This window comes from Mastigoproctus giganteus, chromosome 2 (genome assembly GCF_048544385.1).
Source record: "Mastigoproctus giganteus isolate SK-2022 chromosome 2, ASM4854438v1, whole genome shotgun sequence".
Classification (NCBI taxonomy): Eukaryota; Metazoa; Arthropoda; class Arachnida; order Uropygi; family Thelyphonidae; genus Mastigoproctus; species Mastigoproctus giganteus.
This window is the reverse complement of record NC_143576.1, coordinates 183,102,748-183,588,672: the sequence shown is the minus strand read 5'-3', so window position 1 is coordinate 183,588,672 and position 485,925 is coordinate 183,102,748. Positions and strand designations below refer to the sequence as shown.

At 38.9% G+C, this 485,925-nt stretch overlaps 1 protein-coding gene and 1 long non-coding RNA gene across 3 annotated transcripts; one reads left to right on the top strand and one right to left on the bottom strand.

The window, feature by feature from the left end:
• The first annotated feature begins 8,557 nt into the window (after nt 1-8,557).
• On the top strand, nt 8,558-29,879 carry LOC150089820 (uncharacterized). The gene is made up of 2 exons (XR_016546686.1): nt 8,558-8,621; nt 29,506-29,879. It is a non-coding gene; the product is annotated as an uncharacterized LOC150089820 (long non-coding RNA).
• A 13,140-nt stretch (nt 29,880-43,019) lies between these two features.
• Nucleotides 43,020-344,472, bottom strand: LOC150089819 (glutamate-gated chloride channel-like). Of its 2 annotated transcripts, none has more exons than XM_090389662.1 (9): nt 344,401-344,472; nt 188,157-188,275; nt 154,815-154,918; nt 75,105-75,172; nt 72,195-72,418; nt 66,545-66,627; nt 63,893-64,027; nt 63,109-63,554; nt 43,020-43,516 (listed from the first exon to the last, which is right to left on the bottom strand). In XM_090389662.1, exons 2-9 carry the CDS (start codon nt 188,273-188,275, stop codon nt 43,286-43,288), a joined length of 1,410 nt encoding a protein of 469 aa, XP_090245788.1. In that variant the 5' UTR covers nt 344,401-344,472; the 3' UTR covers nt 43,020-43,285. The 2 variants fall into 2 exon arrangements, with proteins under 2 accessions (XP_090245788.1, XP_090245789.1); XM_090389663.1 differs by lacking the exon at nt 344,401-344,472 and adding an exon at nt 282,638-282,733.
• Nucleotides 344,473-485,925: the final 141,453 nt, after the last annotated feature.

The following is a 485,925-nucleotide window of genomic DNA, read 5'->3' as shown; positions in this document are numbered from 1 at the left end:
TTCTGTGTTTTGTAACTTTAAAAATATGCCTATGTGACATACCACAAATGTATTAAAGGATGCTGTTCCATGTAGAATTTGCGTGTACAAAATTATTGAAACGCAAGCCTTTAACATCACGCACGTGAGTCTAAAACTTCATAAAAGATGAAGGAATTAAAAATGTTCACCACACTATCTGAAAACAATACTTAATTCATTAAAGTTCAGGATTAGGTGGGTTCTTGAGACAAATTAAACTTTTGTTAAGATTTGAAACTTACGACAAGATCCACCGAAATAGCTGCTCATTTTCTTGTGACTTCCCACTAGTTAGAAACTCTGAAACCACGTAGCAGTCATTAGAGCAAATTCCCAACCAGAACTACTAATCAAAATCATATTTGATCCCTCTGGGAAACTTCGAGGATTATAGTAGCTTGAAGGAAAATGATAAATATTTAAATCTTCCTAAAGAAAAGTAGCATTCAAATCCATGGTAGATTGTTTAAGAGTTTTGAAGGATAAATCATATTTCAAAGCATTTATGGCATGCGTAAATTTGTATAATGTAATATTTCCAGGAGTTTTTACAGCTGCCTCTTTGTTTTTTTAAATTTTCCTTTCAAAGTATTGAAAGAAACTGTTTACAAACTGCTTAGGAACCGAATAATTACACCTCTTACAATAACGTATTGAACTCAAAAAACAGAAAAAAAGAAATCAAACGTATTTTTTATGTTTAGCTGTTCGTCATCATGAGCAGGCCTCGACAAATATGTCAACATCTAGACGCCAACTACGAAACAGAAAGTCTTCCACAACAGCCATTGCTCAGAAGCTGTCTTCTACATGACGAAGTGAAAAGATCCATCTAGTATCCGTATTAGTGTCTATCGCACTGCATTTTTGTCGAAAGTAGTGATCAAACCTTGACCACAGCGATGGTAAAAATTGTTTCCTGCTTACAATATCCAAAAAGTATTAAACGTATTTTTATTTTTGGTTGTAAACAGGCCTCGACAAATATATTAAAGATCTAGACTCCACCTGCGAAAAGTTAGTGTCCAGAGGAATGGCATGGTAAACAAAAAAAGGTCTTCTGGACACTAATTGCGCAAAAACTCTCCTCCACATGACGAGCTGAAAATATCCGTGTAGCATCGGTATTAAGCCCATTGTACAGTATTTTGTCGAAAGTTGGCCAATCCTTGGCAAGATCCTAAAACAAAAAATCGCAGTTGTCTAACAGGCGCTAGAATGTCTTGTAAAATACTAGTCTCCAGGATAACTTTTAAAATCTGACTATCATGATCCATTAAATCTATCATTAAAACCGAAGAAAACTCCAAAACATAGTCTTTTGCTGGTTGAAGTTAATGGAACACGTTATCAAATCCAACGAGTAACAACAGTCTTTATAATCAGTTTCCTCCACTCAGTACCGGTTGATTTAACAATATCCAACCTCAATTCTTCAGCGAATACATTAACAGTTGACGGGATATATTTAACGCTTAGAAATCGGTTCGATAATATCTGAAGGTCACATTTTGCGTTGACCTTTGGGTAACCAATATTTATACGCAGAAACTCGCCGGTGGTGCGTGAGCGTTATCCCTAATAAATATGATTAAGAAGTGGAGGAATCAGATTTCGCAATAAATTAGATTGTTTTATTAGATTTACGCGGAATCTTACTACGAGCGTCGAGGAAATACGTTAATGTGCTGCGGAGTTTGGGTTTCAAATAGAAATTCATCACAGTTCGTGCCCCGAGGGATGAATGAAAATAAACCCTCACTCTGCGTGCTGCTGTCTTATTCATGGGTGCGTAATGGACTTTCGCCAGTGTGCGTTATTATTGAAAGGAACCTTGCCACACTCACTCACTCGTGTTTTGCTAAAGGAATTACACAGTCGTTGGGAAATAAACAGATGATTATGGAAATAAAATCTCAGATTCAGACCACAGAGAGCGGTAATAACCAGCTCAACAGGTTATTATCAGAACGAAGTTCCAAGATACTTCGCTCAAGACTTTTATCATTTAGGAACACCAAAATGATTACAAGTTACGGTTTAGTGGAAGCTGCTTCAAGGAAAGCAGCTTCTTTGTATCGAGAATAAATTAAAACTTTCGATTTTGAATTCTAAAACAAGGAAAGAAGTTGAAGTTGCTTTTGGACAGCGTTTTTGGATTAGTTTAACGAAAGGATAGGGAGCTCCAATAGATTACTGTTTTAATGGTTGAAGTGATTGTACTTTTTCAGATTTGTAGATAAACACCCTTTACGAAATCTTGACTACAAAACGCACAGTTATTAGCATTAGCATTAGCATTAGTAGAGGCATATGATGCAAGAAAGCAAGCTTATTCAGCATCAGCCAAAAAAAAAAAAAAAACCCTCTCCCATTTCACCCCTCCGTTCGTTCGAAATACCTGTCCAGTTGAGCTTTAAATTTGTTTAGGCTATCAACTTCAACAACAAGTGATGGAAGTCGGTTCCACCAACCAACCACCCGCTGGCCAAAGGCAAATTTCCGCACATCTATCCGACATCCGTCCTTCCTCAATTTGAATTTATGCCCTCTGAGGTGATTATTCTGAGAAAGATGAAGAATCCCATTGGCATTGAGCATGCTCAAACCATTCAAAGCCTTATACACCTCTATCAGATCACCTCGCCGGTGCCTAGTCTCCAGACTCTGTAATTTGCAAAACTTAAGCCTTTCTTCGTAAGAGCAACCCTTTGTTCCATTTACTAATCTTGTTGCCCTTCTCTGTACCCGTTCCAGCAGCTCTACATCCTTCTTGAAATGAGGCCTCCAGACCTGTATACAGTACTCAAGATGTGGCCTAACCATTGCCTTATACAAGGGAATAATCACCTCCTTATCCCTGCTAGAAAAATTCCTGTATATCATTGACAAGACACCATGAGCTACTCTTGCAGCTCGTCTGCACTGCTCAGAGAACTTCATATCTGCCTGCACAATTACCCCCAGGTCCTTTTCATTCTCCACCACTGTCAGTGTAGTACCGCAGAGTTGATACATTGCTCTGGGGTTACTGTTACCCATATGTAGTACTTTACATTTGTCAATGTTAAACTTCATTTGCCACCTCTCAGCCCATCTGTTCAACCTTTCCAGATCCTGTTGCAGCAGCATAGCGTCAGTAGTGTCCTTAACGACCCTGCCAACCTTTGTATCATCTGCAAACTTAGACATTAAACTTGATATCCCATCATCAATATCATTCATAAACACCGAAAACAACAACGGACCCAACACTGAACCCTGAGGAACTCCACTAATAACATTAGTCCACGTTGAGCAGTGTCCATTGATTACCACTCTCTGTCTTCTGCCACTCAACCATCCCCTTATCCATAGCAGCAATTTGCCTCCAATGCCACACTGCTCCAATTTGTGCAGCAGTCTTCCATGTGCAACAGTATCAAAAGCCTTTCTAAGATCCAAATATATAATATCAAAGTTATTCCCTGCATCCAGTTCTTTTGTGACTACATCATAGTATCCAATCAAATTGGTCAGGCAAGACCTGCCCTTAACAAAACCATGCTGCGTCTGAGCTATAACTGAATTCTTGTCTAGATGATCCTGCAGTGCTTCTTTAACCAGTGCCTCCATTAATTTACCTGGAACAGAAGTTAAACTAACAGGTCTATAATTACTTGTGTCAGCCTTTGATCCTCCTTTGTGAATTGGGGTTACATTTGCACATCTCCAGTCTATGGGTACCTCCCCTGAGTCCAAAGAAGCTCTCATAATTATGGCTAGGGGTTTGCATACTTCCTTTGCTGCCTCCTTTAATATAACTGGATAGATCCCATCCACCCCAGGTGCCTTTTTTATGTTTATCCTCAACAATCTCTCCTCCACTTTCCTCTCAGTTATTACAAAATCATCCAGCTCACTGCCAATGTTTACTTTACCTACATCATTCTCCTTCCTGAATAACTCCTCATGCGTGAATGTAGATGCAAAATACTCGTTTAGATTGTTATAAATCTAGAACACTTGCCAGATTTGTGGGAGAAGAACAGGAATCTTTGTTATACAACCATTAGTTGTGTAAAAACTGTGATTTATGTTTACTTAATAAACTTTGAAAATAAGGCATTACAAAGTGTTTATACACAACTGATACATCTACCATCCTGTAGCTGTCACTAGACGATTAACCCAAATCGAATTTGACTCTGTGTGAGTAGTAAACTATTCTCCCGATTGAAAATGTGTTGAGAGTGTGTGTGTGAGATGAAAGGGGAGGATGCTAAGATAATGGAGAGGGATGTTTAATGGCCGTGGGTGAAGTCTAGGGGGTGACACACCTTTCAATCCCTTAATGCGCAACAGCAGGGTTCGTATCATGTTGAGGCAAACCGTGTCTTAAATGTCTAAAGTACACATACCCTCACATAAATGCCTAAAGTACACATACCCTCACACAAATTCCTCACATACCCTTGGATATGTGAGACTTGTGTTGTCACGAGGAGAGCATTAGAGGAATTCACTGAATAAGTGGTACAGGAAGTACCACGAAACGTCTGATAATAATCTGCAATTCTTTAAGAAATTAAAAGCAGATTGCACTCCACGAAGAGTGAAGTGCCCATTATTTCACCAATGTCCATTCCATATTCGCATAACGTATGTTATGCAAAGATACTAAATCAACCATATATACTCAGCTGCTCTTAAACCATAGATTACATGATGCCAAGCATTCAGAAATTGATATTAGATTCAAGTATAAATAGCCCATGAGACTGATAGTTCTAGTATTCAATTTTTAATCATTGGTAGCTAACGAAAAGTAATTAGCAATTATATAAACTGGTTCATCCATATAAAGAGTTTCATGTTGCCAAACGTTCGAGATAATACACTATACTTTCAAGCTAAGTTCATTCAGTTAATTATATTATGGAGATGTCAAAATCACTTACTGTTGTGTTATTTAGGATCTCAGAGGGTCGTAGATTAATGATTTCTAATCGGTTAGTAGTAACTGAGTCTGAGTTATTTTGTCGATGTTCAAAATAAGAAAGATAGGCATAAATGAATGTTTAGGAGCCATCTTATCCCTTAGAGAGTCTGATTTTCTTAGATTAGAAAAAAAAATAAGAATTTTTTCCTGGTCTTTCGTTAATATCAGAGAAGAAAAACAGAAAAAAACTTGCAGAATGTCTTTCTAGACATCGTGTCAACAAGATTGGGTAAATGATGTCTAGTGAGTATCCTAAAAAGAGTTTTTTATTTAGCAAAACAAACAAGAATAAACGCAATTTACAGACAAAATACACTGAAGCCTCATGGCCTTAGTTATCCTGAAAAAGCAAACAATTTCGATATCAGAGAAACTGCGAATGACTCTTTAACTGCCTTTTAACATTCAACCACGTTTTGCAAAACCGCCGGGGTCCTATTGAGTGTAATAATAATAATACCCAGTACTGTTCTATTTCTTTTTTTTTTTTTTTTTTTGCTGGCACTCAGGTATGGGCAGCCTGAGTGCTGGATGTTGGCACCCACCTGTTTAGCACTGCCTCAGGTGGGTGTGGAGTTGGTGCTAATTTGCACAGTGAGGCCTATAGTGGACCCAGGTCTGGCTCTACTTGTCGGGGACGGTCACCGGAAGACAACTGCCTGGGTGTTGGCTGCTTCGTGGTGGCAGGGTGGCCTGGGTGCAGCATGCATAGCATGTATTCGGACCTCTGCTCAGAGCTTGTTGTAGATAGGATTGGGGGTGGAATTGGACGACAGTCTTGGGGCCACCAGAAAAGAACATAAAAACATAGATAGATAGATAGTACTGTTCTATTTTTTCATCGCTCGTTAATTCAGCTGCGACTTATTTCCTGAGACCACCACAGCACGCTCATACATCTTGATGCAATCCTCTGATGAGTGGCTGGTGCGAACTCTGTTGGTGATGAATAATGCAGCGTATACTCTCAGTAAACTTATGACAGCAACAGATTCCAGCTGAAAATCGAAATGTAAAAGTACCAAAATGAATAAATAAATAAAAACGCATTCTTAATAAATAAAAACAATTTATTTGCTTTTTTTTTAGAAATTCTCAAGTGAAGGACAGTGATAATTTGTCATATTCAAGAAATGTAATATTTACTTAAAAAGCTAAGAAATTCTTAAACAAGAATGTAGCCATAACAGGCATAAAAATATTCTCAATTTTCCAAATAAAACCCAGCTTTTGTTATTATTAGACCCAGGAGAATAACACTAAAATACTCTGAACAGTTCAAAAGTACCCTTCCCTACCATTAATATCCGAGCACCTGCAGATCAACACATAACCTTTATTTACAGGAAAAGTAATAACGTGTGCCAAAACCTTTCGCCTTTATGACAGCCAGTAGTCTCCGTGAAACGATCTCCACCAGTTTTTTTGTAAATGTCCTCCAATATTTTTCGGGCAGTTTCTCCTCACACAACCGACGATCCAGTCAGTTCATCCCAGAGGTTTTCTGTAAGATTCCGATCAGAGCTCTCGACGCTCATGTCCTCAAACCGCTCCGTTGCAATGCGAGTATAACATGGAGCATCGTCCTGCTGATACAGGAATGAGCCTTCCCTAACGTGCTGCCACAACCTAAGTAACCCATTATTGTCCAGGATGTCTAGACAGATCTCAGCATTGATGGTTTTCTCCAAACAACCAATGGTCCCAGGTCAAACGATAAAAAACAGTCCCAGAATATCACGCTTCCTCCGCCAAGCTTCATTGGAACGATATAGTCCACCAGCTAGCTTTCTCCTGGCTTCGCCACACTCAAGCAAGACCGTCAGACTGGTAGACCATGTACCGTGACTCGTTCCAAAGTACAGATTTCCATTGGTCTACAGTCCAAGGACGGCTGGCCTTACATCAAGCTAGACGGTGTTTGGCATTATTCAGGATGATTATTGGCTTGCGATCAGCAGAACGACAGTGGTAAGCCATATCGTGCAGCTTCCTGTTTTTCTGACATACATCCCAATGGTTTCATTGAATGCCTGTGTGTGTGTGCTATAACGTCTACCTGCGTTCCAAGCGGACGATTCTTCGATTATGAACCGAGTGGGGCAAGGGAATGGGAGTCAAAAGATACCAGACAAGAGAGTCTGGTATTGATCGCCACTTGGAACACAAATCATGGTCAAGAGGCAAGTTCCTTTTCTGTGGTTTAGTCATGTCCAAATAACTGTCACAATTGGATTCTCCTGTCACGTTTCATCAGCTTCGAATGTTTTCCGGGTTATTTTGTGACGATTTCAGCACCAGTCCGTTTCCATTTGAGGACCGCGTGTCAGACATCCATTTATAGTTGTGTCTGACACGTGGTGCTTGGTAGAACGTGATCAGCTATCAATGGAGGGGCGTCCAGATATAAATGCGGGACGGTGTACATGCTCTGCTACCTGGTTCAGTCCACTGATTATAACTGAAATAACAAAAGCATTATAACTGAAAATTGCTAAACGTTTTGTAGCTTTCATTCTTTTCAGGAAAATAAATTGATTTAATAATAATAATGATGATGATAATAATACGATTTAATACAATACAATTTTATTACTCATCCATAACTTTTTCCATTAATATAACTTGTTAAGGAGCCTTGTCAACAAGATTAATTTTTTCAGTTATATTACATCAGATTGTTACAAACTAAGGGAAAAGGAATGCAAGCTCCTGTAATTTATTAAATAACATCAACTGAAAAACGCATTTTAATTATCTTCATTATAAATCAAGCACCTTCTGACTAAGAATTTAGTCAGACTGGATAATTTATTCTGATTTTAAAGTCCAAATTTAACAACATTTTATTTATAATAAAAAGAAAATTATCACTCTCTCTTTCACTATATTTATTTAGCGGTTTAGGATGTTCCAGGAAACACTATTTGGAATTCTTAACTTATCTTATGTTTCAATAGAATAACTCTAATAATAAATTTAAAAAATATTAATAATTGGCTAAATGTACACGGCGTTTATCGATTTACTCTTTCTGCATGTTTTATGTGATTTCGATCCACAATTACAACACTTTTAAGGTCGGAAACTATTGCACTTAGAAGACACGTACACCAGCTGTTTTCACAACAAAAAGTGCAGGATAGTATAAGAGGAAATGGTAGTGGTAAATTAAGACAGAGGCTTCCACAGGCCATAAAGTTCCTTTCTCACATCCATTCTCGATTTTGTGTTTTTCGCATTGCAGAAATACCAATTCGGATGATCTGGTGACTTGCAATACGCTTTTTATTGGTTGGAATAAATGATTTAAATATTTTGCTCTGAAAATATGGTAGTCGGGCTACTCTAAGCTAGAAATGTTTCAAACTTTTTTAACGAGGTTTCATGGTAGTGAGGAAAAGGCTTTGTCGGGAGTACTTATGTACACGAATGACAAGAGCAAGCCATCTGTCGAAAAGCAAACATCCGTAGCTGTAGTATCACATGGCTGAGAAAGGACACTGCAACGGATCTTCATCGGTAGAAGAGGGAGTCAGCAGCAGAATTATACATGGCACAATTATGAAGCAGTTATTTTTTGCAGTGTTTGTCTTGGTTTTCGTCTTCATCTTTTCAGGTAATTTTATTTTGTTTTACTCGATTAAGTCTAGAGGATAACAGTTAATTGAATGGATATCGCGTTACCTCATGTGTAGCCCTCTTTGGGTGACACAGTTGGTACGATCGAAGTCCATCCCACACCGGGTGGAAAAGACCAGAGTTCGAATCCCGTCGATGACGTGAGGATTCTTTATGGATCTTTTTCACAATGTAGCTGAGTTAGTCTCAGGCGAGGCCAGCATGGTTTCTTCTCCCTGAAACTCGGGTTTTTCTTTCAGGAAACAGAAAAGCGACCTCAGAACACACGCAATTTACAGACAATATGTACCAAGCAATATGGCCTTAGTCGCTGATGCTCCTAAAACGCAACAACAACAATCTCACATGGATGCCACAATCTGTTTAAGAAGGCACAGCTGTTTCAAAATCCTCTCGATATTTCTGTGTTTTGGAAGTTTTTATTGTTAGATAATCATATTTTGGCGTCTCGAGTAGTTGCTTGGGGATATGTTCGCTAAAAATGATTTCAGAAGTTTATTAATCGGATATTGTGAGCTCTGCACAGCAACCTCAAGTACCTAAGAAATAATAATTATAAAAAATGAAAGAATAGTCGAACTAAACAAGATTCGTTTGTAGTCATAACACCACTGGCACAGATACACAGGCGAGTTTCGATAATTTAATAATCAGTCCCTAAGTTGAAAATATAAGCCTGATATGTAAATTAAACACAAAAAAAAAAAAAAAAAAAAACGGTCAGGCAGAAATTTCTGTTTCAGAGAACGACTGTCCTGATTTCGCTGAAGAAATGAAACAGAATGAGATGAAATCTGAAGTTCAGTGATCTGTAGAATTTTTCGTTTAACTGCATTTAGAAGTTCATTCCATGGTGGTTACTGTGCTTGTAACCAATGGGTTTTGTTAGAATTAAAATATTATTTACTAGTAAATGGTTATTGTTCTAACTAAATGATCGAAAAGCAAATCAAACTGATTCTGGGTATAATTATTTTATGGTGATCCTAAACACAAATTATGATATTAGGGTCCCCTGTAAATGATTACATCTATCCATATTTATTTTGTCTGTAAATTGCGTGTGATCTCTGCTCGATTTGCCGGACGGAAAAAAACCCAGTTTCTGGGGGAAAAACCTTGCTATCTACCTGAGATCGACTAACTCAGCCAGGAAGTGAAAAAGCCCATTAAAGTTCCTCGCGTGATCGACGGGATTCGAACCCGGGCCTTTTCCACCCTCTGTGGGTAGGGCGTTGACGATACCACTGCGCTACCGCGCTGACTGACCCCAAACACATAGTGTACATAGTGTTTGGGGAGAGGGAGCCACCGGTGGTTTCCCACAACTGCGCCAAAGTACTCTTGTGAAGCATACATTACTCTGTAAAAGCCAGACAAAGGTATTGTGTGTTGTATATGAGAAGTATTATGTTGGGTTCTGTTGTTGTGGTCTGGCTTTTGGTTGCAGGACCCCTAATGTGACCCCACGTTGCCCGTACACACCGCTAGGAGGTAAGTTAGGCTTCCCATTATTCTCTGGCAGGTACTGCCACCTAATTGCCTGTGCTTTCAGTTACAGGACCTATAAAAAAAAAAAAAAAACACAGATAGTGAGTGGGGAATATGAAAGTCAAATGGGAGGGAAATAGTAAGAAATATTGAGGCGTAGATGAAGGCGTCCTCAAAATTATTCGATGCAGTAAACTCCACTAGGCTAGTGGGGGAAGGGAATAGGAGTCAAAAGATACCAGACAAGAGTGTCTGGTATTGATCGCCACTTGGCACACAAAACATGATCAAGAGGCAAGGTCCTTTTCTGTGGTTTAGTCATGCCCAAGTAACTGTCACAATTGAAGATGTGCAGGTCACAATTGGGAGACCAGGTCCCCTCGGTGGCTTAGTCGTGTCTAGGTATTTGTCATGGTCCATAGGCAAGGTTTCCTGTGGTTTTGTAACGTGCAATTAACTGTTTCAACCGTGACCAACCGTGACCTTCACCGCGACTTCCACGAAGTTTCTGTGGTTTAGTCATATCCAGGTATTTGTCATGGTTGAGCGGCAAGGTTCTTCTCTGTGGTTTAGTCACGCCCAAGTAACTGTTTCAGTTGAAGATGTGGAAGTCGCGGTGAAGGTCACGGTTGGCAGACCAAGTCCCATCAATGGTTTAGTCAGTCATGTCCAGCTATCTGTCTCACTTGTTGGGACACAAAGCCTCTCAGTGGTTTAGTCATGTCCAGGTATGTGTCACAATTGGACATTCTCAGGATGTGTCTTGTTTACGAGTTTTAATCACATCAAGGTATTTGAACTTATACAGGTGTTTGTCACAATTGGTAGGTCTCAATATCAGCAGTTTGGTGTACATTATTCACTGTTCAGTGATTACTCATCGCTATGTATGTTCCTAGGATGGTTGATAGGATTGTTTCTTCGTCTTGCAAAGAGCTCCTGGGCAAAATCTGCAAATGCCATATACTCTTCTATATTATCCAATAGGTGGAATTCCTGATTTCTGGGTAAGTACATGATTTTGGTGATTAATATAGAACGAAGGTCCTCGTACAGAGCATAATCATACATAAGATGGTGCCAGCTTTCCAGCCCCCCCCCCCACAAGCACAAGATGGATCTTCAATGATGCCCAGTGATGTTAGCTTGGCTTTAATGGATCCATGGCCAGTAAGTAGGTAAGTTGTGTACAAACCTGGTGAGAACCATGAGGTCTGGAGAAGATCATTTTTACATTCGGCAGAATTTTCGGGTGATTTCACCCTTTGTAGAGTTAGACCACCTACTCTGCCACTCCTGCCGTAGGTGGTTAAGTAGGCGTTGCTTCTCTTCCTTACATCCATTAGCCAGGGGCGCCTCCGTAGCCAGGTGGGAAGGAGCAGCAGTACGTAGCACACGCTTCTTGATTAGACGGGGGTTCGAGCCCGTCACCACCAAATACGGAAAGGTAAGGGAATGACCACCGCATATCCCGGAGCAATATGGCTTTAGTTGCTAATGCTCCTAAAAACCAAATAACAACAACAACAACAACCATGATGACCTCGATGAAATTAGAATACAGGTTTGCACTGTCTACCTCCCTCCAGAACACACCCTAGAGGTTAGAACGGAATTAGCGACCTGGATTACTACCAATCTCCAACCCAACGTCCCTACTATTCTCGTAGGGGACTTTAACATGCCCCTGCCAAGGTACTCAACGGCTCGGTCTTCTCTAGAAAAAATGTTACATATGCTCGACCTTCAACCGCTTCAAACTCCCCCAACTCGCGGAAATCAGCAACTCGACCTCATTTTTCACAACACACTTCATGCAGAACTTATCGAACCAACCTTCTTCTTCAAATCAGATCATCAACCGTTAGATTGTGAATTCTATGCCCGTTCCGACCTCTCTAATACCTCGGTTGAAGGATGTGGCCCGCTGCATACGAGAAGAGTCTTTTCAAACAAGTTCATTAAGCAAGAAATAATCCTCCATCGCCTCACTACGTATAAATGGAACTGCCTGTTAGAAAAGTCAGGGCCTGAAGCTGCTTCCATCCTGGCTGATGAATTATTTCAAATAGCTTGTGTTGGTGCGTCTAGGGAGATTCGGATCTCACATCGATCTAACTGGTGGTTTAACAACAATATGAAGGTTGTGTTTGTAAGAAAACAAAAGGCTTACAGAAAATGGCAGAAAACCAGAACCGCTGAAGACTACATCGCTTACAAGAAAGAACGAGCCTGTTTCTTAAAGCACAAACGTCAAGAGTACAACTTTGCAATTTCTAAAAAGCTTAAACAGTCTAAAAGAATCAACAACAACAAGAATACCAGCTTCACCATGGACGAAACCTTATTTAGGGAATGGGCGAACAGTACCTTCGGAATCTCTCCAGATCCTAATTTAAAGTATAACTCTCTCGCACCAGACAATACCAGTTGGCTGGTAAATTACATGAATAACATGACTCCATCCGGATCCAATCTTGATACCAGACCTCTACTAACAGAAATCACCATAACCAAAGAAAATGTAATTCAGGCATTAAATAGTCTCCCAAATAAATCCACTTCTGGCCCCGATATGTTCCCCCTCTTCATCATGAAAGTAAGCAGTCCATTCATCATCGAGGTCTTGCTACACATATTTAGAGAAACCCTACACACTGGAATTATCCCTGAAATATGGAAACATTATATTGTAAAACCCGTGCCTAAAGTCAAACATCCGAAAGACAAGAAGGATTTTCGTCCCATCTCTATAAGCTGCAATTTACTGAAATTGTTCGAGAAGACTCTGCTGCCAATTCTTGTTATGCATTTTTTCCATAAAAGACCACCATATTTACACACTGTAATTCCAAAGAGATCAACTGTGACTAATCTAATGGACACCCTATTTCGGATCCAAACGACTCTGAACGCCAAAGAACAGATTGATGTAGTATTTTTAGACATTAAATCTGCTTTCGATAATGTCTCAATCAATTCCTTGATGACAATACTTGAAAGGCATTGCAGAATACAGGGAGGCTTATTAAAAGTCATCGTTTCCATTCTCAAACAAAGGCATTTGAGAGTAGAACATAGAACCTTCCAATCGAACCACGTCGTCTACAGAGGAGTCCCCCAAGGTGGCGTCCTTTCCGCACTATTTTTTGCTGCCGCTTTGGACCCCTTCCTCTCTACGCATCCTGACTGCAGCTCTTACGCAGATGATATGAAACTCTTCATCTCGTCAAAACACGGTGACAAATCTGAAGCAATCACCGCCCATGCCACTGCCCTAATAGAAGAACTTGACCATTATCTTGAGAATATTGGCCTATCCATAAATCCGACCAAGTCAGCACAAATGTCATTCACCAACTTGAAGAAGAAGATGAACATAGACATCTACATCAATGGTATTAGAGTCCAAAAGGTTTCTCATCACACTGATCTAGGGCTCACCTGGGATGAAGGCCTGACCTTCCAACAGCACTTCGCCAACACTAAAGCAAAAACTCTGTCAGCAATGTGGGCGATAAGACAGGAACTTACTGGTGTAAACAACCAAAAACTTGCCACTCACTACATACAAACATGTCTTGTCCCGATTCCCATGTATGCCTCGACGATCTGGTCCTCTGCTTCCCTCACTAACATCAAAAAATTCATGGGTATCGAGTACTGGATTTTAAGGTGGTTGAACCGTGTTAATGGCCACCCTTTCACCATCTCGAGATCAGTCATGTATGCTAACCTTGGTTGCACCCCTTGGAATCAGTTGCTCATCACAGGAAATCTGCGTAATCTCTGCCAACTCCTCACCGATCGCTTTGATGTTCCAAATGTCCATAATCTTGTTGCAGGCCCTAGGCTTTCCCGCGCCCTTTGCAATAGTGCTTGGAATCCCCTAAGAAGCTCATTACAGAATTTAACTATGCTTAGACGATGTTTTCCGTCAAACATCCTCGAAACGTACAACACCCTGAAGATTGATCCCCACAAGTTCTGTGATGAGAAAGCGTACAGATCTGAGAAGATACAGGACATGTACCACCACATACAACTGTAGAAGTTTCCTTATTATCTCCTTCAGGATGGAATCTCCCATGAACTCTACTTTACTGATGAATTAATTTGTTTTAAATCGATGTGTGTTTTGTATGTACAGATGTATTAGTGGTAAATGCATATATTAGGACGCGTATGTGTTTATATGTCTCTGCCTTTTGCTTGTGTCATTGTATATATTTATATCTGCTTTATTTGCTCACTTTAGATGTACGATTTCTATGTTTGCTCTCTAACTTATAATGTATAAATGTATATAGGCACCCTCCTAGCTGAAGGCTGTTCAGGGGTGAATCATATGTAATAAAATGAATAAATAATAATAATAATAACCATTAGCCAGGTTGAACCTATTGTACTGTAACTTTTTTTTTTTTTTTTTTGTTTGTTTGTTTATGGGTTTTAGGCATATTAGCGACTTAGGTCATATTGCGCTGTACATTTATATCTGTAAATTGGGTGTATTCTGTGGTCAATTTTCCGTTTTCGGGAATTAAAACCACGCTGTCCTCGTCTGACACCAACTAAGTCGGCCACACAGTGAAAAAGGCCTATAAAAATTCCTCACGTCAACGACAGGAATCGTACTCAGGTCTTTTCCACCCGGTGTTTGTGGGACGATTATTCTACCAACTGTGCTACCAGCTAGGCCAAGCCAGCTGGATTTGTGAACATTTAAATCTCGCCCTCGTGAGTAGCATAGTTAGTATAATCACTGTCCCCCCCCCCCCGTTGGAAAAGATCTAAGTCGCCCTCGTGGGTAGCACACACACGCCGTCCTTCTCACACCGGGTGAAAAGATGTCAGTTCGAGTCTGGTCGATGACATGAGGAATTTTTATGGGCTTCTTTTCATAACGTGGCTGAGTTAGTCGGTCTTAGGCGAGGTAGTGGTTTTTGTTCTGAAATAAATCATACTACCCTCGTCCAGCAAACAGAATTTCTTTCGTCCAGCAAACAGAAAATTGACCAAAAAACACACGCAATTTACAACAACAACAACAACAACAACAGACCTGAATTCGAATATTGTCAACTACCCGAGGAATTTTATTGGCCTGTTTGACAACGAGGCTGAATTAGTCGGTCTCATGCGAGGGTTGTATGGTTTTCTCTCCAGTAAACTTGCCCCTTCCCCACCTGCACACTACTCAGACTCCCTCCGGTTTCTATCTGGCAGAAAAAAAAAACTTATTATATTTAGGCCACCCGAATAATTAAATTCATCTGTCGTGTTGTGTCTTATGTCTGTCAGTTGTGTGTGTTTTATGGCCGATTTGTCTGTTTGCTGGACGAAAAACTCCATTTTTTGGGGAGAAAACCTTGCTATCTACGCCTGAGACCAACCAACTCAGCCACGGAGTGAAAAAAGCCCATTAAAGTTCCTCGCGTCATCGACGGGATTTGAACCCGGGCCTTTCCCACTCGGTGTGGGAAGAACGGTGACGATACCACTGTGCTACACGTGAAGAGTAGAGGCATGTTCGTGTCAGACGGCACCTGGGATTTCTCCCATCTCCGCAGAGTAGAGGCAGTGAGATTATACACCAGCTGATTCGGATGCCTCCGAGAGAGTTACTAATAGGTTCGGTCCGGGGGACTATGTATCTGCCAACCTGCCGATGTCATTTTAGAGCTGCATCTTCCAAATATAAGGAAGAGCGGATATCACCACGATTTCCGTCGTAATTTCAAAAGACATCAGTCATGCTGCATGTTAGAAGAAATGGGGTGGGGTTGCCAGAACTTTGCTCTGGAGAATAAACATGCCTTTCGCCAATTCCAGCCTCCAATAAGAAAAGTGATGGTAAATGCACATTGACTGGGTGGAAGTGGATGTGCATTTACCATCACTTTTCTTATTGGAGGCTGGAATTAGAAGTGGATCTACCACCCAGTATTGACTGGTAACACAGAGGGGCGGCGTTCGCCTGTGTGGTGGACTCCACATCTCGATTCCCGCTTACATTGATTCACACCAGGGTGGTCGCTTCCAGTGTACCAGGTGCCGTATTTCAGGACTGGTCACAGGGCATATACACACGGTTACTAACAGTCCCACCACTGTGAAAGTGCAAGCAGGGAACTTGGTTGTCGCAGAATGACCGAACTTCGCAAACATTTGACATAAATGTCACCTGCATATCAGTTCCATCAGCATTTTGAACTCCCAGATAGCAAGCCCTAGCTCGTCATACCTGAGAAACGTCTGTGACAAGTGTCAGAGACTTGATTACAATTTTCATGGTATGCTACTGTATGAAACAAGATATAGATAAATTAGGCAGAGTGGTCAAAAAATAGGAAATTAAATTTAACATTGTCAAATGCAATGTACCCATATGGGAAGGAGTAATCCCACATTAATGTACCAGCTGTGTAGTACCACGTTCAGGGCAGTGGAGATTTTAAAACACCCAGGAGTAATTGTGTAGTCAGATCTGAAGTTTGCTGACAGTGCAGACAGGCTGTTAGGACAGTTCATGGGGTTTTGTCAAAGTTATACAAGAACTTTGCCAGAACTGATAATGAGGTGATTATCCCATTGCATAGGGCAATGATTAGGCCACACCTTGAATACTGCATGATGGTCTAGGAGTCTCATTTTCGGAAGGATGTGAATCTGTTGGAACGGATGCAGAGAAGAACAACAAGAATGGTGAGAGGAGAAAAAGGGTGCTCTTACCAGAAAGGCTTCAATTTTTTTCAAATTGCAGTGCCTAGAGACTAGGCACCTGCGAGGTAATCTGATTGAGGTGTTTAAGACTTTGAATGGATTGAGCAAGCTCAGTGCTGATGGGATTCTTCCTCTTGTTCAGCCTACACCCACGAGAGGGCACAAATTCAAATTGAGCAAAGATGGTTTCAGAATAGATGCACGGAAGTTTGTCCTCAGCCAGCAGGTAGTTGATTGTTGGAATAAATTTCTGTTGTTGTGGAAGTGGATTGTTTGAATAAGTTAACGGAAGAACGGGACAAAGTATTGGAGGGGATGGATAGGTGATGTGAGATTTGTTTTAGCATTAGCATTAGCATTAGTAGAGGCATTTGATGCAAGAAAGCAAGCTTATGCAGCATCAGCCAAAAAAAAAAAAAATAATAAAGTAAAATAAATAAATAAAAAATAACCACTTCCACTTCACCCCTCTGTTCGTTCGAAATACCTGTCCAACTGAGCCTTAAACTTATTTAGGCTATCAACTTCCACGACAAGGGATGGAAGTCTGTTCCACCTACCAACCACCCGCTGGCTAAAGGCAAATTTCCGCACGTCTATCCTACATCTGTCTTTCCTCAATATGAATTTATACCCTCTCAGGTGATTATTCTGAGCAAGAGGAAGAATCCCATCAGCATTGAGCATGCTCAAACCATTCAAGGCTTTGTACACCTCTATCAGATCACCTCGTTTGTCCTAGTCTCCAGACACTGTAATTCGCAAAACTTAAGCCTTTCTTCGTAAGAGCACCCCTTTGTTCCATTCACTAATCTTGTTGCCCTTCTCTGTACTCGTTCCAGCAGCTCTACATCCTTCTTGAAATGAGGCCTCCAGGCCTGTATACAGTACTCTAGGTGTGGCCTGACCATTGCCTTATACAAGGGAATAATCACCTCCTTATCCCTGCTAGAAAAATTCCTATATATCATTGACAATACACCATGAGCTACTCTTGCAGCCCGTCTGCACTGCTCAGAGAACTTCATATCTGCCTGCACAACCACCCCCAGGTCCCTTTCATTCTCTACCACTGTCAGTGTAGTACCACAGAGTTGATACGTTGCTCTGGGGTTGCTGTTTCCCATATGTAGTACTTTGCATTTGTCAATGTTAAACTTCATTTGCCACCTCTCAGCCCATCTGCTCAACCTTTCCAGATCCGGTTGCAGCTGCATAGTGTCAGTAGTGTCCTTGACAACCCTGCCAACCTTCGTATCGTCTGCAAACTTGGACATTAAGCTTGATATACCATCATCAATATCATTTATAAATACAGAAAACAATAAAGGACCCAATACTGAACCCTGAGGGACTCCACTAATAACATTAGTCCACGATGAGCAGTGTCCATTGATTACCACTCTCTGTCTTCTCCCCCTCAACCACCCCTTTATCCATAGCAGCAATTTGCCTCCAATGCTACACTGCTCCAATTTGTGCAGCAGTCTTCCATGTGCAAATGTATCAAAAGCCTTTCTAAGATCCAAGTATATAATATCAAAGTTATTCCCTGCATCCAGTTCTTTTGTGACTGCATCATAGTATCCAATCAAATTCGTCAGGCAAGACTTCCCCTTAACAAAACCATGCTGTGTCTGAGTTATAACTGAAGTCTTGTCTAGATGATCCTGCAGTGCTTCTTTAACCAGTGACTCCATTAATTTTCCAGGAACAGAAGTTAAACTAACAGGTCTATAATTACTTGTGTCGCCCTTTGATCCTCCTTTGTGAATTGGGGTCACATTTGCACATCTCCAGTCCATGGGTACTTCCCCTGAGTCCAAGGAAGCTCTCATAATTATGGCTAAGGGTTTGCTTACTTCCTTTGCTGCTTCCTTTAATGTAGCTGGATAGATCCCATCCACCCCCGGCGCCTTTCTTGTATTTATCTTCAACAATTTCTCCTCCACTTTACTCTCAGTTATTACAAGATTCTCTAGCTTACTGCCAGAGTTGAACACACCTCTGGCATTCTCTTCGCTGAATAACTCCTCATGTGTGAATGTCGATGCAAAATATTCATTTAGTTTGTTAGCTACCTGAGCAGGATCATCAACAGTTGACCCATCGATATCAAGTGGACCAATCTGATTCATGCCCTTCCTTCTAGAGTTTACATAAGTAAAGAACTCTTTGCTGTTTTTCTTTGCATCCCTTGCGAAAGATTTCTCGTACTCTGCCTTTGCCTGCCTAACCTCCTTTGTAACTTGGTTACAGATCAACTTGTATCTATCATAGGCTTCTGTGTCACGTGTTAATTTGTATGTATCCCATGCCTTTTTCTTCTCTGCCATATGCCTCATTAGTTCATCTGACATCCATTTAGGCCTAAACCTTGGACAATATTTCTTAGTTGGTATGTAAAGCCTGGTAGCCTCCAAGATTAGTTCCTTGAATGCTTCCCATTGTGAGTTTGCTGTTGGTAACATCATCAGTTGGTCCCACTGTATAGACTTTAAATACTGTCTCAGTCCATCCTAGTCGCCTTTACGAAAGCAATAACCCTTCCCTTTACCCCTAATGGTAGTTACCTCTTTGAGTAAATCCCACTTCAGCACAATGTGATCACTGCCACCTAGTGGTTCCTGTATCTGCAGATTCTTAATGCATGAAGAATCACTACTGATAATCAAATCAAGAGTATTCCTCCCTCTAGTTGCCTCTCGAACATGCTGATGTAGAAAACAATCATCCAATAAATCCACAAAAGCCTTGCTAGTGTGTGAGTGACCAGCCCCCAAATTCCAGTAAATACCTGGGAAATTAAAATCCCCCATTATACGACTCACTGATTTACTGGCCCACTCTATTTCCCTGTACAATTTCTTATTATACTCATCAGAGTCATTAGGCCTATAGCACACTCCTACTCTCAATTTTGATCTCCCAATGCTTATGTCACACCAAACTGACTCAACACTGCACTGTCCAGCGATGTCGACTGGCTTCACTTCCTTGGTTTTTATGTGTTTCTTAACTAATAGCATAACCCCTCCCCCCTTCCTATCCTGTCTATCCTTTCTATACACATTGTACTCCCCAAATTCCAGTTCTGCATTCCTTATATCTGTGCGACACCACGTCTCTGAAATCCCAACAATATCTGCCTTTGATGTTTTGAGAAAAACCTCAAATTCATCAAATTTATTTACTAAACTCCTAGCATTGGTGTACACGCAAGTATACATGCACCTGTTCTTTTTCTTAGCCACCCTAACACAACCCATGTGTTTACTTGTACCCCCATGATTCCCAGCAGTCTCTGAACTATCCTGCATCTTATTTTCCAGGCTGCGGCTCATTCCAATAGAAGCAGTGCAAGAATCACTTTCACCTCTGCCAGTGGCTACTGTTAATCTATTAGTCCTTGTATCCCCCTAATCTAGCAGTTTTCCGACCCACCTAACACTGCCTCGATAGCATCAGCAAACATTCTTGCACCCTTTCTATTTAAGTGTATCCCATCCCTGTAGAAGCAGTCTCTCCTGTTAACAAGTACAGTCCAGGCTGAAAACAATTCTACCCCTTGAGCCTTGCACATTCTTTCCAGAGCCGAATTGATTGACAGGGCTCTCATCATATACTCCCTCCTATCGGAGGGAGTATATGATGAGAGCAGAATTGCATCTGGGCAGAATTGCAGACACTTTCAAATTAAACCCTAATTCACGGCTTTTTTTCATCAGTGACCTGTACTTGTTAAGTAATTCCGCCGGTCTCCTACTCTTAATATCATTAGTCCACGATGTTTTTGCTCATATTGTATAAGCTTGCATCTGTGCATTATTTGGCACTACTTATACAAATACTGAAACATGCAACTCGGCTCGTGAACATTCTTGAAGATATAATACACTGGAACAAGATGACCTAAGATGCTGATTTCACCATCAAACAAATAATGACAATAACAGACAGAAAACGGGATAAAGATCTATTGTTCTGTTTTCGAGTGAAATCAAATAAGGCTGTGAAGAGCCAATATATTGTGCTCGTACATTGCTTATCTATGATGCAAATATCGGTTTTTATTCTTATTATTTGTTGGCTACTGTGACGTGTGGGCTATTGCGAAATGTCAGTTGTTCCTAAAACAGTTTAACTTAAGGGGAAATGAGATTTAATTCGTTCTTCGATTTTTATTTATAACCTTGTTGCTGTCTCCCTCAATCAAAGTGCTTGCTTTTTATTATTTCCTCTTTTTTATGGGATCCACCGAAATGATAATATCCTCTCCGTCTGAAAAGTTTTAAAGTTTGTAACGCAACTCCTTCAGAAGACCAGACACTTCACAGACATTTTTATTCTTTCCAATTGCATGCCTTCTCTCTCTCTCTCGTTTTCTTCCTTACTTCATGGCAACGGTGGCCAAACCCTTATAAAACTTATTTAATTCATATTGTGGTTGGTAAATACAAAGCTGGATTTTTTTTTGTTTTCTACCCTATTAGGAACATCAAGAAATCTGGTGTGTAACACAAATCTTAGAGTATAAAGTGTTGTTGTTATATATCAATTAATATATGATCTGGTTTTTATATAGCAGCATGAAAAATATCAAATTACTCAAGTATACCCAACCTCAGTTGATGTATTACATTTTTATTTATTAGTTTTTAATTTGCTCCCGTGAGCGTTTAACTCTCCTCCCTCCGGTAAGTCATACGTAAATTTGTTACGATGGTTATCAAAAGATAAAATTCTTTTTTTCCCATTTTTCTTAATAACTCTCCTCGGATTATCGGCTGTCATTCAAGATTACCAAGCTCATTACCAGAAAGATTAAAACTCAGCATCGTGTCTGAGAGTTTTGCTTTTTCTGATAACGAGCGTATTTCTGTAATTTCTCGTTTCTGCTTATTTATATAATTCCAGCTGAAACGTCACGTCAGTTTCCAGAATTTCTGATTTAGATAGCTCTAGTTTCTCTGTAATCCCCTCTCGACTGTGTTAAGCTACGCACAAGTGCCGTTATATTGGTTGCGGGATAAAAACTTAATTCCAGGAACCTCATGGCCTACTTTTTACTTTAAAAAATTTTAGTTATTCGTCTTTGTGATCGTCTTTAGGTGAATCTCCCAAGAGGGTTGTCCAATTGTCCTCCTAAGAAGGTCGATGTATCTTTGTGTTGTTGTTGTGCTGGCGGAAAAACCGAAGATCTCAGAAGCATTCATAAAAATAGTTTTTTTGGGGGGATGAAACTCAATGGAAAACTGTTATCATTATTGCCCTCTGTCGGAGTCCCTGCTGAGAAAGGTGCAGTCCTGTGAAAATTTAATAAGCTTATTGTTGTAATGGAGGATGGAAAACAGAATTTCCCTAACCCCTTAACCCTCCTCCAGACCACAGGAGACACTTACAGACACGATGTACTAAAAGAATGACGATCGTTAGTCCAAACCACCTGGACACCAACAAGGCAATCTATGCCGCATCAATCACACCATGGTCCTCACTTGAAACTTGCAAGATTGATCTCGCGATTACTTTGCTCTCAGTGGTTACATTTTGTTGCTTCCACTACAGCTTCCAAAACACTCAGCATTACTGAAAGATCCAGAGGGTGGTGATTCCCAATATTTTTCAAATATTTTCAGAGAAAGCAGGACCTGGAAGTCAATTGGAAATATCAACCACAAGATTGCGTACTTCCGGGACAGGGTCATTTTCAACAGAGAGATATCAGCTGCAATTAAACGCTATACGTCATCTACCTTGGATAATGGCAAGCTACCTTACAAACAGACTATACAGGATTTTCTTTCCCAGCTGACCCCCATTAAATAGCTGAATTATATCTCACAGTTCTCGTCAAATAACAGTCATCAGCTGCAACTTCTCCGCAATGGTGATACAGATCCAGATATCCTTACCAATATCAGACTAATAAAACAAGCTCATTAAGTGATTAATGCCATTTCACCAACCAGCACTACAGGTGTCGATGGTGTCCCACAACTTATTACAAATGTCTTGTTAAAAATACACTAGATACTCTGATTCACATTTACAACTCCGTTATGAATCAACAATTTTTTATACCTGAGTGGAATATTTATCTTGTTAGGCCACTGCAAAAAATCCCATCCCCAACGGAATCAAATTATTTCAGACCCATCGAAGAGTCTCATGCGTTATTAAACTGATGGTAAAAGCCATTCTACCAATACTGACCAACATTTTGTTAGTCAGTATTGGTAGAATGGCTTTCACCATCACTATGACCAACCTTCTCTCAATAACACAAAACATTCTCACAGCCTTCGAAACCACACCACAATGAGGCTAAATATGACCCAGTAGCCCTTGCGCAGGTAATTCCAAACAAACAACTACAGCCCTTCGAATCCAACACTGAATCAGCTACACCGATGAGCCAAAACATTATGACCAGCGAGTCGTTATGCAAATCGAAGCAACTGCAGGTGAATTACTGCGCGTGCGCCGGTCGGGACACCCTATAATAAACACCAGGTACTGAGCTCCGTTAATCAGTGTTACTGTTGTTCTTCAGATGGGAAAGGCAGCGGACTTCAGCGAGTTTGACAAAGGCCAAATTGTAATGGTCAGACGACTGGGTCAGAGCATATAAAAAAATAAAAAAAACTATTATATTTAGGCCACCCGAATAATTAAATTCATCTGCCGTGCTATGTCTTATGTCTGTAAATTGCGTGTGTTATCTGGTCGATTTGCCTGTTTTACTGGACGAAAAAACCCGTTTCTGCGGAAAAAAACGTTGCTATCTACGCCTCAGACCGACTAACTCAGCCACGGAGTGAAAAAAAACCCATTAAAGTTCCTCGCTTCATCGACGGGATTCGAACCCGGGCTTTTCCATCCGGTGTGGGGAGGACGATGACGATACCACTATCGCGCAGACCGGTCAGGGCATATCCGAAACGGCACCGCTGGTGGGCAGCTCACGGTCAGCCGTGGTTAGTACTACCGAAAGTGGTCCAAGGAGGGAAAACCCACGAACCGCCGGCGTGGTGTTGTACGACCACGGCTCATCGATGCTCGAGGTGAGCGAAGGTTTCCCAAATGGTAGGTGGCAACAGAAGGGCGACCCTGGCGCAATTTGCCGGTAATAGGAATGCTGGTGACGGGACTAATGGGTCACAACACACAGTACATTGAACCCTGCTGAAAATGGGGCTGCGTAGCCGCAGGCCGCACCGAATACCCAAGCTAACCACGGTTCACCGGCCACAGCGCCTACAATGGGCACTCGAGCATCGAAACTGGACCTTGAGTGATCAGAAGAAGGTCGCCTGGTCCGATGAATCACGTTCCCTGTTGCACCATGTGGACGACCGGGTATGTGTGCATCGTTTACCTGGGGAAATGATGGTGCCTAGATGCACCGTGGGACGAAAACAAGCTGGTTGGTGGCGGTGTCATACTTTGGGCGATGTTCTGCTGGGATATCCTGGATCCAGTCATTCATGTGCCAGGCACTCTGACGTCTACCACCTATAGCGGAGATGAATTGACCTTCAGGTGCCGTCCTACATAAGATACTATCTAAACATCATTCAGGGGAAAGTTTGATTATGGTAGACCTCCGCTCATTAAAATTAATGGCCGTTATATCCCAATGGTTCCACAACTCAAATATCTCGGAGTTACTGTGGATGGCCATTAAATTTTGTGTGGCCCACGTCAACTATCTAACTTCAAAGATCAAAAAGTATATTAACGCTCTAATCAGAATCACCAAGGCCGAATGGGGATTAAATAGAAAAACTCTTTCCCTATATTACAAGGCTGTTTTGTCCCAATGGCCACATACGCCTCTGGAGCATAGTTTCACAGGGCAACAAACATCCAATTTAAAGCTAAACTAATGACACTTTTAAGATCTATGCTCCTTTCCATGCTTTCTCGCTTGCAGGCCAGTATCCTCTGCTGCACTGCCGGTCCTGGCAGGTGTACTTCCAATGGACCTTCACCTCGTGTATAAAGGTCTCTGCTACCGAATAAAACATAGAATTTACACCGAAAGTCTTGGCATAACTTGTAAATTAGATGCAGATGGTAAGCAAGAGAAACTCAGAATATGGAAAAATTTGATAAACATCTGGCAAACCAGATGGGATACCAGCCAAACTGGGCATGTAACACGAAACGTTATATCAGATGTTACCTTTGGAAGAGATGTTAAGAAATAGTTCATCCTTAGTCTGTGCTCTTCATACTTAATCACTGGTCACGGATCCCTAAATTCAAAATTATTTCAATTCGACCCTGTCAACTCACAGCTTTGCTCCTGCGGGACCGAGGAAACTTGGGCTCGTGTGATTTATCATTGCTCCAACTACAATGACCAAAGATCAACAATAAAATCTTATCATAATAATTTTTGCTGAGGGAAATGAAGCTATATTCGTGGAAAATGAAGAATCCTTTCAGACATTTCAAAGATTTTCACTAGAAGTATTCACAAAAAGAAAAGAGATGTTGGCTGCTCCATCTCCACCTGCTTCTACTTCAACTGTCGGAACGCTGGCAAATACACCTACGCCATCTACAGCAAACTCTTAAACTTCCGACCACTACCTTACGTGAATGTTAACCGCACAATAGGCTTTTTGCATTTGTCTAGAAATGTATCCTAAACTCCAAACAATAGAGATGAGTAGAGAAAAAAAACTTATGCTCATATTTGATTACTCTTGGACTCTTGAAATTATTACTTAGGTATTCTGCGCACCTATCATGGTTATCAAAATTATAAAATAGACTTACGTACCTGACAGAACGTACCTTGATAAGATATCTTGCTAGATAATTCTTTTTCCCAGAAGAACTGATTTCAAACCAGAATGACTTTACGATAGGACTCACCTGACTGGACTTTACTGGCTGCATTTAGCTGACAATACGAACTTGCCTTCTCCTTCTATGGATCGGAGTTTTTATTTTATATTTCTCCACAGCTCCTAAAGGAGTAGAAATTGTGGCCTTACGAGCGAACTCTTTTGCTGGTACCCAGGATTTGGGTCTCCTGTGGTACGGGATTGATGGCACTCACTCCTTTCTCCATGTGGGCGCGAGATTATTAATTTAATTTTATTTATTTATTATTTTTTTTACCTTTTCTTGTATACACCTTTATTATTTTTTCTTTTACGAATTTATCTATTTTTTCTATCCTGTTCGTATTTTAATTTACTTTTTATATATATTTAATACTTTTATTTATTTTTTTTTTTTTAGCTGGCACCCAAGGACTTCATTACTGTCTGTGGGTGCGGGATTTTCATTTTTCCTGACCTCTTACCCTTCGCTCGAGGCGGGATTTTGCTGGTGCCTGGGGTTGGGCTCCCTAGGTACGGGATCGTAGCATCCACTAGTCTTGAACTTAATCAGTGGGCTTTGGATAGTTTTTATTTTGTTATTTTAATTATTTATTTTTTGTTTATTTGCTTATTATTATTTATTTTATTACTTTTCTTTTTTCTCTTTGAATGATCCCAAACTCGTTTTGGGCATTCAGTACGAGCTACTCAAGGTCTGCCGCAGTACATGCGTGGCTGTGGCCCACCTCCCCGTGTTGTAGCCGGACATTGGGCAGGCTTTCCAGGTAATTGCCTGTCTGGTGACAAAGAGGCCAGAAAGAACTAAACAACACAACAAAACACACACTGCACAAACATAATATTACACACATTTCTGGCCTTTTACAGACCTCTGTAATCATCACAGCGTACAAAGGACGAGTTGAACTCACGTTCAGGTGCCGTCCCACATAAGATACTATACATGTCTACCTAAACATCATTGCTGACCAGGTACACCCTTTCATGGAAATGGTCTTCCCCTTGGCGGTGCCGTCTTTTAGCCGAATAATCCGCCATGCCACACCGCCCGGATTGTTCGAGACTGGTTCGCGGAACATGAGGAAGACTTGCAGGTATTGCCCTGGCCTCCAAATTCCCCAGACATCAATCCCATCGAACATCTGTGGTTCGTGTTGGAACAGCAACTCCGACCTGCGGCGTCTCAACCACGAACCTTACAGGAGTTAAAGGATCTGCTGGTTACGTATTGGTTCCAGATACCACAAGACACATTTAGAAATCTTGTAGCGTCCATGCCTCGCCGGGTACGAGCTGTTTTGGCTGCACGTGGAGGATCAACATCATATTAGGTAGGTGGTCATAATGTTTTGGCTCATCCGTGTATAACGTACTTCGACTTCCAAGCAGCGTTTGACACCATTAATGCTAATGCACTGTTGGGGGTCTGTGATCGCTTCTACAGCATCAAAAGAGGTGTGCATCAGTTCTTGAACTCTCTCCCGGGAAATAGGATTATCCGCCTAAGGGCGAATATACAAAATTATGATCGCTAGATGAATACAGGTATCCTCCAAGGGAGTAAAGTATTATCAGTTTTACTGTTTATACCCCTTTACACCTGTTTATCCAGAACAGGAATGACATACTTTCTTAAAATTGGACCCAGCATCTATTGGTCGAAAATCCATCCACTGGTGATCGGAAAATACTTACATCAGTCAAGCCCTCTGACAATGCTCTGTCGGTCAGAAATCAAATTAATAACACTCTCCATCAACTTGCAGAATACATCAGCCAGTGAGACCTCAGCAAAAATCCTTCTAAATCTTTTCAACTAGTCTATTCCCTAAAAAAAAATCGCTTACAGAAATCCATCCCATAATTCAGCATGTTCCCATCTCTCTTGTTGGAAAATATAGTGATTTAGGAGTAGTAATTAATTCAAAGTTAAGATTCCATCACCACTTCCAAACACTGAAAAAACAAAATCTATAAGCTATGGTGAATAATGAAGCAGCACCTGGTCTACGTCAGGGATGTAGCTACTACTCATAAATATACAGAAACACTGATGTTTTCGTCCATTTTATATGGATCTCAGATGTGGGCTCCGCATCTCGCAATATTGTTGCATTTATTTTCTTTACGATATGTTTTATGCACCTTTTGTTTCAGTCAATTTATATATCTACTATGTACACCACTGGCATGTCCGCAGTGATGGCTTATTGTACCCTATTCAGTATTACAATAAAGATTTTCTAAGTATTTTCTAATTAGCTTATTTAGCATAAATGTATTCAACCCGATCTTGCCCGTAGACAGTCTGGAAAGTGGGTACGCGGCTGGTATCTTCAGCATGACTGAAGATTTAACCCCGGGGGCTCACATCTGGTGAGTATGGGCTTGGCACACCCAGGGTCCTGAGCTGGATTTCATCATTCTTCTCTTTCTTGGTGATTCCCTTCTACTTTTGACTCTCTCTCTCTCTCTCTCTCTCTCTCTCTCTCTCTCTCTCTCTCTCTCTCTCAGGGTTACTCGGGATTTTTTTTTTTTTTTTCCTGGTGCAGCATAAGCCTCAGGCTTCCTTGCATCATATGGATATTAATAATAATAATAATAATACCAGGTATCTTCAGTCATGTAACACATGTAACCCTTTGTAACAAATTTACAATATGGAGACAGTCATGCTGAAGATAACAGGCGTATGCTCAACTAATCCATGTTGTTATTCCAGGACTGTGCAGTAGTATCCGAGGGTCCGGATGTATGTTAGGTTTAGAGGGCCTCTTTTTTTCGGGACCCTCAAAACCAACCATCTATTGGTCCAAAATTAAAAAAATCTGGGATGTCTCCATAAATCCTTCTAAATGAGTGAAATTTCATGAAAATCAATCCATTGGAAGTCGAGTTTTAACTACGGACAAAGAAATAATAATTGCCGGATTTCTATTGCTCCGATTTTAATGAAATTTAGGAGGTCTCGATAATTTTTTCTACAAGAGTCAAATATAAACTTTTATGAAAATTCCACTAGGGTTCAAGTTTTTACGTGCCGAAGGACGGACGGAAGATATGGGGCAGACAATAGGCATTTTACTCACACGAGTGCATACAGCGAATTGTCATGCACCGAATAGTCGTGGAAGGCCATTGGAATGGTGCTAGCCTGCCCTGTAAGAATAGGCCTCCATGGATGTTCTTCTCAGGAAGAGTCTATTACGTTATCACTTTAGGGTAAGTTGACTGAATTCGCAAATCAAATGTAATCTTTTGATTTTTCTGCATGTCCATACCCATCCGTGATCCCCTCGTATCGAGGCCAATGTCTACAAAATACGGTAGTGTATGAAATGCACTTTCATATCACTGCCAAAGTATGTTGTTCTAAAGCTTTCACCTTCATTGGCGTTGGTTGGCCACAGTGAATTTGATTAACAATTTGCAAGCACCAAATATTTCTTCATTCGGGCTCTGTTTTATGCTTTTGTATTTTACTGATTGTAATTCTGTTAGTGGTGCCATTTAACTATATTGTGGTGTAGGGGGAGTTATTGAGCCACACTCAATATATATAAATGCATCTTTCACGCATCGAAACTTATTGGTGTCTTGAGCCATATTGATTCAAGACACCAAAAAATCATCTTTATTGATATATCAATTAAGAGTTACCCATAAAGTGTGGTATACAGTTCCATTGCTGCCATGGCTTCTTGTATAAACTCTTAATAAACAGTGTACTAGTACTTTGTAAGAGTCTGTATTTTAGGTATTTTGTAATCGTTGTAGATAAGATGCCAGTCGTTTCCGAAGATGCTTTCATTTTCCAAGATGGATCCTCTCCGGTTCATAATATCAGAAAGCGCAACCTCCTACAGGAAAGTGTGGTCAGTAAAGAAGAACTGGAAGAAAATCCAACAGTGAATGATGATGCTGAGTTTCATAACAGAATTGTAGAAGAGGAATTGACAAAAATCGCATAAGATTGATGCTCTTTAGAGTGGCCTAGAACAGATGTGCACAAACTGCGGGAGTACATTAAATGTGCCAGAAAGGGACGGGAACTAGGTAACACTCTAGGTGAGGGAAAAGAGGTTACCTTGAACATTTTGCTTACCTCTCTTCTAGACAACACAGTAATACCTTATATCTGTAATGCTGAATGTTTTGTAAGACCAGATTTGCATTTTGCTTATAAATAAAGAGATCAGCAATTTGACCAGTTATATTTCTTGTGTGATAAATTGTACGCTTCACATTTTATTAAAATTTATGAGTACTTAGAAATTTTATTTTAGAAATCACAACCAAACACTATTTCTGCATGTTTTCTTTCAATCATTTTGATAAATAATTTTAGATTTATCCTGTTGTGATATGCTGTTGATACTGAATTTGCGCATATTATGAAATTTTCAATATGTCAGTGCAAATATGTTTTACTTATTATTGCGTTTTTCTGTACCATTGATAGCACGATTATCGATTCTCTAATAGTGTGTGGGTGTTTCCTGCTTAACTGCTGTTTGAGATAACCTCAATAAAAGAAATTCCAAGGATTACTATCGCAGGTAAGTACGGTGGTCAAGGCCGTCTACCATATGTTCAAAGCTACCTGGATAAACGCTTTGAAATCGCTCGGATATGTAAATTATTGTTTCCAAATTTGAAAATATTACAATGAGTAACAACATACTCCCACCTACTCAATGATCGGGAAGAATATTTCACTCCATGGTAAAACTTTGGTACTTCTTACTCCGTGCGCAAATGAAATGAAAGATTTTTGACAGAAATCCAGGTCGAATGTCTCGAGGTGGAATTTCTTTTTATGAATCTGGTCAACAGCTCCAGCAGCAATACTTAGTGCTTTATAGATTGTAAGTGGAGTCACTTCATGTTGATGAGCAAGGACGTTGAGAGCTAATGAGGGACAAGCAAAATGCATGAGGAGCCTCCCCTGCTTTTTTTCATATGTGTTTGTGCCTGTTCCCATGTAGATGTGAGTGTTAAAAAATCAATAAGTTAGTTCTAACATATAATAAATCAATAAGATAAAAAAATAAAATTAAAACTTTTTTAATTTTAAGTTTGTAGAATTTTTTTTTGCCGATTATTGGAAATTAATTATTTAAAAATTGAATTTAAGGTCTCTTCTGGGTAAGGTCTCTTTAAGGTCCCCTTGAAGAATTTCAGGTCCCCCACCTCTCGATGGGCCTGTGGATGAGGTCTTTTCCTTGGGAATTAATAAATGTTACTGTTAATGATAATATTTAATCTTGAAGAAAATGATCACGAGACTCGCCTCTGAAAAGGATTATGAAAACGGATTTGCAACAAAAACCTCAAAAATACAGGAGGCAACGTTGATATTCTTTCAGAATTTTATTGTACACAATTTTCAGCAGGTGAAACTGTACACAATTCGGTACAAAACGTTACGCACATGAGCACGCGACATCAGTTAACATTGCTGCCTTCTCGATCACCGTACAAATCTCACGCAGAAGCGCCTTCTTGGGAACCAGGGTAAAACTATTCGTCGAAATATGGTACAAGTCCATCATATTTTATTCAAATTCTTGAGCTAAGAGGGAAAATCAGACAAACAATTTAAATATCTACATCTTTTACCTACGAAATCCATCGGGCAAATATTGCGTACAAATAAAAATTACAGATCACTTGGTGTTCCTGAAATACGCCATTTTGGAATAACAAAGGAATAATCGCTGAGCGGATGGAATCACCTCTCACCATTGGCGTGGTCATTGTCTGTTCCAAACGCGCAACAAGCATCGGAAAGTAAATAATCAACTTTGCCCTCTGATTTTCGCAGAGGTCTTCGGAATGCTGTCCAAGTGCTACTATCGTTCATTCCCTCGATGCACTGAGGTGATTTGCTTCGTCTAACAAAATGCAATATGTGATATGTGAATGCCTTAAAGATAAAGGAACAATTTCGCTTACGGTTCTGTTTTCAAGTTACTGTAGGGCCATCGGTCAGAGTCATGAAGGAATTCAAAACATTTGGGATTTTTGTTAAATGGAGCGTGGCTCGTGCTGCGTTTTTCATTTACTTATCTTATGTTCTATCTTTCTTTTTTTTTTTAATACTTAAGTGCGTATTTATTCGGTGAGAACAGCCATGATTATGAAATTACTCCACCCCCTCTCCGTTTCTCTCTCTTTCACTAAAGAATTTTCATTAATGCGCATACAATAACATAGAGGAAATTTTTATAATACGATCAGCCATTGTAAGCTGCATTAATGGTAGAAGATAAAGAGACAAGTGGACACCTTGAGCGCGTATTGAGTGGACACTTACAATGTGCGATTTCATAGAAATCAATTCCTTGCCAATATTTTAAAATCACTTTCCGTTTAAATTGCCCATCATACTTCGCTGTCCTGTAGTTTGAAATCAGTTCTTGTCTGGATATTGTTAATGCAAATATTGATATCATAACTAATGTAAAATAATATATGAAGTTACTAAATTACTATTGACAGAAAGGAAGATTTTAATTGAGCAGAATATCAGACTCGTATTGGAGGCCATTCATATACACCAGAAACTCGCCATACGCAAAAAATATTTTTTGAGACCATGGCTTATTTCATCGCAGATGATACACTAGACCAACTGCGGGCCCTAGTGGGTAGCACATTTGGTAAAATCGCCGTCCTCCCTCCCTCCCTCACACCGGGTGGAAAAGACCTGGGTTCGAGTCCCGTCGATAACTAGACGAATTTTTATGGGTCCTTTCCACAACATGGCTGAGTTGTTGGTCTCAGATGAGTGTAGCATGGTTTTTTTCTCCCGGAAACTGGAGTTTTTCGTCCAGAAAACAGAAAATCGACCTCAGAATACGCGAAATTTACAGACAGTACATACGGAGCAATATGACCAATAGCAACAATAGTCGTTAATGCTCCTAAAACCCAATGACAACAACGAACTGCGAAACCTAATCCTTCTTTTTCCCTAAGCCTTAAGTTTATCCATTATGGAATTTGTTGTAGAAGGACTGGGTATCTTCGAAAATTGCGTAACTCCATATATTGTTGAAATCTAATGTTTGATAATAAATGATGGTAAAATTCTAACTGACAATTGGTGAATCCTCATTTCCAATGTTTTGAATCAACAGCGTGAATAATTCCCGCAGCAGGTGGAAAGATCAGAATACCTAAATTTAAGAGAAAGTCGATAAACAGGGGTTTCTGGAATGAAGAATCCATGAAAAATGAGTTGCAAAATGTTTTAGCTATACGTTTAACTTAGGTCTAGCAACATTATTAATCAATGTATAGCCACAAACTCTAACGAAAACGATGATAGGCCAAAGAATAAATGGACTGAAGAAATATTAAAGAATTTATCACAACTGCCAGACGCTAGCAACAGAAAGGAGCGTAGCTAGAAAAAGAAAAGCTTAAAAATGAAATTGTGACCTCCAGTCCTTACAAAAGAAATTGTAGTGGAACAGTAACAATAGATATAATTTTGGCTTAAGGAGAACGGGGCTGAACTTGAAAAATCCATGGTTCTTGAAAGCCACTTTATACCTAATGAAGCGGAAGAAATGTTTCATTAGACGTAGAGAGAAACGGAAATAAGTTCAATCCTTTGCTCTGAATCTCGAGTAGTTAGAAAAAATGGGGTAAAGTACGCCATTTGTGGAGAAACAGCCACAAAACTAATGGATCCAATGCCACATTTGCAAATGCAGCACTCATAAACGATGTGGCTGAACCAGATGATGTTTTTATCATTGTGATCATTTCACTGGCAAACAGAAAGATTTAAAAATAGTTAAATTTAGAGTTTCGGGGGCTGCTCTGCATGCTTCAGAAAGTTTGCTCTGGACGTTGTTTATTGTTGTAGTAGAGTTTTAGGACCATCAGCGACTAAGTCCATATTGTCTGTATTTTGCGTGTGTTCTGAGGTCGATTTTCTGTTTGCTGGACGAAAAACCCGAGTTTCTGGAAGAAAAAATAATGCTACCCTGCTGAGACCGACTAACTGAGTCACGTTGTGAAAAAGGCCCATAAAAATTATTCCTCACGTCATCAACGGGGTTCGAATTCAGGTCTTTTCCACCCGGTGCGGGGGAGGACGGTGTTCCGGCCCAAAATTCCAGGGGCTCTGAAAAACAGGATTACTATTTGTTCTGGAACAACCGCGAAGTAATTTAGAAAGTCTAAAATATTTGCGCTAGGGGCTTCCCAGGCTATCTAAATCTGGTATTGAGCGTGACATAATATATGGATGGCTCTCACGAACGATGTGATTCGTTATATCTGAATTGAACGTAGCGGTAACGCTAGAAGTATACAAATAAATAAATAAAAGAAATGAGAACAATCCAAAGTTTTACTAGAACAGTTAGAGATATGATTCCCTTGCTAAAATCTTCCGATCCGACAGGACAACATTTCTCTTTGAAATCATAAAATGTAAAACTCTCGCATAAACAGGGGCAGAGATTGAGTTAAACGAGAAAATCAGTGCTGACACCAAACGCATTCCCGAAGCAACTCTGGTAGTTAGGATTCTTAAGGCTTTTGTGTGGTGGAAGAGAATGCGCTAATGACGAAAAGCGTCACTTGGAAAATGTAATTTTTCAAAGGTAATGAGTGTAAAGTGATGTTTATGGTTTCTTGAATATCTAACAGCTACGCGGAAGCACTCTGTTTTCGATCTCATACTTAAACAACAGCGAGTTAAATAACCTCATTACCGATGCACTCTACTCAAAATCGTGAACATCAACAACAATGATCTTTGCCCCATCCAGACACGTGACACCATCATACCAGAGTGATATCGCGAGGATCATGTATTTTTTATTTTACTTTCATTGCGTGCAGTTTCTTCTCGATAACTGAGTTATTATTATTTTTAAATTAGTTTTCGGAAAACAACTTTTATTTTAGTTTCAGAAAAGGTGGAAAAAACTGGGAAAAATTTCACATCACATCATCATTCTACAGAACGAGTTTTTGACAAACTTACAATGCATCATTGGAAATTATATTCTGTTGAGTTATTCATTTATCATACAACTTCATTGCTCAATTGTGCGTACTGATGTAACTATGGAAACAGAAACAAAATATTTTTTATACAGGTGTAGAAGTCAGTTTTATGGATTTTTCCTTTAAATCCTTGTATTTGATTTTAATGAAACATTGTATTGTATTGTAAACTGGGCTGAAATTTTAATCGAATAACCCTGTATAACTTAGCGCTGCATATTAACACTTATATATGTATTTCTTCTTATTTATACTAATTAATACTCTACTGTATCATATGAGGCCGTCCTGATTTATAAAGGTGTAATTTATTTACAGTATTATCGTGTTTCTTTATTCGTATAAGGGATCCTAGTCGAAATTCTGTGTGGCTACGAACTTCTTTGAACGAAAAAAAAAAAAAAAGAAGAGACACAAAAGGATTTCATCAGGCTCTCTGTGAGTTTAACAAATCGACACCGATTTATAAAGGAAGAGATCTGCAATACGGAAGACATGGATAAATGTATTTGAAACATTTATTAGAATTCGCAGCAATTTTAAGTTAACGATGAAAGGAACGTAGAGGGGATGTATGAGTGATGATGGAGAATAAAAGAAGCGGATGGAAGGAGAAGGGGTGGTGGTGGTTGTGGGGGAAAGATATCCATGGTAACAGAGAACCTGAGCCCTGGTACCCGACGTCAGAGCATCGAGGTATGACACGGGTGCACGAGCTGACGACATAAACCACACCGGAGCACAAACAACTCAATATTTGGAAAGTTCGGAAATGAAAACAGGAACAGAGGGCGACATCTGTCTGTTTCTATTCGGCACTGGTTATCAGCGGGAGTGTATAAGTGTCGCTTTTAATGTGAGGATGTTTTGTCAAAGCTTCGCTTGATATGCATGAATATCACGATCAGATATATAAGTATTACGCTCGAAAGAAACCATTCCAATCTTACCAGTAAGTGGCTGTTTGCGTATGAGGACTTCCCTTTGTAGCCAGAGGCAATTTCATCTCGTTTCTCCAATTCAAGAAAAAAAAAAAAAAAACATCATACATTCATTCCGATATTCGAGGAGGATGAATGACATTTTCATCTTAGAGGGGAAAAAAATTATTTATTAAAATTTCTATTTCGTGAAATGTGTAAAATTGGAAAGTTATAGAACGGCAGATATTTTATTTCGAAAAGAAAATCTTCCGCATCGGTTCAAAAGCTAATTTAATTCATGACTTGCGTTACGTGATGTTACAAATACCTACTCCTGGGGATTAAGAATTCTTACCGATTTCATACTTATTTCTTTGATAGAGAACTCGGATAGACATTTGTAAAGACGTGATTTAATGAATGGGTGCGGGGATGCATACACTACTTAATAATTCTTAGCTTTTTTTTAGATTCTTTTTTTAATAAAAAAGTGATACATTAATCTATTACAAAAATAACAGCGAATAGAGTTCGTTGGCATTAATAACTTCGATAGGCCATATTATTAAAAATTATAAAAACAAATTATCAAAAATTATCTAAGCAAAATATTATAATATTTTATTTTGATAATACAATATTTGATATTCTGTAATATTGCCATACTTTTATTTTATATCAAATTCCCTTTAACAGGGTGCCTAAATGCGAACAGATTTTTCCAATTTCTCTTCCATTAGCTTTTCTTAGGAAAGGAACCTTAAAACAACTGGAAAGGTGAGTTAAAATTAGCGATAACTTGGCTTAATGATTCATCTAGCTGTAATTACTTATTTCTATTAATAAAAACAATAAACTTAACGAGATAAAATTACTGAATCTGTTTCCTATTGGTTTTCGCAAATCCTTGCCATGGAAGAGCGTATATTTGGTGCATGCGCGCGTTCGTCACTCTCTTAGGAACGTCATATATCTAATCAGGCATGATCATCCCTGAGGGTCCAGTAAAGCCTGCAGAACTAATTTACCAGGTCTCGTCCGTGCTGCCCACACAATTAGCATTACATAATCAACGTCATATTTCTCAATCAATACAACAGAAGTTTCCACAGAGCGTCCCGCGTCACTCCCTGTTACCACTAATTCGGCCAGCATCATCAAACTGAATCAACCGAGATTTAGTTATCGCAACTAATTGTTTTTTGTCACATGATTGCCCAAATAGCAGCAATGTACTGGAAGAGAAGATCACCGAATGTCGATAACATTTTCTTTCGCTACAGGAATCTGAATCACGTGTTTAATGGTAGAAGAACCCGCGTTTCCTATTGAGCAGAAACGAAATTTCATCCGCGAATTAAAATTCATTTATGTGCCTGCCTTAATTACTGATTTTTGAGTCTCTTATGGCAAACCTAATAACTCGAAACAACGTGCGATTACACTGTTTCATTACCGTCATCTAGGGATGTGAGATTTAACTAAACGCTATAAGCCTGTCACTGTGAACTTAATATGAAGTACAGGGGTTGCCCAAAGAAGTATAGGGAGCTGAGATTGTAGTAGTTTGAAAGAATAAATGGAGAATGTCTTTTTGTATTGAATTTTCAATGTTAGAATTTTAACTACAATTAATTGGATTGTCCAACCGAATGCGGTTGGACAATCCAACCGCATTCTGCTAGTGTTTTATTGAAGAAGTATTCCGTCATTGCAGCTCAAAAAGGCATGCTGTCCAGAAGTTTGTGTTAACGTTTCTCTTTCCGAATATGCCTGCAGACGCGATTTAAATTTCGGGAAGATGGAAAGGTAGGTTTGAGAAATCCAAGAGATGGTGAACGGAACATGCAATTACTAAATGCTGTTTAAGATGCACTTTGAGGAAACATTTAGAGTGCTGTTGAGGTCTGTGTTAACATGGAAGCCACTACAACAAGGTTCTCGCTCTCAGGAGCGGAAAAGAATTGTATAAATGAGTGACTTAAGCATAGTGAGGAATGATCCTTTTCTTGTTTGCATCCAGGCTTTTAGAAGGCGCGAAATGATCCTGATGTTGTCCTCACAGAATACTGTTTGTTCAAGGATTCCTTCTGGCTGATTTGGCTTGGTTTTCACTTGATAGTGAATGATAAAATCGCTTGCATTTGATTGGTGACTTTAATAAATAGTATTTTTGGACTCGAGCTAAAAATATCCACCGATTATACATCAGCATGTACTACCCTTTAACACGTTGTTGCGTGTGGTATGGAAATGGAAAAAAAGAATAATATATCCGTAATATCTTGTGGCTTATGAAGTCGAAATTGGAATAGCGAATGATGGGAGATACCATGATATGATCCAAAACACTACTGGGATCATCATAGCAAGAAATGCATAACAGTAACTGCGGTTTCAACACGGTGGAATAATCTGTCGTATTGAGAGACGGGGGAAAAGCTTAATATTGGGTGAAGTATCCCAGAACAGAATGGAATACTTCACCCAAACGGAGATATTTTGAGAAATGGAAGTCAAATATTTTCATTACGAGAAGCTGTGACTTCTGTAATTGAAAGTATTATTTGTAAACAATGTCAATGTGAGTCAACTCCTGATGGACACTTCAGATTTGATTTTTCATCAACACGTACATTATTTCTGTAGTAAAATAAATCATCTTTAATTATACTTCAGAATAATTGACAATATGAAATCTACTCTTGCTTTGGCAACCCTGTAGTTTCTAATTAATTTCAATTATTTATTTTAACTCGGCTAAAAGTAATAAATCAAGCGCATAATCATTATATAATATAATAAATACCAGGAGTCTATTTTTCATAAAATTAACTTATATAAAATTAGATCAAAGAGGATTGCATAGCTGGTTTTTTAATTAACTAATTAATTTCTGGGAGATCTCTTTACTGGTATTCCTGCCGCCATTATTAGATCTTATTAGATAATAAAAATGGCTTTTAAGCAGTCCATTGCACGATAACAGTTGAAAGAGGATGTCTCAATACATCAAGTCATATGTGCACAACATGAAGGCGTCTATTATTGTTTTAGAAGTTTGTATTTAAAATACTCGAAACACCTTGTTAATCTCTACCAGTAAATTATTGTTTTTAATTCCAAATTTATTACTTAATAAATCTTAATAGATCATTGTTTATCATTTTATTTTACAGAAGAATATAAATCGTCTTATATTACCGTTGTACCATCATAAGTGTCTTTCAAAGAAGCAAAATTAGCTAAATGTAAGTGCTATTATTTCCAGTTTTATACTCTTAAAACTAGTTGGTATTGCGTGGTATTGTTGATATTCTGAACACCAGTAACCAACTTTATTTGACAGGGAAGCGTATTCAACTGAAGGAAAACGCGTTGAGAATTTTGACTGTGTAGAGGGGAGTGGTGGAAATATTTACAAAATTCGAGACAGCATCGCGACTTTTATGTAACTCGGTTTCAAAGGTAACAATAGATCTAATCGTGTATTCACACAAGGTCTTCCTCGCTCTATTAAGCTCTAGACAGTGCTGTCATGGCAACAAGACGTTAAAGTACATAGTTTCATAGTTCATACAGACAACGTGGGTACAATAGAAAGTAAATTACGAATATTTGGCTTCTCTGTATACTAATGGTTGCCATTCAGAGGAATTCCTTTTCTTTTCGATAAAGCATCATGGGATAGGAGAGGGGAAGATGAATGGAGCATGTTTGGCAAGCATAGCAACAGCAAACTGCTGTGGGAGTCTAAGAATGCGTTTAATTCATAGATCACGTATATAATCGTACAGTAGGTTTTAAAGAATGCACATTGCGTTTCTATGTAGGACGTTAATTAGTACTACGTAACAGCAAGGTCACACATAAAATACAACGAGGAGGACAGCGCTCTGGGCACCCATATTAGTGAGGGAAAACGGTAAAAATGTAAAGATAGATAAAAAAATAAGTTACTGAACCAAACTTGAAGTAAAAGAGTTTCATTAGCATGTCAATACATAGATTCGACAGCTATCTGAGCAGTGGTTGTTATTATCATAAATTCAGAGGTATATTTGACGTTTTCCGAATCCCTGTAATTTCAGTAATTATTGATGGATCACAAATATTTTCCCCCCGTCTTTATTTTCGCCCACGCCATGTGCATAGAAGTGTATTTTTGAAATAGAAGGATGGCCAACATAATTTTTTTCTGTTTGAGCAAGTATCGTTTTAAGATAATGGGATATAACTCGGTTAAAAAAAAAAAAAAAAAAAAAAAGAACACTTAAGAAACCGTTCTTTGTCTACTTGAAACTTCTGGAACTTCTATAAACCTTCCATTAGGAAGACTGGTAACTTGAGCACTACCAAGGATCGATTGGCAGCCTGGTCTATTAGACAAATAGTAATGCGAAAAGAACCTTATTTTTTTATTTAGATATATCATCATCGAGTTACAGCAACAAAAATCTTGTCGTATGGATAGTTTTTAATTTTTTTAAGAGGTACGCGTGTTAGGTGTGCATATTTACAATACGCGCTGATGCTGCTTGATGTACACGCACGGCACAAAATATTAGGAACATTAGTTCCGAACAGATTAGAATTTACAAATACGAATTTTTTGGAGTTAAATTCTAATCATTCTTTTTTGAAGAAAAAAAAAATCATGCGAAATTAAAACAATCTGTGCTAGACGCATTATACCCTATATATTATTTTTTATAGTGAATCGGATTATCTGCGAATGAAACACTCATTATATTCCATATTACTATTCAGTCGCAGGTATTATTTGAATTCTATACAGTATTAGAAAATTTGTACATTGCACATGTGCTGCTGCCATCTACTGACAACAAACGACACTTATCTTTCTTTATTCTGTTTTGCTGTTCTGTATGTATGAAAGATGGGAAATAAAACCCCAAGATTGAAATGATACAATCAAATGAAAATGTCACAGTGTTATATTAAATTCAAAGCATAGAAATATACTGTTATCAGCGAGACAAATGAATTGGGCAAAAGCAAGTATTGTAATAGATTAAATTGAGTAAAATGCAATGTACTGTATTATGGAAGGATTTAAAATGAAGTATAGCTGCAATGGATGTGTTTATATAGGCAAAAGGTAAGAAGGTGTGAGGTGAATATAATTACTTTATTTGGCTCAGCCAAACTCCCCACAAAAAAAAATCACGTTCATCTGTAATTTCAAAAACTGTTCTCTCCAGATATTTATAATCCGCTTTTACATTTGCATCTTATTAGCTTATTTAAGAAAAACATTTTTCTTGGAGATACATACTTTAGATAAGTAAATGTAGATTCTTCTAAAGAAACTCAGAATTCCCACACGATTTACTGGCCTAGAAGTCATCTCAAAATTTCCACTCTTCGGATTTTTTTAAAAATTCAATAACCAATATTTTATATTTAAAAAAGCTTAAAATATTTTCCTTACACCGCCATTTAAGATCCCTAAAGGAGAATGCAAAACTATTCAGCTTAAGTAATTTTTATTTAAATATTTTGCTAATTCACTTCACCGAAAAAAAAAAAAAAAAGAATGAATTACTGTTGCTATCGGAGAATTCTTTCACTGGAATGAGAAAGAATGAACAAAGTGCTCCTCTGGTCTCGTTAAATTACTGTAGCAAAAAATTCTTCCATTGGGAAATGTTTGCAAGTATTAACATACATTAGATTAGCTTAAACGCATTAACTTTAAATATACAGTTAAAAAGAAATGTGCGCAGCATAAAATTTGGCACTTTTCCAGTGGGAAAGATCCAATTGTTGAAACTCTCCAACAGGAATGAAACGTATCATTGTTAAAAGTTCCAGTTGTTAAAATTCTCTACCACGTGTGGAACTTATCATTGTTAAAAGATCCAATTGTTGCAATTCTCTACTACGTGTGGAACGTACGATTGTTAAAAGATCCAATTATTTCAATTCTCTACACGTATCATTGTTAAAATATCCAATTATTGCAATTCTCTACACGTATCATTGTTAAAATATCCAATTATTGCAATTCTCTACACGTATCATTGTTAAAAGATCCAATTGTTGTAATTCTCCTGCCACACGTTATTTCATTTTTCCAGCGTTGTCCGCACAATAACATTAGCGCAATATAAAGCATGAATGCTGTTGTCTACTTAAATTACAGAGAATCTAAGTAATCGATTTTTGTGTGTAAATCTTTAAAATACAACTAAATTATCTACTTCCTGCAGCTATGAAAATATCCTTAAGTAACAGAGTCTTTGTTCCCAAGCATTTAAGGCTGGAAAGCAGTTTCTTTCACAATTCAGTGTACACTTGTGACCAATAAAAATACCCTTTCCCTCTAAAAAATCGATTTATTTAAAATAGTTTCCCCTTGTGTGGGCAAACGATATTATAGGGGACGATGGTATTTTTATTGGCCGTCAGTGCACTTACATTTGTTTACGGAACACCATTATCGTGCATCTCAGCCAGAAGAAACAACCGGAAGGAGTCAAGAGATGTATTACAGACGAAGAAGAGCTCCAAACCCATATCACTGTTTAGATTCGTCGGACAGATCTGGGGCCATTACAACGGATATGGGGACGGGGTGGGGATGTAAGGCAAATAATGGCGATTCAGGAAAACAAATGCGAATAGAAGCTGGAGACAAGCCATCACACTGAGTTACAGAAGCAGTACATATGATGTCGAGGAGAGAATTATACGTTACTAGCATCGACACTGTTCTTCCAGTAGCGTTTATATTCATAAATGTGTGATAACAGAGATTACATATTCGCATCTTCTACTTGTTTCTTAGTCTCTTTAATACAGAGAGAGATATGAAAACTGAAGCTCGTTAGTAGAGGCATCGACTGCTGGATTAGTTATTTCGCCATCTTTTTCGGTCTCTTGGATGAAACGGGAGATTATACAGTTACATTAAAGTCCTATATAAAGTATTCGTCCATCACTCAAAATACAGATGGAGAGTGGGTGGGAGGGAAGGGGATTTAAAAGTCGAATTCGGAGTTATCGTATAATGATTAAACATTTGACGTATAAAGATGAAAAACAAAAGATAGATGGATAGAGAGAGAGAGAGAGAGAGAGAGAGAGAGAGAGAGAGAGAGAGAGAGAGAGAGAGAGAGAGAGAGAGAGAGAGAAATAGTTTATAATTTATAAATTCCTGTCATCAGGAAAATTCTTTATATATAAGGCAAGAATGTAATGACAAAATAGGCTCTTTTGGCATATAATGAACAAAAGGAGAAAAGAAGAAATAAGGAGTATATTTCAGAAGGGATAATTTTCTTCCCAATTTTTCCATCAGCATTTTCGACTCGTCATGAACGATAAGGCCTCTAAATTCATATTTGATTAATAAGCCAGTAGCGCAGTGAACCTTGGAATTTGTCAAGTCCCGCTTGACCTGCACGTTCTTTGGAGATGTTGAGATTCTAAGAGTTGACAGTCGAACACTGAGGCAGTGTTAGTTGGTCTCTAAAATTAGAACGGCTGCGATGATTACACCGCCACTTTTTTTTGGGAGGGGGACACTGACCATGACCTTGCGTCCAGTATGAAGATGGGATGACGTGGTATTATTCTCCATCTTTTTCTCCTCGGAAGAGGTACGTCGTCCAGTATACGAGATTAAAGAGAGCGAACATCAGCGGGAAGAAGATGCGGGAGATGACGTCTATTCTCTTGGAACGCGTCGGGAACTTGTTCAACCAAGCCTTGCAGAAGTTATCCTTCGGAGGCTGCATGTGAACCTCGCAGTGGCGAAGCGAGTCTGAATTCATGTCTCCATGGTGACGAACAAGTGGTTTCTGGAAAAGAAAGAAGGAAAAAAAATTATACGATGTTTACGTTTGCCAGAATGCCCTTTGATGGTAATAACAGTTGATTTTAAAAATAAAATACAAACAGATAAATGTTCCCTAACTATTATTAAGAAATTTTGCTGACTCATTTTCTTTGACCTCTGCGTTTTTCTTTGCTTCAGTCAGCGATTTCTAAAACCTCTAATTAGGAATGGGCCATTCTGAACAAAATAAAACGTTTAGAAGGGCAAAGAATCTCTTGGATTTTTACGAAACCCAACCCAAAGTATGCACTTGGAACTTAATTACCATAATCACGATAACAACAGGTTTCTGATGAAACGCATTAGCACGCCACTATGTGCGCAACTCGTACGATCCAGATTAATGCCGAGCAAATAGGGACGGAATCGGTGGGTCATAAATAAAATGTCAAATTGCTAGTCCGTTTGCATTTTTCCCATCGTTGCGTTTCCTTCACTGCTAAGAAGTAACCACTCGAATGGAAGAACAATTAAATAAAATTGCATCGGCCTGCACATTCTTCGCGAAATTAGCCTCTCACATTTTACAGAATATAATTTAAAAAAGACAGGGGTTTTCTGTCTGTCCAATTATTGAGAAGTTTTTTTTCTTCGTAATACTTTGACGCACAGAGTACATTTCCGGTGGTCTAATCTACGCATGTATTTGCTCTACAAAGATTAGACCACGGAAATGACCACCGGAAATTGGTTTTTGTGTCTGGACACTAGAAATACATAAGTGTTTTTTTTTTAATGACTTATATAGAGATATATATTTGCAGGAAATCCACTATCAATTGCACTAGAGCAATTGATGTCTTTAGATATCGAGTGGGATATTTTTAGAGGTGTCAGAAAGCAGTTTCGTTGTTACAGCAGTAGTATTTGAGGAGAAGTATAGCATTTATTGCTCTCGTGAGTAGCACAGTTGGTAGGATCGTCATCCTCCTCACATAGCTTGGAAAAGACCCGATTTCAAATCCCGTCGATGAGGTAAGGAATTTTTGTGGGTGTTTTTCACAACATGGTTGAGTTAGTTGGTCTCAGGTGAGGGTAGCATGGTTTTTTCTCCCATAAACTTTTATCAAATGGCAATCATTACTCTAAGTTACTTCTCTCTATTGCAGTTGCTTCAGGGTGCTGCAATTTCAATGTCACAAAGTGTACGTATGTAAATTGCCTGTTCGCAGGGCCAAAAGGCCAGAGTTTTCGGGCTGAAAACCAACCATGTCACCTTCCCTGAGACCTATTAAATCAGTTATGTTGTGAAATCCCATAAAAATTCCTCACGTCATTGATGGGATTCTAACTCGGGTCTTTTACACTCGGCGTGAGGAGGAAGGTGATTATAATCACTATGCCACTCGCGAGGGCCGCGAGTTCTATTGCCATTTACTTCTGCTGTGAAGGTATGTGAACTGTTATTATTATTATGACTTTTCTCTCTTTCTGGGATTTTTCCACCCCGTTAGGAGGGGGGGGGACTGGTACCAAGTGCATGGGGTGATTGGTTGTGTCTGGTTACTATTATTACTGTTGGTCGAGGAACACACTGACTGTCCTAGAGATGTTCAGAATTGCTGCTTTTTGGAGTTCCATGTAAGTATTCTCTGGGAGGCCTATTGCTGCTAGGTTCTTATGGAGATTGTTTGGTACCAGGTGGATTGGTTGACACGGTGATCGGAATGGTCATTATCAAATGCTACATTTCTTTGACTTCTGCCTTGGGTCTGTATACTTCCTGATCTTTTCCTTCGGGGTTTCCTATTGTTGGGCACCACTATGTCGATCAGATAAGTAACCATTTCCTTCTTGTCGATGAGGGTTATGTTTGGTCTGTTGTGCGGGACGCCTTGTACGTTGTTATGGCACGGTTCCAGTGTAGTCTGTAAGTAGAGGTTTGTAGACTGAGGCTCGCACTTGTATCGCGGTGAACTTTCTTTGATCAGCTGGTATTTTTTGCACTAACTTCTAATGTATTACCATGGGGACCTGGCCGTATCTGTGAATGTAATCCGTCTGGGTGACCACCTTGTATCTTGCGATGATGTGCTTTATTGTTTCTGCGGCCAGGTGGCATCATCGACATGTGTCGTCTGTTACTCCGGGGTCCTTGGCGATGTAGTTCCTAGTGTCGATTACCTGGTCTTGGATGGCGAGCATGAATCCTTTGGTCTCGGGGAAGAGTCTTCTGGTCGCGAGCCAAGGGTTGGAAGCCATCTTATCTATGTAGTCGTGATGGAGGTCATTGTAGTGTCTGCCACGGAATATCTTCTTCTCCCATCTTTCTGTCTTTATTTCTTCTGTCTGTGTGAGTGTTGTCCCCTTGCATCCTACAACGTCTTGCATCTTGCTGATGCAAGAGGTTGCAGTGTTGTGCACCGTTTGTCTAGTTTTCTTATGGCTTGGTAGATTGGCATTGTGTTTTCCTGGAAGTAATCTCGCAAGTTCTTTTATTTTATTATTATTAAAATCAGTTTATTTCCCAAGAAACCTTGGGTCACCCAGGGACGGTTCTGTACCAGAAGGATGTGAATATTTGCAGACTAAAGTGCGAGGAACACATGTACAATAAACAAGAGTATATGCGTGCTCGACCCGAGACATTTACAGGATTAAATATACAAAATATACAACTGCACGAAGACAAAACAAAGTCTTTGTCAAATACAAATAGGCAAGTTAGAAAAAAAAAACAAAAAAAACAGTCAGTCATGTCCAGGAGCAGGTGAGTATCATAGATTCATTATCTGGTAGCAGATCAAGTTAGTGGTTTGGGAAGGTGAAGGTTTCACCGTTTTGTGCTCTGCTGAACGTAAGTTAAAAATAATGATATTTTCAATGACCAGATGTCCATTTTGATACTGCCGGAATCCTTGTGCCAACACGCATCTAAATACAGCCATACAAGGGATAATAGTCATTCAAGTAAATAGATATCTTATATTATTATCATGTTTGAATGCTCTTTATGACGATTGGCAATCGCATATTCTGCATAGCTTCTATTAACTCCACTTATCCTCAGTAATCCTATTCTACAGCGATCGTAGCATTGTCTCTACTGAGGGAAGAAAACCTGTCCGCGTCTCAACGCCTTGAGCAGTGGCAGGGTGCCAACTGACAATATTAGCCCTATACGAAATTGAAAGCCCACAAACAATAGTGACTTTCCTTCTTTGTGTCTGATCTAAAAGAATTACGTGGAAGTCACTACAAAAGAATTCGGATCGACGTTAAAATTTGCTGCCTTCAAATAGTAACAGTGAAATAAGCAATATGCGGGTGGAAGATTGTATACACACTTGTCTGGCCTGTCTGAAGAAGGTCAAACATTTTAGTACTTAGTATTAGTATTAGTATTAGTAACGGCCGTATTGTGCAAGAAAGCCTATGGCTTATGCTGCACCAGCCAAAAAAAAAAAAAAAAAAAAAAAAATCCGAACAAAACAATGATAAAAACAAAAAAAAAAATAATAATAAATAAATAACTAAATAATAATAATTAATAAATAAAAAAAATAAAATAAAAAGGAAATTAAACCTATCATCCTATGTGCTTCCCTTACCCGAAAGTACTATCCAGATGACCTTTGAATTTCCCCAAACTGTCGGCCTCTACCACCCATGAAGGCAACTTATTCCAGTAATTTATAACTCGCTGGCTAAAATAGAACTTCCTGCAATCCAATCTAAACATTTCCCCCCGTAACTTGAATTTATGTCCCCTAGTTCTAGCATCATTTATAATCTTGAAAATTTTGTCCTCATTCATTTTACTGATGCCTCTCAGAGCCTTAAACACCTCAATCAAATCTCCTCTAAGGTGTCTAGTTTCCAAACTCTGCAACCCACATATTCGAAGTCTTTCTTCATAAGGACGCCCTTTTGCCGATCTCACCAGGCGAGTTACCCTTCTTTGCACCCTTTCAAGAAGCTCGATGTCTTTCTTCAGGTGCGGTCTCCATACTTGAACACAGTATTCCAAGTGTGGTCTAACATAAGCCTTATATAATGGGATTATCACGTCCCTATCTCTACTTGCAAAAGTTCGATAGATCATCGATAGGACACCATGGGCCTTCCTTGCAACCTGTTTACAATGCTCAGAGAATTTCATGTCTGACCGTATCGTAACACCCAAGTCCCTTTCCTCCAGTACTGGCTTTAGTTGAACTCCACCAAGTGAATAAGTTTTTTTGGGATTACTGTTTCCCAGGTGTAATACCTTACACTTTGTTGGATTAAAGCACAGCTGCCATTTTTCTGACCATTCCTGAAGTCTATCTAGGTCTCTCTGAAGAAGCTCAGCTTGACAGTGATCATTAACTACTCTCCCAATTTTAACATCATCTGCAAATTTAGACATCACGCCCTCTATCCCTTCATCAATGTCGTTTATGAAAATTAAAAACAACAGTGGTCCTAATACTGATCCTTGGGGAACCCCACTTCTTACATCAACCCAATCTGAGGAATAGCCATTTATCACAACCCTCTGCCTCCTGCCCTGAAGCCATCCTTCTATCCATCTAAGGATTTTCCCAGTGATTCCAACCTGTTCCAGCTTATAAAGCAACCGCTCATGTGGGACTGAGTCAAAAGCTTTGCTGAAATCTAAATAAACAATGTCGAAATTATTCCCTAAATCCAGCTCGTGAGTGACCCTTTCGAAATAGCGAACCAGATTTGTTAAACATGATTTTCCCTTTACGAAACCATGCTGAGTATCCTTGAGAATTTCAATTCGATCCAAATGATCCTGAATTCCACCCTTGATCATTGCCTCCATGATTTTCCCTACTACTGAAGTCAGACTGACAGGTCGATAATTTCCAACTTCACTTTTAGAGCCACCCTTATGTATGGGAGATACATTTGCACTTTTCCAATCCAAGGGAATCTCCCCAGAGTCTAATGATGCTCGCATAATTAGCCTCAATGGTTCAATGCACTCGCTTGCTGCCTCTCTTAAGATTATAGGGTATATTCCATCAACTCCAGGAGCCTTACTGGTCTGTAGGCTCGAAAGTTTTTTCATTAAATAATCTTGCGAAATTTCAATATCATTAATTACATATTTTTTAACTTCGCTCCCACAATTTCCCTTTGCCACAAAAGGCTTTTCATTTGTAAATATCGATGCAAAATAACTGTTGAGTTCATCTGCAACGGCAGCTGGTGTATTTATTACTATCCCCTTTCCCTTACATAAAGGTCCGATCTGGTTTGTCCTGCTCTTCTTGGCATTTATATATGTGAAGAATTCTTTATCCCCCCTCTTTGCTCTGTTTGCTAGTGATTTCTCATAAACTGCCTTTGCCTGTCGAACCTTTTCTGTGGCTCTATTACACATCATCTTGTAGTTGTTATAGGCTTCAGTACTTTTTATTGTTCTGTAACCTTTCCATGCCACCTTTTTCTGCTCAAGTAATGCGGCAACTTCACTAGTCATCCAACTTGGAACCCTCCTCGTGGAGTATTTTTTTAATGGTATATACGCATTCAAGGCATCTGTGATTAATGTTTTAAAAGCGTACCACAGTTCAATTGTATTCATTCTCTGCGCGATATCTACCCAGTTAATAGAGGCCATGTAGTACCTTAAAGCATCGTAATTTCCTTTTCTGAAATTAAAACCCATTCCTTTGCCTTTTACTTCTGCTACCTCTCTCGTCATCATCCACCGTAGAACTCCGTGATCACTTCCTGCTACTGGTTCCTCTACTGTCAGCCCTGTTATGTCATCTGATTCATGTGTGATGATGAGGTCTAGGATATTCTTTTCTCTAGTATTTTCCCTGACATGTTGATACAAATAACAGTCATCTAGTTGATTTAAAAATTTTGTTCCCCATGTCGAGTTTCCTTCCCATTTACTCCAATCAATTAGAGGCAAATTGAAATCACCCATAATAAGGCATTGACGCTTACTTGCCCATTCCATTTGCATGTAGAGGCTTTTGTCATAATCTTCACAATCACCTGGTCTGTAGATTACTCCTACTCGCATTGTACCTTTGTTTCCAACTATCTCACACCATACAGACTCTATACTAGCATGTGAAATGTCTATACTAGCATGTGTCATGTGAAATACTGATCCTTGGGGAACCCCACTTCTTACATCAACCCAATCTGAGGAATAGCCATTTATCACAACCCTCTGCCTCCTGCCCTGAAGCCATCCTTCTATCCATCTAAGGATTTTCCCAGTGATTCCAACCTGTTCCAGCTTATAAAGCAACCGCTCATGTGGGACTGAGTCAAAAGCTTTGCTGAAATCTAAATAAACAATGTCGAAATTATTCCCTAAATCCAGCTCGTGAGTGACCCTTTCGAAATAGCGAACCAGATTTGTTAAACATGATTTTCCCTTTACGAAACCATGCTGAGTATCCTTGAGAATTTCAATTCGATCCAAATGATCCTGAATTCCACCCTTGATCATTGCCTCCATGATTTTCCCTACTACTGAAGTCAGACTGACAGGTCGATAATTTCCAACTTCACTTTTAGAGCCACCCTTATGTATGGGAGATACATTTGCACTTTTCCAATCCAAGGGAATCTCCCCAGAGTCTAATGATGCTCGCATAATTAGCCTCAATGGTTCAATGCACTCGCTTGCTGCCTCTCTTAAGATTATAGGGTATATTCCATCAACTCCAGGAGCCTTACTGGTCTGTAGGCTCGAAAGTTTTTTCATTAAATAATCTTGCGAAATTTCAATATCATTAATTACATATTTTTTAACTTCGCTCCCACAATTTCCCTTTGCCACAAAAGGCTTTTCATTTGTAAATATCGATGCAAAATAACTGTTGAGTTCATCTGCAACGGCAGCTGGTGTATTTATTACTATCCCCTTTCCCTTACATAAAGGTCCGATCTGGTTTGTCCTGCTCTTCTTGGCATTTATATATGTGAAGAATTCTTTATCCCCCCTCTTTGCTCTGTTTGCTAGTGATTTCTCATAAACTGCCTTTGCCTGTCGAACCTTTTCTGTGGCTCTATTACACATCATCTTGTAGTTGTTATAGGCTTCAGTACTTTTTATTGTTCTGTAACCTTTCCATGCCACCTTTTTCTGCTCAAGTAATGCGGCAACTTCACTAGTCATCCAACTTGGAACCCTCCTCGTGGAGTATTTTTTTAATGGTATATACGCATTCAAGGCATCTGTGATTAATGTTTTAAAAGCGTACCACAGTTCAATTGTATTCATTCTCTGCGCGATATCTACCCAGTTAATAGAGGCCATGTAGTACCTTAAAGCATCGTAATTTCCTTTTCTGAAATTAAAACCCATTCCTTTGCCTTTTACTTCTGCTACCTCTCTCGTCATCATCCACCGTAGAACTCCGTGATCACTTCCTGCTACTGGTTCCTCTACTGTCAGCCCTGTTATGTCATCTGATTCATGTGTGATGATGAGGTCTAGGATATTCTTTTCTCTAGTATTTTCCCTGACATGTTGATACAAATAACAGTCATCTAGTTGATTTAAAAATTTTGTTCCCCATGTCGAGTTTCCTTCCCATTTACTCCAATCAATTAGAGGCAAATTGAAATCACCCATAATAAGGCATTGACGCTTACTTGCCCATTCCATTTGCATGTAGAGGCTTTTGTCATAATCTTCACAATCACCTGGTCTGTAGATTACTCCTACTCGCATTGTACCTTTGTTTCCAACTATCTCACACCATACAGACTCTATACTAGCATGTGAAATGTCTATACTAGCATGTGTCATGTGAAATACTGATCCTTGGGGAACCCCACTTCTTACATCAACCCAATCTGAGGAATAGCCATTTATCACAACCCTCTGCCTCCTGCCCTGAAGCCATCCTTCTATCCATCTAAGGATTTTCCCAGTGATTTCTTGGGAAAGCTATCGTCGCACTCAGGCTGCTTCTGATAAGAAGCATTACCCCACCACCCCTTCTATCTACTCTATCCTTCCTAAATACATTATACAAGCCGTACTGAAACTCATCATCCCCAATTTCCGGGTGGCACCACGTCTCTGTAAGCCCTATTATGTCCGCGTTACTTGTTTTAACCAGCAGTTCGAATTCGCTCATTTTATTGACGACACTTCTAACGTTACTGTATAAACAATTAAGATTTACTGTTCTTGTATATTTAACAACCCTAACACAACCCTTGAAGTTTTTTAGGCTCTCTTCCCTGGCATTAGCTACCCGCCCACGTGAATCGTTTGTGCCCCCAGACCATCTAGATAATACGTCCAGTTGGGGTAACAGATAAGAACTCTTGAGGTATGTGCAAGAGTTACTTTGACCAATATTATCAGATAAACGCGTGTCAGTATTACCCACATCCCCCCTAACTAGAAGTTTCCCTGAACCTTTAAGGTATCCTCAATAATACTGGCAAAAACTTTTGCACCACCTTTGTTTAAGTGTATCCCGTCTCTACAAAACAAATTCCTTCTACCTACAAGTGTGGGCCATGCTGATAGAAATTTACCTCCTAAAGCCTTGCAGATTCCTTCAAGTCTTGAGTTAATCCACAAGGCTCTTAACATATAATCCCTCCTATCGTGTCTGGGCAGAATTGCAGACACATAGACATTATGGCCTAGCTCGCGACATTTCCTCAGCATGGTCCTGTATTTTTCCAACAAATCGTCAGATCGTGTACGTTTAATATCGTTTGTCCCCACATGAATAATAATATTTTCTTTACCCCCTTTAAAATCTGACAGTCTGTTGGTGACATCATCAATAGTTGCTCCCGGCAGACATACCCTGGTTCTCCTCCACCTATCTTTATTACAAAAAATATTCCCCGTTTCCCTGACAATGGAGTCTCCTAATAAAACAATGTCCTTTCTAACCAGGGTAGTTTGCACTTGGTTTTTCTGTTTTGAGGCTCGAATCGGGTGTGCATCACTTGGTAGATTGCTGGAGTTTTGAGTCCCTGACGAGCTCCCAGATGCATTATTTTCGAGGGCAAGCACTCGTTTTTTCAGGGACTCAAATTGTTCCATCAGTGCACCAAATTGTAATTTAAGATCGGTGCACTCCTTACATCGATCACAAAGAAAAGAATCCCCAGGTGAGGTAGGATTAGTCACCAGGTCGACCTTGGAAAACATTCCACAGGTTCCACAACGGATTAAATCATGACTCACCCGTAAATCGCCATCTGCTATTTCCGTGTGAGTCACGATACCCTGTGACGTGTTTAAGGCAGATCTCGTAACTACCATTATAAAATTAAATAAATATCAATGAAAGTAACTTTAAAAAATTATATCTATAATATTATTAAAATCAAACAGTTACAGGAAAACCTATAACAAAATAATCCAACAATATCTAAATAAATCAAATATTTAAAAGCACTATCCAAAAGTAAACCACTTAACTGAGGAGCCCTGTCTAAGCGCGTCCGCTCACCTCGATAGTAGAAACGAAACAAAAACGAAAAAATATTTACTAATATGCAATAGTGACTGCGGCCGCTCCTTATGCGGAAACTGCTCTGGACGGTCACAAATCTTTAAAATGTCAAAGTCAGCTAAAGAGCGTTACGTTTGTGCTCATTGCCGGAGGGTATCCCAGAGGAAATCTGAAATCTCACCAGAGAAACCCGTCTCTAGACGTGAATCGAGATCAGAAACCGGAGGGCACACAGCCAGCTACATCGACAACTGATACTGAAAGTGCCATTCCGTACCTCGGACTAATTGACTCTGAGGATACTCCCACTGAAACCAGTAACGCTAAAGTGATCCCCAATGACTAAGCGCACCATCGGAACACAGCACGATCTCAATTCTACCTCTCACATCAAAAACGTCCTCACAGACTGAATGGACCCACACACCCGAGGCCGCCGCGACGAGTTCGACTGCAAGGAGTGTAAGCATGAACCCTGATGCGAAGGTCAGAGCGGAGACGAATAGCATTATTCAGTACGGCTGCGAAATAAAAACCCTTCTGTTCGTTCCACCCAACCTCATATAACTGATGAGTTCCTGATGCCAATGTTGAGTAACTTCAAGGCTGCGCAACTAAAACGTGTACAATCGGAGTTTGATATATTCCACGATAAGTGTTACGAGCTTTTCTCTAGCACAATTCGTGAGGATGTGAAACGTAGCATAAGTCATTCTATTCCTGCCTCACAGTGTTGTGTAAAAGCTGCAGAAATATATCACTACACAGACAAAATATCGCATTCATATGCAAAAGGCAATAACATACCTGCAGTGCGGTCCTCAACTGAGACGTCAAATGAAAAGGTAAAAATTCCACCGAGTAAGCATTCTACGTCCCTTCCAACCAGCCGTAGCACAGCCATCGCGAGTGCCTCACAACCTGTACACGAGGCGCCTCCGTAGCCAGGTGGGAAGGAGCACACGCTTCTTGATTAGACCAGGGTTCGAGCCCGTCACCACCAAATACGGAGGATGCGGAAAGGTCAGGGGAATGACCGGAGCAATATGGCCTTAGTTGCTAATGCTCCTAAAAAAAAAAAAAAAAAAAAAAAAAACAAATAACAATAACCTATACACGTGCACAACTCATCAGTCAATTCATGCAGTCGTGAAGAAAGTCCAGAAATTATGCCATCGGTACACACAAGAATGCACCAAGAAGTGACATCAACCATCATACAGAATCGCTAGCTCACAGCGCTGAAAATCGTCCTAATGAAAAGGCCATCAGAAACAACATGGGTAGGGACTATGGCTAGATTTCAGCCCCATCCCACTCACAACATTCCATCACCAAAGGTCAAACAGTCACAGAAACCAGATGCACGGATGAAAAACGCATGTGTAATAGGCACGTCAAATTCTTCTAGGCTCAGAGCCATGACGCCACATCGCAACAAAACATCTAAGAATTTTTTCATTTCGAGGCTGCATCCCCTAACAATTCTTTAACAAAAAAAAAAGAAGCCCAAAAAACAAAAAACAAGAAAGTAGCTAACGTCCTCCTTGAAGACCTCTACGTCAGTGCAGAAGTCACTAAGCTACCTATCAAGAGCAATAATTAGCTTCATTCAAGTTATCCTGTGAAGCAACGTCCGTCGAAGTTATCAGTAACCCCTCCTCCTGGCCGATCGGTGTTATTGTTCGACCGTTCTACCCAAGCAACAGCGTCAAAAGGAAAAACATCGTGGAGCACGCATCAGACACTCGACTGAATGGAAGCTGACTCGAGATCCAGGCTACACATTGGTCGCGCCCCTTATGCCATACACAAAACAAGACAGTCGGTTCAAATATCGCAATAGACAACCGCCCCATTTTACCTCATAGCCCAAATTCTCCGAGCAAGCAAGACAAGCTACGCTGGCCGATCCCAACAGTGATCACAGTGAGACACCCTCGGCCTCGTGTGGTACTTCCTCTTTCGAGGTCCAAAAATTTAATTCAAATGCCCGTTCTGACACCGTAAATGTAATGTATCAGAACGTTAGGAGCTTTTGCGAAATAAAATAAAGACTACGGAGAAAATCCTGCTAGCAGGCGAATACGATATTTTAGCTATATCCGAAACATGGCTTGAGCACGAGCAACAGAACATAGTGATAGCTACACCAGCAGACTATGTGGCAGAGTTCACCTCCAGGAGGAATAGGAGGGGAGGTGGTGTTGCTATGGTCTTCAAAGACGCGGCCTTCAAATTGATCAACACTATCTCCAGTGATTCACCAAATTTCGAATCCCTAGCCACTTCACTGCTCAGAAACGCATCCACAAAAGATATCTGCGTAATGTATATCCCGCCGGTACCCACAATTGATATCATTACTGAGACAGCCAACTGGGAAATTAACCCACTTTCACCCCTCATCTCACCATATCGCCATCAGGGACTTCAACCTCAACTCCACAGCTCACTGTCCAAAAGAAGATCCTTGTTGACTACATGATCAGCAAATATACGCTTAATCGATCACTGCCCTACTAGAGGAAAAATCCACCTTGACTTGCTATTTTCCTCCTTAGCATTGATTAAGTATGATTGAAAAACCACCTGAGCACACTACAAATCGGATTACCAACCGATCTACGCAAAATTAATTATTCCTACTCGGGTATCCCCTGGCCGAAAAAATGTTCAAACCGCCGTCATCGTCAGCCCAAGCTCCTTAACATCCAAAAATGTATGAAAGCCACCACCCTTATACCTTGATATGTCCTTGAAACGTGTGACGTCTCGCTTTCTGTAACACTATTGACAAACTGGATAAACACCATTGCACAATATTCCACATCAAAGAAGATAAGGATCTCATCTTATTCCAAAGCCTGGTGGAATCCAAATGTATACATGGCCTTCCTATTAAAGCAGCAGCTACACCAGATCTGGAAAAATACTCAACAGGTTTCCGACCGGATATCTTATTCAAGAGCACGAGCGTAATTTAACAGGGAGAAATCAGGAGCAATAGCAGCACACCTGGGCGCCAAAATTCAAAAAGGGAAAATCCCATACCGCTTCAGATCCCCTAGCTTTCCTAGTCCTCTGGACCCAGCTAGATAATGTTAGCAGATTCAATATGCGCGCAGGTCAACTAAACTCTCTTTTATGTCCCGACAATGAATTGCAACAAGACATCTTGCATTCCATCACCATCTCTACACACCAGCTGACAGCAGCGATAAAGTCCCTTCCAGCGACAGCAACCGCAGGGGCCGACAAAGTGCCACAATCCATTGTAAAATGCCTCAGTCCTCTCATCCTACAACAGCTCAAGTCCATCTTCAACGGAATTCTGACCACAAAAATTTTTCCTATAGCCTGGAATAGCTACCTTGTCAGACCACATCCAAAAGTTCGAAACCCCACTCTACCCAGGAACTTTCGGCTAATATCAAACTCCTCAACGCTTCTGAAAATCGTGGAATAAACTTTGCTGCCCACCGTATTGAAACAGATTCTTGGAAATAAGCCGCCACAGATTCACTAGTCATCCGAAACCGATCCACAGTGACGAATCTCCTTGCAACCACATGTAATATATTGTCCGCCTTTGAACAGCAAGAGGAACTCGCAATCACGTACCTGGATATTAAAGCTGCCTTTGAGGCCATCAACGTGTTGGCGCTCCTCCGCTTACTGGAAGACCACTATTTAATCCAAGGTAATATCCTCTGGTTCATAACATCACTCCTCTATGACAGGGTACTACAAGTCGATGCCTATGGACAATCGCATAAGAAGGTGATCTCTGCTGGTGTTCTGCAAGGAGGAGTCCTATCGGGCTTATTATTTACAGCCATCATTGCGCCCCTTGTCCGTAACAATGAGAAAATCATCACGTATGCAGATGATATAAAAATTCTAACGCCTATTGCTTCCAACAATCACCTTGAAGCTACAGCAAGCATTAATGATAGTCTCATCAACGTCGCCTCTTACCTCAAACAGTATGGACTCTCGATCAACCCACAAAAAACAAAACTAATGGTGTTCTCTCTCAGACCAACCCCTACAATAATAGCCCCAACACTCTATGGAACTGTAATATCTGCCACTGCTACACATGCGGATTTGGGAATAGTATTTGACCCAAAGCTCCGGTTTCACGCTCTTGTAGACAAGCTCACTTCCAGAGCAGCCTCTCTCCGATGGGCAACTAAACAACAACTAATTTATGTTAAGGAACCTCGTTTAATTAAGAAATTCATCAGAACAGTAATCTACCCCCCACTCCTCTATGCTGCTGAAGTGTGGTCATCAGCAGCTACTACAACGAAGAAACCAATCCTCGCTGCAGAATTCTGGCTACTTAAATGGGTTAATCGGAAAGCTTGTCTCCCACTACAGGACAGAACTACAGCCTTAGCTACATCGCTGGGGATGCAGCGACTGCCTGATATCATTGAAATACGACGACTGATAGCTACAGTTAAGATGATCACGGGTCAGATCTCAACACCGTCTATTTGGGATTCGGGTTACTGGCGAATACCAAAGCCAGAACTTCGGTCAACCCCGATGCTCTGCTCGAGGAATCGGAAGGTTCATATCTCAAACCACTTCCTCCGAAACCAAATGCTACCGGTAGTACAGCACCTCGAAGCTGATTTGCAGAGGTTTTGCAGCAATAAAACGTCAGGAAAGAAGTGTTAGAAGCTCGCTCCAATCCCAGAATCGAATAAGAAGTTTCGTGCGCCGTCGACACCATCTGCCAAGCTCTCCTGTGCCACGACAAAATCCGTTCGACAGAGAAGTGCCATTCATGTACCGGTATATATTGGATATTTTTATTGTAAATAAAATTTTTAAATAATAAAATTGTAAATAAGATATTTTTATTGCAAATATAACCGTATGACGCAACTTGTAAATACAGTTAATACTGCGTAATGTGAGGAAGCGTAATAACATTTTTACATTTTTAATTTTACAGTGTGCACATAATTAATTATCTATTCTGATGTGAGCCCCTGGCCGTGACGGAACAATTGCAACTTCACTTACATCTATGTACATTGTACTCATTTAGTTGCAATAAAGGTTGTTTTTTTTTCTCTCTCTCTCTCTCTCGTCTTGAGGATTTCCTTCCTGTAGAGCTTGTCATTACAAAACCTAACAGGGTGTACCCTAAATTTATTGAAGATCCGAAGACAATTGGCTGGAAACATGTTTCTCAGGGAATCAATGCTTGACAGTGTAAGACTCAGTATGGGAGGTCACTTTTTGCACCGGCTCCCCACTAATAAAGATTTGGATATCATTTTTGACTCGTCTTGGTTATCGGCAGTTGCGCTGATTTGGAAGGTCTCAGATGCAGCCCAATTGTGGCAAGATAACTTTCCAAGACCAATATCTGACTAGAAGCTTGTTGATTGATATCATGAATCCTATGATTATGATCTAAGCTCATGTAGAACTTCAGATCGTCGGCGTAAGAGACAAAGTTAGGGTTCTGAGCTAGGAAAGGCTCCAAAACTGCTGCAAACGGGACAGCTGACAGCACGCTTCCTTGGATGCCTCTTGAGACTTCAATAGTTACCCGGAAGTCGTTGTGGGCCACAGACAAGTGTCTAGGAAGTAAAATTGACTTCAAAATTTGAAGTAAGGTATCTGCCAGGCCGAAGTAGTGTTTCAGAATGGTAAAAAGAGCTGGGAGGTGTATTCTGTCATAAGCCGATTTTATGTCGAGGAATATGATATCAATCTGTGATTTGTTGTTAAGAGTCCGCTGAATTCTGAAGAGGGGTATCAAGAAGATTGGTAGTTGTCGATCTCCTGTGCAGAATGGTATGCAGGTACTCGGGCCTGTGTCCAAAACCATGTTGGACAATTTCCGGCTGAATTACTTTTTTCAAAAATTTCAGTAAAGAACTGATTGAGATTGGTCGCAGGTCTTTAGGAGATTTGGGATTCTTGATCTTTGGAACGGGCTTAACATGGTAAGTTCTCCCAATTGAAGAAACTATTACAGATTGCAGGATTTGTCTGAAAAGGTGAAGGAGGTCGACTATATATGGGCTGCAAATTTTGATAATAAAGAGTGGGAAACGATTCAGACCCACAGTAGCTTTGTTGGGTAGTTTATCAATGACATCAATTAGGGTCTCTCTAGTTATTTCGATGCCAGTCAAGTGTGTCCTATGTAACCAATCCTCCTGTGAGAGAGAGGAATCAGGCAAATCTGCCTGCAGAAAGCTGAACTGTGTCCATTCCTGGACAAGCTTTTGGTCAATGGCTAGATGATGATGATGCGAAAGCACCCTTCTACCCCTCTTCAACCTATCCAGAACAACTTGGTTAAGGACTTGCCTTTTCTTTTTTCAAGAAGCATGCTCTTTCTTCCTTAAAGATGGAAAGGTCTGAGGGAAGTTGGGTTTCTGCCATTTCCCGTAGGCCTTCTGCTTCCTGATGAAAGCTGTCTTAGTTTCCTTATTAAAACCCCGATTTGACCAATCCTGGTGATTCTGGCTGCACCACATTGTGCAATTAACTTCAGTTGTTCGGACAAGAGCATAATGGCATCCTCCAACGCTCAGAATAGAGACATCCCCAGTCAAATCCAATCAAGTTCTTAATCGCCTTTGTCTCTTGTTCAGTGAGTTCAGGCAATCCCCTCCCTCCTTGTTTACAGGCTATGGTCAGTTTCTCGATGGCCGATTTAGGATGGTGTTGGGGGCTCTTTTTCATCATTCTCCTGGTTAATGTTATAATATTCTTCAGCTCGCTCTTGGTGCAATCTGAGATCCCAAAGGAGTACGTTAGTAGTGGAACTGCATTATTATTATTATTGTCTATTTAGTCTGTATATATTGGGTATAGAAAATTTATGTCGGTATGATGTGTGCAGTTGCTGATATACTAACGAGGAAAGTTGATTTTTTATCGATCTATAAACAAAGAATAACATAAATGTTTTATCTGATCTCCAAGGCGGCAGATGATTGTTATTTGATGATATTGCTATTTGATTTGTTGATAAGTTTAACTGTTATATATTCTCTCAATCAAACACCGAATGGTCCATTCTTTCCTTTTTTTTTTTAATTTGATATAAACGTTCCCATCTAGGTTTAAATACTACTGGCCATTTTGGCTGGCTTGGCGTCGAACAAGTTTAACAACATTGTACAACGTTCATTGTTTACCTCCAAGGAATAGAGTGGGGTTTCTACTTCTACGTATAAGTTATGGATTGGAGAGGTGCGGAAAGCCCCTGTAGCTATATGGATCCGGGCATGATGTACTGAGTGTAACCACCTAAAATCCAGAATCAGCCACCTATCATTTGGTGGCTGATTCTGGTTTATGGCTATTTGTGCCAGTGATCAACGTGGTGGCTGTTCGTGTAACTGATCTAGATTGTGGTTCTTTATGCTGCCTAAGTGACTTACCGACTGATCCTGAACAGTGGCTCATTACGCTATCTAATGCCACATATATCTTCTTCAGTAGGAGGCAACTACTTTTTTGTAACCTTCTGGAGGTGAAAACCAACATCCTCTTCAGTAATAGGTAACTGTTTCATCCTAAACCCGTGATCCATGCAAAGTCACATTGAAAACAATTTCCACCACGCAATGAAAAGCTCTTACAATATTTTCTTGAATGATCCTAACTGCACGAGTTGATCCTCCGGCTACATCATATTGAAATTAACATTCTAAAGAGTGAACAGTTTCTACAACATGGTATCCTCAGGTGAGTCACTTCACTTGGCAATCTTTAGATTACTGCGAAACGGTTCCTTGTGCTGCGGACGACAGCTGTACGGTGTGGTTCCTTGTATTGCAGGCACGAGCTATGGCAGCTGGTAAGCAATCACTAATGATTCAAGAGGGCTAGTACGAATAGGAGTCTGCGCGGTAGCACAGCGGTATCGCCACCATCCTCCCCACACCGGGTTGAAAAGGCCCAGGTTCGAATCCCGTTGATGACGGGAGGAACTTTAGTGGGCTTTTTCATTCCGTGGCTGAGTTAGTCGGTCTCAGGCGTAGTTAGCAAGGTTTTCCACCCCCCCCCCCAGAAACTGGGGCTTTTTCTTCCAGCAAACAGGCAAATCGATCAGAGAACGCACGCAATTCACAGACAAAATAAATATATGGGTAGATGTAATCATTTACAGGGGACGCTAATATCATAATTTTTAGTACGAATAGGTCAGTTCATCCCTAGTTAGCTCACATTTCATCACTGAGTGGCCTTTCAAGGCAGAGTAATCGGGAAGCATAGATGCTTCACTCAGTGGTCCTTTGAAGTCAGAGTACTCGACGAGGCCACTGGAAACGTCAACGTCTAATTAAGCATATTTCAACGATGAAGATGATGCACGCAGCAGATCTGTGTTCATCTTCTGACTGCACTCTATTTGAAAATTGACAAAACCCTAATATAATTCGTTCTTGGCGGTTGGGTCTCTTGTATGGTTCATCTTCATGTGGCATGAAATTAATTCAGGATTTCTCATCCTTATAATGTAATTACAAAGGCAGGGTCTAAAAGTTTGACTATCTGCCATTCACTGCGAGTATGTCATTTCCAGTTTTCATATTGGTCGAGCACGTAAATGTAGGAGAAAAAATTTCCACCATGTTTTTTTTTTTTTTTTGGTTTTGGCATTGGATATACCTTGCTTTTGCGAGTACTCTTTAAATAGGATTAAATTTACTACAACTGAGTAGCATTGGAACTTTCTACCAAGCTTTATTCTGCAGTTCTTTTCTTCTTCGGTGCTTTCTGGGATCCATCACGTTTTAGGGTGTAACGGGAAACATATTGAAGTCTTTGGGATTGTATTTGTGGCTGCTTGTTGAATTGTGTGATAGTGTGCAGTTTATTGGTAATAACTGCAAAGTGTCTCGAAACTCTCACTTCCACCTTGACCTCGCCCATATTATTATATTTTTATGTTTCTTGGAAGTCAAGGAGGAGTATTATTATGAAATAATTGATACCGTTTATTCCAGTATCGAATAAAATTTTCAGCCCAGCGGAAAAGCCAAAAACACCAAGTTCTGCCATTATGCTGGAGATAACAACGAAAATTCTAGATTTTTTCTTTAATTTAATCGTACTGCACCTGATCTCAAAACACTTGGTGACCTGTAAGACACTAAGAAGTGATCCAAGTGATCCAAGTGATCCTTAGCCTGAATAAAAGTTCAGAAAGCCGCAAGGCATGAAACGATTTCAAACTGAGTTGCACATTACATCTTGTCAAGAAGAGAACTTCGCCCTTGCAAAAGTCCCCTTTTGCACCCACTGCAAAAGGTGCTTGTGCAGTAATAGACATCCCAGGCAATTAAGATGATTCTATCAACACCTCCGTTGTCTAACAGGAATCTAATGATTGCCCAACTTCAATCAGAAATCAGCAACAGCTATGATTATAATGGTCAGAAATGTCCTCGTGGGTAGAATCGCCATCCTCCCCACACCGAATGGAAAAGTCGAGGTTCGAGTATCGTCGATGACGGGAGGAATTTTTATGGATCTCTTTCGCAACGTGGCTGAATTACTCGATTTCAGGCGAGGATAGCATGGTTTTTTCACCTGAAACTCGGGTTTTTCGTGCAGAAAACAGAAAATCGACCACAGAATACACAATTTACGTACAGTATATACGGAGTATTTATGTCTTTAGATGCTGATGCTCCTAAAACCCAACAACAACAATGGTGAGAAATCACAGTGGCTACTACGGATTACTCTTTTTCCATGTAATACGAAAAGGAGCGGGTTGAAGTCCATATAGACGAGAGGAAATTTTTTGCGTATTTTTTCAGTGTGGCTCACTTAGCGGTGTCTTAGAGGGTTGCATCGATCTTATCTTCTCCAGGAAACTTTGGTTTTACTATTCCATATTACGAAACAGACCATAGAATAGACAAACTCTACAGAAAAACCTATAAAAAAATTTAACTTTTTAAATAGTTAACTTTAACATTTTAACGTCTATTGTTTAAAAATTATTTAAGAAAGTATTACAAATTACGAATGTATTTCTTTAGTTGAAATAAAATTCTTCAGCAAAATCTACAGCTTGCTATTTTTCAACTTTCAAATTCATATCACTCTAATAGCAAATACAAACCATGGCAAAAGTAGTTGTTCCGTCTTCTAGATGATCTGTATCCAGTGCAGCGGCATGTTCGATGTCCCACTTCCTTTGCTGCTGAAGCAGCTGTTGCTGTTGTTGCTTGGCATTCGCTCGATGAACATCGTTCCTGGAAGCGTAGTTAACCAGGGCGAACTCCAGCAAGGCTCCAAATACGAAAGTCAGACACACTCCGGTCCACACATCGATGGCTTTGGTGTAGGAGACTGGAGGGAGGGAGGCGTTGATTCCGGAGATCTGAGTAGCCATTGTCAGTAACGTTGTTACACCCAGAGACACTCGTGCAGGAATCGCATTCTGATCTAACCAGAAGGACACCCAAGACACAATAACCAGCATGCAACAAGGGATGTAGATTTGAATCAGGTAGTAGCTGAACTCTCGCTTGAACAGAAGATCCACCTTCAGGCAACTGTACTCACCTACATTAAAATGAAAAAAGGGTGTTAAAAAGGGAATTATCCGAGATAATTTGTTCTTTATTCAAAATAATTTCTTTGACCTTCAAAACATACGATATTTTATCTTTTAGATTTTCAAAAATGACCTTCGAAACATATATTGCCAAAAGGTAATTTTATTCTCCAATTTGCGACCAATGCTTATATCAATTTTTTATTAAAATTAATCCTGATTTGCAGTTCTCAGATAGCATTTAAATTCATTCGATAAAATTACGTTAATAACGCATTCACAAATGAAACATGCATCACACGAGCACAAATAAAAATTTCATCGATCTCGCAAACTCATTACTTACCGGTGTTGGTCCTGCTTGTGCAGTAATCAGTTAGAAATGCTTCCAGTGTAAACCTGGGCAAGTGCAGATTCTTTGGTAGTTGGACAGGGTCGCCTTCTTTCCATAAAAACACCAAGTCTTCTGTCGTGTAGCCGTCTAGAGCACGAGGCAGAGAGGGAAAAAGGCAATAAAGAAGCATAAATCAATACATTGTCCACTCTAGGAAATCAAAGTGTCACTCACTTTTAGGAGCAGCGACACTCGCAGAGGTATTACTATTACGATTTAATCAGAACCCCGCGTCTCAAGAAACGGAAATTTATTCTTTCATTGGGGAAGTTCAATTCTCGGTGTGGGCTTTCCAAAAGGGGTTTTTGATTTTTTTTTTTTTTTTTTGTTCACAGGAATGGGACATTTCTTAATATTTAGATAAGATAATGGATTGAAGAGAGCGTGTTATGCATTTCAAGCGGAAGGAAAGATAGAGGAAACAGAATAAAGATTTAATATACGAAAATATGTAATGATTAATACAGACACGCTAAGAATTCAAAATTTAAACTTTATATGTCTCAATTTTTCAACATTCTTAGAAAAATACACTACGGAGCAAAAAATGTAAGCCCACCAATGCAGATATATCGCAACGTGTTACGTAACTTTGTATAAGCAGGTTAAAATGAGCATCAAAAGAGCGGCATTATGTGCACGTCTGAGTGCTTGTTACTGGGGATGAAGCCAATGTGGCAGGGGTCCATAATAACAGGCTTTTTCTGCAGCAATATAATTCCGGCGGCGAACCACAGCTATGGCCACGGCTCTCGGTCTGGAACGATTGCCATTGAAGATGGTACAGAGATGGCTAACTTTCACTGTGAAGATGCTCACGGGAAAGATTGCCCACAGCATCCAGGACGTGATCCTCCGGAGAGTTCCTCCTCCTCCTCTTCCTGAGCTGAGAGAAAAGCCACAGTTGTGCTCGACCTATGGGAGACTGCAACTATCTGAAAGGTTCCTTCCAACACAAATGTTATCGACGATACGATTGCTGGATGTGGACTTGAACAGGTTTGCATGTGACAAGCAGTACAGGAGAAGAATCCAAAGAAATTGTAAGAATCTATCTCTGAACTCTGAATCAAACTCGATCTGTGCGTTGTATTCTTTTACACGAGTCCTATAATCTAGATGTATGGAGGACTGGTTCACATAGTATCTGTTCATGGATTCTATTTTATTTATTAGTGTTGCTATTTTTATTATAATTATTTATTTTGTTATTTTATTTTATTACTATCCATGTGAAACCCCCTGGAAGTAAGCCGTGATGGGTGCATTATATCGCGTCTTTATGTACAATAAAGATTAATAAATTAATATCGTTCCAATCAGACAGATGCGTATGAAGTATCACAATTTTGTTTAAAAGTCTGTATTTCGTTGCCATAATCGATTCAGTCACCTGATTAAAATCATCCAAATTTCCTGTTCTACTGTCAAATGCCGAGACAAACCCGACTGACGTTCAAATATTCATCCGCGATGTTACAGCGATTTCCAACTGAAATTCCAACTTCTCTACTAGCTGATGTCCACACACTTTGCCTTATATCATTTCTCACAAATTCGCTCACAATGGCCGTGCTTGAATTAGTTTGTCAAAGGACAAACACTTCGCTGATTACCACCAGCAAGCTTGCTGCGACACTGGACGCGAGGAACGCTAAATATCACAGGCCTGTACTAGTTTTGTTATTGTTACACTCATACGCGTTTAATTTTTCTTGGTCCACAAATCGTGAGGCAGAATTTGTTCCATCTTTACCCCAGGGGGGGAGTCCATTGGTCTGTAAATGGTGCATTACTGCATTACGGTAGTTACTATACGTCTATTCTTAGCGCTCATCCTATTCACTTGAAAGAAATATATGAAAACTTGACCATCCAGAAAATGCACGGTATGTGAACAAGAATTGATTGTAACTGCAGACCTGGAAGTTCTGTGCATGCGGATTATTCAGCAGTCTAGTTTGACGAAAATGGAATGCTTATCGTGTGAATGGGAAGGCAGAGAGAGAGAGAGAGAGAGAGAAATTACTCTTGAAAGAAGAAGCCTGGGATCTCGGCTATGAAAAGGTTAAAGGAATCTCTGCAAGACAACATACGAAGATTCATTGGAAAATCAGATTGAAAAATTGACCAATCAAGTTCAAAGAGAAGCATTGGTTTGCTTTCAAATATTTTACGGTAATCAATAGTGATCAAAACAGTTCAAAATTTTAAAAAGAGTGTTGAAAACATGCTGAATAAATTTCCAAAGTTAAGTTCCAGTACAAGTTTGGAGGTTCAGTTTTTGCATTTCATGGATAATTAAAAACAACTAAAATGAACAACCAGTGATGACACGATGCAGATATTATCTGCTTCTCTAAAGGATAAAATGTTTATCACTTTCATGGGGTGTTCAACTCTTTGTACTTGGTAAATCGATGTTAAATGTATGTGAATTTTTTAATAAAGTAGTGGGCGTACTCTTTTCACCAAGATGTATTTTCCATGGTCTCTTAAAAGCACCTTATCGGATTTTGATCAAACTGTTTTATGTATATAATATATTTCATATTGTAACTAGAGGACAGGGTTAAAAAACATATGTGGAGACCCACTACTTACAACTGACCATGGTGATTGAACACGTCTGTTTGTCCAGTGGATAGTACTTCAGATCCATCGGACAGGAAAGCACTAATGAAATTCTGTAACGAAAAAACAAGAAGATGGCATCAGCTGTAAGCTAATTTTTATATTTTTATTGCATGCAAATATTTATTAAGGTTTGTAAAGAAGTTATGTTGTGTGCGTTCATTATATTGGTTTCGAAACCAGAATCCATTACAAAATATGCTTCATTTGGGGAAGGTGACAATTTCTGGATATCTGCGCATGATTCTAGAGTGGATCTCAGAAAGTATCTTAAGAAGAATGCATTCTCGCAAATACGTCCACACGTACAAGAGGTAACACGACTTTGGCAATAAATAATAAATTCTGATTTGCTTCTGTGACAGAATTCAGACGAGTTAGAACTTATTTACGATGTTTCATTTCGGCAAAAGGTCAACGCTCTATGAACGGGAAGTTTGCTCTCCGTTTCGTAAAGTGACAGGAACACATAATGATGGAAGAAAACCGGAAGAGAGCTACGTCACAATTTTTTCAAGAAGCTTAACGCAGAGTTGGAAGAAATAAACCACACTTCGGATGTCTATGTAATTGTAAATTGAATTAAGCGCTTCCAGCATATCAGGTTTAGAGAAAACACATGGCTATCTGGACAAGTCTCGTTTCTGATAATTTTATTTCCGGCTTGCTGGGCGGTAAAAGTCATATTTTTCTTTGGAAGAGATCCTCTCTATTTTATGAAGGATTACCATGAAACTCAATTTCTGTCTCCCCAATGTATGACCAGCAGACCTCTATATAAAGAAGACGTATAAGCCGAATAAGTTAGTTGATCTAGTCATGGTGCGTATAGCCAAACTGGCTGATTTCTAGAGGGGTGTTATTTTCGGATGTTGCGTTGCTTGTCGATTCGCGCAGTTGCTGAGAGTCACGATGACATCATGATACTTGGAAGGGTAGTACGAAATCTCGTTAGACATCCCTGCAAAACATCAATCAGCAGTTTTTTTGAGAATAGGTCAGAATTATAGATTATAGGGCTGTAAAGCCCCGAACTACAAAATATTTCAAGTACCAAACATCAACTCCAATCACCAACTTTGCCTTACATGGTGCAACGAATGCCGTAGTTGGTCTGCTGGGCAGCGGAAATTGGTTGCATGGAGTAGCGAATCTAGCAACACTCTAGTCCGATTAGATGGGTAGGTCTGTGGAAGTGTGGAGGATGTAAAGAGAACGTTTGCTATCGTGCCAACAATGAACATTGAAGTTCGAAGAAGGTGGGATTATGGTTTGAGCTATTTCTGAAGAAGAATTTAACAACTACCAAAGGTCTTAGATATCGCCTAAGACCTTTGGTAGTTGTGCGGAGAACAATGAACGCCAATGCTTACCTTAAAATTTTGGAAAATTCCATGCTCGCTACAATGTGGCATTTCTTTGGTAGACCCATTTTTGTTTAAACCAAACATAATACCAAACAGTTTTACTCCAAATTTTAACCTTTCACTAGCGAGCTGAAGAAGAGTCGTCTCAATATTATTAAATTTCAAATCTAGGATTAATTTAATATTTTGTCTGTATGACTACTGCTTATGTTGTTAAACTGAGTCCGCAACCGATATTCTGGTTACTCAGAATTTTGGAATTTGGCTGTCCTATCTGGTCTCTTCATCAGTACACCTGTACTGATATTCTCAGAGCTCAGATTAGAGCATTGAAATGGCTGATGATTTCTAAAGACGCAAATATTGGTTTCCATCATTCGAATTATGAAATATATTTAAAAAGAAAATGTTTTTAATGGTAATTTTTAAAAATTTTAATTAATTTAATTTTTAATATATTTGAATTTTAGAATAATCATTCTCTGTTTTTAAAGGTGCCATTTAAATAATTAGTTTGAGAATGTGAAAAAAGAAAAATATTAGTAAAATATGGACTGGATAAAAACAAACCCTCTTTATATGAAATATTTAATAGATTCACTAATACTCAGCGCACCTAAACAGAGTTTGCCCAGTGCAAATTTCTGGGCTGATGTTAACTCAACTACAGTCATTTGGTATTGCCAAATCAGTTGAACAAAATGGCCCCCACGGGTATAATTATCTATGACTATAAGATTTATCAGTCTTGACGTTTCCTGCAGGTTCTGTTTGATAAACTAATGGATTTCAGTGGATAACGCCATAACTTGCATTTATTGTTCGGTCTTCTGTGCGCTGATCAGATCTGTGGCTTGCCCAGACAGTCTCTGTCGTTGAATATTCCCACCGATATTCTGTGAATAGGTTGTGCGAGCTTACGGTTAATAATCAACCATCGCGTGTCAATAAAGCGACATTATTGAAAATCAAACCACACTACTCTCGGACAGCTATACTGACTCCCGTTCATCTCAATATTGTAATACGAGATTGGTTGCTACATTTCTCTGTGTGTATGCATGTGTATTCACGAAGCAACTGAGAAAACTTCGGGATAAACACATAACGCTACTTGAATTATGAAAGGATCAATATATGGCCTCATTCCGCTCATCCAATTGAATTGCACTTTGGTCCGCAACAGAGGCCTTAAGGGTTAATACAATACTCGTATCTTCCTGTTAGTGTAGATTAGCATGAGAATGCTACATATGCTAATCAAATATGTGTGTAGAGCACACGGATAGGATGCTTATATGGCTGGATGGATACGTTCTCAGATTTCGAAATTCTCATGTTCTTTACTCTTGTTTAGATTTGAAAACGGGGATACTGTTTTGCTATCGTAAAGGCTTTATTTTTTCCCATTGATGCTCTCTTCATTAATAAACGAAAGCGCTTTAATTAAGAACTACTAAAATCTAAGAGAATTTGACTTTCGGTTATGCCAGTCTAAACTTCCTGTATAAACTAAATGGAACAGCCTGTTAGTTGCCGATGTATGGAAATTAATTAACCTTCAAGCATGTTTTAGTATGGGAAACACTGGAAAATAACTTCTTTGACGAAAAATCACGAACAGTTTCGCTAGACGAGGTTTACTACTATCAGCCAGTTGAGCCAAACGGTGACCCTTTTTAATAGCTTCGGAATAATCTATACCATGGTTGCAGATTTCTGTAAGGTAAAGCTTGTTACGAATAAGAATAGCTCAATATCTTTGTATTGGTGGGGTCTTCATACTTGGACACAGTGTTCCAAATCTGTTCTTACAATTGCCTTGTACTGTGGGATTATGACCTCCCTATTTCTACAAGCAAATGTTCAATAAATCATCGACAGAACATCACGAGCCTTCCTTGCTTCTTGTCCACAGCGCTCATACCTCCCGTACTGTAATTCCTAAATCCCTTTGATTTCAATCCCACCAAGTGTTTAAGTTATTTGGAGTGGCCATTCCCAAATATAAGATCTTGCATTTTGCTGCATTAAAACATTGTTGCCACTTTTTTGTTGGAAGAGTTCTCCAACTCTTCCAATCTTCATATTATATGCAAATTTTGATATCACTCCTCGTCCGTGTCATTTATGAAAATCGGAAATAAAAATGGCCTCCGAACGGATTCTTGGGGGTAAACCCCACTTCTAACTTTACGTCAACCTGGAGAGTATTGTTGTTGTCGTAGTAAGGTTATAGAAGCATCAGCCATATTGCGCCATTTATACTGTCTGTAAATTTCATGAGTTCAGTGGTCGATTTTCTGTTAGCTGGACGAAAAACTCAAGATAAAAAACCATGTTCTCCTAGCCTGAGGCTAAATCGGCCACGTTGTGAAAACGGCCCATAAAATTCCTCTCGTTATCGACGGGACTCGAACTCGGATCTTTTCCACCAAGTGTGGGGAGGACGATGATTCTACCAACTGTGCTACCCACGAGGGCATCTGAAGAGTAACCATTAATCACAGCCTCTTCCATCTGCCCTACGGCCACGCTATACTCATTGTATATATCCATATTTTAGTAATATAGTGAGTAACACACGCATTAAGTGGACACTTTATTAGCTACACCTGCCCATTCATAAAATGAAGTACATGTTTGTATTATGCGATATAAAGCGGATGATCAGATACTTGGGGATGGTGTATATGTGTGTGAAATTCAGCGCGAGAATGGGGAAGACGAAAGATTTGAGTTATTTGAACGTAATACGACAGTTGATGCCAAGCCATACGAGCAGGTATCTGGGGAACTGCAATCCTCCTGGGGTTTCATGTATTAGCATGTCTACGGTGCAGCGATATTGGTCCAGTAACCATAAAACATCCAACCAACGGTGATATTGTGGTCGATTGTAGTTGTTGTAAAATTTTTTATGAGCATCAGCGACTTAAAACATTGTTCAACACAAAATGTCTCTAACGCATGTTCTGTGGCCGAATTTGCCTGCTTTCTGGATGAAAAGCCTTTGAGAAAAATCGTGACTCATCTGAGACCGACTAATTTGACCACATTGTGGTCAAATTAGTCGGTCTCAGACCTAATTTGACCAGCATGCCCATAAAGATTCCTGGTGTCATTGATGGGATATGAATTCAAGTATTTCCATTTAGTGTGTGGAGGACGACGATTCGACCGACTGTGACATCAACGAGGGCCTGTGGTGGGTTGCACCTCGTTGGTAGGAGAGGCCAAAGGAGGTGGATAAAATTTATGCAGGGTAACGGAAAAGCAACATTCAATCAACTAATAACCCAGTGAACATTTTTAACCAAGAAGGCAATCAAAACGCACAGCTCGGCGTATCTCGTTCCACATGGGGTGTCACAGCTAATGCCCGAACCAGGTTTCACACCTGTCAGCGATAGAAGACAGGAAATATTTTGGCAAAAAACAACATGAGTCCGTAGCGCCATTCTGTCAGGTGTTAATAACGCAGACTGGTTGCAGCCGTGTAACGGGAGTGCACATTAACCCCTTATTAGCAGTAGAGTAATATTTGGATGCCATAGATTATCAGGGAATCCCGTCCGACCAGAAGCATCCTTTCGTGGCTGCAGTATATCCATATGCGAAGGGGTTCTTACAACAGGATAATGCGCATGTCACTAGGCCAGAACTGTTTGCAGGTACATGAGTGTGAATTTAGCCTACTATAGGGGTGTTCTCTTCGGTCACCTGATCTCAATCGGATTGAACACCTACGTGACAGATAGGACGGGCTCTCTAGAATCGAAATCTGAAACCATTCAATTTGAAAAAAAAAACTGTAGTAAACAGTTGAGTCAGCACGGGCCAGCACCCCTGTGATACGGTTGAGACTCCTCGTTGGCTTCATTTCATGACAAATTCCAGCTGTTATGAGGAATAAAGAGGAAGTATTTGCTAAATATAATAAAATATAACTGACGTATTCTGAAGAACTCTCATAATATCATTAACAGAAATACAAAAAAAATAGAAGTCCCAATGAAGGCCAATGTAAAGTTAAGCGTGAAGGACTGAGAGTGTCCAAAGTGCCGATAGCTATTCAAGTATTTAGAAGTAGTGTGAAATCAATGTTTTAAATGATTGCAATATTAAATATAAATTAAAGGTTATTTTTAAAAAATGGCTTTTGTTTCATTTTGTAAATAGTTTCTGCATTTTATGTGCTCATTGATCAAAAATATGTCATGGAATCAACAAAGACAAGAAGTGTGGCCTACCTGATACTATACAGGACATCACCATCCGGATAAATCCTCAAAAGTACGTTGGGCATGATGATGTTGTGAAAATGCCCGTCTTTTTCATTGGAGAAAAATAAATCTGGTTTCCAGATTTTGTCGGGATCTGTTAGAGTTAGATAGCGAACCTGTCCACCCATATCATCAAAGTGCATTCTTTCATCTCTCCATTGCTCTCGTAAGGTCATTTGCACGCTATATTCCTATAAAAGAACAGATAAGGAAAGTTAAAATGCTAACATCGCAAAGGAATAATTTGATTAAGGGAAGGACTAACGTTTCAAAACTTTAGATTTCTCTCCGTTGCCGGTCCAAATACTTTCATGACTAGTCAAACAAACAATATATTCTCTCAAGGTTAGCTATCCTCTGAACTTAGTTGAAACATATACTATGGAGCGTCATCATACATAATTTGAGTTACACAAGCAGGGGGGGACATTAACAGTTTGGTCACAGCTTTCTGAAGGTTCAATCTGTGCCTAACAAACACGAAAGAACTGTCGAATAGTAAAATATTGCCTTGCATACGTTAATAAAAATCAAAAATTGCTTCAATAGTCATACGTCAGCAGTATTGATTAAGTTAATAAGATTACGAAGCCAATCTCATTAATCTTTGGAACTTTCAAGGTTTCCATTTTCAATTCCAATTAATTGAATATATTTTGGGAACTGCATGCTGGTTTTAGTCCTTGAGAATGGAGCTGAAATTAATGTCAGATATCAAAGGTATCCTCTATGATATGCAATTCATCGTCCAAAGAGGGGTTATAAAATCAAACAATAGCGACTTGTCTTCGACAATCCAATAAACTATTACAGGGATCGGTATAATCCTCACCAGTCACGTATGCTTTGTGTTCAACCATTAAACACACTAATGGGATTCAACAGTGAAAAATTGAAAGGCTCATTCTTGTCTGGGAACGGTGATCGCCTAAGGCAGGTTAGTGGAAAAAAGATTACAGAAATAATGCCTGTGCTGACGGAGAATGATACCCCTGAGAGGCAATAAAACCTAGCGATGTATGCCGAGTGCGGTAAGGTAACAACTCCTTTTTGGTAACATCGTTTATTTCAGAAACAAAGCAATTGCTATCCTGCATGGAAAAGAAACTTTTAGTACATTATTCGCACCTGTTTAGGTCTCTATCCGTCTGTCTGTATACGCCACTCTCTTGTGAAGAAGAAGAGCAACGATCCAATTTTCTTTTCATATTTCTTTATTCGATACTTGCCACAAAATCAAGATTACCTAAGAACCACTGATTCCCTCTGGAGATGCTGTTCTTTCATTCCCCAAGATAGTAAACCGTCCTTAGAGTACACACAATTGCAGACACAAGACACTGACGCCACATAACCTTAGTTGTCTTGTCGTAGAGTCAATCAATAGTAATACAACCCTTAAAATCATTGCATTCGTAGGTAATATTCCATTATGCTCCAATACGTTTTCCCTATAATTAATCCTTAATATTTTTAAACGCTTTAGCTCAATACCTTCTTGCAGTCCGTATTTTTTTTGGCAGGTTGTGTATATGGCTAAAAGCAGATATACATGTATTGATAAAGGGAATTTGAAGAACCTTCCCCTTCTGATCGTTTAAATTCCATCCTTTCCTACCTTATTTTTCCGTAAAGAACGTTGTTTTTAAACCCACTGGCTGTGATTGATTGTTTTTTGATTCCAAACCATTTATTTATTTATTAAATATGATAATATTACACGCAAGTTGTTCTACATCCTACCACGGAAGACTTAATATGCCAGTTAATATTCATAAGTATTTTTATAGGCCTTGACGCATAGGCCATTTGCTTGTGTAAAATTCAAATTGCTATTATAGGTATCTTTAAATAAAAAAAGCGTTTAACTGTGAAAAAATATTTTAAATAATTACGTAAGGCACTTTAAGTTATTTGAATGTTCAGGATGTCTAAGATTTCCATGTTTGCAAGGGGATTATTCGTTTATAAATCTATCGCGTGCTGATTTTCTCTGAAAACGCAGGAATTATCAGTGACGCAGGATGATTTAATTAATCTGAAAGAACACGCAGAGACATTTTTGAAAACCTGAAGACAGTTCACTTCTGACGCTTAATTAAGAATTTATTATGTCTCAGAAAAATGCACTTGTGTGTCTTTCCGCTGCCTCTTCGTTATGTTCACCGAAAGTTGAGAAAAATAACGAAATTTAATTGCTCTTCGGTCGAGCTTAGGAGTTTAATTTACTCCAAAAGCAATGAAATATTTAACAGTGATTCGGCATCTGCGGGTAAAATAAATATCCCTCTTTTTTTCCCCTCCGTTTAAATGGTGCTTTCCGGGAGAAATTCATGGAGTTTCACAATCAATTTTAAAGTGATTTAGTGAAGATGAGATATTTATGGAAATGTTCAAGAAGTTTTACTCGATATTCGGAGACATTGGAAAAAGAAGCCCCATCGAAGGAATTTGTTTAACCTTAAAAGTCACCGTTTACGTTAATGTCAAATTCTTCCATTTTCTGTGGTTCTGAAATAATTTAAAATTACAAAATTCAACAATGGAGCGAACACCGCAAATATGACGATTCTCCGAGATGGCCTGGAGAGTTAATGGAACCCACGCAGCCTAGATTAACAGTTACATATTGTAAATTTGCAGTACACGCGCAGTCCATCAAAATATTTTTCAGCATTTCGGAAAGAAGATCCTTCATTGGCTATCTATTGATAAATCTTTGGTTATGCGCAAATTTAATTTAACCCTATTATAGATGTTTTAATTCCAAATAAAGTTGCTGGACATTGACCAATGAATAAAGAAAAAACGAAATAGGAAAAAAAAATTATTCAATTCTTTTAGCTACTACGAAAAATGGATTGGATCATTACTTACCATTTGGACATCATCAATTTTGCTGATACTCCTGATAAATATGTTCACGCGAACAACAGCGGGACCATCTAGGAAAGAAAAGGGGATGGTTGATAAGGTGGAAATGATCACTTTGACTGAAAACATTAAGCTGCTACCTCGGATTCGATATTACTGAAGCGAACAAAGATGCGAGCCCAAAATCGATTTTTCATCGATTTTCAGCTTGCTAATTATATAATTGCAAAAAAAAAAAACAAGATATAAAAATCTTTCAACAAATTCAAATTGAGCATCAATTATTGGTATTATAATAAATGTATGCTAATATCAACGAACGTTATAAATTTGAAAATATTACAGACGTATATACAAGTTTGCTGATAATAAGTAAATACTCTTTTATTGTGGAGGATGGAGGCAAGTTCATTCCGGTCTCGTGGCAACATTTGAAAAAATTAAATATATATATATTTAATTTTTTTCCCACTGTGATGAAGTTAGTCCGTCCAAGCGAGGTCACGTGGTTTTTCATTCTGAAAAATAGGCAACCGATCACTGAATACACTCAGTTTCAAAGACGCAACATACTGACGCCTCGTGGCTTTAGTCGCCTTGGCATAAAATCGCAAAATAACTACAAGTTTATAAAAATCAAATGAGAATGGTCGTATTATTACGATAATGCGATTATATTATTTTTTTTCGTAAATAGCAAAAGAATGCGAATCTTGTTCTATGAATATTTCTGTTTCAGAATTCCGCCCACTGCATCATTACTAACTGCTATAAATGCGTTAATTATCAATTACTGTTGGTTTCGTGATTGTGCTTGAGATGCAAATGAATAACCCTTCTTAGAGAAGGGATGTGTGGAATAAAATCTGTGATAAATGAATTTTTATAGCGAATGAAAAGCGAATAAACCAACAACTGGAATGCCTTGTTCGCGATTTTTCCGAAGTAGTTCTTTTGTTAATAATAAAAGACCGCTGGCATTAGCAGAACCAGGAGCGAGAATTCGTTATAAGTTAATTAGGATACGTTGAATTTCTTACTCGGTTTGGGTGTAAAAACGACATTCATTCATTCGCATTCAAAAATGCGAATTAGCTTCCAAGGAATTCAGAGATTTTGCAAGGATATCCGAGCTGCTCAAAGGACAGCTGAATCGCAGACTATTTAGTAATGCAACATGCCACATTCCAGACATTCCCTGCAGCTAAACCTCGGCATTATCTCGTAAATTTATTTTTATGGAATGAATTAACCAAGCGAAAAACAAAGGCAAGAAATACAACAGTTCTGAGAGGAATCAGGTGAGATATAATAGCTGATCTTCACGTGAACAAGTGATCGGAAGATTTGGTGTGTTCCACGTCATAATGTAAGGGAACAAAAAAGGGAATTAGATGAAGAAATCCTACCTCCATTATGACAACTATGTGTCGCATATACACTATTAACAAAAGTAACCAAACACTTGTATGTGCAAAGAACCCTTTATTAATATACTATTTAATAACGTATTGGCACATTTTTGAATTTAATTACATACATTGCATTCTCTTCTGTATGCTCGGAACCAATTTTTGGTAATTGGAAAGCTCCATACTGATTGCGAACAACTTGTTGGCCTGGCCCGATGCTGACGTTCTGCTTTATCACAAAGGTTTTAAATGGGATTAGGATCTGCGATTTGGGCAGGCCAATACAGCTTTTGCATACCCATATCATACTGAAATAGAAAAAAGCCCCGTACTGCTGCCACAGTGCAGGAAGAGCGGAATTGTCTAAAATGCTAAGGTACTTCATGCTATTCATTGTTCCAAGAACAACGACCAAGGGTCCAAGCCCAAATTACGAGAAACAGCTTCAGACGGTGACAACTCCTCTGCGAAACAGGTAAATAACATTATCTGCGCATCTGTCAGACAAAAACAAGATCATCAGATCGAAAAATGGTATACTGGGGCTCGTCACTCCATAACACAGCCTTTCAGGGCTCAATGACGATAGCTTGTGCACCAGGTAAGCTGACGTTGTGTATTGCATGCCACTTCCAATCGTTATCGGTAAACATCTGCGGTCTACCGAACGTTTACAAGCTGCAGTACTACTGTGTCGTTTCAGTTTGGTGATGAGGTCAGTTAACTTTGATCCAGAGTATTTCAGTTTTACTACAATGGCACAAAGAGATGGAAATTGTAGAGGTGGAATTGGCTTAACTCAATGCCTCGATTCAGTGCTGGATTTAGGCATAAGCCAAATTTCTTAGGCTTAGCAGTCTCCTTTTATAAAGATAAAAAATCTACAATTAAATATGATGGAACGTCACCATGTGCTATGGCATTGAGCATCATCCTGATCATCTGGTACTGTCCCCAGTTATGTTTAATAACGATTCCTAAATACTTTAAGACTAAATCTGGCTTCTTTGGAGGTGATATTGACCAAGTATATAAGGGGAAAATTAAGGGCGGATATCTCAAATTGCCGCATTCATGCCACAGCAACGGACTTCTGATTGGATTCTCCATTCCGCAAAGCAAACAAACTGACCATAAATACAAGCAAGCTACAGAGGTACAGTGACATCTCTTGGCTTTATTTGCCTTGTAGATATTTCAAGCAAACCCAACCAAACTAAACTATAAGAAGAAATAAGGACACGCTAAGTTAGTGAAACAAGTGACTCCACTGGTCGCTAAGGTATTTAGATATGCCAGAAACTCACTTAAAATAAAAATGGAGATTGTAGTAATTCACTAGATTGATGTTAGCAACCAGAAACAGCCTAATCACTGTAGTTTCGAACCTTGACTCAACTAAGGCGCATAAGGCAAATTTACATATAAGTCAAGGCTGGTTATAAACCTATATTTTTCATATACATCAAGCAGTGTTGTCTATCCATAGTACAGAGGTTATCTTCTCGCCCATTTTGGCTACTCCATTTTTTCTATTCAATTTGTAATGGAAAGCAATTAGCTGTAACATTACAGCATTTCTGTTTGACGTAATACACGTCCATGTGACTCGAGTTTCTCCGCGGAACAATATGAGCGGAAGCAGGTTGCCATGACGACGAGATTCGGAAAAGGTGCACGCTGCCCCAAATCTCTCACCTCTTTGCATATGTCACATTAAAGTGTAGTGTCGTTGAGGCTGTTCCGATCTCCATGACAACCAGCTCCGGAGAACAGTCGTAAGCCGATGACCTCTCCTTTCGGCTGTCTGAGTGAAAATACCAGAGGCATCTAACTGGCCTCACAACGAAATAAACAAAATTTCATAAATAACTTAGCCGGTGTGGGGGAGGGAAGGAAGGAGAGAAAGAATATCCCGAATAACTCAGAATAGATAGAGAAAAAAAAAAAAAAATATATATATATATATATTGCAATTATAAAAATGTATCTTAACATTGACAGCTTCGGTCAATGTATACTCCATTGACAGAAGCTGCCCTCTAATCTAGTCAGTCTAATCAGTTAACTCGTCGAATGGTAGCGCCAACGAACAACCACTTAAGTTTCGGTGGACTGCCAGTGGATGACAGGAGTGTATATATGTCCAAAAAGTGCTCCATCACCTACATTTCAAATTCTGAAATGTTGTCTGGTAGTTGCAAAGTGGCCTACTTTACATACTGTAAGTGTAAATCGTTTAGCGAGCTGCATAATGGTGATCTGATGACTAAGCAACGTTTTGTTATTTGCTGTTGTATTCGACCTGGTGTTAGTACTACAGATGTTGCGATTAAAGAAAGCCGAGAATGTGATGAAGATTGATTGCTGATGATTTGCTGCATGGACGGTAGAGGTATTCCACCACCCCAAAGCAAATTGCAAAGGCTCATGAGATTATGGATGAAGACAGGAGTATCGCACTCTGCCAGTTAAGAAGCAGAATATCAATCTTAAGAGTCTGTGCACAAGCTATTATTACATAGCGCCTTAAAAATGGCAGGAATCTCTGCTCGTTGGATTCCACACCATTTGGCACCTGATCAGACACAAAACCGCTTGAAAGTGTTCATGGCTTGAGAGACACGGAAAAGAATTTCATAATGACTGGTGATGAGACGTTGATCAGTCATTATAATGGAGAAACACTGCGCAAAATGGTTCATACTTAGAGCATCTTACTTAAGGACTCTGCAACTACCAGACAACGCGTCAGAACTTGCAAATGTGTCAGCGCATTTTTGGATAATCACTCTTGACATCTACCGGCAGTTGGCTGAAACTTGAGTGGTTGTACGATTGCCATGCTGCGAATTAAATGATCAACCTGTGCATATTTATCATCTTGCTTTAATGTAGAAATCTGGGTAACCGAGGCTAAAAACAACCTCGTTTTTGGTTAATAACTCAGAAAAGGCATTCATTATAGAAGGAAATGATTGAGTGCATTCCCAATTAGTGCACGTATTCGTCGTCGTAAATATAAACTTCGAAAGAAAGAAAGAAAATTTTCTATGATGCCATCTTGGAGTAAACAGTAATAAAGTGACGTTCATTACCCGTCTTTGTTTGTCATATGACTGTTTTCGCGACATCGAAAGATGAAGAGTACTCTTGAGGCGGTCCTTGAAGCGCCTAAAGAAAGGAACGGGAAGTCATTTCTGTAAAAAAGCTACTTCGACTCACTTAAAAAGGAATCTTATTTTAGAAGAAGAAGATCTTCATTTTCTCATCTCTTGTACGCCTCTTGTTTCTCTTTAACGAGTTTTTTTCCCCCGTGTTTCATACGGCCTTGGCTGCCTCAACGCTTCATGATATTGGTAGATATTGATTATTTTTTGAAGATTTGAAAAAAAGTGAAAATATAGAAAAAAGCAAGCGGAAATCTAAAAAAATACACGTATAATATTTGACCTCAAAGCGTTCAAGGAAGAAATAGCTATTCGAAAGATATTTTCACTTCTCAAATTCCCGATTGCGTTTTGAAACATTTCTAGAATGATCAACTATAGAATAAACGTGTTGGCACATTGTGAGCAACGATCTGGCTGTTGAATCAATTCTTTATGTACAAAATATGGGACATTTTGTTCACTTTTACCATCTCATTTAAACTGAGCACAAAAAGCAGGCTCTACAACAGTACCACTTCTTTTTTTCTTTTATATGGTAGACCAGAATTTTTCTGTGCTGTTTGCTTGCAATAACAAAAGCAAAGAAGTCCATCGCAGTGACTACAGCGTCTGAAATACATCTCTCTAAGAACCAAAAACGATCTGATTATGTCAATATCCCAATCGATCTATTATGAACAAAAAAAATAGAAAACAAACGAAGAAAACACTTCACACCCTAGAAATAAGCTTTAGCGGCACTTCTCAGATCTCTAGAGTAAAGAAATCAGAAGGAAACTGGTCGAATCAATGTTTTCTCTGATCCTTAAAGTAAGAGAAACACTCTTAAGGTTTTCTAAATCAGCAACTGCGCCACAGTTTGTTCTTGTGTATCCGGATTATCAGTGTGAGATGGAAAGTCTGTTTACAGAATATGAACCTTAAGAGAAAAAGCATTTCGATTAGTTATTAATAAACACTAATGCAACATCTAATGTCCATTGAGTTTTGAATACGCTCTTACTTCGATTTAAGCTTTTTATAAATCTCTATTATTATTTCTTTTTTCAGACTAAGTAGGCTTAATATCTGAAGAACATCAACCAATGAATTCTCTATTTCTTTGCTCAACTTGAAAACTTTTTCTAATTAGTTTTATATATTTTTTTTTCCCAATAAATACCCAAATGTATTTTTTGTTCTTAATCTGTTTACATTTATACAAGACAAGCCCAGAGCATATTTCCTCCCCACGAGCTTCAACCAACTATCATCATTACGACCAACCAATAGGAGAAGAAACGTCCAGACCTGTTTGTTTAGCTGGATTAAAGATGCGAGCATTTAGTTGCAAAGAAGGACATCGAGAGATTAAGGTTAATTATAACTTTTTCCTCTATTTAGCACTAAGGGGATTACACGCAAGAATTTCCAGAATTTTTCATCGCAAACTCCATCAAAATACGCGCATATTTTTACAGCCACATGAAAAAAAAAGAAAAGAAAAACCATTAAGTACTTGTTGCTTCTTTTTGAATTTTAAAGCAGTAAAACGTGTTCAGCCTGACATATCTTAAGTCTTCACAGAGAGAGAGAGAGAGAGAGATGCGATGCCTAATGGTATCATTAAGCTGACTAACAGAGACACGACTAACCACAACACAGTTGGAAAAATTACTACATTTTGCTAATTGTTTTCCTGCAATTCTCTCACTAAACGATTTTCTGAAAAATTTATCTTTTTTGCTTTACTTTATCAGTGCAAAACTTCGCTATATTTCTGCTCTAATGGTTTAATATATAGGAAATGAGCTGTTTATGTCACCTTGCGTTAAAATGGTTGCTCGCAAATCCGGCGCATGCCCAGATCGCTTTAAACGTAGCTTCCAAATTTCTAAAATGTTTCGATATTTCATTTCTCGTTACGAATAATGGCCGTTAAAAGCATTAGTCAGACGATTCTTTGGTGTAATGCAGACTAATAAGACCCCTCCGAGATGCTTAATCGCATTCCAGCTTGTAATCCCATTTTAGTTAGACTATTAATGAACATTCGGCCATTTTCCTGCTGGTGTAAATTCAAAACAACTTTCTCGTGAATTAATATTAAGCGTTATTGTTGAAGTGACCGGTTTTTTCTCTGCGATTTGGTTGCCTTGGTGTTATTTAACCAATTTGTGGACATTGAAATTGCTAGTTAATTGTTTCCGGTCATTTGGTAGCTTCAGTTTTGGTCTAACATCATTGCCTGCCCTCATTATGAAGTGTACCATCTCATGTGGATGATTCGCTTTCATATAGCAATAATTAGGTTCACGTGGGCGTTCATTTTTCGTTCCAGAAGGCTGCCTTTGAGGGATGCTGATATTTACGGCTTAGGGAGATTGCCAGATAGAAAATCTTTTTTTCAGCTCGAAAAACGCCTAATCTTCCAGAGGTTTATTTTTCTATTTTTTTAAAAAATATATTTCCACTGCTCATATAGATTCCATCTTCTAACATTGTCAACTGATGCTGTGGAGCTCCAAAATCTTTCGTAGTGGTTCAAAACCATTTACTTTTGTTGTAATACGTGAATTTATGTTTTCTGTTAATTCTCTCCTCTGAAACTAAATGTGTGTACATTTTTTCCCCTTGTAATTCGCTGCCTTTAATCAATATACCTTTGAACGTTGCGTTCGCCAATTAGAGAAACGTTTCTAAAAATAGAAATTCCACTGTTACCAGCAAAGAGGAGTTTTGTGTGCCGCAGTTCGCGAGACAATTAAAGTCCCTTCAGGGTATGAAATGTTTGTTTAATCCTCAGCAATTAGTCTTTCGTGATCGGAAGCTCGGAACTTTATAGTGACTGGAAGATTCGCAATCAGGAACCAATGAGGTTGCAGTCAGACCCAACCAGTAATCTAATATTATGGTCTCTGCCAAATGTGATGAGAACAAATATTTTATCCCTAAGACTTGAACTTAATTCCTTACTTTAGTTCTCGCTCGTGTTTTAGTCGTTGGCAGATCGAAATACACTCGAAAAATGTTTAATTTCTTTAGTAAAATATATTTAGTGGTGTAGATGGATTGGGAATTGTTGAATTGTGCGAGTGCAAAGAGAAACATCTTTCTATCCAATGAGAAGAAGTAAAACGGATTTGTTGTTTAGCTACAGAAATTAGCGTACGAACAACTTATTAGGTTAACATAGAAACACCATTTGAACATAGTTTCGTTAGAGAAATGTCCCTCACCATTCTTCAGAGATTGGTAGATTAAGACCATGATAAAACCAGCATTTGTAATCAAAGAAATTGCTATTTAGGTGGAGAAAGAGGTAGGTATGTATTTTAATGAAGATATAGATAAAAGTAACATATCTCGTTCCTCCTTGAGTTGAATTTTGCCAGACTCTGTCTTGGCACCCCTGCATGCAAATTATTCCCAAGTTTCGCAACAGTAGACAACTTTTTGTTACTGTTGTTTAAACGAAAAGATTTTATAGTTGTGGCCTTTCGTTGTTGCCTCATTCGCTAGTGAGAATATTCATCTCCCATTCATTTTACTAATCTCGACAGGGCCTTATAATAATACAAAAATAGTCTGAGCTGTGTTTATAGTAGTATCAGGACTGTTGCATATGATGATTGAATTCGAATTCAAGTTAGGGTAACTTACACTGATATAACACAGTTAATAGAAACTTAGAGCCACGCAGAAATGTAATCTACAGGAAAAGACGAGCTTCGCTGTGGTATGTAGGAAGGGCAGAAAAAAGTGGAGAAGGCATCAAGTTACTTGTCAAAAGTAACCAGGAAATACTCTTGAAGTAGAGCACTACAAGAGTATTTCCAGATTCAGAAATAAAGCACGAAACCATTGAGTCTATGTGCCATGAGGTAGTAAGAAGCAAAGAAAAAGCGGTTTATTTTATTTTTATGAAAACCCCAAACACGATAGGTGTTACAACCTATAGAACTTAGTACCGCGCATGGTTTTGGAGGCAGTGGAATCCAGAGTTTTGCAACAGGGGGGAGGGAGAAGAATGTAAACTTCAGGGGTACACGTAATATATGTGTATATTTTTATTATTAATTAAAATTTACAACGTATGTACATGTTACAAACAAATCTGTATATTTATGAATGTTATAATAAGAGAAAACAAAACAGGAAACAAAAGGAAATATTTATTATTTAACATCTAATAGTCAGTTCACAAAAACCACATTACTGAAAATAATCACTGCTTAATAATACGAAAATCACCGATTAAAATTCGCAAAAAATCATGCAAATTATAATCAAACACGAAAGTATTATAATAATAATAATCGTATTCTTCTTTGCTTTTAATTTGCATATGTATCAATCACTTCATTTATCAATTTTTCCGATAACTCATTTTGGGCTCTCTAAGCTTATCTTCATGCAATCTTGAAATTTTAGAGTACAGATACATTTTTAATTAAAAAATATTATAAAATGTATTGTTTATAGGCTGCGACGAAATCTTCTTGTTTGAGATATACAAAGGACGAATTAGCCACAAGTAGACTCTTGCTGTGAAAAAATGAAAATAAAGGGAATGTAAAAACCATAAATCGAAACTGCCGACGATTGAATTAGTAGCTGCAGTAGACTCTCCTCTCTGCCACACATTTAATTTAGCCCTTTTCCTGAAAGCCGCGGGGCATTTCCTAATTACAATAGCATCCGTCAGTGATTAACCACTTCAGGCGAACCTATTCACTGCCTGCGATCCAGTCGTTATCTTGTTTGCGATATGCAAACAAAGAATTAGTCGCAAGTAGACCGTTTCTGTCAAAGACTATCAAGAGATGGTTTATGTGAAAATGAAGGGAACCTGAAAACCAGTTTCGTGTCTTTTGAATTTCAGTGATTTATTTTCGCCATGTACCACACTTAGTTGATGTGAATTTGGGTTGTGTTTATTTGACATATATTTATTGAATTCGTGTTTTATAATTACAGCATAGAGTAAACTGATAATACGGCCCCTAAAGAGCGCAGTAAGAAGAAAATTTCAATTAAAATTTTAAAAAATAAAAAAAAACGTGGCGAAAATTTCAACTTCCGAGGTCTTTGAACGAATATTAAAATAAAATTTATTATTTTTCGTCAGGTGGGGTGGAATTTTTTCCCACCGAGGTTTAAAACTCACCCCCCTGGATTCAACACTGATTGGAGATTGACAAGATGAAATTTGTTGACATTACCCTTGAACTTCTGAAGATTATAATTTTCAGAAAATACGTATGAAGGAAGGTTGTTCCAGAAAACGGAAGTTGAAAGAATAAATGAAGAAGAAGAAAAGTTGGTTCTGTGAGTTTGAAGTTGGACAGTATATGGATGTTGACCGATTGCGGAATGTGTTCGGACTGCTCTGAAAAAGGGAGAGCGTGAATTATAGAAGCCAATTCAGAAGAAGTGCCCATGGAAGTATTTGTAGTAAAAGCATGCAGCAGAAACAGGACGTCTATGAGACAGAGGGAAGACAGACTGTTAGAGATGAGTCATTAATTAACCTAACTGCCCTCTTCTGAATAGAATCTAGAAGCCTGAGAGGTTTTGGGGATCTCTGCCCCAGATGTTGAAAAAAATGCTCCATGGTATGGCGGATTTGCGATTTATACAGAGTGAGCAGCTGTTTGGAAGAAAATTAACGCCGAGAGCGAAAGAGAAAACCAAGTTTTTAATGCAGAGGAAGCAATATTCGTAATATTCTTGTGCCAAGAGAGATTAGAAGTCAGATTATGCAGTCCCTCAATAGAGATATATGATCTTGCCTAGAAATCAGTGTCATCGAAGATAAGCATAAGAGCAGAAGAATCCTTTTTGCGAGATATAAGACAAGACTGAGTTTTAGAAGGGTTGAAATCAACTAAGCTGTCTTTGCCCCACTGATGAATTACCTAGAGATCAGCATTTAAGGGATTGTAGTGGATATTCGAGAAGTTGAACTGAGCAGGGCAAGGTTTCTCAATCTAGAAGGTTGGTTGGTTGGGTTTTTATTGGCGCATCAGCAACTAAGGCTATAATGCGCCAAAATCTTGTCATAAAAAGGTAAAAATTTTCAGTGACCTAAGGAATTAGGTCACTAAGTCAGGGTATAAAAACAAGAATAAACTGTAAAAGACAAATATCAGTCAACAAGTAACAATAATAAATCTTATAATAATAAGATTTTTTAAATAAGAGTAAAAAGATTTACTGTTTTTAGGAAACTAAAAACAGCAGACACATGGTCATTGTCGGATAAAATCTGACTGAGTGTATATGGCTCAGTCAGATGGTTAAAAGCAGTAAAATGAGCATTTCTAAAATTGGTACAGTCACATAAAATATGTTGAACGGATAAAATGGTGTCGCACTGCTCGCACATAGGAGGGTCATCAGTCCTCACAATCTAGAAGGTGGAATGCAATGTGCTATCATCAGCAAAACTGTGGATAGGATTTCCGGTCAATGGAAGAAGGTAATTAATATACAAGAGGAAAAGAGTGGGAGAGAGAATGGAACCTTAGGGAACAGCAGCATTAGTGGAGAAGTTAGAAGACAAAGAGCCATCTACCATCACCCGCAATGAGCGATCAGAGAGAAAACTGGATACTGAAATACAAAAAACAGTTAGCAAATCGTAAGAAGATGCTTATTTAGAAGACCTTTATGTCAAACATGACTTGAGTTTCACCAAACTTTTCCATTTAAATTGTCCATAAATGGGTAACATAAGCCTGAATATCACCAGTGAATCGACACTGACGAAATTCATACTGGCGATCGTTGATAAGATGGAAGGTTTCTAGATAGTTTAAAAGTTGGCGGTTAATTGATTTCTCCGTTACTTTAGAAAGAGTAGAGGTGATTGCAACAGGACGATAATTGGATGGAAGGGATTTGTCAGCCTTTTTAGGAACTGGCTGGATATGGACAAATTTCCAAGCAGAAGGAAAAACACCTTTTGAATAAGAAAGTGAAAAAAGGCGACATAGAGCAGGAGTAAGTTCAGGAGCACAAGATTGTTCAAAGTCCTTCTGATATCCTTTTGACGGAAGACCACAGGAGGCATTGAATGGAGCGTGTTGGGAATGGTGAGAGGGGTGGTTTATCAAGATCATTAGTACACAATTTGGAAGAAAAACAGGACATTAGCAGGTCAGCTTTATTCTTGGTGAAGTGGCAATATAACCATCTGGTTTAGACAGAGGTGGGAACAGAGATGGGCAAACGTTGCAGCCAATAGCTTTGGCAAGAGACCAGAATGCTCCAATACCATTTGGACAAGAAGCAAGTTTTATACTCTAAGCCTGTTCGAAATCTAGTTTGGACTGATTAAAATTGCTTTACAATTGTTGCGAGCTTTGGTGTAGGCAGGAAATCAACTTGGAGATTTGGATATGAGCCAATTACGATATGCGACATTCTTCTCTTGAACAGCCTTAGCACATTTATTAGAAAACCAAGGTTTAGATAAGGGACGAGATTTTGAGATGGAATATGAAATAAAGGACTCCATCCCTACAAGAATAATTTCAGTGACACGGTCTGAGCAAACTTGACATCAGAAGATTTGAAACAGTAATCCGACCAAGGCAAAGAAGAAAAGAAATCTAACAATTCATTCCATTTTGCATTCTTGTAATGCCAAACAACACGAGGTTGGGGGTGGCCATGAGAGAAAGGCTCCATTGGAGAAGAGACCATCACCAAGTTGTGATCTCAGGTGCAAAGAGAACCACTCACTTTGACTGTGTACTTAGAGGGGTTGTTTGTGAGAAAAAAGTCAAGCGTTTTGGCTGTATGGTTTTTTGGTAGGTAAATGAACAATCTGTGCGAGGTCATTAGTAATTGCAAAAGCCTCAGCATCTCGACCAGCCGGGTCCATATGACTAGAAAACAGAAGCCAGCTGGAGTTGTGAACGTTAAAATCACCAAGGAAAATTGCCTCACTGTTAGGAAAGTTGGACTGCAGAAAGTCAAGTTTCAAAGGGAGGAAGGCAAAGGAATCCAAGTGATTAGAGGAGTTGGAGGAACGATAGAGGCAACAGAGGAATTTGTTAAAATGTGGTACGGAGATTTTAAGCCAGAGAAGATCGAAAAGAGGAGATTCCAAATTACTGACGGGGAATATCAAAACGGACATATGAACAGGTGCCATTTTTGAAAGGAAGCAATCATCGCACAACGAATAATTCGAACAATTGAGATGAGTAGTGGTTGAATCAACCGATAACTGAAATTCTCTCAGAAAAAAGTACATGGGGTTTGGTAGACTAAGTGAAAATGGATCATTCAGATTAGAATCGAGACTACGTACATTTGTGAAATTAATGAGGAAGTGTTTGGGAGGTTTAGATCTTTTCGCAGATAAGTTTTCTCTATTAGTTTGACAATTCATGGTGTATTCAGTAGTCAGAAAATTACTTCGTACAGTGTGCTAAGAAGTAATGAAATTTTTAGATAAGGGGTACACATAGTAAAAATATACCCAGCTCCTTGACATAACATGGCCGTTGACAATGTTCCCTCATACACACTACTCGAACTCCCTCCAGTCAGTCACTATTTGGCAGAGTAGAGGCATCAAGTTATACATTAGCTGATCCGGAAGCCTTCTAGAACGTTACCGATAGGTTCGATCTGGTGTCCTAATTACCGGCAGGCCTGCGAACACCGTTTCAGAGCTGTACCCTCGAAATGTAAGGAAGATTGGATCTCACCATGATGGCCATCATAACCTCAAAAGACATCAATCATATTGCGTGATGGAAGAGGGTTTATCGGAGCTTTGCTCTGAAGACTAAACATGGGTTCCACCACTTCAAGTCTCCAATAAGCAAAGTGGTGGTATTGCACCGGTTGATGAGAGGCGTCTACCAATTAGTAGTTAATATATGTAGTGCGTACATTTTAGGCGTGTTAGGAAACTAATAATTCATGTGTTATAACAAATAATAATAATAAACCTAGCAAAACGCAACAACTTTTATACGTGGAAAATTTAGTTTCTGAAAATCATTCACTTTAGGTGCAAAATTATAAGCATAGTACATGGAAAATACTATATTTTTCTGCCCTATGAATGGACAGAGAGTTGAAGACGTATGAGGTCTCAGCTGTAAGGTCAAGGGTTTTAATTTCAGGAAAAGAACTATGACAATCGAAAGTACTACATGTCCTCTAATATGGTGCTACACTTTCAATAATTATCTTAACTGCTTGAATTATATGAGGAATGTGCAATCTATGTTAGTGGTGAAGTGGATAAAATTATTCATAAATTTACACTCAACTTGATAACTTTGGAAAATGAATGATTCTTATTAAGAATACAAATTATATTGTGCACATAGCCTTTGAGAACGATTACATGCAACCTTCGCGGTAACACAGTGGATTCAGTTTCTATTATTACACACTGAAAAAGCATGAGTTCCAATATCCCATAGAGCAGAAGAAACTTTTATGGGATATTTTAAATAAATAAATAATCTTTATCCCATCTCGGCAGATTGCCAGGAGTTAACACGTTAAATGGAAGTAACTTAGTATACATATTATAAAAGTTAATACACAAAAAACTAGAAGCATTTGAAATGTGGATGTACAGAAGAATGTTAAAGATACCATGGACAGCAAGAGTGACCAATGATAGTGTCCTGCAGTGAACTGAAAAAACCCGTGAGTTGCTGAAGGACGTAAAGAAAATAAAAACGACATATCTTGGCACCTCATGTGGAACAACAAATATGCAATTCCACAACTAATTATTGAGGGGAGAATAGAAGGAACAAGAAAGCCTGAGAAAAGACGCATATCATGGCTAGTTAACATGAAGAATTGGAAAGGACTGAACACCGAGCAGATGCTACGAAAAAACAGTGGTTTTAATTTTTCCAGTGGTTGACGCTGATATTTCTAGAGGTGAAGAATCATTGTGTTTCCGCTACACCGAGTCCTTAATTTTCTTTTGGACTTTAACGATGAGCACACGTTCAAGCATCAGTTATCTGGTCATAGCCACATCCTACACATACCAAAAGCGCGTTTATGCATTTCAGTACTGGATGATGAGAAGTTTGAATCGGTATTTGAGCAATCCCCCACCATATCCAAATAAGTTCTCTACACTTGCCATTTCAACATGGAAATGCGCTGTAGTCTCGAGGAACATAAACATATTTTACAGCAACTAATTTTCCAACTGATGTATGCACCTGCAGTTCATAATATTGTGTCTTATGATCCTACAAGGAGAGAGAGCGAGAGAAAAATAAGTTTAGAAGTAGATTTACAAACGTGAGATATTTAAATATGTTATTCTCAAACACGTAATTGTAATATTTTAATTCTCTTCAAATTGATCTCGGAATCTTTTGTTCTGACAGACTAGAGGACGTCAAAGCTTCAGGAAATATATCAATTTATCCAATCTCTACACTTCCCGTTGATTATTTCCAGCGACTCGGCCAGTTATAACTTAAGAGCTTGTTAGATTGAATAAACTTTCTCTCAGTGTCACCAGATTATCTAGATATTGAACTGTCAATATCTGAAGACGCCTTTGTCTAACAACCTATTCGTCTAGCATTGATAATATGCTATTTTGGACATTTTTGCTATTATGTAAATGATATATTGCATAACTGTAAAACTGTTAGAGAATGAACACCATTCTAGCAAAATTGCTGAAATTAGGTGAAAATCCTGTACTAAACTGACAAATAAATAAATAATTATCATTTTTGATGATAAGCATTTTTGGATTTAAAGATATTTGGAGAAGATTTTCTCCAGAAATGCTGGAAATTTTTAAATCCTTATTGCTTCTAAGTTGGCGTCAAGGTGAACTTACCGTACTCATGCCAAAATGGGATCCCGAAGGATTGTTATCACCATTTAAAAATACCCAGATGAAACAGTGGCAAGTTGTTATTGTTGTTAGGTTTTAGTATCATCAGCCACTAAGGCCATATTGCTCCATACTCTCTGTAAATTGCGTGTGTTCTTTAGTCGATTTTCTGTTTGCTGGATGAAAGACCCCAGTTTCAGGAAGCAAAAAAAAAAAACACCATACTACCCTCGCGTGTGACCGAATAACTCAGCCGCGTTGGGAAAAAAGGCCCATAAAATTTCTTCCATCATCGATGGGACTCGAATTCTGGTCTTTTTCACCAGGTGTGGGGATGACGCCGATCCTATGAGTTTGTTCCTTCATAATTCTGGACTGTACAATTGCGATGGGAAAAAATTTGAATATGCTTGAGTCTTCCTTGCCACCCACTGTACCCTCGTGGGTAGACTCGAGCATTTTCGATTTTCTTTCCATCGCGATTGTACAGTCCAGAATCATGAAGGAACAAACTCATTGTAAATATCTTTTGTAGTCTTATTAACTGTCTTAGAGGTAATTAAAATTTAATGAATCTGGGACAGAGGTCGGTAATATCATTATTGGCAAAAGGAAAAAACGAAATACCTCTAAGACAGTTAAATAAGAGGAGGAAAGATATTGACGAGTTTGTTCTTTCATAATTCTGGACTAGAGGGGTGTCCAGTCCAGAATTATGAAGGAACAAACTCGTCAATATCTTTCCTCCTCTTATTTAACTGTCTTAGAGGTATTTCGTTTTTTCTTTTGCCAATAATGATATTACCGACCTCTGTCCCAGTTTCATTAACTTTTAATTGCATTTGAGCGTTGTTTATTTTTGCATATTTATATTTAAATTTCACGTTAGCGGTAGGGTGCATTCAATTATTGCATAATGGCAATCATGGCCTTAGAATTAACTGATTTCACTAATTTTGAAAGTTAACTAGAAAGCGAATTCTAATTAACTTTCAAAATTAGTGAAGTTCAGTCATTATGTATGCCAGAACCTATTGGGTGGTTTAATGAGTAAGAATTAATTAAAATTATTTAAGTTTGTAGATAAAAGTGCAAGAATACATTTTATGAATAAGGTTTAATACATATTATATAAATTTAATTAATCACTAACTGTGGAAAATAAACTATTCTTAAGTTTTGCATTCGAAGCACTAGAAGGCACTTTTATTATGATTATGGGTTACGATCAGAGATTGGCTGTTGTAAAATGATTTCTCGTCCCTATTTTTATCCCCTGTCTCCTACGCTGGACTTTCATCACCGCAGCGCCCACACGCTATTAGTTTCTACATCACTGTAACTGTGATCGGCTTCCTCATTAATCTTTGAGTTGGTGTTTTAAAATAAGTTATGAAATCTGGCATAATTTCATAAGAGAATCATCGTTTAATTTGTATACAAGCATGTTGAATTGTACATTCGTCACGAGACTTCACATACGCCTAATCGAAACGGGTTTCCTTTTTCTTTTTCCCTTTTGAATTTTGGATTTTCCAACGCTGAAATAGAATCACAAATAAACCTAGCATCACATGCGCTACATGTCAGTTTGAATGTGTCTCTTGGGAGGTCTTCGCATCTGTTATATCCGTTTCTCCCATGCCTGACATGACAAGGAATTGTCAAGAAGACATATTCTATTCGATAAATACCGTATCTCATTAATTCTTTCTTAACAGGTCTTCGCATTTGTTTTTAAAGCTCGCAAGGCTTCTTTTCGAGTGAGGATTAGCCTTTTCTACTTGAAACACCGCCAACTTGATGATGATTTAGGGCAATAAAGCTCCGGGGATTCCACTGCGATGGTATTTTCCACACCGAAATGCAATCACTGCGACTCAAGAACGTTCCCATGGGGAGGTCTTGGAAGTGTGTCGTTTATTCCGGATCTCCACAGGTAACGGATATCCCATTATTAGCTGGCAGCAGTGGGTAAGAAAGCGGAGAATGTGGCAAAGCTACTTATTCCCTTAATAATCTCCTCATGTCTTCACAGCTTGAATCACTGTCAACTGGGCCACAGCGGGAGGCAGTTTGATAAAATAATTGGGGGAAGGGTTTAAATAGACGATTGTCGACTTTCTAAATGATAAGCCATAAATAAAAGTAGATAAATAGGTGCCATTAAAGTCATATATAAGGAAAGATCGTTAAGAAATATACGAAGTACTCAAATTATTAGGAACATTGCAGCGCCATTATATTTGCGAGATCTTTCAGCGATCTGTAAGGACCCGTCCTTACATTAATTAATAAAAATTGTTAAATATTATGAGAATTTAACTGTAATACGAATAGTGGTTTTCTGGTAAAAACAACATCAGTTAAGTAGCACTGGAATTCAAAAATACCTTCCAGTCACTCCTTGTGTAGTTGTAGCTTGTTTGTATGGAAGTTCTTTGACGAGTCAGTGAAAGTAATATACCATGACAAATCCCCCATTAAGACAGAGGCAGATGCACCATAGTAAGGGCCAAGAGTGCTTAAGCTGACCCTCTTAAAGATTTCACGGTGAGACGCTATTAGAGGTAGGCGACGTCACCAGGTGTGCGCGCGTGAGGTCACGGGAGGAGCTGTGACGCTTCTCAGTTGACCTGAACTTCCGCTTCTCTTTCTGGATTGTTCTGGTATGTTCGAGGTCCACGGAAGTTGGGGCACAAAGAATAAAGAAGACCCGCCCACGGAAGAGGAGAGGAGACAAATGAGAACACAGGAAAAAGGATGTGCAGATCTCCTATTGGCCAGGAAGAAAGTGGAGGGAATTTTGAGAGGGAGATTAGGAAGAAGTTTTCGTGGCATTCAGGGAGAAGCTTTCGTGGCATTCGGAAGAAGTTTCGGGGCATTCTGGAAAAGTTTTCGTGAGATTCGGAAGAAGTTTTCGGAGCGGTCTGGAGGATGATTTGAAGGAGTTGGAGAACGATACAAAGCAGAGCAGCAGTCTAATTTGGGTGATAGCTGCAGCCCTGAGGTAGATGGAAGCAATGATAGAAATTCTGCGTATCCCGACAGCCCGTAGGAATGTTCACCTGTAAGCATGGAAGCCGTAGCAAGGAAGAATCACATCCTGAAAATTATGTAGGCAAAGCCAGTCGAATGAGTGGTCGAACCATTGACCTACTAGACAACTCCTCTATCCACGGAAGAAGAAATGCTGACCGGTAAAGAGTATGCGACCCTGATTGATTCCAGCCGTGCAGTATCCGGTAGGGAGACACCATAAATCACCGAGATCCCCAAATGAGCGCCCCCGCATTCCAGTACCTGAATGACCGATATGAAAGGAAGCCGAGCAGAGAGGAAAGTTCCAGGCCAAACATGTAAGTGCTATAGAGTTTACCGAAATAGGTGTACCTAATTTATTAAGGAGAGGACTTTAGGAGAAATAAGTATATATAGTTAAGGAGGGAGATTTAAGCAATGAATATATGTATAAAAGTGTAATGTATTTAAGACGGACGTAGCCTATAATTTGAAGTGAAGCTCCTCATAATAATGCTTGCTGGAAGGAGAGGTTATAATAGATAATTGAGAATTGTTTAGGGTTGGGAAAGTTTTTTATATTATATATGAAGTTAAAGGTTGGAATTTTGAATTATTTATGAGTTGATTTGTGGAGAGTATTTCTGATTTGAGTAGGGGCTAATTAAAAGTGATATATATATAAAGGTATAGAGGATTAACGGTCCTGAAGGGTAATGTTAAATTGAATGGATTAATATTTCCTGTTAACCTGATTGCAGTAAAGGTGTCTAATTGAATAAATGAAATTTTCTTACAAATTGAGACACGAACTCTGAAGGTTTTTGTGAGCCAGTTCATTGGCTGGTAGTTGTTGGTGTATTATATAGACTGTTCAGAAGAAGAGTTGGAAGAATCTATGTGAAGTGAATACCACGACCTATCCAAGTCCCTGTAAAGAACACGAAGAGACACCATGTCATAATGAATAATAATGTGCATTAGAATAGGATATCAGATGATGAAACAATTGAGTTTGAACAAGATATTTACACATATAAAGGTTAATGAATTAACAAGTCACCAGCCAAATATAGTTTGACCAAATACTATTGCTAATTTCTGTATGATATGTTAATAAACATTGTTTTATTTTACATTCATGTGTTGGAGTCTGTCATTCCGAAACTCAGCCAATCCTGTGGAGAAATACTTAAAGTAATTAAGGTCCCCTACGAGTCAGGTAATCTTCTGAGAACAAACAAGTCAGATGCTAAGTGGGAGGATTGGACTACGGGGATATACATATATAAAGAGGGGATATAAGTAATAAAAAATTAAAATATTAATACAAAAGGAAGATATACAAAAAAAATAACCCCATAAGTAATAAACGTTACCCCCACCCCCACAATTGGCGAGCCAGCCAGGATAATTCTGCACAACGGAAGGCTGAGTTCAGAACGACAGGAAAAAATATATACATGTATATATATATGAAATCCAGTTGCTGAAACTGATAGAAAAAATTCAGCTGGCGAGCCAGAAAGCGTAAGTTAGAATTATATATGTATTACTGAGTTGATTATTGTTGAATGAATTTAGATTGAACAAGTAAATAATGGTGGATTTTAGAGGCAAGTATTGATTTAGTGTTGAACTGGAAATTATTATTTATGTACAATTGAATTAATTAGTGAGACCGAACAGGGAAACTTCAAGGATAGATAGGTAAAACTTAAGGAGTTTTATAATTATTGGGTGTTGAACTTTTACTAATTGATTATTGACCAATCAGGTAAATGTTAATGATAGATTGAATTGGATTATCTAATATAGTTAAAGAATTGTAGAAAGATTAATCGGCAGACATATTGATTAGTTAAAGTTGATAGCTAGAGATTAATAGATATAAAATAAAAATGCCAAGAAAGGGTAGGAAACGCGGCGAGGATTGCGAAAATTTTGGGGGCCACAGTGACGAACATGAAGGCCAAGAAAAACCAGAGGTGAGAATGGGAAGCGGGGTAGCAAGGGGGTCAGGACAAATCAAATACAGCAAGTATTTGAAACCATTCAAGGGGGAATCAGGTGAAGGAGTGGAAAAATTTATTAATAAATTAAAGCTAATTAAGGATAAGGAAGAGCTAAGCGATATGGATGTCATAACTATAGGGGAATTTAAATTAGAAGGACAGGCATTAGAAAAATACAGGCAGGCTACAGTGGCAGAAGAAATAGTAACGCTCCACAGATTCACTGAGACATTAAGAAAATTATTTGGGAAAAAGAATGACTTGTTAAAAAGCGTAGGAAAGTTGGGGGGATACACGCAAACCACTCGCGAAACAGTAAGCGAATTCCACCAGCGCCTCCTAAATTTAAAACTAAACACAGAAACATCGGAATCGGAGAAACAGGCATTCGAAAAAATACTAACTGGGCAGTTCATCACAGGGCTCAGGCACAATTTTAAAAAAGAAGTACTAAGAAAAAATCCAGAAACATTAACAGACGCGTACACCCACTCATTAGAGGAAGAAAGGCTTGAGAACTTTAGCAAAAATACGGGGGCAAGGGAAATAAACGCAATGACCGACAGAAAGCAGCCTGAAACAGGAAAGGAATCGAGGGAGTGGGGAAGCGAAATCGAAGGGTTAGCTAAACGTTTAAATAGCATCGAAAGAAAGATGGAGTGGATGATGGAAAGGCTCTCTTTAAGCAATGATGCTAGAGAAATTCAGCAACAAACGGAAGTGAAACAAAGATTGGGTATAGTTTCACGAACAAACGAGGGGGGAGACAAGGATGGCGGTCGTAAATGGTGTTATAGGTGCCAGAACACAGACCATTGGACCCGCGACTGCAAAGTAAGACGGGGCGCTAGCAATAACTGGGAAAGGGGAGAGTATTGGGAACGAGACAGGTACCCACACTTTAAAAACCCCAGAAACATGGACCAGCACAGGGAGGAAAGGCATTGCGCTAAACATGGTGAGTACAGGAATGAACGAGAGCGCATTAACAATGCCGTAGTCAAGAGACATGGATCTTTTAGACATGCCCACTACGGAAGGCCATCATTACACTTAAACACCGCCAAAGAAAAAACCATATCTTTAGGTGCGGTAAGTGATAATGGCAGTAGAAACGACCTATTATATGTGAGGGGCAGCTTAGGAGGAGTACCAGGTAAGTTTCTGGTGGACACAGGAGCCTCGAGGTCTATTTTAATGTGGGACTACCTCATTAGATACTGCAAAAGGCCGAATAAGGGAGATATAAGATGTTGCCGCGATTTTCTTGTGGAGGGGGTAGGTGCTGAAGAAATTCACACCGATTATATAGTAAGAGACAAGATAAGACTACAGGGATGTGAAAACATGGTGCCCCATTCATATTTTGTGGCAAACAGAATAAACAGTCGTCGACACGACGCAATACTAGGCACGGACCTACTAAGGAAATTAAGAGCCAAGATAGATGTGAGAAATGGCCGCATTACCTTCGGCAGTAATACCCAGGCGAGTCCAAAGGTAGACAGGAGGCGAAAGGCAGGCGGCAGAGCCCAGTATGAGCCAGAGAAAGGGGAAACTCCAAAGGAAGCTAGTGGGAAAGAATTAGAAGGGTGTAAGGCAAGCACAGATAATAAAGTTCTGGTTACACAAAACAAATGGGAATTAAATAAGAACACCAAAACAAATAGGAATAATGAGGGAAAGTGCCAAGAAAAGGGGAGGGTGTTACACGTGGGAGTTTTGGAAACGAGAGAAAGGGTCGGTTTACATTCAGGAGAGAAAACACATGAAGGGGGAGAAAATGGCTGTGATGAGAAGGATCGCAAATTAAATGGAGCAACAGAAATTAAAGGAATCGAAGGATTGGGAAGTTACAGAACTGAAGCTTCCAGTGAGGAGAAGGCATACAAACTGAAGGAAATAAACAGGATGCAGCAAATGTATCTAGGAGCAGTATTCGACGAAAATATGGGATGGGAGTAAGTAATGAAGCTTAATATAAGTTTAAGTAATGTCTGGTATATGAGTGTAATTAGAAAGTATAGAAAGGCAATTAGAGGAGATTGGCTGTCAATTAAGTGGATCTGGGATAAAGGCATATCCGTCTGAGGAAAGAAAGAAAGAAAAAAATTTACATATGGAATATAAATTTTTTTAGGGGAAGAGGAATGCTATGTAAGGACCCGTCCTTACATTAATTAATAAAAATTGTTAAATATTATGAGAATTTAACTGTAATACGAATAGTGGTTTTCTGGTAAAAACAACATCAGTTAAGTAGCACTGGAATTCAAAAATACCTTCCAGTCACTCCTTGTGTAGTTGTAGCTTGTTTGTATGGAAGTTCTTTGACGAGTCAGTGAAAGTAATATACCATGACAAATCCCCCATTAAGACAGAGGCAGATGCACCATAGTAAGGGCCAAGAGTGCTTAAGCTGACCCTCTTAAAGATTTCACGGTGAGACGCTATTAGAGGTAGGCGACGTCACCAGGTGTGCGCGCGTGAGGTCACGGGAGGAGCTGTGACGCTTCTCAGTTGACCTGAACTTCCGCTTCTCTTTCTGGATTGTTCTGGTATGTTCGAGGTCCACGGAAGTTGGGGCACAAAGAATAAAGAAGACCCGCCCACGGAAGAGGAGAGGAGACAAATGAGAACACAGGAAAAAGGATGTGCAGATCTCCTATTGGCCAGGAAGAAAGTGGAGGGAATTTTGAGAGGGAGATTAGGAAGAAGTTTTCGTGGCATTCAGGGAGAAGCTTTCGTGGCATTCGGAAGAAGTTTCGGGGCATTCTGGAAAAGTTTTCGTGAGATTCGGAAGAAGTTTTCGGAGCGGTCTGGAGGATGATTTGAAGGAGTTGGAGAACGATACAAAGCAGAGCAGCAGTCTAATTTGGGTGATAGCTGCAGCCCTGAGGTAGATGGAAGCAATGATAGAAATTCTGCGTATCCCGACAGCCCGTAGGAATGTTCACCTGTAAGCATGGAAGCCGTAGCAAGGAAGAATCACATCCTGAAAATTATGTAGGCAAAGCCAGTCGAATGAGTGGTCGAACCATTGACCTACTAGACAACTCCTCTATCCACGGAAGAAGAAATGCTGACCGGTAAAGAGTATGCGACCCTGATTGATTCCAGCCGTGCAGTATCCGGTAGGGAGACACCATAAATCACCGAGATCCCCAAATGAGCGCCCCCGCATTCCAGTACCTGAATGACCGATATGAAAGGAAGCCGAGCAGAGAGGAAAGTTCCAGGCCAAACATGTAAGTGCTATAGAGTTTACCGAAATAGGTGTACCTAATTTATTAAGGAGAGGACTTTAGGAGAAATAAGTATATATAGTTAAGGAGGGAGATTTAAGCAATGAATATATGTATAAAAGTGTAATGTATTTAAGACGGACGTAGCCTATAATTTGAAGTGAAGCTCCTCATAATAATGCTTGCTGGAAGGAGAGGTTATAATAGATAATTGAGAATTGTTTAGGGTTGGGAAAGTTTTTTATATTATATATGAAGTTAAAGGTTGGAATTTTGAATTATTTATGAGTTGATTTGTGGAGAGTATTTCTGATTTGAGTAGGGGCTAATTAAAAGTGATATATATATAAAGGTATAGAGGATTAACGGTCCTGAAGGGTAATGTTAAATTGAATGGATTAATATTTCCTGTTAACCTGATTGCAGTAAAGGTGTCTAATTGAATAAATGAAATTTTCTTACAAATTGAGACACGAACTCTGAAGGTTTTTGTGAGCCAGTTCATTGGCTGGTAGTTGTTGGTGTATTATATAGACTGTTCAGAAGAAGAGTTGGAAGAATCTATGTGAAGTGAATACCACGACCTATCCAAGTCCCTGTAAAGAACACGAAGAGACACCATGTCATAATGAATAATAATGTGCATTAGAATAGGATATCAGATGATGAAACAATTGAGTTTGAACAAGATATTTACACATATAAAGGTTAATGAATTAACAAGTCACCAGCCAAATATAGTTTGACCAAATACTATTGCTAATTTCTGTATGATATGTTAATAAACATTGTTTTATTTTACATTCATGTGTTGGAGTCTGTCATTCCGAAACTCAGCCAATCCTGTGGAGAAATACTTAAAGTAATTAAGGTCCCCTACGAGTCAGGTAATCTTCTGAGAACAAACAAGTCAGATGCTAAGTGGGAGGATTGGACTACGGGGATATACATATATAAAGAGGGGATATAAGTAATAAAAAATTAAAATATTAATACAAAAGGAAGATATACAAAAAAAATAACCCCATAAGTAATAAACGTTACCCCCACCCCCACAGATCATTTAATGCCGATATTAACGAAACTAAATCATTTGATAAAAACCAAACAGACTTCGTCTATCTTTAAGTATTTAGCGCTACCGTGTATATAATTAAAAGAAGGAAAGCGAAAGTATAATGTACTTCTACTAATACCACGCCAAATATTAAAGAGTTTTACAAGTTCCATAAGAAGCATTATGTTTACATGTAAATTGCTTGTAAATATAATGCTTCTTTAATAGCGAAAGATTATAGAGAAATTGCTATTTTAGGAATCTATTAGAGTAATTAAGCTTTTGAAAATTATCTAAAGCGAAAACTGATCCCCATTTCTTTTCACTTTTCTTTTCTTACCCCTTTATTTTTTACGTCGACAGCTTCGATTCTATGCAGAGATTAAAGAAAACTGATACACCTTTTTATAGATAATTGCAGCTACACCATCCAACTCTAATTATTTTTGGTAACCAGAAGACTTTAAAAAAAATCAATATTGCTGAGGGATGACATCATCGGTGCTGTTCGTTACTTCTTTATAAACGCGCCTGCGTCAGAGTGCATCAACGTTTTATTCACTTTTGACATTTACGAAATATAATATAAACTATACTCTACGAGAATACCAAACTTTATATTCTAACGAGCGGATGCAGAGAAATACGAACGTTTCCAATCTGTTTATAGAAATTCTGCCTGCGGTGGAAAGCTATCAAAAAACGTAGTACCTGTATTTATAAAATTCGGTGTGGCCCAAACTTCAATTTGCCATTGTAAAGTATCCCGGACATTCAATAAGATTCAGATCGGGACAATGGTTACCGCGGTTACCATTCGTTCTGTAACGCAAAGCCCTTTTTCTCTCCTACCATCTGTGGGATACAGTTCAGCGCAATATTTCCATCCTGAAATTGGAAACTCAAAAGAGAACTTTTGGACCTGGCAGTGAGAACCAGATATAGGTGATCTACTGGTACTGAGATTGTTGTCCATCATACTGGACGGGAGGCATTCAGTGCCCTTGCCATCTCTGCTTCTAATTGGTCTGCTTTCTTCCCATCGATCGCTTTCAACCGTAATGAATCACTTATACCGTATGGTGCTTCTATGACAATTACTAAGAAAACTTTAACCAGAATTTCTTGGTATCGGCGTGCAATAGAGCTAAGCGAGGAATGATCAGACACCCCTTATTTAATGTTTGTTTCACAAGCCCTCGCGGATAGCAATGGTAGTTATAATCACTGTCCTCCCACACCGGGCTGAAAAGACCCAAGTTGGAATCTCGTTAATGGAGCGAAGAATTTTTATGGGCCGTTATCATAAAGTGTTTGAGTTAGTTGGCTTCAGGAGAGGGTTGCACGTTTTTTACTTCATGCAAATATTTAGGGTTTTTTTCCTTCATGCAAAGAGCAAACCGGCCGAAGAATACATGCAATTACACTAAAATATACTGACATCTCGTAGCCTTAGTTGCTTTGGCGTTTAACACACACGCACACACACTTAGCCTAAACTGGAATCTTTGCTAGTAGAAGAATGTCATTATTCCTCTATACAGTATGATGGTTGGACCCTAATAAACTGCACAAACATAGCACTACACTCATTTCTGGCCAATTTACAGAGTTCCGTGTCATCACAGAGTACCATGGTGGAAAGGGACTAGCGTTCAGGGGCCGCCCTGCCGTAGGATGCACCACATAACATTTGGAATATTATATTCAGGTGTGGGTACCGCAATTAAAAGGGATGTAGCACTTAAGAGGGTTCAAATGACGAGCGACCAAATTACTGACGTGTACAAATGGATGAAGATCGGCTTAGAAGGCGTGGGCTGCAAAGATTGGCAACTAGACATAAGGGGAGATCTCATTGAGGTGTATAAGGCGATAAAAGGGTTCAGAAAAGTGAATGACGAAGGTCGATTCTCCCTTGTGGCAGAGATAACAGCCAGTGGGCACGAATATGGAAAATCAGAAGCATGCAGTTCGACTCTGAGCAGTGGATTGTGGGACACTGGAATTAGTTTCTCTCCTAACGTGGCAGAGAAAGCGAGTCTGATTAAGTTCAAAGTGCAATGGGATGGTCACCTTGTGGGAATGAAATTCTCTTAATGTTGTACTTAATAGCGGTTGGAGAGCGCGTGAAGCATATATAGAAATTACAGGGATAAAAAGGCAATTACGTTGCCGAACAAATCTATAGTGAGACCACATCTCGAATACTGTATACAGAGGTCGAAGCTTCGCCTTAGAAGTGATATCGATTTGCTTGAAATGGTGTAAAGGGTGGAAACAAGATTGGTGTAGGCAAAAAGAGAGATTTTTAGAGGAAGGGACTCCAGCGGAGAAAGCTACAAAGTTTGGAAACTGCACGTGGATTCTGTTGAATTATTTAATACTTTAGAAGGACGCAGTAAACTTAGGATGGATTTTATTTTATTTAATTTTTATTTATATATTCATGTATCTTTTTATATTTTTTTTAACGGCAGATGCTACGTAAGTTATGCCTCTTTAAAAGTTTTTTTTTGCGATTTTATCATTTAATATACGTAAAAAAAAAAAATGGTTCCAGTAGATTCGTAAAAACTTTGGAGACTTCGTCAACATTAACACGAATATATCGGAACTTTGTCTTGATTTAAACTGAATTCTGTCAATAAAATGTTTTAAAACTATCTGTTCATTAAATAAAACTTTAATTGTAAAATTGACGTCCACTTTAACAAACCAGCTGTAGCTTTAAACGCGCAGACACGTGACCTAAACTGTTTGATATTAAACGAACAAAAAGCAGTTTTCTTTCCCCCCCCCCTCAACGAGTGCACTCCATGCGAAGAAGACTAACGGAAACGAACCACAAATGCACGGCTCCACTGAAATAGAAAGATGAAGGGAGGATTAAAACTCACGTATCTGGGCACTTCCTTATTCATAAAACATTTGTTTTGGGCATGCATATATATGTATACGCACGCACAATTTTGAGTGAGAGAGAGTGCCATTAGTGACTCCACATTGCTCTCTCGCCTCAGCGGAATCGGCTCGACGTAGCGAAGGCCGCAAGCATTCAGCTTCTTCCGAATCTTTCGTCCGTGGAGAAACCAGCGGTCGATAGATTTGCAATCCACTTCCCTTCACCACCTCTGCCAATACAATCTTAATCACATTTGCATGCCTTAAGCAGTCCCGTGCCGGCAGTGCTGTTCGAATTGGTAAATCAGCTTCGTATGCCGGTGCAGGGCTTCGCCGGAAGCTGTCTATTTTCTTTAAATCATCTCTCCACTTGAGGTTTGTTTGGAATTGCACTGTTTCTTGTTAAAAGTGTGACCGTGTGCGCGTTGTCCTTGGCTTCATCTTCTTTCCTTTCCATCACACTTCGATGATAACGTATTGACTTGCACTCTCCTCATCTATTCTGAGAGACTTCAGTTGGACTTTGTTTATCTGCCTATCTTTCTCTCCATCTAGTTATCTGTCTATCTCGCTGTTTATATTTATACGTCGATCTGTTGTTTAACTTTACGTTTATCTCTCTCTCTACGTAATTAGCAAGCATATATCAGCTGAATACCCCCATTACCATGTACTGACTCGTCATCAGAATAGTATTGTTAAAAGTACAATAAGAAATATAATTAAATATAGGATACAACAAATCCTATATATATATAACAACACACAAAACCGGATATGACGTGTCCTTCTGTTTACAAAACATAAACGAGCTTCACATTTATTTATTTATAAATGTAATCTTTAAAATTTACGCAGTTTTATTGTTTTATCCTCAATTACAGATAAATTTTTAAACCGATGGCCGATCGGATTTGATGACATCTGAAGAACTCTTAGCTGTCCTGGTGGTACCACATCGGAGAATGTGTGACAAGCGATCTGCTGGAAATAAAACCTACGAGTAAATAATGACAGTTATATTGACAGTACTTGGATTCTTCTTGTCTTTCAATTTTGCTCTTCGTTGCTTATTTTTATATCTGTCAAAGATAAATCGTGATTCTAAAAATAAATATATTGGAAACGTTGCATAAATTGAAGGTTAGTATTCAACAGGATTAGATGTTTGAGATAACGGAATGTATGGATTAAGGAGTGCAGTTTCAAGGGACAGAAAGAAATGCCCCACCGACCTTTCGGACGACAACTAAAGAACAGCGACTCCTATCCCACAAGTCCTAATGTTTATCCATCCTTAAAGTATTCCGTCGAAGAAGTTATCAGAAACCCAGTGAGCAGAAGAAAATGGAAACAACTCCTTCCTCGTTTCCACTGCAATACCTTCAGGTAAATACGACGCGAAACTTCATACCGAGCTTCGGTCTTAGCGGCTCCTGAGGATAAAAATGCTCAGCTCACTGAACCCTAAAGAAGAATCTCTTTTTTTTTGTACAGGTGACTGGGGTAATATTACCGTCGGTATTTCTGAACGTGTGATGACAGCGCCATCTGGTTGGTAAGAATGGTATGCCGCTGAAAGACAACAATCCAAGGGATGGAATTAGAACGTGATCGATGAGAAACAGGCATCTGCGACTGTGCATACATTGTCTGCAATTTGTGATTCGCCCACAGGCACTCACCCAGAATTATATTAAAAGTACTATTTTTAAATGTACAATACACTACTATCAAAAGTATACAAACATTTTTAATGTTTGTTACTTTTTTCATGGGCGGATCTTCTTATTGGTAGCCATTATTATCTTTAGAATGCATTTGAACGATTTGTGGTCGTAGGCAGCTGATAATCTGATCCACATCGACCTCAAAGTTATCCTCAGCTGCACAGCAGCTGACCATTTTGTGTTTCCCTCGTCTGCCACATCAGAAGGATGTTCCACAGACTTCAGATCAGAAATCTCTGCTGGCCATATTAATTGTATAAATCGTACTTCTCGGGCGGCCAAGATTGGTTTTGCATGACTCATAGCGTTGCCATGCAGAAACACAAAAGAAATATTTAAGTATATTTCCGATTGCGCGAAAATCTGTGGAATTCTGAAAATTACCAATGGAGAACATGGAAGCAAGGAGTCAGGTCATTACGACCAGAAATCTTAGTCCAAACCACGAGAATCAATCGCGCCATGACACTTCTTCAAAACTTCATCGGCAGATTGCGTTCTGTGGGATCCTTTATGTTCGATAGTACAATCAGCGGTCTTACAGTCACGAGTAGGACTTTGAAGAACCCCACAGAATGCTATTATATAATGCTACCAATAATGTTACTATATAATACTATGCAACGTATAGTGCTCTGTTTGCTCAATAGGACCTTTCTCTCTCTCTGCATCGCTCTAGAAGTAGAGAAAGTTAGGCAACGCATCTACCCCCTCCAAGCGACTTTCTTTTTCGTTCAGCTGAGCACGTGAGCTGTGTTTCTGCCATAGAGACGAACGTTGAGCAGTTTATTGTCGGACAAACTAGTGACCGAAAGAGAATTGCCTTTTACTGCGTCTTACGAGGAAGTCTAGACTTTATCAGAATGCTTGTACTTCTAAACCTCACTGCAAAGACGAGCGTCAAAATGATGTAGCAAACTTCTTGGATCACCGATTCCGTTCCTTGTAAGTGTAGACTTCAGTAGGCTTGAGCTAAGAGGGCAACCCCCAAAAGGAACTTTTATACTCAGATTCCAACTGGGCCTATAGTGCTACTCTAAGATTTAGAATACTTTTAAAATGAAATATGTTGTAAAACAGAAGACGAACAGTGGTGGGGTGCACTGGGAACCGTTGGATATCCATTGAATTTTACTTTAGTTTCTCTCTATTTCAAGAATTACGTTGTAGTGTTTCAAATGCCTAATTTTTACAAACACTGGATTGGAAGAGGTGGCCCAATAATTTGACCTCCATAAATGCTGACATCGCATCTTGATTTTTATTTTTTTTTTATTTTGAGTGAGAATATATAAAAAATATCACAAATATGGTCTTTGCTGAGAAATTTTTGATTTCAGTCATCTATGGAGCATCAACACAGCCATAACGATCATAATCTATGCTTAAGTCACATTTGGACATAATATTATGAAATTATCATCAGGTTTTCGATAGTTTCTCAATACCTTAAATCCGTATTAGTTTTAAAAATGATCTTATGTTTTAAAATGCTGTACTTCGTTTTCAATGATGCTCCATTTTGTTTGCGTGGACATTGTGGATAAGTTTATTTGAAAGTGTTTTCACTACACTTGTTGTTTTGACGTTATTCAAAAAAAAATTGTAACGAAAATTTATTCCAGTTTAATTTATCTTCTACTGGACGAAATATAATGAAAATTTGCACGGAGCTTCATTTTAGCTCAATACTAGAGGAAACACTTTCAAACCTATTAAAATTGCAGTAGTTTTTCCAGGATAGTGGAAAATATGAACACGTGATCAAGGAAATTTTCTCACGTAATAAACGGGATAATGTGGACGTATAGCATATAGAAATCTTTATTGCAATAATAATAATAATACAATGGATACATTGCAATAAGCCCTTCACGGCCACAAGGCCAGGGGTTAAGAGTGATATTACAATATGTAAGAAAGGAAATTAATAAATTAAATATAAAATACATATATGAACGAATCAAAAGTAAATAGAGCTCAACACTCAAAGTATAACACAATTATAAACATCACAATGTACAAAGAATATACAGGTGGAAAACTACAAGGTTGGTTGGTAAGCCATCTTCATGTCACATTGCTGGATTGCGGCGTTAAGGCGAGCTTCAAGGAGCAGAATCAGGGACGGGGAAGTACAATTTAAGGATGCGGCGTCTATACTCCTTATCACCAGAAAACTTATTAAGGTCAGCATCCAAAGACTGGACACATGAAAGTAGCTGATATGGCAGAAACCTATCGGATAGGTGGAGACGGCTGAGATGTGGGCATAGAGTTGGAGTCGCTCTGAGGGAAGGCTGAGGGACTCTCCAAGAGCACAGGTCCCAGAATGATGGAGCCGAGATCTTTCCAGTGATCATTTTTACAGTTGTGGTAAGGCATTTCACCCTAATCAGGGTGGGAAGCCTGTGAATTTTTATCAAACTGGCCATTTCCGTTGTCCTTAACTGTGGAGGAAGTTTATGTTTGTTTATGGCCCATTTTAAGAGCCAAAACTCAGTAGAAAAGAGTGGTCGAATTGTGCTAGGGGCGGCAGATGCCCATACTTCTGCAGCATATAGAAGCGGAGAGTATACCGTGCTTTTTATATATCTTCTGGTGGTCGTTACTCCATTAATATAATGCAAATGCTGTTTGACCATCCATCGGAGTCGAGCTGCCTGGGTGAGCAGCTTTTCCATGTGGTTACCAAAGCAGAGCTTAGGATCAAAAACAACCCCCAAATCAGTATGTTTCTTGACGATAGGAATAGGGGAATTGCATAGTGTTGGCTGAATATAGGAAGGCGTTTTCTTTAACGAGAATATCATAAATTCAGACTTTTCTGGATTTATTTTTAGTCCAAACTGGTTCAGGTAGTTTGCAAATTCCAGGAGTATATTGTTAATTGATGCTGTTATCACGATAAGATCATCATATGGAGAAATCAGTGTGAGGAGTTTCATATCATCAGCATAACGTAGAGTATCATGCCTGGACTCAAAAAGCGGCGAGATGAGCGCTGTAAATAAGAGGCCGGATAAGACACCACCCTGTGGCACGCCTGAAGAGACACATCGCTCGTATGTTTGGCCGTGGACAGTAAGCCGGATTATTCTATTTTGAAGGAGTGAAGTGAGGAACTGTAGAGTGTCTCCCTTGATTTGATAATGGTCTGAAAGTAGCTTCAGCATTGCAGGAACATTTATTGAGTCAAATGCTGCTTCGAGGTCTACATAAGTGACTGCAAGCTGTGCATGAGATTCAAACGCAGAGAGGATAGAGCTGGTGGTGGCTAAGAGATTAGTCACAGTGGATCTATGAGGAAGAGAGTAGTGGATTTGATGAGGCTGATGTGGAAGAAGTTGTTTAGTTAAAATGGGGAGAAGTATCTTCTCTAGGAGTTTTAGAAGACTTGAGGCATTGGAGATTGGCCGGTAGTGCTTAAGAAGAGTAGGTGATTGAATTTTTGGTATAGGCTTCACAAAGTAGCTGTTCCATTGCTGGGGAAAGAAATTACTTGACAAAATAGCATTAAAAATAGTTAGAAGGGGACCCAAAATGTATGGACATTTAATAATGAATTGGGGTATTCCATCTGCACCTGCCTTAGCAGAAGCCGGTGTAGAATTTATGGCAGCAATAAGTTGTTCCCTGGAAATTGATACTGCAGAAAGCATGTTGGGGGGGGGGGGGATTTAAGTTGTTGGTGTCTCAAGATGAGCACACTGTTCCGAGTTCGAGGCAAATCTAGATATAAAGTCTAGCCATTGGTTAGGTTCAAGTTTTTGTGGGAAATCAGAAGGCGGTTCAAAGTAGCGGGTTTTTCCTCTACGAAGGGTGGGGTCCATATAATTCTTAATTGCTTGAGATTTCAGCCTGTTGAATGTTGCACGTGATCTAGAGTAGGCTAACCTGTCTTGAACACTTTGCGACTGCTTCCACATTTTGTGGAGTTGCTGTTTTAATTTGAAGCTCATATTAAGATGGGGAGTCCACCATGCTCTGGACCGAGGCATAATAGAAATTCTCTTTGATGCTGCAAATGTCGCAATCGTCTTAAGCCAATTAGTAAGCAGATTTACTGCAATTTCAAGATCACAGTTTTCTAGGACTGACCACGGGATGGCAGAGGCAGCCTCAACACATTTAGCAATGCTCAAAAATCTGGGACTAACTATTACTCTGGTGTTAATTGAATTCACAACATTGAAGTTTGGAGCAGGTATCTGTAAAAGAACAATAATTGGCTTGTGGGCCGAATTAAAATAAATCTCTGGCATGTAATCAGGTGTGCAAGGAAAAGAGGCAAGGATGAGATCTAGTTGATTGTTACCTCTGGTCGGGAGGTCGATAATCATTTGTAACCCTGTACAAGATAGGTTTGACAGGGGCATTTGCTGAAGGTTAGCTAGTTGAGGAGGAAGATTAAAGTCTCCACAGACAAAGTGCAAAGCTGAAGGATGAAGCTGGTTAATGATCCAGTTTGATATTTCATGGATGGCGTAATATGAAGGTGCTGGGGGTATATATATGGCAATTACATCTATAAGAACGCTATTGTAGCTGAGAGTAACAGCGAGAGCTTCATATGCTGTTGTTTTGCTAGATACTTGATGAACAAGTGAGGCCTGTGAGTTCTTAAAGAAAATGGCAACGCCGCCACCTCTTTGGTCAACTCTGGAAGTAAACGCTGATTTATACCCAGCTGGAGTACAAGATGTGAAAAATTCTTGGTCTTTATCAAGCCAGGTTTCTGTAACACAGAGAATATCGATATCACTAGCGAGCAGGATTTGATCAATGATATCCAGTTTGTTGCGGAGGCTTCTAACATTCTGGTACAAGACTCTGATTATGCAAGTTTTGTGGATCTTTTTAAGGCATGTTTCTCTAGTATTTTTATTCATGGCAGGCTTTCTAGTTTGTCGATTCGTGACCCACGTTGGGATGAGCATTCCCGAACTGTTATTTATTGGTGGTTGAAGGCTGATGGTACCAGTTTGATGATGTCGCTGTTTGTCACCACTTGTATAATTTTGAATTATGCTTCGCACATTTTGAGAAATTGCCCGGAATGTGGGGCATTCATGCTTGTTCCCTTGCAGTGTTGATTGCTATCGAGGAGGATGAATTAGTTGAGGTTGTTGATGGGGGCTCTTTTTCTCAGAAAATGGTCTGATATATATACCTTGGGGCCAGGAGGCTGGATCTATAACTTTTTTATAGACAGCAGGAGAACACATTATAAGGAAAGAGGCATAGCGTGTTTGCCGGCTTTTAAGCCGTTTAACCTGAACTGAGAGGTTATGTTCCTCGTTAAACATTCTCATTATAGATTCAGGAGATGTTCTAGGTCCAAATCTGGATGCAAAAATCTTGGCTTTGGTGAAAACTAACGGGATGTTATATTTCTCGGCCAGTGTCAGACGAGATTTAGAAGCTGTTACTAGGCGGGGCAGGGAGATCTGGTTATGAATATTAGCGTGATGGGAAAGGCAATCAATATTGATATCAGAAAGGCATCCAGAGGAATTTGAGGCAGGGTTAGCTGTGGTAATGAGGGAACTTTGTTTATATCCAGATGGGACGTAAGTATCGCTAGAAGGGCTGTTGGTAAGCATACCAGCATATGACGTGGGCAGAGCTTGATGGGCATTTATTGAATTACTGTTTAGTTCTGGGGCTTGTAGGGAGTGTTTACTATTTTCTGGTGGGTTCTCTGGTTGGGGTACTTCTTCAGATTGCAGCTGTGGTTGGTCACCAGCCTTCTGCTGAGGGCGTGATTGCGCCCTGCTAATGTGCTTAGTCGGAGTGTCTGGAGATCTATCTACTGATTGTCTCGAGTGAATTTGAGCATGGGAGCCAGGCTTTATAAGGCTAGGAGGTTTGACAGTTTCTGTAAAATAAATAAATAAATAAATTTTCTGTTTATACTCCGGCACGACAACCAAGTCAGTAGAGTTTACAATAAATCGTCAATACAAATATTTATCGTATTTAGTAGTCACGGGCTTGAACCCCGGTCACTCAAGGAACGCGTGCTATGCACTCTCGCTCCTGACCACTCGGCTACGTCAGGCCTCCGTAGATTTTGTCCGTTTATTTATTATTGGTGGCTGAGATGTCAGCTTTCCATTTTCGCTCAAAGAGCAGAGGTCAGAGAGCATATGTGTGATATGTTTATTTTGGTTCCTCAGCGAGTAAACTTCATCCTTCAGATCCTCAATTTGGGATCTCAACTGGTGAATTAGGAGGACCAAGAAGTCTACGCTGTCTGACTGTAGAGGAGGGATCGACACTGTATCTTAGGCGTTAATTCTTGGAGATTCATCTTCACGTTGAAAAGTACCTGTTCTGACTAGCGTCTGGTTTGAAGTGGAGGACACATTAACGACCGAGGCACAATTTTGATCATTGGTTTCCTTGGACTTAGCACACTTGGACTGATTAGCGCTGCATGCATCGAGGTTGGCAATCTCGTCAGGTGGTGTTCCTTTGACCAGTTTCGTCGCATGCGATGGTCATAAGTTCAGGCAAACCAGCATTTGAATGTTGAATGAGATCAGTTAACATCTGGTCGATAGGGCTAGTTTCACTCTGGGATAGAGGAAGTTCAGATATTTCAGCGTCTTCTCTAAGGCAGTTATCACATGCGAACTTTCTCCGACGTAGTTTAGAAAGATGTGCGATGTCTGTTTTAACTGAGTGGGCACAAAAGTTTAATTTGCATACATGACATCGAATGGTTGGTTCCTTCCTGTCGCGGCAGGCTAGGCAGACGAATTGTTGCAAGTTATTCTGTTTCTGTGACATGCCTGATTTCGGGTCTTTAAATTGCTTGGAAGTAGTGAACAATGTTCAGTTTTATTAGTTAGTTTTTAATTCCGAGTAGTTTGTTTGCTCTGGCACTATTAAGCTTGCAGCTTTTATATTCGCGTTTCCAAGGAGATTACTGAGAAAACACAAGAAAACATAAATGGTTGTGACAGGTGTGCTAAGCACAAAAGACAGAAGAGAGGGAGGATTTCCCTAGGGAACTCAGTAGTGGCGATGCTTTCTAACTTGGTCAAGGTTGACTCATTGTCCACTTAAGCCTTCAGGGTAGTGGGGCGTTTGCTAAATTCTTGAGGGCTAAAGCGCTGTGCATACATCGAATGAAGAACTTCAAACGTGAGCAGAATAATTAAAAAAATCAGAAATACCTGTTTATCATATCACGAAGATGATACCACAACAAGCTTGAGCAGAGGAAGAGGAATTCATTGGTAGGCGAATCATTTCATAACGTAAAGTATAACTAATCTAAAACTGAATTAATATGAGGAGCGTAAACGAACACCACATGCTTTTAGAAACAGAAATAAAGATTTTAAGATACAAAAAAACTTTCGGAAACTGGGAAATGCGTTAATTGGAAAACACACCTGGTTTCAAGTCACCTGGTGTTTTCGGATTAAATGTAATTTTTTTCTTTGCAATTTATGAAAACATTCTTTAACTTGGATGTGTCATCAGATCTTTCGATAAATACTACACGCAATGGAACAACTATAGATAGTGTATTCAGTCGTGAACTCTTCAGTGTAAAAATTATATATCCTACTTTAGCGATCACAGACCAATACTTTCAGTAACCGATAATTATTATTAATAAAATGAAAACATCGTTATATTATTATCCATGAATTTTATTACTATCTGAAAATTAAAACGTTTTTAACGCCTGCCGATGATTCTTAAATGTAAAACACGTTAAATATGCTAGCGGCAGGACACATTATGTATTAATACAGAATACAGTTTATTTATAAGCAAACAATACGTTAGAAACATCCATATTGAGAATCATGAAGCTTCCTCCAAATTAATGTCTGTACCGTTGTTTACCAATAACGTGAACAGTTTGTGGCCGACCGGGCTAGCCAGGTGGGTACATCTATTCGGGCCCATTCACATAGTTCGTAAAAAGTTGACAGTGACACTAGGTGGATATGGACCTATGTCTAGGGGCCACCCAAGAATATATATATATATGCTAAGCGTTCATTTTCTTCACGATGTTTATACACCGGTAACAGAGGATCTTCTAGTGGCCAGATTTTTATTTATTTATTTTTTTTTTTTGTTGAGCTAAAATAAATTTCACTAAAATCGGACAAATAGAAATCCATCAATTATTATTTATTTTTCCCATACAAAATGTATGGAAAAAAGAAATTCATACATTAAATGTACTTTTAATGCGCTGCTATTAGCTTTAGGCAGTCCGTGCACGCTTTGCGTGCATAGTTATACATGACTCGTGAACGTGACTTCACGTGTGAATAGATGCACAGAGAAAAGAGACTAAAAAACTGAAAACACAATAGTAATACTGGAGATTACAATTAAATTACAACTCTATAATAGTATTATAGAGTTGTAATTAAACTGAACGGCTAAGTTTAGAGAATGTTAAACTACAGAGTTTTATTAAGTGTTCTATAAAGTTATAATCTTAGTAAATAATTGATAAGGAGATAACTATATTTAATTTTCACTTCAGTTAATTATAGAAAAAGAAAAGAATTCAATTAATTTAAGAAAAGAATTAACGCGTCTGAAATGTAACGTACTACGTACCTTAACTAACTTGTTTACATATAGTTCATGCACAGAATGTCGATACATGCACCATCATGTGGACCGAAGTGTATTATTGAAGGGGAGGGCTGTCTTCTCATGTTTGATTCTCTGTCTTTGTCTCCGCTCTTTGAGTTTCTCTTTTTCTGCTGCATTCTTCAAGTAATATATCTGTTTTCTCATGTGAAGTGAGAACTACTGAATAAATCATTTCTGAAAATTGATCCGGAACTGTTCGCGTTGACTTTCTCGCCCGATTTTTGTAAACAAACGACACTTTCGAAGTATACAAATTCCAGGATGAATCTTTGCCGTCTCACTGTTTCTTTAAATCTAATTCACCGTAGGGGAAGTTAAAGTCGGTATTTTTCTTCTGTCTTGTGTGAAAAAAAAAAAAAAAAAGTCAGGAGCAGCTGCTAACTCTAGTCAAAGTTAATTCACTTTGAAAGTGTACGAAGCATAACAGGAGGAAGGAAGTTCCAGACTCCATTTCATCTTAAGTTTTATTGTCCCCATTGATCTGATCGACAGAAAAGGAAACGCATTTCTAGTTACTTTAATAAAAAAAAAAAAAAAATGCTATTAATTTCATTATGCTGAACGGTCTTGTTTTATCAATCTCATACACCAATAAAAAGAAAGTTAAAGATGGCCTTACAAACATCTTTGCTAAACTATCGGACAGTACTTGGAAGACTTGCGATTCTTCCAAGAGAGAAAAGAAACCGGCGGCTCACATTCACTCACTTGACCTTTTCTTTCATGGTATTTGGAACGGAAGCGGTTCAAGGCCACTCGTTTGGGAAGTCAAGCGACTACTCTTGAACCGCCAATTATTTTTATCCCGACTATAGCAGGCAATAACTTAATATCTGTTGCGAATTGCGAAAGGCCCAATAGGTACTTCCTTCACTCTTCCATCTCTCTGAGTCAATCATTAGCATCAACACAAACTTTTAAAATATTCAATACTGAAAATATATCAATGGTTATGAACACTGTCTTTCTACTGTTTGCGGATAGGGTTGGTTTGTTGGTTGGCGGTTTCACAGCGCCTCAGCTACTAAAGCTATAATGCGCCAGATATCAGATTTAAAGCTTGAACAGATGCCAAAGTCCCTTGCGGTAGCAGAGTTGATATAATCATTGTTCTGCTTACATCGAGTGGAAAATGCCCGGATTTGAATGACAAGAGGAATTTTTATCGGTTTTTTTTTTTTAACGTCGCTGGGTTAGTCCGTCTCATGCGAGGGTTGCATGGTTTTTTCCTTCCCAAAATTCGGGCGTTTCTTCAGCGAATAGGCAAATCAACCACAGGGTACACACAATATAATGACACCTCATAGTCTTAGTTGCTTTGACCTTAAACACGCACACATATAAACAATCATAATGGTACGGTAGAAGGTTATTTTTTTAAAATGCTTTTGTTCGAAGTCTTCATCTGAAAAAAGTCTTTTGAGCATGTCAGGTTCTGTCGGTTGATGGACACGTGGAAAGAATGATACTAATGCGATATTTTAACTGAATGTCCTCTGAAATCATCCTCAAAATCCAATAAACTGGGTTGTGTTATTGCAATTAAGCGAACAGATTTTTAAGGAAGTCTTAAAAGTTTCACTAGATTATTACATTGATCATTTAGGCTTGTTGGATCCATCTATTTTCTAAGGATAGAAAACTTGTTTTTTCAGGTTTTAACTTTGTCTTTTTTTTCCCTGAAAGTGTGGCTAATGTGCGATTCCCAGTATCGATATTCTCACGTGAAAATAATTCCAATGTTGTGTTTCTGCTGTGTTTTTTGCTAATGCTTTAAGCTTATGAAAATCTGATAAGAATGGGTGGTTCAATAAGATCATTTGCTTCTTTGTACGAGATATTTCGCTCGCTTTATACTTCTGTGTATATTTTTTTCATTTCCAGTGTGCACATATTACAGAATAAGCTGGGAGTTTCCCCTTTACAGTCGGACATGGTGGTTTGGAAGCTGCGCGTCATTTACTCGTGCTCTTTCCACCCACACTGGGCCCAAAAGGACGCGACTCTACAGATCTCTTAGGAGTAGCCGTATTTTTGACATTTAGGAACATCGAAGTGAGTTGAATATATACCCTCACTGGAGAATACAGCAGGGAGAATGTTCTGTCTCTTCGTATTGATATTCGCTTTGCGCTGGTTACGCTTTGATCTTTTATCTTCTTGCAGATCTCTCTTCGGAGACGTTAAGTCACACTCTGAGATGACTCCTCTCGGTGTATTTAAGGTGGTGTGGAGAAGGGCCGTAATACATGTTTGGCAATACGCAACAATCTGTGAAAACAGATGGAAATCGAAAAGGTCGCGTAGTGTATGATGGGCAGGAAAGCGCTATAAATCTGTGCAACTCAACTAGTGCTCAACCGTTCACTGGCAAAATGGGAACTGACAGGATTTCATGTACTTCCAGAGAGGTACGATTGTCCCTCCGCTTTTAAAAGATGGTATAGTAGATGCCAGTAGTAGATGATACTACAGTTACTCCTTGATCACTCGACAAGTACTGCAGTCCTTCGAGTATTTAACGACTGGAAAAATGAGCGGAAAATATTCATGAACAGACTCAGCCGCAGCCGAAAATATAAAGTGACAGAGAGAGGTGTTCTGAACGAATTTAAACGACTCGACCATTAACCAATACATTGAATATGGGAACACCAAACCCTGTGACGAACCTTATGAAGAATACACTCGGGAGTATGAGATCTTCATCCGAAGTTTTACAGTTTTTAACACAGATTGAAGAGTGAAGACGTTGAGGAAACCATACTAGGCACTTGAATTATGCTATTTTGTACTGACATAATAGGCTACTAGAGTAGGTGTAATGGTGTGGGACGTGTTCTCATGTATAGCCTTTGTCCGTTGATTTCACTGGAGGGCACGGCGCCGTGCAGATCAGGTACATCAGGAAATGTTGGAGTACTGCGAACTGAGTTACTCACTTGGTCCTTGAGGAAGTGATTTCTACTAGGATGCCTCTGGAGTGTCTTTTCGCTGTTTTGAGAGATCCCGTCACTTCTTCTATTCCTTTCCGTATGAACAATCGTAACAGTTTTTCTATGGGACTGCTCTCCTGTTCGTGGATGATAAGAAATTGCACACTGCTGATAATGGACTTCGGTCTTTTGGCCGAAATGAATTTTGTATCAGTTCGGCGATCTCCTGTAAGAACAGACTTGTTTGAATTGAATCACTCAAAAAAAGTCTTTGCGATCACTGATAAATTCGGTTTTGTTGCTTGGGCTTGTGGAAGACGCCTGAGTCCGATCCCATTGGGACGAGAAGAACTTATATGGCATTTATTTACACTGTGGCCACTTTAAACAGTTTCAAAGAGTTGGATGGTTTGTTACCAGGTAACTTTTGTTTATCATCCCGAAAGCCTTCTGGCTTGACAAGGTTCAGCAGAACCTTGAAACGTCCCGTCATGTTTTAAGCACTAATATAGTTATGACCTGATGTGGCACTTATTTCATATTCCTTTGTAACTGCTTACAATAAAATTACTTAATATTAACGTGTGGTAGAACAGTGTTCCTTTATCTTCATTCATTCACAATGAATAATCACATAATGTCCCTTTTTCAACGAATTATAATATAGATTAAAATGTAGATTAAGCTTTAATTTGGAGATCATAATTTACTACTCTCTCGCGCCAAGTTCTTATGAAAAATGCATTCTGCACTACACTAAAGAACCTCCTGAGACAGTATTTACGGTTTGAGATGTTAATGTTCCATCTCTAGCTCCGTCTGGCAGATTAGGTGACTAGTGCTTATCCTGAAGATCGTCCTGCACAAGACAGTATTGATGGCAAAGACCCACTAAGCCTTGCCGTCATATAGTTTTATATTTCATTTCCTTGGTTATTGAAAAGCTAGTTTGTTTGCCGCAAAGAAGGAGCCCAGGCTGTTCACATTTTTTTAGGGATCAAAGACTAGGGTATAAAGGTGTCATTTACTGATTGCCTCCATTAGACTCTCCCAGCATGATTGACCCCATCATGGTTCCTGGCATCTAATGTCCTTATTAACAACTGGACTAAAATGTGTTTCTCGTGAGTATTGTCCGTCGGGTTGAGGTTGGTTCAAGGAATAGACTATACGAAGCAATCACCTACTCTTGCTCTTGTTCACAGAATGACACCATAACGGATAGCAGAGTGGTTACTATTGCTGTCATTCTACACCTTGTGGCCTGGACTCAAAATCGTCTTGACAGATTCGAAGTAAGCCTTAGAATGAAAAGACTGAAGGAAACTGTCATTCAGTGAACAACAAGATGACAGACAGTAACCCTCGTGGGTAGCACACAGTTGGTGGGATAGCCGTCCCCCCTACATCGGGTGGAAAAGACCCGAGTTCGAGTTCCGTCGATGACGTGAGGAATTTTTATGGGTATTTTTCACAACGTGACTGAATTAGTCGGTCTCAGGCGAAAGTAGCATGGTTTTTTCTCCCGGAAACTTGGGTTTCGCCCAGCAAACAGAAATTCGACCACAGAACACACGCAATTTACAGACAATACACACGGAACAATGGGGCCTGATTCGCTGATGCGCCTAAAACCCTACAACAACAACAACAACAACAACAACAAAAAAAAAAAAAAGACAGATTAAAGATTCCCCCATCTAAACCCCCAACTTATTGACATAATTCAAATGAAAGACTGAAATTTAAATTTTCAAAGTGTTGAACTGCGTATACAGTCATTTCTGTCTAAGAGATTAAAGCCGTCGACTACTAATATTTATCTTTCTCTCTATATTTCCATCTATTTCTCATCAACCTCAGTTTTTTTTTTAACTTCATATGTTGTTAATAACATCTTTTGAATGCGTGACTAACTACGACCAGGGAATGTGATGAATATTTTGTCGCAATTTCCATTTAATGCATTTTTTTTTTTTCGCAGCGGTGAAAAACGATACTCCAAGCACTGATCTTTTCCAATTCTAGCAACGCCATGCAGATCCTTGTGGAATAACGAGCAATTATCAGAGTTTGTTGTTAGCAGTTCTTTAAAAATTCGAGGAACAATTTTTTTTTTATCCATCTTTTCTAAGAATGTTTTTAAGTAAAAAAAAAAAAAAAATAAAGATAGCACGACTTTACAAGAAAAGAGTTCTGAGGACGTCTCACGCGCAACTTAAGCACACAATTAAAAGTTTGCGAGGCTGTTTGTTTTATCGTTAACAGCGTTTTTACGTCATTCTCAGACCTTTCGGATTAAAGAGAAAACCTCTGCGTTACTAGCGCCTGGGTAATATGCACTTAGCTACTGACGTGAGCCACCCCAAACTACTCGTAATCAGATGCGTGTAACCTAGCAACCGAATTGTCCACACGTGCACTCTCCTGGAAAAGGTTTGGAGATGGTTACTAAATTAGAATCGCTGTGGGTACGGTATTTAGAGCATCCCAGTTAGGCCTAATTATGTCCCCATAATACGTCCTAGCAACCTTTTGCATATTTACCTTCCAATTATAAACGCGCCACATCTTTCATCGGTCTCCTAACTGATCGTGCAAGCTGTCGCTTAAATTTCGTTCGAATTGTCAGAAACCGAACCGCGCATGTCAGTGACAACGTTTATATTTGAGTCAAACAGCAAAATTGGATTCTATAGATACGAAACTTAATTATGAAGGTTAGAAGGAATTATCAGTATAATAAAGTGATTATTTAAATAATTCGGTAAGTTTTATTACAATTAATAAAGGGGACAAAGCAAGTGCTGTACATTGTGAAGGGTAGAGAGATTTTGAAGACCTTTCTTCATATATCAAGTAAGTTTGTGGGTTTTAAAAGAAAAGAAAGATCAAAAATAATATGAAATTTTGGGTCACAATCGTCTTGGAATTTTGTTCCAAGCAATTTTTTACGTTGTTTGTTTTATATGGGAACATTGCACAGATTGAGCAAACTGAAATGAGCAAAAAATGGACAGCAGATACCCGATAAGTATGATCTTGTTTATTCTTTAGACCTATGTGGCCTTGAAGAAACAATGTAACCAAAAGATGTTAGGTAAACCGAAAAACAATTGAAAACAGCTTGCTCCAAAGCTTCATGGAGTCAGACAACGTTGTAAATCCATATTAGGATCAACTACACGAGACATCATTCTTTGTACAGCGATCGATGAAGGTCTCAATGAGACAAATATAGTGAACTATGTGTGGATGATCTAAACTGTTCTCAGCGGTTACAGCGTTTCCCGCAATCGAAGAGACCACCCACTCCTTTCTAGACCCTTTTCAATCAGTTTTAGAAAGAAATAGACTGACTGAAATTGGAGTATGCTTATAGTTTCATATTGTGATGCAACTGAGAAAATGGCTTCTGTTTATTGACAACGCAGCGAGTTCAGCTTTCAACATCGTATGAGGTATCCGGATGTACTTATAGATGGTACTTTATCTAATTTGCAAAGTATATAAATAAACGTTCACATTTCTTTTATTAAAAAAATAACGGCAACTAAAGCGGAAGTAATTCTTTGAGAAAGGTCATTTTTTTAAGAATGAATACCTTCTCTTTAGACTTTCATCCCTATATACTTGTCCTTTGAAGTTCATTTTGTTTTGCTTTGATTAATCTATTCTTTCTCCTCCCCCGCTGATGAAATTCTTAATGACAAGTTGTGCAAAGGTTCAAGAAAAGAATTAACTTAAGATCCCTCTTCCCACTCATTAATTAGGATTTTTATAAGGAGAATCGAATAGTTCCTTTTCTTAATTCGGCGATGTATAAACTCTAAAGAGGTTAATTAAGCCTATAGGAGATGAAGTTGATATTTAAAACTGCTCTAATGCGTTATAAAACAGTCTGTGAGTTCCAAGGCATGTAAACGACGCATCGCGCGGATTATTCGTGCCGCAAACAATGCACTCGACGCAGAACTCTTGCACGTGCTGACATATAAAGCAACGCGCAGAAGCTTACACTGATCTGAGGTGACGGGCAACCACTCAAGTAGATGGAGAAAAGATTAAGGTCCCATTGAAAGTTCTCACAATCGCAGGATTCTGGTTAATCTCCAGCCTCTTTCCTGCTGCTAATGAGAAGCTGGCAAATATTTCTGCGCTTGCGCAACGCTAGAGATTGTTTAAATTTCGAAAGTGCTCTTTCCTTTATCTAACAAAGGGCTGGTAAAGCAGATGAGCAACTCTGCGCTATCTCAGTCAGCTCTTAATATGGAAAGTTACTGGAAAACAAGTATAAAGTTACGAGTTAAAATTACGCTTCAAAATACTCGAGATTAAAAAGAATATCTTCTTGATCTCGAGTTTTTAAAACACGCCTAATTACCACCATAATTGCACTTAATATGAGGCAGCTATTTGTGCATCTTCTAAGAGAGTTTCGCAATTTCTCGGAGTGGCACCTCGTACACCTTGACTGGATTTTTAATGGGACAAAGCCAATGCATTAAACATCGGAATCAGCAATTCGTGATCCTTAGCTTTTGATTTTCACACCAAACAACATCATATTTTCAGTATGCACTTCCTTAAAAGATTTTATAGAAGGCGCTTCCAAAAAGAACAGTGTTACATCTAATTAGTGTGATGGAAAGGTTGGAAGAGGGGAAGAAACTTCAAAATCATACCGTAGAGAGATTCCGATGAAGGAATAGCCATCTGGACATGGTTGAAAAGTGAGCAGGGCATAAATCATATATAACAGCATAAGGGGTTTGTTGCCCTGGCTGACTTCTGATCGTGCAGTACTGCTGAAACTCTCGGACTGCATCAATTCTTAATCGATGACGAGGCTCTTTTATTATGACCTTTACGACCTTTCACGGAGTTTTCTGTCCCAAGGAGTATTCCATCCCAACTATCGTAAAACGAAGTTGCTTGACAAACAGATGCAGTAGCTTAAAGGAGAATACAAAACACTGTTTAAGAACGGTAACGGAATATCGGATTTAACGACACCTCCTCGGGATCTTTAAGTGAATAACCTGGAAGCCAAATGTTTCCAAGACTATTTCGCACCAGCACCGAATTTTAATCTTCAGTGTTAAATAAAGAAAAAAAAAAAAAGGAATGCAGCTTTTCTTACTGATATTCTCGGTTTCAAAATTAATCTTTTCAGTGGCTTTGCTCTGGGGAGATTGTAAACTTTTCAGTTGGTTTTTTTATTAAAGTTTTAAAAGGAAATTGGGAGTTGTTTTTGATTGAGTTATCGCTGGTAAAGCCCAAAGGAATGATATTCAACTTATGACTGTTTTTTGAATTTCTTTTATCAAAAAATGTATCTGACAGAGACAGTCCTGGAAACATAAGTGCCTTCAGGTAGTTTTTGTAAAAAAAATTATTTCTTTTCCATTCAGTTCATCTCGTGTATGTTCAGCAGATTTACCAAAACAGAAACACCAAGCATGAGGAACACAACTCAACTGTGGGAGATATGGCAGGTATAAAGTTCATATAACAGACCACGAAAGAATAAACGATATTAACAAAGTCCAGCATTGGGTTCATGCAAGGAAGAGGAAAAAATCTACTGAACATGCCAAAGATCGAAATATTTCCACTCTGTGTACGGACCTTGAAAAGGCATTTACAAGAAGAAGAAAAACTGAACTCTGGAAGATGATATTTTAATTATAATAATGAAGCAGGGAATGTAGTTTTGAGGGACGTATATAGGGGAGAGATAAAAGAATAAGCAGCTAAGATTGCCAAGTATTGGTGGAAAGGAAATACAGATTAAGATGGGCTGGACACGTCTTGAGAAGGAAGAAGTAGCCAGTCGGAAAAACTATATGACCTACGGGAGTATTGATTATCCTGTGGGGAAATTCAAGTAAAAAGCGCACGTTTTATTTTATTCTTTTTTGAGAGCCTGGACGGATACCTCAGGATTAATATAATGGAAAACTATATTGGAATTTATAAAATACTATTCACTTATAACTGAAAATTTGGGGAGGAATTTTGGAATATACAAAAAGAGGTTTTAAACGAGTTGTATTGCGAGGAATATAATTCACTTAAAACCCGTTCCAGGAGCGGCCATGCAGTGTATTGCAAATAATCAGATAAAATACCATTATTATTTCAGCGACCGTGACTGGTAGACAACTTATAATAGAGTAAACAGTGGACAAGAAAATAACTTCCTTGAGTAAACAGTGGATGACAGACTGGCAAACAGTGAACGAGGATGCCTGGCGTTTCCCTGCGCCATCTTGAATCACAATGGACAATACCGGATGTATAAACATTCGTCTGGAATCAGTAAATAGATGCCTATACATAATCCCATCGTTGCTTTAAGCCTACCGTGATGTCATAAAGAAGATATTATCTGTATAAACGTTCGGATATGTGAAGACCACGTAATAATAGTAATACCAAGCAGCGGTATTCTGGACTAGCGACTTAAAATAGGGAGTAATTAGGACTAAGAACTAGGAGGCATTTAAAGAGGCAAAGATTATATCTAAAGTTTGGTTACAGTAACGTGTATTAAATTCTGTTGGCTGGCAATAAAGCGATATAAGCTTTACACATAAAATTAAGTAACCATAATCGCTGAGAGAAGTTTTCTTTGTATTAATCATTCGAAAGTTTGGTGATTTAAAAGCAATTGCACCCTTGACATATTTATTAACCACTAAATCACGTGTCCCACTTCTCAATTTCGTTGCTTTTGGCCAACGATATTAAGGACACTCGATGCAATAACTGAGTAATAGCCTTAATAAACAAAAATGATACGGCATTCCTTAATCAGGTGGCTCACACTTCCTTTTACCTCAATTCTGTACCACTTCTTATAATTATAGCAGCGAGATAAACCGGCGCAAGGCCTGTATTAGCCTTTTATCTCACATATTGTGATATTCCCAATCATTAAAAGAGCCAGGGATAAGTTTTATTGTCGGTTTTATAGGCAAGATAACGAGCCTGAAGATAATGGCGCATGCGCACTTTAACTCTCGTCTTGTGGATAGTTCGCGTAACTTTGGTGAATGCACGAGTCCCATAATCGGACTACGATCGCGAGGATGTTGACAGAAACGGAAGTTTTCGCATCCGGGAACTGGAAAGAAATCCTTGGGGGAATTGTAAAAGAGATGTTTATCAACTCTGTTTCGGACTGAAACTCCCTTATTATAGGAGAGAAGAGATCAAAGATTTCTCCGCACATCTTGTAAGAAAGCGTAGGAAATAGGCGCAGATATAAGTAACTGCTCATAAGTCAAGAAAGTTACTATAACATCCTACTTTGTGGGATGAATAAAACATAAGAGTATTTTACGATCATCTTATTAAAACAAGAAATAATCGTCTTGCTTTATCGGTACTAGAAAGTTGTTGTGGTCTATTTGCCAAAGTTAGCCTTAGCATTATGCTTTCGAAGGCAAATTAAATAATTGTGTAAGGATTTGGAATTAAGCGTTGATTATTAACAATCCAATGTTGCATTCGTCTTTAGAATACAGTGTACTTAATAATGAACGTGGGTAGATTTGTTTACTTTCAGGCAGATTTTGATTGAGTTTCAGTTAAAGTGAATACAACTTTGTCGATGTTCGTGGGCGTCCATGTATGCAGGCAAATGAAGTTACGTCCGTTTAGTCTTGTAAATGAAGAGGCAAAGGTATCTGACGAGTAGCGTGAAGTCGGAAATGGCATGGTAATAATGGAATGGTGTTGGTTAAAGTAATTTTGATTAATTTCGGAAAAGGATAGTTAATTATTTTACTATTGCTGTGTGGATAATATATATGGCACACCTAAGGGTCTTGAGTTGGATATCATCATTCTTCTCTTTCTCGGTGATTCCCCTCTCTCTCTCTGGGTAATTCAGAAATTTTTTTTTGGTTGGTGCAGCATAAGCCTCAGGCTTCCTTGCACCATACGGCTAATAATAATAATAATAATAATAAGAAGAAGAATTAACCAACCACACGAATTAAGGGATTTAATGTTTTAAGTGAAATAAAATTAAGATTAAAAGTTGATTATTTGCCTCACCAAATTGTAAGAGTAAGTCATCCTAATATGATGTAGGTAATCTCTGGCTAAATTGATCACGGGTTCTTCATCTCGCAAATGGCATACTGATTGTAGTACAAAGAATTTACGGATAAAATGCACATGGAGAAGGGAGTACAAAGGGCAAATTGGTTCCAAATTGGTTCTTTGGTTACTTTCAATGAGCGCAAAAGCAGCTGAGGCCGTGAGTCGAAAACCAAACAGTCTATGTTGGTTTTCTGGTTCTTCTAAATGGAAAGTCAGCCATTCAAAGAGGGAAAACCATGCGACCCCCACCAGAGACCAACTAATGTAACTAACGTGTGAAAAAAAAAAAAAAAAAAAACCTAAAAAAATTCTCCTATCTCGAAGGGTTATGCATCAAGGTCTATTAGGATTGACAGAATGATACAACACAGATCAACCAACCAAAAAAAACCCTTTTACCCCCTTCGTTTGCCCATCCCTTCTAATAATATGCTCACTCCTATACATTTATTCAAACTACCCAAATTACTCTTTGGCTGAAAGAAAATTATCTTTTATCAACTTAATTTTACGTCATATTATATGTATATTCTTAGACATACACTCACTGGCCAAAAAATTAGAAATCTTTTGCAATTAGCGTCAAGAGATAATTAAACGTAAGGTATGAAAAGCAAAAGTATGGTCACAAATTCCTTGTTATTGGATAAATACTGTACGCTTTCCTGGGTGTCTTAGCGATCCGATCACGAAGAAGACAGGTGATCTTTCCATCTTCACGATTTTCAGAAAGGTGTTATTGCTAGAGCATGTTGAGCAGGAACCACGATTAAGAACACAAAGGAAATCACTGGTGCGTAGAAAGAAAACAATCTCAAAAAATATACATTGAGTGCATGGAGAATACAGATCTTAAAGGAAGAAATGTGGCAGAAAGCTGGTACTTCAAGAACGAGACAGCAGGAATATAAAATAAATTATGCGTCAGAGCAGAAAATCCAGTGTGAAGCAAAGAGTTGGAAAATTCAATATGGACAAAGAAAATCAACCCATTTCCAAACTTGAAGAATCGTAGATACACTGTGCTGCCAGTTTATTAGGTACACCTACTTAGTAGCATGTTGAGCCTCCTTTAGCCTTCAAAACAGCCTGAATTCGTCTAGGCATGGATTGAACAAGATGCTGAAAACGTTGTGCAGGAATGGAGTACCATGCAGACATGAGTGTGTCACGCAGTTCCTTGAGATTCGACGGAGGTGTAGCGAACAGCCCTTTCCAGCTCATCCCAAAGATGTTCAATAGGATTAAAATCCAGGGACTGAGCGGGCCACTGCAGCAAAGAAAAGTCATTGTCATGTTCCTAGAACCATTCCATAGTGATTCGGGCTTTGTGCACTGGCGCATTCTCCTGCTGGAAGTAACCATCTGACTGAGGATAAACTGTCAACATGAACTGATGCACTCGGTCAGCAACGATGTTTAGGTACGATGTGCCATTCAGACGTGAATCTATGGGTATCAATGGACCCAACGTGTGCCAAGAAAGCATTCCCCACACCATAGCACTGCCCCATCACCTTGCACAGTAGTCGTCAGACATGACGGGTCCATGGATTCATGTATTTTTCGCCAATTCTGAGCCTTCCATCAACATGATACACCAAGAACTTCGACTCGTCAGACCAAGCAACTGTTTTTCAATCCCCGATAGTCCAGTGCTGGTGTACCCACAAGAGGCGTGCTATCTTGTTTTTCATTGATAACAAAGGTACGCGATGTGTCCGTCGGCTGTTATAGCCCATTCGCGACAAAGTGCGACTAGTGGTCCGTTGCGATATTTTGTTCTGTGCACCAAGGTTGTATTCTGACGTGATGTGCGACATTGTAGTCAGTTTCTTGCAGAATTCTAGCCATCCTCCTCCTCTGACCTCTCTCCTCAACAAGCGAATTTTTTTCCACAGGACTGCGGTCAGAGGGTGTTTTCTGTTCGTTGCATCATTCTCGATACACCCTTGAAACTGCGGTGAGTGAAAAGTTCAGGAGAACTGCCGTTTCAGAGATGCTTTGTCCAGCACGTCTTGCACCTACTACCATGTCACGTTCGAAGTCCGTTAGATCACTCCTTTTCCCCATTCTTGCTACAGTTTGTACGCTTAACTGATACTAGAAAGGTTGTTCTGCTGCATTTATATCTACAACTGTGGTCATGTGACTTGCAACGTTGTGGGACGAACCATTTGTGTGCATAGCAGGGGTGTACCTAATAAAGTGGCAGCACAGTGTATGGTGCTAGTCTTGTGCCTTTACTAAAGCCACTTCTTTCTGTAAAAATTTAAAAAAATTTCGACTGCAGTAGTGTCGCCAGGGGTAAGAATGGACTGTGGAACAGTTGAAAATGATCATGGGGTCTGATGAGTCTCGATTTACATTTTTTCTTTGCACTAATGCTAGGGTGGAAGTATAGCGTGAACCTGATGAAGCCATGCATTCAAGCTGTCTCGTGTCCACCACTAATGCGGCTGGTGGTGAAGGTGATATCATTGTATGGGGCATCTGTTGTTGGTACCGACTAGGTCCGCTCATGCCTCTAATGCAAACATTGTCTTATCGGACCAACTGGCCCAGGTGCCAAATGATTTGTTGCTTAGTTGGTCAAACCTTTATCATTGCGACTTGTTTGGTCTTCTGATAGTGCGGCTGGTTGTTTAGATCCCTGAACAACAAATTGTTTGAAGAGGCTCTTCCTCCTAGTGGTCTGGGCTGGGCAGCTGGGGTGATTGTTCCCTCAGCTGGCAGATAGAGCTTGTTTTGGATTGGTTCTTTTTGTAATTTCGTGTAATCAAAATTTTGATTTTGTGAGTGTTCTAGAAAGTCCTAGAGCATCATGCCAAGAACTAGGAAAAAGATTCTGGCTCCTCCAGTGGAAGAATCAGAAGAATCTTCGGAGGAAAGTTCGGAGTCGTCAATTGAAGTTACAGGAGAGGTCTCGAGTAGACCACCTGCAAGGAAAAGAATTCCAGATGGGAAGAGTTCAAGACAGAAGACACCTTTGGATTCACAGGAGAGTTCCTCGGAATTTGTACGGTGTATGTTAGAACCTACCACCTTGGAGAATTTAGATCATTATAGAAGTAAATTAAGGTCTTTTGTATCAACTTTAAAAAAGCCAAGTATACACGATCTAGATATTGTAATGGGATACTGGGACAAGATGGCTGAGCTGGTGCAGTCCTTAACTGTTCGAAATGTGTTCCTTGAGACTAAGTTGAACACCTTGACGGAGCAGAAAGAACAAGATGCGGCTGTTCAAAGATCATATGCAGAGGCTGTCAGTTCTAGTGAGGTAAAGTCCAAGAATAAAATGATTATAGTGAAGGCAAAGGCGGACAACTATAGTACTAGTGACCAAGTTAAGAGTGAGTTGATGGGACGAGTTGCCCCTGTCTTAACTGACGTCAAGATAGTATCAGTTCGACCTATAAGAAATAAAAGGGTAATGATCGAAACTGCTTCTGAAGTCGATGCTAAGAAAATTGAAGAGTGTACGGAGGTACAAAAGCTTGGGATGGAGGTTGAAAGGCCCCTTCGTCGATTACCAAGATTAGTAATTTTCGATGTTGATTCAGACGTAGATCGAGAGTCCCTAATAAAGGAATTGTGGGAAAGAAATTTGGTTGACGGATTTGTCAATAAAGACCAAGTTCTCTCCGAAATAAAAATACTTGCTAAAAATAAGGCAAGGAATTCTCCTGGGTATAATGTTGTGGTGGAGGTTTCCCCACGTGTAAGGAGATACCTTTTAAAATATTCAAGAGTGTTTTTGAATTGGAGCTCACACCGTGTTCGGGAGTTGTGGACCCCGACACAATGTTACAAATGTATGGCGTATGGCCATGTGGCCCGGTACTGTGATGCGGGCGAGTTCTGCAGTCACTGTGCCGGGAGTGGTCATACCTTTAAGTCTTGTACGCAAAGAGCGGATGCTCCAAAATGTGTAAATTGCTGGAGGAGGAAGGTGCCTTCTGCACATGGTGCTAATGATCGAACTTGTCCAGAATATTTAAAGGCGGTAGATACTTTAAAGAGAAGAACTGAACAAGATTAGTTGGTATCATGTCGGGGTACCCCTTTTCCAGTAATTGTAGGAAGACTTCTCCCGGTTGGTGGCTGGGGGTCGTCGGTCACAGTAATGTCAGTGTTGGTGTTCATGGGGACTGGACCGGTGTGAGTAATGTATGATCAATTGTTAAAATGAAATTGAAAGATCAATTGTTATAATGAAATTGTAAGATCAATCGTTATTATTATTTAGTCTTACAGATACCAGACTGTGTTTCACTAGATAGGGCAACCTACCTCCTCGTGGTGGGGACGGAAACTCGTGGTGGGGGCGGAGATGCCGACTCCACCACGAGGCTAAAGGTTGTGCTATCTTTGATTTTTGTCATTAGTCAAGTTAGACTTTTGTAATTGTTTGATGTTTTTGTTAATTTGATTGACCAAGGTTGTTAACAAATAAAACAGTTATGATTGTAAGTGGCAGATGAGCTACGGCTCAGGTGGCCAATTGATTTAGCTTGATTAATGATTATCGGACCAACTCCACCGTTGCAGTGCTTCATTTCTATCCGGATTATAATGGATTCTTTTAAGACGACAGCGCAACAATCCATCGTGCAAAAATTGTATCTGAATGGTTCGCGGAACAGTCTCAAGAATTCCAGCCTCGCTTCCTAGTTCTTCGGATATGAATCCGATTGAGAATGTCTAAAAAGATAGCCCTATTAAATATTCAATAAAGGTTTCTAATTTTCTGGATAGTGAGTGTACAACTGGATAATCACATTTTTGTCCGTGTTGGAAAAATTTCATTATTGACTCCATTATTTTACTTATATTACTGAGAGAACCCCTCAGCTTGTCTGCACAGCTCACAGAATTTCATATTGGACTGTACAATTCAATTACCGGTAGTTCTCAATTATATTAGCTCGCAATCATTTTAATGTGATAGAATCAAATTGTTATGTTGTCTTGGGGTTACTACTACCCAAATGCAGTACCTGCATTTATTAATGTTAAACCTCAATTGCCACTTCTGAGCCCATCTGCTTAATTTATACTGGTCTTATTGGAGTAGCATACCATGATTCACTTTATCCTTTGAACCATTCTTCTGGTTAGGAAATACATTTGACCATGTCCAATCTGCAAGTACTTCTTCTAAATCTAAGTATGTTTTCATTATTATAGCAAAAGGTTTGTTTACCTCTTTAGTTTCTTCTTTTAATATAATTGTATGGATTCCATCAGCCCCGTTCCTTGTTTACTTTTAGCTGGGTCGGTTTCTCTCTTCCAGTTTTCTTCCATTTATCATGAAATCATTTATGGCGACATCATGGATGGATGACTGCACAGCTTAGGGATAGTGGAGTTCAGCGAAACATTTCCGTAACCAGACTACTATACAATTGGGCTCTTTGTGTCCTCCAGAAATATCTTTTACCTTTTCAATTGCAACTGCTCGTATCCTCAGATCAGTTTTCCTAATTTCTGGGATGAAAAAAAAAAAAATAGAATTTCTAATGAAAATAACTTGTCCTGAGATTGAAGAACTCGACATTCGGGCACTGTAAAGTTCACCGCATGCATGACGAAGGAGTAGCGTGTTTTTTTTTTTTTTTTTTTCTCATTTATACATTCAGTTGAGGAAGTGCAATGAACGAAACTGAGACAGTGTGCACAGCACGGGGATTATTGTTGTTAGGCGGACACCATCCTGCATATTTTTTAATCTCTAGAGAGTTGCTACCAATTAGTTGGTTTCCAGAGGGTAGCGAGACCTTTTCCTTAGTTCACCAATCTGGTTTGTTCATATACGTACGGGATTCTTCCTCCATGGAAGAACCGGTCGCTAATTAGGCTGTACTTTCTTCTCATAGCCTGGTTTCTTTTAAACGGCGCTCTTTGAAATCTAACAAGGAGGATCGCGGTGGAATTTGGATGCTCCCTTAGATAAAACCGTAACTTGAGACTTCATTAACTCGCTGAAAAATAAAAAGTTTCTTCCACTTCTTTCTGGAGAGAGCGATCGCGAAAACCGTGCGATGCCAGATGTCTCAAATAATAGCATTTCAAGGGGTCTTCCGCCAGATGTCATGTTTAAGCGACATCATTACCCAATCGTTTTCCGCTGATCTCACACGAAAAAAAGAAGGCGTCTGTGGTTGTGTCTACAACGGTGTTTGCTTTACAAAATTTACATCTTGGAAGATTGTGTTGTGTACTTTCTTCGTGGCAAAGACGTCGCCCGTCTTTATTAAATTGAAATTTCCTGAAGTTGTCTGGTGAGCAACAACTCGTGGAAGAATTAATTCTGTGTTTGATTATCTCTCTCGTGAGACTGTTTAATAACCTTTTTATGCTTTTCAGGAACAAACAGCTCGTGATTTCAAAGGCAAATGTTTACAGAATTATTCCATTAAAGAAGTTCCAGGAATATGAATGTTTTGATTTGAAAATGGTTCAGAAGCCACCAGCTTATAAAACAACGAAGTAGTGTCTGGTGATGGTGATAAGTATTCTGCGATATTCTTTCCATCGACTTTCGCACTTGTGTGACGGGCTTGTAGCTAGATGTGTTTAAGGCCAGCTTACTTCCGTTTGTTGCCGGGATGGAAAACCCGGCAACAAACGAGATAACTCAAAGCAGAATGAAAGACCGTCAACAGTTCTTTCGGTTTAATACTGGATTTGAACTCAGGTCTCTTCAAAAGGGTGGCAAATGACTAAGCTGTCACATTAACACTGATTCCCGTGTTTGACACCTAATGAAACCTGCTTAAAAAAGTGCAGGAATTTTAGAGCATAAACATGAGATTACTAAAACACGTTGCACTGAATAACACATATCCAAGTTGAGAAACTTATCATGGATTAATTTAGAAAGTTTTTGGAAGAATTTTAGGAACAGAAGTTGTTTATTGCCTTAAGAGGAAATTCTAAAATAGGCAACATAAACACATTACATTACACACTGCCTTCCTACAGTGTCAGGGAATCAACTGGCCCTCCATTAGGAATGACGTTAAAGCAGTCCTTTGGGTTTCATTCGCGGAAATTTCACTATCGTCTGGGTCCAGCAGTCTTGAACTTTACATTCCTTAGCATCTTCGAGGATAAACCCAAGTATAATTGCCTGCTTAATGCACCGCGTATGCATCCGTCAGTGAAGATGTGAAACGGGACTGTCGGAGCCATTTCACGAATAACCACTGTAGCCGTTCACAACGCCATTGATAAGGATATTTCTATTTTGCTCAGACATCACAGGTATTATAGTAGCCGCTTACATGCATTGCTCTTAGCTACCAGCATGACTTGATGGTTGTTATGGATAACTGCTATTCAGCATCGAAGGAATCCGTGATTTTACGCAGTATTACCTTTCGATTCGTCCAATCATCGCTGCAGCGAAATCATCGGTTCTTATTGTAAAGTATCACCCTCCGGATCTATCTACAACTCACCATATTTGAACTTACACCAGTAAATTCCTTAACATTTGCAAGCCTTGTACGAGGAAAGCTCTGTTGTGGCATTTTCTTCCAGGCTCTGTTTAAAACACAAGTTACATACAGAATACAAATGATGTTCTATAGGGCCTAAGATACTTTCCATTTATGGTAAACAATCCAACAAATTTTGATATGCTAATTAATTCCAATTGGCATTTCTCCTAATGCACGACACTTTCATTATTCATACGTACAATATCGTTCCCTCACCTTTCTTCCCCCATCTGCTAATACCGTCTATCCTTAACCCTATCCTTTTGAATTCAGCAAATATTCATCTCGCAGATATGTAACTAATTTTGCTCCATACAACTTAACTAATTATCAAACGGTTGTTAATCATTCTAAAACAATGGCCTAATAGCTCTCTCCCTACACCAACGTATATGTCCTTAAGCCTAACGATGACTAATTATTTCGAATTTATACACACACACACACACACAAACGTATGCATTCCCCAATAACAAAGATTAGTTTGACCTATTTATGAAATCGGTCTGATGCTACGTCGGACTCTCGGTAACAGGGAATACTCATTAATTCATGTAATTATACAACTGGACATTCGCTAGCAACTCTAAAGACGAGATTAAGGCTAGAGAAACACATTTCCACATTATAATTAACCTAACTATGTCTTTGCCTCTCTGCATGACGGCAGTCTAACATCACCTGGAGGAGGCTCCTCGTAATCCCCTGACATTCAGAGTTAAAACAATGATATCAAAACGGGACCAGCAGATTCTCCTACTGGAAGCAACAGAATGCTTACTATCAATTAGGAAAGCCTCGCTGTGAAAGCTGAAAGAAACATCTTTTTTTAACTAATGTTTAAAAAGATTCGTTTTAATAATAAACGAGCAAATCATTGGAAATTAAGAAACAAAGGTGTTTTTATTGTTTTTAGTATTTAATTGTTTTAAGTAATTACAAAACAATTATCTAACAATGAAAGTCTAAAAAGCAATTATTCAACAATGAAAGGCTAAAACAATTATTTAACAATGAAAGCCTAACAACAATTAGAAACGGTGAAACAAAAGCCTTATAAAAAAATTAATTATTTAGGCAGTAATTGTTAAAGAGACAACCAGAAGGGATGAAAAGCTACACGATGCATTGTGAGTACTCCAAGACAAATGTTTCTCAGTTCTATTTTAATAATTTCGAATTTTTATGCTTCTTTTTTGGTTACCTTTTGATTCGAATAAATAATACTAGTGTTCTCCGTTATACCATCATTGTATTCAGTGCTAGTATTAGTCGATAATGTGGTTTAATATAATAATAATAAACAAACTCTTTGGGCCAGCTTGATAGTTTTGAACATGGAACTAGCTAGCATTTGCCTGGATTTGGTGGACGAAAAAGAGATCATTTTAAAATTCGTTTTCGAATCCTGGTGTATCTTGCTAATTACGCCCAGGACAAAACATCGGGCAATACCCAATATATATAATCCTGTTCAATGGAGCGTTGAAGTGTTTTACGCTCGAAAACTTCGAGAAATTTGGCCGCCAAGTGTGCATTGAAATAACGGTACAGTTAAATTTTAATTTACGATAATAAGATGCATCTAATCTCCTGCGCACCGCTCGCCGTCCGTAAAAAAATGTAGCCACCAAAATGCTCCTATTAATTTTGATATTCCATTAAATTTACTAGCTTAACGCGCTACAGAAAGGTTACCATGGTTACCGAACCAGGCCGTTTTTCGAAGAGGTACAAAGTAGTGATTAAAAATGCCACAAACGTCGCTGTGTAGAAAACAATTTGGGAAGAATTTTGCATACAAATGAAGTAGTTGAGAGCTCGGGGGGAGGGGGGAAAACTAATGTTTATATTAAGGGGGGAAGGAGTTAGGAATTAGAATGGACACGTGTGTGAGCGAAAGAGAGCGTCTGAAAGATGATATTACATCCACTGAGCAAATATTGTTAGACTGTGTTTTCTCTCTTCGTTTTGACTGGCATTGTGATGTTGCCAGGTATGAAAGACAGCAATAGCCACAGGAGATCTATTCTGGTTCCACAGTCCGTTTAATGGACGCTTTCAGAAGATGGAAACAGTTGAACAATGAGCTACGCTGGTACTGTCAGTTGGCTGCTGTCATTAGAAACCTTACTACGAGTGTTAATAAGAAAAGGAAGCCATTTTTCAATTCAGAAAAACAAAAATTACACGAAAAGTAAAGATATCGATACAGTTCTACCGCAGCCAGATGAAGGAATGAGGTCATTCGCTTAGTATAAGTAATGAAGTACGATCCAAGTGTGTGGTAGTAGAAGATTACTCCGCAAGTTAAGGACGTCAGGTTTGCTTACGGGTATTCCAGTTTTATAAATCTATTTTTGGTGAGTATTCCCTTTAAGAAACTGGACTAGAATCTGATAGAGATGCCTCTTATTAAAGGGAGCCTCACCCAGCATGTTCAGGAGTCGATAAGCCAAATTATACGGATCTCTGTCAAATATTTGCAATCTTATGTCCGAAAATGAGATTGTTTAATAAGAAACAGATTGGACAGAGAGAAAAACGTTATCTTAATTATCTATTATAGATAACAAGTGGGCGTACGTAGGGGGATGTTGAAGTGAAATGTGATGATTCTCGTTGTCTGTAAAAATAACAAAGTCATCCATAATAGATGCTCGTGGGTCGTTATTTTTTGCCATAAAGTAATGACGAATATCACATATCACTACTCGTACTGATACGGTAGTTCTACTAATGGCACTATAATTACCGCAACAGAAAATCTCTCCGAAAACACGATGAGGCAAAATGTAAAAAGAAAATCATCGACTTCCCACCTTCGCCCTCTGTTTACAGCGTATAGAAGTTCATGTAGTATAGCCGATACACGATTACCTCACGCACATAATACGTGCTGCTACTTTGAGACGAGAGCCATCTGAAGAAAAGTTTTTTTTTTTTCCCTTCCTCCCGACTTTCCCATTAGCTGATTAGTGTTGGTAGGTGGTGAAGAGATCAAAGGGAATAATCACCGAAGGAGAAGGTTGAAATTTCCTGTAGTCTCGTAAATTTACGTCCCCCCGATAAACATTAAAACTTTTAAAACATAATTGTGCTTTTCCAGAGAATTGAGAATGTCTGCGATATATTGGAAAGGGAAGTTCTGCTTCGCAGTTCTCTGCCAACTCCAATATACATCAGCTAAGAAATATCTCGATGGAAGAATTGTCAAATCTGTAGCTGGGCTGCCACAGACACCTGTTGAAATCCATGCCACAATGGCATTTGGCTGCTGGCGAGTGTGTGTGATGTAAGCGATGAATAAAAGCATGCCGAATTTACAAAATAAACAGTTAAACACAAAGTTATGAGGCTTAAGTATATTATGTGTATTCTGTAATGAATTTGCCTGTTTGCTGGATGAAAAAACACGACTTTCTAGGAGGAAAAAAACATTCTACCCTCGCTCGAGAGAGTAAAATGGGCTAGATTTAAAAAAAAGAAGAAAAAAAGTAACCGATAATCTGATAACCGATTTTCAAAATGGCAGTCGCTTTTTCAGACCGTCTCTTTCAAGCAGTAAATCGGTTCATTTTTTTTTCTTACTAACAAAAACTTGTGCTCTCGACAGGGATCTCGTGACAGTGCGAGTTCTATCGGGATGACTGACTTTGCACAGAGGTTTAGAATTTATGAAATTCCCAATAGGGAAGCCCCATGTGTCCACGCCTCCACAAATGCGTTGACAAACATTGAGTACAACCACTTACGGTCACCTGAATACGGGCCCTTTTGAATTTTCTTGGCAACGACTTCTCTCGGAGCAAGGTGGAAGCGCGAGATTACACGCAGTCGCTGCAATCTTGTTTTGTTGTTATCGTAAACCAAGAGCAACAAACGAGAACTTGCGAGTCTTTCCATCCCTTCTCTGTGGGACACTAAATTATATTACTTCGCTACTCGTAGCGCTCGAGCTGTACACAGAACCCTGTGTGCGCGTATTCCCTCGGGGAAACTGTTAAATCACATCAATCATTCATTCCTCGTCACCGCAGCTATTCTGCGGTCGCTCACAGACAACCGTTTAACTTGTAAAGATCTCATTTAAGATGTCAGTTCTCATTTGAAGGAGATTAGGTGGAGGCGTGTTTTGACCCTTTTTACTATCCTTGAGGGAGAAGGAGAAGGTCTGTTGGTGCTTGAAGTGTCTAACGGAGATGTCTTTATTCTGGTCATTGTGTCTGTTGTGTCTCTCTCAAATCTTGAGGTAAACGATACGAAAGTGGCGCCTGCTACATTTATACTTTTTTTTGTCCTCGTAATAACTATCGGAATAATTTTTTGGCACACAACAAGCTACTTGTTACGATTTTATTAGCGTTGCTGTTGTAGGGTTTTGGGAGCAACAGCGATTAGGGCCATATTGTTCTGCGTATATTGTTTGCTTGTGTTCTGAGGTCGATTTTCTGTTTGCTGGATGAAAAACCTGAGTTTCTTGGAGCAGAAGCCACGCTACTCTCGCCTGAGACAGACTAACTCAGCCACGTTTTGAAAAATGCCCATAAAAATTTCTCCCCTCATCGACGGGACTCGAACTCAGGACTTTTCCACCTGGTGTGGGGGAGGACGGCGAATCTACCAACTGTGCTACCCACGAGGGCTTTTATTAGCGAAATGCTGAAGAGAGAGAGAATTCTCGGTGGCATAAAACATCAAATAAAGAAAATATCCATACGGTAATCACCTATGAAGTTAAAAGACTATGGTTCAATATACCATATCCCTCAAAAGATGAGGGATATGTTATATTGAACAGAACTGTACATATAACTCTTGAGCAATTGAGCCTGAAACAAAAACAACGTTCATTACAGATCAAGGCTATTTACACAAAGAATACGATCATTTTCTTTCTTCAATCAAAATTTATTTCAATTTCATTCTTATCTCGATCAACATTATAACACAACTTCAGTGAATCCCGTGTAACCAGAATCAGTATTCTCAAAATTTGCTTCAGTCTTACCTTAACAATTCAATGTAGACCTTACCCTTTAATTAGCAATGCTTAATATAACCAAACCTATAAAATTAATCTGTATCTTTCAAGCTTTCCTGAATTCCCATTTCACAATAATTATAATTCTAAATAAAAAAATTCTCATCACAACCAATATATTTCCAACTTAAAATCCAATCCCTATAACACCCATCGTAGTCCTATTGCAGCTCCCAACGCCCAACTTTAATGTCTCCCACTACGTCAAAAGGAAGATCATCATCTCTCCCACCTTCCTACAACCGAACAGATGCCTTTATGCAACAAGATTAATTCCCTGGGAAGTTCTCGAATCAGGAGATCCGGAACTGGCTCTAGACATATTAACTAGATGGTTGCACACTGTTACTATGTTCTCAGCAGCTAAACAGGTCAGTATCTCCGCTAGAACTAATGCTTGGTGGTCTTCGGAGCTAAATCACAGTTTCAAGTGCAAACAGTCCCTCCATAAACAATGGAAACAGTCTGGTACAGCATATGACCGAACTCAGTACTCCAAAGCTAGAGCACTGTTTAATAGACTGAAATCGCAAGCCATTAAAGAATACACTGACAAGACCTTATCCAAAGGCAAAGTGCCATATACCCATAACTCTGAACCAGATTCCAATTTCAATCCAGTTGAATGGATCAACTATGTAGCCAGATTCCAAGACAACATCACACAACCATATGATTACCAACCAGACCCCATTTCAAGTCCAGATGATGAGCTGTTTTCTATTCAAATCGATCGACAGCAGCTTCGTCAAGCCATCAACTCGCTGCGTCCGTCATGCACCGCTGGCATCGATAATGTCCCACATTTCATCGTAAAGTGCCTCAGTCCATATATCCTTGATCCTCTGCTCTACTTGTTCAACTCCATCCTCTCCCATAGAGTGTTTCCGGCATCCTGGAGCAAATACAGTCTTGCCCCACTACCTAAAGTTCAACTACCAAGCCAGCCGAAGCACTATAGACCGATCTCCACTGCATCCACGCTCCTAAAGCTACTGGAAAAAGTTCTTCTTCCGCATATAACACGCCATCTTCTTCCACAATCATCAAAACAACTCCATTATGTTCTCCCTAATAGATCAACTGTCTCCAACCTTCTGGCAGTCCAAACGGAAATTTTAAATGCATTTGAGGCCAAATCAGAAATGGCGGTTGTTTATGCCGATATTGAAGCTGCTTTTGATAGCCTCAACATCTCAGCCCTTCTGAATCTCCTAACCAATTTCTTTCGGATCAAAGGTGACGTTTTCGCTTTTCTGCACTCGCTCCTCCGGAACAGAACAGTGTACTTCACTCATCGTAACCTCTGCTATACCCGATCCATCAATGCTGGTGTGCCGCAAGGTGGCGTTTTATCGGGGTTACTTTTTACAGCCCTCCTTATTCCGTTTGTGTGTAACAGAGATGATGTCATTACCTACGCCGACGATATAAAGTTCCTAACGGAAATACCACCATCAGCCGACAGGGGAGTGATCACATCGGAAATCTGTAATAAGATCACAGCTTTCTCTAGCCATCTCAACCATTTCGGTCTCAAACTGAACCCCCAAAAATCCGTTATTATGGTTTTTTCTCTGAAGAAGTGTCCCACATTCATACAACCCTCACTGGAGGGCGCAATTATTCCAAGTGTTACTAAACACAAAGATCTCGGTGTAACCTTCGACCCAAACCTTAGGTTCAACTGTCACATCGAATGTGTTCTACGCAAGATCAACCGAATGCGCTGGATTGCCCGTCAACATCTTCTTCATAACACAGACGCAAGAACCACAATCAGATATCTGGAAACCATTGTGTATCCTACCTTTCTGTATGCCTCTGAAATATGGGCATCCGCAGTACCTTCTCTCATGAAGCCCATCTTCGCCAGTGAATACTGGATATTGAAGTGGGCAACCCACAAACATCGACTCCCCCCTCAGCAGAGGACCACCAGCATGGCCGACCAACTCCAAATCCCACGGCTGCCTCAAATAATCAGCATGAGGAGAACTGTGACCACAGTCAAAATGCTGGTTGGCAAAATCAACTCCCCTGACTTCTGGGATATATGCCAGTGGCATGTTCCACTTCCGTCCTTACGAGCCACCCCTCTTCTTCAGCTACAACGGAACAGGCTGAAGATCAGTGACAGATTCCTACCTGGACAAGTACTTCCTACAGTACAAGCCCTGCTAATGATCGGAGTTGACCTGCAGAAATTCGCTTCTGATCGCAATTACAGGCGCTCGTTGGCCGAACTTGTTCCCCTTTTGTTTGGCCCCTGATGTCGACTCATACTGATATCTCCATCTTCTATCTCCTATGAGGTGCATAACGGCACGTCGCAGGAAAATCGACGAACTGTCTTCACAAGAAAATGCAATACCGAACAATAATGTGGCACTGTGAAATTTTCTGACTTGTGTGAATATGCTTAAATATGTGCTTTGTACATATGAACGTGTACATACCTTGGTGTACTGTCTGCCTCACAACTATGTACATACTCATATCTATTGAATGGCTAATGCTACGTTTTTAATTGTTATGTAATATTTTATACTGCACAAATTTTTATACTGTACATATTTTTATATTTCTATATCATTGTCAAGCCCCTGGCCTCCTGGCTGTGGCGGGCACATTATTGTATCTTTACTGTACAATAAAGATTTTCTTCTTCTTCTTCTTCTTCCAAATTCACAAGAATAACACTAATCTACAGTACACTGTTGCTTAGCATTACCAACATGTATTGCCATGTTAATTGCAGTCTAAAAGATTCAGCTAACCGAAAAATAATCTACCACAATGAACCACTTTCAAATAAAATAAAACCTTGTTAACACATTAACGCCTTCCCTGCTGTGTTCCCTTCAGTTCTTGCACGACTTGTTAATGTTTATTGGGAATTCTGCTATGTTATGTTATTTGGTTTTTAGGAGCATTAGCAACTAAGGCCATATTGCTCCTGGGATATACGGTGGTCATTCCCTGACCTTTCTGCATCCTCCGTATTTGGTGGTCACGGACTCGAACTCCGGTCTAATCAAGAAGCGTGTGCTACGCACTGCTGCTCCTTCCCACCTGGCTACGGAGGCGCCGGGGAGTTCTTTTTTTTTTTATGAGAACCCCAAACACGAGAGGTATTGGAACCTATAGTACTTAGTACCGTGCTTGGGTTGGAGGTTGAAAAGACGAAAGAAGATATTTGTTGACATTGGACTTGAACTTCTGTAGATTGTAATTTTCAGGAAATACGTATGAAGGAAGGTTGTTCCAGAAAACGGCAGTTGAATGAATAAATGAGGAAGATGAAAAGTTGGTTCTGTGGGCTTGAAGCTGGACAGTAAATGGATATTGGCTGGTGGCGGCACGTGTTCGGACTGTTTTGAAAGAGAGAGCGGGAATCATAGAAGCCAATTCAGAAGAACAGTGCCCATGGAAATATCTGTAGAAGAGGCATGCAGCAGAAACAGTACGTCTATGAGAAAGCGAGTGGAGAGACTCTGTTAGAGATGAATCATTAATTAACCTAACTGTCTCTTCTGAATGGAAGCTAGAAGCCTGAGAGAGGTTTTGGGGGCACCACCCCAGTTGTGGGAACAATATTCCATGGCAGGGCGGATTTGCGATTTATACAGAGTGAGCAGCTGTTTGGAAGAAAAGTAACGCCGAGAGCGAAAGAGAAAACCAAGTTTTTTAGATGCAGAGGAAGCAATATTTGTAATGTGCTTGTGCCAAGAGAGATTAGAAGTCAGGGTAATCCCCAAAAGAGATATATCATTTTGCCTAGAAATAAGAGTGTCACTAAAGATAAGCATAGGAGCAGAAGAATCCTTTTTGCGAGATATAAGACAAGACTGAGTTTTAGAAGGGTTGAAATCAACTAAGTTGTCTTTGCCCCACTGGAGAATTACCTGAAGATCGGCATTTAAGGAATTGGCAGCAGATTTTCGAGAACTTGAAGCTGATTGAGCAGGACAAGGTTTCTCAAAATGGAAAGTTGAATGCAATGTGCTATCATAGGCAAAACTATGGATAGGATTTCCAGTCAATGGAAGAAGGTCATTGATATACAAAAGGAAAAGAGTGGGGGAAAGAACTGAACCTTGGGGGACACCGGCATTAGTGGAGAAGTTAGAAGAAAGAGAGCCATCTACCATCACCCTCAGTGAGCGATCAGAGAGAAAACTGGATAACCAATTACTAAAAACAGTTGGCAAACCATAAGATGGAAGCTTGCTTAGAAGACCTTTATGCCAAACACGATCAAAAGCCTTTGAGATGTCAAGAGCAACTACTTGTTTCACCGAACCTTTCCATTGAATTAGTCCATAAATGGGTAACATAAGCCAGAATATCACCAGTGGATCGACACTGACGGAATCCATACTGGCGATCGTTGATCAGACGGAAGGTTTCTAGGTAGTTTAAGAGTTGCCGGTTAATTGATTTCTCCATTACTTTAGAAAGAGTAGAAGTAATTGCAATGGGACGATAATTGGATGGGAGGGATTTGTCACCCTTTTTAGGAACTGGCTGGATATGAGCAAATTTCCAAGCAGAAGGAAAAATACCTTTGGAATAAGAAAGTGAAAAAAGGCGGCAAAGGATAGGAGTAAGTTCAGGGGCACAGGTTTGAGAACAAGTGGAGAAATACCATCAGGACCTGGAGCTTTCTTAGCATCAAGATTCATCGAAATCCTTCTGATATCCTTTTGACGGAAGACCACAGAACGCATTGAATGGAGCGTGTTAGGAATGGTGGGAGGAGTTTTACCAAGATCATTAATACATGAGCTGGAAGAAAAATGGGATGCTAGCAGGTCAGCTTTATCCTTGGCTGAAGTGACAACAGAACCATCTGGTTTGGACAGAGGTGGGAGCAGACATGGGCAAAAGTTGCGGCCAATAGCTTTGGCAAGAGACCAGAATGCTCGGCTACCATTAGGGTAAGAAGCAAGTTTTCTACTCTTAGCCTGTTCAAACTCTAGTTTGGACTGATTAATAACTGCTTTACAATTGTTGCGAGCTTTGGTGTAGGCAGAAAATGAAACTGAAGAATTAGAAACAAGCCAGTTACGATATGCAACATTCTTCTCTTGGACAGCCTTAGCACATTTGTTGGAGAACCAAGGTTTAGATAAAGGACGAGATTTTAAAGTGGAGTGTGGGATAAAGGATTCCCACACTCTACGGAGGCTACGGAGGCGCCGGGGAGTTCTGCTGGATCATTTACGTTGTTCCACTATGCTGCCTCTATCTGCATCTTCCGGGGCATCCTCCTGACGCGAATACATCTCCAGAATATTTTTACATCTCCATTTCCCAATTCTTCTGGCTAACAGAGCTGGATGCCTGAACTCACTTTGATCTTAGCCAAAAGGCCGAGATACCGAACTCAACCAGGCAATTTCGATACACGTAGCCCAAGTCCATAACAGGTTGCAGTCCAACAATGCTCTATTTCTTTTCTTTATCTGATGCGCACCCACCCGGCCTTTGCATTAGTAAAGAAGCTACATCTTCACCCCTCAAAATCAAGCTGCCAACACAACTTCCACACACCAACTGTATTCCACGGATCGATTTTCCCTGGCAAATATTTCATATATTTCTCGTCCGAATGTCCTCTTTGTCCAATGAGAACTGTCTCTCTTGAGTGGTTGTCTCTTCATAACAACTGTTGACAACTCAAATTGTAATTATTCAACTTTATTTGTTTACAGCTCTTTTCAAAACGAACGAGTCCTCTAATTTCCACTCTTTCGGCCAGTCTTTCCACGATGACTGCTCTTTCACCATCTCTTGAAAAGCCGCTGTTTGATCTCCGCATTAAACCGCCCCACTCTATACTCAAGGGACGTGCTTTGCTTTCTAATTAAGGCGATTTTAGAAATTCTGTTTCGTTCTCATGTTTTCACAATTTAACGTTTAAACTCACCGCTTTTATTTTTACTTAAAATCTAAATCCTTCCTATGCAATTCCACATACACATGCATATAGTAATTACGATAATATATCTTCCTTTTTTATCTTATAATATATAAATAATACTTGTAGGACTTGGATTTAATACAAAATCCAAGAGAAAAAGGACAACCTTCGCAAAATGGAGCACTTAACCTGTATATTGAATACGGGAACATTACGAGGAATAAGAAGTATGCCTCAATGTTCCTTTGTAGGGTTTTTCGTATACTGCAGATGCAGTATACAAAGAGCCCTATAAAGTAGTAGACCTTCAGGGAAGCCCTTGGCCTGGGACGCTGTCTAGCAAATATAATATAGCTGCATTGGTGCCAGGAATGCAAAGAATGGATTGAGGAGAACTGGATGACAAGTCGCGTAGCCCTATGAGTAGCGATTTATGCTTTTCAGGGCTGATGGAAGGGTGTATATATGGGCGAAAGCACACGAGACACGAAACCATCCTCTTGTCTATCGACAGTACAGAACTGTTAAGGGAGGAGGTGCGGCAAGTTTTGGTAACATACCCTGGGTTCCTTGATCCCAGTGGAAGCATCGTGAATGCCAGAATGTATCTGAATATCACTACAAATCAAATACACCCAGTAATGTTGCTAGTTTTATCCCTGTAGTCAGAGGACGTTCAAGATAATAATGCAGTCATCCACAGTGTCAAATGTGTGAAAGAGTAGCCTGAAAAACAAAAGGAAGAATAAAAGTACATATTGGAAAAACTCAAAATTCCATCTAAGCCAAGAGATGTGCAAAAAAGGAGAACACAAGAAAATAGACAGCGATGTTTTAATACGTGTCCCTAAATACAAAACTACTGAACATCCGAGAGGTGTATAAATTTTAAAATGATGAAGTTTGTACTTAGAGAAGGTGGAGAGCGGCCACATAGTGTTATGTTGGATTTCCAAGTCGAATTGCCATCCAATCTACTGCCCTTGTTTATTGGTTGGTTGGTTGTTGGGTGTTTATGCGCAGAAGCCGAGTGGTCAGGAGCGGGAGTGCAATAACACACGCTCTTTGAGTAGACCGGGGTTCAAGCCCCTGACTACTGAATACGGTCGATCTGCCAACCCACACTGGGCCAGCGTGGCGGATTATGGTCAATTTCCCTCAGCATGAATTGTTGAGGAGGCTTCCATCCTGCAGTGGGTTGATAATGGCTGCACTTTATCTTTTTTATGCGCAGAAGCAACTTAGACCACATTTCTCCATTGTGCATTATATCTGTTCAAATATATATTCACGAGAAAATATTTATTGTGCAGACTGAAAAAACGGAAAACTGAAGGGAGAAATCCTGCTTTCTGCACCTTTGGTCGGTACGTTCAGTTTCGATAGAAGAAGCCTTTAGAAATTCCTCTGGCCATTGGCCAAAATCGAATACAGACTTCTCCAAAAGAGTCCCTGAGGACAGAGAATTAGAAATAGGTATTTGTGGACTGATGGACCTAATTGCACTGAACGGCCAAAATACTGTTTATCCTGTTTGTATTGACGCATTATAGAGGAGATATATCAGACCTGAGAGTCAGTCGATACGACTGCTCTTATATATTAAGAGATTGTGGAAGCAACTGCATGAGGCGATGAATCCATCATGTTGTGGAGTATAAATTCAATACCCTTTATTATACCTTCATGTTATTATTTTCCGTGTATTATCCATTTATTTACTAACTTAATTCTCTTAATCGACGCTGTATTGCAAATGCAATAATCATTTGTAATCAGAATAAGAATTATCAAAATTCGCTTCAGTCTTCAAAAATTCAGTTGCCTCTTGATCAATGATTCTGAATTCAACAGAACCTTAAAGCTATCAACTACAGTCAAAGTTATAATTATTATTTCACATTATCTCCAATTCCCAAGGAACTACTACTGTTTTAAATTAAAATCCAATCCACATATTTTTGATTTTTGAATGAATATTTTTCATATAATCCTCTTCCGGATATCATATCTACTCCTCATCTTTTTGCCAAGGATAACTCACTTTTGGATGGCTGACAACTTAAACTGAATTATTCAACCAGCTTTGTTTAGAGCATTTTTTTTCAAAGCGAGCATCTCCACTATCGTACATCCCGTCTACTAGTCTTTCTACGCTGACCTCACTTTTATCTCTCCCGAAAAGCCATCTATTTGATCTTTGCACTAAGCCGCCCCTACTATATACGTATTCCTAAGGGACTGTCTTATTAAATCTCTCCTGTATAAATTCGGAATAATTACGTGTGGATTGTCCTCAGCGCTTGAAATGAGTCCACTGTGTGTGTCCAAATGGACGGCGAAAGGCTGTCTCAGATTTTCAAAATTTATCAGATTACACACATTTATTATCACCTTTTTTTTTATTTTTTCCCGAATTTTTTCTACATAATTTCTTGACTGGACAATGTATAATTCGAAGTTACTCAAGAAACTGGCGCTTTCTCATGGGGTGGGGGAACTCTGTTCCCTTTACTGGAGATCGACTATCTACAGTGTCTATTGAAGAGGCCTTCTGAAATTCCTCCAGTCCTCGACGGGAATCGAATTCCAAAGGATTTTTAATGGGCCGTTTAGTTTTTTTTTTTAAAGTTTCTTTGAAATTTCTATATAGAGTCGCCGGAAACATATTTACCATTTCTAAATGCGCCTTATTTGCAGCCTTGGAAACTGGATCCTGGACATAATCATAGTCATCGACAACAATCATACGCTCTTCCAGTTGGTAACTGTAGTTATTGATATGCCATCCCTAGCTAAAATATTGGTTTAAAACAATCTCGCAGAGATAATGACCCCACTTTGCTTAGTGAATAGAAAAACGTGGAGATGCTACACTGGATGGTCCTCATGAACACGATTGTGAACTTCAAATTAAGAACATCTATGGAAGAGTATTTTCGTCAGTATTTTCACTAAACAACCCAACTCAAACCTCATAATTCTCATTTCGACTGGAGAATCTTCGAAGAATCTCACTCTGCCAAATCAACGCCCAGTTCTTACATTTTAGGCATGAGTTTAAGAACTGAGACTTATCAATTCCCAGTTAGAAACATTCAAGGCTGAAATAATGTAAGGATGTACTACTAAATATCTACTAATATATTTTTTCATGAAATCTCTCAAATACAAAAGTAGAAGATCAAAACCTTTAGTTTTAATTAAAATTAACTTGAACATAAACAGATGGATAAAAGCCAGTTTATTGATTTTCATTCAGCACTCACCTGGTTCTTTTAAAGAACTTTTCTGGGAACCGAAGACCCAAAAGAAACGGCAACTTACAAGATTAGCTACGAATTCTAGAGCTTCCTTTATCAGGGAGAGGTGGGAAGGATGGCGTGCACCTCTGGGAGAACGGCCTGCTGGTTGTTAAGACAGATCGCTGCTCAATCTACGGACTATTGTACGACCACAGAAATATGAGCTGACTATTCCCTCGTCACGGAAGTTCGGGAAGAAATAAAGGTAGCCGCGCATCTTTACAAGCACCGGGGGTGGTCGTAACTTACGACTATAAATAGATCCATGCAGTGACCGGTGTGGCCATCCGCAGCTAGCCCATTACTGAAGAAACGAAATTTACGGAGACGGTAGGAGGGGAACGAAATCAGATGGTGAAGTATGAAAGCTATAAAATAGAGGGGTGGGGGAGGCATTAGCGGCGCTCTTCGATATTCCACTAAACGACAAGGAGAGAGAGGGAGAGAGAGAGAGAGAGAGAGAGAGAGAGAGAGAGAGAGAGAGAGAGAGAGAACTGGAATCGGAATCCAACTCCGGATAATGGCCTTTCTTAATGGCTGCCATTTTTTTTCTGTAGCGATTGTTATGTTTATCGACGTTTCTCTGGAGGCTCAACTGGACCATAGATATTTTTCATGTCACGTTACGGAAGCAGTGGGAAATATGCGCAGCCGTTTTGGGATGGCTTGTTCATGATCTGTACCTGCGCTGAAGTTCATTCATTTTTAATTAATGTTTTTATTAATGCCGACGAATATATCTGGAAATCGAATCCTGATGCAAGATGGTGGACAGTTTTGGGGGGGAACATCTCCCAGTTTATCACCCGGAACCGGGACGAGAGAAAAGAAGAAAACTAATGGAGAGTGTGAGAGATAAAATGATGGAAAATAAAAATACTACAGGAATATATAAAACTATAGACAGTAAGTATATGGAAAGTTTTCTTTCTCTTTTCGCAAACTGCTTTGGGCCAGAGAAAAATGTTTGATGCGTCTTATACACAGAGGGGATAATATTACAACAGCCATCGATGAACGCACCACCTAATTGCATGAAATTGAATTATTAGATTTTATGGCCACAACAGAAAAGGCAGAGTTTCTTTTTCCTGTAAATATGGCTACAACTTAAAATTGCTCGCATAAGGATGTTCGAAGCATAAGCAGAAATTCTCTACTACATAGTTCAACAAAATTAACAGAACAGAATGTTTTTCTGAATTTTTTATTGTGAACACTGTCGCCGAAGGCAAATATTTGATATGGCAAGAAAATTTCGAGTATGAAATCGATGCACCACCTTATAGAGCAGCACATTATGCAAATTATTCATGCCAATAAAAACACCGGTTGCGATCACATCATTCCTTTCCGTTTTTTTTTGGCTTGCTCAGTGGAACAGCCACATCTCCAGACTCTGAATGGCAAGTCATCATCGTTTAGATAATTGTTTGAGATGGTGGGTATTGGACGACATGAATCCGGACAGTGGCAGGCCGCAAGTTGGCTTAATGTGTAACGCATTGTCGTCAAGGCATTATGGAAGCAGTTCCATAGTGCCCATAGTGTATGAAGCAGTTTCAGGAGACAGGAACCATTACAAGTAGAGGTGACTAAGGTCGCCCGATGGCTACGTCAACCACAACCGACTGCTATCTGGCTCTAACAGTAGATGGAACCCTACGATGTCCTGTCATCAATTCTCTCTTGAGGTTGCTGCTGCCACATTACTAACCGGACTATGTTAAAAAAAGGCTCAACTCAAGTGGACTCTACGCAAGGAAGCCAGTAATTTGTATCCCATTAACCACAAACCACCGCAGAGCTCGTCAAAACTGGTGCCATGAACATATGACTTGGAACCCTGAAAAATGGGATACAGTTATGTTCTCTGACGAGTCTCGTTTCAGCCAACAAACGGATTGCAGACATTATTTTATCTGGAGATAACAAGAAATATGGTACCATTCCTCCAACATCAGAGAAGGGACACTTATGATGGAGGCGGTGTTCTCGTGTGTGGTGAAATAATGATCAATGGCTACACTCCTCTTCATGTTTTTGATAGGGGTACTGTAATTACTCAGAGGTACCGAGAAGAGATCCTCGAACTGTCTGTGCGACTTTTAAGGGATGCGATTGGCCAAGATTTTCTTTTCATGCACGACAACGCCACTGCACAGAGCTCAAGTGGTGGAGGAATATCTTGAAACTGAAGATATCGAACGACTGCCGTGGCCAGAGAATCACCAGACTTAAATCCTATCGTATATCTGTGGGACGCCCTTGGGCATCGCACTGCACCCAGACAGCCAACTCCTTGATCACTTCGTGAGTTAAGGTCTGCGCTGGTGGAAGGATGGATTTTGTTGTCACAGAATCTTATAGACATGCTTATATCGAGCATGATTCACTGCTGTTAGGTCTCTTTAGCCATTGGAGGGGATCATATGTCGTAGCGATGTCATGCAACCATATTTTAGAGCATTGTGACCTTTTTGGTAATTCTTATACAACCCCTAAAACTGTCCGTTATATCTGTCCTAAATTTCTCGTTGTTTCCTCATTCCATCGTTATTCTTTGACACACCACCATACCAAATTTTGTTCTGGTTCATTGCAAGCTGCTGGAGTTCCACCACGTCTTCTATGTGTTCTGTTAATTTTGTAGAGTAGTGTAGTTTGCGGCAAAACAACCTGCAAACTGGAAGAAAGATTTGCTGAACAGTATTTACGGAACATATCCGCTTTAAAGCCTAATAATACCCCTCCTTCCCCAACATTCCCCCTCGTTGTTTCTGTTTCCTCAGCATGCAGACAGAAACTATCTCAAGCCCGGATAGCCATCACAAAAGCAATACAGACTAGAAGAAAGCTGTGGAGCTCTCTGGCGTGCCAGTTTGCTTTTTCTCGTAAAGCTAAGTAGATAACATCATGGCTCCGTGTCTCTCTCGTACCGACTGGAAATGGCTGTGTTTGATTGCAGTCACCAGCAAAGTTGGAGTTCTTCCCATTTGGGATGGGAGGAGCCTTTATGAAGTATTTTCGATTCATGGACAATTAGTCAGGTCACGAGCGAGGGAGCGCACCATTCTCACCCTTCCCCAAATCGATCATACACATCATAAAGAAAAATATATTTTTGCCGGTTGCACAATGGCCTAATTGTGGTCCCATTAGCCCTCTGTTTGTGTTCGATTGCATTGCGTTCCTCAAATCACTCACGCCCAAAATTCGCTAGATGGTTAGTCGCGTTATCATCCTGTAAGTACACAGCTCCAAGCATGGTAAACGTGAGCATTGTAGGATGCACTCGATTTTCCGGCCAGTAGGATGATGGGACAAGAAGTGCAAAAAGAAAACATGCCCCACTCCATTATTTCTCCCCAACCAGCCAGAACAATTATTAAACAATCGAGATGCATTTTTTCATATGGTTATTCTAAATTCATTAGCCCATATGATCTTCTATTCGTCCCTGGTTCACCATTTTCGCTTTTTAAATCACATCATTTTATTTGGTTTCATTTCGAGATCAGTGGCGTGCAGCGCAGTCTCTGATGTATTTCGTGTCCAGTTTATACTTTTGGAACTGGACACAAAGATATGAACGGCATTCGGAGAAGACAAAGAGAGTGAATGCACAGCCTAAAAATGGTTCAAAACAACTTTAGTCGAGCGAAGAGTTGTTCAATGACCCACTCCATTAGGAACTATTTTGCAAGCCAGGTGCTTGCAAAAAGACATGTGTGGTGATGAATCCACTTGTTTGCATTTTCATCGACTGAGAAAGGTGCGCAAATTGAGCAAGTTGTTATTCTTTTAGGAGTCTCAGCAACTAAGGCCATATTGCTCCGTGTGTACTGTTTGTAAATTGCGTGTTCTGTGGGCGATTTTTTGTTTGATGGACGAAACACCAGAGCGTGCAGGGGGAAAAAGAATTCTACCCTCGCCCAAGACTGACTAACTCAGCCACATTGTGAACAAAGCCCACAAAAATTCCTCTCGTCATTGTCGGACTCGGGTCTTTTCCACCCGGTATGGGGAGGATGGTGATTCTACCAACTGTGCTACCCACGAGGGCAGGTATTTCAAAGAAACCAAAAGAGATAATGAAACAAAATTTACTGTATACGTGAAGGAATACGAGTGAAACGCGATGGGAGGATTTTTATTTCAATGTATCATTTTGAAACAAGTTAGAAATAACTCAATATGCATGGCAGGTTTAGAACTGTTCAATTAGGGTGGACAAAAAAAAAGTGGGGAAAAGGGATGAAAAAAAGAGATGGAGAATGAAAAAAGAATGGGACGAAGAAGAGAAAAGAGAAAGGGGAAAAGAGAGGGAAAACTGGTTATTTCTAAGAGAACATTTTCTTCCGATCTTTGTCATCAGCTGCCTGCACAGTAACTCCAGAAAGAGTGGCGCTCATGTTTGTCGCCTGCGCTAGCCTTGCAGACAGACGCTCACTGAAACGAAGAAGCATGAGCGGAAAGGACAAAGTTCAAGTGTATCACCACATCCCTTGCGGCAAAGAGTGATCGGCAGAGAGCGAGCGGCAAAGGACGAAATAGGAAAAAGACTGTTTTGAATTCGACAAGCAGGGTCGGCATTGCGAATGTAATCGGGGGGCTCTAAGGTGCACCTTCCTTCCTTCCTCGGAGACACGAACTCTGCGATCGTTAACTGATCTGTGAGGGTTGTTTGTAGGTAATGGATATCGCTAGAGAAAGAAGGGAGAGATAAATATTTTAGGAAATTGTGTACAAGTTTATTTGTGGTGTTGGAGACGAGATTTTGCTTTAAGTTTTCATGAGATGAAGGAACAGAAAGGCAGGGATTTTCTAGAATGACAGTTACTGAAGCGATATGGTTTACAAATTGCCTTTGGGACAGAGTAGAAATTACCGCGCGATTGCACTAGCAAGTACGATGAAGAAAGCTGCGAGCATATTGCATGAAGAAAACCACAAGTGTTTCCCCATTATGATATCCGCCATTTATGCGAACAGACGGTTATATCTGATGGAACCAAACGATAACGGGTTCCATCTGAAGAGAATCTGTGCATGTTTGCGTAACGTAAACAAAAAAACTAAAAAGATCAGACCTTAAAACTGTGTTTCTGAAACTAGATAGGGAAATATGGCTGGAGGAAAACAATTGAAAAGTCCGTTGGGATATAACCATACAGAGAGATCGTCAAGTTAGCTAACTCGTCCTGTCGGTTGCTGTGCCTCCCAAATAAATAACAGTATTGTAGAAATCACATTTATAACTTATGTGACTCAATTCCTGATCGTTACTCACATGCTCATACGATGGACACATGCTATAATAATGTGCCTCAGGAATGTTATTAATTTGCTTTTGCAGTGAGTGGGGATTGCACATGAACCTGATCTTTCAATTACTTCATGGTAAAGCAAAATGCATCTTCCACAGAAAGAAATCTATTTAAGTTAATTTTGGCAATCGTGGTTCATGTCCTCTTTAGAAATCACCCGATCATACGAACGATACCTGTACTTTGGCCATCGATGGTAGAGTGGCCACACTGCTACCGATGTCCATCCTCTTCTCCTTCTTTGTCATTCACTAGTCATCAAAATATAGGCCGGGCCGTTGGGCAACTAATAATCTTTGATGGTGTGCGCATATGCATACCCAACTATGAGGGTTGTGTAGACTAGGGCCATGGAATATACATTATAAATCTAACGCAGATGTCCATGTAAATGTCCTCTGAGGTCTATTGCTGCTAGATTCTTATGGAAGCTCTTTGTCACCATGCCGGCGGTTGCCAAGATGATTAGGTTGCCCATTAACTTGCATTTACATTATGTATTATTATTATTGTTGTTATTATTAGGAATACTATATTTGGAACACTAATTGGTACAGGTATCAGTTAGAGGGTGAGTTATGTTGTAGTACATGCATAATTTGAGGTAATGCCTTGCATTAGTATTATTATTTAAATAATCCATAACTTATAACTCCTAATATTTACCAGCGCACATTCTCAAATATCCATCAATAAAGTGAATGTTTCAAAAATATTTAATTACAAATTGTACGTACAAATATTTAATTGTACGTATTGGTAATCAATATAAGAAAAGAAACAGTTATTTAAAAATAAGAATTAACAAATATCTTTATGTACAATGCTTGATAACAGTATAAATTGGTTAACAGGACATCTTTCGCAAGAATGCATAATTTTACAAAGGTTTAGTAGACAATATTTTCGGTGGAGATTTTCCATGATAGAGGTTTAGCTTTGACTTGTAAATAAATATTTGTAAATTAATTGTTTACATTCTTTATATCTTCAATAAAATAAACTCATATCTTAAATTCCGTAATAAAGGTCTAGCCTAAAGGTTAATCCCTGGGCTAGACTTGGAGCACTCCACCTCTGAAGTTACACCAATCTGAAGAATACTGATTAATCACAACCCTCCGACTTCTGCCTGCAGTCACCCTGCGATCCATCTTAGAATCTTTCCAGTCGTCCCAACATGTTCCAGCTTATACAATAATTTCTCATGAGGAACTGGGTCAAATGCCTTGATAAAATACAAATAAACTGTATCGAAATCGTCCCCTACATATAGATCATGAGTAACTGTATCAAAATAGCCTACTAAGTTAGTTAAACACTATTTTCCCTTAACAAAATCATGGTTGTGTATCCTGCAGACTGCCTTATCTATTTCTAAATGTCCGTGGACTGCACTGTTAATCATTGACTCCAAGATTTTCTCTACCACTGAAGTCAGACTAACCAGTCTACAGTTACTGATTCAACTCTTAGAACTGCCTTTATGTGTTTGCGATACGTTGGCACTTCTCCAATCAAAAGGAATCCATCTAGAGTCCAGTGATGCCCCATAATGGTTCAGTAAACACTTTGGTCCCTTCCCTTAATATTACTGGCTATATGCCATCGACTTCAGAAGTCTCACTTCCTTTTAAGATCGAAAGATTTTCTAATAAATAATATTATGAGATTTCAATATCGCTAATCTGTTTTCCAGCTTCACTCGTATAGCTTCTTACATGAAGGGTCTTTCGACAGTAAATATAGATGCGAAGTACTTATTCAATTTATCAGCAACACCAGCTGGGTTATCAAAGACTTTCCTGTACTTAGTACACAAGGATCCGATCTGATTCCTTTCCTTCCTCTTTGTATTCAAATGGTACTTCTTTGAGACAGGCACACATGCGGATAAGGTTTTCATGTTTCATAATAAGGGTTCTTTGATCAATAACCAACCTGAGTTTTGCTGATGCAGTTTCTTTCATTTCAGCTTCATTTTATTCACTAGTCGAAGAACAAAACATGCAAAATTTTCTAGCATTTGTTTCTCCTTAACGTTATTGTGTCACTAAATAAACAGAAGGAAAAACGCTTTAAAACTCCGAAGAGCAGCTTTAAAGAATAAATATTTTTGATAACTATTCACGTTAATGTCACTGTTTTCCACCTACTAAATTTGATGTTGCATTTTCGTCTGAGTAATTCGATTATTTTCACTCCATAAATTCAATCAGTGGAGTAAGGAAAGTTCCTTAAAACGGATAAACGTTTTACAACCTTTGCCAGTGACGTTCCGTGGCTGATAAATGTATTTGAGTACTGTCATTAATGGATGTTTTCTGGTCGAAAAGCATACGGTAAATCATTGGCAGTTCTAGTTATGGCGGAACGGATTTTAAAGAAGAAAACACTTTCTTTTATTATATATTTTAATTCTTTTGTATTCGGAATAGCATTGAACTTGAACTGTAATCGGCACAAACATAATCATCATCCATGAAGTAAGCTTTGAATTATATTGCTTCAGTTCTCAAATTAGTGATTGACAATTCTAAAGATACGCTTACAATGCATCAGCCAAAAAACACTTCCCACATCACCTGACCACTCCCTCTAATAATTTGTCTGTGTCTTCCTTGAATTTGTTCAAACTATCCATTTCCACAACAACAGATGGAAGTTTGTTCCAACAATCAACCACTCTCTGGGCTGAAGGCAAACTTCCACAACCATCCTTCGTCAATTTGAATTTATGCCCCCTCACGTGTACAGTCTGCACAAGACGCAGAATCCCATCGGCATTGAGCTTGCTCAATCCACTCAAAAGCCTTAAACACTTAAATCAGATCACCTCGTCGGTGCCCAGTCTCCAGACGCTGCAATTTGCAGAACTGAAGTCTTTCTTGGTAAGAGCACCCGTTCCAGCATCTCTACATTCTTCTGTACACCCGTTACAGCAGCTCTATATCTTTCCTAAAATGAGGCTCCAAACTAGAATTCAGGATAATGATGTCTTTGATTCGTTCTGCGTTTGACCACTACTTCGGATCTTTACAGACATTTATTCTTCAGATTTAACTGGAATGTTTGTTAGAGGGACTCACATCTGGTGAGTATGGGCTTGGCACACCCAGGGTCTTGAGCTGGATATCATCATTCTCTTTCTTGGTGATTCCTCTCTCTCTCTCTCTCTCTCTCAGCCCACGTTTTTCTTTAAAGTTTCTCCCCTTCGCATCAAAAAAATACAAGCTTGATATAATCCATAAATTGGTGGATGGCTGTGGACCAGAGGAATATATGAATTCTTGCTAAGTCTAAGTCTTTTTTTTTTTATTATTTCTTAGGGTGTCAACATTTTCAGTAATTCCCTTCCCCGTTTTTTTGTCACCGAAGTCAGCATCTTGGATGATCTCACCTTGGTTAAATGAAACTAAGAATATTCAGTGCTTTGCAAGAAGCGAGCGTGATGCAAGTCCTTGCTAAGCTTTGTTCTACACACAAAGACCACTTACCTGTGTTATTTAAACCAAGGGGTCGTATTCTACTGTCGTATCTACCTGGACCAATTATACTATCGAGGATCCTCTTCTCTATAGCACGAAAATTAGGTTTTCCCCTGAAAGGAAACAGAATAAAAATAGATAATTAGCTTGCTGACATCTTAAAATGTTTTGTTTTTGAAGTTTGTGTAGCCAATATGATTTTGGTATTAGTATTGCTGTTTACGTTACAATTAATATTACCTATGTGTTCAACTGCAAACAATGGCAGCAAAGTTTTCCCTCCCGGAATTCCGGGTTTTTCATTCACGAAACTGGCAAACAGACAGAGAACTCAGGCAATTTGCTGATATAATAATATACATGGGTTGTTGTCGGATAATCCTGGTCTGAAATATTTATATTTCTTTTCATTTTATTAATAAAGCTTTTCTCAATTGAGTCTTTCAGTTGATTATTTCTTATCTCTTTATATTATGCATTTAACGTATATTTATGATTCATTTGATTGGTTGTTTCAATCAATCTTTGCTGAAGGAGAGGGGGAGCTGATACAAAGACATTCATGGGATGAAAATTCTTACGGACATTTCCATCTCAGAGGATTTAATTGCTATAAATTTTGACTCAAGAAAGTCGAATGCATATCTTTAGCTACAAATGACTCTCCTTTAGACTTGAAACAACAGAATCTTCTTCTTTCAATGACAAAAATTGGAGGGTCATATATTTCTAATAAGTTCGTAAAGAATTTCTTTAATTAGCCTTCTGTAATTACTTGATCCATTATTAGATGCTCATTGTACACGTCTGATTAAGACGATATGTGACTATTTGTCTTAATTTGTACACGCGCTTTAGGAATAAGATCCCGTTAGCGCGAGTAACGGATGAAAAATTAGGATCTCCAGCCTGACCTTCTCATTTTCGATCGAGTGCATTCATTTGTGTGCCATTAAACTCCATCTGATGGTCTCCCTTTGGTAGCATTAAATTACTTGTAAGAGCTAAGATTGTTATAAATATGTTGCCGCTGATTTGTAGTTGATGTGGAGCATCCATTAAGCGCATACAGAAGTTTGTTATGGACGAGCAAATACTAATTATAGATATTGTATTCTTAAAGATGAATTGTTCTTAACTAATATATCAATATTTTATGGATCTGAAAAACTCGGGTTTCTCATCAAGCAAGAATACACCCAATATACTGATACCTCAGAGCCTTAGTTGCTTTGGCGATAAATACAAACACACATAAGCGTAACAATTATAAAACGGTAGATAGTTCACAACAATGAATTTTCACTAAGGCTTGCTTTCTCAAATATACTGAGTGGCCATTTTATTAGGGACACATCCTCTTTTCATGAAATGGAGCCTTCCTTGAGTGACAGCATCATGTGGGAGCACCACGCGATATAAAACGGGTAGACAGATATATATAGAGATGCTGTATATGTGCAATTCAATGAACTAATTGGCAAGACGAAAGATATGTGACGTTGAACATGAGACGGTAGTAGGCGTCAGACGGCAGGGAGTCAAATAACAATTAGTGCAACCGTGCTAACCAAAGAGGCATCAGAATGTTTGTCGTATCTTGTATCACAGCCAAGTTAGATATGGTTCCATTGTTTTCAGCAAAAAAGAAAAAAAAAATCTTTATTGCACTGTATTATATACACTGCCCTACCATTAATATCCAGACGCTCCTCCATGGATGGGGAAACAGGTCGCATAGCAGGTTCTGTGACGCATGCAACGCGTCACAGAACCTGCTATAAATATGCACACTGGGCTTCGAATAGACAATTGCAAGAGTGGGCATGCAAGATGATACGTCCAACAGAATTACCTCAACAAATGCTGGACTCCGATTAACATGGCGTGAGGAGCGCGAATCCTGGATTTTAGAGCACTGGAAAACATTTCTAGGGATAGACGAGTCGAGGTTCGCAGTCTACCAGTCTGATGGCCATTCCTAGGTGTGGCGAATGTCAGAGGAACAGTTCTTTCTGACCCGTATCCTCCCAACAATAAAGTTTGGTGGAGGTAGTGTCATGGTATGTGGGGCTCCTTTCATGGTTTGGCTTGGGCCCATTAGTCGTTATCGACAAAACCATGAATGCTGTGATACCAGGACAACCTGGACAATTATACACTTCAAACATTATGGCAATACTTTAGGGAAGGCTCATACCTGTATCAGCAAGACAACGCCCCATGCCATACTGCTCGGGTCGTAACAAAGTGTTGGTTTGAGGACATGGGTGTGGAAAAGTTGGATTAGCCAGCCCAGAGTCTCATCTGAACTCTATCGAGCATCTTTCGGATGTATTGGATCGTCGGGTATATGCACGTCGAGATCGCCCACAGAACAAGGCCGAACTGATGGCTGCATTAAAGGCCGAGTGGAGGAATATATCACCTGGCATTTATAAAAAAAAAACTGATTGAGAATATGCTGCGAAGATTGAAGGCCGTCATAAAAGCAAAAGGTTTCAGCACAAAATATTAAATAACAAAATAAAAGCTCTTTTTTTTCTAAAGACATTTAGAAAAAAAAAATCCGGTTATTAATGATAGGGCAGTGTACATGGGATGTTCATTACATATAGCATTGATAAATGACATAGAGACAATATGACCCGCCATGGAAAGGAGAAAAAAAAAGGTACGGTTGTAGTGGGTTCAAGAACACCAACACTAGATATTGGAAAACCATTTTTTTGTTTGAGAAATCCAGCTTTCTGCTGTTTTGCGTTGATGGGAGGACTAGAATATGTCGAAATCAGCATTGGTCATAGCCCCATCTTGCCAGTGGCAGCAATAAAGGACGATGGTCGCGGTGTAATAGTGTGGACTGTGCTTTCGTGGGGCACACATTGGGCACCTTCATACCAGTATTTTAATAATTAGATGCCACATGTTATTCGGAAATTATTTCCAATGAGGCCCATCCCTATCAGGCTGAAATGTATCCATCTGCGAATGGGTTCTTCCAAGAGTCATGTCACAGTGCCAGAATTGTACAGAACTACTACAGTGACCACCCTAGTCACCAGGCCTCGATCGAATTGAGCATCTGTGAGATGAAGTGATATAAGCTCTTCGGAGTAGAGATCTGGAACCATCAGATTTGCAAAAAGTGTGGGAAGCAATTGAGGCAACATGGATCAACATCCCTGTGGAACGCTTTCGTCACCTCGTTGAGACCATGCCACCACGAATACATGCTGTTCCGAGGGTTAAAGTGGAACCTAATCGCTATTAGGTAAGATTAGGTCTGCAGTATGGTCTGCTTTGAAAACGGCTTTGTGTTTTGATATTAAAAAATTTGCTTTTAGTAGTTGAGAAGAATCTATTGAATCTATTGAAATCTGTCTATTGAAATCGTCTGAATCTATTGAAACAGTAATTCAAATTACAGATAATATTTATTTTAATTTCTATGACTACAATAAAATGATTCGTATTTAATAAAAAGTCCACGTGCGCGAAAGTAAAATTTTATTTTTATATATATATATTAGAAAACCGACCTTTTATACCAGAAATGTGAAGTACCTGTTGCCGTGGCAACCAATGATGAGGGAATTCCCACCGGTGAAACGAGAATTTTTCTTTTAACTTTTCTCATCTCGTTAATTAAAACCATTCAAGCCGTGGTAGTGTGGTTTTTCTCCTGGGATTTATAGTTTTTTTTAAATCATTCTTAGAACACAGTGTACCCGTATCGAGACCTGTATTGTAAAACTGAATAAGAAACAAGCGAAAGGCAAAGATTTTTTCTTTTATTTCATACTGAATATCGAAGGTTCTTTCACTGAGGACAAACTTAATTGAAGACACAATTATGGCGAGGAAAACTCACAAAGCCCAACCGAACCATTTATTCCTACAAAGGTTAAATCTTTATCGGTGTACGTCATCATTGAAAGCACGCTTTCGTATTGCCCTCGTACAAAGTGACGTCTTTTACGATTCTAAATTCACTTCTCAGAAATAATGGAGACAATTCCGGTTGTTGTGCGGACTCGAAAACACCATCAAATTTCCACCGTTGTGCGCGTGCCCAGACGTTTTCAATTTATTATTTTGACATAACTACAAACAATATGAAGCCATATTTGTCATCCCGTTTTAAAAGGGAACGGCACAACCTGCTTAGTGCGCGTCATGAAAGAGCCCACCATCTGTCTCCTAGCAACGCAGGAGTTGTTTCATCTTTTCTGGTGGCTTACTGGGAACACAGTATTTTAAAAATGAGAGACGAATCACAGCCAGCTGTTGCAATGAGTAAAAGGTGCCGCAGAACAGTCTGGCAAAGGAATGAGAGAGAGAGAGAGAGAGGGAGGCTTTGATGGCGGATTAGAGACGAATTTTGGGAAGTGATAGCATTCGGATAAAGAAGGTCTCTCTCACAGCCTCCTTCCCCCCACCCTTCCATCTTTCCGTCTTTGAAGCGTAGGATTTCTGAACAGCTGGAAAGGAACGAAAACACATTGCTTCAAATCCTCTGATCGATCGCAGACGATGGAGAAACTTCCCTCCTCCAGACACACACACACACACATAGCTGATGTCGCACATCTAAACATCATCCGAGCACTTGAAACACGTAGGACAAAGGCAGTAGAAAAAAAACAACCAAAATAAAGTCTTTTCTTGAAGGTCTGACTCTGCAACCGAAGCTTCGAGCACTATTCTTTGCCGCGAGCAATCACTGGAAGCAAAGTTTGACGAGCTTCCGAGAATCGGGGGGCTGTTTTCGGGGAAAATCTGAGTAGAAAGCTGACATGTTTCAAGCAGAAGTGGGATATGAACAGAGGCGAGAGATATAAGAAATACGTCAATAAATTTCTTTCAGCTGCTGTTTGGATATCTGATCATTTTCTTTCTCATTCGGTATTTTTTGTCTCGGTCTGTCTTGCTGGTTCTGCTTTTGTCTCTTGTACCAGAAACGCAGCAAACTTTGCAGATAACATCGCGTGTGCATGTTAGACAAATCCATTGTTTATGCAACGCAAATGCTGTCATTTTATAGATTCCTATCCTTCTTCACATCCTTCCTAGTACTGTAGTCAGGTGGCTAATAATATGTAAACCAGTCGTCAGCAACCCTTTCTAGAAATAAAGTTGAGTGGTACGGCTAGTCAACAAGCATACGTTGTGCAAGAGGGTTCGAAGAAAACAAATAAAAATCAAAATAAATCAAAAGAACGAAAGAAAAAGAAACAGGGAAAAGAAACCATCGCATGACCCGTTAATTATTCATAGAAGATGCAATCATCAAAGCATGGACATCCTCCACTTTGTGAAATATCATGCCGAAGTCGAATAAGAAAACTTCATAGTCCAGCTTGCTACGTTTCTGTGCAGACCAAAACATTTCTTGTTGCATTGCCCTTGTTTAATGCATTGACTGCACAAGAACTAGCTTTGCACACTCCACTTTTGAGATATTTGAACAGAAAATAATCGCATGGGTTAAATCGAGCGGCAAAGAAGATGATAAAACCAAACCTCCACGACGAACATCAGGAAATCGGTTTGAGAGCACGACGAAGACAGATCAACTATAAAACTTTAACTCACACTAAGAAGCTATTTATTATGAAGTGATGACAAAATTTATATAAAAGACAAATTGTCCTCTTATAGATATATCTTCTAAAAAAATTTCAAAGTTTATCTTATGGTTATATTTTTTAAATACTTTTATAAAAACGCCTTGTTTTATAAAATACTTTCTTATAAATTACTTTTTTTATAAAAATGCCTCTCAGGTTCGAATCCAAGCTGGCTGTATATGGTGAGTAGGAAATGTATTACAGACTTGTCAGATTACACAGATTGAGTCTTAACGGAAGTGGTAGATTTGCATTATTTCTTACTCTTTGGGAAAGAGGGCGAATTATCTTGATTAGTCCCTTGCCCTCGGAACCATCCTATTCTACCTCCATAATATATCCCTGTACCCAAAACCCCCCAGGTTTGCCAAGCGACAACCTCCCATTTGCTATACCAAGTCAACTCCAGCCTATATAAACAGCCAATCCACTCCTTCCACCTGTCTTCCCCAACCGGAACATGAGACTCCACTCCGGGATCATGTTAACAGATGAGCCCTTCCAACTAATTTAGAGAGCAACTCTAGGGATTTTTCATACGCTATCTGTATTGATTAATTAATGAGTTAATTAAATTTATAATAATTATACGACAGTTGTAAAGGAGTATAGTATAATTAGAATACATTTTATTGTAAATAATCAAATATCATTGCCAAATTGAAAACTTGCAGTACCACTCCTCAAGCAACATTCTATCCCTCATAGGCTTGAAGACGAGAAACAGAGTTCCCGACATGTAGCATAACTAGTTTAAGAGTTTGGGATTGAGGTTGTTCAATTCTTTTAAATTGTATCATTTAAACAAAGTTGCCAACAGGAATTTAATACAAAGATAAAAGATTCTTTAAAAAAAATTCACTTCCGAGAGAGCAAGCTTAAAAAGTATCCAAATAAAATGGTTCGAAGAATAAAAAATATCACTCTTTTAGGGAAAAGGTGTGCAGATGCACCTTAATGTGGGCAGTACAAATGAAACATTTTCACAACAAACTATTGCGAGCCGAAGTTCATTCTTACACTTATTACACCTCAGTGAATTAACAGATAATCTTGGTCTAACGACATTAACTAATCTGACTGCTCAAGGGTCTAGGAAATGTCAAAATTAGCTATTCATTTATGCTGGCAAGAGATAATGAGGACCGGTATAAGGATTATCATCACTTTTTTCACCCGTTGTAAAAATTAAGGATTTTTTTAAGATCTTTTCTGTCCCTACCAGAGTATCTCCTTATTTAAATAACCTTTGAAAGAAATGTACAAAATATACTCCTTCGAAAGGAAAAAAAGAGTTAAAGCCGACAAGGCCTCATAAAAGATTTTATCTGCATCGAGTCAGTAAAGAGAAAAACTTGCCTTCCGTGGGGATCTGACTCGAAGGAGGAGAATTAATTTGAAAAAATTCATTGCAATCGGAGAAGAAATGAAACAGGGCAAAAAGATCGTTAGGATAGCTAATGAAACAGCGAAAACTTCATTCTTTGTATGCGCAAAGCTCTTAATGAGTCTCACTTGGTAGAATTTGTAATTCAGTAACATTTTTTATGGCGATTCCAAAATGCTGAAGGTGGTTGAAACTTAAAGAGAATAGGCGAAAGCGTCAGAAAGTGCCAGGAACAGTGAAAGAATTTGGAAGTTGAGGAAATCGTTGGTTACAATTTTCTAGAAATAAAGTGGAGGAATGGTTTTTAAGATGATGTAAGTGGATAGAAGGAATTCAGAAAAATATCCATAGAAATACCAGTATTTTAGAAAAGTCAAGAGCAACTGCTTGAGTTTTTCTCCAAATTTTCCATAGTTTATCCACAAGGGATATTTACTATGTGGTTCGCTGTGAATCGACATTGAGAGCAAACCAAACTCCGGTGATCATTTATCAGATGGAAGATTTTAAGATGGGTAAGATCCATTAAATCCATTTAATGGACGACTACATGGTTAGAGAAGTTCACAAGACAGAGAGAATACAGCAAACATCATCGTATTTAGTAGTCACGGGCTTGAAACCCAGTAACTGAAGGCACGTGTACTTATGCACCTTCGCTCTTGCCCACTCGGCTATGGCGACCTATAGTCTCTGCATTTTGTCATTTTCACTGACTGAGTTGTCGGACAACAGCCATTTTGTAAAGGTGGAATGTTTATGCATGAAGGATGCGTCTCACAGTAACCTCTGGCAAATGTAGCCCAATAAATTGCTCCTCCTACCCACCTACCCGGGTGGAAAATATACCAGTTGAAATTCCATCAATGACAGGACGAATTTTTATGGGTTTTTTTCATAGCGTGCCTTCGTTAGTCAGTTTCAGGCGAGGACTGCATAGATTTTTCTACGGGGAACCCGGTCTTTCATACAGAAAAGAAGCAACTCGACCACAGAATGCATGCAATTTACAGACACGATATAATGTTGCCTCATAGACAGTTGCTTTGGCGCTTAACACACGCCAACCCATCCATAAACTCTACTTCACTCATGGTTTATAGCGGGTAGGCATGAGACGGAATGGTTCGTCTCGGACTCTTTTCGACAGACAAGTGATCCCACTCAATCTTCTCAGGCGTATTTAAAGTACGTGGTGCTCTCATTAGCTTTATCCCTGGTATGGCGCCAGCGGTAGTTACTTGCAACTTAATTGAACTGATGGAAGACATATTTATAAACACGAAAATGCCCCAGAAAATTACGGTGAGCAATAACGACTGACTTGCTTTCGAAAATCCACTGAGCACATAAAATGGGATATTGAATGCTCCGAAGCTGCATTATGAAATGACCTCCATGGTGTCGAACAGTTCCCTAAAAACAGGACCTCGCACGGCATATGCGCCAGAGGAAAAAACACCAAAGAAATGAGCCAGTTCTTTCTGACGGACCCTTGTAGTAGCGCACGTGGTATAAACTGAAGAATGCATACATGCCGTTCAGTTTCAAGAGAAATTGCACGTGGTAGAAGGTACTAAATGGAATTTGGAAGCTCCAAAATTCCCATGGACCAATGTGTGTAACTTGATACAGAAATGGACACGAACGAAGGTGCAAAAAGTTGAATCTCGAAGCCCTTTGACCACGTATTTTGACAGCACGAGATCTCAGAACGATCATACATGCCAAACATATTCGCTACCAGAGTTGTAGGAGAATCACCCAGGAGGTTGAGGAGCATATAGGAGAGAGAGAGAGAGAGAGAGAGAGCGGTTGTGATTATCGTATGCAAGACATTGTACTGGGATGGTGACAGGCTTATTAAAATCATCTTTTTAATCTTTGATACGAAAATATCTTGGTGTCCCAATACTTTTGCCAATATAGTGTGTACATAAGTTGTAGAGGGGTTGAACATAAAATAGAAACAGCGTTGTCAAGCGACAGTGTTTTAAACGAATTTCGCCGTTGGCTTTTTTATTTATTTTTTCTCCCGATCAACTGTTGCCCGGGCATATTTTGGGTCCAGCATCATTATCCTTTATGGCTTCTCCAATACAGCTGAAAACAGAACACGCCTGGCGTTGCCTTTCCCGTTCGCCGCTCTTTTCAACCTCGTTATGGCCAAGGTTTAGAGAAAAAACACATTTTTTGACAATAGCACTAAAAACAGACATCTTTTTATTTCTGGAGACTGTTTTTAAAGCTAATATCTGCGCCCATATGGGACATCGTTATGTTCTTTAAGAATGTTAACGTTTATTGCTAATAATAAGGCAACACCGTCGTCATAGTTACACGTTTGTTTTCTTTTTTTTTTATTCCCTTAAACGGCATTTTAAAGTACACATTTTCGAATTCTGTTTTCTGTTCAGTTATTTCTACCGAAAATCCATTTGTTGGAGCATGTTCAGTTTACCAAAACCTTTCAGACTGCTAGCTTTAGCATCTCTCCAGCGAAATCATCAACTTTAACAGTTTTTGTCGAAACAGCAGTGTGTCTGACTTACTGGGTGAGCGAATTTTGGTTGCTATACGTAAATGGCTAGGAAGGCTGCTACGAAAATAATTAGGAGGAAATCAATGATGGATTTATAATAATTCTGTACTTTATTATCGTAATCTTGGGTCCCTTCCTTTTGGTTACGTATCGGGCAAAAATATTTCGCTCAAAAAATATCGCATTCGATGAAGGGCTTCACATCATTATTTTTAATCGAACGATGGGAAATGTTGAAAGTGCAGCACAGAGCATTTCCATTGAATCCAGTGAGTTAGAGGACGTGGTTTTCATCATCCGATTTAATTCCCCGCCATCGTCCACAGAGGGGCTGGTTGAAATATCCTTTTTATTCTGCACAGAGATTTACCATTCTTTATTGTTTAGAATGTGGAAACTCGGTTTTTCATCCTGCAGAATGAAACACCCAGTATAGAATACACAATTTAAGAACACAATGCATCGAATACCTTGTGGCCTTATTTACCTTGCTGCGCATGTTATAAGCATTGGATTTGGTACCAAATGTTGGTTGTATATGATCTGGTGATGATAGCCAAGAAGACCAGAGAACATTTCGATGGGAACGAGGACGTGCTCCAAAAAAGTGTAGTGATTTGTCTTGTCTAGAGAGGCCTGAGCTCCACTCCTAACGACAGGAGAAATTTCTAAAGTCCTCTTCAATAGCGGGAGGCTGGGGTTAGCCGATATCAGGTAGAAGGAGTAGGGTCCCTTCGGTTATTCCATGTTTCACAGCTCACACAACATGCAAATCAGTTAGTGAACACACAACTGTACAGGCATAATACAAAATGGAGCGGTAATGTCTAAGTCGCTGATGCGTCCTGTCAACAACAGCCAAACAAGGTTGTCACTTGAAAGTCCAGAACACTGCCAGTGCTGATGTATGAACGATATATGTTGTCGGAGTGGGCGTAATTTCACATGGTACGTCGTTGTGTGGTTAGACGGCAGCTACTATAAATAACGCTGATTATTAGGTCACTGTATTGTACATACCAATGTCGTGGAGGTTCCAATCCAAGCTGGAATCAAGGGAACTAGTAGTCGATACGTAGCACCCACACAATAATGATCAAGAATTGTGGACTTAGATAATATAAGATGGAAGAGAATTCTCCTCATCAGGAGTAACAGCCTGAGAGATGGCATTTCTGAGGCCAATCTTTGTCAGTCATTCGGATTTAGGTCTCTTTTCGCTATGTACAATGCGTGTCCAAAAATTTCAACACATTATATAAGCTCATCTAAATTTTATCTCACTAATCGTCAACAGTCAAATGGAACAAGCTCGAAATTCGATACCAATATGGTTCCGATGCCATTTTCACTTGTTCTTCCAAGTTGATTTCCAGAATTAACTCCTTTCTCGTGTTACCCATTTCTGAATGGCCACAGTAAGGCGCTTCTGTCGAGACCAACGAGAAAAAGTTGCCAGTGCACATTGTATAGTGTCCTTTATCTATCATCAACTTGTAGGGCCTTTACTGTGAGTCTCAATATTAAACTAAACTAAAGTGGTTTTCTGTCTAATTCAAAAAAAAGTTTCTGACGGATCCCGAATACCTACATTATTAGCGTATTCGATATTTTAAATTTCATGTGATTATTCTTGTGAAGTCCCAATACGTTTGATAATATAGTGTATACACAACGAAACAGGCCTACGCGCTCTGGATTCATTGAGGAATTTATTATAGTTACACACAGAGCGTACAAATAAAGAAGAAATATATGAGCTTTCGGCTATATGGTAGCCTTCGTCAGAATTAAAATACATGAATGGCAGTTGGAATGAAGATGTGCACTGCCAGGTGCGTGGTTTAATTGTTTGTTGACGTCTGTGGCTGTGACGCATGATGACGTGGCCAGCGCTTGTCCAATGACAGAACTACTGACTCTGTGATCGGGTTGACTTGGTAACCACTGTTCCTGTTTAAGGGTTTATCCGAAGATTTTATATTTAATGATTCCAACCAGGTACGCTTTAGGTAATGGTGGGATCTGTCTACCACCACGACATCGCGGTGTGGGTCGATGTCGTGGTGGGTTGTCCTGACATGTTCGGCGATAGCTGAGTGTTCTATATCCGCTAAACGGATCGCTCTTTTGTGCTCCGAGAGACGTTTCTCGAGTCGACGTCCAGTCTCTCCGAAGTAGCAGCTAGTGCAGTCACGGCAAGAGATGCGATAGACTAAACCGCTCTGCAGAAGGGTGGGGACAGGTGTTTTCACGTTGGAAATGAAAGAACGCAGTTTCCTGCCTGGGAGCTGGATGCACTTTATTCCGTGCGTTCTCAGGATTCTGCCGATCTGTTGTGACAGGTTGGGGTAGTATGGGATGAATGCCCTTGTGGATGGCTCGTCACTGTTGGTGTTGTAGCTGGTCGTCACGATGTCACGTGTCTGTAGATCACACCTGTCGAGGACGTCAATGGGGTAGCCACACCTCGTAAGGTCTACTTTGACCCTAGTGACCTCTTTGCCGAAAGCTCATATATTTCTGCTTTATCTGTACGCTCTGTGTTTAAGCTACAATAAATTCCTCAATGAATCCAGAGCGCGTAGGCCTGTTTCGTTATGTTCGTACTATTCTTGGCCAACCAGCATACGACATGGTCGTGAGACTACAGAAAGATTTTATCTTCATAGCCCGTAGTAGACAACACCTGAGGTTTGCGCATAGGTGCAAAGCTAACGAGATTATACCGAAAGGGTTTCGCTACAAACAACCGTTTTCTAATGAGCGCATGAGACGTGCCTGTCGGAACTTCGGCCTCAAAACCCTACGTATATGGATCGGCTGCCTCCATCATGACATACAACGTGCTTCAGCGAGCAAGGCAACCCTACTAGCCGACCTTAAGACTCTGATTCCCGATCCCGTTTACACCGATGTGGTCAACACTTTATGTCACCAGGCCATCAGAGAATCAGATCTTTATTGTACCCGACAGAAACGTAAGTTTTGTAATTTGATTAATGAATCCCGTCAATTGCGCAGCCAATGTAATACCCCTCTCACTAATTCCACGGACTTCGTATTGAACCTAAGCAGCAAACAGTTATCTGCGGACCAAGTAAACTTATTGACTCTTGGCATGACGTTTGCCGTTCTTCCTAAGCACCCGCCGATCACCGACATCGCCTTAGGTGTGGAAGCCAGCTTATCACGCCTCCCAGAAGATGTAGCCAACACAATCCGCTTGAAGACTGCAGCAGTTCTACACCGTGCTCGCCCCGTCTCTTCTAACCTCAACCGTACACAGTTCTCTGCCCTCAAGGCATTGAAACAGGATTCGTCCATCGTCATTCTACCGGCAGACAAAGGCCGCCGTACGGTTGTAATGGATCACACTGATTACATGGCGAAAGCGCTACTACTTTTACGGGATACTACTGTATACAAACCCCTGACCATCAACCCCAACAGAGTTTTAGAACGATGGGAATCAGAGGTGAATATCCTCGTCAACAGTTGGCTGAAACAAGGGAAGATCACACAGTCAACCCGTAATCACCTCCGTGCTTCCGGATGTCAGATCCCACGGTTTTACGGCCTACCGAAAGTGCACAAAGAAGACACACCACTGAGACCAATTGTATCCTGCTGTGGATCACCGACTTACGAGCTGTCTAAATTTGTCTCGAGACTTCTTTCTCCTCTGGTTGGCAAGACCACCCACACCGTTTCCAACAGTGTTGAATTCATAAAGAGGATTCGCACTGTATCCATCTCGCAGAATCAAGTTATGGCATCGTTCGACGTCATATCGCTCTTTACCTCCATCCCTGTGGAACTTGCCATTTCTTGTGCAAAACAACTCTTGGACAATGATAGAACCCTCAACGAAAGAACTGGTCTCACACCCGATGACATTTCCACCGCCCTCAGACTGTGCTTAACAGGGGGTGCGATCATATTTAATGACTCAGTCTACCAGCAGATACATGGCACGGCCATGGGTTCCCCGGTCAGCTCAGTCACAGCAAACATCGTGATGGAGGAGTTAGAGGGACGTGCGTTTGCACACGCACCTGATCACATCGCCTTTTGGTGTCGCTATGTTGACGATGTGTTCGTGGTCATCCCTAGAGACTCAGGTCAGCGACTTCTATCATACCTCAACTCACTATCGCCCTTCATAAAATTCACGATTGAGCTGGAGTCGAACAACTCTTTACCATACTTAGACACACTTGTCCGACGTGAAGGCACATACCTGAGGACTACAGTTTATCGTAAGCCCATGTGTGCTGGCCAGTTTACCAACTTCCGGTCAGCACACGCGCGAGGCCACCTCCTCTCCACGGCCCGAACCTTGCTTACTCGCGCCTGGACACACTCCAGCTCCGCTGATGAAAGACGCAAAGAGGTCACTAGGGTCAAAGTAGACCTTACGAGGTGTGGCTACCCCATTGACGTCCTCGACAGGTGTGATCTACAGACACGTGACATCGTGACGACCAGCTACAACACCAACAGTGACGAGCCATCCACAAAGGCATTCATCCCATACTACCCCAACCTGTCACAACAGATCGGCAGAATCCTGAGAACGCACGGAATAAAGTGCATCCAGCTCCCAGGCAGGAAACTGCGTTCTTTCATTTCCAACGTGAAAACACCTGTCCCCACCCTTCTGCAGAGCGGTTTAGTCTACCGCATCTCTTGCCGTGACTGCACTAGCTGCTACTTCGGAGAGACTGGACGTCGACTCGAGAAACGTCTCTCGGAGCACAAAAGAGCGATCCGTTTAGCGGATATAGAACACTCAGCTATCGCCGAACATGTCTGGACAACCCACCACGACATCGACCCACACCGCGATGTCGTGGTGGTAGACAGATCCCACCATTACCTAAAGCGTACCTGGTTGGAATCATTAAATATAAAATCTTCGGATAAATCCTTAAACAGGAACAGTGGTTACCAAGTCAACCCGATCACAGAGTCAGTAGTTCTGTCATTGGACAAGCGCTGGCCACGTCATCATGCGTCACAGCCACAGACGTCAACAAACAATTAAACCACGCACCTGGCAGTGCACATTTTCATTCCAACTGCCATTCATGTATTTTAATTCTGACGAAGGCTACCATATAGCCGAAAGCTCATATATTTCTGCTTTATCTGTACGCTCTGTGTTTAAGCTACAATAAATTCCTCAATAGTGTATACACACTTAAACAGAGAGAGAGAAGTGTAATACACGAAGCCTTTGTCATCAAGTTCAGCAATGTACAGTTCAGAACACGGATAAATTTGATTACAATGTGTTAAAGGTCAGTTTCCGAGAAATGTTAATCTGGGACAAACCCATTAGGGCGAAGATCCGTAAAGGCAGGGCCCTTAGAAACAAAATGCTACCGGTTACGTCATCATTTTCTCAAGTAAAAAATAATGGGAAATTCCTTTATAAAGCAAAAATAGAACAAGGGAAGAAATGCCGAAGATTATTTAAAGAAACTGAAGGCTGCTCGTGCAGAATGGTATTACAGGATTTCCTCGTAACTTTAAATTCCTTTTGAAAGGTGGCTCGAGTAAGATTTAATTAAACGGTACCGCGATCCTATTCGACGGAAGGACGATGACGTCATCGCAGCTAGTTAAGATTTAGTCGGAAGAGCAAGAGAAGCCGCATTGCACTGAGAAGAAGTAGGAAACATTTTTAGTAATCCTTTGAAATCCGCTGTGTCAAACCAATCTTTTTCTTCAGCGTATCCAAAGAAACAGATAAGTAGAGAAATCACATTAGAACAACCGGTATTATGGCAGTACGGAACCAGAAGTCTCTTTAGTGGATGGAAAATCACGCGCATTAGGAGTGGCTCAGAGATTTCTGAAAATAGAAATAATTAATATAAGTTGCCCGCAGGCAGTGTCGAATTCGAGATAAGATTGCGCGGAGAGCAGAGGCAGCGAGAATGCACGTGAGAATGCGTTCAATAACAAGTTCACGAATAATCTTAATGATATAACTAAGTAAATATGTCATGCCCATATACCCTGTGGCAAACGAGGTTGTTGTTGTATCAATTCCAATATCTTTTCCAAATAACAAAATCAATACTCCAGATTTAAATATTTCTATCCACCTGCACCTAGATCAGAAGAAGATTTTGGCGTCCTGTACTTTTCAACTAAGAATCGTTGAAGAAACCGTAAACTCTGCCTAGACTACTTCTTTTTCTGCAAGGTATATCGACGTGTTGGCCATTTTAGTATTTACTGTAAGCCAGGCAAGGATGACGGTTGCTGGGAGCTAACTCCAGTCCTGTTGTTTCTGAGTATTGCATTCATCTTTTGGACTAAGTTAATTGCACATCCCCACTCCAAACAAAGTACATGAGCCCTTTGACCATGCTTTGTTTTGCTCCAAACAAAGCACATGACCCTATTTCTCTTAATAGGCCGTTGCCACCATGCAGATTTTCTTCCATCATTAATTTAAGTGCGAGTTTATGATTCCATCTTCCGCAAAGCTCACTTCATCGATAAACCGTATACGAATTGCAAAACCAGGACCTTGGGCATTACGACAGAGGAGGCACTGACAGAAGTGTTGCGACTGAAGCAGTCTGCTGGAGTCAATGATTACTATTTCTGATGATGAAAGGGGACAAAATAATTTTTAAATTTTTTAACACAGATCCATATTATCAGATATGTAGGGAACTCGTAGAGCGGCGCAACTTTGTCAATTACCTGTCCGTAGATTTTATGATACCATGTCAAGAATTTCGTTCTAATCGTCTTGAATACAGGCCCGCTGTTGTCTTAAGTCTTGCGGCGCGACGAAATTTACCTCATTTCCTCGAACATCTTAAGACAAATTGTTATTGGGGATGGACAGATGATTTGCTTCCTTGTGTCGCTTTGTCCCTAGTAATACACTCGCATAAATACAACGGTAAAGTAACCTCCACTGGAAGTTACAGTTCCTTCGCAAGGTTATTGAAGGCTGTCTGTTTACTAATTTAATGAAGGCCCTTAGAAAAGGCGACAACAAGAGGAGGAGGATGGAGTAGATGAACAAATCTGCGTCTGCCCTATCCATTCATATATCTCATGTACTAAATAAATATTTTGGTATTTGACATTCATACCTTTTTGTCAAAGACTTCAGAGAGATGGTTCAATAATCGAGGCTGTTTTGTTTTTTCTTCCTCCACTTCGAAAATGAGAAATATTCATATCATTTCTGAAAACAATGACAGCGTTCTTTCCAATAGATCTTCACAAGCATAAACTTGCTTCAATATTTCCTGTTTACTGAAACTTGTCCTCAGGCAGTTTTTTCTGTGTTCAAAGAATAGTCTAAAGCTGCACCGATTGACGATGATTAGGATATTTAAAGAGTAAACACGCTTCGTTTTATAGTAGACGGAAAGAGATGTTGTCTGATAAAGATAAACAAATGTCTTTGAAAAACGTTAATAGGCAGGTTTAATCGGTCTCCAGGGAAAAGCTCTTGGAAACTATGGAACAAAAAGAGCTTTGTTTGATCTCAGTCTCGAAGTTTTCTCTAATCCACAATAATTCCTTCCCAAGGTCCTTACCAGCAGTGTTTCCAAGATATTTGCCTGGAGCGAGTAATGTAAACCGCTGAGAAATAATCAACCACATTTTCAATGCACAACACAAACTGTATGAGCAAACGCTTTGGACTGATGCTTGGGTTTATAAATTATACGAATTGTCTCGAGCTTGATTTAGTATTAGCCGTATAGCGCGAGGAAGCCACAAGAGTTTGTTACACTATCAAAAATATTAAATAAATAGTAAATAAATAGAAATAAAATAAATAAAAAATTAAAACATAAATATATAAGAAAAGAAAGTGAACTACTTCTGTGTTTCCTTCCTCATGTAAGTCATCAACACATAACGTAACTGAAACCTTTCCATTTCTCCAAGCTGTCAGCCTCAAGCACCCACATTATACCCAGAATTAACTACTCGTTAGCTAATATTAAAATCACAATTGTGGAAATCAAATTATAATTTTTATCAATGACACTACAGCACTAAAGGTTCGCTCGCACGTTGACCTGGAGCTTAAGTGAGATGTTGGAGGAAGCTTCCTGCCTCATTTTGAATACGTAACGTAAGAAAGAACTCTGGATCACTAGACAGGAGCTAACCGCCTCAGAAACCATAATCTAATGACGTAACACGATGTTAAATGCGTTACGTCTATTCCCCTTTATGCATCATTTATCCAGCCCCTGAGATTAGCAAAGGCCTAACTAGGTGTGGAATGTCGGCTCCTCAAGTACAGCCCACAGTACCCTCAAGGGGGTACACCAAAGATACACCAAAGGTGAAAAGTTGAATGACTATCTGGAGTGAAGGTCGAGTTGACTTCACTCCACCTCATGCTGTGAGCTATCTGGTTCGGTTACACTTAGTTGTGGCCCACCTCCTCGTGGTGTAAACGGGTACCTGGCAGGCGTTCCAGGTGATCGCTTTCTTTGTGGCATAGTGGTCAGAAAAAACTCACTGCACAAATATAACTTAACACATATTTACATATTCCTGGCCTTTTACAGAGTTCTGTATTCATTAAAGTGTACAAGGCGTAGTTGAAGTAACATTCTGGTGTCACAGTACGTAAGATACTATAAAAAAACAATTCATCGCACAAACTCGTGCACAGACCCGTCTATTTCTTAGGAACTTTTATTTAATAATAAAAACATAAGAGAACATTCATACTCTTCCTACTCCCAACAACGTAATCATCGAATTCTGTTTAGAACTAAGCCAAACTCACTGCTCCCGCAGCATTCGAACTGTTCTTAAATAATACCAAAATTGAGAGTAAATGGGCCTGTAGTACAGGGATCCACTGCTTAAATAAATACGTATGTCCAGTAAAAAATGTTTTAATACACATTTAATTACAAATTGTTTGTAGCCTTTGAGGCTAAACGGGCCTCTTCGTCAGCAAATACCAACAGAATGGAGACGTTAAAGACAAAATTTTAAAAGATACAGTTGTGCGCGCAATGAGGCGTGCGTGGGCACTAGGCTGACCATTCATCCACTAGATTAATGTTCATTGTTGCTGCATGGACGTGTGTGGTTATGTTTCCAGAGCTTATCTAGTCTCAAAACAGTTGCCTCCAAGATAGCGTGTAGTCTCGTTCCCTTTTGCGGGTTATAGTTCTTGAATTACATGATATATTAAGCGACTCTAGCCAGAGACGGTGGCGATGTAAAATTCTTCATCACTTCCAAAGACCATGAATCAGCAGAAGGTATTTGTCAGATGGCAAATAGCACAATCCGAGAATTTGAGAGCTACCTGGATTGCATCGGGCTCCGTATTAATGCGCAGAAGTCTGCCCAAATGACCATAACTTGCAAGCAGAATAAAAATGACATCTCGATCTCTGTGAACGGGTCTAATGTGGTAAAAGTGCACTCTCACCTGGACCTGGGTCTTAAGTGGGATGACAGACTCACCTTTGCTCAACACTTCGCCCATATGAAGACAAAAATATTCGCTGCTTTATGGGCTACTAGACAGGAACTGGTAGGAATTGGGGATCCTCAGCTAGCGACCAAGTACATTTTAATGTGTGTCCTGCCAATTGCAATGTATGCCTCGCAAATCTGGTCTTCAGCTCCAGATTCACATTATAAGTCCGTCCTTGGGATCGAGTACTGGTTCTTGCGATGGCTTAACAGAGTTGCTGGCCACCCTTTTACTATCTCAAGGGCCATTCTCTACTCAAACCTTAACATCACACCCTGGATGCAGCGGACAATTAACAGGAACATACACACTCTCGCACAAATGCTCACAGGCAGAGTGGATGCTCCAGTCCTGGATAATATTCTAGTCAAACCGCGTGCCACTGCTAGACGTTGCGGAGAAGTAAATAATCCACTGCGTTCAGTCCTGAACAATCTTAGTAGCCTGCAAAGATTCTTCCCATCAAATGCAGCGAAAATATTTAACTCACTACACATAGATGCCGAAAAACTGTGTGAGGATGCAACATACCGGAAAGAGATCTTCCAGGATTCGTACAGACTTACCAAAATATGAATCGGCTGCAAAGTACCAAAGAATTTAGAGTAAAAGAGAAACTTTCTGCTTTAAGAACAATAATAATTTGTTGACTGTAAAAATATACCTTCTGTAACAGTTATGTTAATATGTAATTTATAGATGGAATTATTAGTGAATTGTAAATATATGAGTTGTATAATGTATGTACAGAATCATCAATGTGTAAATACTGTATACATTAAACATAAAATGTGTATATAATATTTCGGGACGAGACTACGTGTTCAGTATATGTAACCCACTGCACGTAGTATCTCGCACCCTGATATGTACTTAGCACCCTCCTGGCACTTTGCCGTCCCGGGGTGGTTTCCTTATGGAAATAAACGGATAATAATAATAATAATAATAATAAAGAAAGGGTCGGGACTGGTCAATCACTGCATAGTCGCGCTTGGGAATAAGGTCATGGTCGGTCGACCCGAAGTGTTCTGCGTTTGCGGATTGGTCAGTCTCAGCAAGGCGAATCGATCTATCGTGCTCTGAAAGGTGGCCTTGAAGGAGTCTCGAGGTCACCCCTATGTAACAGCTGTTTAAATATTTGCAGGTTATGCGGTATACACATCTCATCAAGAAGAGGCCTAGCATCGATCCCTGGACTTGACCATTAATCTTGGACTCCCGGTTTTGACCACCCCCACTGTTCGTTCTGATGGACTACTGGACCAGCCTTCAGTCTGGATGCGACAAAGACTCACCAAATGGAGTCCCAATGACGGCACCTGAACTAGACCTTACTGAACATGACCCATCCACCATAGCAGCACTCACACTGCTGGATTTCCAGCAAGTTGTCGGCTGCAACTGACTGGCCGTGCTAGCTGTACCTACCCTGAACTTGCGGGGTATATCTCTCTCTCATTTTTTTTTTTTTTTTTTTTTTTCCCGGCTTTCTTCTGTTTCCTGCCATCCGTTCTTTACTCCCCCCCCCCCCCTATTTTTCTCTTACAGAATGATTTTTTTTTTTTTTTTTTTATTTATTATTATTATTTTTTATTTTTATTTATTTTTTTTTTTGTGGGGAGGTGGTTTTCGTCCACCCGCCACCCCACTCTTCTCTCTGGTGAGGCGTTGGGCATGCTACACTGTCATCAGGGGCCATCTTCTCTATTGGCCCCTTTCTTCTGTTTCCTACCCTCCAGTCTTTGCCTTCCTCCCTTACTTTTCTCTTGCACAACGTTTTTTTTTTTTTTTTTTTTTTTAGTTTATATATATATATATTTGTGTGTGGGTGTGTGTGTATATATATTTTTATATACACACACACTCATGCCCCCACAGGTCTAAATCTAAAAACATCAAAATTACTGCCCGACCTATTTGGCCCTAGAACAAGTTATCAGCGAACAACCCTACGCTCTGTTAAAATTACAACCGTTGCTCAAGAAACAGCGATCATCTCATTCTCAAATCTGGTCCTAGCCACTGAAATCCCAGGAAAGTAGGTGGCAGGACCCGCCAGAGTACTCTAGCTACAGTGGTACACCCGGTCAGCCTCCCCGTGGCATGGTGTGGTAACGTCGGGTCCCACTAGGGGCTCGGCGGCTAATAGACCGGAGGAACAAAGGGCACAACACAATACACAGCACATGACCCCCACACACTTCAAATCTCTGGCCCCGATACAATGTACACCCGCGGAGATGGGAGAAATCCCAGGAGCCGTTAGACACTAACATACCTTATACCTTATACCTTATGCGGTATACTACACCGCAGCGCAAGAGAGGGGCGACTGGAGTCTTCACGTTGAAAACTAAAGAACGCAAGTTTCTACCAGGTAGCTGCACGCATTTTATGTTGTATTTTCGAAGGATTTTTGAAATCTGGCCAGACGTGCCCGGATAGGAGGGAATGTAAGCGGTAAGTACATTGTCATGAGTTCATGGCAGTCTCGGGTTAATCGCGGGCTCCTGCGCTTGCAATAAGCAGTTGTCCAATATGTGGGTTGGTTAATCACAATTGACCAAGTCTGTCCTCACTCTGGAAATCCCGCTGCGCCTAGCTTCATCTGTGCTGGAGTGTCCCTATTTACATCGATTCCTGTCCAACAGGCCATAAGCTGCACCAAGAGATTTCTGGAGAATAACCAAAACCTACCGAGTAGAACATCATTGTCCACATCTGTACTACCCTCAACCTGTGTTTATCAGGCAGCGTAATTACCTTTGAAGATTCCTTATACAAGCAAGTGCACGGCACTGCCATGAGCGCTCCTGTTAGTTCCGTCGTGGCCAACATCGCCATGGAAGAATTGGAAGAACAGATATTCCTGAACCCACCTGTACCTATTACAACATGAACATGGTACAGATACATCGATGACATCTTCACAGTCATCCCACGTGGTTCTGAAATAATATTACTGGAGTACCTCAATTCCTTATCTGTGTTCATCCAGTTCATTTTATAGTTAGAAGTGGACGGATCTCTTCCATTCTTGGATGGCTGGTAAAACGCGTGGGTCCACACCTGGAAACCTCAGTATACCGGAAGCCAATGTGGTGCGGTCAGTTCACCAACTACAAACCTGGCCACACCCCAAGCCATCTCAACAGCACCGCCCGCACCTCGTTCTCCCGGGATTGGAGCCACTCCAGCACAGATGAAGCTAAGCGCAACGAGATTTCCAGAGTGAGGACAGACTTGGTCAGTTGTGACTATCCAACCCATATTGAACAACTGTTTATTGCAAGCGCAGGGGCTCGCGATTAACTCGAGACCACCATCAACTCATGACAATGTACCTACCGCCTACATTCCGTACTATCCGGACACGTCGGGCCAGATTTCAAAAATCCTTCGAGAATACAACATAAAATGCGTGCATCTACCTGGTAGAAACTTGCGTTCTCTGGTTCCAAACGTGAAGACTCCGGTTGCCCCTCTCTTGCGCTGCGGTGTAGTATACCGCATAACTTGCAAAGATTGTAACAGCTGTTACTTAGGTGAAACCTCGAGACGCCTTCAAGATCGCCTTTGCAGAACACGATAGATCGATTCGCCTTGCTGAGACTGACCAAATCCGCAATCGCGGAACACTTCCGGTCGACCGATCATGACCTTAGACGACTATGCAGTGACTCTTAGTCGCTCTTAGACGACTAAGAGCAACTATGCAGTGATTGACCAGTCATGACACTTTCGCCACCGCCTCTGCCTAGAGTCGCTTAATATATCATGTAATTCAAGAACTATGAACCGTAGCAAGGGAATGTTACTACACCCTATCTTGGAGGCAATTGTTTTGAGACTAGATAAGCGCTGGAAGCATAACCACACACGTCCATGCATCAACAATGAACACCAATCTAGTGGTTGAATGGCCAACCTCTCGCCCAAGCACGCCTCATTGCGCGCCCAACTATATCCTTTAAAATTTTGTCTTTAATGTCTCCATTCTGTTGGTATTTGCTGACGAAGAGGCCCGTTTAGCCTCAAAAGCAACAAACCATTTGTAATTAAATGTGTATTAATTTTTTTTTACTGGACATACGTATTTGTTTAATACCAAAAGCGTTACATGCATCCAAGTGTATAATGCCTACATCGTAGTAATATATCGGATTGGTCAGGAATGACCTCTTCTTAACGAATTCATATTGGATCTATTCAAAATACCATTGTTGTTGAAGGGGTCCTTACCTATCTTTATGGAATGGGGGAACAGCATCTCTCCGGAACACGATCGGCCACTTTATTGAGTCGCACATATGTACAAATAATTCATGCCTAAAAACACGGGTTGAGACCACATCACTTCATTCCCGTTTTTTGGCTTGCTCAGTGGGATAGTCATATCTCTAGTACTCAGGATGGTAATTCATCATCGTTTAGATGATTCGTTAAGATTTCGATGCGTTGGACGACTTGAAGCCAGGCAGTACCAGGTGGCACGTTAGCCTAAAGTGTCACAGGGTCGTTTCGGCACTATGGAAGTAGTTTCAGGAGACATGAACCGTTACCAGAAGAGCTGGCCCAGGTTGCCAGAAGGCCACATCAACCAGAACAGACCGTTGTCTGGCTCTAATAGCAAGACGGAACACTACGATGTCCTGTCATCAACTGTCTTCTTGAGGTTGCTGCAGCCACAGGTAAAAACATTTCCAAACGGACTGTGTTAAGAATGCTCAATTCAAGTGGACTCTATGCATGGAAGCCAGTGGTTTGTATCCCATTAACCCTGTTGCTGGCTCTGCACCATAAAACATCGTAGTTTTAGTTTTAAGGTGTTTAAGACTGTGTTAAAATTGATTCCCTATATGTTTCTTTTCCTGTAAACCTTTTCACACATCTCTCTTATTACTCAGGGGATTTCTTTTCTTTCTTCTCCTTGCTTTCTGTCCACTTTCCTTCCCTTCCATTTCATTTCCCATACCATTCCACCTAAATCCTATTTCCTTTCCTTGAATACCTTGGGGCTCCCAGGCTTGCCTGATAGCCCCAGTAAGAGTCTACTTATTGGTGATTGATCCTGGCTGCCTCCAACGTGGCTTAGGATGGGAGTCAGGGTGCGGGGGACCATGTGTCCTCTGCCCCCTGGCTGCGAAATGCCAGGCGCCAGCACTCAACATTCAACACAACCCACACATGCACTGTACATACCTACACATACACTCACTTGCCGGCATTGGCGTTATGTCTTGTCAAGCCGACCGGGCTAGCCGAGTGGGTAAAGTACCTGCCCGACAACCCAAAGGTCGCGGGTTCGATTCCCGCCTCGGGCTTGGATCAAAGTACTGCAAAAACCTTGGGAGGTGCAATATGGCCACAGAAGCCGATGCGCCAACAACTACCAAATCAAAAAAAAAAAAAAAAAAAAATGTCTTGTCAGATGCATCTGCGACTTATAGGGGGGAACCCTGGAGACCGCCGTACAATACACAAATACTTTAAATCCCATTAACCCGCGGCGTATAGGGGAAACCCTGGAGGCCGGAACAAAGTACAAAGAAACAATAATAATAATAAAATAAATAAATAAAATCCCATTAACCCAAAACATCAGAGTTTGTCGAAACTGGTGGCATGAACATGTGACTTGGTGCCCTGACAAATGGGGTACAGTTCTGTTCTCTGATGAGATTCTAGACGTTATTTCATCTGGAGACAACGAGGAATGCGATACTTTTCCTCCAACATCGGAGAAACGGACATTTACGGTGGAGGATGGTGTACTCGTGTAGGGCATAATAATGATTACAGCCGCAACCCGCTTCATGTTTTTGAGAGGGATACCGTAACTGCTCAGACGTACCGAGAATAGATCCTGGAAGTTCCGTTAATGACAGAAGAAATTTTTATGTGCCTTTTTCACAAAGTAGCTAAGTTAGTCGATCTTAGGCGAGGGTATCATGGGCTTTTCTCCCGGCCACTCGGGTTTTTCGTCCAGAAGACAATTTACAGACAGTATATACGGAGCAATATGGCCTTAGTTGCCGATGCTCCTAAAATCCTTACAACGTCAATAGATCCTCGGACCCAATATGCGACTTTTTAGGGGTTTGGTTTGCTAAGATTTGCTTTTCATGCACAACAACACCACTGCATATAGACTCAAATGGTGGAGGAACACCTTGAAACTGATGATATCCAACGACTGCAGTGGCCAGCATGATCATCAGGCTTAAATCCGATCGAACATGTGTGGGACTTCCACTTCCTTGGGCGTCGCATTGCAGGTCGACAGCCAATTACTCAGTCTCTTGGTAAGCTAAGGTCTGCGCTGGTGGAAGAATGGGATTTGTTGCCATAGAATCATATACACACACACTTATATGGAGCATGGTTCACTGCTGTCAGGCCTATTTAGCCGTTGGAGTGATCATAGGCCATATTGATATCACGTGACCATATTTTTGAGAACCTTGTATCGACTTCTGTAATCAGCTTTTTGGTCATTCTTATACAACCCCTATATATGTCCCTTATACCTGTCCGAAGTTTCTCGCTGTCTCCTCGTTTCATCCTTATTCTGTGGTACACCATCGTACCAAATTTTGTCCCGCTTCATCGCAAGCTGCACGATTAATTTTGTCGAGCAGTGTAGCAATCATCTGGTTTGTTTTAATACTGTTGCCATATAGTGCATTTCCAGTCTACGTATAAGAAGTAGGTTGTGGTAACTTTTGTGGTTTTTTTTTTCACACCATGACTAAGTTAGTCAGAATACACACACGAACGGAATAACACGGCCAGATGAGGCAATTCTCAGGTGTCGCTACTGTGAGAGTTTCTTTTATCGTCCCTAAACAAAAGCTATTTAAACTACAGTAGCTTCCGGGGCATAGCAAAGTCGACTTGAACTCGAGTTGTAAAAATTAGAGTCGATTGTACAATATGGCAAGAAGGACGCATGGTGTTTTATCGGAATTACGCAAGTAGAGAGAAAGTCATTATCCCTCTCTATAAGGTAAGACGATCAAGCTTGGAATAATTGTATCCAGGTATGAACGCCGCATCTAAAGAAACATATCTAGAACTTCTAAAGAAGGTGTAAAGAACACTAGTTTGACGAAGATTGCTAAGCATTATCGATATGAGGAACTGCTCAGATGGTTGGCTTGCAGCGCTTAGCACCTTAGGGTGAGGATTTGATTGAGCGTATAAAACCTTGAAGGGGGATTAGTAAAATGAACGAGGAAGGAATATTCTCACTGGTGAGCGAGACGAGACAAGAATCAGAGGGCACGAACATAAAATCTTAGGGAAGACAGTGTTCTAGATATTATGATGTGGAACATTGGACTACGTTGCCTTCATGAGTGGCCGAGTGTAGAGGCTGGCAAAGTTCAAAGAAGAATTGTATAGGCACCCGTTAACGATGTAAATGATATCATATAAGAATTCGCTTTAAAGCTACTCACCGAAATGAAATTCGCTTCGTATCTTTGAATCTCACGAGGCCTCATTAAGCTCGATACATCGGCATTACTTGAAGAAAAGCTCAAATTCGATGAAACTGTTCACAATACTCCTGGCATCATTGTATAGACAAATTAACTTTTCTGCTTTATTGCTTTTGATATCAATAAATACCCCTTATAGTTATTTAAATGTGTTTTCCTCACAGAGATCTTTAATTTTCGGCGGATTTTGCTTTTGTTACAGTGATGTCTGTGTTTAGAGTAATCAATCGTTGCACACAAACGCTCTCGCAGAGAGTGCAAGTGAAATTTTGTCCAACGACGTTCACCTCAGGTATTCTGACTTCTCTAACTCCACCCACCCCTTCCCGAACTAGCAGTTTCCCTGAATCTTTAATGCATCCTTACCAGCATTAGCAAAACGTTTATTCCTCATCTTTTTAAATGAATACAGTCTTTATGAAATAAATTTTCTTCAACTAAGGCTGGACATGCTGAGAAAAATTTCTCCCATAAGCCTTATAACTAGAGTCCTTCAAGGCTGGAGTTAATCCACAAGGGTTTCATTATACATACACTGGCCAAAAAAATACTAACTTTTATTCAGTATCGAATCGAGCAGCTTTTCTTTGAATAAAAGCAAGTGTGTGGTACGGCATGGATTCCACAAAGTGTTTTAGGGCGTTTTGGTCTAATTCTAACCATTCTTCTAACAAAATATCCCTTAGCTGCCACGAAGTTGAAGGAAGGACTTCGTTGCCGAATAGCTCTCTCCAGTATATCTGACACATTCCAAACAGGATTCAGATTAAATGAATGTGGGAGTCAGAGAATATGGTGGTAATCCGTGTCATCCTCTTTGAATCAATCATTCTTGCACGACGCACTGTTGCCTTATCATCCATAAAGTGAACATCACTTTCGGAATAAAAGTGTAACACTGCAGTAGACCTGATGCAAAATTCAGGTACTCCCTGGATGAAATTCGACTTTCCACTGGTGCCAACGGACCCAGCCCATGCCAACAAAGCATTCCCCATACAATGATAGCACCTTCAGATGCTTGGGTTGTCTTAACAAGGCAAGCAGGGTCCATCGCTTTGTGAAGTTCTCGCCACACTCTCTGCCTACCATTAGTGCAAAACAAAGTGTATCGTGATTCGTCTGACCACATGACTTTCTTCAATCGTTCCACTATCCCATCACGACGTTCTCGTCACCACTGCAGCGGAATTTTCATTTTTCTCTCAAATAAGTGGCTGCCGAATGGGCAGGCATCTGCTATTACCCTATTTCTTCAATTCCTTGCTCATGGTACGGGTTGAAATGGGGCAGGTCTGGGATTGGTTGAATTCAGATGTTATTTTCTGTACAATGGATGTCCTATTTTTCCGTACAGTCCTCAGTTGAGATGTGGAAGAACCGCTTGCTTTCCAGTCATTAAAAACCTTTAAGATGGCTTTTGAGAAACCAGTTAGTCTTTTCTTTCGTTTCTCGATCATGGCTCCTGCTAAACGTGTACCACGATAAGACCTTTTTCAAAGTCTGATAGATCACGCGTTTACTCCATCCTGGCTTCAGATTACTCGTCAGATTGCGTGAAAACGAGTCAACACCTGAAATCAGTTTTCTTTGCATTTATTAGCAATTATTTACATTTCTTCTTTCTACGATTGTCTTAATACAAAGATTTTTTGGCCAGTCTGCTTATTACATAATGGCGACTGAACGCAAAGCTAATTATTGGTTATTTTGGAACTGCACCTAGGCAAATAAGGCCGTAATGTGTCAGTGTATCGTGTCTGCAAATTGCGTATGTTCGTTTGTCGAATATTTTGTCGAAAAATCAAACAGCAGCAGCAGCAAACAAGTCTCAAATATTACAGAAAAATTTTTGAATTCAGACGATATCGATGTATAAAAAAAAAATTGGAATACGTGGGTGTGTATTGAGTCGTGAAGAGATGCGGTTTCTTTTCAACAAGTAAACAAAGTCAGAAATGAATTTTAATTTTATTTTTTTTACCAGGATTTGCCAACGCCATCCACTTTTCATATGTATTAAAAAGATCGTCCAAATACGCGATGTTTGTTCTCATTCTACCCTCCGGGAATATTTCTGATTGGGCAGGTTTTAGATAATGCAAGAAAAAACATTTTCAGATAGAGCCAATAATTACTGCTTAGTAAATGTGAGATCCAGATGAAAAATAAAAAAAATCAAATGTAAAGAAATTCATCGTTGATATTACAAGGTGTATTAAAGACTCCTTCGTAAATATTTACTTGGTAAAGTATAATCCGCCAAGAGCTATCTTTCGTGGTACAATCCATCCGCTAGAGAGATTCCGTATTTTTAATTGAATCCAGTGACTTTTCGATTAGTGTTCAGTAATCATATCGCGCGAAATCTTTTTGTGTAAGTTCCAGCAGGAGCTAACTCGCGTTTTCATGCACGCTGACATTCATTAAATTATCTGCATGTTTCTATATTTGTGCCAGACATCCGGAATAGTATCTAATATTACTTTCACCCGTTCATTTACCAATGACGCATGCCCATTGTTGATTTAAAAACTTTCTAACGAGTCCTTGTGTAAATTGTGTCGAATTTTAAGAATTGTGGTTAGTAAAATGGCGGATTTTATGGTTCACTGCGGTTACATTATTTCTAATATTTTGATTTGAAATCTTTCAGTATTGGAAGGGTTGAGGCAAGTCATAATAATCGAACAAATAGCCAGAGAAAGCCATCCATCAAACTCATGTGTTTCACATGCCAAAAAGACTATGCAAATGAGGGAAATGCATTTTTAAAATTTACAGATTTGTTCATTCATGGCTCATTTACCCCAAATTTAATTAATCAGCAGCAGACTGAGCTCAGTCCCAATCCTTTCGATTATTTCCATTATCGAGAAGTATGGTATTCAGTGAATTAAAGAAATAATTGAGCAAAAACTATTAAAATAATGCAGTCTTCAATCAAAGTTTGACGATTAAATCAGGGCCACTCTTATGTTTGTGACATTTTATTTATTTATTTTTCTGTGGTATTGTAACTCAATAGACACAGTGAATCTGTATACTTATAACAGAGATAAATTGCAAAGTTTATATTTTGTCAATTTAAGGAAAGTCATGCATGACTTATGTCCTTGCAAACGCTTCTTGATCTCCTTTCTAAGAGTTCTTAGAGTCTCGTACTACCCACAAAAGAAAAAGTCCAAAATTATCACTTTGGACACAGCAATCGCTTTTGTATGCTCGAGAATCAATTCCAATAAACGCTTGCCCTGAGAAATTTGAATATTTGAAGTTTCGTTTTGCTCATCAAGTTACTTAGAAAGACTTACTTCAAATCGCGATAATGTAACTCCTTAAAAAAAAAGATAAATTCTGTACAATAATAATAATAATGGTCTTTTCTTCAAAAACTTTGGACGGGCTTAAATAATTTTCGTATGGTGTCTGAATCTCTTTCTCCCCGGTGGATTAAGGAAGATATGTGACCACCAGACTAAGAAGCTTTTATAAGTCTGGAATGTACTTTCCTGGTGTGCTATCGATTGCAGATTTTTGTGGTCACGTGATTAGCGAAAAAGGTATACAGTAAGAAACCAATCACAGTTCCTTACACGCTCCTTTTCCCTCTTCTGCCTGTCTGCACTTTCTATTACGGTTTAGTCCTAGTGCAGCCTTCTGTCTAGAAGGGAGTATTAAACAATTTTGTTATTTAACACCAGCAAGCAACTAACACTCTTATAATTAGAAATACAGATGAATTATGGTTGCGCACACGGCCATAGATTAGGCAAATCTCCTCGTCAGTTTGCCATTTGTGCGAAGAGATTCTCCTGATCGTTGTCTATTACCAGGAAGGTCCAATCTTTCGCGATGATATGCTTGGTGGTAGTACTAGGATGAAAGCCCAGCGCCAACTGATTCAAAGTGCGTCGAAAGTGGAGACATTTCTTAGATTCTTCAGCCATTCCTTGCTGATGCGGTCGCAAGGCACCTGTTGGGAAAACTATGAACTAGTGTAACATAGAAAAACACTGGATATACCACCATAATCCACGGACATGAAGCCCGAGACTTAAGACCCTTCCTCACAATGAAATTCATACGTTACATTGACCCGACGTCATCAATATCTATGGACATTGATGAAAACAGTTCTGAAAATGGAATCTCCATGATTGCGTATGGGAAAAGGTTACACAGATGGGTGGGCAGTGGTTATATTCGAAGATCTACTTACCACAAACTATATATATAATAAATTGAACATTCCTTTTAACCATATATTGATACTCAATATGTTTGAGTGCCATATATTGATACTCAATATATGGCACTCAAACGATATCAGAATGGGAACCATTCATCGAACCATTTTTAACTCGAACTGTTCAGTCAAAAGAAAACTGAAAATATAAGGAAGACCGAGGGAATCGTTAAAAGCGTCACGATTCGGCTTGGTTCTATGAAAAGAGAGAAAACAACTGTTAATCACAAGGACCCACAATCAAATCCGTTTTGTTGAAAACTAGAACTACCCATAACGCAAAACTAGTGGCAAATCCAGCATGCAGAAAGTCCCGACTCGATATCATGCCAAAATTCAGTGTACTAATATTAATTTGCAGCCACCTACCTTAAATTGATTTTCTAGGAAATGCGTTTTATCCGTCTTTCCCCACTCACCATATATCCTCCCACGCAGGCAGTTTATCATACCGGTAAGCTGTAATGGCAGATTAAAAATATTCTCCAAACTTTGTACGGGATTGTTGAATGCAAATGCGTAATGGCACCATAATGATCCCAAGACTCAACTATCTGTACACTTCCCCCCCTTTCCTCCCGCCCCCAGACCGACAGAAACCACATTAGCCATTTATTTCTCTCAGTGTTGTCAGCGTCAGAGTGTGCTTGCATTAGCGAGAGCTTCAAAAATTTTCTAACTAGATTAGTTTCATGAAAGAAAGCACGAAGAAAATAAATCATCTGTTGCTGAGCCGAGACTCACAAGAAAAATAATAATCTGCACTCCCGCTGTCGAAACCCGAGCACGGAGTGGCAGAAAGCAGAAGAATTGATGACTCTAAGCACGGGAAAATTATGAGCTCTCGACAGTTAGGATCGAGGGACGGGCAAAAGAATACACTCCCGTGTTCCAAAAGAGAAGGAATTCTTCCTTATTGAGGACGATGCGATTTCTCATTTTCTAGCGGGAGGAAGGTTAGGGGGACTGCAAAAATCGTTAACACGAAAAGAACTACGCTAATCTGCTGCACGAGGATTTATTCTTTTGCGATGTAAGACAGGAAACAAGTCGTCTCTACGTTCTGCAAACGTTGATTGAAAACTGGGTTTATTCATCTGGCAACAAGAAGGTAAATGCTAAAGCAGCGCCTTCTTTGAGTTCTTGGTCAAACGAAAGCAAGAATACATTTTTAAATATGAGAAAGAAAAATAGGTCCTTCTTTAAACTTAAGAAGCATCCTCTGTCGGAGAACGACATAACTCTTCTCTCTCTCGGTTTTCTATCAGATAAACTTTCCACCCAATATTTAATCTAGCTCTTAAAAAAATAAACCAAAAATTGATTCAACTTGCTTTCTTCTGCGCCACTTGATTTTAATTAACTGAACATTCATATTTCCTTGGTTACTGCGAATGGCATCTATTAACTGTTCTGGAGATCGTTAATCTATTTCGTATCGAATCTTGTTCAGTAACCTAAGTCCTCCGTGTAGCTTACGCCCATCTAAGCCACCCCGAGCACAATGTCGAAAATTAATTACCAATATATGTGACGTCAGTTTCGTATCGTGTGGCTTCCCACTAAGGTAAGGCGGGAGAGGAAAAGGGGAAGGGTAAAAGCAAACATCCAAAAGGGATTATAGCGATAAATCACGCCAGGGACAGGTGTAGAGTTTCAGTCTGCGAAAGTAATAACACTGTACATCGTAACCGTGTCTACAGGTAACCTATGGTTAGTAGCAAATAAAGTTGTTAATTGGTCCTCATTTAGAGGGGGAAAGAAAAGGAGGAAAAATCAAAAAACTGCTGACCATAGGAAAACTTGCGTCCTCTGAGTTCCGACATTCGAGGTCCACAAAAGTCAACGAAGACAAGTCCGGTATACAGCATATTGGAACAGCCAATGTGTTGTTGTTATATTTTAGGAGCATCGGCGACTAAGGCCATATTGCTCCGTATATTCTATCTGTAAATTGTGTGTGTTCTGTTTGCTGGATGAAAAACCCCGATTTTCAGGGAGAAAAAACCACACCATCTACGCCTGAGACGGACTAACTCAGCCACATTGTGATAAAGGCCCATAAATTCCTCACGTCATCGGCAGGACTCGAACTCAGGTCTTTTCCATCCGGTTTGGGAGGACCGCGATCCTACCAAATGTATTGCGATGTAATGACAATCGTAGAGGCGTTCCATCATGGAAATCCACCATTTGAGGACACTTGTTTTTGCAAAAATACCCCTCTTCTCATTAGGCAAGGTTGTCCCCCTCAGACAGCTTTGGAACGTTGCCATACGAGTAGATATCAATGGTGGTATACCATTCCTCGCGATATCTACTTTGATATAGTGTCTCCAATCCTAGAAAAACAGTAGCCAACAGCTACCTTGAGCGGAACCTTATTCTAATAATATAAAATGGCATTAGGAAAAATGCATTATGAATAAGCTTTTTTTTCCCCTTGAGGTGTTTCCAATACAGTAATTTATCGCAAACAATATATGTTTATCATTATCCATTTTATTTAAATAAAATCGCCTACCACGTTCCGTGGGTAGTTAAAAGCACGATGACACAGAATATTAATAAGAGCTTCCAACATAACCGTGTCATCTTGACTACGAAGAAATGGACGGTCGTTCTTCCTCCGCACAGCACCATCTGCAAAAGAAAAACAAAAAAATCTTCATTATCAGAACACTGTGATCAAAAGATATTATTTGTATTACAGATACGAGATCATTGTCATAAGTTACAAAGGAAAATGATTATATTATCGAGTAGTAGAATTAAAGTTGAGATCTTGTAGAATTGCAGATGTACTGTACTGGTAAACTTGGTACTGATCAGTAAAAGACCCACTTGAAAAATGTTTTATAGAATGCAGCATTAGTTTAAAATCTAGAAGTTTATCTAGAAAGAATCTAGAATTTGGCAATAGACAAAATTTGCTTCCTATTTCCCTAACTGTACAGAATTTAGGGAATACGATTCATTAATAAGAAAGAAACAATAAGAGAGGAATGAGGAGTAAGGAAGTTGTAATAGGATTTTTAGGAGCATCAGTGACTAAGGCCATATTGCTCCCTACATACTGTCTGTAAATTGCGTGTATTCTCTGGTCCATTTTCTGTTTGCTGAACAAAAACCCAGAATTTCGGGAGGAAAAACCATGCTACCCTCGCCTGAGACCGACTAACTCGGCCACGTTGTGAAAAAGACCCATAAAAGTTTCTCGCGTCATCGACGGGACTAGAACTCAAGTCTTGACCACCCGGTGCGAGGAGGACAACGATTCTACCAACTGTACTATCCACGAGGGCAGAAAGAAAGAAAGAAAGAAAATGGTTTTAAAAGGAAAAGAAAAATAAATATACGTTTTAAAAAGAAGGGAAAAATGAAATAAAAATAGATTTTTAAAAGAAAAAGACAGAATGGAAGAAAAATAAATGCGATTTAAAAAGAAAAGAAAAAAAAAGTTTTTTAAAGGAAAAGAAAGAAAGTAAACTAATCTTTAAAAAGGAAAGAAAGTATGAAAAATAAGCGAAACGATATTAAGGTTACTTTTCATAAGTTAATATGAACAACATTAACCCATGCTGCTAAATCCCTGTCTGAATTTTCTAATGTTTAACGTCAATAAAGTCGTATTAGCTTCAGACAGCATATCGTATTTTCCAATTCGATGTCAGCACACTAAAAACCTAAGAAAAGCTGCCTTACCTTCAGAACACAACAATCGTTACCACGGTAACAGCTGATAGTTTTATAACTTCGATAGATAATATTGGGAAACAAATACTACACCACCAGAAGTGTTTGCTTTTATTTCCAGCAGCCAGAATACCCCTGGCGAGAATAATAAAAATCACTAAAAAAACAATAAATCATTATTTATTTTGGCTGATGTTTTATAAGCTCACTTTCTTCCACCATTTGCCACTACTAATATTCAACAGATCATATTTCTTTTCCATCCTTATGATTTTTATTAATCGCAAAATATGTTTATTTTTACTATATTTTCATTTCAAATGTATATATTTAACCTTAGAGATGGAGGGGGAGGCTAGAGAGGTCTACATCAGTGGGTCCTAGCTTCCCTTGGAACATAGAAATGCCAATGTATTGTCAGTACATAAAGGTAGTTCAGAGAGTGAAGTGAGTAACTACCGACTGGTCAGTCTGACTTCAGTGGTAGGGAAAATCGTAGAGGCAATGATCAAGAGTAATTAATAATCAATATTTCAATGAAAGGACAAAGGGTATTATGCCAGGATGGGTAAATTAGTTAATGATCAGCGCTAAGCACAGCTTCTTTGGAACAATTTACATTGACTTCAGGGATGGTAAGAAAAGTGGCAGCCGTTTTAATGCAGGAAAATGAGAGGTTACACCTGGGGAACAGCAACTCCAAAATAACTTATACACTTTGTTCTGATTGAGCTAAAACTGTAGAGGAAGAAAGGGATTTGGGAGTTAGACACAGCCAGACATGCAGTTCTCTGAACAGTGCATAAAAGCAGCAAAGAAAGCCCATGGTATCCTCTCAATGATTAATCAAACATTTGCTTATAGAGACTGGAAGGTCATAATACCTCTGTGTACAGCAACCGTAAGACCAACGCTTGGAATGCGGTGTCCAAGTATGATGCACGCACCTTGAAAAAAAGACATTGAGCTTCTCAAAAGGGAAACTCAAGTACGGGCAAGGTACTAGCGTCTAGATGAGATCGGCAAGATATGCACCCAAATTAGGAAAGACTTCGAATATATGGAATAACGAACTTGGTCACTAGGCGCCTCAGAGAAACTTGATTGAGAAGCATAAGATACAGAGAGATGAAAGTAAAAATGAATGAGGGCGATATTTTCACTGTTATAAGTGATTCCAGAACTAGGGACCATAAATTCAAATTACATGTTTAGAATGAAACTGCAGGGAGTTTTCTCTTAAGCAGTAAGCTTTTAATTGCTGGAATAAGCTGTCTCCCTGGGTGATTGAGGCTGACAGCATAGAGAAATTCAAAATTAGTTGGATAGATACCTATATGAGGAAAGCGCAGAACAGTTTTTTATTTTTTGATTTTATTATTGTGGATAAAGGGAGGGTTGAGCGGGTGAAGACTCCCAGGATTCAGTACTGGGCCAACTGCTGTTTTCTATAGTTATTAAGGGCATTGATGAAGGTATATCAGGTTAATGTCTAAGTTTGCAGGTGATAAAATGGCGGCAGGGTGGTTAACGATAGTAATAAAGGTAACCTACTGCAGCCAGACCCTAGAAAAAACAGGCAGATGGGCTGAGAAATGGCACTTGAAGTTTAACATTTACAAATACAAGGAACTGCATATGGCAACAGTAATCTCAAATTAACGTACAGCTATATAGGACCGCACTCAGGGTAATGGAAAATGAAAAAGACCCGGTGGTAACAGAGCATCAATATGAAGTTCTCTGAACAGTGCAGACAGGCTGCTAGACAGCTCATGGGACTTTTCCAATCATATATAAGAACTTTCATAGGAGGGATAAGGAGGTGATTATCCCATTATATAAGACCATAGTTAGGCAGTATTTAAGTACTGTATACAGGTCTGGAGGCCTTATTTTAAGAAGGATGTAGATCTGCTGGAACGGGTTCAGAGAAAGGCAAAGAGATTGGTGCAGGAAGCAAAAGGGTAGTCTTACCAAGAAAGGTTTCAGTTGTACACATTGTAGCGTCTAGAGATATAGGCATCTGGGAGGAGATCTGATTGAAGTGTTTAAGGCTCTGAATGGATTGAGCAAGCTGAATGTTGATGGGATTCTTGATTTGCTGCAACTATCCTTCCTCAAACTGAGGAAGGATAGTTGAAGAATACTCCTCGTGTGTAGCACAGTTGGTAGGATCTCCGTCCTTCCCACACCGAGTGGAAAAGACACGAGTTCGAATCCTGGAGATGACGTGAGGAATTTTTATGGGTCTTTTTCACAATGTGGCTGAATTAGTCCGTCTGAGGCGAGGATAGCATGGTTTTTTCTCCCTGAATCTCGGGTTTTTCGTCCAGCAAACAGAAAATCGACCTCAGAACACATGCAATTTACAGACAATATGCAATTTAGGAGCAACTAAGGCCATGCCTTAGTTGCTCCTAAAATCCTACAACAATAACAATTGCGGAACAGATGTGCGGAAGTTTGCCTTCAGCAGCGGGTGGTTGATTGTTGGAACACATTTCCATCTGTTGTTGTGGAAGTGGATGGTTTGAATAAATTCAAAGACAAATTACTGTACTGGAGGGGAAGGAAAGGTGATGTGGGAAGTTGTTTTTTTTTTTTTTTTTGGCTATTGTTTTATAAGCTTGCTTTTTTGTATCATTCGCCACTACTACTACTACTACTAATTATATTATAAATTTGGACTCAACAGCAAAAAGAAAATAATTTAAAAGAAAAATATTTCGCCAGTTTCACACGGCCCCTTTTCCTATAGGATTTGAAGTACATAACTCATTGCACGCTGTGGAAGTTGCTCAAAACTTGCTACATTCTGGGGAGGAAAGTCTTATTTATTTTGTTAGAAACCAAATCCTGGCAGCACAGCATTTTCTTCACCCGCGATACAGGGACAATAGAAGGGTGGAGCAAACCGCACTTACTTGAATTACTTCTAGAAGGAAGGATAGATTTAATGGGCTTAACTGCTGTCCAATAAAACAATAGTACAGAATAACATCAATCGCTGTTCAGCGATAAAAAAAAAAGTAAAAAAAAAAAAAGGAACTGACCTCCCTCTCTAGAAACATGGCGTTTTACCGAACGAATTCCCCCGTACAAATCCAATTGACAAAAGGCAAACGAAACTCATTTGATTACCGCACGTCAAGCAACCGTTTTTATTTGCTTTGTTTGTGTCTGCCAGAATTGGATTTAGTCCGTTCTGCAGTTGAAATGCCGCTTTTCGTGCTGCGATGGAGAAAAAGAAAACGCAAGGAATATAAGGAAACAAAAGAAAAACCCGAGATCTACAAAATATTAAGTGTTTGTGAGTAAACAAAGAGACAAAAAAGAGAATCAAAATGATAGATTTTCTGTTTATTCTCTGGGACAACCACGTAGAGAAGATCTGAATTTAGAGCAGCGACCATACATTGAGCTCACTGTACTTCGTAGACGATGTATTTCGTGGTGTCGTGCACGTTCGAATATGCGATGCGCAGAATGCGTCTGCATGCTGATGACTTGTTCGCAATAGCCAAGCGCTATTAAAAATAGTTCCTTTGTACTCCGTAGCAGCAACAGATGAATTTTATTCGATAGGACTCTAATCAACCTTTCTATTCAGGATGTAGTCCGACTTTTAATCATATAGTTAAAGCAGAGAACAATTGAACCAGCCTCTAAGTGATTCATCTTGACCTTAAGAAATATTTTGAAGCTAAACAAAAAAGAGAAGGAAAAGAATCTAAAAAAACAAAGAAATACAAACTCACTTATTAAACAAAGAAAAGCCAGAACCCTCTTTCAGCTTAAAAAATAATCTTCATCAAACCCAATGAAGAAATCGTTACTATAACGCAATAAACAGTCTCATCAACAGTGGAGTATCAACAAGACCTAAATCACCATGTCAACTCTGACAAGTCAACCAACTTCACCTCTCTCTACGTATAAGGACTTCGGTATCATCCTCAATTCGTATTTAAATTTCAATTCATAGGGAGTCGTATTACATGCGAACGGACAGACGGACGAGCAAAGAAATAACAATTTCTGGATTTCCATTGGTCCGATTTTAATGAAATTTGGAAATACTCAACAAATATCTTTAAAAGATCCAGATATAAAATTTCACGCAAATCCCTCCATTCGAAGTCGAATTGTAGACGGTCGACAGACAGAAATGGTGAAGGCAATAGGAGCATTACGCGTACATCCTATAACGCGCCTAAAAGTTTCACCATCGATTTTGGACTGTTCGGAGTATTCTTACCGAGTTAGATTATTTAAGACGTACACGATATTCTTATTAATTAGAATTCCACTCGCACAATGATAACAATTTTCCGTGCCCGCGTATGCGTTTAAGCTGTTCTCTTTTCCGTGAATGTGCCGTGTAATTATTTAAATAAGTGATTGTGTTCCTTTGAGCTTCATTTCAGAATAATAAACTGTATTTACCCATTCTTTCGCAGGTTATAACTTTGTAAATAGATCAGCAAAATTACGAGTAGACTTTCCTTATGGAGAGTTGAAAGACTGATTTTATTAGTTTAAATACACAAAACGGGATTTTATTGGCCTAAGAACTTCGTAAATTTCAATTATTCATTTTTTAATTAGATATATAAAGCTCTTTGGCAAGATGAAGTTAACGAACTATTTGATGTCATCGGAAGTTATCGTATAGTAATATTCTGTTTTAATCTCATTATTTTTCACGATTTTATTCCCTTAATTTTCGTTAACACGTGCCGTCTGCAGATGACAAAGCCAGTTTTATTTGAATCTAATTATGGCTGCATAAATTTTAATCTCTGGATATAATTTCTGTTATTTTCATATAAATAAATAACAAACCTTTTGTATTATTAAGAAATCGGATCCGCGGGTAATAATACTGAGAATATTAAGCCTGATATGTTTTGTTACTTTTCGAAACTCAATGATCATATTATTTTTTTGTCTGACAATATTACATTCCAAAATAAAATTTCTCAGAGAAGTTTAACAGGAGGGAAAATCAAAATGCAAAGACAATTAAAACTTTTAAGGCACAAATTATTGTACTATGAGTAGCAGCTGGTTCTTATTCCATTTCTGCAATTCCATTTCGAATAATATAATAGATTTATATCATTCCAAAGTCTCATTAAGTTTATATCATTCCGTTATTTTATTGGATTATATCATTCAATTATTTCATTCATATGATTAGAGACATGGTTTCGTAGTAGTCGAAAGTAAACGCCTTTTGCCATACCTCGAATATGGAGAGAACCCCAAGCCACCGTGACCACTGCTACTTTTGTATGGTTTAAAAAAATCTGTGGATTGAAAAGCTGTACTGTATCCCAGCATACCATCCTCTATCGCTTTGTTGCCACACAATAAAAACCGACCAATTTCCAACCCATCTGCTAGAGAGAAGAATCTTTAGAACTGGATGATGAATTCAACAGGATAATTGGGACTACACCTCAGAAGCCTGTTCACGTAAATCGCAACATTTATGCACGGTTGCAGAATCTGTGCTATTGCTTTGATTGGTCTTTATGAAGAAACTGGTATTAGTCATAATCCAGAAAACTCGAACAGCGAGTTCAAGTAAAAGTTTGAAAGCTGTGTTGCTTCATACTGGGAATATACATCCATCGATTCCTGTTGCGCACCCAGATCATATTAAAGAAGATGACGAAAATGTGAAATGTGTTGGAGCAGATTAAGTACCAGTAAAAATAGAATGTCTGTGGGGAGTTTAAGGTGGTTTCACTAAGTCCTCTTGCTTTCTCTCCCTCTGAGAAAGCAGGGAAACAAATGACTATAGGAAAATAAAGCGGTCTGCCAGAATTCCTGTTAATGCGATGCTTGAGTGGAATTTCTTGGTCCTGTTGAAGAACTCCCAGTCCTCTTCAATCGGACCAAGCAACTCCACTCCAATATAACGTTAATAAGCCTGAAAACAGGAAGCGGCGAGTTTTCGAAACGTAACCATAAATTATATAAGTGTCTGGCATTGAGATGGTTCAACTCATTAAAAATTGTATAATTTCAATAATAAATTACTTAATCTACCACGTGATATAATAGTGCAGTATCTATCAATTCATTAACGTGATAATGAACATTCACGTAGATCCCTCTTTGCGAATGTTAAACATATGCGAATGTTTCTCTTTGCGAATGTTAAACATATGCATTATTTAGTAAGAATCAGTTGAGAATTACTGCTGTTTTATTATTACTGCATATTTTATCAGAGCTGCAGAGATAATTATTTAAAAGTAAAAAAAAAACAATTCTTAGCATTCTGAGAAAGGTGGTTAAGTTCCGAGTAATATTTCAATCATAATCACATCATCGTTTTAGCATTTTTGTATATCGTTCACATTTAAATTATTTACATTAATTATTTAACATATGTTATACACAATCAGTAGCGACTTTAGTTCTTTCGTAGAAAATAATTTAAAAGGAAAAAAAAAAAACACGAAGGTTTCCAGTTGGAGTGGATCACCTAAATGATAAAGAAAAGCCCAAAGATGATATTACATTCAATTATGATTAAGTAGGAACATTGTTGAATTGTGTTTTAACATCTTTATTATTCATATTTCCAATTGAAGTTTTACTACGGGTAAAATACACATTAGAAAACGATGGCGTCACCAGAGGATTATTGAATCTGCAGATCTTCATTTCATAAATTACAGGCAACAGGTAGAAAGTGGAAAGGGGATAAACATTTGAGAGAGAGAGAGAGAGAATGAAATAAAGAAGGAAGTGTGAGAAAGCAAGAGAACACGTAAGTTTCTTCCACGGGGAGATTGATTCCAGCGAGAGGAGAAAGAGTCCACGCACGAAACTAATGGCCTGCAGTGAGTTCGTGGAAAGGCAATACATGGACTTGTGGTGACGCTAATGCAGAGTATGCTTCACTGCTCGCAATTCTCGTGCATCTGGTGATACATTAGTCTAAACGTAGCTGTTTCCACAACCCTGGCTTCTCTGTCGAAATTACGAAGTGCTCCCTCAAGGCATCGAACAGCACACACTTCTAAAAATAACATTAGTGGACTTTATTTCGTTGTTCCGATTCTAACGATTTCACTTTCCTCCGTGTGATGTACGGAAATTACCTTCCTCGGTGGTGCGGTGCGCTCACTCAAATCACACCCCTAACGCTTTTCTCCTCCAGTATTTCGTGTATCCAAACATCAGACGAGGATGGATAAGCATATGCTGAATAGCCAGATAGGTACTAAATAACGTGCTACGTGGTTTGAACACTATATACTAGTATACAGTGCGAGCACGTGGTAGATTAAATAACTTATCATTGAAATGATGCAAATTAAAGGATTGAATCACCTCAGATTCTATACAATTTATGGCTACATTTCGGAAACTCAGTTTCACCTTCTTCGGGTCTGTTAACGTGATACTTGAGTGCAGTTTTTTGGTCCAGTTGAGTACTCGTAGTTTTCCTCAACCGGACCAAGAAACTCCACTCCAGTTGTATATAAACCATGTGCAAGTATTTCATGAAAGAAATTTTTCATTATGCTTGTTTTTTCGAGGGGGATTCAAAATCGATTTGTATTCACTCAGACGTAGTTGGTCTGATAATTCTTTTTTTTTTTTTCTTTTCAGCGCTGAATGAAGTGAAGCGTCGATGGATAAAGCGGAATACATGTCAGTGACTCGGTTCCTCTTTCTTCAAGGAAAACACCCAAAATAATCCACGAAGAAATGGTCGCTGTTTATGGAGAAGCCTGCCCAGATTATTGTGCTTTTGGCACATTGGTATAAACAATTCAAATGTGGAAGAACCTGAGCGCGTCACGAAGAAACCCTAGGACGCCCAGCAACTGATCTAAAAGAAGAGTTTTGCAGAAATTGAGACATTAATCCTGGAAGATTACCATATTAGAGTAAAATAACTAGCTGCTAAGCTCCAAATTAGTGTAGAACATCATATATGCAACTATTGATGGATGATGTTCTCATCCATGAACAGCTGCATATGAGTAAAGTGTCTGCTAGATGGGTTCCCAGACTTTAACTCCTTACCAGAAGAAGGAAAGGACATTGTGCACATGAAATTCTGTGGATATTTCAGGAAGAGCAAGAGAAGTTTTTCCCTGCTAGTCACCATAGATGAAACTTGGATCCATCACTATGATCCCAAAACTAAACAAATGTCAAAACGATGGAAGCATGCAAAATCACCACTCCTCAAAAAGGCAAAGGCACAACCAAGTGCTAGCAAGGTGATGCTGTCAGTTTTATTGGATCAGCATGGTGAAATAATAACAGGTTACGCAGTTCTCTTGCTGCGTGGCTTTTTTCCCCATTGTTGGGGTTTATCTCCCCTCATTTCGCGTGTTGGAGCATGTGGGCATATGGACTTTGCTCCACTGCCAGACCAGGGGAATGCCATCCTCTACATCCCCTTACTTCTCTCTTTACCCCCTTCTCTAGTACATTTTGTACTTCCCCATATTCTCTCCCCCTTTTTCTTTGTCCAGGAAGCTCAGGTGAGCGACCATGGCGGAGACCAGTCAGCGAATAACGGACGATCCTGGCTACCCAGTGGCGTGTGCGGTTACGTTTCAACCTTCTGTCACAACCACTTTTGGCGAATACAAACCTTTTTCTAAAAATCCTTCTCCCCTCGTATACTTTTTTTTTTTTCATTGTACATTCACGGCACTGACTGTAGTTTCGCCGTTGAACGTGTTTATTAATTTTCTTATCAATATTGTGTTAAAGCATTGTGTCAACCGATTATGTTTTGTCGCCGTAGTTTTGCGAAAGTAGTGCATTTCAATCGTGTTCTAAAGACGAACGAGAAACTATATGAATGAAGATGAACTTGCCATTAAGCTTTTGATGAAACTAAAGCATGTGACCCAGATATTTATGAGGATTTGAAGAAGGTTAATAAAAGATGTAATATCCAGATTACACTTTGGAATGGACCAAGAGGTCTAGAGAAGAGCGAGAATATGCGGGAAGGACAATGTGTTCTCTAACACAACTACTAGTGAAAAGAGCCCATAAACAGTTATATCCTTCCGACAGAAGGTATTTCTCAACGTCTGCTGCAACGCATCTGTCAAACAACTTTTCTCCGTTGTGGCCTGTTCTTACTGGAGCATATGGAATGAACAAACTGGCAAAGGCAAACACAGCTGATCTTCGCAACTGCTTTGACGGAATTTTTCTACTGAATAAGTAGTCTATCATATGTCCTAACAATGAGCCATGCCTCGTGGTATTGCTAATCCCCAAATCCTTAAAACGTGTTTAGAATACATGTACGTGAAGGTATGCTTCCAGTTGAGATTGTTTTGAATTAGGGTCAAAGCGACTCGAGCCACAAAACGCTGGTCTGTTCGATCTGTAAATTGGGTGTATTCTAAGGGAGGTTTTTCAATGTTGACGGAAAAAAGCCTCGGAAAACTTTGCACCACTGTTAATGAGTACAGCGAGCTTAGTCCTCATTGAAAATATCAAGTTCCGCGTGTCTAATGAAATTCGAAAGCAGACTGTTATGGATATGTCAAGTGACATAGCCTTCCCATGGGGGCTACATACTCACATGCAAATTCTGGACACCAAACAAACAAAATAAAACAAAATACAGGATGGATCGCAAAGTATAAGATTCAACTTTTATTCGAACAATTGGGCTCGCTGAATTTTCGCTTAAATTTTCGATATAATATTAAAAATTTCCCATGAAGTTGCTTTAGCAGAATCTCTTAAAGCTTTGCAGAGTATTAGCTGTCCCACCGAAATGGAATGCGACAAAAAGGAGAAGCAATGAAGCTAATTTCATGTTTTTAGTCACTCCAAATCTTCTATTCAATCTTTTCCAACAGTCCAAGCCTCTAACAAGCTTTCACATAAGCAGTTCCATAGCAAGTTGGCTCCTACGGAGGGTGAAAGTCGTGGGCATGCTTTTAGAATGAGGAAAGAAAGGAAGAGAGGAAGCAGAGAGAGAGAGAGACGGGATGATTACGTCTTTCTCTCTCTCTCTCTCCTTGCTATGATGAAGTTACGTCGGCTGGTTATTAGTTATGGCTATCGACTGCACCGTTTCCATGACAACGGAAGTAATAGGGTTTTCCCCCACTTCCACTGACTCGAGGTTGTTGTTCTGGATGGGTCCCGTCAGGACGTAATGGAAGCGCCCCAGGAAACGGCACAACGCACCTGATTGTGGCGCGTGATAATGAACATCCTACCCGTAACAACTTAGCTTCCTTCTCACCTCCGGGCTAACAAGAGGCGCGAGACAACGTGCTGACGGCTGGGGAAGTTAGCTGTTCGTGCATTTCGGAAAAGTCGAATAATGTCGATGATTTAAAGAAGCGGAAGCTTCGCTTGTTTTATCCCAGGTGGCGTGGTTGCCCGTGGTGCGTTAATGATTGCCACTTGTTATTGCCACACCGGAATTCACTTTTTTTACAAGATTATCAACTACTGAGATTTCGGGCATTTTCCAGACAGTTCTTCCAGAAATTAATCTTATCTGGAAATACATCGATTTTTTTGGCCTTGTTTTTTTGTTATAACCATTCAAGAAGCAATTTGGGAGCCCCTTTTGTGTCGGGGCCCGGTGTAGTTCCTTTTCCACGATCCTAGTGGAACAAGTGCATGACAATTTTGTATAAATGATAAATAAACTAATTTTTTACTCCTTAGTTTTATCTATATTTATAATAACTCCAAAGTGCTACTGTATCTTGTAAGGTTGAGAACAGAAAAAATACTTTTATTTTTGACTATGATTTTTCAAGAAATACATAAGAAGGAAGAGTGTTATAAATAGAGGTAAAAGGGATAAATGAAGAGGAAGAAAGTTAGTTCAGTGAGCCTGGAGTTCAGCTGGGAATGGATACTGATTAATTGATTCACCTGTTCGGAATGGTTTTGAGAAGAAAGAGGTAGAACTGCAGATGCCAGTTAAGAAGAATAGCGCCCAAATATCCATTCTGTTAAATAGAGGATTTGTAAGAGATGGGTCATTAATTATTTTGGCTGCCCTCTTTTAGATATAGTCTAGGATCTCGAGAGGTTTGGTAGCTACCTCTCATGGGGGAAGAGTATTCCGTAGTAAGGTGGATTTGTGATTTTATAGTCAGCAGCTGTTCAGAAGCAAAGTAATGCGAAGAGCGAAAGAGAACATCGTTTTTTCGAAGAAGAGGAAGCAATATTTTTGATATTCTTGGGCCAAGAAAGCCCAGGAGTCAGGATTATCCCCAGTAAGAATACATGACTTCGTCTGAAAACCCTTTGAATGATGTTGAAAGTGAGCATAGGAGCAATAGACACTTTTTTTCAAGAAGACAGGACTGAGTTTTAGTAGGATTGAAGTTAACTAAGTTGTTATAGCGACATTGGGGAATTATTTAGAGATCAGAATTTAGGAAACTGGTCACAGATATTCCAGAAATTGTGTTTGTGTGTGTCGAACTGGAAGATGGAACGCTGTGTGCTGTCATCACATAAAATGGGCAAGACTTCTAGTTAGTAGAAATAAGTGTATTAATAATATACCGCAAGGGAAACAGTGAGAGAACAAATAAAGCTAGAGCTTCCTTAAGGAACCCCTAGCATTCGAGAAGTTTCATTATTCAAAGAGCCATTTTCAAAATCTGAGGAAGTCTAAAGAAGATGCTCTCCAGAGCTAGGAATTTCCAAATTTGCTATCAGGAGGATAACCGAGTTTTTAAAGATTTAGCATCTCATATTTGGAAAGCCCTTAACGAAGATGACCCTAACCGTGGATTGGAAGTTGCTGAAACATTCAAAGAAAAGCGCTAAGAACAGTCTGGACTAGTCGATAAAATTCTGTGGTCTGAAGAAGCCAGATTAAATGGGCAAAGGAACATAAATAATTGGTTATTATGCCTTAGAGAATCCGCAGACAACAATATTAAAGAATGAAATGCACTAGGAATAACCGTATGGGCAGGAATTTTGTCAGGAGGTGTTGCGACTTTTCTTTTTTGTTGACATAGTCACTGACGATAGCTTGATGGATATGTTAAAAATAATGTGGTCCCGGTTACTGCATCCAAAGTTAATCTAAACATGTATTTTTCATGCATTACGCTCTCCTCCTTCATTATGCTAATATCGTGCATATTTTGTTTCTTTTGAATGAAACATTTCCTGGAAGGTGGAGTTATCGTGGGTTGCCATCGAAAAGCCACTTTTATGAAGACCAAAATATTGGACACCTGCTCTGATATGAGTTTTACATATTTAAGTTGATAGTTAACCTTTTTTTGACTTATATTTTCTTTGTATATTTAAAGGACTAATTGGACTATTCCAACTGCAGAATGGAATTCTCGCTTCAATTCAAGGGATGGTTCTAAACTTTTGGCAATGTAGTGTGTATATATGTATATATATACAGTATATATATATATATATATATTATGGAAATTATTTCAAAAGTTAGATCCGCTGCTGTTGACTGGGTAGACGTAATGCAAATGTAAATTTGTGAAAGATGACGTCATCTGGAACTGCAGTCATTTCTGATTCGTCTTTTAGAATGTCAGGGTGCAAACTGCAAAATGTAGATTAGTTTCTGGAATATAACACGCCCATACACGTGAAGAAAAATCAAAACCGACTACAATATCAACTTCGCTTTTGCGCTAGGAGACCTCCCAGTGGAAGGAAGCAAAGAAAGGTTCAGAGGGAGGAAACGCACACGAGGCAGTAACTCTTCGCAGGGAGATCGTGCAATTTCAACGCGCGCACACTTGAAGATATAAATAGCGCAACATAAGAAAGGATTATAATTACAGTTGAAAGCACTCTGAGGAATTGAGACAAATATTTTAGAGTGAATGGATTGAAAGAAAAACAGACCAGAACGATGAACGCAGGCAAAGAGCACAAGTTGTATTTCTTTAACCTTTTACTCAACTACCAGAATGGGGAAGCTGAATCCAGTGAAAAGTGACATCGTCTTTATAAAAGTACAGGAAGTAGATACATTCAACTGAAATCGGGATGTCACATGGTAAAGAGCTGATGGTCCCTCAACGCGGCATGGATTTAGGCAGTTATGGCTCATACGGGTGCTCGTACTATTTCTATTTTATTTAGTACAATTTCTGAGAAATAGAAATCCAGAAATTTTACTGATGCAGAAAATTGGAAGGGCAGGCCAAATAGGTATTTAGGATTTACGAAAATCTTGATACGGATGCCAATGATCTTCACACTTCGAGCATTATTTAACATTTTAACAAATGCACTGTAAATGAAACTAAAACATCCAGAACTGGATGGGAACTGTACAATCAGATTCGCTGGAAAAGCAGAGTAGACGCAGTTGCGCAATCTGGGTGATGGAAAGACATCATAAGTAGTGTAAGTGTTGTTGCGATTCTCGATAAAGGTGGCATTCTAGGGATGTGAATCTTTCGGATGCAGTGTTTTCCTTTATAGGTGATGTTCCTGGTATGGGGCTCATTCATTCAATTGCAATTAACGCATTGATGGAGATTTTTCAGTAATATTTTTATAGGATTCCGTTATCGTAGGTTTCAGTGGTTATCCCAAATGTAAAATCTTTGAAGTGCCTGTACTCGAATACTATGGATGGACTAGAAGAGAGGGAAGTCATTAATTGATTTTTAATTCAATTTCTTTGCAATGTAATTTTCAGGAAATCCATACAGAGGACGGTTATTCCAAAAATTGCAACAGATAACGAAGGTATAATAAAAAAATCAATTCTGTGAATTTTGAGTTGAAAATTATAAAGGCCATTCCCAGTAGCATAGTCTGCTCTGGTTTTGAAAACAAGATATTAGGAAAGATGACATTGGTAAAGTCTCATTCTTTCTGAGATAAGAGCGGATTCGGTTTCAGATGGATTAAAGTTAACTAATTTTTCCTCCTTCTGAAGAATTCTTAAAGAGTTAATTTATGTACAAATGGCCGTTTATGCATTGAAATGCAGAAACAGCCAATGAAAAATCAAGAAAGTTGTTGTATACCATATTATTAACCATCTCACTTGATTTGATTTCTGCCCACAATACTCCACGGCAATTTTAACTTAACTATACACTAAGAGCGCGGGCGTGCTTGTGTGTGTGTGTGCACACATACTTCTGGATTACGGCAGCTGTTAGAAGAGGCCACCATCGAGGCCTGAACGAATGCGCAGAAATAAAGTTCTTGGAGACCTTCAGTAGCAGTTCGTTGAATATGTTGTCATAGCAATCAGTTATCGCTTCCTGCATTTTTTATCGTTGCTGGGGTATTTTTGTACGGCTATCCTTTCAAAGTTTCAGCAGGAAGAAATCCGGGGTAGTTTGGTCAGGTGGTCCGGACGACAAAATCGCTTTGAAGTAATCCTTAATCGAAAACATCTTTCAGGATCGGCGTGGAAGCACTAGTTGCTCCATTTTACAGAAGCGTGTGTGTGTAGCTTGAAAATAAACAGTCTCTCTCTAACCAGATATTGCAGATGTCGTCCAACAGTAAGTCAAACTGTAAACAAACGATACGCATTTCAGAAACCGTGCTCTGATTCACGCACTTTTCTATTTTGCTAAATATGCCCTACAAAGTGATAAGTTACTTTACGATTATCCTTTATGCACATTACAGATGTTTTGGCATCGTGAAAGTATCAGCTGCTGTTGTCCCTATTAGAAAAATCTAAAATATTAATATCTGAACAAATTTTATGGCGAGAAAAAGCAGCTGAGCAGAAAATATGCGCAGTTACACACAAAATATAGCGAACGTGAGTGCTTTGATACGTCAAAATGACTGTATATAACCGACATTATATCAATATATTTTGATGGTACCTAATTAGGTAGAATATACTGCTTAAAGGGTTAATTTCATAATTCATTTTACTATAATTTAAAAATAAAACTAACTGATTTTAGAATAAGATATAAAAAATAATTTTAGGAAAAATATTTCTTCTTTTATTTGCCACGGAACTGCCGCGTCGAAGAGCTATTAATCTTCTATAATTCCATAAAGGTTTCTTTGTTAGTTAGTACATACGAATTTTTGAGGTATTTATGACTTAACGAGATTTTATGAATGAGATTTTAAGACATCACGTGGATTGATAAACAAGTGTATTGTAGTCGCATTCTAAATTATCACCCCCATGTACGATATTTAACTGCATTTTGTAGTTGAGCTTGAAGAGCAGATTTTTTTATTCTATAGGGAATGAGGGGTAGAGCAACTTTGATCAAGTTTCTTTACCCCTCAAGTAGAAGTAATAGGACGATAACAGCTAAAGTATTTTTCAGTATGTCTTGCAACACTAATACGCTTTGCCCAATGGTGCACCAAGGTTTTAGTTCTTCTCAAAAAATTCTTGTGGTTGGCTATCTAATCAAGCGATCACAGCAGAATAATTTGCAAATTTCCCTCCGAAGATATTTCTTTAGATTTGGTAATAGATGATGAAAGTCATTAGTGGATGAATATCTGGTGAACTGGGTGGAAGAGGTGCTAATAGATATGACCCAGCTGAAAGTGCAGTCATTTGATAAGTTTTAAGATCACTTTTCTCCATTTCTTGTAGAAGTAGTACTCCAGTCAGTTGCTCACGTACAAAGGAAAAAGCATTATTAAGTGTGACCTCTAATTTCGTGTATGTGCAGATAGATAATACATATTTCAAAAGAACGCAAACTAATTATTCCAATATTGGGAGCAAAGCAACTTGATCATCCCTCATAACATAAAGCTAGCGGTCTATGGAATTTTAATTTATTTTCTCCCCTTTTCTTTTCTCTCTCATTTAAAAGAATAGTCGTTCAATCACATGACTACTTCATAAACCCATAAATCGCCATTTTATTCTACTCCCATAATAGCAATTGAAAATGAGCAAAGCTCGATAAGAAGTAGACTTGTTGTTACAAGATCAAAGATTTTAATTTTTTTAAAAAAATTAAATCTCCAAAGGCTGTTTTTAAGGTGAAATTTGTAACCAGCTTTATTTTTGGTTTTTTTAAAAAAACAGAAACTGCTCTTCAGTCGAAATGCATTGTAGAATGGTGTTCAGTTTTTAAACTTAACATTTCATGAGTTTTTTTAAGTTCCTTCATCTTATTTCATTATTATCACTCAGCCAAACAAGTGATAAGTTACTTTAGATATAATAGAATGCGAGGTGAGTCACTTAATAAGAAGCTCCTTATGTTTTTAATACTGAAATTTATAAAAGCTGTATAATAAATTGGAAGTGGGGAATTATGATTACAATTCAAGATCTTCCATATCTTCCATTTAAATTACTCTCAGGAATCTTTCTTCTCAGAAACTAATGGAAGAGCAAAACTGTAGTCTCAGCTAGCGAGGTCATCGCAAAGAAACAAAGCTTAATGGAATGCGAAATCATTAAATAAGACTCAGCGCATGTCATTTCTTATCTGACAACGCGCAATCCTCTGTCGTGCGATAATTTAAATGAAGGAGTACATAATTCTATTATATCTAACATTAATAACATAGTGGTTCTACTCACATATACTTTTTTTAAAATGGCGAGACTTAAGAAATATCTTGGATTTAAAGAAATTCACGTTAATAAAGAATTTCTTAAAGATGTAGAGTTAGTTAAAAAAATGACAATTCCAGTTGACTGTAAATGTATTTGCTTTCGTTCAAACCTAAGAAATAATTCGGTGGCTGTTATTAAGCACTCAGACGAGTTTCTTGGTTTTGTACGAAAAACTGTTCAACTCTGGTGATCAAAGGAAAACAAAAACTGGATTCAACGTAATGCTGTTTTATTCTTAATTTATAATTATTTATTTAAATTAGGCTGTATAGAAATTTTCCAGCAGGATACCCCTATTTTTTTAGGTTGCAAAACCAGACATACCGATCTTTACAACACACACTTAATTCACAAGAGGTGTCATGGCCTGAGCCTCTTTTATGGCAACCTAAGAAGGCGGTCTTGTCCTGCTTCCTTCTGCTTCACAACGGGGAGATGTTACGTAACAGAATGAATCGAATCACAGGGTCGTTTACTTGTTCGCCACTTACCACGGAATTCATACCTCGATTTTTTTTTTTCTCTTCTGAGCCCATAGCCCGAAGCTTCTTCGCGTAGTCTACGATGACCCTGAACGTAACTCGGCACAAGATAAAATGCGAATCGAAAAAAAAAAGAGAGAGAGAAAGTGCTTTGCCAATTGTGTCGCTCCCATGACAGGGCGCCTACCTTTCTTTGCCCTCTGTGTTGCCGGGCTCGTGCATTTCTGCTTCCCTCTGAGTCTGCCTTTCAGCGGTCAATCAATTCCTGGTAGCTGTCTAGGTCAGAACGATAACGAGAAACTTACCATTTCTTTTCCGCTTTCCGACAGACGGAGATGTCAGTGGGAGGGTGCAACTACCGCCTTTGTAATGGCTAAATAAAGATGCGACAGAGCGGAGTGCTGCGTGTGTGTGGAGGGTGCAAGAATCCATTCTGTGACTAATAGCTCCACTTCATACAAGGATGCAAAGCTGTCCGAAGATGGCAGACTCTGTTCAGAACACGTTTCCTTCCAGTCTCGCAACATCTTTCTTTACAATTCTTTTTTTCCAAATGTGCTTTCAAGTTTTGGTACCGAAGCAGACAAACTGGAGTTCAAAATCATAGGTAGAGACATGCCAAGTTTATGTATTGCAAGAAATGTGATTTTTCGCTTAATCGGTTAAAACGATTTAATTAATAAATAGCATAAAATCGCATATGTATATTCTTATATTAATTAAGCTTATTATATACATACGGATTAAAACCATATCTAAACTCGTTTCTTCCTTTTGTAAGTATTATTTAGCTTTGTGTCATTTATTAACTATGTTATCCTTCTACATTGACACCACAATAACAACTACTTTGAGTAAATAACCCAATGGATAATCCAAATAACCCAATTCAACGTTTCGAGGGAAATTTGTCCTTTTGTATTAATTAGCGTACATTTGTTTTTCATGAATTATCCCCTTAAAACTTTCATGCCAATAGCTAGCAGTATATTAACATAACCATGTTGCCGGGAGGCAAATGTTTCCCTGCAACACATGCTGCATACAATAAAATAAGCCTTATCATTTCATTGTCATGCAGTTATATATTGCATGATATCATAGCTTATTCTAGAAAAAAAAAAAAAACTATGGAAGTCAACAAATTGATAAGTTAGAAATGTCAATGCAACCTCATGCGTACATTCGAATCCATCATCACCAGACAATAAATTAATTTTAAATATTGCTATTTTCAGAATGCTGTGAAATTATAATCCATCACAAACACGGGCATTATATTATGCGTAATTGTTTTCACGACAGAAATTCACCCAAAATTCGAATAGAGTGTAAATGTAATCGAGGTCTCAAGGATTTTAAATGAATATTTTGAGAACCACAACCTTTCAAAAATCCTGTTTTTTTAGTTAAAATAAACTACAAAAAATATATATTAAATTTCTCTCTCTAGCCAGGAAATTTCTAGTGCGGGTATATTGAATTGACCAATCTTCTGAATTCTCTTTACGGAGCAGAGCACACTTCTCTCATTTGAAACTCTTATTTTTCCAAACTTTAAGCCAGCTATCTTCCAAATATCTGATGCATCATTACGACCGTTGTGTATTTGTTAGCATATAAGAGTATATGCTTTCAAACTGCAAAATTACGGTTAGTTCTTGATTCTCATACATAATGATTTGTTACTTGAGTGTTCATATTCCCCTGTATAGCATGCTTTCCCGTGTTTCATAACTGTTATACAGAGATGCAACTATTAGTATTCGCCATATAGTGCAAGGAAGCCACAAGCTTTTGCTGCACTGGAAAAAAAAACAAAAAAAAAAAAAAAAAAAAAAACAAATAGATAAGAAAATACGAATTATATTTGCTTCCCTCCTCACACAGATAACTATCAAGTTGATCTTTGTATTTATCTCTAATGTCAGCCTCAACTACCTGCGGGAGGCAACTTGTTCCAGCAATCAACGACTCGCTGGCTAAAAGAAAACTTCCTACAATCTAATCTAAACCTCAGCCCATGTAATTTAAATTTATAGCTCCAAGTTCAGAAATTCTTTATAACACTGAGAATTCCACCTTCATTCATTTTATTAATACCTCTTAGAGCCTTATAAAGCTCAATCAGGTCACCTCTGAAGTGCCTGGTTGTCAAGCTCTGTAGCCCTCATAATCGGAGTCTTTCTGCCGATCATGCCATTCGAGTTGCCCGTTTCTGGATCCTTTTCTGGAAGTTCAATGTCTTTTTTCAGATAAGGGCGCAAAACTTGCACACTGTATTGCAAATTCGGTGTTACAATTGCCTGATACAGTGGGATTATGACTTTATATCCGTACAGGTTAGCTTTTGATAAATCGATAGGATATCATGGGCTTTCCTGTCTGCCTGTCTACACTGCTCAGAAAACTTCATATTTGCCCGTATTGTAGCTCCCAGATCCCTTTCCTCCGCCACTGTTTTAATTCAATCTCACCAAGTGTATAATGTATTTGTGGGTTGCTAATCCCCAAATCTAAGACCTTGCATTTAGCAGCATTAAAATATAGCTGCCGCTTCTCTGATCGTCTTTGAAGACTGTTCAAGTCATCCTGAAAAGAGTGCTGCTTGACACTGATCATTAACAAACTCTGCCAATCTTTATGTCATCTACAAATTTTGACATAAAGATGTCATTTATGAAATTAAGAAACAACAGTGGTCTAAGAACCGATCCTTGAGGGACCCCACTCCTGACGTTAAACCAATATAAAGAATATCCATTAATCACAACTCTGTCTTCTGCCCTACAGCCACCCAGCAATCCATCTTAGAACAGTACCAGTAATTCCAACCTGTTCAAGATTATAGAATAACCTCTCATGAAGGACCGAGTCAAATGCTTTGCTAAAATCTAAATAAACTATATATATATCCTAAATCCAGCTCATCAGTAACTGTGTCAAAATAGCCTACTAAGTTAAGCATGATTTTTCCTTAACAAAGCCATGTTATATGTCCTTCAGAATGCCATATCTATGTAACTGTACCTGGATTGCACTCTTAATCATTGCCTCTAAGTTTTTTCTACCACTGAAGTCAGACTAACCGGTCTGTAGTTACCAACTTCATTCTTCTTAGAACCACTTTTATATATCTTCGATACATTGTCACGTCTCCAAATCAAAGGAATCTCCCCAGAGTCCAAAGATGCCCTTCATAATTAGCATTATTGGTTCAATACATTCCCTCGCGCTCTCCCTGAAAACTATATAATTAAGATTGGCCATGAAATTAGTTAAGAGGTGTGACCAACCGCTAACTGATTACGGTTTTCATGACCTCTAAATAAGATGCCTTCTCTAAATGAGAAAAAGGCTGGTCTAACAAGTCCAAAAGGCGTGATTTACTTATCTTTGTCTTGTTTGAAACAACATTTTCATTGGAAGGTTTCAAAAAACTTATACCCTCAACTTATATTTGTATCTCGCTGCTTACTGAAAAAAAAAACATTCTGAATAAAGTTCTAAAGATTGGAAGTATTCTATCAGCGAGCCAATACACAGCTCTTGAAAAAAGGTGAAACGACATATTGTCCTTGACAGTATGTCGTTATGTCGTCTTTTATTTATACTGATGACATTCTTTTCACTTGAAGGGATTGGAACGATAGATAGTAATGAAGAAAAAGCAAGAGGAAGAGAATTAAATTGGAGCAATAGGAGGAAACGACGAGACCGGAAAAATGACGCTGAAAAGAACAAAAAGGAGTTTGTTTTCTACCTTTGCCACATTCAAGATTATTGCAAGGAGTAGGAAGTGAAAGATATGTGTTTCTCAGGAAATTGTTTAGTCCCGATAAAGTAAATATTGTTTCCCTTTAGGCAAGTCATCTTGCGGAAAAAAGTTGCGTAAAGCCTGTTTACTTAACCGAATCCAAAAAATAACACTGACACTCTTCAGTTTTCGTACCACACATACACAGATGTCAGATTATTTTTAATGGTATTTTTGCTTCTAATTTTAAAAGGAAATGGTTTAGAAGTTAGAGATGATCGATATCATGAATCACTCGTACATCATCCTATTCATTAATTAAAATTAAGCACTTGAAACTGTAAAAGGAAGGCTGCTTTAATGGAAGATTAATTATTTAAAAGCAAACGCAATATATTAAAATATGGCTGTTGTTTTTCAGGCGCTTTCGCTTATATATATATGAGCCTAGTTGTCTTCAACTTTTCCATCTGTATGTAACAACTACACCCCTAGTAGAGGAATTTTCATGAAATTTTATATTTTGCCTTGTTAAAATATTTGTCGAACAATTTTAGATTTAATTAAAATCAGAGACAAAAGGAATTTGGTAATTATTATTTATTTCTTTCATACAGTTTTTATGGAAAAAATAAATTCGTGGATTAAATATAGCTTTAATGAGTATTGCTCACATTAGACAGTCGCTGCACGCTTCGCGTGTTGTTATGGAAAACTCGTGAACGTGTAATGTAGAACTCGTGAACGTGATGTCGATTGTGAGGAGACACAGATATACAGAGAGAACAGGGACTGAAAAACGAAGGTAAGATGGATGAAGGTTAATAAATATTATACAGTTGTAATTAAAGTGAACAGCTAAGGTTAGAGAACGTAAAACTTTAGAATTTTATTATAAAGATGCTACAGTGATTGGCTGAAAATCTCCATTTTATATAAATTTATCACTATGATTTTTGGAAGGAAATTTTAGGAATGGTAGAAATTATGATTAGCCTTCACGAGCTTTCTAGGAAAGATCAGAACGTCTTTCCTCTCTATCTTTTTGTAATTAATCAAAAAGCTTGGAATAAAATTTATTGATTTTCAGGCGTTTTACAAAATCTGTTTCTATAGCTGAATTCGACTCTTCAGGAATTAAGTGAAGAATTCCTGAATGAACCGAATCTCTCACCCTTGGAATATTTTAATCGATATTCAGTTGTTATTCGACATCTTTGTGCATCGCTATTAATAGTACATTAATTAAACCTTTTAAACAAGTCAAATTCTCTTATTCTAGGTGAATTCTGAAACTAGAGTAAGAATAAACTAGTTTTAACATCCGAAATGTCTCATTTGAAGATTTGTCCAATTTCAGACAAAAGTAGATAATTCTTTATTCTAAAAAACAATTAGAGCAAAGGATTATTCTGTGGTCTCCCTGAACCGCTGGTTGATATTTCGATGAAGATCTAAGTATTACTCTTCTGGGGGTTTTCTGGTCTCTTCCCTACGACAGTCGAACATTTTCCAGCTGGGAAAGTAACATGATATTTGTGTTTGATGTTTTCGCCTCCTACTCTTGATATAGGGTGGTTGCTACACCACGACCCATGTACCATATTTCATTGATTGTGCAATACTTACTTTTTTATTACAATAGTGAGAAATTAATTACGGTATGCGTCGTGTTGATTAAAGTTGTCTCGCTTTATTTGGCTGTAAACTCAATAAATCAGTCGCAAACATAGGACATATCAATGATAAATTATCTTTGATGATTATGATATGATCCAGAGAAAAACATTTTTAATGTTATGGGAAAAGATTACTGACAATAAGAATCCACAGCAGAGACTGTCTTCAAATTCGATTATGAATTAATGAAGAGCCTAATAATAAAATCCATCCACCTAGAATACAAACAACTGCTTAATTTTATCAATAAATGGAATGCGGATATTATAAAATTTTAGTTAATACGTCTCCTTCTGAAACCTCACGCATGCTCTTACCTTTGAGCATTCTCTACTCGCAAGTGACATATTATATTTAGACTTGCATTAGCTGCCCAGTAACAATAACAAGTATTTCTCATAAAAGAGTCTTCCCTTCACCAAACCAAGGCTCACTCTCCAGAAGAATCAATTCTTATTGCGTTACTCAGTAGCTTCTCATAATAGTTTTCTATTGTTTAATGCCCGAGATGTTTGCGACACTTTGTGCGCAATTAAGTCAACATTTGTAATTAAGAGTCTTTGAGATGCGGTTATTGTATGAAATCCCTCAGCGTGGAGATCCTTTTGAACCTTGAAAGCGGTGGTTTCCAGACGTAAACCCTCTCATCAAATTCTTAATTACAGAAGTAAATAGATATCCTTTCTCAACGAGTTCCATTGTTCCCTACACCGGTATGCGGTTGTTTAAGAGGAGTGCATAAATGCCACATAGGATAGTTATGACACTAATTTGGAAACAAACTTGAGCACTACGAAGACAATACTTCTTGGAGGAGCAAAATAATTATCCCAAGTTTATTGCATTATTTGAAGATGTATTTCCGCTAATATGTGCTCAAAGAAAAAATAGTGTATAAAGAGAGCGATTTTCTAAAGAATTTTATTTAATCTAGGTTTTTTTCAGCCCAAGGATATTACAATCGGCCCTTGAATTCACAATTGTACTGAAGTAATAACACTACCGCTATCTGGTCTAAGATTAAAATCACCACCAAGATTCCAGCTCTTTCGTGGTTGGACAAATATTGCTCGCGAAGAAGGAAGTGGCCATCTTTGTAAATATAAAGGATTGCCTCCATCAAATGAATATATTTTTCAAGTTAACCTTGCTCCATATATTTAAAATTATCCACTTTTCTTAAATCAGCATTCTTCTTCTGGAAATCACTTTTTACAATTCTGGAGATTGAATAAACTCAACGTGTATGACTCTTCTTAAAACGCTGTACAGGGAACACATCTTTGAAATAGATACTGGTGAAAATATGAAAAAACCCAGAAACTTTCCTTAGAGGATGATACAAAAATAGCGTTCTCGTAGCTATTCACACAAACAAATGTATAGACAGAAGAAAGAAGTCTTTCAAGCATTTTTCTTCCTTTTCTCGTACGCTTGGCGAGGTTCTCATTACTCGTCCCTCTGGAGCTTGCGAACAATATGCATTTCACGCAACTCGGACGTCATCTGTAATTATTTAAATGCGCTGATAAAAAGCTTTTGTCGGTTCCTTCCTTCCTTCTTTCCCAATTGCGAAATAATGACGTTAGGCATCTGCGAGCAGTTGGGTCTCGCGCAGTTGGCCGACCAGCAGCCCGTTGTTACTGTTGACACTTGTCACCTTCCATCACCTCGACGAATACTAACGCTCTAATTATTGTGACAGAACGTGTAGATGGCGCTGCTGAAAAGATATTTTTGGTGTCTTAGGAGGAGAATATTTCGTCCCAGCAGTAAATCAGTCTGGGGAACTAGAAAATTCCTTTTGTTTCTGCATACCGAGCAATTTCGATGTGTCATCTGACTATTTTATCTGCTACCAACTAGAGAAACTTGCCCTTCACGATTCCTCTCATTAAATCCACCCTACTCTGTGCTCAGAATACGTAATTCACCTTTCTTGTCCTGCAGTTTAGCTTACGATTAAAATATTCCATCATCGTCTTTTTTCTCCGATTTATTAACAGTCTGTGAGGCAACGATATCATCCACTCTTTCTGCTTAACTGTTTTGTAAGCTTTTCTCCATTGAGGCGACAATGAATATGTTTTCCTTGCAAACAAACTGTTTATTCCTAGTGTCCTTACTCAGAAAGCGTATTGTTTACTTTACAGACTCGAACAAACAAACTGTTTACCTTTTCCAGATGCTAACACGTAATAACTCGCTCAGGAGCTTACTATCATTCTGATGAGCCATGCTACCTGTAATGAACAGCGAATGAGCTGTAACTACAGTATATTTATCATTTATTAATTTTGCCAATTGTTAATAAATATCTGAGTTTGCGTGTTAATATAATATGAAATCAATCTCTGATCTCTTTTATTATTAATAATAATTGTGCAATGAGGTAATGCAGTTCGATAGAAATTGTGCAAAGTGCTTGTCTTTTAAAATCCTGATTTATCTTTTCGCTACTCTAAAATTCGGATGTATCTTTTCAGCTACTTCTTTGGCTCCCTCTAACGGATAAAATGAGGAATATGTCATAATATAAAATCCAAAAAAATAACTTTAATACTTTGGTGAATTGTTAGTCGACAAAAGCCGTGTGATACATTGTTAAATCATTCTTGTTCTAAGAATGTCATAAGACGTTAGTGTGGGTTTAAAGTCATATGCTGGGCTATGAATATTTATGATGACGCCATAAATCAAATTTAATCGTTGGATGATCAGATAATTAAATTACGTCTTTAGTGGAGACACTAGACATGTCGCTGGGGATGGCTTAAGCTTCGTCGCACACAATTTGGCAGAAGTAACGTACAAGTTAGCATAATTCTTCTTTATGTAAGAATTATTTCTTAATGGAAATATCAAGGAGGGCAAAAATGTTGCTCGCGTATTTCCCCTCTTATTTTTGTCTTTCAGAAATGTCGTGAGACAAGAACAAATCGTGATTCGATCTGTCATAGAACGCCCTTTTGCACGCATCTTCCAAAAACTCATGTGAATCTCTGCGATTCTTGAGCGGTGTTTTGCGTGAGTGCCACTTCCAGTGCAATAAATAACCAGATGGAAAAAAAAATAAAATAAGTGAGTTACGGAAAGTCTTGCTACCTGTCCTTGTAACGTCATAAATTTCATTCTTCGGTACCTCGAAGATAGTGAATTTTGGGAAGGTGTCCTCCAGTATCCAGACTGTCAACACCTTCCGACAAAATTCTCTGCCAGCAACTGAGATTAGATGCTTTTGAATGAGTACACCTGAGGCTTATGACCACAAAGCAGGAATTAAAGCAAGTCCTGCATACAAAGTCAGTAGTTTGGGTGTGTTGATATCCTCTTGGATGAAATATCTTTGACAGTTATAACTTTCTACTCTTTGGTGGTGGTGCAGTAAGTAGTATTTTGTGTCGTTTCAGTGTGAATAGAGAATTGCCCTCTTGGGAGAGCTAAGAAAAGGGAAGTAGATCTGTACAGTAAAGTGACATACACTGGCAACTTAAACTGAGATAAAAAAGAAAAAGGAGGGAAACATGGAGAAATGGAAAAGAAAAATATTTTAAAAAAATGGAGAAAAAGAGAGAGATGTAAAGAGAGAAACAAAAAAGATGTCGGGTTGGTGCAATGCGACTAGGACTACGAGAAGTCAGCATATTGTGTCTGTAACTGCACGTGTTTTCGGCCAGTTTGCATTAAGAGGGAGAAAAGACGAAAGAAAGGGATGTGAGAAATGAAAATTCTATATGAGCGTCCATGTTCAAAAATGTTATAGCAAACACAAAAATTGCAAATTATGAGTTTTAATCAATCATTAAACTTGCATTTTCACAGCAGTAAGGCCACCACCTAAGCGATTCAAATCTCTACGAAATGCAAATTGAGTAGATCTAAATCCATCGCTAATTCTAATTGCTGCGTGAGACTGGTTTTTATGAAAGAAGGCATGTTTCGGAAGGCATGTGACAAATTCTCTGGGTGCCCACAGCAATTTTGGTCATGGACTAAATATCTTCCGTTCTGGTCACAGAACGAATCCAGTTTCTGTGTTCTGTGCGATAATCGGCGCACGCTAATTGGGAGAGCACGGACTCCGTCTGTGTCTAGAAAACCATGGCATGGAATGGGATGGCATGGCATGGCATTAGTTTCGAGGCCAGGTCAGGTTATGTTAGGTGTGCGTTAAGCGCCAAAGCAAGCCGGTGTGGGAGGACAGCGATTAAACCACCTGATAAGGGTCAATGTATTGTTATTTGACTGATTGTAGCCTGCACAAGTCTTGTCAGCCTCCAATGGCATCTCTCATCAACGAACTGTTTCCGTACCATAGGATCGCCATTGGCTAGATTGGGTATATCGAAATCGTGTTTTTGGTATATTGAAATTGGTCCAATAACCGATATTGGTTATTGGACCAATCTCAATACACTCAGGACACAACCTGGGTGTATATCGTGTGGGGTTTTCACATACGTGAAAACCATTAGATATTGCTCTCTATTTCACATACGTGAAAAGAGAGAGCAATATCTAATGGTATTCCCCTAATTCTGTCCAAGTGTTTTAAACGGCACTTATCTGATGGATTTCTCTCTATTAGGATTACTTTGATATACGCATTACGAGTATAGGGAGTTACCGTGTGGCCAACATACGTGCAAGTCATATTCTAACTAGTAGGATATGATGAAACACTCAAGATAAAATGTGGTATCCCGGAAGATACCATATTTTTACTGAGCGCATTATCCTTGATTTTGAGGTATTTTCAGTATTGTCACTCACTTTCCTGACATGTCAAATGTTTGCCATCGTACCACACCGTGTGAAAAAATTCTCAGTTTAATCCGTTTATCGACGCGAGAAATTTTTATGGCCTTTTTTCACACCGTGGCTGAGGTATTCTATCTCATGCGAAGTTTTCATGGTTTTCTTCTTCTGGAAACTCGAGTTTTTTGTACAGCAAAGAAGAAAATCAACCACAGATTACACGCAATTTACAGACCCGATATATTCTCAACTAACAGCCTTAGTTGCTTTGGCGCTTAACACACACACACACACACACACACACACAACAGCAAGACCAAATTTTTAGCCAGTTTACGTGGATTTCTAATCCTCGCACTCATTTATACAGAGATACAGTTATGTAGAATTAATTTTGTGATTAGATAGATTTAATTATAAACAGAACAGATCTTAATGCTGAATTTCACGTAAAGCAGTGTTAAAATCTTAGGTTATTTTAAAATATGCTCATACACGGTTGTTAGAAATCTTGAGACCAATAATTTTTAGGGAAACAATTCATGCAATGTTTTTTCTATTATTTCAGACTGACTTGAATAACAAATTGTTTATCACAAGATTAGAAGCTCATGGCTTTCAGAAGACATTTAAACCTACATTACTTTAATAGACTTAGAAAGGAGTGGTCTGCCATCTTAAAAAAAAAAAAGCTTCGTTATTAGCTGTAATTCAAACATAGCCTGAATATAATTTTTTTCCCTTTCTGCAGGCCAGATCGTTGCCACCCAACTTCTATTCATTGCATACTCCATAATAAATGGAACCCCCCGGAACTGCAAAGTGTAAATCGTTAAACGCCTTAAAGAAAAAGCAAGATACTACAGCTTTGTAAATGAACGATTTTCATAATGAATCTGCTCGATTTAATAAACAAGAACACAAAGGGTGCATTTATACGAGCGTGGCCATAAATGAGCCATTTTCATATAAATGGAATGCTTTGCACTCATGAAATAAACTATTAAGATTGCAATACACCTGTTGCATTTCCCAGCCGGCTAAATTTAGCTCAGTTCTATGGCTAACGAAGTCTTATTTTCATCAACATCTGATATTCAGCTGTCCTTGGCTTTCGGTTTTGAGAAGAACAGAAATCTGCTTATCGAAACACATGACAGATTTAATTTTACACGTATTTAAAAGTTCATTATAAGAGTCTGTACATTTAATCTAGTTTTAGCGAACCATGACTTTAAGAAGACTTAAATTTTAACAAATTTAAATGAATAAAATGCTCGCGAGATCATGACCCTGCTGGCTGGTTAATAAATAGAAAAACAAACATTTCGAGTGAAACGAAAAGGTTCTAGCCTCAGTTGACTTTCGGAACGACTGGAAATGGAATCACGGCATTAGAGTGAATGCTGCTTTTGTGTGCGCGCTCACTGATGACCGAACGCTTAACGTGAACTACTTACCATCGTGGATGCCATTTCCTGCAGCTATAAATAAAAAACTCTTGTATTCACTGCCCTCATAGCGAAGTGGACAACGTCGCTACTCATTCACATCTTATTAAAATCCTCAGCTTCATCCATCCCCGAATGAAGCTGAGGAACACTTCCTTGGGATTGGAGGAACTTTTATAACCTTTTTTCCGCTTTGGACGCGAATTAAGTGGAAGGGATTTTTCATCACGGATAACAGACATACAGATAATTGGGTACACACTAGTACTACCTTGTACGTTGCCCACCATCCTGCTGCTTGCAGATTCTCCAACACTAGAATAAAGTTAAATGTTTTCCCATCAAAACTCTGTGCATGTAACCCGGAGTAGTAATTTATATCGAGTTATTCAATCACCAAAATCATTCATGTTGCTTATGATTCCCTATTAGAACGACCTTACCAATCTTTACAGCGTGTTTTCTCACCACCCCCTGATATATCTTTCCACGCTATTTTACCGCCTCTGTGACTTTCTTCTTCCTCTCTTGTTCCAGCTGCCTGGCTACGGATAAAGAACATCCACGGGCTAAAAGTCGACCTAATGCTAAGTTGCCCACCGAAAAGTGTTTCCGTCGCACACTTCAATTGTTGCGTAAAAGCACAGAACTTAACCCCCCACACCTCCCCCTTTTGCTATTCTTTTCCACTATCAAGACGCCACAATGATAGCAAAGCCATGAAGAGGGCGAAGCAATAAAACCAGGAAGCCCTTACAAATCACGAGAACAGTTAGCGACAGTCCCCTGGGCGAGAGATGCGCGTGCTCCATGACAGCTACTTCATGCACGCGGCTATCACGTCTAAACGCTAACGCAGTTAGCTTAATTTACTCACTCACGACTTCAGACAGGGATAGACAGAGACGGGGGGGAGAGTGGGAACGAGGGGAAGTGAGGCGGAATGTGACCAAGCGCGAGACAGCGACACTGCTGGCGACGGTGGAATGATGGAAATTAATGAGAAACTGAGGGTTGTTTCTTTGCTCCCGCGCGTTCTCTGCGTCGATGCGGTCTGCTGGACGGAACGGCGTAGCGGCGGCTCCGTGACCTCTCGATTAGAATAAGATGCCTGACGGAGTCGACGGATTTTAGTTTGTTCACGATTACGTTAAAACACGGGCCTTTCAAAAAGAACAGAAGTGAAAACATTGATGTGAGGTTACCTGCGCGGTTCAGTGTAACGGATGCTTCCGAGTGTAAAAGAGTACGGTTCGAATCTCATCGATTACGGAAAGAACTTTTTTTGTGGGTGCATTCATCCAGTGCTCGGTTAATTATCCTCGGGTGAAGGCTGCACGGTTTTTTCCACCGGAAAACTTCGGTTGTTTACCTCACAATCAGAAACTGGGATGTCTTTTGTGCTTTTTTTTTTAGGGAACTTTGTGCCGAACCTGTGTAATCACCATGGTCATTGTAACACCTCCTGAATACTCTGCGTAGAAGTTACTTTTGATATTGTCCGCTCATGACGACTAGGCATTAGATTTAAAACGGACGTGGATGGATGGAAAATATCTAAACACAAATAGTTGGCGTTTGGAAGAGTTTCCTGTTAAAAGCCGAAGAGTTTAAAGTGAAAATAGGGAAATTCGTGAATAAAGAGAACCGGTTCAATTTAACATAATGAAGTTCATTAGTGTCACACATTACTACAGGGAAAGGTAAAATAAACGATCTAACTCTCCATAATTCAACAATATCGAAGAACAGTGACATTCAATCTCAGAGAAGAAAACAAGCAAACACGATAGAAACTGTTATTATTGATCACAGCTCCAAAGGGCGTGTATGAAATTGGACGGCTGAAAGATTAGGTTACGTTTGTAGTTAGGTATGTGTATTAGACGCCAAAGCAGCTAAGGCTATGAGGCGTCTATATGTCGTGTCTTACATTGGGTGCATTTTGCGATCGATTTGCCCTTTTATGGATGAAAAAAACCAATGACCCGCTCGCCTGGACCAATTAACTCGGCCACGTTGTGAAAGACGTCCGTAAAAATTCCTCGCATCATTAACAGGATTCGAACTCGGGTTCTTCCACCCGGCGTGGGAAGGAAGGCGATTATGAATACTCCGCAACGAATCCGTTATGAATGTGGTCTCGCATCTGCGAAGTCAGCAAACATATCTTAAACTGCCGAGGATGCACGGAGACGTTTTTTTCTTACCAATCTTCCTTTTCATCTCCGTGCGATGCCACGAATAAATATTCGCTGCTGCTTTACTCACAGAAACCTCAACGTGTTCTTAATGACATATTTCCTCGCATTCCTTAATAACGCGCGCTTGCTTTCGCTCGGGGACCAGAATCGTCGGCTATTATCTGCATCTGTACACTTGTCTCGCTCGTGCCTGCCACTCAGACGTTGATTCTTTTGTCAGTTTCGTGCGCGTTTCAAGGGTAATATGGCTGTCTCGCTGCGGTCTTCTCGGCGACCTGTTTCGCCCGCTGCCTGGGCAAAATGATACAACGTTGCAGATATTACGTGAGACGTGCGTGTACTGGCGTTTTTGAAGATGTCAGTCTTCCCTCAACAAGTATCAACCCGAAAACCCCTTCGAAAGGCGGCAGGGATTTTCTAAAGAAATTCCACGTGAATTCCTCACAAGATTCTGCCACGAACGGCCAGGAAAAGAGATAAACAACTTCTTCAAATGGATCTGGCATGTTCCTTCTTCTACGGATGGTCTTTTATTCTGTAGTCTCCATCCAGCTATTAATTTTACGATTCCAAAGGAACGAATGTTTTTTCTCCTTTTCTAAAAGGTCAAAGTACCAGATTGCTAACTTACTATTATTTTATTTCTACCTGCCCACGCTATTTCTTTCTAAGAGATCAGGATTTTATTTTTTCAAAAGTCACGTTACTTTTTAATGGAACTGCTCATCTGTTTCTAAAATTATTTGTTTGCTTGTGAGAGTAGAATTATTAATTTTAATGAGCTCTTTTATTTCTATTCATAAAATTAAGTTCATTAGTTTGTAATTAAATTATAACTTTTGGTGGAACTGATTATCCCGTTTCTAAAGGTCCAATTATTATTTTTAATGGATCATTCTCAGCATGTAATTAAATTAATACTTTTGTAACTAGATGGAATTGGTTATTTTGTTTCTAAATATCAAAATGCTACTCTTCTGTGGTTCCGATGATTCTGTTTATAAAAGTTATTCAAATTAGCTCTTTCTGAAATTAAGACCTTCTAATGGATCTTGATTATTCTGTTTCAAATGATGATATTGGTGGGGGAACGAAGGACTCCCTTCGTTCCCCTCGCCAATCTTTTTGCCCTTCTCTGTACACGCTCAAGCAACTCTACATCCTTTCTGATTATCACTTTCAATTGCGTTCAGGCCTGCAAGCCACATTTAAAAGAAGGACAAAGTTCTATAAAGGGTTCAGAGAAGGACAACCAACTTGGTGAGGGGTGCAAATTTATGGTCATATGAAGAACTGCTTAGAATATGCGGACTGAATAGCTTGGTAATTAGACATCTTAGGGGGGAGGGGATCTGACAGAGATATATAAGACCCTAAACGAATCATCAAAACAGAAGAGTGGGGTATATTTTCACTTGTGGGTAAAATAAGAACCAGAGAGCACAAATATAACGTTTTAGGAAGGTAACAGAAAGCTGGATCTCATGAAATTTACTTTTGGGCAGAAGGTGTGGTAAAAGTTCAAAGCAGGATTGGGCAGTGACTTTTTTTACATTGGGGAAAAGGTATGAGCAATAGAGTCCCTCCCTTTGGTAAATACAGAAAAAGCGAGATTCCTTGCATCATTTAGCAATTATAATACCCATACCAATACTTGTACAGATTATAGTAGCCAACACTGTTCCTTCTTTCCAACCTTAAACTGTATACACAAACGAACGAATTTCATCAACTAACTTTACATCTTAAAGATGGTGATGAAATTTGTCTGTACATTTCGACAAGTTGAAAGCTGGAAAATTAGTTTTTTTATTGGATCTAGTTATTCTCCTAATAAAAGAAATGGTATCTTTGATCTTCTCACAGTGTAATCAGGCAAACATTTCTAATCGCTGGCATTCATGGTAAAAGAGAAGCCAAAATACCTTAGATTAACTGTAGATTCCGACAAGTGGAAAGAAAAACATGCTAACGCAAATAAATGAGTCCTTTACATTTTCCTCACCTTATGATTGGTAAACGACTCGTTATAAGCAAATAAAAACATTCTGCTGATTTTCTCTTCCATTAATTTTGTAGCACACTGAATTAGTCGCCAATACTCTCTATAACAAACACTCATCTCCCAAATTATTGATTTAAATTTATATCCATCAGCTTTATTGACACACATACGCCTTCTGGCTCATTTCGTAATTTTCGGCACCTCAAAGAGCCTGAGGCCTCTCAAGTTTCTCTTATTTCTTTCCTAGTATCCTTTAATTCCAATAGATCTTATGATCTGTTCACTTTTCCCTTTTTTTTCTCGGGGGGGAGGATGAGTTGCAAATTGCAGCGCATATATTTTTGATAAAGGTAGTCGTTTTTGTTTACATACTTCCGATAAAAATACAAGGATAATTCAAAAAGTAATGGTAATTTTAGCATTTAGGGGGGAAATTTCGTTAATTTTTAAACTCATTTCTTGTACATTACGAGAATTTGAAAATATTACCTTAATACAATTCTCGGAATGTTTTAACTTTAAGAATTTTATCCTCTGGATTTCAAATTTTGTAAGATTCTGGAGACTTGTTATTCTTCGTAGAATGAAGATGAAGAATGACCAGTCTTGTGCAGAAGAATTTCAAAATAAGACTTGAACAGAGACAGAACTGAAACATGTATTTTTGAGTGATAAACAGAAAAAAAATGAAGAATTGACATTTGTTCTAATCTTACCAGGGATGTTGAACAAAATAACCCTTTATTTCCAGGTCGTTGTTGGAAACTCTAAATAATTTGAATCTCCAATAACGACCTGGAAACAAAGGGTAAAAAATTTAATGGAAAACTCTATCATCACCGAGACCCAAGACAGTGGCCATGTAAGAATTCACCCCTAAAGTCAAGGTTAAACAGCAATTACGTATTTTTTAGATTAGTTCGATTCATTTTTCCCAAAATGACCATCAAACAAAGAATATTTAACACCAATCATGGAAAATGAGGCAGACTCTGAAATCTTTTCCAAAAGAGGGATTCCAAAATTCTTTTGATCAATGACAGTGTCGTTTAGTTTAAATAAGTGTATTAGCCTCCCAAGATGGCTCCTTTGAGGAGAACAACATTAATTTAGGTATGTTTATTCTTCAGGGCTTCTTTATTTCATTTTTGAAATAAAGATAGCTGAATATAGTTTGGATGCCAATCAAAAACTAATTAATGAAGAAATTTATTTCAGAGCAAACAGATTTTCAACGAAAAGATTTGGAGGCAAAATATGTAAAGGTTCCTTTACCATAAATGTTAAGACTACCTCATTGTGCGCATGAGTCTTGGTATCTAACTAAGTGATGTGAAGTTTTGACTGATTAGCGCAATTATATTGCACCTCTTTCTCTCTGATTGCTCGAAGTTCCCGGTATTAATAATTTATATCAGAAAATTAAGTAAGTGTTCGTGTGTTGCGAGTTATGATTAACGTTGCATTTAATTAATGTAATTACAAATTTGGAAAGTGAAAGATTAGTCAGAGATATCGCTCTTAGACTGTTTTTGCAGCGAGTTCAGAAATCTTTCACGTGTTTCGAAAGTGCACAGACGGTGCGAATCAATCAAAGGCGGGCATTCGATAGTTGATAAGTCTTTTGCTCTGTCTGTCTCTCCTGTTTTGAATCGCTCTTACAACCAGTATCATTTACTGTCTAGTAATAATTAATTAAGCGGCAGGAGTGAGGCATACACTTTAAGAGCATTCTAACAATTAATTAGTTTCCATCATTCGCCAATGATCAGATAACAGAGTGAGACAGAAGCCGTCAGATCCAACAGGGAGATGAAAATTATCAAGGAATATCAAGGGGAATAATTTAAGAAAAGAGAAGGGGGAAAGTGGGAAAAAAATTACGCTTTTTCGAAGTAGAAAACTAACAGACGTGAAGCGAGTGATGTGACGAAAAGTTAAGAAATAAGGAATTAAACTGGGTTGTTGCGGGCAACGATCAATGAAGATGCGAAAGGTGAAAGATCAGTTAGTGGCGGCCATTGAGAATACCACCCGATGGAAGCAAAAATAAAATGGCTTAAAATAATAAAACAAGGACATCTGCAAATTTTGAATAAAAGTACACGCCACGGAGATTTAAGAGGGCGAAGAGAAGATAATAAAGAGATTTTATACCCGAAGAATTTCTGTTCCCTGCAGCGCGCCTCTAGCGTGAAGGCAAAGTTGGTAATTTGAAATTAAGAGGAAGGAATGAAGATTATTGTCGGATCGTAGGTAATAGAGTCTCACGTAAGGGGAAGAGGTAGACTTCTTAGAAAGGGCTTCTTCATTAGTGGGAGGAAGCGTGTGGTGTCTCTCTCTCTCTCTCTCTCTCTCTCTCTCTACAGAGTGGAAACTGAAACATTATGCTTCTAGAAACAAGCGGAAATTCCAAACGAGCATTCCACGACTGGACCGGTTACCTAGCAACGAATCCTCCCCCGACTTCCCCCCTTTTCAGCGACAGAAGTCTGAATGCAGGGTGCTTCCTGTATGGCGAACGGTAACGAGTCAAGTGTCTTAAGAAAGCGTTGGTGAGGACAAAATGGTTTTCGGAAGAGAAAGTTGTTGTATCGGTACGTGTTTTCCTTGGAGGGTTGTAATTGTGCTAAACTTCGTTAGTCAGGCACGCAGCTGAGCGACTGAAGGAAACTGCTGACTCCAATTTGAATAGTGAGCATGATGACTGGCAAACGTCTTTCTTCTACTGTCTTCTGAGAAGTTGAATTGTTTGCATTACAATTGTTTAAATCAAATACCTTTTCTTCTCTCTCGACCAGTTCGAATGGAGATGTTTCCAGCAATATAAATCTCAGCACTCTCTGACTGCAAGAATAGCAAAGAGACCTGACAACAGTTTGGGTCCATCTCACTTCGCAGTGACGTGCAGATGCAGCTGAGAACAGAAGTCACTGGCTCCAGCGGTTACGATTGGCTTTCGTCCAACCCGTGTGGAAAAGGCCTAGGTTTGAATTCCATAAAGACAGGAGGAATGTTTTTGGACTTTTTTTTTTTTTTTTTTTTTTTGGTAGAGATAAGTTAACAGCAGCCATTGAGAATAATGTTAGTTTCAGGATTTCGATCTCGGTCAAGGATTGCACGATTTTACGGCTTTTTTTTTCTCCAAGAAACTTAAGTTTTTCTTTCAGTTTGGCAACCGAATCATCACATGAACGTAATTTATGGACTAAACACTCTGAAATATATGTAAAAAATAAGAAAAAATATGTCCTTTCTTTAAGTCGTTTTCCTTTTTTGCTGAATGAGAAACCAGGTTTTTGATCATTAAATCAACAATACGCATTTATCTTTATGTTCCGTTCAACACGCTTTGATGTATATATATAGGGTCGCTTATATGATCGATCACTACAATTTGTTTTATTTCGTAAACGAAATTTGTGGCAAAGAAAAGTTATTATGGAAGAGTAAGTTTAATGCTAATGCATTAGAATAGTGAATATCTTTGCTGTAATGAACCACATCGTAAAATATTTTTTCTAATAACCACACATTTTTTCCCTTTTCATTATGTAGCTCTGGATCATTTTGTTCGGTACAAGTATTAGACACAGCAAATATACTAGCGATCTGACGATAAGGGTAGCTTTTGCAACATAATGACGTCACACGATGATGGTCTATTTAAAATGCATTAAGTACAGTAGCAAGTACAAGGCAGAGTCAAAACGTTTCGGAAATTCGCTATGCTTTTACACAGGTTGATCAATTAATTCGCGGAACGAACTTACTCTGATTTTATACTTCGTCGTCGAGTTCCCGGTACTTCTTCCTTTTTGTAATAATCTCCTTGCACCATTGAAGAACCCGCTCGCAGAATCCACCTCTTTATAAATCTTTGAGTGTAGTCGTTGTGAACACTGATTCGCGAATTTTGAATGAATCCGTGTCATTTGAAAATTGTAGTTTTCTTAAAGTTTGTCTCTCTCTGTCAACCTATGACATTTCTCCAGCAGTCTGCAACACATCGGACACAGTAGCGAATAATAAAACATTACTAGACAACATGTCAGAACACGCAACTGTGTCAGCTTATTCTTGGCCGCTCGTGTGTAGTACGGTGGATATCATCGCCATCCTCAGCACACGGAGTGGAAAAGGCCAGGGTTCGATTCCAGTGAATGACACCAGGAAATTTTATGGGCGTTTTTCAAACTTTGCTCAGTTAGTTGGTCTCAGGCGAAAGCATGGTTTTCTCCCATTATATTTACACACAATATCCTGACGCCTCATAGTTTTAGTTGCGTTGGAACTTAAACCATACACACGAGCGCGTATTCTTGGACATACATTCTCCTTCCGAAGTTTCCTGAAGTTCCGCGAATTAAATGATTATCCTGTGTATTTATCTTAAATAATTATGTACTTTGCCCCATTTTCCATTACCACAGAGTCTCGCTAAAACCATTATGCCGTCCATTGTTAATTTCAAAATGTCACTGAAACCAGCGTGCCGATCGGGAACCTGGAAACGAGATAACAGAGAGAGATATTTGGAAATCTTCATTTGCCCCACCTTTGTCGACTTCTTCCTCCAAAATTTTCCGAGGATGAACGCAATCCTGAAGGATACAGTCCATTTCAAGAGGAGTTATAACTTTCTACGAAGATGGCACTGAAGATATTCGTGGACAAAAGGTACGAGGGACAACAGCCGATCACACAGAATGGAATTTGCAACGAAAAATGTCGATTAACCAGCAACGCCTTCGAGCGATGTCGTCCTTATTAGCTATAGCATGTTGTCCTGCCAACGCACGAGTCATTCTTCTGTGGTAGTTGACTTGTCTTAAAATCCCTTGAGCCCATATGGCCTTCACCACCAAAAGTTTTGAAAATCACCTAACGCATTTCTCTAAAAAACTCTCTCAGATGAATGAAAATGACACGGGGCCTGCTCATCTGGAGAATCCTTAAGAAAATATTTGGTTGCACCTTGTACTACTATTAAATACTTTTCATTATACGTAGATCTGAGCATTGAAATTTAACAATTGCGAATTAATTCGGGTGTATTTAAACTTCTATTCCTGACTTTGCTATAGCGCAGCAGTTTGTGCGTGTGTTAATTGTGGCCAACAACACAACGCTTTCTAACCTAAAGCAATCTAAATTACTTGGCGTCAACAGCCACAAAAACACCCTCCCTTACAGAATCAGTTCGCAAATAACCTGCAGGGCTTGCTTGGCGTGAAACCCGCAGTAATAACAAAGACTGGATAGAAAAACAAGACACGGCGGTTTTCATTAGCCTTGTCATTTGCAACTCTACTAATAACCACGCTCATGAGAACTTACCCGATTTCGAACAGATGAATGGAGACAAATTAGTGCAACTAGTGAGCGACTTTAACCTCCACGGCGCCTGATTTGAGGCGTCTGAGCGAAAACAATAAAGAAAAGATCCCGTGGTGTGATGGTGATGAAGAAATCTGAAACTGTTTCGGCCTTCGCGCATTCAGACACTTGAGAGGCGTCAAAGCGCTGTTAATATCAGTGGGGGAGGGTTTCCTACAGTGGCAGGGAACACGGAATTTCTGGGATTTCATTAACTTTTATCATTTATTTGGCAAGTGCGAGCAATGAATAACGCCAAGAAGACTAAAAAAAAAAAAAACAGAAAGTGGGCGTTGAGCTATGGTAGTCGGGCTTGTAGTTATTCCTTTAATGCAATGCATGTCTTTGACGGTGAAATTACAATCTTGTTTTCCACTAGGAGCTGTAAACATACGCACGCAAACTTCGCATGCCAGGAAGTGAAGACCTTTATGTTTTCATTGAAGCTGGAAATGAGTTCGTTTTATGAGTCTGCTTAAGGAGTTCTCGTTTTACTGTTTCTTCTTCGCTCTTTGTTCAACGGTAAGCGTTAGAGATTACAAACCCCGTGTAGCAATAAACAGAAGAGTGGAAATCGGCATTACACTGATGATTGTACAACATTGTCAAGATACGGTTTTAGGTCTGACAGGGTGTTCACGTAAAACTGAATGGTTTGTACTAAATGCTACAAAAAAAAGTTAAATTCTTATTAAGAAAGAAACTCGCCAGGTTATTACGTGTTCACATTCTTAGACAAATAATATTTTAGGGTAAGAAAGCCTCAAACTTTCGCATTGTTGATTTCAAAATTCAAACTAAATATCTTGAGGTAAAATACCGGTTAAATGGAGAGCTTCTTTCGTACACAGTTAAAGATGCCCCACTTTCCTTCCAATTCTGAGAACCAAGGACTAGAAACTTAGTATAAGTAAACAGATTCATCACACAGATTAGCTCTGCAAGTGCCTCAAAAGAATTCAAACAGACAAGTTAAATTTAATGTATATTTCACTGGTACAGACCCAGTTAATCGTTGTTGTTGGCTTTTAGGAGCATCAGCAACTAAGGCCATATTTTTCCTTGTATATTGTCTCTAAATTACGTGTGTTCTGAGATCGATTTTCTGATTTCTGGACGAAAAACCCGAGTTTCTGGGAGAAAAAAACATGCTACCCTTGCCCGAGACCGACTAACTCAGCCACGTTGTGAAAAAGACCCATAAAAATTCCTCTCGTCATCGACGGATTCGAACTCTGGTCTTTTCCACCATGTGTGGGGAAGACGGCGATTCTACTAACCGTACTGCCTACGAGGGCCCCAGTCAATCAATCAAAATTGAAACATTGACTTCATTAAAACCTGTTCAAATAATTTTCACCAACAAGAAACTAAAAGTATTGCGGTATTCATGAACGGGTTCCAGATTGCGAAGGTGTACTCCAACCTTGGCCTTTGTAAAGGTTGAAGGATTGACTTTCCAGCAACACATTAACATTACCAAAGCTAAAACATTTTCTTGCCTGTTAGTACATTTAGCCTTAGCTGACCAATTTCTAAGTAACCTGTTCACTTGTACACACGTATCATTTGGAGTTCGGTGCCATCTGCACACCGTAATAAATTCTTAGGCCTTAATACCGCATGAAAAGATGGATGAACAGGGTTGTGGGTTCATTATCTCCAAATCCATCCTTCTGATCAACTTCAACGTCATTACCTGAAGATACGAATCATCACACAAAATAAAATAGTCCCAGTCCAACTTTTTACAGAACGCTTCGAGGCGTTGCTTAATGTTGTTGTTGTGTTCGGATTTAACGACACATAGGCTGCTAGGGCCATATCGTGTCTTTCTAATGGTTAAATGCTTACGTTATTGAAATACCCGTTATTAAAGTATATTCCTATGTTATTTAGAAAGATAAACATTTCTTTCTTATTAAGGTCATCTCCAAGAATCTGCAATAATGTTAGTGATGACTGTACATTAGCGCACGATTTAAAGCTGTTTGAGCGGATATTAAGAAGGTGAGAACAGTCCACTAATAAATGAAGAATAGTCAGTTGCACATGACATGATGTGCATTGAGGAATGCTGTAATTCGTTAATAGATAAATGTGTTGAGGCAAGTATGCCCAATTCTTAGCCTTCCTAGAATTACTTCTTCTCGTCTGCTTTTCCGGGAACTGGACAGACACAACTGGATCTGGTTTTATTCGGTAAAGTTTGCTTCCTGGATAACCTCTCCAGATTATTGACAGCTATTGTAACATGCCTTACGGAATGATTGGTTTGAAATCGGTATATGGAGTTTTAAAAGTCTTTAAAATATAAGTATCTGGTTGTTTGGTTGCAAGATCTTCTTTTTCATTTCCTGCTATCTCAGAATTCCCTGGGATCCAGTAGAATGTCACAAGTTGGGCTTGACTGATCACATGCAAGTAATTTAGAATAGATTTGTTTTATTACAGGATGAGATGTGTTAGTATTACTATTTATAGCAGAGACGGCACTGAGTGAGTCACTGTATATCAAGGCTGATGAAATTAGAAGTTCAGTAATATGGTCCAGAGCCAAATTTATAGCATAAAGCTCAGCAGTGAAGATATTGCATTCTACTGTTAATCAGAGAGAAGTGGTGAATGACGGGAATATTACCGCAACACCTATTTGGGTCTCAGTTTTTGATCCCTCTGTGTAGATTTCACAGGCCTGGGAATGAGAAAGAGCGTAAGCTGCATGTAACTGTGCGATATTGGAGGGAGATAAGGTGTTCTTTCCCCACTGTTGAAAATAGTCATCATATATTGCATAGATATTTGTCTAGGATGGATCCGGTGGTGTCGTATCTTGGAATTATATTACCGATTTCTATATTCCATGATTAAGTCAGTTCGTTAAATCTAGGTGGAGCAGGTTGGTTTTCATTCGGTTTGCTAATGTAAAATGACTTGTATTCGGTTTTGTATAGACATCTCCAACTAGAGTGAGAGGGAAGACTGCGAAGTTTTGCGCCATACAGCAGAAGTAATGTTTTTCTGCGAAGATGTAAGGGAGGTTCATGGGCTTCCATGTAAAGGCTCTGAACTGGGGAGGTTCTGAAAGCCCCTAGAGCAACTCTCAGATCACTGTGCTGGATGGTGTTTAATCGGCCTAAAGTACTTTTCCTCGCAGAGTCATACACAGGAGAACCACAGTCCAAGCGAGACTTGAGGAGAGCTCTATAAAGATGGATAAGGGTATATCGATCAGCGCCCTATGACAAGGATGACACACACCGGAGCATATTCAACTTCTTCAAACAGATAGTTCTAAGGTATGGCACATGTGCTTGAAAGTTCAGTTTCCTATCTAGTATCAGGCCAAGAAATCGGACAGTGTGAGCAAGAGGAATTGGCACGTTATTTATCTTTAGCTCTGTATCAGGATGAAGTGACTGAAGTTTTCAGAAATGAGTGGTAGTGAATTTCTTTTCAGCGGTGTGATGGTATCCATTGCGTAAGGTCCAGGATTGAATTCTGGTTAGAGCAATAGTATTCCGATAGTATTCATACTTGGCGATTGGCAGGATATGGTGAGGTAGTCAGCATACATGTATACTTCAATCGTTTTTGGAAGATCTTCCAATATATTTTTGACCCTAATCGCAAATAGGGTTGGACTCAATATGGAACCCTGTGGGACACCCTCTTCTTGAATAATATGAGATGCTGACAGCATGTTTTGATATCGGACTTGAAATGTGCGTAATTTTAAAAAGTTCTGAATTATTAAAGGGAGGTAGCCTCTCCGTCCTAACTGATGCATATCTTTAATGATACCATGACGCTATGTGGTGTCAAATGCTTTATGAATATCTAAGTTGACCATCACTATATGTTGTCTCCTGACGGAGGCATTACGAATGTTGGATTCAATTTTTACAAGTAAATTGAGAGTGGACCTGTTTTTACGGAATCCATATTTGGTGATCAGAAAGTCGATTTTCGGAGTCTAGAATCCAGGTAAGCCTCTTATGCACCATCCTTTCAAATATTTTGCCTAAACAGCTTGTCCATGTTATCGGTCTATAATTTTGAATTTGAGATGGATCTTTGCCGGGTTTTGGTATAGCGCAAATATGGAAATGACGCCAAGAGAGAGAGGGTATGTATTTTCTGAAAAGATCCCGTTGTAAAAGAGCAGTAATATGCATAGATCGACTTCACATAGATGCTTCAGCATAGTGTAGTAAATGCCGTCTGGTCCTGCTGCGCTAGATGGAGATTTGTTCAGGGATTCTTTCAGCTCAGCGTAAGTAAAGGGCTGATTATATGGAAGTGAGCGATTAGTTGAAAAATTCAATTTAATACGTTCTTCATTAGTTTTAATGCGTTGAAAGGAGGTCACATAAGAGGAAGAGGCGGAAATATTATAGAAAGGTTCTGCTAAAGCATTTGCAATATCAGTATGAGAGGATAAGTCCTGCCCATTCCATTGTATTGTTGAAGACTGCAACGATAGAAATTTCCCATTGAGCACTTTCATTTTTTTCCAGATAATCTGAGTGTCAGTATTTTTGTTAATAGTTGAGGCAAAGTTAATCCAGGCGTCACGTTTTGCTTTTTTTTTCTACGTTTTTTTTTTTTTCTGGCTCTGAGTTTTTTTTGAAAACAGTTAGGTTGGCGGTAGTTGGTAATTTTCGAAATTGGTTCCAAGCACGGTTTTTTTCTCTTTTAGCTTTGGAGCAATCTTCATTCCACCATTGGTTGGTTTTGATGTACCCATTTACACTGGTCGGATTTTGGAATGGAAATTTCGGTTGCTGATAATCTATGGCTGGTAATGTGTTCGGTTACGTCATATGTTGTTATGCTATACTGTTTGTTGAGTAGGACACAAGTAGAATAGTTTTTCCAGTCTGCTTTGTGGAAATTCCAAGGCATTAGGGCATGACACGACCTGTGTTTGAATTGACTTATAATAGGAAAATGGTCACTGTGGAATGGATCCTTCAGCATCAACTGTTCCATGCCTAGAAAAAATAGATGCTGAACAGATGGATAAGTCTATGGCCGATGATATACTTGTAGGTTGAACATGAGTTGGAGAGCCAGTGTTTAATACAGCCAGATTATGGTTATCTAGGAATGTTTCAATTATTGGCCTCTCCTATCCATGGTGGAAGATCCCCACAATGGATGGTGACGGTTGAAATCGCCAATTAAACAGACTGGATGTGGCAGTTGTGTTAAAAAGTTTGTCAAGTTCAGTCTGAGAACAAGGATAATTAGGTGGTATATATAAACAGATGCAAGGGTTAATGATATTACCATTGCCATCCGAACTGCTACAACTTCTAAGGAGGCTTCTAGTTGGATATGTCTTGATGGTATGGTAGTTTTGACAAGAATACCTACCCCTCTACGAGAAGAAGGGTCATAATCCCTGTCTCGCATAAACATAGTATAGTTTTTGAATTTGAGTGAAACCTTTGGTGATAGAAATATTTTCTGTAAACATAAGCCTACTGCGTTAATTTGTATGAGTAAATCATTCAGGTCATCTCTATTACTGCGACTGCGTTATCCTCTGCAGTTCCATTGTAGGAATTTGTTCATTGGTTGGGTTTATTTGAGGAAGATTGATCTGACTGTTTTTTCTGAGAAGGTTTCTGTCTGCTTAGTTTTGATTTTTCATTTCTGGGAAAGATTGAGCGACCCGTGTCCACGGTATCATTGGCACGTAATCCTAGTACTGTGTCGTCATCCTCTGACTGATCCACCATTTCCATGTTGCTATAATGTGGTTTTACTTTCTTCTGGTTTTCAACTCTAACAGATTTTGTTGTTTCGGGCTAGGTTGAGATGGCATCAGTTGGGACACTGATTGGCGTGTTGCTGGCTTCATTGACTGTAGATTTTTTATTGCATGTTAGCATAGTTTTGGCCCAGGTGGCAAAGGAAATGTTTGGTTCTGTGGAGATATCTGTTTGAGTTGCATTTGATCGGCTGTTTTTAGTGGCCGATGTGTATGATCGGCTAGGCAAGGTTAACAGTACTTCTTTCCTTGCTTCAGGGTATGTGACTTTATGCTCCACTTTATATTTCTGGATTGTTTTGCCTCTTTTCCAAAGGTCACATGCTTTAGAAAATGCAGGATGCCTTCCTTTACAGTTTGGGCAAGTAGGAGTGAAAGCTGTATAGTCTCCTTGGGAATGCTCCTTAGAGCCACAAATAGAACACACAGCATCGCCTCGGCATGCCGTCTGAGAATGGCCATACTTCTGGAACTTAAAGCAGCGAATGAGATTTGGGATGTACGGTCGAACCTTGCAGTTTAAATAACCTGCTTTAACAGAAGATAGAAGAGTCGGAGTAATAAATGTCAAAATGATGGACCTTGTTGGTAGTAGGTTGTCAACTTTTTTGGTCATTATTCTCCGTGCACGAGTCACTTTTTGTTCCCTGAGTTCTTGTATTATCTCTCCTTCAGACACGGATAGTAAGTCCCATTCGCTGATAACGCCTTTTGAGGTGTTCACAGTGTTATGTGGCATAACTGACACTGGATAACTGTTAAATTATGTTAATTTTAGCAGCTTCTCTGAATGAGTTGTCTTAGAAGTTTCAATTAGAAGGTCTCCAGATTGGAGACGTTTAACCATTTTAGGAGATCCACAAACCGATTCTAAACATCTCTGTATTAGAAAAAGGCGATAGTTTGCCAACAGGTTTGCTTCGATAATGAGTGCATTATGAGAAATGCTGGCACGTCTTTATTCTGATTTTCCGACCATAGTCGCTTCGGACGATTAGAGTCATGGTCGATGTCAGGAATTTCTGATCTTGAGCTGGAGGGCTCTAAAGGTTGATAATTACTTATATCCATGATGGCTCTTTTTAGCCCTTGGGGTTTGTTTTTACCACCCAGGTTACCGGCCCCGCCGCGGGGAGGCAGAAGCAGTGCCTGGTGTGACCAAGCGTAAAGTAGTAGGGGTTAGTAATAGAACTATCAGAAAAAGAAAGGTGGCTTTCCTTTCTTGCCCTGTACAAGTAATTTTGTAACAAGAGATGCTATTAAATAAATATATTGCTTAACGAGAGGAACGTAAAAGAACTATAGATCACTTTTAGGAAATCGCACTTAAAGCACAGAGAAATCGCTTAGTCACAATCGCTTGGCACCCTGGGCCGTTGCTTAATGTGACGTACCATCAATCACTTTAACCATGGATTAATCATCTTAAAAATGAATAGATAGAATCCTCTGTTATCGGCATAAGTACCTGAATTCTCATGCGACAGACTGGCTGAAGGAAAAATGCCTCAACTCTGAAAAATTTATGCGGGTATTATAAAATTAATTAATGCATCTAACAAGTGATAATACTTGTAATTTATCCTAAGATACTCTAGCGATTTGATGAAATAGCCTGTTGTATATCTTCGAAAAATACGTTTTTATACTCAGCTGTTCATTCGTATATCATATAAATCTGCATCATGTTAGATAATACATGTAAATAGCTATTTAATATACTATATAACTAACGATGTCCTGACTGTTAAAGCAAACTAGCTTTAGACCTTTCTCGACTAGCAGCGTGGCGTTGTTCCATTAAAGCATGAATAATATATGTTAAATAACCTACTCTACATTAAACTACATGACTCTACTCTTAACAGTCGTCTTCCGGGGCCTCGCGAGTAGCGCAGCGGGTATAATGATCCTCCTCCCACATTGAGCGGAAAAGAGCTGAGTTCGAATAACATCAACGCGAGGAATTTCATGGGCTTTTTAAGTCGGGGTCAAGAAAGGACCAAGTGTTTTTTTCTCCCGGAAGCTTGGTTTTTAGCCCAGAAAACTGGCCGAATAATAAACGCTATTACAAAAACAACGCATTGTCGCCTCACAGCCTTAGTTGCTTCAACTCCTAGCGCACACCTCATTCTCCCAGTTAGCTTTCTGTCAGGATGAATTTTTTTTAATACAGTTGTGACTAATAAAAAAAAAATAATAAATCTTCTGGAAAAGATCTTATTCAGTGAAATTAAAGCTAAATTAACCCCAAAAGGTTAATTTATCTGATAAATGAAAATAAAAGTGATTATTGCACTTCATCTATTGGAAAAATGCAGCAAACAGTAAAGCAAGGTGTTGAGGATTTCAGACCCTGCTGTGGTTCATCACGGAACAAGAAAATTAACTGTTAGGGTACCCAAGAGTATGAACACGTGCATGCATACTTTCACGTAGACCAATGCCAGGAGTACTGTAAATAAACTTGGTGAATTTGAAGTACTGATTAAGTCATCAAATACGGATATCGTGTGGTTATCAGAGACAAGGTATCACTCAGGCATAACGGATGCAGAATTTGAACATGGGGAGTACAGTGTGTACAGAAAGGACAGACAGGACAGGAGGAAGGATTGTGCTAGTAATTAAGCGTCATCCAGTCGACATAGCGGACCAGTGCAATGTTCAGTTAATTAGATGTGACATAGGCACTGAGAAAACGAAAATGAGGAGGAATGCATTATGAGACAGTAAATCAGAATATATTATAATGGGCGAATTTAAGTTTCCAGGTATTTACTGGAACTTGTAGGCTGGACACTCACAAACTAGAAAGACTTTTGTAGATTTCTTGGTTTGTTTGTTTGTTTGTTTGTTTGTTTGTTAGGAGCATTAGCAACTAAGGCCATACTGCTCCGGGAATATGCGGTGGTAATTTCCTGACCTTTCCGCATCCTCCGTATTTGGTGGTGACGAGCTCGAACCCCGGTCTAATCAAGAAGCATGTGCTATGCACTGCTGCTCCTTCCCACCTGGCTACGGAGGCGCCTTAGATTTCTTGGATAACTGTTTTCTACAGCAGCATGTTAGAGAGGCAACAAGAGGAAGCAATACTCTTAATCTGGTTATCAGCAGCGATTCAACATGCATTACGAATCTGCAGGTAAAAGACCCACTGGATGGCAGCGATCTCAGTGTACTAATGCGGAATTTAATTAAAGACATAACTATTGTCAATGGTAAAAGGAATGACTTTCTTTCGTAAGGGTGACCACAGTGGTTTCAGACAGTTTTTTTAATTCTACACAGTGGCCAACTGACGTTACAATCAACTTCTAAATAGGAAGCATTCAAGGAATTAATCATAGAGGATGCTAGGCTTTTCATACCGACAACGAAATACTGTTCAAGGCTTAGCTAAATGGATGTCGAAGGAACAATTAAAACACGTGGCAGAGTGTCCAAGTAAAACACGTGGCAGAAAAGTCCAAGGGATTCATCTAAACTATCAGGTGATATAGAAGCCTATGGTAGATATAAATTAGTCTGCAATCAAGTCACAAAGGAGGTTTAGGCAAGCTAAGGTAGATTTAGAGAAGTCTTTGGCAGATAATGCCAAAAATTGCAACAAAGACTTCTGTACTTATATTAACAGTAGAAGGAAGGGGTTGAATTACATTGGTCCACTTCACGTCGATGGTTTCACTTTTGATGATCCTGCCAAGGTTGTTGACAAACTGAATAGGTATTTTACAACTACCTTCACGCATGAGGAGTTCTTTGAGGGGAATTCTAAAAAGTCCATCAGAATCTAACATGGAGCTAAATGATTTTGTGATAACTCAGATAAAGCGGAAGAGGAATTGTTAAAGCTGAACATATAAAAGACGCCTGGTTTGGATGAGATCCATCCAATTATATTAAGGGTGTCAACCAAAGAAGTAAGAAAACCTTTATCCATAAATATGAGAGCATATTTAGATTCAGAGGAGATCCCCGCTGATTGGAGAAGTGTGAATCTATCCCCAATTCACAAAGTGGGTTTAAAAGGGTGACACCAGTAATTACAGACCTTTATTTTACCTTCCATTCCAGGGAAAACAATGGAGTCTCTGGTTAAAGAAGCGCTGCAGGATCATCAAGACAAGACTGCAGTAATAATTCAGACAGAAGGTTTTAATTCAGGTTTGTTAAGGGGCAATCTTGTCTGACAAATATCAGGTGATATTATAATGCATTACCAAAGGAACTGTATGTAAAAAAATAATTTTGATATCATATACTTGGATTTCAGGAAAGCTTTTGATACTGTTGCATACGGAAGACTACTGTGTAAATTGGAGCAGTATGGCATTAAGGGCAAGTTGCTGCAATGGATAAAGGGAGGGTTAAGTTGCAGAAGACAGTGGTTATCGACACTGCATTTCATGGACTAATGTTAAGAGCGGAGTCCCCTAGGGATCAGTGCTTGTCCCATTATTGTTTTCTATATTTAATTAGTGACATTTATGAATGTATATCAGGCTTAATATCTAAGTGTGCAGATAATACAAAGGTTGGCAGGGCTCTAAATAATAGTAATCAGGATAAGCTGCTGAAACAAGATCTAAATAAAATAAGCATATAAGTAGAGGTTGAAGTTTAACATTGAGCAATGCAAGTTACTGCATATGGGTAGCAGTAATGCCTGATCAGCGTACTAATTATGTAGTGCTTCAAACAGGGTAGTGGAAAATGAAAGACTTGGTCGTAGTTGTGCAGTTAGACATGAAGTTTTCTGTACAATGCAGACAAGATGTCGGGAAACCTCAGAGTTTTTTCTATGATATACAGACACGCTGCTAGCAGGGACAAGGAAGTGATTATCTAGTGTTGTGTGGAAAAACGATTAGGTCGCATCTTGAGTACAAGTCTGGCGGCTTCATTTTACGAAGAATGCAGAACTGCTGGAACGGGTGCAAGGAAGGGAAACAAACGAGATTGGCGAAGAGAATGAAAGGGTGGCCTTACTAAAACAGGCTTCAGTTCTGCAAATTTAAGCGTCTTGAGACTAGGCAACTATGAGATGATCTGATCGAGGTTTTTAAGGCCTTGAATAGATTGAGCAAGCTCAATGCTGGTGGAATTCTTCCTCTTCCTCAGACTACACACATGAGATGGCATAAATTCAAATTGAAGAAGGATGGATGCAGGATAGACGTGAAAAGTTTTGCCTTCAGCCAGCGCGTGGTTGAATGTTGGAGCAAACTTCCATCTGGTGCTTTAGCGATGGGCACTTGAAATAAATTAAGGAAAAACTACACAAATTATTAATGAGTGGACAAATGATGTGGGATGTTCTTTTTTATTTTTGGCCGATATTTTATAAGCTTCTTTCCTTGAAACACATGCCACTAATAATAATAATAATAATAATAATAATAATAATAATAATAATAATGGGCGGATTAGCCCAGTGGTTATGAAGCCAGACTATCAATATTAGGGACTCTGGCTCAAATTCCACCGCGAAAACAAAAAAGTATATATATAAAAATAAAAATCGCCGGTGGAGTGAAAAAAATTGACGACGCGAAGAAGCCGACGCGTGAAGTGGACATCGAAATGAATACATTCATCATTCGAGCATAGTATGACGTAATGAAGCTAGAGACAAACATGACAATGGACACACTTAGTAGTTGCAACTGTTCCCGACTGTTCAGGGCACCAAACAGAGAACAGCAGATCAGAGACGGTTGATCGTCAAGAACAACCTGATAGCTCCTGCAATCTTGAAAAAAAAAAAAAAAAAAAAAAAAACCAAGCTTGATGCGAGTGACCAACTACACAACGGAACAAGATCTGGAGGAGGAACAGCAAGTACAAGAACTACAACCCAAAACAGCAGAAATGGAAATAGAAAAGATGGGATATCTAGAAGAAGAAGAGTGAAATAAAAGCTCTAGCAGAATTCGGGGGGGATGGACCCCACAAACACCTACACCAAAACGAAGCAGAGAACCAACCAACAGAATCCTGTAGCAAGTCACAGGCCACCCCAATAGGCGAATAATACCGAATTATGTCAACAACAAATAAACACTAGACACCATCTGCACAGCCATTTACTCTGCCGCTGTAATAGCCACCAGGATGAACGGAAGGGAAACCAGGCAACAACATAACACAAAACGCAAAGACAAGTAACTACCAGCCTGGGAAAGAAGGTTGCAGCAGAAGATAGAAGAAATAAGAGTGAAGATAGGCCAAATGACCAAGTACAAACGAGGTAATTGAAGTAAGAAGCTGAACAGAAAAGTGAAAGCCATCCTGAAAAAAAAAGACAACCACAGCAAGCATGAGATCTATAATCAGAAGTCTGAAGATTACATTGACACCCTCAGGCAGAAACTTCTGGCACAGGAGACTTCGCCGTTACAGCGAGGGTGCTCAGAGGAAAACAGACAATAGGATATTTGATTATAAACAAAGCGCCTTCTAGAGGAAAATCGGACACGAGAAGGAAGGCAACGGACCCCCCAACGAGAAGGCATTCGAGGAGTTCTGTGGAGCAGCGAAATTAGCCGTAACGACCACGCTTTCTGGATAGATCTAGAAAGGAAGAAAACCTAGAACGTAAAAGAGATGACAGAATGGGAAATTCGGGAGGAAGAAGTAAAACAGTCGATCGGAAGTCCCATAACTGGCGACCTCTAGGAATAGATAACATCCACAACTATTTGTATAAGAAGTTCAGCTGCACACACAGGCACATAGTAGAGCAGTTCAACCAGATAATAAGGCACCCTGACACAATCCCAGAGTCTCTGACTTAAGGAATCACCTACGTGAAGGCCAAGGACAAAGACACCATAAATCCTGCAAAGCACGGACCAGCAATGTACAAGATCCTGATCAGCTGCATAACTAAGAGCATATCAGACCACTTGGAGAGCCAGAATATCACACGAGCAGCAAAAGGGATATAAGCAGATGAGCAAAGGATAGAAGGAGCCATCGACTAATGTCGCAGCAATTATGGAGCAAGCCTACAAGAAGCACCGCAACCTGTACACGGCCTATATTGACTATCGCAATGCTTTCGACTCCGTGCCCCATAGCTGGCTGATAGATACACTGAAGATCTACAAAGTCAACCCGCCACTGACACTTCCCGGAAGCAATCATGGCAATATGTGGGATTACCATCAAGATCAAGAAAATCACGACCAAACCGATACCCATCAGAAGAGGAATTTGCCTGGTTTATTCGCTGAGTCCATTATGGTTCTGTCTAGCATTCAACCCACTGTCCACCATGCACAACAACAACAGATATACCTTTAAAGAAGGGAGGAATATTTTGTACACGTTCTCTCACCTGATGTACATGCATGACATCAACTTCGATGCCGCAACCGAGAATCAACTCTAGCAGCAATTCCTGATCACCAAAGAGTTCAGCACCACATCGGGATGAAATTTGGCGTAGAGAGAAATGCAAGACCTATAGATTGCATCAATGACACACAGTCAGACGAAACTACCAGCTGAGGACCGGTGAAGAGATTGAAGCCATGACAGATGGAGAGACCTACAAATATCTGGGAATAATGCAGGCTGACCAGTTAGAACAAGGAGATCAAGATCTGGCTGACTGAGAAATACTGTCAGAGATTGAGAAACTTGCTGCCCACCCATCAGAAGTATACATCAGAAGCTTGCGTAAAAATACCAGCTGATCCAAGAAAGTGAGTATGACTCCCTAGGCATACTATAGACCCTTCTCGCAAACTTTACTGGGACCGTGCCATAATAACGTACAAGACGATATCGCACAACAGACCAGACATAACCCTCATAAACCTACTTACCTGATCGACATAGCGTGCCCAACACGAGCAACCTCCAGAAAACCTACGAGGAAAAGATCAGGAGATACACACACACCTAAGACAGGAATTCAGAAGTATGTGGCATATGGAACAAATAATGACCATCTCGATCACAGAGTCAACCACTGGCATGGGTGCCAAAGAGCCTCCATAAGAACCTAGCAACAATAAGCCTCCAAAAAAAAAAAAAAAAAAAAACTTATATGGAACTCAAGAAAGCCGCAATCCTGAACACCTTTTGGGACAGTAAAAGAGTTCCTGGACCAACATTGATAACAGTAATAACCAGACACATCCAACCAGCCCATGCACTTGAACCCGTCACGGGGCAGAAAAAGTGTCCCATAAAAAAGGAGAAAAAAAGTTTTATGATTACAGTATAGTGAAATGTCATCCCACAATCTCTACATTTTCGAATTTTTATAGTTTTAAGGAATGCTGGCCGTAGCAAGAAATAAGTTAGGTAGTTTTTATTACCTAAATTAGATTTTGAATTTTTATTTCTTAAATTAATCGATTTTTTCTATTTTTTTCTGGTATTAATAGGAGCGAAAAGTAAATAGCTAATAACCTTGTTACTAATTAATTAACTAATAAAATATGAAAGGAATTGTTTTCATTAAACTGCACATACTTCACATAATATTCACTCAACGTTTTGTAATACTCTACTTATTTACTCGGCCCTCGTGGGTAGCACATTTGGAGGAATCGCCGTCCTCCCCCAAACCGGGTGGAAAATTCCTGCGTACGTGGCTGAGTTAGTCGGTCTCAGACTGGGGTAACGTTGTTTTCGTCCAGCAAACAGAAAATCGACCTCAGAACACACGCAATTTACAGACAATATATGCAGATGTTCCTAAAAACCAACAACTTATTTACTCCAGGATTTCTATTAAATATTGAAATGCAACTTACAATTCAGTTAACCGCAAATAATCTAATAAGATTCCACGAAGATCCAAGCGGTTCTTGTGTAATTTAATAAAATAAACCAAAATAGAAGCAAGTACCTCAGATCGTAGTACGCGATCAACATTTTTGTAATGCACTTTACTTTATTTCTTCTTAATTTTAATAACAGTTGAAAGATAACGCGAATTTCTCGTTTCCTATGATTAATATAATAAAACGAATGATAATAATTCATCATTTATATGTTTAATAAACCGATAACAAAAAAAAAAGAGCTATAATTTGGAGCTGAGCGCTAACTTGCAAACGCGAGGGTACATTTGTACGAGCGTTTGAGTTGACGGTTGCCTGCACGACTATTAAATATGGCGATGTCCTTGTATTTCGTCTACTTTGTGAACTTCTCTAACTCTATGTGGCCTTCCCGGAATAATAAACAGAAAAGTTATTTTACTTTATTAAATCGGGCGTTGTGTTCAGAAGTTCTTCTGAGGAGACAATTATTTCGTGGCTCGAAGATAGCTCACTTCCAAATCCGAGAAACTTTCTAAATGCATCAGTGACAGCTGCACATAGAGTAGACGGTTGCTACAAATGTTCGCCCACCCCCTGCCGAATGAAGTTGTGAATTAAAGGGGCCTGTCACTGTGAAGTTCACGTCAGTGACATGGCAACAAAGGAAACACCCGTCAGCTTCAGCCTAGGGAACCATAAACACACGCGGAGATGTACAGCGTTCCACTTAATAAATGGACGTAGCAGTTACTATAGGAACGTGACATTTCCGAACAAGTATCGCTGTTGGCAGCGGGATGGAGAGCAATGGAGTGTAGTGATGACTGGCGTGTCTGGAAGTGAGTGGTGAGTGATAGATGAACGGTATCCATTTGTCACAGAGATGTGTCTCGGCAGGGGATCGTAAGCGGATACTTTTCAAAAACTTCTGCCTGGGAATTTTTGTATCTGTGGCTGCGCTGGCAATCGCACATCGGCTATGCTCAGTCCTTTCGGGTTGCCATAACAGGGAGGATCCGGCGAAGTTTAAATTGGATAAACAGTTTTATTTGTCAATCTCTTAGAGCCTGAACGTTGTTGATTGCATAAAGCAATTTCCTACTCCTGGGTAAGAAATTACGTCATCCAATTGCCCGCATCTGGACGCTGATAAAATTTTAGCTTTAAAAAAAAAAAAAATAAAAAAATCGCAAGATAATCAACTTGCTTTTTTTGCGATGCATTTCATTTTAAAATGGCAGCGTTCTCAAAAGATGGTTAACCAATCACTGAACTGGCTACAGCAGCAGCAATGTCTTCTCCTTCTTCGTCCATTGTGGATGAGATCCTGTCCCAGTGGGAAACAGTCGACAGATGAGGACTGAAAATATTTGGTATCTTCGAAGAAGACGCGTGAAACTCATCTAGCGATGTCATCTTGACGAAGTGTCCCTTGAGGGTTGTGCGTCTCTACGTGAGCGTGGTGACGGGAACTTCTAGCTGCTCCACAAATTCGTGATTTCCAGACATCGTGTAACTTCCGAGAACACCCTGTCACTTCTTTCTCCTCCTCCTCCTTCGCATTTTTGTGTAGGCGTTTCTCATTGGCGCGTGCATCAAATTTAGTTCCCTGAAAACACTTTCGTGAAAGCTTTGGCTGATCAAAGCGTCGAATACGAGATTACCAATAACACCCACCCACAGGTAAATTATGCAATCATCCCAATAATCGTATTCATTACTGACTCATCAATCAATAAGTTCTCTTTATTTGCAAATGGATGCCAAAATATGCGTTAGCTAGCGAAAACTTAATTAATAATCAAAGGGGATGGATATAGTAATTCAAACTTACCACTACAGTCATCTTTTCGGAGGTGTATTTTATGTGCACAGATCTACAATTCACGTACATTAGTTATAAACTACAAATATTCAAACACAGGTCTTTGAATTCACGAAAATTTTAGTTATCTGTGTGTATGTTTGCGTCCCTGTTTCATAATTATTAAAGCACGCGACAGTCATTTACTTTCAATCTCTCTTTTTGTCATTATCCTTTTACTGAAATAAATCGTGATAAGGTTAATAATCTTCGTTTTGAAGTAATTTTTTAAGCATCGTGTTGGGCTTTCAAACCCGTGTTTAATAAAATGCTGCGTTCGCAGTTCCAAGTTCAATAAAATCTCCCATTAAATCCCCTTTCCTGTTAAAGACAGCTGACAGCCTTTATACACCAACAGCATTAAAGGGAGCCAGCCACGTGCTAGGAAGCGGTGTAGGCAATTCTATTTGAGGATAAAAACCATCTTAAGTAGTGACACCATGGAAAAAAAAAAAAAAAAAAAAAAAAAACCATACCTTGTATAATCTGGCAGGACGCTTCGTATGGCCTTAAAAAATAAGCAGTTTATTAAAAAAAAAACTGTTCTCGAAAGCAAAATAATGCCCATCACAAGACAACACATTAAGTATTCATAAGAAACGGTTACCATGGAAGCAGCTGAAATTAGGAAAAATTAAAAGGCAAATGTCAACAGCAAAGAAAAGTCTCTGCCTTAATTTTGTCTTCTAAGAAGAGTTTTATTTATTGCCAGAGCATTCTTACCAGCAACTCCCTCGCGCCGCGGGGTCGTGCCCTGGTGAAAGGATATCCAAGGCCTACAATTACTTTCTTCCTACCAAAGGTTATTGACTTGCTTCTACGATATCATTCATTGCAAGACGATCCCTGGATCACGAGCGCTATTCATGCCCTCTCTCCCTCGTCTTTATTCGAGCTAATTGATTACACAGGACCTACGTTCCGCCCTTCCTTGGGCGGACCAGACACACCCTTCGTTAGCTGTACGATAAAATATTCCCCTGTCGTCTAAGGTCCGACGCTAAGTAGAAGCAATAAGGACCGGGAAAGTACGCAGCTAATACTGCGAGAAAATTTGAATCCCATTTTGTAGGAATACCTTAAACAGTTTAGGGTATTTCTGCAAAATTTGTCTTCCATTGGCAAACGCAATTAACCCGAGGAGGAACAAGCATTAATTCATTTCCCAAAATACTGCGGTATGTAATCTGAAGAGGAAAACTCCCTACCTTAATTAACGCATTTCCGGAAGTTCTTTTTTTGTACCTTAAAACCTTAATATTTCTATTTCTAAATTCCTTAGCTTTCGAACGATATGCTATACGTCCACATTATCCCGTGAGAAAATTTCCTTGATCGCATGTTCATATTTTCCACTATCCTGGAAAAACTACTGCAATTTTCATACGTTTGAAAGTTTTTCCTCTAGTATAGAGCTAAGAAGCTTCTTGCAAAATTTCATTAAATTTGGTCCAGTATAAGATAAATTATTGTTGCCATTATAGAAGTATTATTACAACAATACAAGTTACAATAATTCGCTTCTGGCGGAAGCTGACGTCACTTCCGCAAAGCTTTTAGCGTGACGGTTTTTCGTTACAAAATTTTTGGAATAACGCCAGTAAAAACGTCTTTAACGTCAATAATTTAGCTCACTATTCCCTACTCCATTGCTCTTCCTGACCTGAGATTTTAGACAGCAGGAAAGATGGGAAGTAATTATGTGAAATTAATAATTTTAACACGATTTCATTGAATTTATTTCACCATTCACAAAAAGATATTTACAAACTTAATTATACACTAAGTTTACAAATACTTAAATAATCTTAATGTAAACACACACACACACACACACAGATGGGTTACTTCAAGTGGTAATGGTACGAAAATCGCAAAGGCAGTAGCTGCAGAGCAGCGAAAACGAAAGTTTCTGGTTCAAAGTTGTCGGGGCGACGTTGTGGTATGCAGAAGTCTGTGAGCCACCTGTGAGAAGTCTTTGAAGTTTTCAGTCAAGTCCAGTTTCAGTTCATTGGAAAAAAAGAAAGCTTTTCTAATGCATGTCAAATTGAGACACGAGAATGTGAAAAGTAAGCTGTTATCGTGTGTCAGCAGCTGGGATGTGGATTTAAATTAATTTTGGCAAGGGAGGGGGGGGGTTATTACTAACAGATATCAGTGGACGATTATAATTAACATTTACTGCTACAGGGTGATCAAAGATAACTTTTATATTCAGAAATAAATAATTCCAAAGGCGGTCAGGTGATTTGAATGGCAAAAAAGTTCCGCTCAAAAATTTTAAAAATTAAATACTCGACTCGATATGATTTATGCGATTTTTAATGATAATCAGACATTGAAATATTGAGAGTTTGAAGTAGAAATTATGTAAAATGCAAACCTATTTCCTACTAAAACGAAAGCCCGATTCTAGTGGAAGTTCGGATCCAAATTTGGGTATCTGATATCAAGAAAAAATTAAGATAACAGGTTTTCTCTCATTTTTCTTGTAGGAGACCTGCTAAACCACCTTGATAACAAAATTGAGCAGGTAACTTGTCTTGTCGATGCTTCGGATCCAAAGCTGCAGAAGCGCCAGCAAGAATGCAATATTATTTTTGGGGTTACCTTTTGGTAAGAAATAGGTTTAAGTATTTATCTAATCCTTCTTTAGGAATTCAATAAATTACTTAAAATTGCATAATTAACATGAAGTAAGGTGTTTCATTTGCTACTATTATTTTTTATTTTTTTATTTTTAAGGACTTTAGAAAAAAATGTTCTTTGATCTTTCATAAACACATCTTTACTTGGATAAAGACATCGCGGTAGTCCAGTGATTATGATCATTATCTACCCGGTGGAAAAGGACCGGTTTCGAATCTCATGGAATTTTTCCACTCTGTGACTGGGTTAGGCGGTCTCAAACGAGAGAGCAAGGTTTTTTCTTCCGGAAACAGTTTTTCGTCCAGCAACCAAATAGGCAGACCAACCAGAGAACGCACACAGTTTATGGACATAATACACATGGGTCGGCGAGGTTGTTCTCGGAAGACCGTAAGATGACGATTTCTAATTTTTTGTTCATTTGCAAGAAGAAATTGTCTTACGATATACGAGAAGCATCCAAATGCTCTCCATAGTTCAAAGGAATTTAAAGAAACAAGTACTACTTCCAGAATGCCTAATACAGTTGGGCGTATTTAGCATTAGGGAAGAGTTTGCAATGAACCCTAAAAAGATCTCCACATGCCATGAAAAAAAAATGTTCTTTGATCTTTCATAAACTCTTACATATTTACTCAGATAAAGACCAGTTGATGTAAGCGTTTATGAAAGATCAAATTAAAATTGTGTGTGGATGTTCCACATCCACACATAATTTTAACCGAGAATATATGCACGATTATTGGATCCATTCCTAGGGAAAAGTTTATTCTTAAGGGTCTCGTTTTGCCAAAAAATTGATTGAAGACTTTCAATCTTTTTTTTTTTTAAATAAAAGTGAATTTTCACAGCGGAGTCTGTCTGTCCTTGCTCTGTTGTATCAGTAATTTCCAAATCATCGGACGGATTACAACTAGTCAATATTCCATAATGACATCTCCCAAAAATGCTCCACATACCTCCGAATGGAAGTGAGGATTATGCAGACAAGATGGAAGAGCGAAGCTATAATTTTTATAAAGATGTGGTGAGCCAAGAAAACCAACAGATATGGATTGGTGAACCCTGGAGCCGTTCATATAAGCCGTAACATCAGAGCTCCAGATGTCAACAGAATGATTATCCATATGTATCCTGCACTGGCCGGAGGAAATTGCATGGCTTGTTTTTGAGAGAATTGCTGTTCGAAAATAATTCCACATATTGAATATTAAATACTGTTTGTTGTGGACTTGATGCAGATGTGAAAATTTGCACACTACAATGTTCATATGTGAAGCACGTGTTTGTTTCAGCATGGCAAATGCCCTATAAATGCTACCTACTGCAATGCATTGTACCAACAATAATATTTTGGGGAAGAAACATTGCGGTGTGCTTTCGCAGTATGCGCTGATACCATTGGTCGTAATGCAAGGAACGTCAATGTTGCATTTTATATCGACATATGGAATAATCTCTTAGCGCCAACACAACATTTCTATAATATTCGAAATCATATTAAGTTAATTTTTCTTTCAAAGCCAAAATCTGTACGCAATAAGTTTTAGAATATAGCCATGCCATCTACACCCATTTCTTAAGGATCTTTCGTTCAATTAATCACAATTCACATACTCTTGAAGAAGTCTCAGAGTTGCTAGTCCACTCTAACTGGATCGCTAGCTCCCAAGAGGCAAATTACAGTGCTGGTCTATGACGAAACTTCTGGCCTCAGGGTCGAGTTGCAGATTTCGCTCAATAAGCTCCTTGCTTGGCGTAAGGATTCGGAGTTGCAACTCAATATGAAAAAAAAAATGTGTCACAATGAGCTTTGTCAGTGCACCCTACTAAGTCGGATCAAAAGCATGAAGGAGCTGGATATAACATTAAAATCGGATGGCATATTTTGTATGCATATCGACAGAATTACCAAAATGCACTCAGATCGCTCGAGTGCAGTTTGGTAACATATCATCAATTCCATTTCTCTGAGAGAAGAACCAGATACCGAGTGACTTCCGGTAGTCAGCGTGCTCGAACCGACTACAGAAAGCACATCTTGTGTCACTTGATGAGAGCTGTGAACAAGCTGAATATCGATCTGTAGCTGAACCTGGGTCACATCAGAGACACTATCCTCCAGACAAGTATGGACGTTGTCAGCCTCAAAGATCGGACAATCTGGTCTCCGTCAGGGAGCAAACACCCCTTCAACATTTCTCCGAGTTGTTGAATCATAAATCTGTCTTCGTTATATTTCCCTGTTGGAATTCAGTTGTGTGTATATTATATATTTATATATACATGAAATCATATGATTATAATATTTGATGTATATTTTATATGATTATTTTCTCCTCTTGAATTACTCGTACGTTGTTAATTTCCTTTTCATTATTGCTACTTACTGTCCAGAGCTTTTTTGCTCTTGTAAATAGCGAAGTTGTTGCTGGTTGATGCTCGATCCAACGAGGGTTTTTGATATACAAAAAAGTTAAATGAATACATAAATTTAAACATTTATACAATACTCTTTTTCCCCAAGAAAAGAACAGAACTTATTCATTAATTTTAAATGTATGTTTTCTATTTATGTTATTTAATTCTGTTTTGTTAGCTTCAATTGAACATTTCTTCCCTAATTTTATAAGGAATCTGCAAACGAAATACATCAAGAAATACTATTAACAGGAAACCGTTTAACTTTTTAATATCTGTACGGGTAAGAACACAGACATATCTGTTGACTTATCTATCAACATATTCAACCCAGTTTAGAACAGAATAAAACAAACCAATCTCAAGCTACCTCGTTCACCGTTGTGAAAGCAATAACATAATTTATTCAAAAACATGCCGCACGCTATTTCAACTTGGTAATTGTGACAGAAGCCATCGCCCTTTCCAGGTGTTGGGAACTTTCTTCGCGTGCAACGAAAAAGTTTGAGTTCATTACCCCGTAGCAGACAACTTGGTAAAGCTTAAAACTTTTTACCCAAAACCATTAAAACTTTTTGTTCAATTTATGTTCAGAAGATAGGAAGAACCACACCACTCACTGTTTGGTGACGTCGATTGGGCCCTAACAAAAATCATACGTCTCTTCCAGTGAATTCTATTTAATTCACAAGGCGTGAATTTATAAGGGGGAGGGCACTTTCAAAGTAATTTAAAACTAATTTGAACTCGGACGAGGGCTGTATGTTGTTTTTACTCCTAGAAACTCTGGTTTTTCATCCCGTAAGCAAATCTACCGAAAGTCGCCTTCCCAGGAATGAGAGGATAAAAGACAAAGACACAGCTTTCTTTAATCACCGCTTCAGTTTTCTTTTGACAAAAAATAGCGGATAATATAAAACTAGCCAAGCTTGTGCATAAATTTCAATTTGGTTAAATTTTGTCCTTAAATTACAAAACTGAATGACAGACACAGCGTTGTATTTCCACTTGATCCGCACCTAATCTTGTCACCATTTTCAAAAATAATTTTAAATTAAGCATATCGAAAGAATTAATTAATTATATCTAATTACAGTAATGACAAGTTTTCTGTTATAATGGCGCGCGGGAAAAAAGTAAAAATAATCTCCCCACGAGATCTCCGCTACCTTATTATATTTCTAATCAACTTTCCAATTTCGTGAGATTTTTAAAGCGGTGAGTTAATTCTTGACGATTGCAGCTTTAGTGACTAAACTTGTGGATTATCTAGGCAATTAGAGAATTTTTAAATTTTTATCATTATAAAATGTTTCCTGAGCGCCGAGTTGTCGACAGAATGTCAGCAGCTTTAAATAATTTTTAACTGAAAATAAAATCCTCTCTGACTGTCTTCCAGCTAAGCTAAAGCTGCTCGTCCTTTTCTGAGATAATTGTCAGAACTTTATTTCAGGTTTTTCTAATCTTAACACGATAATAATATAATTACATTTATTTCAGTGGAGTGCCAGAATTATTGCTTTGTTTTCAATTTATTATGATATATAACATAACCGTTATAATATCTAAATTTCATGATAAACGTGAAAATCACGAATAATTTTGAGTGAGTTACATTTGAGTGAGAGAGTAAAATTTAGTTCCGAATAGCCTTCTAAATGAAGTTACAAACCATCACAATTGCTGTCTCAAAAGTTATCAGATGTGAAATTTCTCTGATGTTTCTCACTCTTTTCGGCGCTATTTAATTTGACCCGTACGTCCAAAGCCTGGTTTCTCAATTTTTCGATGATCAATGCTGTGTTTAAAGTCCATCAGTAAATAGTTTGGACTCCGTTGCCATGGTATGTCGATAAACTCTTGCCTACATGGGTCACTGGGTCGTACAAACCTATTTGTCATGTGATGGAAAACTTCGAGTTGGAGCACGAGGTCTATTTCTGCCTGATTTCGATTTACAGTCCTCGTGACCGAGGACTGTAAATCGAAATCAGACAGAGCGCCCTGGAGGCGACATTATGCATTTTTAAAACTTTAATAATTTTACTCAATAATCCAAATATATTATTTGAATACCACAAACATAAACTCGTTCTTTTCACTAACTAAATTTGGCCCCTTTTACCGATTTCAGAGCGAGTAGAACATTTCTGGCTCCATATTGCGAAGAACAACTATGGAATGCGTGCAGAAGTTGATGATGCAATTTGATGAAAGTAGTCGAGTTGAGAGATATTCTTGCCAACCTGTTTCTTGTCAACGTGTTGCTGCGTTGAATTTATAGGGAGAGGAATCTTTTTACGAGTGGAAAATGAGGGCCTAACTTGAGGAGGGGGGTTCAATATGCACACGCATTTATGTCGATGCTGTTTTGGTGCCACTACAACTGGTAAGTTGAATAATTATAAAACGCAACGCTATATTTCGTGTTAAATCTACAAGCGAACATGGTACCATGGACATGAGAAATATTTAAAATATTCGAGACACCCTAAATATCAAGGGAACTTTTTACTTCATTATTAAATTATAATTGGTAGGATTATTAATACCATTATGAATGAAATTAGGAAACGTCAAATCATCTTGAACTACTCTTAAAGTAGAGCGATATCTTTGAAATTCAATTTAAGCAACACCAAGAACTCATAGATGAACACGTAAATGGTAAAATTTTATATTACATTCAAAAACTTTGACTATTTCTTTCTCATCATCCTCTAATAATCTGTCATTTAAGTTTATGCGCATATTTATAAGCTATTCCATTCCACGAGTCATCTGAACGTATGGATTGAGTGTATGCATAAATAAATGGTATTTGCCATCTGAAACTAGAACTAACGTTCTCGCCATTGGAGTTAGGCGAAGCACTACTAGAAAATTCACGAGCATTCGCCCAATTCGCGATCTCATCTTAATAAATACGAAACTCACCAAAGCGTGTCTGTTTATGCGAGTGCAATTCTCAAACAGAAATTGCGATCTCAAAGAAATCGATATAAAAACGAAAATGTTTGTTCAACAGTTGTATGTGGATGGCAAGCTGCACTAAAAGGATGTGATGTTTTTCTAAAGCTGATTATTGTTTAAAGCGTTATCTTTTATTCTAGAGTCACGGGATATTGGCTTATTCGACTGCATTGGAGATTGCGCTTCAGTCGAAATTCATGATATTACACTGATTACCCGGAGAGAAAGAGCTGAAAACGTTTTATAATCGTAAAATTTAAATTTAGAACATGAGATGAATTGCTTGCCTTCTCTCTCTCTCTCTCTCTCTCTCTCTCTCTCTCTCTCTCTCTCTCTCTCTCTCTCTCTCACAACACATCAAGGCTCAAGAATTTATCTGACGTTTGCAGAGAGATAATTCCTTAGCATTTCAATTCTGGAGTTAAAAGGCTTAGATATTGTTGTATATCAAATTTAAAATCTTTGAAAAGCGCACTTTTCAAAGATTAGCAAGTTTTTGGTATCTTTGGACATTGTAATAAATGGATTCATTTACTGTGTTGAAGCCATGCTTTGAAAGTCTACTTTCTGGAAAAACCCTTAACAAAAAGTTTTAAATAATCAAGGTGGACCAGGACGAAAAATTACAGGGAACATTTATTGAGTGAGAGGAACATTTATTGAGTGAGTAAGATATTTAGTGAGATTGTTTGGGTTCCACTTATGAACTAATTTCAAAGTTGTTCATTTCTTCGTTCAGTTCTGTCATGAGGGATGTCACTAGAGGGCAGAGATTGACTGTTCATAACTTTACTTCATGTGGCCATAAGCATTGGCAATGTGCTTCGTTCTAATTCTTAAAAAATTCGTAACTCCATATTGTACCGATTTGGACGCTTCCACGTTGTGTAGTAAATTTTACGCTTTTCATTTGAGCAAAATTGTAAATAGCAAACAAAAGATTCCCTCTGAAAACCACCGATCATAGAAAATGTGAGGTATATAATATACAGCAAGGTCTTTCTTTATAAAAGAACAACTTAAAGAGAAATAATATCGGATAGCATCAGTGAACCGACAACAACTAACACGGAATAGTCAACAGGGGTAAAATGCAGAGAGAGAGAGAGAGAGAGAGGGTACTAAAGATTTGTAAACAACAGAAAGAAAATAAAAGGTTGGTACAATGTAAGTTGTCTTTTCAAGCAAAAATCGTGACTTCGGCGAGTCTTTTTCCCCCTGTTCTCTTTGTATATGGAGAAAACAGATGAACGTCTCTGTCTGCTTCCTTTGCGAGTATATTGCACTGAGAAGTACGCGGATTTTTAAGAAAACTTTAATTCTTATCTAGATTTTCTTAATTAAATTTCTCTTTATCTTTTTAACTGGTTATACGATGATACTTCAGCAGTTATTACATAACTCTCAATTTAAAAGACTGGGGTAATTTAGAGGGTCGTCCAACGTAATTAATTCAGTTAATTCATATCTTCCTTTATTGCGAATCTCATAAATGAAATTGTGGCTGAAATTTTCACTTCCGAGTATACTTAAATGTAATATTTCTTCTCTGTTTTATTTCTTTTCTGCTTTAAAACTAATCTAGCTTCTTTATTAAGATGAGCAGGGGAACAACAGATAATTTCAAAGACCTGGATTAATTTTTCATGACTGATGGATGATGACATTGTTTACTCGCAGAATAACGTCCATCAAGCACCTTTACAATTTGCGCTCCTTGGACTCGTTCAACAATAGTTGTGTTCATGGCGTCATAAGCAAGTGTAAATGAATTACAAGATCATTTATATGGAACCGAACAACCATCGAGAAGGTTTAAACTTGTTTTTCTTTGTGTTGCAGAACCCGCTGTTATTAGACAACCATCTTTCTTCAAATTGGAAAGGTCAGAGGTTAACGATCGTTAAATTTAAATACACTGTCAGCACACGGCGTACTAATAAGATTTCTTAATTCATTTATATCAAGGACGAGCAGTTGAACACGCTTCCGTTTCCATCATTAAGCAATTTTTTCGTTGCTTCAGCGGGAGATATTTACGAATCGCTAATATCTGAGGCAAAATAAAGCAAAATGCGGCGTGAATGAATAACTAATGTCTGGCACGGAAACAAACAAAGCCATTTTTCACATGCTCTCAGCGAACGAATTACATTTTTGAAAACTCTGTTTTCTGCCGTCTGTTGCATCGGTTAATTAATGCAATAAATTTTATATTTCAGCGAAAGTGGAGGTATTTGAACAGAGAAAGCCATGTGGACGGTATGACCTCGGATTAAGTATCCAAGCGAGGAGGAAATTTAATGGAATCTAATAGGGCCAATCTCAGCAACGCAATAGAATTTGAGTTGCCTCTGTTCATATTAATGAGCAGCTTCTATTAATGGAAAGCGTCCTAAAATGAAAATTCTATCTCTCCATTTTGAAAATTAAATACATCGTTGATCAAAAGTGAAGGAACAAACGCAAAATCGTAAGTGAATCACAAGAATCTCATTTCGCTATCTCATAGCAGTGAGAGCACTTCGTGGGAACGCCTGGAGATCTCTACGGCCATGGAAAGCGAATGCAGCCAACACCACTCTCCAAAGGCGTCTCTTTCCATGGTATTAGTTGGATGAAAGAGCATCGAGAATCCAGCTGATGACTGAATTCGGACTCATTAGTGTAGAGCACTTACAGCCCATTTCTCGATCCAGTCGACATGCTTCCTGCTCCAATTCATATGATCTCTCTTCTGGATAGAAAGGAACACATCTGGTCGTTGTACACAGAAACGTCTCTTCATTAGCATCCTACAGACGATGTGTCTAGGTCTTTCTGTAGATCCATCAAGCTCTGTTGTTGTTGTTGTTGTAGGGGTTTTAGGAACATCAGCGACTAAGGTCGTATTGCTTCGTGTATACCATCTATAAATTGCGTGTTCTATGGCCGATTTTCTGTTTGCTAGACGAAAAAACCCGAGTTTCCTGTATAAAAAAAAAAAAAAAAACATGCTGCTTTCGCCGGAGACCAACTAATCCAGCAGTTGTGAAAAAAGGCCCATTTACAGACAATTTTCAAGGAGCAACATGATCTTTGTCGCCGATGCTCCTAAAACCAAATAATAATCAAAATATACGTTGGCGTGTCTCTGCCTGTTGCTTATCTCTTTTTCACAAATGTACAGAATTAACTTAGACGATTCTTTACCGCACAACTACGTGATTACAGATTCGTCACTGAAAAGCCAATAAACGCTCCTAGAGTCATTGAGTTTGGAGCTCAGGCCTTTCTCAAATGAAGTGGGAAAACAATGATTATTAGGACAACCACTGTGCTGCGAGAGTAATGTAAGCACAGTCGATATTTTCCCAGTTCTGGCTACGTTTCATCATTACGAGGATGCTGATCAGTTAGTTAAGCTTCGTAATGGAGCCATCGTAACTCCACTGGTATTAGTCTAAGCTAACAGGTCAGCTAGGTTGGGTGCACCAGGAACGTGATTTCTCCTGAAAAAACGAATGCAGTGGTGTCCATCCAACGGTTTTTCGCGGTTAAATAAATCAGTGTTCGACGACTTTCTCCGTATTCATCACAGCTATCCTAGCCAAAATCTTTTGTTCCCACAGCTTAACCCAAGCAGTGAAAGATTATTGCCAAGCGATAAATTCATACTATTTTAATATCTGACAGAACGGAGTAGTAATATATGCTTCAATGACCTTTAAATGTCGAGCAGCGAGTTGTTTTGCACCCACTTTCCATTGTGAATAGCGTGCCACACTTTTCGGACAACTGTCCACTAACTTATGATAAGTAATCCAACAAAGTTTCTAACTATTCTGCACAGATGTTCGTTCTCTTGAGAAGGAATGCGACACGAATTTTAATTAGAAAAATCAAAAGGAAAAAATATATATACGTCGTGTAAGGAATGAGAACGTTGTATCGAGAACGGCTGTAATTCTACACCACTAATAACGCGAATGGCAGTGCACACCCTCACAAAGTAGGGAACTGATAAAAATTGATAGCCAACTTCAATTTAGTCCTGACATGCCACTATTCCACCGAACTGAACAAGTGCCAACAGCTCACATCAGCATTAAATGAGTAATTATTCCAAAAAAAGTGTTCTTTAACACTTCCACTTCCCTGGAGGCTGTTGAAGCTCATGTGCAATCCATATAACCGCATTCAGGTAATCTAAATATAATTTTGAGTAGTCACGTGTTTCATTATCGATGTCGTAGAAACAGTAGGCTTTGTGACGAAGAGGGAGGGAAGAGAAAGGATTCATCACGCAACGTTCCCCATCCCTAGACGTTCACGGCATCTCTCCATCTACTGGCGAAAGAGGAAATTGGAATTACGAAGAACGATCGCCCCTTACGATAACAGGCGTCCGTTTGGATGATTAGGTCGTTACGGAACAACTCTTTACACAAATGTGTTCCAGATGAACCCCGCCTTATGAGTGTGTCTGATTACTTCTCGGACTTTGTTCAACCCCTCACACACACCATCCATCTACGTTAGCCACGTCTCTCCGATCGGAGCCGTGCCGGAAGACGGTTATTTAAGACACCGCTCGCAATCCTATTTTTCAACTAATGCCGCTATTAACTGGGCGCTTTTAATCCTAGAAAAATGACTACGATTGCTTGGTTGACCTGTTAACAGCGAGCGAAACGCTAACCGATGTTTGTGTTTCGGGAAAATGCCAACCGGGAGCTTACGTGTCTTTTTCTTAATTACAACTCTGCCACTGTAGCCAAATGATATACGAGTGTTCTCCAATCAGTGCATTTTTGGAAGCGTCTGTTAAGCTTACTTGTTGTACGGAGGCTTAAACGGTGAGCCTCTGAAATACTCCAGTAATTTTTTTTAACAAGTACTTGGTTTTTCAAGGGTTTTTATGAAATGTTTTTGAAGCAAAATGAAGGTAGGTGGACATTGACGAGAGAGAGAGAGAGAGAGAGAGAGAGAGAGAATGAATATTTACTGCAAACGTAGATTCTAAATGGCACAGAAGTAACAAACTGCATGTTGCAAAGCTCATGGCTCAGCAGTAAATGATGAAAGAATGCAAAAAATACATTGCCTGATCACTTCACGGAAGTTTGGGCTGTATGCAACAGTCTATGCAAATAGAAGTCACATGGTGTGTGACGTATACAGAAAGCACTATAAAGTCGTCTGACACGACTAGTAATCAAATCGGGTCACTAGCAAAGAGGAAGGGTACACTTGTAGAATGTTCAAAGACTACCGTTATTCGAGTCTTGAAAGAATGGAAAAACATCTGTAAAGAGATGAAACTGAGTTCGAAAATGTAAGGTAATTAAGCAAGTTGCACACTGTTCAGACTGGATTATCAGTATAATTGTCGTCAAACGATGGAATGATTAACCTTTGCATTTAACGCTGGAACATCAGGCATTCATTGATTCCATCTTGCGAAAATATTGGAGACCTCATGGAAGCCACTGAGCTCAGACATCAGCCTCAAGATACTGCTGCGTTGATGCCAAGGATGCAAAAGACGCACACAGAACCACTGGAGGTTGTGCAGTCCATGGAGTCTTAATTGGCCTTATACGCGTTTCATTCAACATCGGTGGAAGAGTGCACATATTGAGGAAACCGCATTGAAATCATCCTGTTGTGTACCGAGGGTACGGGCGGCTAGAGGAGCGGTGGAGAATGTTTTTGTGGTACACCCTTGGTTTTTTGTTTTAAATGGAGGATACCATGAACATCAGAACTTATCTGAACATTGTTATGCCTCATATATGCCTAGCGATGTTGCATCTTTACCTCTACTTTCAAAATGATATTGCGACTAGCCACCGTTCCAAAAGTTCGAGTAGTTGGAGGAGAGTCAGTAGGAATTCAAGCATCTGCCATGGTCCGCCCAATCAGCGAATCCAATTCCATCGAGCATCTGTGGGATGAACTGGAAAGGGATTTGTTAACACAATCATTTGCCCAAGCCAATCCAGAAATGGAGGACAGGTTTGATACACTAATGGTGCAAAATTCCTGGTGCCACTTCTCACCTTTTTGACTCCATGCCACGTCATATCGGAGCAATGGTTCGGCTAACGATGGTCCAATACGCAATTTAGCTCATGGCCCTAATAAAGTAGTCATGCAACGTATAATCAAAAATGTTCTAAGACATTATTTGTTACAAAAGAAATGATTTGTAGACTAGCAATTATCATACCCTGTGGACCAATCCGTGGATCTCAATCCCATCAAGAGTGTGTGGGATGAGATGTAATTTAAATCAGAAGAAACGAGGAGCTTATTTACACCCCTCCCATCTATCACTAACTTCACATCCCTCCCGCACGGCTCTAATTTTCACTCTTATGTTTTTCGTTAATTTAATTATTTTTTTTAAATTTAATATTATTCATTTTTGACACACCAGCGCTAGGTCTGTTTAAGTAATTATTTTGCTGATAGCTTTTAATATGTTCCGTATGAGTTCTTCTGCATCGTGAAGAGATTCCGCTTCAAAAAAGCCATGAATCCTTAATGAATGCATGCATTTCTTGAAATGGTAATCCCTATTTGTGTTATAAGATACACCCTTTTGGTGGTTCGAATGAGCTTAATATATGGCATTCAGTCTTGAAAGTGATGGAAATTTGGAATAGGACATCTAGGATATGTGGGTAAGATGCGCATAAGAATCCGCCTTTAAATTATCTTTCATGTGTTTGAAGATTTCCATCCACTTTCGTTAATGCTCAAGCGCTTGTCAGATTTCTGAAATCCGTCAGTATGTATAAGCGTAACAAGGTCGCTCTTGCTGCATGAATTTTAATGAAAATTTGGATACTGAACAACCTTAATGATCGCCAAAGAAATTCAATTTTTGTCCGCACTGGTCAGTTTGCGATATGTTTCACTCTTGTCCAATACGATTTTTCACATCAAGAAACTTCTCCATATGATTCCTTCCTGGATGTTCACTGTCTTAATTATTATTGATAAGCTTCGCTTTTATTTGCTATAATAAGCACCAATCAAAGGAGAACGCTTTCTCGACTTTAACTTGATGATTAGTCGATCATTTCTCCTGACAGGAAGAAATAACTGCTAGCAATCTCTGCTCATAAAAATAACAACACATATGGACGTTAACGATCTTATTAAATAACGGAATCCAGTTAAATGTTCGGATTTAATGAGGGCGAACATCTGACTCGTCTAATGAGGACTGACTGAAGTAAAGAAACGGCAAACATCGAAGGAAGAAGAAAATCTTTGCAGACGATTAAAGATAGAATCGCATCTTTTTTGAGAGTCTAGATAACTACGTTGTCATTTGTTTATCTTCTGACAATTCTTGCTGGCAGTAGATCTTCGGCTCTCCGTCAGCAATCTCGTGCCCATCACGCGTATTTGTCAATCTCACGCAGATGTCATGACTGCAGAACTCTGAGAGGATAAAGTAGAAAGAAAAATAAGGACTTTGGGTACTTAAGTGGTTGTTGAATGTTTTGTTTCACAGAAGGAGAAATGGAGGTCGCTAAAAGGGAAAATCTCTCGGCATCCCCTCTCCGTCCACCTTATCTTTATCGGAAGCTAAATCCGTCATTTCATCTTCTTAGGGCATCCTTGTTTCGAAGGACATTTCGCTTGTTAGTTGGCTTGTAGCTGCAGCAGTGGCGAGTATTTATAACTCTGCAACGTCCTTCTCTTGTAAGCACTTCTGACAAACCCTGGCTTGTTATCCTAGACCTCATGTGACGTAGTTCTGGCGATTAGTTTTCTGTCTTTACCATGTCATTAAACTTTTTTAATTAGATGTTTTTTCATGTTTCATCCTCTTGGATTTGTGATGCGCTCTGTTTGGTAAACAGCCATTCCAAAACCAAAGACTCACTGCAAATGCTGCTTTAAGTTGACTGAAATGGTAGTTATAAGAAGAAATAGGGAATTATATATTGTCATCCAACAAATACAAGTACTGTTGAGTGCAGGTCATTTATTATTATTATATTACATTTGCCCCGACACAGCATGCTACGAAGGCAGACCACAAAAATCATGCATAACATGTTTTTATATACTGTACATTAAAGCTTTATTTGAACATACATTCTAGATTAGCAGAATTATCACTGGAAATTTTACATAGCGTTTGATATTTGGAAGTATGTAAACATCAAACAGTTTCATAATTCTTTAGGCAAAGGCTGTTTTAAAACGCTATACTGGCGTAGGATTCTTCAGTAACCACCTTCTTGTATCTTTTCTTATACTCCGAAGATCACTGTTCATGTCACTGAGAAGTCTCGATGGCTGTGGATTACCCAAACAGACAAGTTGAGCGACAGATGGACGTATTTGCGCTGTTTACTAGTTGGCGATTCTTCAGCTGGTCTTAGACATTTTGATGGGAGTATGGGTGTCCGATGATATTAGTTTTCCCTTATAAGAGTTTAGCCAGTGTTACGATTTTCCAGGTGATGATAACAAGCTCCATGGAGTTGTTTCCAAAAGTGAATAAAGCCGACTTAGCGATATTGAGGGGGTTCCAGCTACTCGACTGAACTATCTTCAATACTCCAGTCGGATGTACTGTTTCAGATTTGTCTGTGGGGACGATGCCACATCTGAGGTATAAAGAGCAACCAATTTGATGTAACTCGCATATATATTTTGTGACAAGTTTTATTTTGGAAATCCAATTAGACCTTGTCGAGCAATTCAAAATACAAGAGATTTATTCTTCGCATTCCTAAAATAATTTGGAAGAAAGGTTTCTATCCCATACTAAGCTGAGGTCTGTGATAATCAAAGTTCCAAATCAAGACGCCACATAGTTAAAGCCAGAAGGATTGTCCTTTTAGTGAAGTTTGTCCGCATCGATTTCAATGGATTAATTTCCTGCCCGGTTTACTGTAGATAACTGCTGATATCCGGGATTTGTCTCACACCATACTGGATAACTGTGGCTGCTTCATCAGGTTGGTGGAAAGTGACAAAAATTAAGGTCGCCGGCATATGACAGTAAGGTATCAGTTCAAGGAAGGCGACTGGGATATATACGTGTATATGGTGAAAGCAGCGGTGAAGGAGTGCATTAGCATAGATAAGTTAGACTCAAGTTGCAAGTTTAACTTCAAGTGGAGGCAGTGTATCATTGTGCGGGTCAGTAACGCCTTACATAAATTCTTTGTTGAATCATCATGAATTCTGCTATTCTAACTGCAAAAAACAGTCAGCCGTGATCTTTCAACGGATCACTTATCATTGCAGTCTTAAGCTCCTCATATTTTTTTTTTCCTTGGACGTCAGACATTACAAAGGCTAATATGCTCAAAGCAGCTACTTGAAAACCATTACAAGGATATTCACAGATGGATGAGAGCCTTTTCATTGAGTGGGCGGACAATACTTTTGGTGAGAGTTACGTAAATAAAGAATCAAACCCTCCCATTTCCATCCCAATTACGTGATTTGACTCCCCTGTCTACACTTAACATCAAGAAGGAGAATCTGATGAAAGTTATAAACGAGTTACCATGCAAAGCTACCGTCGGGCCTGATAGATTTCCTTTGTTTATCATTAAAATATCCAGTGTCTTCATTGTAGATGTTCTATTTCACTTTTTTAATGAAATTTTTCGAACCTCGTCGGTGCCCAGATTTGCACATACTGCGTCAAACCGGTTCCAATGAATTCATTGCCAAAAACTGTGCAGGATATTCGTTCAATTTCAGTGGGCTTTTCGCTCCTTAAAAAAAAAACGCTTTTGAAAAGGCAATCGGAAATAAATAGCAACTACAGACAATCAAGAAAATACAGGAAAATAGGATTCCAGTTCGGCAAAATAAGAATAATTTACAAGATGATTTGCTATGTTACTATCAAAACGTGCAATGTCTAAACAATAGCAACTATAAAGACACCTATTCCCTGATATTACAAGAAGACTACGACATCTACTTTTTAGTGGAAACATGGCTCACTCAGGATGTTAAGGACAGTGAATTGGTTCCACCGGGCTTTGTTGTTATTCGTAGGGATAGACTGGATAAGAGAGGCGGCGGGCTCATCATCGTCTGCCAAAAAGAGATTCCTGTCTCAAAAATCAGTCTTGGCTAACATTGAAGGAATTTTTCTCCAGCTGGGCAATGGCTCTTATATCTGCCTACCTTCCCCCACCTATAGATAACACTCTTATGACGGAATTTGAGAAATTTGAGAACACTATCGACCAAAATCTTGATCAACATCTGGGAATAGACCATTTAATTGTTTTAGGGGACTTTAATATGCCACATGCCTACAATGGATGTAATGCCAATCCAACTAATGTCTGGACACTTAAGGGTAGATTTCAAAAAATTTTCATCTCTCTAAATCTGAATCAGATCTGTGAATTTCCAGAAATGAAAACTACTTGGATTTAGTCTTCACCAACTTTCCTTTGGTGGTCTTTAAGTCAACTAATCTTTTCAAATCAGATCACATTCCCGTGGCCTTTTCCATCAAGAAAAGATCAGTTAAAGATACGGATTTAGAACAAAAACAGAAGCCAAATTTCAATAAAGTGAAATGGCCTGATATGAATTATGCATTTAAAAACTGTAATTGGGAATTACTATTAAAAATCAATGATCCTCAAGAAGCACTGGACTGCTTTTACCAAATCATTAATGAAGTAACTAACAATCTTGTTCCCTGCTATAGTGCTCCTGATCCAAATTACCCACACCGGTTCTCTAAGGAACTAAAATCCCTACTGGCAAAAAAACGAAAAATGCATAGTAGGTTTAAGACAAATAAAGAAATATGCCTTTACAATAAATATTCCTCCTTAAGAAGACAGGTTAAAACGACATTAAAACAGGACTACAACAAATACCTGTGCTTTGTCGAAAGACGAGTCTTCGAGGCAAAAGACATGAAGCCTATATTCAGCTATTTCAAAGCAAAAAAAAATCAAAATGCGGCTGTAAACACGCTAGATATTCCCAGTGAATTGTCATCTTTGTCTGAGGCAGACTACCTTGCTAGCAGCTTTGAAGAAATTTACAAAACAGATACAGTAGATGACGGGATGGAAGGTAACGAAAAATTTCCTCTCAACTACATTGATACCCTAACAGTATTTGAAATAAACCAAGCAGAATTATTGAGCACAATCCATAGTATCAAAAAGGCCCGGACGGTATCCCTACTGTCTTATGGAAAAAATGTGGAACTACACTTATAAAGCCCTTACTTCACTTAATAAAATTGGTATTTGAGAGTGGAATCTATCCAGCTCAACTGAAAAAGGCCTTTGTTACCCATCTTTACAAAAAAGGAGACCCATCCTCACACAACAATTGCAGACCAGTTTGTCAATTGAATACACTCTCAAAGATAATTGAATCCATTGTAATGAAACAGCTATTTAACTTTATGAAACTTAATTTGTCAGATTACTCTCACGGATTTATCAAGGGTCGTTCCACCTGCACAGATATGATCTCGTTTGTTTCGAACATATCCCAGGCGCTTGACGAAGGAAAACAAGTCGACTCCATCTTCTTTGATTTAAGCAAAGCCTTCGACAAGATAGTCCATCAGAGACTAATCAACAAACTGCATCTATGGTCTCAGAGGACAAGCACTAAACTGGATTGAAAACTACTTGGAAGGTAGAGAAATGTCCGTGACATTTAAAGGTAAAATCTCATATCCTTTCAGTCCTGAAATTGGTGTCCCACAGGGTTCATCCTTAGGCCCGCTATTATTTCTTATCTACATCAACGACCTGCCAAGCACCCTTGGAGCCTATCAAATCAAAATCAACGTATTTGCAGACGACATAAAAATCTATAAAGCAATTCGCAGTACCAATGACTGCATCATCCTAAACGAAGCTCTTCAACGAGTTATTCAGTGGCTGAAAGAGAACAAAATGGCAGTCAATGAAAACAAGTGTGATCTGATGAGCTTTGCTAATGCACACAAGAAAAACAAACTTAATTTTTCTTATTGTATCAACAACAAAGCAATCAAAAAAAGTTAGTACAGCCAAAAACTTAGGTATCTTTATTAAAGAATCATTTTCCTTTGATGTCCATGTCTCTAACATTGTGAAGGCAGCTAGCAAAAAACTAGGTTTCCTGAAAAGAATTAACCGAGACTTCAATCAGTTGGCACTTTTCATCTTTCTTTACAAAATCTATGTTAGGCCAGCCCTAGAATTTGCCTCACAGGTCTGGTCCCCACATGTTGCTTATCAAAAATTAGAAATTGAAAATATTCAAAAAAGAGCAATCCAATACGTTTGCATTAAAAGTGGCTTTGAATACAATGAGAAATCCTACCAAGAGTGGTGTGTATTCTTTGGACTCTAAACGCTGGAAAAAAGAAAGATAAAGCCGTCTTACTCCATCTTAACCAGCTGTTAAATTGTACCCTGAATTGCCCTCATCTCGTCTCACAAATAAATTTCAACGCTCCGACAAGAGCGTTAAGAAACCATCTACTGCTGAAACCATCCTATGCGAGAACAAATTATGGATACTACAACTTCTACAACAGGACTGAAAAATCAATGAACAAAACAAGTATTGAGATATTTGACACCCCCGGACTCTTCAAGAGGCAACTGAAATTGCTAACCTCATCCGGTATCTGACTTAAAATGGACTCTTCTTGCAAGTTCAAAGAGTCTCATTGTGTAATGTGTGTGAAGAAATACCAGTGCTCTGCCTTACTCCTACCTGATCACTTAAATAGGACGGATGAGTCCTACTTTTAGTTTTATTTTATCTGTACATTTACTTTTTTCTTTACTTTGGGAAATGTATACTCCAAGCTTCTGCTTTGAATCTGTGTAATAATGCCTTGTAGCTGCACCCTCAGGCCCCGTTTGTTTGCTGTTTTGTAGCTGTTAACAACAATAATAATAATAACTCAACTTATTGATCACTGTTTTCATCACAGACCTTGCCACCTTCACATCGTGTCCCTGGGAGATCTACCACCTTCAATCTCCTTCAAACTCTTTTACATACAGGAAGCTTTGAATTCTTGAACACAGTTCGACATAATTTTTCTTGATATTAAATCGGCATATGATCGGATAGGATTTCCATCACATCTTTACTTAACATACTGAAGAACTACTTCAGTATCTCCGATAGCCTCCTCACTGTATTCAATAATTGCAGGAAAGACGGCTCCTTGTAGAACACAATGGTCTCTCTCGATCCGTTACTGTCTTCAAAGGGAGTTCCACAGGGTGGCGTTTTTTGTCAGCAGCAATGTTTGCAGCTACTTTGGAACCTCTGCTGGCAAATTTCAAAACATGACATCGCACGCCGACGATCTCAAGCTCTCCGTTCATTCGGATCAGCCAGAACAAGCGCTCTCAGTCCAAAGAGCTGCAACAAAACAAATCTCTGAGATAAACACATTTCTTCAATACATTGGACTCGAGCTCAATGCCGAAAAATCTGCCCGGATGACCTTTACAAAGAGGAGAAGAATAAATCTAATGCACGTGTCTATAAATAGATATCAAATCGAACTTGTCAACTCCCATAAGGACCTCGGTTTGGTCTGGGATTCGAACACATCTTTTCTGGAGCACTTCTAGGAAACAAGAAACAAAATTCTTCGCAGCCCTTTGATCTGCTCGACAGGAACTGGCTAGTTACGGCTATATAACATGCTAATAAATAGATTTGTCCAAACTTGTATTGTACCGGTGGCTCTCTATGTATCGGACATCTGGTTCTCTGCCCCTCCAACCTACCTACAGTAGTTCTTGGGGCTTGAGTACTTTTGCGATCCCTCAATAGGACTTCAACAGCCTCTTGGAAACAAATCATCACCACTCGCAATATAATTCCCCTCTCCAAACTTATTTCGCGTAGACTAGATGCTCCCAGCATTGATTAGACTCATCATCCTGCCGAAGGTTAACAGAACAACTAACTACCGAATATCTATGATCCAACCTGCCTTCAACCAAATCAGCTATCTCAATCATACATTCCAACAAACATGATTGGTCTCTTGAACGACTTAAATAATGATCCCGAAGCGATTTGCGTGGATAAGCATACAGATCAAACGTTTTTGCTGAAACTTAAGCAATCTTACAATTTTCCTCGCTCTCCGTGGGCTTCTATGTTTGAGGATGACTTGCGCTCCTTTTCCTGTTCTGGATAGTCTTCTACAATTTCCCAGCACTCCCGCACCCTTCTTGGAGAGTTGCTGAATGCATTTAGACTTTGGAGAATTTATCTTGAACGTATGCTGGCTTAGCCTGCTATAATTAATTTAGCTGGATCTCTATACCTTCCTAGTAAATGTCTGCTGTTTAGGGATGGATGTAACGTTTCCTTTACCTAAATAAATAATAATACTTCATCCGCTTATTTTTAAGCGCGCCAGAGTTTGCATATAAATAAACATAAGTAAATAACCTTACTCGTACCGGCAATACTTATAATTTTTGTTGTTCCTTTTTTAAGGAAATTCTTATATTTTTTTTATACTTTGAATAATTTCTTTAGAATTTTCATCCTGTTTTATCGTATATTATTTGTTGGGTTATCATTATCCATTCCATTTCTTAAGCTACTACATGAAAAGAGTAACAAAACCCATTTATCGATTATTTTCTTATATTTATTTATTTGTTTCCTGGAGGCTCGTCTTCAAAAACATTTTTGACTCTGCTGATATATTCAGTCTGTCTTTGTCAGTGCAAATACTTCATTCTCCTCCTTTGATAACGTCTTCTGTTTTACTTTCCGCACTCCCCTGTGTTGCGATTGATCGTATCTGGGGCCCCCTGTGGATCGTGTTACAAGAAGGCATTACCGTCAGTGCCCTTCACAGAAGGACAGAAGACACACAAACCTTTGTTCAGTATGTATAAAACATGTATGCCAACAGCGTTACACGAATACAAAAGGGATGGAAGGAAATAAAGATTCAGGTGTGATCGAACAGGCAGTGGTGCTACAATGTATTTTGAAGTTTTTATTGGCATTTTTCTTTGAAACAGCTAGTTAATATTTGCACAAGTATACCGAATGGAAGACAAGTATACCCATGTTTCACTGTGGACCACTAATTTCATGCAATAATTCTTAAATAAACGGGCACAGGTTTAACTAAGGGCAGTACAGATTTGCAGTATGGAGGACTGTTTGAAAAGTTCTCAAAACCCTCTGTTTAATCCTAAACAATGAAATTAAAGCATATTAGCTACAGATCTCACAGATCTGTGGCTAATAGATTAAATACAGATCTCACAGATTGTCTGCAAGATAGTTATAAACACCGCACAAATAGCAAACTCCATCTGGTGAATTATCACACTGAGTTTGGTATCAACCGCGTGTTCAACTGAAACTGATACTAAAAGCAACAAAAAGGGCACGAGGTTGCTAATGTGCAACACCTTAGCTACTACAAATCAATGGGTGCTGCTTTTCGTGGACTAACGTTATTAGTGGAGTCCCACAGGGTTCGGTGTTGGGTCCACTGTTGTTTTGTATATTTATCAATGATATTGATGAAGGTACAAAGTATATCAGGCTTAATGTAGAAGTTTGCAGATGATACAAAGGTTGGCAGGGTTGTTAATGACAGTAATGGCAGTGTGCTACTGCAACAGAATCTAGATAATTTGGGCAGATGGGCTAAGAAGTGGCAACTGAAGTTTAACCTTGACAAGTGCAAAGTACTGCATATGGGTAGAAGTAACCCCAGAGAAACGTACCAACTGTGTGGTAGTACACTTAAGGTAGTAGAAAATGAAAAAGACCTGGGAGTAATTGTGCAGTCAGATATGAAGTTTTCTGAGCAATGCAGACAGGCTGCCAGGGCAGGTCATGGGGTTTTGTCAATGATATATAGGAATTTTGCTAGCAGGGAAAAGGAGGTGATTATCCCTCTGTATAAGGCAATGGTCAGGCCACGCCTTGAGTACTGCGTACAGGTCTGGAGGCCTCATTTTAGGAAGGATGTAGATTTAATTGAGCGTGTACAGAGAAGGGCAATTTGAGGTGTATAAGGGACTGAGCACGCTGAATTCTGGTGGAATCCTTCCACTTGTTCAGATTACGAACCTAAAGGGGCATAAATTCAAATTAAGGAAAGACAAATAGAATAGATGTGCGGAAATTTACCTTTAGCCAGCGGGTGGTTAATTGCTGGAACAAACTTCCATCTGTCGTTGTGGAAGTTGATAGGTTGAATAAATTTAAGGAGGAACTGGACAGGCATTTGGAGGGAATGGTGTTATTCGTTTTTTTTTTTTTTTTTGGCTGATGCTGCATAAGCTCATACACATGCTTTCTTGCATCACCTGCCACTACTACTACCTTAAAATTCCGACTGATTGAACTGTATGGAGGTTTGTTTTTTATATCCATCTGCCATGTAGGGACCAGATGGTGGCAGAATAATATAGAAACTGCAGGAAACAGACCACTAAAGCAAGATCTCAAACTCTGACTCCAGAACTTCAACGTCTGTCCGGTAGACCAAACTATAAGTATGTGAAAACTAAATTATGAAATATCTTTCGAATTAAAGGTGCCGAGAAAAAAATCGTGCTGCACATTCGAAATCGCTAAAAATCCACCAAACATTATGTTTCTGGTGAATTTTTTTTTTATTGTTGTCCAGTGTGATTAAAATAGTTAGCGGGGAATTATTTTAAACCTTGGAAACGAATCACAAAATTCTAAGGAAAAGTGTTTTTATATTCGACAAATTTTGAAAATTTACAGGTTTATTGGCAACACCGGACATTTGCACCTAAGAAATCTTATAGTTTTCAAAGAACTCTGTTTAGAAAGCATCATTCTCAGTAGCTTCGAATTTCCTATAACAGACTATGAAGACCTTGAAATCATTTCCTATGAAGACCATGCCATCAAGGACTATGAAGACATTGAAATTATTTCATATGAAGACTATGACATCAAGGACCATGAAGACCCTGAAATCATTTCCTATGAAGACTATGGCATCAAGGAGGTTAGTGATTCACTCTTCCATCTATCTTGAATGCAAATTATTCTTCAGAAATACAGATTTCTTAGCTTGTTAAATACGATTAGTACATTAATTACTTATTGATAGTTAATTGCCGTTAAGATTTATATAGCATACTAGAATTTAAATCTTTATTGTGTAGAACAGTCAGCTATGATGATTATTATAACTAGTCTTTTCTTTTCTTATTTTGGGTAGGCAGTCAGTGGAAACTGTTTACGAAACAGTCTATTAAATTAACTTAAAATGTACTGGAGTATCATTCTTAGCGAAGATGTTGAGAAACAGTTTTTCCTTAACACTGCGTTATCGACAAGCAGCAGTTTTCACTAGGTACTCCCTTTGTTCTTTTATTCTTATAAACCGTCTAGGGATGACCGGATGGTACACAATACGAAAAACACAAAGAGAACTGCCTGTTTCTTGCAGTGAGCACTTTGTTATATATAATAGTCAATAGACTATTGGAATAAACAATCCTACATCAAGAGAAAACAGATAGCTGAGAAATAACAGCAGGAGATTAAGTTTGTAAGGGATTCGGTAGAACTCTAAGTGTATACCTGGACGTCAAAATAAATAATTCTTCGCTTTCTAAAAAGGTATCACGAGTGGCATTATTTATCGTGGAAATATTAAGGACATTGATACAGCCATCTTAAAAAGCTCTTCGCTCAGCCATAAATATTAAGTGCTCTCTCTCTCTCTCTCTCTCTCTCTCTCTCTCTCTCTGCTTCCGCCTCATGTTAAAATGAAGTTAATTTCCTTAAGAGTAATAACGAAGACCATACAGAGAGCATCTGCAGCATTAATATCTTTTCTATACGTATAATAGCCACACCGTAGATGGATATTCCTTTTGCATGCACTCCGCACATTGTTATTTGCCATCGTCTTAAAGTTCGGTTTCTATAGCAACCGGATGAGGACTTATGAAGTCGGAAAACCGGGAATCTAATTATATTTCCTCAGAGAGAGAGAGAGAGAGAGAGAGAGAGAGAGAGAGAGAGAGAGAGAGAGCGAGATTGGCGAAGGGGAGGACACGCTTCTGTTACTGCCAGTCCCACGTAAGGGTTCAAATATATTTGAAAATACCACAATAAACCTTCGGTTCAATATTAGGGATCACTGCTTTTGTAGTTTGGGAGAATCTGACTGTGCAATATTTGAATTACGTTATTGGTTCTACCGTGGCGGGTATACCGAATACAGACTGACCTTTAGGTTTTGTAAGGGTTCGAACTCTCTTGAGAATCGACAACTATAGAAAGAACTAGTTGGGAATATTAAGATGTGAATATTTAAAGAGAAAACTTGGTTACAGGAAATGTAAGGCGAAAAGATAAAAAAAATACTTACAATATTTTCTTGCATATTAGTTTATTAATACATCTATTTTATAATAGAGTTAATCACTCCAATAGTCTGATACAATATTGGAATTTAATTAATAGGCAATAATTGCTCTCAAATAATTTTGAATAAATTTAAATATTTTATAATGTTACGTTTCAGTTCATAACTTGATTTTCCCTTAATGTAAGCAAAGATATTTTTCTTTAGCATTAAATAATAGTGGATTCTTCAATAAACCCAATGTTTTAAAATAATTTATAATTAGTGTTTTGGTATTCGCGTGTTGCTGGTTTGCTAAGGCTTCTGAGTATACCCAAAACCCTTAACAGAACAGTAACTCTCCTATCTTTTCACATCATCGACTGACAACTGGTGACTACCTTTCTTTACTTCCCTGAATGTGCATTGAAAAAATAATTTTAAATTTATAATCACAGTACTAATGTTTAACGTTTACCAAACATATTCGAAATATCAGTGAATACAACCGATTTTTCAAAACTATATTACCAAATTAAACAACAGCAGTTGTTATGGATCCATAAATTAACATTTATCTTTAGGTGCAATCCTTGAATTTTGCCCTCGTGGGTAGAATCGTAGTAGAATCGCAGTCCTCCCCACAACGGGTGGAAATGATCTGAGTTCGAGTCCCGTCGATGACGGGAGGAATTTTGATGGGACATTTTCACAACGTGGCTGAGTTAGTCGATCTCAGGCGAGGGTAGCGTGGTTTTCCCTCCGGAAACTCGGATTTTTCATCCAGCAAACAGAAAATCGACCTCAGAACACACGCAATTTACAGACAATATACATGGAGTAATATGACCTTTGTCGCTGATGCGCCTAAACTCCTACAACAACCACCTTGCATTTTAGTTTAACTTGATTATGGGCAAGTTTTAGCTAGAATATATTACTTTATAAAAACTTCTTGATGGACAATGGCTTCAATGTCACACCTTTCTTGATGAAAGCGTAAGTCTATTTGATTCAAAATTTAGATAGCATATCATTGATGTTGCACTAGAAAATGTAAAATGAATTTGACCACAAATAATCATGAATCTTGTAGACAATCTACCTTTATGAAATGTTGGGATATCAAAGTCGTGGTGTCACACAGATATAAGGAATGCAGAAATGGAATTTGGGGAGTATTGTTCCTGTGATTTGATAACTGTCAAATCCTACAAACTGAGTTCGATTCCTGTCACCGATTGAGGAAGAATTCATGTGTTGAGGGAAAATCTCTACAGACTGAATTTTAAGGAGAAAAGTAGGAAATTTATAACTTAAATTTATTACGAATAGTTACATATTTAAGCTCAAGTACAATATTATTTTAAATAAATACTCTATTCGGGTTCATTGTCATAGAGAATTCAAAATTTATTAAAATCTTGTAAACTGATTTTATATTCAGTTTGCATTAGGATGGCCGTATAATTTCTAACTTACATTACATTTATATTTTTACAAAATATGATCTAATTCTCTTTGGTATAGTAAAAGGAGATAATGAGTTTTCACGATCAAATGAAATCATCAGCAAGTCTTAAATTGCAGTAAACGGACACGAAATTGCATGTTCCTGCGCAGTTTCTTTAAGTAAAGCAAGGATTATTGGGCAATAATTGGTCTTGTTCAGCTGGAACGTACTTAAAAATAGATAATTACTATGGGAGATTAATGACATCAATCATTATAAAATATAATTACCAAAGAACATAAGAATTACCTCTCCGTAAGCGTTTTGCACGATTAAAGAGCATTTTAAGATGTTTGAGTAGAGAGCCGAACACAGCAGCTATTCATTAAATACGTCTTGTTGATGCATGTTTGTATGTGAAGTTAAACAGATATTTTACAGCCAGCGATTCCAATAACCCACAACGCAGAGGCATTGCTTTTCTGCTTTATTCGCACTCTCCAAATACAAGTAACGAATTCAAAGTACCTGTGATAAGCAATGTGGATTCTAATTTTACAAAAATATTGCAGTTATTTTTACAGGTTCTTAATTAAGAGGAACATAATCTTGAACTCTTCGCTTCCAAGGTGTTATGCATGGCTTTGCTTATTCACAAGTGACCTCATCCATCATTAGTTCTGCTTTTCTCTGGTCTAAGTATGATTAATTTAAGGAAAAAAGTTATCATCTATTAACGAACACTTTTTTAGGGTAAGTTCACAAAAGCGTTTGTAAGTACCATGGGTAAAGCGCTGTCTTCTGCTTTTCTTCTCAAAGGGCCAGAGAATGTTATCAATTTCTTTTCCACGATTGGAGAAATGTCGATAATTCTTAGCTCCTGAAATTGGTCTTTGGAACTAAAAGATATTGCTATGGTTTCCCTGGTATTTACTCCTGTCTTTAAAATATTGATTATCGAAGCCGAGAGGATTACTCATTATTCCTTAAGAACATGCACAATGTCTGCAATCCGTTTCCTGTATATGACCATTAAAGGGTCCCTAAAGAGAAAAAAAATATTCAAACAAATATAAAATTAACAGATTTTTCAAGCGCCCCTTTAAGGGATAATTTTTCCCCGTTGACTTATGTAATGATGTGCTGACATATTGAAAGATACACATAATCAAGATTTTTTTTCTCAAGCGTTTTCACTATGGAACCTGGGGACACTTCAAGATCGATCTTGATACTATTTAAACATCTGAACGTATATCTTATTAGAAAGGCATTTCCTTAGGTTCTCTTCTAAGACCACTCTTCTGTTAGTGTCAGTGATCCTCCTCAATTGCATGAGGATCCTTTCTAGTAATAATTAGTTTACTTTATGAAGACGATTTCAAGTTATTCTCCATGATCGGAGACATTGTATAACCTTTCAAAACGCAATTGATAACTTCATTGCCTGGAGCGATATGTGGAATAATGATGTAAATATTCTGAAGTGCTATGTTGCCATTTTAATTAACAGAGCGTGGATCTTATCTCATTACTTTGAACTATACTCTCAGAAATACAGTACTCTTTCAGGAACTAATATGACTGAAGATCTTTCCATATCAACAATAGCTTTGGACAGTACATTAAACTCCGAAAATTTTGCCTATGTTGTTTGAGTTTATTAAAAGACGTGCATCAAATACCCATTCTCTGACCAGTCACATAGCGAAATTTGCTTTTGAAAATTACAGCTAAATTAGAAAGCTTACTGAACTGGAGATGACAGGAAAAGAAATTCGAATTCATAAAAACTAAAGCTATATTTAAACTTTAGCCTCAAGGAAATTAAGATGTTTGCAAGGCTTGTCCTGCAATTTGTTTCTGTGGTCAACAGGATTTAAAACTTGATTCATAATGCAATGATCTAAATTATCACAGCAGAACGAACTTACCTTTGAAAATAGTTGCCCTGGCATTGCACGATATCAAATAGATGGATCTCCAAAAGGTTAAGTGATTATTTGTTCAAAAAGATGGCAGATGGTCATCAGATAGCAGTAGGTGTTTAGTGACAACACTCAGACAAAACAGCTTTAGCTATATTAAAACTTTCCAGCTCAGATTTCGCACGCCCAATGCAGCTCACATCGAACAATGTCTGCAAATATTTCATCAGATGTTTTTAGAGAAAGATGGTATTGCAAACATCTTATAAAGAGAAAAATTTTCACACCTTTTTTACTTGGAGTCTTAAAGATGAATACAAAAGTGTACCTCTCTCTTTTTATAGCTTTTTCCCCATCACTATACAATAACTACATATATAAAGCAATCAAAAAGATTGAATAAATTTTCTGAACTTGAAAAGTAACCTTTTCAGCTCCCACACGAAAGTCTTCAGGTATGAAGCCAAAGTTCAAAACCAGGCATATCAAAACGATTTGTTATTAAGATCTTTCCTTCCATTAACTTTTCCCTTCATCGAGATCTTTCCTCCGTGTTTCTGCTGGCCGGAGAAGTAGTGATGGATTCGGGGCTGTCCTTAATAGCTGAGAGAGAGAGAACAGGCCGTCAGTACCTTTAATCTAATAATACTCGCAACCAAGCTATATCATGTTGCGTATTCCTTTTCCGCCCAAACTCGAGATCGTTATTTTTCATCGCTATCAAACTTCAGTTTCTATAGCAACTGAACGAGAACCGATAGCACTCGCAGATCGTGAAATCAAATTATGTGCTTCGAAATGATGGATAGCTTGTTTTTATCTCCCTGGTTTGGCTAATAGATCTCAATGCACAAACAAATAGTTTATGGCAGCGATGACATTAAAAGGTGGATGTTTGCTTTTCGTTTATGAACACTAAAACTTCTTTAAAAGTTCCCTGAGGATTTGATTACGGAACTGTCTGAAAAGCGAATTACATCGCCCTATATTAAACGGTTTGGTTTTCTTCTAATCCATATTTTAACCAGCGACTTCTCTTGTAACTTTATGAATTATTTGGAAATAAACCCAAGAAACATTTCACGCTCTTGATAAAATTCGCCACTGTTTCGAACTGCGATAGCTAGAGCTTGAGAAAACTTGTCATACTCTTGGTCGTTGACAGTGTAGCAGGGAGAAAGTTTGGCTCTTGTGATGAGAGTTCATCGCAATGTCTTCAAGTACTTATTTCAACGTGTCAGACAAAGTAGAAGAGGCCCAAATATTCTTAACTTTGTTCTCACTAAGGATCCCGGTATTATCAAAGATTTTACATCGCTAGAGATACTAGCAAGCAGCAACCACAAAGTTATAAAATGGGTAGAGTTCAAAGAAATTCTGAGCGGTCAAAGATAAAAGAGAGGGTTTCAATTTTAAGAAGCAGGGGCGAAATACAAGATGCTGAAGGCCTTCTTATATTTTATTAACTGGGCTAGTTTTTCAGATCACTGGAAATGCTTAAACGAATTACTCTGGAGGCTGCAAACGTATTTTTTTCCAGTGGAAAGTATCACAAAAGATGGACTCCAAAATGGATGACAAGGGAATTGGTAGACCTTATACAAGGATTAGTTAGAGATTATCGCGTGACGCGGCCATATATATGTATGTAACAATATACTAACTATATTTGATAAACAACGCAAAAGCTAAGTATGAGAAATCACTGGCACAAACAGCTAAGAACAGGGTAGAAAGTTTAAGTCAATGCAAATAAGCAGGCAGTAAAGCATATAGGTCGTCTTCCTCAAGGTCTGAAGTGGCGAAGTCACTGAAAATCCAGCCGGAATTTCAACAGATACTTTGCATCCATTTTTACAATTGAAAGCACATTTCAGAAAAAGGAGAAACAGAGAAGGGAAGTCAAATTCGGTAAGTCAGTGAAATAATTCATGACTTATCTCTAACAGAGTCTCTCCACCTGTCTCTGCTGCGTGCCTTTTCAATATATACTTGTATCATTTACTTGGTTAATTATTATGATAAAGTTATAAAGCATCTGGAAACAATTTAAACATTATTTATCTAGGTTTTAATAAAGCTTTCGATTCGGTTCCCAATGAGAGAAGTACACAAGCTCAAACTGAAGCGTGCTGGAATTGCTTGGAATATCATCAAGTGGATCAGAAACTGGATAATGACAGGAGACAGGGTTATAATTAACAAGTATTCTTCAGAATGGAGTTTCCCTTAGGCTTTAGTGCTGCCGGCCCCTCTTATTTCTGCTTTTGTTAATTATATTGATGGCATGCAAGGAAAGCTGCCAAAAGCTTTATAAACGCGCTTTTCATGCTCTGTCAAATTAAGAAAAATTGTGGTGTTCCATTATCTACTAAAAGTTGAGAAACCCGGGGTTACACATATGGTCTGAAAGATGTCGACTGAAATTTACTCCTGTTAAAATTAAGTCTTCCATTTTGGGAAAAGAAATCTGGAACGACTAGGAGATACCGAATTAAAGGTGTTTCAGCATCAGACAGTTTAGAAATTGCGATACAAACAGATATGAAGTTTTTCTTGCAGTGTAAGCAGGTGGTAAGGAAAGCCCGTGGTATAATATCAATTGTCAATAAGACCTGTACCAACAGGGAGAAGGATACTATTATTCTTCTTTATAAAATGATGGTGCGATCATATCTGAAACATTGTTTTCAGGTTCGGAGGCCTCATATACAGAACTTCTAGAGAGGAATAAAAAGAAAGGCAACTAGATGGGGAATGCTAAGGGCAGTTCCTATGAGGAATGTCTTAGAAGGTGTAAATTGCGAAGCTGGAGACTAGATACCTCAAGGGTGATCTGAAATACCTCCCTCAATCAGAGTGATTGAGGGAGGTATTTCATGTTGCTACAAATTTTTGGGTAACAATTAGATTCCATAAAGTTAACCTTCGGGCAACGTGTTGTTGATCACTGGAGTAATATACCTCCTCAGGTAGTTGAGATAGAGTCAGAAAAGTTCAATGCGGAATTGGACCGTTATTTTTTGGCTTAAATTTTAAATTAAAATATGTATTTGCTCGACTTAATGTTATGTAGTTTTCACTTTATATTTTTTACAAAGAGTCAATTTTCCGTTCCATCCATTGTGCACTGTAATTAATTAAATATTGAATTGCGAATGAGCTGTGTGAAATCAGTACACATTATCTTGGCACACAAATTACCTTTATTATTTGTTGACCAAATTTAACTTATTGATTTAAAAGTACTGTATTCAAGAGACGGTGTGCTTATAGAAATCATCGAAAAATTCTCAAAACGATTACAATATTTAGATAAGTAGTTACTGGACAACACTTACGAAGAAAGTTTCTATCCCAGTCGTGTATTTCAGGGAATGCAATAAACTACTTCGAACTTCAAACTTCCTATTCGTGGAATAATCCTTACAGGGTCTATTTCTTCGTAATATGAACTTGAAAATCAGCCGTGCATATCTTCATATCAGTTATTTCTATTTCTGTAATCGATGGACACTCAGAAATTTGAAGTGGGCACAAATATCGTTCAGTTTCCAAGAGCCATTCAAGCCAAGAGACACATTGTGTCTACAAATCGATATGATTGAACAAGAAGAGATTACTCCTTCGATATTACATGTCCATGTCCTTCACCTCTTGATGTTTCTGTTGCCATCTTCTTCGCTTGATTGGTTTAGATAAACTTATAACCTCTTTGGACATCTTCCTTTTCTTTGCGTCCAGTTTGGCGTCTATAGATTCCATTTTCTCGAGAAAATGGAATTTGAATTGAGTATAGGGTCTCATCTTTCGCAGATAGCCCAGTAAATAGAGCTGCTTCTCTCTCACACCGCGAAGAATTGCTCAAGTTCGACTCGCTTCACCAAGGGAGTTCGAGGAAGAACTCTTAAAGATTATTTTCATCCCTTGACCATGGAGTGAAACTAAAGAAATATAAATTGAGATACTTCCAAGAAAACGATGTTTTCTTGCACGAAAAACTTCCATGAAAACGATGATGAAATGGAATCATTCATGTCTGTAAAGTAGGGGTCCTCTTTGGATGCCCAGGTCTAGTATCCATCTAATCAGCGGAATTCCAGACTCCTCTTACTAATCTTGCAGCAGCTGATCGCCAGTATTACAACAGTCTGATCCTCATTCGGTCGATAAAACTAAGAATTTGGGCTCGAAAGAAATAATTTTAATGAAAATGTCTTTTCAAGAAAGTTTAGTGAAGGCAGACAATATATGTGCTAAGTTTCTATTCAACTATGTGATAGTCATACCACAACAGAATCTACCACAATAGAATTATTTTTTCCTTGTAGACTCACAAATCATGTTAGCTATGGGAAGGCGCTGTCTTATTTTTTACTTTTCACCTGACATGCCTTGCGCTTATATAAAACTGAAAAATCACTCAACGGTTGTAATTAAGCAACGAGATGAGGGAAATTCCAGGATCGACCTGTTAGAGACACACACAGTGTCTCTAACAGGTCGATCAAGACGGACCAGTTGATCTCGAAACCTTGGTTAATCGATTTTCGGCTGTTGCTTTTATAAAGGCACTTCAGCAAAGCATCAGAGGAGGCAGATAAATAATAAAGTGGTGAATTTTAATAGTTATCCTTGAAAGGTTTTGTGATGTTGGCTACTTAGGCAGTGCGACTGTTTTTATGATATTTAGAGTAAACAAGTCACCAAATATTAATTCCTCTGAAAGTGTGTTCACGGCGTGATTTGTAAAAATTCTGAATAACTAATATGAAAAATCTACGTTACCTTTTTTGTCTTTAATCAAAGAAAATTTTAATGTAAAAGTCCACCTGGAAATTGGGCTGGCACTAAAAAAACAGCGAAGGTTTTATTTTTACTTTAGAAAGCTAAGAATTCCTTTTTTTTCTTGCTAAAAATCACGTTTTTTTTTTTCCCTGCTAAATGAACAGCACAAACAAGTGGTATTTAGTGAATAATATTTACATTTTTAAAGCTCCCTGGATATCATTTCAGGTCCTGAAATAACAAAATGGATTGGTTGAGTACGCGTCTATTATCTTTCATATTGTACAGTTGTTAATATACGAACAGACAACCCACAGCTAAAATAACAGGCGGATACCAACTCTCCAACCTACCTATAAGTAGTATTGGGTTAAAGACTTTTACACAAAATAAACTGATCAAAAATATATTCTTTTCTTCTTCTATCATTTTCTAAATTTCTGCATTCCTCCTGTCTAAGTGTCCAAAAGTTTCTCAAACCTTTTACTTCACTGATTTTCTTAAGTTCTGGTCTGTGCGTGATACACTATATTGCCGTATTCACGCAGATGTCGCAGCCACCAGTATCTTTCGCCAAAATGCCACATACAGAGACATGTCGTGAACCAAATTGTCTTACACTTTACGCAAACTGCCTTACACAGAATTGGCGCGATGCGGGATCACGGGGTTCGAATCCAGGCCTTTTCTACCCGATGTGGGGAGGATCGTGATTATATCTACTTGATATCCACAAGATTTGGTTAGTTAGTTATTTGGTTTTTAGGAGCATTAGCAACTAAGGCCATATTGCTCCGGGATATGCGGTGGTCATTCCCTGACCTTTCCGCATCCTCCGTATTTGGTGGTGACGGGCTCGAACCCCGGTCTAATCAAGAAGCGTGTGCTACGCACTGCTGCTCCTTCCCACCTGGCTACGGAGGCGCTCCTATCCACAAGAGTTTACACATTTGGGATTTTAAATAAAAATACAAGTTTATCCAATTAAAATGCAGTTCACTTTGTATTAATCCAATTAATGGCTAATACCTTAATCTGCATTACAAGGAAATTTTATTAAAAACAAACAAAGAATTTAATAAAAAGTGTTACAGAATGTGCTGAAAGCATCCACCTTGCTCTTATAGACTTGCTTTCACGCTTTTTAGTGGTTTGATGGAAAATTCAGTAGGTCAATATTTACCATTTCAAATTGTTACAAGGGAGCAGTGTTTAATCCCTATTATTTAATCCCTACTAATTTGCTCTGAGAGTAAATAACTGCAATAAAGTAATGTGATCATATTCCTAATCATGTGTTCTAATCATATTTGCACGAGGGGCATTCAAAAAATAAGTTACACCAGACATCATCTCTTGGTATAATTGCGCAACAAATGTGGCACCTGCGCAAAATGGAGTTCATATCATGCGCCCCCTGGTAGGTGAGCTTCGTTGACGTAGCGGTAACAGTTGTGTAGCACAAAGCGTTCATAATGGCACGTCAGCTAAATGTTACAAGTTCGAGGTACGCGGAACAGTACGATTTTTGTGGGCGAAACGTCTGAATTGTTCCGAGATTCATCGTGAAATAATGGCGGTGTATGGAGAAAGTGCAATGTCGCGTCCAGCCATAAGCTTGTCCAGCCAGCAGTTTGAAAGTGGTCGCACAGAATTCAGGATGCTGATCGAAAAGGAAGGCGATCAACATCGACCACTGCAGACAACGTGATGCAGGGTGATGAAATGATACGCAATAATCGAAGACAGAGTCGCAGAAATGGCAAAGGAGTTGGATATTTCGACAGGCAGTGTTCATTCCATCGTCCGTGAATGTCTTGACTAACGCAAATTGTGTGCACGATGGGTTCCTTGTTCACTGACAGAAGAACACCAAGGTCAACGTTTTTTGTCCTCTCTAGCCTTCTTTCAACGCTGTTCTGTGGAAGGCCATGATTTTTTACTTCGCATCATCACTAGCGATGAAACGTGGGTGCACTACCGTTTCACCCCAGAAACTAAGACAGCGTCTATGGAATGGAGACACACAATAACAACATCGCCTGTGCAGAAGAAATTCAAAGTTGTACTATTAGCAGGAAAGGTTATGGCCACTGTTTTTCGACTGTGAAGGAGTTTTTTACACGGAATTTTTGGCAAAAGGCACAACAATTAATGCTGCCTCATACTGCCAAACATTACGGTCTTTGCGAACAGCCATGAAAAACAAGGACTGGAAAGTTAAGCACATGTGTTGTTCTCATTCAGAACAACGTCACGCCACACAATGCACGCACAACACGACACTTGCTCCTAAGTTTTGGATGGGAGGTATGGCAACATCTGCCGTACAGTCCCGATCTTTTGCCTTGTGACTATCACATCTTCGGCAAGCTGAAAGAACATCTAGGGAGACAAGGATTTGCAAACGATGAGCAGGTGCAAACAGCAGTTCAACGGTGGCTGAATAACCAAGTAGTGTGATTTCTATAATCAGGGAATCACACGTTCCGAGAAGTGCTTACACCAACTCGGTGACTATGTGGAAAAGTAGTGCAAGGTATGTGCTTTCTGTTGCATAATGTTACATACCTCAATAAATGTCTCTTGGGCTACAATGGTCAAGTGTAATTTATTTTTTTTTTGAATTACAGTCGTAATATGTTCTTCATATTTCTAATCTTGTTGCTCCACTTCAATCTATGATTTTGTTTGCTAGTAGGTGATTTCGCAATTCAATGCCAAAAGCTAACCTGAAAGAAATGTATCAGGGACAGAGTTTCCATTGACGAATGGTTCGCAACCCATATACCAGGAAATTTGTCTCCTCCTTTTCTCATTTTACTAGATCATTTCTGAGGTCAAGGATCAACGTTTCAGCTGCAACTCCCTCCCATCCGTTCGGCTTTAAAACTCGTTTCACAGAACTGAATTACTAAGTATTCCCTAGAGGATCAGTCCCCACCGCATATACTTTTCCTATTTTTAAAGATACCATAAATAGACCAACCAGACTTGGAAAGCGCAGTTCACGGAAGTACTGACATATTGTGGTGTGAGTTACTTTTACACTAATTCAAAACAATCAACCAATGCTTCTGTTTCTTTAAACTGAAACATAGATCAATCAATCTTTTTTGAACACTTAGCGGTGGGTGCTCTGAGACAAATCTAACAGAAGATAATAATTGTCAACTTCCGTCGATCGTATGCCATCTCCTCTAGGGAGTTTGGCTACCAAGGACCTCCACTGTTCTCTTCTCGTCGAACTTTTATGGGCTTTGTTGCCCTCGTGGGTGGTACAGTTGATAGAATCTCCTTCCTCCCCACACCAGGTGGACAGACCTAAGTTAGAATCCCGTCGATGATGAGAGGAATTTTTATTCCTGTCAACTTCATATACTACCCATTTCTACTATTAAAGCTCTAGTTCTACTTTACCTTCATAAGTAGCTCCGTGAAGAGAAAGAATATAAAGGCATTAAGGCATTTTTTTTATCATGGATCAATTTATTCTGTCAGACGACACGATATCATAGATGGGTAATAATGCATCAATCCATAGATTTTTGAATAAGGAACTAACTCAGGAAGGCTGGTGTGTGTATATGTAATTTAACAGCTGTGCCATCACTGGACTGAAATTTCTCGGAGTAATGGCATACTCCGAAAAGTTTCAGCAGTTCCAACGAGCATGTTACTTTCTGCCATGAATGGGGTAACACCACACTTACATTCATCTCCTGGATGCGTGTGCACACTGAGCATTGCTGCTGTAAATTTACTACAACGCCATTTTGTGCAACAGCGTCCCTTCTAATATCTAGGACTAAAATTTGATTCCATAAAAAAAAGCCAGTAAATTTTATAATGTTACTATAGAAAACCCACTCTTCTGCGACTATTAGCTCTCTCGTAATCGACTTTAATTTTTTTCCAGCTTTTTAGAACATCACCATTTCAATTCGTGAGAATGAAAAAAAAAATTCTGCGTAAATGAAGGAACCCCTACCTGTCTATTAGCTAGCTGTAGTTCCAGCTGAAAAGCCCTTTAAGAATTTCTTCAATCACGAGTGGAATCTCACTGTACACTCAAAGTCGCATTTGTCCACTGAAGCCTCAGAGCTGGCATTGCTTTATGAACCCTCCCCCTCTCAATCACCATTCAATGAACTGTTTCTTGAGTATCTTTAAATATAACTTTTTGATACCAGGAAAAGGTAGTCCGACCTTAAGACTATCGCTCAAAATCGTTATTTTCCATCCAATCCCAGTATTATAAGTCTTTTCATATAAAACTACTCGATTGTAACCTAGGCAGGTCTTAAATCGACTTGTTGGTGAACATTTTGCATGGATATCCGATATTTAATCGATTGTAAATTAAATTACTTATTATTAAACACCTGTAAATGTTATCTTCATTATCGGGAGAATGGCAGTGCATATTTTAACTAATAAAAACAGCCAGAAGGGAAGGACACGCGCAGAGATTCCACACGGCAAACAGCCATTCAACGACATAACTGTGTCACGTGACCCAACTAGCTAAAGTTGGCACCGTTCATTGTTTCCACAGAATTCTTAGCACAGCGTGCTTTGCTGTGAATACAGCACTTTGTTGTTTTACTCTTCGGTGCAGGCATTTCTCCTCATCCTCCTCCTCTTCCTCCTATCCTGTCTGCGCTCGGGGAGGTTGCGCCGCCCATCCATCACTAACCGCTCTGCTCTCGCTTGTTTCTTAAGCACCTCGCATACGCCATAGCTTTAAAAATTGGTTATTAAGCGGTGTCCGTGCCCATAAATAATTTGCTGTTTTCGAGGGCCGAGCACAACGCTACGGACATAATCACACTCCAAAAACATTAGTCCAAACGTCACGGATATTTTTATGACCTGTGACGTCGTGTCTAGGCTATTTCTAGCTGTGCTCAAGGTTGAAGTTGCACACTGTTAGCTTCAAACTTATCTCGTGTGTTTCTTTTTTCCCCTCCCCCTCTCCCCACTTTCCTGTTCCTTCCAGGCCCTAGAATTCTTCGTCAGTGAGCTTCCTCGTTTCCAGTTTCTCATTACATCGTTAGTTAGCCTCAAGATAAGGAACAGCACTATTAGACTACCTAAATGATATCTTATCTCGGGTACGTTTGTTTCCGTTCTTGTACAGACGAATTCCAGGACATAAAATGGCCCGAAATTACTTACTTAATTACTGTATAAAATCGATACCTACCCTGAAGGCTATGCTGAAAAATGAGGGTTGTTTATCATTTTCCAACTGTAAGGAATATTTATGATAATACGGGCCAATATCGCCGTCCCCGATGTCAGTTTTAGTTAAAAAATGACTTCTTCAGATCTTGAAATAAGCTGTAATCTCAGAGGACAAGGTCAGACCAGCATTAAAAGAAGAATCTGCCGATCCCTGCAAAGCTTGTCCCTCAAGAAATTGGACAGATCGGCGAGCAGTTGTTTTCCTTAAGAACAAACTGCGTGTCGTAAAAAGGAATCTTACGTCCAGTTATGGTTTCAGCCATTTCGGTCCCGACACCGGCGTGCACGCATCTTTTCTATAAATGTATAGTTTACGGGGCAGTAACCTAGTGAGTAGGACAGCTTATATTGCATTTTTGTCAATTAGATTACCATAAAAAGAGTCATAAAATAAGTGATGGCATTAGCTCGTTTCTCATCTTAGTAGAGATTAGGGTCGCCGTATTTCCTGAGTTATAACCTAGAAAAATGAGTCCCTTCTTTCATCAGCTATGTCGTAAACTATGATCATAAAGCCAACTAGTTCGAAATTCGTATTAAATATGCCCTATTTTGCCGCCTTTCATTAGTTTTGGCTTCGGCGCACCGAGTCAATAACGGAACAGCGAGTAAAGCAAATTTTAAGATAATTTGTTGTTGTCCTTGACAGCATAATAGTTACGGTACTAGTAGTCAGTGTGAAAAGGTTTGAGCTCAATTCAGGTTTCTCTCTCTCTCTCGACATTTAGCTTTCCTTATCCGTCCAACATTCAAATCGGTCCATCAGTACAGATAAAAGGCATCTCTTTTAAGTTACGTAGTTTTCATAAACGATTGGCTCATCGGAAGCACTTGCATAGCTAGGGGGCTGTTGTTGTTGGGTTTTAGGAGCATCAGTGACTAAGGACATAGAGCTCCGTATACACTGCATGTGTTCTTAGGTTGATTTTCTGTTGGTTGGATGAAAAATAGAGAGTTTCCGGGAGAAAATCCATGGTATCCTCGCTCAAAATCGACTAACCCAGCCACGCTGTGAAAAAAGACCGTTAAATATTCTTCACGCCACCAACGGGATTCGAACTGTGGTTTTTTTTTCCACCTGAGGAGGCCGGCGATACTACCAATCGTGCTATCCACGAAGGCTTAGCTACTATGGGCATTTCAGCTAGAAAGAACATCCCATCGAGCTATTTTGACCAGATAGCACTTCGTTAAAACTTTATTTATTAAAACTCTGAGATAAAAAGGATGCATTTTGTTTAGTCAAAGATGCATTCCTGTTAGCTCAATGAGTTCGTTTTAATTTTATTATTTTTAAATCGTTTTTCGTTAACTTTCCATCACTTTCAAATGTATTAAAAAAAAAAAAAAACATTTCACAAGGGAAGTTTAGTTACTTCAATCTTAGCTACACCTTTCAATTATACCCTGGCGGGTGGCACAGTATATAAAAGCTCCATCCTCCTCACACAAGTGGAAATGCCCCGGTCTGAATTCCGCCAATGAACTGAAGTATTTTTATGGACTTTTTTTCACAACGTGGCTTAGTTGTCGGTCTCTGGTGATGACTGCATGGTTTTTCTTCCTGAAACTCAGATTTTTCGTCCATCGAACAGGCAAATCGACCACAGAACACACGCAATTTACAGGCATAATATATGCTATGCAATATGGACTTAGTCGTTGATGCATCTGTAATTCCACACTAACATCCTTCAATTAGACTATGTATATAAAGTGCTTAGCATCATAATACACAGCCATTTCTGAATAAACAGAAAATTTTTAAGGTGGCATCGTTTTAGGTTATATCTCATATTGTGAATGCCTTCACAACGAGTTGCCATGATATTGCACTACTTCGAATAAGTAACGCTTCACCTAAGGAGAAGACTAGTGTTACTTATTCTCAGATATGTACCACCACCCAGACAGCACTGTTTCAGGGCTATTTGATGTATGTATGTGAATATCTACTCGAATATCCACTTGTCCCTATTAGACTTAGAAAAGCAAAAAAGGTAGAGGGAAAGTTATAGTAGGAGTGGAAGAGGAAAAGAAACAGTGTAGAAGAATGAAAGGGACAGTAACTCCTTCAACTCACACCACTCAAAAACTCCTCGAATAGGCAACGCTTCCCCAGTGGAGAAGGCTGTTGTTACCTATTCTCGGAAACTCCGGACATCATCAAGCTCCCCCTAGCAGCACTGTTTCAGGGCTATTTGGCCCTTCGTCAGTGAGTGGGTAGGTACCCAAGTGATGCAATGATGGCAAAAACAGTTATGAAGTATAACTCCACAATATGAGAGATGCCTGATGGTGTATGATGTATTTAGACTAAGGCGCATTTAGGGCTAGAGCCTCAAGCTGCGAACAAATTTAGACTATGTATATAAAGTGCTTAGCATCATAATACACAGCCATTTCTGAATAAACAGAAAATTTTTAAGGTGGCATCGTTTTAGGTTATATCTCATATTGTGAATGCCTTCACAACGAGTTGCCATGATATTGCACTACTTCGAATAAGTAACGCTTCACCTAAGGAGAAGACTAGTGTTACTTATTCTCAGATAGGTACCACCACCCAGACAGCACTGTTTCAGGGCTATTTGGCCCTTCGTCAGTGAGTGGGTAGGTACCCAAGTGATGCAATGATGGCAAAAACAGTTATGAAGTATAACTCCACAATATGAGAGATGCCTTAGTCTGGCGCCTTAGTCTAAATACATCATACACCATCAGGCATCTCTCATATTGTGGAGTTATACTTCATAACTGTTTTGCCATCATTGCATCACTTGAGTACCTACCCACTCACTGACGAAGGGCCAAATAGCCCTGAAACAGTGCTGTCTGGGTGGTGGTACCTATCTGAGAATAAGTAACATTAGTCTTCTCCTTAGGTGAAGCGTTACTTATTCGAAGTAGTGCAATATCATGTCAACTCGTTGTGAAGGCATTCACAATATGAGATATAACCTAAAACGATGCCACCTTAAAAATTTTCTGTTTATTCAGAAATGGCTGTGTATTATGATGCTAAGCACTTTATATACATAGTCTAAATTTGTTCGCAGCTTGAGGCTCTAGCCCTAAATGCGCCTTAGTCTAAATACATCCTTCAATTATTAATGTTCAATTATCAAAATGGTCTTCAACAAACAACGAAATCTAAAGATTAGATTTTGCGATCATTATTTAGTGCAATTATACGTGCAGCGTTTCCGATTAAAAGGTATAGTTCTAGACTTTGTATTATCGGACACATATATATTCACCAACATTTTGTACCTTTATAAACTTCAGAAATTCGTAAATATAGTGACACTTATTGTCACCCTCGCAGGACACTATATTGAAAACATGTATTTTCCAAAATATCAGGCCAGCTTTCAAGCGAAGGAGTGAGGACTTTATCTATTCCATTACCAAGAAATTCTGCACAAAGTGCAACAAACAAAATCGACTATGATGAAGTATTCAGACGGAAAACTCCTCAACAGAAAAGCATGTTTTATTTGCATATAAACTCATACCTGGAGAAGCCGATTCCCATTACGACCTCCTCTTATTCTCTTCAGCTAGATTTACAGCCCCGTTATTAGCCAAGTATCATATTTTTCCTCGCTAAAATCAATTTCGCTCTTCCTTTAATATTCCGACAGCCAATATGTGCTCGAGATGGTGCAGTGGACTGCAACAATCCTGACCTAATCATGCAACGATCTTTATGTAATATACAACATTCCTTCCTCACTTAAGAACCCCCATGATGGAAAAGAATAAGAGCCAAAGTGATACCAAGACATGAGCGAAAGCACGGTTGAATAGAGGTAAGTAGTAATCAGCCCGCACTCCGAACACGTACAGAAGGACCAATACGATACACCCTTCCGCCGATAATCAATGACGGAAGCTATTTTCTCAGTAATGGTGCATCCATCAGTGTACTTATCGTAATCATGGCTGCAGCCACGCATATCAGATTGCAACTTCTGTTTATACACAGTATACAAAAGAGAGACTTTACAAAAGTATCAAATTTCTATTTTTCCATTAGGTAATAAGTTCAGATCTGAAGGATCATCTGATGCAGTTTAAAGCCTGTTTAGTTCTTCTTATGACTGGAAGAACAGTTTTATTTCTATAAATATGAATAATTAAAAATAAAATATCGTTTTAATTAAAAGAAAATCTTTAAAGGATTCTCTTTCTGAGCAATGTCATACAAGGAGTTGGACTATGAAATTGATAGCTTGTGTCACTAAAGATTAATATGAATACTTCGAGATATGGCAGTAAACCTGTTTGGGTAGACTTATAGTTCTAGAGAGCCATTGGTCAAACCCGTGAACACATCTGACTCTGGAATTCCCAGTATGGTGAATCAAGCGTACGCACAACTGGAACACAGCAAAAATTCCATATGTAGAATTCAACGTACACTGTACGAACATAAATGTCCTTGAATCCAGCATGATTACAACTGTTGTTTCTCCACGCAGTATGGAGTCTTGTCTAGTTGGGAGGAATTGTTATGGTCTCTCTCTCTCTCTCTCTCTCTCTCTCTCTCTCTCTCTCTCTCTCTCTCTCTCTCTCTCCACACTCTAAAAGTTAATCTTTTTGGAAAGTTGCCTGGACGTTTCTCCCAGAAACTTGAGTTTTTCGTTCAGCAAACAGGAAAACAGATGGAAGAAGTTATAGTCAGAATGCCTCATGGCCTTAGCAAGTAACACACACTGAACAGCTATAAAGTAATCTTTGATTGTCTATATTATTCGTACCTGCTGTGCAACAGCATCACTTTTATGCTCTTAAAAAGAATTGCTTTCAAAAGGATTGAAATTTGATTGAGGTTTCTTCTTCACTGGCGAAAACTAGGGATAGGATTTCCAGTCAAAGGAGGAAGACAATGAATGAGGAACAGAAGCTTGGAAAACTTCAGCATTAGTTATGAATCTAGACAGAGCCATCTATCAAGACACGTAGTGAGACTGGTCAGAGAGAAATCCGGCTGCAAAAAATAGAGGTAGATCATGAGATAGGTCGCTTAGAAATACCTCGTAACAAGCATAGCTAAAGCCTCAGAAATTTCGAGAGGAAACTTCTTGAGTTGCTTCGAACTTTTCTATGAAGTTTATCCAAAGATGAGCTAAGGTAGCAGTGAATAAACACTAAATTATTTGCCTTCAATATTTTTTTTGAAATCAGTCCATACTGATAGTCTTTAACCACAGGCAAAATCCAAGTAGTATAAGCTCTGGTGGTTAATGGATTTCTCTATTACGTTTGTAGTTGCGTGGGATGATTTAGTGCAATGGAACGATAACTGGAAGGAGGGATTTTTCACCCTTTTTAAAAAAATAGGCTGGATATGGGCAAATTTTCTTGTACCAATGGAATAAGAGAGCGTAAAAAGGCGACATAAAAATAGGAGTTAACTCTTAAGCACAGATTTCAAGAACAAGCATAGAAATGCCATCAAAGCTTTGAGACTTTTTGGCATCAAGACTGATCGGGATTCTTTAATATGTCAGAACACTAAGAGAGACAGTGAATGGAACATGTTCGGCATGGTAGGAGGAGATTTATCAAGGTCATCGATGCAAGAGTTAGAAGAAAAGTAAGATACGCTGATAAGCCAGCTTTATCTTTAGATGAAGATGCAGCAGAATTTGAAGTAGATGGAGAGAAATAGTGGCCAATACCAATAGTATGACTCTCAGAGGTGATTATTATAAACGGTAACTGTAGTAAATTGATGCTGAACCATTAATATGTAAAACTTATGTAATTTCATTGTAATCCCACACTTCTGGGTTCTGAGAAAAAAAAAACTACAAATAAAAAGGTATATTTGTCGCCAAAAAATTACATGTAGTAACGTGAATTCTGTGTCCATTTACTGTACGCACACATTACCTAATTAAAACAGGCCACTCAATTTAGATGTCCTTAAGTTAAAAATGAGTTTCAGTTCCATTTATTAAAATATTGTTTATTCTGTTGTATTATTATTAGAGCCTGTTTTTTCGCGCAAATTACTAATCAAAGACACTACATTATTTCAAGAATAATTATCATTTCTAATTAATACGATTGTGGTTTTATGCAGAGATCTTTGCTGGTTATATTATTTTATGACAAAATTAAAAACCAGCAATAAGACGAAGACCAGTCATTAGATTTTTTGGAATTCATGATGTACTTCCAGTGAATCAGCGATAAATGCTTAGAATTTACTAGTTTTCTAGATCACATTGACATGCAAGAGAGGTTTGTAGCTGCTTTTACTGGCCAAGATAGCTGAAGCAATAATACAGATGCCATTATTACTTCTGAAGCAGATTCCATAAGATTTGATATATGGCACGCTTCGCTTCTATTCCAAATCACAGCATTTGTAATGCAATTCTGATTTTTGCACATAAAAACGTCGTATACCATCCCAGAAAGAAAACAAAACGTTTCAACAGAAGAAATATTAATGCTCTAATTTCAGGTTTCGCAGGGCGATGCCGCTTAATTTAAGAATGGAATTCATAGCAGTCGAGGGAATTAATGAATCTAGCAGACAGTGGTGAATATCCATCGAGCCACAGAATAAACCGCACAAATATTTTCGCGATGATTTATGAGTAAATGCGAGTATTTCCGCTTTTTCTAAGACAACAACACGAAGCTTTATCTGTCTTCCATATTTCATTTGATTTTTTTCCTTCTAAGAGATATTTAATAAAAAGTAAGATTGCGCCAAAGATTTTTTACTGTATTGAAATATAGAAACAGCATGCAGATATTGTTAAATTATCGGAATTTTTCTGTTTAAAATAACCCCAATTTTCTGTAGTTTTAATCTTGTTCACAATTAACCGCACTGAAAGATGCACGTCGAAAAAAGTGGAAAAATAACTAATTAAAACAATTTCACAATCGGTTATGTATTCTGGTATTGCGTACAGAACGTTGGACAAAAATATATGCAGCCTGAATTATTCTGATTTATTTAAAAGAAATTTTTCTTTTGGAAAAACTATTCCCAATTATCTCACTAATGAAGGTAATACTGTCATTCAAGATGCGTGTTGTGTAACTTAAGCACCAAGACAGCTATGGCCATGAGGCGCCATTATATTGTGCCTTTAATTGCGTGTATTCTGTGGTCGCTGTTGTAGTCGGGTATTAGGAGCATCAGCGACTAAGGACATATAGCTTCTTATATACTGCCTGTAAATTGCTTGTGTTCTGTGGCCGACTTTCTGTTTGCTGGATGAAAAACCCGACTTTCCTGGAGGGAAAAACCATGCAACCCTCCCTCGCCTGAGACCGACTAACTCATCAAGTTGTGAAAAAGACCCATAAAAATTCCTCACGTGATCGACGGGACTCAAACTCGGGTCTTTTCCACCCGGTTTGGGGAGGATCTATCATTAGAAATAATTGGACTAGACGAGACGTTAAAAAAAAAAAAATTCGCCATAATTCTGCAAGCCTTTTGAGGGAAGAGAAATATTAAAAATTTCACAATGCATAAACAACAACGACAAAACACTGAACACGTTTTTTCTGCACAAGAATTTGTATTCCTCCTAGAGTTCAGATATACGAAAAACAAATAATAATATAACGCTATTTTTACAAATTGGCTAACTTTTCGCGAAGCACACCCAAAAGCATAAAAACTTTAAGATATAAAGAAAGGAATTATAGAAAGTCCTCTAAAGAAACAATAAATGAAGATTTACCACAAATTTATTAGCAGCGTCCAATCCATTCATTTCGAATTTAAGGCATCCCCCAAAAAAATGCTAAAAACATGCATCAAGAAATGTTTAATCTTTTGAATTATACCGCATAAACTATAAACAGTGAAAGAACAGAAGAAGAAAATTAAGAAGAGACGGAGGATGTAGTTGAGGAAAGCGAGGATGACGCAAGAGCGATTTCAGCTGTTTTTGTTGGCCTATTTTACTGGTTTATTTTAAATATTTGCCTTTGAGGATTAAGTGTTTGTTTATTTTACGTGCCAGGCTATGGAGCGCAATCCTGAAATTTTTATAAAATTGAAAATCCAGTCACCTGTCGTCCCAGACTGATGACTAACATGGCCGAAGCTTATAAAAATAATCGCGTTTCAAGTGATTTCAACCTAGGCTTTTTTCTGTAAAATATTATTACTGGCAACGATCCAAAAGCAAAGTTAATACAGCGCCAGCCAAAAAAAAAAAAAAAAAAAAAAAAAAAAAGAAGTTTAATTTCTCTATTCCTTCCAATAGTTTGTTTAAACTTCTTAAAGTTTATTAACTACTGACCTCCACAACATTAGGCGGAAATTTAATTTACAAAATTTGAGTACTGGAGAAAAATAATGATTGCAGATGATGCGATGGATGAATTCGAATTTTTGCACATCTATTCGGCAACATACCGTTTCAAATTTAAATTTATATCCCACATGTGCGTTTTCATTGAGATGGGTCAAGATGCCATCAACATTTTGTTTACTTAACTCTTTTGAAGCCTTATTCACTTCGATCAGGTCACCTAGAAAATGTCGTTTCCAGAGGCAGCAATTGATAGAATCCCAATCTTTCATGGTAATGATATCCATTTGTGTCCTTAAACGACCTTGTTGCTCTTCTCTTCAACAACATTAGTTGTTGCAGAAGATGTGTGGGAGCTTTTTTGCATTGCTCAGAGAATTTTATGTCATAATGTACAATTACCCCTCGATCGTTTTCGTATTCCACCATCTTGAATTTGGTGCCACAGAGATGGTATATTATTCTCCAATTCTGGAATTACCGCTGCTCATATGTAGTACCTTGTATTTGTCATTGTTAAATTTCAATTACCGTTTTCCAGCCCACTTGCTGAGTTTATCTAGATCCTTTTGAAAAAGCATACCCTGATTATTGTCATTAATCAATGTGTCCACCTTTATATCATGAGAAATTTTAGAAATCAAACTTGCAATACCTACATCGGTATCAAAGACAGTAAGGGTCCCAAGCACGGACCCATGTGAAACCCCATTTATCACATTAGATCAGGAGGATCCGTGGTCATTTATATCCACTCTGTTTCCTCTTTCTCTCCATCTATCTTTTTCCTTTACGTCCACTTAACCATCCCTTTATCCGTAGTAGTGACTTGCCCTTAATGTCACATTTCTCTAAGTTATACAACAATAAGAGGGTAGCAATTATTGCAATCACTATGTTATCGGCGATAATCCTTCAAGTGGTTTGACATTTTGGTACTAAACGCAACAAAAACAGGAAAAATGTTCGTGCCGTTTACTGTAAATAACTTGGAATTTTTCTAAAATACTAAAGCCTTCCCTATAAATGTATGATAAACCCATATTATCTTATCATCTGTGAGAGGATCGGGTGAGATTTGTCTTATGTACCAAATCCTTTATTTATCCATCTTTAAGTATTTGATACTTAGTAGTCGCCTAAGATCGTTTTTCGTTATGTTCATATGTCAGTCACTAAACCTACACTCTAAAACGAAGTTGTAGAGAAGACATCCATTACTGATACATCAGATTATCTTCTGTCCAAATGTCTCTCCTCCGTTGAAGGGAATTAGATCACGGGATGCTAAGATGCGGTCACCCGATCCGTTTCTTTATCCATCTGTCTATTCATCTATATCCTTGGAAGATAGAAAACCCAAAGAAGACTTTTGAAATTGCCCATTCAGGCGGCATACCCGAAGTCTTTGTAAGATCTGAAGGCCTACCTTTTATACTATTATCTTGGCAATTCTAGAGTGCTATATTTTTTACTCCAGACTTAAGGAGTTATAAAAACCCATTCTACTCGAATCCTTCATAATTCCCTTTATTTTGATATCGTTAAGACTTACTGTAAAACATCCAACTGCTCTCTTTTAGTTAAACAAGCACTAAAAATTCAATTTGTTTCACTGTGTGCAAAGTTATCATTTAGGACGCGAATCTCTGCCACTGTAAAGCAGAGCATAATATTCATTCATCACATTTGGCCTTAAAGCGACTTGGATATTTCAATAACAATAAACTGCAATGTCCTCCATTAAAGGTGCTAATCCAGTATTGCTACATTACAGTACAACTAATTGAAAATATGAACAATAAGAAAGACTCCATTATATTAATTGAAGTTTCTATGCCCAACTTGCTCTTCAGTACTTTCATAATGTGATAATAGGATAGGAGATTTCCCGTGAACCATATTTAATTATTTTTGACAATAAAAAGCATATTCTCGAGATTATTCATTCTGTGCTGTGGGTTTTCCTTGAATATATCAATTCGGGCAGACACAATGGCCCATCCTTAAACAGAATCAATCTAGTCCAGCCCATTTAGCTAATCTCTTTTAAGCAAACAGCGATTAATCTCCTAAGAGTGTTCTACCTAGTTTTAATTAGCGACATTATCCCCTATTTGATAAAGAACATACATCACTTGCAATTTCTTGTTCGTCTGGAAAAAGCCAGTTGATTTATGACTTTAGAAATTGAAATATCTCGCCTTCCAGGGATTATCGTGGGATGCTTGCAAATAATTACTTTCTCATAAACTTGGCCAGGAAATTGTTAAAGAGTAAGGAGTAATTAAAAGAGTAAGGACACGACGAGTTTAATAAATAAATGAACTCGAAAACTCCCTAAAATACCTGTCAGTTTTTCAGCTATGAATAAAATATAACATATTTGGAAGATAGCTGGGTTATTTTGAAATCCTTTTCGTCCTGCTCAATAAACATTGCTTTTCTTTTAGTTCCTGGTACGAGGATTGCATTAACATGCATTTTAGTAAACTGTTTTTATAGGTTGTTCCAAAGTTTATATATCTAGTATAGCACACAGTATTTTATTAAAGTAAAATAAATACGTTTCGTGATCTAAACCCATAATAATCAAAATGCCATTTACTCTTAATCCATTTACTATTGAAATTTAACCATTAAAAGCCATAGATGCACGAATTCTTTTGCGGTAGTTCCTTGAATGTTTCTTATAACAGAAAGGCAGATCTGAAGGCACGCTCTCCCGCTGTTTACGTTCATTTCCGTATATTCTCGTACTCCTTGGTCTCGGGCTTTAAAACTGCGGATGTAGTGTTTGTTTAAGAAAATAACGTTTTTTTCTTGCGAGCTCAGACTTCTGGATCCGTGTATGATGGACTTAAAGCATAATTCCCAATACGCAAAATAAAAAAAAAAACAGGCTGTTTCGTTGTAATTTATCCAGAAGAGGGCAGTGGGATCTTACTAATCTATTTCGGTTCTAGTTGCAGCAGCATGGAAATAGAATGGAAAAGTAATAACTTGACTTATTCCACGAACTGCCCTGAAAGCAAGTTCAGACTATTAAGGCTTGTTTTCCCTTTACACCCCTGACTAGGGGTAGTACGATTGCTGTCAAAAAGAAATAGGTAATCTTGTAATCTTGTCTCGACCATTGGATTTCATATGGATCTTTTCACATTATCTGAATTTGACGGTTTCAGATGAGAGTTGCACAGTTTTTCTAGGAAATCCCTTTCTGTATTTTGCTGCAAGGAATTCGCGTGTTTTCATGTAGCAAAATAGGAAAGCCCATCATAGAAAACATACAATTTACGAATATTATACTGTATATTGACACATCGTGGCTTTATCTTCCACTGTTCTTATTCTAAAATAAGAAAACAAATCAGCCCCTTGCGTCTTCAACCAAGGTCAACCTGCATTGCCATCGACTCTAGATTTGCACTTTAAGCATAGATTCAGTTGTTGTTGTTTGGTTTTTAGGAGCATTAGCAACTAAGGCCATATTGCTCCGGGATATGCGGTGGTCATTCCATGACCTTTCCGCATCCTCCGTATTTGGTGGTGACGGGCTCGAACCCCGGTCTAATCAAGAATAGATTCAGTCAATAAATTTTAGCTGAATGTGGCTAATAGCTCCGGAAAGCAGGATTTAGCAGTATCGTGTTAATCGTAAATATTATTACATTAATTTTAAAATCATTTTAATTCTTGCATAATATAATGTTTTAAATCATGCATTTACTTCTGAGGTTCAATGTAGTTTCAACGTTAACTCACATGTTTCAGCGTTAAAAATATGCATGCTAAAGATGTCAGACCTCAGTTTGCAAAAAAAATAAATAAATAAAATAAAAATAATGGTTATAACAGCGACAACGGTACATCAATCAAATTGTTCCCCTATTAATGATTCTCTGAAGAAGCAAGATGATTGATACTGGGAGAATAGCATCAGAGGGCGGGTATCAAAATGTTTTCCCCCGACCTTCTGTGTATTCTATAAAATTATTTTTTTGCTATATTGCTTGTTTATCTAGTAACGTATGCCAGAAGTTTCATTGTTCTAACTTACGTTTCTTTTGTTACAGAACTGAATCTGTGAAGAGTGTCATTATGGATAAAGTTGAAAAGCGATCCATTATCAAATTCCTCTTTTTGCAAGGCAAACGTCCATGAAGAGATGTCTGCGGTGTATAGGAATATCCATAGACTTAATACGATGTCGTAAAACACTGGTGGAGACAGTTCAAGTGCGGCAGGGAAGCGCCCATAATGAGGAAAGACGTGGGCGGCCATCCGCATCTCATACTGCTGAATTCGTGGAGAAAATTGAACATTTGATCCTCAATGGCCAGATAACAATTAAACAGATAGTTGCTGAGATTGTAATAAACTATGGATCCTTCACGACAACGCATCTGCCCACGCCACTGTTGCAACCATTGACCTTACCTGAACGTTAGTACTTAAAATGTTGCCACACCCTCCTTATTCTCCTCCCTTGGTACCTTCTGACTTCCTTTTTCCGCAGCTGAAATAATTTTTGCGTGGAAAGTATTTTTTTTAGCAATACAGAAGTAATTTCTGCAACAGAAGCATGGTTTCAAGAGCAAAGTGAGTCCTTCTACAAAAATGGCATTAGAACGTGCCACAAAAGATGTGAGAAGTATGTAGCTTTGGGTTGTTGTTGTAGTAGGGTTTTAGGAGCATCAGCAACTAAGGTCAGATTGCTCCGTGCATACTGTCTGTAAATTGCATGTGTACGGAGGTCAATTTTCTGTTTGCTGGAAGAAAAACACGAGCTGCAGGAAAAAACTATGCTACCCTCATTTGAGACCGACTAATTCGGGACTCTAACTCAGATCTTTTCCACCCGGTATGTGCAGAATGGCGATTCTGCTAACTGTGCTACCCACTAGGGCACCGCTTTGGTTGGTGACTAGTAGTAGTAATGGCAAATGATGCAATAAAGCAAGTTTACATAGTATTAACCAAAACACCATACACTTTTCCCATACATACTCAAGAATTTGCCTAATTCTTCCTTGAATTTATTCAACCATCTACTTCCACAACAACAGATGGAAGCCTGTTCCAACAATCAACCACCCGCTGGCTGAAGACAAACTCACGTACATCTATCTAGCAACCGTCTTTCCTCAAATTGGATTGATGCCCTCTCATGTGTGTAGTCTCAGCAAGAGGAAGAACGCCATTCACATTCAGCTAATCTAACCTTAAATGCCTCAATCAGATCACCCCGCAAGTGCCTAGTGTCCAAAAGCTGCAATTTGCAGAACTGAAGCCTTTCTAGGTAAGATCACTCTTTTGTTAACCACACCAATCTTGTTGCTCTTCTCTGCACGCGTTCCAGCATATCTACATCCTTCCTAAAGTGAGCCTTCGAGACCTAAATACGAAACTCAAGATGCGGCCTAACCATGTCCTTGTACAAAGAGATAATCACCTCCTTATTCTTGCTAGCAAAGTTTCTGTATATTATTGACAAAACTGCATGGGCTGTCCTGACAGCATGTCTGAATTGCTCAGAGAATTTCATATCTGACAATACAATTATCCCCAGGTCTTTTTCGTTTTCCACTACCCTGGGCGTAGTACTACACAGATAAGTTACTCTGGGATTACTGCTACTCATATGCAGTACCCTACATTTGTCAATGTTAAACTTCGACTGCCTTTTCTCAGCCCATTGGCCCAACTTCCCTAGTTCTTGTTGCAGTAGCTCACCCCGATTACTGTCATTAACTACCCTGCCAACTTTGTATCATCTACAAACTTTGGTATTAAATCTGATATACCTTCATCAATATCATTAATAATTATTGAAAAGAACAATGGGCCCAGCACTGAATTCTGGGAGATTACACTGATAACATTAGTCCACGAAGAGCAGCATCTATTGATAACCACTATTTGTCTTCTTACACTTAAGCATCCCTTTATCCTTAGCAGTAACTTGCCCTTAATGCCACATTGCTCCAGTTTATACAGCAGTCTTTTATGTGCAACAGTATTAAAAGTTTTCTTGAAATCCAAGTATATGATGTCAAAATTATTTTTTGCATCCAGTTTCCTTGCATCATAGTAACCTATCAGATTGACTACATAGAGAGGGGTCAGTATATGTTCCAAATCTCAACCTCCTTGACATGTAGAACATGATCAGGGGGGGAAACCTTTTGATGCTTTCTCGTACACGTCGTATTGCACGAGAGGTGCACTACTACGTTATAATGTGCATGATAGGTACTGAAAATGATAATTGGAATGGAATACGAGAATTACCTCATATATTGCTGATATTTCCTACCGATAAATGCAAGAAACAGAATTGTGTTTTTCCTATAGTTACTACGAAAAATATATATACATTCAAATCCTGGTACAGTTAGTACTATAAATAATGAAATATACGTATTCCACAACCAGAAAAGTTCACCATATCTTTCCGACCACTTGATTCTATACAGATGTCATTGTCAATCTGTAAAAAAGACAATATACATATATTTGGATGGCACCCAATCTCTTGCGAGGTTCTCTCATCACTAGAATCTGTTATGGTTCAAGAGATTTAATAAGTCGAGCTCGCTCTTCTAATAAGCAATGTACAAGCCGCTGGCAACATCTGGTATCCTGACCTGGTTTCATCAGGCCCTCAAGGACTTTGTAAAATGATATTGCGTTCGGCCTGTGAGCTTCTGGCGAATTTATAAATTTATATGTAATCAAGGATAAAAATCAATTACGAGTGCCTTCCTACCTACTCATAAATTTCAGGAATTTATTTTATTTTCATAAGAATTATTCCAGAATGCTTTTCCCCGTTCGCCCCATTTTGATAATTTAAGAGAAAATTCAAGAACTGACCCAGAGTGTTTAATTTAACTAAGAATTATTCTTAGATAATTCTAAGGTAAATGATAAATTCATCTAAGAAGTATTCCAGACAACATGAATTCGAAACCTATTTCTTTTGCTCAGAACACAACTTGGGAGAATTTAAACCCAGAGTTTGCTAAATCAAAAACGAAGACAACAATGGACTGACATTCAGAATGAACTTTTGGACGTTGCAATTCACGTATTCTCCAGGCACTGACCGTCTTATGAGAGACCGGAAGATCCCAACATCTTAGTGAATGGTCTGACCTTTGCCTTAACTCAGGGCGAGATATTTCGAGGTATCTCGCACACAGTACGTTGCCTGCAAGAAACTTCGATACTGCCATTGTCCACGAGCTATTTCATCTTCGGAGGCAAAAAAAAAAAAAGTTTTCTGCTGCTGTACAAAGCTGTTAGAAAAATGTACATAACCGCTAGAAGAAAGTAATCAAATTTGGCATAGTAAGAACCGTCCTTTGGCCATACGGTTTTGCTGCACTAGTCGATAACAAAAAAGACGCGTAGATAAGAAATACAAATTATTTGCTTCCCTCTTCACATAGATCCAGTTGATCTTTGAATTTATTCAAACTGTCGGCATCAACTACATCAAAGGCAACCTGTTCCTGCAATCAACGACTAGCTGGCTAAAAGAAAACTCCCTACAATCCAATCTAAACCTCTTCCCTTGAAATTTCAATTTATGCCCAGAATTCTAGAATTCTTAATAGCAGTGAAAATTCGGTCTTCATTCATTTTACTGTCCCTCTCAGAGCTTCATAAACCCCAATCAGGTCACCCCCAAGGTGTCTAGTTGAAAGTTCTGAAGACCGCATAATCCGAGTCTTTCCTCGCACGATCGTCCTTTTGCCGGTCTCAATTCGAGTTGTTCATTTTTGGACCCTTTCAAGAAGCTCAATGTCTGTCTTTTTTTTTTTTTCTTTCTCAGATGAAGTCTCCATACTTGGACACACTATTCCAAATGCTGTTATATATAGTGGGATTATGACTTCCCTATCCCTATCCCTACAGGATAATGTTTGATAAATCATGGACAGGACACCATCGGCTTTTCTGGCTGCCTGTTTAGAAAAGTTCATAGAAAACTGCTTAGAAAACTCCCAGGTCCCTTTCTTTCTCTACTGTTTTTAATTAAACCCCACCAAGTGTATAATTTATTTGTGGGTTTCTATTCCCCAAGTGTAAGACGCCCCTTTTCCGACCATTATTGCAGTCTATTCAAGTCGTCCTGAAGGAGCGCTGCTTAGTACTGATCACTAGCTACTCTACCAATCTTTACGTAGCTGTACATTTTGACATCAATTCTTCTATTCCATTCTTGATGTCGTTTATGAAAATCAGAAACAATAAATGGTCCAGAACCTGTTATTGGGGGGACCCTACTTTTGACTTAACACCAATCTGAAGAATATCAATTAATTACAATCTTCTGCCTTGCAGCCACCCAGTAATACATCTTAGAATTTTTCCAGTAATCCCAATATGTTCCAGTTTATACGGTAACCTCTCATGGGGGACTGAATCAAATGCTTTGCTTGCTAAAATCCAAATAAACTATGTCGAAACTGTTCCTTACATCCAACTCATGAGTAACTGTTCCAAAAAAGTTGAACAAGTTAAACTTGATTTTCCCTAGAAAAAACCATGTGTGTTATTCAGAATGTCATATGTATTCTAAAATGTCCCTGGATTGTACTCTTAAATCATTTTTTATAAGATTTGCTGTACCACTGAAGTCACACTAACCGGCCTGTAGTTACCAACTTTGCTCTTAGAACCGCCTTTATGTATAAGTGATATAGTGGCACTTTTCCAATCCAAAGGAACCTCTCCACAGTCCAAATATGGCCTCATCATGAACTTCAATGACTCAATACGCTCCCTGGCGGTCTCCTTCAAGAATTACTGGGTATATGTCATCAATTCCAGAAGCCTTTCTTGCCTTTATGCTCGAAAGATTTTTTTTTTTAAATAAACAGTCGACTGTAATTTAGAAATGACTAATTTCATTTGACTCAGCCTCACTTGCACGAACTCTTATCAGCATGAAAGGTCTTTTTTCAGTAATGGTAGATGCAAAGTATGTGTTCGATTCATCTGCAACAACAGGTGGGTTGTCTAATACTTTCCCACACTCTATGCGCAAGGTCGGATCTGATTCCCTTTTCTTTTCCTTGTATACATGAAAAATTCCTTGTGTCTATTCTTTCCTCTCTTAGCCACAGCTTTGTCTTAAGCAGCCTTGGCCTCTCTAACCTTATATGTGATACTATTACAAACCAAAAATATACTCATTGAATAGATAGTTTTGTTTAGTTGTTTTTGTACTATAGCAAATAAGGCTATGAAACGAATGTGATGGAAAAATCTGTTTTTCTGGATGAAAAATGTGAGTTCATGGTTGGGACAAAAGAACAACTCTCGTCCGAACCGACTAACTCAGTTACGATGTGAGAAATCCATTGAAATTACTTGTTTTGAAGAGATTCGAATCTAGGCCTTTTACACACAAAACAAGGCCTGGATTCGGTTTCTCTTCACTGTCCTTCCTTCTACACACGGTTAAAGGTTAGAGAAGATATCTTGTACTGCTTCAAATGGCTATATAAAATTCATTATGCTTGAATTTCAGTTGTTCTATCAAATAATAAACCGTCGAACGTTAACAGTGCAGGATACTTTTTTCACACCCTGATCCAGGCCTTGTTCTGTGTGTAAAGGGCCTGGATTCGAATCTCATTAAAACGGGAAGATATTTCAATGGATTTTTCACATCGTGACTGAGTTAGTCGGTCTCGGAAGAGAGTTACGCTTTTGTCCCCAAAACCATGAACTCACATTTTTCATCCATCATTCGAAAATAGAAGTCTAATTGGAATCATAGATATATACCCAACAGAGATATTTGTCTCTCCCATTCTCTTCAAAACAGAAGAGACAAAACGTCATTTGAACAGAGTTGTGTTGAATGACTTCATAAATTATTTCAAAAAATTAAGAATATTCGGGCTTTCGTCTTATAAAGCGTTTGGTGACAGCTTGCATTTCAAAGACGATTATTTCGGTAAGATGTGGGTCGATTTTAGTGTTTTCAGGCAAAGATAATTCTAGAAAGAGAATTTATTGTAACTAAGAATGGAAATCCATTGAAATCATGACAAAGCAAACTATTGATGTTATCGACTCAGAAATACTACCTAATTTTGAATTAAACAGTGGCCACGGGATTGACAAAACACGTGATCGTACGTCGAGTTAATTGATAACATTTAATGTGAGATTTCCCATTTAGAATTTTTTAAGAAATGAATGAAATAATGCCAAATTTCGTTAAGTAAATATAATTTATCTATAAGAAATAACATAAAAGGCAGGAATTTCGTAGCAAGCTCGAATTTTATAATAATATTCACTTACTTCTAAAAGTTAATGAACAATCAATCAGTTTTCTTGATATATATCAGAATTTATATACCAGATTGCTTTCTATCAAATCTTTTGTGGAAGATTATTATTAGATCCAATTATACTGAGCTTGACAATAAATATGACTGATCATGAGATCACTATTACCCAAACTGAGGAACTACTTTTGAAAAACTCAAGAGTACTATCACCTCTGAAAAGCCAAACTCTCATAACGAGTTGCAATGATAAGATCTTATATTAATAAATATCATCTCTGCAACTGAAGTCATTGGTCACAGTATAGTGGTTGCGCCACTTGTCTTTCGTTTGGAGAGGTCAAGGTTCGAATCCCGTCGATCCATTCTTAAAGGCCTTTTCAGGATGGCAGTTAGCTAACCACAGAGAGAAAATAGTATTCATCCCATGAATTACTCCGGGTTTTTCAGTCCGTACAATACGCAAGTCGGTCCCTGAAGACTCACACACACTTGGAAATCCATAATACACTCAGCATAATATGGCAGTGTGCTATATAAATCATAATCATTGTACAAAAATAGATCTTATCACATGGATGGTTCTATAAGTGATTGGTGTACCACAAGTCTTCCCCCAAAAGCATTTCAAACATACGCAATCAGATTCAATTCCAGAGATCTGAATGTCCATGCCGTCTGAAGGACATCCTTAATTTGAAGGAATTCGTCGACCGACTGAGTCCTATGTGGAACATCTATTAAAATGCCTTCGAATTTTATGGCATCTCCGAAGATGCCGCACATAGGGTTCAAGGACTTTTGCATCTTTACCTGCCATGGTGCTGTCTTCAAAGACGTATACATCAATAAGACGTTCATCACAGCGGCTCCGACCGCACACCTCCACTATGATAGAAGCCTTTATCGATGTTAGAGAGAAGAGGGAGTACACATTCTTTACAGATGGAGCACGCGAGGAATCAGTTTTAAGAATCTCGACTCGCCTGTGAAGAAGACATTGGTCTTTCTGTTTTCTGTGAAAGTGTCATTCCTGTGGTCTCTAAGACAGAAGAGTGAGAGATTCTTTTTCTTTCAGGTTCCTCTTTGTTACTCCCATTCGCTAGTTATCACTTCAACTAAGACTACCAGATCATTTTTTTTTTTGGATTCTCTGTGTAAAAAAAAAAAATCTGATCCCTTGCTTAATGAAAAGTTGGTTACGACTTCCCTTCTCATTGAATTACCATCTAAGCTTAATGTTTGCATTGACAGATGAAAATGTGTAGCCTAGTAGTTGAACTTCATACGCAGCAATCAAGTTGTCTTGAGGAATCTTAAGAAATAATTTAAAACATAGGCAAAGCACACTCATCCTAAATAAGAAGCTAAGTACAGGAATCAAGCATAAAGCAGACTAAGAATATTACCAATATCTGAGAAGATATTAGTTACACAAAGATACATCTGAAATAAGTCTGAAATAAGTGAATGCTCTATTAGATGTTGTGACTCCTTTCTTCATGAGGGAAGAGAGTTTTCTCTTCTCTTTCAAGGGATAGGATAAGATAGGTGGGCATTTCTTATTATTAAAAAAATCCGATCATTCCCTAACATCAAAAAGTGACCAACGAATTCCACCTTGGACTTTGCTGAACTTTCCACCTCGGACATGCGGGTAGGCAATTTATTCCAATGTTATTCAACATGCTGCCAGAAGGTTCATGAGATTTAACTTTATTACTTCAGCAGGTTTTATATTTGTCACCCCTGTTTCCTGTCTGACCTACTAGTCTGAACATACCCTCATTCATTTTATTCATTTGCACAAAGTGCTGTAGGGAAACTCTTAGTATCGTCGAAAATACCTAGTTCTCAAGCTTTTCAGTCCGCATCTTCTAAGCTATTCCTCATATAATTATCGATTAGCACCCCCAACAAATATGGCTACCCTTCTCTGAATCTCCCAACTTCTGTTCCGCTGCTTATGTCACCTTGGTGACTAACAAAAATAGAGTTATTGCGGCAGGGGTGGAGGCTGAAAATTATAAAAGAAGTATAATGTAGATAAGGGGTAGAGTAGGAAGCTATGGGCGAGAGTACTGATTGTAATGAGAGTTAAAATATTCATTAACTGGAAATTTTTTCTGATAATTTTTATCAGAATTTAATGCATTTTAATGTACAGTCTACAGTTAGTAATCACTGAATTATGGCCACCTACCTATACCGTGTTAAGCCACCGTTCGCACGGATAATGGTCGCTATTCGCCCAAGCAATTGACTCCATTAGATGTCCCTGAACACGTCCATAACGATATGCAGCGTTGATGTCTGCAATGCTTTCCACAATGTCGGAAGAGTGTCCATATGTCTCACTTCCCGTTCCAAAATATCCCCACAGGTCTTCACTTGGATTGAGATCAGGCGAATTTGGAGGCTACTCAAGGTGGGTGATCTCACAGTGTTCCTCGAACCACTTGTGCACAGCGCATTATCATCTTGGAAGATCCCGTTTCTGTCCAGTGAAAAAAGCAAACATGAGAGGATGCACACGGACTCCTAAGAGCTGTAGTAGACTTCAACAGTGAAACGTTGGTTCATACGGGCTAGGGGTTTAGTTCTGGCCACCAAAATATGCCTCATGTTAAGCAACCACCGAAACCTGCCTGCATCGTGGGCACCGTGCACGACAGATCCATTGATTCCTGTTGCTTGCGCCACACTCGAAGACGTCCATTGGCGTGTTGCACCAGGTATTTGGACTCATCCAACCAGCACACTCGTTCCCAGTGTCCAACCAGCGTGTTGTTGACACTGCAGCATTCGCCGTCAATGATGATCAGCGGTGAGGAGAGGGTGTCTCTTGAGTCTTCTGCTGTGGAAAGCCCATGCGTCTGAGTGTGCGGAGCATCGTCATTTGGAACATTATCCTCGCACCCCCATATTGTTTTGAGATGTCAACTGTCACACAGTGACCTGCCAATGAGATCATACAACGCACTGCACCCTTCACTCACCGTGAACACCCACCTTGCATAAACCTTTACAGTTCTGTTAGAAGAAGGTGGTTTTACCCTTTATACATATTAACCGCAGTATGGCCCATGAGCAACCGACAACACGTGTCGATTTTTTTCCGAAATGGAAACCACCCGATGCACGAGTTCTTGCCACAATCATGCCCTTTAGTTACTCCGTGGTATGTCCACTACGTCCTATAACTGCTACTTTATCACTTTGACTTGCACAGCCAGTTGCAAATTACCACTGCTCTAATGTACGAAGAAGTTCGGCTTTAACAGGAAAAACCTCTTCGAATTATCTAGCAAAAAGCGAACATTATAAATCTAAAAAAGAACAATTATTTTTTAATAGGGTTAGTAAGCTGAAAGCAAGAGGATTCTCTCGTCATTCCAGGACTTCTAAATTCCTTTTTTTTTTCTAGTGGGTCTTATTGAGTTACAATTGCGTTATCGAGTAGGTTTCAGCCAGGATTTGCTTTCTGTACTAGCTTTTTGTTTTCTTTATTTTATTTTTGTCATGTTCGATGTTTCATGTGATAACATGCATTGTTCTTCTAGGGACGTTCAGACATTCGTGAAAAACAGGGTTCTCTTTTTCTTCGTAATGTACGTGTAGTGGCATATAAATAAAACATAGAGAGAGACAGAAGAAGGAAAAATAATAATAAAATATGAAGAATGGCACGCTCACCGTAAATAACCTGCTCAATATAGATGAACTGTGAGGGCTAAACACATTCCAGACATTGCGTGCAACCAAAAATAGACTGAAATGAAGACAGCCATTGATGCCCGTTAGGTCACTGTGGCGAAGTTTGAAATTCACTCGTTGATTGCAAACGGATATTCAATAGATGACTAGTGCTGCCACCACCGGTGTTTAAACTCTCATTTGCTGTTATTGCTGGCAACCCCACAGTGTATTTTGAAAGTGGACGAATTTTGATTGTTTACTCCATGGAAACTCCCGCTGTGGGACTTTGGGATTTCTGGAACTGCAGATATCTGCACGTCTCTCAGACGTTTTTCTTTTTTTAACTTCTGGACATTCGTTAAAGTGACTGCTAAACCCATCCTCACATGAAACCACCTAAAAAACGAACTTCGGTCAACTCTTAAATGATTTGCTTGATTGGTCTACGAGCTAAATTGAATTTTACAGAATGAAGCAGCCAATAAAACAGAAGTGAAAACTTTAACGAGCTTTTATTGTCAGTTAAAATATATTTGCCGGTAGATTACCTGCTAGGATGGCGAAATACTTCAACGAATAAAAATTCGTGAAACTTGATAGAGCCGAAAGATAATTAAAATTGTTTGGTTCATGTAATGAATCTCGTTCACGATAATGCTTTGCTCTCTAATTATAAAACAGAAACAAATAAAAACTTCAACTGGTATAAAATGTCACGGTTAATCTAGACCGAAAGCTACTTATAATGGAACAGTCCACGCTCTCTTTTCTTTGCAGAAAGTAATGCACGTATTGCTCGTAGTCATTTCCTTTCTTTCCAAGTAATTAACCAGTAGAAGCACATGAAATTCGATCTTGTCTCCGGATGCATTTGCTTGAAGACTGACTGAATGTCTTATACGTAATATCACGCTGTTCTCTACCAGAGTGTTTTCTTAATCTTAGTCGTGCGCATTATAAGCCAGAGTAGCGTTTGCGCCAACAATTCCCGAAGAACAACTCTAACCAGAATAAAAGCTGTCCTTTGCTGTTCTGGTCCTGCAAAGTGTACAGAGAACTTTTTGCTTCACCTGGCAGTATTCATTAATATTTTGGACAGTGATGAGTATTTAATGGTGGCTATTTTCAGTTCAGGGTCCTCCTAACTTAAACTTTGTTTTCATTGATCCTATCAAAGACTATTTTAGCTTTGTTTACTCATTTCTATATGCTTATACACTGAGTGGCCAATTTTATTAGGTACATCTACCATTCCTGATTTCTTTAGCCTCAGAATATCCTGGATTTGTCGTGATATGAAGTTGTTGTTGTTATTTGGTTTTAGGGCATTAGAAACTAAGGCCATATTGCTCCGGGGATATGCGATTGTCATTCCCTGACCTTTCCGCATCCTCCGTATTTGGTGGTCACGGGTTCGAACCCCGGTCTAATCAAGAAGCGTGTGCTACCCACTGCTGCTCCTGCACACCTGGCTACGGAGGCGCCGTGATATGAAGCCAACGATGTGTCGAAGCGTACCACAGAGGTGCTGATCCATGTTGGCTCAGTTGCTCCCCACATTTGTTGCAAACTGGACGGCTGCAGATCTCTACTCCGAAGAGTTCGTTTTCGTTCCACCTCATTTTACAGGTGCTCAAATGGATTGAGATCTGCAATTTGGGAGGCCACTGCGGTTGGGTGAATTCACTTTCACGGTCTTGGAATCAGTTGTGTACATTTCTGCCTTCGTGACAAGATATATTATACGGTTGGAAGAAAACATTCTCAGAGGGACGCACTATAGCCATGAAGAGGGAATGCGCGTGACCGGAAAATTTAAAATAACCTGTGACATCCAAATTGTGGTCCACTTCTATCAAAGCGGCCAGGGACCAGTCTATACCAGGAAAACACTCCCCTTCACCATTATACCCCAGCTACCAGCCTGCATTGTTGACATTTAGCAGCATGGGTGGTAGACTTAGGCTGTTTGCGTCATGTTGTGGTCCTCCCATGCATGAAACAGCAGGAACTGGAATTCGTCAGACCAAGCAACATTTTTATAATCTTCCAATGTCCAGTAGATGATTCATAATAATAATTATGTTAAGCCCCCAAACATAAATTATAACCGTATAAGTATATTATGTCTGTACAAGCGTGTGTTCACGGATCGATCAGCACCTAGTGCGGGTTGAAAAACCTGAAATAACTCAGAGAAACCTTACTCGCTTCACCTGAGATAGACAAACTACAGCCTCGATTGAAGAGAACTTTATAAATTCCTCCAATCGTCAACGAAATCGAATCCAGACCTCTCCAAACGAGTGACAAACCACTATAGTGTCGTGGAGGACGGACAATGGAGGAGTACAGTGTATAGTGTGTTCGTGTCTAACGGCACCAGGGGTTCTCCGCGTTGCTTTCATTGTAGGTGTAACGGTTCACTGTAAAGGCCAGAGATTTAAAAGTGTATGAATTTTGTAAGTGTAGTGTTATGTACCGTTGTTGCTCTGGCCATTTAGCCGTTAGACCCCCTGCTGGGGTCCAACTTTGTCCACACAAACCTCGTGGAGGCAGACCAGGTACCCAGTAATTTTAAATTTTCACTCTGGCACGTCCTACCACCTAATTTCCTGAGATTTCAGTGGCTAGGACCTTTAAAAAATGGGCGAAAAAAACGCTGGAATTTAGGTAAGGCCGAAAGAGGTTTATATTAATGGAGGATTAGAAAACGTTACTCGTGATCCAACTGGGCAAAAAGAAAAATTGAATCGACTTTAGAAATGGAATGGTAATCGGCGCTATACTCGCCGATATGTGTATCTTGGCAGCTGAAACCCTGCTAGATTTTTCGCATACGACTGAGCATTAGATGTATCGAGCTTGATTGTTTGTTGTAGGGTTTTAGTCGCATCAGCAACTTTGCCATATTGCGCCATAAATAACACATCCGCAAATTGCGTGTTGTGATGCATTTGGACGATTGCTGTTTTCTGGAAGAAAAACCAGAGTTCCCGGGGGGGGTGGAACCATGCCACCTTCGCCTGAGTCTGACGAACTCAGCCACTTTATGTAAAAGACCTATAAAATTTTCTCGCATCACTGGCGGAACTCGAACTGAGACCTTTTCCACCAGTGTGTGGCGAGGATGATGATTCTACCAACTGCGGTACGCATGAGGATGTATCGAGTTTGGACCGATAACCCAATAATATTCAGCCAACGGCGATCTTGTGGTCGGAAAACAGCTCGCTGATGCGAAAGACCAACAGAGGTTGGCAGAATAGCTACAGCGAGTCAAATAACAACCCCAATATAACAGTGGATTTAATCAAGAGAGACAATTTAGAACGAACAACCCGTCACACCTTGTTACGGATGGGGCATGGCATTGACGACAGAACGGAGTTTCACTCCCGTCAGCAAACAAACAAGAAAGTTCGCTCACAGGGGCTCAGGAACACCAAGGCATGTGGAGGATTGTAAAAACGTGTCTTGTTCTGAGGAATCCCAGTTTTTGCTGTTTAACGCTGATGGTAAGACCAGAATATGGCGAAAGGAGTGTTTTAGTGGTGCAAATCCAGCCCCTTAATACGAATAGAACAATATGCGATGCCTATTTCTGACTAGGCTGATCCTGTCGTGGCTGCAGTGTATCCATCTGCAAATAGGTTCTTCCAACAGGACAGTGCGCCATATCACAAGGCCAGAATATTCTAGAGCACAGGTTTCAGGAACATTAGAATGAATTTAGCCTCACCAACTACAAGATATCAATCGAGTTGAGCACCAGTTGAGGTGGAACGAGCGTTCGCAATAGAGATCCAAAGCCAATCAATATGCAACAGCACTCAATATGCAATCAGTATGAACTAATATGTACCTACTCGCTATTGGGTAGGTGTACTTAATGAAACAGTCATTCAGCGCATTTTTTTTACTATAAGACCTCATCAGCCTTGTAAATCATATTTCCTATTTTTCATGATTTGACTCTCACTTTGGGTGGTTATGATCCCATGTTTGTGATTAATGAAAATAGTGTATTTCTATTCAAACTCAGTATAATTTAAGTGTTCTCTATTCTTCCACAGTAGATTTGATCCATCAAGTACTGAAGACAATGATCAGTTGTCACTAAGAAGCTGTTCAAGCCCGTTTGGTAAAGACAAATATACTGTATATCATAGGTAGAACTTTTAAAGAGAGGAACATCGTTTTGAAAGAAATCATATGAGTGAAATATATCAAGAACGATATAACGATCTGTTTTGTTTTAACTTGATGGTATAAAATGTATAAATACGGCGAGATTAAAGGAGATTTTTCAGGAAGAAAACTGTCGATGAAAAGATGAAAGTAGATACGAGTATGTTTTAAAATTAGTGTTTCAAATATTATGTAGACAGCTGTTGTTGGGTTTTAGGAGCATCGGCGACTAAGGCCACGTTGCTCAGTGTATATTGTGTGTTCTGTGGTCGATTTTCTGTTTGCTGGACGAAAAACCAGAGTTTCCGGGAGAAAAAACAATGCTACCAGCGCCTGAGACCGACTAACTCAGGATAACAAAGACTATTAAGACAGTTGATGGCTGTAAGGGTTAAAACAGGAACAAGAGCGACTTTATTCTTCAAAAAAGGTGTGGGGAGAGCATCTGCACAGGAACAGTAGAATCTTGTGGTGACACGCGAGACTCGGTTACAGAGTTTTGTACAGTTCTTCGAAGAATAAAATGTTCTAATAGCAAAATCTCTTTGCAATGTTAATTTTTCCTATCTATTCACTTTTATAAACGTTGAAGGAAAGCTGGGAGACAAAAACTCAGTAAATGCATTTGATGAAATAATTTTTTAAACGACTACGATTGCATGCATTCCTCTGTTGTTTTAAGTCCGAAGACTTTCTTCGACTATTAATGAGTTTTTATTAATAAAGAAAAAATAAGGACTAGCGATAGCTTCGGATTTTCCCCTCGGTAAAAAAATAATAATAATAAAGAGAAAGAAATAAAAAATATATTTTTCTCATCCCGAGAAAAAAAAAAAAAGGCACTAATTCCAGTTCAAACACGGTCTTCCTGCAACCTATTGACGAAGCCATATCTCTGTGGAACATCCAATTAATTCATAAGCCAGGTCTCCACGAAATAAATTAAATTAATAACACCGTTTTCCTCACTTGCATTTCAAAATTCACTGAGGGATGAGCAAGACGATCTTTTTTTAATAAAGAAAAAGAACAGTCTTCTTTATCATCTATATATTCTTTTTTGTATTTCAAAGATTCGAAATTATTTTCAGATGTTCAGGTTCTTATCAAATCTTCAGTAACTGGATGTGTCGCCACCCTTTTATGCGAGCTTCTGTTATGCCAGTGACGGAAATAGAATTCTTTGAACGTTATTTTTTCCTATACGATTACAAATATCTGTCCAGAAATACGCTAAAATCAATCAGTTACCTATTGTCCTGTTACCATGACAACAGCACGAATTTCGGAACGCCATTTACCAGACAAAATTTCTGCTACTTTTGAATGTCACACTCCTGTACATTATACCAAGTTTACACGAGTTTTAATGTCCCTCCCCCCGTATTTGTATCCGATATAAGTGATCGGACACACTTCATTATATTGTATTTGTATTGAAAGATTTGAGTGAAGATAATAAGATAGTTTTAATTAACAATATTTAGAGAAACTAATACATGAAATAACTTTTATACGCCATAAGACAACTTTAAAATGCTCTGAAATCAAATTCTCTTCAAATGCTCTGAAATAAAATTCTCTCAAATGCTCTGAAATCGAATTCTCTCAAATGCTCTGAAATCAAAAGTTGTTTCAAATGGCATAAGTCAGAAGAGGAGATTATTTTAAGTGAATGGAGTTCCCATAATGCATTATAAAGACTGAGAATCGTAAATTGAGTAATATCCAACTGCTATATTTGCGAGAAGTTATCAATTTAATACTAAGAACATTAAACTGCGAATTATTTCGAAACCATTCTATGGCTAACGCTTCATAAGTGAACAACTATCTTGAATTCAATTTTACTAGGATCATTGTGGTTAGCTTATGGACTGTGGGAAAAGGAATGTGCGTGCTAGCAGTGCTGGAATAATTCTTACGAACACTGACTTGCTGGTAGTAAGCTTTGCGATTGATTGGCATTTAACAGTACTGCTATTAATACAACAAACCTTATAATTTTGCTGACATTGGATTAAGTTATATTACTGGTGACCTTAACAGTGTATTCAAAGGTATCCTTATAGTTATTAAAATGTGCCTTAAGTTTATTATATGAGTTAAAAATTAGGGTAATATCTGTATCAGAAAAAAATGCTTTTAAGTCGCGGGACTAATTGACTGTGATATGAAAGGACTACTTGAATTATTTTGTGCAATAGCATTTTTTAATGCGAGGGTTCTTTAATAAGTTTTTTACCTCTGAGATTATATAGTTAGAATGGCTGTTCGAATAGTTAGAATTTCCCTTAGAAAAGGTGTTAAGTATTGCAAATCAGTGTTTGAAAGAATACTTCATTGCAGTGCAAATCTCTGTATGAAGTAGTTGTGTTTTCTTATCATTTTATTAAATACAAATCATGGATTTACTGACCTTCTGACACTGTATGAGTGGGGAAGTGTAGAAAATATAGCAACTTGCCTGTAAGCGTGCCCTTTCTACAAATTTTGAGAACGGATATAGTACTTGTGATTTTTGAATTAATTGTTATATTTAAAATTGTTAAGATTTGAAAGATTTAGGCTAACGTTCTTTATCTAGCTGAAGTGGCATAGCTCTCAAGGATGCTCTAGTAAATAATACTTTCCAACATTCTAAATCTTTACATATTATTTCGATGCTAAGCTTCGTATGCTGTTCTTGAAAAAAAGTCTCGTCAATCGGGTTATACCCAAGTTTGTTTATATATATATATCCCAGAATATATCAGAAATTCCCACGTATTATTAACCAAACATGCTATAAAATAATTTGCTTCAAGAAGATATTCACCATCAAAAATTCCAAATTAAACGGCAGATGTCACACTCAGGATGAATAAATAAATTTGGTCAATTATGACTAAGCATGGATAAAAAAGAAAAAACCTTCATGTCAGAGAGCCTTAGTACACTCTCCAATACATGAACCGGTTTCTGCATCCAGTCATCACCTACAGATTGGAAATCTGGGCGTCGGCAACGAAACCCATGCTAAAAACAATTGCATCTGATGAGTACTGGCTTCTTCGGTGGGTTCTCTTCAAGCATAAACTGCCGCCTCTCACACATATTTCAGATATTACCAAAGTACTTCATTACAGAAAATGTCACGGAACGGATCTTCACCCTCTGCTTACTTGTCACAATTAAAATGATAGCGTGTGAAATCAATACGCCAAGTTCTTCGCAGATGTGCAATTGGACGATCCCCCTAAACCCTTAAGAGCCATCCCCTCCTGCAGTCTGTGGGTAGAGGCTCAGAATAGGCAACAGATTCCTGCCAATGGAGATGCTCCACAACGTCCAGGAGATGGATGTGGACTACAAAAGTCCATAGAGGACAAATTCTACCGAAGACGCATCATGAGGGAACGGCTTTCGTCTTCAGCTGAATGACTGCCATCGTTTTTATATCGCGCTGTGTTTAGCATGAAAAAAAATATTTTTTTTCATGCTAAACACTATATATATATAAACAACACGTAAGGAACAATTGCGATGTGGCATGAAGATAAGTGGCGCATGGTCACATAATATTCCCACTCCAGTATTCAATCTATCGGCGAAAATATTTACCAGTAAACATCTTTCCGTTTTCAAATGTGGATTTAATTTTTCCATCTGAAAGAAGCGGTATCTCGTGAAAGACTATCGCGTAATTATAATTTAAATTAAATAACCATCCCCACCCTTTAAAAAATAGCTCATGAATAAAGTAAACACCATTATTAATAATAAGATTTATAAGCATCCCAATATTATTACACAACAGCTGGATAATATAGAAATTTTACGTCAAACCAGAGATATCGTAATACAAAAGGCCACCATCGACATATGAGATAAAACTGAATAGGAACTGAATAAAAACTGGATAAGACCGAATAGAGCACTAAGGAGTAATAAAGAAATAAACTTATATACACCTTGAATAATATTATGTCATACATTTTGGGCAAGATTAAATTGCATAAACCAAAACGACCGTTACGTCCAATAGTATCTTACAGACATTCAACTTAAACAAATTTAACTTGTTTCCTTTTCAGAATTATCTCGTGTCTCATGAAATATTCAAAAATTTAGGGTTTTAAATACAGCTCACACGCACCCGAGTTAATTAGCAAAATAAATTACGTGATAACGATATTTTAGCATCACTCGTTGTCTTCTCCTTGTACCCGTGGAGATGTGGAATACACTTTAATAAATAGCTATGCAAATTACTTATGCGGGATATTACTTTAATGCAACGCACAACCGCTGCTTTTAAACTAATGCTGACAGTGTCTTAAAATTAACTTCATTCCATATCCAAACAAAACGTTTCTCGTTCTGATATATAAACATATATATTTGGGATATCTATGGGACTTGGAATTTCAGTCCCGACTTCAAAAACGTAAATGTGATCAACAAAAGATCGTATATCGTATTCTAAATCCTTCCCTCCACCGATCGTTAAATTATTCATCCACTGTGATGATGTCCTGGTGATATACGATATTAAATTTTTAAATCAACATTTTAGGCGTGTTCGCATAAGAACGTATTGCTTTCACCACGTCTGTCAGTCCTCATGTAATACTCGGCTCCCAGCACACGGATTTTCGTGAAATTTTATACTTAGTTCTTTCAGAAAGAGTTTTATAACCATCCCAAATTTTAGTAAAATCAATAGGAATCCGGCAATTATGATTCCCTTTTTTATTTCTGCCTGATTTTTATTTTTCGGAATAGGAATGCAGGAATTATCATTTCTTTTTTTAAAAAACATTACATTGGTTATCCATCTATTGTATATTATAGCTGAAGCAGTGGATATTGTTTGTTGCTGTGCGCTGATTAGAGGAATGAATGGCACTTGGGTTCAAGTCCTATCAGCAAAAAATAAAGGTACGACTACAGTGGTCTTAAGAATATCAGCATTGGATAGTTGAGGATTGGAAAAACGTTTCTTGGCCTGACAAATCTCAGTTCCTGTCCTTTTCATTACGATCTTTGGACAAGGATTTGGCGTAAACACTATGAGTTCGTGAACCCATCCTACCAAATGTAAAAAATATAGGCTGGTGGCACTATAATGATATGGGACACATTTTTGTGATACACAGTGGGCCAATGATACCAGTGGCGCATCATTTTAATTACAGGTTATTTTGAAATTTCCGACCAGGCACATCCTTCCGTGGCTGCAGTGTATCCATCTGCGAATAAGTTCTTCAAACAGACAAACGCCATGTCGTGTCACAAGGCTCTAAATTGTACAGAAGTGGTTCCCGAAACACGAGTGAATTCAGCCTACAGTAGTGACTTCCGAATCACCAGATCTTAATCCATTTGAGCACTTGTGGGATGAGGTGGAACGAGTTCTTCAGAGGGCTTACAAGTCTCCACACATCAAATTTGGAACAATTGTAGGAAAACCTGTGGCACGTTTTCAAAACCTTGAGTCCATATCAAGAGAATCCAGGCCATTCTCATGAAGAGAGAGATCGAGATCTAAATCACTATTAGGTAGGTGTCTCTAGAAAAGTCATTTTTCATTCTGACAAAATACTCCCGTTATAATAATATGTTAATCAAACCTTAAGTGACGAAGTTTCTCCAAATTCTTTTAATGTAAAGTGTACCTTTCCCCTCCTCTCCTGTCCTGTCCTTGGTTATCAAAGCCCACAATAAAATTCCACCAACGTAGACCCATCCGTTGTCTCAGCAAAAGCTATAGTCCTTTAGTCTTTTCATACCCTAACTCAGGCCTAAGTTCTAAAAGATGTTACATATTTATAGATGATAACCGCAATAAAATAATATACATCTGACAATACATTTGATATTGTGTTTAAAACTTATTGATGAATATAAATTCCTTCTTTCTAATTATTCTTAATACAATGAACTTGACATTTACGTAATGCAATAATAAAACAAAAAATTAGTAGAAAGTCATAGGACTGCAAGTTGCTCTTCCAATAATTCTACTTTTGATAATAGTCCCTACTTGAATGAGTGCCCTTGAATTTAATTCAAGGTATGCGTATTGGATATGATACAAGTATTTAAATAGGTTGTACGAGTGTTTAAAATTGTGCAGAGTTCTAATGCCAGAAATGGTTTGGATTGGCCGTCAGCCACCACTAAAGTACGAATGTATTTCACAGTTCAGAGTGTGCAATGCCAAAAACGCGTAGTTCTACCTAAAGCCAAAGGACGCATTTTAAAAAAGATCAGTCAATACGTTATTCTGCTTAAAAACCGGAGTTCAGTCTGTAAGGAATCTACTGGCCACAGATCTTCGAAGAGCATAAACAGATGTTCATGTAAAAAAAAAACTGACAGCAACCCTAACAGCACACACTATTTGGCTGGCCTTCCTCTCTCATGACTAATATTTATCAAATGACAGTCTTACCTTTGTTGGAATACACTTCTCAGTTACGGTCTCCATCCAATCTTGATGTTACTCAGAAAACTGAACTCATTCCAAAAAAAAAGGTTTTGTAAGCTACATGTGCTCAACATTAATACAAAACAGAAAACAAAAAGTGATCAGAATGGTGCCAATCTCCAAGCCTAATATTACTAATAAATCGGGGAGCTTTTTAATAGGTCCCAGTCCTCTTAATAATTTAGTTTAATGGAATACTTGACAGTCCAGAATTAGCGATCCGTAAGGTCTGCTGCTCCTCAAGGCCATTACGTGATGTTTTTCTTTTTAAACTCTACTCTTCCAGTACACAGAATCTCTACACCTGTTTATAAACTGTCTCAGGTCTCCAAAATGGGCCCAAACTCCATTTATTACGTTCCAATAAAACTTTTAAGAAACAGGCCAAACTATAAACCTGTCCCCTGTTGATAATTTAACCTCCATACTTATTTTTCTCTTATCGCATCCTTGCTTAATTAGTGTATATGCTGATGATGCCATATAAAATGGATATTGCATTCCTTCTTCCCATATTACTTTTGCAGTTTTCATATATATTTATTATTAATAATAATAATTTTTCCTGATTATACGAGTTCTTCAAGATGTCCTCATTCAGTTAGCCATCAGCGAGTATTAGCTTATTTTCTGGTTTTATTAAAGCCTTTGTTCTTTCTCTTCCACTTTCTTTTTAATTCTTTTCCCTCGACCCCTTTCTTCCCCACTATTCATACATACACACAAACGAACAGCATTTCTGATCTGTATAATGAATTCTTTTAAATTAACTCTACATCTCTCTCTTTTCCAAGTGGAAAATAAATAACCATATTTCATTACTACTCGCGAAAGAAGTGCTCACAGAATGAAACCGACTCCTTCTCGGGATACCATTTGAAGACTCCTGAAAGGAGACAATAGACTACCTAACCCAAAGTTCTTTTTTCCCCCTTTCTACTCATTGGTTTAAAATTAGAGATTAATGAGTCCATTATCGATGCGCAAATAAGTAAGATAAGTAAGGCACCTACGCTTATACAGAGAAAACCTTTTAAGGAGCACATGCACTGTTGTTACATTAGATAAGTCAGCTCCACAAGTGAAGGAGTTATCTGTCTTCTCCAAAAGTTGGCCCAGCGCCAAATGCTCTCCTCGTTGTGGTTTTACGTTTCCATAATGGGGTGATCAACAAGTTGGAGGGTGGAGAACAGACACGAGACTGTAAAAAGAGAGAGAGATGAAGCGAGGATGCAGCCGTTTAGTCGGCAGTTTTTATAAAATTGCGAGCGATAAAATTGTAGACGGCAGCTGATTTAAAACTCTCGTTTGCTTAAAGCTTAATGACGTCAAAAGTGTTTTAAAATCCATTAAATCGGGGAGGTTGCTTTTCGGTTAAACAGGAATTTCTTGACGCTGGAAATCAGACTTTTTAGAAACCTGGACAAGAATATTTTGTCAGAATATCTTAATAGAAGAACGATGGAAATTTATTTTTTAGAAGTACAGCGCCTGTACAATTTATATTTATAAGAATTATCCAAAGGACTTCCTGTACGCAATTTTAATTGTTCCTTAATGAAAATAAAAAAAAAGTTAACCTTCCTGTTATTGTTGACTGGATCCATCTAAAGATGGTCTTCGTATGGTTTGAATCCATTTAAAGATGGTTTCAGTTATAGATGAAAAATTTTCTATTGCATTATTAGATTTAAAATTACATTTATTTGTATAATCATGTACCTGAGTTGATCGGTTCAAAGGGAGGATATCTTTCAATTCAAAATAAACTTGTTAACTTTGTCTCGAATTTCTGTAGGCTGTAATTTTCAGGAAAAAAAATAAGATGACAGAGTTTTTCAAAGACTGCAAGTAAAGGGAATAAACCCGAAAGACCTAGTCCGATGAATTTTGAACTTTGAATTGATACAGACCGGTTGGTTGCAGCACCTCTTCTGACTGGTTAAGAAGAAATTACAGAATTTCAGATAAAAAAATTGAAAGAACGGTATTCGTGGAAATATTTGTTGAAAAGTCAAACAGGACATCTGCTGACATTCGACAAAGGACTGATAGAAAGTGACGTGAATCGAAAGAGGGGGCGGGAGTTCAGGGAAGGTCATTTCATATATCCTACCATCCACAGAGGCGAGGATTTTTAAAAGGGTTTTAGGTGCATTATGGCGATATTTTGTGTTGAATGTTAGTGATTATTCAAAATAGTAAAAAAGGTAGTGTGTAATAGAGGTTGTATTATCCCTGTTAAGAAAAATAACTCGTTTTTTTATTTATATACATAACAGAATAATTATCCATGCTCATAAAGGAAAACGATTCTTGACATATAAAAGTAAAAGATTAGGTAATAAAGAAGACTATGAACGCATCAGTTCAATGTTCACGTTTCTTGTCTCGCTCACCAGTGTTAGTATTCCCTCTCATTCATTTTATTAATCTTGCTATGTTTCTTTAGATGCGCCTCCGAACCTGGATAACATCTTTCAAGTGTAGTCGCGCCATCATCTTATGGAGAAAGAAATAATGCCTTCCTTTTCTATACTTGGGGAATTCCGATAAATCATAGATAAAATACCATGTGTCCCTCTTACTGCCTACTTACTCTGTACGTTGAACTGCATGCCTTTCTGTATTGTAATCCCAAAGTCTTTTCTCATTCAACGTATTCGTTATCTCTTTGTCACAAATCTATAAACTACACTACTCGACAAAACTGACAGAACAAAACGTTTCTCACGAATATTTTATTGTGCACAGTGTTGCCGAAGGCAAATATTTGATATAATAAGTATCGTGGCATGCAAATTCCGAGAATCCAATAGAAATCAATCTACCACCTAACAGAGTCGCACATTATGGAAACTATTCATCGGTTGGCGCAATGTGCTACGCAGTGTCGTCTCAGCACTATGGAAGCAGTTTCAGGAGACAAATTATTACAAGAAGAGCTGGCCATGGTCGCCCGTGCACCGCATCAACAAGAACAGACCACTATCTGATTCTAGCAGCAAGAGGAACCCTAAGACGTCCTGTCATCAACTGTCGCTTGAGGTTGCTGCGGCCACAGGTGAAAACATTTCCAACCGGACTGTGTTAAAGCTCAATTCAAGTGAACTCTACGCAGGGAGGTCAGCGGTTTGTATCTCATTAATCGTCAAAACTAGTGCCATGAACATGTGACTTGGAGCACTGACAAATGGGTCAGTTCTGTTCGCTTATTCAGTTCTGTTTTAGCCTATCAGCAGATTCCAGATGTTATTTCATCTGTAGACAACGAGGAAAGCGGTACCATCCCTCCAACATCAGTGAATGGGACACTTACGGTGAATGTAGGTTTTCGTGTGGGAGGAGTAATTACCCCTCTTTATGCGTTTCATTGGGGTAGGTACCTTAACAGCGCAGAGGTGCCGAGAACATATCCTCAAACCCTATGTGAGACTTTTTTAGGGGTGCGTTTGACCCAGATTTTATTTTCATGCTCAAAAGCACAACTACGCAGAGCTCAAGTTGTGGAGGAACAAACACCTTGAAACTGAAGATATCCAACGATTTCCGTAGCCAGCAGCACGATCACCAGACTTAAATCCGATCTAACATGAGTCGGCGTGCAATGGGACGCCCCTTGGGCGTCCCATTGCACGCCGACAGCCAACTCCTCGGTCACTTGGTGAGCTAAGGTCTGTACTGGTGGAAGAATGGAATTTGTTGCCACAGAATCATATAAACCTCTTATATCAAGCATCGTCAACCGTTGTCAGGCATGTTTAGCCGTTGGAGGGGATCATACGCCGTACTGATGTAATGTGACCATATTTTCGATTATCTTGTGTCGACTTGTGTAATGTGACCTTTTTTGTTAATTCTTATACAACCCCTATAAATGTCCCTCATAACTGTCAGTAGTTTCTCGATGTCTCATTATTTCATCGGTATTCTATGGTGCATCATCATCATCATACCAAATTTTATCCCGCTTCATCGCAAGCTGCACGAGTTACACCACGTTTTCTACGTGTTCTGTTAATTTTGTCGAGCAGTGTACTTCTCGGTTTCTCTTACCCAGGTGGGTTATTTTACAATTGGTGACATGAAACGCTACCTTTCATTTTTAGAGTCTACTTGCAGTTCTGTCCAAATCTTTTGCAGTAGCATAGCCTGGTTCCGATAGTTAACCACGAGTTTCTCGGTCTCAACTGACGAACTTCACCACGAAGTGAAAAAAACATTGCTGTCCATTCCTGAGGGAATGGAGAGCAATGTTTCCCCCCGGAAACTCGTTCTCCTGGAAAACTAAATTAGTTTTCGGATGGCCCTAATATGACTTCAGTCCACCCTGAAGAACGCCTATTTATGACCACCCTGTCTCCTGTCCTCCAACTTACCCTAATCCACTGATAGATCTTTCCATTTTATCCGGATCTGCTCTAATTTATAGAATCATGAGAAACCGTATCAAAATTAACATTTAAGAATTAATTTTGGATGTTTCAGTTTTATTTTATTTTTGTACTTATTGCCAACTTATATCAAATGATCTGAATACATTTGTGGAGAATTAAATTCAGACAGAAGATGAGACTTTCAAGAAGATCGAAAAATAAGATTTCCTTCTTAAGATATTGATTTCAGCGATAACTGAAGAAAATTTTACAGTTAAAAGATTCAAAAGAATATTCATTCCAGACCAAATCGAGTGGAAGAAACGAAATTACATATTGTTCTCAATGGAAATATTGCTGTTCAACGATACCACATTGATAATAATTGCGTGAGAAATACTTCACGAAATAATCTTCAGAAAAAATATTCTTAAAAAGAATAATCTCTAGAAAAAAACCAAACAGCTTTTGAAACGAAAGCAACCATTTCTGTTGTATTTAGAACCTTTTTATATAGTTTTCCATTCCTGCATTAGTAAATGTATAGTGGTTTCGAACATTCTAATGCACGGATTAGGAAACTACATATGTTTTAATTTTTTTTAATGTGTTTTGGTATCAGTAAAGTCCAAATGGTGCAAGGAAGTGGACATTTTTTTTCCTACACAGATCCAATCTTTATTATTTCTTGAAAGTTTATATTTTGTGCACCTGGTTCTTGTCTCGCCCATGATGGAGAACAGACCTTCCTCATTCATTTTACTCAACCACTTCAGCGCTTTAAACAGCTTAATCATATCTCCCCTTAGATGTCTCATTCTTATATTGAATGCTTCATTATGAATGTATAGTTATCAAAAAAAACTTTGCAATCCACACTTTCTAAGCCGTTCTTTATATGTGCATCGATTTGCCTTAGTCACTAATCTGGTCATCCTTCTTTGAGCCCTTTCTAGAAGTTGTTTTTTTTTTGTGCGGTCTCCAGACCTGAATACAACGCTTCAAATGCTGTCTAACGATCTCCTTGTATAGACAGATAATGAAGTCCTTCTGTCCAAAGATTCTATAAATCATGAACAGGACACTACGTGCCTTCCGAGCTGCCTGTTTACATTGCATGGAAAATTTCATGTCAGATTGAATCGTAACACTTAAGTCTTTTTCCTCTCGAATCACTTTTAACTTCTCTCCGCCTAGCTTATATTTGACTCCATGATTTCGTTCCCAAATGCATTGAACTTTGCCATTTTTCGAACCATATACTCGTATGCAACCGATCCAAGTCTTTTTGAAGCAACGTGGCCGGCACGAATTGTTAACCACTTTTCCCACTTTCAAATAATCGGAAACTTAGACCGCTTCCCTTGAATACCCTTGTCGATAACATTTATGGAAATTAGAAATAGGAGGGGGACCAACACAGAGCCCTGATGTATCCTCCTTGTTATACTGCTCCACCCTGATCAGTGCAATAAGTGGAGTTCCGGAGTGCTAATTTGGTACTGTTAATTTATGCATGAATGCTAACAAAGCAAACAATTTTCTCAAATGAGATAGACTAGACAAGTTCTAGTCTATTTTAATTTTTCTAGAACTAGATAAGTTCTAGAAAAATTAAACGTTTGCGCGTGCTTTTTGATTACTTAAGCGAACAATATCGAGAGTGTTGATTTGAATTAATTCCAAAACATTCCCGAGCATTTTGCGTTCAAATTTTCACGTGATCTTTATTTTCCTTTGAAGAGTTTTCAAACATTGCCATACTGTGGCAAAGAATATTTTAGATAAAATGGCGTATATGCGTTTATTGACTGCATTCATGTAATGCTTATTTTAATTTTTGTTCGTTAACTATTATTTTTAGTAAATATACACTGAGGATGACCACTTACGTAATACAGCGTTGGGCCACCGTTCTCATGGATAACAGTCGTTATTCGCCTAGGCACCGACTACAATAGATGTCTAAAGACCTCAGTAGGAGTCTGCAGCCATATTACCTGCAAGGCTTTCCACAATGTCGGAATTGTTGACGGTTTCCACAATGTCGGAATTGTTGACGGTTTCCACAGTGCCCATACGCCTCAATTCCCGTTTCAAAATATCCCCACAGGAGTTCAATTGGATTGAGATCTGGCGAACTTGGAAGCCAATCAAGAGGATGATATCTTCGCTATGTTCCTAGGACCATTCGTGCACACTGTGGGCCCGATGACACGGAGATTATCATCTTGGAATTTCCCTTTTGTGTCCAGAAAAAAATGTAACATGACAGGGCGCACGTAGTCTTGTAATAGCTGCCGGTAGACTTCACCAATGAAACGTTTGTCCGTACGCACCATGCATCCTAGTTCCTGTCAGCAAAACATGTCTCATTAAGCAACTACCGTTACCTGCTTGGATAGTGGACACCGTGCACGATGGATGAATGGATTCCTGTTTCTTGCGCCACGCACGAAGACATTCGTCGGCATGTCCGAGGTATTTGGACTCATACGACCACCAAACTAGTTTCTAGTCCTCCAGTGTCCAACCAGAGTGTCATTAACACCAGAGCATTCGCCTTCGACGATGGTCAGCGGGAAGGGGAGTGTCTCGTGGGTTGTCTGCTGTGGAACCGCAGATGTTGAATTTGCGGCGCGTCATTTGGGATAATGTTCTTGCATTGCTCATATTTTATAGGGATGTCAACTGTTGCACAATGACTTGACATTGAACCCATACAACGGACTGCACCTCTTCGCTCACTACGAACCTTTCGTAATCCATACTGTCCTTCTGTACAAAGATTCTATAAATCACGAACAGGACACTACGTGCCTTTCGAACTGCCTGTTTACATTGCATGGAAAATTTACGTAATCTTTTACGGCGCCTTATGCACCTTAACTACAATTGGCCGTGAGCAACCAACAAGATATGAAGTTTCCGATATGGAAGTACCCGACGCACGAGCTTCCACAATAATGCCCTTTTGAAACTTCGTGATATCTTTATTTCTTTCCATAACTGCTACTTGATCACTTTGACTGCCACCACTAGATGTAAATTAACACTGCTCTAGTATAGGAATCTGTTCGGATTTTTACACTGAGAACTTTGGAGCATAGTCCATTAAGGATGGTCTTAATTCAGTGATCACAGAGAGTGAGTGAGTGTGTATATATAAAAATGAAACAGAAATTAAAGACAGTACAATATAAATTTTTAATTTATTCTTAATGCAGAAAAGTTTAATTATTCTAAAGCTCTTATTTCAGTTAGCCGCGTATATAAAATTAATTATAATTAAATTTATTGCAATTAAAATAGAAATAAAATTCAAATTAAGAAAAGCATTATCTCAATTTAAATAACAGCTCCGATTAAAACGCCGATGTTCTTTGGTTAATCACTTTCTATTCTTCCATCCACTGTTTTCGAATTAAAATCATCAGTTCCACTGGGAAAAAAATTCTTAGACTTCCATCTGAGTGGCTGCTGGAGGGAATATTGAAGACACGGAGCTAATCAATAAAGCAGATCTTTTACAGATGTCGCGAAGAAAAAAAAAAATCTTACTTCAATTAAGTTAAACATTTACTTTCAGTTTCATGTGTCTAATGTCTCTTCGTATCCTGCTTTTTTCGCGACGTTGGACCTAAAGATTGCTTGTCTTTGCAATCAATTTCATCTCCACCGTTCCTTAGTTATTAACTCGGAAGCCTTAGGTAATCTTACATGTCACTTTTGGCGTCTTAAAGTGCCGTCAACGAAAGACCTAAGATACTTGAAGAAACGCAGACGGCGTTCGAGTTTATTGAAGAGATTTTTTCATTTTTTTTTTAATTTTACAATGCTACGCTGTATATATATACGTATACACTCAGTGATCACTGAATTATGACCACCCTATCCGTAATGGACTAAGCCGCATAGCTCGTATTATAAAAAGGCGAAAAGCTTCGTATTTTAGAGTAGTGGTAATTTGCATCTCATCTTGCAAGTCAAAGTGATAAAGTAGCAGTCATGGGATGGTGTAAAGATATCACGGAGTTTCAGAAGGGCATGATTGTGGGAACTCGTGCTTTTTCGGTTGCCCACGGCCCACTGTGGTTAAGGCGAACAAAGAATGGTATCTAAGGAATCAAATCACTTCCCAACGACAGAACTGTAAAGGATTAGGCAAGATGGATGTTAGTAGTACGCGAACGGTGCAGCGCGTTGTACGGGCTCAACAGCAGGTCACTGTGCGACAGGTGGTATCTCACTACAATATAGAGAATGCGTGAACAATGTCCCAAATGGCGATGCGCAGAACACTCAGACGTATGGGGTTATACAGCACACTACCTGCTGTATAACTCGCCTCACTGCTGACCATCATTGACAGCGAATGCTGTGGTGGCAACAACACGCTGGTTGGAAACTGGAAGAGCGGAAACTGGTTTATTGGTCGGATGAGTTCAAACACCTGGTGCAACACGCCAATGGACGCCTTCGTGTGTGACGTAAGCTACACTATATCACGGACCCATCATTCATGGTGCCGACCATCCAGGCAGGTTCTGATGGTTGCTTAATATGGGAATGTTTTTCTGGCAAGAACTAGGACGCCTGGTGCGTATGGATCAACATTTCGCTGGTAAGGTCTGTATAGTGTATAGTGTGTTCGTGTCTGACGGCACCAGGGGTTTCCCCCATCTCCGCGTTGCTTTCATTGTAGGTGTACCAGTTCACTGGGAAGGCCAGAGATTTAAAAGTGTATGGATTTTGTAAGTGTAGTGTTGTGTTTCGTTGTTCTTCTGGCCATTTAGCCGCTAGACCCCTGATGGGGCCCAACGTTGTCCACACTATGCCTCGTGGAGGCAGACCAGGTACCCAGTAATTTTACGTTTTCACTCTGGCAGGTCCTGCCACCTAATTTCCTGAGATTTCAGTGGCAAGGACCTAAAAAAAAAAATAAATAAATAAATAAATAAATAAATAAAAAAAAATAATAAAAAAAATAAAAATAAATAAAAAAATAATAAAAATAAATAAATAAAATAAAATAAAAAATAAATAAATAAAATAATTTAATAGTATTGGGAAGTAGTCGCTGAAAGGGGTTTTCGTATGCATTTGGAATTTTGACAATTTTTTTTTTTTTTTTAATTTTAACATCCGCTAGTGTTTAGGCAGAGTAGGGGGGAGACTGAAGACAGGTGGGGAAAGCCAGAAATATGGAGCCAATAGGGAAGGTGACCCCAGGTCAGAGATTTAAATTTAGACTATGTGGGGTTACGCTGTGAAAGTGAACAGAGTAGGGAAGAGACTGAAGGCTAGGGGGGGAGGAAATAGGAAGTAAGGGGTCGATAGAGGAGGTGACCCCTGTGGTCAGTGGGGCAGGCCCATGTCCCACTAGGAGGAAAAGGAGGGCGAGGAGGGGAAGAGACAGTGAAACCATCTCCTTCCCTCCCCAGAGAAGTGGAAAGAAAGTACCGTGCAAGAGAGCACAGGTATAGCCTGTTGCGCTGGCAGCAGAGCTGCAATGAGGTCAAGTCCATGGTAGGTCTTCTATTTGAGTTCTACTTCTTCTAAAAAGATGTCAACTTCTAGGATTGTAGGTCATTCCTGGGACAAGTCCTGTCTTTGCAGTTCAGGTTGTTGAGGTTGTGTTTGCAGTCTATTATCAAGTTTTTCGGTTTTAATCTTCTTTCATTTAAAGAGGAGAAATGCTGGTTGGTGATTAGTTTTGTCTTTGCGTTGTCATGGTTGAGTGGCATTTCTTCCTTTTCTCAGTGAATGGCAATTTGTACCCTTCTTCTCGCGAAGAGGTCCTGGGCGAATCGTGACAATGCTTTATAATCCTCTTCGGTTTCAAGGAGGAGAAATTCTTGTCCTCTTGGAAGATATCTCACTTTTGCAATTAGAATACATCTTAGGTCTTCATATATGGAACAGTCAAACATAAGATGGTTCCAGTCTTCTATTTCTCCACAAGTGCAATTTGGGTTGTCTGTGAGTCTGAAGTCAGCGAGCTTTGCATTGAAGGGGCCATGCCCTGTTATTAAGTATGTTGTATGAAGTCCTGGGAAGAACCATGATGGTGATTTCGGGTATACTCTATTTGTGTGTGGAAAAAACTTGCGGGTGATCTCTCCTTTGGTGGTACCAGCCCATCTGTTTTGCCACTCCTGTAGCAGGTGGTTCTGTAAGCGTACTTTTTCTGCCTTCCTATTATTAGTGGGATCAGTTGTAAAATTCAGGAAGGTAACTGGGACTCCTTTGGAAAGGTAATAGAGCATTCCAGTTCTAACGATTTCTAGGTCTAATGGGAGCGTTCCTGCTATTACTTGTAAGGCTGGTGTACTCACTGTACTGCAGGCGCGGGTTATGGCACGGAGGATGGATCGCTGGGTAGAATCCAGCGTTCTTCTATTCACTACTAGTGTGGTCTTATCGTACCATATGGCCGAAGCATATGAGATTGCTGGTATGAAAACTGTCTTATAATAGAGTGCCAGGGTTCTCTTGTTGAGGCCCCAGTCTCTACGTGAGACCCTGGCCACCAGGGTCGAGTAGTTCCTGATCTTCGTTCTGATGTATTTAAGGTGTGGCTGAAAGGATAGTTTGCTGTCTAGGAGAATACCTAAACATTTGAGCTGTGGTGCCAATTTTATCGTGCTCTCATCAATTTTAATTTGGGGTGGTCTACGCAGGTCGAGAGAGCCCTTAAGGAGAATGGATGAGGTTTTCGCAGGTGATATTGTGAGAAAGTTCTTTGCTGCCCAAGTTTGAAGCAATCGAAGGGCATGGTTGGCCAGGGTCTCAAGCTGAGCTCTTGAGTTTGCTTCCACTGTAAGGATCAGGTCATCTGCAAAAGCGTGGGATTTGACTTCTCCTAGGTCCATTCTCAAGAACTCATCGAAGACAATGTTCCAGAGCAATGGGCCCAGCACAGACCCCTGCGGACAGCCTCTGTAGATCTCTTTTACTATATTCTTGTACGGGGTATTGATCTCGACCTTTCTATGTGATAGGTAATCTTTTATAGTGTTGAATAGATTTATTGGCACCCTGGCCTCCCTCAGCCTACCGAGGACACTTGGCCACCAGAGTGAGTCAAATGCCCCGGCGAAGTCGATGGAGATCAGAAGGAAGTATTTCCTGCTGCATTCCCTCGCTGCAGTGAGCAGGTTTTTCAATGCATCTATCGTGGAGGAACCTGGTTTGAACCCATATTGGTTCACCGCCGGTAGTCCTGCTGCTTCATAGTGCTGGGAAATTCTTTTATGCAGTAATCTTTCGTATACTTTACTCACCACTGATAGAAGTGCAATGGGTCTATATGAGTCTGGATTCTCTGGCTGTTTGGTTGGGTTCTTCAAAATTAACTTAATATTTGCTGTCTTCCATTCAGTTGGGTATTTTCCTGCTTCCATACAGCAGATAAACAGATCCAGCAGAAGCTTCGGTGCATATTCAGCTACCTTTTTAACAATTTCCGGCTCGATCAGATCTAAGCCTGGGCATTTCTTGGGTTTGATCCCTGCGACGGCTACTAGGAGCTCCTCCAGTGAGAAAGGGGGCTCCTGCTGTGATGTGTCATAATTCTCGTTTTCTTGGCACAATTGGTGCTGTTCTTGTTGGATTGGTATAGCTGGGTCCTTGAAAATAACGCCGAGAATATTTTCCATTGATTGCTCCCAAGTTGTGGTGAGTACACCCTGTGGTGTCCGAGTGGATGTTAAAACTTCGCCTCTGGGGAGTTTGTTGATGGTGACTTTGTAAACCACCCCCCAAGGGGTTAGCATTTCCTGTTGTGGAGACCAAGCCCTCCCATGATCTCTTTTTACTTTTCTTGATAGTTTCTGTATAATGATTCCTGACATCTCTGTAGTGCTGCCTAAGCACTTCAACTTCTGCAGCTGGCCAGGTCCTCCGTGCTCTTTGGAAGTCTTTCCTTCTTTTAATTACTTCTCTCCTTAGTTGCTGAATCTCAGGTGTCCACCAGGGAACTGCACCAGGCAGTGGATTTTTTCTTTTTATAGCTGTTGCACTGGCACTTGTAATAATTTCTGTTAACTTGCGTTGGCATGAGTCAGGATCACTCCATTGGTCCAACATCTCTTGGTTATTTTCTACCGTTGCAGTCAACATGTTCCTGAAGAGCTCCCAGTCTGCTTTACCTATGGAAAATCTGTTATGGAGTTGCTTGATTGGCGGTGTTCTTGTTAGAGTTCTGGTAATTTGAAAGGTTATTACACGGTGATCTGATGTTGTCCATGAATCTTGCACCCTCCAGTTGGTTACGAACGGTGCAATACTTCCTGTAGCAAGAGAGACGTCAATCGTGGACTCCCAAAGAGTGTTGCAAAAGGTCGGAAGCTGGTGTGGCTGATTGAGGACTGAGATCTGGGAGCCAATGAGGAACTCCTCAAGAAGTTGGCCGTTCCTGGTACCCCGTCTGTCCGGTGTTGTGCTAAACCAGGCTGGCGAGCGGCAGTTTACGTCTGCACCAATTATTATCTTTTGATTCGGTAGTACATCAAGGAGGTGTTGTAAGTAATTAATTGCAAAAGTGATTTCTTCTCCGGGCCTACAATATAGTGCGACAATGTAAAAGGCGCCCAAGGCTGTAATAATGTGGGCAAGGTACTACGAGCAGCTCTTAGGGGACCGTGTGCACCCGGCCATGGTGCATTTTTTCCCGGACAGAAATGGGTTCTTCCAAGATGACAATGCGCTGTGTCATCGGGCCCACACTATGCAAGAGCGGTTCGAGGAATACAGTGAAGATATCGCCCATCTTGACTGGCCACCAAATTTGCCGTATCTCAATCCAATTGGGCACCTATGAGATGTTTTGGATCGGGAGAGGTGTATGGACACGCTACCTTCGTATATTCCGACACTGAAAAGTCTTGCAGATCCCCCCCCCCACTGACGTCTTCAGACATCTAATGGAGTCTGTGTCTTGACGAATAGCGGCTGTTATCCGTGCGAACAGTGGCTCAACACAACATTAGGTAGGTGGTCACTGAATGTGTATACAAATTGGATTCATTTCCAGACCTCCATCTTGGTTTTATTCCTTGGTAGGGATAATCGTTTTGTTCCTCACATCATTGTAATCGACACAATTGGTAGATGAGCGAAAATGGGGATGAAGCAAGCAACCAGAACACTGCAGTCTCTGCGGAGACCATATTAACTTCACTTTATTAATTTTATGCGCATCCGATTCCGATGTACAACACCTTTTGACAAATGAAGATGCCATTTTAAAATAATCCCACTACTGATCGCGTCCATCATCATTAATTTTTCCTAAAATTATCCTCCAATTTATCTACAGCTGTTAGCAAAGGCGTACTGGCGTTTTCGTTCTGACTTAGGGGCACTCAACATAACAAGTTTGTGGCAAAAGTAAATCATTATTTTATTCGAATATTGTCCCAGTGTATATATTCCTTTTATCCAGCCAATTCGAATTTATTTTCTGTACTTGTCAAAATTCGCATCCTTTGCTATTTTTTTCCAAATTATTTAATAAAATTGAATACTTTCTCTGAGCTCAGTGATTAGCATTTCCACTGCCGCATAATTAATACAATTCCGGCTTCTGTTCTTAATGCTACCTTAATTAAACAGTTTTTCCTGACTCTCCATTTAGATCCGACAGTTTCTGTCACACATTAAGTGCCACCTTCAAACACAAGTAACTGAGGATCTAGAAGAACGCACTAATTGTCAAGGTATTCGAATGTTCCTCCAAATAGTAGTAGTAGTAGTAGTAGTGGCACATGATGCAAGAAAGCAAGTGTAGGAGCTTATGCAGCATCAGCCAAAAAAAAAAAAAAAAAAACACACCATTCCCTCCAAATGCCTGTCCAGTTCCTCCTTAAATTTATTCAACCTATCAACTTCCACAACGACAGATGGAAGTTTGTTCCAGCAATTAACCACCCGCTGGCTAAAGGCAAATTTCCGCACATCTATTCTACATCTGTCCTTTCTTAATTTGAACTTATGTCCCCGTAGGTTCGTAATCTGAACAAGTGGAAGGATCCCATCAGAATTCAGCGTGCTCAACCCATTCAAGGCCTTATAGACCTCAATCAGATCACCGCGCAGGTGCCTAGTCTCCAGCCACTGCAATTTGCAGAACTTAAGCCTCTCTTGGTAAGAGTATCCCTTCATTCCCCTCACCAATCGTGTTGCTCTTCTCTGTACACGCTCAAGCAAATCTACATCCTTCCTAAAATGAGGCCTCCAGACCTGTACGCAGTACTCAAGGCGTGGCCTGACCATTGCCTTATACAGAGGGACAATCACCTCCTTTTCCCTGCTAGCAAAATTCCTATATATCATTGACAAAACCCCATGACCTGCCCTAGCAGCCTGTCTGCATTGATCAGAAAACTTCATATCTGACTGCACAATTACTCCCAGGTCTTTTTCATTTTCTACCACCTTAAGTGTAGTACCACACAGTTGGTACGTTTCTCTGGGGTTACTTCTACCCATATGCAGTACTTCTACCCATTTGCATTTGTCAAGGTTAAACTTCAGTTGCCACTTCTTAGCCCATCTGCCCAAATTATCTGGATCCTGTTGCAGTAGCACACTGCCATTACTGTCATGAACAACCCTGCCAACCTTTGTGTCATCTGCAAACTTCGACATTAAGCCTGATATACCTTCATCAATATCATTGATAAATACACAAAACAACAGTGGACCCAACACCGAACCCTGTGGGACTCCACTAATAACATTAGTCCACGAAGAGCAGCACCCATTGATTACCACTCTCTGTCTTCTCCCACTTAACCATCCTTTTATCCATTGTAGCAACTTACCCTTAATACCATTCTGCTCCAATTTGTACAGTAGTCTTCCATGCGCAACAGTGTCAAAAGCTTTCCTGAAATCCAAGTATATGATATCAAAATTATTTTTTGCATCCAGTTCCTTTGTGACCACATCATAATAACCAATCAAATTTGTCAGACAAGACTTTCCCTTAACAAACCCATGCTGTGTTTGAATTATTGCTGCAGTCTTGTCTAGATGATCCTGCAATGCATCTTTAACCAGTGACTCCATTATTTTACCCGGAACAGAAGTTAAACTAACTGGTCTGTAATTACTCGTGTCACCCTTCGATCCACCTTTGTGAATTGGGGACACATTTGCACATCTCCAGTCCGTGGGAACCTCCCCCGAGTCCAAGGATGCTCTCATAATTATGGCTAAGGGTTTGCTTAGTTGCTTTGCTGCCTCCTTTAAAATAACTGGATAGATCCCATCCACCTCAGGTGCCTTTCTTATGTTTAACTTCAACAATTTCTCCTCCACTTTGCTCTCAGTTATTACAAAATCATTAAGCACACTGCTACAATTTGATAACCTTCTTCCATTTTCAAATTGTAATAATTCCTCACGTGTGAATGTAGATGCAAAATACTCATTCAGTTTGTTTGCTATCTGAGCAGGATCATCAACAGTCGAACCATCGATGTCAAGTGGACCAATCATATTCATCCCCTTCCTTTTAGAGTTTATATAAGTAAAGAAATCCTTGCTGTTTTTCTTAGCATCTTTTGCCAAAGATTTCTTGTAATCCGCCTTCGCCTGCCGAACCTCCTTTGTGACCTGATTACAGACTAGCTTATATCTGCCACAGGCTTCTGCGTCACCTGATAATTTATATGCATCCCATGCATTTTTCTTCTCTGTCACGAGTCTCATTAGTTCATTTGATAACCATTTAGAAAAATTTAGTGAATGAGATCCATGCAGAAACTGGTTTAAAAGTGTGCGGGCAACATGAGAGATATCACAAACAAATGGATGAATTGTGTTAAAAAAACCTATGAAGTTTCAAAGAGGCTTGATCTTCTGATAGCATATCACCCGTATTCGGTCTCGTAAAGTCAACCGTTAGCCGAGGTAGTTAAAAGACGGAATGCCTGGGGCATTCCATCAACCTCAGTGCATTATGCCCACAATGAACCTCAGTGCATCATGCTCATAACGAAGTTCACAGAAGGATTGTTCGTGATGTGGGTGCTTTTCATAGTTCAGACTGACACTGTTAGTTGTCAGTCCGAAATCCAATCATTTGTCTGGCTAGCCGGAATCAAATCGATCGAATACCTTTGTGATGAACAAGGTGAGGACGCGGCCAATACAGCCCTCTTCTACAGTTAAACTGGCTATTGCATTCGGAGAAATGAAAACAGAAATTCCTACTGCCTGTTAATAAGAAATGCCAATAAAGGTAAAAAATGGTTCCAGGACGGGTCGATGGTGTGAGTGGACCAAAAGGTAGTTTACACCATATAAATTTATTCATTAAATTTCGTGTATTTTTCTGAAACTAATGGTGTTCTAATATTTTTGGTAGGATAATGTGTACCTGTAATTATGCAAATTTTCACTGAGTAAAGTGGAAATTCACATAACTTACAATTAATTTGCATGAAATTGATTAATTGGCCATGTATGACCGTGTACTCAACTTCTGAAAGCTATGTGGATAAGAAAGAAAGCTGTACTGGAATTCCAGTTATACTTAAAAGAATTTGCTTCGTATGAAACTGGAATTACAGTTACGCTAAGTGAAATTCGAAGCTTTCCGTATACTCGGAGGAAAGCTTTGAATTTTTCTTAGGTTTCTCTTCTAGCCCAATATTTTGTTCATATTGCCAGGCTTCTTATTTCAACAAACCAATGTCAAACCGCTCCTTTTTAATTCAGCCGCATATTTGCTTTCTTTTGAAATAACAGCGATTAAATTTCTAATCTTCACGCTTCCGTCTTCATTTATGCGTCGATTCTTCTCGGAGTAATTCACTAAAATAGAAAATATGAGAAGCAGATCACGTGATATACCCGATATTTCTTATCCCTCAAGTGTAATGAATTGATGTAAGAGCTGCGTGATCATCTAATCCAACGCCCTTCATGAATTCTCCGTTGTACAAACAACTTCCAAGTGTTGTGTCGTGCAAAGATCCGTTTCTTAGTTCCAAGTCTCCCCAAGAGCGCAAGTAATTAAGAGGGAGTGCATCGAATTTCTCTTAGCTCTCAAGGTTTTTAGCTGGTTATTCTACAATATAGTGTTTTTCTCTTTTCTTGTTTTGTTTTCGTCACGGATGGCTAAGTTTCTTGAAAAGAAGGATTTGTTTACAATTCATGCAAAGAAAGGCGGGCATCCATAACGAGAAGCCACGATTCACATCTCAGATAAATTGGGAGTAAAATTTATTTGGATGATAGGATAAAATGGGCAAACACGGCACCACTGGAAAAGATGTGCCCAGTTGCTGAATTTTGTAAACCGGTTGTTATATTTATATATTAGGAGCAGCTGGATTTTTATGGATACTTTTTGGAACGTATCTTTAAAGTTTTTTCGCAACTTGAAAGATACAATTCATAAAGGGAATTTGAAGAAGGGATGCTTACTTTTTCTGTTATTTACCTGAATAAAGGATTAGAATACAAAATTAAAATTTATTTGTAAAATTATTAGACGAATACTTTATTTTAATCATTTTCAAATAAAAAAACGATTGAAATATTTTTTATTGTAATAATTTGGAAAAAGTTCTTTAATTTTTGATGACCATAATTCCCACAAAAATGAGTGGCAGTAGATGAAGACTCATGTGTTACCGAAATCAACTCCATTGAATAAAATATTGACGAATCCTCGAAACACTTAATTCCTGTCAGATTTAAAGCAAGAACAGGTGGAACATTACAATACTCCACAGACTAACAATTTTAACGAAAATTTAATTTATTATTAATACAACACAGTATTCATATAATTTTCCATTCTAGAGTGCAGTGCTTTTCGCAGATTATATAACGATATTTCTCCCACTCCACCCCACTGACCTCATATTGGGAACAGAAGTCGCTGTTCGCTCACTAATGTCTTTCTGCTCACCAATTCTGAGAATCCGCTACGCTTTATGCCTTCCTCCGATTTCGTCCTCAACTTCCGGCCTAAAGATCTATCCTTCTTTCCTTTTTTTGCTCTTCAGGATCATTTATTTCTGATTGTCGGAAATACAGCATCGATCTTCGGGGTTGATAACTGATTTCCAATTCTGAGACTGCTTCCGTTTCAGCGAAATAAACCGAAGTAATTCATTAAGCCAGTTTCATAGAATCCACATCTTCACTTCTCTTCAGTCATTTCTTAATTATGTTTCTATAATGTGGTTAATTTTGAATAGATTCTTATCAAAACAATAGCCCTATAGGACAGAGTTATTTAGTTTGGCATGTTACTCCGAAAGTTAGTTGTTTCTTAAGACATTTGTTGCTTGAGCCTTGAAAAACTAAGCGTACAAGTCATCGGAGCAATGTGCCTGTAAATTGCATCTATCCTATAGCCAGTGCGTGGTAGTACAGCTTTTATAACCACCGCACTCCCCACACTGGGTGGAAAAAGCCCCGGATTCGAATCCCGTCAAGGATGCTAGAAACGCTTATGGACTTTTTTCACTCCGTAGCTGAATTAGTCGATCTCAGACGAGGATAGCAAAGGCCCCCCTTCGTCTGAGAAATTCAGCTCATTCCTCCAGAAAAACAGGCAAATAAGTCAAAGAACACATGGAATTTATAGGAATATTACACGTGGGCAGATGAGATCGTCTTGCGTGGTCCTAATATGACATCCGTAGCCGAGTGGGCAGGAGCGGTAGTGCAGTAGCACACGCTCTTTGAATAGACCGGGGTTCAAGCCCCTGACTGCTGAATACGGTCGATCTCCCAACCCGCACTGGATCAGCGTGGCAGATTACGGTCCATTTCCCTCAGAATGAATTGTTGAGGAAGCTTCCATCCTGCAGTGGGTTGATAATGGCTGCACTTTACTTTTTTTTTTATCGGTTGGCGTGGTTTTTCAGATCTTTTGCGGGTAGCCAGGTAGTTACGGTTGTGGTCCATCCACACTGTACTCAGGTCTGAATCGAGTTACTTTATCTAGACAGATAAAGTTATTTTTAAGTGCTTTTTTCATACCCTCATTTTCGTCGCCCTCAAGCAAGAGTTGGGTGGTTTTTACCCTAAAACTTTAGTTTTTCATCAACTGAATAGGTACAAGGTACACAGACCAAAAAACGCACGCAATTACAGATACAATACCTTAATATCTCATGGACTTAATTATCTTAGCACAAAACAACGTGTTAGCTCATTTTTAATCTAGAAGATTAAAAATCCGAAATTGATCGGAAGAGACATTCTCCTCTTAAAACGAACCTGGTGGGTAGCAAAATCCATAAGCACTGCCCTCTGCACACCGCATGGAAAATGTCCGGGGTTCGAATCCATCAATGAAGCTAAGAACTTTTATAGGTTTCTTTTCTCTCCATGGTTGAGTTAGTTTTCCCCGGAAACTCGGGGAAACTTAATTTAAAAACTTTTGTAATTTATTTTTTCCTCAGAAAACGACAAATTGACCATAGAAAACACTCAGTTTACAGGCATATATATATAAGTCGCTGATGCTTCTAAAACCAGACAAAAATAATAATCCATGCAACTCCAATCGAGATCCAAGGAAAAAATACGGTGCATCCTATTTTTTACCTTAGATATATTTTTAGACTTTTTTCTTAGATATATTTTTATGCACCCTATTTCTTTTTAGATCTTGTAATTTATTTTTTTTCCTTAGACACTTGGATGATTCTTTAAAGTGCATATCAGGTGTGCACTAGAGAATCGTCCAAGAATTTATGAAAAACTTTCATCAAAAATCTAAAAATAACGAAATTTGAGATACTGTAGTGATGCTCAAAAGAGAAACAACAAACAAAAATGTAAATATATGTAGACCCTTTTATCAGGTTATGAAAGAACCATATTGAGACATTCTATTTTTGCATAATTAAGACCTCTTAATTATTCACAAAGACACATTTCCACTTAAATTACAGAAGCAAAAATATTCATAAGCGTGGGATACCATAGGTAGCTGAAGGCATCAACTCCCATTCTTGAATAACAGCTGATTCAAGTTCCGTGTGGTTTATGGGAGTGGACCTGCAACCAGAAACCATTCTGTCTAGAGTATCCTAGGTATACTCTAGTGGACTGGGGTCAAGGGATCTGTCTGGACATTCCACACGGGATATTTTCTCCCTCTTAAAACATCAGTTCACCCAGTGAGGACACGCATTGGACGTTCTTTTAAGAAAGTCTGGACCAAATTCATCTATCAAAGGACAAATAAATCTCATCTCGATACCTTACAATAATGAGAGTTTCTGGTGGGAACATATGACGATCTACAGCCATTGACAATGATTCTGACCCAAACTATTAAACTACCACCTTCAAACGAGCCTGTTGGTGCGATGCTTTTTGGAGGAAAAAGTGAGTTATTCTAATTTATATTACAGAAACTGGTTGACAGACGAACCCAATGACTGTAGCAATTTTTCTATCCCTTTAATGCAAAGGTTCTATCCAAATACGTAAAAATACAGAAAATTTCTTTATTCTATTTAAATAATCCTTAATATGCAATTTATATTTCTTAAGAAAAGATTGGTCGTTGTTCTCTTATCTAAGTCAAAGGCTATTTGAACAAAAACCACGCAGTCAAGAAATCAAAAACAACCATTAAAATTTATTCGAACTGAAGTCTTTCAGATACTAGACACACAAAAGAAAACCGTCTCAGTTATTTTGGAGATCATCTGTTTTCACCCCGAACAAGACTATATTTCCACAGTTCTTGGCATTTCTTGGGGATATAGGTGAGTGACACAAAATATCTTTTATCTGGAATTGCATAGAATGCAACTAAACAACCGGTATGTTACGTTCGCAGTGTATTTGGTTGTTATGTCAGAGATGGATTTGGACCGTGTGGGCACAAATCAAAGAATCCGATTCCTATTATATCTCGGTCGGAAATATTCATTGACTGAAAGATATTTTATCCGTTTCTCAGTATGTTTTTGTAAACCTAATGGGATTTTAAAGGAAAAAGCATAGTGCACTCAGGTTGTAACTTTGAAAACTCCGTGATGCCTCGAGGTCTCTATAGAAAAAACAAAATAGTGAGAAAAACAAGGAAGTTACTGTAAGAAAAAAGAAAGACATTATTGTAAATTTCATGCCGCATTAAGTACGCTGGTGAAAGAGTCCTTTAGACATCCCTACCTACATCAGAGGAAGCTATGCACGAAGAGCAGAAAAATGATGCCAAGGCTCTCAGAGGAGTAGTAGTACACAACATTTTTATCTGCTGTTTCTGTAATTCAACTTCTGTTTATACAGGGTGTCTCAAAAATATTGGAACAAACGTTTAGGGGAGATAGGTAACATCTAAAGGAATGTGAATCGCATAGGAACCGATAACCGGAAACGTCACGGGAAAGTAGTAGCAGAGGCACAAGAAGCAGAAATGACACAGGACAGTAATTAGTGGCAAACATTTATTTGACATAATATTAACAATGGAGTACGAGATGGATGCATTTCATGATGTTACAACAGATGCTCGAAGGTTCCACCATGAGACGCGATGCATGCGTGACACCGACGTAGCATGGATTGGTAGACACGGTCGAACACACCTGGAGTTTCTTTGACAGTAGCAGCAGCGCAGACAAGATCCATTTCTGTCTCCACAGGCGATTCATACACGATAGATTTGAGGGCCCCCACAGAAAGAAATCAAGGCTCGATAAATCAGGTGAGTGTGGGGGCCAGGCAACGGGTACACCACGGCCAATCCATCGACGCCCAAAACGCCTGTTCAAATGGTCACGAACACACCTTCCATAATGGGCAGACGCCCCGTCATGTTGAAACCAAATGTTGCGTCTCACAACTTGTAAAACTTGTTCAAGAAAGATCCGATATTTAGCGGAGTTCATGCGGGATGGTAACAGGTATGGGCCGACTAAGCCGTCACCGACCATACTTGCCCATACATACATTTATTGCGAAGAGATGTTGTGCCGCATGGGGGCGCACACCGTGTGGGTTGTCATGAGCATTGTGCTGATTGAATAAGCCTTCCCGAGTGAAATAAGCCTCATCCGTGAACAAAACACAGGCTGGAAAATTCAAGTCTTGAACACTTTCTTGGAGAAACTACTGCGCAAAAGCCACATGTGCAGGATGATCTTCGGGGAGCAGTAACTAAACCCTTTGGAGATGAAAGGGGTGTAAGGAATCGTCGTGCCAGACACGCTGTACACTGCAACGAGACACTAAGGCAGAGGCAACGGCACGTGTGCTGGTAGTAGGATTATTCTGAATGGCATTCAACACACTTTCTTCCATGGTGGGAGTTCGCGTCGAACGTGGTCTGCCCGCACTACTCCTGTTACCTCTAAATGACCGATAATCGCACAAATTTTGATGCACACGCGCAAACAAACGGTGGTCCGGTACATGTCTGTCTGGGAAGCGTTCTCCATAAATTCGTTGAGCGGCTCGTCCATTGCTCTCTGCTAATCCATACACGAGGTGCATGTCTGCCAGCTCACAGTTCGTATATCGATGCATGTTCTTCGTGCGGCGACTATTGCTTGAATGAGTAAACCAGAAATTTTCCCTCTCGCGAACTGATGAACAGCGCCGTCTACCGACTTACGAAGACGTTTCCGGTTATGGGTTCCTATGCGATTTACATTCCTTTAGATGTTACCTACCTCACCTAAACGTTTGTACCAATAATTTTGAGACACCCTGTAGAAACCCAATGCCATAGTGAGTTTTAGTTATGAAGCAGGAGGATGGAAAAAGGAATATGGTATATATTTCAATTGTACTTCACTTGAAACAAAGTTCAAATGTCTCAGAATCGTCGGCTAAAATTGAGAAATATTTCTGTCGACATAGCAGGAACTGTTTATGAGTTCTTTCCCGCTGTAACCGAGTTAGTCAATCTCGAGTAGAGATTGCATGGTTACCCTCATCCTTAGAAACTTGGATATCAGCTCGAAACCATAGGATACGTGCAATTTATGGGAACGATATATTAACGTGGCCTGACTCCATAGCGACGTTGTTAGTAATGTAGGCTATCCAGCAGCCACACTTCGTTACAGCAAAGCGATCATATTCCTCGTCTGGCGAAATAACCAGTCCAATCACATCAGAGTTGTTATTTTTATGTCAATGTGTTTTCAGGAACGCCCTGCTGAAAAGCAATTGGAAGAAATGAGTGGTCGACCTTGGACAGATGTAGCAGCTAGATGACTCTATACTAATCGTGCGGTTGCTCACAAAATTTGAAGGAGGTTACAATAGTCATGTTGGTAGCTTAAAACCTTGTGCAGACATAGAATGGACACAATCAAACCTTGTGTCCATTCTATAAGCATTTGCTTACTTATTGGACAACAACCTGCAGTGACGGCATTCACTGCAAATACCTTTAACTTGACCTTTGGGGAGATGATACAAGATGGCGATTGTGTTTGGCCTTCATCATTGTTAATAAAGGAACATCAGTTTTGTTACACAGAGGTATCCCCTCCGACAACCTTTCCATATGATAGAAATAAACAGATTGTGTGTTCTACTCGTCTCAAATCAAAAGGATGAGCATGCATTTGTGTAGCCGGCTTGTTTCGCAGACCCAAGACCAATGCCTGTGTGTGTGTTGTTTTCCAATGAGTCGAAATTTGTTCTACAGAGAGACTCAAGATATACAATCACGTGGGACTTTCAGGGGACACGAGGGCTAAAGGAGCCTATGTGAAAATTTTTGCAGCAATACAAGCTGATGGAAATTTCATTCCGCAGGGCCATAGCTCTCGCGCTAGTACAGTGGTTACAATCGCTCTTCATCCATTCGATGTGGAAAAAGCCTCAGTTCTAGTCCCATCTATTACAGGAGGCTTTTTATGGACTTTTTCACACCTGGTCTCGTTAGTCGGTGTCGGATAAGAGTTATATTGTTGCATCTATTTTCAGAAAACGAAATTTAGATTTTTCATCGCGAAAATAAGGCGCACCATCCACATAATACGTACAATTTACAGCGACTATGTATTGACGAATCATGACTTTAGATGCCACTGAACAAAATATCAAATACTAACAAACAAGAGCATAATGCGCAACCACATTGCATCAGACTGATGGACCATTATCTGTATATAAACACCAACATCCGTATGGCGTAGCCAACGAGACCTCTATCTTATAGATCACACTTAGATGCTCTTTGGAGACCTATTTCTACCCTCTAACTTGGAGAGTAGCGGTAAGAAAAGCTCGTTGGTGTGCTATCAATTATTTTTCAAACATTTGCTTGCGAACATAGATAGGGACGTAATAATCTTCCTGTATAAGACAATTATAAGACCTCACTTGGAGTAGTGTATCCAAGTATGGAGACTGCACCTAATACCAACATTGAGCTTCAAAGAGTCGAAAGGCGGCAATCCCCTTGGCGAAATCTTCAAAAGGTCATTCGTGTGAGGATAGACTTCGAATATGTGGGCTACAGAGCTTGGCAACCGGCATCGTAGAATGGATCTGATTGGGGTCCATAAGGGGCCCTGAGAGAGGTTACTGAAAAGAATAAAATCATAATTATTCCATAATGTAGGGGCCATAAATTATTTACTGGAATAATTTACCTCCACGTGTGGTTCAGGTTGATAGCTTGGAGAAATTCAAGGGTGAGCTGGATAGTTACCAATGCGAGGATGAAAACACATAGGTTATTTATTTCCTTTTTTTTATTTCTTGTATTTTGTTTCTTTATTTTCATTATTAATTTTTATATAGGTTATTTATTTTTATTATTTATTGGCTACTGCAGCAAAAGCCTGCATCCATATTGAAATACTTTCCAAGTGCCATGTTTTTTTTTTGGGGGGGGGGGGGCTCGCGCCCACAAACTACTTACTTGCGACCGCGCATGCTAACCACTATGCCGCGATCGTTCCACGTTTGTCGTCATTTTTTTTTTTTTTTTAAATCATAAACTTGAAGTGTTTATCAGTTATTCAAAATGCGAACGTGGTAACCTTACTAGTGCTATCTGGAGAGCACCTTGTCGCTTCTTCGAGCTACCATAATGGAAATTCTCTACGTTAAATTTAACTTTAATCAGATTGTTCAAAGCAGCCATGAAAATGATAAAATAATACTTTTCATTACTGTGTGCGCCTTCACAGTTAAAACTACATTCGATTAGGTTCATGAAATGCAAATTATATTCATTAATTACAATTCCATTTATATTCTAATTAGATTCTGGTCCATTAAAAATGGATCAACATTTAATGAATTTAATTGATTAAAGAAATGTTTGAAAAAAAAATTTATAAAAGATTTTTTGTAAGACAATAATTTAATTCTTTTTAAAGGGTTACGTGGAAGTGTTTTTCTGGACATATTGAGAATGGAAAACAGAAGTAAATGATGGTATTTATGGATGAAAGAGTAATCTTACGCTTCTCTTTATAATTTAATAAATTTACATACTATAAATATTCTTAATTAATTCCTTTCTTAAGCTCTCCAGTTCCGTTTGTTTACTGATCCATTTCTATATCACCATCCTGGTAAATATTTATTATCGTATTTTCTTTATTCAATCGTTTAAAAAACACTTGGGATATAAAAGTGAATTATTAAGTTCTACGTAATGCGGAATCAATAATAACCAAAGAGGATTGATATATTTGTATTTCAATGTTGTAAAAATCATTTCCTAAGTTTTCCTAAACCCCAAAATTCGACTGCTTAATGGAGGTCAGCTAAAGAAATATTCTTCTCTGACTCATTAAGGGTTCCCGAAGTTCACGTATTTATAAATGATTACTTAATGAGTTTGAAGGTTTCTTTATTATTTGGATGATAATTTCTGTTGTTTGCAGTGCATTTATATTCAAATTCGTTTTAAATGGAAGATTTGTGAATTTAACGATCTCCAAGGTTGCATAAGATAATAAAGTTCAGATTCCATTAACCCACATCCAAAATATAGAATTCAGAACGTACTTTTCGCGAATAAACTCATCTTATGAAGACAATATATTATGTTTTATTATCCCAAAGACGCTGTTTTAATATCTTTTAATGATTTCGATATTCTTATGTTTTTAACTGAATGTGGTAGAATATCCGAGACATTCTCAGTTTTTCTTTGGCTCTGATTTTTATCTTCTATATCTCATCATTTGAGATAGTGCTGATTCATTCTTGAGTCTTCTGCCCTGTGATCTAAATGAATTTTAAATTCATGAATTCCTTCTCTTCCCCATTTAAAAGGGGACTCTCTGCTTTCGATGGACTATGATATTGGCATCTCATAAATTATATTTAACTGCCAATTCGAAGTCTTGTTAAAATCGAATTTTAAAACGTGTTTTTAAAGAGACAAAATTGAAATCATAATAATTCAGAGTCCTTTATTTTTAACCAATGTTTCCTTAATAATAATAATAATAATAATAATGTGTATTAGTAAATACACAATCTAATCTGACAAGCATGTTTAAACGTTGCGATTATTTTGATTACTTGCTAACACCGGGGGCTGCAGTCATTAAACGTATACAGAACTCTTATATAGACGCCAAAAATTATTTAGAAAAACTGGATACTTAAGAAACAGATATTGTAAAAAGAAACCTGAAATTACAATAACAGAACCAACAAACATTAAAAAAAAAAAAAAGGCATTGAACCCATACATAAATTCACGCGGAATTCTCCAATTTATCCTGAAGTTCTGCTAATAATTTTCATCGGATTCGAAATCCTCATTTTCTAAATAAATTCAATTTTCTTTTAAATATATTAACAGAGCTACTTCAAAAGCGTATAATAATTTATAAAACTTTATCGTATACTTATTTATAGATTTGGTAACACATCGCTTTTAGAAATATTAAATGTTTTCGATTCCTGTAAATCAACAGAAGCTGATAAATCATCGGAAAAAAAAGCTTTAAAAAACATTTTTGAAAATTCCATTATAAATTAGAATAATTGACAATTCTGTCAATATCTTGTGTCAATTCTTTACTAAATTTTTCCATTTATCGAGTTCAGCAATTATCGGTCGCTGAACGATTGTGAGCATCGAGAATTTGCAAAACAAAATCCAATAAGTTGCCATTAATACCAAATGAATATCAAGTAGAGCTTACCCCTTCAGCCGCTGGCAATATTTTCCTCTCTAAAGGGAAGAATTTTCCTCGATTGCTGACAGCCACCTGCAACTCCACCAGTTCATTCGTGTAGAGAATCTAAATTTCAGCTACTTAATATTCATAAATAAAGCTTATTCGAATACCAATCTTTGCTCTCAAGAAATATTCTATCTGCGCATTAGAGGAGTGGTATCTCCACTCCTTCGAACGACACAATTCAAATTATCATTAATCATTGACAGTCCTGATGTACGAGACAACAATCTGTTTTACCTCGAAACTAACCAATCGCACGCTACTCCTGTAAATCACACTTTCCCGCAGTTCACAGGTGTCGTACAGAGCAGCTCCATCGAGACCTCGTAGTTATTTTAATCTTGTAGTTGATTTAATCTCTGGAGTGTCGGAATTAACTCGCAATTTGCAGCGAATGGAATCCTGCGCCGTGAAGGAAACACAAGGGCAGCGGAGTAAGGAGCGAAAGGAACGACAGAGTTTACCTAAAATCACTGTGTTCTGAACGGAACGCTCGCAGACATAACGACAACAACGCCAAGCGACGAACATCCGGGATATTTGCCCCTATAGTGTTGTCTCGCTACGAACGAGCCAATCACGGAATCTTTCCCATTCGGGGGACAGCTTTCGTCACGGAGAGTTACACAATCAATAGCCTGGCGGAGCACACGTGGTAGAAACGCTGACTCTCTTACATCCTCCCAGCTTTGGTAGTCACGTGGAGAGGTTCTCCTTCCTTCCTCGCCACCTCCCCCCCTTTCTCCCTCTCCCCCTTTGTTTTCACGCCGAGGAGACCTCTTCCACTTGCTGCTCCCATCGATCTATACAACTCAATTTGCATCGCCTATCTAAATGCACCAAAATATCCGTCTTGCAGCTGCTCGCAAACGTCTTCCCTTTTGCGCGAGCCTTTAGCCTCACTGCCTCCCATGTCATGCGAACGATACGTATCGAAAGATGAAGGATGAGATGCTGTACTCACTCCATTAACTCTCACAGTTGGGATTATCAATTTGAGATGCTGCGATGGTAGCAGAGATGGAAAAGCCCTGTAGGGATAAACAAATGCACATTCGCTCGAAGCCGGTCTTCAAATAACAGATATTGTTCAAAATATTAAGAATGATCCACTTCATCACTCTCCTCGGGAAGGGGGCTGGAGCATTTACGAGTTATATGTTCTATGCTATCCTGTGGTGGTTATCAAGTGCACTAAATTATTAAGGACACTCCTTTATTCTGCAGAATGACTTAAATTTTAAAAATATCTTCCACTAAAACGGCAGATTAAACTTTCCTACAGCGTAAAGTTCTCTCTTCTGAAACTCTGATTTCTTATTTTAGTTAAAGCAGCCACTGAAGGCATTAAGATGATATTTACCTAATGAACGTGACTCCCTTTTGTGTGAAAAGCGATTCTTGGTAGCATTTTTACAATTAAAGGCATTTCTCCACGGTTGTATGAACTAAAGCGCAGTCAATTTGTTCGTTCTTCCCGCCGCTAGGTGGCAAACTTCGTGAATTTTCCGCCAGAGGTCTCACTGCTACGTTACTCAACATGGTGGATCACAGCGACTCTTCGTCAGCACGCTTAAAGCCGCGTGGAGTTATCGAGTGTACTCAGAAATGTTCCACCTGCTTGTGGTGATGATTGTAAACGAGAGTTTCTTGAAGTGATCATTTGAGCACTGAAGACAGTGCATAAACCAGTTTGCAAGAGAGGCAGGCTGTGTGGTTGCAGACCAACAAGAGCAGCTGTCAGACACACCAACATCCCGATAAGATGATCAAAGAGAACAGGCGCGTATCTCAGCAAACATCCCTGCCTGGCATCTCGCGTGAGTAGATGTAGACTGGTCTAGTCATTCGTGAAGACAGAAGGGCGTGTGCATGATAACTTGTCCAAATGCTAACTGGTGGAATGAAGGAGAAGCGGATGGAACTTTGCGCAGTTCCATCATGTTCTATAATCCACGCAGTACTGTGATGCAATTTCGGTTAGCACAATGGTGAGATATAAAATTCTTCAAAAAAGGCCTTAATTCGATTCTCCTGTAGACGAAATATATATTCAAGGGTCTGTTCAAACGTTGACTGAATTATTAATTATAGAATACATGCAATACACAATACATACAATTTACAAACAAAATAACTGATATTTCATGGCGTTAGTTGCAAATATAATTAACCATTAAACCAGGCGCCTCCGTAGCCAGGTGGGAAGGAGCAGCAGTGCGTAGCACACGCTTCTTGATGAGACCGGGGTTCGTGCCCTATCACCACCAAATACAGAGGATGCGGAAAGGTCAGGGAATGACCACCGCATATCCCCGGAGCAATATGGCCTTAGTTGCTAATGCTCCTAAAAACCAAATAACAACAACATTAAACCTATGATAACTGTGGCTGGCTGGAGACGGCTAGACTGCATCATCATGATCCTGAAGGTAGTCAAAGAAATAACACTCAAAACCGTTTGATTTTCGGTACTTTTGAACATTGGTAGGACTGATAGTTAAGAGGTTGCACATTTCTTAACATTTAAGAAATGTGCAACCTGTATTTCATGCTCTATGATTTAAAAAAAAAAATAATAATCAAACAATCGTAGTATGCTTTCAACACTTTGGTAATGCACTTTACTTATTTCTTCGTATATTTTAATAACAATTGAAAAATTAAACGTTTCTGCTATGATTAATGTAAAAATTTATGTATTTAGTAAACTGGCAACAACGAGAAAAAAATAGCAATTATTTTTATAAAATAATTTTTTTTAATTTCGTTATTATAACATAATTTTATAATTTCGTCATAACAAATACCATATTTGCAATAACGAAAATTTGTTAAAAAACACATCCGTTTTAAAGACAATGCATAATGCCTGGGGGGGGGGGGCCTGAATTTCTGTAGAATTAACTCAAAAGGATCTTTTAAAGAAACGAAGTAAACTGAAAGGAAGAGTTGCTTTTTTCCTCTAATACTCCAAACAGAAGAATTTCTCTCTTCTGGAATTGTAGCTTTACTTATAAATAATTATGGCATCTTGAATAGAATTTCGTTGGATGAAAGGCTGAATAAAAGCCTGCTAATTTAATAAGCAAACAGTTGGCATTTCAGCATGTTTTAAAAAGCGTTTGATCTTTATCGCTAAGATATTTCAAGTTGCATCATCAAAGGGAGCGCTTCTCTACTTCTCTTAATCCCCGAGGTAATAAATGTATGTTCTTTGCTTTTTATATCGACACAGCATTTGTTCAGCTTCTGAAAACAAACTGGATCGCATCTGTCCATTATGAGGGACGCTCAGCTAAAATTGATATGTACGTTGAATAGAGTCTTTATTTTGACTCGGCCTTTGCTTAGAAGAACAATAAAAAGAACTGATACAAGTGCATAAGGTAAAAGAAATGGTTTCAATATGCAGATTAGTAAGTTAAATAGTACCATAAGAGAAACAGAAGAAACATCCTCGGGCTATCGCCAAATTTCACTTATAAATTCTGCCTCAAGGATTTTAGAAACTATTTTATATTAAGTTCTTTTCATTCAAAGAACATCGAGTGTTTTGGGTGATCAGGTTTATTTTTTCTGACAGCGGATGGTTTATTTTGACTTCCAGATTAGTTATGACCAGGATCTCCTGACAGTACCAAGAAAGACAGGTGATTTACTGACTTACCTAAAAGTGGAACAACTCATAGGCCATTATTTGGCTTGTTATTCCTTGTTTTAAGTTACCTTTATGCTTTTACTGATGAATATTTTTTTGTTAACGTATGCAAAAAACGTTTAGAAGATTATAATTTTTAAACTTTTCAAGGTTGTTTAAAATAAAAAAAAACCAGCTGCTATATTCCAACCTGGTAAAATGATAATGAATTTTTATTTATCAAATGTTTTCGACCATAATCTAATACTTTTTTTTCATAAGGTGGCTGAGTCTGCACGGGTGGCATAGTGATTATATTTCAACGTTCCCCCCACACCGGGTTCGAAATCTGTCAATACACCAGGAACTTATGGCTGACGCTTTTCACTCCGTGGTGTGTTAGTCGGTCTCAGGCGCGGACAGCAAGGTCGGCCCCTCCCCCTTGAAACTCAGGTTTTTCATCCAGAAAAATAGGCAGATTGCCCGTGGAACAACTCAATTTATGGCCATAACACACATGGGCTTAGTTCGATCTTGGGTAGCCATAATATGTCAGTTTAAGAAACGTGGCTGAGGAAGTTGATCTTAGGAAAGGGTTAAATGGTTTTATCTCCCGGAAACTCGAGTTGTTAGTCTATAAAAAAGGCAAATCGACAACAGAATATACGCAATTTACAGGTGCAGTATGCTGACGCCTCAAAGCATTGGTTGCTTTGGCGTTTAACACGCACATAAAGTCTAATAAAAGAATTATACTAGATGATTAAAAAAAAGAGTTGGTTGTTGTTATTTCTTTGATATTAAAAGAGGTTACCTGAGGATGTGAGGCGTCAATATATCGCATTAAATAAATTCCATCTATCCTATGATTGGGTTTACCGTTTTGCTGGATAAAAAAAAATCATTTTCAGGGAAACAAATCGTGAAATCTTTGCTCGGGACTGATTCGGTCATGCAGAAGAAGCCATAGAACTTCTTCCGGTTTTTAATGGGATTTGAATACAGGCCTTTTTCACAGTGAGCAAAGGACACAAAAAGAATAAATAAATCTTTATTATTGTAGATATTAAGATTAATCGTTATTATTGCAGGCTTAAACAGAAACAAACGGTTTCAAAAATCAAAGGAAAACTAGAATTTGTAATTTTTCAAACATACTTTTTTATATAGGAAATCCGTGGAGTTTCCTATAATCGGATATAAAAATCCTAAACTCGTTCGAGCAATACTCGAAAGTTCAATTATTGTATTTTATTATTAAATCAATTTATTGCAATATGATCCATCCCTGAACAGCCTTCAGATATGGGCTGAATTACCACAGATACCATTGTCTTCTTCTGAGGTTTCTTCATTTTACTTCTCTTACATGTTGCGCTGTTTCATCACCATGTTTTTATGGGCATGAACTGTTTTTTTTTATGAATTTTATCTGAAATGTCTTTTTCCCTTTCACATTCATCATCATATGGTACACATCAGGAATTTAGATCGCAGATGGTTTATTTCAAGTCTCATATTGGATTTAGTCTCTTACCTGTTTAGTGGTTGAGTATATCTCTTCCTTGCCTTTGGTTTTTTATTAAAGATTTTTAGAGGAATATTTATGTAGGGGATGAAAAATGAATGCTTCGTGTTTCGTTGTCAATGTGGCCAATGCAATTTTTTATTTAGTTTCTTTATACTCGGTTCTACTTTCATTTCTTTAAGATGTTTCCATTCCTCTTTTTATCTAGCTATTTGTTGTTTGCTCATAAATCTTTTCGGCCGATGATAATCTTCAGTAATTTCACTGTCCATTCCATTTCCATTCCATAGGTCAGCGTAAAAATCTGAAAATGTATTCACATTAGTAAAATACTGTATAATAGCAGTCTTCATTTCTTTTTTTAAATGGATTACGATCTTTTTTGTATTTATCAAAACAAACCTTCATTATCTGAGCTTTTTAGCACTAATTATCAATCCATTCCTCCTCTATTCGGGACTCAATAGAATATGACGGTTGCAGTTCTATTCAATTTTGAATTTTCTAAACAGCTGTTTACGTTTCTCTCAAAGAGCCATTTGATACCATCATCTCCTAGAAATAATATTTTCTATTTGAATTCTCTTTCGGACTCTTGCCTATTTTTCTATTTCTTTAAACATTTTGATGAAAACTTCGTCTTTGACAAGAATCCATAGTGTAAAAACCCATACATCTAAGCACTAATATAATTTGGGCATTTCTGCTTCGTTGATACGAAGAAATCAAGTAATAGTGGGATCCCTTGTTCCTTGAGAAGTTATGTTCGTCATTATGCTTAAAAGATGTTTGTTATTTTAGAATATTATATGCTACGAAATCCTGTTTACAGTGACTCATCCATATTTTCCAGTATTCCTGTTTACTTTGCTATTCTCAACTCTTCAGTTAAAATTGCTTGGAATACTAGAAAACACTTTCTTGAAAATAACATATTTCTTCACATTTTCATCTCCCTATTCCCATATGCTTGAGAAGACAAATCAAGATGTATCGAGGCTGAATCCGTGAAAACTAATTGCCTTCTGCAAAACATTCGGAGTATCAAAATCAAACAGGATGACCAACTCGCCCTACTTTCAAACTCAAAATCTTTGTTATTATATCAAAACTTGACTGAGAGAAGATGTGAAATTTACTGATTTCGCGGAAAACTTAGGGTATCACACTCTGGCAGCAGTATTAAAGGAGAGGATGGGAAGATTTGTCATCTTTTCTGGCGCCCCTAAATCAAGTCCTAAAAACACAATCGTGCAGAATCTTTGGGAGAGATTAAAATCGGGGAGAGGTTAAGCTTCCCTCCCAGGAGAGAGAGAGGCTACACTGCAGAGGATTTTCCTTTTGTGAGGGAATCGAAGTCTAGATCGCCACTACATAATCATCTCCAACCAGGCCTCTCCCCTGAGTAGTGAAATTTGAACTGGTTTGTAGCAATTCAAACCAAATTCAAATTTGGAGCAGGAAACAAAGTGAAAAAACTCTATAAGCAACCAAGGCTTCATAGCCATAGTTGCTTTAGCGCTTAACGTCATACCATCACCAGCAACCACTTACCTATCCCCTTCTGTAATGAATTCAAACGTGGTGAAGGAAAGCTGAGAGTATCTTGCTTATCGGGTATCCTGGAGCATTTATTCATCTTCAACTCTGAACACAGGAAACCTCTCAATTAAGAATTCTTTTAGACAAAATAATTGTGATTTTGACAGAGTCGAATCCTCCTGGTGTGCACGAGTCTTTCTCTCAAATTCTCAGCCTGGTAGATGAATTGTTGTCTTGTAGACCTCTGGAGAAGTTCTTAAGTTTGCTTCGATAAGAAATTGACCTTTTAACAGGATTTTAATTTTGGGAAACCGAAATAAATCACAGGGAGCTAAATCGAGGATTATGCAGGACCTGTAGGCATGTACATTACCTTATTTTCGGCGGCTCCGGAATTCTTGTTCAACTCCGTCGCAATACACTTATGATAAAAAAAAAACTCTAAAACGGTCAGAATGTGTGTATTGTTCTGTTAGTGCAATTTTTGTGCGTTTGTTATTTCTGGCCACTTTTCCACCAGGAAGGATATCACCTGGACAGCCTGCCCAGTGTCCGTCTAGGTCACGAGGTGGATCACAATTAACCACGAACAGTGGCTCACCTTGACTAACTAATACTGAATGTCCAAAACGAGTTTGGGATTATTCAAACAAAAATAAAAAAGAACACATGCATTCCGCGTCCACTGGTGGAGTACAAGGCCAATGGATGCCAACGATTTCAAACCCAGACACCAGCAAATTCCCGACTCAAGAAAACAAGAGGCTAGAAAAAAATAAATAAAAATCATAATAATACAATAAAAATAAAATTATGCGATATGGATAAAATCACTACAGTGATGTGGTTATTTTGTCCCTATTGCATAATTTCTTGCAAGAAATCATGAATAAAAAGCGCAGAGCATGCAGGAGCGCTGCTATGATGCAAGTACCAATTCCATCAAGTCCACTTTTCCTGCTATTTTTTCCGAACAGCACCACTAAGTCGCCGTAGAAATATTTTATATATTCCTCTTCCATTGTTTGATCATAGGAAATAAATTCATTATGGACAATGATCTTCACATTGGACCGAGATGGTCTTGCTTTCTCAAGCCTTGGAGAAGACGAAGTCTTCCACTAAGAGAACTGGGCCGATTGATGGAAGAAACGAAAGAAACAACATGCTGCTGCTGCTAGTCAGAAACAGCGCGTTGACCCTGGCGGCTGGAAGATCCTGACATGCGAGAGCTTTCCATTTTGTGACCATCAGTGCTGATGCAAAGCATAAATTTGGTTGATAGCGTTGCATTCCCAACCCTCGTGTTAAAATCGACTGACATATCCTCCCATAAACAATATCACTAGCAAATTCGCGGATGGTTAACAGTCAATCATTTGTGATCATATCCTTAAACTTTGCGCACAGTGAAAAGTCTTCGAACGACATCTTCTCCGAAGGCTGTTTTAACAATAAAACACCTTTTCAACACGCGATAATTCAAATCGATTCAGATAAATTAGTGATTGGTGCATTACTACGTTTAGATGAGTTACAGACCATGTTGCAACAAGTCAAAACTTGCTGCGATGCCAGATACGGTCATTCATTATTATGACAATTTCAACGTAGAAAGACACTCTCCGGACTTTTTTGATCACACCTCAAACACTGACTTAGTTCTGCAAACTGTAGAGATTGCGTTAATCCCCATCCCGGATAATCGAAAGTCTACTCTATATACAATGGAAAGTGGAATAAATAAAGAAGCACGAGCGCCAAGAGGACATCCAACTTTCATGCTCGAGGAGAAAGGGAAGCAAGGAAGAGTCAACCTCATGGATTCGAGCGCTAACAGCGTATGAAGATTGTTCTGTTTGCAGATAATGGAGAAGCATAACATGCGAATGCTTGCCTTCGAAACACTGTTGGGGAGTAATCATCCCAATTATCTTCCCCGATCCATCCTTGAAGAGTATAAAACAGAAGCCGAGGAAACGCAGCTCAGGAGGCGTCGAATCTCTTATTTGTAATATAATGTTATGTACGTATATTCAGTCGTAGGTTTGAATTGGGAAGTAAAATTTACCTTACCCTTTTCTAAGATTTGATTTTAAATACTCTGTCGTCCGGTGTCTCTGAAGGGATGGTGGAAATTCATTGCCGAAGAGATGGCCTCAAAAATTAGGAGATTACGTAAAGCATTATAAAAATTTTAATTAGCTATGTCTCTACGTTTTTCTAAGTGGAAGAGATTGAGATAAGCCGAATATTAATGTTTAAAATAGAGAATTTCTCGACCTATTCCTAGTATTTGTTTAACAGGAGTATTCTGAAGTTTTTCAAGTGCTGGGTTTCGCGGTCCAGAAGTGGAAGACCACGGAATCGAAGCATATTCCAAGACTGGCAGAACCAAACTTAGGTAACGTAGTCTATAAAATAAGAAATCTTTATTGCAATAATAATGATAATAATGATACAATTCGATAGATTGCAATGTTGCCCTTCACGGCCACCAGGCCAGGGGTTAACAGTAATAATACAATATAAATAGGGAACATTGATATATAAAACATAGGAAATGCATATGCGGAAGTACAATTCCAAACTCCAAGTATCATACAGTTATTTACAATACAATATATACAGAAGATATGGGCGGAAACGGATAATTTCATATACATATAGTAGTATAAACAGGCAACGTTCTTTGCACTGAACAGAAGTAGTTAGTCCATCATTACTAACTGTCATACTGAAGAGTTAGTATACCGTCTTCACATCAGGTGGTGTTGATGGCTTGCAGCATTAAGACGAGCTTCGAGGAGAAGGATCAGGGACAGGGAAGTACAATTCAAGGGTGCGACGTCTGTATTCCCTGTCAGAAGCGAACTTGTTAAGGTCAGCATCCAAGGACTGGGCACACGAAAGTAGCTGAAAAGGCAGAAACCTATCAGATAGGTGGAGACGGCTGTGATGTGGGCATAGAGTTGGAGTCGCTCTGAGGGAAGACTGAGGGATTCTCCATGAGCACAGGTCCCAGAATGATGGTGCCGAAATCTCGCCAACCATCATTTTGATAGTCGTGGTAAGACGTTTCACCCTAATCAGCGTGGGGAGCCTGTGAATTTGAATTAAGCTGGCCATTTCAGTTGTCCTGAGCTGAGGAGGCAGTTTGTGTTTGTTTATGGCCCATTTTAAGAGCCAATACTCAGCAGAAAAAAGTGGCCTGATTGTGCTAGTTGCAGCTGATGCCCATATCTCTGCAGCGTATAAAAGCGGAGAGTATACAGTGGTTTTTATATATGTTCTAGTAGTTGTGACTTCATTTATATAATGTAGATGCTGTTTGGCAATCCATCGGAGTCGAGCTGCCAGGGTGAGGAGCTTGTCTATGTGGTAAGTGAAGCAGAGCTTAGGATCAAACACAATCCCGAGATCAGTATGCTTATTGACGATGGGAATTGGAGAATTACACAGAATGGGCTGAATATAAGAAGGTGTTTTCTTTAAAGAGAATATCATAAATTCAGATTTCTCTGGGTTTATTTTTTAATCCGAACTGGTTGAGGTAGTTTTCAATTTCCGTCAGTGTATTATTAATTGATCCTGTTATCATGAGAAGATCATCGTGTGGAGAAATCGGTGTGAGGAGCTTTATATCATCTGCATAACATAAGATATCATACCTGGACTCAACAAGTGGAGAGATAAGTGCTGTGAACAAGAGCCCAGATAAGACACCACCCTGTGGCACGCCTGAAGAGATACTTCGCTCATATATGTGCCCATGGACAATAAGCTGGATTATTCTGTTTCGAAGGAGTGACGTGAGGAACTGTAGAGTGTCTCCCTTGATCTGGTAGTGGTCTGAAAGTAGCTTCAGCATTGCAGGAACGTTTATAGAGTCGAAAGCTGCTTCAAGGTCTACATAGGTGACTGCAAGCTCTGCTTGGGATTCAAATGCAGAGAGGATAGAGCTGGTGGTGGCTAAGAGGTTAGTCACAGTGGATCTATGAGGAAGGGAGTAATGGATTTGAGGAGGCTGATGTGGAAGAAGTTGTTTAGTTAGAACGGGGAGAAGTACCTTCTCAAGGAGCTTTAGAAGACTTGAGGCGTTGGAGATTGGCCGATAATGCTTAAGAAGTGAAGGAGATTGAGTTTTGGGGACAGGCTTCACAAGGTAGATGTTCCACTGCTGGGGAAAGAAGTGGGTTGACAAAACAGCATTAAAAATAGTTAGAAGAGGATCCAAAATATATGGGCTGAGACATTTAATAATGAATTGGGGGATTCCGTCAGCACCTGCCGTCGCAGAAGCTGATGTAGAATTAATGGCGGCAATAAGCTGTTCCCTGGAGATTGATACTGCCGACAGAGTGTCAGGCGGGATTCTGGTTGTTGGAGTATGAAGATCAGGACATTGTTCCGTGTTCGAAGCAAATCTTGATATGAAGTCAAGCCACTGGTCAGGTTCAAGATTTAGGGGGAAATCAGAAGGCCGCTCAGAGTAGGGACATTTTCCGCTACGAAGGGTTCTATCCATATAATGCTTAATTGCTGTTGACTTCTGCTTATTAAATGTTGCGCGAGCTTTGGAGTAGGCTATCCTGTCTTGGATACTGTGCGACTGCTTCCACATTTTGTGCAGATGCTGCTTTAACTTGAAGCTCATGTTAAGATGGGGAGTCCACCATGCTCTGGACCGAGGCATGATGGAAATTCTCTTTGATGCTGCAAATGTCGCAATAGTCTTAAGCCAGCTAGTCAGCAAATTCACTGCAATTTCTAGGTCACAATTTTCTAAGACTGTCCATGGGATGACGGAGGCAGCCTCAACACATTTAGAAATACTCAAAAACCTGGGACTTACTATTACTTTGGTATTAGTCGAATGCACAATATTGAAGTTTGGAGCAGGTATGTGTAAAAGAACACCAATTGGCTTGTGGTCCGAATTGAAATAAGTCTCTGGCAGGTAATCAGGTGTGCAGGGAAAAGAAGCAAGGATGAGATCTAATTGGTTGTTACCTCTTGTCGGGAGATCGTTGATCATTTGTAACCCTGTACAAGATAAGTTTGATAGGAGCATTTGCTGAAGGTTAGCTAGCTGAGGAGGAAGATTAAAATCTCCAGCGGAACAAGTGGAGTAGATGAATCGTCTCAAGAGTCCTAAAACTTAATTGCAACGTTTTATTATAGAGTTAACGTGAGCTATAAAGGAGCCATTAGAACAAAAATTGACCCTTAAATCCTTTAGCTTCTCGACTCTAGTTAAAGGGACGGAATCAATATGAAAATTGTATAAGATCGATCTGGGGTTGCTGTTGTAATAGGATTTTAGGAGCATCAGCGACTAAGGCTGTAAATTGCGTGTGTGCTGTGGTCGGTTTTATGTTTGCTGGATGAAAAACACGAGTTTTCTGGAGAAAACACCATTCGACCCTCGTGTGAAACCGAATAACTCAGCCACGTTGTGAAAAAAGGCCCATAGAAATTCCTCACGTTATCGACAGGACTAACTCAGATCTTTTCCACCTGGTGTGGAGAGGACGGCGATTCGATCTGAGATATGGATCGCAGAAGGCCATTATATTACATTTTGAAATGTTAAGTTTCAAATTATTTATGTTAGACTGTATATAAAAAGGCTATCCCCAGCAGAGGGCCGAATGGCCAGGTGATTCCACGCCTGTGAGTTGACCAGCGTCAGCAGAACCCGTTCGATGATGACTAATCGAGGGTGGTTAGAATCCCGCAATCCCGCTTGGGGGAGGGTGTCCTAGGCCAGCACAAGAGCCCAAAAATCATCTATCCCTCGCCGATGGAGAAGCGGCGTCAGCAAAAGAACTTCAAGAAAAAGAGGTGAAGGCAGGAATTCCACCCGAAGAAGACCCTTGAGTCCGTAATAATTTTATAAAATTTCAGCTCTTCGACATATGCTACCACACCCATGCCAGCAGTTTCTAGATAACTAGTTAAATCATTAATATATAAACTGAAGAGCATAGGACCAAGAGACGACCCCTGGGGTACGCCTACTCTTAATTCAAAGGGAGTGGAACACACCATTGATGCGTACAGAGCACTATCTATTTTCAAGGTAACTCTATTTAAGCAGGGGATCACAAAACCATACCTCTGAAGTTTACTAACAGAAGCCGATAGTCCACAGGCCAAAATCTCGTGAGATGCCAATATATATCATATCTGTGCAGGCACTGGAATCCAAGGCACGGGAGACTGCCTGCCAGAAAATGAACAGGTTTTCCAGAGTAGAACCGGAATAGTATTACCGTTAGTTTCTGCATCTTTAGTTCAATTTTAAACAGTTTTTAGTTTGCTGTTACTGCAATCTTCACCCCACTGGTAAAATACATTTGATAGCATATCTCGAATCGTGTGAAAAACGGCCTGGGTTCGATACTCATGTCTGGCCGAAGTTGATAAATACTTCCCGATAAAAAAAAAATATATGCCTCATGACATTATTCACCTCGATGTGATTTTTTTACAACCAAAACTGCAACCTTAATTTCATTTTCATTCAGTATTCACACTGATCTATGTTCCCAGAATGCAACTCCTCTCATATTCCGAGTGTAAATCTTAATGTATTCTTACAGTTTCCTCCTATTCTTCTGCCAGTGTCTATATTCTCTCTGAACCATCCATTTCCAGTACTGTGAGATTAAAAATAGAATTGCACTACGATGCTGCACAATGGCGAATCCGAAAGCGGACTTGGCAGGTTCAAGCTGTATCAACAAGAGGTACACGAAGCTCCAACCAAACGTTGTTTAAATTTGTCACAGTATGTAGTACTTTTTCGTGTCCACAAGAGCGTGTTCTGACATGATATCAGTATTTATTACCAACATGCAAATTGCCTTCATATAGACATATAATGTAATCAACGTAAAATGGTTCCGGTAAAAATATTTAAATGAATGAATTCCATTTAAATATTTCTGATAATTGAGTTAATCAATGGAGTACGTTGAAAGGGAGCTGCATCCTACACAGACTAAGCAATGATCAAATAAAACATTTTAATAAATATTAATTTGTATTTTCAGAATAATTTAGACATTAATTATTAATAGCTGTTTGCTTGGAATTTAAAGTATAGATAACAACATTTGGCTTCAATGAGCCGTGTGGACTCGTTGGCTTCAACAAGGCACTACTTTTTTTGCTTTACTGCTCCTTTGAAAAGGTTGTCAAGTGCACAGTCAAAGGGGCTTGTGGTCCTTGCACTAATACAATGCTACGGAAGATCTTCGACGGAATTATTGCACGAGTTCCGAAAGATTTTTCCAAAAAGTTGTGGGAATGATCTGAAATATCAATTCTGACATAGCCATGATGATTTCAGGCAGTTCGATCAAATGGACCAGTTGAAACCATACATCATGGCACCTTCCCAACTTCAATAACAGAATGATGTGTTCTAGAAAGTAATATTCGCTTTGATCTGCAGTTCCATTCCTAGGAGCCCATTAAATAAACTGATAAATCAAGCAAATTTCAAACAAAGACTCCTCAAAAGAATAATTACAACAGAAATGGATATTAAAGTCGCAATTTGTCCAGTGGTTAACCTGCTCGCCTCTAAAGTATTCTGAGGGTTTATTGTTTTGTTCAATCTTCTCAGACGCATCCAGTAATTTGTCGGTTTGATGCTATTAGTAAGAACTTTGATACTATTCTTAGAACATTATTATAATCTAAACGAGTTCTTGCCAATCAAAATTTAGGCAAACACACCTAATACAAGAGAGGACAGTTCAAAAGGTATTTCCACAACCTACGTAGTACTGGAAATAAAGATCTTGGCCAGCACGTGAATATTCTATTGAGCTACTGATGTTGAACATAATATTGGTAAAATAAATTTATCTGCTGACGTTTCTTCTTAGTAATTAACTGACTGAATGTAATGTGGATCAAATGAAATGCGTAGTTCTGCTCTTTTATCCTACCAAAATAAAGAAATTAAGTAAAAGCCACTTTACCATTTCTTCATTGGACCAACCGTACAGCGCACTACATCGAAGTAAAATATGATCTCTACAGGGAAAATAAAAAGAAGAAATGCGTAGGAAAAGAAAGCCATCAAAGCTGTCTGTAAAATAGGAGTATTAAAAGAAGGGGAGCCCATCCATTAGTTGTCACCATTTTCGCAAATGATAAGGGGGGGCGATCAACAAACATGATTGATGAGAAACATCCCCGCTCTCCTGACCCTAAAGTGATGTAGTAGCGGTAAAAATATGCGTGCTTTACAAAACCACCATAAAGGATGAAGGCTGTCTCTTTTTAACTGGCTGCTTCTTAGAATTAGATGGGATGAAGCGGAAAGATGATGCCAGTGACAGTGGAGAAACAGCAGTGAAGTGGATGTAAGAAACATAATAAACAAATGCTATCTTAGAAAGTGATTGTAATAATAAAAACTGTTTTGAAAATGCCAGAGCGTGTGACAATAAATAATGAAATCTTTAAGACCGATGTCGGAAATAATTATTGATACAGGAAGTGCGAAATATTCCTGAAGTGGAAATGAGTAATTAGACTTCCCGAAAAAAGGAAATAATAGTAAGGGAAGAAGGTAATACAATAGGGAAAGTTGGAAGTAAGATTAATGGAGACGTAGAAAAATGGAATAGTAAACCTTAAAAAAGTATCTTTTTTTACTCGAACAGAACTATTGTCTCTAATTACTCTTATTCTTTGGTCGGACTGCTAGACGTAAAATCACGCATCCTTGCCTCAACTCAGCGGCGTTGTCAAAAAGGTCCATAAAACTTACTGTTTTCATTCATAGGATTATGATTCAATCGATTTCAGGATGGAAATTATAATTGCCTTGCTACTCGCAAGATCCCTGCGAAGTATACTTGAAAGCGAATGCATTTATGTTTTAAGTTTTCAAGGTGGTTTAGCTTTATTATCTAATCAACACATGTAATGCTGTCATCTTTCTTCGTTTACGTGAGATTTAAGATTATTAAAAATAGCATCAGTCAAACTATTTTTAAAACTGTCCACCCACTGGTGATATTCTGGCTTACGTTACCCATTTACTGACAAATTCAATGGAAAAGTTCGGTGAAACACAAGTAGTTGCTCTTGACATCTCAAAGGCTTTCGATCGTGTTTGGCATAAGGGTCTTCTAAACAAGCTTTCATCTTATGGTTTTCCAACTGTTTTTGTAATTGAGTATCCAGTTTTCTCTCTGACCGCTCACTGAGGGTGATGGTATACGGCTCTCTGTATTCTATCTTCTGCACTAATGGCAGTGTCCCCAAAGGTTCAGTTCTTTCCCTCACTCTTCCTCTTGCATATTAATGACCTTCTTCCATTGACTGGAAATCCTATCCATAGTTTTGCTGATGATAGCACATTGCATTCCACTTTCCATTTTGAGAAACCTTGCCCTGCTCAATCAGCTTCGACTTCTCGAATATGATATATCTCTTTTGGGGATTATCCTGACTTCTAATCTCTCTTGGCACAAGCATATTACAAATATTTCTTCTTCTTCTTCTGCATCTAAAAAACTTGGTTTCTTAGATTTCGTGGTCTCTTTCGCTCTCGGCGTTACTTTTTTCCAAACAGCTGTTCACTTTGTACAAATCGTAAATTCGGCCTACCATGGAACATTGTTTCCACATCTTGGGTGGTGTTCCCAATATCTCTCTCAGGCTTCCAGATTCCATTCAGAAGAGGGCAGTTAGGTTAATTAACGACTCATCTGTAACAGTCTCTCCACTCTGTCTCATAGACGTATGTTTCTGCTGCATGCTTTTCTACAGATACTTCCATGGGCACTGTTCTTCTGAATTGGCTTCTATAATTCCCGCTCCCTCCTTCAAAAAAGTCCGAACACGTGTCGCCACCAGCCATTTACTGTCCAACTTCAAACTCACAGAACCAACTTTATCTTCCTCGTTTATTCATTCAACTGCTGTTTTCTGGAACAACCTTCCTTCAAATATCTTCTTTCGTCTTCTCAACATCCAACCCATTCACGGTACTAAGTACTATAGGTTCTAATGCCTCTCGTGCTTGAGACTGTCATAAAAATAATAAAACAAAAATCAGTATTTGAAAATTTTACCTTTCATTTTTATATTAGTATCAAACACAAACTTTTAGTATTTTTCGCAATGAAGAGAGATGTTTTTTGAGGTTTCTATAATAAAACCAGCATCAATAGAAAATAAACCTTAATAGTTAAAGACAGCAAGACTAGATTGAATTTAAGGTAGACTAAGACTATGTGCGTGTACGCATCAGTAACTTCAGTGTTCTATAAGGTAGTCCAGACCATCTATAAACTTATGATGGCTGTAGGATAAAATGTGATTTACAATTAAATTCTGCCCCAATTTCGCGAATTTTTCTTTCCCGGTGACTAGTCAGGCCTTACCTTTCACGGTTTTCGCTTCATCCCCGGTATCCACAACCAGATCGATATCACGAATCGAAAGGATGTAATTATTCCGCGTTGATGTCGACCCCATTCTGATAACCGTCTGAGGCGTCTTCCATAACATTTTCTAGGTAAATATTGAACAGATAGGGTGACGGTAAGCATCCTTGTTTAACCCCAGTTGTTGATGGAGTGTAGGCTGTTAGCACTTGTTCCTCGGGCCTCAGTATTGCGTTAAATCTCGTGAAAGGCCTTTGCAGTCTCTTAAATAGAGGTAAAGTTTTCTTGTGAACTTTGCTCTTGAAGTTCTTAATGCAGAATATTGATTGATGTACCTCCTTCCTTCTTCCAAAGCTGTTTGTTCTTAACCAATATTGGGCATAGATTGAGAGTTTTAATTATTCACTATTCAATACCGTTTTGTATGTACTCTTTACAGGGTGATGAAGTGCTTTGTCAATCAAGTCGAAAACATTGGTTCAGAGGATGGACCCAAATGAGTTTAAACAGCTCTCGGACTACAAAAGACCCCGAAGAGAAGTTTGACTTTTAATTGATTTCATTATCTTTTTTTTTTCTTTTCAAATCAGAATCTTTATGAGCCTGCTATCTATGTAACATTTATGAAGTCGTTAATAGAACTGGTACAGCCCTTTCCAGAATACCCGCAGAAAACAGTTCGTGCATTAAAGTTATTTATCAGGAGATAAACACCGTGCCTTTAATGACATTAAAATTCGAAATGTCTGTCAATCGATTTAGATGTCAATTGACCACTGAGAACTGGTCATTACAAATACTTTAAATCTTACTTTATTGAATCGATAAGAGAAGTCTTCTAACAGATCTTTTTCATGAAAAATTTCTAGAGCACACTTACTCCATTATTAATTATTGACGATGTGCTCATAAGAAACCCCGTATTCCAATTCCTTCAACCAATAAAAATTATACACTTGGAGGAACGGTGAAGAGTCTGCGAAACGTATTTTGACCTTTCTTGAGAAACTTGCATATTGAAAAGACGACGTATTTCAGATTGAACACAGTACTTCAGTAACTCCTGCTATACAGTAATTAAAAGAAGTTTCTGTTGTTCTCCTGTGATTCGGAATGCACAATCTACTGATGAAGAAATAATTTTCTTCTTCAAGTATATCTGAAAAACAAATACGCTTTTTATAAGTCCCAAATGTTACGATTAAACATACGTTCTGTTTACAACTGCGTTACAGCTGTGAAGTATAATCAAATAAATAAAATAAAATAAGAGATTGACTAATTTACTTGAGCGAGCTCGAATACGATGCCAATCTACACATTTCTCTTAACTATTTGAAAAAAAAAACAAATTGAAAGATTAATCACATTAACTATATCAAAGATGTCATTTTTTTTAAATGTCAAGAGATTCCCGATGTTGTTTTCAATAGTGAGAAAAAAACAAACGCTAATGACTGTAAGTATGCCCATTAATTGCGCGTGCAAAATTAACGTCCCAAAGAAAATAATTACTGGAAGCCTTAAGCAGGTTGGACAACACTTAATTTTCTTCTAAGTGCAATTTAATTACAATGTTAGATGTTTTAAATTCATTCCTCACTTGAGAAAGATGAATTTGATGATCGAGAAAAACATTCATTATGTGCACGCAGAAAATTCCGCTCTCACCTGCCCATTAACAAAATTCCGAAGACTCTAGATACACAGGTTTCTGTAACTGAAAGCAAAAAAATGTAAACATCTTAACAACCACATAAGGAAACAAGATTAGCCCTGTTATTGCGTATGGGACAGCACAAAACGAAATTCAATTCATTAATATACAAGATGCATTTCAAATGTCCCGCCCATTCTCTATAGCAAATGAAAAGAACAGCAGAAGGCGATCGACATCCATTGCCTGTTTAATGTACAAAATGCAATTCAGATGTTTTTTGACCATCATGGATATGCGAGGGTGTGGATCCGAAGTAAAGACGTTTCCTGTTTAAATACCACTATATGAAATACCGGCATGGACTGAGATCAGAGGGAAAAAAATGCAATCATTTAGTTTCAAACTCCCGTACTGATGTTCTTCTGCAGAAAGCTCAATACATCATCAACGTGCCAAACTTGGTAACCTCGTACCAAATCATGCAATGTTGATGTCAGCATTATTTATTTATTTTATTCAGTTTTAGAGAGGGCCTCATCATAGAACAGAAAAATGTGCTAGTGGATTCATTACTTTCAACTACTGCTCATCTCAGTTGCCCAAACTACTGCTGTATGATTCTTTTCGATTCTAAGGTGGTACTTGTGCATATGTCCGTTCAGATATTCCCTGTCAGAGACTTGGTAATTTGGAATCGCCTCTTCTCGATCTTCTCTGGCTTAAAATCTTTCTACCTCATTGTGTCAAATTCATCTGTTGTCTCTACCATTCTCCCAAATCCACTAATCACTTGGAGCTCTTCGACTTCCTCTCTTTACAACTTTACTTTCTCCAGTCTAACTTTCCTAACAGTGAGGTAGTTTTCCTTGGTGATTTTAATGTTCACAACTCCAGCTGGCTTCCGTTTTCTAGTCACACCGACCCAGCTGGTCGAGATGCTGAGGCTTTTGCAATTACTAATGACCTAGCACAGATTGTTTATTTACTTACAAGAATACCGGACAATCCTAACCATAAAGCCAACACGTTTGATCTTTTTCTCACCAACAACCCTTCTAAGTACACGGTCGAAGAGAGTGATCCATTAGGCACTTCAGACCACAACTTTGTGTTGTCTCTTCTCCAATGGAGCCTTTATCTCATGGCAATTTCCAACCTCGTGTTGTTTGGCATTATAAGAATGCAAAATGGGATGACCTGCGAGATTTCTTTTCTTCTTTTCCTTGATCGGACTACTGTTTCAAAACTTCTGATGTCAACGTTTGTTCAGATCGTGTCAGTGAAATTATTCTTGTAGGAATAGAATCCTTTATTCCACACTCCACTTTAAAATCTCATCCTTTGTCTAAATCTTGGTTTTCCAATAAATATGCTAAAGCCGTTCAGGAGAAGAATGTTACATATCGCAATGTATGTTCCAATTCTTCAGTTTCATTTTCTGTCTACACCAAAGCTCGCAACAATTGTAAAGCAGTTATTAATCTGTCCAAACTAGATTTTGAACAGGCTAAGAGTAGAAAACTTGCTTCTTGCCCTAATGGTAGCCGAGACTTCTGGTTTCTTGCGAAAGCTATTGGCCGCAACTTTTGTCCATCTCTGCTCCAACTTGTCACTTCAGGCAAGGATAAAGCTGACCTGCTAGCATCCCATTTTTCTTCCAAGTCATGTATTAATGATCTTGGTAAAACACCTCCAACCATTCCCAACATGCTCCATTCAATGCCTCCTGTGATATTCCGTCAAAAGGATTTTGACGAATCTTGATGCTAAGAAAGCTCCAGGTCCTGATGGTTATTTCTCCACTTGTTCTCAAACCTGTGCTCCCGAACTTACTGCTGTTCTTTGCCGCCTTTTTTCACTTTCTTATTCCAAGGTGTTTTTCCTTCTGCTTGGAAATTTGCTCATATCCAGCCAGTTCCTAAAAACGACGACAAAACCCTCCCATCCAATTATCGTCCAATTGCAATTACTTCTACTCTTTCTGAAGTAATGGAGAAATCAATTAACCTCCAACTCTTAAACCACCTAGAAACGTTCCGTCTGACCAATGATCGCCAGTATGGATTCCGTCAATGTCGATCCACATGTGATATTTCGGTATATGTTACCCATTTATGGACAAATTCAATGGAAATGGTTCGGTGAAACACCTGGCAGGGTGCCTCCGTAGCCAGATGGGAAGGAGCAGCAGTGCGTAGCACACGCTTCTTGATTAGACCCGGGTTGGAGCCCGTCACAACCAAATACAGCGGATGCGGAAAAGTCAAGGGAATGACCACCGCATATTCCCGGAGCAATATGGCCTTAGTTGCTAATGCTACTAAAAAAAAAAAAAAGAAACAGGCAGTTGCTCTAGACATCTCAAAGGCTTTCGATGGTGTTTGGCATAAAGGTCTTGTAAACAAGCTTCCATCGTATGGTTTGCCAAGTGTTTTTAGTAATTGGTTATCCAGTTTTCTCTCTGATCGCTCACTGAGGGTGATGGCTCTCTGTCTTCTAAGTTCTCCACTAATGCCGGTGTCCCCCAAGGTTCAGTTCTTTCCCCCACTCTTTTCTTCTTGTATATTAATGACCTTCTTCAACTGACTGAAAATCCTATCCATAGTTTTGCAGATGATAGCACATTGCATTCCACTTTCCATTTTGAGAAACCTTGCCCTGCTCAATCAGCTTCAACTTCTCGAATTACCGCTACCAATTCCTTAAATGCCGATCTTCAGGTAATTCTCCAGTGGGGCAAAGACAACTTAGTTGATTTCAACTCTCCTAAAACTCAATCTTGTCTTATATCTCCCAAAAAGGATTCTTCTGCTCCTATGCTTATCTTTGGTGACACTCCGATTTCTAGGCAAGTTGATAAATCTCTTTTGTTTCTGCTGCATGCCTTTTCTACAGATACTTCCATGGGCACTGTTCTTCTGAATTGGCTTCTATAATTCCCACCCTCTCTTTCAAAACAGTCCGAACACGTGCCGCCACCAGCCAACATCCGTTTACTGTCCAACTTCAAACCCACAGAACCAACTTTTCATCTTCCTCGTTTATTCATTCAACTGCCGGTTTCTGGAACAACCTTCCTTCATACGTATTTCCTGAAAATTACAATCTACAGAAGTTCAAGTCTAATGTCAACAAATATCTTCTCAACCTCCAATCCAAGCACGGTTCTAAGTACCATAGGTTATAATATCTCGTGTTTGGGGTTTTCAAAAAAAAAAAAAAAACACTTTACAATATTACCAATTATAACATAAACTTCCATTAACGTTCACTTAATGATATATAACTAAATCCAAATATTTAAATTACACTGAATGCATTCTCAAATTATGTTACAAAAAAGGTACTAAAGACGTTATATAAAAGTCTGAACATTCAGTCAAGTTAGGGATCATATCTGCGTACTCAATGAAAAGGCCACTCTACTTTAACAAGAACTGGTTCAATCCCAAGAGACCACACCGTGAAAAAATAGACCATAAAATATTCCTTGCGTCGTTGACAGGATCCCAATCCCAGCTGGTCTCTTCCATCCGGTGTGAGGAGGAACATGCTTATATGCACAATGATACCCGCGAGAGCTTCGAGACGTGCCTTGTTTCATGATGACTTGGTTGTAGCACGTTAAATTCTTCAGTAATTGGAGCTGGAACAGCTGGCCATAAATTGCGAATTATCGAAGTAGACCGCTCAATCTTATCCTCCCCATTATGGTCAAAAATAAATAAGGAAGATTTGGATGATACATATATTCTGTAACAGAGAGGATGAACTCGAATCGGATTGAAATACACTTTGACGTTTTAAGAATTCACAAGTTGACAACGTAGTCTTTCCATAATAGGCATTCCCACAATAACATGTTTTTAACTTCGACGATTATGCAATCTGTTTATGTAGTGATGGAAACAACGTCATCAAAAGCTATCATGTTTAAACTATTCGAGTTCCCTTTAGGAAGAGCTAAAGATGCTGTACAAAATGTCAGAGATGTGTGGCTATACGAGTCCGGTAATTGGCGGAGGAGATGAATAATTTAGCAATTTGCTAACATATTTGTGCAGTGGAGCCTCCTTACTGTTGTAATTTAAAAGTTGTTGCGAAAGTCACTCTTTTCAAAGTCTTCAACATATATGAAGACTCTCTCATTACCTCTGTCTGCTTCGTGCAGCGGAATTACCGGTCCTTTAACTGAACACACTTCCGTTTTCCTCGAATTGATGAATCCGACAAAGTTTCTCCTTCATGGCGGCATAAAACGTTAAGTTCTTTTAAAAGTTGTTCCAGTAGCAAAGGATTTGAGAAGCACCCCCCTTTCCTTGATAACATAGGATAACAACGAAATCTATTTTCTCTCAGACAGTACGGCGCCCACTTTCAAATAGAAATCTTGTACAGGAATATCAACAGAGGAAATAAAATTTCATATACTGACTTTATTTCTTTCAAAATACTTTCGATGATCCTTGAATAATAAACCCTCTATTTTGTCATGGTTATTACACTTAAAATCTCTCTTAATAAGTGATTATTAAGAGAGATTTTGTGTTGGGTTCGATTAATAATAATCGAACCCAACACGTAAACTGGAGTGGAACACAGCATATATTGGGTGTCTGTTATGAACTTCTCAGACAATGAAAAATAATTTTCAGACCGGCTAAATTGCCCGAATCTTTAACATTGGTTAGTAATTTACCTCATTTTTCTCTGGAGACCGCTTACTGGTCTCTAACGAGGTTGCAATATTTCACCAATAGTGACTAGTGGAAGAGGTTAATGATCCCAATTAAGTGGTACTATGGTAGACTTCAATCAGATTCTTGGAAAACACAAACCAGCTAATTCTACTCCAGTTTTAATATACAAATAGGTTTTCTAGTAATTGTTCTATAAGGAATTTAAAAATTTCAGTAATTCGCTGCTATAAATGAAATACGCGATATTTAATTTATAGCAGCGTGCCCTAATATATTAAAAGAAAAGAAGTTTGGGAAATTCAATAACTTTGGTCATTTTGGTAGTGATCACTGTTTATAAAACTCGGATTCGAGTCTTCTCGATGATAAGAAACTTATTGAGGTCTTTTCAAACGAGGCTAAGTTGGCCCGTTTCAGGGAAGAAGACGTGGTTTTTCATCACAAAGCCACAACCCGTTCTTAGAACTCGCCTATTATTCAGATATTTCAAATGGTCGCGGTGTCAGCGGTTATTAAAGAGGAGGACTGGGATCTAGAGTGACAAAAGAATGGAACGGCAACATTAGCCCTCTTAAAGATAGTCCCCATGTTGAATTTAACACTTAGGTCTTATTACCTTGAGAAACCTTAAGGTTTTAATTCCCAGGTAGTGTAGAGAGGCAGAAGGCATCTTCGGATGGGCATGTTCTGTAATGACATTCTTTCTCTAAAGAGATTTAAATCAAGATCTGTCGGACTACAAGCACAACTGAATTTTATTGGAGTTGCTACTGTTGAGCAACATTTTGTATTAGAAGATTTTACGAACACAAATTACGATGCATTGATTACTCTGGTGCAAAAGAGCAAAACAATGCGTTCTTCTTTCATTAAAGATTTATTCCTGAAACAGAATAAAAATCTCTCAGCTTTTCTTCCCATCCCTATGGGAGTGAGAGATGAAAGAAAATCTTTAATTCACGCCATGGTTTCTGTTTGTGTGGTAATCTTGTTAAACAATTGCTCATTGTCTTTAGACTTTGAATTCCTATAATGCTTAACTACAGATTCAAGGTTCTGTAGTTTATTTCCAAAATAATATATTTACATTAGTTATTTCATGGAATAATGACAGCTTTAATCTACTCGTGCAGGCTATAATGACAAGACACTACGTTTTTATTATTTTTTCCTCAACAAGTGCGAAACTAATCCATCAACCCTTCAAGGGTCTCTTGGGCACGAAAATCCGCCACAAATGTTTTCAGGTAATTTTTATCCACACAGTTAAACGCCGAAATCTTTAATCTTTTCTTAGGATAGGCAAGTGCTGTATAAAGAAGGCGAACGACCTCACAAGTGTCGGTTGGGGTTAGTGTACCTAGGATGGAAAACTTCTTGTTAGTGAAAATGTTAAAGAACTGTTTGAAGATGATGGATGCGCGAACAGCAAAACCGGACGGAAAAATGTTGGTACGCAATTAGGAAGAAAGATGTAATTAAGTTTGTGAAGTTTAGTACGAAATGACGCCTTTTTCTTAACTGTCAGGTGTTGACGACATCGCAGCACTTGAGAGGTAGGGAATGCGGTTAACAAACTACAAAGAGAATCAGGAAGAAGAAAACGCAGTTCATTATTTGTCCGTTTATGTACGCAAAACGTTCTTCGACTAACAATTTGTGGAAGAAAATAAAATGAAAGATGAGAGTAGGAAGAGGAAGAAAAAATGTCGAAGAAATTGACTTAAGGAGAGGATTTGCGAACAGAACAGTTCTGCATTTCAATTAAAAAAGACCTTTTAAATGCAGACTTTTTTTTCACACAAAAGTCACACTTCATCAGAATTGTTCTGTGTGGAAGAGGTATACCAAAGAGAAGCTGACTTCCTTTGAGTCCAACATCTGAAAAAAGACCAAACTGTTGGCACAATAAAGATCTATAGTCCGAGGTGCTGTGACGCATGCTGCGAGATTTACTTCTTATGGTAATCGAAAACACGAATCGTTATTAAAACCTACAGGAGGTTCCAATGGTAACCATTCAAGTTTTATAACAAAATAAGCCAACCCACGAACACGAAAATTGTTACAAATATTCCTAAGCTATTCTAAATAAGCATTTAAACTTAGAAATAGAAAATAGAGCCTGTTGCAAATTTATAGTAATATAAATTTGGAACAGGCGCTATAAATTGTAGGGGGAGGTTGAAGGCTGTGAAATCGTAACTGGACCTGAAATTTACTTTGATTTCTATGAATAGATTTCTTTAGTCGTGGGGAGGGGAAGAAGCAATGGAGGCTATGACTGATCATAACTTTTTTAACGAAACATACGCTGAAAATGTGATATCGATTGAACTCTTGTTTATTAAGTAGTGTTAGTTAACGTACGAAATGCGTTACGTTTCAAGCGCGTCCTACTTTTTTCTTAAACTTAATTGATTTTTTTTCGTGGTTCACTGAAGTAAAGAAAAAAAAAAAAAAAAAAACCTAAATATAGTAATCTTCTTATCAATTAATTATTAATATCATAACTTTATAGAGCACTTAATAAACTGCAATGTTTTACGTTCTCTAAACTTAGCCGTTCAGTTTAATTGCAACTATATAATATTTATTACTCTCCTCCCGTATATTCCCCTTTTTAAAATCTCCCTCTCTCTCAGTATTAAACTACATTTAATCTATGAATTTCTATTTGTCGGATTTTAATGAAATTTGTTGTAATGGTTCAAAAAATAAAATTTTAAGACTCAATATAAAATTTCATGAAAATCCGACCATCTACTTAATACCGTGTTGGACCAACGTTCGCACGGATAACAGTCGCTATTCATCTAGGCATTGTACCACAAGATGTGAGAAGATGTCTGTAAGGATCCCTCCTTTGTTGCCTACAAGGCGTCTCACAGTGTCGGAATAGATAACGATTGCTTGTCCATACGCATCACTTCCCGTTCAAAAACATTCCACAGGTGTTCCATTGGACTGAAGTCAGGCGAATCAAGATGGATGATATCTTCACTTTGTTTCTCGAACCACTCACTCACAGTGCGTGCCCGATCACACGGCTCATTATCGTCTTGGAAGATCCCGGTTCTGTCCCGGAAAAATTGCGACGTGGCAGGGTGCACATGGACACCTAAGAGCTTCCGGTAGATCTCACCACTGAAACGTTGGTCCATACGCACCAGGGGTCCCAGTTCTTAGTCCATAGCCACTAGGATCCTATTTCTTGCCAGCAAAACATGCCCCATATTAAGCAATCACTGCCACCTGCCTGAATTAGGCACCATTCACGATAGGTCCATGGAGTCGTGTTACTTGAGCCATACATTAAGCGTCTGTAGGCGTGTTGCACCACATATTTGGACTTATCCGACCAGCCCACTCGTTTCCAGTGTTCCGGTGTCCACCCGCTTGTTGTTGACACCACAGCATTCGCCGTAGACTATGATCAGCGGCGAAGAAAGGGTGCCTCTTGGGTCGTCTGCTATAGAACCCAAACGTCTCAGTTTGCTGAGCATTATCATTTGGAATATTGTTTTTGCATTCCTCATATTGTATTGCGATGTCTGCTGTCGCATACCAACCAACCTGTCTTTTAGCCGGTATGACGTCTGTACCCTTATTTTGTTTTGAAACTCCATCTTGCGTAATTTTTTTTTACAGGTCTCTCGGCGGGAGGTGATTTGACCCATTCGACACCATCCTTTGTACATCTTAGCTAACCACAGGGGGTCGTGAGCAATCAACAAGACATATCATTTTCGATATGGAAGCGCTTCGTTTTTTTCTCTGTTTTCCCATGTCTAACTACAATGTCGACCAAATGACTACCCGGAAGTCTGAGTATACTTCTTACTTTCCTAGTGATCGGTGGAATTTGAATTGAAGTGATTTAATTTTTTGTCTTGCTAGGATAAAGATACCTCTGACAAAAGGCGCTTAAAAATTCTAGAAATCTTTTGCTGTACACAACGCATTCAAATCACAAGACTACGACAACACGAATTGTCTCCCAATCTACTCCCGTTTTCTGTTTACAAATTGCAGTTAAAGTTATCCATGAAACTTGTCCGGAAGCATTTAACCATTGGAAGTCTAATAAATGTTCAATCCAAACTAACTTCATTTTCCACCATTAACACCAATACACAGCGCATATTTTCCCCATAATTACCTCGTCACTAAAGTAATTTCTAAATAATTAGCCCGCTAATGTCGTTTTACAGAGACGTAATGACATCTGAAATCTGCCACTATCTTGGCTTTTAATGTTTCATTAATCCACCCTGCCGTCAACACTTTCGCCATAAATAATTCTCTCATTATCTGTGCTGGGCACAGCGTTCTTTCCACGTGGTTGGAATCCTTCCACTATTCGGATTACTTTTACAACTTAATGAGCAGTTTCGTGGCTATTTTTTTTTGCTCTTATTTGCATCTACTATATTTTTGTAGAAGGTGATTGCTATCGAGATGTTTTTCGTACAATGGCCATTATTTCAACGTAATTATAAAATATGAAATCAGAGTACATACAAAAAAGAAATATAGAACTCATTTCAATAAATTACCAACTCGATTTTAAACCTTCAGTTTCTAGTTCCAACTTAAAATAATCGAACACAGAAAGCCTTCTGATTTAAGGGAAGGTTTCATTTCGTTTTATAAACCCATGATCCACAAATTTATGGATTGTTAGATTGCTAGCGGGATTCACATTAAAATTTCAGTGTTTTCATGCCCATACATGGTGTAAATTAAATAATGACACTGCGTACGCAGCCACTGCACATCCAGCACCACCTATGAAACAAAAGTCCAGAAATTGATCTTGAATTTTTTCCTAGTTGAGTGTCACGGTCACGTTCCAACATGTTCAATCGCTTTGCAGATTTTCATTATCATGTGTTTTTGCAGTTTGCCGGAAAAATGACAGACAAAAGAATCGATCAAAGAACCAACTTCAATTTTAACAAAACTAAAGAAAATATCAACTGTAATTTATGACTTATGTCAAGTTTATGGGGAAGATACTATGTCAAGAGCCCGCGTGGTTGAATAGCATAAAATATTTTAAGAAGAAAGAATGTGGAAGATGAACGACCAGGCCGTCCGGTATCCATGAAAACTGGTGAAAATATGGACTGGGGAAGGACATTGATTAGAAATGATCGTCGTTTAAGCATTAGAATTGTTGCATCAGAACTCAACATGACAAAGAAACAGTTTAAAAAAATTAGAAAAAAGTGTGCGCCAAGACGGTACCAAAAATTTTGAATAAATGTCAAAGAATGAAGAAATTCCAAGTTTGTAAAATTATTTTTAAAAAATATTGAAGATTCAGACTTTCTGAATACTAATTACTTGCGATGAAAATTGTCTATTCCAAAACGACCCAGAAACTAAAAGACGTCCAGTACAATGAAAGATAAAGCAATCCCCCAGACCAAAAATACGCAAGAACGTCAAAATTTAAAAGGAAACCATACTTGTTTTATTCAATATTAAAGGAATTAATATGGCCGAATACGTCCCACCAAATTAGAATCTCAATCGAACATAATTCGAAGGAAGAGATCTAAAAATTGCGGGAAGGATGGTTGGATGGTCCATCAAGACAAATCCCTTTGTGTTAACACTCATCCTACTCGTCAAACCGAGCCCGTTGTGACTTTTTCCTCTTCTCCAAACGGAGAAGTGTATTTAAGGAAACTCGTTTTCAGTCCATTGAAGACATTAAGAAAAAAAATGTCTGGTGCTTAAAGGGCTTCCAGAAATGTTTCTGTGATTGGAAGAAACGTATAGAACAGTGTGTACAAGCCAATATATTTCATTACATCTATTTTATTGCAATAGTTAGTATTAGTAACGGCCGTATTGTGCAAGAAAGCCTATGGCTTATGCTGCACCAGCCAAAAAAAAAAAAAAAAAAAAAAAAAATCCGAACAAAACAATGATAAAAACAAAAATTAAATAAATAAATAAATAAAAATAATAAAATGAAATAAAAAAATAAATAAAAAGGAAATTAATCCTATCATCCTATGCACTTCCCTTACCCGAAAGTACTATCCAGATGACCTTTGAATTTCCCCAAACTGTCGGCCTCTACCACCCATGAAGGCAACTTATTCCAGTAATTTACAACTCGCTGGCTAAAATAAAACTTCCTGCAGTCCAATCTAAACATTTCCCCCCGTAACTTGAATTTATGTCCCCTAGTTCTAGCATCATTTATAATCATGAAAATTTTGTCCTCATTCATTTTACTGATGCCTCTCAGAGCCTTAAACACCTCAATCAAATCTCCTCTAAGGTGTCTAGTTTCCAAACTCTGCAACCCACATATTCGAAGTCTTTCTTCATAAGGACGCCCTTTTGCCGATCTCACCAGGCGAGTTACCCTTCTTTGCACCCTTTCAAGAAGCTCGATGTCTTTCTTTAGGTGCGGTCTCCATACTTGAACACAGTATTCCAAGTGTGGTCTAACATAAGCCTTATATAATGGGATTATCACGTCCCTATCTCTACTTGCAAAAGTTCGATAGATCATCGATAGGACACCATGGGCCTTCCTTGCAACCTGTTTACAATGCTCAGAGAATTTCATGTCTGACCGTATCGTAACACCCAAATCCCTTTCCTCCAGTACTGGGTTTAGTTGAACTCCACCAAGTGAATAAGTTATTTTGGGATTACTGTTTCCCAGGTGTAATACCTTACACTTTGTTGGATTAACGCACAGCTGCCATTTTTCTGACCATTCTTGAAGTCTATCTAGGTCTCCCTGAAGAAGCTCAGCTTGACAGTGATCATTAACTACTCTACCAATTTTAACATCATCTGCAAATTTAGACATCACGCCCTCTATCCCTTCATCAATGTCGTTTATGAAAATTAAAAACAACAGTGGTCCTAATACTGATCCTTGGGGAACCCCACTTCTTACATCAACCCAATCTGAGGAATAGCCATTTATCACAACCCGCTGCCTCCTGCCCTGAAGCCATCCTTCTATCAATCTAAGGATTTTCCCAGTGATTCCAACCTGTTCCAGCTTATAAAGCAACCGCTCATGTGGGACTGAGTCAAAAGCTTTGCTGAAATCTAAATAAACAATGTCGAAATTATTCCCTAAATCCAGCTCGTGAGTGACCCTTTCGAAATAGCGAACCAGATTTGTTAAACATGATTTTCCCTTTACAAAACCATGCTGAGTATCCTTGAGAATTTCAATTCGATCCAAATGATCCTGAATTCCACCCTTGATCAATGCCTCCATGATTTTCCCTACTACTGAAGTCAGACTGACAGGTCGATAATTTCCCACTTCACTTTTAGAGCCACCCTTATGTATGGAAGATACATTTGCACTTTTCCAATCCAAGGGAATCTCCCCAGAGTCTAGTGATGCTCGCATAACCAGCCTCAGTGGTTCAATGCACTCGCTTGCCGCCTCTCTCAAGATTATAGGGTATATTCCATCAACTCCAGGAGCCTTACTAGTCTGTAGGCTTGAAAGTTTTTTCATTAAATAATCTTGCGAAATTTCAATATCATTAATTACATATTTTTTAACTTCGCTCCCACAATTTCCCATTGCCACAAAAGGCTTTTCATTTGTAAATATCGATGCAAAATAACTGTTGAGTTCATCTGCAACGGCAGCTGGTTTATTTATTACTATCCCCTTTCCCTTACGTAAAGGTCCGATCTGGTTTGTCCTGCTCTTCTTGGCATTTATATATGTGAAGAATTCTTTATCCCCCCTCTTTGCTCTGTTTGCTAGTGATTTCTCATAAACTGCCTTTGCCTGTCGAACCTTTTCTGTGGCTCTATTACACATCACCTTGTAGCTGTTATAGGCTTCAGTACTTTTTATTGCTCTGTAACGTTTCCATGCCACCTTTTTCTGCTCAAGTAATGTGGCAACTTCACTATTCATCCAACTTGGAACCCTTCTCGTGGAGTATTTTTTTAATGGTATATACGCATTCAAGGCATCTGTGATTAATGTTTTAAAAGCGTACCACAGTTCAATTGTATTCATTCTCTGCGCGATATCTACCCAGTTAATAGAGGCCATGTAGTACCTTAAGGCATCGTAATTTCCTTTTCTGAAATTAAAACCCATTCCTTTGCCTTTTACTTCTGCTACCTCTCTCGTCATCATCCACCGTAGAACTCCGTGATCACTTCCTGCTACTGGTTCCTCTACTGTCAGCCCTGTTATGTCATCTGATTCATGTGTGATGATGAGGTCTAGGATATTCTTTTCTCTAGTACTTTCCCTGACATGTTGATACAAATAACAGTCATCTAGTTGATTTAAAAATTTTGTTCCCCATGTCGAGTTTCCTTCCCATTTACTCCAATCAATTAGAGGCAAATTGAAATCACCCACAATAAGACATTGACGCTTACTTGCCCATTCCATTTGCATGTAGAGGCTTTTGTCATAGTCTTCACAATCACCTGGTCTGTAGATTACGCCTACTCGCATTGTACCTTTGTTTCCAACTATCTCACACCATACAGACTCTATACTAGCATGTGAAATGTCTGAATCTGGGAAAGCTATCGTCGCACTCAGGCTGCTTCTGATAAGAAGCATTACCCCACCACTCCTTCTATCTACTCTATCCTTCCTAAATACATTATACAAGCCGTACTGAAACTCATCATCCCCAATTTCCGGGTGGCACCACGTCTCCGTAAGCCCTATTATGTCCGCGTTACTTGTTTTAACCAGCAGTTCGAATTCGCTCATTTTATTGACGACACTTCTAACGTTACTGTATAAACAATTAAGATTTACTGTTCTTGTATATTTAACAACCCTAACACAACCCTTGAAGTTTTTTAGGCTCTCTTCCCTGATATTAGCTACCTGCTCACGTGAAACGTCTTTGCCCCCAGAACAGCTAGATAATACGTCCAGTTGGGGTAACAGATAAGAACTCTTAAGGTATGTGCAAGAGTTACATTGACCAATATTATCAGATAAACGCGTGTCAGTATTACCCACATCCCCCCTAACTAGCAGTTTCCCTGAGCCTTTAAGGTATCCTCAATAATACTGGCAAAAACGTTTGCACCACCTTTGTTTAAGTGTATCCCGTCTCTACAAAACAAATTCCTTCTACCTACAAGTGTGGGCCATGCTGATAGAAATTTACCCCCTAAAGCCTTGCAGATTCCTTCAAGTCTTGAGTTAATCCACAAGGCTCTTAACATATAATCCCTCCTATCGTGTCTGGGCAGAATTGCAGACACATAGACATTATGGCCTAGCTCGCGACATTTCCTCAGCATGGTCCTGTATTTTTCCAACAAATCGTCAGATCGTGTACGTTTAATATCGTTTGTCCCCACATGAAGAATAATATTTTCTTTACCCCCTTTAAAATCTGACAGTCTGTTGGTGACATCATCAATAGTTGCTCCCGGCAGACATACCCTGGTTCTGCTCCACCTATCCTTTTTACAAAAAATATTCCCCGTTTCCCTGACAATGGAGTCTCCTAATAAAACAATGTCCTTTCTAACCAGGGTAGTTTGCACTTGGTTTTTCTGTTTTGAGGCTCGAATCGGGTGTGCATCACTTGGTAGATTGCTGGAGTTTTGAGTCCCTGACGAGCTCCCAGATGCATTATTTTCGAGGGCAAGCACTCGTTTTTTCAGGGACTCAAATTGTTCCATCAGTGCACCAAATTGTAATTTAAGATCGGTGCACTCCTTACATCGATCACAAAGAAAAGAATCCCCAGGTGAGGTAGGATTAGTCACCAGGTCGACCTTGGAAAACATTCCACAGGTTCCACAACGGATTAAATCATGACTCACCCGTAAATCGCCATCTGCTATTTCCGTGTGACTCACGATACCCTGTGACGTGTTTAAGGCAGATCTCGTAACAACCATTATAAAATTAAATAAATATCAATGAAAGTAACTTTAAAAAATTATATCTATAATATTATTAAAATCAAACAGTTACAGGAAAACCTATAACAAAATAATCCAACAATATTTAAATAAATCAAATATTTAAAAGCACTATCCAAAAGTAAACCACTTAACTGAGGAGCCCTGTCTAAGCGCGTCCGCTCACCTCGAATGCCAACGTACATTATCTTTGGTTATTTAAAAGTCATACCTCGTAGTTGTTGTCATTAAACATCGGGGAGACACTCTGCAAGATTAATATCTGTAATGAGAAGATTCATATCTGCAAATTGCTGGCATTGCATGGTTAGTTTGTGTTTTGATGGACGGAAAACACGATTTTCCAGGAAATAAAAAAAAACATGCAGTCCTTTCCCGAGACAGACTAACTCAGCACAGAGTCCAATAAAACTTCTCCGCCCCTCATTAAAAAGGACTCGAACCCAAGACTTTAACACACAGTATGGAAAGATAGAGATCTTAAACACTACACTAACCTCTGCCCGAAAATTTCTATTTCTCCAAAAAAAAAAATTTGTCTTGGCTAGAACATTGATATGGATTACGGTATAGATTCTAAGGTACAGAGAGTTTCTGAACTAAAGTAATGCTAAAGTATAATTGACTTTAAATGCTACTTCTGCTGGAGAATGCATGCTCGCATCGATCTGCGATTTCAAAAACCGCTGGAAAAGTACTTATTAAACGCTTAGAAAGACTGCATCGCGCCACGTACCTAATATTCAGAGAAACAATATTGCGATGAGGCTAAAGTGCATGGTGATGCAAGATCTCCCACGCCGAAACAATTGCTGCAACTGACATGGTTTGTGTTATAATCTAGTTAGCTTTGCTTGAGCTGAAAACCTCCACTAACAACAACAAGCAAACGACCAGTAAGCACCAAGTAAACATCCCTGAGGCTCTTCTTATAATGTGGATGAAGTGTTGTTGTTACAGTTTTAGGAGCATCAGCGACTAAGGCCATATTTCTCCGTGTATGTTGTCTGTAAATTGCGTGTGTTCTGTGGTCGATTTTCTGCTTGCTGGACGAAAAACACGAGTTTCCGGGAGACAAAACTAACTCAGCCACGTTGTGGAAAAGGCCTATAAAAATTCCTTACTTCATCGAGGGAACTTGAACTCGGGTCTTTTCCACCCGGAGGAGGATAAAATGTGAGGAGGACGGAGATTTCACCAACTGTCTTAATCACGAGAGCGTGGATGAAGTATGAATGAATATGATTTGCTTATTTGCATTCTTTATTCGCAGAGAAATAGATTTTGATATCGATTCAAATAAGACGCAGTATCTTTTCAATCCTGTGGATATTACCGGCTGCTGCTTTCAGCAGTTGATAAGAACAACTTCTTGACCTCTGGGGAACAATACTCCAGATCTGATAACAGTATTCCATAGTAGGAGATATTTGAGACTCGTAAGGAGTAACAGCTTCTTCGGAAAAATAAATAAATAACGAGAGAGAAATGCTTTTGGATGCTGAGGAAGCTGGAATGTTATACTTCCATGCCTATCAAGAGAAATATGATGCATCTACCTAATGAAATTTAGTTATATTTAATTTAAGTTTCCTGAAACACTTTTAATCTATCTTAATACCAATTTATCAGTGTTAATGGTAAAATTTAAGCCAGAATTTTCACGTTAACAATGAAGAATCCTAACCCAAGGTTTAGGGGTCAGCGATGGTGATCTTTTGCTTCGAAAATTAAGGCCAGAAACATCCCACCCTGGCAAGCCATGGTCAGCAAATAGTAACAAACTGGAGTGACAGACGATCTCACTCATAACACAGAAGAGACCAGCAACACTGGAGACCTCATCCATAGAAAAAGGGCTTGAGCTGCTTACTCAGGGAGTAGCAATCCCACTTGTAGTCGAGGTCGGCACTCGAAGATATCACCCTGTGACATGGGTCAGTAGAGTAACTCTCATGAAGGAGATCTTGGGAACAGCCCACCTTCGCGTACAAAGGTCAACAATAAAGTATGTCTGCTGATCCCTGGGTAGGGATCAGCATACACGTTTACACTTGTAGCATGTACAGAAGCGATTCCTCCCAAGGAGATCAGGACACTTCCACACAGCGGCCTGCTGTGTCAGCAAGAGACAGAGCCAAAGAGCAGAAAGTGGAATGGTGAAGAACCATACCCACTGCACTTCCTACTATATGCAATACTCATTATATTGAGTATAATATCTACTAAAAGATAGATGTTATACTTATTGCTATAGGACTGAAAGGATATTTCATCGCAGCAGTTGAAAATTAGTGCGCTCTATCTGGCTTCGATTTCGATCACGAAGAAATCTACTCTCGCTGAAAACCGAGCATCGAGTAATCAGCACTAAAACTGGGATTATGTTATCGAAATCAAAAAGTTAAAAATTGGGCCAATTTTTATTTAATTATACTTTTCTACAATTGTTCCTTCTTAACTAGGTAGGCAGGCGGGTTTCCAGCCAATTATTGCCTCTTGCATCTATTGAAGATGCCATCCACGAGTAAAGAAAATGCTTGAAAAATAGGGTACAATAAGAAGCTTGAATGACACCCTGGTATGAATAAGTAAGAAGCCTGTATAAGATTTGTAATCAATCCCCATCTTCTCCGCTGTGGTATGATGGACAGTAGTGAAGGAACGATTAAAAAAAATTCTTTTTGATAGGAATGTCCTGTGATCATAAAAGTAATGGTGAAGCTGGTATAGAACCAACGTCCACCGAGCCCACCAGTAAATGGACGTTCTGGAGAATTTCCTGAGCCACGGACAGCCGTATACTATCTAGTTTTTTCAAACCTCCAACCAGATCCAAAGTGGTTCCTTCGGTGTTCACGACGGTGGCGATGCTTTTAAAAAGTGGTGGTTGAATTCTTCTCCATGTGGTATCAGAGTACAGTTAAGGAAACTTGGAGATTCAGTGGGAGTAATTTAACTAAGACTACGCAGATGTGGGAAATCACCGGTGGTGCCTTCCAAAAAAACACTTAACTAAAAGACTAATTATCACAAGGTTTAAAGCCTGACCAATTTTATTAGGACCATAAATTAACAGCATGTTGAATCCTCTTGGCCCGAATCACTCTGACACGATGTGGCATGGGGTCAACAAGGTGTTTAAAAGTGACAAGAGTAATAGACCACTCATGTAACAAAACTATCCTCAATTACGGGAATGATATGTGCAGAGAATTGTTTCGAAGAATAGGCCTTTGTAGTTCATCCCAGAGAAATGCTCACTGTGAGAGATTTTGGCTGTGGGAAGATGCTCCTATTTCTCAAACCACTCTGTCACACATTTGGCCCGGTGGCGAGTTGTATTTTAGTCTCGAAAACATCCCCTGTCTACGTGAAATACTGACTGGTATACCTGATCCTCAACGATGTCTACTTATCCTCTGGTACCCACAGCGCCCTCTGCTGGGAGCAGTAGATTAACGGTATGCCAGGAAATAAGATTATGCCTCCTACAGTAGCCTGTGCTGTCGGTACACAACAGATGAATCCAGCGAGTGGTTTCCTCAATATGTGCACTCTTTCATTGGTGCTGAAGATCATAAATCGAACTCAGCAGACCACGTACCTTGCCTCTAGTCTTACAGGGTCTACCTGTTGCCTCGCTATAACCAACGTAGTCTTATTTCCTGGCTGATGTCGAAACAAACAAAATCAAACTTTCCATCATTCACATGCTAATCAGAGTGTGTATATTTGATATATTTGACAATGATTCTTTTAATACATTTTTGAATATCTGCAACTGCCATGTATATGTCCGGATCCACCATCTTGCGCTGAGGTTAATCAGTTGCTATATGATTATACCATATTTATATAATAATTTTAATGATAATAATTAGAATGTTATTTGTTATAAATATATTTAATGCTACACTAGGGGGCTTCTCCCCCCCTTCTCGCTGCGCTCGCTTCTGATAAAATAAAATACTTAGAAGCTTTCGACACCGTGTGTGTCTTATCGCAACTATGAATACATAAATATGTTAAAAAAAATCAAGAATGATACCGCGTGGTCATGCTAGACAAACAAAGCGCGTGCACGAGGTTTATCTAGCATGATCACGGTAAAATAGAAGCTTGTTTTACCACAGTTAAAGTTTCTGCTACGTATTACCACGTAACCCGCATCCCTTTTCTCCCATTGGCTGAATAAATATCACTAGGAGGAAAATTATTTTAATGTATAGAAAGATAAAAGATTTATAATTTTGTACAATACATGCTAAAGGTTCAGAATACATAACTTCCAACTTTACGATCTCTAATTTTTCTAGACTTACTTATTTCAACTTTATACGTCCATTAAGTGCATCCACTTAAGAAGTAGCTCGTGATCAAACAGAGGTTGCACTTTCTCCATTGCAGCATCGTGTTTCTTGTCTCGATCATCTCTCTTTCGCTGACAGCAGACAGAATGCATCCGCTGAGCCGTTTGCTAAAGTAAGGGATATAAAATCTTATTAATTTCTGTACAGCGATCGAAGTGACGCACAAAATGTCTTGCATTCTATTAACAACCGATATACGAAGCAATAAGGGATGACAAAAAGAAAAATAGAAAACCGAATGGGACGGAAAGGATACTTTTAATGAAACAACCTCAGTTGACGACGCATCAGACATTAATTAGGACAATAGCAGCGAAATTGCGAAGCATCCATTCGCTATTGACTGACGGCTGTAATTAAGCTAAAAACAAGTTAATGAACGAAATTCGAGAGTGAACTCTCAGTGACACGCACGCGCTATTTTAAGATAAAATACCGCGGAAATATCATGCAATCATTCGCTACTTCAACAGATACTGTAAATTAAGGGGAAAAAAATAATAAAAAATTTAATTTCGGTAACAATTATTCGACAATTAAATCCGAATCATTGTTATTAGCAACGTTTGGTGCTCATAACAATGAGGAAAATTAAATCCGTTTCTATTTGTTCGCAAATAAACAAACTACTTACATTCTTTAAAAAAAATAATAAAAATAAGACCGATTCTTAAACAAAGATATATAAATTTTTAATTCGAATCTAAATATAGCCCACGGTAATTAATTTCAACCGGATAAAAGTGGTCAAAAAAAAAAATAAACAGGAAGTGACAATAAACACAATCGACAGGCAATAAAATGGAGTGTTTATCATAGCAGAAAATGGCCGTATCTATCTTCCACACCGTTCTTATCACAATGAATTGATCTGTATTTTTAGTCTCTATTAATTCGACGTTTCCATAGTAACCAGGGATGAAGTCATGTATGCGCTAACGGTGCGAAATCTAATTAAGAAGGTTCCGTCTGTATTTCTTGTTGTTTTTCTCTCTCTTTCCCCTTTTCTTTCTATCCTTTATTCTTTGAGGATACGAAAGATTAAAACAGCAAACTTCTTCACCATTTTTTTCTTTTCTTTTTTAATTCTTTTGGCGCTTTCTTGGATCAACCTGAATCAGTAGGATATTTATGGCTGGATGCTTGTGTATGAAACAATTAAATTCTTCCTCAAAGAAACTTTGTTTATTAAGAAGTGGGGTTGGGGAGATGGGAGAGTTGCGTCAATTTGCCTCTTGTCAGACGAGAACCGAGGCGCAAATATTTCTTAATAAAGAAGTTACGATGATTCTCTCGTTCGTTAGGATAATTATCCGCGCTTTGTTCTTAGTAATTGTGATTTTTCGCTTAATCAACAGAAGTTATATCTTCTGTAATTAGGACTACGAATTCCACCTAGGAGAGGTGGAAAAGAGCGAGGTGCTGGGAGGCGGAATTACTGAGAAAGTTTTCATCTGCAAGGTATAATTCTTGGAATTATTATATAAACGAACTATAGCGACATTTGTTGAATTATAATTAATCTTTGAAAAGAATGTACGTGAATATCGACGCACTTCTGATATGTTTGTACGTTATTCGGTCGGAAATAAGTAGCACTCCAATTACTGTTCGTTCTATTGGATTGGAAAATCTTTAAAAACGACTGTTCTAACAGCGAGTGAGATTTCTCGACAAAGGAGCCTTTAATTAGAAGAATTACACTGTGAAGACAGGAAAGAGTCACACCATTTTAGTATGCATTTTGATGGCAAGAAGTTACAATTAGAACGAATGAAGCCTAATGAAAAACAACACATTCGTCCTCCCATTAGTAGAATAGATACTTTTGGATCCTTCTTCATGAATTACCAAAGCTCTCTGGAAGATGTTCTTTCAGTGTAGAAGCGAGTTAATACTTCTGCATTACAATAAAAGAAACAAAGAAAGATTAATTAAAAATTAGAACGAATGCCAAAAGGAAAGTTCTAAAACCAGCTACAATCGTTGATTGACAACTGTGCAAAGGAAATGCGAATAACTCCTGTAAATTGCGCACTTGATCTCGAGGAGCTGTCCCATCAAAAACAACGTCCTGCAGTGCGAGACGCGAGCATTTCGGTAAAATGGAAAGATCTTGTACATTATCGCTGCGCTCAACACAATCAACTATTACTGAAGGCTTCGAGTAAGTTTGGGAAACTTTTGGTAAGAACGAATTTCACAACAGGAGGCAGTATAGGTAATCGAAGCAAAGACAGCGAGCTCAACTTACTTCATATTCACTTATATACTCCTTCGTAGGCTCTGCTCGCTTCTAATTTCGTCACCGATACTCGCTAAATCCAATTTCTTCGGTCACAGTTAATGATCACACATGTCAATGATACGATTCGCATTTTCCTTGAGAGAGAGAGAGAGAGTGGATATTTCTTCAAAGCGTGTCGATGTGCGCATAATTTCCATTGCGATCTACGTTCTAATAAAGCTGTGGGCTGCATGTTCGACCTTATACCAGCGTGGAACCAGTTGCTGAATCTCCTGCAGTAGAAGAACAAAAATTCAAAGGTTATCGCTACTGCGCGTATTGCAATTGGGAAACTGGATATCCTATTCATGGTACAGAAAGTTCTTTTCAAAACGTTGCCATTTCTTGTCAAGTTAAAAGTGGATGACGAACAACTGAAAACTATGAGGACTGTTGTGGGCAGATGAAGCATCCTTCACTAAGTCGATGGATATGAACACACAAAGTTGTGTCTGGTCTGAATTAAACCCAAATTCCATTCTTCGATCTCTCCTTCATGAACTGAAAGCAACATTTTGATGCTGTTTTAGACGACAGAGAAAATTTATGAAAATGTTGAATAACTGGGGAATTTTTTTTTTTAAAAAATTTCGAATAATTAAAGTGGAATACGCTGGTGAATTTTCCAGCAGCAAAAACTATTTCTTGTTTTCATGGAAATCTGATCTGACCCGTTGAATTTATTTACACTTAAGTTGGGTGGCCCATTTGCAAAATGCAAATCATGTGGAATTATAATCTTATTAAAATAATTCTTTTAATAAGATTCTTTGCAATCCAATTCTTCACAACAATCGTTCCATCTCTTCTAAACCCAATGTTGAAAAGAATTCGATGGCCGAGACCAGAGTTTCATGAAAACAAGAATTGCTTTTTGTTGCACGACAATGCACCTGATCATTCCACATTAATTGTCCAAGGTTTCTTTCGCAAAAAAAGGATGGTTACTGAGATCAACTCCCTTCCTTCCCTTTTCTCCAGATGCGACTCCCGCTGACTTCTTTCCGTAGTTAGAAATGAAGATGAAAACAGAAAAGATTTTTCATCCGAAACGTTCAAAAGAATATGACCGATCGTCTGCTTGAGATGGTTACTGATATGAGGATTTTTTTTTTTCTTTTGAGGAATCTGAAGAAGGCTTTCATTTTGAACAATTGCCATAATTAATTTTCTACGAACATTGGCTTTTTAGAATTTTTGGCTCATTACTTTTTCAGACACTGTACATATTTCTCGAATACCATAGTATTTTGTTTAATAAAAAACCCTAAAATCACTTCGTACATTTTTATCTTTACTGTGTTTAATAAATAGAGTACAACAATAAAATCACTCCAAACTCCTATAAGTTTAGATTGACAGTAGTGAATAAACAAGGAAGAACAGAGATAATTTCTTTACTTTCATCTTGAACGTTGGATATCCTCAAAATATTATACAAAGGAAAAACTCACTAATCAATTTACAGTGCGATGTTTGCGAAAGGTTTAAAAAATGATTTAAACGGACAGCGAAATACCTTAGAAGACACAGTTTGTGAATGTCAACTTTAATTCTCCTAAAACCATTGCGATGGAATAATTCACTTTGTTACCGAGTTACAAGCGAGGAAAGTTCTTTATTACGTAAGAGATTGATGAGCATGCGCCATAAACGTGAAGGTGAAAATTCTTCCAACTGACACTTCAAGAAAGAAGTGAATTATTTCACTCCGATATCTCTAAACTTTTAGGATTCTCTCTCGGGAGAGAAAGGGAGAAGGACTTTGAGAGGATGGGAGGGGAGAACTCATTCTAGAAAATTTTCCACGTTCAATTTAGATTTTCTTTCGTGTCATTACGAATCCATCGGACAGAACACCACCTAGTGGTATCACCGCTACGCTTCTAGAGGGTTCCCCTCCAGAGATAGAAAAACTGTCAATGGGGGAAGCGCTAATAATAGCGCGATGCTAAAAATAATTCAATTTTTCACTAATATACGTAATCATCTTAACTGCGCCAGATGTTGTCGGGTCTTTTATTCTCTAAAGAATGTTGGCTCATTTTTTTTTCTTTTATTAGCAGGTGCGTTTAGAGTTACCTTAAAGAGAAAAATGATACCATTTTGAACTGTTCGAATGGAAGAATTGTTGAAAGAAATGACCTTAACGTGTCTAAAGGTTTTGTAATCAAATAAAGGATCGCGCATGCTAGTAAAGTGTCCATCAATGCTGGCAATCACGGAAGAAAAACAGTGGCATTGGTATCGATAAAAGGATTATTAACAAAACTAAATGACCTTCGTGACATTTAATAATAAATGAATGGAAGGAATAAAAAAAAAAAAAATCTTATGAAGAATGTTTTAGCTTCTCCAAATGAGCTAAGATCCAATAATTCGATTATAAGTATTTTATAACAGTTAAAGTATACATATACACATATTTTAATTATTTTTTTTATATTCTAAAAAATATTTTATGGCTATTTTATAACTTTAATTGTCATTTTTTCTCATTTAATATAACAAAAGAAGTTTCCAATATCCGAGCACTTTTTTTGCGTTAGAACTGCTGCTCGTTGATACAGAACAAAAAAAACTCTTCATCAGTATATTCATCCATGTACGATATATACGCAACATAAAGTTGTTTTAGCTTAGTTCTGACTCTTATTTATGATTCCTGGCCTTCTAGTTGAAGGGCCTGCCAGTTCTACTGAAAAGAAATGTGGCTTTGCAGCGCAATTTAATCAGTTGAGACCGGCTATAAAACAAGAACTGTATTGTAACTAAAAAAAAAAGTCAAACAGATACCAAAATTGTCCTACTTTGAAAAATAGGAGACGACTGTTTAACCTCGACTACTTGGTTTAAAAGAAATATGGCGAAATATCAGACGAAAGTTTAAAAAGAAAATCGTTTGGCTCATACGTCATATCTAGAAAAACAACAATACGGGTGTCACTGATCGTTGTCTCGTGGCTGACATTTGCTGGCTAACAATGGACCATCGCTCGAAGCTACCAAACGACAGCTATGGTCTGTACGCTTTGTCGAAATCCGTGCTGCTACCGCCACGCGATGCTAAATGTTAAGCACTCGTTAGGTAATGTAACACTTCGTGCATGCGAATGTTGCAATTATGGCAAGTTAGCAGACAGAGAGAGCGCGTGAGAGTTACGGCGTGTTTAGTGACAGTTCGTCATTATCTGGGATTAGCTGCACACATCTGACGAGGGAGAGGAGGAATTGCTAACTGCTGACGGGTGATGTGCATCGATGTGTGCGCGCGCGTGCCCTTTTCGCGCCCCTTTTAAGGCCGCAAGAAGGCTTCTATTTCTTAAATCGGTCCCGCAGCAGCATTTAAAGTTGGAAACGGTTTGTTATGCGAGTAATTAGATAATGAGATGAGTGGAAGGTTTTGAGTGCCCGTAATCTAATTGCAGATTGCACACAGACGGAACCGTCAAACAGTGAATGGGTGTGCTTGATGCACAACTCTGTTTACAGATAAGCTTTTGAAGAGGAAAGTTGGAAGGCACTAGCCTTATTCAAGCACTAATTGTATTGTTTGTGTTTATCCAACAGAGCGAGTAGTTATGATGTCTACCAATTAGAAAAAAAGGAGTTGGATTTATAGTTCGGACTCGTTTACTTGTATCGGTTACTTTCATTTCCAATCTTAAAAAAAAAAAATGTAGCGGTTTTTAATCATTACGATCTTCCTTGATATGGATTAAGCGCAATTTGTTAGAACCATGGCAGAATTAATGTCGTTACAACACTACTACCTCTTCTGAAAAGCAATCCTGATGAACTGTAATTCAATGAGGACTAACTACCCGTCCTTAAGCAGTGGTGACCAACCTAAGCCAATTAGAGTGCTGTTTGCAGTTGCATCCGAGCCCTTTCGATTAACGAATTGGATAGGACCGCTCCTCTTTCGTACTTTGTGAAAAATAATTCTCCAGTTGGTCGTGGGGAAAGGGATTTTTTCCTTAATTATATTGGCCTTAATTCTCCAGTTGGTGTGGTTTTCACTGCGCATTGTTTCTCTACATTTGCGAAGTATCGATTTACAGGTTGCGACGGCTTAAAATTCTGAAATAACTCGAGGAGTAAAGCATCTATCCCTTCTCCTGAGATCGGCTAACTATATTCCGATCAAAGAAGCGTTAAGTTCTTCACTCTGACAGGATTCGAACCCAGACTTCTGAAACGAGCGACAAGTGGCGATGTCACTACACTCTCGCGGACAGATGGAAGAGGCCTGGATTCAAATTCCAGGATCACCTCCCAACTTCGTTGCTGAAGTTGGGAGATATTCTTGTCAGGACTAAAACGAATATGGGAATTTATCACAGCGTAGGCGAGTTAACCGGGGTCGAAAGGGATGAGGGTTAAATTACTTTTTACAGAAACTGTGGTTTTCATCCAGGAAAAAGCAAACCGACCATACAATATGCACAATATACAAAAGCTACACTAGTGGCAGGCAAAACGAGTTTTTTGGCTGACTCGAGTTAGTCAGAAATAAATCTCCATTCAGCATAGTAGCAGTGGACAGACAGTGGCCACTTCAGATGGACCATTGATTCGAGTAATCGAATATCTAACATTCGATACCCAACCAGCCTGAATCGGTAGATATCACCGATTCATTCTGAAACAGTCCCGTGTTTCAGAATGAAACAGTGATCAAATCATTTATTAGTGCGTTCTATTCATTCTGCAATTTGTAGGCAGATTGAAACCAACCTAGCCGACCGGGCTAGCCGAGTGGGTAAAGTACCTGCCCGGCAACCCAAAGGTCGCGGGTTCGATTCTCGCCTCGGGCTTGGATCAAAGTACTGCAAAAACCTTGGGAGGTGCAATATGGCCACAGAAGCCGATGCGCCAACAACTACCAAATCAAAAAAAAAAAAAAAAAAAAAAAAGAAACCAACCAACCAAACAACTGTTCGATTATTTCAAATCTAGAAGAAGATGCGAAGCGTGAGAAAAGAAGAAAGATTGTGGAACAAGTTGCTGGAGATTTTACAAAGTCGATGGGAGACTTCGAATAAAGGAGAAATAAAAAGAATTTTTACCAGAAGTAAGAAGGAATATATAAGATGTAAATGGTTTCAGATAGACGTATTAGTTTATTTCTCGTGACGGCTCATGGATCGTTCTTTGAAAGGGTAAACAAGTTTGGGGCAGATCAGAGAATAAGATGTGTTTGTGGGGAGGTGGAAACATGGGAGTATGTTTTATAAGATTGTGAAGAGTATGTGGATTTGAGGAAATCACTACCACTGACCTCCGTAGACTTCTGAGAGCGAGCATACTGTTTGTTACGTGTCCTTGTGAAACTATTCGTTATTTCCAAGAGCGAACACAGTCCTCATCTTTTTGGAGGGGATGGGTATCCTTAAATGTTTGCAAATTTAAGAGTAATATTAGTTTCAACTACCAGAGATCTCCGTAGCCGAGTGAGCAGGAGCGGGAGTGCAGTAGCACACGCTCTTTGAGTAGACCGCGGTTCAAGCCCCTGACTGCTGAATACGGTCGATCTGCCAACCCGCACTGGTCCAGCGTGGTAGATTATGGTCCATTTCCCTCAACATAAATTGTTGAGGAGGCTTCCATCTTGCAATGGGTTGATAATGGCTGCACTTTACTTTTTTTTTTACCAGAGATCACATTTAAAAGTTGGCCGAGTTGTTTTAAGTTGATTCAACTAGTTTAAGTGGACGTATTTATTTTAGCATTAACAAATATTAAAGTTATAATAACAAAATTATTTTTTACCAAACTCTAGTACTACATCTTATTGTATTTTCAATTTTTAAATGCTTGCATTCACTTACTCGGGATGTATCAGCGTCTGTAGACCCAAGAGAAGCAATAACACTGTAATGGACACTGATCCTTCCTTCCACTATTAATGGGAAGTGAAGTATGCGCAAACAAATTAGAACATTACAATGGCAAAGCTGGCACGTGAAAATTAAAGGTCAGAGTGGCACTAGCCCGTCTCACTGTTTCACTGTGTAGTGAGACTGTAGAATAAAATAGGAAAAAAGGACCATAAAAACGTACCTTCATAAATTGATTTCTAAGAGGGGGAAAAAGGGGGGACGGATATCCCTTTGTCCGGTTTTTGGCTTTTTTTTTTTCACTCCATCAACCACTGCCCAGCAGAAAACCGAATGGTTGGCAAAATTAGTTTATTTGTTCATATATTGTAAAGCTTGAGATGAGTACCTGTTGAATCTAGTCATTTGCTGTAACTGGAGCATTGCTATATCAGCTGTCGATATCATCACAGAGGCAGTTAGGTGCCTACGACCTCGATCAGTGACTTGAGTCATAATTGATGAATCCCTAACCATCAGTACACGAAACACTGACGCCTCACAGCCTTAGTTAGAAGAGTTACTCCTGATGACAGCCATATTTGGAAGAAAAAAAAAGGCATTTGAAATTAATGACTATTAATCGCAAATTTAAGAATCCAAGCTTCAATATAGCCAATCTTGTAGGATTTTAGGTGCATCAGCAACTTAGGCCATATTACTCCAAAATATCTCTAGAACATACGCAATATGTCTGTAAATTGCATGCGTTCTATAGTCTTGCTGGACGAAACACCAGAGTTTCCAGGAGTAAAACCATGCTATCCTTGCCTGAGACCGACAAACTTGGTCATGTTGTGAAAAGACTCAAATTCCTAACATCATTAGCATTAGTCGAAGCATATGATTCAAGAAAGCAAGCGTATAGAGCATCAGCAAAAAAAAAAAAAAAAATTCCCATTTCACCCATAATGTTTGACCTTAAATTTATTTAAGCTATCAACTTCCACAACAGCAGATGGAAGTCTATTCCAGCAATCAACTACCCGCTGGCTAAAGGCAAACTTCCGCACATCTATTATACAACTGTCTTTCCTCAATTAGATTCTATGTCCCCTCAGGTCCTTAATCTGAGCAAGCGGAAGTATCCCATCACTATTGAGCTTGCTCAAACCATTCAAGGCCTTATATATCTCAATCAGATCACCTCGCAGGTGACTAGCCTCCAGATGCTGCAACTGACAGAATTTAAGCCTCTACTGGTAAGAGAACCCTTTTGTTTCTCTCACCAATCTTTTGCCCTTCTCTATACTTGTTCTAGCAACTCTACATCCTTCTTAAAATGATCCCTCCAGACCTGTACGCAGTACTCTAGGTGTGGCCTGACCATTGCCTTGTACAAAGGGATAATCACCTTGTCTCTGCTAGCAAAATTCCTGTATATCATTGACAAAACTCCATGACCTGCTCTGGCAGCTCGTCTGCACTGCTCAGAGACCTTCACATCTGACTGTTCAGACACCCATGCTGTGTCTGAACTATTACTCCCGTCTTGTCTAGGTGATCATGCATCACTTCTTTAGCCGGTGGCTCCATTATTCTACCTCCAATAGAAGTTAAACTAACAGGTCTGTAATTATTTGAGTCACCCTTTGTATATTTCTGTAAAATATACATATCATCGACGGGATTCGAACTCTAGTCTTTTTCAGCCGACGTGGTGAGGACAGTAATTATACCAACTGTGGTACCGACGAGGGCACAATCTCCTTCATTACGCAGTGAGACTGAAAGACTGTGGGCGTAGTTTTACCTACGACAGGTATGCTCAGACTTTGCAATGCCGTGCCCCTCTAAAATAATAAATGAACTCCATAAATAAAACTAACGATTTCATTTAGGCTATAACAGAGTTCGACAAGAACTAAATATTACAAGGAGAGGGGGTTCATTTCTCTGTCCACGGCAAACCAAGAAAGTAGACGTACAAAAGCAAATGCCAAAGAATAAATACAGAGAATGCGGGTGCAGAAGAGCGCGCGTGTTTCGGAAAGGCTGAAGCGTGAAGGTATTTGTAGAAAATGGAAAGCGGTTCCATCGATATAATAAGGGTGTCTTAAAAAGACAAAGCGTAGGTGTCAGCAGAAAAATGAAAAATTCGGTCGTTTGTATTATGCGCAGAACAGTGAGTAACGGAGTGAATTAGGAAGCAGGAAGAGTCCTTTTTAAGAAATAATGATTGAGCATCTCGTTTTCTGTTAGCCACAGAAGGGTTACTTTGAAGAGGGACGGAATTTACATTTAGAAGTGTAGAAAACAGATGTTGTTTTGAAACAGTCGGCGAGTGTCTGTGAGAAAACACATCCTGAAAGTGACGCTGTCTTTTTTTTTTTCTTTCTATAAGAATTGCGAGCATTTACGTGCTTCCTATCCATTACTTGAGTAAAAACAATCAATACGCCAACGAAACTGACCTGTAGTCTTATACATTAGAAGCAGATGGCGCTGTGATGGTAATCACGCGTGCACTCCATCTAACCAAAAGATGCTTCACGTATTTTGCTTCCATTGTTGAGAACACGAGCGGGGGCGAACTGCCATTAAATTAAAGTCTAAAAAAAAGAGAGATTTATCACAAGAGAAAAACTCAAAATCAATTTTAATACGCACTAAACATAAAGGAAAAACGTATTAGCTCATAATATATTCAACAAAGGATGATGGCGCTATTTAATTAAGAAATATCCGATCCTTCTGTTCGCCACTTTAAGTCGTAGGATTGTTTAGAAAGGAGGATGCTGTGAGGGAAATAAATGATTAAAACTCAATTGAATTTTCCTGTATATTAAGGCATCTTTTAAAGGGACGTCAAGGCGTATTTGTGGCATTGGACCAAGGAGTATTCAGTTGTTGACGAGAGGAAGATCCACTGTCTTCGAAAGTGAGTGTATATACTTTTACTTATGGACAAAACTGTCCTGTCAGATTCACTGCCTTCTTTTCCATCTGGGAAGTTTATATCGTGTCACAACTGCTATTCGGGATGCTGTTACCTCCATGATGGAGTGAAGCAACAGTCCTCAGAGAAAGAGAGAGAATAAACAAGAAAATCCTTGAAAGTTATCATTCACGGATACACGTTTGTTGAATGCTTATTGACTAACTTCACTGAGGGCAGATGCGGAACAAACGCTCGATATCCGGAGAGAGGTCATGGCCCGGAGTAAAATGAATATAGCATGTATGGCACGAGTAGCTTTCCCTGTGATTACTACACCCCACGTGTGGCAAAGAGTCGTGATGCGATGCATACGGATGTTGGAGGAGGGAGAGAGAGAGAGAGAGAGAGAGAGAGAGAGAGAGAGAGAGAGAGAGTGTGTGTTGGTGGAGAGAGAGAGAGCGCTGCTTCAGATGAAGAGAAATCAATAAGGGGCTGGATCCCTGCGATGTGATGGAAGTTGAAACGGAAAAGTAGTACATACGTGCAGAGGGAGGAGAGTGGGGGTCCACTTAAATTGTTTTCAGGAGATAGACCACTCTTGACCTTCTTCGTCAAGTGATGACGTGTTGTGTTTTCAGGACAAAAGATAGTTTTGTTTTGTTTTTCTCAGAGTCTGACCAAAGTTCAGGTTTTTGGACTACTCATAAACCACAAATAACACTGTTTCAGTCAGATTTTCGGTTGAATTCTACCTTGCTGTGTATCGGAGACCGATGCTAATGAGGAAAAAAAAAAATGTCACCTGGTTGAAGTCAGTCGGATGAACACAGAACAGAAGAAAAGCCTTCACCTCATAAGAGGTGAAGAAAATATCTTTTCTTGGGAACTCTTTCACAGCTAGTTTCTATACTAACTGCACGTGCAACACTAAACATTTTCATCTAAAGATGAAAAAGAGTTCTATGATTATCCACCTACTTTATAAACAGTACATTAGGCATAAAATAATAAAAACTGCAGCTGCAATGCAAAATCCTTTCCGATAGCCAAAAGAGCCAGGAAGAGAAAATTCAGTTAGATGGGATTAAATAAATAGATGAGAGGATTTACCTATGGTGTATAGCAAAACAATACAGATTTATCTTTGTGCTAACGTGTTCTGTTGTGCCTTAAATCACAGATAAAAGATAGAGTGAACGCATTACTAAAAACATCGAGAAACATATCGCGAAATAATGCGTCTTCTCCTGCCTTCCATTACTCTAATCCTACCCGTGTTATAATGCAATGGGTTTGGTCTTTAGTCTGTTTCGGTCAGAGATCTTTGCAAAACTCGTTCCTTCGACACAGTAAGTATATTGAGATCTTTCTCGAGTAGCTGTTTGAAAACTTAAAGTTCTATCTTTGCTATCAGAAAGATATATTTCATACATGATTTATCCATCAGATGGGAAAAGAAACCTTGTTTACTCATGACAGAAAACATGGATATTTCAGAGTGGATCGAGTTGTTTAGGGCAAATAAGTCAGTGGTTGGTTCGTTGTTCTGTGGCGCATCAGAGACCATAGTGGGCCAAGTCAAAAAAGGTATAAAACAGAATAAACAATTAATAAAATAATGTATAATATAAAATTAACTTCGTTGAACTTGTAGGTGGTGCATCCATGCCAAGATTTTCGCCATTGTATATAGTTTGTTCGAAGCATCAGTGGAGGTTCATTGGATTCCACAAAAAGAATTTGTAAACGCCCCTGTGACAATCTGGGGGGGGGGGATTGGATCGAGCCATGGGAGAAAGGAAGTCACCCTCCCAAGTACTAACCGGGACTAACGCTACTTAACTTTGGCGATCGGACGCGAACAGGTACATTCAGCCTAATTTAATAGTTGGCTCGGAGAAAGGAATTTCTAGCAGAACAATAGACTTGGGAATCATAGTCAAGTTGTACAGGACAAGTGCTCGATAAAGGCGTAAAAATTTGCTTCGGTCTGCTTCCTACTAATTGGAGGAGATAACACTGAGCATGTTATACCACTCGCGAATTTTATCCTGAGTTCACATATATGGTGGAGGAAAGTCAGCTTTTCATCAAAAGGCGAGTCCCAAAAATTGTTTCTGCTACCACAGGAATTGTAATTTGTCCAAGTTGGAGTTCAGAGTCAGGGTGAAGATTCCGTTTACAGCAGAAATGTACAAAAAGGGTCTTTTGAGCTAAAAACTTAAACCCATTAGCTAAAGACCAGGAACTAAGGTGGTCAATTACTTGTCGTTCAATTACTCTCATGTTGCAGGAGTGATAAAAAAATACTAAAATCAGCTACTTAATGACAGAGGAAACTGTTCCGCAAAAGAGTTCATTTTGATTGCAAAAAAACAACATAACATTGAGGAGGCGCCTCATGGAACTCCTTCCTCTTGGCAAAAAAGAGGAGTTAGATCTAACAAGAGCCTGCAAGAGTAGTTCTCATAAAAGTATGAAGATTACCTCTAAGACTTAATAGATAGAGGGCGAATAAGGCCCCATAAGGCCCCCTCTTCCCCATACGAGGAAGAGGCACCCTTTCCTTTCGTAGGGAATTCCCTGTGAAACTTCCCTTGGGAGTTGGGTCATACCAAAATAAATTTAAAATATACTAGAGGCATACGGAAATAAGCTTGTTATTATCAGTTAGAGGTAGCCAAAACTGAAACACTACAATACGCCATCGTGGAAGATGCATGGTTAAGAAGAACGTCTTCAAAGGTCGAATGAGAGAAAGAGATTAACAGAATCAAAATAGCAGACAGCAGAATTCCGAAGGAACTAAAAGTGCAGTTGCTATAGAAACGCTTTCCAAGTGACGACTCTACCAGAAAAAGTAATGATAGAAGCTGACAGGTGGGAAGATTCTCTTGTAGGTCGCTTCTGTGTCTGCGTTGCCCTTCCCGTACATTCGCGGCAGAGTACACTTAGAGTCGGACACACGTCGCAACACGGATGGACGGAAAAATCGCGCTTACTTTTACTTCTTCTGCCTTCTGATGCTGTGTGCGAAAAGGATCAGGAAAACGCTGGTAACGAAAGATGGAAAACTGCTGACATCGACTTTTTTTTCCTTTTTTTTTTTTTGTATCGGAGTTCCAATTCTGCTCCGTCGCTGTCAATAATTCTTGCAGCGAGGTTTCCGCGAATGATAATGTAGAATTTCTTTCAAAGACTATGTGACTATAACACGCGTTCCAATTTCGTTTTGTTCCAAAATTCCCTCGTAAGATATTCACCCGAACCTTCGTTCTCCACCTCGTGCACATTCAAGACGACATCAGGTGTTCGGTTAAGGCGGAAAAAAGAGAAAAGGAAACAGAATAACTTACTTACCCTCCCTTTCGGATACCAGAAGACGTTGTTGGTAGATGAAGCCACCCGTGAAGCCACATTAGCATACAAAATGCTTCGGGTTATGCGCATGAAAAGTTAACGAAGAGAAAACGAATATTAAAAGCAGATTCTCACTGTTTGTAGGAGCAGTTTCCCCCTCTTGGGAAGAGTAAAAGGAAATTTGTAGATGGAAATTCGAATTAAAATAACGCACCGGAAAATGCTCAATCTTTTCAATATGTAATACACGGGCAATCTCACGTACTTCCTGCAAGAGAAATCATAGGTGTAAATCGGTGTAATTTCTTCCGTTTTTGTGAGGGCTCCTCCTAAAAGAGTCAGTTTATTCATCTCCTTGATTCCTTCGCTATCATGTCTTCTGTATGAATAATCCGTGGAAGTTTATGGTAGTTTTTGGCTCGTGAAATGCTACTCTGGGAAACGTCTATGCAGTAGTTCTTTATTTAAGTTCTATAGTCATCTACTAGACCATATTGCGTTGTATATATATATATAATGCAAATTGCGTGTAGTTGCGTTGCCTGCTTTCTGGATGAAAAACCTTACTTTAAGAGGTTTAAAAACCATGCTATTATCGTCTGAGACACCACGAACTCAATCACGTTGTAAAAAAAAGACCATAAAATCCCTCGTGCCATTGAGGAGTTTCGAACCCGGACCTTTACCACTCTGTGTGGAGAGGGCGTTAATCAACAACTGTGCTGCCCATGAGGTCAATATCTAGTTTATGTTGACGAGTCGATGAGCTTATTCAGTCCTCGTGGAAAAAACATTAGGAAAGTACTGGACTGACATTTAAAATTACAATCTTACCAAAAACAATTCTTCAAAGAGATTATTAATTAAGCCAAGTGAATACTAACAGTTTTGATTTTTAAAGCCCGAAATTCAGCAGCAAAATGTAACACAAATTCGTTTAGCTGAAATCCCACGACTTCTCTTTGGGGACAAAAATTTCTATCAAGAAAACCATTAAAGGGAGAAGTAAATCCTACATGTAGGAGATTACGAAAAAAAAAAAAAAAAAAAACAACCTGCCCATTTATATCTGACAGCAGAAAACCATTTTATCAACAAAGTCTGTGATTAAGTTTACCCTCTCACCACACAAATATCTTAAAATCCTCCGACTGCCGAACAGCTAACATACAACTCAGTGGGAGATATATTTATTCTCATTCCCACCTCCAGAGACCTCTCTCTCTCTGCACTGGCGTTTTCATCGCTCGTGAGAAAAGAAATTGAAGCACGAACAGTGGAAACAACAGAACATGTAGTTGCCCCAGAAGTTTTTTCTAATTTTTAAGCACACCAATGATACAGAAGAATCTCTTCTGCAGAAGACGTTTCTCATCGTGTCTTCTTTTCATTATAGAATCTTCTTTCAACGCTTCCCTGAGCATTGAAACAGATGAAAAAATTCACAAATAGAATCATCTTTTCTACTTAAAAATTAGATTTTTTTTTCAGGAAAACAATTATATTGTCTTTCATCGCTGGAGTATATCTAGTTATGTTTTCTGTAGGATTTGGTCTTTTGCTGGAATGAATTTAATTTCTCTTTTGTTGTTAAGAATGATTTGATTCATTACTGGAATTATCTTTTTTTATAATCTCGTTATAAAGACGCGTGGTTTGTTTATTTTTAAAATGGCTGATACTCATTTTCTTATTTTGCATTAACTGTTAAATTGAATACAATTCGGATAATAAATTCACACAATACCTTCTGCACTGTTTTTACGAAAAAGAAGTTATAATTTATTGAAAGAAATGTTTCATATAATCAACAGCGCAGTAAGGACATTAAAAACAAAGAATTAAGATAATAATTATTAAATTAACCCAGTAATTATTAGTAAAAACTATAAAATATGTCATATGTAATACAAAACGTATCTTTGTGAGTATGTTCATTTATACAGCGATTTAATAAGAATGAAAAATGTAATGAAAACGCTCCGCAATTTACAAAGTAATTGCTGAGAACAATTTCAAGAATGCAAATGTTGCAGAACATTAAATTCCAGTGGCGAAACCAACAACTGTGATATATGTTCAAATGCCATTACAGCAGCAATTTATTAAGCTCGAAATTTGCTAAAGCTATCAGAGGGCCACTGTAATACAGTACTGTAAGTGCAGGAACATTTAAAAACCGCGCTGTGTAAGAAAAAATTCTGAAAAATGCACAAGGATACATTTTAAATCGTAATAAGACAGAGAAAAAAAAAACTGCTAACTGATTTTGACAAGAAACAAATGGCACAGTGCAATTAAAATATTAAGAGGCAAGTTAGAAAAAAAATCTAGCGGTGAATATACAATAAAATGGTCTGAGAATAACCATGGCGTCTTTGACGGACTGACTCAGGTACATTAAACTTCTTCACTCGTTCCTTCCCTTTTCCACATTGAAAATTTCAACTCAAAAAGAATAATGTGAGTATTGTAGATCAATTGATATCCTTAATGAGCAACAGAAGTGGAGGAAAATATGGATCCACAGAAGTGCCAATAACTACGAGCTAACAGACACCCTCGTTAACATTCTCAAGAGATCTTTGAGGCTGTCACTGATGTTCTCTCAGGAATGTCGAGCTGAACTTGCAAGCTGGGACTTTAAATGCTGATGAAACTGATATTCAGGTGACACTCAAATCAAACGGACCTGGTTTTGGCGAAGTCCGGTTGGTCTATTCTATGATAGCCAAATACTATGCTTGCACCCTCACGATGGTGGGGCTGTTAGTAACCCTGGATATAACTCCCATGTGCAAATCCTGAAATACAGCTCCTAGTATACTGGAGGTGACCACCAGGTGCAAACAGGTGTCGAGGTATGGCTCCCACACCACCACCAATACAACCACTTTGCTTATTGGAGGCTTGAAGCGGTGGAACTCATCAGCCCGACCGCTAAATAGTCCACCAAACCTATTGATAACTCTCTAAGAAGCTTCCAGGTCAGCTAGTATATAATCTCGCCGACTCTGATCTGCCAGATAGTGACTGGAGAGAGAGTCCAAGTAATGTATATGCGGTGGGGGGGGGGGGAGGATTGTTGAGGCCATATGTAGCCATACCCAAAAATTTTCATTACTTCATACAACATGTCCTCCCCATTTTTTCTTATTACTGAATACATCGTGAATTGTCAAACTAATAGAGAAAACTTATCTACAAAAAGAACTAAATCTCCCAAGCACTTACTCGTTCATTTCACAGATATACGTGGTCTCAGTTTTAATCTCAACGACATCCATTTCCACTTACTTACAGTCCGCTAAACCCCATGTACTTATGACAAAAATCCCAATTATCGGTTGATTCAACCACCGCTCATCTCTGTTGCCCAAATTATTCGCTGTATGATTCCTTTCGCTTCAAAAGGTGGTACTTGTGCACGTGTCCGTCCTGATATTCCCCATCAGAGACTTAGTAATTTGGAATCTCTTTTCAATCTTCTGACTTGACTCTCTCTACCTCATTCTATCAAATTCATCCGTTGTTTCTATCGTTCGCCCAACTGCACTAATCATTTGGAACTACTGCATTTGACCTTCTCTTTGAAACTTGACTTTTTCTAGTCCAACTTTCCTAATAGTGAAATACTTTTTCTTGGTAATTTTAATGTTCAGAACTCCAGCTGGCTAGCGCTTTCTAGTCACACACGAACCCAGCTGGTCGATATATTCCGAGGCTGAAGGAGTTTACTTATGTAAAGGTTAATGCACACCAATCATTTCTACTACCAAGATAGTTTTAATAGAATAGAATCTTTAATTGCAGCATGATATACATACAATTAGTCCCGTCACGGCATGGTGGTGCCTGGGGTTTACAAAAACATATTTGCAAAAGAGATACACATGAAATAAACATATGTTACATCAGATTATTGGATGGCAACAAAGCAGTTTTACATTTTCAGTTCGACGAGGATTCCCGTCCTGTATTCTTTTTTTTTATTTATTGTTGACCACTTCTTGGAGGTCCCCGTCGATGGCTTGCAGTGAGGGCAGCATTTGCTTTGGCAGGAATCTGCCGGTTAGTACTAGCCGGTTGTGGTTTGCTGAAGACCGGAGATAAGGGGGGGGGGGGGAATGCGCCAAGTGCAGTGATCCCAGAAGTTCGGCTCTAATTTTACCGGTGGCCATCTTGATGGTGAACAGCAGCCTTCTTTCTCCGATGTAGGATCGGAGCCTGCGTAGTTGAAGGGCATCTGCTAACTGCGTTGATCTGAGAGCTGGGAGAAGGTGGAGTTTTGTGTTAGCCCATTTTAGAATCCAGAATTCGGCAGAGAATACCAATATCCTTTTAATTTTGGATTCAGCAGCCGAGGCCCATATCTCTGAAGCATACAGTATTGTTGGGTAAAGGATTGATACGATGTATCTTTTTACCAGTTGTGGGTCGGTGGTGTGGAGCAGCTGTTGTTTGGCGACCCAGCGTAGTGAATTCAGCCTCGACTGTATGAGGTTTATGTGATCGTTGAAAGATAGTTTGCAGTCGAAAACTAGCCCCAGATCTTTGTGCGTTTGAACACTTGGAACTGAGGAGCCGTTATGCACAAGCTCCAACGTTGTTGGGCTTCCCTTTAGTGAATAAATTATTTGTGTCGTTTTAGGAGGCTGAAAGTATTGAGGTAGTTAGCCATGTCCTGCAGTTTGCTGTTGATTTGCTGAGTGGTTTCGGCTGCCGATTCCTAGTAAGGAGCTTGACATCGTCAGCATATGTGATCCAATGACACTTGTTGGTCACAAACGGCACCTTGATTGCTGAGAAGAGAACGCCAGACAGGACCCCCCTTGAGGCACACCGGCAGTTGTGTGACGCGTGAAGGTCTTTGTTGCGATCTTGAGAACAAGGGTCCTCTTGAATAGGAGAGATTCTAGGAACCAGAGAAGATCGCCGCGAAAATTGAAGTAGTTTTCTAAGAGACGTAGAAGATTAGATATATAGATGGCATCAAATGCGGAATGGATGTCAAGATATATAACTGATAATTCCTGTCTTTTTCAAAGAATTCTAAGATGTACAATGTGGTTGTTGCAAGGTTAGTTATAGTTGACCTTCCTGATATCTGATAGTGTATTTGCTGAGGACTGTCACAGAGAATTTGAATGGTGACAGATGGTAGCAGTGCTTTCTCCAGAATTTTTAGCAATACAAAGGCGCAAGCGATGGGCTTATATTGGCTTGGGAGCGTCGATTGTTGGTACTTAGGAAGGGGCCGGACAGAGTACCTGTTCCACTGGGGTGGAAAGAAATGAACTTCGAGGCATCTGTTGTATAGGTTGAGGAGTGAATCGATGATGAAGACGTTTAACCATTTGATTATGAACTGGGGGATGCCATCGTCACTGGAGGATGCCATCGGTAGTTGCTGTGAGAGGGAGAGTATTAATGGCCTGCATCAATTGTTGCTTGGAAATTCGGATCGTAGCGAGACTATCGTAGCTGGAGGTTGATTAGAAAATCTGGCAACGTAGTTGAGCCAGTCAACTGGGTCGATGTTGTTGGAAGAACTAGCCTTTGTTCTGTAGAATGGGTCTCCTTTTGAGATTTCTTTCGAGGTGCTTCTTAATTTCAACTGATTTGTTTCTGTTGAATTCGGCCCTGGCTTTGGAGAATGAAATGCGGTTTTGGACATCGCCGGAAGCTTTCCATTTGGCGTGTAGTGATTGTTTGTAGTGGAAACTTTGATTGAGCTGGAAGTCAACCACGCTCTGGAGGGCGGAGTGATGGTGACTGTCTTGGTAGTGGTGTGAAGGGCGATGGTATTGATCCATTTGGTCATTAGGTCGATTGCGAGGCTCAGTTCACATCCATCTAAGACGTTCCATGGGACTGTGGATGCAGCTTCAATACAGAGTGCTGGATTCAGAAATTTTGGAGCGGTGACATTTTGCACAGATTTGGTTTTGGGGGTGTTGAAATATTTTTTTTGGGTAGAACAGCTGTAAATATGATTGGTTGGTGGTCTGATTGAAACATGTCGGCTGTGGTTTCTTCGATTTGACATATCGCCGAAGAATAGACTATGTCCAGCAGGATTTGGTCTTTCGTTGGCTGGTAGTTAACTTGGAATATTTGGATTGATTTGAGAGATTCTGTGAGCCGCCTTTTGAGGTGTTGGGTAGATGGGGGAAGATTGAAGTCTCCACATACGATATGAGTGGCTGCTGGGTTCAGATTTATTAACCAGTTAGTGGCTTCGTCGATGGCCATCATAGTTGGCGTTGGAGGAAGGTACAGGGATGCGACGTCTATAGTGGTATCTTGATGTTCCAGAGTTATCATTAAGGCTTCCACGTCTTAAGAGATACTTGAGACAAGAGTATACGATGGATAACTTTGCCGTATTGAAGATTATAGCAAGTCCACCCCCCTCTGCGGTTATCGCGAGAGGCAGCCAGTACATGAAAGCCTGAAGGAATGGAGCAGCTTATATCTGTCTGGTTCGCCTCTAACCATGTTTCAGGGAGGCACAAGATGTCTAGTGAATTTGAGAGTAGAATCTATTCCAGTTTATTAAGTTTATTTCTTAAGGACCTGATATTCTGGAACATTATGCGGATGGTAGGAGAGGTTGTAATGCTTATCCTCACGGGAGGAAGCCTTGCTTCCCGGCTGCGAACAAGTAGAGGCTCTCAACAATGAGAGATCAGGACAGGGAAGAGGCGACCTTGGGGTCTCTCCCGTTGGAGGACGGTATTAGCAACGTTGGGCGGAGTTTGTTCCAGTAGGTTAATGTGGGAAGCTTCTGGTGCTGGCATCCTTTCTGGCAAGCAATTATAATCGCCAAGTCAGCTGTGACTGCGGTGGGAGTACTTCTGTCGGGTTTGAGTAGTCGCTTTAGGCTTCGAGGTTGATTGATAGTGAACAAACGGCCTGATCCTCGTTCTGACAGGCCAAATGGCGACTACTCTTTCTATCAGGTCTACTTGGTGTCGGCTACAGTCAATTTTGAATGGAGCGTATTGTTGACTCCTAGTTGGTAGTTTGTATACAGTTGGCCGTAAATTCAGCTCTTCGTATATAACCTGTTTGACTAGTTCAGGGATTGTGCATGGATCCAGTCGAGATACGAATAGGCTGGTTGTACTGTTTCTGGTAAGTGTAAGTGTTTTCAGTGTCTAACGGCACCAGGGGTTTCCCCCATCTCCGCGTTGCTTTTATTGTGGGTGTACCAGTTCACTGGGAAGGCCAGAGATTTAAAAAGTGTATGGATTATGGAAGTGTGGTGTTTTGTACCGTTGTTCCTCTGGCCATTTAGCCGCTGGACCTCCTCTGAGGCCCAACGTTGCCCCACTTACGCCCCGTGGAGGCAGACCAGGTACCCGATAGTCTTTAGTTCTCTGTTTCTGGTAGTGTCTCGAGTCCTGAAAGCTTGTAGCTTATTGCTGTGCCGTACTTTACAGCGTTTCTCTGAGTGCGAGTTTCTTGTCTGGTATCGCCGTTTGGTGAAGCTGCTACACATTGGGCAATGCTGTTATCGTGCTTGTCATTCGTCTGAGTTTGAAATGTGTCGATTGAGCTCGCTTGGGCGTCGACGTGGCTTAATGAGGTTGTCGGTATGTTTTCTTGACTGCGTTGGAAAGTCAGCGGTGGGTTTAGGTCACTGTCAAGGGTTGAAGTTCGGAGGAAACTGTGCGATTTTATCACGGTGCATATTAGAGCTTGACCTTTGATGGTTTTGCAACTATTGCTCACCTCGGTGGCCAGGATTTCCGCGTATGACTTATCCCGGGGGGGGGAACTCTGAAGATTGAGCATCATGGGTGTTTGTTAGGGCTGTGCAGCCATGTTGGGATGATGCTGTTGTATCAGCAAATTTGCACGTCGTGCTTTCCAGTATGTGAGAGTTTGGCTTGCAGGCTGGCATTGATTTGGTGACTTGTTAGGCAACTAGTTATTTTCCCTATGAGATCTTCCACTATTTCGTTGATTTTTCTGTCAATGATTTGCTTTAGGGATGACTTTAGGTATTGAATGATAATTTCTGGTTCGGTTTGGCACCCTTCCGATCTCCGCGCAGGTGCGCTTTGGGTATTTTCAGATATTGGCATAATATAAGCTGTCTGAGAGGTTGATGAAGATGCATCGATGCTTGCATCCGATGCGGACAGGTTCAGGTGGCCTGGCGTCAGTATGAGGCGTTATATCTGTAACGATGGTGTTAATCTCGTAGGTATTATTGTTCATATTTTCTTGCAGACTGGCATAGTGCTGATATTATCAAGTGGTGGCGCGACTTCCGTAAAGTCTGCCTCGCTGGGCGGTTTCTGCTTTGCGCTGTGCGTGGCGAGTTCTGTGAATTGCTGTTGGAAAATTTCGGGTTGTCCTTGTGGCCTAATGAGCGTAGCTTCTTACAGCACGATCCCTTGATTATCCCTTAATGTATCGTTTTAATTATATCTCATATTGTGAATATCTTCACAACGAGTTGCAATGGTAGTGCACTACCTGGAATGAGTAACACTTCAATGTTTGTTATTTATTCCCGGCGGTTGCCACCACCAATGGATGGTGGTATCTGCTGACGGCTCTCTGTCTTTAACTTCTCCATTAATGGAAGTGTTCCCAAGGCTGGCTCTCTCATTAATGACCTTCTTTTGACCGAAAATCCTATCCATAGTTTTGCTGATAATACATTGCATTCCACCTTCCAGTTTGAGAAACCTTTGCTCTGAACAAACAGCTTCCAATTCTCGAATATTCAATTCCTTAAGTGCTCATCTCCAGTGGGGAAAAATAACTTATGTTGATTTCAATCCTTTTCAAACTCAGTCCTCTTATATCTCGCAAAAGGGTTCTTCTGCTCCTATGCTTATCTTGAATGACACTGATTCCTAGGCAAGATCAGATATCTCTATTGGGGATTACCCTGACTTTTAATCTCTCTTGGCACAAGCACATTACAAACATTGCTTCCTCTGCATCTAAAGAACTGGGTTTTCTCTTTCGGTCTCGGCGTTACTTTTCTAACCAACAGCTGCTCACTCTGCACAAATCCGCACTACCATGGAATATTGTTGCCACATTTGGAGGTGGTGCCCCCAAAACCTTTCTCAAACTTCTAAATTCCATTAAAAAGAGGGTAGTTATGTTAATTAATGGCTCACCTCTCACAAAAAGGCATGCAACCGAAACAGATGTTTTGTTTCGGTTGCATGCCTTTTCTATAGATACATCCATGGGCAGTGTTCTTCTGGATTGGCTTCTATAGTTCCCGCTCTCTTTCAAAGCAGTCCGAATACGTGCTGCAAAAAGTCAACATCCTTTTACTGTTCAACTTCAAACTCAACTTTTTTCTTCGTCATTCATTCATTAAAATTTCCAAGGACAACCTTCCTTCATACGTATTTCCTGAAAATCTACACAAATTAAAGTCTCATGTCAACAAGTACCTTCTTTCATCTTCCCTACCATCAACCCATGCACGCTACTAAGTATTACAGGTTCTAATACCTTTCATGTTTTGAGTTTTCGAAAAAAAAAATTCTGTACTCGCATCTGACTTCGGAATGTCATTAACAATGTAGGAATTTTAAGATACCTACAATAGGACGCCATTTTGTTTTCAATATTTAAAATTGGCCCACCAATTCAAGAGGCAAGCAGCAGGGAGGGTAGGGAGGAAACAAAGGCCCAATAAGCCTCAAAGAGAATTCGGACAACCAATTTGTAATAGAAAGCCTAAAGAAAAGTAAAGTATAATTTCACATCCTTCTTTGAGAGGGCCATAGATGTCGCTATTGAAAAACTATCCAAAAACTGCGCATTTAGTTTGAAGTGGAATTCCTGCACTCTTCAGAATCCTGATTCTCACCTGACGTACCTCTGAACATTCTATAATTTTCAAACTACCGGTAGGCCAAATTGTGAATACTAAAAGGCAAGAAGATGTGAAATATTCTTTAAAAAACTACTACGAGTTCCTTTTTGAAGAAGATAACTTCAACAGACAATTAAAACTGATTATAATATTCGGAGTCACTGAGCTGACTCCAACATTAAAATCAACTCACCGTAGATTGTCACTGGACCTTATTCCTAAACCCACGGAAAGCAATGTGCAGCTAAACTGCCGTTTAATGCGGATATGCGTTGTAGGGCGGCTCCCTCAACGTTAATTTAAATCCGCCGTGATACATTGTGATCATACAGAACTCTTCTCCCTGGCCAGAAATGAGTAACGCTGTGTTTGTGCAGAGTTCTGTATCATCAAAGTGCACCACGGCGGAGTTAAATTAACGTTGAGGGAGTCGCCCTACAACGCATATCCATATTATACAGAAGTTTAGCTACATCTTACTTTCCGTAACTCCAGAGGTTCAGGTGATCGCCGATTCCCAGCAGCAGTCAACATCACGAGGACGCGAGCCATGACTACACATTTACTGTCCCGGCAATAAAAGAGGACAAAAGAGATCCCACACTCATAATCAAGGAAGTGCAATATACAATGAAGAGCATCATAGTCGCTGGTGCGCCTCATTGTAGGCGTATCAGCGACTTAGGTCATATTGCACCGTATACAATATCTATAAACTGCGTGCGTTCTGTGGTCCCTTTTCTGGACGAAAATCTGTACTACCCACTCCTGAACCAACTGACTCAGTCATGTTGTGAAAAAGACCCATAAATTCTCACATCGTAGACGGGATTCGAACTTGGGTCTTTAAACTGGGTACTAAACGCTAGGGCTGAAATTCACTATTATATATATATATTTTTTTTTTTTAAATCAGAGTACACATTTTTTTTTATCAGAAGATAAGTACGCACTTTCAGCACAAATGCAAATCCAGCTGTACTTTGGACGGGACATATCAATACACCTAACTATACAGTCCCCCCTGACAACATAGTGATGTCACCATTTGTCACCCGTTCAGAGAGACCTGGTTTGAGTGCCGTCGATGACTGGAAGGATTTCTACAGTCCTCTTCAGCTGAGGCTATAGTTAGATGATCTCAGGGATGTTAGAGAAAAAGTTTTCTCCTTTGAGTTATTCCAATTTTTCAGCCCGCACAACGTACAAATCAAGACATGAACGCACACACACACACTTGTACAAACAATACACACCATCGCTGATGCGGCTAAAATCTAACAACAGAAGCAATTAATATGAAGCTTGCACAACACCACCCCTGAAAGGTGCCGATTCCTGGTCTTGATCTAAAGTCGCTAATTGTTGCTTTATTCTGCGACATTTAATATTTTATTCACCTCTTTCATTTTTAGTGTTCTATGCTCACAGTTTTATTACTTTATTTATCAAGTATATTTCGGATTTGTTTTTCAAATATATTACTCAGTTCACTTTTTATTCTCCGCTGTTTCTGCTTGTTAGAACTTTTCAGGTTGAACTTCCAGCACACGCTATGGAAGGTTAATTTCAAGTAACTTTTTTTCCCTCTGTATGCACAATGATAAATATAGATAACATATTATTTTATAAAGTTCATGGTGGTATAACGATGTCATCTGCTCACTAATTACCACTAGTTCCATTAAGCCATAATGAAAGCAAATGCTTACAGCGATGTTTCTCAACATCCTGACATAGACCAATTCCCTCGAAAGTCACCAGAAATTAAAAGAAACTTCAGAAGAGGAGGGTGGCACGGCATACCATTTTGTACACCCGAAAGATTAAACTCAAGGTAAAGAATCGAATTGAGAAAATGTCACAAATGAGACCTTCCTTGACAAGACAAAAACTGTTCTTCTTCAGACCTCGAAGTAAGCCGTCTAACTCAGACCAGAGATTACCGAGTTATTTTATTATTTTCTCTCCCCATCGGCATATCCCATCTTCCTTTCCTTTCACCATTCGTCCATACACGCAAGAAAAAGAACGCTGCCGATATAGGCGACGATCTGCAAGAAATTAGCGGAGAAATCCGCGAAAGATGTTATCTTCGACACCTCGATCATTTATATCGACATCTCTCACTCTCTCTCCCCAAGCGGAATTCCTGGCATTCAATGGCTGAGCAGCGGTCGCTTGCCTGCAATCGGAGACAGCGTACGGTTTGAAGACTGAGCGAGAAGATGCGGGTTGGGGTGGAGCGAGGGGGGATGCGGATATCTTCCACGGTGCTGCCAACCAATTCAAAGCGGGAGGAAATATGCACAAAATTGATCATTTGTGACAAATAAGCTTGTCACCTACCTCTTGATTGCTGTTCCTCTGTCACCACCTCCTGCCTCCCCTATTTCGCATCTTTGTGATTCCCTCTACTCCACAATGACAGCCAGGAGAGTGCCGATAAGGCAGCGACCCATTGTCCCAAGCGAAACTCATTAATTCCAGTTCAGGTTGTCGGCAAATTTATAAACATTTACCTGCGTGACATGGTCGATCTCGATGGAAATAATTTCTTCCATCAAAAAGACCTTGACATAACGAACATTGAAATCGTTATTAAATTCGCCAAATAGACGAGATTTCTTTTTGCTTTACGATTCGCACTAGTTGGCGCTACACGAACTTGATAACAAAGATATAAATAAACAAAATCCATACTTTTAGATAGAACCTCAAGGAAAGCTAACTACAAATCCATGTTGATAAATACACTGCCGAGCAAAATATTTAAGCGTCCATCTCCATGTCTATTGCTGCTAAGTAACCTACTATTTTATTTATTACAACAAAAGAAATTAGCTTATCGGGATAGTAGTAGTGGCATGTGATGCAAGAAACCAAGTGTATGAGCTTATGCAGCATCAGCCAAAAAAAAAAAAAAAAAAAAAAAAAAAAAAAAACACAACAACAACACACCATTCCCTCCAAATGCCTGTCCAGTTCCTCCTTAAATTAATTCAACCTATCAACTTCCACAACGACAGATGGAAGTTTGTTCCAGCAATTAACCACCCGCTGGCTAAAGGCAAATTTCCGCACATCAATTCTACATCTGTCTTTTCTTAATTTGAATTTATGCCCCCTTAGGTTCGTAATCTGAACAAGTGGAAGGATCCCATCAGAATTTAGCGTGCTCAACCCATTCAAGGCCTTACAGAACTCAATCAGATCACCGCGCAGGTGCCTAGTCTCCAGCCACTGCAATTTGCAGAACTTAAGCCTCTCTTGGTAAGAGGATCTGTTCATTCCCCTCACCAATCTTGTTGCCCTTCTCTGTACACGCTCAAGTAAATCTACATCCTTCCTAAAAGGAGGCCTCCAGACCTGTACGCAGTACTCAAGGCGTGGCCTGACCATTGCCTTATACAGAGGGATAATCACCTCCTCTTCCCTGCTAGCAAAAATTCCTATATATCATTGACAAAACCCCATGACCTGCCCTGGCATCCTGTCTGCATTGCTCAGAAAACTTCATATCTGCCTGCACAATCACTCCCAGGTCTTTTTCATTTTCTACCACCTTCAGTGTAGTACCACACAGTTGGTATGTTTCTCTGGGGTTACTTCTACCCATATGCAGTACTTTGCATTTGTCAAGGTTAAACTTCAGTTGCCACTTCTTAGCCCATCTGCCCAAATTATCTATATCCTGTTGCAGTAGCACACTGCCATGACTGTCATTAACAACCCTGCCAACCTTTGTATCATCTGCAAACTTCGACACTAAGCCTGATATACCTTCATCAATATCATTGATAAATATACAAAACAACAGTGGACCTAACACCGAACCCTGTGGGACTCCACTAATAACATTAGTCCAAGAAGAGCAGCACCCATTGATTACCACCCTCTGTCTTCTAGCACTTAACCATCCTTTTATCCATTGTAGCAACTTACCCTTAATACCATTCTGCTCCAATTTGTACAATAGTCTTCCATGCGCAACAGTGTCAAAAGCTTTCCTGAAATCCAAATATATGATATCAAAATTATTTTTTGCATCCAGTTTCTTTGTAACCACACGTACAATTCTCTCTAATATTTTGGTAGGGCAGTTTATTTAAGGAATACAGATATCTTCCGTTAAGTACTTCATTATCTACAGTAAGTAGAATTTGGGACGATCGAACGTTTTCTCCCTTTTAGACGAGACTTTCAAGCACTCTTCTCTCTCTCTGCGCTGAGCCTTATTTTAAATATTTCATTGTACTGGTCGTCCTTTGTGCGTGCGGGTGTACGAAAGGCAGACGAGCGACAGATGACCACAAAATGTATCGTCGTCCTGTGGCGCGATAGCAGGTGTACAATAGCATCATTATGGATTTACTAAACTATCTCCGCTTTCCAGCGATGACGAGCAAGCTACTGCTCAATCTGAAAAAGGTAATTAGGATGGAGATAGAAGAGAGGCGATGCGACAGCGTGGCCGAGGATTAAATCGCTGTTTAGAGGAGTCGAAGAAGGTGTTAATGATGAAATTTTAATCCCGCGAACATAGCGAAGTGGAGAAGTACAGAACACATTATCGTTTCGTGCCTGTTATCTGCATAAGCGCATTCAGGTAGCGGTTGGGAGTGGGGTTAGAGGGGAGAAGGGTCCGCAGTTGTAATAAGGGGAAAGTGGCAGATAACCACGCCACCTGTCAGCGGGTTTGTTTAATTTGTTTCGCGAGTCTGTTGATAAATGGTTTTCTGCGACAATCATGACCACCTGAAACTTTAGATAAACTGTCCGAAGCTGTTGTTCTAGCACGAGAAAATCGCACCATCGGATGATTTATCTCTTTTATTAAAAATAGACAGGATGACCCAGAAGTCAGGAAACTCCTACTTTTGTTTACTGAAAGTGACGCATGAACGATGTAGAACATTTAGTGAAAACGAGAACTGTTATTTTAAATTTGCGCAAGGGTAAGCAACTTGCAACCTTATCTCCAAACTGACTAACTCTCGGCTATGATGTGATTTAAAGATAAGTCCTTCCACTGGAACTTTAATTTACGACTCAAACCTTATAAAACAGCTATAGTTTGGTTTCTAAACCCATATTAATAAGGTTTTCCAAAGATTTCTTTAGTTAATGAATAGAGACTTGGAGTTTAAGACCTGCCACTTAGACTTCATCCAGAGAATTGAAATTCGGGACCTATCCATGATGGTAAATAGTAACAAATCCATTCCACCACCAATGCCCAAGAAGAGAATGATTCATGAATGTAATTCTGATATACAATTCACCGTACAGAATTATTGAAATATACAGGTCTTTCTCTGGAACAGTATAATGCACTGGATTTTTTCAGATAAATATTCATTTTCTTGGTATTTAAGTTTTGGGCACCCCAAAGTGGTTGAGGCTATGAGGAGCCAACATAATTTGTCTGTAAACTGAGTTTTTTCTAAAGTCTATTTCCCCGTTTTTGGGGATGAAAATCCCAGCTTCTGGGTGAATGGGAGAAATAGATGAACCATGGAACTCTACTGAGACATCCTTCAAGAAAACAGTTAATTACATTGTAAAAATTGTATACTGTTTCAGAATGCTTGTTTCCTTTTCTTTGTGAAGTTCGGTATCGATCTTACCTCAGATACATTTCAAACATTTGTCGCGAAATCACTACCATTGTCGTGTAAAAATATTTCCAAGATCAATTCAATTGAAGTTTTAAATAATGGGCTTTGAGGCTATTATGTCTTTAGCATTAGCATTAGTAGAGGCATTTGATGCAAGAAAGCAAGCTTATGCAGCATCAGCCAAAAAAAAAAAAAAACCCACTTCCACTTCACCCCTCTGTTCGTTCAAAATACCTGTCCAGCTGAGCCTTAAACTTATTTAGGCTATCAACCTCCACCACAAGGGATGGCAGTCTGTTCCACCAACCAACCACCCGCTGGCTAAAGGCAAATTTCCGCACGTCTATCCTACATCTGTCTTTCCTCAATTTGAATTTATGCCCTCTCAGGTGATTTTTCTGAGCTAGAGGAAGAATCCCATCAGCATTGAGCATGCTTAAACCATTCAAGGCTTTATACACCTCTATCAGATCACCTCGCTGGTGCCTAGTCTCCAGACACTGTAATTTGCAAAATTTAAGCCTTTCTTCGTAAGAGCACCCCTTTGTTCCATTCACTAATCTTGTTGCCCTTCTCTGTACTCGTTCCAGCAGCTCTACATCCTTCTTGAAATGAGGCCTCCAGACCTGTATACAGTACTCTAGGTGTGGCCTGACCATTGCCTTGTACAATGGAATAATCACCTCCTTATCCCTGCTGGAAAAATTCCTGTATATCATTGACAATACTCCATGAGCTACTCTTGCAGCCCGTCTGCACTGCTCAGAGAACTTCATATCTGCCTGCACAATCACCCCCAAGTCCCTTTCATTCTCTACCACTGTCAGTGTAGTACCACAGAGTTGATACGTTGCTCTGGGGTAGCTGTTTCCCATGTGTAGTACTTTACATTTGTCAATGTTAAACTTCATTTGCCACCTCTCAGCCCATCTGCTCAACCTTTCCAGATCCTGTTGCAGCAGTGTAGTGTCAGTAGTGTCCTTGACAACCTTTGTATCATCTGCAAACTTGCACATTAAGCTTGATATACCATCATCAATATCATTTATAAATACAGAAAACAATAATGGACCCAACACTGAGCCCTGAGAGACTCCACTAATAACATTAGTCCACGATGAGCAGTGTCCATTGATTACCACTCTCTGTCTTCTCCCACTCAACCACCCCTTTATCCATAGCAGCAATTTCCCTCCAATGTCACACTGCTCCAATTTGTGTAGCAGTCTTCCATGTGCAACAGTATCAAAAGCCTTTCTAAGATCCAAGTATATAATATCAAAGTTATTCCCTGCATCCAGTTCTTTTGTGACTGCATCATAGTATCCAATCAAGTTGGTCAGGCAAGACTTCCCCTTAACAAAACCATGCTGTGTCTGAGCTATAACTGAAGTCTTGTCTAAATGATCCTGCAGTGCTTCTTTAACCAGTGCCTCCATTAATTTTTCTGGAACAGAAGTTAAGCTCACAGGTGTATAGTTACTTGTGTCAGCCTTTGATCCTCCTTTGTGAATTGGGGTCACATTTGCACATTTCCAGTCTATGGGTACCTCCCCTGAGTCCAAGGAAGCTCTCATAATTATGGCTAAGGGTTTGCTTACTTCCTTTGCTGCCTCCTTTAATATAACTGGATAGATCCCATCCACCCCGGGTGCCTTTCTTGTGTTTATCTTCAACAGTTTCTCCTCCACTTTACTCCCAGTTATTTCAAGATTCTGTAGCTTACTGCTAGAGTTGAATACACCTCTGGCATTCCCCTTGCTGAATAACTCCTCATGTGTGAATGTCGATGCAAAATATTCATTTAGTTTGTTAGCTACCTGAGCAGGATCATCAACAGTTGACCCATCAATATCAAGTGGACCAATCTGATTCATCCCCTTCCTTCTAGAGTTTACATAAGTAAAGAACTCTTTGCTGTTTTTCTTTGCATCCCTTGCCAAGGATTTCTCGTAATCTGCCTTCGCCTGCCTAACCTCCTTTGTAACTTGGTTGCATATCAACTTGTATCTATCATAGGCTTCTGTGTCATGTGTTAATTTGTAAGTATCCCATGCATTTTTCTTCTCTGCCATATGCCTCATTAGTTCATCTGACATCCATTTTGGCCTAAACCTTGAACAATATTTCTTAGTTGGTATGTAAAGCCTAGTAGCTTCCAAGATACGTTCTTTGAATGCTTCCCATTTTGAATTTTCTGTTGGTAACATCATCAGTTGGTCCCACTGTATAGAATTTAAATACTGTCTCAGTCCATCGTAGTCGCCTTTACGGAAGCAATAACCCTTCCCTTTACCCCTAATGGTAGTTACCTCTTTCAGTAAATCCCACTTCAGCACACTGTGATCACTGCCACCTAGTGGTTCATTTATCTGCAGATTCTTAATGCATGAAGAATCACTGCTGATAATCAAATCAAGAGTATTACTCCCTCTAGTTGCCTCCCGAACATGCTGATGTAGAAAACAATCATCCAATAAATCCACAAAAGCCCTGCTAGTGTGTGAGTAACCAGCCCCCAAATTCCAGTCAATATCTGGGAAATTAAAATCTCCCATTATAAGACTCTCTGATTTACTGGCCCACTCTATTTCCCTGTACAGTTCCTTATTATACTCATCAGAGTCATTAGGCCTATAGCACACTCCTACTCTCAATTTTGATCTCCCAATGCTTATGTCACACCAAACTGACTCAACACTGCACTGTCCAGCGATGTCGACTGGCTTCACTTCCTTGGTTTTTATGTGTTTCTTAACTAATAGCATAACCCCTCCCCCCTTCCTATCCTGTCTATCCTTTCTGTAGACGTTGTACTCCCCAAATTGCAGTTCTGCATCCCTTATATCTGTGTGACACCACGTCTCTGATATCCCAACAATATCTGCCTTTGATGTTTTGAGCAATACCTCAAATTCATCAATTTATTTACCAAACTCCTAGCATTGGTGTACACGCAAGTATACCTGCACCTGTTTCTATTCTTAGCTACCGTAACACAACCCATGTGTTTACTTGTACCGCAATGGTTCCCAGCAGTCTCTGAAATACCATGCATCTTGTTTTTCAGGCTTCTGCTCATTCTAATAGAAGCAGTGCAAGAATCTCTTTCACCTCTGCCAGTGGCTACTGTCAATCTATCGGTCTTTGTCTCCCCCCAAGCTAGCAGTTTTTCGAACCACCTAACACTGCCTCGATAGCATCAGCAAATATTCTTGCACCCTTTCTATTTAAGTGTATCCCATCCCTGTAGAAGCAATCTCTCCTGTTATCAAGTACAGTCCAGGCTGAAAAAACGAGTGGGCTCACAGAACAGCCAATTTGTCTGTTGTGTGGGCTGAAAAACATGGAACACCTCGGGAGGAAGAACCCTATCCCTTCCACTTGACATGGACTAATTACAATCTCGAATGAAGAAGCTTTTAAGGATCCCTTCAGTCTTCGAGTTTCGAATCCAGGCCTATCTCAGTGAGTGGCAAGTGGTGAAATTGGTATACTCTCACGGGGGATGGGAAAAGCCCGAAACAGCTCCTCTCGTCCCGATGGTAATTGGGAAAGAAGAGATAACAGCCTCTTGCAGCAAGAGTTCTCATAATAACAAATGAGGTTATATGAGACAGTTATATTTCAACGTGCTTTGCTGTTAGTCTTTTAATAACAAACACATCTTCCTCCTGCTTCGGTCAACATAATTATCGTAATATTTTAATTAACATACTCTTTCCAGAGTGCACTGCTCTGTCTTTTCGCTTGTCGCTGTGACCTTCTAGGAAAACCTAGGCATTCGTCTTCCTTAGCTGATAAGGAAATCTTTCACCCGGATGCAGTTCTCAGTAATCAGCCAGCCAGTCTTGTGACCAGATGAAAACAGAGAGAGAGAGCCTATATTTCCACTGCACTTCCATCTGAAGCTTGTTTACTATCTTGTCCGCCCACTTTAGTTTGTTTGCCATCTCGTATCGGCTCCCACCTGTTATGATGAACTGCTACTTTCTGTCATTTTATTATCTGCATCTGAGCTTGTGCTTCTGTCGCTGTGTGTACGCTGTTCAGGTGCATTTTCCCGTGCACTGAATGACACGAACGCGCTTCGGACAACAGGCATTGAGTATCTTAAGAAGCTTATCCATTGTGCGTTCTGTCAAGGAGTGACCACCTGGAGCACGTGGGAATTAATTAACATTCGCGTGGTTCCTGCGGCAGAGCATGTGAGTGATTAATGCTGCGATCTTCTCTAGTGTAAGCTGTGCGGATGACGGGGGTGGGAGACGAATGACAAAATTCCTCCGCTTCTCCTTTTACCCTGTATGTAGAGAACTTTGATTAATCTTGCTGAGGGGTTTGTGAACATTCAACTGGCACAAAAAGATTGTTAAAAATCGGAGGGGGAGAAGGATGAATACTGGCTTTCAGTTGAAGTCTCTTTTATTATAAATTGGGGTAAACAATAGTTAACTGAAATCCCCCCCCCCGCTTTCAATATCTTTTCTAAAACCTTTCATGACAGCACCATTCTCTCATTCTTACAATTTTGGCAGGACGTCTTTCGTCAGTTACTTGGAGCGCTTTGTTATGAGTAATGAAAAGAATATTGGTAATCATCCCGCAGAGATAAAGAGAAGGAACGGGGAGAAATGGGAGGAAGAGACTTATTTGAAAGATGAGAAAGGACAGCGAGAAGGTCAGAAAAGACTGAAGAGAGATACGTCACAGAAACAGGAATATAAAAGAGCAGAGGTATTATTGAAGACAGGGGAAGAATATATGAGTTACAGAAAAATAAATTTAGAAAGTTTAACGATTCTTGTATTTACAAAATAAAAGAAATAAAAATAGTGTTCATACTTCTGCACGAATACTTGGGTCGGATGAGTTGAGACACGACAATATTTAGCGGCCATTCAAGTTCCAATCACTGAGATCGAACACGTGTACTTTGTCTTGACCACACAACTAGGTTGTTGTTTGGCTACCACACAACTAGGTTGTTGTGCAATTTTAATGAGCGGTATGCTTTTCGATGGAAGTAAACCGAATTTCACTTGTAGCTGTTACTGATCAGAGTCCTTAAAGTGGATATAATCACACATTTGCTCACCGAACGGAAAAGGCCCGAGTTCGATTCGAGTCAATGACGTGAGGAATTTTTATAGGGATTTTTTTCACAATATGACTGAGTCAGTCGGTCTCAGGCGAGAGTTTATAGTTTTCTCTCTGAAGCTTGGGTTTTTTTTTTGTCTAGTAAAAGAACAAATCGACCAAAGAATACATGCAATTTATAGGCATAATATACCGACGCCTCATAGCCTTAGTTGCTTAACACATATGCGCGCACTGATCAGGGTAAACTGCTTTTTTATGACTGCCTATGTTGTGGTTGACCTCAGTGTCAGCATAGCGACTTAGGAACACTTAGCACCTGTTTGACAATGTTTGGGTTCTAGTCCTGTGATAGGGTGGAGGGATTATATTATATGAAGCGAAGTTAGCCGGTCTCAAGAGGAGTTGTATGATTTTTCTAAGGATCTTCTACCTCAAAAAAACTGGCAAACTAGCCTTAAAGTCATGCAGCTACAAAATTATGCACACAGTTGCCGAAAACTATATTATTCTGTAGAATTCCTCGAGAGTTAAAAATCTGCCTTCTGGAAGACCATTCCGAATGATGTCACTGTGCCAGGTATTGAAATATTCCATCGTGATGCATGATGTGATTTTCCATATGAAAGAAAGTCAAATTTAGGAACCAGATTCAAAAGTTTAATGCCATACCCTATAAAATATTTTTTTTTTTATTCATGACAACTTAAGTTGTCATAAAGAATTAAATTGTTGGGAGGTTTTATAGATGTAATTTTATTGCTAAAAATGGGGCCTGATTTTTAGACTGAAAAAGGAAACCTATTATTTCTTTCTTTTTCAAGATTTAATGTTTCTTCTGAGCTAATTACGTGTCTTCATGTACTACTATTCTTGGTATATATCTTAATTTCAAAAGAACCAATTAGTCTTTTTTTTTTCTCTCTTTTTTCACCTTCTCTTGCTCATTTGGATCTTTTAAAATTAATGAGCTGTGATTTAGAACAGTGCAGTGATCCAAAGTTGAATCATCAACTCGGAATAACCGAAAAAAAATTCAAAATAATTAGTAATAAAAGAAATCCACATAAATGTTAAAAAAAAAAACAAGGTTTTCTTCTGTCATTTTTGGTCCAATTTACAGTACTTCAAGATATACGACTGCTGTCATTTTTCTTTTCACTTTTATTTTTTGTGTTTCTTGGCTTAATTTTCTTCCCGAATTCCCGTTGTTGCTTTGACATTCGACATGCATTTGTTAATTTCTTTTTTAGGTCTTCATTGAATAGACAGCCACGGTGTCACCGTCCGATGACAAGTGAATGACGTATTGGCAAGTTTGTCACACTGCGATGGTAACAGCCATGTTCCACTGTATTTATTGTAATATATGGTTGAACAATCTCTCTCTCTCTCTCTCTCGCTCTGATTCTAACTAAGACATGCCCACACACTTTAAACCAGTTTTAAGGCGGCTTTTTTTTTTGTAAACGGCAAATCCATCCAAAAAACAAAAAAAGCACCATGATAAAAACAGACCGAAAAACATTAAACAGTACTTTATTTAGAACGATAACATATAACCAACACAGTACTATAAGACTGCAGGTATATTTTCCAACTCGGTAGTTCAAATCTAATCAAAATTCATATGCTTTACTTGAGTTCGATTGTGCTGCGACTTTCTGCTGCCACTGAAGATCGATACAGTTTAAAAAGATATCAGCAACATAAGCAGAACTGTGGATAACGGAATTCGTCGTTAAATTGAACATAAGCTCAAGTCTTAGCGCCGAGATGTTTAGTTAAACCAAAGTTTCTCGGCTTTCTGTTCGACTAACATCAAACCAAAGTAACGCGAAGGAGTTTTGATGTAACCAATAATTACAGGACAATCAACCATTCATGTTTCGAAGATAATTGAACACTTTCTTTGCCAGACTACGTGCAAGAATATTTGGTCATGGTGGGGTATGTTATTTTCATCGAACATCACCTTTCATTAACTGTATTCACTGACTAAATCCTATCCATAATTTTGTTAATTATAGCACATTACATTCCACCTTCTAGTCTGAGAAACCTTGCCCTTCAACAAACAGCTTCAATTTCTCGAATATCCACCACCGATTCCTTAAATGCTTATCTCCAGATAATTCTTCAATGGAGCAAAGATAACTTAGTTTATTTCAATCCTAAAACTCAGTCCTGTCTTATATCTCGCAAAAAAGAATTCTGCTCCCAGGCATATCTTCGAAGATACTCTGATTTCTAGACAAGATCTTGCACATATTAGCAGATAGTGGATACTGCCCTCCCATATTCTCATATATTTAATCCTACCGATGCTTAATGCCTCCCCGTTAAGTGGGATTGTTATATTTCAACTAGTGAGCAGAGACAGCGAGATGAAAACAAAGATTGCCAGAAGAGGTTCTTTTATTTATAAAGATAAAATATTTTGTTGTATAAAAGCTTATCAGCGCTTAGACCATTGCGCTATGTATTATGTCTGTAAATCGTGTATTCGGTAGTCGATTTTCCTTTTGCTGGATGAAAAACCCGAATAACTCAGCCATATCCTGCCAAACGATGGACTTGTTTATTCGATTTCTGCTGTTTGCTTAGTAGAACTTTACAAGTATTTGGTGGTACGGTGTTAGTTGATCCCAGTGAGTCGAAGTCGCCAGTTTTTTCTTGGGAAATCCAGGGTTCAAGAACCTGAAAGAAAACGTCCGATAAATGTTTAAGTGAACTGTTTTCCATATCACACATCTGAGTATAAGAAGTTTGTTATGAAATATGTGAATGCAAGTTTATTTCCCAAATATTAAATCCGCTGCAGCAATACTCAGTTATAGACGCTGCAAGAGACGATATGGAATTAAAATTTACTTGTGCTGTTAATACGCTCACTGGGTACATACGAACAATAGTTTCGCTCAATGGATGATCGATTAGTTAGGCTTCCTGCATCCTCGAGATTAACGTTAACGCATTTATTTCTTTTATTAAACTTCCCCAGTTATAACACTGTTTGTACAGCAACATTAAACCAGTGCTTGAAGATCAAGTTAAACAGAATTAAGCTCAGAGGAAGAAGAAATCGTTTCCGGGATTACTAATGTTTTAAATTCTTGCCGATATTGATTTCTGTTGGATGTTGCCGTTTTGCAAATTGCGCGTTTGGGTAGCTTCTCTTTCAAATAGAAACGTAACTGAGAAGCGTTCCACTTTAACCATTCGTCAATTTTATACTTTGTGTTTGTTATCCATTATTTGATATTCGCTTATTAAAATAGCTAAAACTCCACAATTAAAATATCCGTATGCGTACTCCTATCTATTGTTTAGTATGCATTTGTCTTATCGATCTGCAAAGAAAGTCCCTGTACAGTCTAACCTGTTGCTTTACCTGTGCTCCGTTTGTCGACTCTCCTAAAAATGAGCATGTCATATTGGAAGCGGATTTTAACGGAAGAGCTACAAATCGACCTGAGAATGGATGGGTAGACACAAAAAGAGAATCTTAATTAACCATGGTGTTTCGCTCCAAAATGTGTCTCTCGTTAATGGACTGGAAACCACCAATACGTTTTTTTTTTCAAGCTTAAGTACATCCGAAAAACATACGTAGAAGGAAAGAGACACGAGATCGATATTAGATTACGACAGCATAAAGAGAAAGCTGGTAGGAAATCTTAGAAACACAAGAGCTGACCGCGGATGAGATTGACAGTGATCATGTTGGTCGAAAACAGACTGGAACTTCCGTCCAGAAAGGTCAGCACCAACAGAAGGAAAACTGTCACACTAATCATAAATATTCGTTTGAAAACTTTGGTAGATCACTACGACGTTTATTATTTGATTTGCCATCGGGTATGACGTTAGATTTCGAAGAGAGGAATGGGACATATTTCCAAAATCATTAGAAAGTGATGTAACTGGATCACAGGGATCCAAAGAGCTTATGATTTTATTAAAATCCAATTCATGAACGCGAAAAATTGAGCCAAATAACAAATTCCGAATGACAAACATCACATTTCTCCACACAAGAGGAAGAAATTAAAGATGGTAACTTCAAATTGATAATAATGAAACTAAAACTGCGGGGAGGGGGAAAATTCTGATTATTCGGAATCAGTGGAAAATTCAAATGGTGGCACACCATTTAAATATGTTAGGAAAGAAATATAAACACAATAATGATGATTTGCACTAACAAATCAAAGTCCATTGGCATGTGTGGGAGGTTTTTCCAAAGAAGAGTTAGAATGAATATGGAATAAAAAAATTACTGAGAAAGCTGTTCATTTAATTACGTAGGAAGCATCATCTCAGTCTGGAAAGAGATTTACATCTAAAATTTCAATCGTAAAATAAATAGTGTTATTAAAGAGTTCAAAACAAATTGTAGAGGAGAAACTCGGGTTACATAATATTATTTCAAAGGCAGATTAATTTAGTCGAAACTGAAAGCAATACAGCTGCCTTTATTTAGGTCCTAAATTGTCATTACAAGATTACGTCGGCAAAGAGAGAGAAAATGAAAGTATACAGTATTGTCACAGATATGCAGTATTATCCGAGAGTATTATCCAGTTTGAAAGAGAACACTCCCATTGCAACAGTTTAAATAAAAACCAAAGGGTATATGAGGCCAGAGGGAGCCGATGAAGACGGGGACGAAACACTTCGACATCGACTAGGGGTCGAGACTTTGGATCCTTATTCGATGTCAAGGGTTCTAGACCCATAAACTATTTGGATAATATTATCCAAAGGCAAAAATCATTCTGTCTTTTTGTTTTTATATATTCTCTACGGTTTAAACCGTTTAATGAATTCTCCATGACGTTTCAATTCTCCATCAAATGACATTTGATCTTAGTGAGAAGGTAAGATGTCCTTTGAACATCGAAATTCGTGATAAACATTATGAAAATTAAACAAAGAGAATTCGTGATAATTGTTATGGTAAGAAATATCACAAGTACGATACTTCTCTCAGTCCGATTTCCAAAAACAAAAAGTAAGCTAAGTTCCATATAAACCAAATTTATGGTTCTCTTGAAGAGAGAACCATAAATTTGGTTTATAACGAACTTTGCATGAAACATGCAAATCGAACCCCGATTTGCATGTTTCATTTAGATCTAAAAACAAGATGGCAGTCACCCAAATTCTAATCACATTCAGAACGCGTTTTTGCAGTCTAATACAAACCAGTTTTATAGTACAACGAATAAGGCGGGCTTACTAGATTAAGCTGACGTAAATCTGAATCTCCTAAATATTTTGGTATCCCTGGATAACTTATCACTTTTTTTTTTTTTTTTTTTTTTTACAATCGCTAATTTTCCAAACAGGACGCTCATAATAATTCATAACAATCTTTTTAAAGAATTGATTATCCCTTTTTTTTTTTTGTATTAATAATACTGCTTCTGTGGCCATATTGCACCTCCCAAGGTTTTTGCATTTTCTACTCTGATTCAAGCCCGAGGCGGGATTAGAACCCACGACCTTTACCCACCCGGCCAGCGATAATCCCTAGGAGGTAAAACAACAAGTACTCTCAGGTTTCCTCTTTACGACAGCTCTTCAAAAAAAAAAAAAAAAAAAAAAAAAAACACCTTTGACTTGCACAGATGATATTAAATTTCTTCTTGGCCTCAAAAGGAACACGACCGACTGATCGAGATGATCCTCCATAGTAACAACCGATCAAAAAAAAAGTAACTATTGTTGTCATACTTTATATATTAATGGATCCAAATTATAACCCGGTGACCATCATCTAGATCTTGGTCTAGGGTAAGATGGAGGAATGACCTTCCACCTTTATTTAAAATCCAATACACATGGTACGCCATAAACCAGAAGCTTGTCGGATGTCATGACTAATTCCATTGCACAATGTGCCCAGGGATACCTTATACCCATTCCACTTTACGACTCAGTAATTTGGTCTTTCTCCCCCGCCATATACAAACTGTGCGAGCGGAGCCTTGGCACTGAATATTGGACTCGTTTTTGGATAAACAGAGTTGTTTGGTTTTTAGGAGCATTAGCAACTAAGGCCATATTGCTCCGGGAATATGCGGTGGTCATTCCCTGACCTTTCCGCATCCTCAGTATTTGGTGGTGACTGGCTCGAACCCCGGTCTAATTAAGAAGCGTGTGCTACGCACTGTTGCTCCTTCCCACCTGGCTACGGAAGCGCCAAACAGAGTTGTAGATAAACGCTTTACTATTTTACGCGTCATTCTCCATGTGAACCTGAAAAAGATATCATGCAGCGGCAGATTACTAAAAGCGTTCTTCACACAAAGGATACATTTCAAAGATATCTTTCACTTTTGCCTTGCCACGCTGTGAAGGTGGCCATAACCGATATAACCTTCCTCTGATAAACAACTTTCATTCATTGAAAGAAGTTATCGTCCAACTCTCTTAGGACATTTAATTCCTCGAAAATTGGCACAAACAATTTTTAGATTTGTTTGAAACTTTCCTTGCAAACCTTGGAAATCTAGAAAATTGGTATCTCTTGAGTCATAAGAGTAGCATCTGAACTAACAATTGCTGAACTAATAGGTGGGGACAGCTCCATACATGGCTATCCCCACCTATTACCGTTGAGTTGATCTTTATCTTCACTTGGTACCTGACTATTCCCGATTGCGTGTCTACTGAAACAACTGGCGTGATCTGTGGTGGCACGAGCATTACCATTCAGCCTGAGTTTTAATTATATGACACTCATAAAGAAACTATGCGCACTTGCCACTTCTTTACCCTGCGAATTAGCATTACAATTATAGTGTTTCTTGTCAAACGGCACCAGGGGTTAGCCCAATTCCATGTAGTATTCTTTATGCTGTGGCACAAACTCTGTAAATGCCAGAGATAGAGTGAGTTTTGGTGTTGGTCTGCGTAATGTAGTGTTGGATTATGTTGGTCTGTTGCTCCTCCGGCATTTAGTCGCGGGGTCCCTAGTGGTACCTCACCTTTCCTAGCTGCCTCCACGAAGAGGCAACCGGGTACAGTAGGGAATAGATATAGTCTCTGGAGGGACGAATCCTGGACTGTGCCTTAGCTTGCCAGGGAGGTTACCAGAAAAAAAAAAAGCTGGAAATTTTTATTGAAAAAGACCTCAGGGGAAGACTAAAGATAGGAAGGAACGGATGAAGATCATGAAAGTAGATAATAGGAAGACTTTTCACCTGGAAATAAGAAATCAAAGGGGTATAGGGGCACCATGTCAGAGGAGCCTATCCGCCACAGGGGGGAGGGGACTGTTAAAAGCAGTGAAGAGTTTGTGGCGGTAGAGCCCACCAAGCGAAAAGTTTGGATGGAAGGTGGGGAAAGAAAACCGAATTTGTAGGTGAGAAAAGGCTGGTTATTTTTTATTGGCGCTTTAGCAACTAAGGCTATAATGCGGCACGAGAAAAGGCATAGGATCACAGGACCCTACGTGGGGATGGGAGATCGCACTGTGGACAGTACTTTTCTGTTTTATAATCCCACACCGGCCAGACGCGCTGCAGCCGGTGTTAGCTAGTCGCACGTCATGACTCAAAAGCAGGGAACATGAAGTCAACAAGGCAGAAAGTTTCTTATTAAGTTCCCCCTCTGCAGTTTAATTTGGGGGGGGGGGGAAGTATTACTATTATAATGGCTAAATTACGCTTCCTTGCGTAATTCAGCCATTATAATTGTAATAATTCAGGATAATTCCTTTCAGGACCTTATCCACCTCTATCAGGTCCTTTCTAAGATGTCCAGTTGCCAAGATTTGCAGTTGTCGCTTTCTTAACCGTTCTTCACATGAACATCAATTAGTAACCCTTACTAATCTAGAGAAGTTAGTCTTCTCTGAACCCTTTCTAGAGGTTGTATGTCTCTTTTCAGGTGTGGCCTCCAGTTCGGAATAGAATGTTCTAAATATGATATTACCATCATCAAATACAAAACAAAAAGGATAACAACATACTCTTTCCTACTTAAGTCCTGCGCTATGTTTTCCTAGACGCTTGTTTACACTGTGTGGAATATTTCATTTCTGACTGACCTCTAAGGTTATTGTTTTTTTTTCTGGGCTAATTTTAATTCTACTCCCACTAGTTTGTATGTAATGCCTGGATTTCTATTCTCTAAGTTCATTTAGGAAGTTCTGTTGTTATTTTCAAACCATATGTGAAAAAGATTTAAGTCTCTTTGAAGAAAAATGGCGTAGTTCTGGTTAACTACCCTTCCTCCCTTTAAAGTATCACCAATTTATGAGGAATAGTGCATGACATTTGCTTAAATGTCAAATCTAGCTAAATTTACTTGAAATTGAAAAACAAAAATTCTAGTTCTATCTAGATTTTCTTATTTAAAATCTTTATTTCTTGTGTTAGCGAGTCCAGATTTGTAAAGTATCCATTTCTTTGTATATCTGAGCTATTTATATTCGAGTAGGAGAGGTACAATAAGTCACTTCATATTAAAATATATTCGTTCTCTGTATATTCATCCGTCATTAAACTGGTTGAGTTTTTGTCATTGGTTCATTAACGCCATTGAAATTTTGCTTTCAATATTCTTTCGTTTTAATCTTTCTCCACATGAGAACGACACACACGTACCTTTGTGGATATTTTGGTCATGTTTCGAAACGGTTTACCGGCGTCTTTTGAAACTACTAAGAAACTTGTTTTCAGTTGCAAATCGGAATTTTTGAAGATAAAAAAATGCTAGTTCAGCGTGAGATAACCTTCGATGTCTTTGTCCCACCTTACGTTGTTTCCAATTTTAAAATTATTCACGTTGCAATAAGAAGGGAGATCCCTTCATGCACATTCGAGCTTTACCGCTTATCTCTTCCTGAGTAGACAGATGGCATCAAGTGAATTCCACTTGTTGGTTCCCCGAAATACCAAATGCGCATGTTCGCTTTCTAATCGATACGAACAGTTTCCATTAGCACAAAACCATATCTCTCTCCCCCTCACTCTAAGGGAGTGAAGACTCTTTGGAAAGGTGTACTGTAGTACGACGGTCAGTGGAGATTGCTACTTCTTGATCCATTGTTTCTGACGCCTGGGGACCAGCAAGAGAAAAGCGATCATTTTCGTCAGACGAGAGCGAGATGACACCTGGGCTCAGGAGACTGCATCGTCTGTGCAGGTTTCAATAAATACTTGGAAACCGGCTTGCAGGAAACTATTTGAATGCTAAACTGTAAAGGGGGAAACGTGTGAATGGGTAGGGTGGAGAAAACAGCAATTGAACGAAAACAACTAACTTCGTCGCTTTCAGTTGGACGGATAAAAATTCCGATGATAATAAGGCATTTCCCACGGCATCGCAGTTTCGGGTTTGGAAACACAGAAAGCACGTGAGTGACAAAGTTTAAAATAAGGGAAAGAAATTGAGATATATGAAAACGAGAACCCAAGTCATATAAATAAGTGGTGCGATACAACGGAGAATTTGAAAACGGTTAAAAAGGAAAGGAGTTTGTCCAAATGAACAGAAAATGAGGAATGCATGAAAAGTAAAGGATTTTTCTTATGCGAGCTGGTCTCATCAATTGCATTTATGAATACAAGGTGCCTGTTACTCGGCGTTTTAACAAAATAAACAGTATGAACGAGAAAGGAAATATGTAGGTCGCTTGCAACATGTCTGGTGGTTGTATTACAGATTAGGTAATACTCATGTTTCACAGCTTGCTGGTTACAACTTGAATACAGCCTTTATGCTTCTCAAGGATCAAATGGCCAGATCTGAAAGGTTAAGCTTTTACTAGTCTTGAACTCTGACGTATTGAGCAAAAGGAGGACAAAGCTGATCAGTGAAATACAAGGTGAATGTTTCTGGAACGTTGCATGCTCCAAAGAGGAAAGCAGAAGTTGGTACAAATTCATAACCTACAGCCACAGAAAGTCAAATTTTTAAACAGCACTTATCGCTGAAGTGCATTTGACATGAGCCCTGACGTCAGACTGGAATTAATTCATCAGAAAAACACAATAGAGGACGAGGGAACATCCTCCAGCAGTAATTCGGGATGTCCAGTTACGAATATATGTTAAGGAAGGAATTGTACAATGTTCAATGACAAGTAGTGTTGCAAACATGTCCCTTATGAAATCTTCACAATTTGCATACTTAATGAATATTACTCAAGGTGAATCCAGCGGATAGAGCATATGAAGGACTATCATATCCACCTTACCTCATGGCTTTTCGTATGATAGTATGAAAAATATCAGAATGATCAGATAACACTGTACTGAATAATAATTAAAATATTTTTCAATAGAATATGATGGGCTTTGTGAAGCTTGTTTCGAATGTGAAGACCATTTTTTTTCTTAGCACTCATTTCGTAAGATATTTTAATTTGATTTTCGCACATACTTGGATTTTGGTATATCTGTTCTTATTAGTTGACTGCTGTTTGAGAAGTTCTGGAGTCAGAAGTTTCACATCTTGCTACATTGGTCAGTTTGCAGAAGTTTCTAGACTTCTACTCTCGCCTTCTTTCTATCAAACAAACCTCTCAGACAGAGGTCAATCAACAACAGTTATGCGTGCGTGAATTAACCTTTTTAAAATTTTTGGGGTCAGTTGGTGATCACGCAATTAAAACTCAAAAGACACCTCTATTAAAAAAGCCTATGAACTTTATTTTGGCTGCAGATTAAGTGATCAGGAAAGGAAGTGAATTTTCTCATATATGCTACAAAATTAGTGTAGCAGAGAAAAATGGTAGGTTGTAAATAATTCAAGAAAGTTTTTAAAGGTTTTTTTTTTTTGGGCAACAAGAGAACTATAAAATTCTGATTAAGAATTTATTTCAAACCCACAAAACTTCGGTTGCAGTGTGTCTTTAAATATACACTCCCTGCATTTCCAATTAGACATTTTCCCAGACAGCTTTGAATGCATTAAAGATGGCCACGGTGAAAGTTTCATCAAGATATTGCTACCACAGACACGTTACCAAGGAAGGTTGAAGCTCAGAATGCTGACATAAAAAGAAACAAAAGACACTCATTGTCATTAAAAATGACAATGAGTGTTACTTGCATTCCTTTACATCTGTGGGTACTGAACATTAGACTTCATTGAATTCTGCTCATCAAAATCTGTGAGATGTGGCATATTTCGGGAGGAAAAAAATAAAGCTTAATTTCTTTCCAGTGTAATGGTCCATATTTTTTCGGTTAAGTGGTCATAGAGCACATTTTCTCGATAGTTTTCAGTACACACTATTCTGCTGTTGGCTTAGCCATAAAACTGTTAAGAGAAAACGTGTTCTACGAGTTTTCCTGTCTTTTTCAAGTTTTTCCGTTTTCAGTTTTTAAATAGTTACTATTCAAAAGTTGACTATCAAAATATTTTCACAATATATTAAGTTACCTATATTTATTTCTCGGCTTTTAAGTACAAACTAAAACGAAAATATATATCAATCATAAATATGATAATGATTTTTACTTTGGACTCTCAAGTGAAGACTTCGAAGGTTATTTGTGCTGTTGGTGGGTTTACTAAACTTGGCCACCTCTGGTACACACCAACCATGGTCTTGCCACGCTTGAGCTTAGTTTACTATGATTTCAGTTATCAAAAATAAAGCTCCCATGTTAGGACCACCCAAGAACTTGTGTATTTTAACTTAATTATAACCACTGTACTGCCCTCGAATAATTCAAATCACCCAATAAGCCATAACAAGGCTAAGCCAACGAATTCATTACAAAAAGGATAAACAAATATTCGCGCCTATGCGAATAGAGAACGCCAGTCGCGTGATGTCTATTACACTCTTACTTGAACTTTCAACTCTGGTAATAAGTAGTAAATCGAAGAGAACTGAAATTACTGCATCATGGCCATTTGCGGATCTCTGATGGGGAAGATTCCGTTGGAGAATATGGCCCCATTCCCAACTTCAGAGAAATAAGCACAGTAAGGCGCGACGGGGCACGTGTAAAAGGTAATTACCCACACGTGTAATTTTCGCCAGCACTGGGTTGCCCAACCTTTTATTAAATCTCTCTCTCAACTTGCAATAAGAACTATGTTATGAATGCGGGAAGCATTGTACACCATAATTCAATTGAATGCACGTGGCTGTTTCGGCTGCGTACATTCAACCTAAAAGAAATTAAGGTGTTTCTCAATTGATATCAGTCAGTTTCTTATGGAGCAAGGATATGCCTTTATTGTTCACAATTTCTGTTTAAGTTGGACTTCTTTACAAATAATAGCAAAAGGGCTCCTGTGTAACTACATTACATTATCAAGGCTTACTAGATTGAATTCTACTTTCATTTCCGAATGGAAGGATTTATCTCGTTATAAAATTTTACTTCATGGCCTTTTCCTCCAAGAGAAATAATTATGAATGCTTCGTTCACTTCTAAGAGAATTCTGCTTAATATTTGATAAGTCAATCTGCATTTTTCTTTCAAGAAAAATGTTCTCTCAGAACATTCTCTCTATCTGATCGTTTTCAGATGGTAGCGAAGTTCTTGTCGTGGAAAGTATCTACAAAATGTATACAGCTGGTATTGAAATTAATTGCAAAACTCCATATTAATTTAGTGCTATGATAGCTTCTTTTTTCAATGATATTTTCGTAAAAACCTAAGATTTTTTTTTAATTTTATAAATTAGACCTCTGGACAAAAAGGAAGCCCATGATACTGTCTAAGGTTCTAGTTAATTGCTTTTATGTTTATTTTTGGACGTACTGCTTTTCATATATATTTCTATGAAGTTTCATCGAAGATTATTTTTGTAAATTAAATTTACTGGAAATGGAATTTTCCAATGTTTTCTACCATTGTATTTTATATTTAGATAAAAAGTGTTTTTTATTTACTTATTGAAAGAAAATTTGTAGAACATTGTAAAGAAAAACTCAGGGTAGATGTCTTTATTCCATCAAGACAAGGAAATGATGGAGAAGTCTTGATGGAATCAAGACAAGGAATTTTTTTCCCAAAACAGTTCCACTGGATGTTCTAGCTGCACAACACTGAAATTAAGAAAAAAAAATGCACCTATTGCTGTATGAAAATCTACTGTGCCCTCTCAGTAGTACAGTGACGCCCTTCCACACATATAGAGAAAGGGGATTGGTGAAAAGTTCCGTCTAGATGGGAGGAATTTACGGGTTTCTTCTCACATCGTGACAAAATTAGCATAACGAAAGAGGGTTGCAATGCTTCTCATGGAAATTCATCATCCTTAAAATAGGAAACCGATTAATAGAGTATTCTCAATTTACAAGCATATCATAGCGACGCGTCGTGGACTTAGTTGCCTTGACGTAAAAATCAACCACCACTGCACACGGATTAAATTTGCAGACACCTTTAATTAAAAATATTTTCACGCCATAACTTTTTTTTTGTGAAACTGTCACGATAAATCCATGGCTGTTCCTGGAGATAAGCGCCATAGTAGTTAAGGTTAGAGTGTTCCATTTCACGTCAGTGAATTGTGTGCATTCTATGGTCGATTTGCCTGTTTTTCAGATGAAAAACTGGAGTAACCAGGATTGGGGGGGGGGGGGGGGGGCATGCGACCTTCGCTCTAGAAAAGTATGAAAATCCCATAAATTTAAAGGATTTATCTGTACACTTTTTCATCATGACCTCAAAGAACGGGGGTTGTTTGCGGTGTGCTTGCTGCTAGAGCGACAGATTGATGAAATGAATATCATAATGGGGGTGTTAGGGAGAAGTTGGACAAAGATGGGCCAGACACCGAAGCTGACTAATTAGTGATCTAATTTAATTGGCGCTAAAGAATAATACATCCGTTAGGTGACTTGTGCTGATCTTAAACGTCCTTACCATGTCAGTACTCATAAAAGGAGGTAACCCCATTAGAAACTGCTATAATTTAGCAATAGTATCAATAGTGGAAAATTATGCAAGAAAGCAAGTTTTATAAAAAATAGCTAGAAAAAAACAAAAAGCCAACATTTCGCATATCACCTAACCATCCCTTCTAACTAGTTCTTTCTTGAATTTATTCAAATTACTCACCTCTACAACACCAGGTGGGTTTTGTTTTTATAATTGACCACGCGCTTCATACAGCAGGTGGCCAATTATAAAAACAAATAACCCTTCTACCATCTTTCCCCAACTTGAATTTATGTCCCCTCATGTGCGTAGCCTGATCAAGAGGAAGGATTTCATCAACGTTAAGCTTACTTAATGCATCCAAAACCTTAATCAGCTCAGTTAGGAGACTAAACAAACTGCAGCGCCTGAAGACGAGGCACCTCGCAGATGCCTAGTCTCCAGGTGCTGTAGTTTGAAGCCTTTCCTGGTAAGAGTACCATTTTTTCCTCTCACTAACTCGTTGCACTTCTCTGCCCCCGTCCTTTCTAAAATGACGTCGCCAGAACCGCATGCAGTTCTCAAAATGTGGGCTGACCATTGTTTTATACAATGGCCATTTCCTTATTCCTGCTGGAAATTCATGTATATATCGTAGACAAAACCTCATGAGCAGTCTTGGCAGCACTGCGCACAGAACTTCATACCTGACTGCACAATTACCCCCAAAGCCTTTTTCGCTTTACTACCCTAAGTGTAGTACATGCACCACACAATTGGTACGTTAATCTGGGATTGCTGCTTATCATGTGAAGTACATTACATTTGTCGATTTTACACTTTAATTGTCACTTCTCAGCACATCTGCCTAATTTATCTAGATTTGTTGCAGTAGCTTACTCTGACTGCTGTGATTAACCATTCTACCAACCTTCGTATCATCTGCAAACGTAGACATTAAGCCTGATATGCTTTCATCAATATCATTCATAATTATAGAAAACAACAATGAGCCCAGCTCTAATGAACTAATGTTATTAGCGGAAGAAGAGCAGTGACTATTGATAACCTCTGTCTTCCCCCACTCAACCACCCATTTCATAGAACATTCAGCCATATAATAAACGATCTATACTATGTTGACATATTGTAGAAATAAAAATTTAATACAGTATTGCATCGCAATGTGGTATTGCATCAGTAATACAGGGCAATGGTGAGAGCAGAATATATACTGTCCAACCAAAAGTCGTTGGACATTGCAGTGATGGATAAAACATTTTCCATTTTTATTCAAAGACATTAATAGCATGTTGGTCCATCTTTAGCTCTAATATCTGCTTAAATTCATCGTAAAGGCTTTCTTTATGGCAGAAATATTGTGCTCCACTCCTCGTTTAAAGGGCTTGAGCACTACTAACAAAGAGATCTGTCTTGACCTTTCGTTAATTCATTCATGATATGCAATTGAGTGGAGGTAGGTGATCTGTGTTGGCCACTCCTTGAGTGGACCGTGGTTCAAACCCGAATCACTACTAAATACGGTTAACGATTGTGTTTATGATTTATATTAAATCCCTCTGACCTAATTGTTTGGAGTATAAACAGAACACTCATTCATTTCAAACCACACCTTCACAATTTCTACTGTCATGTTGGAAGATGTAAGGGTGGTTTCCATAAAAGTTTCACCATGTAGGGAACACAGAAATTGTTCAGAACATCAGTCTACGATGGAATATTCATGATTCCAAGCACTATAATCAGTGGACCTATTCCATACTATGGTAGCACCAATTCCTCCCAACTTGGGTTTCATTTATTTGTTTTTTAACCTGGAAGAGCGTATAGAATGGCTCCTCCTTGAACAGTAGCGATTTTTTACTGATAGTTCTGGTTTGCTGTGCCCTGCGCTATGCTGAGTTTACTGGTGATGTGCACAGTGCCTAAACTTGAGGAGCTGGCCAAAAATGGGCCAGAAGAGAAGCATTTTTAACTCAACGTTAAAAAATTCAGCAGGGTTCCTATATGAGGACAACTAATCAATCGGTACATTGGCAAAGGGATAAAGGACGGTGCCCCACCTGATTCACAAAAATAACTGAAAAACTGCAGAGAAAAGTTATATTTGTGAGTGGTTTAAATAAACATCTAATAATTTATTAAAAATTTCATTGTAAACGAATTCAATGTCTATATAATGCCATTAGCGCAATCTTTGATTTAAATTATTTCCAGCAGTACAAATAGTGTATTTAAAGTTCAATGAAATAACTTCGGAAGATTATTAAAAAATTGTAAAGAGCGTACCACACTACAAAGACTTTAAAATTAGAGCCAACAGAACATTTCTTTACATTTTCTTTATAAAAGTACGTATTACAACTGACATTAATTTGGAATCAGAATTTAAATCTACTCAGCTCTAATTCATTCGTAATTTCAACATTGTTTTTTAATTTTATGATAAATATTCTAAATAGGATAAAATGGACGAAAGAAAGAAAGAAAATAAGGATTAAATAAGCAATAGTTTGCAAATTTGAGTTGTTCTGAACCTTTTTTCCATGAAATAAGAAATAAATTCAAAACAGGATTTTAAGGATTTAAATTTTGAAAAAAAAAAAGTTTTTCTCCGCTTTAGATGGCGTTGTCCGCACTTCCGTTTTAAATAATTTCAAATCTGGCTCATTCATTGCAAATCTGCATTACGCAAACCCCTGAAGATGTGGCTTTCAGGATGGGAAAGCAGAGCTATACCATTTGCTACTATAACAACCTTTAGACATTAAAGATGAAAACAAATACTAACACTGCTTTTCGCCAATGTATGTGGATATTTATAGATCACAAGTGTACTGTATTACAATCCGAGGAATTCAGTAAACGCGGCTTTACCTTAATTAAATTTCTGTTCTCGTCCACGAATTGACGATTTTCTGTAAACAGAACTCGTACATTGTTTGTCTAAATATCTAAAATACTTTGCATCGAATTCTATTGTAGAAACTCAACATTCGAATAAATAATTGTGGCGCTAATTTTTATAAAAACGTACATTATGCCTGTTGCTTTAATCGTGCAGTTTAGTTATGAGCATAATAAGACACCATAATATACTATTTCGATTATAGTAAATCATTCCAATGAATCATTTCATTATGGAAAAATCATTCCAATGATATAATCGAAATTGTAGTTAATAACTACCAGTTAGTCAATTATTTAAAATCTTTCAATTATTAGATTATGCCCATCACTAGTGTAGTTATATTAATAGCCTCAAGGGTAGCACAGTGAATATAATCATTGTTCTACTAACACTAGGTTCGAATCCCATCAAAGACGGGAAGAATTTTTATCGGCTTTTTCACATGGCTGAGTTAGTCTATCTCAGGAGAGGGTCGCATGGTTTTATCTCCCGGAAGTTCGTGCTTTGTACATAAAACAGGCAAATCAACCACATAATAGACGGAATTTACAGATATACTGATGCTTCTTAAGTACAGCTAATTAAGAAGACTACAGCGAACAGGACTAGTCGTAATTGTTTTTTTAACCCCAGTGAAGACAGAGTTTTAGCTGGGTTTTTTTCCATCCACATTTCTAACCTACATTTTATTTATCTCCTAATCATGTAGCTGGGTTTATTACTTAAATCAAGTAAGCTGTTAAGAAAATATATCTATTTAACTTAACAGCTGACATTTTGGAAAACTAAAGGGATAAATACAGAAGATAATGGTTGGACCACAGTTGGAATACTGTATTCAGGTCTGCAGACTGAATCTAAGAAGGGCGACTAGATTAGTGATAAATTCAAATCTATGTACATATGAAGAACGGGTTATAGGACATCGACTACAAGTTTGACAATCGGACATCTAATTGAGGTGTATAAGGAGCTGAAAGGTTTGAGTAAAATGAATGAGGAAGGTCTATTCTCAATCGTAGTTGAGACAAGGATTGCAGGGCACAAATATAATCTTAGTAGTATCAGAAGACTGGATCTCATAAAGTTCACCTATTGGCAGTTGGCTGTCGAAAACTGGAAGAATAAGTTGCCTCTAATGTGGTGGAGACAATGAATGAGTCTGGCTAAATTCGGAGCAGAATTGTATGATTAACTTGTGGGAATGAGAACAGTACGAATATTCTGTTTTTTTTATTTTTATTATTATTTTTTTTTACTAATGCGGAAGAAGTTCCCCTTCCCTGCATCATTCGACTCCTCACTAATATTAATACTAAAGGAAATTTATCACAAGCTTCGTTAGCATGGAACTGTATAAAAAAGTCATCCAGTGGATAATTTCAAAAACTTATCAATACTTATTTTTGTATACGATAGAAAAAAAAAATAACAAACATAGCTGATGACCAGGAATGATTCATGTTCTTGGATCGAGCTATAACAGAGCGCAACTAACGTAGATCTTCGTAAAGAAATCCATGTAGTTGAAGTTGGATTTCTGTACGCTCGGCTATAATTTCGGTAAGAAATTTAATACCTTGAACTTTGATGGCGCGTTGGTGGTAAGGAGAAATGAAGACGTCGCATCGATAAGAGCAAAGAAAAGAACAATACCTCCACTAATTATCAGCTGCTCCCCTCAAATAAGACATCACCCCATCGATGGCGTCAGCGGCCGCTAATCCATCCAACATCTCTTGTTTACAGAGCACCCAGATGGTGGATTCTCGCGCCGCTACTCCAAAGTGGAGCTGCTGGAGAGATAAAATTAATTAGGCAACCTCTCCTATGACGGCTGCTACGGAAAGCCAGGAACTGCAATAGCGAACGAGGTAAATGTCGATAGACAGGGGGAGCGGGGACATTCGCTCGACGGAACGGTCGAAATCTGATTGCTCCCTTAACTAAACACAGCAGTAAATGTGACTTGAATCTTGACAGAGATAATGGAATGTGAGGATGCCATGTTTGACGAGTATGGCCCATAGCTGGAAGCATGTACGTGTATATTAGCGTAAGCGTTTCAATGCTGTAAGATAAACACAGCACATTTACTAGCCGAAGAGCCTTGTGGAGATATTCATTAGCTTTAAACCGTTCACTACTTTCTACTAATACAGAAATGCAAGTCTAGTGGGCATCACTAATGGGTGCCAGGAAGGCTATTTAGTCTTCCGGCATACATGCAGCATCGTGTATGTTGCCCAAGTGCAATAAAGGGTTTGGTTCGCCTTCTCTTCTTACCATGGTAAGTGGTTAGCCCATGAAGGATTGTTGATATTCTTCCGATTATAATTTCACTCGCATGAGGCGAGTGAAATTTAGATACAGAGAGATCAGTTCTGTTTCTAATAGTTTAATCTTGTAATGGTAGGTGCTGCTATTTGTGGGGGTCCTTAGTTGGCATGAGATAATGCACAAATATTGTCCAGAAAACTCAATGCCCTATTTAAAATAAATACGTGCTCACAGACGAAAGCTTTTAGGTCTGTAAGCTGCAATTTTATCACTTCCAGTTGATAAATTTCTACGTCTCTTATAGGGTTAGAACAAGGTAAGATGATCAAGTAACTGGGCGACTGCAATATGCAATTGTTTGACTAGGAACTAACTTTCTGAGGAAGTTTCAGTTGAAAAAAAAAAAAAAAAAGTGTGGCACCAAATTTAACGCTGCTTCAGACAATAAAATTGTTCTAAATATCTATTCGAAAACCTGGCCTACCTCCTCGACATAGTGACGGGTAATGTGGGGGCTTTGTTTCCAAGCGCCCCGCGACTATGGACGTATGTAAGAGTGGCACCTACAACGTTTGTTCAACTCCGCCTCGTATCGCTGTGAAAAACAGAATCAACTGTAAAAGAGCCAGAAATGTGTTTGGTGTAGATACGTGTGAATGTTCTGTTGTTTTCTGGCCGCTTGGTCACCTGGGGAGATGATTCTGGGTGCTCGTCCACACCACGGAAAGGTGGGCCAGTCCCAGTAAAACACGTAACGTCTCAAAAGAGATTCGACCTACCTGGTGTGCCAGGATCCTCTGGGGAACCCATTCCGCTAAGAAACCATACTTACATAACAATACAACCCAAAACTCACAATCTGGCGTTTACAGTGAACTGTAAGCATCAAAGATACTATGCGGAGTTGGGAGAGACACCGGTGCCTCCAGACAATTAATACTATGTCACGATCTATTCCAAATATTGTTCCTCTTGTTGTTTTAAAGAACGACCGCTAAGAGATTGTTTTAACACGACGACACAATCCAGAAGAACAAAGAAGCAATACCCCAGAGGGCAAGACAGTAATATAATCACCGTTCTCCCCACGTCAGGTCGAAAAGGCATGGGTTCGAATCTTGTTAATGATGCGAGGAATTATGGGCATTTTTCACAATATGGCTGAGTTAGCGGTCACAGAAGAAGCTGCTGCATGATTTTTACTACCGGAAACTATTTCATCCAGCAAACACAAAAATCGCCCACATAATACATGAAATTTACCGACCTGATATTCAGATGTCTCAGCCTTAGTTTCTGTGGCGCTTAACATACACTGGTGTGCAAAACTTAAGGAACAACACTATTTCTAAATGTTACAACCACAAAATCTTTACTAAGGTACTCTTTACTAATGACAGCACATTCAGTCTCAGCAGCAATTCTGTAGCACATTCAGTCTCAGCAGAGGTTGGCACACGGTATCACCCCGCAAACATCACTGAAAGGGATCGATATGGCGGTCGAGATATTCTCGTCTGTGGAGGCGTTATCTAGGATGGACGTACACAACTCCAGATACTGGAAGGCGGTACTGTAACCGGTGCATGCTACAGTACTGAGGTAATCCTTCCCCATGTGCGTCTGTTCCGAGGTGCCATTGAAGTTCGTGTTTATAGATGATAATGCCACACCCCATCGCACTGCAGCTGTTGATATTCTTTTGGAAAGTGAGGACGTTGTTCGTACGGATTGGCCTTCCTCGTCCCCCCCCCCACCGCCGATCTAAATCCCATCGAACACATATGGGACGCTCTGGGAAGACGCCTAGTGGCACGTGTACACCCACCAGAAAATGTTCACCAGCTGAAGATGGCGCTGACAGAGGAATGGGCAATGTTCCCGCAAGAACTTAACAACAGCATTGTTCTAAGTATGGACAGGATGTGCAAATCCTGAATAAACATTAGGGATGGCCATATCTCCTACTGAGGACCACCTCTTTCCTTTGTTCCCTCTTTGGCAGTGATGCATCTGTATCATGGCAGCCAGTGCTATGTTGCCATTTTTGAATAAAGTCCCTCTGTACCGTTTTGTTTCCATTGTTGTGTCGGTGTTGTTTCCTTCATCATTTCTGTACCTTACGAGGTTCTTTTGGTATGCTTTTCCCATATCCAGGCAACTCCTATGAGAAGCTACAGGTGAAAACCTGACTGGTCCTTAAATTTTGCACACCAGTATACAATATATTACAGAAGCAGTCACAAAACTGCAGTAGCCTATGTTTCCCCTCACTCCCACATAGCTGAATCTTGCTCCTTCGATTTACCACATTCAGATATCCACAGTCGAAAATTTAGGGATAACTCGGTGAGATTATTGGATAGGCCAAAAAATGATTTCGAGAGCCAGAACGAGATTTTTACAGTCAAGGAATTGATGCTCTTATTTCCAACTAGAGTAAAACCACCCAGGTGGAAGAAAATTAAAAAGGAATGCATTGAAATGGACTTGCTTTCTTTTCAATAATCGTCCTAGTAGTTATGGTACATGTTCCTCTCATCTCATTTTTAATTCATTAGTTTTAAAGCTTTCTTAATCTTCCCCTCCATATAACTTAAAAGAGCACCACTAAGTTTATCCTCCTTCGAAGCTTTCAACGCCTTCCACTATATACTTCCCTCTATTGACTTTTCACTTTTTTTTTATAGTTTCGCTTCGCCTCAGATCTCTTCCGCCATCAACCACGCGCTCTGCGCGGATTCTGTAGTGTCCCATTCTTCCTGTCTCTAGGTGAAGTTTGACAGGTGATATCAGGTATCTGGTGCCGTGTTTAGGACTGCCAACAGTCATTTCGTCTGTCAGTCAACTTGACCGTTTACCGTCAGCAAGCGGGCCGGAAGGATTGTAAAATGTAGGAGGACTGATGGGGACGGGAGCTGCTGCAGTAATATCGTTGAAGAAAGTATCGTCTTACTTTAAGCAAACGAGAGATTATGGTTATTGAAGAGATGAAGTTCTAGACGTCTACCTGCTCTTATTGAATTATGTATCATTTTCAGTATCGGATGGAAAGTCTACGTAATAAATATCTGAAAGATAACTTCCTGAAGTATTTTGATGGGGTTTCAGTCTCGCAAATTTCTGTTGTGATGGGCAGACTTAAAGGCTTTCATTTCGTTCTTTAGAAGGGCAGCAGTCACTTTGTTCTAAAGTGATTATTGCTTTCTGGAAACTTCCTCGAGAATCTCCAAATAAATAGTTTCACATTCTCCAACTAAAAATGGAGACGTTCAGAATTATCTCGCAAAAACAGACATTAAATATTAGATACCAAGAAAGAAATAGAGCAAGAGAACGAATACAGATGTAGTTTATGTGTCGCACTGCAGGATTTGACATTGCAACAAGTCAACACTTCGCAACATAAATTGAGAACCCAAATAGTGAGAACGCATTAAACAAGGCGTGAGAAAATGACCGTGTTCTTTTGCTTCGCGTGGGTTGACAGAAAAGGCCACGCACGAGAAACGTGCTAATACCGTCAACAAACCTTCCAAGTTTGTAGAAACTGCCAAGAACTTTGGGAATTAACGAGAGCGAATGTCGCGAAGGCGAACGTGAAGTGGGAAGTGGAGAGGCACCAAAGTTTGATGAGAGAACGGACGCAAGTAAACAGCGACAATTCACCCGAAAGGGTTGCTTCTAAATCAGCGGTTTCGCAAATTTTCCCGTCATTCGATCGATTCTCAAATCGGCTGTCACAAGTTGTTGTGGACATACAGTTCCACTCCGGTAGGATCCGCAGCCCCTAATGAGCCGGTGTCTGTCGCTGCTGTGGCTAAGCAACGAAACCCGAACGTCTCGAGCTTAGTAAAAGGATTAGCGGCAATTATGGACACACTAAAAGGCTTAGGCCTCAAAGCAACCCTGAGCAACTAATGGCTGGCTTGCTCGGGAAACGAGAGGGTGCGCCCACCTTCCAGGCAAACTGCCAGCCAGAAGACGGCAAAACAAATAACTCGTCCTTTATTTAAACCTTAGTTTTCCAGTAAATGTGCTAAGACTGTTCAAGAGAAGAACGTTGCATATCGTAATTGGCTTGTTTCTAATTCTTCAGTTTCATTTTCTGCCTGCACCAAAGCTCGCAACAATTGTAAAGCAGTTATTAATCAGTCCAAACTAGAGTTTGAACAGGCTAAGAGTAGAAAACTTGCTTCTTGCCCTAATGGTAGCCGCATTCTGGTTCCTTGCCAAAGCTATTGGCCGCAACTTTTGCCCATCTCTGCTCCCACCTCTGTCCAAACCAGATGGTTCTGTTGTCACTTCATCCAAGGATAAAGCTGACCTGATAGCATCCCATTTTTCTTCCAACTCATGTATTAATGATCTTGGTAAAAGACCATCCACCATTCCCAACACGCTCCATTCAATGCCTCCTGTGGTCTTCTGTCAAAAGGATGTAACAAAGATTGACGAATCTTGATGCTAAGAAAGCTCCAGGTCCCGATGGTATTTCTCCACTCTACTCTTTCTAAAGTAATGGAGAAATCAATTATCCGCCAACTCTTAAACTACCTAGAAACTTTCTGTCTGATCAACGATTGCCAGTATGGATTTTTGTCAGTGTCGATCCACTGGTGATATTCTGGCTTATGTTACTCATTTATTGACTAATTCAATGGAAAGCTTCGGTGAAACACAAATAGTTGCTCTTGACATCTCAAAGGCTTTTGATCGTGTTTGGCATAAAGGTCTTCTAAACAAGCTTCCATCTTATGGTTTGCCAACTGTTTTTAGTAATTGGTTATCCAGTTTTCTCTCTGATCGCTCACTGAGGGTGATGGTTGATGGCTCTCTGTCTTCTAAGTTCTCCACTAATGCCGGTGTCCCCCAAGGTTCAGTTCTTTCTCCCACTCTTTTCCTCTTGTATATTAATGACCTTCTTCCATTGATTGGAAATCCTATCCATAGTTTTGCCGGTGATAGCACATTGCATTCCACTTTCCACTTTAAGAAAGTTCGTCCTGCTCAATCAGCTTCAACTTCTCGAAAATATACTACCAATTCCTTAAATGCCGATCTCCAGGTAATTCTCCAGTGGGGCAAAGACAACTTAGTTGATTTCAATCCTTCTACAACTCAGTTTTGTCTTATATCTCGCTTACCTTTGGTGACACTGCGATTTCTAGGCAAAATGCTATATCTCTTTTGGGGATTATCCTGACTTCTAATCTCTCTTGGCACAAGCACATTACAAATATTCCTTCCTCTGCATCTAAAAAACTTGGTTTTTTTCTTTCCCTCTCGGCGTTACTTTTCTTCCAAACAGCTGTTCACTCTTTACAAATCGCAAATCCGCCCTACGATGGAATATTGTTCCCACATCTGCAGTGGTGTCCTCAAAACCTCTCTCAGGAGTCTTGATTCCGTTCAGAAGAGGGCTGTTAGGTTAATTAATGACTCCTCTCTAACAGAGTCTCTCTCTCCACTCACTGTCCCATAGACGTACTGTTTCTGCTGCATGCCTCTTCTACAGATACTTCCATTGGCACTGTTCTTCTGAATTAGCTTCTATAATTCCCGCTCTCTCTTTCAAAACAATCCGAACACGTGCTGCCACCAGCCAACTTCCATTTACTGTCCAACTTCAAACTCGCAGAACGAACTTTTCATCTTCCCCGTTTATTCATTCAACTGCCGTTTTCTGCAACTTTTCTTCTTACGTATTTCCTGAGAATTACAATCTACAGAAGTTCAAGTCCAATGTCAACAAATATCTTCTTTCGTCTTCTCAACCTCCAACCCAAGCACCTTACTAAGTACTATGGGTTCTAATACCTCTCGTGTTTGGGGTTTACATAAAAAAAAAAAAAAAAAAAAAACTCATATTTGTGCATGTTCTCGTCCTGATAAACTCATCTCTGAGAAGGGCCGCATTTTTGATTGGTCAGTGAAACTGGATGGAAACTGTTTGGCGCTATCAGGAAGCTAACCATCAAATTCAAAAACGCAGACACTCAGGTTTTACCATCTTCGATTTAGAAAGAGTGAGCAGACGGAGGGCAACTGGTCAGAGTTCGTTGCCGCAGTGATATTTCAAAAATTCGGTTTCCGAAGTGTAGTGCCTCAGAATTAATCGTGGATGGCTATGGTTATGTACGCATATTGCGAGATTGAGCTCGTTCACTGAGTTATAATGAAGTTTTAAAAACTTCTCTGGCCCCAGAACATATAAACGGAATTTTTTTTAAATTTATTTATTTTAAATACCCTAAGGTTAGTTCGACACATCCGCAACGGCAGATGTTGATCTTCCTGATTTCTACGTGGTCCTGGGGCATTTGCGGAAGGCGTGTCAATCCTGTCTGTTAGAATAGGATTTTATGTATGTAGTTTGCAGGCACTTCAGCAAAATACTCTTGCCTGAGTTTATGAAGGAATTGTAAACTCGCAAGGAACGCTTAAATTATTTAAAAAAAAAAAAAAGAGGAAAAGTAAAGCTTGGAGTAACGCTGCTTGATTTATACCAAGAATCAATGTTTGAAATATTTATCGGATATATCTCGAAAATCCTGCTTATTGTCCTGCTTTATGGCCAATCAAGCCCTCACGGTAGTACAGTGGTCATAATCACCGTCCTCTCTACACTGAGTTAGTCTGTCTCAGCCGTGGATAGCAAGATTCTTTCACACGGAAAATGGGGCTTTTCTTCGAGAAAAAATTTACAGCCATAATACAACATGAATAGATGAATTAGTTTTCAGGTGGCCCTAATATGACACCTTTTTTTTATGGCCAATCATAAAATGACTCCACCTATGATAAAATTCAAATTATAATTTGTTTATTTTATATTCCATCCATAGATTTTGCGGATATTATTTTAAATTCAGCTTTAAATCGATAATTTATTCTAAGTTTATCTCCATCGTTGGTAACGCAGTGGGAGATTAATTTGAAATATAATCAACGGGAGACGACGAAGGAAAAGCGTTTTTGGATATTTTTCTTTTTTTATCTTATTCAAAAAGAATTTCCACAAATTTTATCGTTGACATATGCACATTCATATTGCTCTAACAGTCCAGTACAGTTTGTCAGTTCATTCACGTTTCAAAATGTATCGTTATAGTCCAAAACGTATTCAGTTATTTATCTGGTTTTACACATTTCAAGTTCGCCCAGTGACCATCAAAAGAGATATCCGTAACACGCTTTATGCGAGATGAACAGCGTTGTTACCCAATGTCTCACTCTCGTGCACCGCTCGTGAGCCAGTTTATCTACTCTGTCTCCATCTATCCGCTGACAGAAGCAATAAAATCCCGGAGTGAATATTATTTATGGCGATATTTCAAAGTAAACTTTGTCTGAAAATGGTCTGTTTGAGGATATAACTGTACCGTGGCATCCTTAGATGAAGTGTGCACGTGCAGCAAAACAGCTAAAGCGGAACGTATTGCATTTCAAATATTAATCATATTGTTTAAATGATATAGAGGAGAGGGAATCAGGGTTCCAGTATAGAGATTCACTCCCTTTGAATCAATGTACACTATTTTCTATCATTTAAGCTTATCTGATCCTGCAACCATACGGGAATAAAAATAGAAAATTTATTTAATTTTCAGTCATTCTACTTTATTTTTAAGAACCCAATTTTCTTGTTTTTCATCAAAACATTTTTCTATTCATAAAGCACGATTTCTTTTTCTTTATAACAGAATTTTTTAAAAGTAAAAATAAACCAAACCTTTTTTTCTTAAAGTTCATTAAAAAATTGTGCACGACCTTTTTGTTTACTTGTTCAAAATAAATACCGAAGGCATTCTGATGGTCAAATAAGCATCAAGACTTCGGCAAATAAGATGATCGCAACAAATAGTGATAAGACAATCTGATTACTTCTACTCAAGTGGGCGTGTATTAAGCTCCGAAGCAATCAAGACTTGAGGCTTTAGTATATTGATGTTTGAAAACTGCGTGTATTCTCTGGTCGATTTGCCTTTTTTCTGGACGAAAATCCATCCTTCCCTCGCCTGAGACAGTCTAACTAAGATCACGTTGGACAAAAAAAGCCCACAAAAATTCCTCGCATTTCGAGTATGTGGGGAGGACGGTGATTGTATTATCCACTAGGCAGAGACTGAAGAATAGATGGTATCGGGATGTGGACTAGGTCTACTGATCGGATTGCATGGAACCATTATTGCTGAGTCCTACACTGATATTCTGGACAATCATGTGTACCCTGCACTGAATTTTATGGAAGCGACTCCAACTTCCAACACGGTAGTACTCTTCCATATGACAAAGCAAGAACTGTAATGCATGGTTTAAAGAGAATGCCTGGTTTAAAGAGAATGCCTGATCGTTTCAGTGTCCATCGCATAGGCCGACCTCAACCCAATTGAACATCTCTGTAATGAACTGAAGTCAGAATTCGGGCAAGGTCAACATAGGCTATTCATTAGCGGCATTTCACGAATATTTAAAGAAGTTCAATATCATTAGATTTCTACCAGAAATCGGTAGAGTCTTACACAATGCAGTCATTGCGCCAAAAGGGCAGGCTAAAATGCTATTGATTTCCTAGAGTAAATGCAAAACTACAAAGTTTTAGTAGACTAGAGAGTCTCTCCAACTTAATCTAGAATTCTAAAGTCATAAAATAGAAATGGGTAATGTTTGTTCTCTTAAACTGTATATTTAAGTCCTTTGACATACTGATTTCTTAAATTATCTTTATCAACATGAATTCAAATTCTTTATTCATTTCACTCCACGATAAATACGTTCTCGTTTCAGCAATACGCTACAGCACCATCACCGAGCCATGATAACTTCCGTAAAGGTAATGCAACGTTTACTAAACAATAGAGTAAGGAATTTCAACTAATTTTGATGGACCACTCCCAAGAAGAAAACGACTCTTTCAATATTCTGATGATATTTTTTGTAATTAAATTATTTTTGATTCTGATCAAACATTTCATATCGAAGCATCGCATGCCTTACATATTAATCCAAATTCAGTTCCCCATAATTAGATTAAGTTTGTTCTTAGTGTGATAAAAGAAAGTCTTAATTTTCTAAATAAATGCATTACGTGCGCTACCATCTAAGGAAACAGTCCACTGGGTTATCAACTCTAAACAGTAGTGCTTTTAAGACCAATTTTTTTTGCATATAGATCCACTGAAATTTATAAATTTCATTAAATACTTGGGATGATTACTTTTGATTTTGGTAAAGTCAAATGTCACCACTGACTTTTAAAACTAAGTTTGTGATGGCAATGACAAATAAACTTTCATACAAATAGCATCGATCTTCTAGAACGAGTACAGTGAAGAGCAACAAGACTGGTGAGGGTAACAAAAGGTTCTGCAAATTACAGCTTCTGGAGACTAGGCACCTGCGGGTGATCTCATTGAGGTGTATAAGGCCTTGAATGGTTTGAGCAGGCTATGCTGATGGGATTCTTGCTCAGATTGCAAACCTGAGGGGTGCATAAACTCAAATTGAGGAAAGACAGTTGTAGAACAGATGTGCGGAAATTTGTCTTTAGCCAGCGGGTGATTGATTGGTGGAACAAGCTTCCATCTGTTGTTGTGGAAGTTGATAGCTAAAATAAATTCAAAAACTAGACAAATTTTTGGAGCGAATAAATGGAAAGGATATTTTATTTTATTTTTTTTTTGACTGATACTGTATAAGCTTGCTTTCTTGCATCATATCCTCTGCTATTGCCTGTAATTTTTGCTCTAAAAATAAATTAGCCTTCTCTTTCGAGAAGTGTTATTATTGTTTATTATTTTTTTTCATTGGTGATGCAATGTGCCCCTCATTAGTCGTTTTGATTCTTTTTGCTACCTGTTCAGAGTGGGTAGGCACTAATAAGAGCAAACGCAAAACCCCGTGATGCTATAAAATTGGAATAAATTTCTTTTTATGCCAATTTTTAATAGCACTGTAGATGAACCCGTGCTTGCTTCTCTGAAGAACATTAATAATTTTATCACCTGTTTTCATGATCACCATAATTTTTATGGTTTATCCATCACGGCCTTCGAAAACTTTTAGAATTCTAGGGTGGTTAAATACGAGTATAACCAAACTAAAAAAAATAATAGTAATAAACGAAAGCCACTAAATATTTTCATTACGATCTCGAATGTAAACTGCATGAAGGAAGAGTATTTACATAAGCGAAGGATTACGCTATCTGAATTGATATAAAATTTGTACAAAATCTACACACAAGATTTTTATTAATTACACCATCGCAGTTTATCAAATAAAGCTAAAAGATCTCTAATCCTAAGAGAAATTCAACCAGTATCACGTGTCTCTTCTAATGTAGTACCACGAGCCGATAAAAATCTTGTGCTTCAGGTTCAACACCCACCATAGATTTATTTTTTTAACTACTGTCTTTCGAAATATATAGTCTCCATTTCCGAATTATAACGTCGGTTTTATTTGTCGATATTAACGTTTATTCCGCCCTTATCTTTAAGTTTTCGTCCACTTCTTTAATCTCTTACAAAGTCATCCACTTCAAACCATCATCAGAAAATTATTTCATTTATGATTGCCCCCACTGAGTGCCTCATTGTCGTGATGGATAAAACAAATTGGCTTGTGATTTTTGGTGTAAACTCTAACGTCAACGTATTCTTTTCAAGTATAACCTCTTTCCTTCTCCCCTTACTTTACTTTGATCTGACTTGTAAACACGAATGACGTCCTCAGTTCCCTTTCTTTGCCTGAACCCAAATTATCGACATTCACCGCTACCTTTCAGTGAATGTTCTGTTATTTTCAATGCCAGTACTTTCTTCATTCAACGATGCTTCTCTTATAGTTCTTCCCCTTCTCATTTGATGAGCCACTTCAACACTCACCAACCTACCTACTCTGATCTTTCTTCAAGTGCTCCTGCTGTTGTCTTCCGGTGAATCTTACATCATCGGCAATAAAATATCAGAAAAGAAATCTTAGCAGAAATACATTATGCTTCAGAGAAGACTGCCAAGTTTCGTTTTACTGTAAATGAAATTGTTTTGTTCCGTATTAGTGTCGAATATTTGAAAATAAAATTCGATCGATTTGTGTTTTACGCTAATCGATAAATTCTATTTAAAAATTAATATAATAACCTTATTCCAACAAAATACACTGCGCGACCATAGCTGGGCTTGTTTTGTGCTAATTTAAACAACTAAATCCATTAGGGATGATGTTTTTTGAGCGAACAATGATGCATCAGTATAGTTTCATTGGAATCCCTTATGGAAAAGGAGATTACATTACCATCTACCAACCAAAGTAAACTACGCTTTTCTTAAAAGAAAGTTTCCAATGAAACACTGTAGATACTTTCAGAACTCTGCGTGTTCATCCATAAAAGCAAAACAGTATTCCGCAAGGGTTTGTGCCATGTTATACGTTTAGTAATAGAAAATCTGGCCACAATTGGTGTTGTGGGAAAGCGTAGTCTGCACTTAGTGGTATCGTTAAAACAGGGTTGTTGCTAAATCGCTGACCATTACGTTGAAATTTTAGCTCGCTCTTTCTAATAACGATGAGAATTAAATTTCACGAAAAACATTAAAAAGGTATTGTACAGTCCTGAGAATCATAGATAACGTTGCACAGTTTTGGAATATGGTCAGGAGCAGAAGAGATTTAAATCTCGACTTTCCAACGCTCAGGCAAATCGTGAAAGAATCGTTACTGGTTAGTCGGCTATACAAACACGGAAGACTCGTGTAGTAACAAATGTAAAGAATAATCAAATAGTCTCAAGCTTTGGCTTCTGCAACTGCGCGGAATTTCTAAATGGCTGTTAGGGGTAAAATGAATAATAACATGGAATCTGGATGTGCTGGAACAGAGTAATTTTGCGTATAAAAGTTTATTTTAAATTATGATTCAGTGGAATTTTATATTTGAGGGATTATGCTTGAAGACGGTTGTAATTCAACTACAAATTCACCAAATTGTTGGGTAGTTTTGAAGTATTAGAGCAACTGAAGACATCAGATTCGTAGAGAGTGTCTATAAATCGCGTGTACCCCAGTCTGGTTTGCATGGATGAGGAAGAGAAAAAAAATCTATAGTAATGTAACAAAGTTCAAAGTGCTATATTTAGTACTTCTGCACGAAACACAAAACATGCGAAATTGGACAAGTTTGGCGAATAATGCCAGAAAGATAACGTCTTGTGAATATAAGTTTGGAGCACCCAGAAAACTGATGGAGCGAAATGGATACTTACAAAAACGAATGCTTCTTTATATTGACTTCTTTCTGTGTGTTTTCGACATCATTCAAGTTATGACTCTACTGAAGGTGGAGTTGTGCAAGCATAGTAGTCTCAGAAAGCGTCTAAATATTACACAGCAATCCATTGGCTTTTTTTTTTTTTGGCAAAAGCAATCTTTAAACTATTAATATCACTGAACTCAGCATTCAATGAGGTTTCAGTAGAATTTTAATAGTTTGCATCAGTTCAAAGGCAGGCAAATTTGAAACAAAAAAGGTCATTTAGAGTTATCCGATTTCAATACACATGGATGGATGAGGTATTTTTGTCAATAAATTGCGTGTGTTCTGTGGTCGGTTTGCCTGTATTGAATTCAGACCCGAAGCGAAATAAAAAGTACAAAAAAAGTTCCTGGCTTCATTGACGGAATTTGAACCCAGGCCTTTTCCGAGCGGTGTGGAAAGAACGGCGATTATAACCACCGTACTGCTCGCGAGGATAGGCAAATGTACATCACGAAATGTAATGTAGAGAAATACAACCACTTGGTTGTCTGGAAAAAACACCTGTTTAAACTGCAGAGAAACTTCTGCTGTTTAGCCAACCAACACTACTTAAAATAATTTAAGGAACTAAAAGGGGGGGGGGGGGAAATCCCTTTTTCAGCAAGAAAGATTTGGATTGAAAAAGCAGCAAGTTCATTCGTTGGTTTGGAAAAAGGGATATCTTACCAGTAATTTCACAATGAACCATCACCGTGGCCATGTGGCGCGAGTACATAGTTTTATACCAAGTTCATATTCAATAGCCAATTCACTGGTTTTTCGAATTTCCACAGGATGAAAAAGTCAACTGAAAGTTCTTCCTATCCTATAAAGCGGAATTTATAATGATCTTGCTTGAAAACTCCTTTGTCAGCCATGGAACTTTGCAATCTTTGGGTAAACACAAAAAAAAAAAAAAAAAGGAATTTTCGAATAAAAAAAAAATTAACTCAAATAATCAAAATCCTAAAATGACTTTATGTACGGAATCTTTAGGATGTCTGTTGGCTTTACTGTGTGTCCATTATACAGAGTAGAGTTTTAAGGTAAGTTTGTGCTAATTAATGCTTTCGTAGGATGTTCTAGATTCTTTCATTGCAATATGCAATTCATCCCGTGAACACAGGCATACACTGATGCAATATGGCCTAAGGTACTGCTGAACCATTAACTTTTTCAATTAGTCTAAGCAAATAGCGGAGACGACTCTAAAAGATCCGTGTATATAACGTAATGACTTTTCGTTCACCTCCAATTCTGAATTAATCATTGATTTTGGTTAGCTACGACAACTACTGGGATGGAAAACAATTTCTATTAACGTTACTGAATAGCAAGTATTTCGCAAATGGAATATTCAAGTTGACGTCTTTCAAATCATTTTAAAGATTAAGGACGTGAACTTTGTTGGTTACAAAAGTAAATTGCTTTCGTCTTAAGTTCTGAAATTTAATGCTTCCCAACCATCGTAAACAGCTTAAGCTATTGGGGAATGCAGTTAAGGAGTCCAAAAATATCCATTCTAAGAGTAAAGGTCGCCATCATGTCTTACTAAATCTAATAGTAAAATTAATTATTACGAAAGATCGAAGCTAGATGAAGTGAAGGGACGTCCGACTGTCGGCAGCTCATTTCCACCCTTAATTCCCGTTTTCACCTTGCCCTTTCAATTTACTTTAAGGATTATATTTAATAAAACAATCTATGTATGTTTACCGAATGCAAAGATGACCTCTATAGAAGGTCATACTCGTAAAATCATATCGAAATCAGCCACCGCTTTGTAGTTGACACACCTTAACCGCGCACGTAAAAATTGCTCACGAACTCCTTCCACCGTAAAAGCAAGACTCTTAATCCGATTAGTGCACAAACATTAAAATACATTTCTTCACCGCTCATGCTCAGACACGCAACTATGGAATATAAATCGATTTAATACCTCGTGAGATTTATTAATTAATGCGAGCACCGTTCCCTTTCATACTTTACATGAATTCTTAAAGGCAATTCCAACTCAAATAACCTAACACGTACTCGAGGACATTCACGATAGAACTTCTTTAGTAAATCCCGTAGGTGAAAAGAACGATCTTCTATCGGTTTGGCCAGCTGTCATGCATTCTTGATGGGCAGCTTCGTTTCTGGAAGGGTCATGAAAGATGTAATAACGCCGGAGCAGCCTAATAGCAAAACAATAACGATCAGCAACCGTAAGTTCACTATGGCACGCGAATAGGCGAAACGCCCCGACTGAAGAAGTGAAATGCAATTAAAAGTTTCTTTTGATGAAGGTTATTACCAATGGACTGTCTTGGTGATTACTTTTAAAAGATTTCATAAACTGAAGTAGTTCTTTTTCTCATTCCAGTAGCTATTCGATTGCTTGTTAATAGTAGAAAGATTTTATTGTTATCAATTGATCCCAGAAGCCATCCTTTGAATGGCTTCTGGGATCAATGGAGAGGAATCAATGACTCATTAAAGATGAGAGAAGTTATTCCACCTTTTTCACGCTGGCTGCCTGTAGAAGCACCAAAGTCATGGTCCGTTCGTCTCCAGCACTGGAAAAATAAACGAACGGATCCACTTTTCTGCATAAAGTATTCAGTTTTAAAAACCATTACCTGAAAATAATATTCTGTTTGATTATCACGTGACTGGCCTCTTTGCTCGTAGTACGGAGATTTAAGACTGCAAATCAAATCGTAGTACTTTTTTCGATTGCTATTTCAATAACGACGTTAAAATGTCGCTGAACTCCGAATTTGAACATTTGATTGTGGAATCACGTACAATGCTATAAAGCACGATGTGGAATAACTGTGTCGCAGAGTAGCTGTTAGTATTACCATAGGAACCAGCCTTACTGGGTGCAAATAAGTCTTTCGCAAGAAAGACAATAAGATGCCTCCTGAGGAATGCCAACACCGAGACTTTATTTTTATGCACTAATAGAATAACAATTCACTTTGGTCCGAAAAAAAAAAAAAAAAGTACGATAACGAAACCCACTCCAAACAAATAATTGAATCAAAATACAAACCTATTTCAAAATGGCCCATAAAAATTCCTCGCATCATTGCCAGGATGCGACCTCGGGTCTTTTCCGCCGGGTGTGGGGAGGACCACAATATCAACTGTGCTACTGCGAGGAGGTCCCAAAGTGACCCTATGGTAAGTTTCGCGTTGCACGTAGCTACATAGATGCCACACACAACTCAATTCAGCTGATCAAATTAAAATATGTTACGAGGAAGCTCCAGGTTGAAAATAACTGCTGTACACTTGGTACAAGTTTACAAAATGGTTGTATAAAAGTAATTTCATGGCTAAAGCCCGGTTATATTAAAAACAAAATTGTGATAAACAAAACAGTATAATAGGGACACACTGCACAAGAAATGGTCTCACCAAGAAAGCTACTACTAGTGCTGATGTCCCCCTTTATCGTTAATGTTCTGCTCCAATTTAGAGAAATCCTTCACACTGGAGTTGTCCCTTACAGCTTATAAATTTTATATTTTTATACTCCGAGACGACCACACGATCAGAGGAGTTCACAAGATAGAATAGAATAAACAGCACTGTATTTATCAATCACAGGCTTGATACCGGTTACCCAAAGCACACTCGAATGACCAGTCTGCTTCTGCTCACTTAGGCAGATATGGAAACATTATATCGTAAAAATACAAGCCAAAAGTCAAACATCCAAAAGACAGGGAGCATTTTCGCCCAATCTCAATAAGATGTAATATAAGGTATGTTAGTGTCTAACGGCTCCTGGCATTTCTCCCATCTCCGAGGGTGTACATTGTATCGGGGCCAGAGATTTGAAGTGTGTTTGGGTCATGTGCTGTATATTGTGTTGTGCCCTTTGTTCCTCCGGTCTATTAGCCGCCGAGCCCCTAGTGGGACCCGACGTTACCACACCATGTCACGGGGAGGCTGACCGGGTGTACCACTGTAGCTAGAGTACTCTGGCGGGTCCTGCCACCTACTTTCCTGAGATTTCAGTGGCTAGGACCAGATTTGAGAATGAGATGATCGCTGTTTCTTGAGCAACGGTTGTAATTTTAACAGAGCGTAGGGTTGTTCGCTGATAACTTGTTCTAGGGCCAAATAGGTCGGGCAGTAATTTTGATGTTTTTAGATTTAGACCTGTGGGGAATGCGTCTGTGTGTATATAAATATATATAGATACACACAAACATATATAAACTAAATAAAAAAAATTAAAAAAAAAAGTTGTGCAAGAGAAAAGTAAGGGAGGAAGGCAGAAGAATGGAGGGTAGGAAACAGAAGAAAGGGGCCAATAGGGAAGATGGCCCCTGATGACAGTGTGGCATGCCCAGCGCCTCACCAGAGAGAAGAGTGGGGTGGTGGGTGGACGAAAACCACCTCCCCACAAAAAAAAATAAAAAAATAAAATAAAAAATCATTCTGTAAGAGAAAATAGGGGGGGGGAGTAAAAGAACGGATGGCAGGAAACAGAAGAAAGAAGCCGGAAAAAAAAAATAAAAAAAAGAGACAGAGAGGGATATACCCCGCAAGTTCTGGGTAGGTACAGATAGCACGGCCAGTCAGTTGGAGCCGACAACTTGCTGGAAATCCAGCAGTGTGAGTGCTGCTATGGTGGATGGGTCATGTTCAGTAAGGTCTAGTTCAGGTGCCGTCATTGGGACTCCATTTGGTGAGTCTGTGTCGCATCCAGACTGAAGGCTGGTCCAGTAGTCCATCAGAACGAACAGTGGGGGTGGTCAAAACCGGGAGTCCAATGGTCAAGTCCAGGGATCGATGCTAGGCCTCTTCTTGATGAGATGTGTCACGTCTGGTCGAGAGACGTTTGTCCAGGAATCAATGATGAGGAATTTGTCAAGGTATGTGTGGACCCTGTCTTTGATTGCACTGCTGGTCAAATCTTGTGCAAGTTGGTCCAAGGCGTTAGCATCCATGGCTCAATGATGAGTAGCAACAATTGGCGACGCCTCCGTAGCCAGGTGGGAAGGAGCAGCAGTGCGTAGCACACGCTCCTTGATTAGACCGGGGTTCGAGCCCGTCACCACCAAATACGGAGGATGCGGAAAGGTCAGGGAATGACCACCACATATCCCGGAGCAATATGGCCTTAGTTGCTAATGCTCCTAAAAACCAAATAACAAACAAGCAACAATTGGCAGTCATGGTTGTTATGACCTATTGATTCGGATACTAAGGTGGTGGTGGTAGCGCTTTCTGCCTGGTAAATAAGTCCATTGCAAATTGAGTCAGAGCTCGGTAAGTTTCTTCATTCTGTAGGGTGAAGTGTTCTTGATTTTGGTAGTTGAAGCGTAGTTTTGTTATTAGGATCCTCCTGAAGTCCCCGTAGATTTCACAGCTGTGGGCAAGGTGCTCCCACGTCTGATCCTCTCCACAGTGGCAGCGGGGTGAGTCTGAAATTCTGAAGTCATGTAGTTTTTTCTGGAAGGAGCCATGTCCAGTGAGGAGGTAGGTAGCATAGAGTCCTGGTGAAAACCAGACAGGTGTGAGGGGGTAGGAGGCCCTGACATCAGGGAGGAATCTTTTGGTGACAGCGCCTTTAGTTGATGTCTGCCATCTTTCTTGCCAGGTGTCTGTTAGATGTTCATTAAGTCTCTTCCTTTCAGCGTTTCTATTATTTGCTGGGTCAGTGGTGAAACCTGCACAAGTAACTGCTCTTCCTTTGGCTATATGGTAGAGCAACCCATGATGAACAATCTCCAGGTCCAGTGGAAGAGATCCAGTGAGGACCTGGAGCGCATGGGTGCTGACAGTACGACAAGCACGCGAGGACAGAAGGAGAAGAGAGCGCTGGATAGTTCCTAGGCGCGATCTGTTTACTACGGTATTGGCCTTCTTGTACCAGACTCCAGAAGCATAGGTGATAACCGGGATGAAAACTGCCTTATAGAAGAGTGACAACGTTCTCTTCTTTAAACCCCAGTCCTTAGATGTAATATAAAGCTCTTCGAGAAAACCCTGCTGTGCATCCTAGTCCTGAACATTTTTAGAAATTACTACACACGTCCAATCAAGTTTTTTTTCGCCAAAGAAATAAAAGGTGAAAAACGTATTGGACTATTTCGAATTCAGATGTCTCTGAATGCTAAAGCTCAGACTGATGTCTTTTTAGACGCCAAATCTGCCTTCGACAATTGGTGACAATATTTGAGAAGTACAGTATTTTAAAATGCAGAAAAACTAATTAAAATCCCGAATACATTTTCAAATAAGTGGCATCTCAAGATTGAATAAGCGACCCTCCAATCTAGCCACACCACACATTTACAGAGGAATGATTGTCCTATTGTTGCTACCACTGTGTTGGAACCCTTTCCATCTACTCATCCTGATTGCAGCTCTTAAACTTTTCATATGTCAAACACTTTGACCAAATTAACACCATCTATGACAATGCTCTAATACGAGAAGCGGAGTTCTATTTCAGTAAAATTTGCCTGTAATATCATTTACCAATTCAAAGAGGAATAACAACACCAACATCGATATGAACGATACCGAGATCCAGAAGATTTCCCATCAGACGGATCTCGTACTTACGAGGGACGAGTATCTGACCTTCACTCAGAAATTTGCCAACACCAAGGCAAAGATGCTCTCGGCTATATGGGTGATCAGACAAGAACATTTTATGCTCTATGCTCTTCAATATCCACAGCCCCATGCCGTGGTCCTCGTGGGTGCACAGTTGGTAAGATCTCCGTCCTCCCCCACACCGGGTGGAAAACCGGTGTGGGGGAGGACGTGTGTTTAAGTCCCGTCGATGACGGGAGGAGCTTTTATGGGCCTTTTTCACAATGTGGCCGAGTTAGTCGGTCTCGATAGTGTTTTTTCCCAAAACTCTTGTTTTTCGTCCAGGAAACAAAGTCTACCTCAGAACACACGCAATTTACAGATAATATACACTGAGCAATATAGCCTTAGTCGCTAATGCTCCTAAAACCCTACTAGAACAATAAACAGTGGCGTGCCATTGGCTAGATCGGAGTTTCGAGATGCATTGTCTCCTCAAAGACGTTCCAAACAGAATCCGGCGGTGTCCAGAAAGCTTTTCCATGCTACATCCACCAAATATACAATATCCTGAAGGTTGGCCCAGAGATTTTGCGGTAATAAAGGCTAACGAACGCTGAAGATTTGACATGAACCAATCACTCGAACCTCGAGTTTTGCATCTAGAAATAAATTATACAATTAAAGCGAAAAGCCTCAACCAGGAATCGAGTTTATGATATTGACTCGATTCCTGATTGAGACTATAATTCAAATGAGTTAATTTTAAAATACGAAATTTAGTAATCCATGCATTTGCGCAAGTGACACTGACATTGTATTATACACATAATCATAACAGTTGATTCTGGTGCAATGGATAAAACATTTTCATGATTAAATACATTAAATTTTTTAATTAGTTTCACCGATTAGGTAAACTAACCACGAAACGTTAAAATGGAACTTTATTTTGGAGCTGAATAACAAACCTCCAGGGTAGACTGAGATCCGCTTGAAACACGAATAATCACAGCCAAGTCTATTATTATCCAGCACACCTGGAGATGTGCTAGATGGTCGAGCACACCTCCAGGTAAAGCAAAATTCTTAATTTGCATACATCGTTGAAGTATGCTGAAATGTGTAATCTTAGTACTAACTCTTAAAATCTACAACATTCATTCTCAAATATCTTTCAATACAGCCGACTTTTCAAAAACATTTATTATCAAATTAAAACATCATTCTTTAGAATGACTTAATTTCCACGTTAATAGTAGGCCTTTATTATTAAATCAAAATAAATGAGAAAATATTGATTAAGGCAGTACAGTACTTGAATCTCACCCATGTACCCAGGGGTTGATTTTTGGCCAGAAACTGGCGAACAGACAGCGTGTTGTATATTGGAGCATTGTCCTGATAGAGCACCCAACTAGTCTTCCACAATTCAGGTCTCTTCCTTCGAAAATTTTTTCTCACGCAGTCTTGTCAGAACTTCACTGTAGTATGTTTGATTGACAGTCTCGTTTGGTAGGACGAATTCAGCAGTAATAATTCCTTTAATGTCGAAGAAAACAAGAAACATGATTTTCATTTTCGACATTCTTGCGTTTTTGGTTTTGGGGGATCGTTTTTTCTTCCAATGCAACGATTGGCGTGTAAGTTTTGGGTCATACTGGAACAGCAATTTTCATCGCAACTAATTACATTAATCAAAGTCTGGATCTTCTTGCATTTTTTTTTTTTTTTCAAAATCTTTACAAACTTGGGGCCTTCTCATTCTTTGATCCTCATGCAAAATTTTTGGCACCATCTTGGCACACACACACTTTCCTCATGCCTAAATTTTCATTTAATTTGTCTGACCATTTCTTTGTCCATATTGACTTCTGATGCAACCATTCTAATGGTTAAACAACGATTACTTTTAATCAATGTCCTTATCCGGTCCACATTTTCATGGACACAGCACTGCTCGGTCGTTCATCGTCTTCCATATTCTTTCTCTTCCTTTTAAAAATCTTTATGCCATTCAAACACACAAGCTCGTGACAGTATTGTTCCTATAAAATTAACGTAATAACTTAACTTTTAGTTGGTGTTTGGCTTTTTGTTAAAAATTGAGGTTGATTTATTGTTAGATTCTTTTTCTCTGTCTTTTTTTTTTGGGGGGGGGGAACTGCAAAAACATAAAGTAATGAAAATCTGTCTCACTGCAAAGCGAATGGGAGTGTTGGAATGAGACGGCAAACAATTAAGGAAGGTACAAGATCAACTGATGTGCCTCTGTTTCACAGATGGTGCTTGGGAGTGTAGCCCTCGGGAGTAGCACAGTTGGTAGAATCGCAGTCCTCCCCACACGGTGGAAAAGACCCGAGTTCAAGTCCCATCGGTGATGGGAGGAATTTTCATGGGCCTTTTCCACAAAGTGGGTGAGTAAGTAGGTCTCAGGCATGATTTTTCTCCGGGAAACTCTGGTTTTTCGTCCAGTAAACAAAAAATCGACCACAGAACACACGCAATTTACAGATATTGTATACGGTACAATATGGCTTTAGTTGTTGATACTCTTAACACCCTACAACAGCTTGGTGTGTAGTAGCTGCGTTCGCGCAGTGTCGTTATTTAATAATCACAACTTGTATATACGTTTCTAACCAGTGAAAAAAAAAACAGGGTATAATACTGTAATATGCCGAATATTTTAATTAAAAAAAGATTTATTCCACTATAGAAGAGTATAGATAAAATAAAAAAGCAAAATACAAATAAATGGACTGATATACATTTAAACTCCACAGATTCTAAAATTACTGAAAAATAAGTATCATTCAGAAAGAATGTTAAAAAATAAATGTTTTTGAAGATAGGAAAACAATTCAAGAAACAAATTTTCAATGTAATATTTCCCAAATAATATTAAGCGCTCTAAATTTAGGTTTGTCTTCAATACAAGTTTAAGATAAATCAAAGTAGTTAATGCTAATTGATGCACATTACTCTAGTAATAACAGTAGAATAAGAGGATTATTATAGGTCATTATGTCCACACTGGGTGATGGCACGCTTGTTATCCGATTAAAGAACATAATGAGATACCTTTCATCTCGCAGTGTTTTAACAAAAATCCTTGCAGAACACGAGTGCAATTTAATATTTATTTATTATTATTTGACCCTTTTTCGACAAAAGGGTCATCAAATGCACCATTAGCGCTATTAACGATGTATAATTTTGCGGTACAGTCCAATGGATATTAGCGAAATGATTATTAATAACAACCAACACAGAAATGCAACGAAAGTAATTAATTTATTAATGGAAATATTACAGATCTTGTAATCACTTATAAGAAACCAGTAAGGAAGATAAAATGGAAGTTTATCTAGCGGGTTGCGTCGTTGCTTTCACACTGAACACCCCCATAAAAACAATTTCATTCTAAAATAAATTCCTTCGGACTGAACAGAAGCAGCAATTTCAGTTGATATAAAAAGTTTATACGAGCTCTTTAGAATGAATTTTATTTGGAACCAAAATTTACTGATATCAAATGAAATTAACTTTAGCTCAATGAAACATGATCTTCATCCCACTCTGAAAGCCAGTGGAGTTCAATGATTTTAAGCCCTGAATATACGCTAAACAGTTAACAATATGTTAGATTTATTTAAGTTAAAGTGGGTCCACTTTTGATCTTAACAATAAAGAGCTGACACCTTTCCCACTTCATTAATAGTACTCTCCATATGGTGCAAGAAAGCCAAAGGCTTTTTCTGCACTGTCAAAAAAAAAAGGGTAGATAAGAAACTTCCTACAATCCAATCCATTTTAATTGCTAACTCTTAGTTCTGGAATTCGTTATAACGGTGAAGGTTCCACCTTCGTTCATTTTACTACTCTCTCTCAGAACCTTGTAAACCTCAATCAGATCACCTCTGAGGCGATTGGTTGCCAAGCTCTGAATCCCACATACTGAGTTTCTCTTCGTACGGTCTTCCTTTTGCCGATCTCACCATTCCAGTTGCTCGTCTTTGAACCCTTTCAAGAAGCTCAATGTCTTTTTTCAGGTCTCCATACTTGAACACAGTATTCCAAATATGGTCTTACAACTGCCATGTACAGTGGGATTATAATATTCCTATCTCTGCAGGATAGGGTTCAATAAATTATCGATAGGACACCATGGGCTTTCTAGGCTGCCCGTTTACACTGTTCAGAAAACGTCATATCTATATTTAGATTATTGTAGCTCCCAGATTCCTTCCTCCATTTTTTTTTAATTCAACCCCACCAAGTGTATAATTTACTTGGGGGATTACTGTTCCCCAAGTGTAAGATATTTAGCAGCATTAAAACATAGCTGCCACTTCTCTGACCATCTTTGAAGTCATCCCGAAGGATCACTTTCTTGGCACTGATCAACTATTCTTTACGCCATCTGAAAATTGACATCACGCCTTCTGTTCCTTCTTCGATGTCTTTATGAAAATGAGAAACAACAGTGGTCCAAGTACCGTCCTTGGGGGACCCCACTCCTGACGTTACACCAATCTGAAGAATATCCATTAATCATAACCCCTCTGCATTCTGCCCTGCAGCCAGCAATCCCAACCTGTTCAAGCTTATACAAAAACCTCTTATAAGAGCGAGTCAAATGCTTTCCTAAAATAAAAAAAGCTATTTTGAAAATTTTCCTAAATCCGGCTCATGAGTAACTGTGTCAAAATTGTTTACTAAGTTAGGTAAACATGATTTTCCCTTAACAAAGCCATGTTGTGAACGTTATATCTAACTAGATGTCTTTGGATTGCACTCTTGATCATTGTCTAAGTTTTTTCCTACTACTGAAGTCAGACTAACCGGTCTGAAGCTACAAATTTCACTCTTAGAACTGCTTTCATTAATCATTAATTGGCGATACTTTGGCACTTCTCCAATCCAAAGGAATCTTCTAAGAGTCCATAGATGCCCTCATAATTAACCTCGATAGTTTAATACACTCCCTCAAAACTATCTGCCATCAGCTTCGGGAGGTTTACTTGCCTTTATACTCAAATTTTTTTTCTAATAAACAATCATCTGTAATTACGAAATTACTAATTTCATATGGCCCAACCTCTTCTCAGCATGAAGGATCTTTCGTTAGTAAAGACCGATGCAAAGTACATATTCAGTTCATCCTCATCTGGATTACCTAAGAATTTCCCACAGTCAGTGCACAAGTGTCGGATCCGATTAACTTTCATCTTCGTTGTATTCACATACATGAAAAAATTTCTTGTCCCCATTCTTTGTCCTCTTACCTATGCTTTCTCATACGTAGACTTGGCCTCCCTAACCTTTTTTGTGGTGCTATTACTTTTCATCGCTCTGTAATTGTGTAAAAGGTATGTATGCGTTCCTGACTCCTGTGATTTTTTGTTTTAAAAAGCATTCCATAATTCAAATGTATTCGCCATCTCTAGGAAATTCGCTAAATTCAGTGATGCCATATAGTGCCTTAAACTGTCAAAGTTCCCTCTTCTGAAGTTAAAAGGCCTTCGCCTTTAACTACTGGCATGTTTTTGTTCATCTCCCAACTGATTATTACATGATCACTTCCTGACAATGGTTCCAGTTCTTTAAGCCCTGTGATGTCATCTGATTCGTTAGTAATGATGACAAAGAATATTTCGCCCCTAGTACTTTCTGTCATGTTGGTACAAATAATAATCATTTAGTTTATTTAAAAAACTAAATTCCCCATGGTGAGTTTCCCTCCCACTTATTCCAATCATTCTCGGGCAGATTAAACTCATTCATAATTAGACATTCACGCTTGCTTGTCCATCTGCATGTAAATACTCTCATCAAATTCTTCACGATATTCTAGTCTGTAGAATACTTCCACTCTCATTGTTCCTTTGCTTCCAACTAACTCGCACAACACAGATTCTATGCTGGCAGACGTAACTTTAGACTCAGCTAAAGCTTTTTTCGCATTCAGGCTGCTTTTGATAAGAAGCGTAACCCCTCCTACCTTCCCTAAATGCATTATACAAATCTGTAGTGGAACTGGTCATCCCAAATTTCTGGGTGGCACCACGTGTTTGTTAGCCCTTATATCAGCATTAGCTGTCCTAACCAGCAGTTTGAATTCAGCCATTTTATCGACAACACTCCTGGCATTTCTGTAGACACAGTTGAGACTAAGTAATCTTCTATAGTTTACTACCCTGACACACCCTTTGTAGTTATTTAGGTTTGTATTCCAAGCTTTCTTCTCCCTCATTTGAAACATTGCTACCCTCAAAACATTTTATCAACATCAGCAATAAACAAGAATTCATGAGTTATTATTATTAGCCATATGGTGCAAGGAAGCCTGAGGTTTATGCTGCACCAGTCAAAAAAATTCCCGAGTTACCCTGAGAGAAAAAAATCAGAAGCAGAAAGGAATCGCCAAGGAAGAGAAGAATGATGATATCTAGCTCAGGACCCTGGGTGTGCCAAGCCCCATCACATAATCGCGTTAAACTGCTGATTAGCCTTCTCCCCTAATCAACAGTTTCCCTGAACCGCTTATGGTATCCTCAATGATATTGGCAAAAATCCTTGCACCACCTTTGTTCAAATGAACACCATCTACAAAATAGCTTCGTTCTACTTACAAATTAGAGTCATGCCGATAAAAATCCTTCCCCCCCGTTAGAGCTTTGCAGATTTCCTCAAGTCTCGAATTAATCCAGAAGGCTTTCAGCATATAATTCCTCCTATGTGTCTGGGCAGAATTGTAGACACGTCATTCTGACCTAACTCGCGGCATTTTTTCAGCATACTCCTATATTTATCCAACAGATGGTCAAGGTCATGCACCTTTAATATCGTTAGTGCACACGTGAGTAATATGCTCTTTTCACCCCCTTAAAATCTGGCAACTGTTAGCAACATTATCAATTGTTGCTCCTAGAAAACACACTCTGGTTAAGGACCTATCTTTATTACAAAAAAAAAAAAAAAAAAAAAAAAAAAGTTACCTGTTTTCCCTGACAAGAGAGCCTCCCAATAAAACTAAATCACTTTCGACAAGAGCAGTTTGCACTTGACTATTCTTTTCTGGGAACCGAATCAGATGTGCACCACTTGGCAGGTCAGGAGATACTTCAATCCCTAACGAGCTCCCAGTTACATTTGTTTCTAGAGCAAGCACTCGTTTCTTCAGTGACTCAAATTATTCTCGTAACCACCAAGTTGTAACTCGATATCTGTATACTCCTTATATCGGTTGCAAAGAAAAGACTCCCCATATGAACTAGATCTGTCTACTAGACCAGTGGTGCGCAAATTAAGGGGCGCGACCCACAGAGGGGTCGCGGCAATTTTTAAATAAATTTATTTTTGGTGTACATAAAAGCTAAAAACCTGCTGTTAAAATTACTTTTTCAATACTTTAGTTCATTCTGAGATACGAATGAACCCTGCTGCCTATTGCGTCGGGAATATACCTTAATTTGCTCACTGGCTATGGACCCATATTGTTATGGACAATATAGATTCATGTTGTTAATACTAGCAGACTCCAGCGCCTGAGGACCGGAATCAATTAACCCCAAATCTATCACAGAATGTATACATACTCTGCTTAGGTATTGACCATATGAGATACTTGAAATAATTTGAAACATAACGAATAAATTGTGCTGCAAAAAAGCAAGTCGGTTGCACGCATGCTTTATTCTGCTTCGTAATTCGGTGCTTTCATATCAACTTGTTCTCCCTGCTGCAACAAAAATGATTTCAATCATGCATGGAGAAAAATACAGGAACGATTTAAAAACCATTCCTCTGTCCAGAGACCAGTCTCGTGGCCTATTACAGTTATCACGGACAACATAAAATTCAATTTATTATATCGATTGAGAGAAAGTCCAATTTTTGCAATACAGTTAGATGAATCCACGGATATTTCCAACCTTGCTCAACTTATTGTATATATTAGATACTACCATGAGGGAGATATTTTGGAGGATTTTCTATTTTGCAAAGCTTTCGAAGAATGAACGACGGGCGAGAATATTTTTGATGTTATAAATATTTTCTTTCGAACAAATGATCTAACGTGAAACAACTTGTGTTGCGATTTATACTGATGGTGCGGCTGCATTAACGGGAGAAAATAAAGGTTTAAAAGGGCGAAGTAAAGGAAATTGCTCCAAATGTAGTTTAGAACTATTGCATCAGTGGCGTAGCTACCATGTAGGCAAGCAGGGCAATTGCCTCCAAGCCCCGGCCCTTTAGGGGCCCGACGTCTTCGGCTGTCTCCTGTTTTTGCAATTTTTATTATTAATTAAGTAGGGGCCCCGAACATGTTCTTTGCCTCCGGGCACAAAAAAGGGTAGCTACGCTACTGCATTGCATTATACATAGGGAAGGCATTAGTAGCAAAGGAAATGCAAACTGAAGTTTTGAAAGAAGCAGTAAGCGTGGTCAACTTTATTAAAAGTTGAGAAGCTTAAATAGTAGTTTTCACAAACTTTGTAATGAAATGGGATCCGCTTATGAAACGCTTCTTTTATATACGAAAATGAGGTGGTTGTCCAGTGGACAAGTGTTGCGACATCTTTTTGACTTCAAACATGCAGTTTTTATTGATTTTATCCGATATCCTTGCTTAATTGTTTACAAATCAAAAATGGCTTGGAAACCTTAGTTACCTTGTTGAAAAACTTAAATGATTTAAGTCTTCAAGAAGAGGGAACTGATATTAATACTCAGTGATAAAATAGAAGCTTTCAAAAAGAAACAATCTTTGGAAAATTGAATTGGAGCGTAATAATATTGAAACATTCCCTTGTTTTTCTGAATTTGTTAATAGCAACAATATTGACAGTCTACAATTTAGGGATATCATTGCCACCCATCTGACAATGCTAATTAAGAATTTTTCCAAACGATTTAATGTATCTCCAGAAAAAAAAAAAAAGTTGTATTGGATTCGTGATCCCTTTGTTTTTGAAATTTCTTCGTGCCCCGAAATTACCATTGAGCAAAAGAAAGATCTTACCTACCTGAAGTATGACGAATCATTACTTGCACGTTTCAGGAACTCCAACTTGTGAAAATTTTTGATTTTCTCTTCAAGAAGAGTATCCAGAATTGTCGAAAATGGCGATACAAACTTGCTACCTTTTGGGTCTACAAATTTATGTGAAATTGGATTCTAAAAATTAACAGCTATAAAAGCAAAACAACGTTCCAGACTTGATCCAGAAGACGACATGAGATTAGCAATTTCAAACATAATCCAGGCTCATCCTTCTTATTAATTGTTTATCTTTTTATTGTTTTGTAATTTTAATTGAAGAATTTGATTTATTGTGTTTTGCTATACTGTATACAATTAAAATATTAAACAATTATTTTAATATGTAAATTAAAGAGGAGACAATTGTGTTTTTTATTCCTTTTCTACTACATAATTTATAAAATGCCATTTTTGTTCTCTAAAAATCTGGTCATCCTACCTCGGGGTTTACATTAAGGGGTCGCGTCAATTTTATATTTAATAAAGGGGGTCGCGAGTGAAATAATTTTGCGCGCCACTGTACTAGACCACGCTTAGAATACAGGCTGTACAAACGGCTAAGTTGCGACTCACACCGGAAATTCCTGCAGGTATTTTCGTTTGAGTCCCGATGCCTCCAGACTTTATTGTAAGTAGATCTTAAAGCAACCATAACTTTAGTAAATGAACTTTAGAAAAGTTACAAAATTTTAATTTACAATATATTACAGAATTTATGTTAACAAAACGTTGAAGAAATTAAACTGTTGACAAAGCTTTAATCACTAAAGAAGTTAAATTTAAGCTACAGAACGAAAGTTACGAACTTCTCGCCAAAGGCTATCTTAATATTATGCTGTAGTTCCAAATTCTTATCTAAATCAAAGATCAAACCAAAATCAAAGAACGTCCGTATTGACTGTACCTGATCCAGGGTTTCGAATCTTCCCAAAGATGTTCTTCGGGACTGAAATCAAGGCAGTGTACCTACCAAGACATTTCAGCAACGTCCTTCTCCACGAACCATGTTCCTTCAAAGACCAGTTTCTTTGGCTCCCAGAGTTATTTAGCTGATAGACGCAAGACCACCAATTTTCATTAGATTGCATTCAGTAAGGAAGTGTCCAAAACACGGCACCTTCTCCGAAAAATTTTTTGTACAATTCTTTTTTTTTTTTTTTTTTTGATTTGGTAGTTGTTGGCGCATCGGCTTCTGTGGCCATATTGCACCTCCCAAGGTTTTTGCAGTACTTTGATCCAAGCCCGAGGCGGGAATCGAACCCGCGACCTTTGGGTTGCCGGGCAGGTACTTTACCCACTCGGCTAGCCCGGTCGGCGAATTGTACAATTCACTTTGTTAACTTGTATTATTACGAAATTGTCCAAACAAACCTCGACCATTTGATGTAGGTATTGTTTCTAACCGATCATTCTCTCCACAGAACTCTTTCCGTCATTACAGAGTCGATCAAAGGTGTCCAACCATTGAGTACTCCAAGTTACCATGGAAACAAGTTACCTAATTCCCTGCGAACAACAGATAGATTTGACTCAACCTCTCAATGCATTGACTTCCATTTATTCCTGGTATCATTAACGCTCTGACTTCCTTCTAGTTAAGTGCCAAATTAAGGACTAAAAATTTACTTGGGAACTCCGAAGTTAAATTTTTAGTCCTAAACTAAAGGGACATTGAAAAATTATCTCAAATTAAATTACACAAATCTTAAATTACATTTAAATCAATTTTAAATTTGTAAATTCCTCTTGTTATTTTAACACTGGAATGAATTAATTTAAATATCCAATATTACTACGTGCTCCGATAATACGTGAAGTTCAATGACAAATTCCAGTTTGACGGAATTCGTTCAGTATCTGAAATTTATTTCTGACAGCAAAAATTCCTTCCAAAATAAAAGTGACAAATCTTCGTCGTGTCCGCCGATACATCTACTGTCGGAGGTTACAATTGAAAATAGTAAGCAGAGATTTTAACTGTCAGGACTTAACACAATCTATAAAATAAGTCAGCCTTTGCTTTCTTTAGGACATTCGTCAGCGATGTTTATTCTTGGTTTTAACTATCTGAATCAGCCTCTTATACTCTTTGGTACACTGCAGACAATAAAGTATTGATATAAATGCTTTCACTCTGCTCAGAAAGAAGCAGTCGATTTTTCACTGTCAGTCTCGCTAGTTTTAGATAATCTCTAATTCCTTCCACGTTCACTGCAGGGTCAGTCGTTTACTGTATTAGGTTTTCTGAAGGCAGTAAACTGTCCTTAGAACTACAGAGTGATAACTTCTGACATCATGGGCAATTTCATGAAAGTTCAACTAAGTCGACAATCATTTCGTTGGCAGCAGTAAAGTACTTTTTTTTTCTCTCACTACAGCCATTATCAGCAATGTCCAACGTAGATGCAAAAGCTTACATTTACAGACCCAACACGATTGTTCCAGGAGTTTAAAATACTGATTATTGACTAAAAAATTTAAAAAAAAAAAAAAAAAAAAAAAAAAAAGAGTTCTCCGTCCTCTAGATTGGAGTAAGATTCTTTCATTAAGTTCATTTAAAACAAAGAGAAAACTTTCGTTTAAAGGAGACAGAAAATTGTGAAACGCGAAAGTTCAGTGCTTTACTTCTACATGAAGAAAATGTCGATAACGCAGATTCATTTCCAATACTAATTTATTATTACCAATGACTTGCTCTTTATGGTTTTCCTCTCTGAAGCAGTCTCGCACATTCTTACATCCCTAAATGGAGGGCGCAGTTATTCTAAGTGTGACTAAACACAGATCTAACTTTCGACTCAAAGCTTAGGTTCAACTGTCACTTCGAAACTGTTCTACCAAGACAAGCAGACTGCGCTGGATTGCCCATCAACATCTCCTTCTTATTACGGATTCAGAAACTTCAATAAGATATCTGCAAATCGTTGTGTACTCCACTTTTCTGTATGCCGCTGAAATATGGACCTCTGCAGCATCTTCTCTCATGAAACCCATCATTGCCAGTAAATAGTGGATATTGAAGTGGGCAACCCACAAACATCGCCTTTCCTCCCAACAGAGGGCCACCAGCATGGCCGATCAACTTCAAATCCCACGGCTGCCTCATAATCGCACGAGGAGAACTGCGACCACTGTCAAAATGCTGGTTGGCAAAATCAACTGACTTCTGGGATATATGCCATAACAGGCTGAAGATCGGCCACCGATTTCTACCAGGCCAAGTACTTTCCACAATATAAGCCCTGTTAATGATTGTAGAATGTACATTTCACATGAAATTGCGAAACTGCATACAGACCAACTCAATGCACGCTTGTGAAATATGCGATATATGAGCGTACATGTTCTTTAATTTCTTCGTACAAATGTGCGTGTACATACCCTTGTGTACTGTCCTCCTCAGAACGTGTATATACTCCTAGCTATATATTCGGATATTCATTGATCTATAGCATGTTTTAATGCCACGTTTTAATTTAAATGTCATGCTTTAATTCCCATCTATTTATGATAAACGCTTTTATGTTACCCCATAACCTTGCCAAGCCCCTGGCTTCCGGCAAGTACATTTGTATCTTTGCTGTATATGGACAATTTATGTAATGTGGTTACCATGTAGGCAATATAGTACAATAAAGATTTCTTCTTCCTCTTGTCTGTTTTGCAAAATATCAGCTCTTAAATCCAATATTCTTTTTACAAATAGAGTAGCTATAGAACTATTATAGCTTTGAAGGAGAAAGGGGAGTGTTATTCAATGAAGAGTATTGTTGGGAGATACTGGGACCATTGATAACAGTCGACCAATGTCTGCATACCTACTTGCGCACGTACACTTCCAGACTGCTGTCTGACGGTAAAAGATTTAAATAAAGCAGGCTTAAATCTCATAACTAAATCTTGTGCAAGAGGGAACTGTAGTCTTCTTCCTTTTCTGTTATTTATCTTTAGATAAATAACTTCGTTTGCATTCTAGACGGCCACGGAAAGCCAGAATCGTGTTCACAACTTCATTGTAACTATTGCAACAGAAACTGGCACAGCAGTTGACAAGACAATGCATTTTTCGTTGCTGGATCGATCTCGCAAAGTACGTGCCACTATCCGCACTGGCGGGTATAAACCTGTCGGCCATCTTCAGTCTGTTCGTCTTCATTCTCAAGGATTTTGTGCCTCTTAATGCAGATGGCAAGATGTGCCACTCACAAAGCTGCCAGAAGCATGGCGATGATATCGTGCCTGTCATCATTTTGATTGATTGTGGTTATTAACTGTTTCCAGGCAATGATGTCTGGTAAACGCTGCAGCTGAGAACTTAAGCTGTTCAGAGAGCTGGTGGTCCTTAACTGTTGAGGGAGATGGTGCTTATGGTTTGCCCTCTTCAGCAGCCAGAATTCACTCATATATTCTACTAATGTGGGTAGGGGTGGCTGATGCCCACAATTCTGTGCCATACGAAATGGCCGAATACACTGTGGTTCTTAAATATCGTGCGGTTGTTGCAGTCTGTTTCTCGTGCAAGACGTGCTTTTTTGTTGCTCAACGTAAGTAGTTCATTTTCTTTACAATCAGGTCAATATGAGACTTGAACGTAAGTTTAGTATCAAATGTTACTCCCAGATCTCTATGCGTCTCAACAACTGGGATAGGTTTGCTATTAAGTTTCGGGTGTACGAGCGTAGGCGATTTTTTGAGCGAGTACACCATGATTACAGTCTGAGGATTTAGGGCGAAGCCAAATTTATCTAAATACACGAATAAATTCAGAAGCTTATAATTAATCTGGTCAGACAATGCACTATTGGTCATGGACTGGTGTTAGGATCTTAATATAGTCTGCATAAGTGCATATATCATCCCTACCCTTGCAGAACGGGATCATCGTGGCGGTAAAGAGGAGTCCAGATAAGACTTCACCCTGTGGAACTCTTGCATGGAGTTGGATGATCTAACTATCTGTAAGGTAAATGGACCGACAAGTAAGTAGGGCCTGTAGGAACTTCAGTAAATTTCCTTTTATTTGGAAGGCGTGTTGGAGCAGATGAAGTAAGGCATGTACGTCCAGACTATCGAAGGTTGCTTTTATATCGGCATAAATTATTGCCATTTCCTTTCTGGCTTGAAAACATTTAGTCTCAGATAATTTTTAAATTCCATGAAGTGGAAAAACATATAAAATTCTAAATGGTAAGATTTAGGGACATAATCATAGAAGTTACTAGGCTTTCGATTCCAACTGAGAGATGCTGTTCAAGGTTTACACCTAAATTGAGGTTAGATGAACTGATGAGACTCGTGACAGAAGAAAAATACATGGGATGCATATAAATTATCAGGTGATATAGAAGCCTACGATTGACAAACTGCAATCAAGTCGCAAAAGGTTAACTAAGGCAGATTTCGAGAAGTATTTCGCAAAGAATACAAAGCAAAGACTTCTTTCCTTATGTAAACACTACGAGGAAGAAGATGAATCACATTGATCCACTAGATATGAATGGTTAAAATGCTGATGATTCGGCACAGGTTGCTGTGAAACTGAATAGGTATTTAGCATCACACAATAGGAATTTTTAGGGATGGCAATGCCAGAGGTGCATCATATTCTAACAGGGAGCTGAATTATTTTGTTACATCTGGGAGGAAAGTGGAAGAAATTTTGTTGAAGTAAGAAAGGCACCCGAATGAATGGGGACTATCCAATTATATTAAGAGAGATAGCATAGGAGGTAAACAAACGTTTTCTCATAAGAGTATCCTTGGATTCAGAAGAGATATCTAAGAACCGGACGTATGAGAATGCATTCTTAATTCACAAAGGGTGACATGAGTAATCGCAGACCTGTTAGCTTGAATTCTGTCCCAGGGAACATAATGCAGTTACTGGTTAAGGAAGTAATGCAATACCGTCTAGGCAGGAATGCAGTTATACTTCAGTCACAGCATGGATTTGTTAAGGGACGATCTTGTCTGAACAATCCGATTCGATACTAAGACATAGCAACAAAGGAACTGGATGCTAAAATTAGTTTTGCTATCATATACTTAGATTTCAGAAAAGCTTTAGATACTGTTGAACATAAAACACTACTATAAAAATTGTCAGTGCTGAGCCCATTGTTTTCTATATATTTTTTTACAGTAAACAAGGGTATGCTACTGCAACGACATCTAGTTCTGTAAATTGCAGCGTCTGAAGACTAGGCACCTACAAGGAGATCTGATTGAGGCGTTTAAGGCCTTGAGCAAGCAAGCTCAATGCCGATGGAATCTTTCCTTAAGACTACACACACGTGGGGATATAAATTCAAACTGAAGAAGGATGGTTGCAGGATAGATGTGCTGAAATTGGCCTTCAGCCAGGTTGGTCGATTATTGGAACAATATACCCATCTGGTTTCGTAGTTCCGATAAATTCAAGGAAGAACCAGACAGATTATCAATTGGGATGCACAATTGATATGCAAAGTGTTGATTTTATTCGTAAACTGGACAATGATTGCTACACATTAACAAAATTGGAGCACCATGTCATTAGATGGCAGAAGTGTACAACTAAGGCCATGAGATGTTAGTTTATTGTGCCTGTAATTTGTTAATTCTTCGTTCTGTTTGTTGTTAACTAGATTAAAAACATTTTTTTTCGGAAAAAATAAAAAAAAGCAAACAATCCTCATCCAAGAGGGGCTAACTCAATACGTTGTGAAACACAGCCCTAAGAATTCCTCGCGTTGTTGACAAGAATAGAATTAAAGCTTCTTCCCATTAGGTGTGGGAGGACATTGATTATAACGGCTGTACCACTCGCGAGGGATAATCAGTAAAAGTTTGGTTGTATAAAAAGAATAACTGTCGAACTTATTTTCGTCTTTATATTTTTTTCTTGGTTGAGCTAAAAATATTTACGTCGATGCCTCTGCCCGTTTATCTCTCTCTCTCTCTCTCTCTCTCTCTCTCTCTCTCTCTCTCTCTCTCTCTCTCTCTCTCCACTGTAACGAAAGGCCACCAACTCTACTTCGCTAAGAACGTTGTATAGGTATATTTGGGTCTAACGGCTCCTTGGATTTCTCCCATCTCCGCATATGTACACTGTATCGGACAAGCCAGGGATTTAAAAGTATATGGGTCATGTGGTGTGTAGCGTGTTGTGCCCTTGTTCATCCGGCCTGTTAGCCGCCGGGCCCCTAATGGGACCCGATGTTACCATACCTCGCCACGGGGAGGCCGGCCGGGTGTTACCCATATAATACTCTGACGGGTCCTGTCACCTACTTTCCTGGGATTTCAGGAGCTAGAACCTAAAAAAAAAAAAAAAAAAGTCCTGCTCTCGGTTAGTTATTTGTTAGAATAATTTAGAAGCTTGCGAGGGGCTATAATATTTTCTATATGCCTAAATGGGTCGGGCAGGAAATTTTGATGTAGTTTAAATTTGGACGCTTAGGGCTGAAAACGCTGTGAAAGTTGGAGTTGTGAAGCTCCAGTCTTCACACCCCCAACAGTAAAAGGAGTGTGAAGACTGGAGGGAAGAAAAGGAAGTAAGGGGCCGATAGAGAGGATGGGCCCACGATTGCAGTGGAGCAGGCCCGTGATCCACCAAAGGGAAGAGATTTGGGGAAGGGTAGGAGTGGGGGGCGAAGCTCCCACTATGCACGGTTGGGGAAATAAAGCACCGTTCAAGAGAGAAACAGTGTATGTTGAGTCATGTGACAACCTTGGATGTCCTTTAGTCCAGGTGCCCAACAAGGCAAGATGAGGTTCTTCTGGTCTTCTGTGGTGTCTTTGACCAAGCTGAGTCAGTCTTAGTTGTGTTTCCATTACTATGGGCCATTTAGGGATGGCTGTTGTCTCGTGATTGATATTGTCCTATTCATGGATTTGTGAACGTTTGGGATACCTCCATTCAAGGGGAAAGTAGGGTCCGTTGTCTTGTGAACAGATTTTGCGCAAAAAGTGTGAATGCTTTGTAGGTTTCTTCCTCTTGCAGAACGATGTCCTCCTGGTTTCGAAGAAGCGAGTGAATCTTGGTGTATAGCTGACATCTCAGGTCCTCTAGTGGTCACACTCGTAGACCAGGTGCTCCCAGGACTCCTCCTGTCCACAGGAGCACCGCGGAGTAGCTAAGATTCCAAAGTCATATAGCCACTTTCTAAATGAGCCATGTCCGGTCAATAGGTAGATGGTTTGGAGTCCGGGCGAAAACCAGGATGGGGAGAGTGGATAAACTTGTCCGACATCCGGTATAAACTTCTTAGTAATGTGTGGCCTTTGTTAGTGAGGTTCCAGCGATTTTGCACGTTGCAAAATCCGTCTGTTCTCCACGGTTTTGGAGTTTTCTGAGTCTGGTGAATCGTATATGGGAGACTATTTTTCCTTTGGAATGTTGATACAGCAACCCCCAGTACGCAATCTCCAAGTCCAGGGGAAGGCATCCCGCCAGGACCTGGAGCGCGTGGGTGCTCACAGTGCAGCAAGCTCTTGTCGTTATGAGTAATATCGATCGGTGTGTCATCTCCAGTATTTTCTTGTTGACAGCTGTCTAGTCTTTGTGTACCAGGCCCCAGCTGCATAGGCTAGTGCTGTACTAAAGGATGCCTTATAGAGGACGCCAAGGGCTCTCTTCTTCAGGCCCCATTCTTTCCTAGTGACTCTGGCCAGTACGCTCACATATCTTCTTATTTTTGTTCTCAGGTAGCAGAGATGTGGCGCGAAGCTAAGGTTTCTGTCAAGTATCACTACAAGGTATTTTATTTCTGTTAGTAACTTTATGGTTTTCCCGTTTATCTTAATCTGCAGAGGTCTTTTAGGATCAAGGAATCTTTTGAGAAGTATTGAACTTGTTTTGACTAAGGAGATAGTAAGGAGATTTGCGCTAGCCCAGTTTGCTATGGTCTCCAGCTGTTCCCGGCTGTCAGCCGACAGCATCAGAACCAGGTCATCCGCATATGCCTGGGTTTTAACATTTGGAATATCCAAATTAAGGAACTCGTCAAGGACCAGGTTCCACAAGAGCGGCCACAGGACGGAACCCTGAGAGCAACCCCTGTGGACCGGCCTAGAAACAGAGGCATATGGAGTGGTAACAGTGATTCGCCTGTTTTCAAGATAGGATTTGAGGCATCGATATAAGTCTCCTGTGATATGAGCCTTCCGGAGCCTGGCCAGAACAGCAGGTCACCAGAGAGAATCAAAGGCTCCTGAGAAGTCAATCGATATTAGGAGGAAGTATTTTGTATTGCAGTTTTTTAGCTGTTTCAATAATATTTTCCAGAGCCTCTACAGCCGAGCGCCCCTTCCTAAAGCCATATTATTATTATCTGTTTATTTCCATAAGGAAACCACCCCGGGACGGCAAAGTGCCAGGAGGGTGCTAAGTACATATCAGGGTACGAGATACTACGTGCAGTGGGTTACATATACTGAACACGTAGTCTCGTCCCGAAATATTATATACACATTTTATGTTTAATATATACAGTATTTACACATTAAATCATTCTGTACAAACATTCTACAACTCATATATTTACAATTCACTAATAATTCCATCAATAACTTACATATCTGTTACAGAAGGTATATTTTTCAGTCAACAAATTATTATTGTTCTTAAAGCAGAAAGTTTCACTTTTACTCACAATTCTTTGTTACTTTGCAGCCGATTCATATTTCGGTAAGTCTGTACGAATTCTGGAAGATCTCTTTCCGGTATGCTGCATCCTCACACAGTTTTTCGGAATATATGTGTAGTGAGTTAAATATTTTTTCTGCATTTGATGGGAAGAATCTTTGCAGGCTACTAAGATTGTTCAGGACTGGACGCAGTGGATTATTTACTTCTCCGCAACGTCTAGCAGTGGCACGCGGTTTGACTAGAATTTTATCCAGGACTGGCGCATCTTCTCTGCCTGTGAGCATTTGTGCGAGAGTGTGTGTGTTCCTGTTAATTGTCCGCTGCATCCAGGGTGTGATGTTAAGGTTTGAGTAGAGAATAGCCCTTGAGATAGTAAAAGGGTGGCCAGCAACTCTGTTAAGCCATCTCAAGAACCAGTACTCGACCCCAAGGACGGACTTGTAGTGTGAATCTGGAGCTAAAGACCAGATTTGCGAGGCATACATTGCAATTGGTAGCACACACATTAAAGTATACTTGGTCGCTAGCTGAGGATCCCTAATTCCTACCAGTTCCTGTCTAGTAGCCCATAAAGCGGCGAATATTTTTGTCTTCATATGGGCGAAGTGTTGAGCAAAGGTGAGTCTGTCATCCCACTTAAGATCCAGGTCCAGATGAGAGTGCGCTTTTTCCACACTAGACCCGTTCACAGAGATCGAAATGTCCTTTTTATTTTACTTGTAAGTTATGGTCATTTGGGCAGACTTCTGTGCATTAATACGGAGCCCGATGCAATCCAGGTAGCTCTCAAATTCTCGGATTGTGCTATTTGCCATCTGACAAATACTTTCTGCTGATTCATGGTCTTTGGAAGTGATGAAGAATTTTACATCGTCAGCATATGTTATAAAATTGTAGTACCGTGCAAGAAACGGCTCCAGGGCGGCCGCGAAGAGGGTAGCCGAAAGAACCCCCCCCCCCCGTGGCACTCTTCGCGAGATGGTAAAGCAAGATTGTAGCTTTTGGTGATTAACAATAAGTTTTCTGTGTTCTAGCAGGCTGCTTATTATAGTTAACAAATTTCCTCCTACATTAAAATCGCAATGAGCGCTGGAATTGAGACGTTGTTGATTAGGCGACATTAGGTTTGATTCTTGGAAGTGGTTTTCGATTCTTTGGTAGAGAAGGCGCTCGAAGATTGACAGCAAGGCGATTGGCCTATACGACCCTGGCATTCCTTGTGGTTTCGTCGGGTTTTTTAAGATGAGTTTTATTCGTGCCGTTTTCCACGAGGCCGGGAAGTGGCCCACCGAGAGACATCGGTTGAGGAGTCCCAATATTGTGTTCGGTATAGTTTCTACCACCACCTTGAGCATCTCGGGCTCATATATGATCGGACTCAATTTGATCTATACCAGGGGTCTTCCTATTTTTCATCCTCGCTGCCGCTCTGCTGAGCTCCATTGGTAAGAAGGCAGGTTCAACAGCTGTGGTTGTGTATGAGTTATTGTCCTCACATAGTTTTCTTTGTTCCTGGGTTTGAGGCTCAGTTGCAGGAAGGAAGATATGGTCCAATATATTGTCTATAGAGGATTTCCATGTTCTGGTATAGGTTCCCTGAGCAGTCTCGTTTGCCGTTACGACTTCCCCTCTGGGGAGTTTGTTTGTGGTGACCCGATACACCACTCCCCAGGGGTTAGCATTTCCTTCTGTATTTACTAGGTTTTCCCCATGAGGCTTTCTTTCTTTTTATTTTATCTGTGTAGTCATTTCTGACCTCACGGTACTGTTGACGTAGTACATCGACCTCTGCCTGTGGCCAGGATCTGCGCGCCCTCTGAAATGCCTTGAGGGCACTATTTATAATTTTCCGAAGATCTATGAGCTCTGGCGCCCACCAAGGAACGGCTTTGAGGGAAGGCATCTTCTTGATTGGCTATATCTGTAGCTTCTGTGATTAGTTTTGTTACCTCTCGCTGATGCCAGTCTAAGTTGAATTCATTGGGGTGGAACGTTGTAATAATAAGAACGTTTAACAATTTTAACTTTGAAAAGTCTCTTTCCGCCAAGTTTTAGTTTTTTCGATGTCTGCTCAGAGATCGCCGAGCAGACATCGAAAAAACTAAATGTTATTGCATGTTGTTCCGATATCAGAATTCTCCAAGTTCTTTAGATGTTTTGGAAAGATTTATTTTTCAATGAAAATTTAATCGATGTCATTTATTTTTGTCGTGAATCAGACTTTTTTTTTTAATTGGTAAATTCTGCACGACTAAGGGAATTTGTTCGTTTGAAGATTGGAGCTGTTTTTCGTTCAGAAAAACGGGCACACTTGTTGCATTGCTTCAAACCTTTATCGGTTTCGACTGAAAAAATCATTCGGTAGTAGATTTTTTTTTTGGGGCACTGGAAGTCAGTTATCTTTTCATTAAGGGATTACTCAACTTATTTCATCGCTGCTATTTTTTTGAACATTTTACTTAAAAGGAAACTGATATATCCCCATAATCACATAACAAAATAATCAAAATGCGCATGTGAAGTGGTTGCTTTCTGGTGAGTTTAAGCTAGTTTTTTTTTTTTTTTTTTTTTTAATCAGTTTACTAAACATTCAAATTATGAATTAATACTATTTGCTTATAATATTAAATCACAGCAAAAGCTTCAGTGAATGTTATCTTTCAATTGTTATTAAAATGTAGGAGGTAATAAGTGAAGTACATTACAAAAATGTCGACTGCGTGTCACAATCTGAGGCTAGCGTTGCCATTTGTTTATTATATTAAATCACAGAAGATCCGTGTTGCATTTCGATTTTTATTAGCAATCCACGAAGAAACAAGTAATGTATTAAAAAACAATAATGCGTTTTGAGATGTGCAGTGAATCAATTAGTAATTAATTGATTAACTCAATTCGAACCCGCCTGAAATGTGCCCTCGAAGATAGCACATTGCATATGAGCACTGTGGAAAAGGTCCAGGTTTGAATCTCTTTAATGACAAGAGAAACGTTTTGTTTCACAATGTGGCCGAGTTAATCGGCCTAGAGCAAAAGTTGCTTATTTTCTTCCCCAAGAAATTCGGATTTTATTTATCAAACAAGAAAATCGACTAGAGAACAGTCAATTTACAAACATATAAAGAACAAATATTGTCTAAGTGGCTGATGCGCCTAAAACCCAAGAACAGCCTGAAATGCGACACTGCGTACATTACCTAGCTTGTTTATATAAGTGACACTAATTCTCACTAACGTACTAAAAGATAGTGAGAATTATATGAAATACATAATCCGTGGGATAATTTTTTGGTGAATTGTCAAACTTCTGAAATCGTTTTAACTGACTAAGTTAATCGCTCAAGCGATTCATTTGCTTAGTGGTTACCTTTGGTATCACGGTACTTTCTTATGGACACTTCTCATTTTATGGCCCCATTTAGCTTTTTTTTTTTGAAAAAAAAAAAGACTAACTGCTAAAAAGAAGCCTTTTCCACGCTTTAGCTCTTTGTAAATATATCTGAATCTCCAACAGGTCTTCATCCTTTGGACTTTTAACTATTCTTCTTCTTAAACCATTGCCCAGCTAAAAGATTTGCAATTAATGTTTATGAAAGCGGTACGCTCTACTACATCGGTTGCTAAGACATGTGAACTTTGAATTATTATGCCATTGATTTCATGGTCCACTTTAACCAATGTAGACAAGTGATTTGGAACTGCAAAATTACAACCTGATTCTCAAAGTCGCCAGTAATGAAATGCGCCAACGTCGCCTTCACTGGTATATCGGCGCCATTTTTCTTCTTTGAAATTTGTAGTCGCTATCTTTTCACCTGGACGTCTGATCAATGTAATATAATGGGACAGACTGCACAACAAAGACATCTATCGACTTCTTTAATAGAAAATCTGTTGCATTCGAAAAGAAATATTATTTTTACATTGCTAGTCGAAACTTATGCAACAAGCAGCAGTCATTTGTAATTACTGCGCATTTGCAAACACAATCGTGAAAAAATTAAACACTTCCCATTTATACAAGAGACAAATCATACTACAGCTTTCAATTATCCACTTTGGAGCAGCGCTGAGCCATAGACAAACAACCATCGACGAATGAAATTCCATAAAAATAAAAAGAAAAGAAATTCGACTTAGAATTATCGCTCTTGAATTGCTTCAAGAGTAACTATAATTTAGCTAAAGTAAAAGAAAATTCGATATTGTTCACTGAGCTGTGCATACTCTGATCTTCCCACACATGGATTTAAAATGTACATAAAAGTCAATGCTCAGATTGCATCAGAACTAAACAACGTATTCTGGAAGCGCTGTAATCAAGATCCTCAGCTAAGATGATTTGAAAGACACTTACTATACTAAACTAGTTTATTCTGAACTTGAAAGACAGAATACATTAATAATTAAAATAATTATTAAATAATTTGTTAACCATGATTAGTTTGAACAAGTGAATCATGACTAACAAAACTAAAAAAAAAAAACATGTTAGTTAAGATATGCACTTCTTTACATTTCAGGCGCGTTAGCAAATACACTACTCAACAAAATTAACAGAACACGTAGGAAACTTCATGTAACTCGTGTAGCTTGCGATGAAGTGGAACAAAATTTGATATGGTGGTGTACCATAGAATAACGATGAAATGGGGAGACAGCGAAAAACTTCAGACAGGTATCATGGACAGTTATAGGGGTTGTATAAGAATTACAAAAAAGGTCACATTACAGAAGTCGATACAACATGCTCGAAAATACGGTCCCATGACATCAGTACAGCATATTATTATACTCTCTATACATTAAAAATGTTTTCCTCCTAGTGATAGGAGCCTCCGTAGCCAGGTGGGAAGGAGCAGCAGTGCGTAGCACACGCTTCTTGATTAGACCGGGGTTCGAGCCCATCACCACCAAATACGGAGGATGCGGAAAGGTCAAGGAATGACCACCGCATTTCCCGGAGCAATATGGCCTTAGTTGCTAATGCTCCTAAAAACCAAATACCAACAAACAATCCTAGTGATATTTATTCGAGCCAATGGGAGAAGAGAGCGGGACAATGACGTCACTTATTCGAGCCATAACTGCCTCAATGTTCACCAACCTCATGCACGTGGTTCACTGTCTAATACATGACCACACCCGGCATCATTTGATGTTACATTGTAATGTTAGCTGATGGAGGAACCCGGCAATATAGTTTTTATATTTGTAAATATGTTAGTCCTGCTCTTTCGAATGCAACAATATTGCTTATGCATTATATAGGTCATTTCCTGATTAGATACCGATCAGTGCATTTCAACAGGTGTCTGGTATCTGTGACATTGTTTCATTTGCAAATTATATATCAAATGAGTTGCCGCGACCTCGATTGGCAATTGCCGATTCCGAGAGAAAACGAATGTCATTAGTCTTCACGGATATATAGAGAGAAACATGCCAAAAGGTTACGAACTAATCATAGAATAAGTTCAGTGACGATGGAGCAAGTGGAAAACAACGCTACAGGAAGAGGGTACCTAATATGGACGAAAAACAAGCCAAAACTCAGTGAACCGTTAAACGGCTCAGACATAACGGAAGTTCTTCACAAGATCCTGATAATGAAGAAACCACTGAAGTATCATATTCGATTTAGGTGATATGGTAGATGAATGTCAACATTGCTGCAGATTATCTTTTCACGGCGAACTCGGAAGAGCCACTCATTCGTGTTGTCACAGGGGGAAAGCATGTTTGCCAATAGCAGATGCCTATCCAGATTCTTTAAAACTTTGTTGTTTGACAACAAAGAAAAAGGGAGACACTTCCGAAAAAAACGTTCGAGTCAACAAATCTTTACGCCTTCGCATCTTTTAATGCCAAAATACGGACTTTCAAGGTGGGCGGCCCTTATACCATGCGAATACACGGTGCCACAGTGAAAGGAACGATGGGTTTAATGTCCATTAGAGACGTTCAACAATTCGGCCAAATGTACATTTATGACGTTGATGGTTAAAGAAGCGTTGATGGAACGAGCTAAAAAGAGTGAAAAGGACTCTAACGAGAAAAATGTTCGAGTCTAAATCAGGGGGGGGGGGGTTTGCGAGCGAAGCGAGTAGGGGACAGAGCATCCGAGTGATTATTATCCAGAAGAAACGGTGGGTCACTCTGGGACAGCAATATAACAGGAGCGTGTGCAATTTACATATCGAGGTGCGGTGAACCACATGTATAAGAGTACATGCGTGTTCGACCTGAGATATTTACAGAATTCAACTTACATAAGCTTGAAATAAAAACAAAGTTCGTAATAATAAATAGCAAGGCAAAAGTAAAAGAAACAAATGCAGCAGGCAGAAAAGTCCAGGTGCGCATGATCCTCGCAGAGTAAACAGCTAGTAACAGTTCTTAAGGATTTCCTTTCTGTAATTTGTCGTCACAGAACTTCTCTGGGTAGATGCCCAATTTATTAAAGATCTGGAGGCAATTGGCCGGAAACATGTCCCTCAGGGAATCGATATTTGCAAGCATAAGCTTTAGAGGGAGGCAGGATTCGGGGGGGGGGGGGTGCTCCTCTTGCCTTCCCGTCCAATGGGGAAACATGCCTGACAGCGGCGAATCATGCTGGATATAAGAGTCCCTGTAAAATCTTGTGGCAACAAATCCAGTTCCTCCACCAGCGCAGACCTTAATATAGAAGTAACCGTTGCATTGCATGCCCAATGCGACGCCCAAGGGCGTTCCACACATGCCCAATAGGATTTGACTCAGTGTTTGTCTCAATGGGCATCCTGGTCAGAGAGCGCAACAACACAAAGACTTGGTACGATAAACTCACTTTTGCCTCTTACCTCACAGAGGCAAGAAAGAAAACAGTTCTGTGGTGTGTTAAATAGGAACTGACAGGGAGATGAAGTTCTAACCTCGTAACACACTGTGTGGTGAGATATGTTCCCCTATATGGCTTCTGCACCAGCTGGCAATGTCAACAAGTTCCTGATTGTGGAATATTGGATCCTGAGGTGGCTAAACCGCTACATGGGAAAGCCGTTTACCACTTCTATAAGTAACCTACAAGCAAACCTGAATTGGGTTCCCTGGCAACTGATATTAATCAATATAAAGATATCCACAGTCTCAAAACTCATCATCAAAAAGATAGAAATCCCTAGCATTGCTGAGAGTCTTTCATCGCCCAACTTCCAACAGATCCCGTCAACATAACCAAACTACAGTGCAGCCACTCAGGAACAGGTAAAACAGAAAATCTCTAGCCCAAATGTTCTCTTCCAACACTATAGGAATGTTCCTCCTCCTGGACATAGACTGAACAATTGTGCAAAGAAAATTGCCTACCAGACAGAGGCTGTGCATACCTACCACACAAAGGGTGTAAAAGAGAGGTTTTACACCCTCCAAACAAAAAAAACTACCAGATGGACATTAGGCATAAGAAAGATTCTATCTAATTAATCATGTGATTATTACCCTGTTTATGTATACCTGTATATGGGATGATTCTTAATATACATTTATGTAATATTGCCAATTAATAATTACAAATATTGTCGTTGAACTGAGATAATTCCTTAAATATCACCCTCCTTTTGTATTAGTCATGTGACTGTTCGACGATTTATGTATTCAAATAATAATCATTCGTGTAATATTGTCAAATACTATGTCTGTTGAACTGAGAGTCTCTTAAATGTTACTCTCCTTGTGTATTAGAAAGAAACCCAATGGCTTCTCAGGCCTTTTCCAGGGTAAAGTGTACACCTTAATATGATTTAAATAAATAAATAAAAATTTCAGTGTGATGATCGTGATGGCCACGGCAGTCGTTCGATATCTTCAGTTTCAAGATATTCCTCCACCACTTGAGCTCTATGTGCAGTTGCATTGGCGTGCCTGAAAAGAAAATCTGGGCCACCCACACTGCAGGTTCGAGGAGTTGTCCTCGGTAACTCTGCATAGTTATGGTACCCATATCAAAAATACTAAAAGGGGTGCGGCCGTCAATCATTCCGTCCCATACGAGAATACAGTCTCCACAGAAAAAGGGACACTTACGAAGACAACGAGGAATGTGGTACCACATTCCTCGTTGTCTCCAGATGAAATCACGTCTATGATCTGTTTATAGATCAAAACGGGACGCAGACAACAGAAATGTACCCATTTTGTCCCGCTTCATCACAAGCTCAACGTGTTCTCTTAATTTTGTCGAACAGCGTAGTAATAATTGACGATTTATAATAAAATATGTTAACTCATCGACATAAAAATTCCTAAAATATTCTAAGCACTGAACTTTGAAATTGATCAGAGTCGCTGTTCCAAATGTATAGTAATATTTCTTTAGGGAGAAACCGAGGCCCAGAATGATGGGAAATCGGAATTGAAGAAACCCTAGGAGCCAACAGAAGGTATGCTGAAATTTCGGTAGCAACCGCATTTTTTCTTGTTGTTTAATGAGAAAACATACTTTCATTTATGCCGACTTTTGTTGGAGGGGGGTGGAGAAAGAAACGAGGACTGAGAAATTGTAACTGGACATGCAATTTTCCCAAGGTCTAAAAGAAGAATATAGGTTGAAAATATGGCCTCAATCCGACTTTTCATTTTAGAGTAATACGCGAAATGTGCTTTCATTTATATGAACAGATTTTACGGTCACTGGTGGAGGGGATATGGGAGACTATGAGTGACCTCAAAAGCTTTCAGGGGATAACGAAACATACGGAAAATATGATATCGATTGAACTTTTTCTTATTATCTTCTAAACATCCGATAACATACTACCATTACAAGTTAGGTAGTGTACACAGTACGTTACATTTCAGGAGCGCTGCATTTTTTTTTTTCCTTAAAATTAACTAAATTTTATTTCTTAGTAATTAACTGAAGTAAAAAGTAAATATGGTTATCTTCTTATCAGTTTATTACTAAGATTATAATTTTATGGATCACTTAAAACACTTTAGTTGTACGTTCTCTAAACTTGGCCGTGCAGTTTAATTACAACTATAATATTTATAACTCTCCTCTCGTATACTACTTTTCTCTTTTCAGTCTCTTTTCTCTATATATACACAGAGTGTCCTAGAAATCGACATTTATTGAGGGAACGGTTCATTAAAATACAAGAAAAGTCTACTCAGTTTGAAGTAGAAGCAACAGGTTTTGAATTAGAGCGCTAAACAGATTAGTGACGTAATTTCCACTTCCAGCGTTTTACACCGATCCTCTTTGTGATTAGCTATGCAGGAGTTTGACTTTTTGTGCTCTCCTGAAAACTGCGTGAAAGTAATAACGGTGCTAATTTTATATCGTGCATATAAAATGTATCCAAGATTTTTTTTTTTTTTTTTAAATGTAATATATTCATTATTGAAAGTGTTTCTGTGAGCTTTTTATTACCATAGAAATTGCATATAGTCCTAATACCATTTTGCAATTCATTCTTTAAATGAGGTTGTTTGCTATTTATTAAAAATAAATGTGGAAATGCTGTTCGATGTTCGCATTCATTAAAAATTCATGGAAACCGAGCGAACTGAAACAAAAAAAAAAAAAAAAAAAAAAGCAATTTTCCTATATAGTATTGTCACTGCTGCTTCTGTTTATGGGAAAAAAAATTAAGGGAAAAAAAGGTAATGTTTATTTTAGATCAATGTAATTTCCAAGAAATAAAACCTATTATACATAATACGATATCCATGATAGGAACTAAAACCTACTGAATTCATGATGTTGTATTCTTATAGGCACTTTCTCTCTTTTGCTTCCAAGTAATAATGAATTTAACCACTTTCAGAGGATATTTCATACCCGACTAGACTGTCATAAATATTTAAACGGTCATTGCAACTAATGGCTTATTTAATCACGTTTTCTCATTGAGAGTATAATCTAATATTTAAAGCAAGAGCTTTTTTTTAAAAAAAAATACCTCACCTGACTGTCTGTTGGGTTAAATGCTCACAAAAAAGTTTGGTTTGTTCGTTTGACTTTTAATGGCGCATCATCAGCTAGGGTTATAATGCGCAAACTCACGAAAAGTATAAATGAAAGAATTTTAAAACATACTGACCTTATTCATCCTGAAATGCGTTCCAACCGAAGCGTGCCTGTCTTTGAAACTAAATAAAAGTGATTATAAAGTGAACTTAATTTTACTTAATGATGAAACCTGGCAGGAGTTAAAGTCTTGCCGCAATTAAGAAACAAATACTCATTTACGAGTGAATAACAGAATGTTGTTTATATGCTATGGAGTGATCACGTGTGTTTGGAAGACACTATTCAGTGTGAGTGATTGGGAGAGGGGGGGAAGAGACACGAGGGGAGAGAACTTGATCTTGTCTAAGTTCCATGTCCTTGAATAATCCGCAATCTGGCGTTTACCATGTCTCGTCAAGTTTAATTTACCACTGCAGATGAAATTAGAGAATTACACCATTAATATTTATCCTCTAGTGCTTCCAAGCCTGAAAGGCTTCGGGTTATCCACACAATAATCATAAATAAGATGCAACTGTTTTACAAAGAAAACTCACTTTTTAAATGCGAAGTGAGTAATCTCTAGGATCTTCCTAGAGATCACGGAACTCCATTTCTTTGACAGGTCCTTCAGTGCTCTTCAAGAGATGTTTAAAGTACGTGTTGAACTTAATTTAAGTCTAAAATCAATGAAAATGCTGACGGTCCCAACTGAGAAAAAATGAGATTTAAAACTTAATATCCGAGACAATAAAAATTTAATTATGGTCAATAAAAATATTGATACGTTAAATTTGCATGTCATAATTCCATTAATGGTTTTCACATCCAGATTGTTTCGTCTGTCTCAAGGATGAACATTAAGTGGACAACGTAGCATTCAAAACACACACAAAATCTTTTGAATGACATAGATATTTCTTAAATGTAATTTGATTCGATAACGGTGTGATCTACATTATGCATAATATGGACGTGCGCTTCATGGTGATTCAGAAACTTTTACAATTATAATAATTTTGAATAATGATGATATTTCAAATAAATAATGATGATTTTTTGAATAATGATATTCGAAAATAGTCTTTAACGTTTTATCATGTATGGAATGGCAATCAAAAAGCCAGGTAATTTTTCAGTTTCCCAGGTCTGCTTTTAAAATACAAACTTCGGGAAAAAGCTGATCACCGATCATAACAACATGTCTTAAGGCATCATCATTCGTCTTTAACGACTTTAAAGACTTATCTTTAAGGACTCTGCTAATCTTTACGTCATCTGCAAATTTTGATATCACGCCTTCTATCCTTTCGTCGATGTTTGTATGAAAATGAGAAACAACAGTGGTCCAAGGACTGTCCTTGAGGGACCCAATCTGAAGAACATCCATTAATCACAACCCTTTGCCTTTTAGCCTAACTGAAATTTCATCACTCTAAATTTGTGATCAGTTAAAAGTTTGCTTAAGGGAATAAGTTTTTCTTCAATGAGTAATTTAAGCATTTCGTCTGATATACAACTCATGACCACTATTGCGCAATTTTCGATCTTCATGTTTTAAATGATTGTTGAATATGCCAAGCACCTACGTCTAACATGTAATTAGCTTCATGATGATTCAAAAACTTTAAAATTAATTTCATCAGCTTTTCCTTTTCCAGACTTTCGAAATATTAAAAGCATTTTTTCCAAGAAAATAATGCTTGCAATACTTCGAAAAATTATAATACTCGATCAATAGCTTGGGATAAGATACATACTTAACATACGTATGGCGCACCATGGCCGATGCGCCTAATAAATCCTCAAACACAAACAACAAACAGCTTGGAATAAACTTAACCAATCAGTTTTTAAATGTATCAATAACTCGTTGGCTAAAGTGTATTATTTGGGTACCACTTGTCTCTGCGCATGAGTTGTTTCCCTCAGCATGAATTGTTGAGGAGGCTTCCATCCTGCAGTGGGTTGATGATGGCTGCACTTTACTTTTACTTTTGTCTCTGCGCAGTGGGTGTGATCGTAGAATGGAGTGATCGTACTCACGAGTTCTGTGATTGGGTGATTATTGTGAAGGCGTTTTGTTTCTA

Excerpts from the sequence above, each read along its gene's own strand:
- LOC150089819 (XM_090389662.1), bottom strand. The coding sequence starts at position 188,275 with ATGGTGCTGTGCGGAGGAAGAACGACCGTCCATTTCTTCGTAGTCAAG. Across the intron at positions 154,919-188,156 it reads TTAACTACCCACGGAACGTG|GGGAAAACCTAATTTTCGTG; the intron begins GTAGGCGATTTT and ends GTTTCCTTTCAG. Across the intron at positions 63,555-63,892 it reads CACAAGCAGGACCAACACCG|GTGAGTACAGTTGCCTGAAG; the intron begins GTAAGTAATGAG and ends ATTTTAATGTAG.